Genomic DNA, 487,587 nt, shown 5'->3' on the forward strand with positions numbered 1-487,587 from the left:
TATCTCCATTTTACAGATGATATCAGAGTCTCAAAAACAGTTTAATATTTGCTCCAGTTCTCACCTAAGTGTAGTATTTACAAATTGCCAAGTTTTCTCTTACACAGGATTGTTTGGTTAGTTGTTTGCTTTGGATTTGTGATGTATAATAAATACTGAGAAAAGCACTTCACATTTCTCTGTCCCTTCCAACAACCCTAAGAGATTGTAGGGAAGCCATCCTTACACCCCACCCATGATATCAATAAGCATATCACAGTTTCAGTAGCTAAATGCCCTGCACCACATCTTACAGTAAATTCATGGTGGGAAGCTTAGAGCTCAGCCTGTGCAGATTCTAGTTGGTACCTCAAGGCCTACTTGAGCTTAAAACGAAACCAAACAATGCAACACACACACAAAGCCTCAGCCCATCTCAGAGCATGACGCATGCTGCACAGTGACTTTCTTCACGGTAGAATAAAAGCCCCACTGGCTGATTGCCAAGGCCTCTGTGATTTATTCCTGTTATTTCTGAACAGAGACCCTCACGTGCCATCTGGCTCGTTTGTCTGCAAAGACCAAAGTTTGTTATAAGCTCCATTCTGTGCTCTGCCTTTAGTCTGCACCTTTTTCACCTATAGGTCTAGCCATAAGCCTCAGACTTGGCTCTAACCCACCACTTATGTATCAGAGGATGAACCTGTGGCCTCTTCAAGAAGTGTTCCCCGCTCAAAAGGAGACGCTTTGACAAAATAACGTATTTTTCTGATTATAAAAGCTAACTCAGGGCTTCCCTGGTGGCGCAGTGGTTGAGAGTCCGCCTGCCGATGCAGGGGACACGGGTTCGTGCCCGGGTCCGGGAAGATCCCACATGCCGCGGAGCAGCTGGGCCCATGAATCATGGCCGCTGAGCCTGCGCGTCCAGAGCCTGTGCTCCGCAACGGGAGAGGCCACAACAGTGAGAGGCCCGCGTACCGCAAAAAAAAAAAAAAAAAGAGCGTGTATACACCTGATCTATTTACGTTGCTATATTAGTTTCCTAGGGCTGCTGAACAAATGACCACAAACTGGGTGGCCTAAAACTATAAAAATGTATGATCACAGTCTAAATCTGAAATCAAGATGCCAGCGAGATCATGGTCTCGCTGAAGCCTCCAGGGGAGAGCGTTCCCATTGCTTCCTAGCTTCTGGTGGTTGTTGGAAATCCTTGGCCTTTCTTGGCTCGTGGCTGCATCACCCCAATTTCTGTTTCCATCTTCACCTGGCCATTTTCTCACTCTGTGTGTTCATCTCTCTGTCTTCAAATCTTCTCCATATAAGGACACCAGATAGATTTGGGGCCCATTCTCCTCCAATATGAGTTCATCTTAACTAATTTCATCTGCAAAGACCCTATTTCCAAATAAGATCACATTCTCAAGTCCAGGACATGAATTTTGGTGGGACTTAATTCAATCCAGTTCAGTTGCTAGACGGCTTTATTTGAAATAATGGTTGGTTAAATGACTCTTAGCCATACCCATCGAGTAGCCCTCAGATGCCTGTGAGTATACAAAGATATCTGAGAGACGAAACCACAGTTAGACACTCGAAATTGTGTCAAGGAGCAAAATCAAAAGGGAAAAAAATCAGATAGGCATAAGGACCTGTCTGTCAAACCAGCCTTTTGAATATTAGCATTATAGATGATTCCTCATTTACTTTTTAATATTGTTAGTGTTTATGTTTGCTTATCAAGCTATCTTGTTTGCAAGAAGTGTTTTGCTTCTTGACACTTGTGAATTATATGTGTCCCCTTCCTGAGTAGCCATCCCTCTCTCTCACACTTTATTGTCTATCGATTTGGCCTGTCTATACCTCCTGTGTGCCCCATGTGGTGGTTTCCTGCCTTCCAACCTTTGTCCAGGCTGTCCGCATGCCTCTCTTGGGCTTGCTTATCTTTTTTTTTTTTTTTTTTTTTTTTTTTGCAGTATGCGGGCCTCTCATTGTTGTGGCCTCTCCCGTTGCAGAGCACAGGCTCCGGACGCACAGGCTCAGGGGCCATGGCTCAAGGGCCAAGCCGCTCCGCGGTATGTGGGATCCTCCCAGACCGGGGCACGAACCCACATCCCCTGCATCGGCAGGCGGACTCTCAACCACTGCGCCACCAGGGAAGCCCTTGCTTATCTTTTTTACTCTCATCTTTATTGGCACCTCCTAAAGAATGACTCCCTGGACATTGTTCTTACTTTTATTCTGAGCTAGACATCATCTCTCCATCTGCTGTGTTCAGTGCAAAACACTCTCTTTATACTTACCAAACAGCTTGATAATTACCTGTATCTGCTTTGTCCTGATGCACTGTGAGTTTGTGGAAGGCTGGGAAGGTATGGCCAGCACATAATAGGTTCAGAAAATTCTATATAAGCAAATGAATAAGGAAATTATTGACACAGTGGCAAACCAAGGCACAGTGGTAGGTACCTACTAGAGAGTGAACAAGGAATCAATTCTGACGTGAGAGAACTTGCATGGATGGTGGATAATTGCTTACAAATCACCATGTTTTGAGACAGACAGTCTCAAGTGTCAGAAGAGAGGCAAAATGGAATACATTAGGAAACTGCAGATTGAGTGATTATTCCAGCTGTAGTACAATCTCTGGAGATTTCATGATAGGCATGGGATTCAAGGTGGGCATTGAGGAATAGCTCTTTTTTGTGGAGATGGTCTGGTGGGGCAGGTGGGACCACTAGGGAAAAGTGAAGGGTGGGGAGAACTTTAAGGCAGAAGGGAAATAAAGCATGATTGAAGGCATGAAGATGTATACTTCTAGGACCCATTGAAAACCAGTAAATAATTCAGCTTTGATGCAGGGTTGCAAACATGATTAGGTAGTTGTGATGAAAACAACTGAAAATTAGATGGGAATTAGATCACAGAGGCCTTGGGGGCAGTGCAGAAAGGAGACATTATAGGGGCATAACAGAAGAAAGATGTGTTCAAAGCTCTGTCTGCCTTTGTGTGGTGAGCTTTTACTGTCCAGTGAAGACAGGCTCTGAAGAAGCATGAGAGGGGCTCAACGTAGAGCGTAAAGATAGCACACTGCTGAGGAACAGGCCCTTATTGGATAAGGGGCAGAAGGAAAAAATGCTGTAAATGAAAGGCAGAAGTGTGATTTGAAGGGTGAAGGTGACCAGATCTAGGAAATCTGATAGAAGTAAAGGGAAACTAGACTTGTAAGATGGAGGTACTTGTTGGCCTTCCAAAAAGAAAGGTGGAGGAAGAAAAGAACTAAAAAGTGGGTCCCAGTATGACTCTGTGAGATTGCTCTCATGCCCCAGCCAGGATGAACTGCATACTCACCTGTGTTCCAACAGCATTTATTTTCGTTTTTTAACTAAGTGCTACCCAAATTGTAGTCTGCGGGGTAAAGGCTGTTTTGCAAACTGATAGTTGCCCATTTGCAAGGATAAAATACAGAAGTTGAGCATAAGCATTTAGTAACTATGGTGGCAATTTGATATTGTCACAACATCCGTAAGTACTATTTTATATTTTACAGATGTACCTGTGTACCACAGATTGGGGAAACAAAAAACGAATTGATCCTCCACCATAGACAATTTGAGAAGCTCTGTTCTATAAAACCAGTCAGTTTCACTGAAATAAAGCATAGTTTATCTGTCTATTCCTCCAGTAGCTTGCCGGTTCAGTGGAGCAAATGGAGGGACGTAACTGCATCGTTCGAGAACCCCAACTTCAAGCATGGGTCAGAGCGCAACACAAGTGATCAATAAATAATTAGAATAGGATTGATCTTGATAACTAGTTGGTCATTTTTCACCATTGAGAGAGCAAGCAGGTTCAGGTTGACTGCTTGGGGTAGAAGTCATAGAACTGGAACTTAGCAGACAGGAATAGACACAAGCAGGGATAAATTCAAATACATAATCATAAGTAAGCAGGACACAGTTCCCATAAGATGCCACAAAAGAGAGAAGAGCCATGAAAGGGAGCTAGAAAAGGTAGACCATTTGTGCGCTTCACACTTTGGGGAAGAAACCCTTAGAAAAGAGTGCGCTGAAGATGGGGACAAAGAGGCTGAAACTGACACTGTCTTCAGAATCGCAGGGCACAGTGAGATCTGGCTGATGAACACACTTTCCTTCTGAGACTATAGCTTCTCTCTGGATCAAGTTAAACACCTATTAGTGCAGAATTGGAAAAGTGCTTCCAGTTTTCAAAGTCCTGAGCATGATCCATCCCAAAATAAGCAGCCTGGTGTCCTTGACCCAACAAAACTCTGCTTTCAGTGATGACTTTCCCAAAGAAAAACAGGTGATCACTGATCTCACTGCAACATGCGCCATGCTGTCGACAGATTAAAGCCGTTCTAAGGGTCTGCTACAGGTCTGTGTAAACCTTCGTTGTTACACTTAATCTACCTACAGAATTTCAATTAGTTTCCATCTGTGAAATATCAAATTGAATCCTTCTGAATGCCCTGAGCTCTTTCTAAGCACCAGGCTGTGTTGCCAAAGTGACAGTTCGCATGGAATCTAGGCCATATTTCAGAGAATCTGGTCTGACCAGAGAGTCTGGTCAAACTTGATAGGATGTTAGTGACAGTCTAGCCAAGCTTCCATTTTGTAGAAGGGTAATTAAGTCACAAAGTAGTAAAATAACTAGTTCAAGTGCACATAATGCGCTATTTCAGATCAACTAGAATGGAGTTTTCCTATCTGCAAAACCCCTCACACTTTCCACTGCACCTCAGTGCTTCTCTGTCAACTGTCCAGTCATCGCATTATGAATTTACCGTTGGTTACAACAACAAAAACAACAAAACTCCCAGACCTTGAAACCAGTTGATTGTTCTTGGAAAATAAAAAATTCTAATGTGTGATTTTTGTCACTCTGCAGGAACTACAGAGGGCCTCCCTGTGTCTCCAGATATTGTAGCATTCCATGGTGGTTAAGAATGGAACTACTGACAAATAAGAGTTAACATTGGCAGAATAAGGTCCATAAAAATAAAGCAACCTTTACAATGAAGAAATACCTGTAAATTATTTAGAAATTTTAAGGACATTTTGAATGCTCCGCTCTGCAAATACAAATTTTAGGTTTTTAATTATTTCACCAAAATTCCGTGTGACCACCAAAAGTTTATTAGGAGGCAGAGACTGGATTTTGACTACCTGAATTTGCAAATCTCTTCTTCACAGTGAGGTGTTCATAGTACCTACCTTCTAGGGTTCTTATAAAAATGATTCAAGGTGATAAGTGTAAGATGGCTGGCATGATGTTGTAGACATGGTATGTACTCTACAAATGTTAACCACTGATATTAATAATTAACGGACGGTCCTGCAAGGAGGTTTCAGTATATGAGAGGGGAGATTGGACTTGATGATGAGTAATATCTTTTCTGTTTCTGAGCTTCTTATGACTTTGGTGGTCCTTCCTAGATTTAGGCCACTGGCAAGTTGACTAAGCCTGTGTCTCCATCTCCAGCAAAACACTACTTTTAAATACTTTCTTCCAAATCTAATTAATCAATGGACCGCAGTCTGATTGCACTTCTTGCCTTGGTTTTAAGGTGCTCAGTCATTATTGAAAAGGAACGAAACTAACCCAGAGGGAGCATCTACCGTATGCCATGATCATTACTCATGTTACATGATCTATCCAGCATCGTATGACAGGGGTAGTGTCATTGCATTTTGTAGATGAGGAATAAACCCTCAGACGTATTGACTCATCAAAAGTCCAAATCAGAGTGACCATACAATTTATTGTATAAACCAGGACACTTTCAAGAGTAAAAAAGGGACATTATTAATAATTATTCTGGGTCAATGGTTAAAAATCATGACTGTCCCAGGTCAAGTGGGGCACATGGCCATTCTCCCTGTGGATAAAATGAAGTTATAGAGCCAGAACTCAAACACCAGACAACCTCTAAATCCTGTGTTTCACTACAATTATGTTGAAAAGATCTTCCCTGTTATGATTTTATTATACTGAGCTGGCAGCCAGAGCCCAAATACAAGTGAAAACTGAGATACTAATATGAGAACCTAGTAACCTGAGGTGGATATAGGGGTCAGGGCATCAATAGCCCCTGGAGCTGGTACAGAGTCAAGAAAGCTGTTATACGCTGAACGTTGTTGCTTATGTCCCCAAAATGCATATATTGAAGCCCTAGCACCCACTGTAATGGTATTTGGAGGTGGCATTTTGGGGAGGTAATTGGGTTTAAATTAGACTGTGAAGGTAGGACCCTCGCAGTGGGATTAACGTCTTTGTAGAAGGAGGAGGAGACATGGACCTCTCCCTCTCTCTTCCTGCAAGCACCCAAAGCAGGCCACGTGAGCCACAGCAAGAAGGTGGCTATCTACAGGAAGCAGGCTCTCACCAGACACCCAATCTTTCTGCACCTTGATCGTGGACTTCCCAACCTCCAGAACTGTCAGAAATAAATTTCTGTTGATTAATCCACCCAGTCTGTGATAGTTCGTTATAGCAGCACAAACTAAGACAGGAACAATTATGAAGGCGTGATCTTGAAGCACTAGGCAGATCTTTAGAACTGAGGACAAGGCAACTGATAGGCAAGTCAAAGAGGGAAAGAAAGAGAGAGAGCAGATGTAGATAACTGGCACCTAAAGGTAAACCAGAGAATAAATTTGACTGGGGGCTGTCTCTCCTTCCAGCAGATAAGCTAGCCAGACAGTCAAATTGAAGAATGTTATACAAAGAAAGACACACACTCATACCTGATTTTGGTCAACTAAGTAATTTTGGGAAATGTTATCAACAATAGGTTGTATTTACAAATTGAAGAATAAGAAAGGGATCATTAATGTCTATTACATTTGCTTGGTCATTTATACTTGACCAACAGTTAATGTTTGTTGAAGCCATAGGACATGCCACTCACTGCTCTGCATGTTTTGTATGTATCTGCAGATTTCAGCTATGCTGTGAGGCAGGTACTGCTTTGTTTTCCATTTTACAGACAAGGAAAGTGAGGTATAGAGATGATGATTAACTCGCCTGAGACTTTTCTTATACAGAGTGGGCAGGTTAGTTTCCCATAGCTGGTGGATCAAATGACCATACACAGAGTGACTAAAAGCACCACAAATTTATTCTCTTATACATAGTTCTGGTGGTCAGACATCTAAGATGGGGTGGCAGAGCTGTTCCTTATGGAGGCTCTAGGGAGAATCTGTTTCCTCGTCCCTTCTAGATTCTAGAGGCCACCTATGTTCCTTGGCCCACGGCTTTATTCTCCAACTTCAAAGCCAGTAGCATAGCATCTTTTAATCTCTCTGTGTGTGTGTGTGTGTGTGTGTGTGTGTGTGTGTGTGTGTGTGTGTGTGTGTGTGTGTGTGTGTGTGTGTGTGTGTGTGTGTGTGTGTGTGTCTGGGCTTCTTCCATCATCATGTCACCTCCTGCCTCCATTGCTTCCATTTGGGCCCACTGAATAATCCAGGATAATTATCCCATCTCATGATACCTAATTTAGTCATACCTGTACATTTCCTTTTACTTTCCATTTCCATTTTCCTTTTACACGTCCTTTACTATGTAAAGTGACAAACAGTATTCAGCCTTCCACTGCAGGGTTCAAGCCCAAGTCTGGCTGCAAAACATGCTGCTATAAACTACTGCACCATAGTGCCTGAAAACATCTCAACAAATATTTATCTTCATTGTGTGCTGTATGCCAAGCCCTTGTCTCACGTTGGGCATGTGATACTGAAGACACAACTATGATCCTGACCTCGTGTGCAATACTGGTATTAAAATATACACAATCCCAAAGCAATGAACAGTGCACTATGGAAAAGAATAGAGGAGACAGGCAAGAGAAAAAATTACAAATTAGAGGTCAAGGAAGACTTCTCTAAGGAAGTAGCATTTAAGCAAAAATCCAAAAGATGAAAAAATTTACATAGTGTGTTCGTATAATATTTGAAATAGCTTTCAAAGGGGATTGATGCTGGTTATGTTAAGAGACTAAATCATGGGTAATTCCATCCTACTTTCTGTTTCTTTCTCTTAGTTTTCCAAACATTTTTTTTTTTTTTTTTTGCGGTACGCGGGCCTCTCACTGTTGTGGCCTCTCCCGTTGCAGAGCACAGGCTCCAGACGTGCAGGCTCAGCAGCCATGGCTCACGGGCCTAGTTGCTCCGCGGCATGCGGCATCCTCCCAGACGGGGGCACGAACCCGCGTGCCCTGCATCGGCAGGCGGATTCCCAACCACTGCGCCACCAGGGAAGCCCTAGTTTTCCAAACATTTTTAAATGATGAAATATTACCTTTTTTAGAAAAATGAAAGAAACATTTTATGAAAGGGGTGGGGTGTGTGTTGCCCTTTAAGATTGAATCTGTAGAAAATTTTCTCAGTCAGCTGTGAAAATCAATGCCAGACCTGTTTCCAAAGTTTGTCCGTAGAAGACAGTGTCTCTCATTCAAATGCATTAAAGTTTTCTTTACGACCAGTGCTTCCTTAGTTTGCAAATTTCTCTTTATACTCAGCATCATGCTGCTGTGAGAGAAAGTGGAAAGTCAACCCTCTAAAATACAACAAAAGTTGGAAAATATTTGGATGTTTTAAACATTTAGCTTTTTCAGATTATACTATTTTTAATTTCACACTTGCTTATGTTTTGTGTATGGGAAGGACACTGCCTTACTGGAATTCCGTTCTAGTCAATTCTATTGCTCTGGGAAACCCGTCCAGTCTATATTTAGGACAATTGACTTAGTAGAGAAAGGAAACAGGCTCTTTCATCAATGTTTGATCTGATTGATGCCTCCAGATGCTGGTCAGCTTTCCACTGAACGTTACCATGGACAACAGTTTTAAGAACTTTATATGAATAAAAGAGAACAGGATAAAAAAATACTGTATGAACATTTGTCTGTGTGGCTATGCCCATTTTATTCATGTGGCTGTCTAGATTTAGATCTTAACATGTTGCTGATTTATTTCTCTGAGCCCTTATGCATTCTCCCCTGGAATACTGAAATGCATACCTAATTGGTCTCCCTCTCCATTCCTCCTTATCCCATCCCAGTCTTTCAACCCACTTGCTGCCAAAGTAATCTGCCAAATGATGCTCTCACCACATCCCTCCCTGCTCCAGAAGTCAGTGTAATGCTAGACCTATTTACCATGTGACAAGTACTAAGCAAGGGCTGGGGAGTTACCCTTTACAATCTAGTAGAAAAAAGAAACATTTGAACAATGAGCTCTAATACAGGGCTGGATGACATCAGTGTCAACTGGAGTGTAAGAATCAGGCTTCCAGAGCACAGAGGAATGAACAATGAATTATCTAAAAACCCAAGCTCTAGCTAAATAGAGTACTTCTGAAGGGCCTTTGTTTCTGGTTTCAATCCTTCTACATTTAGCCCGTTCTTTGCATTCATGAACTTTCATCTCTACATTTTTTATAAGCTACTAAAGAATATTCTCCGTGAGGACTTTTGTAAAAGGCAGGTTTATAAAATTCATATCATACAAGTTAAAATAGTAATGGGAATATATTAATTCATGTACCTGAAAAGTTTAGAAATAATTCTAAACTTTGAGAAACTATCTCAAAGTGAAGCTTCAGGTGAGGCTTAATCCAGCAATTAAAATATCACACCTGAGTCCTGGTTTCCTTCTTTTCTATGCCTTCCAGGCTGAGGACCCCTGGTTATTCTAGGCTCATTGTCAAGTAGCAGCAGAAGGGCTTAGTTCAGGACCCCAAATCCTCCTACCAACTGCAAAAAGGAAAACAATTCCTTAGGAGTCTAACACAGTTCCTAAACCTTATTTTCATTGACCTGAATTGAGCCACGACCCCATTTATGAATCAGTTATTGTCACTGGAACATTATATCGATTGTCTTAACCTAATTTGGGCCCATCCCTAGAGTTGATAGTGGTGTTAGCTATTAGCTGATAGTGAAAATGGGGGAAGAGTGCTTACCTAAAAGGAGAACTTGGTACTGTTTTACCAAAAGAAGGGTGAATAAACTGGATGGTAAAATAAATAAGAAAGGAATGAATGAATTGAAAACCAGATAAATAATTAATAACGTTCTTTAGCCTCATCATTCTTGGACAGTATTTCCATAATATCTTCTTAGGCTGTTGAAGGAATCTCCAACTCAAACATCGTTTAAATTCAGAAAGGCTACATTATATATTGTGTTTTCCCAACAAAACCTAGCATAGCATTTTGCATAAAACTAGCATTCAATAACTTTTTCATTATTCCTTATTCCAAAAATTTCCACTCCACCTTTCTACTAATTTTTTTTCTTGAAAGTGACCGATGTTCTAATTTTAAAACCAAAGTGTCTTCCATGTCTTTTCATGGCTTTATTTCTTTTTAGCTCATTTATTTTCAGCACTGAATAACATTTAATTGTGTGAATGTACCACAGTATGTTTATACATTCACCTACTGAAGGACATCTTAGTTTCTTTCAAGTTTTGGCAGTTATGAATAAAGTTGCTACAAACATCTGTGTGCAGGTTTTTGTGTGCACATAAATTTTCAGTTCCTTTGGATAAATACCAAGGAACATGATTGCTGGATCATATGGAAGCAGTATGTTTAATTCTGTAAGAAGCTGCCAGACTGTCTTCCAAAGTGGCTGTACCATTTTGCATTTCCACCAGCAATGAATGAAAATTCCCTGTTGCTCCACATTCTTACCAGCATTTGATGGTGTCAATCCAACTACATTTTTTGAAACCAATTTATCGTATCAGTGAAAACAATATCTCTAGAACTCCTAAAAACATTGTCAAGATTTGCAGTAGCCATCTCTGGAATTTGGACTCCTGATTTGTGTGCTTCGAACACTAACCTCTCCAGGGTGTAAATTAGAGTTAACTATATCACATATATATATATGAGATATTTTATTGAGATATTTTTAAATCAACTGTATGAAATATAGCAGAGGGCTTCCCTGGTGGCGCAGTGGTTGAGACATATGTTCGTGCCCTGGTCCAGGAAGATCCCACATGCCGCGGAGCGGCTGGGCCCGTGAACCATGGCCGCTGAGCCTGTGCGTCCGGAGCCTGTTCTCCGCAACGGGAGAGGCCACAACAGTGAGAGGCCCGTGTACCAAAAAAAAAAAAAAGATATATATATATATATATATATATATATATATATATATATATATATATAGCGGAAACCCTCAACTTAGGTCCTTCTCAAGGTTTGCAGTCAGATAAAACACTGACTGAACCCATAGATTTTTATCCCAAGTTCCATAGAGACTAGTCCATGGGCCTCAGGGTATCTGTGAATTCTTCCTAATTGTGTGAGAAATTGCAGTGTGTGTGCCTTTTTCTAAGCAGACAGTTTATAGGTCTCCTCATCTTCCTAGAAGTGTCAATGCCCTATTAGAAATAAAGAACGAGTTCTTCATCATGGATATAAAAACTGAGACCCCACTTTCTTCATCATTCATTCATTCACTCATTCGTTCATAGGAGCAGCATGCATTGAGTGCCTTCTATATGCCAAGCATTACTCGGAAACCTAGGAATACAGTAGTGAATCAGTTGAACAAATTCCCCACAATCATGGAGTGAAGAATACAGGTAATAAAAATAAAGATAACTGTACATGGCATACATAATTTCAGGCACTGAAAATTCTGCCATCAATTAATCAATGTATACAAAGTGTTAGTAACCAGAAGCTGCTTTAGATACACTGAGTAAACATTAACCGATCTCATATTACACAGTTCTGGATCATTCCCAAATCTGCATTATTTATTAATCCTGTCTTTTCCTCTGATGCGCTAGGCTCAGGCACACAAATTTCAAAGAGCCTGCTGGACACTGTCAGGTGTATGTCACACTGGCTCCTATCAATCAGTTTCCCAAAACCTGGTTGATACTTTCCTCTCCTCACACGCTTCCATGATTTTTGACTCAGCTCCAGCCCCAACCCATTTTTATTCCTTTTTACCCTATTTTTATTTATGTTACCACCAAATCCTACTCACCCACTTAAGCTCAATTCCTCAAAACTTACTTTTTACTCTTTCTTTACCCCTCGCAGCTCATATCCAATCACTTTCCAAGTCTAGCTCAATGATCTCTCACTTCGAAATGTGAATTTTAAATGTGCATTTTAAAAGCTGGCTTGTTACTGGTCCGCTACAAAAGCTTTATGTTTCATGATCACTTCTTAAATCAAGGTCAGACTCCTTCTGACCTTGATATGTGTGCACTTTGTGCTCCCAACTTGCCTTTTCACACATACCTCCAACCACTTGGAACACTAAGCCTTCAGCAAGGGCACCGTGAAGACTTCTTTGAAGTCATTCTTGGTAACTGCACTTTTGTGCCCTTGGAAATAATCTGACTGATAAGTGATAGCAGCCTTCATAATTATTACTGAGCACTTATTGTGGGTCTGACACCTGGCTAAACACTTTCCAATTATGAATGGTAGGTCACGTAACACAAAGAGTGTGGGCTTTGAATGTCAGCTCTGCAACCTATTTAACTGTGAGACTTGGGCAAGTTACTTAAATTCTGTACCTTAGTTTTCTGGGATATTGAATGAGACACAATAACATCCACTTCATAAGTTGTAGTGACGAGTCGATAAGATAATGTAACTTCTCGCCCTGCCTGATGTATAGTAATCACTCAGTGAAATGTTGATTGTTAGTATTATCATTAAAATTCATAACTGGTATTCAGAATAGTTATTATTATCTGTATTTCTGTATGAGACTCACTAGAAGGCTAGATGCTGTATATTCTTCTGTTAGATAGTCTCATTCTCAGCGTGTCAGAAATATTTGCAGATTCCTTGCAACCTTCTCCACGAAGCCTAACATTGATTTTCCTCCTTTAATATCATTATTCTTTGTTTATACTTGATCTAGGATATTCTTCACATAATAGGGATATTTATATATGTACTTCTTCCTGAATTGGATAGTTTTGGAGACAATATAGATAGAAAAAAAGCAAGGCATGGAGTAAAAGGACCTGGTTTTGAACTCTGACTCTGCTGCTTCTTAGCTGTGTGACATTGAGAAAGTTACTCAACCTCTCTGGTCCTCAGTTTTCTAATCTCTAAAATGGCAACAATAATACTTTCCTTCTGGGCTGTTTATGAAAATTAAATAATCTGGCATAAGAAGAGCACCTAGTACTGTGCCTGGCATGTAGGCAGGGTCCAGTTCAGAATAAATTCTCCTTTTACAGTCACTTCAGGAGGACACATTTATTCAGCCTCTTATTCTTCACAGAAGTTAGCACACTGTCATACATATATTCGGTGCTTAGAAAATATTGAATCAAATTAAATTATTGTTACATCCAGTGACAGCAAATGATCATATAAACAGCAAGGACACATTGCAATATAAAGATATTAGCTGCATTTGTAGTTGCTATAATATTTTCTGTGATTTAATAACTGCGTATCAGAATGATCCCTGAGGTTACCTCTTACAATATCTCTTACAAATGGCTAGTCTGGAGAACTGATCTTTGTGAATTCTTCACCACCGTGAAGTGATTTCTCGCTAGTCTGTATTCATCACACTTTGGAGATAGCCTGGTCATAGACTTTAACACTTGAGTTACAATTTTTAGTTCACATTTCTGCATTTCCTACTAAACTGAATCCCTCAAGGAGAGACTCCCCTCTTCTTCATCTTCCATTCCTAATCCCTGACACAGTGCCTTACCTGCAGAAATATGCCAGGCAGTAGCCTTGGTCCTCAAAATACTGAAGAGATGGAAGATCATTATGACATATAATTATGACCCTGGTGTGTGTGGAGTTCCAGGTGAGCGCAGAGGAGGAGCCCCCGACAGATGTAAGGAGCCCAGGAAGGAATTGATGCGTGTCCAGAGTCTCAAAAGATAAAGGAGAGGAAAGTGTTACTAAGTAAAGATCACTCATTTGGTTGCATCAATGAATGTGTCTTTTAGTTAAATCTCAAAAGAAATGTAGATTATAGCATTGACTATTGAGTTCAACCATATAAAGGCTCACATTTTTCATTACAACAAAGCTGCACCACTTGCTAATTGAAGTATGTACATTGATTGAGAAAAAATATACCAAGGGAAGGAAGATGCTTTACGAGCCATGCGTTATGAATCAGATTCTTTTAAACTACTCTAAGATGCTCTGTTGTTTCAAGCTCATCCTTGAAGTGATCAAATAGGTCTCCCTGAAGACCTCCAAAAACATGTCACAGTGAAGATAATACATTCTGTTATCACTTAGTTAATTTGTGAACGAGTAATTAGATCAATTGGCTGTCAATATGTACCTATAGCGCTATTGCAATTCTACAGATAAGGGCTGCCAGCACACACTGCACGGGTATCAGTGCATATCTTTCTCACTGGTATTTGGGTGCTGGTGCTCTTGGGACTCATAATACAAGGTCACAAGATAAATACTAAGAATCTTTTCAAAAAGTCCATCCAGGGCATTTGCTAAAAATTAGCCCTGGAGCACTGGGAAGACTGTAAATGAATCCCCTCCTGCTTGTCTGCCCCCAGAGCTCAGTCTCAGTGTGTGAAAAGGACTGATAATAACTGAGAAAACAGCATGAAAAAAAGCAACAAGTGTGGACTGTGGAAAACAGGGGCTGGGGTAAGTTTTTAAGTTTTTTTTTTTTTTTTTTTTTAGTTTTTAATTTTTAAGGTAGATTTCATATCAAAATGTTTACAGTGTATTCAAATTTTAAATTGATAAAAGATAAATTTGTATACAATGATAAGGATTTATGCCTTAGCTTCAAGATATGTGGATAAAAGATATGTGCTGTATCTCTTTTTCATATATAGTTGGGAAGGCTATATTCATACAAGTAATCAAACTTGTAGAAATTATCTATATTCGTCATTTAACAAAAATTACCAAAAATCTTTGTATAAACAGTACAAACAGTATAAACAGCACAACAAAAGATGCATGAACCAGGGACAGAGTTAGAGGAGAAGAGGCAGGGATGCAGGTGGAACTTTTTGCAGGAGATGATATCTGAGCTGTGATTCATGATTTTTAATGGGCACACAATATGTATTGTTAAAAGTCTAAGGAGAGATTAAGTTAGTTGTTGAAACTATCTATTCTCATCAAGTAAACACCTCTACCAGCCAGGCACAGTGCTAAATGTTTTACATATTTTCTCCTCCTGGCTGTAAGGTGAGTACACATCAGTATTCCCATTTTACAGATGGAAAAACTGCAATACAAGAAGAGGCTAAGTCAACTGCACCCAATCATAGGTTGCAGGGTCAGGGTTCAAATCCAGATCTCTGTAAATGCAACATCTGGGTTGTAAGGCACCCTGTACAGGGACATTAGACCATCCATCCCTAAGGAGAAAGAAGATGTAACCTGGATAAGGCAAAGATTTCTTGGAAGAGTGGAGCCAGAACTGACTCCTGGGAGATGGATGGAGGGAAGAATGGCAGAGCATGATGGGAGGGCATTTTTTGTGGAGAGGAGACATGGCTTGCTCTTGTTTGATTATTTAGAATCATGATGGTTTGATCTGGCTGGTTCTTCTGGACTTGCATTGTACTGGATGTAATTTCAGCACTCCAGCACAGGGATTGAAAAGTGCCACGAATCTATCCCGTGCATTCTAGGATAATATATGATGATACCCTTCATGGCTGAAGCAGCTGAGAAACGATTTTGACTTGGTTCTGACCGTGACAAGAACTAAAGTCAGTATAAATTTAGTTCAATATAGTTGTATTATTCTCTTCTTTGCTGCTGTTTCTCAATCTTTTTTCATTATTATCCTCCTAATTAGCCTTTTTAGAATTTATTTTCTAATCACCACTGATGATATTTTAATACCCCGGATATGTTGTGTATTTGTTTATTTACTATATGCATATCTTTGCTTTATACATAAAAAGAATAAGACTTTTCACCATGAACCAATTTTCTCTCCCTTGGGACTATATACAGCCCCAGTGACAATGAAGGCCTTAAGCTATGCTGTGTTCCCTGTTTTGCTTTCTGTTGTAATAGGACAAGGGCGACTGTGGAAACAGATACTTTAGAATCAAGCTAGCCTCCAAGACAAGTTACCTAACCTGACTGCATGCAAATTTATTCTGTTAAAAAAATGGTGATAATAATACATACCTTGGGAATTCTTATTAACAGATTAGATAACCCAGAAGCAAAGACATAATAGGAACTTAGAAAATATGACTTTTTTCTGTTTCTGTGGTGTAGTTCCTTTTTAACTCAGCCTTTATACTTTGTTTTTCATCTTCTCATTTGCTCCCTTGTCTGAGAAGATAGAAGCAAGGAGGCAGAGTAACCACAGAAAAGATTGAATACATGGAAAAAGTAGGAAGACGTCACACTGGGAAAACTTGTGGAACAGGTGTACTGTCAGGGTTGTCTAAAGAGGGAGCATCTTCTGTCCTTTGTCTACATTGATAGGCAGGAACCATCTAAACCTTTATCATGGGGGTAGATTCCTCCCAGAAGTGGACTCTCACTTTTATCAGTCCTGTAGCAGAAGAGATTTTCAGTGTCCTATGGTGAAGAGGACAGTATTTGGAGACAATCTAGGATTGAGCTAACTCTGGTATTTATGCTCTGACCTAGACAAGTATTTAACCTGTTTGAGCTTATGTTTCCTCAATCTGTAAACTGGATTTAAAACAAACACCTAAACTGGATTTAAAACAAACACCTAAGTTAGAGGCTTATTTTGTGAATTAAATCAAATAATGTCTGTATAAATGTCTAGCACATTTATAGTGCTAGACAATGTAAGTTAGTATCCAATGTAAGTTACTATAGTTTCTCTCTAATCAGCTTTTTTCTCTGAAATGTCATAGGGTACAATTATTCCATATACACAAGGGATTAAAACATGCATACTTTGTATAACAGTGAATATGAGGATATAATAACTTATATTTCTGGAGTATTTCATAGATGTAAAATATTTTCACATTCCTATTCTGCGAGACCACTTGGTGAAATAAGTAGGAATGACATTATTATCCCTACTTTAAAAGTCAGAAAACTCAGATATCATGTGACCAACACAAGATCACAGAGCAATAGATTGTGTAGCTGGAATTCAAATCCAGTTTCTCTGATTCTAAACCTAGAGCTAAACTCCACTACTGCTTAATATTGCTTACAAATCCTCACTTTTCAAGCATAACAGCTAGTGAATGTTTTAAGGTTCTTAAAAGTATATAAGTGGCTTCATTTTGTTTCAATTTTATTAATTTTCCATTGATAAAGGTTAAATTTTTGTACATTATTTTGGTGATTCCTGTTCCTAACTTTCATTGAGATCTCCTTAGGTCTTTAAATAAAGCTGGAAATTTAGTTGAATTCTCCATTAAAGAAAGGATTTGAGAAAACAGTATTTTTTTTCATGGACTTAAGGTGGAAGGATTGAAAATTGTAGCCTTTTTGGCAGGTACTTGGAAGGAATACTAAAACTTTTTATAATAATACACAGTTTTGCACAGAAGATGCGACATGGGGCAATAATGATAGAACTGATTTATTTTGTTTTTAAAACCTAAGTTATTAGATAAAGTCTACCCTTAGCGATTTTTCTGCAAATGTCTCTTAAAAAATAATTTTGCTTTAAAGGACAATGCTAATTGGAATGTAACTGGTAATTATTTTATATGGAGTGTCTTCCTTTCTATGCCTGGATTTCTGCAATAGTAGACTTTTAGCTTTCAATGGCACTCAGAGCTTATTTTTAAGCTGCATATTAATTCTCTAAGCTGTTTTGATGGTAGAAAACCTCACGAAGGGAGGATGCAGATCAGAATACTAAATTACAAAAGTACAACCCCTCCTTCCATATTGGATTTGGCAGTTTAATAAGAATAGCAGCTAAGTACAAAACTGCCCAGAAATATTTAGAGCAGTAAAAGAAATGAGGAAACAATTCTTCATGAACCCACAATCTTTAGCAGGCAGTTAGTCTACTTAAGATAACTCTCCTATTATTCACAAGTCTTTGGGGGCACCACAATATAGGTTCCTTTATTAATAGCTCCCCTGTCATCCATTATTTAGGCATGACTCCATATTAAATCACCAATTTGTCAGTTTCCTAAAGCAACACACCTCAGAGTTTTAAATAACCACTTGACAGGAAGTTGTCAGAGGAAGAGCTTATTTTAACTAGTTAAGCATTTGAGCATGAGCAATGCTCCATTCAGAGATAAAAATATAAAATAAATGAAACATTAATTATTAAAGTTTGTTTAATTAGAATAATCTTGTACTTAAAAAATTTGATTTACAAATGATGGAATTGCATTTATTTGGTGGAGGATTCAATTCAATTAGTTATCATGAACTTGAATGTGATTTAGAGAAATTTTGTCAAGCATCTGCTATGTTCTCAACACTGTACAAGACACTAACAGGGATATAAAGGAAATACACGGATTTCTTCCCTTTCAAAAGTTTACAGTCCTGTTGGAGAGCCACAGTTTTATATATATATACATATATATATGTATATATATATAAGTATAAATATATATATAGTTATATATATAACTTCATATTATATGTAATATTTTATATTATATAAAATATTTTTATATTATATATATTTATATATTTTATATATTTATATTATATATTATATATATAGCTATATATATATATATAACTCTCTCTCTCTCTCTAGATATATATATATATATATACACACACATATATATATCCACATATATATACATCCTAGAGAATAATTTAAAAAGTCTCATTAAATGATAAAATAGATGCTAAGGATTTGCATTACTAAAGGATAATTAAAAAGAGCGAGTTCAACATGCAAGGTAATTGGAGAAGGCTTTAAGAAGAGATCTCACTAGAAAGAAGATAAGCAGAAGAGAAGATGAAGACTGTCATGGGCCAGAAAAAAACAAGAATCAAAGCACAAGACCAGAGACTCAGCAAGGCATGAATATGGGATGGAAAATCTGGGAAGGTAAGAGTCTAGGGTAATGTGCTTTGATGTAAAAGTAAGAGAACCAGATAATGAAGAGATTATTTTGTAACTATCTTGGAAAGACCCTATAGGTAATGTGGAAATCACTGTATGTACTCAAAACTGCATCTTTCCCACATGATGTGTCTTAGAGAGACTAGTCTGGTGGCATTGTGTCTATGGTTAAGAGTCATGATTGGGATTGACATATATATACTAATATGTGTAAAATAGATAACTAATAAGAACCTGCTGTATAAAAAATAAGTAAAATAAAATTCAAAAATTCAAAAAAAAAAGAATCATGGGAAGAAGGAAGGGCAATTGAGAACCTGCAATAAATCAGGAAAAGTCTAGGCATCCTGAATGGAGGACAAAATAAGAATAAATAAAGAAGGATGCATTTCATAAATTGCTAGTGTTTTTAATTGATCCATTTTAATTGATAGAAAGTAAATACAATTTAAAAAATGGGAATAATTAACTGATTGAAATAGGCTCTTCCCCTAAAGACTTCCTGTTGTATAGCTATTTAGGAGTTACATTACTTTAGGAAGACGTCACACTGATGATTTAATATGGAATGAGGCTGAAATAATGAATGACATCAGAGATATTAACAAAGGGACATATATTTTTTGATGCCACCGTTGCCTAGGAAGTTAATCTAGTCTAGAAATTTGCCACAAAGTAAATTGCTGTCTTTGCTTGATGATTTTGTTATTTACTTGCCATAGGTATGTATATGTGTATGCATTTTAAATAAAATATTTATTTATTTATGCCTGCGTTGGGTCTTCGTTGCTGCACGCGGGCCTTCTCTTGTGGCAAGCAGGGGCTACTCTTCGTTGTGGTGTGTGGGCTTCTCATTGCGGTGGCTTCTCTCGTTTCGGAGCACGGGCTCTAGGCACGGGGGCTTCAGTAGTTGTGGCTCGCGGCTTCTAGAGCGCAGGCTCAGTAGTTGTGGCTCACGGGCCCAGTTGCTCCGTGGCATGTGGGATACCCCCAGACCAGAGATTGAACCCGTGTCCCCTGCATTGGCAGGCGAATTCTTAACCACCGTGCCACCAGGGAAGTCCCTGCATTAATTTTTTTTAGTACCCAAGTAATGAATATTTACTTGGAAAAAGTTAACAAAGTTTCAAAAGAGAAAAGAAATGAGAAATTCTGCAATCCCACCATCCATGAATAAATAGTGTTAATGTTTTGGGGTATTTTGTTCTTGTAGATCCTCTAGGTATGTGTTTACTTGTTGTAAGAAGCATTTATAAGAGTAATCTTTCTTCAACCATTTCTCCCTCCCCTGGCTTATTTTTTTTTTTTTTTTTTTTGCGGTACGCGGGCCTCTCACTGTTGTGGCCTCTCCCGTTGCGCAGCACAGGCTCCGGACGCGCAGGCTCAGTGGCTGTGGCTCACGGGCCCAGCCGCTCCGCGGCATGTGGGATCTTCCCGGACCGGGGCACAAACCCGTGTCCCCTGCATCGGCAGGCGGACTCTCAACCACTGCGCCACCAGGGAAGCCCCCCTGGCTTATTTTTAACTCTTGTTTTCTCTTTTTGTCTCTTATTTTAAAATACACTTATTCTAATACGTCATAATTTCTAAAAGTAAAATCATAACATTTCTCTTAGTCCCGCAGTATGGAAACACAGAGAATCCCCTACTTTCTGTAAAACTTCAACGTACCCTTATACACACAGCCAGACAACCTGACTAACCAAGAATATGTCTAATTTCCAGAGTCTGGGAAAGCAAATGTTGTCAAAGAAACAGTCACTCAGGTTGCAATGGGCTGCCAAAAACCGTGAACGTTTGACATTTTTAGGAGATAAATGGGAAGAAGGGGCAACAACAAAATGCACCAGGTCAAAAGAGACAATGAGTACAGTTATTAAATTGCAGAGCTGAATGGCACTGGAAGGGGCACTGAAATGGTGAAGGGCACAGCTTTTCCACTTGGACAGCCCCGAATGTGACTTAACCTCTCTAAGGATCAGCTTTCCCTTCTGTAAAATGTCAATAAAAACATGCACTTCGTAGGTTTGTTTTGAAGAGTAAATCAGATAATATACGTTAAGCGCCGGCCGCAACGTCATCCTTCAGTTGTGTCAGAACAGTGATGCAATGTTGATGCACTATGACCCTTAACGCAATCAAGCAGCTGAGCTTCTGAGGACATAAGAGACTTGCTCAAGATCACGTAGTACGTCAGTGGCAAAAATGAGACTTGAATCGAGGCCCGGTTCTCAGTCTAGTACTCTTCCCACTTTAGCAAGAAGCCATTCCATTCCATTCCCAATAGATGGAGTTTGCAAGAAACATTCAGAAAACCTCCTTATGCCGTTCCCCCAAATCAATGAACTGTGGACCTCTAAATCCTCTCCATGATGTACTTACAACTATTTACAGCAAAAACCAGCCACCTCTCAACAGAGTCTGTTTGACCCTTAGGAAGGGTCACAGCCACTTAGTATGACTAATTTGGGCTCGAACCTTTTCACTATCTCAGTATTCAGAAATAATTTATTATCCTGACATTATGTAAAAGAAGTAAGTGCAAAACAAATATTCAAGCTGCCATTTTAAAATATGTCAGTGGAGCGGATCAGAGTCCCCATTCTTTATTTTATATCACAATGAACCTGTTTGGTACCTGTTACTGAGTGAAGCTTATCTAGATGAGACAGGATGCAAAGATTATCTTTAACACAATGGAAAAGGGCAAATGAATGTTAATATTTAATTAAACACACAGGAACGGCAAAGTGTAGGTCAACAGTGGAAGGACTGGTGTGTTGGTGCTTTAAGGAGGCTGGGTGAGCACAGAGGTGCAAAATCTGTATATAGACTGTTGAATTAGCTCTCTTCGTGTCACTGAAGTTGTATTACAGTTGTTTGTCTTCAGAAGAGAGCACACCGAGGAAGAGGCCATTCGGTGCAGTGGTACCTATAAGGGCTCTGACGTCAGATCTAGCTGGATTTTAGAAGAAGCTCATGGACTGGTTACCAGCAAAGTTTGGGAACCAGACTGCCTGGCTTCAAACATCAGCTATGTACTGTTTACTAACTGTGTGCCTTCAGGCAAGTCACTGAGTCTCTGTCTCTTTCCTTCATAAAGGGGAACGATACTAGTATCTACTCATACAGTAGTTAGGAAGATTAAACAAAGGAGTTACTATTTGTGAAACACATGGTAAGTGTTATATAAGTATTTGTTAAATATAGTCCTGAGTCCCAGTGGTACCACTTACTTGCTACACACCTAACAGAAGTTACTTAAGTTACTTTTAAGTAAGAAGTTACTTTTAAGCCTCGGGTTCCTTATCTGGGAAATGGGTCTAAACACGGGGCCTGGCTTACTTACTTGTGAAAGTTAAATGGGACCGTGCATGCAAAGAATTAATATCTTGGTATTTACTTCACCAACTAGACCAGAAGCTCCCTGAAGCAAATGCTCTATCATGTTCTTTGGATCCATCTTGGGACTTTCTGTATTAATGTTTGTAAAAAGAGCCAAAAGATATAAAGACACCTATAAAATACTCTATATGCATGTAGCACAGAGCCATTCATGTCCAAACTTAGAACATGCCCTCGGAAAAGAATCACATGGACACCCACTAAGACATACGAGATATACATGGAACTAGACTCAGAAAATTGTGAAACAATGAAGTTCGATCGAGTAGTCACCCAACACAGTGATATTCTCTCTTGCATTCTTGACCAGCTTCTTATTGAAACTTCCAACAATCCATAAGTAAGTCTTTCTTGGATTAAATATATTCCTTTTTCTCTTACATTCAAGTGGAACTTTTAAGAATAGATCTGACATTAAATAGAACACTCTTAAAATAGATAACACTACTAAAAACTCCCAGTTGTAGTTGTTCTTGAGCCTGTGTCCATTACTGAATGGTAAGTCCTCTGAGACAAAGGATAAAGGGTCACCAATTTACTCCTCTGTGTAGCTCCCAATTCCATATGGAGTATCCCTATGCCCCTAGTAGATGCTCAGTAAATATTTATTGAGCAAACGAATTAAATGCTTAGGGGTCCCATATTATGTTTCCCTTCCTGAGGATGTGGCTTGTTTTAAGTAAAACATCTCCTACTTTCAGTCTTTCCTCTGTTTACATATAACTTATTACATTTAAAATCTAAAGAGATCAGTTTTCATTTCCTGACTCAGGGTTGAATTTAGACTGTTTTTAAATATTTGACATTTTAATTTAATGGATTACTAGACCTCTAAAGAAAGTCAGACTTGTCTAGTCATTTTACATACTGGGAATCCAAAACCAATCAGTAGCAGAGCCTGGTTTTAAGGCCGGGTTACCTGACTTAATCCCACGTTATTTCCACAGCACAATTCTGCAAGCACTTTACAATTTACAAAGCTCCTTTTTGGTTTTCTTTTTTTTTTTTGGCTGTGCCACAGGGCCTGTGGGATCTTAGTTCCCTGACCAGGGGTTGAATCTGGGTCATGGCAGTGAGAGCTCCAAGTACTGACCACTGGACTGCCAGGGAATTCCCAACAATGCTCCTTTAACCTACAAAAAGATATAGCTTTTTGATCCTTAAATCTATATTGTAAGAAGAATAAGCATTATGCTGTCATGTTTCAGAGAGAGAAACAAAGTCTCAAAGAGGCCCAAGGACATCCTGCATTAGGGGAATAGTAAAGCTGAGCGAGAACCCGGGTCTTCTGGTTCAGTTCAGTTCTTTTTTCCTTGCAATGGACCAAACTAGGAAAATGTACATAAAAATGGAGATCTCTTGCAAAAAATGGGAAGAATGGAAGAAAGGTAAGGTAAAGGTATATCCCAAGTGAATGGTGATAGTCAAAAGGATTTCCTGCCAACTCCCTTCATCAAATACCAACTGGACAGTTCTGAGAATTAGAATAACTGAGCTCTGCAAAGGAAACTAACCCAAGGACGAGCACGAAGCAAGTTACCCCCTCACTTAATTCATGAGAAAAATAATATTTCCCTCGACCTAGGGGGCATTTGGGGTGAAAAACAGGAAAAAGAGAACCAGCCCCTGCAGGGAATTGAACTTGGAATAATTTTTCTTACCAAAAAGAGAAAATTGAGATCTATCTAACTAGAAAATTCAAATCAGTATACCACTCCTCATCTCCTGCTATCTTCATCTCACTGGTATTATTAAAATACATAAAAATTCTTTAAGATCAGAAGAAATATATGAGGTTGACTCATGGATATCATATCTGACCTAAGGTTCTTAGAAGGATGCATGATTACTTACCATGCTTCCCTGCGGAAGTAGTGCCTTCTCCCCACAGAGTGAGAGTCAGCAGGGGTGAGAACAGGGCAGTTGTCCGCCTCTTGGAGGCAGGAGCTCTAGGGCTAGCACACAGGCCCAGCAAGCTGGAGAGGTGTGTCTACCCAGGCAGAAAGAAATCGCAACACTCTTAATGTGGCATTGCAATTTGGCTGTTGTCAGTTGGAGTCAAAGTAGAGTAAGCTGAAGTTGTCTTGTAGATGGTGAATAATTAGCAACTCCAAGGAGAAAAAGAAAAAAGATGATTATAGCTCTTTTCTTGGATTCCTGGGATGATCCCATTTATTGCAATGCACCTCTTTCCTGCCAATCATCCAGTTAAAAAACATTTTCTGAAGACTCATGGGTACTATTATTTTGAAGGGTTTATTATGGGTCTCTTCCAGCCATGCCCTCCCCACGGGGCTAAGGAGACCTGATCACTTGTAGCCCACTCTCTGCCTTTTATTCCGCATTCTGAGTACCCAAGTGGCCCGAGTCAACTTTCAGGGCCTGCATGAGCCACTTTCCAGAGTCCAATTTCTGAATGGTGGACTGCACAAAAGGATGTGTAATTCTAGCCTGGAAGAATAGCCAAGTGTTATTTGTGAAGGGTATGGAGTGAGCTTGGACATACAGCCTGGAATGTCCATCCTTAGGCATGCAAGGCTCCATATTGTGCAGAACTGAACTAGGAGTGAGAATAGAGAACAGGCCATCCGCCAAGAGCTTCCATGTCCATTCTTGTCATGATCCGCAAATGTGAGGTGTGGGCCCAGGAGCTTTTTAAAATTTTGCCCCTTTGTTTTCTATTTAGTGAAGTAGCAAATAGGGCGCCTACCTGGCCCACTATAGGATTTATAAGTAAATGCCTAGGAATCTACTAAAGTCCTGGGAGCATGAAGGAATATGATAGAAGAAGCAATGTAAACACGTGGAAAGAGCAGGGTTTGAACGGGACAGATCTGAGCACTGGGCCCTGACCTGACACTTCTTAGACCTGAGAACTTGTACAAATTACTGAACTTCTCTAAATCATGTCTCTAAAATGAAGCTTAAATTTTAACCTACCTTATAGAATTGTAGTGGAGGGTAAAAATGTGAGTAGCATGCCCTAAGATACTTCACACACACAGTACGCATTTTATAAAGGTAGTTATTTTATAGGTATGAAGGGTAATGAGGAAGTAGATCTTACAACATAGAAAAAACCTAGGATGAAGTGGGAACTATTGACCTCAGAAAGGTCAAGATTAATTGGAAGGTGATGTCTGCTGAATGTCAGAGTAGATATTTCTGTTTTGAGAAAACTAATTTGCCTAATTTCTTAATGCAAGTAAAAAACATTTTCCTCTTTTTAAAGAGACTGTGATAAATGGGCAGTAGATGCTCACAATTCATAGTAGTGGACAACTGTGTAACTAATGAAAACTTGTGAGCACTTAGGAGTCCTGTAGAATTCAGAAGTCTGAATTCTTCCCTGACATTTAATCATGTTTCCAGTCCTTATTTTCGTATCATTCTCATTCATTATCCTTCACTTGTCCTTTTAACTTGAATGTTTTCAAAGCATGTCAACCTCTGTACTGCAATAATTAAAAGATTTGAGTTAGCTTTACACTACATTAGTGCCTCAGTGTAAAAGCATTTGGGCAATAACAGATATTGCTAAAACAGAGGTCTGCACAAAGCTCACAGTGGAGACTGTTACATCGACATCTGCAATCTCAAGTAAATCCTCAAAATACATTTTATAGTAAAATGATGTTACATATAAGTTTATAGGGAGAAGAGTATGGGGAAAAGCCCATATTTGGAATGAGAAAGATCTGACCTATTGTATATCAGCCCCTCTCTCACTGGTGACCTTGGACAAGTCACTTAACCACTCTTTGACTCAGTTTCCTCCTTTGTAAAGTGGGCACAATATGCTACCTATCTCATAGATGCGTTATGAAGATTAATTTTTAAAAAATGTTTATAAAGTGCTAAACATCATGTCTGGCACAGTGAGAAAGCCCTCGATACGGTCACCCTGAATAAATAAACATTCATACAGCCCCAAATATTCTGAAATTCTACTTGCCTATATCTTTCTTTTTTTTTTTTTTTAATTGAAGTAGAGTTGATTTAAAATATCCTGTTAGGTGCTTCCCTGGTGGCGCAGTGGTTGAGAGTCCGCCTGCCGATGCAGGGGGCACGGGTTCGTGCCCCAGTCCGGGAAGATCCCACATGCCGCGGAGCGGCTGGGCCCATGAGCCATGGCCACTGAGCCTGCGCGTCCGGAGCCTGTGCTCTGCAACGGGAGAGGCCACAACAGTGAGAGGTCCACGTACCAAAAAAAAAAAAAAAAAAAAAAATCCTGTTAGTTTCAGGTGTACAAAATGGTGATTCAGTTTATATATATATATTTTTTTTTTCAAATTCTTTTCCCTTATAGGTTATTACAAAACATTGAGTATAATTCCCCGTGCTATACAGTTGGTCCTTGTTGGCAACCTATTTTATGTATCGTAGTGTGTATATGTTAATCCCATCCTCCTAATTTATCCCTCCTTGCCCCTTCCCCTTTGGTAACCGTAAGTTTATTTTCTTTGTCTGTGGGTCTATTTCTGTTTTGTAAATAAATTCACTTGTATCTTTTTTTTCAGATTCCACATATAAGTGATATCATATGATATTTGTCTTTCTTTGTTTAACTTACCTCACTCAGTGTGATAATCTCTAGGTCTCCCCATGTTGCTGCAAATGGCATTATTTTATGGCTGAGTAATATTCCATTGTATACGTGTATCACATCTTCTTTATCCATTCATCTGTCAATGGGCATTTAAGTTGCTTCCATGTCTTGGCTATTGTAAATAGTGCTGCAATGAACATTGGAATGCATGTATATTTTTGAATTAGAGTTTTCTCTGGATATATGCCCAAGAATGGGATTGCAGGATCATATGGTAACTCTATTTTTATTGTTTTAAGGAACCTCCATACTATTCTCCATAGTGGCTGCACCAATTTACATTCCCACCAACATTGTAGAAGGGCTCCTTTTCCTCCAGACCCTCTCCAGAATTTATTATTTGTAGACTTTTTGTTGATGGCCATTCTGACTAGAGTGAGCTGATACATCATTGTAGTTTTGATTTGCATTTCTCTAATAATTAGCAATGTTGAACATTTTTTCTGATTAAGCTGTGTCTCTGTGTTCTTATCGGTTGTGAACAGAAGGGAGCATTGATGATAGCAGTGGTTCTTCAGGTTAAAACTCTCAGTGGTGAATTCCTTCTGACAATGTTAAGCACATGAAGGAGGACTTTGGGGGAGAGTTGAGGAAACATGCCAAGCTGGCATTATTTTAAGAAGTAAGAACAACATGATTGGAAAATTTTACTCTTGGAATGCCAAATGTCTGCTTTATGCAGTAATTTGGTCTTAATATCCTTACCTGGATTTTCTGAAAAAAAAAAAGTACTATATATAGGAGAGAAAGGTCTCTGTAGAGTTCCACATATTTTTAATACTTCTTTAAAATTATTAAATACTTTTAAAGTACTTTCAGTACTTCTTTTAAAGTATTAAATACTTCTTTTGCAAGAGTATCTTGACTTTTTAAATGAAATTGTTGAAGTTGTGATTCCTTACTCTAATATTTGAGGCATATTTGTGGTGAGGTTTTCTTTACTTACTAGTGAGACCCAAGTATATTTGTGCTCCTGGGATGATGGTTCTGATTGAATCCAAAGTTATTCTTAGAACTAGAAATAATAAGTAACTTTAATAAAAATGTTCATAAAAATATAGATTGCTTATACAGGTTTTTGTTTCTAACTGGCAGATACTCACAGTTCAATATATATTTGTGGAATAGCTATTAAGCATTTACTATGCACCAGGCATTTGGATTGGTGGTCTACTGGACCTTTCTATGACTTTTGTTCTATGACTACACTCTAATATATAAGTTCAATAAATGCAGATAGGTTACATGTCAATAGAAATTAAACTAGTGTCATAACTAGATTCGATGCCATTTACTAACCTTGAGACTTTGGTCTGGTTGTAAATTCTCTAAATTGCAATATAGAAAAATATCTGTAAGTGTGGAGAGATTTTTCAATCTCAAAGTGTTGTAAGATTGATAAAAACAAAACACAAACAAGAACAACAGAAGATTCCATTAATTATGTAAGATTAATATGAATTAATCTTACATAATGAATCTTACATAATGTTACATAATGTTAATTATGTAACATTAATTATGTAAGATTCCATTAATATGAAGTTCAAAAACAAGCAAAACTAATCTTTGGTGATATGTCAGAATAGTGGTTACCCTTGGTATGGGGAGACACTGTAGGAAGAAGTATGATGTAGTCACATGACGGGTTGAAAATGTTCATTATCTTGAAATGGGTGGAAGTCACAAGTGTGTGTGTGTATGTGCATATAAAAATACATCAATATATACATGTAAGATTTGTGTCCTTTATCTATTTTCTACCTCAATGTTAAATTGAATAGAGATAAGACTATACCTGTTTTCTCTGAATAATGAGCATTGTGTGAAATTTGGGCCTGTATCTTTGCTTTGTATTAAGTATTTGCATAGAGATAGGGATCAGTGTAAAATGAAAATACAATCCCCTTGTTCAAATATTATTAAGAATTTCATGATGGCAAGAGCAGAACATTAAACCAAGTGTAGGAGTCTTCTAAGCCCGGACCCTAATGCATGCCCATGAGGTCAGTCCTGCACAGAGATAACACAGAAAGTATCTTCAAAATTGAGAAAGACTTTCTAAGGTCAGGCATCTGCATGGTGTAAAATGAATGTTGGAAAATCCTGGTTTTTCTAGGAAAGCATAGCTTTGAGTTAAAAGGGTTATGTCCTATTGGGCTGGATAACTAAGGCATAGTTCTACTCTATTGAAAAGGCAACAGGATAAATACTTATTATGGAAAATAAAGTAAAACTGAGATTACATGGAATGCTTTAATTAAGAGGGAAAAAAATTTACATGAGGGTTATGAATAGAAAACATGTGTTCTATTAAAATGAAATATTCGGGACTTCCCTGATGGTCCAGTGGTTAAGACTCTGTGCTTCCAGTGCAAGGGGTTCAGGTTCAATCCCTGGTCCGGAGACTAAGATCCCACATGTTACATAGTACAGCCAAAAAAATAAAAGAAAACACAGTCAGAAGGCACAAGATATGGAGTCTCAGAATATTAATACAAGAACATAGAGAAACCTTCAAAAGAGTGAGAATGAATGAAATATAATCTTATAAAATAAAATAAAATGAAATATTCAATGCTCTCCATGCCAGGGAAGAAACATTGAAATGGTACAGTGAGAATAAGCTAGAATAGCATGCGTATTGTGATAACTATTGTTTCCTTGATTGAGAATTTTTAATACTCTATTGTATTTCTATTACTTTAATCATTAAATATATTGAAATTCTTTGGGAAATCCATGCCTCCAAGGTGAAGTATTTGACATAAGACAGCAAGATTAAGAGATCATGGAAACAAAGTATAGGAAACATAAAGGGAAGCTGGGAGGCTTGGGAATGCTCAGGTAGCTGGTCTCTGACTTTGTTTCCTTACAAGAGTGATGCTTACTCCCCACTAAAGTGAGAACCAACCGGCAGGTGTGATGATGCAGTTCCTGCCTTTCAGAAACAGCATCTCCAGAGTCCAGAGGGTTCAGCATGCTGGAGGATGAGAGTCTACCTGAGTAGGAAAAAGTCACATTATTCTTGTTTTTTTTTTTGCGGTACGCGGGCCTCTCACTGTTGTGGCCTCTCCCGTTGCGGAGCACAGGCTTCGGACGCGCAGGCTCAGCGGCCATGGCTCTCGGGCCCAGCTGCTCCGCGGCATGTGGGATCTTCCCGGACTGGGGCACGAACCCGTGTCCCCTGCATCGGCAGGCGGACTCTCAACCACTGCGCCACCAGGGAAGCGCCACATTATTCTTAATGAGGCATTGCAACCTGGCTGTTCTCCGTTGGAATCCAAGTGAGGGAAGTTGTCTTATAGATGGCAAATAACTGTTAACTTTGAGAAATAAATCATAATAAAACTAAACTAATCGAATATAAACTAAACTAAACTGTTTTTAGTTGCTTTGGATTCTTGAATGGCAGTTAATATTCCCATTTATATCAATGCCTCTTTTTCCTGCACAGTTGATCAATAAGAACTTTTTGAAGATCCAGTAGCATAAAGCAAGCACACTATTAAAATTAAAGTGTGATGACTCTGAGCTGCTTGGATACACAAGTGAATGTGGACCTTAAGACTTTTAGTAAAACTTTTCTCGTTCCTTCATGGATGGCTATGCTGACAATAAGTCTTTCATTCAGCAAACATTTGTAACATGAACTTTCCAAGGGGTAAGAAAGCTGCTGACATAAATGAAGCTTTATTTGTATGAACATTTGAATTTATCCCCACCTGCATTGTACTGGCAATCACCTCCCTCAGTTATCTCTGGGTGTCCTAAGATGTGTGTCATAAGTACTCACCTGCACTTCTGCCCTGGCCTCCTGCTGGATGCCCGCAGCTCCTGAGGCCACTTTGAAGTCTGTGCCTTATCGATGACCTTGGGGACTGAGACACTGTGACACTGAAGATTCCCTGGACAAGTGCCAAAAGGGAGAGTCATATGATACTAAGGAGAATGCAGAAGAGATGTGATCCAGGCAAGGGAGGAAGAAAAGTTTCCCCTAAGAAGTGACATTTGCACTGAGATCTAAAGGATATGTGGGAATTAACACATATCAGAACAGGAGGAGCAAAACCCTTTGGTGGGAGGGAGCTTGCTGTGGACAGGGGGAATATGTTAAAGAAAAAATGGGTGCTATAACGATAATGACAAAAAACAAAACAAAACCCCCTGAAATATCAGTGCCTTAACATAATACCTGTTTATTTTTTACTTACATAGTCCAAAATTGCAGCAGGGGGCACTGCATCACACAGTCATTCAGGAACCATGGCTGACTGAGGTTCCACCATCTTCAGTGCTTTACCTTCAATGTCCATTTGTGCATTGACAGTCCAGCTGCAGAAGGGAAGAGAAAGAGCATGGAGGATAGTGTGGGGAGTTCCTGGGAGCCAGGTCTGGAAAGGGAATATAACCTTTCCACTCATATCTCAAGAATGTTGCCACAAAGGATGGTCAAACCCATGGAGGAACTGCAATTTTAAGAAAATAATTCAAAGTTCAGAAACTTTTCATCGATTATAACTGAGGCTATTAGAATCGAGATTGTTTATCACTTGTGGCTGAGTTGAAATATATGTTCATCCCTTTACTCATTTATTCACTCTTTTATCCATTCATTCTTTGAACACTTCTCAGGTACCTATACTGTGCCATGCCGGTAGTCAATAAAGTGTATTTTCATGCAGAAATTAATAGGGTGAACAAGGTTCCAAAAAGAAACATCAAAAGGAAACACGGGGGCTTCCCTGGTGGCACAGTGGTTAAGAATCTGCCTGACAATGCAGGCGACAAGGGTTTGAGCCCTGGTCTGGGAAGGTCCCACATGCCGCGGAGCAACTAAGCCCATGCGCCACAACTACTGAGCCTGCGCTCTAGAGCCAGCGAGCCACAATTGTTGAGCCCACGTGCTGCAACTACTGAAGCCCACGCGCCTAGAGCCTGTGCTCTGCAACAAGAGAAGGCACTGTAATGAGAAGCCCGCACACCACAACAAAGAGTAGCCCCTGCTCACAGCAACTAGAGAAAGCCCACACGCAACAACAAAGACCCAATGCAGCCAAAAATAAATTAAATTTTAAAAAAAAGGAAACATGGGAAAACTTCTTTAATTTCACATTTTTGGTAATCATTTAAGTAGAAAACTGTAACTGCTCATTGGTGCTTACTTTTTTTTTTTTTTTTACATATTTACTGGAGTATAATTGCTTTACAATTGTGTGTTAGTTTCTGCTTTATAACAAAGTGAATCAGTTATACATATGTTCCCATATCTCTTCCCTCTTGCGTCTCCCTCCCTCCCACCCTCCCTATCCCACCCCTCAGGGAGTTGATCTCCCTGTGCTATGACTCTTCTTCCCACTAGCTATTTTACGTTCGGTAGTGTATATATGTCCATGCCACTCTCTCACTTTGTCACAGCTTACACTTTCCCCTCCCCATATCCTCAAGTCCATTCTTTAGTAGGTCTGTGTCTTTATTCCTGTCTTACCCCTAGACTCTTCACGACATTTTTTTTCTTAGATTCCATATATATGTGTTAGCGTACGGTATTTGTCTTTCTCTTTCTGACTTACTTCACTCTGTATGACAGACTCTAGGTCCATCCACCTCACTACAAATAACTCAATTTCCTCTCTTTTTATGGCTGAGTAATATTCCATTGTATATATGTGCCACATCTTCTTTATCCATTCATCAGATGGTGGACACTGAGGTTGTTTCCATCTCCTGGCTATTGTAAATAGAGCTGCAATGAACATTGTGGTACATGACTCTTTCTGAATTATGGTTTCCTCAGGGTATATGCCCAGTAGTGGGATTGCTGGCTCATATGGTAGTTCTATTTGTAATTTTTTAAGGAACCTCCATACTGTTCTCCATAGTGGCTGAACCAATTCACATTCCCACCAGCACTGCAAGAGTGTTCCCTTTTCTCCACACCCTCTCCAGCATTTATTGTTTCTAGGTTTTTTCATGATGGCCATTCTGACTGGTGTGAGATGATATCTCATTGTAGTTTTGATTTGCATTTCTCTAATGATTAATAATGTTGAGCATTCTTTCATGTGTTTTTTGGCACTCTGTATATCTTCTTTGGAGAAATGTCTATTTAGGTCTTCTGCCCATTTTTGGATTGGGTTGTTTGTTTTTTTTGTTATTGAGCTGCATGAGCTGCTTGTAAATTTTGGAAAATAATCCTTTGTCAGTTGCTTCCTTTGCAAATATGTTCTCCCATTCAGAGGGTAGTCTTTTGGTCTTGTTTATGGTTTCCTTTGCTGTGCAAAAGCTTTGAAGTTTCATTAGGTCCCATTTGATTATTTTTGTTTTTATTTCCAATTCTCTAGGAGGTGGGTCAAAAAGGATCTTGCTGTGATTTATGTCATAGAGTGTCCTGCCTATGTTTTCCTCTAAGAGTTTCATAGTTTCTGGCCTTACATTTAGGTCTTAAATCCATTCTGAGCTTATTTTTGTGCATGGTGTTAGGGAGTGATCTAATCTCATACTTTTACATGTACCTGTCCAGTTTTCCCAGCACCACTTATTGAAGAGACTGTCCTTTATCTACTGTATATTCCTGCCTCCTTTTTCAAAGATAAGGTGACCATATGTGCGTGGGTTTATCTCTGGGCTTTCTATCCTGTTCCATTGATCTATCTTTCTGTTTTTGTGCCAGTACCATACTGTCTTGATTACTGTAGCTTTGTAGTATAGTCTGAAGTCAGGGAGCCTGATTCCTCCAGCTCTGTTTTTCGTTCTCAAGATTGCTTTGGCTATTTGGGGTCTTTTGTGTTTCCATACAAAATGTGAAATTATTTGTTCTAGTTGTGTGAAAAATGCCATTGGTAGTTTGATAGGGATTGCATTGAATCTGTAAATTGCTTTGGGTAGTAGAGTCATTTTCACAATGTTGATTCTTCCAATCCAAGAACATGGTATATCTCTCCTTCTTTTTGTATCATCTTTAATTTCTTTCATCAGTGTCTTATAATTTTCTGCATACAGGTCTTTTGTCTCCTTAGGTAGGTTTATTCCTAGATATTTTATTCTTTTTGTTGCAATGGTAAATGGGAGTGTTTTCTTGATTTCACTTTCAGATTTTTCATCATTAGTGTATAGGAATGCCAGAGATTTCTGTGCATTAACTTTGTATCCTGCTACTTTACCAAATTCATTGATTAGCTCTAGTAGTTTTCTGGTAGCAACTTTAGGATTCTCTATGTATAGTATCATGTCATCTGCAAACAGTGACAGCTTTACTTCTTCTTTTCCAATTTGGATTCCTTTTATTTACTTTTCTTCTCTGATTGCTGTGGCTAAAACTTCCAAAACTATGTTGAATAAGATTGGTGAGATTGGGCCACCTTGTGTTGTTCCTGATCTTAGTGGAAATGCTTTCAGTTTTTCACCATTGAGGATGATGTTGGCTGTGGGTGTGTCACATATGGCCTTTATTATGTTGAGGAAAGTTCCCTCTATGCCTACTTTCTGCAGGGTTTTTATCATAAATGGGTGTTGAATTTTGTCAAAAGCTTTCTCTACATCTATTGAGATGACCATATGGTTTTTCTCCTTCAGTTTGTTAATATGATTTATCACATTGATAGATTTGAAGAATCCTTGCATTCCTGGAATAAACCCCACTTGATCATGGTGTATGATCCTCTTAATGTGCTGTTGGATTCTGTTTGCTAGTATTTTGTTGAGGATTTTTGCATCTATGTTCATCAGTGATATTGGCCTGTAGTTTTCTTTGTTTGTGACATCCTTGTCTAGTTTTAGTATCAGGGTGATGGAGGCCTCGTAGAATAAGTTTGGGAGTGTTCCTCCCTCTGCTATATTTTGGAAGAGTTTGAGAAGGATAGGTGTTAGCTTTTCTCTAAATGTTTGATAGAATTTGCCTATGAAGCCATCTGGTCCTGGGCTTTTGTTTGTTGGAAGATTTTTAATCACAGTTTCAATTTCAGTGCTTTTGACTGGTCTGTTCATAATTTCTATTTCTTCGTGATTCAGTCTTGGCAGGTTGTGCATTTCTAAGAATTTGTCCATTTCTTCCAGGTTGTCCATTTTATTGGCATAGAGTTGCTTGTAGTAATCTCTCATGATCTTTTGTATTTCTGCAGTGTCAGTTGTTACTTCTCCTTTTGTATTTCTAATTCTATTGATTTGAGTCTTCTCCCCTTTTTTCTTGATGAGTCTGGCTAATGGTTTATCAATTTTGTTTATCTTCTCAAAGAACCAGCTTTTAGTTTTATTTATCTTTGCTATCATTTCCTTCATTTCTTTTTCATTTATTTCTGATCTGATCTTTATTATTTGTTTCCTTCTGCTAATTTTTAATTCTTCTTTCTCTAATTGCTTCAGGTGCAAGGTTAGGTTGTTTATTCAGGATGTTTCCTGTTTCTTAAGGTAGCATTGTATTGCAATAAACTTCCCTCTTAGAACTGCTTTTGCTGCATCCCATAGGTTTTGGGTCATCATGTCTCCATTCTCATTTGTTTCTAGGTATTTTTTGATTTCCTCTTTGATTTCTTCAGTGATCACTTCGTTATTAAGTAGTGTATTGTTTAGCCTCCATTTGTTTGTATTTTTTACAGATCTTTTCCTGTAATTGATATCTAGTCTCATAGCGTTGTGGTCAGAAAAGATACTTGATACGATTTCAGTTTTCTTAATTTTCCCAAGGCCTGATTTGTGACCCAAGGTATGATCTATCCTGGAGAATGTTCCATGACCACTTGAGAAAAATGTGTATTCTGTTGCTTTTGAATGGAATGTACTACAAATATCAATTGAGTCCATCTTGTTTAATGTATCATTTAAAGCTTGTGTTTCCTTATTTATTTTCATTTTCGATGATCTGTCCATTGGTGAAAGTGGGGTGTTAAAGTCCCCTACTTAATGTGTTACTGTCGATTTCCCCTTTTATGGCTGTTAGTATCTGCCTTATTGAGGTGCTCCTATGTTGGGTGCATAAATATTTACAATTGTTATATCTGCTTCTTGGATGGATCCCTTGATCATTATGTAGTGTCCTTCTTTGTCTCTTGTAATAGTCTTTATTTTAAAGTCTGTTTTGTCTGATATGAGAATTGCTACTCCAGCTTTCTTTTGGTTTCCATTTGCATGGAATATCTTTTTTCATCCCCTCACTTTCAGTCTGTATGTGTCTCTAGGTCTGAAGTGGGTCTCTTGTAGACAGCATATATATGGATCTTGTTTTTGTATCCATTCAGCCTGTCTGTGTCTTTTGGTGGGAGCATTTAATCCATTTACTTTTAAGGTAATTATCGATATGTACGTTCCTATTCCCATTTTTTAAATTGTTTTGGGTTTGTTATTGTAGGTCTTTTCCTTCTCTTGTGTTTCTTGCCTAGAGAAGATCCTTTAGCATTTGTTGTAAAGCTGGTTTTGTGGTGCTGAACTCTCTCAGCTTTTGCTTGTCTGTAAAGGTTTTGATTTCTCCATCAAATGTGAATGAGGTCCTTGCTGGGTAGAGTAATCTTGGTTGTAGGTTTTTCTCCTTCATCACTTTAAATATGTCCTGCCAGTCCCTTCTGGCTTTCAGAGGTTCTGCTGAAAGCTCAGCTGTTAACCTTATGGGGATTCCCTTGTGTGTTATTTGTTGTTTTTCCCTTGCTGCTTTTAATATGTTTTCGTTGTATTTAATTTTTGACAGTTTGATTAATATGTGTCTTTTTGTGTTTCTCCTTGGATTTATCCTGTATGGGACTCTCTGTGCTTCCTGAACTTGATTAACTATTTCCTTTCCCATATTAGGGAAGTTTTCAACTATAATCTCTTGAAATATTTTCTCAGTCCCTTTCTTTTTCTCTTCTTCTTCTAGGACCCCTATAATTCGAATGTTGGTGAGTTTAATGTTGTCCCAGAGGTCTGTGAGACTGTCCTCAGTTCTTTTCATTCTTTTTTCTTTATTCTGCTCTGCAGTAGTTATTTCCACTATTTTATCTTCCAGGTCACTTATCCATTCTTCTGCCTCAGTTATTCTGCTATTGATCCCTTCTAGAGTATTTTTAATTTCATTTATTGTGTTGTTCATCATTGCTTGTTTCATCTTTAGTTCTTCTAGGTCCTTGTTAAATGTTTCTTGCATTTTCTCTATTCTATTTCCAAGATTTTGGTTCATCTTTACTATCATTATTCTGAATTCTTTTTCAGGTAAACTGCCTATTTCCTCTTCATTTGTTAGGTCTGGTGGGTTTTTATCTTGCTCCTTCATCTGCTGTGTGTTTTTCTGTCTTCTCATTTTGCTTATCTTACTCTGCTTGGGGTCTCCTTTTTGCAGGCTGCAGGTTCATAGTTTCCATTGTTTTTGGTGTCTGTCCCCAGTGGCTAAAGTTGGTTCAGTGGGTTGTGTAGGCTTCCTGGTGGAGGGGAAGTGTGTTCTGGTGGATGAGGCTGGTTCTTGTCCTTCTGTTGGGCAAGTCCATGTATGGTGGTGTGTTTTGGGGTGTCTGTGGACTTATTATGATTTTAGGCAGCCTCTCTGCTAATGGGTGGGGTTGTGTTCGTGTCTTGCTAGTTGTTTGGCATAGGGTGTCCAGCACTGTAGCTTGCTGGTCGTTGAGTGAGGCTGGGTGTTGGTGTTGAGATGGAAATCTCTGGGAGATTTTCGCCATTTGATATTATGTGGAGCTGGGAGGTCTCCTGTGGACCAGTTTCCTGAAGTGGGCTCTCCCACCTCAGAGGCACAGCACTGACTCCTGGCTGCAGCACCAAGAGCCTTTCATCCACACGGCTCAGAATAAAAGGGGGAAAAATTAGAAAGAAAGAAAGAAAGAGGATAAAAGAAAATAAAATAAAGTAAGATAAAATAAAATTATTAAAATAAAATATAATTATTAAGAAAAAAATTTTTTAAGTAAAAAAAAAAACCAAAAAAAAAATGGACGGATAGAACCCTAGGCCAAATGGTGAAAGCAAAGCTATACAGACAAAATCACACACAGAAGCATACACATACACACTCACAAAAAGAGGAAAAGGGGAAAAAATAATAAATCTTGCTCTCAAAGGCCACCTCCTCAATTTGGGATGATTCGTTGTCTATTCATGTATTCCACAGATGCAGGGTACATCAAGTTGATTGTGGAGATTTAATCCGCTGCACCTGAGGCTGCTGGGAGATATTTCCCTTTCTCTTCTTCGTTCGCACACCTCCCGGGGCTCAGCTTTGGATTTGGCCCAGTCTCTGCGTGTAGGTCGCCAGAGGGCGTCTGTTCTTCGCTCAGACAGGACGGGGTTAAAGGAGCCGCTGATTCGAGGGCTCTGGCTCACTCAGGCCTGGGGGAAGGGCGGGGCACGGAGGGCGGGGCGAGCCTACGGCAGCAGAGGCCGACGTGAGGCGCGCCGTGCGTTCTCCCGGGGAAGTTGTCCCTGGATCACGGAACCCTGGCAGTGGCGGGCTGCAGAGGCTCCCCAGAAGCGGGGTGTGGATAGTGACCTGTGCTCGCACAGAGGCTTCTTGGTGGCGGCAGCAGCCTTAGCGTCTCATGCCCGTCTCCGGTGTCCGGGCTGATAGCCGTGGCTCGCACCTGTCTCTGGAGCTCCTTTAAGCAGCGCTCTCAATCCCCTCTCCTCGCGCACCAGGAAACAAAGAGGTAAGAAAAAGTCTCTTGCCTCTTCGACAGCTCCAGACTTTTCCCCGGATTCCCTCCCGGCTAGCTGTGGTGCACTAATGCCTTCAGGCTGTGTTCGCGCCGCCATTCCTCTCCCTGCGCTCCGACCGAAGCCCGAGCCTCAGCTCACAGCCCCGCCCGCCCCGGCGGGTGAGCAAACAAGCCTCTCGGGCTGGTGAGTGCCGGTCGGCCCTGATCCTCTGTGCGGGAATCTCTCCGCTTTGCCCTCCGCACCCCTGTTGCTGTGCTCTCCTCCGTGGCTCCGAAGCTTTCCCCCTCCGCCATCCGCCGTCTCCGCCCGTGAAGGGGCTTCTAGTGTGTGGAAACGTTTCCTCCTTCACAGCTCCCTCCCACTGGTGCAGGTCCCGTCCCTATTCTTTTGTCTCTGTTTATCCTTTTTTATTTTGCCCTACCCAGGTACGTGGGGAGTTTCTGGCCTTTTGGGAGGTCTGAGGTCTTCTGCCAGCGTTCAGTAGGTGTTCTGTAGGAGTTGTTCCACGTGTAGATGTATTTCTGACGTATCTGTGGGTAGGAAGGTGATTTCCGCGTCTTACACTTCCGCCATCTTCCCCCTTAGCCGGTGCTTAAATTCTTATCAGTATAGAACAGGTAGAATTAGGGAGAGAGTTTTGTTTTTTAATTTTTTTTAATTTTTAATGGCTCTTTATTGGAGTATCAGTGCTTCACAATACCTTGTTAGTTTCTGTTGCACAACAAAGCGAATCAGCCGTATGCATCCACATGTCCCCATATCCTCTCTCTCTTGAGCTCCCTCCCGCCCTCCCTATCCCACCCCTCTAGGTCATCACAAACCACTAAGCCGATCTCCCTGTGCTATGCTGCTCCTTCCCACCAGCCAACTATTTTACATTCGGTAGTGTATGTATGTCGATGCTACTCTCACTTTGCCCCAGCTTCGCCCTCCCACCCCATGTCATCGAGTCCATTCTCTATGTCTACCTCTTTATTCCTCCCCTGCAGCTAGGTTCATCAGTACCTGTTGTTTTTTTTTTTAGATTCCATATATATGCGTTAGCATACTGTATTTGTTCTCTTTCTGACTTACTTCACTCTGTATGACAGACTCTAAGTCCATCCACCTCACTACAAATAACTCAATTTTGTTTCTTCTTATGGCTGAGTAATATTCCATTGTATATATGTGCCACATCTTCTTTACCCATTGATCTGTCGATGGACGTTTAGGTTGATTCCATATCCTGGCTATTGTACATAGTGCTGCAGTTTTCAAGTAGGGAGTTCATTATTTTTCTTGAAAGAAACAACTGATAAACTAAAATTTGTAAAATTGTCTTTAGTGCAATTCCGTTGTTCCATTCTGTCAAGTTTCTCTGTGCTACTAGATGTCCCAGGCATACTGTACATAAACCACCCGTTTTATGCCTTGAAAAGCTCAGGAGTTTGAGTTGCTTTACTAATGGCCAAGGAAGATGTTAAGAAATATGTAATAACTTTGCCATTCCCCTCTTGTAGTTTTAAAAGAAAATTTTAAATTGCAATATGTGGTCAATACTGAATGACTACGAGAGGGATTTGCAGATTCACAAATTACCCAAACAGAGGGAAATGTGAGATTTTTTTCCATATTCTTAACTGTTTGGAGTCAGTTGGCTGATAAAATAGTTTTCTGAGTATGAGCAGGACCCTATTTAAACACCATGCCAACCATCTAATAAATCCATTAGCTTAGTTTACATTCACATTTGAAGAATTTGTGAGTTTTACTTTCTTCTTGGCTCAGCTGTGACACATAAAGATAGCTTTAAAAAGAATGTGAGTAATTAAAGCAACAAGCAATTAACTAATTGATTCTTAAAATATAGCTTACCCGATACCAATAGCATAATTGCAGCCATTTTGTGGAGCAGCCTAGGCTGTGATCATTTATGGGTCTTTATTGTTACTCTTTTGTAACAAACAACTAGACAAAAAAAATTTGCAAAAGCAAATTTTCACTGGTACTTTGAACTTTTTTACCCCAAGTTGTTATATCTTACCTATGTCCCTTTTCATGTTCCACCTACCTGGACCTGCTTCTCTCTGCAATCCTCCCATGTCAACTAACAGATTATCCATTACTTGTTGTGAGAAATCTTCCCTTACCACCTTGCCTGCCTTTCAGGAGTCCATTTGGACACTTGTTTTGGGCTTCTGTACCTCCCGTTCTGCCACTTATCATAGCCAGGACTAGTTAAATAATTTGCATGCCTATTGAAAAATGAAAATGCAGAACCCATGTTAAAAAAGTATTAAGACTCTAAAAATGGCAACATTGGCGCATTAAATTAAGCCTGGAGGCCTAATGAGCATGGGGCCCTGTACAAATGCAAAGGTTGCTTGCCCATGAAGCTGGCCCAGATCACAGTCCTATCACGTGATTTCTGTGATATTTCCCTACAGAACTACAATTGTACAAATCAAGAACCATGTGTAACTTGTTCTCCGTATTGCCCCCAGCAACGAATGCTGACCGTGGTAGCATTAAGTGTCATGATCTATAAGGCATTATGTAACCTGGACTCTTCAGCTTCTGTGATTACATCACCTCCCTCTCTCTAGCCAACTATCCTGGAGCCACACTTGCCTTCCTGAATATTCACTGTTTACCTCTGTCTCAGGGCCTTTGCATGTGCTTTGCTCGTCCCCAACAGAACCATAGGTTTCTGCAAGTCTTGTAGGTCTTTATTTGAATGTTTCTTCCTTAGAGGGATCTTCTCTGGCCACTACTAGCTCAAGTAGCCTTAGTTTATATTCTAGCACTGACTAATATTTGAATTTATGTATGTTGGATTTCTACTTTCTGTCTCCTGTCTCTAAAATGTAAGGTATATCAGGGCAAGGACTTAGTCTCTCTTGATTTACACTATATCCCCAGAAGGAAAATAAGATATAATGCCTGATACCTACTAAGCGTACAAATGAATGAACAGTTCTAAAACTTTTTCTTGCCTAATCTTATTTATTTGACAAAAAATTAAGAATAAAAACTGTTTTTCTGTCCCCAAATGTAAGGGGTCCACAAACTACAACCCAACAGCCAAATCCAACCCACCTGGTTTGGGTAAATAAAAATTCACTGGAACATAACTGTGTCCATTCATTTCTGTCATATCAATGTCTATTTTTGTGAAACAGTGGCAGATCTGAATAGTTGCAACAGAGACCTTATGGCCTATGAAGCCTACTTACTCTCTGGCTTTTAGGGAAAATGTTTGCCGACCTCTGGCACAGAGCACATACCACTTGAGAATGTAGGAACAAATCATCTGTCAAACAAAATCAGTTCAGAGTCATCTGCATTAACAAAATAAACAAGCAAAACATAAACCAACTGTGAAAAGCCATTTAATTTTCTTCTTAAAGAATTCTCACAGGTATCTGCCTTTAAATGAACACCAGCTCAATCTGAGTCTGTTCAATGAATATGATGAATCAACTGGATGCTGTAGCTAATGGTTATTTAAGAATGGAAAGGGCAGGAGAGGGGAAAGAAAACAGTAAAGAAGAAAAGGCAAGACAGAAAAAAGATACAGCTGTGCAAAGAGCAAGAAAGATGGAGACTGAAAGGACATTAAAAGAAGACGAGAGAGGAAAGTTTGGTGGTTCCTCAAAAAGTTGAATATAGAATTACCATATGATCCAGTAATTCCTCTCCTAGGTATATACCCAAAAGAACTGACAGCAAGAACTCAGATACTTGTACACCAATGTTCATAGCAGCAGTCTTCACAATAGCCCCAAAGGGGGGAGAAAAACCAAATGTCTTTCAACAGATGAGTGGATAAACAAAATGTGGTATATACACACAAGGGAATAAAATTCTGATACATACTACATGGATGAACCTTGAGTTGTATTTTGGGATGATGAAAAATTTCTAGAAATAGGTCATGGTGATGGTTACACAACATTGTGAATGTACTTAATGCCATTGAATTATACACATAAAAATGGTTACAATGGTAAATTTTATGTCATATATATTTTACCACAATAAAAAATTCTTAAAAAAGAAGGACATTGTAAAGTAAGTACAGCTGATTTCAACACTTCACCAATTTTCACCTTTAAAACTGAAACTAACTGACCATTTCTCTAGGTGAGTGGAAGCATTTTAACTGTATTTCTGTATTTCTTTTGACCTTTTATAACTTAATACAACATCCATTTAAAAATTCTTTTAAAATGAATACGAATAGTTAAACCTTAGTTACAGTTTGTTTTTAAGAGATATCATGCAATAATGTGGTAAATTTTTTCAAGTGATCTACCATCTATCTCAGTTTTCCTGGGATTCAGAGATTTCTCAGGACTCTGCTCTTTTGGTGCTAAACCTGGGAGAGTCCTGGGCAAACTAAGACAGTGTTTGTCACTCTAGCTGGTATACAACACTGAGATAAGTGGTTTCTGTTTTGTTTTCTTTTTCTGTTAGAGAAATAATTCTTCATTAAAAACATGATAATTCACAATAGGATTATTTTTAAATACTGAATCACTTAATAGGTATTGTAAATTACTGCACACAATTACTTCAAATTAAGTAAATTACTTTCACATAGTAAAAAAAAAAAAAGGACAGAGATTGGCCACAGAGATCCCAGGCTCCTCTATGTCATGAAAGCCATGGACAATTCTAGAAAAAAGGTACGGAGCCTGAAACAACGGCTTATGGTCACATTTTTGTGAAAGGTAGGACTGGTGAGTGATGAAATTGTATATTTAGCTGCAAAGATTTCTAAGTGAAGTGCTGAAGAAGTGGTTTGGTTCCTCTTGACTGCTTATAATAAAATGCAAGATGAGAGAAATAAATTGAAGACAGAATTGTCAAGTAAAAGGGAACTAGAACTTAAAGATTTGGAAAACTCACAGCCTGTCCATGTTACAAAAAAATGAGAAAGCGTGTTCAGAAGACAAGACCCAAGGTGTGGAAGACTTACCATTTGATAAGGAGATTCATGTGGGTGTGAACTGAAGGGGAGGGAGATGGAACCTGATGAAGGAAAGCTGTGAGTGTGTGCTATCCTTCAAGGAAAGGGAAGAAGGACCCTTAAGGCAATCCAGAGATCATCAGGGTCATAGCCTAGGTTTCAAGAGGTCAGACAGGCTGCACCAGAAGTGCTTGGGGAAGGGCCACTCAGAGCCATGGGGCACCATCCCCAACAGGCAGAGAGCTGTGGCATGGCAGCATCCTTCCAAGTTGTGAGGATGGTATTGCCACCCCAGTGAGTCTAGAAGGTAGAGCATCGAGCCAGAGAGGATAACTTTCCAACCTTAAGATCTCTGGAGTTTTAGACTTTCTTGGGACCTGTCTTTCCTATTTCCTTTTTTCTTTCCTATTTCTCTCTTTTGAAATGGGATCTCTATCCTACCCCCATCATTGCATTTTGGGAGCATATAACTTGTTTGATTTCATGGACTCACAATTGGAGAGGAATTTTACCTGAGATTAATTGTACCTGGAGTCTCACCATATCTGATTTAGATGATACTTAGATAAAACTTTGGACTTTACACTTCGGGTTGATGCTGGAACAAGTTAAGATTTGGGGACTATTAGGATGGAATGAATATATCTTACATGGGATAAGGACATGGGTTTTGGGGGTACGGGTTTCAAACATTAGATCCACAACATTTCACCAGAATGCTATGGATTAAATGTTTGTATCTCCCCACAAATTCATATGTTGAAGCGCTAATGTGATGGTATTTGAGGTGGAACTTTTGGGAGGTAATTAGGTCAAGAGGGTGGAGGCCCCATTGTGGAATTAGTGTCCTTATAAGAGAGGAAGAGAACTAGCCCTTTCTCTCTCTTTGCAATATGAGAAAATGAGAAGACCACCATTGCAAACCAGAAAGAGGGCCTTCACCAAGAACCCAACAATACTGGCCCCTTGATTTTGGACTTCCAGTCTCTTGAACTGTGAGAAAGAAATTTTTGTTGTTCATGACACCCAGGGTATGTTATTTTGTTACAGCAGCCTGAACAGACTAAGACAAGAGTCAACCGGAGACTGAATAAGATGAGAGCTGTCACTAATAAAATGGGTGTAATTAGGCTCAGTATTAATTTTTTTTTGATACTATAATTTTAAGTTACATTAACAGAACATAAAGGTATGTAAGACTCTATACATTTAATTTATGCTCACAAGTTACTATCATTTTCCTCAACGGGGAAGAAAAACACAGTTTATCTTAGAATGTTTCTAAAATCAGGATATGATTTATAATTAATCTGTACCTTCAATAGAGTGTTTTTCTCAGAAGAGAAAAAAGTTGAGACTAAACCGGTGATGTGAACAAAATTGATGTCATCATAGAATTAAAGCAATATAACATTTTGATGAAACTATTTACCTGTAAGAAAATGCTGACATTACCCTACACACCCGAACTGTAATAAATTTTCCCTCTGAGTATAATTGGATGGCTGCTTGTAAGTCATAAGTCTAGAGGAAAGGATTCAAAATCAATTCATGTCCTTAAGAATAATATGAAACAATGTGAAATGGATGAATAGGAGGAAGAGTTATAATTAAGATCTCTATACAGAAGATAAAAATCATGTGTTGAGGTTATGTCATTCTAGCAAGAAAAATAATCGTAATAGTAACACAAATAAGATTTCTACCATTCATTGTATTTCTACTATGTGCCAGGCTGTGTATGCTCTGCTTTACAGATGTCCAAATAGTCAAGGAGGAGGGTATAAAGGAACTGACAAATCAGGAATAAAAACATTGCTTCCTTTTAAGTATTTTAAGCCATATTATTTGAGACTAACCCTGCCACCCTTAAATTGGTTTCATCCCTCTCTTAAGAGCCTAAACTGATCTCTGGAAAAATCTGTCTCATCCATGAGGGATTGTTCATCTTCCAAGAGTGATACAGCTGTGTTATATTACTGGGCACTGGCCGTGGTAAATGTGGATCCCTGGTCTTCATTTCCTAATTAACTAGCATTCTGTTGTCACACGTGTGACCACCATCTTTCAGCACTAGGGAACATCTCCCTGACATGCTCAGAATGGGATTATTTGGTACCAGTAAAACAAATTGGCCCATGGCAGCACCCAGTATGTGGTTTCCTTGTAGCTTAAAAAGCTTCAGAAGACCTATGTCCACCTTCTATCATTAAGCTGTATGTGGTTGATCATTTATGAATTCTTTCCGGGCTTTCTATATAGCAGCATAAGATCCCAGTCTCATATTCCTTTAAAATATCATGTGCACCTTATCAGACATTTTAACATTCAATAAACATGATTTTTTTCTTGCTCTGCTCTCAAATACACAAAACTCTCAGATGAGGTGACTAAGAATGCCAGATAAGTAATGTGTTATTTTTACCCCCATGTTTGTGCATGCTATCAGATTCTGTCTTTGTTCAGAATATCTCTGTGCTTACTGCAAACAATTTTCTTTTGAACCATTTTGCTTCTTACTGTAATAAATGACAGAGAAATTGAATGCATAGAGGGATTGATCGGAAAAATGGTACTAGCAGATTGAATTTCAGGGTAATGCTATTATTTTTGAAAGCCACAATTCTCTGATTTACTAGGGTTTGCCTTTCTTTCCCTATCCAGGGAAGGATTACTGCTGACAAATTGTAACTCCTTTTCAAAATATTTACTTTTTTCTTTCAAGGTTTCCCTATGAAAACTTTGAAACACACAAATAAATGCTGTGAGGAAAGAGTACCAGAGCAGCTGTGCCACCTAAATGTAATTACATATTTAATTTGCATGGGAATTGGTAGGTGGAAGACTATGTAAATAGATTCTCATCTCCATCGGCCATTAGGATTTCTTTCTTCTGGTCTTTTTTTTTTAAGGAGAGCAAATAAGGTACGAATGTCCCTAGGTTTACTTTTAAAGCCTGTGTAGTTTAGGATGTTGGTTGTAACTATTTGCTAACCTTTCTCTTTTGGTTACTGTTCATCTTTCCTTGAATCTCCAGCACCTGCTCCCATGCCTGGAACATAGGAATTCCTACCCACCCCCAAGTCCCCTAAAAAAGAAACAAGGAGAAATTGCACTTAGTTTAATATGGTAAGATGGAGGTTGCACAGGCCACATTCTGTTAGGCAGTGCCTTCCTATAGACCTGAGCTCATGTTTCCAGTATGGCTAAAGGGCTAAAGCAAGATTAGCTCCATGGTTTCCATAGTTAGTTAACGGACAGGGCATGCGGTCTGTGGTTGACAGGCCCCAAGATTGTTTAGTAGATAGTACTTAGTAAAAGAAACAACAGCAGTATAACTGATTAAAAGTACTAAGAAAAAGCCAAAAGCCCTTTCTCTGTTGTGTCCTCTTTCTGGGAGAACTGCAGTTTTAGAAGGAGCAATGTTAGTATCGAGAAGTGTGAAATGGTCAAAGCCGGTAACACTGACAAGGAAATTTTGAAATCTTTGACACTCTCTGCTCATATTTCTTAAGAATCGTGTTTCCTCACAAAGATCACATTCGATTTTTTTCTTCTTCTTCAATGTTTAACAGTAGGAATGGACTTGAACTACGAGGTTGTAGATACTCAGGCACATCAGTGGTTTGGTGATGAACATGTTTGAATTGTCATTGGTGTTGCTCAGGGCATAAAATGCAAAAAGAAATGCAAATTTTAGAAATAAAATGAAGGGGAAAGTGAAATCCCAGAATTTCATGTTTCGCTAGACCTCTGGCATTTGAATAAACCTTTTATAAACCTAAATAAGGACTAAAAAGCATAACTTCTGTAAACACAATCTTTCCCTCTCAAGTGGTAAAAAATAATTAACCAAAGAGAATAGGAGAGCTGAATTGATTTGCTTTCAGGAGCATTTTCATTTTACATGGCAACTATTCGTATGTTTTGCTTTCCTATATACCTTTCAGATGACAACCTCATGTTGAAGAAAGTGCTATCCTTAGTGAATTATCATTGGGCTTTTAAAACATAAGTAGGTTTTGTACACACTATGAAAAGCATTTTTATATTACTAATGGACATGAGCTGCTGCTAGCAATAATATATTTTGTTCTTCAAAATATTGATTGATAATAGGTGGAATCTTAAACAAATATTATATTTCATTGACATTACCTTTGGTGCTGTAAGCTCCTTTCTGTTGAAGTGTAAAAGGGACCAGGAAGCTGGATGTACATTTCAACAAGGCATATGGGGCTTCCCTGGTGGCGCAGTGGTTGAGAGTCCGCCTGCCGATGCAGGGAACGTGGGTTCGTGCCCCGGTCCGGGAAGATCCCACATGCCGCGGAGCGGCTGGGCCCGTAATAAGCCATGGCCGCTGAGCCTGCGCGTCCGGAGTCCGTTCTCCGCAATGGGAGAGGCCACAACAGTGAGAGGCCCGCGTACCTCAAAAAAAAAAAAAAAGGCATATGGATGGAATTGTGAAGTGGGATGGTGGGGAGGGAGTGATACCTTTGAAAGCCTGGTCCTCATCATAACATTAAATAATTCATTTTACGTGTATTCACTATCTAATAATCATGATACTGACAGCAATTATTTATGAAACACTTGACATGTATCAGGTACAATCCTATGTGTTTGATATATGTTTTCCTTTACTCTTTACAATAGTGCTACAACATAAATAGTTTTCTCCTCATTTTATTGAAAAGGAAATTGATTAGGGAACTTAACAATTTTGCCCAAATATGCAAAGTGTAGGGTTTTATCCAGATTCAAATCTAGGTCTTTCTAAGTCTAAAGCTGTCTCCTCAGCATGGCCCGTTCTGCCTCTCCAAACTTTTCTTGAGGGTCTGCTATGCGCTCAGTTTCTTTCCAGTTTCTAGGGATGAAGTGGTGAAGAGGTGTGACTCCTACTTTTAGAGATATTCCTCTTAGTGAGTTAGATCTTAAATAGATTAGTAATTAATCCATTACCACAGTGATTAATGCTGTGAAGGAAAAGTCCAGGCTGATAGTGTGGGCAGGGGGATGGCACTCAAAAGAGACAGAAGGAAGTCCTAACATACATATGAAGGGATGATCATTACAGATGTCAGGAACCTTTTTTTAACTTAATTTCAAAAATCATCAATTCAAAATATTCTTCCAATAATGTGTGTTTAATTTGCTGAAGACTGAATTGAATGTCTTAGCAGTTCTCTATAGATAATATAGTCATTTTTTTAGAAACCATAAGAAATGTTAAATATATTATTATTATTTTCACCTTCAACATATTTTCATGCCAATTGAGAAGAAAAAAGAAGCCATACTTTGATTCAGTGTCCTTTTGAGTCAAGTGCTTGTTTGGGACCTCTGGCTTGCTGCTGTGGATTTAGCAGTTTAAGTGAGTAAAAGCAGGATAAGTTAGTCAAGAGGTTTTTGCTTTGAAGATTTGCTTTTCCCCTGCTGATTTTTTTCTTCAGCAAAAAACTGTCCCCTTTTATAAACCTGCGTCTGTAAGGCAATTGCAGCAGGAATTCTTTGGAACAGTGTTGTCACCATGCAAAACTCATCACGAAGATAAGCAGCTGACAAAACTGTTAAATATGACAAGTCTTTCCTCCATCTAGAGAGGTAATATTTCCTGGCTGCTAACCAAGTGCCAGGTGCTACATGATTGGTAAAGGTTTTCTCATTTTACTGTGACACCAACCTGATGAACCAGAACTGGTGCCAATGACTATTGTTGATACTGTTAGACCCATTTGACAAATGAGAACACTGAGGCTCAGAAGAATTGAGTGAAATTCTCAAAGTCAAAGGCTAGTATGGTGCATAGTCAGGTCTCGCTTCTGGGGCTGTTGGCTGCAGAGCCTATCTCGTTCCACCCTAGCCGGGAGGTTATTCGGTGCGAGCTGTCATTCTGTCTCAGGCTAATTAGAGTAGGAGCAGTATGTTGTCAGGATTATCAAGCATAGAGTGAATGATCTGCAGGCAGAGCTATAAACTTGTTGAAGAAGGAAATGCTAGAGAAAGTAAGGAAGATCTACCTGCCCAAATGCCAGAGTCATCAGGGTGCTATAAAAGGCTGACCTGCAGGTAATGTGTTCCTGGAAAATGGTGCTCCTTTGTTCTTTTGAGTAATCAAAGTCCTGTTACATTTCTCACTTAGTTTCCTCTGTCTCTAGCAGGGGACAAGCACACATACTTAAAGAAAATAAAAATGCATTTCAATAAAGTAGGTAGACATCTTCTCAGTGAGGATGAATGCGCGGGTCTTACTCTTAGAGGTTATACCCTTTGCAACTTGCAGCAGTCTCTTGGATGTTCCTTTGTCCTTAATAAATAGCAGTGATCTTATTATATATTTATTACTTCTGCCATTAGAAGGTCCATTTGAATTCTACTGTCTGTAGTCACACACATTCCAAGGTTAGCTTCCTTGGAATTTCATATTTGCTTAGTTTGGAATGAGAAACTGAAATGTTTATATAAATAAACATATAAAATCACTGTTTGAAAAATAAATAAATATCATGCTATGGTTGAGGATTGTCAGAAATGGACCATGTAAATGATAACTTTGACATTTATTGGCTTCAGCTAAGCTGTCCCTTAGAGGTGTAACAAAAGAAATGAATTGCTTATTGCCATATTTCCCTGAAGAAAATGAAACAAGAAAATACCCATGTTGCCTTAAGCCAAACATATGGAGTCAAGAAAAATAAAATTAAAAGCCCATGCTACCATAAAATATGATGCTTGGTGGCTGTTTTTTCCAAAACCTAAGTTGGGCTATTTTAAAAAATGGGTTGAGAAAGGCAGGAAGGAAAATTGCATGTTTCATCTAAGTGCATAATGTGGTGCTGGTTTGAATATTATCTAAGTCCTGCTTTAATAAGTGAATTTTTAAACAAGATTAAGAATTTTGAACTAATTTCATTTCAAGATGCTTGATGAAGTGATATGTGTTCTTCAGGAGAATTTATTTCATCTGCCTTCTCTCTTCCTTACTTCTACCTTGGGCCTGCTACCCACTTCCCCAGAGTATATGGACATTAACAATCCGCCGATATACTGCAGTGGTTCTGTGACCACAGCGGGAGCCTTTGCCGGAAATGTTTGTAGATGTTGCTCCGTCCGTTTCAGTATAAGTTGAAAGGGGTATATACTTCCCTCATAAAATCAGTGACTCCTGGGGCTTCCCTGGTGGCGCAGTGGTTGCGAGTCCGCCTGCCGATGCAGGGGACGTGGGTTCGTACCCCGGTCCGGGGAGGATACCATATGCCGCCGAGCGGCTGGGCCCGTGAGCCATGGCCGCTGAGCCTGCGCGTCCGGAGCCTGTGCTCCGCAACGGGAGAGGCCGCGGCAATGAGAGGACCACGTACCGCAAAAAAAAAAAAATCACTGACTCTTTATCACAATGCTGTCATCTTTAGGATAATAAAAGTTTGGAGCAGAAAATTCTTAAAAGAGTAAGAGAATAGCAGAGAGAAAGGAAAGAGGGGATAAATATTTTTTCAGAGGTATTAAGGTTATACTTGATAAAGTGGACATGTGAGCAGGAAAGCAAATTAGAGGTAGATTGTTATTCATTTGGAAATAAGAATTAGGCTATTTTTGTTTGAAATCAAGAAGAGAAGGCATCTCTTAGTATTCTAGACAATAGAGAAAAATTGTGTTTTGAGCCTGCATTGAAAGATGTTCTGAGCTTTGAACAATTAGCAGTGTAGTTAAAGGATCAGAACTAAAGAAGACATGAAGAAAAGTAACAAAGACTTTGTGTTCAGCCGGTAGAAATTATTCTTTATGATGATGCTTCTCATTGCTGTCTGCTGGTGTTGCAGATGGCTAGTGTGGTCCCATTTGCCATTTGCGGAAATGAATGAAAAAAGAAACTCCTCTCATATAAAGAAAATGAACTGGAAGTATTTTGCTCTTCAGGATTAGTTGGGAAGGTCCATGAGGTTGTTCATGATAACGATCACCTACCTTTTACTCAAGATTTGACAAGCTTTCACATTTGCAGAAACTGATAAGTTGTGTATTTCTATCCCCTTTTCACTGATAAGTAAACTGAGGCAGGCAAAAGCATGAAGCTATGAATCAGGGAGGAGAAGCCAGGTAAATATCCAAGGGAAAATGTAAAGACTTTTCCTGGAGCCCAGAAATCTGTGTGACTTACTGAGAAAAATAAATGTTTCCTTAAAATGAAAGTCTGAGTCACAGGAAGATGAAGTTCTCTCTGAAATCTGAGTACAATTTGAATTTTAGAGAAAACCAAATATTGCCTTAAAAGTCCAAATCAAGAGTGATGTGTACTCTGAGTTACACAAGATTTATGTTTCTAGACATTATACGAAATGAAAACAATTTTTTGCAACTCTTGGCAATTTTGTGTATAATAAAATTGCATTTTCCTATTTGGATGTGCTTACCTAGTACCACCTGGTGGCAGCTAAAAATATTTCAGGAAAAGAGGAGACAACATTTTCAATTTCTCAAATTCCAACTTCAGTCTCAGGGAGATGTCAAGCCCTGGAAATATTATTGGTGGGGTCATGTGTGCTAGGTGGTTTTAGCTCAGTGGAGAGCTTAGTGCTGAAATCTCTTGTCATGTTGCCAATGCCAAGAATCACCCCTCTATTTATAAGGAGAGTATTTTCTGGTGAATTTTCCTCAGCTATAATTGATAAATGATTATTTCTTCATTTCCTTTCTCCCTGATTCCGGCATTGATACAAAAGACAGCTGACTAGCAGTAGGAAATGCCAAGTGAATGATCACTGCAAAGAACCAGCCAAAGTGGAATATACAAAGGTGTCAAACTTATCACCTTGGCCTCATTAGTATCAGGTTACAGCTAACTGTGCTAGCAACACTTTCCAGTTTCTCCCCCATCATTATGTAACAATGACTTTCTTTTCATTACTGATGTAAATTGGTTTTTTAGATCCAGTCCCCCGAAAATTTCTTATCTTCCTCGAGGCACTCTCCTATAAAACATTTATTCAACTAATATTGATTGAGTATCCACTATTGCCAAATGCTATGCTAATTCTAGGGATTTAACGTTGAACTAGAGAGAGCTAAATTTTGACTCTTATTGTTCTAATGGAAGGAGACTACTACTACTACTATACTCCTATTAATTTATTTAGTGCTGCTCTATGCCAGGCTCTGTTCCAAGTGGTTTATTTTGATTGATTCATTTAATTATCACAACAGCCCTATGAGGTAGGTACTATTTTTATCCCAACTTTATTAATGAAGGAATTGAAGTACAGGGAAATTAAGTAACTTGCCCATGGTCATCCAAACAATAAGTGGTAGGGATGACATTCAAAACCCAAGCCAACTCGAGAGTCTGTTCTTAACCACTGCTCTCTACCGCCTCTCAGTAAACAAGAAAACAAACAATAGACAAGCCTACTAATAAACAGATTTACAATAACTTTAAAAAAACAATTACTTTACAATTTACTATTATTATAAAATAATTTACAGTAGCAAAATGAGCCATAAGGAAAATCAAATATAACAGTAGGGATAGATTGGGTGTAGTGGTCTGGGAGGAGAGAAGGGAGGATGATAGAGGGGCTCCGGTAGACTGGATGGCCAGAGATATTTCTGAGGAGATGATGTTAGAGCTGAGATCTGAATAATAAGAGAGAATCCATTCTGCAAAGATCAAGGGGGAAGAGGCTCCCAGGCAGAAGGAACAGCAAGTTCAAAGGCAAGAAGACTGTTTGAGAAGGTTCAGGGAGGAGAAGGATGGCTCTTGCAGTCGGAGTGTAGAGAAAAAGATGTGGAGGGGATGAAGCTGAAGAGGTAGCAGGGTCCTGATCCTGCAAAGCCTTAAATATGAAGGCAAAAAGTAAGAAACTGTTATCTGTTACTGCAAAGACTCTGCCAGGCCCTCTGAAGAGACTCATTGTATTCGCAATGAGAAGCCACTGGCTGGCTTTGAGCAAGGAAACGATACAAACCCTTTTGTTATCCAGATTGTTTCTGCTGAAAATGTTTTCCCTATTCATAGCTTCTACAACATTTCTCAGGATATTTCACCACATACATAGGTGACCTGCCTCTAATATCCCAAATGTCTTCGACTTATTTTCTCATTGAAAGATCAACAGCTTTCTTTCTCTTGAGTATTCTTTTCCAGACATTCTTCTTTCTAATTGGTCTAAATGTCCACTTACAGCATCCAATATCAGTGAAGGTATAGCCATAATTTTATCTCCTCTGACTAAGAGCTACAGAAGAGGCATTCTAACAGTACTGAAAGCAAATGAAATCATGTTTTACTGCTAGAAAGTGGAGACTGTTTGGCATTTGGTAAAGCAAATGTTTGACCCAAGGGCACTATTGTACCAATGTTAGTCATGAATCTCTTCTATGTTTGTTTTAAGTTTCAAGGGTTTACTCTCTAATGAGTAATGTTCCCACAATGCTAAAGGCCCAAAGAATTATGGTGTCTATAGTAATGTATGTAATGAGTGCTGCAAGGGCAGAAGAAAAGCTGCCAGCTGTCAAAAAGGCACAGCACATGCTTCTTCAAATACATGGAGTCTGAACGTCCTCAGTATTCTGCCTGTACCTATGTCTTAGGCTTACGTATTAGAGCAAAAACTCCCTAAGCAGAGAAGCTTTACAGCTTTTTATTACCACAGCGTCAAGCATGAAGCCTTGCAATTTACAAGGTACATATGATTAGTTTGGATGGATGGGTGGGTGAATGGATGAATGGATAGATGGTTGGACAGGTGGATGAACAGATAAATGAGAATTCAAAGATCTTGAGAGGCAGAGTGCAGTCTAAGTAATGCTCTCTCCCACTGGGGCACTTTGGTGATAATCAAACCAGATGAGGTAACATGTGATCTGAAATATTATTGATAATCAGTTTTAATATCTAGGGAATGGCTGATTTATACCTCTCCTATTTCCAAGTGTGGAAAAAGACAAGGACATTTAATCAAATGATATTAATTGACAAAACTTGTCAGTCTCTCCTGATCCCCTTTTAGACTGGCTAACTCTTTAGGTCTCAGCTTAGATGTCTTTAGGTCACTTTTTTCAGAAATATATTCCTAACCCCCAAGGCATGTTGAGTGATTATCCCAGGTGCCTCCATTGTACAAGAATATACTATAATTGCTGTGTAAATGTTACATCACATTGTTTCAAGTTATAACCTCAGTGTTTGAAACCTAGTATATACTAAAATTAGCAAAGGGATTGCCTCTGAGTGGAAGAAGTCACTCTACCTGGAGTTCAAACTTAAAATAGATCCTTTTCTTCCAGTATAAGTCTTTAAATATATCCCTGTAAGCAGGAGATTAGGATGTTACTATCATCACTTTGTGGTCAGTGTTGTATTCACTACATAAAGATACTATAGATAGAGAGATATTTGCATTTTTAATTGATAGGGGATATTTATGAAGACATAGTCATTCTTTTATGTATTTGCCTGGAAGTATTCAGAGTGGGAAGGTGTGGGGGGCACTTGGAGGAGAGAAACCATTACAACTTGCCAACATTAGAAAAATTATATTTTAATATTTCTAAAGTAGAATTCTAAGCGTACAGTTGCAATATCAATCGTACGTTCTTATTTTTAAGCACTATAAATAAAAAAATGTTAGTGGAATTCTAGTCATAAACTCTGGAACTGGAAGTCTTATTCACATAATTAATCTGGACTTACCTTAAGAGCATTTTAGGTATTTGTTTATGGATTCTGGAAGGATGCAGGAGTCAGGATTATGAGAGTTTGGGCGATTGTGTTTTTAGGCACTTATTTAAAATGTTGCTATCAACATTTTTAATACTTCCTGCTTGAGTAATTAGATGCAGTGGAAAGAGTACTTGGTTTCTTAGCAGGCTGTTACAAGTCGTTGATGGAAGAAAAACTATTTATTGTCTGAATAGTATCCCAGCTGCCACTATCGTTATCACCTCAGTGACCTGCCCTGTACTTTGCACAGTGCGTGGCCCATAGTGGAGGCTCCATGAATTGGCATTGGGGTGAATACTAAATGAGCTGAAAAAAGTGGAGGTAGATGATGTAGACTGTACTTTAAGGAGATGGGTAGTTAAAAGAAAAAAATGAGATGTCATTTAGAAGAGGACATGGTACAATAAAAGCATTTATAAATGCCATTGTTTTCTCACCCATTATACAAGCAGCAGAAATTTGTTATAAGAAATTTAGAAAATTCAGAGAAACTCACAGAAAATTAAACCCCCCCTGGTCTCTCAAGCCAGAAATGACATTCTACTCTTTTCCCATTGCATGCACCCACATGCCCACATACCCACATACTAGTTTATATGATTCTTAAAACAAATTTGAGATATTTACTCATGACTAAGCAGTTTCCCATGTCATTTGTTATCTATCTAAAACATTCCATCATTCTCGTCCCCCTCCTCTATTTCTCCATCTCCTAATTTATTTAACCAACCTATATTCTTGGCCATTTGGGCATTTTCTAATATCTGCTACTATATTTCCACAATGGCTATCCTCAAGCAAAAATATTTAGACACATCTCTATTATTTCCTTAGGGTAGATTTAATGGAAGTATGATTTGTGGATTGAATATAGCTAAAACTACTTTCAGGGTTGAGGCAAATAAGGAGTGAGCAGAAAGTTAGAAGTTTCACTAAGAGAACAGAGAGTAAATAATGGAGCAAGGGCTGGTGGAAGATCAAATGAAATGGCTAAACCATGACCTGAGAAATGTGTCTTTAAAAGGATCCAGGATCTACTTCCTCTAAGATAGAAAGGAAGAAGGAAAGATGGTGGAAAATATAGATGTTGGGTGTTGGAAGAGGGAAAAGCAGAGGGAGTCCTGATAATCCCTCTTTTCAATGACACAGGAAATATGCTCATCTTATGAGAATGCGAAGTCGGGAATGCAGTTGAAGACTTGAGGAGACAAAACTTTAGAATAATCCACGTTTGGAAGGGGAAGTAAGCAAAGTAGTACAAATACTGACACTTTCTGAATACCAATCATGTGCCAGGAATGGGGCTTGGACTTTAATTGTACTGTTATTTAATTTCCTCACCAACCCCCCAAAATAGGACTACAGATGAAGAAATTAAGCTCATGGAACTTGAGTAACTATTATAGACACATGGTTACTACACCTGGAAATAAACCTAGATCTATGAATCCACTGCCCTCGTATGAACTCCTCATATAACAATAATGGAACTGATACCAGATGACACTAGGTGACAGCTGGAAGGTACCGTCGTCACATTTGAAAAACACTGCTCTGGACAAGAAGTGAAACTGTAACAATAAAATCTTCATTCTATCATATTTATGTTTTTCAACTAGAGAAAAAGGTGAAAACTTACAGTGACTTGCAAGCATATTTTCTAACTTATAATTGCATATATAATCAAAAGTAAGTCTTGAAACTACCTTATCCCCTTTGGAGCCCCCAGACTAACCACTTTCATTAAGAGGTAGGACCTTATTTCTAAGGCAGATAATTAAAATATGTTGTAATGAAGACAGAAATGATAGTGTCTTATGCTAAGTCAGTCCACAGGGATTTGTAGCTGAACTAGGTTGAGGCATTAATAGTGGAAAGATGTTTTTGATAAACCTGCCTGGCTCATGCTAATAGACAGGTCCTATTCAAGCTAAGGTTAGAAGTTGAATGCTGAATTTAATTTGGAAAAGTGTAATAGCTTATGAAATGTGGCAAAATTATTGGAAACTTTGTTTAAAGTTTGCATTTTGGATGTACTATAATGTTAGTGCAGGAAGTATTTTTAAAATATTCACTCATACATTTGATAGCCATGTTTTAACCCCTAATACGTACAAGTTGCATGCAAGGTGGAGGGTCAGAGAGAAGAGATACAAAGATGAGCATAAGCTTCCCTAACCTTGGGAATCTCATAATCACCTGTTACCCGTAATGTATGATCTGATAAGACATCATGCACATACTTTATGCTTAAAGCATTCTTATTGAACTAGAACTCCAGAGAACCCAACCAGCCATTCCACTTTTTAATTTAGAATTCTAAGAATGCTGAGTCATGGCAAATATCTTCCACTCGATTGCATTCTTATGAGGTCAAGGGCCACTTTATTTATTTATTTATTTTTTGCAGGTACACGGGCGTCTCACTGTTGTGGCCTCTCACGCTGCAGAGCACAGGCTCCGGACATGCAGGCTCAGTGGCCGTGGCTCACGGGCGCAGCTGCCCCGCGGCATGTGGGATCTTCCCAGACTAGGGCACGAACCTGTGTCCCCTGCATTGGCAGGCGGACTCTCAACCACTGCGCCACCAGAGAAGCCCCAGGGCCACTTTATTTTTACTCTACCCTCAAACACTTATACAATGTCTGCATACAGTAGGCGCTCAATCGTTTGAATAAATAAGTTAATTGCAATAGTCATCCTAGTCCAGGGCTCTGGAATTACCACCACCGAAGTGATTTTCTTTTATGGATTGGAAATTATCTCCAAAGTAGAGCCTGTAAAATGTAAATATGTATTATCTTCAGGGTATCTACCCACTGGATGCCTGTTTATCAGATTAATATATGAGAGAGCTGAAGTTTTGAAAGCAGCCCCCGAGAGAAGTGCTGGATTTGGTTTAATATCCTAGGAGGGGGTTTGAGGTTTGGGAAGAGCCTCAAAATATTAGAACTAAAAGAGACCTTAAAAATGTCAGAATGCAGTAATTTCACATTTTTCTAGCTGTAGCAGTACCTGTCTCCTCCTAATGAGGTCAGAACAGAAGCCCACTTTATTTTATTTTTTTGTTAAATGTAGATGATCTTGGAACTCCCACGTAGGCCCCTCATGGTCCCCCTTTCTCTTGTCCATGGATGCTTGTGAGAGATCTGTCAGATTCAACTATGAAGCCAGGAATGTAGTCCAACTTTCTCATTTTTCAGAAGAGCAGAATTCAAAGCCATCTGAGTTAGATTATGTATGCAGGATAATGCCCTTCTTAGGATAAGAATTCAGGCTACCATCTTGGGCTTAAATCCTCTCTCAGGTCCATATGAAAGGAGCACAAATGATCTGACACAAATCCTAACTTTGCCTTGACTAATTGGGTAACTTTGGGCCAGTGTAAAAGAAAAATTTCACCGGACAAATTAAACAGTCAAGGAAAGTTTTATTCAAGAGTATTGCAACAAGGGTCAAGATTACTGCAATAGAGGAGAGAGATTAAACTCAACTCCTCTGAGATAAAACATGGAAGCATTTTTAAATATTGGGAAAAACTAATGGAAAAGTCCTGGAGAATATTACGGGGAGTGATTGGTCGATGTTATTAGGCCATCTGTGTTTGGTAATTGTTGCTTATGGAAGTCGGGCTCCTATTCTCCCACAGAGATTGGAAATAGAAGCCCTACCTTTGTTGGTGATTACATTTCAAAGAAAATGTAATCAGGTCCTTGAGAAGGACATTTCTGGGTTGTAGAAAATTTACATCTCAAAGAGTCAGAGAAAAAAATCTACAATCTTAAGTTTCATAAAGTACATGCTCCACGAAAAGGGAGGTCAGGAGCCTGTAGTCAGGAAGAAACTTAAGTTTAAAGTTAGTATAGACTTAAGTCTAAAGTTTAGTATAGCTGAGGCAATGTTCATTGACCTTATCTGTAAAGAGGAGGTAACAAAATTATATCTTAAGAAAGTTTTTGAAAATTACATGGGTTAATATTACTAATGCATTTTATACATATAACTTAATGTCATACAAATATCAAATACCAGAGAGCCAATGAGAGCTTCTTAGAGGAGACCAGCTTTGGTTAAAGGAGTAAATGAAATAAAAGGTAAAACTGATCATTTCTCTTGCATAACAAGTCCCTAATAAATGTCAAGTACCTACCTTATTTCTAATCCCCTACAAATTTATCATTATTCTAATTTTGTAGAGAAACAAATTAAGTCTCAGAGACTTTAAGTCTTTTGTTCAAGGACACATACCAGCAGGGGTAGAGCTCTGATCCAACCACAGTACTGTCTAACCTCCAAGCCCTTGTTTTTTCTAAAAGAACAAACTTCTCGAAACTTCATCATGCCTAAGCCCAGAGAAGGCACACCTATATAGTCACCCTGTCTAGAAAACAGTGGGCAACCTTTCCATTCTTTTGTTCCCAATTTTGTTGACTGTGTGTGGGTGTTAAAATGAGAGGCAAAAATTGAGTGGGCCCATTGACTGGACAACAGAGCCATTCAGCTAAACGCCAGCTAAGAATTATAGGGTACAATTTGACATTTTCTGGGACAGGCCATGTGAGCACTTAAAGACATCAGGGCCCATTAAGTAGAAGGCAGGTGACCTTTTCTTTCCCTGCCTTCTATACTTGGCATTAGCAGGAAAGAAGTGGTGTGTGCAGACACAAGGACAGCTCTCTGTCATAAGCAAGAACCTTTTGCCTCCTTGTGCACAGTTGGGCAAGAAGTATTCTATGAGGAGCCGCATACAAAACAGAAGCTTTTCTTTTTGCTCAGGCTACAGCGTGTGACTTTCTCTTCTCTCCTGCTCGTCTTATCAGTTCAAAGAAAGTTTACTCAACAGTTCTGCTGGAGATGTGATTTAGGAGGTGAACTCACCCAGTTGAGGTCAGCAGCGCTCTGCAGACAGTACTGGACCTACTGCCACAGGCTTGGGTTTTAAGCTACTTTCAGTAAGAAGTTATAACTGTGGACACAATTTTTTTCTCTGAGTCTCGGTTTCCTCCTCCATGGAAAACTGTAACTAAATCATTCCTAAAATTGGTTTCTTGCTGTCTTGTAATTAGAATTCTAGAAAGCTGTCCAAATGATGTTACTTCCCAGGAATCTTTTGGCATCACCCCAGCCAGGAGAGAGCCTTCTTCCTCTGAGCTCCCATCCTGCTGACTGTTTGGACCTCTCAGAGGTACTGTCCTATTCTTTTTTGTGTGTGGGAGACGGCCTGGCTCAGCAGAGCAACACCCAGAGCCAGGCAGATCTATGCCTGTATGCTCAGTGTGCTGCTTGCTACACACGTGTGATGTGGAATACATGATCTAACCTCAGCCTCAGTCTTCTCCTTATCTGTAAAATGCAGGTGTAGTGGATATTTTCCAAGTGTTTTTTTTCCCTTGCCTAGCACTTTTAAAAATACCTTTCCTGTAATTGGAGAACCCCCATCTTATGAGTATTCCTCTCCAAATTTACACCACAAACTTACTTTGCAGCTTCCCTTGCAACCAGGATTCAGACGTCTGACCTAATCCTCTAGCCATCAGTCATGTACCATCGCAAGACTTTGACTTGAATGTGAGGAAACAGGTGCTGCTAAGAATGCCATTCTGTAAAGGGTGGTGGTGGTAGAGTCACTTAGGTTCCAAGAGAAGAGGTGGGTATTTAGATGCCCAGCATTAGCTGTACAAGCTGCCGTGCTGCTCCCAGCAGCAGTCCCGGAGGTGTGGTTGAGCATTGAATCTGACCAAGAATCACTTCAGAGTGATGTTTCCACTGTCTCAGAAATTCTTACAGCTAATAACTATGTTTTAATGGATTCTGTTTTTGCTCTAACTCACTACAGGGGGGTCTGTGTCTTCAACGGGAAACGCTGAGTTTTATATGTGGGTAGGCACAGCTATGGTGTAAAGTCAGTTTGAGGATTAAACAAGGTCAGTAATGTGCTGAACCTAATATGTGGAACAACATGGGGACTTTATAAATGGTGTTATGTTTTATTATCTTTGCGTATTCAATCTCCTCTAATAAATGGAGAGCTTCTTGAAGACCAGTATGTGTGCTATGCCAGGGCACCATGTTGAGTGCTTAGAGGGCTTCAGAGAAACATTCATAATTATCTTTCCCTTAAGGACATTACATCTCAGTAGGAGAAGCTGTAGAGCATTTGCTCCTGTGTTAGATTATCTACATTCCAGTCCCATCTTTTGTAGCTCTTAGATCTCCCACTAATTTTGCAATACAAGGCAATTCTACGCCTGTGTTATTTTTCTCTGTAAAGTAACATATTAGTTCCTTCCTTATATGGTTAATGTGAATATTAAATGAGTTAATGCAATTAAAACATTCACAGTAGAGCCTGGCACATAGTAAGTACTCACTAGATATTCGCACTTAGGAAAGTTAGATAGTTACTCTAAGTGAAGTTTTATTTATTAAGTGGTCAGAGTTTGTAGAGCAGAAGTTCCCAGTTGCCCAAAGAACTGAGACAAGCCCTTGCAGAAATGTCAGCTAGCTCCCAGTGTCTCAGAAATTTGTGAGAGCTAGGCGCTCTAAGCCCCTTGCACATGTATCATCATATTTATTCTTCCAAGGAATCTTGGAGCTGATGACTATTCCGACTCTACAAGTAAGCAGTTGCTTGGTGACCTGGCCAAGGGCCCCAAGTTAGAAAGATGAAGGATCAGGACTTGAGTCCAGGCTTTCTGACCCTAAATCCACGCTCTTAATCCCTACCCTGCAATTTTGTGAGGATCCTGGATTCTCCTGACCGACTGATTCTGAGTGAATTTTGATCTTCTCAACCCTTCTAAAAATGCATTTAGTATTTATGTAGTATATGGACACTTGTTCATGCCAATTCGTTTAGAAATTTTAATGGTTTGGAAACTGCCCATTAAGATGATTCATGTTTGGCTGTAGCTATCTGGGAGCAGCCCAGCTTTAGGACTTTAAGTGTCTCTAACAAAGAGAAGGAATCCTTTGGCAGCACAAGGCACTGTTTCATTTTACAAAATTTGCTTTCATTAGGTTTACATAGGTCACCATTTGTCTAGGAGCTTGTTAACAGTTGTTTTAGGAAAACGTTGACTATTTTCTCCTACATAGGACTTCTTTACTCCAGTGGTTTAGATAAAACTGACTTTGCAATGGATGCAGTTGGATTTGGCCATTTAGTACCTGAAAGCATAATTAGAAGTTTGCGAAAAGAATCAATAAAGAATATGGAAGCATTTATGTAGATTTATTTGTAATTCAAACCTGGACCAGTTGATACCTCAGTTGTTGAGGGCAGTTGAATTGAAAAATATTATTATCTCTCAGAATTACAAGTTAAAGCTAAGGAAAGCAAAATAGTTGGCATGTTAAATCAAAGCTTGTTTCTATATCATAGCCCATTTTTTCCACTTAAATATTAAACCTACTCTCAATTAAATACAGCAGTTGGAGATAAAGGAATTATCTGATGCAGGGAATTGAAGAATTAGAATGATGAATCAAATTTTCATATCTGTAAAATGGGAAATTTACCTTACATAAAATGTATTTCAGCTGATATATAAGCCATAGAAGTATTATCATAAATATTATAAATGTATTTTAAAATTAATTTTTGGTGTTTTATTTTCCACATGTCAAATAAAATCTCAGCAATTTTAAAACACACAGAGCTACAGTGTATACCATGTAATCACAATGAAGTTAAATTCAGGTTTCACTAGATGTCCAAACTACATTTATTACAGTATTGGTTTTTGCAGCCTCTTTATTCTCTGAAACCAATGGTCTTCCCTTACCCTGCTCCTTCTCTGCCTCAAATCCCAGGGATTACTTTTTAAAAATTAAAATAGAGAAAATTCATATTTGGGTAAAATGATTTTATGTTTATTCAGGGTCCCAAATATGACTTTTTCATGCTTATCTAAATTTTCCAGAGAGGTCTGGGGGCTTACACTAGTGGCTGACCACCCATGCAGAATTTCTTCAAAGACTTCTGTTAGAAACCCAAGCAAGCAACGTATGCATTTTATTCCATAGTATACTCATGGTTATGTTTATTACAAACAAAACAAAATGAAACGAAAACCTCTCCTTCATCCTGCCAAAAATCGCCTGGTATAATTGACGCTAAAGAAAGATCTACCACGTTTAACCTATGACTTTAAGTATCTCCACACAGAACTCCATGAATGGGGAATCAGGGCAGTTTACAAAAATAAATCTCACTGGTAAAGCTCTGATAAATATAATTTAATATTTCCTTGAAGGTATTTTACTCTCAAGATTCCTTATTTTTCTCTACAAACATTCTGTCTGTTTGAACTCTTAGTCAGTTATACTCTGAATAAATAGAAGTTTTATTTTTCTCTCTATAGAAATAGGATAACAAGGTAGGGATCTTCCTCTTTGGTATGTGGGGGGAATATTTGCAGGCATTATAGAATAGGCCTAACAGGGGTCTAATTGCTTAAGAGAATAAGGATTCTCCTAGAAAATAACTTAAGGTGAGAAAGCATAGAGATATACAAAAGACTTTAAATCCAAAAAATCAGGGCCAGAGGCTGAGAGAGTGTTTCAATACCACATGGGGCCAGTCATTCTGCTCTTTCAATTTAGGACTAAGTTCTTATATCGGAAGCCTGTGGAGAGAGGACTGCACTAATAAAGCAAATCTAAAACATAACACCACAAAAAATAAATAGAATCAAACAAAAACCTTCCAAGTCTGTGACCAAATTTAGCAGCATTGGGCTAGCATTTATGCGAAGAAATTTTTTTCCTAGTATCTATTTTGCCAATAAACCATCTGGTAGAGTTTGATAACACTCTTTGGAGTGCTTAAGTCACTGCCTCTGGAGTTTTAATTCCTGATTGCCATAGGCGTTCAAAGCTATAGATATAGGCTGACTTACACATTCATGCATCAACTTCATGTAAAGAAGAATTTTTACATAAATGTACTTGCTGTGCCCAACATTCCCAATGCTATTGGCAGAACAGAAGTTGTTTAGGTGTGTTTCGTGACTGTCGCCAGCTCTAATAACAGTCATGGTTGAAAGGGAGACAGCAAAGAGTAAGAAACTGTCAGGTGAGAGGATTGCATTTGTGAGTATACGTGAGATATACCAGAAAACTCCCCGAATACTTGCCAAGTCATGTTTAAAAGAGGTGGTATTGCCATCCTACAAGAGGCAATGAGGGCTGAGGCAGATGTGCTATTTGATCATTTTTGTCTTGATCCCACTTTCTTTTTCCCAGGTTACTGGGATCCTGAGATATAGCGTTTACAAATACAAACTTCCTAATTGTGTTGGAATTAGGGGAAGTAGATAATGGGGACTCAGTAAATACTGTTATCTTCCTAATCTAGCAGAAGTTGTTCAGTTCTTTTCTGAGAATGTTTGAAATTAAGCCTCCATTTACTTTACAATAATAGGCCTCCGGAGGTAGGAGAAAAATCGAGATGGTTTCTGTAAAGCTGTCTTTCCTTTATTTGCATATCCATTTCTGTAGCCTGCCCAGCCTAGGAGTAGAGACCCTGCCTACCTTTGCATAGTCTTTTCTAGGTATGGGCACCTCTCTCGGGTGCACCTGAGGCTGAGAATCTACCATAGCCATCCACTTTCAGGAGGTATTGGATAGAGTTCAACACTCTTCATGGAGGGCTACTAAGGTCAGAAACTCTTGATTCCCTGACACCACCTCTAAGGCTCTCTTTCTAGTCATTATATCCGTGTAGATAAATATTTCCCAGTCAGTACCATCCCATCACCAAACATGGCTGGGATAAAGGCAATGATTAAAGCAAATTGCTCGAGTATATAAAACTAGTCTTCCTCCCTTCCTTCCTTCTTTCTTCCTTCTTTCTTCCTTCTTTCTTCCCTCTTTCTTCCTTCCTTTCTTTCTTCCTCCCTCCCTCCCTCTTTCTTTCTTTCTTTCTTTCTTTCTTTCTTTCTTTCTCTTTTGTTTCTTTCTTTCTCCTTTCTCTTTTTCTTCTTTTTCTTGGAAAAAAATTATGTTCTTCTGATCTAGCAAATGGCCAAAGAATCCCTTTAGAAGAACACTCTTTATTTAAAAAAAAAAAAAAAAAAAACATTTACTTCCTGAAAGGCAAGGTGGTTTAAAGCAGCCCAGCTTTGTAATGATAATAGCTACAGCCTGACAGGACACTGATTTCCTGAGGACGTTGAGGGCGCCTCATCAAATACCAGCAGTCTTCCCCAGGACCATGAATCACTGCATAATTTCCATCTAAGTACTTTCCTGTTCACAAAAGAACATAAGTGAATGCAATTGTCAGTAAGAACTGGAAAGGGCAGTTCATCATCTTTGTCACCCTCAGCTTCATTGTTAGGAGGTGAGCAAGAGGACGTTCATTTTGCATTCTGCACTCTTGGGTATAATTTGAATTCTTCTTAGTCATAAGCATGTGATCAACTTATAATTTTGTAAATATTCATTAAATAAAAGTGATTACTGACGGCAGTGACTCACTAATCTTTGAGGGAAAATAACGCTTTGAATGTCAATGCTGAAGAAAATATCAGCAAACATGCATTTAACATATAATCTGTTTATGTTCACACTTTTTTTAAAAAAGTGAATTTTTAGCATTGGGAAGTAGAGGGACACTAGTTGTTGCTGCAGACCAAAGCGATCTTTAGCCCTCATACAAACGCTTGAGTGAACAAAGGGAAGCAGGGAATTTGATGAATCTGTAATATATTTTGAATAAGGAAAAAATCCTAAATGATAATTCTTTTTGTTTTATTTTTTACATTAAAGCATATTGACATGCAATAAACTGAACATTTTAAAAGTGTTTAATATGACAAGTTTTGATATGTGTAAATACCCATGAAATAATTTCAAGCAAAATAGTGAACCTATACACCTATCACCCTCAAAATATTTTTCGTATCTCTTTGTAATCTCTCACTCCTGGCCTCCCCACCACCTTCCGCAGCAACCACGGGTCTGTTTTCTATATAAACTGTATTAGTTCATTTCTTTTGTAATGTTAAATAAATGGGATTATGAAGTCTGTACTCTTTTATCTGGCTTCTTATATTCTGCATGATTATTTTGAGATTCCTTATTGTGTGTATCTGTAGCTCATTCCTTTTTAATGCTGAGTAGTATTCCATTGTATACATATACAACATTTTATCGATTTATTTCTTGTTAAATATTTGGGTTATTCCAATTTGGGGCTATTAGGAATAATGCTGATATGAATATTTGTGTACCAGCCTTTGTATGCCCATATGTTTTCTTTCTCTTGGGTAAATCTCTAGGAGTGGGTTGGATGGATCATGTGGTAGGTATATGTTCAACCTTTTAAAAAAAACAGCTAAACTGTTTTCCAAGTTTTTCTAGCAGCATATGAGAATTTTAGCTGTTCTACCTCCTCACCAGCACTTGGTATCATCAGAATTTTAATTTTAGTCAACTTGCTAGGAGTGTAAAGGTATCTCATTATCATGTGAATTTGCATTTTCCTATGACCGATGATACTGAGCATCTTACCTGTGCTCGTATGCCATCTGTATATCTCTTTGGTGAAGTACCTGCTCAAAGCTTTTGCCCATTCTTTTAAATGGGTTGTTTGTTTTTTTTATTAAGTTTTGAGAGTTCTTAACATTCTGCATACAAGTTCTTTTTATCCCCTATGTATACTTCATAAGTATTTTCTTCTGTTGGTGTCTTTCAAAGAGCACAAGTTTTAGATTTGATGAAGTCCAAATTAACGTTTTTTTTCTATAATAGATTATGCTCTGTTTTTATATCTAGGAAATCTTTACTGAATCTATGATCACTAAGGTTTTTTTCCTCTAGAAATTTTATAGTTTTAGATTTTACATTGAAATCTATGACCCATTTTGAGGTATTTTTCGTGTATCATGTGAGGTAAAGACTGAAGATACCGTTTTTCTTATGGATATCTAAGTGTGTTCGTGTCATTTGTCAAAGAGACTCTATTTTCTTAATTGATTGCCTGCACTGTTCTTAAGCAATTTTTCATTTATTTGGTGATCTATTGCTATTCCATTGATCTGTCTACTGTTACTCCCATGCCACACTGTATCTATAAATTTAGCTGTACAGTAAGTTTTGAAATTAAGTAGTGTTATTCCTCCAAATTTGTTCTTTTTAAATTTCCCTGGCTAGTATAGATTCTTTGAATTTCCATATGAATTTGGAATCAGCTTGTTCCTTTTTACCAAAAACAAACAAACAGGAAAAAAAAAAGCTCTCTGGGAATTTGATTTTGATTGTGTTGAATTTATAAGTCTTCTTGGGGAAAACTCACAACATTATTTAGCCTTCAATTTGTAATGCTATTATAAATAATATTTTATTTCAAGTTTTGTTGTTCAACATCAATATAAAGAAATGCAAGTGTTTTTTATATTGATGTTATAACAACACTAAGTTGCTATTATTTCTGTTGGCTTTTTATGCAGATTTGATTGGGATTCATAGATAGTTATGTCATCTTCAAGTAAAGACAGGTTCACTTCTTTATTTTCAACAACAATACCTTCCTTCCTTCTTTCCCTTCCTTCTTTCTTCCTTTCTTTTTTCTTTCTTTCTTGCTTGCTTTTTTCCTTTATTCCTTCCTTCCTTCTTTCTTTTTGTTTTCTGATTGCACTGGCTAGAAGCTTCACTATAATGTTGAATAGAAGAGGTAAGGGCAGATATCCTTCTCTTATTCCTCATATTAAAAGGAAAGCATTCAGTCTTTCACCATTGAGTTAACTGTAGGTTTTTCAAAGATACTTTTGATTGGGCTGAGGAAATTTCCTTTTGTTCCTGTTTGCTGAGAGTTTTCATTAGGAAGTAATGTTGGAGATTTATCAAATGGTCTTTCAGCATCTATTGAGAGGATCACTTTCATTGTAGTGTTTTTGCCTGGCTGTGGTATTAGGATAGTGCTGACCTCATGGAATGTATTGGGAAGTCTTCTGTATTCTGCAATTCTCTGGAAGAGCTTGCTTAGAATTTGTATGATTTCCTGCTTATATGTTTGGTAGAATCACCAGTGAAACTATCTGGGACTAGAATATTCTATGTTAGAAGGTCTGTAATTACAAATTCAATGACTTTAACAGATACAGAGGTATTCAGATGATCTATTATTTTATAAATTTCATATTCAGGTATAACTGACAAATAAAATTGTAAGATATTTAAAGTGTACATTGTGGTGATTTGATATACATATACGTTGTGAAAGGATTCTCCCTGTCTAGTCAATTAACACACACATTCATCACGTCACACATTTCACATATCTTTTATTTCTTTTTTGTGGGAACATTTAAGTTCTATTCTCTTAGCAAATTTCAATGATGCAATAAAGTGTCATCAACTGTAGTACCATGTGTTACTTTAGATCTTCAGGCTTTATTCATCTTTTAGTTGAAAGCCTGTACCATTTTACCTGTTGTGTCTTCAAGTTCACTTATCTTTTCCTTCTACAATGTCTGATACGCTATGAAGAATATATACTGTATTTTGCATCTCAGACACTGTAGTTTTTAATTCTAGGAGTTTTATCTGGGTTTTTTTTTTACACCTTTCATGTTTCTACTTAATGATTTGAAAATATGAAATACATTTATAACAACTATTTTAATCTTATTAACTGCTTTTGCTAACCCTTGTGGCAGCTCTGGTGTAGTTTTAATTGAATAATTTTTATTCTCATTATTGGTTGTATTTTTCTGGTTCCTTGTATAGAACTGGTACTCTTTGAGTAAACACCAAATATTGTAAATTTTATATTGTTGTGTGCTGGGATTCTTTTCCTTCTTGTAAATATTCTTATGCCTTGTTCTAGAATTTAGTTAAGTTGCTTAGGATCATGCTTTTTTTCCTTTTGGGTCTTTCTTTTAATATTTGTGAGCTAGGATGAGAACAGATTTTTGTCTATGGTAATTATTTCCTACTCTTGAGGCAAGACTTTTCTGAGTAGTCTACCCAGTGCTCTAATTGATGCTCCATTAATTAATTATGTGTTGTTGCAATCACATAATTTAGAGAACAGTTACTGTAAGTTACTATGTCTGGTCCTGTGTGAGGTCTGAGTATTGTCCCCTCTAATCTTTTGAAGTGGTTCTTTCCCCACAGTTGGTTCATTTCTCATACACATGATGATCAGAACTCTAATCAGTAATCAAGAGAAATGTTCTGCACATCTCTGAGTGTTCTCTCTGTACAGTTTCCTTTTCTCTAGTACCCTGTCCAGCAAACTCTGGCTGCCACTCTCATATCTGTCTCCTTAATTCAGCAAGTCCACCTGAGTTCCTACTCCCTGCACTATCATCTGGAAATTCTTTCAAGTAGCAAGCTCGGAAAATTGTAGGGCTCATCTCTTTCGTCCATCCCCAGTGTCTCAGAGATTGCTATCTATCATTGCCTTATGCCCAGGGTCTTCTAAAATGTTATGAAGTAAATTTTGCCTGTTTCTGTTTTAGATTGGAGTGTAAATCTTATCCTTATTATTCCATCTGGGTCAGAATTAAATAGCTAAATGGTGATTTCTTTTATTATGGACTACTAGAAAAAATGTGATGAAATGCAATATATTGAGTGCAGAGAGGCAGATATTTTAGTCGGTTTTTTAGTTATTGTGTTTTTAGTGCCTGAAATGATGTCTTGCATATAGTTGGCATTAAATAAATAGTTCTTGATTGAATTACATAACCATCTACTGTATATTGAGTAATTCATTAGGATTTCCATCCTTATTTCTAATATCTAGAATCATCCTAAAAAGCTGGTGACCTTATCTGTCTTTTGTAGAGGAAAAACTAAGGCTCAGAGAGGTTATATGTCTTGCTCAAAGTCATATAAGTCATGGTCTGGTCCAGGTAATTCTGACTACTCAGCTCTTATACTTTCCTCTAAGTCATACAAGACCATCAATGAGAAAAACTGAGAGGGCAATTAATTATAAATTAAACTTGAAGCAAAATACTAAATCCAAGATCATTCAGTTCCTCAAAGCAAATGTTACTTTTTAAATGAAATGTATATTACCATTAGGAATGCATATTACCATATTATCTGGGGCTTTGTGAACATGGACTACATGCCTTAAAATGCAGGGATTTAGAATTTCTCTCTAACTTATTAAAAAACAATAGCAACAACTGTTCATAAATTTATATAAAATGGTGGTGAAATTGAGTAATCGTTAAGAGTATGGAAACTGAAATGATATAACCCATGATCTAATCCCAGTTCTGCCACTTAATATCCTAGGCAAGTTACTTAATCTTCTCAAATCGTGTTTCCATGTGTATAAATGGTAATGTTAATAACACCCTCTGTATCAGTTAGAAAAGGCCACATTTGGTTCAAAAGTATCCACAGCTTAAGAAAATTAATGTATATTTCTCATTTATGTCACAGTTTGGATGTGTCAGGTGACTCGCCTGAGTAGCTCTTTTGCATGCAATCTCTCAGGGATGCAGTGTGTCTCCAACTCATTGCTTCATCATCCCCTAGAATCTCTTTGGAGTTTACCTCCAGAGACCCTATGTTCAGCTGACTGATAAAGAAAATTCAAAGGGTATCTTCTGCACTTTCTTGACCACTTTGACCAAGAAGTGATAAACAACACTCTTGCTCACATTAATTGGTAAAATCCAGTCACAAAGATTCACTAAAATTCTGTAGTTACAAGGAAGTACAGTTCCTAGCTAGCTTTTTCCCAGTAGCCATTCTATACCATTGAAGGTGAACTTGAATCTTTTGTGGGAAGTTGACCTTCTCTGCCATACATTTTTCATGGGACTGTTATCAGGACTAAAGGGAGAATATATGTAGAGCCCTTAGCAATTGGCATATACTATCCTCTTAAAAACTGGGGAGATATTATTATGAATCAGTCTATTGATCTGGATACAATAAAGAATATTTAGCTAGAAACTGAGTTTTCTTACCTATTTATTGAAAGAAATAAGGAAATTCAACTAAATGATATAAACTTATGTCAGATCACAGATGATTTTCTGGGTTTTGGAACAGTCTTTATTCTGTTGAAATAAGTACAATATAGGAAATAACATATAGGTGAACGAGGCAGCTAAAAATAACTATGGAAGTTATAAGAGCAGGGGTTTATTACCTGTAGGTATATTGGGCTTCTTGCTCCTCGCCTAATACTGACATACATTTATTTAACGAATACTGGTCTACGTATTCTGCTCCTACCTGTGTTACATATCTCAAAATCAACTTTTTCTTCCCATTGTCATTTCAAACTTTCAAACTTTAGGCTTCCAGGATTATCAGCATGGAGATACCGTATTCCAGTCCAGAATACATTGTTAACAAATGATTCTGAAACATGGCTTTCTGATGTCCTGCAATTGCTCTTTATTACCTGTTGAATCAAGTTCAACTGTTCAGCCTGACTTCCAGGCCTGCAATCAACAGTATCTGCCTGATATTACCAATGAAATAATATCTATCAAAATGTATTTCTGTAACCTCCACAGCAAATTCTTCACTTCAAGCTTCTCTGCTAAATGTGTCCTTGCAGTTTGCTCCCAACTACATGCTTTTGTGTATAGAATTTATCCTCAAAAGAATATCTTCCAAGGTTCTTAGGCAGAGGTAGGATGAACATTTTCTTCAAGGAAGATTTATTAGTTAGAATTTGTTTGGCTGCATATAACCGACAACTCAAAGTAATAGTAACTCAAACAGCTGGATATTAATTTGTCGCTCATGTAAAGGAAATTTTGAGGCAGGTAAGAAAGGGCTGGCATGACAGCTCCATCATCGAGAGGAGCCCTCTACTCTTTCTCTTCCACCAGCCTAGAGCAGGGCTCAGCAAATTACAACCCACAGGCAGATATAGCCCACAGACTGTTTTTGTATGGCCTATCAACTAAAAATGGTTGTTATATTTTTAAAGGATTATAAAACAAAAAGCAAACAAACAATGAAGAAAATATGCAGTGAAGACCAGACGTAACCCGTAAAGCCTAAAATATTTCTCTTGCCCATTTACAGAGTTTGGTAACCCCTGCCCTAGAGCATAGTTTTCATTCATAAGCTCACCTCATGGTCAAACATAGCTGTTGGAGTTCCAGCCATCATTCTCTCAGTCCAAGCAACAGAAAGGATAAAAGAGGAAATGGCAAGAAGGGCATGACTTCCAGGTGAAGCAGAGGGAAAGGAGCATTCCTGAAGTCTTACACATCACATTTTACTACACATGGGATTGAACTTTACCATGTGTCAGATCAGGCAGCATCAAATCTGGATACATGGATTCTTTCAGCTGAGAACAGTATCACTCCTAATAATATCAACATTCTGTTATTAAAATGACTGTCGTTGGATAGGCAAATATCCGTCTGTGTTGCAGGTCTGATAATAACTCATTTAAGCTCTCTAGGTTGCTGTTTCAACATTAATAAGACTTGTAGCAGCAATGCATCATACAGTGCTTGTGCCATTAATGTGAACTGTAACATAATGGGTTGATCACAATTCTGAAATGAGTTGAAAACACAACAGTTAGTGACTGTTCAACATATACTTTGAGATCCAACTTACTTTGAATTTCTTGGTGCTCATGTATAAATATGCATTTACTCTTGCTCAACAGTCCCACTGTACTCTGAGCTCCTTTAAGGGCAAGGCCATATCTTATCCATCTTCGTGTCTCTAGTGCCCTACAACTGTTATAGAGACAAAATTGAGATTTGGATTTTTGTTTTAAAGTAAATCCATTGAGTCACCTTACTTTAAAATCTATAGCATAAGGAGGAACGTGCCTCTTCACTAACAAATAATTAGTGAGCACATACTGTGAGCCAGGTAATGTACCAGGGGATATGGCAGGAAACAAAACAGACAAAAATCCCCACTATTATGGAACTTACATCCTACTACAATGGGAGAAAAATAAATGTGTTGGTAATAAAAATACATATTGTGTTATATGGCAAATGTTTTCACAAAACTAAAGCAGAATAAACAAAACAGGATAGGGAATACTGGGGGGGGCAGGGGCTTAACAATTTTTAATAGGTGTTCAGGGAAGGTCTTAAGGACAATATGTGATATGAGCAAAGAGGTGAAGGAGGAAGGGAGAAAGCCACATGGCTAGCTGGAGAAGTACTCAAGACAGCGAAGACTTCCCATGTAAGGCTCTGAACAGTCACATGATGGACATGTTCAAGAAACAGCAAGGAAACTACTAGCATGTTTAGAGAAAAAGAAGTAAGAAAGAATAAAGTGAAAAATTAGCCGTTGATGTGAACCTTGTAAGCTATTATTAGGACTTTGAATTCTGCTCTGAGTGTCAAGGGAAACCATGGGAAGGTTTTGCACAGAGGAGTGAGATAATCTGGCTGATGTTTCAGAAGAATCACTCTGATTGTTACGGTGAGAATATAGAGGAGGTGTGCCAGATTGAACCAGGGAGATCATTAATCTGAAGAGAGTCCCTAGTGTCCAGGGCAAGCTGGTGGAGACGCTAGTGGTGAGAAATGTCAGATTGTAGACACACAGCTTTCTATATTGTTTGAATTTTGAAGCGCGGAGTTATTTCTTTTTTAAAATGAGATAATAGAAGGGAAGGAACTAGCGATAATGAATGTAAATGTATTACTTTGGGTAATTTGCTGAACTGGGGAGTAAGGAAATGAAGCAATAAACTGGAGGAGGATATAGAGTCAAAAGGTCTTGAATTTTTATTTTATTTTCATATTTATTTAAAAAAAGGAACACTCATAGTATTATGTCGACTGATCCAGCCTACATAAGGGGAAAATTAAGGGTGTAGAAGAGAAAGGGGTGAATCCTTGGAGTGATGTCCGTGTGCAGGAAGAAATCCTGAGAGCCAGTGCATGAGGGGGTGTGGGTAGCCTTAGATAGGAGCCCTTACCATTCATAGGCAGGAAAGGAAAGGAAGAAAAGTGAAGGGAAGGCTGTCATATAAGCACAGAGGGACTGCTGTGGGCTGAATTGTGTTCCCCCCAAATTCCTAGGTCACACTAGCCCTAACTCCCAATGTGATACTGTTTGGAGGTGGGGCCTTCTGGAGGTAATTAGGTTTAGATGAGGTCATGAGGATGGTGCCTTCATGATAAAATTAGTGCCCTTATAAAAAGAGATAAGAGAGAACTTTATATCTCTCCATCATGTGAGGACAACTAGAAGGCAGCCATCTGCAAGCGGGAAAGACAGCCCTCACAAGAACCCGACCATGCTGACACCATGATCTCAGACTTCCCAGCCTCCAGAACTGTGAAAACAAATTTCAGTTGTTTAAGCCACCCAGACTATGTTATTTTGCTGTGACAGCCTGAGTAAACTAAGACAGAAAGCTAAGGGCCAGATGTGATTGTGGAAACCTGTAGAAGTCATTAGTTACAGTTCTAACTTTACTAAAATCTTCATAGTTCTTTCATACAAATTGAATTACTTAGAGTTTGATCAGTGATGTCAGTGCCATTAGGATTCATAGTTAAAATCAATCTCCTGTTACAAACTATAGGTAAGCCTTTAAGGAACAAAGGTTTCTATTGCAATTGTTCTTACAAAGACACCTTGACACACATTACTAGTCTTAAGTTTGTCTATAGTGCTTACAACTATTAAAAAGAAACTTTTCAATATTACAGGAAGGCTCTCTGTCCTTTCAGGAGGTACATTTTTAGATAGAAACATAAGTCTATGATGACAAGGTACAGAATGAGCGTAGAGATGTAACTTAAATGTTATGGTAACAGGGCTATAAATTTTGTATTCATTAGCTTATGTGTTGATTAACAAGAGTAATGGCTAGCTCAGGGCTCATCTTTTCAAAGCACTAATTCAACAGATTGCCTTTATTTCAAGCCCCTTCATTAACTGTTTATTAAGACTGATAGTCTCTAGATTCAGGTCTAATTTTCTACCAGGGCAGAATTACAAAATATGGGGCTTATAAATTTCTGATATGATTCAATTGAACTCTTGACAATTCTCTTCTTGAATGGGTAAACACACACACAATTTTAAGCTCAAAAGTTGTCTTCGCATAGTACCCAGTTTAATCACGTTGTTATTTTTGCTCTCTTTATAATTATTCCCTCCCCAGTGCACACACGCACACACACACAATCGTGCAACTATATTGCACACTCCTCCAAGACAAGTGGTGATGTCTTCTACCAAGTTCTCAGTACCTGGTCTGAGTCCCGAGGTTGGGACCAGGCTAACTGAGATCATAGTTCAGCGAGCCCTCCCAGAATATGAGTCAAGAGTGGCTTTGCAAGTGATCCAGCATAGATGCTTCCCTAACTGGACTCCCTTCTTGCAGTCCTGCCTCTCTCCAAACCCATTTCCACAGTGTATGCAGAGCACAAATAGACTCAAGCACTACCCCACCTAACACTCCCATCATTCTTACATCAATCCCAAACTTCCCTGAGCTCTGTATGTCCTAAGCATTGGCTGGAGCTCGGCGCTTCTTGAAACGCGGAGGATTGGCTCCAACTCTGCCATGTGAAAAGTCTCCTGCCTTCTTCAAGGTTTCTGCAGGTCCCAGAGTCACCTCTCACTCCTGCATTCTCTCTCCACCAAATACTACTTACTCTACATATTGATTCTAGCAGGCAGTTCTGTTAGTTCATCTCTTCCCTGATATCACAACAGATGTGGAACTTGAATTCTTTCTTTGATTTTCCTAACTACAGAACAAGACACTACAAACCCATATATGTCTTGTGTCTTTGTGGAAGACAATAGTGAATATTTGGGGAAGGGTGATAAAAGGTCATTTTCAGCACAGTAAAATAATCGAATTAAAATCCCCATTCTTATACCTTCTTGTCCTCCCTTCATATTTATATTCCTACTCTTTTTTTTCTCCTTGCTTCTTCTCAGTTTTCTCATGTCCTCAAACCGTAAAATCCGGTTCATTTCCAGCGCAGATCAATTAGCTCTCTGTTTTCTTGCTTTCATTGTTTGCTAACAGCTCTCCTCAGAGTCTTATCTCCCAGTCCAAAATTTGGGTATATTCATAAACAAAGCTTGTTTTCTTCCGAACAGGGATTCTGGGGCCAAATACTAATATAATGTATATTTTTTTCACCTCGCTATTCTAAAACTTCTTTCCTCATCTTACTTTATGTAAACAATGCCTTCTTTCAAAACTTCTCTCACATCTTTGTTCCTGCCAAACTCAACTTCTTGAAATTTCTGAAATGGTCCAGGGCCCTCCCATCTCTAGACCTTTGAAGATGTTGCTACCTCTCCTCGGAAACGCCTTCACTTGTGACCCTCCTCTGTTCACCTAGACCATTCCACCTCATCTTTCAGGTCTCAACTTAGAATTCATCTCTCAGTTTCCTGAAGAATGAGGCAGAGTTATGTGTTTCTGAAACAGTCACTTAGAGCACTTTCAAATACATGGTAATTCCAGTTACTAGATGGAATATTCTGAATACTTTTCTCTTCTTTGAAGACAGGGAGGTTTCAATACCTAATTCCCACTTCCTTGAACAAACTTTGCACGTAACAGTATTTCAATAAATAGTAAAATGCATAAATGCATGAAGAGAGACTGAAATTCAAAGTTTTGCTAAATTGTTTAGTCTGAAACTATAAAACCTTTTCTAATTCACTGCCAATGTCTTTGATCAAACTGGGTCTTTCTCTTTGTATAATCTTCTAAGCCATTTACTGAGTTTAGAATTTCAAGAACATTTCAAATATAGGGACCAAGACATATTTTAGTTTGCACACTTATGAAATTCATATTAAGCAAAGTGTTTTGGTTCAAATAAAACTACTGGAAAGGTATTTCTAACTAACAGTTCTTCTTTTAACGCAGCATACTCAAAGCCAATTTAATTCACATCTTCTTTTATTGTATCCAAATTTGACATGTTAGAAGCAGTGCAGTTTTCCATTCAGCGAAGTTTGAGTGTTCATCAAAACAGATCATTCGCATTGCTGCTTAGAGATAAATGAAATAATTTAGCAAATTGAATTGTGCTGTCTTTCTCAGTAGGGATAAACTGTCTGTTATTTCCTGTGATTTGTCACTTTACCTGGCCTTTTTAAATCTTATTTACTTCTGCTACTTTTTTTTTTTCCTGAGTTTTCTCTTTTAGGAACAACACTCTTTACTGAAAAAAGAAAAATCAATGAACAGTGTATCTTGACAGCAGAAGTTTAGCTGTTTATATTTAAATATGTTAAAAATTAGTAAAATAATTATCATTTGGTAAAAGCATTATATGGAGGAATGGTGTAAGCATGCCTTGATATTAAATAAAACACAATTGTCATCATCAAATGCAAACACATTATACATGTAGGAGAAAAGTGTGACATTAATTTAATCATCCAAATGTGGTTTTGGTAATGTCAGTATTCCATATTTCCATATTATTAACTCCACTACTCACCTTCTTGTCCAGGATCTCAAATTGTTGATACAAGCATATTCTATTTTTACTCTCTGAAGGTTATTTTGGGATAGATTTTTCTTGTATAATAAACAATGTTTAAGAGCACGTGGTTTCTTTGTCTAAGGGCAAACAATACAATACAACAAATATAAACACTGTCATGGATTTAAGATACTGAGCAAAATGCATTACATCAAAAGTTAAGGCATTTGGCAATAGTTTCCCAATTTTTATACTCTGAAGAGATTAATATTTAGTCTATGATTTGGAAGAAAAAGTTGCTAATAATTTGTATGGGCATAAATCTACTTAAATGCCAGAATTCATAGAAATATTACTTGATTTTCCTTTCCTCTTTTTTAATGGTTTAATCTATAACCTCAAAAAAATAGTCCTGCCATAAATCTATTTTGGAAACAAATTAGGAATAGGTACATCTTTTAAAAATCTTTGATAATAGAGGAAGTTAAATTTTATGTTAGAAGCTAAACAACTTTCAGGCTGTTCATAAGCAAAAAGCTTACAAGTGGTAGTAACATTCAGTAAAGATATCAGTCAGGGAGTAAATATATCCGTTAACAAATCATGAAGGGATGGAACACGGGCATTGGGTAATTTGAGAAGAGTTTAATAAAGGAACTACTTACAAAGGGTATAGGGAAGCCATAAGAAATAGTTTAGTCTCTCAGGCTTGTAACAACAGGACCAAGTGGATAATCCTGAGACCTGGAGAAATGAAGGAGGAGCAGCTGCTGGAAGTTGGTGAGGGTTGAGATGGGGGTTGTCTACAGAGGGCTGACAGATGGAACAGTGACCTTTAGTAAGAAGTACACCCACCTGCAGCCAGGACTCAGGGAAGGAGCCTACACACTCCATCTCCCTCTCCTCCTGCATATCAACTCAAGCCAGGGCACCCCAAGGGCTGAACCCATCCACAAGCTAGAGGGCATGGGAGCCTTTAGCACTTCTGTCTACCTCCTGAGCCAGAGAGCAGAGAGGGGCAAACGGAGACACACCTCCCAGTGAACACGAGAAACAGTGGAATGTGTTTTGCTGGAGTAATGAACAAAAAATATTTATTTACAACTCCCATTTTGCTTAATATTAAACCACTGCCTAGCTTGTTTTGCATATATTCAATAAATTCAATATATGTTTTTATTCTGCTATGTTTTAAAATCTTATATTAGTTTCTGGAAGGAAAAACATTCTTTCACTGACAATATTTTCTTTTTTTCTTAACTTCTCAGAGACTTGCCATGTGTAAATACATATACCTCTGATAATAAATTTGCTTGGAGTTCTATCTATGGGTGGTTATTCGGGGACTGTGAGACCGTGCCATAAAGTGACAGGAAGATTTATCCTCATCATTGTAGAAATACAGAGGACTCTCTAACCTGCCTTTCATTTGGGTTGGGCATATGTGGTGGGCATATAAGTATAATGCTGGTAACAGATAGTCCCTCTCTGGACGACACTACCTTGATTCTTCATTTCAGTGTCCTATTTTTAAGGAATTTTCTCTTTCATAGTATCTGAAAGAATTCTTTTAATAACGGATTTTACAAAGCCAATGTATAACTGAGAATGAATTCACACTTTGAAATGCATTGTATGTACTAAATTAAACAGTATAATTTAAGCATAATGATATTAGCAGTACATTGCAAATAACATGCAGACATATTTGCAGTGTGGTCCTGATGCTTATGCCCAATCTCTTCTAGTTAAGGGCCCAGTGAAATCTTCAGTTGGGTGTGGCTATTGGAAACATCTTTTCCGGGTCCTGTCTGACTTCTCTTATACTTGAGATTCATTGCTCATCTCCTCTGAGTACCAAGCCATTTTCTGTGCTGTGATGATCCTCATAAGGCTGATTGCTTTACTTGAATCAAGGCTAATGTAGTTATGAGAGAAAAGCAGTTGCTTCGATTTCAGATTTTAATCAGAGCCCTTTTCACCTGCATTTTTTATGGCTTCTGCATTTCTTACTGTGCCCAGGAAATGTTGGAGGACTCCATTGCCCTTTGAGAGCTTAGCCCTTAGGGTCACTTTTCAGGTAGTTGAGTTAGAGCCGTGGTTTTCAAACTATAATTCATAGGCCAGCTGCATCCATTTCACCTACAGAGCTTTTTTTTTTTTTAACATCTTTATTGGAGTATAATTGCTTTACAATGGTGTGTTAGTTTATGCTTCATAACAAAGTGAATCAGCTATACATATACATATATCCCCATATCCCCTCCATCTTGCATCTCCCTCCCAATCCCACCCCTCTAGGAGGCCACAAAACACCAAGCTGATCTCCCTGTGCTATGCAGCTGCTTCCCACTAGCTACCTATTTTACATTTGGTAGTGTATATATGTCCATGCCACTCTCTCACTTCATCCCAGCTTACCCTTCCCCCTCTCTGTGTCCTCAAGTCCATTCTCTATGTCTTTATGCCCCTAGGTTCATCAGAACCTTTTTTTTTTTTTTTTAGATTCCATATATATGTGTTAGCATATGGTATTTGTTTTTCTCTTTCTGACTTACTTCACTCTGCATGACAGACTCTAGGTCCATCCACCTCACTACAAATAACTCAATTTCATTTCTTTTTATGGCTGAGTATTCCATTGTATATATGTGCCATGTCTTCTTTAATCATTCATCTGTTGCTGGACACTTAGGTTGCTTCCATGTCCTGGCTATTGTAAATAGTGCTGCAATGAACATTGTGGTACAGGACTCTTTTTGAATTATGGTTTTCTCGGGGTATCCTGAGAAAACCACAGAGCTTGTTAAAAGAACAAATGCCCTGAAGTCTTATTCAGCATGTTGGGCCACAGTTCAGGAATCTGAGTGTTTAAAATCTCCTGGATTTGTAACCTTTCCCCACCTCCATGAACCTCTGAATAATTCTCTGGACCTCTCATTGCATAACTTATTTCCTTTACTAAGAGTGGGGAAAGATTTGACAGTGGACTGGAACGAAGTGTAAGTTTTAGGGACCCTCATTTGCATGGCCCCTGTGAATTCTCTGGTTACAGGAAGTTTAGAGTGGGGAGGGGGCCAGGTTACAATCAGAAATCATTACTATGTAAACATTACTGGTAAATTGCCATAAGAGATTGCAAAACAAAAGGACATGACACTTTAAGACTCTGTTAGTTCGTTATGATTTCTTTTCTCATTTTGAAGAAATATCTAAATTTATATTCATAACATGTTACTATTTTCTCCCTAAAGATGGCCCTCCAAATATTAGAAGTGTCAGGCACCCATCATTTGGGTCTGGCCCTGTTTGGGCTGCTATTAGTGTGAGAAAGAATGAGGAAGATTGGAAGCAGAAACAGAAAGTGGAGGTGGCTACTGAAGAGACGGTAGTTGCTGAATTCACAGCATTTGAAAACCAGTTGGATACAGGGAGAAAGGGAAATGAAAGGACAAAATGGATTTATGTTGTAAAGCTTGAGTGATTAGGAAAATGCTGGCATCGAGAATGGACTAAGGAGAAATGTCTATTTAGGGCTTCCACCCAGTTTTTAATTGTTTTTTTTTGTTTTTTTTTTTTGATATTGAGCTACATGAGCTGTTTGTATACTTTGGAGATTTATCACTTGTCAGTTGCTTCATTTGCAAATACTTTCTCCCATTCCGAGGGTTGTATTTTCATCTCATTTATGGCTTTCTTTGCTGTGAAAAAGCTTTTAAGTTTAATTAGGTCCCATTTGTTTATTTTTGTTTTTATTTTCATTACTCTAAGAGGTGGGTCAAAAGAGATCCTGCTGTGATTTATATCAAAGAGTGTTCTGCCTGTGTTTTCCTCTAAGAGTTTTATAAAAATCTACAAACAATAAATGCTGGAGAGGGTGTGGAGAAAAGGGAACCCTCTTGCACTGTTGGTGGGAATGTAAATTGATACAGCCACTATGGAGAACAGTATGGAGTTTCCTTAAAAAACTAAAAATAGAACTACCATATGACCCAGCAATCCCACTACTGGGCATACACCCTGAGAAAACCATAATCCAAAAAGACACATGCACCCCAGTGTTCACTGCAGCACTATTTACAATAGCCAGGACATGGAAACAACCTAAATGTCCAGTGACAGATGAATGGGTAAAGAACAAGTGGTACGTATATACAATGGAATATTACTCAACCATAAAAAGGCATGAAATTGGGTCATTTGTTGAGACGTGGATGGACCTAGAGTCTGTCATACAGAGTGAAGTAAGTCAGAAAGAGAAAAACAAATATCATATGTTAACACATATATGTGGAATCCAGAAAAATGGTACAGATGAACCTATTTGCAGGGCAGGAATAGAGACGCAGATATGGAGAATGGACGTGTAGACATGAGGGAGGGGAAGGGGAGGTGGGATGAATTGAGAGATTGGGATTGACATATATACACTACCATGTGTAAAACAGATAGCTAGTGGGAACCTGCTATATAGTGCAGGGGGCTCAGCTCAGTACTCTGTGGTGACCTAGATAGGTGGGATGGGGTAGGTAAGGAGGTCCGAGAGGGAGAGGATATATGTATACATAGAGCTGATTCACTTTGTTGTACAGCAGAAATTAACACAACATTGTAAAGCAAATATACCCCAATTTAAAAAGAATGAATGGAATAAGGAAATTGGGAAGGGTGTTGGATTACATAAAAGGAGATGAGTACCATTTGACATTGGAAAGCTATATGGCAGGATGGAAGAAGGGGTGGCCCGAAATTATATTGTGTTAAAATCTCAGCTTCAAGATTCCAAAACTTTGTGCCTTTCAATAAATGATGTGATACGTCTGAGTCTTCATTTCCTTATTTTAAATGGGAATGCCTTTTACCAGGATCAGGGATTTGGTGTGAAGACTAGATGAGAATTTAAGTATGGCATTTAGCTCTCTTCTTGACCTAAATTATGAGGTAAATAGATATTTGTCCCTTCCCTATAACTTTTGGATATCCCTGAATGGATCTCTGTTAAATGATACCTTTTAAAAGAGGGTAAAAACATGACTTTTATACAGATACAAAATGAACACATGTCAAAGATTTAAGTCATCAATGAATAAGGTAACCACTAGGATGTTACTACTGGATCAGAAGAGAATTTTAAGCACCACCCATATATAGGCAGATTTGGAATGCTGTAAGGAATTTACAAACAGAGACAATACTGACTATTCCATGGGGTAGAGGGAGATTGCATTTCTGATGAATAAAATTCATTTGCATGTCTCTGGACAAAAGTCATCTGTATTATGTTATCTATGACTTACAGAGCTGCTTAAGAAAAATGAAAGTCATAAATACACTAGAAAAAAAAAAAACCCAGAAGATAGACATGCATTGTGTTAGTTTTCTATTACTGTGTGACAAATTACCACAAACTTTGTGGCTTAAAACATAGCCATTTATAGCTCATAGTTTTATCAGGCAGAAGTCGAGCATGGCTCAACTAGCTTCTCTGCTTAGGATTTTACAAAGTATAGTCAAGGTGTCACCTAAGCTGGGCTCTTATCTGGAAGCTCTAGGGAGTAATTTCCTTCCAAGCTCACTCAAATCACTGGCAGAATTCAGTTGCATTTGATTGTAGGACTGAGATCCTGTTTCCCCGCTGACTGTTAGACAAGGGCCACTCTTTGCTCCTGGATCCCACCTGTATTTCTCCTCATCTTCAAACCAGCAATGGACCTTTGAGCTCCTCTCCGCTTTGAATCTTTCTGCTTCCTCTTCTGCCACGAACCTGAGAAAGATTCCTGCTTTTAAGGGCTTCTGTGATTAGATTAGGCCCATGTGGATAATCCCCATATTTTAACGTCAATGGATTTTGGACTTCAATTGCATCTGCTAAATCCCTCCATAGCAATTCCTAAATTAGTGTTTGATTGAATAACCAGGAAACCGGAATCTTGGGGGGATGATATTTAGCATTCTGCCCACCACCCAATAATCCTTTCAGTCCATTTCAGTGTCTTTCATCATTTTTTCTTATATACCAGTATAAAGAAATTGCTTTCTGTTGTTTAATTTTCAGGATCCATTCTTGTGTGTTTTAGGTAGATATGAACTAAACATAGTAAGAATATAGTAATTACAAATGCTTCCTTCTCACTTATAGTTTTAGTCTCCATGTATAGCACGAGTTTTCAATATCCAAACATTAGATGTCATCCATAATTTTCACAGTTTAATCCCTTAATCCTCAAATCATTCCATGGCATTGGGGTTATTGTCACTTTCTAAATAGCTGTGACATATTTTGCAGGTGTCTACACACATCTCATTTCTGTCAGTAGCTGCTGAGAAAGCCTGACAAAGGGATGAGATGCTGGTGAGACAGCAAGGCTAGGAGATGGACCAGAAGGAATCCAGCACGTCTGACCTCACATCTTTACTGCTTACCCTACAGCTCACACATCCAGGAGCCAGCAGTGCCCTAGGAACACTGGTGGGAAATAGCATTTCTGCAGCAGCAAGTTAGAGATGATTGGATAATCTCCCCTACCGAATCTCCAACATGGGGTGGCAAAGTATACGGAAGCTCATTTAGCCTCCAGCAGACTCTTTTCTCCTTATCAAAACATGTTCTAATATCCCTCAGCCCTTGGTTGCCTTCTTTTTTCTGTTTTGTTTTTTTCTTTTTCTGTCTTCTGTTATTCTCTTGTCCTGAAACACTCTACACAGACCTAAATACCAGCACGTTTTATCCCATTTATATTTTTTAATGCCCTAAAATAAAATTTTCTTGTCAAATCAATTCAGATTCATTTGAACCACTTACTTTCCATTGAAATACATTCATGGAATAAAGTGTGCCTGCCAATAAAAGACGGGGCATGCTTCTCCTATTTTTTTACTACCTGACTCTTTTGTGGTAAGTGTATATTCAACCATTTAACCAACACAGTAGGCAACACAAATACTATATAGAAACGGGGAGTTCATAGCCTACAATGAAGAGGCAAAAATCTTCTTTATTCTTATTTTTCTTCAAATCATAGCTGATAATTTTTCTCAACCCAAACAACCAGACCCCTTGAACCTCAGGCACTCAGAATCTAGTTTACATACATGCCACACTTGACCAAGAAGATCAGTAGCAATATGCAGTTATTAGGAGCAAGAAACAAGTGATTGTTCCAAATAATACACTCTGGTGGGGGCAGAGAGGGAGGTAGGCTCTGGAGGGCAGGAAAGGCTTCATGGAGAAAACTGGGACTCCGAGGGCCTTAAAAGTGATAGAGGGTAGAGAGGAATTTTCCAACCACGGCAACTAACTCGAGTTAATGCACTCTTGCAGAAAGGACTATGTTAATTTGGCTAGATCAGCGAACATTGCTGGGGGGAAAAAGCCAGAAAGAAGACTGAAAAAGTGGGTATGAGTCAGACCCTAGTGGCTGTATTGTTTCCTAGAACTGCCATAACAAAGTACCACAAACCGGGGGAGCTTAAACAAAAGAAATTTATTGTCTCACAGCCTGGAGGATGCAAGACCAAGATCAAGGTGTTGGCAGGGTTGGTTCCTTCTGAGGGCAGTATAGGAGAATCTATTCCTTGCCTCTTTTCTAGGTTCTGGTGGTTTGCTGGCAATCTTTGTTGTTCCTTGGCTTGTAAACACATCATCACCCTGATCTCTGTCTTCAGGTTCATATAGCATTCTCTCTGGGTGTGCATGTCTTTGTCCAAACATCTACTTTTCATAAAGACACCAGTCATATAGGATTAGAGACCCACTCTACTCCAGTAAACTTATCTTAACTACTTATACCTGCAATGACTCTGACACTCACTCTCCTGCCTTCTTCTTTCACATGTGACCCTTATGAATTCAATGAGCCCACACAGACAATCCAGGATAATCTCCCCAACTCAAGATTCTTAATCACATGTGCAAAGTCCCTTTTGCGGTGTTAGGTAACATATTCATAGGTCCTGGGGATTGGATGTCTTTAGGAGGCAGTTATTCTACTTACCAGAAGGATGTAAACCAATTATGAGAGAACAAGAGAGAAGTGATTTACCTCTGCCCAGGAAGGTATTGGAAAAGACTTCAGAATTTGAGCTTTTAGGATTAGTAAGTGATTCCTAGGGGGAATAAAAATGAGGACAGACTTTCTTGGCAGAAAGACCACAGCATGAGAAAGTATATGTATGTCTGGAGAAATACAGAAATATATTAATTTTGTCATTCAAAGCAAGATATAAGTACAATAAGAAAAAGTCAGATGGGAAAATCAGATGGAAAAGAGAGCATTTGAACTGGGTTTTGAGGAAATAATAATATTTAAACAATTTGAATGGGATCCAAAGGAAGCAGGGGTTAGAGGAAATTGGAAATACAAAGAAAATTCCAGAAGGTGTCAGAAACAGTACCAGCAAAGGCATAGAGATAGAGATGGCTAGGCATATTCATCTTGACTCCATCCTAGGGAACGCAAAGGATGTACTGGGAAATATGGTTATCAAAAATTTCTGTTAGACCCAAAGTTGATGCTTCAGGATTCAAAACCAAACCAAAACAGGTAAGGTAAAGGGGAAACACTCATTTAGGGAAAATACATTTTTCTTTAAGTGTTATTTCTAAACATGGTCATACCAACATTCAAAGTTTTCCATTATTATAGAAAATTTTCCTGTTACTAAGTTTCCCATTACTATGTCAATTATAATTATCCTTTATCAAGTTCTTATGTACCAACATAGCAGTTAGTGCTAAGTTAGGAAACGTTATACCCATTGAACAGCTGAAGAACAGAGGGAGAGCCCGACAAGATAAAACATTACTTTAAATAACACAGAGGTAGATCCAAGATATTTCTTTAAAAACAACTTTATGATAAGACTATATGAAGCTAAAATATTTTGCCAATTTGATAAAATGCAGAAACAAAAGAAGCCGCTTTTCCCCCCTCAAGATATGTATCTTCAAATTTGTAAAGTATCACACACAAAAGAAATGAAAGAAGGAAAAAAATGGAAGACGGGGGGAGAGAAAGAATCCCTTCTGACTCCCCTGATTAGAAAGCTTGAAGAATCAACTGTTGAGAGTTGAGAGATGCCTCTTTACAGGCATTAAGTGGTTAGGCTATTTGCCATCTCAGGAAATGCCACTCACTGCTGCTCTCTTTTGGCTGAAAGGGTTACTTTTTCTCCATGAAGATACAGTGATTTGCATTGTGATGGGCAGCTCTTCTAGTGTACCAGTGAGTAGTCAGGTACCCGAATTTTAAGGGGATTCTGAGGTCTTTCTGCCCTTGAAAATTCACCATGAGTGTTGATCCTTTACCATGCTCCACCTTGATCATTATTGCTAGAATATTTCACCAAGACAATGGGACAGAAAAAGGAGACATTAACCTGATGTATTTGTTAGCTTAATAGGATGATCAATGGAATGGAACACAGAGGTCAGTTTTGAGAAGGGGCTAGAAGTTCACAGGGTGTTGGCTAAGGAAGAGCATGGACATAGCTGAGGTTGTATAGATTAATAGTATGAAGTTAGGAGCAGTCTCGGAGAAGGTGCTTAAGGAGAAGGGATAGTGGCCACTGAAGACACGTTTTGCCAAATTACGAGTTTGGGGCTGAACCAATTGTTCTCCCTGAGTGATATCAGGACTCAGGGGTCTGACTGAATCCTGCTTTCTCTACCAAATCTACTGTAGATTCCATACTGCTGGAACCCTCCAGCAATAGTACTGAACTTCATGAATTGGTTTGGATTGGAAGATGACTCCCTAGCATGTCTCTTTGATATATGGTTCGCTGAACTGCATCCCAGGAGAATTGTAATTGACCTAGGTGTCCAAGATGGAGGAGAGGAGAGAAACCATATGGAACATTCTGGTTAGAGCCCATCTCTAACGGTTGGACAGTCTCCTCAAGATTCAGCACACTGAACTTCCAGCTGACAAGCCCCACAACTGCCCAATCCCTATTTACTGAACTAATAGCACATTTCAGTGTGGTGATGCTTGAAAAGAAGGATGCATGCTTGAGTCTGTGCACTTTGCTGCTTCCATTGTTCCTTCTAAAAAATATTCTTTGCTAATTTTCCCAAAAGATTACTAGCTTCCTCCAGTGGTTATTTGTTCTTCAGGCAAGTCATTAGGTGGGGAACAGAAGGTCAGAAAACAAAACACTTTGTACCATCGGCCATTAAACAGTTGTAAATAAAATTAAAACCCAGAGATATGTTGGGACCTTGGGGCAAGGCAAGCATGTGGAAACATTTTCAAGGCTCTGAAAATTTAAGACATTACTTTAAATTACACAGTTAGTGTCAGAGCCAAGGCTATACTGTAAAAACAACTTTCGCCAGTCACCTACAGAGTATATTTTAAACCTGTGGTAAAATAACTTTGTTTTGGAATATGTAGTAAATTCTGCTACTTAGGTTGAATTATAAATTTAATGGTAACAGTTAAGATTTACTGACCATTTACTTTGTGCCAAGGACTGCTAAGCACTTAATATGGGATATTTTAGTTATTATTTATAATAACAATATGAGGCAGATATTATTACTTTCCCCATTTGAAGAGAGAGAAAAGTGGAGCTCAGTGATATTCAGTAATTGACCCAAAGCTAATAAGTGACATAAGCCCGGGCAAAACCTGTTGTGTTAGGGCTTTTGAGCCGAAGTTTGTCCTCACCATGCAGTACTCTTAGTATGCAAATATTCTGAGTAGTCACAAGCAATTACTGGTATACTTGCAAAAGTAAGTTTTCAATTAAAAAATTGTGGGGACTTCCCTGGTGGCACAGTGGTTAAGAATCCGCCTGCCAATGCAAGGGACATGGGTTCGAGCCCTGGTCTGGGAAGATCCCACATGCTGCGGAGCAACTAAGCCCCTGCGCCACAACTACTGAGCCTGTGCTCTATAGCCCGCGAGCCACAACTACTGAAGCCCACGCACCTAGAGTCCATGCTCTGCAACAAAGAGAAGCCACCACAATGAGAAGCCTGTGCACCGCAATGAAGAGTAGCCCCCACTCACCGCAACTAGAGAAAGCTCACGCACAGCAACGAAGACCCAACGCAGACAAAAATAAATAAATAAAATGTATAATTATATATAACTAAATTTAACCTTCTTTTAGGATTCAGAAAACTGTTTAGGATTTTGCACTGTATTGAGGTAATAATCTTTGATAGCACTTAATTATCCTGCAAAAATGCAAATATGATGGCTAATAGAAAGTTTGGCACTAAAACATTGTGACTAATGCTTGCTGAAATATGTGATATAGACCATATGCTTTATTAATTAAAGATCTATAAAAATAAATATTAATTAGTGAAATTAGCTAGGCACGGGACAAATACTGCATGATTCAGCTTATATGAGGAATCTAAAATAGTCAAACTCATAGAAACAGAGAGTAGAATGGTGGTTGCCAGGGGCTTTGGGAAGAAGTGGAGAGTTGCTTTTCAATGAGTATGCAGTTTCTTTTACGTAAGATGAGTACGTTCTAGGACTCTGCTGTGCAATATTGTGCCTGTAGTCAACAATGCTGTATTGTGCACTTAAATGTTTGTCAAGAGTGTAAATCCCATGTTAAGTGTTCTTACTACAATAAGAAAACTGGTGATTGATTGCACATCTTTTCCATAGTGGTCCAATAGATCCTCGTTCAAATTAGTTTTTTTACATAAGAATATGTATCATCGCCAATGAAGTCATTTTAATGACAGTAGTTATCTAGCACCAGTCCATATCATCTTAAAAGCACTGTTCCTTCCCTCTTTGACCCTTAACCACATCTCTAATTTTAATTGAGGGGAATAATGCTTTTGACCAGCAGAGAGCAGCAATGATATACTTTGTAAGAGCAAGTCTGGCGAACCTGATCATCTTTTCTAAAATGTCCACTTTGTGAGATCCACAAAGATTCTGTCTTTAGTGATCCCAGTCTTTGAGTGGCTTACTGTTAAAAGATCCTGGGGATTCCCTAAACTCAGCGTAGGAGGTTGTTGCTGCTGGCCTAGATCTCCATCTCATGGTATAGTCCTGCTGGTACCAAGGGAGGCATCAGCTCCTGCTTACAGCTTTGCCTCCTGGTCCAGCTTTGCCTGCTGCCAGCAGGGACCAGACGCCTGGGTCAAGAAGTCTCACTGCATCATGTGGTTTCTGTCTTTATTGCCCATCTCTGTTCAAGGCCAGACATTGTGGTGTGTCATCGAGTTTGTATGGTACTCTATGTTGATCCATAATGTGGCCTTCCTGTGTAAAAGGCTGTTACGGATCTTCAAGGATAATGGACGGGATCACATTGATAAAGGAGGAGTAGACAGAAGACATAGCTTGGGGGTGTATATTTTCAGAAAACAAGAGTAGAGGAGATATCCATTGACAGAGGAATGGATAAAGATGTGGTACCTATATATAATGGAATATTACTCAGCCATAAAAAGGGATGAAATTGGGTCATTTGTAGAGACGTGGATGGACCTAGAGACTGTCATACAGAGTGAAGTAAGTCAGAAAGAGAGAAACAAATACTGTATATTAACACATACATGTGGAATCTAAAAAAATGGTATAGATGATCTTATTTGCAAAGCAGAAATAGAAACACAGACGTAGAGAACAAACGTATGGATATGAAGGGGGAAAGGGAGGGGTGGGATGAATTGCGAGATTGGGATTGACATATATACACCATTGATACTATACATGAAATAGGTAACTAATGAGAACCTACCATATAGCACAGGGAACTACTCAGTGCTCTGCGGTGACCTAAATGGGAAGGAAATCCAAAAAAGAGGGGATATATATATACATATAGCTGATTCGCTTTGCTGTACAGTAGAAACTAACACAACATTGTAAAGCAACTATACTCCAATAAAAATTAAAAAAAAAAAGAATAGAGGAGATAGAATAGGAACCTACAATAAAGGAAGAATCTGTGAGTAGAAGCCAAGAGAAGAGATCATTTCAAGAACAGGAGGTCCAATTTTTAAATCCCCTTGGTGATGGTGAAGGTGAACTTAGAAAAGTTGTTGACTTTGGAAACAAATGGTTTGGGGGGACCTCAACAACAAATGAGTCCTCTCATTTTGAGGACTCCAGCTAGATTACATGGGGTTGAAGGGAAGTGGTTTATGGAAGAATTGCACAGAAGCAAGTTGGTGTTAAAGCAACTTGGGAAAGAGGAGGGAAGTAGAAAAGTATGAATAATAGCACAGAGACTTTAAATTAAAAGTAAATGAATGGTCTCAATCTGCTCATTAAAGCAAAAAACCTTAGCTTTCTGGTATATGTGTGCTTGTTTCTTTGAAGGTTGGTGGCTTGAGAGTAGAAAATAGAAATTGTATGAAATACAATTTAATAAAAAGAATGATGAATAGTCCCAAGAGTTTGGCTGAGATCATATAAAAAGAGATTGTGTTAGAATCAGAAAAAATTGTAATAATATTGTCTTAATTTCTGAGACTTCCAGTATTCAGAAGAGAGTGGGTGGTAAGATTTGCTGAGTCAGTGGCATTGATTAGGATGGTGGAAGATCAAGGAGGCTGATGAATCCAGGGAAAGGATGGTTGAATTGCCTAACCTTGGAGTTTAGACAGAATACAAGACAAGAATAAGTGAGGCACCACAATGGACTAGGGAATATGAGTGTGAGAAAATGAGAGTCCCATTGGGCTCCATGAGATTATGGGATGCAGAAGCATTGAAGATACTGTCCTGATTTTCCAATTGCCTCACTAGTCTGCCTTGATCCTTTTAGTATTTGGCACACAGAAGATAGTACATATTGCTAAATCAGTTGATAATTATTGTTAAACCCGTCTTAGCATCATGTAATAATTGCCCGTGAGGCAATTAATGAATTCCCATCCCTAAATAAGAGATTATTTTGACATTTTCCAAAACTTCTTATTCTAACATCCTATCGATCGCATCTGCTGCATAGCCAGAAACCCATAAAGAGGCTTTTGCACTTTACCTACTCTGCCTGTGGAGTCCAGGGTCACATCTTCAGAGCTACTGAGGTCTAGAAAGCTAAACCTGGAAGATTCCTTGGGAGCAGTGAGCAGTGAGACCACATAATTTACTTTCCAAACCAAGACACCTTTGAAAGAGGACACTTTCAGTAATTAGCCAGATTGTAATTAAAAACTGAGAATGTCATCTAGTGCAACCCCTTGTTCTACAGATGAGAAATGAAGGCTCCAAGAGGGTAAGTGAGTTATCCTAATCTAGTGTCTCCATTCAACAAGTATGAGGATTTGGGTAAACGTTGGAAGCCTCAGATGATTTGCTGGGTGCTATGTTACAAAAGCAAGCGGCAAATCCATTTCTGCCAAATGTCCAAGCATCTAATAGCAAGTGGTACAAGAACAAGGTAGATGGATACAAGCTGTCCCTACACCCTTGGTGAAATTCTGGCTCTTGGCCTCTTATGCACCTGATAAACATATTGTGTGAAAAGTTCTGAAAGCGTGTGCAACAAAGTCCTCTTATTTTACATTTTAAATGATTTAATTTGAAATATTTTCAAACTCAGAGAAATCCTACCATGTCAGCATAAAGTCCTATCCTTCATTTTACCCAGTTTCCCCATTACCTCTCCCCCCCTCCTTCCTTCTCTCTCTCCCTCCTTCCCACTTTCTGAATCAGAAATCAACACTGATCAACACTGCCATGTAATCCACTGACTCTGAGAAACCGTATCTGGAAGACAGATTCTTCAACATGTGAACTAAGTGTTCCTGAGCTTTAGATTGAAGTTACTTCATATACAAGTATACGTCATGTCATTTATGCCAAAGTACTTTTTAACGTTTTTTTTTACTGAAGCGTAATCTATGTTCATAAAAGTACACGTGTCCTAAATTTACATCTTGATGGATTTTTACAAACTGGACACACTTGTGTAACCGTTGACTAGGTTGAGAACATAACCGGCATCTCAGAACCCACCCTCATGCTCCCTTCCAGTCATTATGACCTCCCACTATGGTAACCACTGTCCTGATTTCTAACAGCAGAGATGATTTTTTTTACTTTTGGTTCTCTATGTAAATGTGAAACATACAGTATGTACTGTTTTGTTGTTGGCTTCATCTGCTCGAAATTATCTTTACTGCATTCATGCACATTGTTGCTGCATGGTAGTCTATGTGTGAATTCTAGGTCATAATCATTTTATCTATCCTGTTATCTATTCTATTTAATTTTTCTACTATTGATGGTCATTTTGGTCATTGTGGCTATTTAAAAATGTGCTGCTGTGAACGTGTATATGCATTTCTGTTAGATATATAAATAGGGGTGACATTAGTGGGTCATAAAACATATTCATATGTTCAACTTTATATACTGTAGTATTTTAAAGCTACTTACAGTGGATATAACATCAGTTATACTACAAATCTACAAATAGACAAGTACCCAGAGCTATTAACCCCACTCTAATAATCTTTTCATCATTCACTCATTTATCTTTTAACATATTTATATATAGCTCCTATATGGACAGTTATAGGCACTGTAGATACAAAAAGCAAACCACTTCCATCCCATGTCTTCACTTTCAAGGAATTAACAGTAGGGTGGAATCTATTAAGGATTAGGGTGAGCCATAGAGAATTTTTTTTATTGAAGTACAGTTAATTTACAATGTGTTAATTTCTGCAGTACAGCAAAGTGATTCAGTTATACATACATATACATTCATTTTCATATCATTTTCTATTATGATTTATCACAGGTTATTGAATAGAGTTCCCTGTCCTATACAGTAGGACCTTGTTGTTTACCCATCCTATATATACTAGTTTGCATCTGCTAACCCTGAACTCTCACTCCATCCCTTCGCCACTCCCCATCCCCCTTGGCAACCACAAGTCCGTTCTCTATGTCTTTGAGTCTGTTTCTATTTCATAGACAAGTTCATTTGTGCATAGAGCAATTTTTTAATAAAAGGAGGAAGACCTACGTTACTCAATGGAGAAGCTTCTTGGAACTGATGCTTCTGAATTGCATTTTGAAGAATGGCCAGGAATTACACAGATGATAAAGGGAAAAAAAGGAATTTTAGTTGTGCAGTGGTTCAGAGGCAGTAAAACAGTACAGTAATTCACAAACCTAGTTACACATTAGAATCATCTAGAAAATTTTTAGAAATATGATGCTTGGTATCCATCTCAGACCAATTAATTAAGAATCTCTGCAGGTAAGGCCTGGATATCTGAAATTTTTACAATCTTGCCAAGTGATTCTAATGTAAGGTCATGATTGAGAACCACTGGCTTAGTGGATTTACAAAACTTCAAGTCGTTCAGTATGGTTTATGCATAGTATAGGAGGGAGGAAATAGTAATAAAAAATCTTAGAACTGAAGATCAATGAGCAGGCTATTATCCAAGGCTTCCTCCTTGGTCAAAAGTTTCGACAAGAAAAAAAAAGACAACATTGACACTTTATGTAATTCAGCTAATATAGCATGAAAAATAGGTAGAGGAGTGGTGTTTACAAAGTCTCCAAGTCAGGAATGTATAAAACCTAATTTACATTCAAACTGGTTTAGTTAGCATTTCTGCTTCAACACCAGTTACATTATCTCACGTTTTTTGACACATTTGTCCCAAGAACATCAACTTATACCAAACAAACACGTTTTAAAATAGCGAACTTTAGAGAATCTGACCCTAAATATTTTACATTTATAATGACCCTAGGTCTGTGACTCTCTATACTGTGAAGTGAGAAAAATTCCCCAGTGTTGAGAACCTCTGTAAATTCACTATTTCCAAGGTCACCAACAGCCTGTTCACTGCTTGGGAAGTGGGGATTTTGGATGCCAGCAGCTGCTGTGTGTGAGTGAGGGAAGCCAAAGTCACGATACGTGAGGTTTATACCTGAATTATACTCCCCGCACAAGAACCAGTGGAGTGTGGAGAAAAAACATGGTTTCTGTGGTTCGAGAGACCTGAGTTCCTGTTTCCTGAAATCCCAGTTTCATCAGTTCCCAAAGGGGTGAGCCTGGAGACAGTCGTTCAATCCTTCGGAACGATTTTCTTATTTGTAAAATGGAAGGGTAACCAATATTTTATTGAGTGTGAACTCTTTCCCAAGCATTGCATGTATGCTTTTAACAAGTACAACCTTATTTAATCCCCCCAATGAATGAATTACTATGAAGTAATTAGCATTAATAGCCCATTTTACATATCAGGAAAAGGAAGCTTAAAACTTAAGTGACCAACTCCAAAACCTGATCTTTTACTTACCGCATAGCATTCACTTCTTAACACAAAACATATCAAGAAATTGCATATTCTCTGTTTTTGTGGAGGCAGTAAGATGTGTAAAGAATGGCCTCCAGTCATAGTGCCCCTTACTGATCATATATAAGCAAGAGATGGGCTACATTGGTTTGAGTATGTTGCTAGTAAGAATCATTTCTCCCAGAAAAATGCCAATAATTATGCTTTCTGTCTTTAAACGAAGTATTTATTGAGCACCTACCATATGCCAGGTCCTTTTCTAGGCACTGTGTATGAGAAGGGGTTGGAAAATATCCATATTCAGTACACGTTTGTCTCTTAGAAGGCAGGACATTTCAGGAAATAGCATCTTCATTCTCAGTCCAGATAGCTTCCTTTATGACTTGGTAGAGGGGAAAAAACTGCTAGAAATGCTCTTTTTTTTTTCTTGGGTGGTATTTATTTTATTTTATTTTTTAATAAGTTTATTTAATTTATTTATTTTTGGCTGAGTTGGGTCTTTTTTGTGGTGCGCGGGCTTCTCATTGTGGTGGCTTCTCTTGTTGCAGAGCATGGGCTCTAGGCGCATGGGCTCAGTAATTGTGGCTTGTGGGCTCTAGAGTGCAGGCTGAGTAGTTGTGGCACCCAGGCTTAGTTGCTTCGCGGCATGTGGGATCTTCCTGGACCAGGGATTGAACCCGTGTGCCCTGCATTGGCAGGCGGATTCTCAACCACTGCACCACCAAGGAAGCCCCAGTATTTGTTTATTTAAAAACCTGTTAACAGAAATATAACTATGTCATGTTTTGAAGCGTTGCCTGCTTCCAGAGCAAGTACTAAGTTGAATTTTGCTTTGAAAGTTTTTTTAACCAGGGGGGAAAAGATCCTGAAAGTCATGGGCTTCTGTTATCTTCATTCCATGTGAGCATCTCTGTCTGGGCTCTTTTCCCTCGACTTCCCCTCTTCATCTCTATGAAAGACGTTTGCAGCTTCCTGAGTTTTTATGTTGTTGTAGCTTCTCCTTGAAGCTCTTTGTAATACAGATGTTTGAACAAGCTAGTATGATTTATTCTAATTCCCCAGCTTATTAAATCAAGCACTTGAAGGTCAGTGTTAAACAGAAACACAGTGTTAAACAGACCAGGAGTTCTTTTAATAAACATAGATGGTTATGCAAGGCAAATGTGATAGGAGCCAAAGGAACAGAGGCTTCTGTTTTAGGTTGTCTTTAATATACTCTTATAAATATAGATTGAGGTGGATAATGAATTTCTTTGCCCCAGAAGCCTGGAATGATTTGTATATACCTTTATAAACTTCTGATTATGCAGGACATCCCGTTTAACATAAAGTGACTGATAAAGGAGAGGCTACAAAAATGGAAGACTGATGGCCTCTAAGTGGGAAAAAAGCAAATGGAGAATGCCAGTGATTTAGTAATTGAAGAATATAATCTGCTAGCCAAGATTTCTCTACATTGACATGTTGGAGAGTTCCTGATATTCAGCGTCTTAATTTATTCATTTCATTTATTCAACAAACATATGTTGAGCACCTATTTTCTGCTGGGAGATATTCTAAGTTCTGGGGATATCGCAGGGAAGAGAACAGGCAAAGTCATGCCATCATAGGGTTTATATTCTACTGGGCCTCTGGTGGGGTGGAGGATGTTGGGGAGGCATTGGAGGGTCAGATAAGATGGCAGTGCAGATGATAAATAAGTAAACAAATTATGAATAAGGTAATTGTAGATAGAAGTCGATGAAAAAATAAACAATCATGAGGAACAAGGTCAAGTATGACTTTATGTTTGGCTTGAGACAAAGAACTGGAGGCAAGTGACTTATTTTGGAGTTGATCCCAAGAAGTACAGTGAGAAAGTAGGGAATTGAGACAGTAACATGAGGAGAGCCAGTTGAGACCAGAAAACAGCCTTCCTCTGGCAGTGGGTTGCAGAGAACCATTGCTCTGTCTGGGGACTGTCAGCCTGGGTCCTGAGGACAGGTTGACTAAACAGCTTTTGCAGATATCAGAGTGAGGAAAGACCTTTTGGATGGTATCCTCTGGAGTTGAGACCTGAATGGTGAGGAAGACTTGGGCTTGTGAAGATCTGAATGCAGAATATTCCAGGTAGAGGGAATAGCAGATGCAAAGGCCCAGAGGTAGAAACAAGCTTGCCTCTTGCAGGAACAGAAAGACCAGTGCCTTTGCGGTAAGGGTGAAGATTTTGGATTTGATATTTATACCTGACCTTGGTAGAAAGCCCGTGTGAAAGCCTAGATACCAGTCTTCTTTCCATACTGATGGTTTGCCTTGGCAAGAAATAAACCTACTTTAAAAAATTTCTCTTTTGATTTAAAGGTATCAGAGCACCATTATTATTTGCTTTGTGTCTATAAATAAACTATTTGTCTTCTCTGGACCATGATTTTCTCATGTGTAAAGTGGGACTATGGACCTGTTCCCTTCCAGAAACATGCTTATTCCTCTTCACTAAATTGTAAGCATCAGGAGAGCAGGAACTTTTTTTGCTAGCTTCTCTCCCTCTTACACAATGTTGGTGCTCAATACATATCCATTGACCCAAGGTTGCATTTTTGTTTCCCAAGGGCTATGAGCTTCAGAGTCAGATGTACAATAGCTCAAATCTGCCTTCTCCTTGTTTGAGCTGTGCTGCCTCGCACAAATTCTGTCATTTCTCAGAAACTCCATTTCCCTGTGTGTTCCATAGGGATTTTCTTTGTAGTGCTTCTCTTAACAAAAACCACCAGAATTACATGAGATACTGTATGTGAAACCGCCTAGCCCAACACCAAGTGCTTACCTGATTTATTACCATCCCATCTTTTGGCCCTATAAGGCCAGTAAGGGCTTACCCTGTAGCCATGATGGTCTCCAGGAAGTGCTCTGATTACAGTCCTGGGCTTCCAAGGAAGATCACCATTTGGATAACATAATAGATCACATTTATTTTAATCATTAGAGTCTTTGATGTTGTGTTTATACTTGGTAAAAGGTCATGGAAAACTGAAGCTAAACTTAGACTGGAAAGGTTACAGGCTTGTCTGCTCAAGACAATTGCAGGGAATTTATAAACTCGAGTCTGAATCATTAACTGAAGCCCCCTGTTCACTCCAAATGCTTTACATCTGAACCCTAATACCTGAAAAGGAATTGTCCAAATTAAGGAATCAGCCATACAGTAACCACTGCTATCCATCTGGGAAACCCCCCCTTTCCTCAACCCAAGAGAAAGTAAAATAACAAATAAACTTTTAAAAAAACGTTATGATTAGTGTGCTCCTTATGGAATCTCCCCTCAGAATAGCTGTGCTAAAGTATATAAGGAGTGATGTGACCCTCTTACTTCACTTTTAATAATGAGGTTAGAATGAAACAGACCATTATGTTGGGGAATGGGGGTTCGAAGTGTAATTGTTTTGTAACCTGATTGCAGAGACATTCAGAGTTCAAAAGCCTCGTTATTTCCTTTCAGCTCAAATCACTTGTAATGTTTGGTATTCCAGTGGTTTTCAAAGTGTGGTCTGAGGTCCAGCAAACTGGACCATAGGATCACCTAGGAACTTGTTGAAAATACAAATTCTCGAATCTCACTGCAGACCTATTGAATTAGAAACTCTGGGAGTGGGCCTAGAAATCTGTTTTAACAAGTCCTCCTGGAGGGTCTGATGCACACTGAAGTCTGAGAACCACTGCTTTATTCATTTATCAAAGAGTGGGGAAGGAGAGCTTCTTTAGAGCAAAGGACAGGGGCAGGGGCATCATTTGGGACTTGGGGTCCCACCATCTTCAGGTGGGGCAGACTTGCATGGGGACTCCTGTTTGCCTCCATCCTTTAGGTACCTTGGATAACTCTAAACTATCAATACTTCACTTCTGACTTCACTACCCCAAAGTCTCACCACTTCCTTTAAGACTTTGGCTTAAATGACTAATGTCAGTCATCAAGGTTTTCCAGGATAAGAGTGCTAAGGTATTGAGATCATGTGCATGAGATCATGCTGATAAGGGAAGGGACAAATAAATATGTATATAAAAGCTGCCCTTCCAGTCCATTCTGGGGCCAAACATCTGTTGACAATACTAAGCCAGCCTCACAGTCAAGGTGGCATCATTGAATGATCTTGGGCTTTACTTTGCCAAGAGTCTGTAGCTTTTTCATCACTGAATGTCATAAAAACTCCCTTCCTTTTTTTCTAGCTCAGTTAGTGCCAGGCCCAGAAAGATGGGGATAAGGGAAAATCAAAAGAAGAAGAAAAAAATCCATTCCATTAAAATATTAAATGACCAACTTAGAGAAGGCAGACAGCAAGGAATGTCATAGCTAGAAAAGATTCTGGCCATAATTTAATTTGAACCACTTGTTTTTAGATGGAGGAAGCAGAGGCTAAGAGGGGTGAAATAACGTCTGAAGATCACAGATTAGAGCTCCGTTTTTCCAAATGTGTACTTTTGCCACTACCAGTAGTTTTCGAAATGGAGACCCTGAATTTCACTCCAGGGGTCCCTGAGATCATCTTAGAGGTCCATAAAGTAAAAAATATTTTCATAATAATAATAAAACTGTATTTACCTTTTCTTTCTTATACTCTCAAATACAGAGGAGTTTCCCAAAGACTACATGCTATTAATACCACAAATTAAATGAAGAAGCAAACATGAAAATCGAGCTATTCTATTAAACCAGACAGAAAAGAGATTTGCAAAAATGAAAACCAGTGTCACTCTTCTCACTATTTCTTTGTTTTAGAAAATATAGTTCTTTTCCATAAAATATGTTATTTGGGGCATGTAATGAGTTTAGTTTTGTTTTTATAAATAAATAATGTTTTTAAACCATTAGTTTTCACTTTTAGTATAGTAAATACTGATAGATAAAACCTACATAAACAAAAGTTCTTTGTGGTCCTTAATTTTTAAGAGTGTAAAGAGGTCCTGAGAGCATAAAGATTGAGAACAGCTACACTCTACCATAACATTAAAAATAAATGGTTGAATCTCAATGCAGTTAGAAAAAGACAATTTTGAAATTATAAACTTCGTGAGGGAAGAGATATTTGTCTTTATCTGCTCAGAATTGTTTTCCAAGTTCTTAAATCAGTGTCTGGCATGTAGTAGGCATTCAATAAATATTAACTGAACAAATAAAAGAAAATATATTTTATACAAAAGTCAACAGTAAGTATTCAACATAGTTTTAAAGTAATTCAGAGACAAAATTCTTTCACAGGGACTGCTCCATCTCTAGAGTCTTGGAAGTAGAAACTAGAATCAGTGGCAGATAACCCCAACCTCAATAGACATCCTGATGTTCCAAAATCAGCATAAAGCAAGAAGTACCAGGATGATGTGCTATAGCCCCTTTTCACCTGTGTTCCCTTCTCAATTCCCCTTCTGCCTCCCCATCTTCTACATAATTCTGTTTTGAGTACCAGGTTTATCTTAAGATGCAGAGAGGTGACCTGGAAAATTATAACTTAGGGAATATGAAGTTCTGGCCCCATTTCCATTTTTATTGTGCTCAGAATCATCAGATGACCCTGAATAACTGGGGAAAAAATATAGATTTATAAAAATTACACACTGATATATTTTCCTTAGGCTACAAGTTTTGTTTGGTTTTGTTGAGAAATAATTCCAACAAGAGAAATGTTTAATAAATTAAACCTACCATTCCAGCCCTCTGTAAAGTGTCAGGATTAATGCTTCTTCTCCAAAATGGAACTCTTCCTGACAGAGAAAATGTTTCTGTTTCATCATCAGAGTCTGCTGTGTACAAGACAGAGTGACTCTTTTGGTTTTAGTATTTTGCATACATTGTCCTCTTGATTGATTGTGTCAAGTCCAAAGGTTGGCCATTATCTTAATCCATTCAGGCTGCTATAACAAAATACCATAGACTGGGTGATTTATAAAGAAAAAAATTATTTCTCACAGTTCCAGAGGCTGGAAATCCAAGATCATGGTGCCTGCAGATTTCGTGTCTGGTGAGTATCCACTTCCTGGTTCATAGATGGCCAGCTTCTCCCTGTGTCCTCCTATGGCAGAAGGGGCAAAGGAGAGCTCTGTGTTGTCTTTTCTTATAAGTGCACTCATTCCGTTCATGAGAGTTCTACACTCATGACCTAAGCACCTCCCAAAGGCCCCACCTCCAAACACCATTACACTGGACATTATGATTTTAATATATGAGTTTGGAGGGTGGGGCACAAATATTCAGACCATAGCAACCATCATCTCCGTTTCAATATCCAAAAGTCTGAGGCTCAAAGAGGCAAATTAACTCTGAATAAGACCTCAAATTAGGGTTACAATCCAGGCTTTTGGAGTCCTTTTGCAGGACCTTTTATTTTCATGACAGTATATTAGAAAGGTCTGACTAAATCATATTGCCACTTTCGTAATTAACCTAGAGAGGAGAAAGGCTATATGTTGGACAGTGTACTTTTTGTTTTACATGCCATACTTCACTTACTTCTTCCCTTACATTATGACATTTTAAATAATCAGGAATATTCAGTTCAGAGAAGTTAAGTAACTTGCCAAAGGTCACACAGCTGGAATTAGAGGTAGTATTTTAGTAAAACATGTTTTCTTTCTTTGCGGATTCCATTACAAAATAGTACCTTCAAAATGAGAAGTACCTTCAGAAGGAATATTACCTTTTCAGGTTTAAGATTCTTTTTTTATATAAGACGACAGTGCTTTAAGCTTGGGTGCATGATTACCCAGCATCAAACAACAAAATAAAGAAAAGCTAAGATGATTTCAAACATTTAAGCAATTGAAATTGCCCAGCAATCAAGAAAATTAATGTTTAATACACATTAAGAATCACTAGAATGCAATCTCTAAGTATAGGCACCACACAAATGCTTTTCCGCCTTTGACTTTCAATTCCATCTCCTGGGGAACAGGGCAAGATAGGAGTGGAACAGAGGGCAAATTGTGGGCAGGAGACATCTGGGGTTGAATATGGATTGTAATAGCTTCTGAGATTGTAATTTCTCTCACCTTCACTGACCAGTTTTGCTGAAGAATGAGGGTTATGAAAGCATTTGTACCATTCCAGAATAAGATGGCTTGTGTATTCATGAAAAGCTAGTTTGTTATTTTAAAATAAATAGTTTCCTTCTTTACAAAATTCTCCAGCAGGCTGAATGGGCTGAATTCTATGCCCCCAAAATTCATATGTTGAAGGCCTAACCCCCAATAACTCAGAATGTGACTGTATTTAAAGATCAAGTCTTAAGGAGGTAATTATGGTTAATGATGTCATTGGGGTAGTCCTTCATCCAATATGACTAGTGTCCTTATATGTGAGGAGATTAGGACACACACAGAGGGAAAACCATGTGAAGGACACAGGAGAAGACGGCCATCTACAAACCAGGGAGAGAAGCCTCAGAAGAAACCACCCAGCCTGGCACCTAGATCTCAGATTTCCAGCCACTAGTGCTTAATCCATCCAGAGAGTGGTACTTGTTATGGCAGCCATAGCACACTAACAAATAGGCCCAGCTTTTTTATGAGCACTTTGGCCTCTGTTATGGTCTGAATGTTTGTGTACCCTCAAAATGCATATGTTGAAAACCTAATGCCCAAGGTGATGATGTCAGGAGGTAGGGTCTTTGAGAGGTGATTAGGTGATGAGGGCAGAGCTCTCATGAATGGGATTAGTGCTCTTACAAAAGAAGCCATAGAGAGCTAGCTCACCTCTTCCACCAAGTGGGGACACAGGGAGAAGTCAGCAGTCTGCAACATGGAAGAGAGCCTGCACTGAAACCCGATAATCCTGGGACCCTGATCTCATATCTCCAGCCTCCAGAACTGTGAGAAATAAATGTCTCTTGTTTATGGGCCACCCAGTCTGTAGTATTTTGTTCTAGAGTCCAAACAGGCTAAGATAACCTCTTATAACTAGATATTGGCATCTGAGGCTCCCAAGCACAGATTTGCCAAAGTCTAGAAACAGGGCAGACTCCCACTGCCACGGCCACCTTGGTGCCTTCACTGAAAGAAAAGGTGGGGTCAGGATCCAGAAGGCTGGGACAGTCCCGGAGGTGACTGCTTCTTCATCCTCTCCCCGGAAGTTCACACCCCACTCAGCACCTTTCCGTTCTGCTCCCTTGGGTATCAGCCTTTTCTCCTCTGTGTTTTTAAACCACACGTTGGGTTGTCAGTGCTGACACATTGAATAACAACACTTAATTTACAAGCACACACTACTCTAGCACCTTTTACTAATGAGTTTACCCCAGCTTTAATTTCCTTTGACTCTCAGTTTCTAAATTCTAACTAAACCTGCTAATTACTTGTGCTAATTCTGCTGCATTCTTCTAGAAGAAAGAAAATAATCTTTATCCATTTTGGAGATAAAGAGGGGCAGTGAATTCAATAAAGGACCCAGTTTCTGATTAAGAAATGTAGGTTAGGTAGTAGGAAAAGACATTTTTTTAATTAAATATTCAGGCTTAATAAGAAATAGTTTCTCTTGGTGTTTGGTTATGCTTTTTTTAAACCACTCAGACACATATCTGATAATTGTGGAAATCCAAAAGAACTTCACCTTCACATCCAGGAAGTTATGAGTGAACTGATGTCAGTGGGTTGGTGTGAAATGACCGGGGGTGCATTACAGCATCTTCCCACCCACCGAGTTGGTTCAGCCAGGGAAGGAATGGGGTGTGGTCATAGTGCTGACATCTGTATTGTCTTTATCTTATCTTCCTTGGTTAATTTCAAGGAGGCATTTGTGCTAATGGCTCTGGGTTAGAGGGAGAGTAAAAGTGCGCAGTACCAAAACGTTTCTCCTCTTTCTTGCTCGAGACACCATCTCCTCCACGAATCAGGCGTGGAGATCCTACCTCTATCAGAGGAAATACGGAAAAAGGAAATATGTCCTTTCCTCCAAATTTCTGAGTAACCAACTCAAGTTAGCACCACTTAAGTAGTGAACTGGACCAAAATATAACTCTGTTTTCCCGTAACTGAACTTGACTTCTATCTTGAACAGTCATTCTGTCCAACGTTAAAAAGAAAAAAACCTCACAATTTCCAGGTAAATTCCATAGATAGTGTGATTTTTCTTATCTCAGATATAAAGGTCATTAAATTCATGAGTTCATCTCTCTTTTGAGATTGATGCTAAGGTCTGAGGTTCTTACTTAAACACCACTGTGACATTGGCAACAGGTCAGGTCTTTGCTTCTTCAAGTTGATCTTTCCGGATTGGATGCAGGTTCCAATCACCCTTTCTGTCATTGTGACTGCCACCTCCCTGAAGACGTCATAAGGGGGAGGCAAGGGGATTTCAAGGAAACACATATAAGAAGGCTCACCTGCCTGGCTCTTAGAGTGGGCTCAAAATTACAACACAGCCCCCTTCCCCTTGCTCTGTGGAAATAAATGAAGACTATTCAGTAAGAACAAATAGGGGTTATTTATTCAGAGCTTGCTGTATCAAAAGAGTCAACCACCACCACTTGTGTTTGGCAGTGACTCAAAGGCAGGCAGAGGAATGGGAAAGCTTTATAGGGAAAAAGGGGAGACTTCAGATGTGCTCTGGTTGGAGGTTGTTGGCATGGAAAAGCTGGAGGTGGGCTAACTAAAAGCAAGGTATCTTCTGTGACTGGTTCGAGAAGCATATTTAGCTTTTCTTCTGCTTGGTTCTGAGTTGCAAACAGGGACACAAGTTAGGGAAGCTGACGGTCATTGTCCAAGTCCTGCCTGTTCTAGGTAGATTGCTGCAGAGGTTGGTTTTCGGCTGCCTGCATTGGTTGCTACGTTATTTGTGGATCAGAGTTTCACTGTCATCCATGGTCTTGCCATTGTCTGTTTATATATTCGGCTTCTCAGCCCTATGAGGAACGGGTAGGACTAGTTGAAGAAGGCAGTGGTTCTCAAACTTTAGCACGATCAGATTGAATCACACACATTGAGAGACAGACAGACACACACACACACACACACACACATATTAACAAACAAGTTAAAACTTCACAACTCAACCTGCCCCATTTGTCTACATGCCCTCTCTCCAAGGTTATTAGCTCTTTGGAAATTTCTCTTAGTCATTCTCTACTATCAGTTTAGTGACTAACACATAGCAAATTGGTGCTTGATTGGTATTTATAGTTTTGTCTAGGTTCTTTTATCTATAGCTTCAGGTTGACTGTGACTAACAGAAAAGATTTGACCCCAGAGTAGGAAATAAAGCTCCTGTTGCCTGCTCTGCTAATTGCTTAAAGCTCTGTGGTTCCCACTCTGAGCCAAGGCAAAGCGAGCAGGGACGACACATTAAGGATAATAGGGTGAGGGAACTGGAGAGCATAAAACAAAGAAATGGACCAAGGAGCCCATTTGAACAGCTTAAGTTGGTTTGATGTGCTCTGTCGCCTCCCCATTGTGGACCCTGTCCACATGAAAAAGTGAGTTAGACTGAGCTGGTCATTTACAGAATCCGTTCACTGCCTCTCTCTGGGAAATAGCATTAACTCTTTGGCAAGTGGTCTAGTCAGGGTAAATCAATTTTGACAAAATTGGTTTCATGATTTTCTCTGAGTGGCCAATAAAATGTTACAATTATTTTTACTTAACTGGATCTGTCAGTCCATACTTATTTTAAAAAAATAGGCAATGAGGAGATAATGTGTTAGCTTGTCCATTAACTCAGTTATAACCTAATGGTTACATGCTTGGATGAATATTAGAATCACCTAGGGAGATGATAAAAAAAAATCCTCGTCAGATCAATAAATCAGAAACTCTGGGGGAGGGACCCAGGGTAATTAAAGCTCCTCAGGTGATCCCAGTGTCCAGCCAAATTTGAAAGTGCTGCTATAGAGTGAGACTTTCTGATTTAAATCCCAGCAACTCTGCCTATTAACTGAGCAAGTTGCATAATATCACTGAGCCTCCATTTCCTCATCTGTAAAATGGTGAAGGGAATAGAATCTACTTCAGAGGTTTTAGGGAGGATTAAGGGAGATAATACATGAAAATGCTAGTACAGTTCCTGACACATAGTATGTTGTATATTAACTTTACTATTATTTTAATCAATCATAATGATATTATTTCTATTGTCATTAAGCCCTATGGAAATACAGAACTAATAAAATATAAGGAAATATTTAATTATAATACTGAGCAGAATTATATTTTATGTAGCTATGAAGATAACATCATGTGCTATGAGAAAAAGAAAGAAAAATGTAAAAGTGAATCTATGGAAGGTATCGTTGAAGTAGGACCAATTTAGTTGGATCTCAAGTTTTTTCTTCTAATGATTTGACTAATTAGAAGAAAATTTTATTTGTTAATAATTGAGTTGAAAACTTTATTTTAAACAGATCAAAAAGAACTGATTAGTTTTGTTTTGTTCGTGAATTAATTTTTGTCCTTGGTGGGTTGGGCATAAATGGGGCAGGTGAGGATAGATTTAAACGTTGGGTCATATTACACTTTTGGAAAATTCCAGAAGAGAAAAGCAAAACTGGTTAAGTTCCTAATGTGCCTAGCTTCCTGGGTAAGTAGGGATGAAAGACCATATCGAAGAGCTCAAAGATTGCCATATCTAGTTTTTTTCCTGAGGGAAACCCTTCTACCCACAGTCCCTGCCAATGATATTTTCTGCACAGGTGGTCTGGTTCTGTCCATATATCTTCACGCCCAGATATCCATTTAGCCAAAGCAGGGCATGTTATCAGTCGGCAGCCAATCTATGGCTGGAAAATGATCTTTCAGTTGATTAACTGTGAAAGCTTTGACCCACCAGGAATAACATCAGTTATAACAGAACTAATCACTTGCTTATCTTGGGGATGGTAAACGCAAGATAGGATGAACTACTCAGGGCAAAAATTGTAAGATGAATGGAGCCGACCACAAAGTTGCAGACGATAGTAAAGAAAAGGGAAGTGTGATATCTTCAGTTATTAGTGGCAGAAGCCATAGAGCAAGAGATAGGAAGTTACAATCATTATAGAGGTGTAAGACCAATGATTTCTACCTGCCAAGGAAGAAATTAAATATCTCAATGCCTAAAGCTTCCCTTTTCAATCTTTTCAGTTCAGAACTAGGTCGCTAGCACTGCAAAGTCTAGAGATGTTCCGATGCAACCTGAAGCCTGACTGCCTGAGACTACCTTGCTTATTTCCATGTTTCCTCACAAGTCCTTCCTCCTCTCCACATGACAGGAGACAAGGAGAATGTGTCTCTGTTCCTTGGAGAACGAATGAGTGAATGAATGAGCCTCAGATAACCAGAATAAAGAAAATCTTTGCCAAAAGGAATCTTAAAAGTCTCTTGGATTTCAAGGGAGTGCATGCTTATGGTCAAGGGGCTAACCAAGATTTGTGGGACCTGAAGTTTAAACAGTTTGGAGGGCTCTCCTTAAGAAAAAGGGTTTAAATAATCTTACCTGCTATATATAAATGTAGAGAACTAGATGGGGCCTGAGTAAACAGGAAGACCTAAAGCTTTGGCTTCACTAGCTTCATGATGAGTCTGGAATGAAGTAGAGGGAACAAGAGTGAAAAGGAAAGTGAAGTATTCCAGCGTCATCTGTTTCATCAATTCACCTAGGCCTGACCCTGGCCGAAACTTTGGAAATTCTTTTTATTTTTTGTCAGTGGTTCTAAATGACTTTACGACTTTAGCAGTTGAATTGATCCTCCCTCAAAGACTTTTGGTCACATGTGTGTCCTTAAAAAGCTTCTATCTGTTAGAGTTATTATTAAACATCAAGCATTCATTTATCTTGCTGAGGTTCTAATACATCTTATTTCATTCCAATGAAATATAGCATTGATCGTAAAATAATTTTGTCCACTCACTAGAGGTAGCTCAGAAAAACTTTACCTAAGTTTGCTTTTCTTCTTGGTACCCATGTATTCGCAAAGACTAAAAATCCAATTTATTATTATTGATCTTTCAGCATAGTGCAGACATCTTTTGGATTAGATTTTTTTCATCTTTTCTTACTTTCGCTTTATATTTAAACTCCTGCTGAATCTGAATTGTCAGACATCTTAATAAGTATTGAAAAAATATGTGCTTAATCTCTTTCCTACTATTTTGAAGCGACTTAAGCCAATGTAAAATTTCTAGAAAATTCATGTGGTAATATTTTATTATGTTTAAAATTAGTTCTCATTTATTCACTTAAACAGTAAGGATTTATGCAGAGCTTTCTATGAGGTTAATATTCTGTTTTCAGGTAAAAAGACAAATTGTGAATCCATAGACCCTGATTTCAATGGATAAGAGTTTATTTTAGATAAAATATGAATGTAAGCTACATGAAACTATTACCTATGGGAGCTAAAGTATGGATGTTAACTCTGATTGAAACTATATTAAACTGTGTGTGGTTAGAGACATGACCTGGAAGGTAGCATGCAGATGGAGTGACAAGTGGGATTATGGGAAGAGAGGCAGGAAATGCATTTCAGAAGACCACTTTAGGGAAAACACGTGAAGGAAGGAGACAGAGGATCGCTGAGCCACAGCAGGAACTTTAAGGATAATGGCCTGGTAGTGTGGCGGACCCCTGTGGAAGACTGGTGAAAATAAGGATTAAATTAACAAAAAGCAGCCAGATCACTGTAAATCTTTTTTTTTTTTTTTTTTTTGCTGTACGCGGGCCTCTCACTGTTGTGGCCTCTCTCGTTGCGGAGCACAGGCTCCGGACGCGCAGGCTCAGCGGCCATGGCCCACGGGCCCAGCCGCTCCGCGGCATGTGGGATGTTCCCGGACCGGGGCACGAACCCGTGTCCCTGCATCGGCAGGCGGACTCCCAACCACTGCGCCACCAGAGAAGCCCAGATCACTGTAAATCTTAAGGTTTTTTGTTCCCCTGGTATAGGACATGAAGTCATTGATGATTTTTTAAAATTATTTCATGAAATTTTGATTTCAGTTGCATATATGAACTTAATTATTGTAGAATATATAAAAGAGGATGTAAAATGTATTTCTCTCTTATACATCTTTTCATTATTAAATATATCATATACTCATAAAAGTACACAACCATAAATGTGTGACTTTTTTTTATTCTAACATTCTGTTTTAGTTTAATTACAGAAGTTTCAAAAGCACATTTATTTCAGATTATTTTTAATATTTTTGGCTCAGAGATTAATATTACATTTTTATTCCCATTGATGATTCTTGATTGGAGGACTGACTTTGTTGTGTTGCCAAAGGATTAATAGCTCTGAATTTAAAGTCAAAGAGACATATGTTCAATTTATGTCTCCAGGACTTACTAGCTGAATAACTTTGGGCAAGTTCCTTAGCCTTCCTAACCTGAGTGTCTTCATCTGTAAATGGTGGTATTAATGGTCCTGTATTTCATAGAATTGTTACGAGTTTTTAATAAAATAACAATTAGTAAATATTTAGTATTGGTATCTGGGGACATAGTAAACACTCAGTATATGATAACTTTTGTCATGATTTCAAAGTTAGGATCTACTGCAGTTAGTATTTCAGTGCTCATACTTACCTAACTGGGAAGACAGTGAAGATTTTTGGTTTTGTTTTTAAAATATATTGAGTTTAAGACAAAAATGGAGCATGGAACTAGATATTATCAATAAAAGAATATATGCATTTTAGGTCCCATTATTTTATTTAGGTCCCTGGATAATCCAGAATATTGTACCAGTCTGTGGTACGATAGATGTGCGTGCTGTGAATACACATGAAGGGGAAATGAAGAATTTAACAATTGGCAGATTAATCTTGGTCCCAATTTGACTTTTGCTTTCAACTTAGAAAGCATAGATGGATTGTGCTTGTTTATTTAAAATGAGGCCTTTTGCTGATTGCATTGGCTCAGAGAATAGCAGAATCCATGCTGGGAAAGGCAAAGAAGGAATTTGTATGTTGAACACAGCACTTCTGCCCAGTTACTTTATCATATTTGAAGCTGGCAGGGTAGTTTTACAGATTATGAAAGGAGATCTGATAAGGTTGAAGAGGGAATAGGGAACAGGCTACAGATTGCTCTGGACCATGTCAAATTCTCTGGCTTCCCCATTTTATCCTGATCAATGTGACCAGCCAAAAGAAAGGCAGAAAAAAAATCTCAATTCTAGACTTAGATCAGAATTAACTAACTTTGTTTTTTTGATGGAGGAATGAACAACTTATGAAATATTAAACTTAAGTCAAATGTCCCCTGTTTTTTAGTATTGATTCAGATACCTGTGTATGTGTGGGGGGGGGTTCTTTTCTTTTTTCAATTAAAATATAGTTAATTTACAATGTGTTAGTTTCAAGTGTACAGCGGAGTGATTTATATATATATTATATATATTTACATATATATACTTTTAAAAATTCTTTTCCATTATAGGTTATTATAAGGCATTGATTATAGTTTCCTGTGCTATATGGTAGGTCCTTGCTGTTTACCTATTTTATATATATTAATGTGTATATTTGGTGTGTGTTTCTTTTTAATGACTTAGTGTGTGATTTTATTTCATTTTACACAAGTGTTAATCAAACACTCAGTAGTCAGGCACACACCAGCAGTGTAAGACAAATTCTCTAAAGAGGTTACAAGCAGAGTTTCTCAGATTTTTAGTGTATCTAAAACTTCAGAGTTTATTAAAATGCAGATTTTTAGGACAAACCTCAGATTTTAATTTAGTAGGACTGGGATAAAGCCTAAGAACCTACAAATTGTTGACCAACTCAGTAACTCTGATAAGAGACAAAATATTACTGTGGAGTTAAGTTTGCCCTTATTTCTTATTTGAACTGGATAAATGGATGATGGGTAAGATAAGAGGAACATTATTAGGATAACCAAAGTAGAGTCAAGAACAAACCAAGGTATTTTAGCCTAGCTTAAGAGGTTCTGATTAGAAAAGTCTACCAGGATCAAACTAAACAAACAAACAAAAAAACAAAAGCTGAGGATTAGAATCTTGCAATCATCTAAGGTTTCAGAATAGGGGAATAACCATATAAGAATGGTTTTTAAAGGAATGTTGATTTGATTGGATGAGTTGTAAAGCTGGAAAGTCAGTTGAGGTTTAGGATGTCGCCTTGTGTAGTAGTTTTTGTCCCTTTTTTACTTTAAAAAAAAAATCAACCACTAATTCGGATGTTACCTGTGCAAATATTGAGCATCGGTGAAAATTCTCATGGCTTACGCATGCTCGAATTCAACCCGAGGACAGTTCCATATGCTGACACATGGGCTGGAGCTGTGCAATTGTTTTCAGTACTTAAAAAAGACCTGCTGAGCAATCTCTCTCCCAACAGTAGAGCAAATTGTGATCTTAGATCTCTTAGTCTAGATTAGGCCCCAGAGAAGCTAACTGAAGTGTTTCTTCCAGCCTCTTCCACCGAGTACGTCTTTACCTTTCTTCACAGATAGATTCAATCTTTACTTTATATTTCATTCAGTCTTCAAAAGCAAAAGAGAAAAGGCAAACCATAAACAGGGAAAGAGGAATCATTTTCTCAATTGAAGTAGCAAGGAAATAACTTCCCCTGCTGTTTGCCTCAGCTGAATTACAGCCCCATGTCTGTGTGAAATCCAACTTGATGAAATTTTCTTTGTCACTGGGGTTGAAAGAATCTGTTTCTTGAGAGTCCTACTTAGAACTAGATTGTGCTGTTGCCACCTGCAAAGTTTCTCATCTCTGTGTGTGGTCAGCAAGTCTCACTTTCCGCCATCCTTCTGCAGCTCCTTTGTACATTATCAGATATTTATTTCCCTTGAATTTGGACTCAGTGGAAGAGGTATTGTCAAGCATGTCAAAAATCTTATTTTTATGTTTTAAGTACTGATAACATTTATAAAATAGCATAAAGTATAGAAGGGTTTACAATTAGGGAAGCATTAGAAAGCAAACACAGTCAGATCTTAAAAATGGTAACAGACTGGCTATTTTAATATCAGTGGGATGAGATTCTGTTTTTCTTCCATGGCTGTTAGACAAAAAGGAAAGAAGAGGATGAACATTTATACCAATTCCTAGGGGCCAGATGAGTAGGAAATAAGCTTCCCTTTTCTGTTTTCCTATTCAACTTGAGGCATATAGACTACAGGTTGTATTTAGCGGTCTGGTAGGCAGTCTCAGTGTTCTAGATGACTGAGAAGTAGATAGACCTGGTGAAGTTCAGATGGCTCTGATTCTAACCTCAGCGATCCAGGAACCACTCACCAGCAGACAGTCGGTATAAAGAATCCCAACATTGATTCCTTAATTGGAGATCTCTTGATTATAAACAGAACATTCTCCCCTTTCTTCTTTTTGTGGCAAGCAGTCCGTGTCCATCTTCTAAAGTGACACAAATGCTTCTCCTTACTTGGAGGATATTGGAAGTCTGGACCTCCCGTTCCTGGCTCACTGTTTATCTCCTTGAACTTTATCCACAAGCAAAGTGGATAAATTGTATCCAGTGGGTACACTTGTATCCACTGGAGCAGTGGACCATTGTACCCAGCCGTGCTTCTGCGTTAGAACTCTAACATGATGACTATTCAGTATTATCAGGATTAAAACCCCAAAGTCCAACACTGTAGAAAATTCAGAGGTAGTCAGGGCAAGGCAGATTTGAAAGGATATTGATCTTAGGATCCCTCTAACAGCTGCTTTTCTCCTAGTTCATTTTATCCTTTCAATTTCCATCCTAAAAGACTTCTCGTATCTTAAATTCTATTACAGGCTTAATTTCCTCATGAATCTCAGTCGATCACAACTTCAGTTGGATGGAGAGGTAGATGGACAGATTTGTGGTTGTTTGTTTTTACTTTGTTTTATATAAGAAACTTTATTTCTATTTTAACCTCTCATTCCATTAGTTATTAGAAATGTGATTCCATTGAGTTAGCATGCTCCCTCCTCCCTTTCCTTTTACATGGAGCTTATGTAGTACAAGGACCTGGTGGGGGCTTGTGGGCATGGGGTTGGGCTGTGGATCATGTCTGCACCTTCCTCACCTGCCTGCACTGTCCCAGGTCCTGCCTCATTCCTGCCTATAAGAGCTCTTCAGGTCTGTGCTTCTCTGAGTCATCCCATCCCAGTGCCCCACTGCAGGGTACACAGAAAGCATTCTACTTCTCCTGACTCCACTGTGGGCTGGAATAAACCCATTCTCAGAGCCCCTTTTGGGCATCAGGGAACTCCTTTGGTGCCACAGGATATGAGAAGCTGAGAGACTGATTCAGGCCAGTCCACGGGCAACCCCAGGCAGGATTTTTTTTTTTTCTGTTCCCACCTGTGCTAGATGAAGAGAACCCCAGGGGATTGCTGGTTCCCTGGGCTTTACTTGAAGGTAAAGGTCAATTTCCTCCTAAACCTCATTCCCTAAACCTGTCTGGGGCTTATACTGTCTCCCTTACTTCCCTACCTTTGAATTCAGTCCTGTGGAATCTTGGCCTTGGTTGAGGATGGGAGTAGAGTGCAAGGACACATTTCTCTAATCATGCTATATATTCTGTTCAATCTTTTGTCTATGTTGGAGCTCAGCTATTTGAAACTCGAAGCCAAGGATCAATTCTTTTGTTCTTTCTATCTCCTATGTTCTCTCTTCTCTGGCTGCTGCCAAAAGTCGGGAAACAAAACAGAATTGATTAATAAATCAACTTATTATCCCTCTGTGGTAGTTACTAAGATATCAGCAAATAAGAGCAGTTTGAAAATTCTGATGATTGGAGTCATTTTAATACAAAAATTCCATCAGACTCAAAGGGGCAAAAGAACTAACATTTCATTGTGATTACTTTGTCTTATGATGTGCATTGTGTAAAAAAATGAAAATATTAATGATTCCCCTTAACTTTCAAAACAAACTTGCAAGATATATAATTATTGTTCCCAATTTAGAGATGACATACTTGAGACTCAAAACAGGAAGTAGTTCGCTTCAGGTCACACAACTAAAATGTGTTAGATACAGAATTAAATTTCAGATATATCAATCTGGCCTCACAGTCTGAGCTCATTCCCTGGTGCCACAATGACTAAGATCTAACATCTAACTAATGTCTAAGTTAGATCCAATTAATGACTAAGATCTAACATCTAACTAATGTCTAAGTTAGATCCAATTAATCTAAGTTAGATCCATCTAACATCTAACATCTAACTAATGTCTAAGTTAGATCCAATTCAATTGGGGAAGTTACATTTGAAGCAGTTGCAAATAACTTTTTAAGATGGGGATGTATTTCATTTTGTGAACTAATGGTTTTTGGACATTATTATGTGTATAGCATTATGTCAGATAATGAGAAGGAAGAAAGTTATAAGATACCGTCCTTGTCATGAGAAATCTCATACAAGAGTGACAGAGATGACATGGAAAGGATACACGTAAGGAGTTGTGATAGGTGCTACTATAGAGGTACAAGTTTGTGAGCAAAGAGAAATTGATCCTAAGCTTTATGTGGACGGGATGGGTGAGGCACAGAAAAGTCTTTAGAGAGGAAGTTACTACTGAACTCTCTTGGACAATAGAGCCAACTAAGCAGAAAGAAGGAAGGGTGTGTGTGGAGCCTAAGAGCTGTGACGCCATGGAATCTATGTGTTGTCAGAAGTTTCTAGAATACATTTAATAATATTAGCTATATTAATAAATGTACTTAATTATATTCTGAGCATTTTGTAACATTTTTCTGTAGTTTTCACTTTATTTTGCATCAGTGTTGGTATCTACAATCTCACCAGCAAGATATGAGGCAGGAGTCACAAGAAAGCAAGCTTATGTGGTTCCCCAGAGTCTTTTGTGAATTATTTAGAAGAAGGCAAGAAAACCATTCCCCCTAAAGGGAGCTGCTACTTAGAGGTGAAAGAGATCTTGAAAAAATTTTAGTTCAGTGTTTCTCAAACTTCAGAAAAGTACCAACCTCCTTTTAAAGGACAAAGTTCTCTAGAATGGAAAATGTGAAATTATATTTAATAAAATGTTATTTAAATTTGTACAGAGCGAAAACAAAACTCTTTATGTTTACAGATCTTAACCCAAGAGCCTAAAACTCATTTATAAATGAAATAGTATAAGCAAAGTGACAAGACCAGAGAATAATGAAATAACTGGCATTAACGTGACAGAAGGTTATGGTACTCACTGCCAAGAACAGGTTCAAGTTTGACATGTTTATTGCCACAGGTCATATATTAACTCAATTATTCTGTTGTTTTTCTCCTCCCAAACTCTAGCCAAACTTTCATTGGTACAGTGAGCTGTGATGATGTCTAATCTTCCTTGTTGTGGATGCGTCATTTATATACATCTGGTTCTTTCCCTCCTTCCTAGCCCTCACCAAGTGAAGTAGCATTACAAAGGTGACCATAAAGATTGAAATCAGATGACCATATTCAAGTGGTCGTCCTGATGATGCAGATTATGGTTACATTCATTTTTTGGTACAATCATCAAAATGAAAGCCCCAAATCTAAAATTCTCATTTAAAATAGCAATAACCAATACATTCCTGGAGACCTAAATTCTAATCTGATTACTTTATTTTGGAGATGGAGCTAAAATGATAGGTTCCAAAGGATTAAATACTTTTATTTTTTATTGAGGTTACATTGGTGTATAACATTATACAAATTTCATGTGTACGACTTTATATTTCTACTTTTGTACACCATGCAGTGTGCTCCCCCCAGCCCCTTCCCCTCTGGTAACCACTACTCTCATCTCTATATCTCTGTCTGTGCTTTTCTTTGGTTTGATTTGTTCATTTATTTTGTTTTGCTTGTTTGTTTGCTTTTTATATTCCACAAATTAGTGAAATCACATAGTATTTATCTCTGTCCCTCTGACATTTAACTTACCATAATACCCTCAAGTTCCATCCATGTTGCTGCAAATGGCAAGATTTCATCTGTTTTTATGGGCAGGTATGTATCGAAAGAGTACGAACTCACTAATTCAAAAATATATATGTGGCACTTCCTTGGTGCTCAGTGGTTAAGAATCCACCTGCCAGCGCAGGGGACATGCATTCGAGCCCTGGTCCGGGAAGATCCCACATGCCACGTAGAAACTAAGCCCATGTGCCACAACTACTCAGCCTGCGCTCTAGACCCCGTGAGCCATAATTACTGAGCCCGCATGCCACAACTACTGAAGCCCGTGTGCCTAGAGCCTGTGCTCCACAACAAGAGAAGCCACTGCAATGAGTAGCCTGTGCACCGCAACGAAGAATAGCCCCCTCTCAACACAACTAGAGAAAGCCCACACAGCAACGAAGACCCAATGCAGCCATAAATAAATTAATTAATTAATTAAATAACTTCTTTAAAAAAAAAAGAAAGAAAGAAAATATACATGCACCTCTATGTTCAGCACAGCATTCTTTACTGTAGCCAAGATATGGAAACAACCTAAATGCCCATTAATGGATGAATGGATAAAGAAGATGTGATATATATGTGTGTGTGTGTGTGATTCAATATTTGACCCCAATGTTAATTATTAGAAAAATGCAAATCAAAACTACAGTGAGGTATCATCTCACACCAGTCAGAATAGCCATCATACAAATAATAAATAATAAATGCAGAGGGTGTGGAGAAAAGGGAGACCCTCCTACACTGTTGGTGGGAATGTAAATTGGTGCAGCCACTACAGAAAACAGTATGGAGGTTCCTTAAAAAACTAAAAATAAAGTTAGCATATGAGCCAGCAATCTCACTCCCGGGCATATATCATGAAAAGACAAAAACTCTAATTTGAAAAGATACATGCACTATTTACAATAGCCAAGACATGGAAGTAACCTATATATCCATCGAGAAATGAATAGGTAAAGAAGATGTGAGATGATATATATATTTATATATATATAAATGAATATTACTCAGCCATAAAAAGGAATGAAATAATACCATTTGTAGCAACATGAATGAACCTAGAGATTTATCATACTAAGTGAAGTCAGACAAATAGCATATGATATCACTTATATGTGGAATCTTTAAAAAAAAGCTATAAATGAACTTATTTACAAAATGGAAATAGACCCACAGACACAGAAAACAAACTTACGGTTAACAAAGGGGAAAGGGGGGGAGGGGTAAATTAAGAATTTGGGATTAACACGTACATACTACTACATATAAAATAGATAAACAACAAGGACCTACTGTATAGCACAGGGAACTATATTCAATATCTTTTAATAACTTATAATGGAAAAGTATCTGAAAAAGAATATACATATATATATATATTTAAAACTGAATCACTTTTGTTGTACATATGAAATGTTGTAAATCAAGTATACTTCAATTTTAAAAAGCCAGTAAAAAAGTCATTATGAAACTCAAAAAAAAAAGAAAAATTGACCCCAAACTACGTACTTATCAGTAGAGCTGGAACTACAGCTGGAAGACCTCATTATGTTCAAGAATGTTTGGTGTTTTCTATGTGATTAATTTGTGTATTTTAAATAACTATATATATATTAACACTATCATCTGTTTTCCTTATATATTTTCTTAAAATTTAAATTCTTGCTTACTTCAAAAAAGAGTAGTTTCAAGTAAGTAAGCAGTGAGTTTCTAAAAGCAGCTAAGATCAAAAGAAGGGAAGATTAGAGCAAAATAACACACAGAGGACAGTAGGAAAAAAAACACATTTCAAGCTGCTCCAAAAAACTTGGCTACATTGAAATTTTGTGGGAGATACATCTGAATAATGTCTTATCTGATTTAAGATCTCATTAGATGTGGAAAGCAATGGTATAATCTCCATAATTATCCTGCCTACCATCTACTAAGGATAAAGTCAGCAGCCAATTTACTTGGGTTTATATATATTATCTTATGCAGCTCTCACCAAAACCCTACTGGGGACATAAATAAATTTAAATTTTATGGATGAAGAAACTGAATCTCAGAGAAATTGTGTAATTTACTCAAAATCATAAAGCTAGTTAATGGAAAAGCTATTATTTAAGTCAAGCTTCACTTGACTCCAGATCATGGTTTTGTCCCCTCATAATCTATCTATCCCTGTTTGATAATATTTTAACAACCCTACAAATGAAATGAATATTCAAATGCTACACAGCAAGAATGAGTGAATTTACATTGAATAATAATAAACATTTGGGGGCTTCCCTGGTGGTGCAGTGGTTGAGAATCTGCCTGCTAATGCAGGGGGCACGGGTTCGAGCCCTGGTCTGGGAAGATCCCACATGCCACGCAGCAACTAGGCCCGTGAGCCACAACTACTGAGCCTGCGCGTTTGGAGCCTGTGCTCCGCAACAAGAGCGGCCGCGACAGTGAGAGGCCCGCGCACCGCGATGAAGAGTGGCCCCTGCTTGCCACAACTAGAGAAAGCCCTCGCACAGAAACGAAGACCCAACACAGCAAAAATAAAATAAATTAATTAATAAACTCCTACCCCCAACACCTTCTTAAAAAAAAAAAAAGAAAGAAAAAAGAAACATTTAATAAAGGAAAATAGTTATACTATTTTTCTTTTTTCCTACTAGTTCATCTGTGGATTGACTCATATTTTCAGATTGTGGGTGCCTTAAAAGGAATATATTGTAGAAAAGTAACCAAATGAGATTAGAAGGAGAAATTAACTGCAGGGTGAGTCTGTCTCAAAGAGACTTTCGCATGGTTGAAAGTAATTGGAGAGAACAGCAAATATTCTCTGAGCCAACAAAGGCACCTTTGTTTACAGCTACTATTGTTCTCAAAGAAAATGCATTATGTTTGACGATTTTGGTAGGCTTTTAATCAGATTTAAAATCAGAGCCAAAAATTGAACTACTTGGGAATATTGATTTGTTATTGATTTGTTATTGATTTTTAAGTCACAGACACCCATGAGTTAAACTACACTGAAAACTTCCAAATTTGTGTTTGCAGTCCAGAATCCTACACTGAGATGCATGCTGGACAGCTCCAGTTCCTCAGGGTGAGGTCCTCTTAAATTCATCGTGTCCAAGACCAGCCTCATTATTTCCCACTCCATACTCCAAACCTGCTTTTCCTCCAAATTCTCTCTCATAGCCCATGCCCCATTGCCCTTGAATGATAATATATCGTGGATGTTTAATGTTTCAATGTATAGATAGTACAGTAGTTCTTTTCTTCCTCTATATAACAGATATTTGTTGAATGTCTACTATGTGTCAATCAGCAGAGCTGATTCAAATTCCTGCCTCAGCAAATGTAGCATATAAAGCAATGAGATACAGGTAAAATTTTCTTTCTAATATCGTACAAATGCTACACACATTCATTTTAAAAACCAAACAAACACCAAAACCTTATATGGTATTACATTATGCCAACCTCCCTCCTAAAGAGATTTTCTAGTTGCTCTCCATGAGGGTATATAAAAGTGATGGGTCTGCATAAGGAGTCACAAGGCTCGTTCTTGTGATTTAGGTGCACTTGGGCTTCCTGAACCTGGCCTTTTTTTGTGCCTCTATGTTTCTACTTCCCTTAGCTTTCTATACATCTTCTTTTACCAAACATCTTTAAAGAGGAACTAACTTCAGTCACTTAAAGATAAACATAAACTTAAACCACAGTTTCTATGTTTAAGCCACCTCTCTCTGTGATCTGAACCATATGTAGATTACAGAATTTCAGTAACCATAGTAGTGTTAGTTTTATGTTTATACTGTATGTTTTAATAGCTTTACTGAAATGTAATTTGTATACCCTGAGATTCACACGTTTAAGTGTATAGTTCAGTGGATTTTAGTATATTTATGTAGTTGTCACTGCAAACTAATAATAGAACATTTTCATCACCTACAAAAGAAACCTCATGTGTATTTAGTTACTGCCTATTCCTCCACCTTCCCCAGCTCCAAGCAACCATGAATCTACTTTCTGTCTCTATATATTTGCTCTTTTTTTTGGACATTTCATATAAATGGAATCATATAAATGTGTGGTCTTTTGTGTTTGGCTTCTTTTCGATGTTTTTGAGGTCCATGTGTGTTATAGCATGTATCAGGATTTTGCTCTTTTTTATTGTTGAATAATGTTTCCTTGTGTAGGTATAAGACATTTTGTTTATTCACCTGTTGATGAATATTTGGGTTGTTTCAACTTTTGGGCCACTTAGAATAAAGCTGCTATGAACATTTGCCTACAAGTATTGGTGCGGGCATGTGTTTTCATTTCTTTTGAGAAGATACCTAGGAGTGAAGTTGTTGAGTCATATGGTCATATTTTAAGTCCATATTTAACTTTTTAATACATGCTATTTGTTTTTTTGGTAGAATTGTGTGTTGTTTTGTTTGAATTTTGAGGTATTTGGAGGTTTATGCCTGAATGGAATTTGACAAAAGCTTTGTAGAAAGCGTGTCACTTTGTGGCATTGTTTGTTCAGCTTTGAATTGGCTGTATGCTCTGGGGACTGGCCAGGTGTGCAGACAGAGCACCCTTTGAGTACCCTCATTCATTCCTTCTCATGAGATTTTCCAGTTGGGTTTCATAGCTATACAGTTATTGCACAATGTAAAAACTGTAAGAAGCTTTATGAAACAATTAAAAATTGTGTCTTCTTTTTAATAAAATTATTCTGAGACAAACATATCAAGAGAAAATCAAATACATATTTATAAATTTATATATTTAATGTATTTAATGTATAAAGTATAAAATACAAGGAAATCCATTTTCTATATTCAAAAGAACTATTTTCAAATTAACTCCTGAAGAACTAGCTTCAGTGCTTTGGATCATGATGCTTGTTGGTTTCTATAATGAAAATTATTATGTTTGGTGTCCAGATGAGGAGATACCTGATTAAGACAACACACAGCGAAAAAGAATATAAAAGTTTAAGAAGCCTAAAATGAGTATAGCCTATTAAGGAGCCTGTTACCTGCATAGTGAGCATTAGGGTCCATTTAGAAATAAAATGTGACTATTAATAAAATACGGAAACAGTAAACAGCTGCGACTGAAGATAAATTCAGGATTCAGCAACATATTGATTTTTAGAATCTGATTTTTTCTTCTATGCAAGTGACATAGGAACAAAAATGGCGTGGCACTAAGAAATGACAGTAAGTCATGAGATTGGCAGTAAATCAAGACAGGATGGTAGAACAAGAATATCCATTCATTACCAATAGTTTGGTTAATTACATTGTGCTGGCCCTTGTTGGGTAAATTTTGTTTGTCTATCATAAAAAGAATTCAACCTTCCCTTGAGCATTTTTGTATATGGTAAATGTAAATCTCCCCAGGGAGTCTGTGAGTTTTTTAATTTTGTTTTAGTGAAACACAAAGACAAGCCAAGTGACATATTCAGATTTGCAAGCATGGATATTGTAGTGTATAAATTATGTATTAGGGTTTGTCCAATTTCACTTTTGCTGGTTTCCTGGGAATTTTTGTTGTAGCATTATGCTGAATTTTCTTGGCTATTACCTGCAGCAGTGCATTACAACTAAACAGCTATGAATACATACAGGACTCTTCAAAAATAACACCTGTGACATCTACCTTTTCATAGATCCCCATAGAGAGAATCTTATTTATTAACGTGACTAACATATTAAAATGAAATAAAGTCACATACGTTTGTGGAACAAAAAAATAAAAAACTAACATTTCTCTTAGTGGTTACTAGCCATGAGAGAAAAATGGAGAAAACATTAATTCTCAAACTAGAATATTTTTTCTCACACACTAATGAAGCACAGGGTATACATTCAGAGTAGTCGTTTGTATTCCAGTTATTGCAAAGCAACTGGTCTAATTATTTTTTATTTCACTGACCTAATTTGACTGGATTTTACTTAATTGATATTTCTTTTTAAAGAGTCAATTTTATTTTTTTTAATTTTAGATTTTGTCCATAACCTAGACTGATTGATAAAGATAAGATATAGTCAAAAAGAAATGGAAAGAGGAAATTTCTGATCTCCAGAAAGAGGGCAGTATAAATATTTTCATTTGAGAGAAGCCATCTTTTAATCATATGTTAGTGTAATGAAACCTCTTTGGAATTCTCCTTGCCTGGGAAAACTCGAATCAGGCATTTCCCAAACTAGTCCACTCATTACATTCCCTGTGTACCTACTTTACTCTCTAAACTTTACTCTGTGAGTGATCACACACACACATACATTTGTGAACACACCTGACTTCCTAAGCTGCTAGTGTCTGATACCCATGTTAATTAACAACCCTAATATCCTCCCTGTTATGCATATTTGAAATATTAGATCCATTTTTAACCCTCTCCTTGCCCTCCCTAATGCCCTCATATCAAACTGGTTTCTGAATTTCAGCATTGTTTTTTTGTTGTTATTTTTATATTTCATGCAATTGCTAGTAACTTTCCATCCTGTTTCTTCTATCAAGAGACAGTATCATGTAGTGGATAAGGACACAGACTCTGGGTTTCTAATTCTACATCTGGCACTTCCTGTTGTGTAAACGTGGGCAAGTCTCTTATCCTCTGTGTCCCAGTTTTGTACAATGAGTGAACTGATGCTGGCTGTTGGCAGGAAGCTTCAGTTCTTCTCCACATGGACCTTTCCACGGGACTGCTTGAGTTTTCTCACAACATGGCAGATGGTTTCCTCCAGAGTAAGTGCTCAAAAAAGTACAAGGCAGAGGCCACAATATCTTTTATAACCTAGCCTCAGAAGTCAGACAGTGTCATTAATGTAATAACCTATTGGTTATATAGATCAGTATGGGACCCCCTCACACAAAGTTGTGAATACCAGAAGGTGAGGCTCATGGGAGCCGATGTGAAGCCCAGTTAGCTATTCTTATTAACATGCTTTTACTCCAAATCTGGCTTCCCTTTCCTCTTCTCTTGCAGTGTACTTCCAATTGAGATTTCCTTCATACCTCTCAAATCTCCAACAGTCTTATAGCCATTACCAAAACTTTTCCTTATCAATTTCAATGTACCTCTTATACAATTCAGATACTAACTTCTGTCATATTAGAAAATATCTTCTTTGATCGTACCCTTTTGTTTAGTTAACAATTTTCTTTGTATATGAGGCAGTTTTAATCTTTCTGTTGTCAAATCTGTTAGTACTTTCGTCGTGATTTCTCCTCTCATGCAAAAATGTATATTCCTCTAAAAAGCTCACAAATATTTATTTCTAGTTTGGACTAGAATATTACTTAAATAAAGTTTATTTTTAAATAAACTTCTGACTCGTTTGGAATTTGTTTTGCCATCTGCTATAAGGTATAGATCTAAATTAATTTATTTTAAAAGCTTTTTCTTTTCATTTTTGTCATATCTACTCTACCTTATTTTCATTTCATATGTTCCACTGGTTTGTGTTTTTTAATTTTGGTAAATATAACATTTGTTATTAAAAAAACTTTGTCCTATTCTTTTTTTTATTTTAATAGTTTTGAAACTATTCATATATATTGGATAAATACATGTATATATTAGATAAATATATGTATTTCTTCTCTGGTATAAGTTGGAGGTTTTTTAAATTACTGAGCTATAATTGACTTACAATACTATTTTAGTTTCAGGTGTGCCACATAGTGATTCAATATTTTTACACATTACGAAATGATCACCACAATCTAGTCACCATCCGTTGTCATACAAAGTTATTACAAGACTATTAACTATATTCCCTATGCTGTACATGACATCCTCCTGACTTATAATTGGAAGTTGGTACCTCTTAATCCCGTTCACGTATTTTGCCCATCTCCCCACCCCCCACCCCCGTGGCAACCACCAGCTTGTTGTCTGTGTGTATGAGTCTGTTTCTGTTTTGCTATATTTGTTCATTTGTTTAGTCTTTCAGATTCCACATATAAGTGAAATCATGCTGTATTTGTTTTTCTCTGTCCGACTTACTTTACTAAGCCATAATACCCTCCAGGTTTATGTTGTCACAAATGGCAAGATTTCATTCTTTTTTAATGGTTGAGAAATATTCCATTATATATTTAAATATGTTTATATAGATATCATATCTTCTTTTTTCATTCATCTGTCAATGGACACTTAGGTTGCTTTCATATCTTAACTATTGTAAATAATGATGCAGTGACCATTGGGGTGCATATATCTTTTCAAATTAATGTTTTTACTTTCTTTGGATAAATCCTCAGAGGTAGAATTCCTGGGTCATGTGGTAGTTTTAGTTTTTATTTTTTGAGGAACCTCTATACTGTTTTCTGTAGTGGAATAAACTGTACCAATTTACATTCCCACCAACAGTGCAGGAGAGTTCCCTTTTCTCCACACCCTCTCCAGCACGTCTTATTTCTTGTCTTTTTGATAATAGCCATTCTGATGTGAGTGAGGTGATATCTCACTGTGGTTTTGATTTGCATTTCCCTGATGGTTAGTGATGTGAGCATCTTTTAATGTGCCTGTTGACCATCTGTATGTCTTTTTTGGAAAAATGTCTATTCAGGTTCTCTGCCTATTTTTAATCAGGTTAGGGCTTTTTTGATATTGAGTTGTATAAGTTCTTTATACATTTTGGATATTAACCCTTTATCAGAGATATCTTTTGAAAATATCTTCTCCCATTCAGTAAGTGGACTTTTAAATTTTGTTGATTGTTTCTTTCACTATACAAAAGCTTTTTAGTTTGATATAATCCCATTAGTTTACTTTTGCTTTTGTTGTCCTTGCCTGAGGAGACAGATCCAGGGAAATATTACTAAGTCCAACATCAACGAATGTCCTGCCTATGTTTTCTTCTAGGAGTTTTATGCTTTCAGTTCTTACATTTAAGTATTTAATCCATTTTGAGTATATGTTTGTATACGGTGTAAGAAAATATTCTAATTTTCATTCCTTCACATGTAGTGTTCCAGTTTTCCCAACACCATTTATTGAAAAGACATAATGAGTTCTTTCCTGGTGCTTTCAGATGATTTCAGCCCATATGTCTGCAATAGTACTTGTCATATTATATTATATTTAGTCATTTGTACCACTGGTTCCAGACTAAGTTGCAAGCTGATGCTTACCTGAGAAGTTTCCAGGGACCTGGCTAGTCATTTCTTGAGCAACCTCGCTATTTAATTCTATCATGAAGCTATGCTCTCTGCCATTACTTACAATGCCCTTCATGGGGAACCTTGAGGCCTGATGCTGAGAGAAAGGAACCACATTGATTCCTCCCTCATTGGCTCTTTCTCCTTCTGCTAGAAATGTCTACATGTGGTTGAGAGTGGCAGTGGGAGGGGATGAGTCACAACAGAAATGTAAATAGATGGCTCTGATTCCAGATATTCACTCAGGTTCATTCTTTGCCATAATAAATATTTGCAAAACAGAGTGGATAGGAAAGAAAAAAAAATGTTGACTGTTCTGGGTTTGGAACATGCAATGAATTGTATATGTAATATGAAAATGGCATATTTTCTGGCTGATGAATAATTAAGCATATATGACTGTGCTTTTTAGACTGACCTCTGCTGAGAAATATAGAGACCTTAGTCCTTTAATTCTCCATCTTTGGGACAGCAGATAGTGCTCAGGATACTACTGGGATAGCAGGACCTACCTATTATTTTTGTGAGGATTACATAAGTTGATTTATGGGAAGTACCTTTAAGTTAATTCATAGGAAATATCTCTAAGGAGTGCCAGGTACATTTCAAATGCTCAATAACTGGTAGTTATTTATGATAATTAAATTATTCCACAGATACATGGGATTGAGTGAACTGGAATAGATAGGAAGCTAGCGAGTAGAGACACTGCATAGGTTTCAGGATTGGACAAACCAGAGTTTGAATACTGGCCCTGCTGTTTACACGAACTACAGCTAGGCCTAGAAAACTGAAAGTTGGTTGAGCAAAATGTCCCCAAGGATATTAAAGATGAATAGCATTTTCCTCTATATGCAATTATTTCTAACACAATTACATGTGTCAAAATCAAGTTTACTTTCACTGCCATTGATGCACAAGATGTAATTGGCACTGATTCTATTAAGATCAGTCTGGTTTTGCTCTATAATTTTTGTAAATTTAGCATAGTAATATTTTCTCATTAGTCATTCACCCAATATTTTCACAAACATAGTTGAGAAAAAAACGTGTTTGTAATGTTCTAATCTTGTAGCTCACATTTTATTTCAAATCTGATTACTTTTCAAAATAAAACATAACAAATGTTACTGAGGTCCATAAATGCATTTGTGAGAGTTTTAAAAAAATATTTTTTTTGGAAAAAATGAAATTATTACACTTAAACAATGATTAAAATAATTTGAAAATATCTGGGAGAAAAATAAAACAATAAAAAAACTTTTTTTTTAAATAGAAGGTCGTAAGTCACCTGACATAGTACAATGTGCATTGTCCTTAAACAAATCCTTTGGAAGGCAAGTCTATCCCTTACCTAACTTTGGGGGATATATATTGCTCCTTTTCAGCAGCACACAGTGCCTCAGATCTAACCACTGGGTTTCTTATTGTCCTTGTTTTGGCAAAATGTGTCTGTTCCATTGCCTTATTCATTCAATAGATAATCGTTTAGCACCTCGATTTTTGTCATGTTCTGGTATGTGATACCAAATGACATCTTGATAGCTATCCTTACGGTACTCAAATTTCAGTGAAAGAGACAAGCATTATACACGTAAAAACACAAGTAAATATAGATTAAATCTTGAGATGAGGGCCACGAAGGAAGACAACAGGGTGTATGTGTGAAAAAGAATAATGGCAGAGGTGGAGGTTGGGGGACTGTTGACTTACAATGGTAGGATCACAGAACATCTTTCTGGGGAAAGTATGTTTATACTGAAACCTGTACGTTGAGGAGCTAAAGAAGCAGTGAGGACAGTGAGTTGAAGAACAGTCTGGGTGAATGAAAGAGGTGGCATATTTTAGAAACTATCTGAAGAATACAAAGTAAGAGGAAATGCATGTGATGTGACACAGAAGAAATAGCGGGGATGAGGTCATGCAGGGGTTTGTGTAGTGTAATCGAGTCTGCATTTTGAAATGGTCACTCTGGACGAGTGGAGAATGAACTGGAGGTTGAAAAATGCAAGGGAAGATACCAGTTAGGAAACTACAGCTTCAGTATCTCAGGAATGAGGTGATGGTTCCATGGACCAAGGAGGAGGGAGTGGGGAGTATGGAGAAAAGTATGTGGATCTGATACATGTTTTGGTACTTCTTGCCTTGTGGTCTTATCCATTTTTTCACTTTTTAACATCTGAAAGCTGGATGTGTCTTTTAGTCAACGGCATTTCATGGTTTATTTTCCAGCATTATTTTTCTTTCTTACTTGTACTTAAAATAATGACAACAGTTACAATCGTTGAAATCTTATTTGATGGAATATGATAAAAATTGCTAAAATTTTGTGAGGGATAATGACCTTAATTTCCCTTCTTAATATAGTTTCGTTTTTAACTAAGATATCTATTACAGTTGGATGTGACAACATAGAAAGAAACATTCTATTTTCAAATGTGTATTCACTCATTTCACAAATATCTGTTGCATTCCCAGCACTGAGAGGGGGCCTGGGGATACAATGGTGAGTAAGAGGATAAAACAAGAACACAGGCCTCTTGGAGCTTCTAGTTTGGCTGGAAAGATAGACACTGAACAAATAATCAATGCTGCTGAGTTCTGTGAAGAAGTGTAGCTTCCAACAGCAGGGAGAAAAATACGTGCCTGATCATATCTGGGAAAAAAGGAAAAGTGTCTTGAGGAAATGACATCGAATCTGAGACCTGTTAAGATGAAGAGTTAATATGGGAGAAGGAGGAAGGAGAAATCATTCCAGGCCTGTTTCCTGACACATTTGAGTAACGGGAAGGTTAGTAGTGCTGGAACACAGAGGGAGAGAGAGTGATGAAAGATGAGGCTGGTAGATGTGTGTAGCCCAATATTAGTGGGTCTTATGGATAATAAGAAGGGATGGAAGAGCTTTATATAATAATCATGTTTTTCATTAAGATCTTGTGGTCACAGTGTGCAGAAAGTATTTGGAAGGTAGGGGATGGAGCGCCAGAATGGATTCATGTACCCTTGTAGTGAGACAATAGTGGTAATCCTGGGCATGGAAATAATTGGACAGCCACAAGACATTTTTAGGTGGTAGAGTCCACAGGATTTGGTGCCATGTGTGAGGGTCACCAACCATCCTGATTTGACAAGGATCATCACAATTTTTGTACTGAGAGTTTCACATCCCAGGAAACCCCTCAGTTGCAGGCAAATAAGGATGTTTGGTCATTCTAAGTGGAAGAATGAGAAATCATGTAAGACTCTTACTTCTCTGGCTTGAAGAATGAGGTAAATTATGATACCATTTCCTGTGTCAGATCCCTGATGGAGGCCAGTTTTCAAGTAGCAATAGCTTGTGGATTTGAGTTGCTAGTGAGACAGCTAGTACACATTTGATTGAAAATTTCTGGAACTTAGACGTAAGATCTGTGCAGTGATAGGCATTTAAGATTTTGGATTTAGGTAACCAGGAAAGCCATTGTATACAAAAAGTGAACTACTGAGATTATGTTGAGTGAGAAGAAGAATATGAGTCCTGAGGATTTTCAACTTTAAGTGTCTAATAAGGAAAAGCTTATTGAGGAAGAGTGTCTACAAAGAGAGGAAGAATAAAAGGAGGCCAAGACACTATGAGTGTTTCAAGGGAGAAGTGAATTGTGTTGAGTGTCGCTGACACATATATATGATGGTAACTGAAATTTGTTGTATTTTGAGAGATTTTTGTAAGAGTTCTGTTTGTATATTACTAGAAATAAAGCCTGCTTGTGCGGGCATTGCGTTGTGAACTCAGGGAGGAGTAAGGAAATGGAGGCAGCAAGTGAAGTGGAGACATTTAAGATTTTGGATTTAAGTAACCAGGAAAGCCATGGTTTTCAAAAAGTGAACTAGCTGTTTTGAAAATATAACAAATACAAAGAGGTTGTCACCTGAATGGGGTAAAGAGCATTTCCTTTCATGGTTTGAGAGAGACTTGAGCCGGCTGATTCAAGGAACGTGAAGGACTTAAAAAGAGAAAGCATAGGGTCTTAAGAAGAAAAAATAAAAGACAGAGGATCTAGAGAATGGTAGAGGAATTTCTCTTAGCTAAGAGAAGGACCACTTTCCTAATTGTAACAGGTGGAAAGGAGGAAAGGGAAGGTGCAGGGATGCATCTCAGAGTTGTGTTATATGTAAAAGTATGCTTCATAGGAAGCATTTCATTGAGCATTAATGTGTAAAATTATGCTTCATGAGAAAAAGTATAGCAAGCAGCCCAGTGAATGCTTATGTATCATATATTCATAATTGCATCTATTATAGCTTTACTATCTGAATAATTCTTTAAAATTTTTAAATTACATTTCTTATAAGCAAATGTATTGTAGATCTAATCATTGCCAGGCACTCATGGTGCAGAGATGGCACTGCTACTGCCATCGAGGACTTGCAGTGTAGTGATGGAGACAGGCATTTAAACAGATAACTGCAATACAACCTGACAAAAGGTGGGACTAGAATGTGATGGAAGTGGAGAGCAGGAAACAATGTCATATGAGAATCACATGGATTAGGACATGGGTTTAGCCATGTCCTTATTTTAGTCTAAATAAGACTAAAATAAGTTTGACTTTACAATGTAGAATCATTATGCATCTCAAGGGTGGGTGGGTGGGAAGAATAAGGCTGCTGTGCTCCACCAAGTCATGCAAGGATCTAGATTTTTATAACAAAGTTATAAAAATCTATATGATGGAACCTGGCTTCAATAACCATGCTTCAGTGCACCAGAAGGGAGCAGAGGTGATGGAGGGCATGATCTGGGTGTTGAGCACATAATTTATGCTCAAATCCCATAGGCCCAGCTACACCTGGAGAATCCCTATGAAGGGCAAACCAGTCATATATGGCACTGGTGGGGACATTGATGTATATCTTCAAGGATATGAGGAGTTTTCAAGGACGAACATATAGGACGTCCTTGAATAAAGGACGAACATATGTAAAGGACGAACATATGTAAAGGCAAAGGTAATATTTTAAAGTTTTAAGAATCTTTATGACACAAGTTTAAAGGAGACTCCTCCAGTGCCTCTCTCAGACCATCTCTAACATTAGCAACAATTTCACAGGAGCTCAGACTCACCTTGCAATCTCAGGGTTTTACTTCATTGCTCACTGCAATCTTTCTGAGTCAGCCTCCTGGCCTAGGGTGGTGTCACTGGAGCTCCCTTAGCCTGTCTACAAATGCAGCCTGAAAGTGGCAAGAAATCAACAAACTCAGTCATTGATGGAAGAATCGAAGCTTTATTTTTCTGGATACATCTGGGAGCATTCCATAGGCATCTCAGAAGTCTTAGTATATGTGAACTTCTGATTTCTCAGCAGCAACCTTGGCAAGTCACATTTATGTTGTTTTTTCTCCATCCTTGTATCACTCTCACTGCTTCCTCACTCCTGCTTCCTGAGATCACCTCTCCAATTAACTACTTGTATCCAATTCGTTATCTCAGGCTCTGCCTTTTGAGGAGCCCAAACCAATCAATCAAATAAAGCAGATGCCCAGATCAATCAGAATAGATGTCTTCCAGTTTGGGCTCACCAGTGCATCCCTACATTCAAAGCCTGTTTCCTGACACATTTGAGTAATGGAAAGGTTAGTAGTGCTGGAACACAGAGAGGGAGAGAGAGTAGTGAAAGATAAGACTGTGAGATAAGTGGGGCCAGATATTACTGGGCTTATGGACAATGAGAAGGGACGGGAGAGGTCTATACAGTAATCTTGCTATAGAGCCAAGAAATTGGTGATTTCAAAAAAGCCATGAGAAGTATGCATGGCTACAAAGCAGACTCCAAAGAAAAGGCAGAGGTAGCAGCAGAGGTAGATGGGGTTCAAATTAATATATAGTTTTAATATTGACATTATTATTATATAATATAGATAATTATCAGATATAGATGTAATATATTTAAGTGTGTGTATATGCATATATAATTATATATATAATTATGCATATTATTTACATATATATATAATGAAATCTATATTTAATCCTGTGGGTGATAGGAAACCACAAGTGGTGACTTTTTCTGTATGTGGTCTTTATGTATTTATACATTTTAATAGAGGAATTATATGTTTGAGTTGAGTTTCTAGAAATTTTGTGTTAAGAATTTCTATAGAAAGAGGGGTCTCCGAAGAAGCAGTTTTGGACATCCAAGTGGGAAACAAGGATCCAAACAGAATCAGGGATTGGAGCCACACCACTGGGGATGGAAAGAAGGGAATGTCTATTCTAGAGAAAACGGATGAATTGAAATGATGTTAAAAATATTTGACAGCTGGTCCTACCAGGTACCCACTAGTAAAAATGGACTTTGACTGTAAAGCCCCAGGATGGTGGACCTGGTGCATTCTGGGCAATTAGCTGCCTGGGTGTGGAGGACCCACACTGAAAACCACCCGATCTATTTCCAGATCTGATTTTACTTCTCATAACTTCCCAACATGGGAGAATATTCCCATGTAATGCCATTTAGATTTATATATGCCCTGCCATTCCCATTTCTCTCACGTTTTAAAGATGTCTGAAAAAATCTAGTTTAATATATTAAAACTATGTATGAGTTTATCTTTGATGACTAAGTCACGGTTGACACCGCACTCTGAGACTCTCCACATTCAGCATTGCATCTCTTACCTACCTCTTCTTTTCTTCAAGTTACAAAGGCTGGCTAGTTCTGACATGCCAATGCGTGTCAGAGCAGTCGTTAGCATGTCCAAGAGAATTCAGGCAAGAATTAACTCTCCTCTCAGAATAAATTAAAATAAATAAAAGAAAATTTTATTCCTTCTTGAAATTTCCTGTTCTGCTGGAGCCACTGCAGTCAGGTTGATTTGCTCAACAAAAATCTATTGATCACGGGCTATGTTCCAGCAATCAGAAGATTACCTTGTGGGACAAGAAGGTGGAAGAAGCCAGTCTGTGAAACCGTCAGGAGTTTTATAGGCTTATGCAGAGGTAAGATGCGCCTATATTTCCTAAAGTATATCTGTATTTGCTGTTACTTCACAGGCTAGAAGTCAGCATTGTGCTGTGTTTACACTGCAATTTCCCCTGCCACCGATTTCAGAATTTTAAAAGAGGAGAGTTATAGTAGTTTCTGCGGCTGTCACAACAAAGTACTACAAACTTTCTGGCTGACAACAACAGAAACGTATTTGTTCACAGACGTGGAAGCCAGAAGTCTGAAATCAAGGTGTCAGCGGGGCCACACTCCCTCCAGGGACTGCTATAGGACAATCCATTCTTTGCCCTTCCAGCTTCTGGTGGCTCCAGGTGCTTCTTGGCTTGTGGCTGCCTTACTCCAAGCTCTGTCTCTGTGGTTGCATTACCTCCCCTTCTTCTGGTATCTCGTCCCTCTGAATCAAGAAACTCAGAGGGAGACAGCTATCTCTCTTTTATAGGAAGATGTGGGATTACATTTAGGGACAATCTAGATACTTCACAATAAGCTCCTTGTCTTAAAATCTTCAACTTAATCACATACGCAAAGACCCATTTTCTGAATAAGGTAACAGTCACAGCTTCTGGGGTTAAGACCCGGGCATATCTTTTGGGAGAGTCATGATTCAATCAAAGGCTAGCTGTTCAGGGGGAGAAGGAAGGAGAGAGAGAGAATGAATCGGAATTCTGCATGGGGATAAAAATATTTGATTTTGTGAGGCTAAGAAGAGTCTTCACGGGTAGTCAGTTCTTACCTTTGCCTGAGTAAGAAACAGAGAGAGAAGTAAAGAGGAGAACAAAAGAATGACCAATGTGATGTAGAATAAAGACCACAGACTTTGAAACCAATGAGACCTGCATTCAAATCCCACCTAAATGACTTACTAGCTATGCTACTCTGGGAGTGCCTTTAAAGTGGCAGTGGAAATGTCTAAAACATCGTTACTTTAGCACTTACATGAAATTATCTATATCTATAATTTTTATATTTATTTATCTATCATGGCACAGAACCTGGCACACAGTTAGGAACTTCACAGTCATTTCTCTAAAAAGTATTCAGTGCACATTAGTTATAAGCACATTTTCCCCCAGAGGAGACCAGATTTACAGCCACTTTCTTCAGCTCTAATTGAAATGGTAATCTTGGCTTCACTTATTTCACATCATTTCTTCATTTCTGATAATGACTTTATGTAACAGTTTTCTTTCTATAAGACTTTATTACTTCTGCCTCAGATGCCCCAGATGCTGTAAATCTCAGTGGTATCCAAGAGAAGAGGAAGTAAGTCTACTCTTTAAGGCAGACGTCTGTGATGTTGATGTGATAAAGCAAGTTGTTGGGTTAGAATATTAGAGGCTTGAGTTCATCATAACTCATCATAATCCAAATGATCTGTTAGTGGGGTTGCTCCCTGAGTGATATATCATTTTAAAACATGGGGCAAAGCGTACATCAAAGCCTTTACAGAAAATCTCTGGGGTGTTTTTGCTTTTAGTAGCTTTCTTTGCTTAAGTGCCCCTAATAACACCCTCCAGTGGAAATGGAAGTGTTTGGCTAATGCATTATCAAAATGGGAGTTGTCAGCTCTTAGGGGCGTCTCATGTGTCTTGATGAGCTATCAACCCTTGTTTTCCTTTAAACACTTAAAAATCAGTATGAGAAAAAATCATTATAGTTATTTCTAAAACAGCAAAGAGAAATTGAAAAAAGTCACTTACACCAAAGGCTAAACAAATCTGAGAAAGTCAGTTTCTGCATTAGCAGATCAATTCAACCCACTAAAAAGAGTAGACTTACATAACAAGTCACGGGGTTGGATATAATGTGCAGCATAGGGAATATAGTCAATAATATTGTGACATGGAAGTATATGGTAACTAGACTCATAGTGGTGATCATTTTGTAATATATAAGAATATCAAATCACTATGTTGTATATCTGAAACTAATATAATATTGTAAGTCAATTGTATTTCAATAACAACAACAACATAAAAGAGTAGACTGCGTATCAATGACAGTATCAGTGATCTCCCTTCTGAAAGGAAAATTAATTTCTGAGTATGAAATTTGTGGCATCAGAAAGGAAGATGTATCTCTTCATTTGACGTAGTAGAGCTTTGAAAAGTTCGCAAACTGAAGACACAGTTCCTTCATTTATAAAGGATGCTCACTTCAAACATTGTCTTCAATATCTTAATGTATGAGCCATTATGGTTTTTGTTTTCTATAAAAAGTTCCCTAATTACCTTCTCAAAAGTCAGTGAGCTCTTCAGTGAATGTTCTTTCCTCAGTATAGCATGCATATGATGTAAGTAAAGACATTTTGTCTTCTATATGTCTATAATATTTTGTCAAGTATTATACTGGAATTTCAAAATAATGATACAAAAGCAGAACCATGTGAATTGGCATTCTTATTAGAGCTTCTAAATAAGAGTTTGTATTGTTTAGAAGATTTAATTTTCCTTCTACCCAAGAAATAACTTTTCCTTCCATAGTTTTAACAAAATTTAGAACTGTTTGGAGAGTAATTGTTTGGTATTACAAAAAATACCATCAAGGTTAATGGCAGTTGACCTCAGTTGGATTTCATTTCTTGTGCCATGACAGGATATAATAACCCTACAATAGTTAATAATGTTTTGAGATTAACTGTAGATATATACAAGAAAATGAATATAGCCACTAATGGGAATTTTAATTTTAGAACTTAAAATACTGATACCTGTGGCAATTACATTTGTACTTTTTTAAAATTCTGTTTCTGAAACACTATCAGCTTACTATTGCCGCCAGAAAACCCTCTGCAGTCAACTTTATAACATACTCCAGTGTTAATTGAGAGATCCTAGAAGTTCAGAAATGCTAACTCCAGGCAAGTCTTAGCACAGAACTAAATTCAGGCCCCACAGTGCATCATGCTTCCTTATCAAAGAGATAAGCTTCAGAGTGGACTATAGAAAACAGACTTTATGGGCAAATAATTTAAAAAAACATACTTGATCCAACATGTGATTTAAATTAAAGTTGAACATCTAGAGTGACTTCCTAAAAAGTCTGAGCCCCCCTCCTAAATAATTGCAGAGAATATTTTGTATTAATTTAGTGACACTCTTTTAAGCTTTGATTAATACTTTGTATGGGTGTTGCTTGGCTGAATGGCGGGTGGTTTAGTTTGTTTCTTGAAATTGGTACAAGTGGAAACTACCATTGGCAGCTCAAAATATGTTTATTGAACACCTATGATATGCGAAACACTGGCTCAGAAACTATGGGAATAACAAGATTAACATAAATAAAGTAAAATAAACAAAACACGTATTAATGACTTTTTATGGGATCTTATATGTTAGGATAGACAATTCAACAAAAAGTGATTTATCACTTTAATTACAAAAGCGATTAAATAAAATTTAGAAAGCCAAGTTCAATTAAAAAGTTGTAAATACAGGGCTTCCCTGGTGGCGCAGTGGTTGAGAGTCCGCCTGCCGATGCAGGGGACACGGGTTCGTGCCCTGGTCCAGGAAGATCCCACATGCCACGGAGCGACTAGGCCCATGAGCCATGGCTGCTGAGCCTGCGCATCCGGAGCCTGTGCTCCGTGATGGGAGAGGCCACAACAGTGAGAGGCCCGCGTACCGCAGAAACAAACAAACAAACAAAAGTTGTAAATACAAAGCCTTCTGTGGATTTAAGGAAGAGAGATCTGATTGTCCAGAAGAGGAAGAGAAGGGATAGGCATTTTTTATGGAAGAGGTGAGATTTGAACTGGTTATGAAATAATTTGTAGAGTTAGACATAATACTGCATAATAGCATACACTTTTATAGTGTTTACTATGTGCCTGCTGCCTACTGTTCTAAATGCTTTCACATGTATTAACTAATTTAATCTACTCGACAGCCCTACAAGGAAGGTATTATTATAATCCTCATTTTACAGACAAGGAAATAGTGGTTCAAAAGTTAACTAACTTGCCTGTGGTCACCGAATGAGCAAGTGGAAAAGCAGAGGAGCCAAGGTTCATCTCAGGCAGTCTGGGTGGGAGTCGATCCATCTATACACTGCCACTCAGAGAAGAGAGGGAGACTTGCAGGATGAGTTGCAGAGCACATTAGTTTTCTATTGCTGCTATAACAAATCACCACAAATTTAGTAGCTTAAAACAACACAAATTCATTATCTTACAGTTCTGCAGTTCAGAAATCTGAAATGGGTCTCATAGGCTAAAATTAAATGTTATCAGGGTGCATTCCTTTCCAAAGGCTCTATGGATAAATATGTTTTTGCTACTTTTCCAAGCTTCCAGAGTCTGTGCCCATCCCTTGACTTATGCCTCCCTTCCATGTTCAAAGCCAGTTGCATCGTTTTGTCTTCTGCTTCGGCTAGCACATCTTCTTCTCTGACTCGAACTCTCCTGCCTTCCTTTTTCACTTATAAGGACTCTTGTGATTACAGTGGAGCCACCCTGATAGTCCCGAATAATCTCCTTAATTTATAGTCAGCTGATTAAGCAACTGTAATTGCATCTGCAACCTTAATTACCCCTTGCCATTTAACAACATATTCACAGGGTCTGGGAATTAAGGTGTGGTAATCTTTAGAGGTTTATTATCCCACCTACCACGTAAAGCATGAACTTAAGGTTCATTGACAAGAAAGAGAAAGGTCTATCATGGGAAAGGCAATCCAGTTCGGCAAAATTTGAAAGGGGGCAGTTCACAAACTACTAATTCAATGAATTAATATCTCTAAATTTCTCTAAAACAATCTTTTCAGTCAGGATAATTATTTTTCCCTCCTAATTTGAAATATGTAAACTCTACAGATACCTATTAAGCATTTATTCTGTACTTTGGAGGAATATAAAAGCATATGACATGTTTATATTATAGATGGCTCAACGTTTAAAAATTTAAGTGAGTCAGTTGTGCGAGATGCCAAAGGGAGTCTCAGATGTGTTGGTAAAATCATGGAAAGTTCAGAAAGATGGCCTTGTTGTGTGGTCTCTGAAGAGTCTTCAATAAGGTACACTCTTCTTTCCGGCCTCAGCCCTAAGAAATCACAGAAATAAGGAGTAAAGATGAAAGGCAAACCATGATTAGGTTAGGGCACATGACTTACAAATATGGGTACGTGGAACTGCTAATATGAACCACAAATTAATCTGGACTGGGGCAGTTTGTTCTCCAAAGGGCAGGCTTCTACACAATCTACAGATCTAGAGTATGGAGAAAAAGAGGAGAGACCATGCTCTCCATAGGCAGGTTGCTTCCTAATGGAGGAGTAACTCTGCCCATGTAACTTTTCCCAGTTTCACCAAAGAAATCATTCATCTCCCCAAGGGCAGAGTGTATAAAGGGAGAGAGATAAGCCGGAAGTGTCATACTAGGGGAATTTTCTCTTCCTGGCAGGACATACGAGAAGTAGGAAGAAGCATTTCCCCGTAACACACCTCAAGTTGCTACTGGCCCAAAGTAAATTCATCATTTCACTATATAGTTTCCCAAACTAGACACTTGAGAATCATCTTCAACTCTTTTTCCTCAGTAATTGACTCATTCCAGTCAATCACAAAGTGTGACCTTTTCTCAAAAGAATTCCATCTGCCCTATCTCTCCTAACATGTGTCCTTATTTTACTGAAATAACTTTCACTAATGTCCTAATGTCATACTCTCCACTCTACCATATTCCCTCCTGATAAATGTATCTAGAATCTAAATATACCCAACCACCTTATTTCCAGAGTCCCCATGAATGACTTCTTTTAATCTCTGAGACTCATAATAAGAATCCTCTACTCTAAGTATACTTTCTGATATTTAGGTTTTGTGAGGTCCCCCCTTCTATGCTACTATGGCATCTTAGTCTAGTTCTAAAAGTTCACTAGTTTTATTACATTTTAATCAACAATATATGCCCTACTCTAAATTTGAGATTAACAATTATGATGATTATCATATTATTATATTATGATAAAAAAAGAATGGCCCCCATATAGAGAGTAACTTATTCTTTATAATCTTGTGTTTTTCTGAGTAGTGTTAAGCACATTTCTTATAAGAGACAATGAATTCTTAACAAGAATCCTGAGAAATAAATATTGCTTTGTCCATTTCACCCATGAGGAAACTGAAGGCATTATATTTACTTAGAGTCACATAACTACTAAGTAACAAATCTAGAGTTTAAGCTCCCAAAACTCTGATTACAAAACATGTGAATTTTGGCTTTGTGGTGCTTATCTAAATACTAGCAGAAAAATGAGTCAAGTAGTAAAAACAATGTTTTTTGAACTTTCGATTAACTGGCAAAGGGACCGTTGTGACATTAAGCTTTGTTATGTAACTGCCAGGGCCTCTGGTCTATAAATGAGAAGGCTAGACTAGATGATTTCCAAGATCCCAGTGGTAACTTCCTCAAAGATGTGCACTTTTTCTTAAAATGAGATAAGAGAACTTTACAGAATTTTCCAAGAATAAAAACTTCCTAATCAAAGCCTCTTGTCTTAGTCCCGTGGGGATCCAATCCATGTGTGAAACAGGTTAACACTCCATCACAAATTAACCCTTCTGACCCTCTTGATTTACTTTGAGGCAATGGATACCAAAAGGTTGATGCCAACACAACTTAAGTAAATGGTGGAATAAAACTCAAATACTTAAAAAAAAGCAAAAAAAAACAAACTATTCTACTTAGTAGACGGTGAAAACTCACTCTCAGATTCAAAATGTATGGGAACTGCTTTGGATGGTCCTTTAATTCACCACTACTGTTTACTCTATCAACAAGATATCTCAGTAGCTGTCAGAGTCCAGATATGTTGAATGGCTTTATCATTTGGGGTCATAATATGGGCATCTTTGGTCTTGTTCTCTGTACTTTTTTAATTTTGTAGAGCTAAAGAGTTGTAATAAGCCTAGAAAAATCCTTTAGTCAATTAACAATTATTCTTTGAGCACCTGTTATATGCCTGTGTTTTCTAAATGCTAAAGGTAGAACAGAAACACATGAGACTTGGCCCTTTGCTGAGAAGTTACAAGCTAGCATGGGTGAGAAGATACCCATGACACAGAAAACAAAACAAGTTACGAAACAATACAATAATACATAATTAAATGCCTAATTTTGTGGTACAGGTTATAAGAGCAATAAGATTTCAAAAAAGGGTGAGAGTAGAGTGGGCTGGAATTGTCAGAGAAAGTTCATGAGGGAGGTGAGGGTATCGGTAGGATCTTGAAGAATGGGTAGGAAGAAATGAAGGGGAATAATGGCATGGGAAGCACAGGGTATATTTAAGAGACTTGCCTCATAGGAATAGATGTCTCATGTTGGAATGAAATGGGATTAAAGTGGTCTCTTTTCCTTCTCCTTCTTCATGTTGTGTCTTTAAACTCCATTGGATAACAAATCTAATTTTAAATTTCCAGAAAAATCTCATAATTAATTTCCTTGTTTTATATAATTACATGCAATTCTTTATCACATCTTTGTGTATGTTACATCACAGTCTTACAAAATAAACTCAAAATTATTGAATCTATTATATTTGCTTTGCCTGCACTTGTAATTGCTGATATGTTCTTCCTTAAGCATATTTTTTTATTTCTTTCCATTCTGCTGAATAAGGAGAATATTTGCAAGTATTTGAGTAATAATGATGGAGGTGAAAATAACGTTTTACACTTATAAATAGCTTAAAAACTTATGAAATATTTGCACATATGTTATCTCATTTGATCCTTAACAATAATAACCTTGAGAAATAAGCAAAGCAGGTATTATCACCACTCTTTTACAGATTTGGAAGTTAAGTGCCTGGTTCTAAGAAAAACAGCAAGACGTTAGAAGAACCAGGACTCTTAAATCTTCTGCCAGAACTCAGGAACATGTCTCCAACTGGAATATTTTCATGCAATATTGCAATATGGACAGTAAAAACAAATTTAGCATATTCTCTAACTTCTACCTGGTTTCAGTATAACCTAGGCATTTATATGATTTTTGATAACTTAATGACCATTGTATTCATATGAAGAGAGATTAATCTTTAAAAATATGCATATTTGGTACAAAGATCAGTACCATGAACAAACTGACCAGATACAATTGGATAGAGCACTTCTTTGTCCTACTTTCTTATAAGTGCAGTGGGGTTAATACCAGCCTTTTGTAATGATCTAATAGAGCAAAGGATAGAAACACACATTGAAAAGAGGTAACTTTGCTCTATTACTTCTAACTTCTTCTTCCAGAAAGAAGGATTACATGTACATTCCTCTATTCCTCCTGCTAGGTACAGTTGAAAACTCTGGAATACACACGAACACACACATATAAAACAAATGTAAGACAATTCTAATAGATGTAGAGTAGAAAGCACACCAGCTAGTAGGACCACAGGACAGTGAGGAACCCAGCAACTTGGAACCACCAATAGGCGCAGACAAAAGAAGCCCAAAGCAAAGCCTGCTCTCGTTAGCCCAGGAACCAGGATGGGGCACCCAAGCAGAACAGAATTTCAGGCAATAGTTCTACTCCAGCCAAACACCACCAAAAACACTGTGACCCTGCTCCCAACCCTGTCGTCAAAGAACTAGTGGAGAGTCTAGACTTCTGCTCTCACCAGGCTGTAACAAGTCACCCCAGCACACCAGGGTGATGTTACAGGAGGCCCAGCAGGGGACCCCAGCCTGCACAGTTACTGTGGAGACAGCATGGGGAGCCTGGACATCCAGTACCATCTGGCCAAAAAATGCTGATGGAAGAAACTAAAGAAGATCTAAATAAATGGAGAGGCATGCACACTGGGAGGAGCTCAGCACGGCAAAAATGTCAGTTCTGCCCAAGTTGACATATAGGCTTAACACAATTTCTCTTAAGAATCCCAGCAAGGTATTTGTACACAAAGGCAAGATCATTCTAAAATTTATATAGGAAGCCAAAGAAACTACAGTGGTTAGGATCATTTTGCAAAAGGAAGGATAAAGTAGATGGAATCATTCTACCTGACTTCAAGATTTATTTTATAGCAATGGTAATCAAGACTCTGTGGTATTGGCAGAAGGATAGACACACAAATCAATGGAACAGAATAGAGAACCCAGAAATAGACCCATACAAGTATGCTCAGGTGATTTTTCACAGAAGTGCAAAAGCAATTTTTATAGAGGAAGAATCATCTTTTCAAAATATATTGGAGAAATCAGACAACAGTAAGCAAAAAAAAAAAAAAAAGAAAAGAAAAGAGGGAAGAAAGAACCTCAACCTAAACTTTATAAAATTAATTTAAAATAGACCATAGATTTAAATGTAAAACAAAAACTATAAAACTCTTAGGAGTCAGCATAGGAGAAAATCTTCAGAACCTATGAGTTCCTAGATGTGATCCATAAAAGAAAAAACAATCAGTAAATAAACTTCATCAAAATTAAACAAATTTGCTCTGTGAAAATCCCTAAGAGGAGCAAAAGGCAAGCAGAAGGCTGGAAGAAAATATTTGGCAACCACATATCTGATGAAGGACATTTCTAGAATGCATAAAGAAATCTCAGAATCCAACAGTAAAAACAAACAATGCAATTAGAAAATGGGCAAAAGACGTAAAGAGGTATTTCACCAAAAAGAATATATGGGTGGCAAATAAGCACAAGAAAAGATGATCAATATCACCAAGCATTAGGAAAATATAACTAAGATGACAATGAAATACCACTACACACCTATTAGAGCAGGTAAAGTAAAACATAGGGCCTATAGGAGTGAAAACTAGTACAGCCACCCTAAAAACTAGTTAGGCAGTTTCTTGAAAAACTGAACATATAATTACCATTCAACCCATCAATTGCACTCCTGAGCATTTATCCCAGAGGGAAAAAACACTTGTGTCCACACGAGTTTGTACATGATTGTTCATAACAGCTTTATTTTTAACAGCCCAAAACTGGAAGTGATCAAATGTTCCTCTTTAGGTGAGTGGCTAAACAAACCGTGTTATATCCATTCCATGGAATTCTGCTCAGCAATAAGAGGAACACGCTACCAATATACACCACAACTAGGAAGAATCTCAAGGGCATTATGTTGAATGAGCAAACAATCTCTGTTGAATGAGAAAACAATCTCAAAAGGTCGTACACAGTATGATTCCATTTATATAACATTCTCTGAAAGACAGATTACACAGATGGACAACTGGTTGGTGATTGTCTGGAGTTAGGGGTGGTGGAAAGGAAGGGGGTGGTGACTATAAAAGAGTAAGGGCAGGGAAAGCTTTGTGGTTATAAAATATTTCTGTATCCCACTTGTGGGGTTTACATGAATATCCACATGTGCTAAAATGAAACACAACTACACACATGTTACACCAATGTCAAATCCCTGTCTTGATATTAAGTGTTCTGTGAGATGTAACCATTGGGGGAAATGGGGGAGGGTACTCAGGATTTCTTTGCACCATCTTTGTAACTTCCTATGGATTTACAATTATTTCAAAATGAAAAGTTAAAAAGTTGCTCTATAACTACGTTCCTGTTTTCAGCATCTCTTTCCCATAAGCCTGATCCTGGCCAGCCAAGGTGCCCATATTGCTTCATTCGTCTTCTTCTGTACCTCTTCTCTGTAGCCCTTATGCTTCCTCCAGTGTGGTATATGCTTTGTAGAGACAGGTTGGGCATTCACAGGCCTCTGCTGGGGAGAAGAGAAAGGAAGCTGCAAGAGGATGTTGAGTATCTCAGATTTTAGATTAAGGCCCTGGTTCCAAATATCCAAAATGACATTTAATGAATAACAAAATTGAGATCTTCAGTATTTTCAACAGGTTCAAATATAATATGACAAAATAAAGCCAATCCGTATAAAATACTATAGTTGGCTCCCAAAAGGCAACAGCATGAGCCCCAAAATGTAGAGATGACACTACACAGCAGTACACAAAAAAAGACTCAGATAATTTTACATTATACTTCAAGGGTAATGTGAGCCAACAGTCAAACACGAAAAATTAGGCTGCATTACTATTGATTGTTAAGTTTATATAGCAGTTATCTATGCGTTTCACACAAAGTTATTTATTTTATTTAATCCTTATAATACACTTGAGGCAAGTAACATTTTTATCCCCATTTCTTTGTATATATAAATTCAGACACAGAAATATTAAGTTTACTTGTTCCAAGTCTCACCTCTAGTAAGTGCAGATCAGCAATTCAAACCCAGTTTCAGACTCTTCGATCTTAATCACTTGATTTATTCACAGCCATGAATCTACCATCCTGTAGTCATACATGCATCCCTTCAACAATACTTATGTGCCAAGAATTGCTCTGAATAAAATGATTAAGATTACTGCTCTCCTGGGTCTTACCTCATTAAAGAAATAGACAGTAAACAAACAAATGATAATATATTTATGGTGGCAAGTATTATAGTATTAAAATAGGGTGACATGATAGAAAGTAATGAGAGAAGCTACTTCGTATTCAGTGGCCAAGGAAGGCCTCATGAAGAGGGAACATACAAACTAAGACCTGAATGACAAGCAGGCAGCCATGCAAATATGTGGTGAAAGGGATTCCACACAAGAACAGGCAGTGAAAATGCCCTGAGATAGAATCAGCTTGGCCTGGTTGAGAAATGAGAAAAGGATAACTAAGGCCAGAGCACTGTGAGTGGTATGAGGGAGACAGAGGTAGGTGAGATTATGTAGCAACAGAGAGCAAGGAGTTAGGATTTCATTCTGTTATAATGGGAAGTCTCTGGAGTGTTTCAAGCAGATGATGACTTGATCTACTTTATGCTTTCAAAAGAGCCCTTTAGGGCTTCCCTGGTGGCGCAGTGGTTGAGAGTCCGCCTGCCGATGCAGGGGACACGGGTTCGTGCCCCGGTCCGGGAAGATCCCACATGCCGTGGAGCGGCTGGGCCTGTGAGCCATGGCCGCTGAGCATGCGCGTCCGGAGCCTGTGCTCCGCAGCGGGAGAGGCTGCAACAGTGAGAGGCCCGTGTACTGCAAAAAAAAAAAGAAGAAAAAAAAAAAAAAGAGAGCCCTTTGGCTACTAAGTGGAGAATAAATTGTAAGGATGTACGAGGGGAAGAGATGGCCAGTTAAAAGCCTGTTTAGGTTGTCCAGGTGAGAGATGATTGTGATGTGGACATGAGTGGTACCAGAGGAAATGGAGAGAAATTGGGTACAGAAGGAAGTAGCTGTCAGTTCTGCTCAGTTTTCTGCTGGTCAAACCACATTCAGAGTAATGTATTCAACTCTTGGCATCATTTACTGGAAGGATAGTGACAGGATAGAGCAGGGATGAGAGCCTATTAGAATAGCCAGAGAACTTTCTGTATGTATACTATCACATTTTAAATAGTTTAACAAATAATTTATATTTTAATATAAAATTTTAACATTTTAATAAATTTAACATTAATGTTTTTCTTTACATGAGCAACAAGCAAAACCTGCTTTTTCATAACGAAAACTATAGGAAACCAAACTTGATGAATTATGCTGATGAGACATATTATGAAAAAAGTTTGAGAAACTTCATACTAGGCCACATTCAGAGGAGATTCACCTAGATGATGAGTCGAAACCATGTTCTGTGAAGAAAAGTTGATGAAATTGAGTGTTTAAGCTCATAAAGAGAAAACTGGGACTAAATATCTTCCTTCCAGTGTATAAGGAAAACAGGATTCTTTCATTTAGCACCAAAAGGAAGACTAAAATTTAAAGAATGGAAGCTACAGATAAGTAAGTGTCTGCTCAGCACAAGGAAAAATCTTGGGACCATTAGAATTGTCCACAATAAGGTAGATTCTTGGATATTCCCCATCAGTAGAGTTTACCCTATAAGCAATCCACAAAAGCAAGAAACAAAGCCAAGGATGGCATTCTTCTAACCCTTTGATACTAAAAAAAAAAAGAAGAGGTTATTAATTATTAACTTTTAATGTATTTTTCCTAAACTATACTATTTTTCTTCCATATTCTTAAGAAGAATTTTACAAGTAAGCATCTTGGCAAGTGGGGACTTTATACATGCTAAAATCACAAATATTAAAATATACTACTATTATTATTATTCTAGGGTCATGCTGAAAAGATCTAATCTATATTTATGTTTTAATATGATTTAAAAACAGTAAATTATAAGATCTATTTTAACTCATTTGATATTTACATTTACTGTTTTTAAGAATAAAATTCTAGTTATATAGATTGTGACAAATAATACAAACATAATCTCTCATTACAGTGGTAACAGTAAACCACTTCATTATACTGTAGTTTTAACTCTCACAATATTGTGCAGTCAACAAGTTGGAAAGATAATATTAGCTGTGTTACTCACGCTTGTGGAACTTGGAAAGAATTGTTCTTTAGTGGCATATTAAGAAAATTGGTTAATAGTGAATTAAAGCAATTAAATAAGGTATTTTAGCATTTGGGACACTAGAAGCTCTGTTCTCTTGAGCTGTAAATCAAACCAATTTCTGCAGAAGATAGGTCTTGTCATGTGGATAAAATATTTGGAGGCAGTTCCAATAGATCTTGATACTGTTGTCTGCCAAAATCTAGGCTCTCAAATTGTTGTTTTCCCAAGCCCAGCCAAAGCCTGTCCGGTATTCATTTTCATGGCAGCCTCTTCAGCTAGATTTGGTGCTGTGATGACTTAGGGAAGCTTAATCTTTTTAAGATGTTTGTAAGTTACGCACACACCATTCTGCTCAGAGTGCCTCATAGACATGAAATAAGGAGTAACTGACATTAAAGGGAAGAAATGTGTGACTGTGTGCTCCAGAAACAAAACATGGCCTATAAAGGCCAGGAAGTGAGTGCCCAAAACAGAGTGGACGCTCGTAAATGTTTGCTGAGTGCATGAATTGAATGCATAATTGAGTTAATTAATGAGCAGGTGCTTAATGTATTTAAGATTAAACTATTGGCAGTATGGTTTTTAAATAAAAGCCATAACATTTTGAAGTGAGATGATGACCCACACTTCGGCATTAAATTATTTCTGAAGGCATTGGTGACCACTAGTGTTGACAAATCATTCTTTTATTTATGTCGAGTTTCCTGTTTTTCAATGTGCTTTCACATATGCCACCCGCTTTGTGTTTCACAACCTAGTTTGTGAGGGTCTAAGAGAAGTGTGACTTTTTCATCTTTATGTCCTCACACCCTAGCCCAATACCTAGCACCTGAGTAATACCCAATAAGTAGTGATCATAGAAACTTCAAATAACAGTTATTCAATCCTATTTGATGTTTCCTTCATCTTAGTTTGCCATGGATTGTATTAGTCATTCCTTCTAAACTCTTCAAGGATCCCATGTTATAGCTGAGACATCTGTAGCATAAGAAGGTAAACCATATACCTAAACCACAGTGCTAGGTAGGTAACAGAAAATCCAAGATGTACACCCTGGCCTACCAGTTTCCAACTTACATACTGTTAATTGCTGTGACCTAATATTGTAGTATTTTCTTTCTTTATTGTGGTGAGAGAGATATAAAAATGTCAAAGCACTATTTTTATTGGTCAGACATTATCAACGAGTCGGTTTGAATGCTTCAACAAAAAGTTTGGAAGCCACCTGCCAGTATGATATATTTAAGAGAACAGTTCTTTTTCCAAAGCAGAAACATACATCATTAACTAAAAGCCATATTTCTTGTCAGTGTATCTAATTTCGGCTTGGAAATGTTTGTATTAAAGTGTGTAAAGCTGTAATGCGATAGTAAATTCCTATGACAGGCTGTCAGTATGAAATTGTTGGATTAGCAAAAGGAGAAGAAAATTACTATTTTAGTGACAATCCTTGAAATGGACAGTAAAAAATTATACAGCTTAAGAATTAATTATGTCCAAGATTCCATTCAATTACAGTTTTCTAACTCTGAGATGTTAGTATAAATCTTTAAACTTGTAGAAATTTAAACACAAAGTAGCTTCCTTGACACTGACACTGGGATACAGGTGTTGACTTTGTATGAAGCTTAAAAATGTTTCATGTTACTATAGACTCGAGTCATTGGACTGAGAGCGTCATACCTGAATAATTCAAATCCATACTTCCTTTTCCCAAAACTATTATAGAAGTTCTTTCAAAATACTTGAAAAAGTTATTGTTTTCCCTCTTTTAGGTAGCCCTAGATCTTATTTCCCAGAATCAGGACTTCTTTCCTAAAATCCTGGGATTTAGGATAAGAGTGGATCTGAACAGTGTCACATCCTCTGAAATTTTTATCAATAATCAAGAGTTGAATTTTCTTTATAGTTCTCTTCTGATAATCATAACACATTACAACATTAAGACATGTCCTGGGATAAAGTAAAAAAAAAAAAGGAGCGAATATGCACTGGCTATCAGAATCTTAGATCTTACTGGCACAATGTTTTCTGAACTCCTTGGAGTTCCTTTTCTGAACTGATCCTTGGAATTTAGGCAATATCTTATTTCATGCTTTTCTCAAAAGGTTGTATTATGTTTTATTGTATTTCAATAGGGTATTTTTTCTCATTAAAGACATCTGCCCCCCTTCCCCTCCCCACATTACCATGAAAAACAAAGAGATTTTTATGCTATTTAGTCAAGGGCCCTCATCTTACCTTCTTTTATATCCAAAATGTACCCTCTCTCCATCCTAGCCCCACCACCAATAACCAGGCACTGAGATTTGAAGAAGCAAGTTATCCAACTTTTACTTACTGATGGCACTGGTTGCAATAGAGGGAATCTATAAACAACCATGTTTTCTAAAGCAATTGTTTGGGCTAAACAAAAAGAACAGAGAGAAAGCCACGCAAGTTTTTTCCAACATTGCGATCAGAGAACTGCGAGAAGGCTAAAGTGTTAAACTGTTGTAAAGTTAAGCGTAGCCTTTCATGTGTTCTTATATGCTACCACGTAATCAATGGAGTCAGTTTCTAGATCTAGACAGGTGTCTTTGCAAGTGTGAAGAGGTTAAAAATAGGAGAGAAAAAATAATAAGACAAGTAGTTTTTGTTTTTAATGTAAGAGCAATTAAATATTTACCTGCATACAGGAAGGTAAAGGAGTAGGTTATCCTTAATACACAGCAAAATGCCATAAAATTTTGCTATCTCTTTTACTGTCATTGTTTCTTACACATCCAGGAATTGTTCAGAGAAAAACAGGACAAAACAAGACAGTAAGGAAAACCTTTCTTCATTCTCTCTTCTCATTTCCCCAAACTCTCTAAAATAACGAGAAGCTGTATCTTGTGTGTTCCTCTCCCACAGATATCTACTTTATTTTGTGATTTAAGTTTACATAGCCTATCTGGCCTCTTTGGTCTTCTTGTCCTTCAGTGTGTAATTAAAGGTGATATTATTACCTTTAGGATTTATTTTCTTTTGACTGGTGGAATATAAGAAATTTCATTTAAGAAAATAAATCAGTTTCAGATCATTGTTTCATGTCTCCCTGAGAATTACAACATATTAAAATATGAGGTTGGCATCTCCTGCTCATTGGTATTTACCACACTTTCTATGGCACAATATAAAGGATATGGATGAAGATATTACTCAATAAGCATTGATTGAAAGAACAGGGGGTGCATCACTGAATAGTGTAAGACTGGCATGACTTGCTCCCCTGGTTCTAAATGTCAAGTAGCAGGATTTGTTTACTCATTCCAGAATTTAAAATGCTTAACCTTTATTGTGGAACAGATGATGCATTAGTTAGCTAAAGCAGCAGTAATGACATTCCACAGTTCCACAAACTGGGTGGCTTAAACAACAGAGATTTATTGTGTCACAGTTCTGGAAGCAGGTTGGTCTATCAGCAGGGTGGTTCTTCCTGAGAGCTGTGAGAGAGGATCTATTCCATGCCATTCTCCTAGCTTCTGGTAAACTCAGGCCCTCCTTATAGATGGTGTTCTTCCTGTGTCTTTATGCTTGTCTGTCTCTCTGTTCAAACGTCCTCTTTTTATAAGGATGCCGGTCATGTTGAATTAGGGGCCCACCCCTAATCCAGTATAACCTCATCTTAACTAATTAAATTCACAACATCCATATTTCCAAATAAAATCACTTCCTGAGACACTGGGAGCTGACTTGAGGGGACAAAATATAACCCATAACTAATGGAATATATTTTATTTACGTAACATATTCCCTAAGAAGGAATAAATTATAATGGAAGGAAATATTTCCTATCCATTGTGTGTGATTTGCCTGAAGACATAGAATGATTTTCGTTACCTTGTCATCTACATCAGTTAAGACAGGACATGTCACACAATAAGTGCCAAGTAAAAGTTGAATGAATGGATGGATGGATGGTGTATTACTCATCGCATTAGCTTTCTAGGGCTGCCGTAACACAATACCACAGATTGGGTGACGTAAAGAACAGAAGTTTATTTTCTCACAGTTTTGGAAGCTGGATGCCAACATCAAGGTGTCCACAGGTTTGTTTTTTTCCTGAGGCCCCTCTGGTTGGCTTACAGATGGCTGCCTTCTTACTGTGTTCTCACAGTCTTCCTTCTGTCTGTGTTGTCTGTGTCATATCTATCTCCTCTTCTTATAAAGACACCAGTCATACTGGATTAGGTCCCAGCTTGAAGATTCCATTTTAACTTAATCACCTTTATCAAGCCCTGTCTCCAAATACAGTCACATTTTGAGGTTAGAGTCTCAGAATGAATTTTGGGAGGATGGAATTCAGCCCGTAACACTTTTGAATAGGTTAAGCTCCTGTAACAAAAAAATCCTAAAATGTAATTGAATCAAAGGAAATAAAAGTTTATTTATCTCTCATGTAAAAATAATTCAAAACTAGGAAGAGGTACAGAGTGATTAATAGCCTCTGCTGTATAAGGTCATCTAAACATCTAGGTTCCATTTATCCTGTTGCTTCTCCATCCCTTAAGATACGATTCTCATTGGTATAGTTGAGACTGGCTCATCACCTTGCTTTCAATTTGCCAGGATTTAGCACTTTTGCATATATTATATTATTATAATTGTATTTTTAAAATACTGTCATAAAAAGAAAAATTACGAATGCATAGTATAAGTCAGCAAACTATTTGTCTTACTTTTCTTATCCCAATTGGAGAGTCCAGAATTACCTAACACATTGAGTAAATATGACGCTATTTCCTTTCATAATTCTTGACAAAACTCCACAATGCATGTTTAAGACTCTGAACATATTTTCTGATGGTTATTTGTTAACTATTGATGCACATGTGAAAAGCCAAATGCCAAATTATAAAAGGTTAATCTTCAAGAGAATGAAGATTGAACAGTTTCCACTCATCCAGCCACTTACAATATAAGGTCTAGCCACAAGTGCATCATTCTTTTAGAAGTGTAATTTGTCTTACTGGGAAAATGTAATAATGTTAAAATCTATTTAATCATTTGAAAATATGCATATCTTCTAAAAGACTTGTGATATTGGACCCAATTTGTCATTAACATATATTTCTCCACCTTTCCATAAGAAATTCAACCCCAAGTTTGCAATATAGTTAAGGGAAATACACAAGTAGAAAGAGATTTCTCACTCTTGTAAGGTCTAAACCAGTATTTCTGATTAATGATCATTCTTTCAAGCCATGCTTCAAGGACTCAGTCTCTTTCCACCTATTTTGTCGTCTTCCCAGGATTCAGAGTCCTTAGCTTATCCCTGCATCTGAGGGGAAAGAAAGTGGAAATTGTCCCCCTGCTTCTTAACCACTTTTGCAGTGGTAATGTAGTTCTTGACTGGATAGCTACTTCCTAGCATTGCTCTGCATTAGACAGGAGAGCATGAATATTTGGTAAAAAGGCTAATTGTCTCTGCAACAAACATTTCCTTTAAATGAACAATGCAATGACCTTATACATCTTATTGGGACTGTTTCTTAGCAGCTAGTGAAATTAACATGATTTCTGTAAAAATAAAACAGTAGATTGTGTCCCTAATTTTGAATAGAGAAACAATTCTGAGTTAAGCCATGCAATAGTATCTAGTGAAATATTTTCCTTAGTCAACCTATTATTCAGTTAATATATATTATGCATCTAATTGTTTTAAGGCTGTTATCATTCAGCTCAAATCTATGGGTAAATCAACTGTCAGAATATTTATCCAAACCTCTGGGCATGCATGTAGCCAATTTTATTATTTTATTATTGTAAAAATTTTAGCAGATACCTATAATACCTGAACAGAACACTAAAAAACTTCCAAGTTATAACTAAAAAATGGAACAGTATTTTTATAGTTTTCAGTGACATAATCTTACATCTTTACAACTTCAGATTGCCTCTGTAAGACAAAATTGGTTGGGACATAAAAAATGGACCTGGCATGTGTATAATAGGATATATTTATGTTTTATTGCAAGATAATGAGATGCAAATGTGAGGGTTTTTTTAAGGTCAAAGACCAGTTTTTAATGAACTCTATGTCCCAGTATCTAGCACAGTGCCCGGCATTATATAATTGTTTAGTTAGATCATATTGAATGACTAAAAGAATAAATAAATTCAGTAGGAAGAGGCTCATATAGATGGATAATTATCATTCATTTTATTAGGTAAACATATTTCAGTAGCTTTTACTTTTCGTTTTTTCCTCCAGTTCTCTAGAATCTATAATTAATGTCATAATTTATAATTTCCCTTCTCTATTTCATAAATGCACTCTCATTAAAATCACAAAGTTCAGATCAGTAATCCAGCCCTCATCCCTGGTGTTTTGCCCAAGACTTAGGACACCCACTGCCCTCCTTTTCTTGTATGGTCCCAGGCCTCTCTTCCCCAAGTCGTCCTGGAACAGAATATCAGCAGATTCCTACCGTGGTCCAAGAGGATCCTAGGTACTGAGGGTTTTCAGACAGCAGAACACTTAAGCCATGTAACTTTGTGAGTATAAAAAAGAAGGAATGAAAGCACTAGATTCCTGAAAGACGTTGAATGGCTGAAGCCAACCAAGGAGACTGGGTTCTTAAGAAGTTTGGTGTACAGGGATTAGAAGGCAGGGAGGAAGTATGATTACTTTAGATGAGGAAGTCTAATTATTGCAGAACCACAAAATCTCAACCAACCTCAGAGAGAGTGCTAGGGTGTCTGAGTTATCCTGTGGTTGTCAAAAGAGTTGCGACTTTTTTTTTTTGCGGTATGCGGGCCTCTCACTGTTGTGACCTCTCCCGCTGCGGAGCACAGGCTCCAGACGCGCAGGCTCAGCGGCCATGGCTCACGGGCCCAGCCGCTCTGCGGCATGTGGGATCTTCGCGGACCGGGGCACGAACCCGTGTCCCCTGCATCAGCAGGCGGACCCTCAACCACTGCGCCAGCAGGGAAGCCCAAGAGTTGTGACTTTCTACCGACCACAATTGGTCCTTGGACTAGGCAGCTCTGTGCAGCTGAGTCAAACCCCAAAGCTGCTGACAGCTTGAGGCTCGGTGCTGGGGCAAAACAGCTTTCCTTGAAGGAGGGTCTGGGCAATGGAACCCCCTGTCTATCACATAGATCAAAAATAGAATAAAAGAAATCAGTCCCTTGATTCATCTATCTTTAATTCAATCATATACATCCTTGAACTATTAATATATTCTGGGACAATAGTCAAAATACCAAACAACTGCTGCCTCCCAACGCCAGCCATTAGATCCAACACCAACCAGCAGAAATCCATTTGGGGACTTACCAGTGCAAGCTTCCTGAACACCAACATTCATGCAACACGATGTTCCTTTTGCAACCATGAGGGTAAAGTTCTCCTAATCCCTAGTGTTAGGAAAAGAGTTTGTTATGGAAAAAAAAAGTTTGGATAGCTGAGTTTATCAAAGGATGGATAAAATCTTTTATATATATTTAGTTATTAATATAATTGGGCATTATGATTGGACTTCATGAGGGCTTAGTAAATGCCAGGCATGGTGCTCAACCCTTCAATATCTTGTTTAATACTCAGAGTGCTATGAGGCAGGTACCATTATTATCCCATTTACAGGTGATGAAATGAGTTGAGAAGGAGTAAGTGATATGCTCATGGATAAAAGTAATATACTATAGAGCAGGGTTAGAAACCAGTATGTGTCTGCTCTGGAGCTTGACCCCAGTGACTCTGCTGTGCTACCCATTTAATTTCTGAACAATCACAGATTTATCTTCCTTTTGTCCATAACTTGTAAAAGACATGGGGTTGTGAACAATAAGGATAAATTTCCTTCTTGTCCAATTTGGTCTCTTCTTTCTCTGTTGTTCTAAGCCACCAATCTTTAGACTTATCACCTACTGTTCCAAGTTATGTTTCTTGATTGGCCACTGAAAGTTTGCATCCTTCCTCTTTACTACTTTGCTAACCCCTAATTAGTCAGAAGAAATCCAGATGATCTAGGTAGGTTTTTACTTTCTTAACTCAGGTCATTGCCCTAAGATAAATACCTACCTAGCCCTGACTGTCTTTATGCATACTTTTATTTCTTTTCTGTTCTTTAGATTATCTTTTCTAAAGATATATTCTGTGAATATAAAACATTATCATGATAGGTTTAAATAGCATGCAATGCCTGAAATTCTTTAAATTGTTCTTTCTTGTTTGGATGTCAGTGTGACACTTTTAAAATATGCTATTGAATGAGATACACCAACATGCTACAATAATGAGAACCTCAGTTTCCAGTGTGTTCATATATTTTAGCTGTTATCATTACAATTCTTATCCAGTGCTTTCCAAACAATGCATTGAAACACATTAGTAAGTCATGAGAATTTTTCTGTGAAATACACCCTAAGAGAGCTAATAAAACAGATAATTCTCACCTCTAAGATAACCACTATGCTGTGAGTTATTTTTGAACCATTTAAAAAAAATTAAAGTTAATTTCAACCTTGTAGAAAAAGTCTCTTTCAAATGGAGATGCTATTGTTCGACTCTCACTAAGATTATAAGAAACAATAGTTAATCCTTTTTTATGAAAAGTGGATTTCAGTCCATATTCACTCTTTCAGAAAATTTTTGAGGTAATCAAATAAGGTTTAAAAGTATTGTGTTGAGGTTTTTTTTTTTTTGAGAAATAATTGTTACAGCTACATTTTAGGCTAACAAAGGCTTCTTTCACAAATGACAAACTGTGAAAAGCATTGCAAGTGCTTTCTCAAATAAATGCAAATAAAAAATGATGGAAAATTCTACTTTGTAGCAGAACTATGTGCTTCTTTTGAATCACTAAGAATAGTCTATATGGATGATGGCAGTGTAGACAAATACACAAATCATTGCTGGTCCCTAAGTGGTTCCCTACACAGATACCCAGTGACAACAACATCCATAGGGTGAAATGCAGGAATATATTGTTAATAAGTTGTAACTAATTACATGTGAAAATAAGTAGCCAAACAATAAATATTTTGATATCCACCATGTATAAATTACTCTCTAGATACTGTTTGTCTTAGCCCAGGCTGTTATAGCAAAATATCATAGACCAGGTCATGCCCTCATCTCAACCTAATTACTTCCCAAAGCCCCCACCCCCTAATACCATGATATTGGGATTAGAGCTTCAACACAGGAACTTTGAGGAAACACAAGCATTCAGTCCATAGCAATATGTCAGTACAAAAAGTCTGAGAATTTCAGCTCTCTCTCAACAGTTTATAATAACCCTCCAAGGAATTAGAGGGGTGTTAGATGTGCACTTATGGTGAACTCTGAAGGGCAGAAAATGTATAATTCCCTGATTTCATCTTCAGTGCCAAGTACAATAATACAGAGTATGGAATAGGTGTTTGTAGGGTGAATAAATGAATAATGAAGAGAGATGAGACAGACATGAACATTCAAAAATAACAGCAACATCAAAAAATGTCTTATGGGCAAATATATGACATGCATGGGCAAATATATGACATGCATGGGCAAATATATGTCATGCATGTGGTAGAGACAGCATATTGATTTGTTCTAGAAGGAACAGTTCTCCTCATGGACGTAGATAACCTCGGCTTGGCAGAGTAAAGAGGTAGATGAGTGAAGAGAAGGAATTATTAACTGAGGAAGTTTTATGAGAATAAGCCACAAGACAGGGGATATCAAGGTGTTTGCTGGGAATACTAACTAGCCCAAATTTACTACAAATATGGTAGGAGAAAATAATGGAGGGGATTAAATTTTATACCAAATTTTGCAAACTTAGGCCTCTAGAGTCTGCATCAGCTAAGGTATGTTTTATCTTTGTTCTGTACACTTCTAAATGTTTCTAAGTAGCCGTCAATGCATACACCTTAGAAAATTTCACACACAAATTCAGATTCTCAGCTTTGCACAAAAATTATGTGATTTAACAACATTACCCACTTGTCCAATCAGTGAGATCAGTGGAAATGAAGAAGCAGCTGCCTAGACCTCCCTCCTCTTCTTTACCATTGACCCCACTAGATCTTTTCACTCAGTTGTTTATCTGTTTGGTTCCTTGCATTTTGAGAGGTCTGATGAGAATGTCATTGGAGATCAGCTCTCTCTCTCTCTTTCTCCTCTTCTGGCACATGCACACAGTTAAATCACCATGAGCCTTAACTCTTCCAGCCCTAGAAGTTTGCAAGTGTCCTTTCAACTCACAAGTGGGAGTGTCAAGGCAGCAATGATCACAGCTCTGAATTGCGACTCTGATTTAAGTCAGCAGAAGACCCTATTAAACCTGAGAGCGACAGAGCAGGTACAGGAAGCGTAACAATTTGGGGAAGTTAGACTTTTCGCTCCATGCTGAAATTCTGCCAAGGGATAGGGAGTTATAAAAAGAGGAATTCTATGGTCCCTCTTTTGGTGACCAACTAGCTTCAGGAAATCTTTTTGCATACTTTACAAATCTGAAATGCTGCTACTTCACAGCATTTAAAAATATATATTCTCAATGGTCTAGAAGCAATAGAATTTCTCAGATGCAGTGGGATAAGGGCTCCCTTTGAGCATTTTACAAAAGTCATGGACCCTAATCCCAGAAAAATTCATACACAATTTTGCATATAATTTCAGAAGGTTCAGGGGATTCTTGGAAAGACCCTTCACTGGCATTTCAGTTGCATGTACAAATTCTAGTTTAAGGCATTTTGTTCAAGGATATTATCAAAAGAGGGTTTAAAGGATAAGCTGAGGACATTTGGAATTCTCAGCAAAGGGCATGAGCAAGGCTCTCAATTCTATACACTTGGAAAATAGTGAGATTTATCTAAAGTATAAGGATTATGGATGGGAGGAGATATGATGACAGTTTGATACCCTAGGAGGGGAACAGAGAAAATAGAAAGGAGAAAATGGGGATAAGACATATGGAGGAAATAGAGTCTGACTGATGTTCCCTCTATTTTCAAATCCCAATGTATTGAAGTTGTAGCTCTATCATGGAATACCCAAGATGGTCTGGAATTCCAGCAATTCTACATTGCCAATCCAACATGCAGGGCCAGTCTTTCCTGCAGTATGAACTTATTTTCTGTTTGAAAATTGCCTCTCCTTTGTGACCTATGTCTTACTGCATGTTATAAAGCTGTGGTAGTGTACCTTTTTCAAACCTCTTCCCATTGATATTAAACTGGAAGATTTTTGGACCCAAATTAGGCTTAATCTTCCATGCATCTTCTGCAATATGCTGTACACTCTCAAGTTTTAGTAGAAACGCAATGCTTTCTATAATAAGTTAAAGATTGTAATTAAAGTTATGTTTTAGAGTCAAATGGATTTCAAATGTCAGTGGAGGAGTTGTATTTTTTATTGCTACAACGTTTGAGAATGGTCAAACATTTTCCATTATGTGTAATGTAAAAGAGAAGGAACTAAATAATATTTGGACAACATCTACACCTGTATTTTATGATTCAAAGCAATGAGATTTTTCTTTCTACAATCTGAATTTTTAGCTACATCATCGAATGACAAGTATGTGGTAGTAATATGTCATTAGGGAAAACTTAATTACCATTTTTAATTTTTAGAAAATCTGTCAATCATGAAAGCAAATGGACGTGAAAATTCAAATAACTGAAAGATACAACAGATAGCTCAACAGAAAAGAATGTTTCCTGTTTATTCTTGGACTTGTCATTTATCTCACTTATCTATTAAAATTTAGACATATTCTCTTTAACACAACGAAATGCCTTGCAAAGATCTAACCTAGAAAAGGACGTGCATGTGAAAAATAAGTGAAAGAAAAATGACAGTTTTTGCTTTCGGTGTTCAAAGAAGCACGGCCCAAGTGCGATGTCCCACAGAGAATCGAATGTGAATAAAACATGTGCTCTGCTCCTTGAGGAGCTTCCAGGCTGGCAGAGGAGCTAATGCCTAGAAATAATTGCAATTCAGAGGGGAAAATACGGATTTCATGATGCGTACTCTGTAGGGCAGCTTAGGAGGAGAGAAGAGTGGTTCTAGAAAGGAACCTCAGGAGCCATTTTTAAAATACATGGCATTTGAACAGGTCTTAGAGAAGGAATTGAGTTGGAATATGACTCTTTTCAATGAGGTGCTGAATCTGAACTAAATTACAGAAAACAGAAGAGGCCAGTAAATAAAAAACAGTGACATTCTTAATTGTCTGCATGCTTCTGATCTCCAGCTGCTCAAGTTACCAAGTAGCTTCGTCTAATTAGAATGTCTTGAGATAAATTTGATATTTTTGAACCTGTGTGATCAACCAAAGGAAAATATCTGTTAATGCTGTCATCACCCCTGATTCTTACTCAGTGTTTACTTGGCTGGGTTGACCTACCGTTTTTGCCATGATGTCATATTGCCATATTTTTGTGAAAGGATTGTAGAAGTATGCAACTACGTATGTTCCATTTAGTTTGTAAGCCAGATTTCTATTCTGAGAATATTCCAGGAAATATATCATTCTTGTTTGGAATGATCTTTTTTGTGTCGTCTCCTTCCTATGGGAACTTTGATTTAACTTTTCCAAATGTACTTAATATCTTAGTATCTAACATACTAGATAAATGTTTACCTTCTTTTTACCTTGCAACCAATAAGCCACAGAGTCATTGACGTGGGTCCGGGAGGATAAATTTTCTTCCTAATTTTTTCATATTAATTTCGATCAAACTGCAATTATGACCATATATTGCGATACTTTCTTATATTTAAATACGATTTAAAACAGTACCACCATAATTTGATCCTTTTGTACTGCCAGGATAACGATATTATAATTGCACTGTAGCTTCAAATGGCTTGAAAATTTAAAAAGTTAGGAACACGTCCAAAATATTACTTTCAGCTTTGTATGGCATTGCCATTTTTATTTTCATTTATTAATTTTATGCATAAATATTAGTATTTGCTGGTTACCTCCACTGAGTAACTGTGACTCAGGGATAAATCATACAGATTAAATCAAACCCTTAAGGGTTTACAGCTAATAGGAATAGAAATGCTTTTAAACATATGCATATATTAAAGCAGCTACCTTATCACCTCTGGTTGCTGGATAAGTGGGGATGTCAAGATGAGCTGTGAGGTGGATGGTATTCAGTTATAAAGTGTGCCCACAAGTAAACTTTAACTAATAAAAGCTAATGTGAATGACTGGCTTTTAAAATTGTTTCTAATACATGGGAATGCATTAAAAATTATCCTTCAGAGAGTATCACTCTCATTCGCTTGTATTTCAAATTATTTCCTTGGGTGGAAGATAGGGATGAGGAATAACTAGGGGCCCCTGAGAATGCTCCCTGGAATGTGTCGCACGGTGAGCACACTTGTCATGCAGATCACAGCAAATGAAGAATAAATATGTAGAAGTAATCAGGTGTCCTGCCTGAGTGCTATGAGAGATGCACACATACAGAGTATATCAAAGAAGACAGTCCTCAAAATCAGACCAGAGAGAAGGTAAAGATGTCTTGGTAGAGAATCATTTGTACATTAACATGAAAAAGTTAGCATCTTTTTAAAACGTTGAGCCCTAGGTCCTGAGAGAGAATGCATGCATTAGGGCTAAGACTGTGTGTATTGGGATTGAAAAGGCAAAATCAGTCACGGTGAAGGATTAGTCCAGTTACCTAATGCTGCATAACAAACCAACCCAAAAATTAGTGGCTTTAAGAGAACGATTTATCATTATTACATATTATTTTGTCGATCAAATATTTGGACGAGGATGATGTGTCTTTGTTTCACACTGCCTGTGACCTTAGGTGGGATTAACAGAAGGTGCTGAAATAGCTGGGGGTGGGGGTGTTTGGACATCTCTCTCTCTCTTCCTCCATGCATCCTCCATGCATCCTCCACAGATGACTAGCTTGTGCCTCCTTACAGCATGGCTGCCTCAGTATACCCAGACACCTTACATAGTGTTGTAGGGAAGAAAGTAAAACTGCCAGCTCTCTTACAGGCTCGGCCTGAAGCTGGCATAGTACTATTTCTGCCATAATGTATTGATCCAAGTTATCATAGGCCAGCCCAGATTCAAGGGGAGGGAGCGTAGACCCCACTTCTCAATGAAAGAAAATCAAGTAATTTATGGCCATCTTTAATCAATTGTAAGTATTCTTTAATTTAACAACTGCTTATTGAGTACCCACCGTATACCACCCACTGTTCTACTTGATCTTGTTACTGTGGCAAACAAAATAAAATCTATGACTTTATGAAGGAATTTTCTAGTAAAGAAAAGAAAGAGGAGAAAAGCAGATAAATGTAAGTTTGATAGTAAGGTAGTGTGGTAATGATAGTGTTCACAAAATACACATAAGCTCCTGTATATTTCCCAGTTTTGCTTGCAATTAGTTTAGGGCCATCTGACTAGTTTAGGTCCATGGACTGAGAGCAAAAGTGATGTGTGTCACTTTCAGGCCAAGTGATGTGCCTCTTTCATCCTTTCTCATCCTTTTGTCTTTAGAATTTGCATGTACTGGATCATGTGGCAACAAGATAGAGGAGGGACATTTAACCCATTCAATCTCTGATGGAAGCAAGAAAAAACTTTTGTTGTGTTAACCCACTGAGGTTTGGGGTTTGTATATTACCACAGAATAATGCAGCGTTACTTAACCTGACTGATGCATGTAATTGGTGCTATGAAGTAAAAGAATTAAGGTAAAGGAATACAGAATGACTGTGAATGTAAGAGTACAATTGTAGACAAAGTGATCAGGGCAAGAATTAAGACATCTTGTTATTAAAATGTACTAGAACTTCCAAACCCAGTCCCAGACTTTTCCTACACCACCACACTGCCTCCTATATATATTGGAGAGTTGCAGATGCCCTTGATATTTGGATACATATGATATTAGCATTTTTAAAAAACTGGTCTGTTGAGCTTTAAAGGAGAATAAGAAAAGATAATGTTGGAATTATCTAACAGAGGAAGATCGTGAAAGCCAGATTAGGTAGGCCAGGATATTTTTAGCAAATAACTTTGGAAACTACCCCACACTTTTGGATGTAGGGGTAGCTTTATAATAACGTTTGGCAATGACTTTGGCATGTAGAATTAGAAAGGATTGACAAAACAGCAGATAACACTATAAATTTTTCTTAAATACTATTTTCTTAGATAGATGCTTCTCCAGAGCTCACAGTGATGATGGATATGTTTGGAGCCAGAGAAAACCATCTTTTGCTTACTATTTCTGTGACATGAGACTCATCACTAAGTTCTCCAAGATTTAATATCCTCACATGTCAAAAAGGAATAATGACGCTGCCATAGATGGGTTATTGTAAGAAGTATCAATTATATGTGCACAAAACTTACCAGAATATTTGTCATATAGGGGATTCTCAATAAAACTGTAGCTATCATTTTATTATAACTAATGATGTAGACTGGTACTCATGAGACTATGCCAATCATTGTATGAAGAGCACTTTGGAGGAGCCCAAGAATCTCATGACATAGCCCTTATCCTCATGCTCAAAGCCTTGTTATAGAAGATAAGAGAAAAAACCATGATGAGATAAAGTAATGTACTGGCAAGAAAAGGCTTGGAAAAAGAGATGACACAATGCACTAAAGAAACTTTAATATAATGACAGAGATAATATGTATTTTGTCAGTGAGAAAATAATCTATTCTAAAACCATTGGAAATTTATGTTGTTAATTTTTTAAATATATTACTAATAAGAACCCACGTAGATACTTTCACAGGTAGAGAAAGTGACAGTCCTAAGATTGTGCCTTTTATGTTTTGTTCCTTAGGGCTCGTGCTCTTACAGTGGCAGGGTACAAGAGATCTCATTAGGCTTTAAGTAAAAATATATAAAATATATATTTTATCTTTAATAAATTAGCCAGTAACTCTCTCCCTCAAAGAGCTCTCATTTTTCAAACAGAATGTCCTGATGATTTAAAAGTCTAGAGCCTACCTTCTTCTATTCTGTTTACCACTCTGAGTTTGAAACTCAAAACAGAAATGTCAACACATAATGAACTAACACCTTTCCAGCGAGAACAAAAATTGAGTAAGAAGTCAAGATCCATATTTTATAATATGTTTCTGCAAAATAATAAGAACTTTAAGAGATCTCAGTGGTTCGACCCTTCTCTGTACTAGTGTCCAAGGCTTTGTTCTTTTGCTCTACGAGGTCCACTTTAGGTCTTTTCAATATGGCCAGTCATCTTCTATATGTGATTCTCCTCATTCCTCAACACAAATTGGACCACAGCGTTTTCTTCCTAGGAATCTTGGTAATTCCATGTCATGTTATTCTTTTCCTTTGCTTTGCACTCAAAATAGGTCAGTGTGAATGAAACCATTTCCAACTGCCTTTTGAATTCATTCAGTCAGCCCAGGTAATTCCAATAAATGCGTTGAAAATTTGCTGTCATTGTGACAACCCCATCAAACATCTTGTCAATCATATCAAATTAAAATTCCCCATTCTCCTATTTAAATGCCTACCACTTCACAGTCATTGAAAAAAATCCAGCAGTGTCATATAGCACAAAACAAAGGCAATAGTTGCCTGAGTTTATCAAATTACTCAGATAATCAATCACTCATTGCTAGAGAATTTCATTACGCATGTAATGATATGCCTGGCACATGGGAAGTGCCCAATAAACGGCAGATATTATTTCTATTTGAAAGGCAAATTGTATTTTTAACTCATTATTCATGTTTTTTCCCTCTTCAGTTTTCTCTGTTCATTTTTCCACGATTCTGTTTCCCTAATGGTTAAAATATGCATGTGAGAGCTATGATTTTACATCATCTATATTATTGAAGAATAGGTCTTAAATGTGCCCTTCATCTAAACTTACGTACAGTCTGTGCTCAGTGGATCCAAGAGGAGAGTAGCATAGAGAAACCAAAAGAGTTGTTAGCAATTTTGGACTGTGATTCTCCCTTTAATTGCATGAGGCTTCTTAGGCTTAGGATTCAGAGCTTTGGTCAATAAATAAAAGCTAGTGAAAAATGGAAGAAAGGAAATATTTTGCAACAAAGCAGATCGTGGAGATTAGAAGTCACCTGAAATTTTGCAGGGATTTGTTACACAAAGTGTGGTCCATAAATCAGGAGCGTCAGCAGCATCTGGGTGCTTGCTGGACATGCAGGATCTGAGGTCCCACCCAGACCTACTGAATCAGTCTGCATTTGATCAAGATCCCCAGGGGATTTGTGTGCCCATTAAAACTTGAGAAGCACTATACTAGGACACACAAACACTAACCATGAACTTCAAAAACCCTTTAGGAGAGAGAGGAAGTGCAATGTACTGAGGGAGATTCAAGGAGAAAGGCTTCACACAAAGTTAAGGAAACTAGAACTCAGCTAGCTGTGTGGCTTGCCAACAGTTAGATGGTTGTAAGAGTGGAAGCTGGATGTGACTATAGATCTGAGCCCACTTTGACCTTTTCCCTATACCACCTTGAAAAAGAATTTTATTGGTAATCTCTGAGAGCAGGATTTTCTTTCTCTTCTTTTGAAATTTAGATTATGAAACCAAAGTGGCTGACAAAACTTTTAAACATGTATCCTTCCGAGTATTAAAGGAATGCCTATTCAATAATAATAATCTAAAAGACACTAAAAGTCACTTTTAAAGACATTACACAGTGCCTTCCATTTTTTCTTTATACATACCTCCAGTGCTCAGTATTTATATGTTCCATATTTGCAAACCCATCAACTTGCTAAAATTTATTTGTAACCCCAGCATCCGTACTCATGGCACTTTCACGATCATTGTGGACATCCATAGAATGTGGAAAATTTGAGTCTGATGTACACATTTCCGGCCGAGATTGAACAAGGTGCTGCTCTGACTTCCGTTTTCAATTCTCACACTGTAAACAAGTATCCTTTTCACTATCTATTTAGCTCCACGTTTTTTACATTTTTGTGCTTTTTTGTTGGTGATTCCACTCTAAGATGGTCCCCACATGGAGCGCCGGAGTGCTGTCTAGTTTTCCTGTGCTTTATAAGGTTGTGAGGTACTTAATGGAGAAAATACGTGTGTTAGATAAGCTTTGTTCAGGTATGAGTTACAGTGTTGTTGGCTATGAACTCAATGCTAATGAATTAACAACATATACTAAAGAAGGTAACCTTAAATAGAGGTACACATAAAACAAGGTTATGTATTGATTGGTTGATGAAAATCCTGTAACCAGGGGCTCACAGGACCCTAACCCTGTATTTTTCCTAGAGCAGTGGTTCAATATTTGCTGATTCAGTGTTCACAACAATTTTATAGAACATAGCTACTACAAATAATGAGAATTGATTTTTTTGTACTTTTTCTTGTTAGGAATGCACAATGTCATATTACCTTTCAGTCATTTTTCTGTGCCATTTTTAACTGGACATCTACTATATATAGGTACTCTCTATACATTATTTTTTTCACGAACCATTAAGCCTATCAAGAGCATCTTCAGGCATTAATTTTCCCTAGGAAATCACAGTTGAATTTGATGATGTGGCATGTGTATGATAATTATGGAATACAGGCAATTAAAATTCAGGACAGAATAATGAATAATCTATTGAGTTGCCTGATCAATGATGCCTGGAGTCATCATAAAAGCCTCCCAAGTGGAGGTGGCATTTAAACCAGACACTGATGAGGAAGTACAATTGTCTTACTTAATGAGGAAGAGGTCACAAAATCTACACGTGGGAAACAAGGAAAAGGTACCAAGACCAAATCCAGCACGCTCTGGAGTTGTACAGAGGCCATGGAGAGGGATAATAAGAGTAGGGGGCTTCCCCGGTGGCGCAGTGGTTGAGAGTCCGCCTGCCGATGCAGGGGACACGGGTTCGTGCCCCGGTCCGGGAAGATCCCACATGCCACGGAGTGGCTGGGCCCGTGAGCCATGGCCGCTGAGCCTGCGCGTCCGGAGCCTGTGCTCTGCAACGGGAGAGGCCACAACAGTGAGAGGCCCGCGTACCGCAAAAAAAAAGAGAAAAGCAAAAATTATGTCTTCCCTTTGTTGGGAAATACATAAGTCCCATAATAAATAATGAGAATGTCTTAGATTTGTATAAACCTTCAAAGTCCCTTCCAGATGCATGATCTCATTTATCCTTACCACAAACCTGCGATGTGCGAACTGTGATGATTATCCCAATGTTTTAAAGGTGAATGTTAATCAGGTGAAAAAGCCGGTGGTCCCACATTTAATCCCTAGCTATGTAAGGATCACTCAACAGTGTTGAGGAATAGTGGGAGGAAGATACCCAGGGCAAGAGAAATCCACAGACTCATCGAAGTGACTTAGATAATAGAGAAAGGGGTGAACAAGAAGGCAGAGGAAAGGTGTCGCCAGAAGGGGGACCGGATATATCCTGGCGAGTGGATTTGGAGGTAAATATTGGCAGTTTAGGGGGTTAGAGTTCTTGCTATGGGGACATTTGAGGGCAAGTCTGAATTTCTTTCAACAGGGGAAGGGATGGAACACAGGTGCAACTTATTTAGGAGGTAATTATTGGTGAGAAAACTGAGGCAATAAGATCATTTATTGGAGAATTCAAATAAGAATGTTACAACAGTGATATGGAGAAAGCTTGTTGGGGAGATAAGAGTGAGCTACATGAGCAGGAAGCTGGCAACTGCCCCTTCCAGGAGATGCTATGGATTCTGTGAGAGACTCTGTTAGGATCATCCAGCTGTGGACGGGGCCAGTCATAAAGTTTTCAGCAGATGTTTGCGGAGGTCATATCTGCCAGGACTCTGGAGGAGAACCTCAACTCCAGAATTATGACATGTGATTGATCTAACCCAGCTATAATCTTAATCCACCCAGTGGAAACCAATGACATTTTGTTGGAAGTTTTGGTAAGTGTTCTGGACGGCATAGTACAGCAGTGAGATGTAGTGGATTTTGTGTCCACTGGATTTGAGTTTTGGCCATCTTTAGCAAATTTCCCTTTCTGTGCCTCAGTTTCCTCCTGTGCATATGAGAATGAAGGGACACAATGCATGCAAAACACTTGGCACAATACTTGATACATAAATGGTTATTTTGATTTTATTTATCTGAAAAAATCCCTACATTTTCTGGCACATATCAGGCTTCCAAAAAAATTGCTCTATTTTCTTCTTCTACTCTGTATTTAAAAAACAAGTACAAAGCAAAGCATACCTCTAAAAAACATTGTTTGTCTCTATGTCGTGATCCATTTGTATTATTTTAATTTAATGGAATTAGTTAAATAAGAATGTCTTTCCACTTTAGGTAAATCTGAGGATTACAGAGACTGCTGTGCTGTCACAGACCAAGATAACTTTCTTTCCTGACAATTTGGCTCTTTCTTGGTGCTTAGAAACACCTCCAGTAACTACTTATGAAATAATCTCCGCAATGTAAACAGAATACAGAAATATATTGAATGTTCCTCTAGGTAGCCTAGTAAAGCCTTTAAACATGGAACGCGAGCTGAATCAATTTGCCTAGATAGTAAATTCTCCATGGTTATAATACATTAGTGTCACTTAGAACTCTGATTTCTCCTCTTAAGGAAAAGTCTTCCCCTCTCCTTTCTAGGGTCATAATACATATCTCTGTCTTTTTTATTTTCCTCCAAAGAAAATTGTAGCATTGTGAGGTCACATTCTGACCCTCCTTTTAGAATCATAGGGAAACAAACAACACCTTTAAGACTGTTCCCATCTTACAGGTGTGGAAACTGAGACCTGAAACAGTCCGAAGGTATGCCCAGAGGAGGGAGGCAGAGAATGGAGATCGATGTTGACTGAGCATGTGGCCTGTTGCAGCACTGCGTTGGCTGTTTGCTCTTGGGTCATCTAATCTAATCCTTTCACCTGCCCCCCAAGAAGATTAGGTATCTTGTCTATTTTATAGGTAAGGGAACAGCAGGAAGTGGCAAGGCTAACATCAAACCCAATTCTCCTGATTCCTGCTTCCTCTACTTGATGCTGATTTCATCACAGAAGCTGTTGGCTGCCAAATCCACAATATGTTTCATTTAGATAAATAATATTTGCTTCCCAGATATGTATACATGCTGTCTGCTTATGGTCCCATGTTTTCTCTAAAGTTGTTTTCCTTCTAGTTGCTTTGCAGACCAAAATGTTTAGTTTCTTGTCATCATCATCATCTTTTCTGGCTTCTTGGACTTCCCTAGGATGAAATCAGATTTTTCTATCTGATTGCAACAAATTTGTGGTCAGTAGCAAACAGAATACAGAGAGTGAAACTGTATTTGTGTGTTTTCGCAAATGTGCAGTTTTTGAAATACGAACAGTTGCTTATTTGAGAAGGCCCTTCTTCTGGCTTGCTTGCTCCATAATCCAAATTCAGTTACTTTAATTTGAAATTGCTTTGCATGGTTAGTTTTTGGAAATGTGAAGTTAAATCTTTAAGTTTGAGACTGTCTGAGAAACCTCTGATAGAACACTTCATTGAGCAAGGAAAGTAGAAAGGGTGCATATAATGATTGCTGACTCTCGCTAATGGGCCAGTTTTTCATGAAATTTACAGGCCAGAAGAGAAGTCCAATAAAACTGCTTAATTTCACTAAGAGTCAGCAGTCTATCTAGAACATGTCAGATGTTCATATTCAATATCTGAAATCCTCACTATCTCACTATACAGTATCAATTCTCACTGTTTTGTATCTTCGGATATTCATATACATTGTCAGATATCCTTGCTACAAAACTTTAGGGTTGAAGCTAAAAGAGTATTAGGGGTTACAGGTTGAAGAAGACAAGCTGAGAAAATAAAGATAGGTAGAACATTGACTGGTCAGGCATTATATGGTAATTATTTATTTATTTATTTTTGCGGTACGCGGGCCTCTCACTGTTGTGGCCTCTCCCGTTGCGGAGCACAGCCTCCGGACGCGTAGGCTCAGCGGCCATGGCTCACGAGCCCAGCCGCTCCGTGGCATGTGGGATCTTCCTGGACTGGGGCACGAACCCGTGGCCCCTGCATCGGCAGGAGGACTCTCAACCACTGCGCCACCAGGGAAGTCCTATATGGTAATTTTTATGTTCTTCAAAACAGTTCCATTTCAAGAAAAAAAATGCATTTATCTTATCACATGAAGAAAGTTAATCAAAATAGTAAGATAGATGAAAAGGGAAATACATGCTATTTGAAAAAGAACTCCAGATGTTTTTGGATGAGGCATTTGAAAGCCTCTCTGGTCATTTCTGTCTACACACTTTGAGTCCTGTTTTTGTATTTTCAGGTGCCTGAGATCACATTCATTAATCCTTAGTAACTTCAGATTTTGGTTTGGTCAAGATTAAGCTGAAGTGCAGATTATATCTTTGTTTCTTTTAAACTTATTTTTCATATATATCCTGCCTAAAGCAGCACTACAATAAAGAAGAGTATGGTTGTACTGTGAAAACAGTGCTTTGATTTAAGGTCTGAGACAACTTTTAAAAGTTCAGTAGTAGGTAGAAATCAAGATGCACTTTTAAAATGTGACCATTTTCCCTTCTGTAAAAGGATCAGCTGCAACATTTTGACAGTGAACTTGCCTTCTAAACCCAACGAAGAAACTCAAATCTCCTGGGTCCTGAAGCCCCAAATCAGTATTCCTTTTTAATTATTTTTAATCCTTGTTGGAAAATAGCCAGTTGTGACCTTGTTCCCCTTAAAGTGTTCATGGGAAGTGGCCACTTGTGGAAAATGTGACAGAGTCAAGTCTGCTTCTTATTATGGGAACACCAAATGTTTAAAGACAGGAAGTCTGAAAGCATTTGGCTTCAATTTAAATGGAGAAAATAGGCCTTCCTTTGAGCTAGTCATTCTTGCACGCTTTTGGAGCACTTGTTGATAGGCTGCTTCCTATGCTCACTAGTCTATTCATTCATTAAATGGCCACTTACTGAGTATCTAAAATCATGCTAGACATTAGGCATGTAAAGATGAAGACAAAACGAAAGTACCACTCCCAGGAATTCACAATCTGTTAATGAGAGCAGACATGTAAATAAATAAGACCCATGAAATGTTACTCTCCATTGTATCACTCTATCTCCTTAAAATAGCAGTTAGAACAACCTGAAATTGTCTAGTTTATTTTGTCTCTCCTATTAGAATGTAGGTGCTCTGAAGGCAGGGATCTGGCATACAGAAGACACCCAAAAGAATGAGTTTAATAATTAGAATAGTATAGGGCTTCCCTGGTGGCGCAGTGGTTGAGAGTCCGCCTGCCTATGCAGGGGACACGGGTTCATGCCCCAATCCGGGAAGATCCCACATGGCGCGGAGCAGCTGCGGCTGTGAGCCATGGCCGCTGAGCCTGCACGTCCGGAGCCTGTGCTCCACAACGGGAGAGGCCACAACAGTGAGAGGCCCGCGTACCGCCAAAAAAAAAAAAAATTAATAGAATAGTATAGAACAGAATACTGGATTCTTACAGGGGATTCCAGGGCTCAGAAGTGATAAGTCTGTAGACGGCTACAAAATATTTTCTGCTGCTCTCTCGAAGCTTGTTTCTGCAGATATATCTACCCCATGTCTGCCACTTTAGGCTTCACTTTAAGGCATTTGGCAAAACTGCCTCAACTCACCCACGCAAACATGGCGATGGGAACTTGGAGAATTCCCTGTGGCCTCTCACGTTGCAGCCTTTCCCATTTTGGACCATTGAGGCCAAGGGTTCATCATAAAGGAGCTGCGGCACTGAGCTCAAACTGGAGATTTATGGCTTTGAATCTCAGCTCTTCTGCTTATTGGAGTGAGCAAGTTTTCAATCTCAGACTCCTCACCTGTAAACTGGAGAGGTAATCGCACTTTCCTCGCAAAGCTGTTTGTAAAATCCTCAGCCTTTAATGTGCATTAGTTGAATCTGCATTTGTTCAACCAATGTTTAGAGATTATCAAGCCATTTTCTGAGAGTCTCATGCCTTATAAGTCATGCCTCCAGCTGTGCGGTAGGACTCTGACTTCAGAACTTTTACCCCTCATATCGCCATTGCCTAATATTGGTGAGGGCGTTTGAAGCCCTTCAGCAGAAGGTGAAGTGGGCAGTGTTTATGTGTCTGACCTGGAAGCTCCAGGAAAGTGGGAGAACGAGGCCCGTCTCAAAGTCATGGCCCTGTGAGACGGTAGGCAGTACTTGTGTGAGTCATCCACAGCCCTGCCGCTGTGGCATCTCTGAATTCCCCAAGCACCAAAGGCGAAAAAGAAACAAAGCAAAAGATAATGGAATCTTTGGGGTAAATTTAATGACAATCTAAGAGGCATGTTTTATTGTGGAAGTTGTGGTAAGCATTTCTTTTGCTTGCTTTCAGGGCTACTTTATAAAACTAATTGTGGCAGATGCACAGTGGAAGTAATTAATGAGAAAGATCAAGCTGAATGGGAACTATAATTCTATCCATTTGAGGCCATTAATTTGAACTAATTTGATATAAAATATTCAAGCTGAAGGTTTTCTGGATGTTTATCATTTTCTGCCAAGCTTGTTAACTTCCTTAGTAGGCAGCCATGGGGCGACTTTATTGATCTAGTGTTTGCAAAGATTTGTTTCAAGCAAACACCATGTTACAGTGAATCTAGTAACTTCTAACTCAAGTACTTTATTTTAAAAAGTAAGCATGAAACAACTCACATAGCAGTTTTCAAGATTCATTTTGCTTCCAGTGCCAAGAGATATGCTTGATGCTTGAAACTGTTTTCAGCAAACATAGAATACAACAAACCTGTGCTTATCTTTTCCTTCTCAAATGTTATCTTCTTGGTAAGAAGTTAGCATTTTCATCAGACCCAGTGTGTGGAAGCCATCTATCTCCAAGTGCATTTATTCCCAAAGTAGTCTTTATGCATTCCATACACTTTGCCATGCTGAGGATAAAATGTAATAAATGAAGGAATAAGACTTAGGTTCAAGAGACACATACTCTAATACCTTATAGCTCTATGATATTGGGCAGGTTAATTAAAATCACTGATCCTCAATTTCCTCCCAGAATTGTGCAGATTACATATACAGTATAATATAAAAAGCATAGCATATGTAATATAATACATGCAAAAAGCATAGCATATGTAATAGAGCACAAGTAAAAGGTTCAGCAGAGTGTATCCCAAGCAGACCCTGAGACAAGGATTCAGGGGCTAGTGATTTATTCAGGAAGTGCTCCCAGGAGAAAGGAGGAAAGCAGTGGGGGAAGGAAGGTTGGAAAGGGGAAGAACTCCAGCAAGGATATGATTTCAGGCGAAGTCCCAGCCTCAGCATGATTTTGTAGAGAGGAACTCCGTCGTGCGAATTACGGCTCAGAGTTTGCTGTAACTTAAGGCAAAAAGCTGGGCCTCTTTCCTCCCGCAGTAATCATTGTAGCTGCAGGGTACAGTGAGGCCATAAACCTAAGGCACTTCCCACTCTCTGCCCCTGTGGACACAGGGACTCCAGCAACCCAAAGGCCATCCACCGGAGCTGAGTCACAGACGCAGGCCATTAGAGGAAGCAAAAGCTTACTGAAGCAGCCAGAGGCTCTAGAAGCCGGTAACAGGGACCCAAGGGGATCTAGGCAGAGCACGAGGCTGTCCACTACAATAGTACATAGTCTAGTCTCAGTAAATGTTATTTCCTTATTTTTTCCTAAACAGTCTCTACTTCTGCCATATGTATAGCCCCCTAGTTAATGAAGCCTTGAGGTCAGAGATTGTATATTTTTTGGCTTTCCAGTGACTACACATCACCACCAATAAGAATTTGCTCAGCCCACTAGAATAGGAACATGAGTCATAACTTGTGAAACTAAGATTGTTATTCATTTCTAGTTTGCTGTAAATCTCAGAGCCACATAGGGATGGTAGACAAAGATTGTTATTGCTTGTTGCTACAGACCACATGGCAATTTCAACCACTCTGCTTTTTATATTTGAATGATCAGTGAAATGTCATATTTTAACCTCAAAATTTTTTTTTTAATATCTTTATTGGAGTATAATTGCTTTATAATGGTGTGTTAGTTTCTGCTTTATAACAAATTGAATCAGCTATACATATACATACATCCCCATATCCCCTCCCTCTTGCGCCTCCCTCCCACCTTCCCTATCCCACCCCTCTTGGTGGCCACAGAGCACTGAGCTGATCTCCCTGTGCTCTGCGGCTGCTTCCCACTAGCTAGCTATTTTACATTTGGTAGTGTATATATGTCCATGCCACTTTCTCACTTCGTCCCAGCTTACCTTTCCCCCTCCCCATGTCCTCAAGTACATTCTCTATGTCTGCATCTTTATTCCTGTCCTGCCCCTAGGTTCTTCAGAACCATTTTCTTTTTTAGATTCCATATATATGTGTTAGCATACGGTATTTGTTTTTCTCTTTCTGACTTACTTAACTCTGTATGGCAGACTCTAGGTCCATCCACCTCACTACAAATAACTCAATTTCATTTCTTTTTATGGCTGAGTAATATTCCATTGTATATATGTGCCACATCTTCTTTATCCATTCATCTGTCAATGGACACTTAGGTTGCTTCCATGTCCTGGCTATTGTAAATAGAGCTGCAGTGAACATTGTGGTACATGACTCTTGTTGAATTATGGTTTTCTCAGGGTATATGCCCAGTAGTGGGATTGCTGGGTCGTATGGTAGTTCTATTTTTAGCTTTTTAAGGAACCTCCATACTGTTCTCCATAGTGGCTGTATCAATTTACATTCCCACCAACAGTGTAAGAGGGTTCCCTTTTCTCCACACCTTCTCCAGCGTTTATTGTTTGTAGATTTTTTGATAATGGCTATTCTGACTGGTGTGAGGTGATACCTCATTGTAGTTTTGATTTGCATTTCTCTAACGATTAGTGATGTTGAGCTTCCTTTCATGTGTTTGTTGGCAATCTGTATATCTTCTTTGGAGAGATGTCTATTTAGGTCTTCTGCCCATTTTTGGATTGGGTTGTTTTTGATACAAATGTTTTTGATACAATTATTTTTGATACATATTAAAATTAGCTTTGAGAGTTGCAGGCAAGGTAAATGATTCGATATTTAAGAAACTAGCAGTTCTGACAAATTCATCAGAGAGGCATCTGTTCTTCAATGTATTAAAGATGAGAACAGGAATCGACTAGCCACTGAGATGAGAAATGAAGCTCGATGCTCTCACACAGAACACTGCATCTGAGAAACTTTCAGCAACTGCCAGCCGGGACTCATGTCCATTAAAAGCAAAGGTAATTGAGAGCCAGGGCTAAGAGATGGGAATTGCTTTGGGCCATTATCAGGTTTCCTATTGATCATGTTGGACTGTAACATGCTGTTCATGGATCTCACGTAGGCTTACCCTTATAGGCTCTGCAAATTGAAAGTGAGAAAGAACTGTCCAATGATCCTTACCACAGGGGGCAGGGCAGCTGTGAGGTTCTCCAGCTGTAAACCAGGTCTGAAACTGCCATATTGCCTAACCCCAATAGCTGTAACTCAGGTGAAAGGAAATATTTCCCCAAGCTGTGTTGACTAGGCTGAGTTTTAGGAAGTGACATTTACTTTTAATTCATTCAGTAAGTCTTTTGTCTGGCATGTAATCTCCACTAACACTTAGGATAACAGATGGAACTTATGCCGTGCCTTGAAAATTAATGTGTCCCTCCGCTGGTGACTGACAGACGGAAGCCATCGCGGGGACTAAAGATTTCTAAGGCTGTCCCAGCCACCCAGAGCTCAACTTTGAGAAGCATCATGGGCTACCATGCTCAGGAAGACCAGAGTAAAGATAGGGGTACCCCTCGATCTTAGGCATTCGAGACTTTGGCTTAAGTTAAAAAGGCCATTCTAATTTTATTCACTCTGCATTTGAAAGTGGAAACAAAACAGAACAGCATAGAGAGCCCAGAGAGACCATTCTCAACACAGCTGTGTTATTAAAGAGGCAAACTGCCTCCATCCTGGACAGCTAAAGCCTCTGGCAGATTTGCGTTTAATACTGATGGGCAAACAGATACAAGTGATCCTCCTAATGAATCTTCAGGGTGATACATAATTAGGTTTGGTTCTGTTCTGTGCCAGACCTCTAGGGTTCAGGAAAGGGACTGTTTTATAAGTTTGAACTAAATCCTAGTGATGGTATATGAAAAACTTTTCCCCTTTCTAGCCTGCCAACTGGTTAGGTTTTACATGAAAAACATAGATTTCTTTTTTTTTTGCTATGGCCCCGCGCAAAAATTTAAAACGTGGATTACTTAGAAAACCAAATGGAATTATATTTTTGTTTAGCATGTAATTATGTGTTTAGGACACTTGCCATACAAAGCAAATTTCTTTTCCCCGTAAATTCACTAGCTTTTGCCAGAAAACATATGTAGTTTCCTTCAGAGCCTGCACAATAAGTAAATCAATACTTGTCACCAGTAGTGGTTTCTACATAAGCTGAATGCCTGCTTATTGCTTTGAAGTTTACCACTAGAAGCAGTTTTCCCAAATTACTATAAAAATCCACATGGATTTTTATATTTAAATCCACCCAATATTTAAATCAGAAGATATTTGTTTCAAATTGTTTCTTTTTATAGAAGGATTCAATATAGAATGTGTGTAATAATGACCTCAATCATGTATTCATTCAGGGAATTTTCATTGAGTACCTATCCTATCTGATACATACTTGATGGTAATATTTTTGGGGTTTTCCCTATTTTATGCTAATACCTTCCTACTTTTCACTGATTCTCTTTTGTTACCTAAGAGAGAAATAAATTTCTGTCATGTTAACAAAAAGAGTGAAGAGTTTCTCCTGACTCCTCTCTGATTCTATTTTTATTTAAGAGAATCTCAGCTTTAACGATGGAGAAAAATCTAAAAGTCATGTGAGGAAACAGCACAAATACTGTGCCCCTAAGGCCAAGATGCGGTAGGCTGTCGGATATTAACTAAAGGTTTCCTTTTTTCCCTAAAGGACTGAGTTCTCAATAAACACAGCTCTGCTTGACTTTTGAAGAGTTTACTTATTAATGATGGTCAAAACCCTAAACCTGATGGCTGTTCCCTGTGAATGGAAGACCTGTGGGGAATTTTCTACTCTTTCATGGGAAGTCGACTATAAAATTTACCGAGAATAAACAGGTTCCATGCTTACTGAGTGGAGATCAGGAGACACTTTGGAGAAAGATGGAAAGGGAAGAGTTCACATTTAGAATGTGTCAAAGCCTACTTGTAGGGAATTTAAAAATCTTAAGAGTTAGAAAAAATTGAAATCTCTTCTGGTTTAAAATTTATTTTCTTTATTTTTAAAAATTATTATTAGTATAACATTTTCTTTAAAGGAAGCACCCTTAATGCCCAAAATGTAAATTATGTAAAAGCAAAGCTTCTCCAATTCAAGGAGGGAATGGGAAGGAAGGCGGATATGCAGTCCAGACACATTTTCTGGCTCCATCCTCAGTTTTTCCTAACAGGTGAGAAGTTGGGGCTCTGGGAACCTATTTGCTCAAACCCTCACCTAATGCAAAGCCTCTAAGCAGCATCATTGGTGGGTTGTTATTCAACATCTGCTTGATTACATCTAATGACAGGGAACTCATTGCTTCACAAGGAAGCCTGTTTCATCTTTCCACCGCTCTAAGATACTTAGATAGGTTTCCTTAACTATCATTGATTACAAATCACTAGTCCAGGAAAGATTTTCAATAAAAATTGGATCAGAAATAATTTTAGACTATGTTTACTCATTGTCAGCTCAGAGAGCTGACTAAAAATTCAAGCATGAGGCATCAATTTCTTTCTTAGGGTCTTTTGGGCTCCCTAAAAAAGGCTCAGGGAATTTTCCGTGGAAAGCTTCTACAAAGAAATGTATCTCTTGAATAACATCAAGTATGCCACATTCAAACTCAAAAAAATGTTTGTTCTGAGTCATGAGTCCTTTCAAAAAGCTTGGTATTAGAGAGGTTATAATGAAAATGCCAGTAATAGACCCTTAGCAAGCAAACCTGCTCAGAAACTTTGTTCAAAAAGAAAATACATCCCAAATGCAATATTTATATGTTCTCCAGCTCTCCAGACGACAGTGCCATTGAGTATTGACTGTTCTTGGCCTTTAAGCCCAGCACAAACACAAACTCAAAACACTCCCTGTCAAACAGAAGCTGCTCAGATAGACTCAGACAAGAAAGACACAGAAGAACTTTCTTTTTCATGGTTTTTTTGAGGGGCTATAAGAGAAGGATCACCAAAGTTTCTAGGAGACCAAGAAGACAGAAAATAAAAGCGCTGTTTGGAATTTTCCTGCCATCTCTCATCTGCCGCGTCTTGACATGAGGGCCTCATGGAAGTGTTTCCTGTGTGCTACGTGGAGACCGTCCAGAGGCTTTGCTGCGTATTTTAGTAAATAGTTTCCTTGGAACCCATTCGTTTCTGTATTGTCTTTTGCTGCTTTCCAACTGCAATGGCAGGATTGAGTAATTGCAGCAGACACCTTAAGGACCGCGATGCCTGAAATATCTTCTGTCTGGTGCTTTATAGAAAAGGTTTGCCGATCTCTGCTTTAGAAGTGGTTATAAAGAGAATTCAACCTAAGAAAAACACTAGAGCAATAGGATTGGCCAGAGGGAGTAGACTACGCACCACTCAGGTTTGTATAACATTAACTCTTTAATGGATCCTAAAGATCATTTAGATCAAGGCTTTCCATTTTCCATCTGATGAAAATGAAACCAAGAGCAGGGAGCAGGTGAGGTGCAGAGTCAATGGGAGATTGTCCAGCAAAGAGGAGCCTTCTTTGCATGTGTCGTAGAAAGACACCACTTTGTATCCTATAGGTCAAAACCCACTCAGAAATTTGAACTTTAGAGAATGTAACTATATAACAACAGTTAGTCTGTGTTCACTTTACTGATCAGCCCTCACCCCATAAAAGCAAAGGATGGTAGTAAAACAATAAAAGCAATAGAAGAATAGAAATTGATTCTAAGCTTTGCCACCTGCTATGATTTATACATTATCTTAATCCCTTTAAACTTCAATTTATCCTCTGTAAAATGAGTATTATAATAATAGAACTACTGTTGCTGAGGATTCAGACGTAATAAAGGAAAGATGCGTGGCACAGAGCAAGGATTCGATAAATCTCAAAAAATTAACAAGTAAATGTCTTGGTTAAGGTTCCCCTCTCTGTGCCCCTGAAATTAGATACCAAGACAAGCATGTAGGTGCAAGGAGTTTGTTTTGGATGTGACCCCAGGAAGCCATCTGAAAGAATGAGAGGGGGGCACAAGGAAGAAGGGAAGGTTAGTAAAGCGTATATGGGCGTGTGAGGCTTAGTCTCGCGGAGAACCTCTCAGAGTCCTGCCCAGTGGGACAGTTGCTGTCTCTTGTTGGGTGTTGGGTGAGGGTTGCTCCCATGCCATTACATCCGTGGTAGGCATTTTGCTGGGCTCAGGAGCACCCTCAGGCAGCTGTAGTGTCTTAGGTGGCTTCCAGGATAGGTCAAGGGGATATGGCTAAGATATCGACTGTGTTTGCTATAGTAAACAAACAAAACAGATAATACTGGAGTCCCTTTTATCCTAGTTCAGTTACATAAATTCTAATCAACAGACATTTCAATCTAGTAGCAATTATTAAGTACACATTTTTTGAGCTTCTGAAGCAGTTGTCACATTTATTATTATTATATAAATTATATATAAATATATATAATATAATTTGTTATTATTAGTGCTATTATAAGTAAAAATGATAATGATAAAAGCAAACAATCTAAGTCCTGAGATCTTCCAGTTAGACAAAACATTCGTTAAGTCAGTCATCTCATGTGTGGTTTGACTAAGAGTGAGAAACAGACTGTTAAATGCTTTTGGTATTAGATGAAGTCTCCCACTGAATCATTTAAAAAGATAAAACTCCAAAGTTCAAGTCTTACTTCTATGGAGATAACTCAATAATGAGTGTTTGGGACATCGAAGTTGTGTGAGCTATTAACACTAAATTTTTTTATATGATAGGAGTTCAGGTAAAATAACAATGAGTAAATCTGACTGAAAAAAGTCATTGTTTACATCCAGTCAGAGGCCTCTATGCAATTAAAGGCTCCCACATCAGTGTAAAAGCATGAAGGCCAACGTGGGGACGTGTGGGCCATTCGTGTTTCCTAAGGATGCTCACCAACCAGTGTAATTAGGTACACTTCTGACAGTGACCTCCCTGATGGAGTCCCGGGGCCTCTAACAATGGAGACTCAAGGGGAAGGAACTAGATTCAATGGTTTCCCTCCAATGTGATTGTTCATGGTTAGTCTACCTCGGCCTTTACTGGGCAGGAAAGCATTTCAACCCACCCAATGGGCCACAGAAACTTCTCTCTCTGCTCTTCAGAACCCTAAGGGGATTTTCAAGTGCATCTTTAGCCAGTGTCTAATTTTAACTGGGTTATTTAAGAATCTATAACTTACTTCACTCTGTATGAGAATGGAGTAAGTCCATCCACTCTGTAGGTCCATCCACATCTCTACAAGTGACCCAGTTTCATTCCTTTTTATGGCTGAACATTTAAGTTGGATTCTCTTAGAAAATTTCAATTATACAATATAGTGTTATTAACTGTAATCATCATGTTATACATTAGATCCTCAGACCTTATTCATCTTATAGCTGAAAGTTTATACCCTCTTATCAACCTCTCCCTATTTCCTCCACCCCCAGTCCCTGGCAACTACTTTTCTACTCTCTGTTTCTAAGAGTTTGACTTTTTTTTTTAAGATCCCTTGTATAAGTGACACCAGGCAGTATTTGTCTTTCTCTTTCTAGCTTATTTCATTTAGCATAATGCCCTCAAGTCCATCCATGTTTTCCCAAGAGGCAGAATTTCTTCTTTTGTAATAGATGAATAAGATTCCATTGTGTATGTGTGTGTGTGTATATATACATTATATATATATATATATCTTCTTTATGCACTCATTCATTGATCAACACTTAGGTTGTTTCCCTATCTTGGCTATTGTGAATAGTGCTGCAATGAACATGGGGGTGCAAATATCTCTTTGATATCCTGTTTTTATTTCTTTTGGATAGATATCCAGAAGTAGGATTGCTTTTCCATACTGTTTTCCATAGAAGTTGCAATGTACATTCCTGCCAGTCTCTTTTATCATGGATCCTAAGGGTAGAAACAACCTTGTTTTAAGTGAAGGGAATATACTGTGTATGTGCCTTTGGTTTTCTATTTCCTTGGGCACTTTGCTTTATTAGAGAAAGTCATCAAGCTTTGATTACAATTTAGTTCTCAAATTATTGTTTACTCTGCAAAGTACTTTAGAGAGGTCTTGATTAGACCTGTCCTCAGGCTTCTAGACTCAGTATAATTTCAGGATGGCAATGTTCCCTATAACCATCATTGTCTCTAGTTCATGAAAAGAAAAAATAATGACAGGAATTTATAATGTTCTAGAGCTGGCAAAAGGAACTTAGTTCAGTGGTTAACTCATGCCACATAAGAGAGCCTTGGCATGGCTACTTTTACCATGTAGAGCTACTTGCCAGTCACTGTATAATGTAGAATACCTGGGTGCTTCCAGACTACACTGGTTGGAATTATCTTATATGGTAAAGAATTATTGTTCCCAACTTCGACATGGTATTTTTTAACTGCATCCTACAATTCTATGTCTGCACTTATTACATTGTTTTGCATTAGCTGGTTTACATAAGAGTTTTCCCTACTGAATTGTGAATGCCAGGGTTTTATTGATTTTCCTATCTCCAGCATTTATCAGTCATATAACATGTATGAGAAGGTACTAAATGTTTTACCAAATGAATTATACAAGGGAGAAAGGTAAGAAGGAAGGAAGGAAGGAAAGAGAGAGAGAGAGAGGAGGAGAGACACCTCCAGCTATCTCACTAGGTCCTCTCTGGGAATTACATGTACTTTCCACTCCTGTATTACAGTTTATCTAGAGTAGGAACATGTTCATTCAAGGAGGCTCTTATGGTTGCAGTGGAGTAAAGGGTCAGAGGGACAAGTGAAGGCCAGATTATGTAAGGCTTTGTGGACAATTTTAAGGACTTTGGCTGAGTAACTGAAATTGGAGGCTCTTGCATAGTTTTAAACAGATAAGTGACACGATCTGACTCCATGTTAAGTCTCACTCTGCCGCTTTGAAAGCAGAATGTATAGAGAATAGAGATAGAAACATGTAGACCTATTAGAAAGCTATTACAGGAACTTGGTCTGGAGAAGATAACGTCTCTGATCAGAGTGGCAGCAGTGGAGATGGTGAGAAGTGATAAAACTCTGATCTGAAGGTAGAGCCATCAGGGTTCCTAATGAAGGACTCCAGTGTTGTTGACTTGAATGACTGAAAGCATGATGTTTTCATTGACAAAAATGAGAAATCTATGGGTGGAGCTGATTAGGAGGGAGGTCAGGAACTCAGTTTAGCACATGTTGATTATGAGATATCTATCAGACATTCAAATCGGGATGTCCAGTAGGCAATTAGTTATGAATCTGGAGCTTAAGAGGTTAGGACTAGAAATATAAATTGTGAGTCGTCTACATATACAAGTTACTTAAAGCCCTGAGGTTGCATAAGATCAGAAAGGAGTAAGTATATGTAAAGGCCTGAGTTCTGATACACTCCAACAAAAATAGTGGTCCATTCCCTCTTAAGTTAAAGTTTTCTCCACTTTTGTTCTTCAGGGGAGAAGCTGAGTTTATTTAAAAAAAAAAAAAAAAAAACTTCCCATGCAATGGAGTGTTACTCAGCTTTGGAATGATTGGGTGCCAATTCAAGAAGATTAGAGCTCAAAATGATGAGGGATCCTGTCTGAAATTGCAACGTAACTGTCAAAACCAACTCTGAATAAATGTGACTGCATCAAACACTGCATTTGTAAAAGTCTACCCTACAGACCAACACGCTTACAACAAAAACAGGCCTTTGGCACACCATCCTCATTACTGGAAATTATCTTGATGCCTCTTACCACCCACAAGCCAGTGATTCCTCTTTACTTCCTCTTGTTACCATAACAAAGTGCCACTAACTCCTCCCACTGTCCAGGACAAGTGCCTCCCATTGGTTGAATCCAACTAGAAAGGAGAAAGCAAGGGATCCTGAGAGAAGCAGTATGTAGAAGTCAGGTCTCCTCCTTACATGTTCTTTTAACAACGTTTTCCTTTATAACGCTCTTTATAATTGTAATTTGTCTTTATTTTCAGGACTGTTAGAAATAGCAGGACTATATTTTTCTTTCTCTTAGACTCTACACCACGTGATGTCAAAGATTGTGCCGGTGTTGCTTATGATTATATCACCAAATCCTACTTTAGACCTGGCATATTGAAGGTACTCAATAAGTAGTTATTAAATATTTGAAAGAAAAAAATCAATCAGTCAATCAACTTTTTTTCAGTTTGCTCTGTCCCTCAGTTGTTCTCACTCCATGAACCATCCTGGTTTCCACTTGGCTTCTGGCAGCAGTCTTGTCTTTGTCTCTTTAAGTCTCTTGCTAAATTCTTGGACTTGAGAACAAAATTTGACTCCAACTGCTTTGACAATTGGCCCATCCTAGGACAAGATTTCTAACTCCTCTGGCCACTCAGTTCTCCTTTACCTCCTAAGCTCTAAGGGACCTAAACAGTCACCAGAGTTGGACCTGCCCCCTCTCTTCTCCCTGGCTACCTCTCCTGTATGGGGATCAGATAAACCCTATATGACAAATGGTGAACTATGACAATCGACAGCAGTTTAAATAATGGTGACTATATGACTTTAACATGCTAAATTCTCATGCTTTTCTTTCCTTAGGAAATTGTTCATAATCATAACTCAAAGTAAAAGCTCTTTTGGCTTTTCCAGTAGGTCTCCTCTCGGGTTCTGCTTGGTACCATCTCATGTTCTCATTCTATTTTAGGGTAGTGCAATGAGACCTGTATATTTAAACAAGTAATATTTTACTTTGCTATTTCTTCTTAACATTTTGAAAAAAAGATGAAAAAAAAAAGTCCCATGAAGGATTTGTCACTTTAAGAAAATAATACATTTACTGAACCCAGAAATGTATTTTCTAAGATGTGAGGTAATTTTTTTTTAATCAGGGTAAAGTCAATAACAATAGAATCCTTTTGAAAAAACTAGAAAGTTCACTCCTGAATTAAGTATCTTGACATTCACTAAATGCCAGCAGTAAGGTTGAAATTTTGAAGGGATCATTAAGGAAAACTTTCTACTCAGCCTAAGTATAGCCAATTAGTAGAGATAATAATAGATTTATTGTTTGGTATTTAGTGAAAACTTTAGAAAATGTATCAACACATAGGGATTTCTTTGGAAATATATGCAGATGAAATGCAAGCTTTAAAAATCCTACTGTAAACTCTATGATCTGGCAGGCTTAATCATATATTTTAGTTGTCAGAGAATCACTATACATACTACTCAATGTTTGCCAATTTTCCAAGAAGAAAACGGCTTAACAAAACATGGCACTGAATATAATTCAGTGTTTCACTCATGGTTCAGAAGAAAACTCAAAATTATGCCCAGTTCTCTTGTCAGCCACATCAACATCAGTCATCTTGAACCAGAGAATCTGTTAAAGACAGGACACTATTGATGAATGATACCAGTTGGTATTTAAAGACTCACTACACCAGCTAATAATGTTACCGGGAAAAGGCGTTAACTTACTTGATTTCAAACCATATTGAATTGAAAATATGTAGGTGTGATTTTATCAATAAAATAAGTTAATCAAAAATGGACAACAGAAACCATGATATAAAATTACAGTTACTTGCTAGATCATGAGGTAACTCTATGTTTAACTAAGGAATTGTCAGACTGCTTTCTAAGGAGGCTGCACAGTTTTACCTTCCACCATCAGTGTGTGAAGATTCCAATTTCCCCACATCCTCACTAAAGCTTTTTCTTATCTGTCTTTTTGATTATAGCCATACTAGTGGGTGTGAAAGAGTATCTTACTGTGATTTTGGTTTTCGTTGCCCTAGTGACTTAAAGATGTGGCACATTTTTTGTGTGTGCTTATTGGTCATTTGTATATCTTGGAATAAATGTCTGTTAAGACCCTTTCCTCATTTTTTAAATTGGATTATTATCATTTGATTATTGAGTTCTAGGAATTCTTTACCTACTCTAGATATTTCCCTTATCAGATATGTGATTTACAAAAATTTTCTCCCATTCTGTGGGTTATCTTTTCACTTTCTACTAGTGAATGTTTCATTTTGGTTATGATACTTCTTAACTCAAGCATTTCCATTTTGTTCTTTTTAAAAATAATTTCTATATCTTTACTGACACTCTCTGATGAGACGTTGTCATCACAGCTTCCTTTACTTCTATAATCATGATTTCCTTTAGGTCTTGTAACATTTTTATAACAGCTGACAGTTAATGGCTTCACTACTGTTCTGGTGTTTTCTTTCCTGAGGCATTAATTTTCTTATTTACATTTTTGGGATACATATGGAATAAGAAAATTATGGGATAAGACATATTAAATGATGGTCAGAGTCATTTAGACCCAGTAATTTGTGATTTTTTTTTTTGACAAAGAAAACTCTAGAGCTCATTTGTGATAGTTTTAGTAGGAATTAGAGGAATACCTTCTGAATTTTGTTTATTGTATTCTTGTATATGTGCTACTTCTGACATGCATCAAAAAAAGAAAAGAAAGAATCAAATTTTCTTCTTCAGATGATCTAATTCCAGGTTTAAATTCCTATGGATTCTCATTTTATGCTAGGGGATGCTAAAGACAGGGCAAAGGTACTGCTAGATATCTAGTCAAAAGAGTCAAAATTATCTTGAAAATCCTATAAGTATTAACCTCTTTACCTCCCCCTCCCCAATCTATATGGCTTTGTCGTTCTGCACGAACAGATTTTTTAAATAGCATCAAGTGAAGTGGTTGGATTTGCCTAGGGCCTACATAATATGAAAAATGGGTTTGAGTTTGTTTATTTTTAAGATGCTTGTACAGGTTGATTGTTTATAGGCTAGGTGCACATGTAATGTAATTTTATCAAGTATGAGATATGCTCCATTCTCCAATGGTCAAAGGTGTCATGAGGAAATGCGGAGTGACTGAGAAAACGGGAACACCAATTAAAGTTATTTTAAACATCTTAAATATATTTAAAGGCTTAACAGGTTTTCTCTGTAGTGACTCCCCATTCTTGACAGACTCAGATAATTCTGTCTTCAGGAAGACAAGGTGTTAACTCTTCCTTCCAGCTCCTCTTATGCTTTTTTTTTTTTAACGTTTTTATTGGAGTATAATTGCTTTACAATGGTGTGTTAGTTTCTCCTATAACGAAGTGAATCAGTTATACATATATCCCCATATCGCTTCGCTCTTGCGTCTCCCTCCCTCCCACCCTCCCTATCCCACCCTTCTAGCTGCTCACAAAGCACTGAGCTGATCTCCCAGTGCTATGCGACTGCTTCGACTAGCTATCTATTTTACATTTGGTAGTGTATATATATCCATATATACACTACCACTCTCTCACTTTGTCCCAGCTTACCCTTCCCCTCCCCATGTCCCCAAGTCCATTTTCTAGTAGGTCTACGTCTTTATTCCCATCTTGCCCCTAGGTTCTTCATGATCTTTCTTTTTTTTTTAGATTCCATACATATGTGTTAGCATATGGTATTTGTTTTTGTCTTTCTGGCTTACTTCACTCCGTATGACAGACTCTAGGTCCATCCCCCTCACTACAAATAACAATTTCATGCCTTTTTATGGCTGAGTAATATTCCATTGTATATATTTGCCACATCTTCTTTATCCTTTCATCTATCGATGGACACTTAGGTTGCTTCCATGTCCTGGCTATTGTAAATAAAGCTGCAATGAACATTGTGGTACATGACTCTTTTTGAATTATGGTTTTCTCGGGGTGTATGCCCAGTACTGGGATTGCTGGGTTGTATGGTAGTTCTATTTTTAGCTTTTTAAGGAACCTCCAAACTGTTCTCAATAGTGGCTGATCAGTTTACATTCCCACCAGCAGTGTATGAGGGTTCCCTTTTCTCCACACCCTCTCCACCATTTATTGTTTGTAGATTTTTTGATGATGGCCATTCTGACTGGTGTGAGGTGATACCTCATTGGAGTTTTCATCTGCATTTCTCTAATGATTAGTGATGTTGAACATCCTTTCATGTGTTTGTTGGCAATCTGTGTATCTTCTTTGGAGAAATGTCTATTTAGGTCTTCTGCCCATTTTTGGATTGGGTTGTTTGTTTTTTTGATATTGAGCTGCACAAGCTGCTTGTAAATTTTGGAGGTTAATCCTTTGTCAGTTGCTTCATTTGAAAATATTTTCTCCCATTCTGAGGGTTGTCTTTTGGTCTTGTTTATGGTTTCCTTTGGTGTGCAAAAGCTTTTAACTTTCATTACGTCCCATTTGTTTATTTTTCTTTTTATTTCCATTTCTCTGGTAGGTGGGTCACAAAGGATCTTGCTGTGATTTGTGTCATAGAGTGTTCTGCCTATGTTTTCCTCTAAGAGTTTTATAGTTCTGGCCTTACATTTAGGTCTTTAATCCATTTTGAGTTTATTTTTGTGTATGGTGTTAGGGAGTGTTCTAATTTCATTCCTTTACATGTAGCTGTCCACTTTTCCCAGCAACACTTATTAAAGAGGCTGTCTTTTCTCCATTGTATATTCTTGCATCCTTTATCAAAGATAAGGTGACCATATGTGTGTGGATTTATCTCTGGGCTTTCTATCCTGTTCCATTGATCTATATTTCTGTTTTTGTGCCAGTACCATACTGTCTTGATTACTATAGCTTTGTAGTATAGTCTGAAGTCTGGGAGCCTGATTCCTCCAGCTCTGTTTTTCTTTCTTAAGATTGCTTGGGCTATTCGGGGTCTTTTGTGTTTCCATACAAATTGTGAAATTTTTTGTTCTAGTTCTGTGAAAAATGCCGGTGGTAGTTTGATAGGAATTGCATTGAATCTGTAGATTACTTTGGGTAGCATAGTCATTTTCACAATGTTGATTCTTCCAATCCAAGAACATGGTATATCTCTCCATCTGTTTATATTATCCTCAGTTTCTTTCATCAGTGTTGTAAAATTTTTTGCATACAGGTCTTTTGTCTCCTTAGGTAGGTTTATTCCTAGATATTTTATTCTTTTTGTTGCAGTGGTAAATGGGAGTGTTTTCTTAATTTCACTTTCACATTTTTCATCATTAATGTATAGGAATGCAAGAGATTTCTGTGCATTAATTTTGTATCCTGCTACTTTACCAAATTCATTGGTTAGCTCTAGTAGTTTTCTGGTAGCATCTTTAGGATTCTCTATGTATAGTATCATGTCATCTGCAAACAGTGACAGCTTCTTTTCCATTGTGGATTCCTTTTATTTCTTTTTCTTCTCTGATTGCTGTGGCTAAAACTTACAAAACTATGTTGAATAAGAGTGGTGAGAGTGGGCCACCTTGTCTTGCTCCTGATCTTAGTGGAAATGCTTTCAGTTTTTCACCATTGAGGACGATGTTGGCTGTGGGTTTGTCATATATGGCCTTTATTATATTGAGGTAAGTTCCCTGTATGCCTACTTTCTGCAGGGTTTTTTAATCATAAATGGTGTTGAATTTTGTCAAAAGCTTTTTCTGCATCTATTGAGATGATCATATGGTTTCTCTCCTTCAATTTGTTAATATGCTGTATCACATTGATTGACTTGCATATATTGAAGAATCCTTGCATTCCTGGGATAAACCCCACTTGATCATGGTGTATGATCCTTTTAATGTGCTGTTGGATTCTGTTTGCTAGTATTTTGTTGATGATTTTTTCATCTATGTTCATCAGTGATACTGGCCTATAGTTTTCTTTCTTTGTGACATCTTTGTCTGATTTTGGTATCAGGGTGATGGTGGCCTCATAGAATGAGTTTGGGAGTGTTCCTCCCTCTGCTATATTTTGGAAGAGTTTGAGAAGGATAGGTGTTAGCTCTTCTCTAAATGTTTGATAGAATTCGCCTGTGAAGCCATCTGGTCCTTGGCTTTTGTTTGTTGGAAGATTTTTAATCACAGTTTCAATTTCAGTGCTTGTGATTGGTCTGTTCATATTTTCTATTTCTTCCTGGTTCAATCTCAGAAGGTTGTGCATTTGTAAGAAGTTGTCCATTTCTTCCAGGTTGTCCATTTTATTGGCATAGAGTTGCTTGTAGTAATCTCTCGTTATCCTTTGTATTTCTGCAGTGTCACTTGTTACCGCCCCTTTTTCATTTCTAATTCTATTGATTTGAGTCTTCTCCCTTTTTTTCTTGATGAGTCTGGCTAATGGTTTATCAATTTTGTTTATCTTCTCAAAGAACCAGCTTTTAGTTTTCTTGATCTTTCCTTCATTTCCTTCATTTCCTTTTCATTTATTTCTGATCTGATCTTTATGATTTCTTTCCTTCTGCTAACTCTGGGTTTTCTTTGTTCTTCTTTCTCTAATTTCTTTAGTTGTAAGGTTAGGTTGTTTATTTGAGATGTTTCTTTTTTCTTGAGGTAGGATTGTATTGCTATAAACTTCCCTCTTAGACCTGCTTTTGCTGCATCCCATAGGTTTTGGGTCGTCGTGTTTTTATTGTCATTTGTTTCTAGGTATTTTTTTATTTCTTCAGTGATTTCTTGGTTATTAAGTAGTGTATTGTTTAGCCTCCATGTGTTTGTATTTTTTACAGATTTTTTCCTGTAATTGATATCTTGTCTCACAGCGTTGTGGTCAGAAAAGATACTTGATACGATTTCAGTTTTCTTAAATTTACCAAGGCTTGACTTGTGACCCATGATATGATCTATCCTGGAGAATGTTCCATGAGCACTTGAGAAGAAAGTTATTCTGTTGCTTTTGAATGGAATGTACTACAAATATCAATCAAGTCCATCTCGTTTAATGTATCATTTAAAGCTTGTGTTTCCTTATTTATATTCATTTTGGATGATCTGTCCATTGGTGAAAGTGGGGTGTTAAAGTCCCCTACTATGGTTGTGTTACAGTTGATTTCCCATTTTATGGCTGTTAGCATTTGCCTTATGTATTGACATGCTGCTATGTTGGGTGCATAAATATTTAAAATTGTTGTATCTTCTTCTTGGATTGATCCCGTGATCATTATGTAGTGTCCTTCTTTGTCTCTTGTAATAGTCTTTGTTTTAAGGTCGATTTTGTCTGATATGAGAATTGCTTCTCCAGCTTTCTTTTGATTTCCATTTGCATGGAATATCTTTTTCCATCCCCTCACTTTCAGTCTGTATGTGTCCCTAGGTCTGAAGTGGGTCTCTTGTAGGCAGCATATATACAGGTCTTGTTTTTGTATCCATTCAGCCACTCTATTTCTTTTGGCTGGAGCATTTAATCTATTTACATTTAAGGTAATTATCAATATGTATGTTCCTATTACCATTTTCTTAATTGTTTTCGGTTTGTTATTGTTGGTCTTTTCCTTCTCTTGTGTTTTCTGCCTAGAGAAGTTCCTTTAGCATTTATTGTAAAGCTGGTTTGGTTTTGCTGAATTCTCTTAGCTTTTGCTTGTCTGTAAAGGTTTTAATTTCTCCATCAAATCTGAATGAGGTCCTTGCTGGCTAGAGTAATCTTGTTTGTAAGTTTTTCCCTTTCATCACTTTAAATATGTCCTGCCACTCCCTTCTGGCTTGCAGTTTCTGCTGAAAGATCAGCTGTTAACCTTATGGGGATTGCCTTGTATGTTATGTGTTGCTCTTCCCTTGCTGCTTTTAATATTTTTTCTTTGTATTTAATTTTTGATAGTTTGATTAATACGTTTCTTGGCATGTTTCTCCTTGGATTTATCCTGTATGGTACTCTCTGTGCTTCCTGGACTTGATTAACTATTTCCTTACCCATATTTGGGAAGTTTTCAACTATAATCTCCTCAAATATTTTCTCAGTCCCTTTCTTTTTCTCTTCTTCTTCTGGGACCCCTATAATTCGAATTTTTATGCATTTAACATTGTCCCAGAGGTCTCTGAGACTGTCCTCAATTCTTTTCATTCTTTTTTCTTTATTCTACTCTGCGGTAGTTGTTTCCACTATTTTATCTTCCAGGTCACTTATCCGTTTTTCTGCCTCAGTTATTCTGCTACTGATTCCTTCTAGAGAATTTTTAATTTCATTTATTGTGTTGTTCATGATTGTTTGTTTGCTCTTTAGTTCTTCTAGGTCCTTGTTAAACATTTCTTGTATTTTCTCCATTCTATTTCCAAGAATTTGGATCATCTTTACTATCATTATTCTGAATTCTTTTTCAGGTAGACTGCCTATTTCCTCTTCATTTGTTAGGTCTGGTGGGTTTTTAACCTTGCTCCTTCATCTGTTGTGTATTTCTTTGTCTTCTTATTTTGCTTAACTTACTGTCTTTGGGGTCTCCTTTTCGCAGGCTGCAGGTTCATAGTTCCCATTGCTTTTGGTGTCTGCCCCCAGTGGCTAACGTTGGTTCAGTGGGTTGTGTAGACTTCTTGGTGGAAGGGACTATTGCCTGTGTTCTGGTGGATGAGGCTGGATCTTTTCTTTCTGGTGGGCAGGTCCACGTCTGGTGGTGTGTTTTGGGGTGTGTGTCATTTTATTATGACTTTAGGTGCCTCTCTGCTAAGGCGTGGGGTTGTGTTCCTGTCTTTCTAGTTTTTTGACATAGGGTGTCAAGCACTGTAGCTTGCTGGTCGAGTGGAGCTGGGTCTTGGCGTTGAGATGGATGTCTCTGGTAGATCTTCACCATTTGATATTACATGGAGCTGGGAGGTCTCCGGTGGACCAGTGTCCTGAACTTGGCTCTCCTCAGAGGCACAGCCCTGATGCCTGGCTGGAGCACCAAGAGCCTATCATCCACACGGCTCAGAATAAAAGGGATAAAAAAGGAAAGAAAGAAAAAGATAAAATAAAATAAGATAAAATAAAAAGATATAAAAATTTAAAAAAATTATTAAAAAAAACTTATTAAGTAATTAAAAGAAAAGAAAGAGAGAACAACCAAACCAAAAAACAAATCCACCAATGATAACAAGCGCTGAAAACTATACTAAAAGAAACAAAAACAAAAACGGACAGAACCCTAAGACAAATGGTAAAAGCAAAGCTATACAGACGAAATCACACACAGAAGCATACACATACACACTCATAAAAAGAGAAAAAGGGAAAAAAATATATATATTGTTGTTCCCAAAATCCACTTCCTCAATTTGGGATGATTTGTTGTCTGTTCAGGTATTCCACAGATGCAGGGTATATCAAGTTGACTGTGGAGAGTTAATCCACTGCTCCTGAGGTTGCTGGGAGAGATTTCCTTTTCTCTTCTTTGTTCGCACAGCTCCTGGGATGCAGCTTCGGATTTGGCCCTGCCTCTCTGTGTAGGTCACCTGAGGGCATCTGTTCTTCGCTCAGACGGGATGGAGTTAAAGGAGTGGCTGCTTCGGGGGCTCTGGCTCACTCAGGCTGGGTGGAGGGAGGGGTACGGAGTGTGGCGTGAGCCTGTGGCAGCAGAGGCCAGCATGACGTTGCACCAGCCTGAGGCGCGCTGTGTGTTCTCCCGGGGAAGTTGTCCCTGGATCACGGGACACTGGCAGTGGCGGGCTGCGCCGGCTCCCGGAAGGGGAGGTGTGGAGAGTGACCTGTGCTCGCACACAGGCTCCTTGGTGGCCGCAGCAGCAGCCTTAGCATCTCATGCCCGTCTCTGGGGTCCGCGCTTTTAGCCGCGGCTCGCGCCCGTCTCTGGAGCTCCTTTAAGCAGCGCTCTTAATCCCCTCTCCTCGCGCACCAGGAAACAAAGAGGCAAGCAAAAGTCTCTTGTCTCTTCGACAGCTCCAGACTTTTCCCCGGACTCCCTCCCAGCTAGCCGCGGTGCACTAACCCCTGCAGGCTGTGTTCACGCCGCCAACCCCAGTCCTCTCCCGGCGCTCTGACCGAAGCCCGAGCCTCAGCTCCCAGCCCCGCCCGCCCCGGCGGGTGAGCAGACAAGCCTCTCGGGCTGGTGAGTGCTGGGCGGCACCGATCCTCTGTGCGGGAATCTCTCGCTTTGCCCTCTGCATCCCTGTTACTGCACTGTCCTCCATGGCTCCGAAGCTTCCCCCCCCTCCACCACCCGCAGTCTCTGCCCGCGAAGGAGCTTCCCAGTGTGTGGAATCCTTTCCTCCTTAACAGCTCCCTCCCACTGGTGCAGGTCCCATCCCTGTTCCTTTTTCTCTGTTTTTTCATTTTTTCTTTTGCCCTACCCAGGTATGTGGGGAGTTTCTTGCCTTTTGGGAGGTCTGAGGTCTTCTGCCAGCGTTCAGTAGGTGTTCTGTAGGAGTTGTTCCACGTGTAGATGTATTTCTGATGTATTTGTGGGGAGGAAGGTGATCTCCACACCTTACTCTTCTGCCATCTTGAAGCTCCTCCTTCCTCTTTTGCTTTGATACTCAGTCATACAAATCATTTTATTAAGTTTTTAATTGACTCTATTCACTCACTATTTTCATAACCATCTGAAGGGGTTAATCATGATAATAGTTTCAGGTTACCTTCTAGTCTTGATAATGAAAATAATACAATAAAACTTGGAAAAGTGCTCTATTTTCTTGGATACCAGATTACTGAAGTCATCTTTCTGAAGAAACAAGCTCATATATCTAAAGGATGATAGAATGGCAATACTGTGAAGCATCTAAATTAAAAAAAAATTCTCTGTGCGTTCTAGAGATCATGTCCTTTTTGGGTGGGTCGGTCATGAACAGTTTGGAAATCCGGAGTGCAGAAGGTGCCTACCTTCCTACAGACAGGAGAGTATCACCTCAAATATACTGTGGTTCAGACTGAGTGTATGTTGATAAAAAGCGTCAGCCCATCACTCTCTTTGTTACTTTTTTAATTGATATGTATTTGTGGCCTGAGCCAGTGACATTATATATGTTGTTATATTTTGAATAAAACTACATGGTAAATATTATCATTTCTTATTTTACAGACTGTGGCTCAGTAGAGTCAAGTGACTGGCTGAAAGTTATTGGCTAGTGTTACAGGCCAAATTATGTTTCCCCAAAATGTATATGTTGAAGTCTTAACTCTCGGTATTTCAGAATGTGACTGTATTTGGAGATAGGGCCTTTAAAGAGGTAATTAAATTAAAATGAGCCTTACTCCAATATGACTGGCATCTTTATAAGAAGAGGGACTTAGGACACAGACTCACATAAAGGGAAGATGATGTGAAGACATAAGGAGAAGATGGACATCTAAAAGCCAAGGAGAGAGGACTCAAACAAACCCAACCCTGCCAACACCTTGAGTCGCCTCCAGAACTGTGAGAAAATACATTTTTGTTGTTTTACCTACATGGTTTTCGATACCTTGTTGTGGCAGCCCCAGCAAACTAATACAGTTAATAATTCATAAATTCAACTCAATATTGTCAGAATTTGGAATTAACTATACCCCAAACTTTCATAAACAAATTCAGCTTGAAACACCACTGACATTTATGTTGCTCATGTTAATATCTCCTGTGTTAGTCCAGGTTTTCCAAGAAGTAGATCTCAAGAAAATTATAAATGTACAAGAATTTTTTATAAATTTATTTTATTTTTGGCTGTGTTGGGTTTTCGTTGCTGCCTGGGGGCTTTCCCTAGTTGTGGTGAGCGGGGACTACCCTTTGTTGCGTTGCACAGGCTTCTCGTTGCTGTGGCTTCTCTTGTTGCGGAGCACGGGCTCTAGGCACCCAGGCTTCAGTAGTTGTGGTACGTGGGCTCAGTAGTTGCGGCTTGTAAGCTCTAGAGCACAGGCTTAGTAGTAAATGTACAAGAATTTTATTAAGAGAAATGCCTGTAAGAGAAAATGGGGAGAGAAAGGCTGGGAGAGTCATCAAACTATGATGTAAGTCTGACCCCAAGTGAAGAAGACAGAGAAGGAAAGTTGGAGGAACCATCTAGACTGTGTAATCCTTTGAGGATTCCTGAAATAAAGTTAGCTGTGAGAGGAGTCCCTGTCTCCCAGAGATAAACCTGCCTTAGTATCTACAATAAGCTTTGTTACTGGATGTACTAGTCTGTGGAATGTGTGACTTTAGTGCAAATGTGCAAAAGTGGTAGCAACTATGACCCTTAGTCAACTACCTCCTTGTGTTGGATGTCTGTAAGATACATTCTCATAGACATTGTTAAAGGAAAAATAATATTCTAACTGTTATGGAAAAATTTATTCAAGGACATTTGTTAAAGCACAGTAAGGTAGACTTTATTCTACGGGGCCATGGTGATAGGTGTAGGGACCACTGAAATGGGATTTTACGGTGGGGTAGAAAGATTGAATTCAACTCTGAAAACAGAATGGAAAAGTGAGAATTTATAACCAAGGAGAAGGGTGGTGATCAGTGGATGGAACATTACAAAAAGGAAACATCAGAGGGAAGAGAAGATTTTGGCTAAACCAATCTAACAGGATTCTTGCTGAAGACAGGCCAGGGTGATCACCTAGGGGAAGGTGGAGAATGAGAAACCCAGTTAGATATAGAAGGTGAACATATATGGAGGACTGGGGATCCTGGCTAAACAATTAGCAGAATTCTTGCTAAAGCTGGACAATACAAAGAGGAATACAGAAGTTCAAAAATCAAGGCTTGGTTGAAAATTTCAAGGGAGCCTGAATAGAATTTGGTCAGGAGAACGTTCTCCGCCAACACCTCATCTCACATTTCCTAACCTTATGAAGTAGCTTTGATTTTATAAGGGCAGATCATATGCACCATCTCTGAAGCAACAGGTGTATTTTAGTCAACAGATACGTGTTGAATACTTAATGAAGGCTTGTCAACCGTAAAGGAGCTAAGAAACTTTCAGGGAGTGTAAAAACTTGTTGAGGAATCATGAGTTTTGCATGCAGGACCTTGGAGAATAATTCAAGAAAGCAGTCAATCATACAGTTCAGACTGATTTCCTATGATTCACATACCACATAGTTCAAGAAGATGACTTTAGGTGGCATATGGGTGACTTTTTATTTTATAGTTAATTATCTGTTTTAACATACTAGAAAAAATAAAACATAAAAGCTGTGATTTAATTGACAATATCGCTTAAGCTAAAGATGAACTTAATTAGACATTAGGACAACTAGTCCATGGGTAGAGCAAACACTATGAAGACTCATTAAAGTTTAGAAAACATTGACATGAAGAATGTACGATTCAGATATGAGTCATTAAATGATAGAATCAATGGACAAAAGAAAAAATGGCTCCTGTTGAATTTCAAATGAAAATTAGACCTCTGGAAGGCAACGTTTTAGTTACTATGTGAAATTAGCATTTAATTATTTTCTTAAGAACTTTAGACTAAGATTTAAGATTTCCTCCAATCTTGATATTTTATTTTTTAAAAATTAGCTGCTTTCTCCTGAGCTCATTCTCTCAGTATTTATTGAGAGCCTACTGCATGTCAGGTGCTGTGCTCAATCAAAAAAACTCAGGATGTAAAAGACTCAGTTCTTTCCATTATGAAGCTCTCTATCTTATGAGTCAGTCAAAACCAGACCATTACAATGCAGTACGTTTGGGGTAAAGGATATGTGTGGAGCATTACTGGTCACTGAAACTGAGCCCCTCATCCAGCTTGTGAGGGAGCAGGGAAGGAGTCCTGGAGAGTCAGTCAAGTGTCAGGTTAACATAGACAGGGAGTGTGGTGTGGATGAAGATTGTATCAATGACTATAGAGCTGCTGGAGACCAAGGGGTGAAGCAGGAAGTTGCATGTAATAAATTTTATTTTTATTCTGGTAAAATATATATAACATAAAATTTACCATTTTCACCATTTTAAGTGTAAAATTCAGTGACATTAAGTACATGTTATGCAACCATCACCACTGTCCAGCTCCAGAACATATTTATCATCTCAAACTGAAACTCTTTCCCTGTTAAACAATGATTTACAACAGCCTCTCCCCATAGTCCCTGGAACCACTATTCTACTTTCTATCTCTATGAATTTGCCGACTCTGGGTACCTCAGATAAGTGGAATCTTACAACATTCTTTCTTTTATGTCTGACATTTCACTTAGCATAATGTTCACTCATGTTGCAGTGTGTATCAGAATTTCATTTCTTTTTAAATCTGGATAACATTCCATTATATGTATATTATACCACATTTTGTTTACCCATTCATCTCCTGATGGACAGTTGGATTGTTTCCACATTTTGGCTATCATGTAAATAACACTGATGGGGAAATTGATCTACAAATATCTGCCCAGTACCTGCTTTGAACTCTTTTGGGTATATATCTAAAAGTAGGCTTGCTGGATCATATGGTAATTCTGTTTAACTTTTTGAGAAACCACCAAATTGTTTTCCACGGCAGCTACACCATTTTACATTCCTACTAGCAATGCACAAGTGTTCTAATTTTTCCACATCCTCACCTACACTTGCAATTTTCCGTTTTTTAAACTAATAACCATCTGAATGGGGATGAAGTAATATCTCATTGTTGTTTTGATTTGCATTTCCCTAGCAAAGGGCATGCAGTTTTGAATGTTATTCTTTGAGTGATGTGCAGACACTGATTGGTTGTAATCATTGCTTTCCTGTGATTCAGGGGTACAAGTATATTTGCATTTTAAAAGATCACCCTGGCTACAATATAGCTGTTAGTTTTATGGAGAGGCCTGGGGCAGGAAGGGCAGGAGCAAGGCCGATTCAGCAGTCCAGGAGAGAGGGACAGAAGACATGAGACCCAGTCAATAAACAGTGTGGGAGGGCTTCCCTGGTGGCGCAGTGGTTGGGAGTCCGCCTGCCGATGCAGGGGACACGGGTTCATGCCCCGATCCGGGAAGATCCCACATGCCGCAGAGCGGCTGGGCCTGTGAGCCATGGCCGCTGAGCCTGCGCGTCCAGGAGCCTCTGCTCCGCAGAGAGGCCACAGCAGTGAGAGGCCTGCGTACCGCAAAAAAAGTAAAAAGTAAAATAAAATAAATAAACAGTGTGGGAGCAATGTGAGCAGGACTTGAGGGATTAGACATGATGAACTTTGAGGGAAAATAAGGAGTCAAGACATTGCTCTGGACCATGATATTCTACCCTCAAATTTCTGTAGAATAAGTCACACCTTCAGATTAAAGGCGTCTGTTCCAAGCTAAGTATGTTGCCTAGAAGAGCTAGCTCATTAAGCTGTCATTGCCTGTTAACATCACACCATGTAGAAAACTGGTCATTGCCCCAACGCCAAGTAAGATCTTGAGGGATACAGGACAGATGTACTTTCAAACACTGCTTCATTTTCAATTTGGAAGGTAGACATAATTTAGTCTTACTTCCTGTGTGGTACCCAAACCCCTACTTTATAAGGCTAATCTAGTTTCCAGGCCCTTGTTCTGTGACATGGGATGCCATACATGGAAAGCACATATGTATTTGGAGAGTCTAGTGATTAGATTCTTCACCTTGACTTCACACCATTTTTTTTTCTCCCTGGAAGACCTTAGACCAAGTTATAGTCAATGACCATTTATTGAGTGCCTAGTCTATGCCAACCAAGCACAATGCTCAGTGCTTAGCTCACCAAGCACCACGAGGCTTGATCTCTGCCCTCTACAAGCTTATGTTCTGTTGAAATGTTGGAATTTTGTATAGAAATAATTTGTGACACCCTTGTTCAGTTGTGCCACAATTGCTTCACTTACACATTAGCTTAGAAAATTCTTATGACTTATGACTTATGTTTGATTCTTCTTCTCTCTTTCTTTCTTTCTGAAAGACTCCAAGCATCAAAACTATTTTGAGACCAGTTTGGGCTTCTTTCACTATGAAACAGTTAGGAGATAATTCATCCAGCTTGTTTCTATTATGCCACAGAAGCTAAGCGATGAAATTAGATTCTAAGTGGAACAAACAAAAAAAAATAAGTACATATAAAAAGACATCTGTTGAATCTGGGGATAGTGAGAAAGTAAGGGACTTTTTCAAAAGGCACTTTGGAAGTAGGATTTTAATGGGATTGGTTATGCTTCATTAAGGCCAAATTTGGGAGTGTCATCTATACAGCCAGTATCAAAGGGCCTTACTATTTGTTGACTTAAACACAAAGTGAGAAAGAGATTTTATTATAAATGTGTTTTTCTAGCTGGAAATTAAGAAATTGAAACACTCAGTAAGCACATATGTGCCCAGAGATCTGGTTATCTTGAACATTTTCTATAAACCTAAATTATAAATCATCATTTATAGTGCAGGAACAGGTACAACGTAAGTATGCAAAGCTGTTACGATAATTGATGCTATTTTTCCAAAGTTGGTTGTAAATAATACCATGCACAGGAAGATGGAGAAGTACTGAGGGAAATAATAGGTTTCTTCAAGAATCTGAGACCCTTTAAAGATCAGAACAATGACAACTTGAGAATAGCTAACCTTATGACTCAATGATCAGAAGACATTTCAGAAACAAGGATTGTATGAAATCTTGAGTCAGTTACACAGAGTGCAAACAGATCTACTGCAATGCAACCAGGAAGTGAATATGGTAGAAGCAGCACTTGTAAAGTTAATGAGGAGAAATCATGATGCTGGGTTAGTGTATACTTCACAAGAAGGCAAAGATGCCAATTATTTCCAGTTGTTTTTTTACATAACTGCATTTTATTCCCTCTCTCTTGATGCCCCTAATTATAATCAAAATTATCATTCATCTTTTGCCCAATTATTCTCCTATTATTCGTATGTTGCTGCTAAATATCTGGAGACACTTAGTAGAATAATGAGGTATATGCCCTGATTATGTGTCCTGAAAGGTAGATCTTGGGACAGCCTGCTCCAACACAAAGTAATTTCTGAAACTGTTTGGTTTCATCAACCCTTGATCTGGTAGCATCAAATTACCTAGTGTCAACTGAAATTGATTTTATTTCAAATGAAAGTCAAAGTGTACAAAGAAAATCTTGAAAAAAATAAAAGTAAAAAAATCATAGTTTACACTTTCAAACGTATCTTGTCCTACAAAATTTTCACCTAATCTATACACTTAATATACTACGTCATTTTTGCTAAAAATCAGTTGGAAAATATCCATAGTGTAATTGGTCTCCAAGCAAGTTTTGCAAACCTGATAGTGAAGGCATTCCTATTAGTCTATGGTATGTCCCAGTTTTGTCCCCAAAGCAGAATTCTGTAGTGTGTTCACTCAACTTGATTGCAGAACTAGTCTCCAAATACAATTTTTCTATTTCCAAAAATCAAATCCATGGTGTAAAGGGCAGGGATTTTCCTGACAGAGGACATTCAAAGAACACACCACAAGTTCGGCAGGCATTTTGCATGGGGAATTCAAAAAAGTGTTCGAGCCTCAGTCACACCATTAAACTAAGCATGTGACTCCCCAAGGTACTTCTAGGGAAGGTACCATATTTCATTTAAATGTATAAATTCTGCTTTAAAATTTTTTTCAGCTTTATTGAGGTGTAGTTGGTGTGCAAAAAAACCTGCACATAATTAATGTATACAATTTGATGAATGTGGACATTTGTGTACACTTATGATAACATCATTACTATCAAGGTAACAAATACATATATCACCTCCAAAAGTTTCCTTGTGCCCCTTTGTTGTTATCGTTTTAATTTAAAAATCAAATACATGACTTTATAGTCACATCTAGCATGACTTCTGTGAACGGGGCAGGAAAAAAAAAGTGTAGACATATGTCTATAAGAAGGAACTAGAGAAAATGCCTGTTGCTTTTTCATTGCTGTTGTCGGTGGTGTTGTCTATGTCTCCTATGGCTTCTAGTATCTTCAAGACCCTCCATACTTAATTAGTAACAGAGGCACATCTAAGAAACAATAGGTATGTGACCTTAATTACCCCTCACAGAGAACTTTGTAGTTGGTATATACCTGTTACTTCCTAGGGAGCCAGGGATGAGCCCTGAAATGATGTCTGTCTTAGAACATCAAATATCATTGCCACACTTGAAAGGCAACCTCAGTATATACTAATCATGGGAAGGAGTGAGTTGAGGTGCAGTGGTTTCTAAAACAGCCAAGAGTCAGAATCTCCTGTGGAGATGGTCCTATCCTCAGTCTGGCTGAACCCTTATAAAGGAGGGCGGGTCCTAGATGTTGGTGTTATTTGAAGATCCCCATGTGTGAGACTAACACATCCGATCCTCAGATCAGTGTTTGTAGCCACCTAAGCTTAGTGAAATGAGACCTAGATGAGAGGCCCTGTGACACTGTTTCCTACCTATAAGACCAGGCACAAGTTACTTAACCTCTCTGAACCTCAGAGTCCCCATTACTGAAATGGAAGTCTATATTGCTACCCCATGATACTGTTAGGGTTTAATAAACCACACATGAGATATATCTGGTGCACAGTAGGCTCTCAAAAGAATTCCTGTTTCCTCTTCTTTTAACATCGCTGCTCTCCCCAGTCAGTAGGTGTTACAGACTGAATGTTGACCAAATGTAAGACTAAAATTCATGTTGAAGCCCTAACCAAAATGTGATGCTATTTGGAGATGGGGCCTTTGGAGGTAATTAGGATTAGATTAGATCGTGAGGGTGAGTCTTTGGAATGAGTTTAGTGGCTTTATAAGAAGAAGAAGATTGTGTGTGTGTGTGTGTGTGTGTGTGTGTGTGTGTGTGTGTGTGTGTGTGTGGTGCATATACCAAGGAAAGGCCATGTGAGAACTTAGTGAGAAGTCAGCCATCTGCAAGCTAGGAAGAGAGCTTTCACCAGGAACCAAATCAACCAGCACCTTGATTTTGGACTTCCCAGCCAACTGTGAGAAATAAATCTCTGCTGTTTAATCCACCTAGTCTATGGTATTTTGTTATGGCAGCCCAAGCAGACTAAGGTGTAGGCAAACAAGACTTTTAAAATTGCATAGACACAGTCAGTACAGCTGAGTAGGAATGAGGTGTGGGCAGAACTTTTTTCCTGTAAGTAGACCTTTTTAGAGCATGTGTCTGGAGAAACTCAGAGCAGGCAGCCTGTCTCAGCCACAGAGAGGAAGCTGAGCCCATGTTTTCCAGCTGCCTTAGGCAGGACATGGACTAAGATGCCCTAGGAACTTGGAAATAGAGGGGAAAATAATGTCTTCTGAGAATAAAGATAAATTAAAATGCATTACAATAGATATATGGGGAAAAACAAGAGATGGTAATTAAATGCATTACAGAGCAGTTTAGGAACAACCAAAGGTTCCATCAAGGAAATTTGGATTAATCTCTATGAGACTGTCTGGAAGTGATTATATTATCTACCTGGAAACCTAACCAAACATGCATGCCCTGTTTAGATTTAAATTGTGTGACAAGGAAGGATATGATCAATCCTTAACACAGAAAAGGAAAGAAAGTCTCCAGGGCCAGAAGAAATTTGGAGAATTCAGTTTCATAATGTTTTTCATTCATGGTGGAGGCTCTTAATCCAGAGTTTATTGAAACTAGCCTTCGTGGTCATCCAAACTTACCCTGAAATTTCATTTGTTACAGAACTCAGGTTTGGCTGCTTGCCACTCAAAAGCCAATAATCTAGAGGCAAGTGTTGGTAGAAAGGAAAGTTGCTTTAATCAGAAAAGCCAGCAATCTGGGGAGAAGATGGACTCATGTCCCCAAAACCAACTCTGAATATTCTGCTCAGCCATGGAAGTTTTTAAATGGAAAAGGGGAAGTAATTGCACTTAATCACTGAGATAGGGGATTGGACTTGTAGCCATCTCCTGCTGTGTGCATGCTTGTCGACTCCTTGTGATCTTTCTTTAGGTGCTATCTTTTTTCACACAGTTTGTGAGTTTACTGAATATGAAGCTAGGGAAGAGATCTGGTCATCTGTTAATTATTTATTCTTCATTGCTACTGCTTTGACCTTGGAAAGAGCCAACAAGTTAGACAAGGTAAAAAGTTTTGAAAGGTGTGCTTGAGCTGGAGATGAGTAGAGCATGGGGGTGCCTGGTTTAAGGTTAGTTACAATACAGCTCTGTTAAAGTGACAAGACAAAAGGGGGCCTTCTGCAAGGAGGTCTTTCCTGACAAAAGCTGCTTACACATTCACTCACTATTCATTCACTTGTTGAACAGATATTTATTGAGTAGCAACCATGTGCCATTCACTGAGACAGGTGCAGGTGCACATGTCATGGATCCCACTCCTTATGTTCATGATGTGTGTAATAGGGTGTGTGAATTTGCCTTTTCTAAGGAGTTTCGCACCTTTCATCAGATTTTCAAATGATTAAGAACCAGAAATCAATGGGCAATTTAGCTCACTCTAGTTTATTATTATGATCCAGGAATCATCTGCCCCTCTATTGTTTGTGAATGTTTTTTCTAGTACACTAGTTCAATAGTTTGCAAAATGTATAAGGCAGACAGCAGAAATCCTGAGATTCCAATCTTTGGAGGAGAGTGAAAGGGATGTATAAGTTTGAGGGTGAGGATTCTTGGCATTATATTATTTAAATGTTTCTCCTAAAGAAGCACCCAGTAATCAGCTCCTTGAAGTTTTCTAAAAGGAAAATGCCCATAGCTATAAGATGAAGTTGCCTTTATTCTGACCCATAAGAATGACTAATTTCATAAATAAGAGGTTTGTTTTTAACAAAGACATTTTATAGCATAGCAGCTCTATGACAAGCAGAATAGACAACCAAATTTTAGCCATAAACACTGGTAAGACTTAATGGTATGGACTCCCAACATTGTTTATCACACTCTACAAATGAAAAACCAACTGGAAAACAAAGAGGATGGCGTGGGGATAGAGTGGTAGCAAACCTTAGGAAGTGAACACAATTCTAAGGTGTTTTTTTTAACAACAAAAACCAGGGATAATTGGATGTGATTTTTTAAGCTAGAGCAATCAAGTTTTTTCTCTATTCCCATCCTGCTTGCAGGCCTCAGTTCTGAGCAACATTGCTTGGTGGAAACATTTTGGCAGCTACCATATATTGCAGGCTTAAACAGGTTTTTAATCATCCCAGACAGGGGGGGCATTTTATTTGCAACTAGAAGCAGGGTATAAAATGGGAAGCTCATTAGGAACAAAAACAGATGAGCTCCAATTAAACTAACTGTTCTCTGGCAAACCCCTGGTGTCTTGGAGGGTAACTTTGCTTAACTAAGGTTTACAGAACAAACGAACGTGCTTGAGGTGTCATTATTGTAAAGCAAGTCAAGGCATGACTCACAATTACTTTCTCAGTCAGATTACTTCCCATTTCCTGTCGCTTGGGACTGTTCAAAATCAGAGCCTCCCTTTGGCACCATTGTTTTCTTCTGAGATAATTACTGAGGAGTGTTTGGGGCACCATTAAGTTCAGACCTCTCCATTACATTTCAGAGCCTGGTTGCATAATGATTACACTTCTTTCACTTGCTTAATTTTCAAAATGACTTTCTCTAAACCCTGGAACACTGTCCTCAGATCAGTCCTTGCCGGTTCCTTCTCCTTTTATGGATGACCTTTTCCTGTAGGGTTTCTGCAATGCATGAGACGCCCCATGTCTTCAGGAGAATTCAGTTTCTCCGCTGATCCTTTTGGAAAGAGTGAGTCTCAACACAAATTGCCCATTAGATTTACCTGGGGAGCTTAGAAAACCACCAAAGTCTAAACTCCACTCCCAGATTTTAATTGTTCAGGGATTGACATTTTTTTTAATTTATATTTACTATAAATTCCTCTAGTTATTCTAATCGGCAGCCAGGGCTGAGAACTACTGACTTAAACAGTACACTTTTCATCTCATTCATTAAGAGAGCTTGGAAAGCCAGACAGGCACTGCCAGGAAATTCACCTAGAGCGTTTTCAGTGTCATTATCCTTAAAAACGGAGAGAAAAATTTGTTGCAAGGCCTTGACAAGCTAAATCATTTCCAGGTGCTGCATTTCATTGAACTATATCCCCTGCCACTCCTCCTTTGGAACCCCAAGTTAGCTTAGCCATGACAATGTATGGAATACCCCATGTTCCTTCATACCCCCTGCCATTTCACATGTTGTTCTTTCCAGGCACAGTACATACCCACACACTTCCTGCCCCGTGTCCCAGGCAAAATCCTACTTCTCCTTCAAGACCCAGCTCAACCTGCACCTCCTTCCCCGGCACACTCACCCTACCCACAGCCACTTCCACTGTTCCATGCTTCTGTAGAATCTTGAACACATCTCCATCACAGTTCTTGGTATATAATACCAGCATTTATCATGTGACAGATCTGTTTTCCCCATTAGATCATGAGCCCTTGAAGGTAGACACTTGGGGCTTATAATAGGGAGTGTCTGATTTGAAAGATGGTCAAGAGTAAGCTTCTTCCTCTCTCAAGGCCTTTGCAGCTGCTCTTCCTTCACACAGTATATGTTGTTGCAAGGGTAGGAAGAAATTTAAATGTTACCTCCCAGAAGAAACGTGCAAGAAGAAACTCCCCACTCTGTCTCTATCACCTAGCCCTATTTTACTTGCTTTATGGCATTTATAGCATCTAAATTTCCTTTATCTACTTGTTTAGTGTCCATCTCCCTCCTCCAGAATGCAAGCTTCTTGAAAGCGGATACCCCTCTATTCTCCTGTTATATGCCAGGGCCTAGAATAGTGTCTCCATCAGCATAGTGGATGGTAAATAAATATTTGCTCTTGACCAGCTTTCAAATAAGATAAACCTGGGCTTAAATCCAGACTCTATTAATCCCAGTTTGTATCCATGGGCAAGATGTGTAATCTCTCTATGCCTCAGTCTCCTCCATTCTAAGGATCCTTATTGCTATCCTTTTGATATAACCACTTTTGTTTTTGTTTTTGTTTTTGTTTTTTTGCGGTACACGGGCCTCTCACTGTTGTGGTCTCTCCTGTTGCGGAGCACAGGCTCCGGACGTGCAGGCTCAGCGGCCATGGCTCACGGGCCCAGCCGCTCCGCTGCATGTGGGATCTTCCCAGACTGGAGCACGAACCCGTGTCCCCTGCATCAGCAGGCGGACTCTCAACCACTGCGCCACCAGGGAAGCCCAGATATAACCACTTTTAAGGGAAAAAATAAATGTATTCAATGAGCAGGTCAACCAAAAGTTGCATGCAAATTTCAGAAAACTAAAGTGTCAGGGGAAAATGTATGTTCCAGAATCACACTAATTCACAATAATTGTTCACAATATATTTGGATCATACTTCCCTGGAAAGGTGGATGCTGTGATAAAATAAGAAGGTATCTGAGGCACATAGCAAGGACTTGTTCTCTCTCTTGCACTGTCTCCAAAGTCATTCTGTATTCAAATGATGCAAGAATGCTGGACACCAGCTCCCTCAAATTCGATCACTCTATTTTCAAACAAAGTCGTGCCAAACCATATTCCTAGTGAAATTCACCAAACTTGTCCCACTGTTCAGCACAGCTTAGAAACCCATTTGGTCTGAGCTCTCATATTGAAAAAAATGTTATACACATATATAATACATATATATGTATTATACACACACAGACATATACTTATACACACACAGACATAGCCACACTATGTTTCAGGGAAGTTAATTTACTTTTTTTTTAGTTAATTTTGATTGGAGTATATTTGCTTTACAATGTTGTGTTAGTTTCTGCTGTGAAGCAAACTGAATCAGTTATACATATACGTATGTCCACTCTTTTAGATTTCCTTCCCATTTAGGTCACTGCAGAGCATCGAGTAGAGTTCCCTGTGTTATACAGTAGGTTCTCATTAGGTATCTATTTTTTACATAGTAGTGTATATATATGTCAATCCCAACCTCCCAATTCATACCACCCACCCTTCCCCTCTTGATATCCTATCCGTAAGTTTGTTCTCTACATCTGTGACTCTAATTCTGCTTTGCAAATAAGTTCATCTCTACCATTTTTCTAGATTCCACATATAAGTGATATTATATGATATTTGTTTTTTTCTTTCTGACTTACTCAACTCTGTATGACAATCTCTAGGTCCATCCACATCTCTGCAAATGGCACTATTTCATTCCTTTTTATGACTGAGTAATATTCCTTATATATATGCACCACATCTTCTTTATCCATTCCTCTGTTGATGGACATTTAGGTTGCTTCCATGTCCTGGTTATTGTAAATAGTGCTGCAGTGAAAAATAGGGTTCATGTGTCTTTTTGAATTATGGTTTTCTCCGGTTATATGCCTAGGAGTGGAATTGCTGGGTCGTATGGTAGTTCTATTTTTAGCTTTTTAAGGAACCTCCATACTGTTCTCCATAGTGGCTGTATCAATTTACATTCCCACCAGCAGTGCAAGAGGGTTCCCTTTTATCCACACCCTCTCCAGCATTTATTGTTTGTAGATTTTTTGACGATGGCCATTCTGACTGGTATGAGGTGATACTTCATTGTAGTTTTGATTTGCATTCTCTAGTGATTAGTGATGTTGAGCATCTTTTCATGTGTTTGTTGGCAGTCTGTATATCTTCTTTGGAGAGATGTCTATTTAGGTCCTCTGCCCATTTTTGGATTGGGTTGTTTGTTTTTTTGATATTGAGCTGCATGAGCTGCTTGTCTATTTTGGAGATTAATCCTTTGTCAGTTGCTTCATTTGCAAATATTTTCTCCCATTCTGAGGGTTGTCTTTTCGTCTTGTTTATGGTTTCCTTTGCTGTGCAAAAGCTTTGAAGTTTCATTAGGTCCCATTTGTTTATTTTTGTTTTTATTTTCATAGCTTAGTTAATTTAATAAATATTAAATATAAATTCTCCGAAGCATCTGTTAAGAGAGCTGAAACAATTAAAGCCTTTTACAATTAGGCCCTTTGGTATTTTTTCAGAAAACATTTCAATAAATGAGGGAAAGTGGGAAAGGCCCAATGATCATTGCTTAGTTTTATCTGTCATACCTGTATTGCCGGGGTATATTCTCCTGGTTATTAGAGAGATATGTAATGTGCTTGTCAAATCAGACTAGCTGTGCCTCTGGATGTGAGTGAGGCACTCCATGCCACCAGCTGAGTGTCGGAAAAAGTCTTTTTCTCTGCCTTTCCAGACATCTGATCTTCAGTTAACATTATAATCTTGGAATCCCTGTTGTTTTACAAGGAACCTCCAGCTGTAGTATGGAATTAACTCCCATGAAAGTAACATTTGATATGAAAAGTTAAGTTTTCTCTAAGCCATTTCCAAATAACATCTTGTTGATTACTCCACTTTCAGAGATGCCCCATCAACTGTCCCATCTCTCTCAACTTTAACTTCTTTTTCTTTGCTGGCTCTTCAATATGTTTATACGTTATGCCTAAGTCATTCCATTCCTACATTCTCCCTCTCCTTTAACATTTTTTAAAAACCCTTAAAACAGAAACACTCCTGTTTTTTTGTTTTGTTTTGTTTTTTTAAAAGAAGATGTTGGGGGTAGGAGTTTATTAATTAATTAATTTATTTTTGCTGTTTTAGGTCTTCGTTTCTGTGCGAGGGCTTTCTCTAGTTGTGGCAAGCGGGGGCCACTCTTCATCGCGGTGTGCGGGCCTCTGACTATCGCGGCCTCTCTTGTTGTGGAGCGCAGGCTCCAGACGCGCAGGATCAGTAGTTGTGGCTCACAGGCCTAGTTGCTCCGCGGCACGTGGGATCCTCCCAGACCAGGGCTCGAACCCGTGCCCCCTGCATTAGCAGGCAGATTCTCAACCACTGCGCCACCAGGGAAGCCCCACTCCTGTTTTTAATGCTGCATCTAACATCCCCGTTCAATTGAGTTTCTATCCATACTGCTCTTCTGGACCAATGACCTATATTGAAACAATGGAATTAGTTTTTACTTTAATGGGACTCTGCCTCTAATTATCACTCACTAAGTGTGAAACCATTTTTTTCCTTTTTGACCTAGGCTTTCCCTCTCCACTTCCAACTTTTCTATTCTCTCTCCGTAGCAATTGTTGAGGCTCCTCCTCTTCTGCAGTGTTCTCCAAGACTCTGACCTTAATCATGCTACCATCTTGCCTTAAGCAGAATTGTACATTACAATGGTTTTGGCCATATGTGTAGACTATCTCTTCAGGATATCTCTGATGATCCAAGGACACAATGACCTCAATGCTGGGTTTACTATTTCCATGTGGCCAAATGCATTCCTTCTTGTTCTCCCTCTCATCACTATCCATCAGTTACCCAAAGTACAAATCTGGGAGTCACCTTATACCTTCTCCTTTCTTATTTATTTATTTATTTATTTATTTATTTATTGCGGTAGGCGGGCCTCTCACTGTTGTGGCTTCCCCCGTTGCGGAGCACAGGCTCCGGACGCGCAGTCCCAGCGGCCATGGCTCACGGGCCCAGCCGCTCCGCGGCATGTGGGATCTTCCCGGACCGGGGCACGAACCCGCGTCCCCTGCATAGGCAGGTGGACTCCCAACCATTGCGCCACCAGGGAAGCCCCTCCTTTCTTATTTAATCAATCACTAAATCAAGGCCATTTTACCTCTCAAAAAGTTGTTTGAATCTTCCCTCTCTTCTTTATTTCTACTAGAATTGACCTTGCACAAGATTTACCTTCTTTTTCCTAGAATATTATAAGTATAATGTTTCACTGTTTTGAGTTGGATTCCCCTTCCTCCCTCCCTGCCCCCACTTAAGTAGATGTCTCATAGTCCACACTGCAGCCAGAGGCAGCTTAGATACAAATCTGACCGTGTCATTCTCCTGCATGAAATTTTTAGTAGCTCTTTATGAATTTCAAATGCCTTAGAATGACATATTCAGCCTTCAAGACCTGGCCATTCTGTATCTCTCCAGCCTCATTTCCAACTGCTTCCTAATTTGTACTTTTTAATTTTCAGTACTATGGAGTCTTCTAATAGTTCCAACAGTTTCTATTAGTTCCTCAGACACACCATTTGGTTCCAGAACCCCATACCTTTGCTTATGTTGTTGTCTCTGCCCAGAATTATCATTCTAACTTTATTAGCTTTAATAATCCTTCTTGTCATTTAAGACTGTTGCACCCCATCTTCCTTATAAACCTCCCTTGAACATGGATGCGTGGTATATGGCTGCTCCTAAAATAAGGAATATTCAGTTTGATTTAATAAAACAGTATCAGCAAAAGCACCAGTTCAGGTGGACTGTAAGATACATTCTGGTGACATCTCTGCCACTAACCAGCTATGTGACCTTGGACTAATCATTTAACTGCTTTGGTTCTAAATTTCCTTTTGCCTATAATGACCTTTTTAAGCTAGAAGCTTTCCAAAGTTCTCTCCAGCTTCTATTTTCTGCATCTTTTCATCAGGGACAAAGCATCTCAGAGTTGTCAATAAATCAGCAGCTTAGTACAACTACAGCCTTGTTTATTGATCACTCTTAGGTAAAGTGGCTTTTACATGAAGTCAATGTATGTGTTAAATATATTCAAAGTAATTGCTTTATAAATTTAAAGGAAACAAACTGTCTGGTCTACCTAGCCCTGTCTTGTGGACTGCAGTGATTTTTTGGTTTTCCTTCCACTAATGAAAGATACCAGTTCTGGGAAGATAGACACTGGCAGAGGGGAAGGAGCATGGATTTTTGAAGTCAGATTTGGATTTAAATTCTGACACTGTCATTTACTTTCTTTGTGACCTTAGGTAAGTTACATAACCTCTGTAGGTTTTCTTAGTACTAAAATTGAAAGAATTACTACTAGAGAACATAGGTCAAACAAAAGTCACTACTCACAAAGTGCATGGCACACAGGAGGCACAAAGATATTATTATTGCTTTATTATTATTATTGTTATCATCGTCATTATTACACTAGCTATAAGAGAGAAGATCAGGCAGGTAATGATAACCAAGTCTTTTATTAACGTGGGAGTCATTTATATCAGCATCAGGTAACCACAGGATGCTCTGATATTAGGAATATCACATCAAGGATGTTAGTTCAGTTCCTTTATTTTACAGACAAGGAACATGAAACTCAGAGTGGTTACAAGATTTATCCCAAAATAGTTCTCTATCAAGTGATGCTACAGGGACTTGAACCCCATTCTCTGGGTCATTCCCTTCCCTTTAGTTCATATTTCTCAAAATTTAGCTTCATCACAGTCACCCAGAGAGCTTGTAAAACACAGATTGCTGCACCCCCTCCCCAGAGATCCTCATTCAGTAGATCTGTTGTGGGCTGGAGAATTTGCATTTTCACAAGCTCCTAGGTATTGCTGATGCTGTACTTTGCGCAGCATTGTAATAGATAACTCTGTTCTGAATTGGCTGGGAGGAGTTCTTGGCTTTCTTAAACACCTCACTCTCAAGAAGTGTCAAAGAAAGATGAGGCCATTTGTCTTGATTACTTCCTACCAGGTTTTGTATGGATACAGCACTGCCAATGAAAGGAGTATGAGCTATTCTCCCATCCTTCCCTTTTCCTTCTACACTCTTGGACAAGGAGCCTTAGGTTTCAGAAAAACATACCTCCCAGATTTATTTTATAAAAATTACAGTTTGTTTTGGCTGACGTGTTTACAGTCATATTTGAAGCTTGCAAGTACACACTGAAATCTGCCGTGTCTGAAATGAACAACTGGCTTTGGGGTTCAGCATTTACTTCTGTGTGGGAGAAAACCTTGCAGCTTTTGTACTTCGGTGGTGGGAGAAAATGTAACACAACCAAATGTTACCTGGAAAGATGATACATAGAATGTGTTGAGGAATTGAACACTGCCACTGATTTATCTCCTCTGAGGAAAGGGAAACAGATTCATCCGCAAAGTTCATTTGTTAAATTGGCAGTTTAGCACTCTGGACTCATATTTCCATAGAAACAATCATGTTCTTTTGGCTACATTATGTATTACAAAGGGTTTTAATGAACTTACTGGAAGCCAAATTACCATTTGTAAAATAATTTCTAAGATAAAATGTCTCCTACTTTGCAGAGAGAAGGAAAGAGTGATTCAAAGCACAAACAAGCAGTGCTTCTTGGAGAAAGAAGTGTTACAGCAGATTAGGTTCAATCTCAGCACCAACAAATTCTGTGCAAAATAAAAGCTCTTTAAACCTCTCTCAGTTTCCTTATCTGCTGAGAGCAGATAATATACAGGTCACAGAGCCCTTGCGAAAATTAAACGGGATAATATATATGTGCAGCCTCTCTGCTTCCCTATCTTGAACAAAGTAGGCACTCAATAAATTACTGTTGTCATTTCTTAAGGAGCATGCAGCCTCTGTCTCTACCCCTTCACTTCCATCCCTTTTTTTCACACACAGAACTATACGCACGAAAGAGCTAGGAAACAGGAAGAAGGATGGCACTTCAAATCCTACCTTCCTCAATTAAGCAGAGCAATTCCGCTCAGCCAGTTCAAGTCTAAAACTTTATACCAGATCTACCTCAGCACTCAAAAACCATTAAGCGCTCTCCATTTCAGGACTCACCAGCCTCAAAAGGAAGATTAGTGACCTTTTTACCTCACTCAAACATTTTTTGAACTTTAGTTGCCTGTTATATTTTCAGTTTCTTTATAAACACTGCCTCAAATAATTTCATAGTGTTTTCTGCTAGAGGAAACATGGAATTTTTTCTCTATTTACTTGTATGTTACATTTAAGTATGAAATATTTAACGGTGATGTATTACATCTATTTGCGTTTATTAAGGGGAAAACTGTGTGTACTTATGAAGAATGTTTGTTGCTTTGAGTAAACACTTCGGCAGCATTCATCAACTCATTATCTAGCACCTATTACGCATCAAGTCTGTTCTCAGGGCTAGGGATTGTGAATGCTTATGAAGGCGGTCATGCAATACTGACCTGATATTGCCAAGGGAGTGAGTCATGTAGAAATCTGGGTAAAGATTGGTCCAGAGAGAGGAAACCACAAGTGCAAAGGCCCTGAGGCAGGAGCATGCCTTGGATGATGGAGGTACATTGAGGAGACCAGAGTGGCTGGAGTGAGTGAGTAAGTGGGAAGTAATGAGAGATGAGATCAGGAACTTATCGTAAAAGACTCAACACCCCCATTTTAAATGGGTTTTTACTTGTTAAAAAAAATGAGAGTTATTGGGAGATTTTGAGCAACAGTCATCATGTGGTTTGACATATGTTTTTAAAAGTTTACTCTGGCTGTTTTTCTTATAGAATAGACGTGGGAAGGCAAGGGCAGAAGCTGAGAGATGACTTAGAAGACAAAAGTCAGGAAGGAGAGGATGATGGCTTGGATCAGGAGTGTGGCAGTGAGTTGCTGAGAATTGGTCAGGTTCTGAATAGTCTTTAAGAAAGAACCAAATAAATTTGCTAATGCTTTGTATGCTAACTGGAGAGCCTCCTACTTGACATTACAAGAATAGATAGCATATACCTGCCTAGAGAATTCACCATTCTGAGCCAGATGGAAGTGGGGAGAGTCCACTCAGCAAAAGCAGTTGATTTTAAATGGCCGTGAACAAATGTTCACGTGCCACTTACCCTCACTTCTCTTTTGCTCCATTCCGTGATAATGACTAGAAGTTCCAGAAGTGGAGATGATTGCTCTGGGAAGATTAATTTTCCCATACTAGCAAATTCCAAGTCATACGTACATGACTTTTCTTCATCTTATCTGACTAGTTAGCATATTGTGCAGTCGCTAAACTTAATGCTCCTTGTTTCAAACCTACATGCATCAGTTTGTTAGGCCTTTATAATATAATTAATTTTGCAAATAATCTCATCGTTCAACTAGAGAGGGTAAATTTTTTGGTTTGTTTTGTTTTCTGGAAACTTGAACATCATTCAGGACTCTTTCTCTAGCTCTTATGGTTAATCGGTTCCCGGTATCCTGGAGATCTGTTACCTCGGCCACATTCCTAATTCATCTCTCACTTGGACTTCTGGAGTAGCTTCATAATTAGTCTCTTTGCCTGTAGTTCAGCCACACTTACTTCCCAATCAGTTCTCCATACAGCAACCATGATGATCTCTCTAAAGTACACATTTGATGCTGTCTTACCTCTGCTTACAATCTTTCATGGTCCCCAGTTCTCTCAAGATAAAAAAGCAAACTCCTTTAGCAGCTTAAAAAGCCTTTGTGATCTGGGTCCTGCTTACCTTAGCAGCCTCATATCTTGAAATACAATTTATTCCCATCCAGTGTGTCCATTCTGTGTTTCTTCTGCCCAAACTCATTCAGGGCACTAAGCTCTTACCCATGTCTAAGATGTTTCACCTACTGTTCCCTCTACCAGTAACATGTTTTCCCCATCTTTATCTGACCCTGCTCATCCTTAAAATCTCAGCTCAGATAATATCTTTTTTCCCACAAACCTGTCCAAATTCAAGTGTGGGTTGTGTCTATCTAGTGAGATCCCACGATGAACCACCATTGCTCTCATTATAATAGTTAATAACTGCCTGCTTACTTCTCTGCATTTGCCATTGAACCCTAGGCTCCAAAAGAGCAGGGGCTAGTTCACTTGTGCACATGGTATCCTCAGTACCTGCGTCAAAGTTGGGCACATACCGAATGGTCAATAATACTTTTAGAATTGTCTTGGGTTGAATGGAAAAAACTTAAGAATCAGTTGAAAATCCTTTCAAGCATTATCTCTCTTCTTTCACCCCTGCACTCCAGTCTTCTGTACGTGTACACACATCCCATCCACAAACACTCCTCCCCATACACACACATATTTGCATACCTGTACTTTGACCCGCCTCAAATAATTTGTGCTAGGACTACACTTTAACTTGGAGAATGAATGGATTTCTATACTTAACACAGGGGTCAATCCTCTCCTTGAAGCTCTCTTGTCTCTTGACTCCCATGAAAATATTACTTTCCAAAATCTCCTTGGATCTCTGTCACCATGTTTGTTCTGGTATACTTGGTATACTAGGCTGGTATACTTGGCTCCTCTTTTCCATACAGTGTTGATTCTTTGCTCTGGTCTCTGTCTCTGAACATCTCTCTTCCTTTAATATCTTATTCACTCTTGTCATTTCAACAGTTACCTTTATATGGATGAATCCCAGCTTTTTATCTCTAGCTCTGGCCTCTCTCCCAAGGTATAGCTTCACATTTTACGTTATCAACTCAGCAGCTCTCCTTGGATTCCCTGCTCATTACTCAAATATAGTTCTATCAAAACTTTAGTTATCTTTGCCTCCCTACATGTTCTCATTTCCATTTGCACCCGGGGATGACTTGGAGTGGCTGGCTGAACCCTCAAGAGTTTCCTTTCTCCTAAAGGGACCACCGACCACAAGAGTGAGTCCCCAGTGCTCTTCTGCACTAGGAGACCTGCCTTCTGGTTATGACTGATCAATCCAAGGGCTTTTGCCTGACCCAAGGTGGGCCAAGCAGGATTTCCTTTTTGAAGTTTGAAATTTGGAGATGGGTAGATGCCATGCTCAAGAGTGCCTGGAACACTTCTAGTTAAGTGTAGCCCTCTCAAGTAGAGGGCTAGAGACTACTGATGTGGGCCACCCAGAGCTGCCCTCTTTCTTCCCCTTCCTAAGCCTTGGCTGTTCAGTTTTGATTTCAAGTTCATGCATTATCCTTGCATCTTTTTAATATATTTCCACCAGCCTTTCATTTCACTAGTCAGTTCCAGGAAAATATTGACAGATACATTCCCCCAGGTTTCACAATTAGTTCAGATCACCTTTGATGCCCGCTATTCTCAGTCTCAGCTTCACACTGTCCTGCCAAGCTCATCTCTGCATCTTTTCTAGTGCCAGATCTCATCCCTGTCCCTTTCTGCCCACTGATGTGACCTCTGATTTAGACCCTTGCAATAGCCTACTCACTGATCTTCTTGTCTTCAGTTTCTTTTCTCTTTTCTCTCCTTGCTGTGATTGCTTTTTTTTTTTTTTACCAGAAGCAAAGAGGACCCTTCTCTGATCATGCCACTCTACTGCCCAGAAACACTTATTAGAGCCTCATCATTCAGCTCTCTTATAGATACTTATGATTCTTCATAGTCTGACAGCCCCCACAAGAGAATTCTCTCTTGAACCCACTGTACTATATAAAATGAAGTTAGTTGCTAATCTCTGATTATGACTGTTGCTGAGGCAATTCATGTGGTTTCAAATGCCTGCATGAGTGAAGAGCACTGTCTTATGCCATTCATTTATTCATTCAACAAATAGTTATGAAAAGCCTACAGTCATCAAGCACTCTTCTAGGTGCTGGAGACAATATGACAAAGAGGTCATACTGGGAGTATTTCCCAGTGGAAAGAGATAGGAAATGAATGAGCTAACAAACATGTTAAAAAAAAGTTCAGGGAAAGTGATGAGTGCTATGGAGATGGAGAGTGACTGGCAGTAACGAGAGGAGACACAGATTATTTCTGGTCAAGGAAACTCCCTCTGAGAAGACAGCATTTGAGCCTAGAATTGAGTGATGAGAAAGAGCAAGAAATAAGGAGACAGGGACTTCCCTGGTGGTCCAGTGGTTGAGACTCCATGCTTCCACTGCAGGGGGCACATGTTCGATCCCTGGTTGGGGAAATAAAATCCCATATGCTGTAATTGCCCGGCCAAAAAAAAAAAAGAAAGAACGAAGGAGGACTTCCCTGGTGGTACAGTGGTTAAGAATCTGCCTGCCAGTGCAGGGGACATGGGTTTGATCCCTGGCCGGGAAGATCTCACATGCCACAGAGCAACTAAGCCCATGCACCACAACTACTGAGCCCGCGCACCTAGAGCCCGTGCTCCACAACAAGAGAAGCCATCGCAATGAGAAGCCCGCGCACTGCAATGAAGAGTAGCCCCCACTCACCGCAACCAGAGAAAGCCCATGCACAGAAAAGAAGACCCAACGCAGTCAAAAATAAATAAATAGATTAATTAATTAATTAAAATAAAATAAAAAAAGAAAGAAGGGGACAGCCTTGGAGGAATGGGTAGTCTACACAGAGGGATCCCCAAACACAAGACCTTAGCCGGGAATAATCTTAGTTTGTTCAGAGGATTGAAAGACTATGTGAGAAGTGTGGTTGGGGACGTGGGAGAGATGGAATTGGTCTCAGCTGAAATCAAAGAGAGGCCAGAACGTTATCCTCAATGTAATGGACAGCCATCCCTCGGAAGGCCATAAGCAGGGAAGTTACATGAAAATATACTCTGTAATTTGGCTGCTGTGTAAAAATAGACTGTAGAGGTGTGAGAGTGAAAGCAGGGAAATCAGATGGGAATGTGTCACATAGTGGTTTGAGTCAAGGGCTATGTTAGCAGAATTAGTGAGAATTAGTCAGAGAAAAGATATTTTTACAGTGGAGCCAACAGGATTTGTTGATTGGATTATATTGAGGGGTTTTGCATATTTTAGCACATAATAGACAATAAATGATGTTGACTGACTCACTGAAAAAAATGACTGAACCACTATGAAAGTCAAACTCAGACTTTATGAAGCATTCCCTAATGGACCTCACCTTCCTACTTCCCTGTTCCTCTTCCTTCTCTAAACCCCCATGGCTCTTTAAACATACCTTCTCGTGAACACTAATAGTCTTCCTTGGATTTAGTGACTTATGTGCATTCCTTACCTCCCCTTCTGGACCATAAGGTTCTTCATTATATTTATCCCTCACTGTCCCTTGTATATTTTTCATGGCACATAATCAGTATTAACTGTTTTGAAGAATGAATGAAGAAACGCATGAATGACATGAAATAGAAATAAGGTGAAGGTCAGATTTCTCAGGTGAAGAAATGATCACTGAGCTAGGCATCTGAAATCTGAGGATCTTTCCAAATTGATGGAGCAGTTTTGCAGCTTGGTTAGCTGCCCCACTTGGAAGTCCAGGTGTGTGACTAAGAATGGCTCTGTTTTAAAGAACCAAGCCTAGAGAGTCAACATGAAGCTGGCTTGTATGAATGAGGATTCCTGTGGCTCACTTGGTCACATACCCGAAAAAGTGGTTAAGTGTCTTAACCATTCTGAACTGCAGTTTTCTCCATGTGTCTAATGGGTGTAATAATAGAAACACCTCGGAGATGGCTTGTGAAGAAATGCTAATAATTACTCTTATAAATAGAGCACTTGCTAAATCTTCTGCAATGGCCTGAATGCTTTAAATGTACTGTGTACTAACCCATTTATTGCTCCTGACAACACTGGGAGCTATGCACTTATTCCCATTTTATAAATCACCGAAATAAAGCCCTCACCGCAACACCCAACACAGAGAAACTATTCTGTAAATACTAGAGCAGAAAAAAAAAAAAAAAAACTGGATATGGAGTCAAAAACCTAGTTTTAAAACCCAGTTTTGCTGCTTGGTTTTGACCTTGGATAAGGCCAAGTAACATCAGTGCTCTCATTTTTACAATGGACAGATAAAAATAATAAATGAGACAAAGTCTGCAAAAGTGAAAATACACATAAAATTATAACAAAGTCTTGGATAAATGTAGATTTTTGGAAAGTGCTAGAATTGATGTTTTAGCTCAAGTGTGTAAGAACCAGCCCATTTAAAAGCAGTGTCCTTAGGAGAAAGCATCGTATGGCTCTTCAAAGGGGAAAGTCCCTCATTTACCACAGTACTGTTAAAGCAGTGAGAAGTCTTTCTGAAAGTCATGATCTGTGACTTACTCATGTTCAGAGGATTGACAACTTTAAGTAAAACTGAAAACCTCCATAGCTGCAGATCTTGGCTTATTTCTAGTCTTATCCGTCCTAGGATGCCTGGGAGAGTTAATTAGAGTGTTAACGTGTGAGTGCCTTTTCCCTGTTAAGAAGTGCCTCTTCTTTCACTATCTTCTGTGATCCTCCTAGAAATTCGGCAAAGGGGGAACATTATCCCAGTTCTGTCTACTCTGAGGTTCTATCTCCTGTACCTCCTAGGTTAGTTCCGGGCTCACAGGAAACACCTGCTCTGCATCTAATTGCTTCTGACCACTAAAATGAGAGTAGAATGTCCCTTGGTCTGATCATTAGCTTAAATCTTCTAAATTGTTTGCTGTTCCTTTTTAATATTTTAAAAGGTACTTTCTTCAGAGTCCTTTCTTAGTAAAAATTGGAAGTTCAAAGACAGAAATGCTAATTAAAGCTGCCCTTTGCTTCTCAAAGACAAGGTTCTTTTTATGTATATTAAATATACACACATATATCAATTGGCTTGCTCCTGATTAAATAGAGTTTATTTTTGTGAGTTTCATTTTAGCGTTAGCTTTTCTTTTCTTATTTAAAGGGGTGTTTTCTGTTAAAAGTAATTTATATGGTATAACTGTGTAATAGCCAGAATAATGCCCCCCGCCAAAGACATCCACATCCTAATCTCTGAAACCCATGGATATGCTAAGTTGCATGACAGGGTAATTAAAGTTGCAGATGGAATTAAGGTTGCTAATCAGTTGACCTTAACATAGAAAGGTTATCCTTGATTATCCAGACAAGCCTGATGGATTCACAAGGATAAATGAAAGAAAGAGGCAAATAGTATGGTTCAGAATGACACTACCTGAAAAAGACTCAACTTTGGCATTGTTGGCATTGAAGTCGGAGGTGGCCACCAGCCAAGGAATGTGTTCAGACTCTAGAACCTGGAGAAGCCTCTAGATTCTTTCCTAGAGCCTTCTAAAGGAACACAACCCTACTGACACCTTGATTTTAGCCCAGTGAGACCCATTTCAGACTTCTGACCTCCAGCACTATAAGGTAACATTTTGTGTTGTTTCAAGCCACCTGTTTTGTGTTAATTTGTTACAGCAGCAATAGGAAACTAATACAAACTGATTTTGGCATTACAGCAACATGAGTGTAATGATAGAAAACAAGTAATCTCTAGCAGTGATAAGCTACCCCACTGATTGACTACCAAAGTTCTGGGAAACATGTAATTCCCAGAAGAGAAGGGATTCCCTTTCTAACTCTCCAGGCCTCTGTTTTTGGAGCTGGGGTAGGAAGAAAAAAATTTTTTTACCTCTTTTTTTATTTTGAATAAGGCTTAGTCCTATTTGCTAAAGAGATTGACTCAGACTCTGCCCCCAGGTTCATTGGCTGCTAGCTTGAAGCAGATCTCTTGGCAGCGAGGCATCAGTTTGCCTGACTTGGGGTACTAGCAACGGCTGGCACTCATGAGCAATGTCTTACATAGGTAATATTAGGCCTAGCCTTCAAGGCCAGTTCACATGGCTTCTCTTTATTGTGGATTTTTCTGATCTTCTCACTAGGAGGAATGTCTCTATTCAATAGAGCATCGTCCCTTCTTGCTTGTATCTTGGTAATTGTGTAGACATCTTAAATTCCATTACAGTAAAAAGAGCACTAGATTGAGGGTCCAAAGACCCGGCTATGAATCCTGGCTGTCAGGCCCTGGCCAGTTGCTTCAGAGAACTTGCAGTTAGAGCATGAATGCCTACCGTGGCCAACACCCTGCATCCTAACCATTTTCTTTGTAGACGTTCACTAAGCCTTGTTTCTCACCCAGTAGGAAGGCACTAAGCTCAGTGCAGAGGGGACTTCTCTATTCATGGGGACTTGTTATAACCTGGCAAAGGAGGGAAATGATCCCAGTGATAATTATGTGTGTGTGTGCATGTACCTGGCAGAAGAGGGAAATGATCCCAGTGATAATTGTGTGTGTGTGTGTGTGTGTGCGCGCACGCATGTACTTGCCTGCATGTGCACATTAGAAAGAGAGAGAGAAAGGAAAGAAGGAAGGAAGGAAGAGTGGGAGGGAGAGAGAAAAAGAAAGAAGAAAGAGAGAAAAAGAGGGAGGAAGGAAGGAAGGAAGGAAAGGAAGAAAGGAAGAAAGAAAGAAGGAAGGAAGGAAAGGAAGGAAGGAAGAAAGAAGGAAGGAAGGAGGAAGGAAGGAAGGAAGGAAGGAAGGAAGGAGAATAAACAAACAAGAGGGGGTTGGAAGTGTTCTCAAAGAAGGATCTTGAGGACTCTGCAAATATCCTTTCCATGTAGTCCCTACAACCCTATAGGACAAAACCTGACCAAGGTAATCATTCAGTGTCTCTTGAGATTCAGAATGCATTAAAGTCTAAACCAGTTGGGCTGTCTTTCCCAAAGTGCAGCTGTGGGACAGGAAATGAGCCAATGCTGCTGAGAACACTGGAGTCCAACTATGGTAATCTTGTGCCTAAAAACTGAGAGAATCAAGCTGATGAAGGGTTCTTCCCCAAGTGAAGGGAAAGGCATCACAGGGCCAAGAAACAGGCACTGAATGCAGTGCCCAAGGCCCAGCTATGGCTAGTGCAATATCCATGGAGATGTCATTCATCTCACTTTTAAAACCGCCTGCTCTATTTCCAAGGTAATTTGAAGCTGTGGCTGAGAAAGTGGCGCTGAATGGATGTTCTGCATGTCTAGTTGCAGAGGCCCCAGAGACTAATGGACTAGGGAGGTAGGACTAATTCAGGTAGAAATAACCCCTTACCCATTCCTTTCCTTTAGCCTTATTGACTCCTATTTTAGATCCCATCTCCCTGGAAGTCTCTGAGAATCTAGCAAACAGAAAATAGGCCACATCCAGCTTTGTATTCTGAATCTCCCATGGTGGCTAGCATAGAGGATTGCTTGTCTTTTCTCGCTCTCATTTCTAACCACCCCCCTTTCCTTCTTCTCTTCTCTTCCCCTTCAACTTTTCTCCTTCCTCCTCCTTCCCTCCTAAGCCCTTTCCCTTATCTCATTTCTCTTTCTTGCGCTCTTTACCTTGCTGCCAGGAAAGAACTTGATGCCAAGCATTATACTTCAGTGTGAAGTTAAGGCCACACCACATCTTTCTGGATACTGTTTGCATTTTAAATCTTGCTTCTCTGGCTTCCTTGGTGGCGCAGTGGTTGAGAGTCCACCTGCCGATGCAGGGGACATGGGTTCATGCCCTGGTCCGGGAAGATCCCGCATGCCACGGAGCGGCTAGGCCCGTGAGCCATGGCCGCTGAGCCTGCACGTCCGTCCGGAGCCTGTGCTCCGCAAAGGGAGAGGCCACAACAGTGAAAGGCCTGCGTACCGAAAAAAAAAAAAAAAAAAAATCTTGCTTCTCTCTGTTTAATGGGGCCACAATAACAACAAAACAAAACAAAAATAGTGGTCTTTACATATACCTCCCCAAAGATGTAAAAACACTGGCTTTGGAGTGAGAATTCCTGAGGTTAAATCCCAACTCATTGACTTCTAGCATGTAATTATTAGGAAGGGAAAACTTTTTCTCTATCCTCTTATGTTAAGTAACTAGGGGCCTGCAAACTAGACTAACAAAGGAGAAACTAACAAAAGAAAAGGTATTCAATTTTTATTAATATTTATGGACATGGAAGTTCACAGAAAAGATGTGAAACACAAAGAAGCAGTTAGGGACTTCCCTGGTGGCGCAGAGGTTAAGAATCCACCTGCCAATGCAGGGGACACAGGTTCGAGCCCTGCTCCGGGAAGATCCCACATGCCGCGGAGCAACTAAGCCTGTGAGCCACAACTGCTGAATCCCGCGAACCACAACGAGAAGCCACCACAATAAGAAGCCCACACGCTGCAACCAAGAGTAGCCCCCACTTGCCGCAACTAGAGAAAGCCTGCATGCAGCAATGAAGATCCAACACGGCCAAAAATAAATAAATAAAATATTTTTTTTAAAAAAAGCAGCAGTTAGATTCTGAGGCTTATGTACCATTTTAACAAAAGAAAGGGAGTTTGGGTTTCAAGGGATGATAAACTGTGGGGAAGTATATAGGGGAAACTAATAGAAGGTAAGGCTTCTATGCAGTTAGTTTTGTTTATGCAGACTCATCATGGTGATGACTTTTTGTCTCCCGTGATAAGATTTGCTCTCTGACTCCTGAAAAAGGAGGGACGGGGGCAGCTTCACAAAGTGAAATGTATGCCCTGCTTTTAGGTAGACAAGAGGAGGGCAGAAAACACTTCTCACACCTGCTGTTTCTCAATCACTTCCAGCATAATCCTTATGCCAAGTGGCATTATTTTGAAGTGGCCTATTCTGATCCCCTTCATAATCTTGGGCAAGTTACAACTGATGAAAAATCAATAACCAGTCTGTAGCATAGAACAAGAAAGAGTTTTATTCAAGCTAAGCTGAAGACTATAGCCCAGGAGAAAGCCTCTCAGATAGCTCTGAAAAACTGTTCCACTGAAGCATGACTTTCAGCAGTGTTATACCTTGTGAGAACAAAGAACATACATCAAGTACAGCAGGGGGTACATTATTTCAAAAGTTCAACAGAGAAGTATAGTTACAGATTAGCACATACACAGCAGGTCAGCATGACCCTGGCATCTGGGAAGGGGACAAGATTAACAGTATTAACATTAGCATCACAAGAAGAGAGGCAATGATCTGTATCTTCAATGTAAGCATTCTTTACCCCAGGATAATGCGTTCTTTCCTTTAATGAGTAAAGCGAGTGTACAATGTATGTTTGTTAGGCCATAAATCAGGCCCTCTAAACTCACGTAGTTCACATAAACGTCAAGCTGCATCACGTAAAACCAAAATGGCTTTCCTGTATCTCAATATGTGAAAATTTGAAATTTTTCTCTAGCATTTCCCCCTTTTGATAGCAAATCTTTAGATAGAAAGCCTTAATTATCAAATTTTGTCCTTTGATGCCAGAGTGAGTGCTGTCTGCCATGGGTCCATCATGTCCCTTGGTGCTTAGCATCTTTTTTTTTTTTTTTTTTTTAATTCTTTGGGGGTTTTTTAGGCCTCTTTTATCTCTGGATTTGCATAGTCATCTATGTTGGGGAGTTATTTATATATGGTGAACAGGCACAAAGCTATATGCTGAAAGAGAAACATCTCATAGATTCTACCTTTTATCAACTACATCAAATTGTCTCACAGGCATTGTACCTGTGCTTTTAATAATAATTTTTAAAGAAATATTAATACATGTTACATTAATGATAATTGTTTATATAGAGTTATATATGTGATCAAGTTATGTGGTCATCATTAATTTTGTCTGAGGCTTGGTTACACATTGGGTAATGCAAGAAACAACAATCCTATAAAACAGACAGTATGTAAGTAACATAGTTAATAACATTAATAAGCTCATAAGTAGAAATTTAAGCCATGAAGTTCCAGAGCCAAACCCGTTTTTTAAAGGTCACCAAGACTGGGAAGTGGTTCACCTAAAGCAGAAATGTTATTTTTCATGTGGGTCATTAAATGTGTTATAACAGAGGATTCATCTGGTATAAAACAGTATAAAATATAGCATTCAGTTTGATTTATGGGGCAGGTGACTTCTTGGGGCACTGTAGAAATGTCAAATGCCAGGTGGTTTCATAATACTGCTTTTCTCATCATGGAGCTCTCAGAATTCAGTAGGACTATAGCCTGATTACTGTCATTCAAGGCCTGTTGGGTGAATTTTGTGAGGGCCTCGATATGGGTGATTATGTCTTCCAGTCCTACCGAAGGCACTGAAATAGCTGCCAGATGGTCATACCAATGGAATATCTATTTTTTGGGCCATTGGGCTTACATTAAGGTTAAATGTTGCTGGAGTTACATCTAAATTGGTAGGCATATTATCTTAAGACCAAGGGAATCCTAGAACGCATCTTCCTATCAATCCTGGCAGAAGCCAGGGCCATAGGTTGGTACCACAGACCCATTGAGTTCCATTAGGTAAAACCCAGTGTATTCCTAGTTGTATAACCCAATCTGCCTCATACCAATTACTAACTTTAAGGGAAATGCTACGTTGACATTTTTTATAAGGCACCCAGCTTAATTTTCTAGTATTACTAGGCTGACTGCCCTTAGTATGATTGAATTGTTCCCAACATAGGGGAGCTCTTAAAATTAAACAACCATAGCCTGGTGTTAGCCATATAAATCCATCCCATAGCTGAGGGAGGGTCCTGTATAATTGGGAAGTTAAATTATTTGACTGAATTTTAGCTCATTGTTTAGACTGAGCGTGGGTACCATTAAGAGAGAATTCATATTTATGGCCAGAGTCAGAGCAAGTATCATTGATTGACCAGGTGAGAGGGTCCCATCTAGTAATATCAGTAGTGGCCTAAACAGAACTATAACTTCTTTCTTCTGAAATAAATTTTCTAAGGGACATACACTCAGAGCTTGGAGAGGAGACATCCACCAAGGTAAGCCAGAAATGCTGAACATAAGTAATTAAACACAAACTCAACAATTGGGTTGATTCTTAAAATCTGCATAAGATTGTGCCCACAATAGGAAAAACATTTAAATCGTATGCAAAAGTACAAAAAATCAAGAAAGTATTATAAATAATCATATGGGTCCGGTCTGCCTCTGTTGTTGTCTTCTCATTCTGGTTTGTTGATATCTGTCTTGGTCTGTTGAATCCAGGTATCAAAAACAAGGGTCAGTGTCCCATCAGGTGGAGGAGCCTTTTTTAAATGAAAGATGTGAATCCATGAATTTATGTCTTTCAGTTAGGCTCAGCATGGATTAGTTAATTATACCTGATAAGATCCTTTCCATTGTGGCTGCAAATACTCTTTTATTAATCCATGATCCTTAAGGTAGCTGCCTCTGGAGAACTTGCTGAAAAAGGAGTTAGCTACCAATTTTTTTATATCTTTTAAGTGCCTTAATAAGACCCTGAAAATAATGTAATATATCTCCCTTGAACCACTAATGGGTGAAAGTTTCCAAAAACATTGTTTGCCCACAAAACCATTTTTTCAGGTGCCAAATGAGTTAAAGAATGGCAATTGTTCTGCAACAGACACTATAGGTTTTTTTTTAATCAGATCCAAACTATATTTGTGTGATGGGGTCAAGAATTTCCCCTTTTTGTTGCCACATCTGTTTCTCTTCTTCAATGGGGATCTCTTCTCTTCTTCTTGCGCCTGTAGAAGAAAATCTTTTACTGACTTAGCAGGGTTAACAGAGAACAGTGGACATTCTCGAGGCTGGACAGGTTGAGTAGTTAAAGCTGCCTGTTTGGCTGCAGCGTCAGCAGGCTTATTTTCATTAGCTTCCATAGTGTCAGAATGCTGGTGTTTTAATAATTGCTAACTGTTTTGTCAGGTGTATAGCAATTAATAACTCTGAAACCTGTTTTCCATTTTTTTATAGGTTGTCTTGAAGAGGTTAAACACCTCATTGTTTCCATAGCATCCCCAAATCATGTGCCACTCCAAAGGGATAGGGACTGCCAGTATAAATGTTTGCTATCTGGTCTTTAGCTAGGTGACAAGCTTGGGTTAAGATAATTAATTCAGCTTGTTGTGCTGGCTTTGTTTTTGGTAAATAAGAGCTTTCAATTATGTCCACATATCCAGCTCAGTAATGTCCCTGCTCATCCTTTAAGGAGGACCCATCTGTAAATCAAATTAGATCCTCATTATCAATAGGAATTTCTTGTAAGTCATTCCTAGGAGCAAGAAGATAATCTGTTAATAAAATGCAGTCCTGGTTGTTTTCTTACTGTGGTGCTGGAAGCAAACTGAGTAGAGGACATAAATAGTTAAAGGAGACCACGCTACTATCTTTTCAGTAGCCTTGTATTAAGAGAGCAATTGCTGAAATAGCCTTCATACATGGTGGAAGTCCTTTTGCTACCTAGTCTAACTTCGTTTTGGAGCATAAAAGCAAGTCATCTATAAGCAGTTTTGTAAAAGCATCAGAGTAAGACAATGACTACCTATAAATTACAAAAGACTTAAAAAGCATGGTTAAAGACCTGATTACATTGCAATTGTTGAGGAAATTCAGCTATTTCTGTGACATACATTTTAAGATAATAGCTAGAATTATGACTGACGACATACCAGGACATTTCAAATTTTAGAAACTTCATATAATTTCTAGAACATATATATTAATAACATTCACTCATACAATAAAACCTAAGAAGGTTTATCACTACTCATTTGACAATGATTCCCATGTAATTTAACCTAGCAAATAAGCCTAATTAGTTTAATATCTCCCTTTGAGCTGTTTTAGGGCTCTCTGAAGCATCCAAAAGTTAGCTAGAGGTCAAAAGAACTTCATTTAGAATTTGACTTGAGGAAGTTTGTCAAAGATATCAAAAGGTTTTAAACGCTTGGTGAAGTAGGATCATAAGTCACTGTGAAACACTACTTATTCACTTAATCAAGGTGACAATAAAATATTCTAAGACAAATACAGAAAGTTACAAGAGACTACTTAAGAGGTAAAGAAGCTTTACAGTCAGTTGTCAAAAACAACAGATCAATATTTCAAGAAAACTTTGTCCTCTTAGCAGAGAAAAACACAAATTCTAGTTTTCCACCATTTTACCTATAATATTAAAATTCATTCACTCAAATTCAACTTAATTACACACAAAACTCTTTTCTCAGGGTTCCTTTTCCACAAACCTTCCAACAGATTTTTATATTCATATGTTTGTCCCTTCTTTCGTTTTCCATTTAGAAATAACCAGCTTCTGGACAAAATCACTTTCTTTTTCCTTAACAAAATATCTCAATAACAACATATATCCTACTTTACATATACAGTCCTTTTTAAAAATTAATTTCTAGGAACATATGACACTTTATTGTATAATATTGCAATAAAGCACAAAATATATTTACTTATAGTCTCAAATATGTTTAGTATCATTGTAATAAGAGGTCAAAAATAGGTAAACATAAACTTCTTTAGCAATTAATGTTTCAGTATTTTATCTTATTTAAAAATGATCTAGAATTCACTGAATTTCCATCATTTAACTTAATTCAGTGAAACATTAAAGTTTCAAGTTACCAAAAATTGGGAGAAGCTTAGGTAGTCATATCATAACATAAGTATTCTTTTTTTTTTTTAACATCTTTATTGGCGTATAATTGCTTTACAATGGTGTGTTAGTTTCTGCTTTATAACAAAGTGAATCAGTTATACATATACATATGTTCCCATATCTCTTCCCTCTTGCATCTCCCTCCCTCCCACCCTCCCTATCCCACCCCTCCAGGCGGTCACAAAGCACCGAGCTGATCTCCCTGTGCTATGCGGCTGCTTCCCACTACCTATCTACCTTACATTTGGTAGAGTATATATGTCCATGCCTCTCTCTCGCTTTACAGCTCACCCTTCCCCCCGCCATATCCTCAAGTCCGTTCTCTAGTAGGTCTGTGTCTTTATTCCTGTCTTACCCCTAGGTTCTTCATGACATATTTTTTTCTTAAATTCCATATATATGTGTTAGCATACGGTATTTGTCTTTCACTTTCTGACTTACTTCACTCTGTATGACAGACTCTAGGTCTATCCACCTCATTACAAATAGCTCAATTTCGTTTCTTTTTATGGCTGAGTAATATTCCATTGTATATATGTGCCACATCTTCTTTATCCATTCATCCGATGATGGGCACTTAGGTTGTTTCCATCTCTGGGCTATTGTAAATAGAGCTGCAATGAATATTTTGGTACATGACTCTTTTTGAATTACATAAGTATTCTTAAAGAGTTCACCCAAAAAACTTTTTTTTTCCATTTATCTCTATTTCATTATTTATGAAAATATCATCATACCAAGTTAATTTTCTTGTTGACAAATTTTGTAACAGAGATAACATGAGCTTATTGACTTTCAGTAAACCTAAGTACAATAAAAGTATTATACTTAATATTGATGACTCTAAATATGTCTAAAGACATATCTGTATTAATTAAACTAGCAACTTAAATTTGTTTTTATTCATTAAAGATTAATCCTAGATCATGTGGTCCTTTAAATTTTGGGACTAGCTTATGTTACATTTAGAAATATTTGATTTGTAAGTGCTTACTTTCAAATCAATTAAATAGAGCTTTTTTACAAATTTATTTTGATAATACCATTCAGAGATAGAGATATCATATTTATAATGTACACGCAGGCATATATACATCCAGATAGACACAGACAGAAATCTCATAGTTTTCCTGCTTGAATTTTAAAAAATCTCTTTTCCTTTTTTTTTTTTTTTCTTAGTTTTGGGTTCTACTAACTGAGCCAAGGCCTTAGTCTCAAGTGATGCTGGCTATGTTTACATTTCAAGGACATGATAAGAGTTATAACTTCAAGCTTCCTCCTAGGAATACTTTTATTCTCTTAGGGTCAGAATTTTGAAAAGATGTTTTATCAAGTTAGTTTCTCTAACTGAGTATATTAAAAAAAAAAAAACAGTTTTGGAATGTCAAAAGCACCCCATCCTAGTGATTTGGGGGCAAGATGAGTATTGACTTTGTACCCATTGTATGTGAAGCCAGCTGGAGTTCCAGTCTGTGGCTGTGCATCCAGGAGCTGGTAGGCTTTAGAAACACAATCTCCAACCCTCTTTTTACTATAAAGTACAAATCTTTCCAATTTTTAAGCCACATGTTTTAAAAAGTTGAGCCAACACAGTTAACTCGAATGGTCCTTCTGCTTTCTCTGCCTAAGGACTTTCCTGTAGTACCCTTCCACTTAAGAAATGTATTGGTACCTCCATAAGATTCCAAGTCTTAACATTTTAACAGCTTGGGCAAAACTCAGGACTGTCACTTTTTAAAATCTATGAGGGCTGGATATCAGGAGAACTCACCAAAGCACTAGGAGAATGCTGGGAAGCCAGAGGGGCTCAAGGGGCCTGTGCTGATACTGAGTGCCTGTCCAAAGGAGAACACACAGAACCTCGGGTGAGCTTCTCTGATACCCTGTCGACTATGCCAAGCAATGCAGATGGAAAGTCAATAACCAATCTGTGACTAAGATTAAGAAAGAGTTTTATTCCAGCTAAGCTGAAGGCTATAGGCCACGAGACAGTCTCTCAGCTCTGAGAAATGCTCCATTGAAGCATGGTTTTTAGCATAGTCTTATACCTTGCTAGAAAAAAGAACATCAAGCCTGGCAGGGGGTTATTCTTTCAGAAGTGCATCAGAGAAGTATAGTTACAGATTAGCACATACATAGTGGGGCAGCATGATCCTGGTGTCTGGGAAGGAGACAATGAGTATGAATATCAGCATCACAGGAAGAAAGGCAATGAGATATCTTACAAGTGAGCAGCAATCTTTACCTCAGGATAATGAAATCTTTAATGAGTAAAGCAGATGTACAATGTATGTTTGATAGGTCATCAATCAGGCCCTCTGCACTCACATAGTTCACATAAATTTCAAGTTGGACCACACAAAGCCAAAATCACTTCCCCTATGTTGCAGTATAAGAAAATTTAAGTTTTTGCATTTCAGTGTCCTCAACTATCGAATGGAGTTAATATTACTTATCCTACCTGGATGTTGTAAGGATTCAGTGAGATAGTTTATGTAATGCACACTGTATACTGTTTGTCACATAGCAGGGGCTCAAAATTATTTGGATCCTAATTTTAAGATAATAAAGAAAGGATAATCATATTATTATCCTTGATCATCATTGCCCTAAAGCCAGCCCATTGTAGTGATAAGTGGCTGACACCTTTTATAGAAAGAGAACATGAAAAGGGTTTTGACATGAGTGACAAAGTTGTATGTCCTATTAAATTGGTGAACCCAGGAACCCACTCAGGTTAGGCCAGAAAGGCCAGGAAAAGGAAACTAAAGCAGGCAAAAAAAAAAAAAAAATCATAAATCACAGGGGAAGATTAGATTCTTATAAAAGTTTTCTTGTTGCATTTCCAAGTAGTCTGACAATTGTTTATATGAAGATTACATACTCCACATACTTTGATCATAAGGTACATGAGGGGCTTCCCTGATGGTGCAGTGGTTGAGAGTCCGCCTGCCGATGTAGAGGACATGGGTTCATGCCCCGGTCCAGGAAGATCCCACATGCCGCGGAGCGGCTGGGCCCGTGAGCCATGGCCGCTGAGCCTGCACGTCCGGAGCCTGTGCTCCGCAGCGGGAGAGGCCACAACAGTGAGAGGCCCGCGTACAGCAAAAAAAAAAAAAAAAAAAAAAGGTACATGAGAACTCTTTTCAAAATACATTAGTGCAGTATTGCTGGAATTCTTAAAGTGGAAGGTATTCTCCTACAAACAACTTACGGATTCAATGGGGCACTCAAACCAGGAGGCCGGTTGTTTAATGGGCAACCATATACATATTTTAAAGAAATGCATGCCAGGCGCATTTACTAACCTTTCAGAATAAGCCCTGCGACTAAGTAAAATAGCTTGAGTCCTGTCATGTTTGAGTGAAAGTTTGTCTGGAGAACATTTAGGGATCTTTGCAAGTAATTGAGAAACCCCAAGATAGAGATATGTGATATACTAAGGGTAGAAGTAAGGGTTTGGGGTAGATTAGACGGCATTAGAAAGTGAATAGCTTTCATCATTTTGGTGAGAAAATCTTAAAATTAGAAGAGACACTAAGGGTCATACAACAACCTTGTCCTCATTACTTGCCTCTTCCAGGACCATTTTTCTCTCCTGCTTAGGAGGCCTCAATCCAGCCACGCCACCATCGTGAATGCTGCCCTAGCGTGTGTGCATTTCTACTTCTGGGAAAGTCATTCCTCCTCTCCTCACTTATTTTTAAAGACCCAGATTAGTTTTTCTCTTCAGTGGGACCTTCTCAATGATGCCAACCACATTGATGTCTTGCTTCTCTTAACTCCTATTGACTGAGAGTAGAAGATTTTTCCTTTAGAACTTAATTTCTTTTTAACTTCTCAGTGTATCGTCCTGGTTTCTCCTGTCATTAATAGCTCAGGAATCATGACATTCAAGCCAATTTTGTCCATTTACCAAGTACTTTGACCTTGAATAAGTCATTTCTGCTCTCTGCACCTCATTTTTAAGCCCCTGTAAGATAAAAAGATTGGATGATTTGATCTCTAAATGATCTCTAAAAGTTGACACAAGTATAAATTAGTAAGATTAAATTTAAATTTGACTTCACTAGTTCCTGTATGTATTGTCATTCTACCTATATTTTGGAGAGGAAATAGGTAGGTAGGTAAATCTATCCAACTTTAATATGTTTTCTCAACTTGGTGAAATTTCAAACTGAAGCTACAAAAAGAAGAGGAAGTGATCAATTTCCAGTTTCAGACAAATTAGCTCACTTGAGATTACTTAAAGGATCACAATGGATTGCTGCAAGAAAATTGAAAGTCTACTCACTGATCCTCTCTTCCTCAGACCAGTTAATTGGCTTGGCCATGCCTCCTTGAGTACATTTTAAAGTTCATTTTCCCAAGAGTTCCTGGCGATTCTTCAGGGTCCCTTAGCAGAGCCCCAGTTAAAGAACCCTTCATCATGGTGTGGAGAGGCACCATGGTGCATAGAATCTGGCACCCAACATGCCTAAATTCAAATCTCAACTCTGCCAAGTAGTCTTTACAAGACCTCAGGCAAATCACTTCATCTTCCCCCCCCCACCCCCGCAGGCTCAGCGGCCGTGGCTCATGGGCCCAGCTGCTCCGCGGCATGTGGGATCTTCCTGGACTGGGACACGAACCCGGGTCCCCTGCATCGGTAGGCGGACTCCCAACCACTGCGCCACCAGAGAAGCCCCACTTCACCTTTTAAAAGCCTGAACTTTCTCCTTGAAACCCAAGTAATAATATAAATCTCAGGGAATTATGAAAGTATTAAATTAGTTAATATGCATAAAGATTTTAGAATAGTGCCTAACATTTATAGGTTCTCCATAAATGCTAGTGGCTATTAGTTTTAGAGTTAATCAGACATAAATCCTGAGTGCGCCCTTTATTGAATGTGACTTTGTGGAAATAATGTAATCTCAATAACCTTGGTTTTTATTTTTCTTTGAAATAGGAATAACAGTACCTAACTGTGGTTTGTGGTAAGATTAAATTAATTTATACATGTAAAGTATACGGTGCCTGGCTTAGAGTAAGTGAGCATGAAATGTTAGTTTATTCCTTTGGTATTCCTTTCCTATGGTGGGTATTCCTTACAATGTAAAGAAAGCGGTGAGCCTGGGAATGGGGAGAGAAAGCCAGAGCATATTTTAATATAATAACCTGACTTGGGGCTAACAAATTATTGCAACAAAATGATAGAGCCTAAGCTGGAGTTGTTGCTTTTTTTAAATAATATGCAGCCAACTATTCTTTCCCAAAATGCCCCTAGAGAGAGAGACACTCTTCTCCAGGTGTTTCCCATTTCCCTAGATTTCCAGATGAAGAATGAAACTCTTCAATGGTGGTGTTACCTTACAAAATCCTAGGGGGCTGCATGTGAAAGAGCCCATTGTATTCTTTGAGAGCTAGAAGATCGATAGCTGGAGCCAACAGAAAGTGTTCTGAAAACCGAGTACAAACGTAGCTAAGGTAGATAGGAAAGGGATTGGCCTCCAAGACTCTCAGCTGGTGGATCCTACGCTAGGAATGCCATTGTCCTAAAGGGAAATACTGCCTGGAATTAACAAAATCGTACCCATGGGGCTTTATGTGAATTTCAAGCAGGGCTGGGATTTCTTTCCTGGAAAATGGGATGTGGCAACTTTAAAATACTTTGCCTAACTCTATAATTCAAAAGATCAATTGACAAATATTTGCTGAAATCTGCTGAAATGCATAAAGGGAGAATAATAAATTTGGGTATCAAAGGGATATTTTAATTCTGGCTCTATTACTTTCTAGCTGTGTGACATTGACTAAATCACTTAACCTCTCTGTACCTTAAGTTTTTTTAACTATAATATGGTATCGGGTAGGATTTTAAAATACAGTTATAGTTTGACCTAATTAATTTCTATAACTTCTTTTGACTTCCTATAGCTATATGTTGGCAGGAATTTCAGAGAATGGTTACTTAAAACATTTATTTTCCCATCAACTGCTGAGAATTGTTTCCCCTTCACTGGCTTGGTGATGCAACTGAAAAACAACATGTTTAGATGGTTGGGCCGATTGATATAAAGATATCTCCCATAAGCGTATTATCCAAAATGAAAAGAGCCAACTTGATGACCTAAAGTTGTATGTACCAGTTATTTTCCTGGTACCCAGAGGAGAAAAATAGCCCTTTGGGCTGGAGTGTTCAAAAAGTCTTTATGGAGAAAAGACTACAACTAGACTTTAGGGGCAGGGAGGAGTAGCCGGACCAGAGAAGAGCAAAGTCATTTTATCCATCTAGACCCAGCAGAGCCTCTAAAGAGTTGGCACTTCTATCATAATCCCACAACTACCCTGTGCTGAGCAAGGGAATACCAGGGGCTGGGCTCAGCTCTCCACGGTCTGTTAACTCTCATGTCAACCATGACAAGGAAGCAGCTGCATTCCTATCTTGGATTTAGAAAACTGAGACTCAGAGATGGAGAGGTTTCCCCCAGTTCACATGACAGAATCAGTATTTAACCCAAGCCTGCCTACCCTGAAGCTTGTGTATGATACAATATTTCCCATAATGATGAAAGCTACCATCACTGACGGTTACTTCCAACGTGAAGTCTCCTTCCTGTTACCACCACCCACCTTTCCCCAGGTGGAGCTGACGTTCCCTTCTTGTGCTCCCACTGTACCATCAAAGATACCTACTCAAGTGCTAGAACATTTATGGGTCACATTCAATTTCATGCCTGCCTCCGCCATTAGCCTGTAAGTCCCCAAAGGATAGGTTTGGACGCTGTTTCCCATTTTATCATTCATGTATCATCTATAGCTCATAGTAGCAGCTTAATAAATGTTAAAGAATAACTGAATGAAAGAATGAACGCTCCTCGTCTACCAAGAGCTGTGCCCACAGCTTTGGCAAGTTAACCTCTTTATGTTTCCGTTTCCTCACCTATAAAATGAAGATGACCGTAATCTCTGTCACATAGAGCTATGGGGATGAGTTAATGAGCTAATATTGATGAGCACATAGTAAATGCTCAGTAAATGTTAACTATTATTATGACCACTCTAAGTTGCCAGAGTTCCCTTTAAATGGAGAACTTTTTTTTTTTTTTTTTTTTTGCGGTATGTGGGCCTCTCAGTGTTGTGGCCTCTCCCGTTGTGGAGCACAAGCTCCGGACGCACAGGCTCAACGGCCATGGCTCACGGGCCCAGCCGCTCTGCGGCATGTGGGATGTGGGATCTTCCCGGACCGGGGCACGAACCCGTGTCCCCTGCATCGGCAGGCGGACTCTCAACCACTGCGCCACCAGGGAAGCCCTAAATGGAGAACTTTAAATAAAGCATTGAAGGATCATAATCACAACTTCACAGAATAAGAACTGTTTTCAGAGTGGTTAAGTGTCTTGCAAAATAATCACAAAGCAAGAAAGTAGCAGAACCAGGAGATATCCCCTGGGGTCTAAGACATTACTCATAAGCCCTTATGTTTCATAGTGAGTTCCAGGGGCTAAAAATCCCTTCACATACAGAATCCCAGTTGATTCTTTTCACCACCACTCTTGGGCTGGGGTTCTATGTCAAAACCACACTAAGCCAGCGTGGTTCTGACATAGCCCAGAATCCAGTGACCATTCCCACAAAGCTGCCTAGGCTGCTTGGTGTGGTTTGGAATAGACTACCCCTTGGGATCTTTCAGGGCAGCAGGACTCATGCTTCCCTGATGGTAAGAAGCACCTAGCTTCTAGTTTAAGAACACAAACTCCAGAATCCTCTGAATCAGACTCTCCACAAAAGATTGTTTTTAACAAGCCGAGTAATTTTTATCATTAGGGAAGTCTGTGAAACTTTGCTTTGAGACAGGCTAAAGCAAGAATTTAAGGACGATCGTAGCACTCACCTTCCAGGGGGCAGTTACTGAGCAGCAGTGTTCTTGCAAGGCACTGCTCTGCCCACCCCTCTACCCATGTTTGTAAATATAATGACTAAATCAATCTCCCTAATAATGCCCTCAATCATGTGTCAACGGGGACCAGAACAGGCCCAGTGTAGTGGCAAGTGGGCTGCGGTTTGGATGCCCCCGCTTGAAAAAAGCCACTGAATCGTGGATGTTTTGCCCCTGCACTTTTCTCCTGAGAAAAGCTGCCCATGGGCTTCCGCAGGGGCTTTTTTAAGGGGCTGTAGGCCCCAGCCACCAAAATTGAATTTTTCCTAGCAGCCTGAGAGCGAGCGGGTTGAACTTGCTCCGCGAAGAGAGAGCAGTTGCTATGGCAAAAAGAGGACATTCGCAAGCTTACCAGGCTGCAAACTAGCGCGCAGACAGCTCTTCTCAGCACGGTGCTGCGTCGTCAGCGCGCAGAGCGCCGCTGTGCTCTCCAGGGCAAGTTTCCTGCGAGTGTCTCTTCTCGGCAGGGACACAGCAAACTCCCCGGTTCTCCAACAGATGTTTCCCTAGCAGCTCTGAAGTGCAAGTACTCGCTGGCTGCAGCGCAGAGTCCCAAGGCCGGCGCGCTGTGATTGAGGGACCCTACCAGGCAAATGCCAGCATCAGTATGAGAGCCTGGACTTCAGCCCAGGTCGGTCCTCACCCCGGGGGGCCGCTGCTTTGCCAGGTGCATCTTTGAGGAGCTGCTCACTTTCCCCCCTCGTGAGTCTTCGTTCCAAGCCAGATATTGCTCGGATTCTCTAATTAACTCCCTCCACTCCGAAGGGGTTCGGAGGCTGGGATGCTCTACCAGCTTGAAGGATGTTGACTCTCGAGTGGGAGTCGGAAGGACTGCAAACAGTGGGTATTGTTGTGATTATATGTGCATCTCTGAAGCTGCTTCATTTGCTGGGACTGATTGATTTTTCGGAAGGTAAAGTGGTCGCTCCCATCTGTGCCGTTGGTCAGGTCTGGTTCAGAAGTGGATACAGACGCTGCAGAAGTTGAGCAGGCTTAATACGCAAAGTAAAAGTTTTAAAATATGCATGCTTGACATGGAGCCGCCTAGCACTGGGCAGTTCATTTCTGTTTATCCAGATATTTGACATTGGAAAGGAAGGGGTATTGTGCCATTATCTTTCTATTTGAAACCTATTTGAGTTTAGGGTGATATTATGGGTTAAATATAGTTCCAAGGTGGGAAGTTAGGACTCTCTATTATGGGGTGATAATACAGGTTGCTGTTTTGGTTGTCAAGTTTCGTGTTGGCTACCACGCCGTAATGTCATTAGTAATTCCATCCTCTGGAGGAGTATCCAGATTTGTGAGGGAAATATGTGGCTGCCTCATTAGTTAGGAGGTATGGGGGTGGAGCTGGGTTATTGATTATGATATAAAATGGGTAAGCTTTTTTTTTCTTTCTTTCTGGGTAAGCTTTTGATTTAAAATTGAGTTAATGAATGCTTAGCAAAAATGTGCTGTGAACTCTTAATTTGCAAAAGTGTTCCATTTGCATTTTCCAGTGAAGCCACTTTGCTCATTTGTCTCTTGAGTGGGAACCCATATAAGCAAAGGACAGCATTGGTGCTACCAATAAATATTTTATCCATCTAATATAAGTTTTACTACCCAAATCAATTCTACTATACAACGATTGGGGAGTAAAAAAAGTTGATTAACTTCCATTTAATAGTTTTATATATATATAGTTTATATATAGTTTTATATATACAATCTTTCTACTGAAATAACATGCTTTGAATTATTTAAACCCTAATTATTTGATGTCAATTCTACATCCAAGCTCTTCTTTCTTCTCAAGTGAAAGAATGGAGTTCCTAAGGATATGATCTTTTACTGCCGAGTTATTTATGAATATTCACTTCTCACGTTGTGTGCAATGGGGGAAGATGAGGAACATATTTAAGCCTGCCCATGCTTCTAATCTTTCTGACCAAGTTAAGGAGCTAAGACCTGATAGCTAAGATGACATCATCCCAAACTATATCCATCCGGTACACAGGTTGTTTCTGTTAATACGTTAATAATTGTCAATGTATGTTATCTTCAGAAAGTCCTTTTTTCTACAAGTGGGTTCATTAGGTTCTACTATTTAGACCTTATAAGAACAGAAAAAGTTCCATGCAATTTTCGTATCTTCTTTTAAGTATTCTCAATCTGTGACAAATTCTGCTCAGGCACACATAAGAATAATATTGTAATGGGATTAAATAAAACCTCAGAAAATAATTTCTGCTTTTTCTCATATTACACAGTAATTTTATTTAACCGTGGGAGTAATTTTATTTAACCTTACATTTTTTACTGGAAGGAAAACAATACAGAAACAAACTTTTCCAAGTGCTACACAACAATCTTGCATTATTTTGAGATTTCTGCCTCAGTGCACTCACTAGTGGTGACTTAACAAAATACAGATAAGATCATTTCAATTTCTATGATTGGAAAAATTTGCTTCTGTTTCATTCCTTCTCCATATTAGTTTTTGTTCTCTGGATTCAGTTGAGCCATAGCCCACAATTTTAGTGCACTATACTCAAGATGGCTTGGTTTCAGAACTAGATGAAGCAGGCTCTAAGGAAAACCATCATGGAGGGATTCGAGGAAGTCAACTTTCACAGCCCTATAAGATAGCGCACAGTTCTTTTATTGCCAGTGTTGGTAATGTAGACATTTAAAGTCAAAAGTCCCAAGTTTGCAAAAGCCCCCTGCAAATAACTCAGCTTTTATTCTTTAAGTGCTGTTTTATGTCACTTAAAGATTTTCTGACAGAACCTTCAAATTTGAGTTCCAACAATACAAAAAGTAGAATTGTAAACCTAACTCCTGCAAATAGAATCACAGAATTTTGAGCTAGTCTGAAACATCTTTCTTGGGATAGGTATCCGCATTCATACCCAAATAATAATATCCATGTCCATATATGAATCTTTATTTCTAAACACACACATATATAGAGATGATGTACCTACACATTTAAGATATTGTGTAAAATGTCCAATAAGCTGGGCAAACTTTGGATTCAATATGCAAGGCTTGGTTGTGCTAAAATAACAAAGATGCAGGTTATCACCATACATGAGGTATATTTCCTTGACAAGTAGGAAAAAAATGGGAAAAAAACCTTTTTTGTTCTGAAGTATATGTTAAAAAGTACTGGTCTAGTCCAACTGTCTCAGTTTACATAGAAGACCACTGCAACCCAGAGATGTTGACTGATTTATCAGAAGGCAACACTAACTGGGAGCAGAGACAGAACCGAATCCAAGGACTGCTGAATCCTATACAGTGCTTTTCCTACTACAACACACTTTTCACTTATTTCTCTTTCCTAATACTGGGAAAGAGAATTAACGAAAACATTGGTGGGAAATTTCCTGAATTCCTGAATCTTGTACTGAACTGTCCACTAACACCCTATGAGATATCTGAGGGAAATGCATTCATAGGAAATAAGATTACACAATGGCTACACAATTTCCCAACCCAAGTATAGGACCCAAGCATGGCATGAAGTGAGCTAAACCAGACTACTGACTTTAGAGGCAGGATTAGAACAGAAGCAAGCCAAGTGGTTTCCTGAGCCCCTTTCCCTCGAAGACCTGCCCTGAATTTTGACCATCTGTGACATATTCAATGTCCATGAATGGCTAGCCCAAGTAGAATCCAACAATGAGACCCAATGAAATCGTAAGAATTCTAGCCTAGGCCTCCTGTCTCTGTTTTCTCAGATTGGGGCACTCTCCAAGCAGAAACAGAACTTTTTGATCACCAGTCAAGTGGAGATAGAAGAAAAAAACCTTTACAGAGCAAGCCACAAAATATTAGATTATCAAGTCCTTCATCCTTTCTACCTGCAAATGATAAAAAGGCCAAAAAGGGCTTTCCCAGTGTAGATTGCCAAACATTTAACTGCGATTGTACCACTTAGAAAAAATAGCCCAGAAAATGGCCAGAGAATTAGCCACTCTTTTTGGTGGAGAAGTAAAGATGAGGCCCAGAGCAGAACTATGAGCTTCTTTTAGGAAACATCAAACTTTAAACTGTCCTCAGGGGGCAATGATTCTTCACTGGTACCATTGTGGAGTATTTTCTCTAGTGTGACTCCGTGGATTGATTAACTTAGAAAGTAGTTCTGAGCCTATATGAATGAGAGCTTCTGTATTAGTGTCAAGATAAAGCAGTGTTACTTTATTATTATCTACAATGGCTAGTGAGAATTAGCCATGAATAGGAAAAGATAAAGAGAAACATTTCTGCTCCCACCTAAATTAGATTCTGATTTCAATAAAGCCCTACTTTAAAAAATAATTCTCTTTCAGTTAAAATTCAAGGTTTAGGGAGCAAAAGCAATTTGTAAAGAGGATTAAAATGACTAATGGGATTTTAATATAATGAGTTGAGGTTTTACATATATCCACTCATTAATAAAGGGAAGGAGGAGGAACACTCACAAGATTAATCTCATCATTTCACAGTGCTGCATGTAATATATAGCTTATTGGATTCTAAATGTGGGCAGGGCCTCTCTTAGGCATTGACTGAGTTGGTGGGAAGGGACAAGATGAACACTGAAGGAATGAACTCTCAGTAACCTTACATTCTAGAAAGGGAAACTAATTACCTAACAAGACAGGAGAAATAAGCTCTGGGCACAAACCCAAGAAATGGCCTGTAGAGGCACAAATGGAGTGGAACATTCTGGAAAGGGCTCAAGGGAAGATTTCATGGAGGAAAAAAACAGTTGTATAGGACTTAGAGTGTGAGAAGGAGTTCCCAGATGGGAGAATGGGGAAATAACATTCCAGGCTGAGCAAAGAGCTTGAATTGTGACCCTGAGCACTGACCGAGGGTAGCTTTCATGGAGAAGAGCAGCAGCTTGTAGCACGCGGGCATCAGAATGTTGAAATGAGATGTGTCTGAAGGGGTCCATTGGGGTGAATGCTGAGAGGACACATTCTCTCACTGGTGAAGAGCCATTTGGTCAAAGTCTTCAGCTTTGGGGAAATAATGAGCGATATGGCAGACCAGTGTTTCAGGTGCGTCAGCCTGGGAGTAGGTGAAGGTGAGTTCAGAGGTAAGAGAGTGGAAGCAGAGGTACCAGTTATGCTTCTGGAACAATTTAGGTGGAAGACAACATGGGCAAAATTCCACAGATTGCCCTCCTCAATAAGATATTTAATGTGAAAGGTCAATTTCCAGTTTTTCCAGAAACTCATGTTTAGTATAATACTCTTGACCTGCACCTGTTCTGAAATGGCATGATTGTTTTTTATTTCAGGGCAGTGTTGTTTGGCCTCAAATGTATTTCTTATGAGAAAAAAAAAAAAAAAATCTGGGGCACACAGAGGTTGTAGTTACCAATATAGTAGCTTCATTTACGGTGGGAATTTAAAAATTTTGAAAGATACATCTGACATCTTGCAAGGTCTTCACTTACTTTGAACATTTATTTTGGAAAATTTTACACACAAAACATATAGAGAATAGTATAATGAACTTTGATGTACCCATCATACAACTTCAATAATTACCAATACTTTGTTATTTGTGTTTCCGCAGTGGCTTACATTTATTGTTTCTCATCTGTCTACAATATGCCAGGCACTCTGCTAGGTCCAGTATACAAAGATGAATTAAAAATAGTTGCTACCCTCAAGGAACTCTCAGTTGTATAAGGGTATGTAGAGTATAAACAAAGAAAATGCAATACATTATGGTAGCTAAATCAGTACGAGTCCGAGATACAAAGAATGGAAGGTAATTAAGCCCAAGTGGAAGAGATAGAAGTGATCAGAGATGACTCCCCAGAGGACATGATTTCTAAGCTGGGTTTTTAATGGATAAAGAGAAGTTTATCAAATTCATATGCCAGAAAGTTGCTTGCACAAGTTCTACATGCAGGGTACTGGGTGAGGTAATACCAACATAGGAACATGGTATAAAATGTGGAATTCCTAGAACAAAAACAGAAAAAAAATGTAAAGGGAAATAAACATAGTTTTAGTCCCTCTCCTTGATTATATAATTAACCTTGCTGTCCAGCACAATGCTTGATATGTAGAACATACTAAAAAAATGATGGCCTGAGTGTAATTTACTCCCATACAGTAGTAGTGCTAGTGCACTCCTACTTGTGCTACATACTTGAGAGCCTCTAGTGCCTCCTTCAAGTTTCCAAAGTAACTTGGAAACTGTTGATTAGTTGATTACGATTTTTTTTACTTTCTTTTCTTCTCTGCTAGAAAGATTTAACATCAGTATTACCCTGCAAAGCAGAGATAAACCACACACCAAAAGCGTCTGAGGTAGCTGTTCGTTAGAACCTTATGGCCCTGGGAAATAATTTCAAATCAGACGTCCAGCAGAGAGCTGAAAAAGCCCAGCTTAGATGGACTTTGATTTGGCTGGGAAAGTAGCCCTTTCAATTCCATAACTGGGAAAAAACAACAACAACTTGGATTTCTAAGTGAAATTGAACAAATATCTACTAAGCACCTACTGTGTGAAGGGGAATAAAGGACATGGGGCATTTTACTGTTCTTAGGAAGTTTTCAAATTAAAGACCAAACAGCTCATGAATAACTAATCCAAGATGAAAAAGTGTCTGGTGGGGGGAGCAAGGCCTTTAGAAAACACAAAGAGAAGAGCATCTCATCCAGTTGGAAAATTTCAGGGAAGGCTACACAAAGATGGTGGTATTTGAAATCTGATGAGTTGAGGGATCAAAAGACTTTGATAAGTAAAGACTGGAAGCTAAAAATAGGAATTTAAACTGTAATTTAAAGGAAAAAAAGGCAGCTTCCTGAAGTCATTATTGTAATCAGGTTGGTTCTAAAAAGCCCATTAATCCACTTGAGATATAATTAATCCATGTAAATGTCTGCTCTGAACCTGGCAATGTGCTTGGTACTGATTGGTTTGGGGACTCTTATTGTTTTAGTTTTGCTTACTTTGGGAACCCATTTCCCACCCCAGCCTGGAGCAGAGAGGTAGAATCTTAGGAGGGATGAGGGTGGAGGAGTTGTACATTTCAATGACTTCCAGCCAAAAAGCACCAGGAACACACCTGTGGTCAAACAATTTGGCTTCGTTACTTTTCGCGGAAAAGGAGAACACACACCATGGAGAACTGTGGGGCATCTCGGTAACAGAGTGTTAGAAAGGACTTCTGGATTTGAGCTTGTGTTAGAGGATTATGATTTAGGAAGCAGGGCTTTGTTCAGTGAAGTCAGTAATCCAGGGTAATTGGCTTAATAAATCTTGCGTACAAGCTGTAATTGGCTACATTAGCTACATTAGCTAGAATGGTGGATACTTGGTTATTTTTGTGGTTTAAACGAAGTTCATGTTTGTCCTCTTCTCAGCCTTGATTACAGAGTGGTCTTGTTTTTTTCTTGATCCGTAGGTACAGAGTGGTCTTGTCTGATGTTAGTAGTCTGTGAAATTGTTTATATTCAACAAGAGAATGCCAAAGCCTACCTGATAAACCCGGGCAGCTCTCTCACGGTCTAAGGAGCTGCTTTCTCTCATACATGATAAGGGAGAGGGCAGAGTAAAGTGAGGGCAAGTGAAACTCTGAGTTTAAATCCTAATTCAGTAACTCTCAACCAATTACTTAACCTTCCTGAGTTCGAGTTCCTTCTGTAAAATGAGGCTAATAAGCCCAACCTTTCAGGATTGTTGTAGGGCATACAAACATATAAGTGACATATCTAGCTCAGTGCTTGGGATACAAATAGAAGCCAATAAATGCCTTTCTTGTAATTATGAAAAGATAACACATTCCTTGAGTTATACCAGCAGTTCTCAAACTTTACGTGTTATCAAAATCACCTAGATGGTGTGTTGGAATACAGATTGCTATTCCTCACCCTAAGAGTTTCAGATTCAGTAGATCTAGGTTAGCGTCTGAGAAGTTGCATTTCTAATGATTTCTCACTTTAGGCTGCTGCTGTTCCAGGGCACACACTTTGAGAACCACTGAGTTAGGCACTAAATCTGAAAGGCCAAACCCATGATGTTTGCAGTGATTTCTTCACTAAGTTCTTGGGCCCCTGCGAGCTTTATTCTAGAACAGTTGTCAGTCATCTTGTTATATGTTAAGTATTTTAAACTTTGTGGGTCACGAAGTCCGTTATAACTGCTGAACTTTGTTGTTGTAGCACGAAAGGTATAAAACTGAATGTGTGTGCCTGTCTTCCAATAACACTGGAATCTGAATTTCATACAATGTTCACATGTCACAGAATTTTAATTTTTAACCATTGTAAATGTAAAACAATACCGCTGAAAGATCAAAAACAGGTAGCAGGCTGGACTTGACCTTTCACTGTAATTTGCCAACCCCTACACTAGAGTTGGCAATAAAGGAACCCGTTGAGAAGGGGTCTCAGGTTGGTAAGATGTCGCCTTTTGGAAACTTATCTAGGTTTTTTTGAGTCCTTAGTCTCATTGAGTGGATGGGGGTCTAGTCCTTTTTGGGTTGATGGAATTATCTGCCAAATTAGCAAGTGTTTTGAATTAGGATGTATGTGTGCAGTGTTTTCCCTTCCCCTAATTTCACAATTTGTAGGCCAATTTAGAGGGTTGTTATGTAAATTAAGCCATCAACATGATTGTGTTACACAATGAGTCGATGCTGGGGCTAGGCAATTAGGGTCCCCCCTTCTTACTGATTTTTGTTTAGGTTTCATTGCCTCTTGGGCAAGGAAGACATTATGCTTTTTTCATTGAGCTTATAAACCCTCATCTTGTGGGTTTGTTAAAGACACATTTCAACTCTTCAAAGTAAACTGGTCGTCCGACTATTGTATTACATTGAGTCTTGTGCGTCGAGGACAAATACATTGAATCAACCAAGGTTTTAAAAAGTAAAATCACCTTAAGTCTGAATTCGCTTGAAAATGAAAAATCTATAAATAGTGGTTAATTTCATGTTTTTTGAAGTGAGACTGACTTGAAGTCAGTTCACAGCTCTGCTTTTGACTGTCCACATGGTCTTGGACAAAGTTTATAACCACCCTGAACGTCGGTTCTCTCAAAAATGGGGAGAATAATAGTAGCTACCTCATAGGATTATTGTGAGAAGTAAATTAAATGATATTTCTTAAAATTATGTTTAGCACAGTGACTGGAACACAGAGCTCACCAAATACTTTGTATTACTTACAGAGTTAGTATCATTGCTGTCTTTGTTCTTAACTTCCATCATACCTATTACTAAACATGATCGTTCATTCAACCATCCATGAAATGAAGGTTTTTAAAAGTGATCTGTGTACCAGGCACTGTACTGGGAACTTAACGGTGCTAGTAATTGGGAACTTAAAGGCATAGTTTTAGCTAAGAGGGGTTTACACACAGACAAATTGGTTTAGTAAATTTTCCTGGTCTCACATCTTTGCAAGGCGTAGGGGGACATAAGAAGAGACTGACCAGTACTATTTAGAAGGTGGGGAACATCAGAAAGGACTCATAGAGGTGACCTTTGAGCTGAATCTGAGTGACAGCATCACACATCCTTGGGAACTACAGACAGTTGATATAACCTAGTTTCACATTTTCAAGGACACTTTGTATTGATCCCAGTTTCTAAGTCTTCCCTCCCATTCTTCCCTTTTCTCCCACAATGCCTTCTCTTACCCAAATGCCACCCATATTTCCCCATTTCAGCCCAGATCAAAACCTACCCTCTCTCTAATACCACAGTTCCTCCTTAATCTGAATTCAGTCAGTCCTGATGTATGTCATACAAGGTATACTTGATAATAACAAACCTTCATGCACTGTTCCCCAAGTCATTTACTTTGTGTTCATTTATGTTCTCCTCAGCCAGAGAAGAGAACACTCTACCTCAGCACAGAGTGAATTTTCCCAGTATTTCCATAGGGTCCAGAGCAGTACAAAGTATATCATGGAAGCACAACAAATATGTATCAGTGGGTTTCTCACTGCATCTTTGATAGCTTGTCCCTTTAAATCAATACACGTGTCTCATCTTAACACCATCCCCATCCCACTTTCTTCCAACCTGACTTCATATTCTCAAAAGGGAAATCTTTCCGGACATGCGACTGAGCTGATACTCAAGATTCTTTTCTGTTACTCAAGAATACTCAAGATTCTGTTTCACTTATAAAATAAAATCTCCATGTCTTTGCATATAATACAAAGGTCACTATCAGACCAGTGCCTATCTGACTGATCTCATCTCTAGTCATTTCTCCTTTTTTTTCCCTCTTTCTTCCCAACTTTATGTTTCAGCACACTAAACTTAAGTTCCCTGAGCATTTTGTGTGGTCTCCAGCTACCATACTTTTGCATATACTGTTCTCTCTCCCAGAATGCCCTTCCCTCCTCATATTCCTGGAGACATCTTTTCAACCTTCAAATCATAGTTCATATTCTTCCTTCTCTGGGAAGCATTTCTTGACTTCCTGAAGCAGAAAACGATACTCTGGCCCTAAGGCCTCTGTGCCCCTTCCCCACCCTCACCTGGGCCCATTTTATGTTCCAAGGCTATCAAACTCATTATTTCCCAAGCACCCCATGCTATTTCATGTGTCATGCCTTTCCCTGTATTATGACTGTCCCTCCTTCTAGAAGAAAATTCTCATTGCCCCTCACCTGATTAACTCCTTCTTATCCTTTAAGCTCAGCTCGGGAACCATCTGTTCCAGAAAGCCTCCCTTGAACCACCTAACTGGATGAAGTACCCATATCTGTTATCCCAAAGCACTCTGCCTTAGCGCTTCAAATTACATTAAACTTGATGTCTATGCCTTTCTCTTCCACTAAACTTCAAGCACCACATAGGCAGAGCACTTGTCTCTGTACCCTCAAAGTCTATGGGATTGAGTAGATGGATGGAGTGATGATAGATAGGCAAGTTTATTCAGAGGTTCTGGTAATAAACCCAGAGTTCCCATTACAGTCTTGAATGAATATAATTTTTAAACATTTTGTTTAAGGCAGGCTTTCTCAACTTCAGCACTATGGACATTTTTGACTGGGTGATTTTTTGTTGAGCGTGCTGTCTTCTGCATGCTAGGGCTATCGGCAGCATCCCCGGCCTCTACCTACAAAATGCCAGCAGCACCTTTCCGCAGACTTTGATGACCAAAAGTGTCTCCAGGCACTGCTGAATCCCGAGAGGGGAAGAAGGGCAGGCAAAAGTACCTCTCACCGGGTTGAGAACCACTGGGTTGAGGTATGATCAGACATAATTTGTGTTTTTATATACACCTATAAAGTCTTTTTATATACATATATTTTTAAGTCACTAAACTGCATTTAAGTGTGAGAAGATTATAGCATTGGAAGTCAAACCTGAATGGTGAGAAAGGGAATGATTTTCCATTACAAAAGTAATAAACAATCATTGTAAGAAGTTTATAAATATACAGAAAGAAAGAAATATGAATAAAATGCCCATAATCCCACCATTCAAAGAATAACCATTGGTAATATTTTGTTCCTTTAAACTTAATAATACTGTATGTAAAAAAGTTTATGTAGTATAAATTCAACAGTAGAGCAGAAATCTTTTTATATTAGATTATAGGTCCTTCATAAATATTTTAATGCCTACATTATATTCTATAAATGTGTACAATATAATTCACTTACCCTGATTTTAGGACATGTAAGTTATTTGCATTTTGTCCAGTATTTGAAAACTTCTTTAATAGAATCTTTGTGTGTGAAGTTGCTTACATATTTAGAATTATGTTCTTAGGATAGAGTCTTAGAAGAAAAATTAATGGAAAAAGAGAACGGGCTGTTTCATGTATCCTAGCATATATTTAAGATCAAATTGCTTTTCAAAGTGGTGGCACAAATTTACTTGCCCGTCTGTAATGTAGGAGTGCCCAGGCTTTTGTGCTCACTGCACTGTCACCATCTGCTGTTGATCAGGGGACATTCTGAAGGTGGGCACTGAGGACCATGTTGGCAAACTCAATGTTAAGAAACTGTGTCTTAGGGCTGAATTGCTAATGCTTTTTAATCTAACATTAAGAATCATAATTATGTGCAGATATGAACTTCACGTTGTAGCTTGAAGATGCTCTTCTTGTTCTGCTTTCTTGTCAGTCAAGATGCACTTCCTTTATGAAATGATCTCCACTTCTTAACAATGATCATGCCCATCACAACCATCAAGAGTGGCATTTAGTAGGCATCAGATTATTTATTGAAAAAAAACATGGCTTTTTTTTTTTTCTAGATGAAGTAATACCTGGGCCTGTATGGATTTAGGAGGAAAATTGGAATACATAAAATTATTGCTATTATTAATAAATGTTTCCTGAGCCTTACTACTATATACATTTTACTGAGATACATTTAAATAGCAGGGAGGGAGAGTAATGTCTCTTTTTAGAGGTATGCTTGTGTTCATCTCAAGTAAGAATGTGTGATATCTTGTTTATGTGACAAAGTCTGGAACTAAGAATCACAGATCTTTTGAGTAGGAAGATATGAAAGCCCATGCAGTCAGACTCCCTCCTATTACATGTCATGATAAAGTAATGAGCTACACAGAGTTCCTTTGTGAATTAATGGTAGAACTTGGCTGTAGAGGCAGGGCAGCATTCACGTTAGGAGACACTGAGCCTTGAAAACAGACAGACACTGGTCAAATCCCACCCCTGAAACATGCTGGCTGTTGGTCCTATGTAAATCACCAAACTTCTTGAACTTCAGTTTCCTCATCCATAAAATAGAGGTCATCAAAATGTCAGCTTCATAGAGCTTCAAAACCATAGAGTGATTTTGAATCATAGAATAATTTTGAGACAAGGCACACACCCTATTGTAACTCAAATTTTCTAATTATTGCTTCAGTCTCCCCTCTTCTTACAAAACCAGTTTAGGTAGAAAGGCTCCTAAACATTGTGAACAGAGCTGTCAAAAACGTAATTTTCTTTATGCTGATTCTGAGTACTTTGTGTTGCAACTTATACTATGCTGGGTTCTGCCACGTATCAGATAGTTCACAGGTATTTTCAATAACCACTTTTATAGGTGAGGAAATTTGTTCAAAGGAGCTAAGAAACTTGTCTCATTTCTGAGAAACCAAACAGCAGAGTTGGAATCAACCACAGACTTCAGAAGCTAGAACTCATGTTTTTTCCACTCTAACCTTCTTCGTAAGTGCTAACTTTTTTGTTTTGTTTGTTTGCTTGTTTGTTTGTTTCTAAATCTCTACAAGTAAAGAAATACTCTAAGGTTCCTAGATTAGTAAGATCAAGGTAGTATACTGGGGGCAAGTGCTTTCCCAGACATCCATTTGAATAGAATTAAGTACATGAGTGACTCTATACCTCAGTAAACTCATGGTTATTAATGACTTGGTCACAGAAACTCTCTCATGAATAAACAGGAGAATACTGAAGACCCGGCAGCAATGAGATATATTGATGATGTGATTTCCAAATTTAAACAAATTACAGGGAAAAATGGATAATGATAAAATAATTAGAAGCCAGAAGCACCTGAACAAACACCCAAATCCTACGTCTGTCTTCACTATATTCAGCAATTCCTAAATATCACTGGTGCCTTGAAGAAGAAATTAGCAGAAGCTTTTAAACATCACCTGAGTGAAAAGCAGAATTAACTCCTTCCTGTTATTGCAAATGTTCAAGGAGACACAGAGGGAATTAGCCAAATGCCTTCTTTCATGACAATAGAGGTTGCATAGCTAAAATTCTTTTTAGAAAATATACCTCTGTTACAAATTTGCACATAAGCTGTAGGTCCCTAACAAGATTTTAGACTAAAAATATAATGCTCAAGATAGTAAGCTGGCTTCAGTATTCTTATATATCTCTTCTAGAATACAACAACAATAAAACTAACATATAGCTTAGCATTTTGTAGGTGTTTTCAAGGGAAATGCAAAATCAGCAAAGAAACCGTGTAGTTGCAAAATCTTTGTAAACTTCAGAGTTGACCTGCCTTGCTAATATATTTCAAATACACACATTTTACAACAGTAAGAACTATTCTTGCCAGTGGCTATCTAAGGTGAGTCTAGAAATATTTCCATGAAGCACATCTCCTCACCCTACCACATTCCAGAAGGACCTGAAATGTCTGTTCTTTAGGGAACAATTTAAATCCTAGAACAATTATTTAAGGAAAGTCTGTCAATTCCTTTAAATACATTTTCTCAGGCTGGGAAGGGAGGGAAATTTTTCAAGTGGACAAGGATTGCTTGAGATCTTACGCCGTGACGTCTACACCATGTCACCTCCTCTTAGAGAACGTCCAGTCATTTCATTATAAATGGTGTCATTCGTGGTGTTTCCTTGCAGTGCTGTGTTCTTCACTCTGGGATGTGGCTTATGTTTTACACAGTAAACACACAGGAAGTCTGCTTTAGTACATTATGGATTCTGAGGTACCAAGATTATTGGTCTGAGGCCAATCCCAGATATAGGCAGGGATATAGGATAGGAACTGACTAACTGGCCATCCTTTCCTTGCTTTGCTTCTTTGTGTACCTCCTCCTAAATATGGATGAGTGCTGACTACATTCATAACTATGCTGGGAAAGAGTAGAGGCAAATCCCAAGTAGAGAGGTAAAACTTACTTAATGACATTCTTCTTTCCTTCTCTTTGATTATATAGGATTACTTAAAGTTGAAACAAAGTAAACAAATGAGAGATTTCTCTCTCCCCTGGAATCCATACGCTGCTAGAGAATATTTATGTAAAGTGCCTCCTAATTAAAATAATCTTCCCCAAACACTTTCTAACATAATGATAAATGTCTTACTCTGTAGATGAGAATTAGGAGTCTCATAATTGGGCTTTACCCTGTCTTATCACCGATTGCTCCATGTTAGCTCCGTTTTTTCCTTCACATGCTAGAAAATTTGGTTAAAGACAGTCCAAAGACACTTTTTTACAGAGACCTTGAAAAGCCATATTTTTGCCATATTCTTACCAAAAACCATAACTGAGTAGTTGACATGCATCCTTGTTCACCTTGAAGAAACAGGACAATGCTTAGTGAGCTGCTTACCAAAGGGCAGGAAATCATCTTGCCCGACTACTCCAGCATTCACGGTATGTTTGCTCCTGTCTGATTCTGCCCACGTGTCTGTCTTCCCTGAAATTACCTACCTGCTCCCTTTCATCCAGGTGAGTCGAGGATATCATTAAGATCGGGCCCATTCTCCTTTCATTTCTTTAATCTCTGCTTTCCTTATGATTGTTACTGCACAAAATCTGCTCTGCTATTCTATTTTTTGCTTCCACTGTACTTCTTGCATCTCTTCTTTTAAGTAAAAGCTTCTTGAGCACAGGAAGCATGCACTAATGTGTATTATCCATAGCATATATAGCGCCTGTCCCACTGAATGTAGGATTTCCTCAGTACATCGTTGTTTAATATGAAGAAATACATATAGCAGAGTTACATGATTCCCTGAGAAAAATCAAATAACTGAGTAATAGGAATACTAATTTATAAAAAAATAATAATTCGTAATGATATTTTATTACTTATAAATCACTATGATAGGTACTCCCATTTTATTTTTGCCACAAATATATGAAGAGAAAAATGTTTATAACTTTCATTTACAGATGAAGAAACTGAAGGTTAGAGAAATTAAATGACTTCCCAGTATTGTTCTGTCAGCATATTCTAACTAAATGTTTAGGCTTTATTTTAAATCCAAATCAGATGGATAATAGATGAGTTGAATGACACTTGAGAGATTGGAGTAAACACCCTAGCTTAGATTGAGACTTAGTCATAAATCATGTTATTGCTACCTATAAATTTTTAAGTATTTTTCAACATTTCAACATGTGATTTGGATGGTATGAATTTTTACTTTTAGTTTCTTTTTGTTTACTACTGAATGAATAAAATGATAAAAGAAATACAACTTTTTAGACTTGTTTTAAATAAAATGGTACAAACATGGCTTGTTGGTTTCAGTGTTTGGGTCAATGACCAATACTGCTACTCCAGTGTTTACATGTATATCTGGCAATAGCCCTTATTCTGACTCTGAGGATTTTGAAAGGAGCCAGATAAACAGCACCCCCTTTTACTCCCACCTTATTCTGAAGGAGTAAGAACTAAGATAAAGGAGTGGGAGATGGAGGATGTGGTGTGTTAACGTGGTCTGTTAATGATAGAAACCAGGTCAGAGGCTGTAGCCCAGTGTGAGAGCCACATGGTCCTGCCGACTGGTCCAGAATGATGGACAGAGGTGATGCTGCCCTGGATGGTCCCCAGCACATAGCATGGGGAGGGTGGTGCTGCCTGGGGAGCCTTAGGCTTGGAAGAGCACAGGAGAATCCTGCTCCCTGTGGGCAGTTTGCTTCCAGAATGACAACAGAGAGAAATTAAGCAGAGCAGGGAAGTTATCCTTTCCAGATTTACCAATCAGTTAAGTCACTTCTCCCCAAGGAGGGAGGAAGTGAGGGTCAAGTGTTGCCAAGATGGTTTAGTGAAGACAGAAATGAAAAGGTGGGAAAGAGGGACTTTTGCCTAACACTGGCCTCTTGGTAATCTCCAAATAGCAAGTGTTAGTTTTAAGAAGTAAAACACACATGGATTGTTAATTTTAAAGCCACTTCTAATCAAAGTGCGTGAAAATGTTCATGGAGTGAGTGTACAGTGTGTTAATATTTCCTTAATAGAAGTGGATTTTTTGTTTCTTTGTTTTCATTGCATTTCAGGGACCACTGTTTTCTATCTGGGGACCCCTGGGACCTGAATATCCAGGGTACTTAATTCTCATGCAGATTCCGTGGTTCTATTTTTACATTCACATCTTGGGACTGGGCCTAGAACTTTGCATTTTTAACAAGCACCCAAGTGATTGCGAGGCAATTTAAATTTATGGAACACTAATGTAAATCTGAGTTATCAAAATCAATTTCCATTTTTTAAAAAAACTCTGTGTATGTTCATTTTCAGTAATAGTTTGAATTGTTGCCTCTGATGAGTTTTGGGACTCTTTCATTTTTCACAGGAGATAAATGTTATTTATTTCTCAAAACCACAAGTGTCTTCCAAAGTCTCAGAAGTTGTGCCTTTATGCACAAAGAGGATTTTGCATAATCTGTGGTAGAACATGGGGGCAGAGGCTTGATGGAATTGAATACCTTTTTAGTACACAAAGTTTTTTTTTTTTAATTTGAGCTATCACAGATTTTTTTAAACATTTATTTATTAAATGATACCAAACATAAAACCAATTTGTTATTTTGAATTTTGTGATTTGCCTTGGGAATTATCATTGAAAAGCTAATAAACATAAACTTAATTTTTACTGAACTTTTAAAGTTCTATTTTTTCTTGAGGCTTTTCTTTGCCTGAGAAATACATTGTTATTTATAAAGTGGAAAAGCAATGAAAAAATATTCCTCAGTAGTCAAAATTTATTAAGTAAGCAAATGTTTAAAATCATTCCTTTTCCATGAAATAAATTACACCAAAAAAAGAGCAGACTCTCTTTTCAAAAATATAAAAAGTCTCCCATATGTGTGCTTCATAAATGTTGTCTTAGTCCATTTGGCTGCTACAACCAATTACCATAGACTGGGTGGCTTAAACAACAAGCACTTATTTCTCACAGTTCTGGAGGCTGAAGTCTGAGGTTAGGGTGCCAGCATGGTCAGGTTCTGGTAAGAACCCTCCTCCAGGTTGCAGACTGCCGACTTCTGTCTCCTCACATGGTGGGGAAAAAGCCAGCTAGCTCTCTGCCCACTTCTTGTAAGTGCACCAATCCCATTCACGAGCGTTCCACCCTCATGACCTAATTATTCCCAAAGGCCCACAACCAAATACCATCACGTTGGGATTACAGTTTCGACATATAAATGTGGGGGACTCACTAACCTTCAGTCCATTGCACGCATGATCAGAAATTTCTGAAGTCTCCATGGGGCCTTTCCTGATCCTCCCATTTAAAACTGCATGCCTCCTACCCTTTCTTCCAAGATTATCTGATCGCCTTTTCTATTTCATTTGTCCCCATAGTGCATCATTACTTTCTAATAGACTTCATTTTGTTTATGGTCTATTTAGTTTTTTATACTCTTGGGTAGTTCACTACTGGATTCCTAGCCCCTAAAATAGTGCCAGGACTTTGTATTGCTCAATACTGGTTGAAGGAATGAGCACATTTTGGTCAGAGTTTCAGTGGATTGTAGCCCCTGCTAGATGGAGTTCTTCTCAGGATGAAGATATTGCTTTCCATGAACCCCCATTCCCTTCACATATACCTGGGGTACCACTCCCTGTGCATATGGCAAAACTTTTTCTGAGTGAAAAATTCACTGCCAGACAGGTGCACATAGGAGACAAAAGAGGAACTAGAAGCCAGTGGCTCCATGACCAGGTCACAGGAGAGCCAGCTAATGGAGTTTTCAGTGAATGAGAAGAGCAGATTCTTTATTGCTTCCCAGGCTGTACCTAGTTATGTCAAAATGTTTCGGAAGATAGTCATTTAATACAAACCCAGCCAACCATAGCCACTGTTCCTTACCTGAAGTCTGTTTTAGAACTCTGTAGGGTATAAATATGTTTACAGATACTCTTAATTCCTTATAAAATATTTTAGGAAAATATGTGGAAGTTTATTGAAGAAACTCTGATTTAGGATTAAGGGGGCCTTCAAGCTCAGTCCCGGAACACATACTTTCATCATATGTGCTCCTGTTTCATCATAAGTATTGAAGAACTGATAAAGAACCATGCAAAAGTTAACACTTTAGAAGTACTTATTTATTATGGAATTTCTTCATCTTTTTTATACATAATCACAGTGCATCTACTCTATGCTTGACATTAAGCAAGACATGGTGATATTAAAAAAGAAATAATGCAAATATTTAACAGAGCCTGGTACTATTCAAAGCATTTTGTATGTTACTATCTAATTTAATCCTTGCAATAACACAATAAAGCAGATATTCCATTTTCCTCATTTTACAGATGATATTGAGGATTATACCCATGGTTGCACAGCTGTAGAACCAGGGTTTGAGCATAGTCTATCTGGTTGGAGAGCCCATTTTTAATAACCATATAATGATGCCATTAATGGTATGGTTTCCTTCCTAAAGAGTTCAAGATGGGAAGAGATACATAAACAGAAACATCATAAAATGTGATGAAAGGGATGTGATAAAAACAAAAGACAAAGCAACAAACTCTGTTTACGGGAGCTGGGGAAAGCTTCAAAGAGAGATAGCATCATAGGCTTTGAGGGATGGCTAGAAGTTTTCCAAGTGAAGGAACAAGACAGACTGAAGATAGAAGGAAGAGGAATTTGAAGAATCAATGTCCTTTTTGAATTAGTTTATACTGGTTTTCAGCAGCTCCCATCCATACTCTTTCTTGCAGATACAGTTTGAGCATTGTGGAACCAATGCTCAAACTTAACTTGTGTTCATTTGTAAATAAACCTAAGAGTCACTGTCTGAAACCATAACAAGTTAAATGCTAAGTGTATCCTTATAGGATAGCCATTGTAATAATAGAAGACAGTGAATACACAGTGCTAAATATAATTACTTAAAAGTACAAAAGTTACTTTGGCTGCCGATTGTCAGAAGCCTAGAGTTGGACCATGTCATCCATTTGGCCTTGTGACTGTCCTCTTTTATGCTATTCTTGAAATAATGGTCTTAGTGCATGTGAGATATACCTTATTTTAAATCTTTCTTTCCTCTTCAGTGTTGTCAACTAAACTCTCTACAGCAGGTAGTAAATGGAACCTTTCCCCTCTGGTCAAAGTAATCATTTAGAGATTTCTCTAGACCTACTGATTTCAACATGTTCCATCGTGGTTGGATTTCAGTTTTGTTTGGTATCCCACAGCTGTGAAGGATTAATCGCCAGGACTGTGTCCGGCAATGTTAATCTTTTCATAGGCTGTGCTTGTCCATCACTTACCTCCTCTAATAAGGTGTCTGCAACTGCTGATATTCATGCTGGTGAAAATCAACACAGCTCTTCCAGGCGCTGTTTGATGTCAAAGACACAGAGCAGGACTGAGTACTCTTATTCTTCCTGTCAGCTGCACATACCAGCTAATTTAGCTTAGATTATTTTAGAGGTTTGCCTGTCTCCCAGATAGCTCTATTGAAGGGGTCCTATAATAAACACCTAAGAAAGATACTGCTGCTTACTTCTGCAAATAAATGGCATTTAAGGAATGACTGGTCCAAAGTCTTACTTTCTTTCTCAATTTAGTTGATAAATCCACTGAGATCCACTTAAAGGGAAACTACACTTCCTGTGTCCTCTATCAGTTTTTATTATAGAGTAAGACGAAAAAAGTCTGTACTTATTCCTGCCTCCAGAGGAATTTGTAACTTTCCTTGTTTACTCAATCGTGTGATGTTGTTAGAAAGGACAGTGGGTTTCTTTTGCCCTTTGAATTTAGTAGAAATCTTTCTTTTCCATGCATTTCTCCGTTCAGCACCCTATTTTCCACAGGAATGAGCACGGTGGTAAGTTTTGTAGATGTTACATTTGATTTGTGTTCTTCTGAGGAAGAAGTTCACTGGCCATTAGGAACCCCGCTACCACATCCTCTGGGCCATAAAAGTGGGTCTCTTCAGTCTGGTAAATGTCACATGGATCCTTCCTGTAACACTTCCATTAGGACGTTTTAAACGCATACTGAGAAAGGTTACTAAGGCAACCGGAGGCCCAGGTAGTAGCGGTTTGTGACAGGCTGATGAAATGTACAACTGTAATCTTTGACTGGCTCAAGGATTAGACTCCTAATTTCCTCAGAAGATAAAACTGAGCCACATTTTGCAAGTATTCTTTTATTTTTTAATTTTTAAATTTTTTTTAATTTTAATTTTTTTAACATCTTTATTGGAGTATAATTGCTTTACAATGGTGTATTAGTTTCTGCTTTGTAACAAAGTGAATCAGCTATACGTATACATATATCCCCATATCTCCCCCCTCTTGCATCTCCCTCCCACCCTCCCTATCCCACCCCTCCAGGTGGTCACAAAGCACCCAGCTGATCTCCCTGTGCTATGTGGCTGCTTCCCACTAGCTATCTATTTTACATTTGGTAGTGTATATATGTCCATGCCACTCTCTCCCTTTGTCCCAGCTTACCCTTCCCCCTCCCCATGTCCTCAAGTCCATTCTCTACGTCCGCATCTATATTCCTGTCTTGCCCCTAGGTTCTTCAGAAGCATTTTTTTTTGGTAGATTCCATAGATATGTGTTAGCATACGGTATTTGTTTTTCTCTTTCTGACTTACTTCGCTCTGTACGACAGACTCTAGGTCCATCCGCCTCACTACAAATAAGTCAATGTCGTTTCTCTTTATGGCTGAGAAGATGTGGCACATCTATGCAAGTATTCTTTTAAGAGAGTCATTGGGCAAACTCTTGCCTCCCTCCCTTCCTTCCTTCCCTGCAGGCTACACCTCTGAAAGGATCTGAGGCTAGAAATCAGAGACTACCGTGAGAATCTGAGAATAACCAGAAACATCTCCTATACCATGTGCAAATCAAACCATTCCTTTTAGATAATTCTATATTCTGTTTAGTGATTTAATTATAGTTATTAATATTATTGATAGACAGTGCAATTAGTGGATTTTCAATACCTATAATAGTACCCCAGAAGCTTCCACATGCATCTCATTATTTGCCTCCATGACCCTTTATGGCAGGAAAGGCACGGATCAGTTATTCCATATCTGAAGATCATGGGCGATGAAGGTCTTGGGGAAGAGTGTAAACCTGCTGCAGGTCATGTGGCTGATTAGTGAGGAGGTGACTGGTCCAGCAGCAAAACACGGGCTTTGAATCCAGACAGACCTGATTCAGTCTCTCTCTCTTTCTCCCTCTTCCCTTTCTTCCTTGCTTGCTTGCTTTCTCTTTCTTCCATTTAAAAATTGGGACACTGCTAACAAACGTAAACATACACCAGAATTATTGTGTGGCTAGGGTGAACTTTAATGTATATAAAATGTTTTTATATGATACATGCTATGCAAATGTTAGTAATTATTTCTGTTACTCTGACTTCTGTTAGGTACTCTTTTCACCATATTGTTCGTTCTACTCAGGTCAAGGAAAAACTGTCTTCTCAAGCACTTTATAAACTTATATGTAGTGGTCACTGTTTTTTTACAGGTGTTATGGTTTACTTCTTGCTTTTGCTGCTAGGAAGCTCAATGTCAGATTTAAAACCCACGTTGAATAATTGCATACTGACTAAAAGCATTATAATTCATTTCTTTATATTTTTGACTCATCTCTCACTTTTAATCTATTATTTTATTCTTCTACAGTGAATATACATTTTTGAACATCACCTCAAATGAGGTGGGAAAACATAACAAAACAATAAATACATAATAATAATGATGAAGTCAGAGCAAACTTTTAAAGGAAAGTACTCTGAATTTTTATCCATTTGACTCCTTATGGAGGTAAAAGTTTATTTGCTTTTAAGTATAACTTAAAGTAAATAATAACTAATGTTTATTGAATTCCTATGTGACACAAGGCACATCAAGGTTCACTGAGAATGTTAAAAGCAGATCCTTATCAAAAAGTTTGCAATCAAATTTAGACATGTATAAACATGTATAGACATGACGTGTTAGATGTCTGAAGTTGAACAATCATCAGAAATACACAAAGACACATGGCACAGAAACTGGTCGTATACTAAATGAGTTTTGCTGAGAAATAAAAATGTAAACCCTTAGTTTACACCCGTCATTCCATTCAAAGAATAAGCACCCAATTTTGCATTATATTCTTCCCTTTTTCTCTCTGGTAAAATTGGAATAATGAAAGGAGGATGTTACTGTATTTAGCATAAGAAGCTAGTGCCATCCCATAGATGTCTGAATTTAGGTAATTTCTCCTTAATGGTCCTAAGTTTCTATATTTGTAAAATGGAATTAGGAGCCCTAAAATTTCCTTAAGCTATAAGGCGCTTATCTCAGAAGTAGCTTCACGTCATCTCTCTCTCAAGTGATCAATTATATTTATTCAAAAAAAAAAAAAAAAGATTTCACCTTATGCAAGAAAATTGCAGAGTAGATGATAAGTAGATTTTTTAAATTTCTTACATAGAGACAGATAGAAAATCATTTTATCAAGTGTAAAGATTGCTAGAGATGGAAGTGGCCTGGAATTTCTCTCATTTTACAGACGAGGAACCTGAGCCTCAGAGGAATTGAGGGAATTTTACAAAGTCATCTCTTAGCTGCAGATCTGGTGGCTGACGTCTTTCAATACTTAGCATGATATCAGCATCTGTTTACGGAAATCTATTTTCCAGATAAGGGGGGAAGTAGGAACCTATTCTGCTTAGTTTGGGGGCAGACTTCATATTAAGAGCTATTTTAAGGGACAAAAGCTGTATAGATTAGGGTTCAATTACAGACAAAAGGAATATTTTATCAGAGTTAAGAGAAAAGGATTTTAGTACCAGGTATTATGTGGCTTACAAACTAGTTGGAAGGGCTTGAAGAACAAGCTCTAGGAAGGGCTTCTAGGAACAACTCTCAGCTCCCAGCTTCATCCCACGTCTGCCATGGTCAGCATAGCTGACCACTGCAACGTGGGACCCCATATTCAGAAGCTGTGATCTCAGAACCGTGCTGTCTCTGCCCCAGCCTCTCCCCTTTGTTCCACATTCAAGTGAAACCAAAATATAGATCTCTAGCTGCAAGGGAGTCTGGATTAGGTATGGCGAACTTTCCCGTTTCTATAACAAAGAGTGACATGCCAGAAGGAGCTTGAAGTAGATGTTAAATGAGACAATCCAGACCATCTTCTGAGAATCCAATAGAGTGATAAATAATAGGATTGGGGACCCAAACCATATCATGTGAGGAATAATATGACAGGGGTGACAAATAGATTTCATCTTGCTAGCCAGCCCTAGCTAATTGGCTGCCAGGAACACAGAATTGAGAAAGATTTGAGGGATACATCTTGGCCCAGCAGGATAAAGCCTGGTGGCTGATTAGTGATGTCTGCCAAAAGTATGGGTGTGAAGTGATCAGGATTCTCTGAATGCCACATACACCCGATAAATTAGTTGCTGCCTGACCAGCTTGGTTTACAGATTATTCCATAAAGCCTGTGGCACTCTTGCTGTTTTTGTTGCCACTGTTTAATTATATCTTGATTGACTTCTTTGCTTTATCATGGTCATCATGCTTTATTGAATAAAAGCAAGCTATAAATTATTTGAGGATTTAATCATCTCTACACCCTGCACAGTACTTGATGTACATTAAATTCATATCTATTGATTTGATTTTAAAATCTCAATCATTCCATCAAAAGACATTAATTCAATGTTCAGTTTGCACAAAATATATGTCATGGTCTTAGGCTTAGTGAAACCCATGTTTTTAAGGGATCTCCCTACTCCCCTGCCAAGCCTCCTTTAGAAAAAGAGCATGTTTTGTCCGCATGTACAGAATCCTAAGAAGTCAATTTGGAGCAACTTAGAAGGTATACTTGTTTATGGACTGTGGACTCAGTGTATTACTTGGAGCCCTTCAGAATTTTATGTTCTTTATATCTCTTTTTATCTTGAGCTCCTGTGTTCACTTGAGCTGATATTTGTTCATAAAGACAGCTTTGCTCTCAGAGTATGCAGACATATATCACGTAGAATGGATGTGCATAGACCTTTGAAATGGGAATGTTGATTTATGATTTCTGCACAATGTTTTCCTCAAATCCTGCACAGAAGGGCTGTCTGTTTCTTGAGAAAAACACAGGAAGTGTTCCATGTGTCTCCACGTGCTAACCTGTATGACCTACTCTAAGAAAAGCAAAGCCTGAATCACATTTCTAGGAGAAGAAGAATCTGGGCTGATCCATTTTTGGTGATTGATAACAACTCTCTTTTGATAACTCTTCATGAAGAAGACCAAATTGGGGGGGACATTGATAAAATTAGAGTAAGCATACATGGCTTTGGAATACAGGGATGGATCTCATTAACACCATTCATTCATTCGGTAAATTACATTGTAATTATTATATACTGTACTTATTACTTATTATGCACTTTGCTAGGTCCCTGTGATATGGAAGTTTCGAGTTGCAGCTGGTCATTAGGGGTCAAACAGATAGATGCTATGAAAAGGAGGAAATGCAATAAATTCTGCACAAGGCATTATGAGGCTCTCTGTGGAGAGACATTGAAGCCCTGGGAGTGGATGACAGAGGGGGAAGGTAACTCATACTTCGCTGGCTGAAAGAAAGACTGTTGAGTCAAACAGACAAAGATTCAAATCCACCCTTCACCATTTAACAGCTTTGTAACCTTGGCAAGTTACACAAGGTCAGGGTCCTCATCCCTTAAGACTGCTGTGGTATTAAATCAATAATTAATTTTTTGATCTAATATAAAATTATTATGACAGATTAGTAACTCAAAAGTGGTATGACGTCAGGTAAGGGCAAAAATTATGCTTTCTGTTGTAAATCAATTCTAAATGGGAAAATAATCTCTTAATATATCTGAACTTTATATGATTTCTTATAGCTCTTGAACATAGAGTTTTTGATTTACTGAAATGTACTTCTTGTCAAGATTTCTATTACTAGGTGGTAAAATTCTATATTTTTGAGGGTCGTGGCCAGGGAAGAATAAAGGTAGTAATAACTTTAGTACTTTATATTGTGATAATTGAATTCTTAAGTAATAATATCACTGTCACTGTATAAAGGAGTTTTGAGATGATAATGAAGGAGTAATTCTAAATTTGAATAATAAAATTAAATGCCCTTTGCTCCTTGAATACGTGAATCCATGAAAATGGTTAGCTATAATCTCTAACTTTGTTTTTTTGTGAATCACTGTCATTTTGAGAAAAAACATTTTGCAATAGATTATAGCTAAAACATACTTAATTTTATAATCTCAATCTCTTCTATTGTTAGGTTTATCATAGATAAATAATAAAAACGTAAATTATGTTTTCTTTCTTTTTTCTTATTAAGAAATGTGTTGGTAGTACAGCCAGACTTTTCATTAATAATTGATCAATTGTACCTATTTATAAAGTGCCCACACTGTGACAGGCACCCAGTCACCTACAGGAATGTAACAATAAGCGAAGTATATGTTTATTATTGTTGCTGTAGGAGAGTCGAGTTTGCTTCTTAACAAATTTACTATGTATTTTCATAAAGGAAGGAAGGAAAGAAACTTGGGTTCCCCTGAGTAAACACTTTTTGACTGCTCAGTTTCCCAATCCATTGTGCTATCTTCAACTACTTAAATAATCCCAGACTTTTCTCCTCCCGTTTTCTTCCTTCTTCCATCAGAAAACTAAATTCATTAACTCAATAAAACACAGTAATGCAGGCCCAACACTCAAATGAATAGAATGTATTGTTAATCTGGTTTCAATTACATTGAAACTTGATTACCTTTAGACAGTAGTAGATGATGCCTATTCAAAAAGGTGTATGAGTGTGTTTGTGGGGGGAGGGAGAGGAGAGGGTTAGTATTTACTCTTCAGTTTGGAAGGAAACTGCTTGATCAGAAGCTGCTAGTTATTTGAGGCTTAAAAAAAAGATCATATGCTTAATCATTTCTAAAAGATCAGAAGTTTTCTCCTCAGTATTAATTTAATATTAATTCTAATCACATTTGCAAGGATTTTGAAATAAGTCATCTAACACTTTACCCAATTGATTCAAATATTTAGAATTTCCCAGATCAATTGTGTATTAGTCAGCTCAGGCTACTATGACAAAATACCACACATTGGGTTGTTTAAACAACAGGCATTTATTTTCTCACAGTTCTGGAGGCCAGAGGTCCAACATCAAAGTTCCAGCATGATCAGGTTCTGCTGAGGGCTCTTTTCATGGTGCATAGATAGCTGCCTTCTCTCTGCATCCTTTATGTATGCAAGGATAGAGAGAGAGAGAGAGAGAGAGAGAGAGAGAGAGAGAGGGAAAGAAAGCTCTCTGGTGTCTCTTCTTAAAAGGACACTAATCTTATCAGATCAGGGCCCCATCCTTATGACCACATTGAAACTTAAGTACTTCCTTCTGAGACCCCCATCTCCAAATATACACTGGGTGTTACAGGGCTTCAACATGTGAGTTTTAGGAGACACAAATATTTCAATCCATAACAAATAGAGCCCCATATCACTTTAGAAATGTAGTCCATAAAGGAGTGTGAGTATTTTGAAATGAAGAACAGAAAAGAAGTAGAGCAAAAACAAAAGAGAATGCAGCAAAGTTATGCCCCTTGCATTTAATGTTACTTTTCTTCTTGAGCATTCTGGCATCAAATTCATCCGGGGAAGTCAGTTGGTTTTGTAAGAGTCCTGGAGCAAAAAGCTATGATTGCATTAATAACTGCAGTATTTGATTCAGGGGCTGTAATTTCATTGGCATCCACATCACATGCTTCTCCACTGCTTAGAAAAGCTAAATCTGTGAACGTACAAAGGGGAGAAAGTTTCTAATGGCAACACACTCGCTTGCACAGAGTATTGATTGCATCAACTTGGAGTTAAATTACCACCAAAAATATAGCTAGATCTCTCCTCAATGGATTGGGGATTTTGATTGCAGAATGGCTATGAGTGGAATGTCTTCCAATATCAGAAAACAACAATGTAGATTTAAAGGAACAAAGACTTATTCATTCTAGCCAGGAAATACGGAAAGAATAAAGTATCCACAGCAAAGGAACCAAATGAAACTTTGGGCAACTTTCTCACTTTCTACTCAACATCATAGCTTGAAATCAAGAGAAAAGGCAAAAGGTACGAAGGCAAGGAGCTGAGATATGAGATAATAGGGAGGCACATTAGCTAATGGCTATGTATCTTCCAGGTAAAGGAAACATTTCCCTAGAAATCTCCTTCCCTGATGGAAGAAGAATCAGTATTTCAATTGGTGGCGGATGAAATCTGCTTCACCCAATTAGTGAAGCACATGGGCAGAAAGCCCAAAGGAAAGACCCCATAGCCACAAAAAGTCTGTTAGAGTAATGTGTAGGGGACTTGGTACTATTTTTTTAACCAGTGTAAACATAATACTTTCCACTCGGGACTTTTGGGCGCTACAAAAGAAATTGTGACGGGATGTTTCAGGATTCATAAAGGATTGTTTCAAAGTGGCCCAAATTCATCCTCACTCTCTCTTCCAAGAAATCAGAATATTATACTCTCCTTTATTTGAGACAGCTATGAGGAATAATAGAAAAAAGGCCACATTTAGATGTGCTCAAAACACACTGCCACCTGCCACCTGCCACCTGTGTGACCTGTGGGGAGTTACTATCCCCCTCTGACCTTCAGTTCTTACCATACAGAGGCCTGGTAGGGAGTCAAAGAGATGATGCAGTTAAAGGGCCTTACACACAGCCTGGAGTATGTGTTCTATAAAGCCCAGAACTTCCTTCTGTCAGAAAAGAGATCTTAATAGACACACTGAAACTAAGGTATTGATACTTTATAGATTACCATTCTCAGGAATATTATCATTATTTAAAAAAAAAAAAAACTCAGGAGAAAACAAAGTGAGTCAACTCCAATAATGGTGCTGATGTTATTGAGAAGAAGACAAAAGGGTTTTCCTGTTTCCACTCAAATAATAGGCTCCCACTTCTCCTTGGAGGACCCCCAGCCCTATCTCCCAGAGAGCCACATCCTGAACTGTAAGTTTAGGCAAAGCTGCACCAGGCAGAAAAACTGTTTCCCAGGGACTGTAATTCTTTTCCTTGGTGGCTGCCATGCTGTGGAAGCATAGTGAAGATTCTCCCTCCAGCCAGGTGGGGTGGGTGACATCTTCCACTCCAGGATAGAAGAGCCCCCTCAGAGCTAGCGTGGAGAAGAGATGCAGAGATGAGAGCTGAGAACCAGGCCCTGCCAAGTCCAGCCTGTTATTTGAGCAGGAGAAACGCTGAGTTTAATTAATTGAAAAATAAAGGTCATTGTCAAAGCAAGCTAGAAATGAAGGACCTTGGTCAATACTTATTGAATTTTGCTTACCTGGGCTTTTCAGCCTTCCAATATTATATTGAATCAAACTCTCTTTTACTTATGACCTGCTTCTGAGATAAGTCCAGAAATAACCAGTAACATGGCAATATTGCAAATAAATAAGATCCAATTCTGGAGCAGGAAAGTGAACCATCAGTTGCTTTTGGAACTCTGGCATTGCCCCCAAATCAAAAACTATTTTTCTTCTTCTTCACTTTTATGTCTAGCCTTCTTTAATATGTTTACATAGCACTTACTACGTTGCCTCATTTGATCCTCAGAACAACCTTGGAAAAGAGAGGAGTTAAGGGTTTATCGTCCCATTTTTCCAAATGTGTAAACTGAGGCTCAGAGAGCTTGAAAAGGACCACTCTATTACTCTAGTAATCCAAGTTTACTGGGAGCATTTCCCACCAGGCTGGGCCTTTTAGGATCAAATCCAGATTCATGTGGGTAGAGACTAGATAGAGAATAAATTAGATTATGAGATGGTGCATGCAGTTGGCACAGTATCTGGCACACAGTGTGTCCAGTACAGACTAACCCTTATCAATGTCATTGGGTCAGTGTTATCTCTGTGATTATTTCTTCCCATCCTAAAATAAAGTTGAGACATCCTTGCCCCTTGAGACTTCTCTGTATTGAGGTTATTTTTATCAACAGCAATAGCTATTTCTTAACTTTCTATTGAGCAGGAGGCAGGATTCCGGGAGGATGAAATGATAAAGGATCAGCTCAAGTCCTGAAGGTGCTATACTTCAGCTGGGGGTGGGCGGACAGGGCAATGAGGACTTAAGGTCCAGGAATAGCACTCAGAGTAGTGTGAGTTAGAGATGCTCATGGAGACTTGATATCAGAGGAGAGGGGCTTTGATCTGATCCCTAAAGACTAAGGGCAGCTGCGGAAGCAGAGATGAGATGTTGGTACCCCAGAGAGAGGCCCAGACAAGAGGCTTGTGTGGTTTGCAGCATCACTCGTCATCCATGGGAGACCCACCTCTCAAGATTCTTATCCAGTACAGCTGGATGGAATCCTCGTATTACACGTAACAAGTTCTGTAGTACAACAAAACAGAGTTGCTCTTGGCAATGGGGGACCATTGATTAAGTATCTGGTACTAATTCACAGAGATGAATCAAACTAAATAAGAAAGCCAAACGCTCACCCTCACAGAGACACAGTAGCTGACATGTAGTAAGTGTTCAATAAACATCTGAAAGGAAGAAGGGATGGAAGGTAGAACTAAAGTGAAGAAAGACACTACTGTTCCCCTGCTTTGAGTCTATTAACCTGTGCTGCTATGTTGGGATTCTGAGATTGTAATTTCTACTCTTAGGTAAATCACCAGTTGGATGGGCAGTGATACCCTACTGCACTCAGACTGATGCCCACACCCCTGACCATGACCCAGAAGGTGCCTGTGAACTAACCTAGATCAGCCTGTCTGACCTCATCTCCTATCTGCTTTGCTCTCACCACTCTCTGTTCTTTGGAGCACCAGCATTGCCTGGGAAGCCCTTTCCCCTTGTCTGCGCACAGCTTCTTGTCCTTAAGGTTGAATTTTCATCTCAGACAAACCCCCTTGACCATCCATTCATAAGCAGAACTCCACCCCCCATCTCTGTGTTCCTCAAAGCACTTTTTTTTAACATGTAATACATTTTTTTTCTTTCTTTTTTTTTTTTTTGCATGCCTTCCGTTATGCAGGATCTTAGTTCCCCAACTAGGGATCAAACCTGGGCCACCTGCAGTGGAAGTGCAGAGCCTTAACCGCTGGACCGCCAGGGAAGTCCCCCTCAAAGCACTTTTTGTGACCCCAAGTTGTCCTGGTCATTTGTTTGCTTTTCCATGTACCTCCCTCTCCACCACCACCACTGGGCCATCTAAGGGTGGGATCCTTATGAGATGGTGCATGGACTTGATCCACTGGACTTGATCATGGCTGTGTCCAAAATACCTAGAACAGTGTCTGCCATATAAATATTGATCAATAAATACATGTTTCATGAATGGCTGGATACTGTCAACAGAACCCTCCTCCCCACCTTTGTCTTCTTCCTCTTCTCCCAATCTTTTTATTTTCCTGTCTCTTTCCCCTCTAAACCACACTTGATTTTAGTGGTTCTTGGGAATCAGAAAAATAAAAAAGCTGCCCACCTCTCCCCTGTAGTCTGTCCACCTGAGCTCATGCCCCGAGATCTAATACCATTGCTATAAAGCCCCGTGCTCTCAGGCTGCTTTGACTCTGGGGCAGTGGAAACACATTGGTGAGGCCCAGAGGGCCCATCCATTTTAAGAGCCCTTCTGAGATTTAAAGGAGAAAGGATTCTTTTTTTGGCAACCTGTCTGAGAATTAGGTTACATTGTCAATTAAGTAGGGCAAAATTTGTCATATGTGGCCCAGTTCTGCTCCTAGAACTCATGTGCACGTGACTGCGTGAACGCGCGTGCGCGCGCACACACACACACACACAGAGTCTTCGAGGATTCAAGTTAGTTTGATTTGATATAATGGCACACACATTTGTTTGCTTAAGTCTTTGGCATTAATCAGGTGCTTTCACAGATCATCACATTTTATACCAAGAAAGAGGCAGGCAGTTGTGAGTACCCTCATTTTACTGATATGGAAACAAAGGCCCGCAGAGGTTCATGATAGTGCCAAAAGTTATACTGCTGAATCAGAATCCTGGAATCCAAACTGGATTCTGCTGTGGGATATACTGGAAAGTCATTTAGTTGAAGTTCAGTTTCCCTCCCTAGAAAATGAGGGGGGTTGAATGACTTCCAAGGCAGGACTTTCAAACTTCATTGTTTCAATGGATCACCTTGGGACTCTTGTTGAACTGCAGTCCTGAATCAGCAGGTCTGGATAGGGCTTGCTACTCTGCATTTTTAACAAATATTAACTGCTCCCAAGTGATGCACAGGCTGCTGGTTCATGGACTCCACTCCAAAAAATGAGGCGTTAGAGAGAATCAGATTTTTGGTGGATGAAGGTCCTCTGAGATTTGCAGGCACATGGTGGTAGAATTGGAGGAGCACAATCTAATGAACTTCAATTCTGAGGATAAGGTTCTCCTCAGGTGCATCCCTATTTGAGCTGAGATCTTTGGAAAAGTCACTTAGCCTGATTGAGCTGGTTCATGGAGATCTAACTGTATCTGAAAGAGGCAATATATAATTTAAGTTTAGCAAGGAAGGGGGGTATTTGGCAAACAAAGGCTTTGAAAACAGAATTTTGAATTCCCCAGAAGTAGGAGGCATTTGTACATATGAATAAGTGACTGGATGTAGTCCCCATACTTTCCTGACTTATCTTTGTCTTGGTTTATCTTGGGAGGAAGGCAGAGGAAGGGTTACCTGGCAGTAGATGAGTAGCCTGAGGCTTAGACAGGCTCCTTCTCTCTGCCATCTATAGTCTTCCTAACACTCCCAAGAATATATCCTTATACATTTGATCCTAGACTGGGCTACTAATTAAAAACACCAAGAATTTGACCAACTGAGGCAATAGTGCCTTGTGGAGCTTGTACGGGATCTGCCTGCCTAGCCCTCATTACAGAGCTGATACTGTTTCTTACATGGTCACATTACCATCCCTCTTTAGTCCTACAGTGTCACATAGGGAAGGAAACACAGGCTGTTAAATCAGACACCTGGGGTTCAAATGAGAGCTTTGCAGCTTATTAATTGCATGACCACTAACAAGTTATTTTTCTTTAGTCCTACAGTGTCACATAGGGAAGGAAACACAGGCTGTTAAATCAGACACCTGGGGTTCAAATGAGAGCTTTGCAGCTTATTAATTGCATGACCACTAACAAGTTATTTTTCCTCTCTGAGCTCAGTTTTCTCCTCCATATAATGGGATTAATAATCCATCTTGGGACCATTAAGGGGACTAAATGTAAAGTGCCTGGAATAGTCCCTGACCCATAATGAGCATCCAGCAACATAATGAGCAGTGAACAGATCAGCTGCAGGAAGCTGCAAATCAGTTGTAGTAAATTGCAGAGCAGAGATTGGAACCTCAGCTCTTAACCACTAAAATATTGCCTCTGCCCCAAATGGTAGCTTAGGCTATAAATAGATGCTCAATATTCATAAGGAGAGACTAAAGCATTACAGGGTGTGCACTGGTTGGCATGCATGCAGCTGTTTTCTAAGAGCATTTGTAGCTAAGGCTCCACAATCCAGTGTCTAGGCAGCCTCTTGTCTTCTGACAAACTGAGACCAGTATAACACCACTGCATTTCTCACAGAATATATGCAGTTGGTTCTGTTTGAAAGGAAATGTTATCATAAATGTCAGCGTAAAATGATTGAAAAAAATTATAAGTTAAACCAAAATATAAATGCAAGGCTACATCTGTACTTTGGGATTTTATTATTCTCATAAATGCATTTCTTAAGCATATTGATTCTGATTCATGGTTGAAGTCAGTAACCTCAGGCAACATATATAAGCTCCTCAGAGAAAAGGAAATAGCAGATATTAGCTTTTATTATGGACCCATCATCACTTTGAACAAGTTACTTAACCCTCTCTAGTCTCAGTTTCCTTACTGAGCACTGTGGATAATAACAGCCCTACCTCATAGGGGTATGGTGGGGACCAAAAGAGATAGTATAAAGAAAACCTCTGGTACTGAGCATGCTCTCAATAAAGGGTAAGCGTTAGGGTTGCTTCTGCAACTGTGCTAGCTTTAGGAATCTTCAGAGATGCAGTATTGCATAGGCTGTGGGTTGGAGACCAAATTATTAAGTTTACTAGCTGAAGTTTACTAGCTGAGAGCCCCACGTGAGTTCCTTCAGTTTCATAAATCCCAGTTGCTTTATCTGGAGGATAGAGGTAACTCATCCTGTCTTATACGTTGTTTAGGATGGGGAAATGTGACGGCTTTTATCAGATAGTTTGCTCAGTGCCCAGAGCATAATTCTTAATTCTCTCTCCACTCACCCACCACAGCAGCAGTGGCCAAAGATTGTAATGATGGGAGGCAAGCCAGGGAGCCACAACCAAATATTCTCAACTGTGCATGCAAGACTCCTGCCTGAGGTAGCCACATGTTTGCTCCCTCTCTTCAGTGAGGTCTCTTCTTAAATATCTCTTCAGAGAAATGTTAACCACCCATTATTACTATAGTGGGTAGCCAGGGAAAAGCAATGTCCAAACCCTACTTTCTTTCTTCATAACACCTGTTACTATAGGACATCACATTATGTGATGATTTCCCTACTGTAAGTCTTCCCCCACTAGAAGACTTACTACTGTAAGTCTTCCCCCACTTCCATATGGGGCCAGGAACTTTAGCTGTTTTGTTCATTCTCTTTCTTCAATGTCTAGAGCAGTATTTGGCATATAATAGGCCCTCCACACATACATTTTATGGTTGTTTGCAAATCTGCCTGGGGTGAGATCTGCATAAATCAAAATAATTCGGGTTCTAAGTCACTGTAGAAATGGTCAAATGTTAGTGTTTCAAATGAAGGATGAAAGCTCACTATATTTTTTCTCATATTTTTATATACTGGAAAAATAAAATATTTCTACCTCATTCTCTGGATCATGTACTCTTTCCTGTTTTGTCAACAAGCCCTGTTTCAAAACTAGTAACAATGGCATTTTAAATACAAGAATATATAACATTCTTTAAAACAGTTAACCTTTCCATCTGACATTTCATTGGATGTCTAATTAGCAGTAACATTGTGTTGTTTGCCATCTTAAACGTAACAGGTCCATAAGCCTCAAAAAACTAACCTTGCTTAAATAATCAGTCTTCATAATGAGAGAATTTCTAGCTTTAATGTTCCTCTCCTTTTGTCCTTCTTTCTCCATCCCTTTGACCCTGGAATGTTCCGTTTGCAGCTTTCTGTCTGTGCTAAGCTTTCTGTTAAGAATATCTGTCTTTAATAACTTTTGCTTTGAGGTAGGGTTGGTTTTTTTGGGTTTTTTTTTTTTTTTTTGGCCAATTAAGAAAAGTTCATCCAATTTCTAATTTCATATAGTCAAGGACAAAGCTTTGGCAACCAGTCAAGCAAAGCAGAAATAAGTTCATTAGCCACGCAGGAAAATAAAAAATCATATCATACTCGCTTTTATTTTATTTTACTGACAACCTTACTTTTGAGAAGCCGTATTTTCACTATTCATGTTAATATGAATTAGCATGCAAATACTTAGAATATTCGAACATTTATTTAGTTCTTTTAGGCTTTTCTATCTAGTCCTTGCATACCACCTTTAGATAGTGAAAAGGAAAATCAAATTATTGTGCTGGGTATCTTAAAGGCATCAGCTCATGTAATCTCACAAAATTCCAGTAGAGTAGCATTGTTATTCCTCTCGTAAAAGGAGATGAAATGAGGACCAAGTGGTTGAGAAACTTGCTCAGTGTCACCAAGTCGTTAAATGCTTGATGTTAGGATCCAACGAGACCACCTCTAAGCCCGTGTTCTTTCCAGAATCTTGCCCTGCCGTCCTACAACCGGCAGGCAGTCCATGTCCGTGTTTACTTCTAAAGTTTAGTCTTTGGTGGAAGCAGAACAACATGAGCAAAGGTAGGTCAAAGAAGAATGAGAGAAAGAATGATAAGAACACTCCCCTCAATGAACAGAAATCTGAATATACTTCATAGGAAATGACTGCCTAAGAAATTTATTCCCTAAGCTTTATATCCTGAATGCTTAAAAAATAAGGATCTGAAGAAAGTACTCTTCCCATTTATTCATCAACCTCTGAACATGAGAATCACATCTTATCCTTGTTTTTCATGGGAAAAATAAAAGTTAAAAATAAAAATTTAGGACTCACCTCCTCAATTGTCCATTTAATTTTTTTTAATGTCTATTTTGTGCCTGGCACCTTGCAGGATGCTGGGAGCCTCCAAGATGAATGAGATACAAACGATTCCCTCAAAGGGCTTCCAGGCTGTCACAGTTATAAGAATTACAGAAGAGTTAAATGACAGCTATACTAATTGGTCATTATAGAAGTACTGAGAGATGGCATATAATTCAACCTAGGATGGACAAGGAGGCTTCCTAGGAGACGTGAAAACTGAGCTGTGTTTTAATGGACAAATGAAAAATAGCTGATTGAAAGTAGACATAGAGGAGCATTTCAGGTCGAGGAGATCATTGTAAAACCAGAGGCACATCATTCTGAAATAATTGATGAATACAGGGATCTACATCAAGGGCAAGTCATGCGATTGTAAGAAATAAGTTTAGAAGTGAAATGACGTAGTTATTTTTTTGCATCTTCATGGAGCATTGCTTGGGGTTTACATATGAAAAGACTAAAGCTAGAGGTAGGGAGGTGAGTTAGGGTGCTGTAGCACACGTTCAGATGTTGATAAAAGCTGGAGCCAGAGCAATGGTCATTGAATGGTGTGTAAAGAACAGATGGAAAGAGTAACCAACAGATTCTATAAATATTTCAGAGCTCAAATTAACAGCAGCTTGTGACTAGTTGAAAGTGAGGTTGAGGATGGTCAAAGATGACTCCAGATTTGCCTTATGGGTGACTGGGTGAGACAGTAGTGCATTCAATTCAGATAAGAAGAAAAGATGTGTATGCTGTTTAGTGGAGAAGATCAGAGGTTCAAATTTTGACATCTAGCATGGAGGGAGACAATGAGAGATCTAAGAGGGTCTGCCTTGCAGGCTGTTAGATGAACGAGTCTTAGCATGGAGTTGGCAAATGAGGGCACAGAGTTTGGAAGTGATCACTCTAAAAAATGTGTCGAGTGAGGTCAAAGATGATGTAAGGCATTACAGAAATATTTAAGGATGAGGAAGAGTAAGAAGGACTGGTGAGAGATTTAGGGTGAGATATCAGGAAACCGTAAAGATTCCAGAATTTTCAGTATCAAATGTAATAGAAAGTTCAGTAAGTGATCTTAAAATAATTCATTGAATTTGCAGATGAGGGGATAGTAGATGAGGTTGTTGAAAACAGTTTTGCTAAAGGGGTGAGGGATGGAATCATTTCTGGTTGGTCGAATAGTAAATGGGCAATGAGAAGTTGGAGAAATAAGCATAAAATAATATTTCAACAAATTTCCACATGAAGATTAGGAGAAGGAGGTGGAAATTCAGCTCTAAGGATCAGAGTCATCAGAGGCACGTGTGCCTTTTGTTTGTTTGGGGCTGGACTAAGCCGAGGCTCAGTAAAGAAAAGCAATAGAACGAATGATGTACAAAATTGGAGAATATGGAAGGGAAGTTTTGTTTCTTTGTTTTGTTTTGTTCTTATGTTGAGATGTGTGTCCCAGAAGTCTTAATGGAAAGGGCTTGGTGGAGAGGCAAGTTGGAGGAATTGATGAACCTGTGAAGGGTTCAGTCTGGGCAGGAATTTAGACATGGTTGTATGAGAAGAGAGTGGAAGGGGCTAGTTCTGTGTGCAGTGACCAAAGACAGTAGGAAGGAGAGCCATAGTCAGAAAGATCTACTCTTAAATATTATAACTCAAAGTCTAGTCATTCTGGTGCCTCAGTGATTGAGGACACTAGCCATCACAGAACAGCGGCAAAGCCTGATAAAACGTAAAAAGGATCAGTGGTGACCTTGGTTACATGGTGGTGACAAACACAGTGGTAGGAATACAGGCCACATTCAATTTGGCTTCATGAAATATGACTGATCTCTGAGCCCATCAGTTCAAAAATAAACACACAAGCTTTCTTGGGCTCCTCCTTATCTTGCTTCTCCTGATTCAATGTCTACCTTTAATTGAGCAGTGAACTTATACTGAAGTATTAAAAATTGAAAAGTCTTTGGTAATTTCCCCTTGCATATTGAAAATAAATTCTGAATGATCAGCTAAAGGCAAGAAAGTCAACCTGCATTCTGATTTTCCTATGATGGTTTCATAAATGCTTTTTTTCCCAATTTCAAATGTCAGATTCTTTCAAAAAACTCTTTGGGATCACCTTTTGCTAGTGCCCTAAGCATGTGCTTATGAGAAAATCCAAGTAAAGAAATTTACCAAGTAAAGAAATTTACCAAGTAAAGAAATTCCCTACAAGTCATGCAAGTGTCCCCCCACTCTAGGTGGGTGTTGGATGTTTCAGCACCAAGCCAGCCCTTACCCTCAAGCAGGCTTTTACCCCTCTTCTTTCAAAGCAGCAAAGCTGTGCAAGGGAGTAGAGCAGACCCCAAGAAGAGGACAACTTTTTCCTTCAGCCAACAGACTAATCCGCTGAACTGCCTGCCTGAGCCAGTGCTCACATCCCAGAGTATCCACAGGGACGGGGTAGCTATTATTCATGTTTGTGATCTGCACTCTGTTTTAATAACCGTGGTTTTATTACTAGCCATTTTTCAGATACCAGCCTTGGGCTAAATTTTAACTATTTTGCTTTACACTGGGTAGGAAGTGGTGAGGGATTAAAATATAAACGAGACACATGTTTTTCTCCAATTGCTTATGAACTAGTTCATGATAGAGACATATGCAAATAATAGGGGAGAATAAAGAGATGAGTGGATATAGGTGGGATATGGGCAATATTGTATGCAGTCTGAATACTGACCTTTTTTGGTGGAGAATGTGGGCATCAAAAGTACTGACTTTTTTTTATTGGGGTATAGTTGCTTTACAAGGTTGTGTTAGTTTCTGCTATACAGTGAAGTGAATCATCTATGTGTATACCTATATCCCCTCCCTCTTGGACCTCCTTCCCACCCTCCACCCATCCCACCCTTCTAGGTCATCACAGAGCACCGAGCTGAGCTCCCTGTTCTATATAGAAGGTTCCCACTAGCTATCTGTTTTACACATGGTAGTGTATATATGTCAATCCTAATCTCCCAATTCATCCCACCCTCTCCTTCCCACCCTGTGTCCACATGTCCAGTACTGACATTTTAAACCTCTACCCTGTAGATTGGAACATTGGGGTATTTTTCATACCTATTAGAGCACAGAGGATAGAGTAAGTATTTAATAAATATTTGTTGAAGAGTGAAAATTACTGTAGATTCATATATATATATTGGTATATACATATATTAATGTCTTTTTGAATGATAAAAACTTTAGGACAGGATTTTTTTAAAAAAAATAAATCTAGGTAATCTCAGAAGCTGGCATAGAAGAGATCCTGAAAGAATGTTTGTTAAATGACTGAGTGATTAGAACAATCTACTCTAAAGCTATTCCTATCCTGTGGTTGTATCAGGTAATCCTACCTAAGTCTAAGGGGTAGGTATCTGTCCGCATGGAAAGAGAACTCTTTGCTGCTATTACAGGCTAAGGACTGACTTAACTTGGGCAGCACCTTTCCCTTGAGCGCCTCCTTGTCTTCTGCCAGAAGATTGATTATAAGGCATGGTGAACTTTGTCATCATCATCATCATTGCTTGAAGACTTGCTAGGGTGCCAGTGTCTGTACTAAATATCTTTTTAATTAAGCTAACCCTTAGAATGACAATTCTATGAGGTGAAAATTATTAACCCTAGTTTATATGTAACAAAACTTCATCCTGTGTATGATCTAGGACCTGCAGGTGAGAAACTTAAGCTCTTGTGTTCCGGCTTTCTAGTTTATGATATGGGAATTATAACACCTACCTCATTGGGGTTCTTATGTAAATTAAAAATTTTACGTACAAAGTAGGCATGTACAAGAAAACACTGTCACATACATTGTTGCTGCTCACTAAGTGGTGGGGGTGATGATGGTGATAGCTATGGCTGACTAGCAGGTAGCTACTAGTTGAGTATGACTGGTTTACAGAATGTTTGAATAGATTGTGGTGGGGAAGAATGGGGAATATTGGTTGATACAGGATGAAAAAGGTCTTTAGAAACCCCAGAAAGAGTTTTTGAGTCATGGAAGCTTCTTTAGGAGTATCTGTGGAATATCTTGTACTTATAAGAGAGACCATAGTTTATCTCAAATATTGGAGAGCTGTTCAAAAAGGTTATGCAGAAGGGTGACCTAATAAGGTTGTTCTTGTTGAAATTCCCTCTAAGGCAGTGTAGGGAATGTGAATGGGGAACTTGGACAGAAAAATGGCCTAAATAAAGGCAGTAGAGTAGGGATAGAGATACCTTGGTAGATTTTTAGGAAGTAAGACTAATAGATCTAGAGATTGATAGGACATGGAGGTTTAGGCTGAGCAAGACCTAAGAGCCTAAGATGATTTCTAGTTTTCTAGGTGAGGACCAGGGTGAGTATTTGCAAGAGCTCAGAGCTGGCTTTAAGAGATAATTATGACTTCCACTTTGGATAGGTTGAGTTTGAGGTCCTATGAGCTACCCAGATATCTCAATGACTTCCTCATCTTCTCCATCTACCTCTGCAATCAACATTCCTTAGCCTCTATAGTGGGTGGAGTAGTATCTCCTAAAAATCCATGTTTATCTGGAACCTGTGAATGTGACCTTATTTGGAAATAGGGTCTTTGAAGATGTACTCAAGTTAGGATGAAATCATATTAGACTTCGATATATCCTAAATCCAACCACTGGTATTCTTATAAGGAGAGGGAGATTTGGAGACACAGAGACATACAAGAGACAGAACCACAGGGAAAAGCCATGTGAGTATAGAGGCAGAGATTGGAGTTATGCTACTGCAAACCAATGAATGCCTAGAGCCATTGGAAAGGGCAAGAAATGATTCTCTCCTAGAGCCTTAGAAGAGAGTACAGCCTTACGGACACCTTGGTTTTAGACTTCTGGCCTCCAGAACTGTGAGGAATTAATTTCTGTTGTTTTAAGCCACTAAGCTTGAAGTAATTTGTTACGGTAGCCTTAAGGAACTAATACAGCCCCCTTCCCAGCTTTAATTTTCTCTGTAGCACTTGGAACCACCGGATAATCTATTTATATTTTTAATGTATATAATGTACATTTTTCCTAACTAGAATTTAAGCACCATGATGGCAGAGGTTTTTATTTTTTATTTTTTTTATTTTTTTTGCGGTACGCGGCCTCTCACTGTTGCAGCCTCTCCCGTTGTGGAGTACAGGCTCCGGACGCGCAGGCTCAGCGGCCATGGCTCACGGGCCCAGCCGCTCTGCGGCACGTGGGATCTTCCCGGATCGGGGCACGAAACCGTGTCCCCTTCATCGGCAGGCAGACTCTCAACCACTGCGCCACCAGGGAAGCCCTCTTTATTTTTTTAATCCACTGTAATATCTGCAATACCTTGTATTGCAGTTGACCCTTGAACAATGGGAAGTTGGGGGCCCCAACCCTCCAAGCAGTAAAAAAATCCATGTATAATATATGGTTGGCGTTCTATATACCCAGTTCCCCTATATCCTCAGTTCATCTGTGTAGGTGGATGCAACCAGCCACAGATCATGTATTACTCCTGTACTTACCTATTGAAAAAAATCCATGATGCACCAGTTCGAACCTGTGTTGTTCAAGGGTCAACTGTATAAGTGTGGATTAAAGACAGAAGCAAACCAATGACAGAACTGCAAGGAATTTGAATATTCAAATTTAAGGGCAATAGAAATAAGAGGATGCCCAAGTGCATGTTGGGAAAGAATGGCCATGCATTTGTGAGAGGAAAACCAGGAGGATATGGTGTCAATAAATCGAAAGAGGGGAGAAATTTAAGGAAGGAGTAGTTCCTAGTAGCACATGATACAAAATGATCTAGTAAATTGAGAAGAGATATGGAAATCCTTGATGAACTTTAGGAGGGAAGTTCAGGTGTGGTGGCCTGAACTTCTGGTATTAGATGGGAGCAGGTTGAGGAATAAATTGTTTTATTTTGCTAAAATATAAGAGGCCTAAATATGCGTGTACATGAGGCAGGGAGGGGGTCAGGAACAAATGGATGGGGGAAAATTAGCAGAAGAGAAAACCAAGTTGATCTATCTTTTGGACTCTACTCCGTTTACATCATAACGTCTTAGATTTGCCTTCTAAATTTTTCATCATTTATATAGCAAGTGTCTTTCTTGTGTATATTTTCCATACTTACTTCAAACAAGTGCTTGTTTCTGATCCCTTAGATGACATTCAATTTTACCAAACCTTTCCCCCCCTAAATGCACATATGCAAATAGAAGGGTAGAAATGTATCCCATTGATTGGGGAGAACCCGTGATCAGTGTGACCAACCATTCGGTTTGTCTGGGGCTGAGGGGTTTCCTGAGACATGAGACTTTGAGTGCTAAAATCCTGAGAGACCACAGACAAACCAGGGTTGGTGGCCACCCTACTCACGAACATTGTTAAGTAATTTTAATTCAGAGCTGGCTAAATTTCTTCCTTTTTTTTCTTTTTAGCTAGACATGGTATCTAAAGATTTTGGGAAAGGAAGGACTGGAGAGTCAAAATCAGTATACTTCTAGCCTAAAGCAACAGTTGTTTGGGTTAACATTTTGAACATTTACTAATGTTGGGTCTGCCAGATCTTACCTTGAAATTGTTGTTAAAATATCAATATCGTGAATCGTGGATAACCTACTTGAATCTATGTAATAATCCAACTTCCGTGTCCTTCCTTTAGAAACACATTCGTAAAAGTATCCTCTTCAGTTAGTGTACTGTTGCATGCCCCTTCTGTGGATTTCCAAACATTTTTGTTAACTTAGAACATCATACTTATCAGGTTGTATTACAAATATCTATTTACTTGTATTCATCTCCCACTAGAACATGAGGTTTGATTAGAGAATTACGTGCTATGCTTACTAAGCACTTAATAAATACTGATAGAATTAGCTAGGTTCTACTCAGTATTCTTATACATAATAGTTCCAAAGGTGGCAAGGAATACTTAAGTTATAAGGATCACTCTAAATTTCAGTGATGTGAATACATGATTTTTGAAATCAAAGCCTATATTTTGCCATATTACTCGAAAGTATGATGACTTGGCAATTTTTTTCTAATTTGTTTATTTACATTAATGTATGCCATAACAAAATTTTAAAAATTAATTTATTTTAAAGTCTTTAAAAACTTAAAATTCAGTCTGCACTTAAGCACATTTTGACAAGTCAGTTGTGACAGAAAAGAATAAATATGATAAAATTGGAACTATCTTAGAAATTCTGCATTTTCTAAGCATAAGGTAATATAATCTATAGCTTTTACATAGTTTTAAAAGTGATATCAAAATGCCATATATTACAGTGTACCCTGAAAAATGCATTTTTTTGAACATATTTTATTACTTTTATTATTCTTCTCTGTGCTCAATTACACACACACACATACACAAAAGCACACAAAGTTAGTTTTTGTTCTAATATTTCTTTCTATTGTTCCTCTTAGAATTGAATAAGTTAGTCCCCTGGAAATAAATCATGTCTTCAATTTTTAAGAAGCCCTAGAAACAGTAGACATTTTAATATAACACCGCTTAAACAAATAATAGTTTAAAAATATATGCCATTGTATTGTTTTCTAGCTTTAAAATACCCTTTTAAAAATATAGATAAATGTGGCATTTTCCATGGCACTGAAACTGCTCAGCTGTATACAACTGAAATGGTATTAGGACATTATGACTAAATCCCACACATTTTAATTTGAACTGTAATAAATACTGAAAACAAACAGCTAGGATTCGGTCCCAAATCCTCCTCCAAAGGTCAAAATGCTAGCAAGAAGGAAATATTTTTATCTTCCACTTTTTTCTTTCTTTAGTAAAGCTATTCCATGAAGGCATTAATATTGCATCAAGGAAAAGGCTTTTTTTGTTTGTTTTTTTTTACTTTTAATCAACTGTTATCACATTTCAAAGAACTGCAATTGAAAACATTATGGTACTCAAAATATTGTTAAGATAGGGATAAATACCCTTGAATTCTAAATATTGTAGTCCCACCAGTTACAGACACTATTACAGCTGCAAAGAAAACAGCAATTTAAACATTTTATTCCAACACACTTCTTTCTCCTTTTCAGCTCACTAAAATAATCACTCACTTTCTTGGAAAAATGCCATCTAACCACAGTCCCAAAATAAAACCAGCAAGAATATCTTAAGAAAAATACAAAAAAGATTATATTTTGAAACTAATTGTTGATTTTATAATTTCTTGCTTTGTTTAGAGAGGTGTAAGGATTTATTTTTGGATGTACAATTATTTCCAGTGGCCAAAACCTAAATTATTTGAGCAGGAGAAACTAACTTGAAAGCACAAATCCCATACCATAGCAAGAAATCTAGCAGAAGCTTTTCTAAGTTCAGTAATTTCCAGGAAGGTCAGTATGTTGGAGTGATTCATGTAGAAACTCAGCTACAAAAAAAAAAAGTCCCACAACTCTGCCTTTATTTTACAAAATCTCAAAAGACTAAACTCTGAATTTACAGGATGAATGACTTAAGAAGTGAACTTTATAAATAAATTTCTCACTTTGCCAAAGAGTTCTGCAGAAGTTGACTTTAAATTGTAAGTTCCAGTACATGCAAAACACAGGAACACAATATATGAGTACTTTTCAGGAAGCAGCTAAAGATGTCTTGCAATTACAATGGGTTGAAAATCATCTCTGTTTCCTCTATTATGAGCAGTAAAGTAAAAAAGGAAGACAAGAAGATGTTATAATTAATCCAGCACCTTCCAAGCTTTTATCTCCTTCTGCCCAGAAGAGGGAAGGGGATACAGGACCCACTGTAATCTTGCCTTACTCTCTGTACCCCTCACCTCTCAAGCTTCCCTTTAGTCAATCATTGCTAAGACTCCAAAAGGCCAGGAATCTTTCTTAACCAAATGCCCTTAGTCATTGTGCAGAAAAGTTAACATACACGACTGAGACTGATATCCATAGAAAGGCCTGCCTGCAAGGTTGACCCTTGTCTGGCATCTGGGCACTTGGATTTTGGGAAGGTTCCCCGTATTCCCTAACTGGTGAAGAGTGGCTCACTCTTCATAAACTGTTTGCTCAAAAAATATGGTTTATAGTGATCATCTAATTTCCTTCTGAGAGTCTGAAACTGTGGTACGTCCTAGGTGGAGAATGTCTATGTGACCTGACCCCAGTAGAAACCTTGGGTACTGGGTGTTTAATAAACTTTCATAGTGGACAACAGTTCAACATGTTGTCACAACTCTTGCTGGGGAAATTGTGTGCCCCATAAGACTCCACAGGGAGAGGACTCTTGGGTGATTGCCTCTGTTTTCCTCTGAACTTTGCCTGGCATGCCTGTCCCCTTTTTGATTTTGTTTTGTATGCTTTCATTGTAATAAGCCATAGCCATGAGTGGGACTGTGTGCTGAGTCCTGTGTGTCCTCCAAGTGAATCGTCAAACCTGGGGGTGGTCTTTGGGACTTCCAACACAAGCACTTGTGATGTAAAATGTGACTATACAGGATATAATAAATTAGACTCTGTCCTGTGCATCTAGCATGGTACTAGCATGGTACTGTTCTTTTCTAGGAAGAACTGAAAAAAAATCATTTTTTTTTTGTTCCATGGTTCTGATGAGGAACACTGGCAGAGAAAGACTCAGCATGCTATAGATTCCCAAATTGTCCCTAGATCTTCTTTATAGATAAAACTTCAAGAATATGCACAGTTTTCCTCTAAAGAAAAATGACAAGAGAGAGAAAAGACTTGCTGAATGAATGCTCCCATTCAACAGAGTTCTGGGCAATGAACATTTTAAAATGTGGTGGGTGTGGATACCTATGGACTGAATCTGTATGATAATTCTGTACAATAATAAAATCTGGGAAGCAGACATTGCTAACCCACCTGAAATGTAAAGAAACAAACTTAAAGCATTTATCATACACTATTCTCTGTCTTTCACACTAGACTATGAGCTACTAGAAAATAACTTTTTTCCCACTCATATGTTTCCGAGGTCTAGAGCAGCCTTTGTTAGGTAGTTGAATGAATGAATGAATGAATGAATGCATTAATTAAGAAGTTAATTTTGCAGTTTCTACAAGATGATAAGTAGAGCTGGGACTCAAACCCATGCCTCTTTAATGTAAAACCAATACTTCCCTTACGCTGATACTTTTCCTTATTACTAAGCACTTTCACATGTATTTTTACTAATGAGGAAACTACAGCACAGAGGCTTGAAAACTGGCTCAAAGTCATTCATTCATTCAAAATTTATTTTGACCCACTATGTGCCAGGATTGTGCTAGGCCAAGGGATATAGATTGAAAAAAAAGGCAAAGAGAAAACAAAGTATTTTTTTGATACGGTGAAATAAACCTTAATTTTAAAATGTATGAAGGGGCAATGGAACTGGAGGATTCTCTAGCTAAATAGTCACCTAATTAATATTTAGAAAAAATTATAGGCATCCCAAAGTTTGACACAAAGTTTGTCTTAAGACCCTTGATACAACCATTCAGAGGAGTTCCACTCAACCTTACCAATCCAAGGTGCTTTGGTTGTGAAAAATATATATAGGTTTTCCACACTGAAGTAATGGCCTTCAAGTGTGGAAACATAACATGTTTCTAGTTTCAGCTTTTAATTCCACTCCTGGGTATATAGCCCCCAAAAAACAAAAACTAATTCAAAAAGATACATGTATCCCAATGTTCATAGCAGCAGCATTTATAATTGCCAAGATATGGAAGCAACGTAAGTGTCCATCAACAGATGAATGGATAAAGAAGATGTAGTATATATATGCAATAGAATATTGCTCAACTATAAAAAAACCGAAATTGTGCCACTTGGAGCAACATGGATGGACTTGGAGGGCATATGCTGAGTTAAATAAGTCAGAAAGATAAATACTGTATGATATCCACATATAAGTTATATGTGTAATCTAAAAAGTGCAACAAATTAGTGAATAAAACAAAATATAAGCAGACTCACAGATACAAAGAACAAACTAGTGGTTACCAGTGGGGAGAGGGAAAGCGGGGAGGAACAATATAGGGGTAGGAGAGAAAAAAAGGGTTGTTATAGGATTATAGGAAATCATGTGTGTAAAACTTTTGAAAACTGTAAAGCACTGTAGAATTTAAAGAATCTTTCATTCAATTAAAAAATAAAACATAACATGGACTATCACATGCTCTCAATCAAATCAAGGTAATCAGACGCAAAGTACAGAAGCTTCAAGACCGCTTACCTAGTGGTCAACCCTTAATACCAAAACAATTTAAGCCATTACACACTCAAAACTCCTTAGGAATGTATTAGTCATTTTACTATATCCCAGAGCTGGAATGACACAAACCTAATACAAGAAAAGAGTAAATCATGGGTAAGTGCCCACTATGTTCTAGTAGCTACACAATGAAGAATAAGATACAACATTTGATCTTGAGAAGGAACATGCAATTGAGTGCATGACAAGATGCCCCAAAACTACAAATATATTGAATATGTTAGAGTTTAACTAGAGTGAATTTTGTGAACCTTTGAAAGAAATTTTTTAAAATGCATTGTTTAAGGAACCTCCATACTGTTCTCCATAGTGGCTGTATCAATTTACATTCCCACCAACAGTGCAAGAGGGTTCCCTTTTCTCCACACCCTCTCCAGCATTTATTGTTTGTAGACTTTTTGATGATGGCCATTCTGACCTGTGTGAGGTGATACCTCATTGGAGTTTTCATTTGCATTTCTCTAATGATTAGTGATGTTGAGCATCCTTTCATGTGTTTGTTGGCAATCTGTATATCTTCTCTGGAGAAATGTCTATTTAGGTCTTCTGCCCGTTTTTGGATTAGGTTGTTAGTTTTTTTGATATTGAGCTGCATGAGTTGCTTGTATATTTTGGAGGTTAATCCTTTGTCAGTTGCTTCATTTGCAAATATTTTCTCCCATTCTGAGGGTTGTCTTTTGTCTTGTTTATGGTTTCATTTGCTGTGCAAAATCTTTTAAGTTTCATTAGGTCCCATTTGTTTATTTTTGTTTGTATTTCCATTTCTCTAGGAGGTGGATCAAAAAGGATCTTGCTGTGATTTATGTCATAGAGGGTTCTGCCTATGTTTTCCTCTAAGAGGTTTATAGTTCTGGCCTTACATTTAGGTCTTTAATCCATTTTGAGTTAATTTTTGTGTATGGTGTTAGGAAGTGTTCTAATTTCAGTCTTTTACATGTAGCTGTGCAGTTTTTCCAGCAGCACTTATTGAAGAGACTGTCTTTTCTCCATTGTATATTCTTCCCTCCTTTATCAAAGATAAGGTAACCATATGTTCATGAGTTTATCTCTGCAGCACTATTTACAATAGCCAGGACATGGAAGCAACTTAAGTGTCCATCGACAGATGAGTGGATAAAGAAGATGTGGCACGTATACACAATGGAATATTACTCAGCCTTAAAAAGAAACAAAATTGAGTTATATGTAATGAGGTGGATGGACCTAGAGTCTGTCTTACAGAGTGAAGTAAGTCAGAAAGAGAAAATCAAATACCGTATGCTAACACATATGTATGGAATTTTTTTTTTTTTTTTTTTTTTTTTTGCGGTACACGGGCCTCTCACTGTTGTGGCCTCTCCCGTTGCGGAGCACAGGCTCCAGACGCACAGGCTCAGCGGCCACGGCTCACAGGCCCAGCCGCTCCACGGCATGTGGGATCTTCCCAGACCGGGGCACGAACCTGTGTCCCCTGCATCAGCAGGCGGATTCGCAACCACTGCGCCACCAGGGAAGCCGTGTATGGAATTTTAAAACAATGGTGTGATGAACCTAGGGCAAGACAGGAATAAAGATACAGACACAGAGAATGGACTTGAGGACATGGGGAGGGGGAAGGGTAAGCTGGGATGAACTAAGAGAGTAGTACAGACATATATACACTACCAAATGTAAAATAGATAGCTAGTGGGAAGCAGCTGCATAGCACAGGGAGATCAGCTCGGGGCTTTGTGACCACCTAGAGGGGTGGGATAGGGAGAGTGGGAGGGAGATACAAGAGAGAGGAGATATGGGGATGTATGTATATGTATAGCTGATTCACTTTATTATATAGCAGAAACTAACACACTACTGTAAAGCAATTATACTCCAATAAAGTTGTTTAAAAAAAAGTGGAGGAAAACTCAGACTATTACTTACCTTTACACAGCTGCAATTATAAAATAAGATAGCAAAACAAATAAAAAGCATTGTTAAAGCTGAGTGAGTTAGGCCTAGAAGCTGCTTTTATCCATTCTCTTTTCTTCCTCACTTACAGAACACCAAGTTTAATTGGGGCAGCAATGAGCTGAGATGAAATACACAGTCATCCAGGCTTTCTTGCCATTTGAAATAGTCATATAATGCATTTGGAAACAATGAACTACAAGTGGAAGTCTACAGGTCTCGCGGGTAGAATTTCCGGACCAACTATTGTCTTCCCAATTAAAACAAAGAGGGAGAGGAGGGGGAACAAACTCAGCTGGCACTTGCCTTCTGCCCTTCAACCTTCCCCTTCTTTCTAATTGGAATGTAGATGGAATGTCTGGAGGTATCCATGGTAGCCATCTTTGAGCATGAGAATGTCCCCTCACTGAAGCCATTTTAGAGTCACCCTGACAAATTGTGAATTAAATATTTGTGAGTGTTTTTCTGATGCTTCTGTACAATGAAGAATCCAGACAACATGCTGTCAAGAAGATACAAATGATTCAGTGTCCACCTCAGATACCATTTCCAAAGCAGGGAGAAAATAACAAGAAAACAATAGGAGTGATGTGGAAATTCACAAGCCTACACAATAGTTGAGTTTCCTGAGTGAATTTCGAATTTGTTTCCAATATCACCAGGTAGCTGTTCTGCTCATGGTGTTAGTTTCATGCCAAGTGAGGAGGTATTTTTTGTACAAGTAAATGAGAAAATAAAAATACAACTTGTAAAACTGTAAGGGAATGAAAAATTTTAGCAAACACTCCAAATTTATACATGCAGATAATTGCTAACCTTTTATGAAATGACCTTTAAAAACTGTTCTCTGATCCTGATGATACTGATAGAATCTTTTGATAAATTATCCTTTTGAAAGGAGCCAGTTTACAATCTAAGGAGGAAAATCCATCTCCTTACTTTGCAGTCACACTTAAAAAAACAAAAATCTCACAAGTTCAACTATGGACCATAAAAAATTAAGCTTTCAGAGATAACTTAGGCCACATTTTGTACACCAGGAGAACAAATTTGTAAAATAAATTTTATGAACAATATTTTTAAAGAACATTTAACACATTTGAATGAATTCCACATCTTGGGCTGTAGGAATCTTGCAAGAAACACGTGCAGGTACTTTTCTTGGTTGATTTTTCCATATTTTTATACTTATAGAGTACTTTAGGGCTTTTAAGAGCTTTTCCATATAATTTTATTTAAATTTCATAACTAATCTCATTTTACAGGTAAAAAAATTGAAGTTCAAAGACATTAAGTAAATTTTCTAAGGTTCTAAAATTAATAAGAGTCACTGAACCAGGCCTGATATGTGGATCTTCTGCATCCAAGTCTACTGTTCGTTAAACAATCTTCCGTTTTTTGTTGGCTCATATTTCCTAAAATAATTTTGAGCAACTATTTACACTGTTGCACATTTTTCATTGAAATTAGAATTTCATCAGAAGTTTAACTACTGAGTTCTGAATGTTATAATTCCCAGCATAGTGTAAATATAGATATTTTAAAATAAATTGTTTCATCTATCTTTTTAAATGTATTAAGTTGCATCTAACTGCTATAGCAAATTGATGCCCATCATACATTCATTATTTTTCTTAAGAGGCAGAAATATCCATCTTTTATTCTTTCCAGATAAATTTATCTAAATATAATATACATGATTTTTATGGTTGAAAACCTTTTTTTCATCATGTTATCATATTTCTCTGTAAGAAATATGTGTATGAATTGTAATTTAGTTTTTTAAAAAATTGTGCTGTAGGAATTCAATTAAAAAAATTTTTTCAGTTTACATGAATGATAATCATTAATAGTATACTATTGATCAAAAGAATTTATTTCAAATTTTGAAAATAATTTAAACAAAAGAACAAAATTTCATTGGAATGTTGTCCCTTGGTTCGGATTTCCATGGAAGACTCACATTAACCACCAGAATAAGAATGGGCTCAACATCAATTATATTTCTCCTTTACATTCTTATGGATGTAAGTGCCGAAAATTTTGTTCACTTAAATGGTAATGACAGCTAAACTCACATAATGTTTGTTGGATGTTAGGCAAAGGTCCAAATGCTTGCTATTTTATTCAACTCATTTGATCCTCACCATGTGGCCCTGTGAAGTAAGTAGTATTCTTCTGGTTCTCTTCGTATAATGTTTAGATTTTGTAATTTAAAAATATTTACCATGTTTATCTTCCTGAGCTTCAATTTCTTTATATAAAATGGGATAATAACATTACCTACCCCACAGAGTTATTGTGAGGATTACATGAATTAATATATCCAAAGTACCTAGATCTAAGTACCTAGTTTTAGAGTTTAAAACTTAGGCATAGAAAAGTTGATAATAATGCCTGTAGTCACACAGGTAAGTAAGCAGCTGAGTCTGAATTCGACCAGAGTCTGGCTCTATAGGGACCCTCTGAAGAGCAGCAAGTAGATTGGAAAGGAGTGAGTTTTGTAAAATAGTGTTATAGTTCTTTGAACTCCTTCCAACTTAATTGCCAAAAATCATCTAGTAAATAAAAAATAATTTTTGATGATCTGTCAGCTGACAAGTTATGTCCCCTATCAATTTTGTTGAAAGTGAAGAAGTAGAAATTGACTTTGAAAATGATTTTTACTCTAGAATTAGCATCTAACTGGTGAACCATGTATGATATTATCCCTGTATTTGACACACAGGAGGACTTTAAACCCCAGGGCCATTCACAATAGTAAGCTTCTGGAATGGGCAAGAGATTAGCTTTTTTGTTTTCCAACGTGAAAATGGTTTATGAAAGGGAAAATATGCAAAGAAAATCTAGAAAATTGATTCTGTTAACACTACCTATGCTCCCTAGAACATATTTGCACCTATCTCCTTGCTCTACACACCAAATAGTTTTCTGTGTATGGAAATCAATGAGATAGAATATAACATAAAATGGTTGTCTGTACCTTATTTATTCCAAGTTGTGCCTCTCATTGGAAAAAAGGTAGCTAAATGACTAATAGTGCATTTCCAGAGGCCATCTGTCTTTTCACAGACAGAAGTACTCTTGGATTAAACATGACATCCTAGGTTGGTCTATGTTATACATAGATGATTAAACAATTTGAGAAGTCCTGAAGGGGAGTTAGCTGTTTTCCTAGTATATTCCTAACAGGATGTATTGATTTTAAAAAAAAAGAAGAAACTCTCATTCCTCTCTAGATTAAAAATAATCAAAATTATCATTAAGTAGTAGAGCAAAAGAGTCTCCTAAATATGGTACTAAAACCAGATTTTTTCTTAAAAAAAGTACAATTGTATAAAGACAGAATGCATAGGATAACGATTACCATTTGTTTCTAAAAGGAGTATCTACTTTAACCCCTTTACGCATCTATATCTGTCCCTTAAAATGACCACGTGGAATCAAGACATCTGATGAATGCATGACAATGTTTAAAAGACAGAGTTTTGCAAATAATCCATAATACAGACAATTAACATGGTTTACTGAGAATTCTAGTGGGTTAACTCATAAGGGTCTCTTCAATTCTAATAAATTGATTGCCTTGCTACTGCACTCTTGTAAACATAGACATGCATTTCAAATAAATCCTGAGAATGCAGAAGGAGTAATTTTTGATACTATAAGAGTATTTTCCAGATACACAGTACAACATTCCAGGAAAATTAATTATGTGTCAAAACAAAGTTAGAGCCAAAGATACTTCATTTGGATTAAATCGTCTGGTTTGGGTTTCACCATAAAATTCTAATTTAATAATTAGGCCATTAACAGACCATTATTCCAATAGTTGACAGTTAAGGAAATAGACTAATGTGTGTTTTTCAGTAATTCTTCTAATAGATACATGTTGAATATATAGTTTGTATATAAATATGTCAAAAGAAAGATAAACTTATTAGCAGAACTACTCACTGATGACTCAAGAGACATAGTAGTAATTGTCTTTGGAATTCTGGTGTCCATTTATTGATACCATAATTCTTGGCCCAAAAAGATATCAAAAGTCCCATGAACAAATGTGGTAGAGATAGCCATTCATTAATATTCAACTCTTAACATCAACCACACTGACATCAATAGTTGTTTCTAGCAATTCAGTAAAACTTATTATTTTTTTTAACATCTTTATTGGAGTATAATTGCTTTACAATGGTGTGTTAGTTTCTGCTTTACAACAAAATGAATCAGTTATATATATATACATATGTTCCCATATCTCTTCCCTCTTGCGTCTCCCTCCCTCCCACCCTCCCTATCCCACCCCTCCAGGCGGTCACAAAGCACCGAGCTGATCTCCCTGTGCTATGCGGCAGCTTCCCACTAGCTATCTACCTTACGTTTGGTAGTGTATATATGTCCATGCCTCTCTCTCGCTTTGTCACAGCTTACCCTCCCCCCCCATATCCTCAAGTCCATTCTCTAGTAGGTCTGTGTCTTTATTCCTGTCTTACCCCTAGGTTTTTCATGACATTTTTTCCCCTTAAATTCCATATATATACGTTAGCATACGGTATTTGTCTCTCTCCTTCTGACTTACTTCACTCTGTATGACAGACTCTAGGTCTATCCACCTCATTACAAATAGTTCAATTTCGTTTCTTTTTATGGCTGAGTAATATTCCATTGTATATATGTGCCACATCTTCTTTATCAATTCATCCAATGATGGACACTTAGGTTGTTTCCATCTCTGGGCTATTGTAAATAGAGCTGCAATGAACATTTTGATACATGACTCTTTTTGAATTATGGTTTTCTCAGGGTATATGCCCAGTAGTGGGATTGCTGGGTCATATGGTAGTTCTATTTGTTTTTTTTTAAGGAACCTCCATACTGTTCTCCACAGTGACTGTATCAATTTACATTCCCACCAACAGTGCAAGACGGATCCCTTTTCTCCACACCCTCTCCAGCATGTATTGTTTCTAGATTTTTTGATGATGGCCATTCTGACTGGTGTGAGATGATATCTCATTGTAGTTTTGATTTGCATTTCTCTAATGATTAGTGGTGTTGAGCATTCTTTCATGTGTTTGTTGGCAGTCTGTATATCTTCTTTGGAGAAATGTCTATTTACTTCTTCTGCCCATTTTTGGATTGGGTTGTTTGTTTTTTGTTATTAAGCTGCATGAGCTGCTTATAAATTTTGGAGATTAATCCTTTGTCAGTTGCTTCATTTGCAAATATTTTCTCCCATTCTGAGGGTTGTCTTTTGGTCTTGTTTATGGTTTCCTTTGCTGTGCAAAATCTTTTAAGTTTCATTAGGTCCCATTTGTTTATTTTTGTTTTTATTTCCATTACTCTAGGAGGTGGGACAAAAAAGGATCTTGCTGTGATTTATGTCATAGAGTGTCCTGCCTATGTTTTCCTCTAAGAGTTTGATAGTTTCTGGCCTTACATTTAGGTCTTTAATCCATTTTGAGCTTTTTTTTGTGTATGGTGTTAGGGAGTGATCTAATCTCATACTTTTACATGTAGCTGTCCAGTTTTCCCAGCACCACTTATTGAAGAGGCTGTCCTTTCTCCACTGTACATTCCTGCCTCCTTTATAAAAGATAAGGTGACCATATGTGCGTGGGTTTATCTCTGGGCTTTCTATCTTGTTCCATTGATCTATATTTCTGTTTTCGTGCCACTACAATACTGTCTTGATTACTGTAGCTTTGTAGTATAGTCTGAAGTCAGGGAGCCTGATTCCTCCAACTCCATTTTTCATTCTCGAGATTGCTTTGGCTATTCAGGGTCTTTTGCGTTTCCATACAAATTGTGAAATTTTTTGTTCTAGTTCTGTGAAAAATACCAGTGGTAGTTTGATAGGGATTGCATTGAATCTGTAGATTGCTTTGGGTAGTATATTCATTTTCACAATGTTGATTCTTCCAATCCAAGAACATGGTATATCTCTCCATCTATTTGTATCATCTTTAATTTCTTTCATCAGTGTCTTATAATTTTCTGCATACAGGTCTTTTGTCTCCTTAGGTAGGTGTATTCCTAGATATTTTATTCTTTTTGTTGCAATGGTAAATGGGAGTGTTTTCTTGATTTCACTTTCAGAGTTTTCATCATTAGTGTATAGGAATGCCAGAGATTTCTGTGCATTAATTTTGTATCCTGCTACTTTACCAAATTCATTGATTAGCTCTAGTAGTTTTCTGGTAGCATCTTTAGGATTCTCTACGTATAGTATCATGTCATCTGAAAACAGTGACAGTTTTACTTCTTCTTTTCTGATTTGGATTCCTTTTATTTCTTTTTCTTCTGTGATTGCTGTGGAAAACTTATTCATTATTGCTTTTATTTCCAAAGGATAACATGTTCCGCATAAGACCATACACACCAAAAAGAATATTGTGCAGTTGGCCACTGAACTTATTTTGTAATCACATTTTTTCATAATTTTAATTCTACAATTCCATTTTTTTAAATAAATAGCAGGTATCAAGCATCCAAATATGTTATAAATTTTATAATGCCAAATAGTTCTATTTCTACATGTAACTTTCTGTATTTCATTGGCTGTGTTTAATAAAAAATAACATGACATGGTAAACAAATGAGCCTTTCACTTATTATCAGGTGACCTTACAAATTAAATCCACTTCTCTGAGCCTTTGTTTCCTTATCTATGTAGCTACCTATTTCACAGAATTATTGTATGGCTCTAATAAAACACTGTGTTTGAAAATACTATACACAATTTAAAGCACTATAGATATCTAGACATTTTACTAGTGGTCATTGTAAATCCATGGTGTGTCTCTTTCGGTTCAAAAATTGCAAATGGTAGCCAAAGCAACCATGCTCTGCATGTTCTCAGCTGCACTCTCATCAGCCATGTCTTATAGCATGTCTTATCTTGGATTCCTCTCCCTCCAATCTTGTCAGTTTTGCCTCAGGAACATCTCTTGAATCTGGTATCTTTGTATTTTTCCAATGCTAATTAATACCTGTGTTCAGCTTTTCATCTACTCTTGCTTGAACTATAGAAACAACATTTTGTATAATATTTCTGTTTCTATGGGGTTTTTTTCCTATTCAAATCCATCCTCTACCCTGCTGCAAGTGTTATCTTTTCAAAAATACAAGTAGATCATTGTCATTCTCAGTAACTCCCAATTTTCTAAAATAACTAAGGCCTGCGTCCTCCATGTATTATGCAACTCCCATCAAAATCTGCTGGACCTAATTCCAGGCTAAACCCTGCCTCTCCCACTGTACATCCTTTGCTTCAGCCCCTTTGAATTTCACACTTTTCCACAAATATGATTCTTCATGATTTTAAGCCTATGCTGGGCTATCCTTTCCATATAAAATATTCTCAATGTGACAGGATTGTGTAAAGATAGAAATAAAAGTATTTAAAGTTGAGAAGTACTACACTGTAAAATTATTGTTAATGTTATTGTACAAATCTTAATAATATAAAAAACTCTTAGCCTAGGCATACAATGACAATCGATTTTTTTTTTAATCTCCATCTATAAGACTGTCAAGGAACAGTCTAGTATGCCATTTAGCACACCAGAATTAAAAGATCTGACAAAATGAATGGTTTTAAAACTGAATGACTTTGGTAAAATTCAAACAGCCTCTTCTCATATCTCTTGGACATTGCATATAATTGTGTATCACTTGATGTAAATTTTGATGCATGAAAATTCCATTCTGAATTAATTTGTTTAGTTAAGAATGGCATAATGATACTGTCATCTTCATTTTTTATAATTCTTTTATTCAAAATGCCTAAAGCCCTTTAATAAACATTTCTGTGATAGGAAGAAGTAGAGAATAGTTCCTCTTCAGACATTAAGGCAAGGTCCTTGAAAGTGAAGAGGATCTTTTACTACATGTATAGAGTGATGTGCAAGCCTGAAACTGGGTTTCTGAGGCCAGTTTCACTACAATTTGGTGATAGAGGAAGGGAGTCAGAGATAATAATAATCCTTTAAAAAAACATTTACTGAGCACCTTCCATGTACTAGGTGCTTCCTCATTTGACCTTCAAAACAATACTAAGACATATATATATTTATGAGCGTGACAAAAGAGCAGGGACTCTTCCCTGGACATTTAAGTCTGAGGCAGCAGATCAAAAAGTCATGCTTTCATTCACAACCATCCACTGAATGCCTTCCATGCTCCAATTCAGTGCCTGGTACCCGCAATGTAAGTGATGATTACACCAGAGACCCTGCTCAGCAAGAGCTCATGTCTATTGGGTTGACACTCAGGACCGCCTTGTAATACACTAAATAAGGCATGTCAAATTTAAAACACAATAGACCTGTTATTGTTATTTTCTTTACTATTATGATCTTTTTCTCTCACATCTGCCCTACTGTTAATCCTGATGACCTTACATTTCTTGATCGTTTTCTGTAATGAAGAACAAAGTGGTTGGAAAGGAGGACCTCCTATCATTGGGCCTTTACACGTGGATGCCTTGTGTGAACCCCTTTGCATGTTAGCACCTGGGCAGAAGAGAGTTTTAGCCCTGAAATACCTGTGCTCCACATCATATCTTACTTATACTTGGCCTACTTGCCATTGACCCTTTTTCTCACAGATTTGGTTTTTCCAGCTGTTTAGACTTCCCTTGTGGATTTTTGGACTGAGTCTAGACTTAATCCTAGAGTTTGATGTAGAGTGCATTCTTGGGTATACTTTATGCAAGATTCTTTGAATTCAGGGAGGTGATCTGTTGAACAAAATGAGCCCAAACTTCTTTACTGGACATTGTGAGTTTTCTTGTGCCTAACAGAAGGCAAAGAGGGGTAAGAGACTACCTCCCCCAATTTTAAACCATGAAATCCCAAGGAGGAAGATTTAAGTGAGTGGAAGGGAACATAGAAGAAAGACAAGGAGGCAGGGTGAGACTACTCTGGCTAGGCTGCAGGCTCCCAAGGATAGGGAACATGTCAGTCGTGTTTACCGCTGAATTTCCAACACCTAGCATAGCATCTGGAATCCAGTAGGAATTCACTAAATATGTGTCAAAAAATGAAGGCAGGGCAGGAAGAGCCATGGTGGGTTCAGGATTACAGAGTGCTTTTCCACCCCTCCAAAAAAATATTAGAAGAATAAAAGGATAGACTTGGTTCAACATCAATCCATGCCATGTACAGCTTGATCTACTGCTATATCTAGTACCTATGAATCCTTCTAATATCAGAGAAACCAATTATTACCAAGTATGTGTAGGGTTCTTTGTCTGTACTTACAGAAGAATGCAGACTTACAGTGCAAAAAAGAAGTAAGATGTAGAACTGTGTTCCAGTAGAGAGGTTGTGAAACCCTGGAGTATTTGACAGAGGAAGCCGCTGTCAGATTAGCACCCCCTCTGTATGATGGTTGAGCAGAGGAGCAGGCAACAGCAGAGATGAGCTTGTGCAACATCCCTTTAACTCTGTGACTTAGTGACTTGGAAAAATTCATCCAAAAATAAATAATTCACAAAGAAGAAAACTTGCACCAAACGTGTTTCAGTACTTTTGCCTTTAATAAAGACTGAGAACTTTCTTGGAAAGGAGGAAAACTGAAACTAAAAGGTCTTACCTGAAGAAAATTAGATCTATGTCATGTGAAAATCATCCCCAATCCAGAAGACAGGCTATGTTAGCTATATTAAGACAAAAGGGCTCTAACATGGTAGTCTTTTCCACATACCTACAATTTATTAAATTTTACTCAGATGAGTTGAGTGGCTAAAACAGATATCCATGGAAGAATCACACTTTATCTCTAATCGTTTTCTTGAGGGACTTATAATGCTTATAATCTGTGCAAGATTGTTTGAATTCTGGGATGTGATCTGTTGAACAGAGCACTCCCAAATTTCTTCACCAAACATTGCAAATTTTCTTGTGCCTCATAGAAGACAAAGATGGACTTCTACATTAATTCACTTTTTATAGAGCCATCAAATATTTCTAAGAACTTAGAACTACAGATACTGTGCTCGGTAGTCAGGGAAAAACAGACCACGGTTTCTGCCCTCCAGGAACAACTAGTCCAGGAAAGGAGATACTCAAATAAAAGAATATCAGCTCATTCTGTGACAAATCTCTGGTTCATGGAAAAGAATGATTATAAGCCTCATTCCTAGAGGCTGTAGAAAAAACAATGTTTAGAATTAATATTTTGAAATACTTTTGGTGATTTCAAATGAAAGCCAGAGTTCCTGCACGCTAACAAACTTCCCAACTAGGAATGTTCTTTGCATCACTCAAGTGGTTGGGAGATTGGTATCCAATGTTGGCTTATCATCTCTAGACTTTCCAGTACCTTCTCGTAAGTCTCAAATAATAATTTTTAAAAATACTACTGTTGGGCTTCCCTGGTGGCGCAGTGGTTGAGAATCCGCCTGCCGATGCAGGGGACACGGGTTCGAGCCCTGGTCTGGGAAGATCCCACATGCCGCGGAGCAACTAAGCCCGTGCGCCACAGCTACTGAGCCTGCGCGACTGGAGCCTGTGCTCTGCAACAAGAGAAGGCCGCGACAGTGAGCGGCCCGCGCACCGCGATGAAGAGTGGCCCCCGCTCGCCGCAACTAGAGAAAGCCCTCGCACAGAAACGAAGACCCAACACAGCCAAAAATAAATAAATAAATAAATTTATAAAAACAAAAAAAATACTACTGCTGGGCTTCCCTGGTGGCACAATGGTTGAGAGTCCGCCTGCCGATGCAGGGGACACGGGTTTGTGCCCCAGTCCGGGAAGATCCCACATGCCGCGGAGCGGCTGGGCCTGTGAGCCATGGCCGCTTAGCCTGTGCTCTGCAACGGGAGAGGCCACAACAGCGAGAGGCCTGCATACCACAAAAAAAAAAAAAAATACTACTGTCATCACCATCAACAGCAGCAACAATATTTGCATAACATCTCCTATATGCTAAGCATCGTGTTTGATATTTAAATACTGTCTCAAATTGTCACAACAAACCTACAAAATGGGCATTATTCCTAGTTGAAAAACCAGGACTCAGAGAGACTACATATCTTCTCTAAAGTGATATAGCTGAAATGTATCAGTGCCAGGATTCAAATTCTGACTTAGAACATATATGCTCTCCACTGGACCATTCTGTCTTTCCAGAATCTACAGTTTTCTCCCTTCCTAGACTAGTTAGACCCTCACTAACCCTCAACAGTGCTCTATGTTTGCTATGGCTGCATAACAAAGTATTACAGACTGGGTGGTCTAAACAGCAGGAATTAATTGTCACAGTTCTAGAGGCTAGAAGTCCAAGATCAAGGTGTCAACAGGCTTAGTTCATTCTGAGGACTGTGAGGGAAGGGGAAGGTTCTAGGCCTCTTTCCTTAAATTATTGATGGGTATCTTCTCCCTACCTGTTCATATCATCTTCCCTCTGTGTTTATCTCTGTGTCCAAATTTTTCCTTTTTAAAAGGACACCAGTCATATTGGATTAGGCCCACCCTAATAACCTCACTTTAACTTGATTACCTCTGTAAAAACCCTATCTTCAAATAAGGTCACTCTCTCAACTGGTGAGGCTTAGGACTTTAACACTTGAATTTAGGGGGACATGAGTATTAGGTACAGTTCAAGCCATAGCATGTGCATTTTGAAATCTAGCAACTAACATCTCTTTCTGGATCTCATCTATCTTGGCGCTGCTATTGAAGTGAGCATTCTAAACCACATATCTAATCATAGCTTGGCTCTCTTTAAAATCTTCAAGAAGTCCTCGTTGCTAGCAGTTAAGTTCTAAATTATAGGCATGACAAATAAAGGTTTTCACAATGAGGTCAGTAAGTAATTTTCCACCTTCATCTCCCATCACTCTGCTGTCAAAGAATATGCAAATACCTGCTGGAAGAATAGATTGTTCAATTTTCCAAATGCTTTCTTATTTTGTCATGTTACCGGAAAATTAATTTTATAATGTAATGTTACTCATTTTTTTAGAGATGAAACTACTAAGATACAGAGAGGTAATGAGTTGCCTGGGATTATTCTCCTTCCTTGAGATCATATGGTCAATTATAGCAAAGATTCACTAGGGCTTAGCATTTCTCTCTATTAAAAAACTTGGAAACATCTGTCAGTTTTTCTTTCTCACCAAACTGTGATTTCCTGCCAAACCTTCTCACCAGTGCTTGATACAGTGCCTAGAATACAAGAGATAGTCAATAAAAGTTTGTTGAATTGAAATAAATCAAATATTCTAAGAGCCAAATCACAAGATATTGTGTACTAACACAGATTCCAATGCTGTCGTTTAAATGTCTAGGTATAATCGGAAAGACAGATCTTTTTTGATTGATTGATTTGTTCATTCATTCATTGCCAGACACTGTTCCAAGTGTTAAAATTGAGTGATAAGTAAGACCCCACAAATTACCCTCTCCCAGAGCTCATATTCCAGTTGGAGAAGGGAGTTAAATAAGTAAGCCAAAGAAAAGCATAATTTTAGATAAAAACAAGTGCTATGAAGTAAACAAGCCAGGGCAATGTGATAAAGAATGGTTTGGAGGCATTCTTTGGGAGAAGTATGGCTCTAAAAAGGTGCCCAGGAAGGACTCCTTAGGAAACAGAGACATAAATAGAAAAAAGGAACCAGAGAAGTAAGAGCAAGTGCAATGCCCTGTGTCAGGAGGGTAGATAAAGCATCCAGTACTTAAAAAGAGTAGTAAAGATACCAGTATGTAAAAGAATGAGGTATTGCTACAAGAGAACTTTTCACAATAAAAAGAGCTTGTCATTATTATCTCAAGAGCAATGGGAAGCCACTGAAAGGTTAGATTGAATTTGGGGTAAGGGTGGAATATAATCAGATTTGTGTTACAAATGTAACCTACTCATCCCTGAGATGTCATCTCCGGCTGTCCTTAGATTCTTTCCCAACATCCCAATCTTGGTTCATTCCATTCTTATTCTTTCTCAGGAACTCATTTTCCTATCTTTCAAGACATTGTCTCATTTGTGGCTATATAAACATTAATGTGAATAAGTCACCCACTCCTACTAGACTGTAAGCTTCATGAGGTCAAGACCGGGTCTGGTCTTTGCTCAACATTGCATTCTAGGGCGAGGCAGAGTTTGGTACAGAAGGTGCTTGATGGACATTTCTTAAGACAATGAGGAGAAATTTAAATAATTACATGTATGCCCCCTCTAGAGAAAAGAGTTGAGGCACGAGTCCTTCAACAGTTATGTGATAAACATAAAATTGTTAATGCGAGAAGAACCAAAAAAAATTAAAAAGAGTGGGAAGGAAGAGAAGGGAAGGGAAAATAAGGTTGACTGGGGTTATGCAAAAACAGTTTAGCTTAGGACATTAGAGCAGCTAATCATATCAGATTATTTGAAAAATGTTCATCCGTTATGGTTTTGGCTTAACCATTGCTGCAGGACAGTTAAGATTCAAAACAAATCGCTTGAAAGCTGATCAGCCGTACTTTCCGTGAACAAGATTTGCTCCAGGGTTTGGGCGAGCAGGGAGAAATTTTAAACTAGATTTCAATTTATCTAACAAACTGCATCCAGAACATGCTGTGATCATAAGAAATATTCTTTCTGATTTTTTGAGTGGATGCTAAGGGCTACCAATTAAAATGAAGTTCTAGAATCCCTTGAACTCATTTTCCCTTCCCCACTGTTTCTGTCTTCTATTTTGTAATACTACTATTTTTCTACTGGGTTGCCCATGGAGACCACATATATATTTTCTGTTAGTGGGTAAATCTACAGAAAATTTCATGAGAGAAATAGGCAATATCACTACTGTTTTTAACAGGATAAACCAAGTGTACCATGACAACCACAAAAAGGTAAGCACTTCTAAAAAGCCACTCTGTGGTCAGGTAGACAGGAAATGTTAGTGCATGTCAGAGAAGAGAGCTCTTTGGGGCAGAAATAGTCAAAAGAGACTTGAGGGAGTGAAGAGGACATTTTGTAAGAGAGGTGATTCTGAACTGAGGTGGACAGAGCTGATTGTGGTAGGACCACGAAGCAAGCTGTTGGATGGTAGGACTGAGCAACACTGAAAACTGGACTCATTCATTCTTTCCCCTAAACTGTCTCCCTCAGAAATGAACTCAGGAATATATATTTTGGGGCATAACAATTTTTTTCCCCATTATCCAGCTATATGATCAAAGAATCCAAAATGGGAAATTTAAAAATTCAGTTTGAAAAGGATTTTCAATTCCAATGTGCCCATAAAAAATTTTTTCTCTGGCATTAAAGAAACGTTCAATTTTGTTCATTCCTTGCAATGTTAAACTGAGGTAAAACACTTTATCACACTTCTGTTTAAAGACAAGAGTAGAGTGAAGTTGGCAATGACAAGCCTGTGCTAAATATCGTATCTAAATTCATAAAATATTTACTTCTTTACTGACTAGTAGATTAAATACTATTCTGTTTCAAACCTGTTATATGTTTACTTATATACATATAAATGTATGTATCTATTTTCTTCCTTGTTCTACATTAGACAACATCAAATCCTTTACTGAACAAAACAGAAAACTGATTATGTCCCAGAGTGGCTTGAAGCTAATTTTAATGGAATGCTATTTTAGAAAAAAAACCTACTGACTATATAGGTATTTTCTTAATTTTGCAGAAAGAGAATCAATTTCTATTAGTTGATGTATATTAATATGCTGCCTGTATATAATAGCATGCATAAATAAAAATTTATCTTGCTCTTTTTGCCCAATCTGAAAATATGTACCACAAGGCAAATTATCTTCATGATTTTAACTTTCTTTCTGGAACTCATCCTTCCTAAAAATAAGTAATGAACCATTTTCTCATCTTGCTTTGCACTCCTGCTGAATAGATCTGAGGATGAACTTCAAAAAACATTGCTTACGGCTCAGTTGCAAGGGCTGGTGTAGAGGACAAGAAACTTATTTAAGTATAATACTTTCTTTCCTGGGGTATATAAGAGAAATATTCATATAGAGAATAAACAAAATTTTTGGCACTTAAAAAAATAGATATCATGCTGGAAGGTTATAAACTGAGGAGTAAAGTAGTCATTTGGAGAGAGAAGACTACTAGATAGGGGATACAGACTACTATAGAGCTTATTTCCTACCTAGACTTTTCTTCTCTAGGATGTGTGAACTGTCTCTCAGGGGCCCCAAAGGTCCAGGACTTCTCAGGGAATGATTATCTCTCAGAGATCTCTCTTAATTCCCAAAGACTCTACTAAAGAAGCAGATCTTTCTGTGGTCGCATAGGCAAATACATTTTTTAGAAGAAGCAGATTACAGTATGCTTGATATGTCATCCAACTAACTAGGCTGGTCGCCATCTTGACTATTTTTATACAGTTTGGCTAAAGATATCATTACCAGACTGCATTTGAGCTGTTGACTCTGAAGAGGCATGGTGTGAGTCCAAATAAACTCTGGGACCAGTTACTGGGAAACAACAAATCTCAAAGTGCCTACATTGATAGAGAGCTGGGAAAAGTGCTGAAGAGACATAGCTACTACTATTAATAACAATAATAACAATAGATATAACCGTTGCTTTAATAATAGTAGTAAATTTATTAAGTGCTTATTGAATGCCTGGTACTACTCCAAGTGTTTTGCAATATCAATTCAGATGATCCTCACGACAACTCTGTGAACTAGGTCTATTATTATCAGTATTTTACAGGTGAGGAAACTGAGGTACAGTGAGATTAAGTAACTTGCCCACATTCATACAGTTAGAGAGGAATTTTAAGAAAGGCACTATCTCTACTGTCCATCTGCTTAACCACTACACTTCATTGCCTATAATTGCAAACTGCCCGGGTGTAATTGGGGAAGGAGTGATGGAATTGGCCTTAGGGATTAGGAAGGTTTGCATAGAGAAGTTAGCAGCTGAGTTCCTTTTTAATTGAGATATAATTTCCATATCATAAATTTCACCATTTAAAAATGTACAATTCAGTGGGTTTTAGTATATAAACAATGTTGTGCAATCATTGCCACTAGCTAACTCCAGAACATTTTCATCACCCCAAAATGAAACCTGACACCCATTAATGTTCACGCCTCATTCTCCCTTCCCCTCAGCTCCTGTTAGCTAATAATCTACTTCCTGTCTTTATGGATTTTTCTGTTCTGGACATTTCATATAAATGGAATCATACAATATGTGGTATTTTGTGTCTGGCTTCTTTCACATGGTATGATGTTTTCAAGATCTATTCATGTTGTACCATGTATTATTCTTTTATTCTATCTTACAGCTGAATAATATTCCATTGAATGAATATACCACATTTTGTTTACCCATTTATCAGTTGATATTTAGGTTGTTTGCACTTTTTGGCAATCATGAATAGGGCTTCTTTGAACATTTGTGTGCAAGTTTTTTGTGTGAGCATGTTTTCAATTATTTGGGGTATATGCCTAGGATTGGAATGGCTGGCCTTTATGGTAACTATATATTTAAATTTTTGAGGAACTTTTAAATTGTTTTCCAAAGTGGCCACACCATTTTACATTCCCACCAGCAGGAATAAGTGTTCAAATATCTCCACATCTTCTCCAACAATCATTATTGTTCACCTTTTTGATTATAGTCATCCTAATAGCCATAAAATGATATCTCATTAAGGTTTTTATTTGCATTTCCCTAATAAGTAATGATTTAAGCATCTTCTTCATGTACCTATTGGCCATTTTTGTATCTTTTTTGGACAAATGTCTACTGAAATCCCTTTCCCATTTTAAAATTGGGTTATTTTAAAATTTCTGTTGTTGAGATGTAAGAGTTCTTTATACATTCTGGATACTAGATCCTTACCAGATACATGATTTGCAAAAAATATTCTTTCATTCTATGGGTTGTTTTTGCCACTTTCTTGATGGTATCCTTTGAAACGCAAAAAGGTTTTAGCTTTGATGGTGTTCAATTTATCTATTTTTTCTTTGGTTGCCTGTGCTTTAGGTGTTATACGTAAGAAACCTAATTCAAGGTCAGGAAGATTTACAACTATATTTTCTTATAAGAATTTCATCATTTTAGCTCTGACATGTAGATTTTTGACCCATTTTGAGTTAATTTTTGCATATGATATAAGTTATGGCCCCAAATGCATTCTTTTATATATGGAGAAAAAGAACCATTTGTTGTCCCAGGACCATTTGTTGAAAAGATTATTTCATTTCCCATTTAATTGTCTTGGCACCCTTGTAAAAAAAAAGTTGAACAGAGAGGGTGTGGAGAAAAGGGAACCCTCTTGCACTGTTAGTGGGAATGTAAATTGATACAGCCACTATGGAGAACAGTATGGAGGTTCCTTAAAAAACTAAAAATAGAACTACCATATGACCCTGCAATACCACTACTGGGCATATACCCTGAGAAAACCATAATTCAAAAAGAGTCATGTACCACAGTGTTCATTGCAGCACTATTTACAATAGCCAGGACATGGAAGCAACCTAAGTGTCCATTGACAGATGAATGATAAAGAAGATGTGGTACATATATGCAATGGAATATTACTCAGCCAAAAAAAGGAACAAAATTGAGTTACTGGTAGTGAGGTGGATGGACCTAGAGTCTGTCATACAGAGTGAAGTAAGTCAGAAAGAGAAAATCAAACACCATATGCTAACACATATATATGGAATCTAGTTCATAACTTGAACTAGAAAAACTTGAAAAAAATGGTTCTGATGAACATAGGAGCAGGACAGGAATAAAGATGCAGACATAGAGAATGGACTTGAGGGCACGGGGAGGGGGAAGGATAAGCTGGGACGAACTGAGAGAGTAGCATTGACATATATACACTACCAAATGTAAAATAGATAGCTAGTGGGAAGCAGCTGCATAGCACAGGAAGATCAGCTTGGTGCTTTGTGACCACTTAGAAGGGTAGGATAGGGAGGATGGGAGGGAGATGCAAGAGGGAGGGGATATGGGGATATATGTATACGTATAGCTGATTCACTTTGTTATATAGCAGAAACTAACATAACATTGTAAAGCAATTGTATTCCAATAAAGATTTGTAGGTTTATTTGTAGGTTTATTTCTGGACTCTTCTGTTTCATTTACCTATATGTCTGTCCTCAGGCCGGTACCAGACAGCCTTGATTTATATAACACTACAAAATTTTGAATCAAGAAATGTGAGTCTTCCAACTTTGTTCTTATTTTTCAAGATTTCTGTTAGGCATTCTGGATGCCTTATATTTCCATTTGAATTTTATAATTAACCTGTCAATACCTGACAAAAATAGTCAACTGGGATTTTGATAGGGATTGCACTGAAACTGTAAATCAATTTGGAGTTATTACTATCTTAAAAATATTGGTTTCCAATCCATGAACATAGGTATTATTTCAGTTATTTAGGTATTCTTTAATTTCTTTCAACATTTCATAATTTCCAGTATAAAAGTCTCTCACTTCTTTTGTTAAACTTATTTCTAAGCACTATGTTCTTTTTGATTCTATAAGTGGAACTATTCTCTTAATTTCATTTTCACTTGTTCACAGCTACTGTAGAGGAATAGAATTGAATTTTGTATGTTGATCTCATATACTGTGACCTTGCTGATCACACTTATTAACTCTAATTATTTTTTGGTTATTGATATCCATGGTATAATTCTTTATTCCAATATAATTATCTCTTCTGATTCCATCTCTCCAATAAAACTCCCTTCCTCTTCTATTTGAGAAGTGATCTGATGACACTGGACTGAAGACACAGTTCTCTTTCTTGAGATCCAGATCTCAAGATCTGAATTCCTTTAGATTTTTTTCTGTGTACAAGATCATGTCATCTGAAAATAGATAGGTAGTTGTACTTCTTTCATCCCAATATGGATTAATCTGTGTTTGGAAATATATATGGGACTTAACCTGGAGGATAGGCAGAGAAGTGCTTCTGATTACAGCCCCCAAGTGTAAACTAATCTGCCTTCTTGTAACCATAGTGCTAGATTGTGAAAGCCCTAGTTTGAGCAAGTGTGTGGCAGATGAGACTTAATAAGTAACCAAGGGGTGAAGTTGGGGAGGCCTTTATTATCAAGCAGATAATTATCAAGCAGAGGAGTATAAGGAGGCACTGATACATTGTGATCTGGGTTAGAATGTGATCAGATTATTGCTTCAGAAGATTCAGTCTGGTGTCTATGTGGACAATTCATTGAAAGCAAAAGCCCTCTATAATGATTTCCAGTTTTCTGGCTTCTGCAACTGGGAGGATAATAGAGTCATTCACAAACCTGTTTGATAGGCTTCTCAACTTTTTAAAAAAAATACTTGAAATTTTAAAATGTGAGAATTTATTTTCTAAATCAAGGAAGACTGTGAATCCAATATGTGAAGGCCATTTCTACACTGATTTATTTTTAATAGAGAAAAAGAAAAGTCTTAGGAGCAAAGCCTCAGTTAATCACTGCCAGCCTAGGTCATCGAGATGTCAGGAGGATAGGAGAACAATGTGATTCAACCCCACTGCACTCATCTTTCACAGTGAGTCATGGGATCAGAAAACACTGAAGTTATGAACTAGTACCAGAAATTTACCCACTCTCCTCTCCTTTGTACATAATCTTTTAAAGTGAATGAAACCCACCCCAAAGCAGTAGACATAGGAGAATAAAGTCAACCTATTTCTGCTCATACTTTATTAGGGTTCACTGTGTTCTATCAAACTTGTAAGCCAAAAACCCCTGCCTCTTGAATGATGAACCACGGAAACTGAACACCATGAGCAGAGTTAGGGCTGTAAGCAATTAAAATGTACATTACAGTAAAGTACATTACAGTAAACTTATTTTACTGACTTAGTAATAAGTAAGTATTGGACACTTATTTAATAATATTCATAACGATCATTGTGCTATACTGTAACCTTGGTCGTAAAATGAGGTCATTTTCATAAACAAGAATAATTTGTAATTTTCAGAGTCAAAAAAACCATTTCTTTGTTTAGTAAGAGGAAAGGGTAACCCTGTGAGAGATCAACAGAAAACTCCTGCTACAACAAATCTAAATTTCTGTTTCACTCTTTCTCCTAATCTGTCTGATGTGGCTTTCTCTTAGGTTAGAAATATAGTTTGCACTGTAGCTCATTTTATCTCTTTTTGAGTAAAACTCTTCATTGTGAGATTCCCAGAATATCAAAGGATTCAGACACCTATTATTTAATTCTCTAGGGAAAAAATCAAATTCTCAGCTAAAGTAAGAGACAAAGCTTCCCTTAGTAAGGAAGTCCAAAGACTGACCCTGGGAGCTGTGTCACACTCAGAAGGGTCTGGGCCAGGCAGAGGCTCAAGAAAGAGAGCAACTGTGTCTTCAGTCCAATGTCATCAGATCACTTCTCAAATAGAAGAGGAGGGAAGTTTTATTGGAGAGATGGAATCAGAAGAGGTCATTATATTGGAATAAAGAGTTATACCATGGATATCAATAACCTGGGATACTCCAGGTTTTAGTAAATCAGAGGTGTTGCTATTAGATCACTAAACTTCTAGAGGAAAGGATCAGGAAGAGGTTACAATATGGGAGTAGGAAAGAGAAGTAAAAACTTTCTCCTGAAATTTTCTTTAGGTTTGTCCTGCTTCATTTCTTCTTCTTTTTTTTTTTTTCATTTCTTCTTTGAGACCTAGATGATGGTCACAGTTCTTGTTAGACTTAGCCCCCTGTCTTTCTTTCTTAACCCTGGTGTGGTGTTGAAGGAGGTGAGGCAGAGGAAGAGGAAGGAGCTAGGCAGAGTGAGGTCGATCTGAAAGGTGATGATGCTGGAAAAGGGCTAGTTTTACCTGGCCATGTGCTTTTGACAAAAAGTGTATGTGATGATCAAAAGCCCCTCCCCTTAACATACTACACACCCACAACCACACGTACAGTCACACAATCACACACACATACACACACTCTCTTCTTTGAATGGGAAATAGTCTTTGGAGGGCGGGGGCTAAGTTTACTATTTTAAAGTGAAAGTGAGTCAGTGCAGGAAATCCAAGTACACTAAAAGGAAAGAAAAACATGATTATAACAAAATAATTTTTAAAAAAGAAACCCAAACAGGATCTGGATCCCAATGGGACTAGGTAGGAATGATGTATTGATTAGAGATACACTTTAGGATTTCAGTAGTTTAAAAACTGTCTAGTGGCTGCTTAAATCTATAGGAGTTTATTTTCTTCACTTTATGAGAAGACTGGAAGTACAGAGTTTTTGTTGGCATTAATTTCTTGCCTCAATGATGTCAGGGCTGGCATCTGTGAGAGTCGTTTAGCTTTTCATTCATGGCTGTAAAATAACTGCAACGGCTCAACGGTACCTACTCTCAGGCAAGTGGGAGGGAAGCGATGTGCTAGTCGTAACCGTCATCTTTTCCTAAGGCTCAAACTGCCACCCACCCATGGAAACAACAAAATAGACACTGGCAAACATATTATTGCCCAAATTGTACTTCCTCACCAATCCTGAATGGAAAGAAGACAAGGGAAATGGATAATTTTTTTTCAATCTTTACAGTGGAGGCAGGCAAGGGAAAAGAAGGCTGGAATAAGTAAGTGTAAATATGGCCAAATCCATGTACCCCAAATGACAGAATGACTGAGAGGAACATGGGAGAATGTTTCTGGCATTCATGGTCCCCAACCCACCTAGTGGGAGTGCCTATTGGGCTGGTTGTACATAAGAGACTTAGGGGAGAGTTGTGTGCATTATAAAATCTCACATTTCTGGGGTGGTGAGCCGAGGGTGATGTGCATAACCAGTTCAATCTTTGTGTGAATATCTAATAATGGGAAGTATTATACACTGAGTGACAAGGACTACAGATTTCCTGTAAGCAGTTTTCCTTAATACATAAATAGCACTCTATGAAAAGCAGTGAAGAAAGCAGAAAAATACAAAAGGAAAATAAAACAAACAAAAACTAAAAGTCCCACGATCCAAAGGTAACCACTAGGAATGTTCCAGTGGATGTTTTCCAGTCTATTCTATGACCAAACTATTCGTAGCCTACTTTTTCACTTAGCAACAGATCTAGAGCACATTCCTATCTTCCTGTTCTTCTGTAACAGAATATTTAATGACTTCATATCATTGTATGTCATCTTGAGTTACCATAATTCATGCTCCCAATTCCTGATTGTGAACATGAGGGTGTTTCCACTCATCAATTGTCATAATTTACTGTGGTTAAAGTTATTCCAATAATAACCATAACAAATATTTGTGAGCTATTTACTAAGTAGCAGGCACTGTACTAAGTACTTTATATTAATGGTATAATTTAAGCTCTCAAACAACTAAATGAGTCAAACACTGTTAATATCGCTACCTATGAGGTATTATCTCTGCCTATGAGGAAACTGAGCCTTAGCAGTTTAAGTAACTTGCGAAGCAGCACGGCTCTCCGTGCCCTGCACATGTGTGTTAAGAGTTTCTCAAATGGCAACTGTCAGTTCTGCAGGAGAAGAGGGGTGTGAGGGAAAACTTCACTGAGGAGATGTTCCTAGAACTTGGTCACAAATACAGAATTATCCCGATCTGTTCTCTGTTGGAAATGGTAGAGTATAGGTGGCTCAATATGAATCTTCATCCATCCACTTGAGGGGAATTCTCACCAGGTATACAATAAATAAATTATAGGGGGTGGTTTCGAACCATGTGAGGAAACAAACCTAAATCAATTTCAGCACAATTAATAGGCTGGGAAAACCATAATGACAATAAGTAGCATTCAAACTATTAGACTGTCAGAAAAAAATGACAAGAGGATGTCCAATAGATACAAAGAAACAGTTACATATAATTTGGTTAATTAAGTTAATACCCTGTAGTAGTTGCTCAGGAATATTACAAAAATATATGATATTCTTGATCAGGAATCTCCTTTATCAGAATAAGTTCTTATGAGTAAATATACACGAGGAACTAGCTTAAAAATGTTGATACTTTGATAACAGTCACTTATTCAAGGAAATTTGATTTATTTTTAATTCCTCATATTCTAACAACAGCACAAAGAGAAAAGCCAACGTGAATAGTCATCTCTCTTAATTATCAAACTACCAATCTCTTTTAAATTCTCAATGGATACTCTTTTAAATAACTAATGTATTTCATACTTGAAGTTGTCAATAGCAGAGTTTACTCAGCAAAACTATGTTATCATGGTCATCGTGGCTGTATATAATATCCAATGAAGTTTTCAGTTTTTAATGTGTTTCAGTATTTATTATTCGACTTGATTTTTCATAATCACTAATCACATGGGATAGGTATATTATCTGTCTACATTTTACATAGATTTAAGGAGATCTGTTCAGTAACTTAACTAAAGTTGCAAATCTAGTGGGTCAACAGAGTCGAACTTAGGGCTTCCAGATGTTTAGTCAAAATTCTTGACCTCTGTATGTTAATTGACCAAAAAGTATATTAAAATTATTTTAATTTACATAAAGACATAATAAATCACCTCAGCTCTAACCTATGTCAGCATTTACAACCCAGTCTTCATTACAATGAGTCTCAAGAGTAAACTTGTTCCTTTTGTGGTGCTGGGATTTTATTTTATTGGAATAAATGGGTTCTTACTAGGTCTGTGTGATTTCTCATGTAGCATCATTTCCTTTGTTACCACAGTCTACAAACACATACTCATTAAGTCAAATGAGTATTTCTGTGTTGCAGAAACTGTTCTAGGCACTGACAATTCAGCAATAAACAAATCAGATCAATATGTTTTCATGGAGCTTCTAAAGCTGGGCTCAACACCCCAATATCATAACTCTTTTTTTTTATTAATATCTATATTGGAGTATATTGCTTTACAATGTTGTGTTAGTTTCTGCTGTATAACAAAGTGAATCAGCTATACGTATACGTATATCCCCATATCCCCTCCCTCTTGCGTCTTCCTTCCACCCTCCCTATCTCACCCCTGTAGGTGGTCACAAAGCAGATTGCCCTGTGCTATGCGGCTGCTTCCCATTAGCTATCTGTTTTACATTTGGTAGTGTATATATGTCCATGGCACTCTCTCACTTCGTCCCAGCTTACCCTTCCCTCTCCCCGTGTCCTCAAGTCCGTTCTCTACGCCTGTGTCTTTATTCCTGTCCTGCCCCTAGGTTCTTCAGAACCATTTTTTAAATTTTAGATTCCATGTATATGTGTTAGCATATGGTATTTGTTTTTCTCATTCTAACTTACTTCACTCTGTATGACACACTCTAAGTCCATCCACCTCACTACAGATAACTCAATTTCGTTTCTCTTTATGGCTGAGTAATATTCCATTCTGTATATGTGCCACATCTTCTTTATCCATTCATCTGTCAATGGACACTTAGTTTGCTTCCATGTCCTGGATATTGTAAATAGTGCTGCAATGAACATTGTGGTACATGACTCTTTTGTAATAATGGTTTTCTCAGGGAATATGTGCAATAGTGGGAATGCTGGGTCGTATGGTAGTTCTATTTTCAGTTTTTTAGGAAACTCCATACTGCTGTCCATGGTGGCTATATCAATTTACATTCCTACCAACAGTGTAAGAGGGTTCCCTTTTCTCCACACCCTCTCCAGCATTTATTTTTTGTAGATTTTCTGATGATGCCCATTCTAACCAGTGTGAGGTGATACCTCATTGTAGTACTGATTTGCACTTCTCTAATGATCAGTGATGTTGAGCATCCTTTCATGTGTTTGTTGCCATTTTGTATATCTTCTTTGGAGAAATGTCCATATGGGTCTTCTCCCCATTTTTGGATTGGGTTGTTTGTTTTCTTGATACTGAGCTGCACAAGCTGCTTGTATATTTTGGAGATTAATCCATTGTCAGTTGCTTCATTTGCAAATATTTTCTCCCATTCTGAGGGTTGTCTTTTCATCATGTTTATGGTTTCCTTTACTGTGCAAAAGCTTTTAAGTTTCATTAGGTCCCATTTGTTTGTTTTTTTTTTAATTTCCATTTCCCTAGGAGGTGGGTCAAAAAAGATCTTACTGGGGGCTTCCCTGGTGGTACAGTGGTTGAGAGTCCACCTGCTGAAGCAGGGGACACGGGTTCGTGCCCTGGTCCAGGAAGATCCCACATGCCACGGAGCAGCTAGGCCCGTGAGCCATGGCTGTTGAGCCTGTGCGCCCAGAGCCTGTGCTCCGCAATGGGAGAGGCCACAACAGTGAGAGGCCTGTGTACCGCAAAAAAAAAAAAAAAAAAAAAAGGATCTTCCTGTGATTTGTGTCATAGAGTGTTCTGCCTATGTTTTCCTCTGAGAGTTTTATAGTGTCTGGCCTTACACTTAGGTCTTTAATCCATTTTGAATTTATTTTTGTGTATGGTGTTAAGGAGTGTTCTAATTTCATTCTATTACACGTAGCTGTCCAGTTTTCCCAGCACCACTTATTGAAGAGGATTTCTTTTCTCCATTCTATTTTCTTGCCTCCTTTATCAAAGATAAGGTGACTGTATGTGCATGGGTTTATCTCTGGACCATCTATCCTGTTCCATTGATCTATATTTCTGTTTTTGTGCCAGTACCATACTGTCTTGAGTACTGTATCTTTGTAGTATAGTCTGAAGTCAGGGAGCCTGATTCCTCCAACCTTGTTTTTTCTTCTCAAGATTGCTTTGGCTATTTGGGGTCTTTTGTGTTTCCATACAAATTGTGAAATTTGTTGTTCTAGTTCTGTGAAAAATGCCATTGCTAGTTTGATAGGGATTGCATTGAAGCTGTAGATTGCTTTGGGTAGTATAATCATTTTCACAATGTTGATTCTTCCAATCCAAGAACATGGTACATCTCTCCATCTGTTTGTATCATACTTAATTTCTTTCATCAGTGTCTTATAGTTTTCTACATACAGGTGTTTTGTCTCCGTAGGTAGGTTTATTCCTAGGTATTTTATTCTTTTTGTTGCAATGGTAAATGAGAGTGTTTCCTTAATTTCTCTTTCAGATTTTTCATCATTAGTGTATAGGAATGCCAGAGATTTCTGAGCATTAATTTTGTATCCTACTACTTTACCAAATTCATTGATTAGCTCTAGTAGTTTTCTGGTGACATCTTTAGGATTCTCTAGGTATACTATCATGTCATCTGCAAAGAGTGACAGTTTTACTTCTTCTTTTCCAATTTGGGTTCCTTTTATTTCTTTTTCTTCTCTGATTTTTGTGGCTAAAACATCCAAAACTATGTTGAAAAATAGTGGTGAGAGTGGGCAACCTTGTCTTCTTCCTGATCTTAGTGGAAATGGTTTCAGTTTTTCACCATTGAGAATGATGTTGGCTGTGAGTTTGTCATATATGGCCTTTATCATGTTGAGGTAAGTTCCCTCTGTGGCTACTTTCGGAGGATTTTTATCATAAATGGGTGTTGAATTTTGTCAAAAGCTTTTTCTGCATCTGTTGAGATTATCATATGTTTTTTCTCCTTCAGTTTGTTATTATGGTGTATCACATTGATTGATTTGCGTGTATAGAAGAATTCTTGCATTCCAGGGATAAACCCCACTTGATCACAGTGTATGATGCTTTTAATGTGCTGTTGGATCCTGTTTGCTAGTATTTCGTTGAGGATTTTTGCATCACTGTTAATCAGTGATATTGGCCTGTAGTTTTCTTTTTTTGTGACATCTTTGTCTGGTTTTGATATCAGGGTGATGGTGGCCTTATAGAATGAATTTGGGAGTGTTCCTCCCTCTGCTATATTTTGGAAGAGTTTGAGAAGGGTAAGTGTTAGCTCTTCTCTAAATATTTGATAGAATTTGCCTGTGAAGCCATCTGGTCCTGGGCTTTTGTTTGTTGGAAGATTTTTAATCACAGTTTCAATTTCAGTGCTTGTAATTGGTCTGTTCATATTTTCTCTTTCTTCCTGGTTCAGTCTTGGAAACTTGTGCTTTTCTAAGAATTTTTCCATTTCTTCTAGGTTGTCCATTTTATTGGCACATTGTTGCTTGTTGTAATCGCTCATGATCCTTTGTATTTCTGAAGTGTCAGTTGTTACTTCTCCTTTTTCATTTCTAATTCTATCTATTTGAGTCTTCTCCCTTTTTTCCTTGATGAGTCTGGCTGATGGTTTATCAATGTTGTTTATCTTCTCAAAGAACCAGCTTTTAGTTTTTTTGATCTTTCCTTCATTTCCTTCATTTCCTTTTCATTTATTTCTGATCTGATCTTTCTGATTTCTTTCCTTCTGCTAACTTTGGGTTTTTTTTTGTTCTTCTTTCTCTAATTGCTTTAGGTGTAAGGTTAGCTTGTTTATTTGACGTGTTTCTTCTTTCTTGAGTTAGGATTGTATTGCTATAAACTTCCCTCATAGAACTGCTTTTGCTGCATCCCATTGGTTTTGGCTTGTCATGTTTTCATTGTCACTTGTTTCTAGATTTTTTTTATTTCTTCTTTGATTTCTTCAGTGATCTCCTGGTTACTTGGTAGTGTATTGTTTAGCCTCCATGTGTTTTTTTTGGTTTTGTTTTGTTTTGTTTTGTTTTTGTGGTACGTGGGCCTCTCACTGTTGTGGCCTCTCCCATTGTGGAGCACAGGCTCCGGATGCACAGGCTCAGCAGCCATGGCTCACGGGCCTAGCAACTCCCTGGCATGTGGGATCTTCCCAGACTGGGACACGAACCCGCGTCCCCTGCATCGGCAGGCAGACTCTCAACCACTGCGCCACCAGGGAAGCCCTGTGTTTGTGTTTTTTACAGATTTTTTCCTGTAATTGATATCTAGTCTCATAGCATTGTGGTCAGAAAAGATACTTGATACGATTTCAATTTTCTTAAATTTACCAGGGCTTCATTTGTGACCCAATATATGATCTATCCTGGAGAAAGTTCCATGAACACTTGAGAAGAAGATGTGTACTGTTGTTTTTGGATGGAATGTCCTATAAATATCAGTTAAGTCCGTGTTGTTTAATGTGTCATTTAAAGTTTGTTTTTCTTTATTTAATTTCATTTTGGATGATCTGTCCATTGGCGAAAGTGGTTGTTAATGTCCCCTACTATGATTGTGTTACTGTTGATCTCCCCTTTTATGGCTGTTAGCATTTGCCTTATGTATTGAGGTGCTCCTGAGCACCTCAATTTACAATTTTTATATCTGCTTCTTGGATTGATCCTGTGATCGTTATGTAATGTTCTTCTTTGTCTCTTGTAATAGTCTTTATTTTAAAGTCTATTTTGTCTGATATGAGAATTGCTCCTCCAGCTTTCTTTTGATTTCTATTTGCATGGATTATCTTTTTTCATCCCCTCACTTTCACTCTGTATGTGTCCCTAGGTGTGAAGTGGGTCTCTTGTAGAGAGCATATATATGGGTCTTGTTTTTGTATCCATTCCTCCAGTCTATGTCTTTTGGTTGGAGCATTTAATCCATTTACATTAAGGTAGTTATCAATACACATGTTCCTATTACCATTTTCTTAATTGTTTTGGGTTTGTTATTGTAGGTCTTTTCCTTCTCTTGTGTTTCCTGCCTAGAGTACTTCCTTTAACATTTGTTGTAGATCTGGTTTGGCGGTGCTGAAATCTCATAGCTTTTTCTTGTCTATAAAGGTTTTAATTTCTCCATCGAAACTGAATAAGATCATTGCTGGGTAGAGTAATCTTGGTTGTAATTTTTTGCCTTTCATCACTTTAAATATGTCCTGCTACTCCCTTCTGGCTCGCAGAGTTTCTGCTGAAAGGTCAGGTGTTAACCTTATGGGGATTCCCTTGTACATTATTTGTTGCTTTTCCCTTGCTGCTTTTAATATTTTTTCTTTGTATTTAATTTTTGATAATTTGATTAATATTTGTCTTGTCATGTTTCTCCTTGATCTTATCCTGTATGGGACTCTCTGCGCTTGATGAACTATTTCCTTTCCCATATTAGCGAAGTTTTCAACTATAATCTCTTCAAACATTTTCTCAGTCCCTTTCTTTTCTCTTCTTCTTCTGAGACCCCTATAATTAGATTGTTGGTATGTTTAATGTTGTCCCAGAGGTCTCTGAGCCTGTCCTCAATTCTTTTCATTCTTTTATCTTTTTTCTGCTCTGAAGTAGCTATTTCCACTATTTTATCTTCCAGGTCACTTATCCATTCTTCTGCCTCATTTATTCTGCTATTGATTCCTTGTAGAGGATTTTTAATTTCATTTATTGTGTTGTTCATTATTGTTTGCTCTTTAGTTCTTCTAAGTTCTTGTATTTTCTCCATTCTCTTTCCAAGGTTTTGTATCATCTTTACTGTCATTACTCTGAATTCCTTTTCAGGTAGACTGCCTATTTCCTCCTCATTTGTTAGGTCTGGTGGTTTTTACCTTGCTCCTTCATCTGCTGCGTATTTCTCTGTCTTCTCATTTTGCTTACCTTACTGTTTTGGGGTCTCCTTTTTGCAGGCTGCAAAAAGTTCCCGTTGTTTTTGGTGTCTGCCCCCAGTGGGTAAGGTTGGTTCAGTGGGTTGTATAGGCTTCCTGGTGGAGGGGACTGGTGCCTGTGTTCTGGTGGATGAGTTTGGATCTTGTCTTTCTGGTGGGCCAGACCACGTCTGGTGGTGTGTTTTCGGTTGTCTGTGAACTTATTATGATTTCAGAGAGCCTCTCTACTAATGGGTGGGGTTGTGTTCCTGTCTTGCTAGTTGTTTGGCATGGGGTGTCCAGCAGTGGAGCTTGCTGGTCTTTCAGTGGAGCTGGGTCTTAGCGTTGAGATGGAGATCTCTGGGAGAGTTTTCGCCGTTTGATATTATGTGGAGCATGGAGGTCTCTGGTGGACCAATGTCCTGAACTCGGCTCTCCCACCTCAGAGGCTCAGGCCTGACACCCAGCCGGAGCACCAAGACCCTGTCAGCCACATGGCTACAGAGATTCACGCTTTCTGTTCTTACAACCTCCAACCTTTGAGCTCTGTGGGCAGAAGCATTTTTGATGGAGTTCACAGCTCTTGAGGGCACTTTCCCTGTACAAAGCCCCAGTTCTTAAAAGCCTGGCTGGCGTCTCCAAGGAGTCCTGCATTTTCCTTGACATTGGAAGGCAGCAGTTTCAGAAACAGGGCACATTTCAAAATGAAACAGAAAGTAACTTGGGGATCCAGACCAGACCCCCGACCGGCACTTGGCTTTGGCTCTCTGCAGCCTCTATGAGTCCTGGGGCTCAGCCCGGATGCCGCTTTTATGATCACTTTCTTGGCCTACTATTGTAAATTAAGAGTTAAAAGTAAATACAAAACTGGGCAACACAAAAGTAGCTTGAAGTTTTTTAAGGTGATGAAAATTGAGTTAAAGCTAGAAACTAGGCACAACTAAATAAAAATGAGAGCAATTTAAGTGGCTAAAAGTCTGGCCTTAACAAGAAGAATAAATATAAGGTGGAAAAAATAAATATCGATGGTAATAACCTATAAAAACTGGAGAAGTAATAAAATAATGATTCAAAACTTTTAAAATAGAATGAAATATGTTGAAAAATTATGAGAAACCAGACAAAAGAAATAGACCCATATAAAACAACAAAAGGTAAAATAAAATACAATATGAAATGATAAAATATAGGCAATCATCAGTAAAAAATAACCAAAAGGCAAACGCAAAAGAAAAGTCTCAACAAGGTTAAAGAGAGAAATGAATTTTAATAAGTAGATGAAAAATAGAGGCAGATATTTCAAATTTAGCTCAGAAAGAAGCCACACGTGAAAAATCATGTGGGTGAAGCTAGGCATCAACTAATTTATAATAATTGGAAGATGACCCTCAGCTCCTTCGAAATATGGCAATGTGTTTACAGATTGATGTGGTTTTACTTCATATTTTAAAGAAAAATAATTATTTTCCATTTGAAAATTTAAAAAATTTTATCTTTGGAGAGTTGGTAAAGTCCGTGGCCTATGATTTTTTATTTATATCTTTAAGTCTGCATTGAAGAAAAAATTGTTTCTTTCCTTCGGCTAATCAAACTCGGGGTCCTATAACAGGAGGAATAGAGGTGGATTGAATGATCCTGGCAGATGAGGAAGAACAGCTTTAATCCCAGTCATGGCACTCATCTCCTCTGTTAATATTTGTCCAGTGGAAATCAGTGAGGAGGTGGAAATGTCAAATTAAGTAATGGAGCAAAATAAAGATCAACAGAAAAATATAGGATTGTTCTTCAGTGGGAAAAGCAAGAAGAATGAAGATTTCCATTCATTTCATTTTGCATTGCTAAATTCATTGTATGCCTCTTACAAGTTTGCAGTGTTTTTGGATCCTTGCTTTCAACCTGCCTTTTATGGACTTGCTAGCTCTGTAAAGACCAATGATTCTGCATTCAGGAATAGTGTAGTGGTATTAGTCTCATATACTTTTACCCTAGTGGTTTATGATACCTAATTTTAAATTGTGCACCACACATATTGAAGCTAGAAAATTCTTCCCATATGAGAAACAATAGTACAACATTAATAACAAATCACTTCTTTATTTATTTTTTAAATTTTTATTGAAATATAGTTGATTTACAATGTTGTGTTAGTTTCAGATGTACAGCAAAGTGATTCACTTATACATATATATAAATATATATATATTCTTTTTTTACATTCTCTTCCATTACAGGTTATTACAAGATATTGAGTATATTTCCCTGTGCTATGCAGTAGGTCCTTGATGGTTATATATTTTAATAACTCACTGCTGAATAATCCCTGAGGGGAGAAGGCTAGAAAATGTGTCAAATATTCCTTCTGGGATAGTTTATTGAAACTCACAATGACCTTGTGCCACTGGGTGGAATTCCAAAGGTCAGAGTTAATATGAAGGGATGAGTCTCTGTGATAGAGTTCAAAGGGTTAACTTGATGAAGAACCAAGAGAACCACTTTAAAAGTTTTTTTTGGTAATATGGGCAGCTAGAGTGAATTTCTGTTGCGAATCGTGCTTAAAATAATGAGCATTGCTGTGTGCTCACCACGCGCCAGCTCTGAGTACTCATCTCCTTTGCCCTTCGCAACAACCTCATGAGGTTGGTATGCTTATTATCCTCATTTCCAGATGAGAAACTGAAGCTTCAAGAGTTAGGGAGTGTTCCCAAAGCCACACAGGAAATGGCAAAACAGGATTCACAGTCTATAATCTTAACCTGTACTGTACTGACGTCCTTGATGCCATCAGTATTTAAACCTGGTCATGTTTTGAGAAGATTCATAGATTGACAGCTTATTCTTAATGACAGTGCCCTTCCCTTACCTCTCATTTATATCGAGTTGAGATGAGATTTTCAAAGCAGGGGCATTCTAGATGACTAATGTGACATGATGTATACTGTGCTTTTCACAATTGAATGTGCATACAAATCACCTGAAGATCTTATTAAAATGCAAATTATGATTCAGTAGCTCAGGGGTGGTTCCAAAGAGTCTGCATTTCTAACAAGCTCCCAGATGAGGCTGATGGTTTGAGTACCATTTTAAGTAGCAACAACAGAAAGGAAAAGAGTAACCAGTGTGAGAGGCCTTGGAATAGAGTCTCAGCTAGACAGCAACTGAGCTGTACGTTTCCTAAGCTTCTTAATTTTCTCATTTGCAAAATGTGGACTGTAATATCAAACATGCATATCTCAGGACTGGTCTTATGTTTGTTTTACTTTTGTTTGTTTTAAGCTTTTTTTAAAAAAATTGAGGTATAGTTGATGTACAATATTATATATTTCAGGTGTGCAACATAGTGATTCACACTTTTTAAAGGTTATACTCCATTTACACTTGTTATAAAGTACTGTCTGTATTCCCTGTGCTGCAATACATCCTTGTAGTTTATTTTATGAGGACTGTTTTGATGATCATATTGGATAGCGCTTTGTAAAGTGCTCAAAAAAAAGGCATATGTTACTATCATCATGAACATGAAGTTCAGACTTGTTCAGTTCAATGTCCCCAGAAGCCTAAATGAGCCTCAGATCTATCCTGGTTATAAAAATATTTATCAGACCAATTGTCCTGCTTGGCTCTGTGTGCATATGATCCTAAGGTCAGGTTGAATTCAGTGGATTTACTCATCCAGAGAATAAGATAGGATCCATAATTTTCCTTACCCAGAAAGCCATTTGCACAAGCTTCCTATGAAATTTTAGCCTGAGAGCACAATATTGCTTTCTCTTTGTAAGGATATCTTATCTCAATTTCATAACTCTAATCTGTTCCTTTTTCTGATCTGAGTATATTTTAACAGCACCGTTATCTCAGACTATTAGAGTTTGTTGACAATGCTGGGTTCCCTACTACTACCACCTCCCCTTCCCCCCCCAGCTCCCAGTAACCAGCAGCCTAACATTGAAGGCCACCGAGTAAAGGCTGGCTCTGCGAGTTTTCAAGGCTCAATTTGCTGAATGCCCTTGTCTCCAACTGACAGATAGGTTTGCCAGGATCTGGCATTTCAGATTGTCCCAATGAAATGCTGATTGTTTTTGGAAACCTTGAAGAAGTCATGATTTATTCATTAACAAGGAGCCTTCCTTTCTCCTTTGGAATTCAACCAACATTGATTCATTCATTTAACAAATATGCATTGAACAGCCAATACTAGGCATCGTGCATGATGCTGGGAGACAGAGATGAATGAAACATAAATAGTGTACGTGCGGCCTTGGTATTCAGACAGACCAGGTTCTTAGACACATTCCATTAGTTTTTAGACTTCTGATCTTGGACAAGCTAAAATATTACTGAGTTCAGTTTGTTCCTTAATAAATGATTCTTATGAAGTTTATATGAGACAGTATTTATAATGTGCCTTTTATAATATTTAGTCATAGCAGATTTCTGAAATATGATGGTTTGGGGTTTCCTAAACAGCCCTCTATTTCATTTCATGGAGACCTGGAAGAGCTAGAGAATGTGATTGCTTCAATACAGTCTAAGGAGTTCTGAATGATAGAGGAAGGCACAGAATTAGCCTATGGAGTGAAGTGATTTTTTTTCTAAATCATTTCACTTTTATCTCTTAAAAGTTAACCCTCTCTCCAGTAAAACTCTAAGATCCCTGGAAAGAGAAGACAGCAAGGAGCATTTAATGAGACTTAAGCATCAACAGACGTTTGTGGATTTGAAAGGAGTGATGCTAGAATTTTCAGAATTAAAATTTCAGTCCACTGTATTTGGGGTGAGGCATGGTTAGTATGAATTATAGAGGGATTATGTTTTATCCCTCTATAATTTAAAATCCCTTATGTTTTATTTATTTATCCCTCTATAATCTAAAATCCCTTATGTTTTATTTATTCCTCAAGGAATTTAAGGTCTTAATTGGATGTTTCCATAAGGCTGAAGAGGATGGCCAGAGTTTCTGTTACAAACTTTAAGGGATATTGCCTTAAAGCAATATCCTACATAGCTCACCATTCATTCAATCTGCCAGCTTTGAAGTTATGAAATTCTTGACAAATGTAACACAAATTTGAGTATTGCATTACTTTCAAATTGGCACATAGTGTGAGACTTTATTACATATATGGTACTATTTTGAATTTACATTTAAAATGTGACCTCACTTTATGCAGCTCAGAGAATTCTCTTAGGCAATATTTTGATGTGGTCAAGTTAGTTACTTATGGAAGGTATCAGACAACATCTACCAAATTGGCGTGAAATTAATTTTCTTCAGCAGGACATAGCCCCTTAGCTGCTGTGATAAATTTTAACATCAGATTTTCCTGACTCAATTTCTAATAAATAAAAGTGTCTAGAGGCAGACAGAGCTGTCTGTCTTCAAGGACAGTATTTCACAATGTGTGTCAGCATAAAGCATTAGTTACTAAAAATCAAATTAGCAGGAAGAGCTACTCATATCTGTCTTAGGGACATTGATTTGTTGTCCTTGATTTTCCTGCAGTGTTGATAGAGAATTTAGGATCGAAGTTAGGGATCTTTCCAACTATACTGTTTAATTGAATATAACTTATTCTGGACCCGTATTGATATGTTTTGTGGGTATCACTTGTACCTCAACATGTACGATATTGTACCTAGCAAGTATCGATCATTTCAGTAGATTTACCTGAGCAATAAAGGATGGGCTCTGGGTGGCCGCTTCTTAAAAAAAAAAAAAAAAAAAAAGGAATCTGCATTTATGTTTTTTCCTAACCTCTGAGAATGTGCAAACATCTTTTTTGCATTAAGAGAGGCGAACTGGAGTTTAAATCCTTAGCTACTTTTGAGGGATATAGGAGAAGTGGCTTAAAATCTCTGAGATATTTAGGTTATTGAGTATAAAATAGGAATCATACCCAGCTTGCAAAGTTGTTGTAAGGGTGAGTGATGACATATGTAAGATGCCTAGTACCCTGCCTTGCATGTAGCAGGTGCAAAATAATTGGTAGTCGTATTGAGATAGCTGTCTTTTATAGAAAGATAAGTGAACATCAACCACTCGATACATTTTACATTTATTATTCAACATACATTTCATTGAGAAGCTACTATGTGCCAGACACTAAGGCTCTGGGTATAAAGCAATAAAAATACAGAAATGTCCTGCCCTCAAGGAATTTGCTATCCAGTGAAGACAGGCAGGTAATAACTGCAAAATAAAGAACATGGCATTGCCACACAGTTAGAAATCCACTCAGTTGTAGTGTGAAGTGGATTAATTTACCTAGAATGAATATGCTTAGTAGCAATTTGCAAAACTTAACAGTACTATTAAGAAGATATCACAAGTATAGCACCATGTCTTTTATATATATATATATATATACACACACACACACACACACACAGTTTTTTTTTTTTTTTTTTTTTTGCGGTACGCGGGCCTTTCACTGTTGTGGCCTCTCCCGTTGCGGAGCACAGGCTCCGGACGCGCAGGCTCAGCGGCCATGGCTCACGGGCCCAGCTGCTCCACGGCATGTGGGATCCTCCCAGACCGGGGCACGAACCCGTGTCCCCCACATCGGCAGGCGGACTCTCAACCACTGCGCCACCAGGGAGGCCCAATAAATTTTGAGGGACTCCATATATAAAGTCGAGAATGAATATGTGGCTATGGCGTAATTCGATTTTTTCTGGCCTTCTTAAAAATCTGTTAATTGATGCCTGTATTAGTTTCCTAGAGCATCTGTCATAAATTACTGCAAAGTAGATAGCTTAAAACAACAAGAATTTACTCTCTCACAGTTTGGGAGATCAGAATTCTGAAATTAAGGTGCCAGCATAAGTGGTTTCTTCTGGAGACTCTATTTCATGCCTGTTTCTTACTTTCTGGTGGTTGACAACAATCACTGGCCTTCCTTGGCTTATAGCTGCCTCCCTCCAGTATCTGCCTCCCTCCAGTCTCTGCCTCCATCTTTACATGGCCTTCTTCCCTGTGTGTGTGGGGTAGGGGTGGGGGGGAGGTGTCCTTTCTCTTATAAGGACACAAGTCATTCAATTTAGGGCCCACCCTAATTCAGTATGACCTCATTAACTAATTACATCTGAGAAACTCTCTTTCCAAATGAGGTCACGTTGTGAGGTTCAGTGTGAACATGAATTTCTGAGAGCCCATTCTCAACCCAGGACAATGTCCATGTAGAAGCAACTAGTTTGCAATATCAGAACTGTACAACTGCAGTTCTTTGGAAAATCTATCTGGTATGGGATCAGCCCAGAACAGAACAATGGTTCTCAAATTTGGCTTCACATTTGAGTTACCTGATTCAGTTAGTCTGGAGTGATTAGGCAGGGCTGATTTTTCAAAGCCACCCTCTTGATTCTTATGAGCAGTAAAGACCAGGTCATTGGTATTCACAAAATTGTAAACATTAGCTTCATTCCATATTTTTTTTGAATTTTATCCCAAGCACCTAGCACAGGGTCTGCCTTATAATATACTCAGTAAATACTATACATTAGATTAATGAACAAATAGTTTTATAGAATAAACACATTGTTGAAAGCTCAAGATTGAATACAGTGACCCAAAAGGATAGGAAAGTAGTGTTTCACATTGGAAGTTATAATGGATTATATGTTATTTCTTCTACATTCATGAGATTTTGCAGAAACAATTACCTCATTCATCTCCTAACTTCCTTGAGATTAGTAAGTGTCAAGTATTATTACCCCTATTTTTCAGATGAAGAAATTGGATCTCCTAGTGCAACCTTCTCTTCAACTGCCTTATTATTTTTTAATACCACCAGGAATTTGATGGATGTCCTGCAGAAAATGCAATTAGAGGCAGCATTTCTGGTGAAGGAACGCAGGTCACCAAGTTTTCAGTTCTATATTCAAGACAGGATGAGTTTTAAGAAGGCTAACTGAGGGGGCAGGGAAGGAAATAAAAATTGCTCTGCAAAGTGAAACAAATGTCCTGTAACTGAAGGTTACACAGTTAGACACACGCAGTAAGTGAAGTAGTCTAGTTATTTACTGGAGCCGTTACGAGTGCAGTAGGGAAGTCAGAATGTCAGACCCAGGAGGTAGACAGATGGACATGTGCTTACATCCTGGTCCTGCCACTTATAAGCTACATGCATCTCCCTATGCTTAATGGCCTCACCTGTGATTTGTCTATCATGATATTATCTGGCACATGGAGTTCTTGTAAAGATTAAATGATACAATCCTACATAATACTTGGCACATAGAAAGTTCTTGTTACTGTTGTTAGAGGCCTCAGTCGTAGGCTTTATTTATCTCCACCTTTCCTTAGGGCAAGATCATGTTCAAGTGAGGTCTAAAGGACTTTTCTGTTTTAATTGTTTAATTCTCCATATTTACGTTCCTCATTGGCTTGTAAGTTTTATGAGAGCAGAAACTAGGTTTGTTTTTGACACTGATTAGTAGGTGAACACTGAATATTTCTAGAATGAAACTTAGGTTAGATTACCTCACTAAAGACTTCGCTCAAAATCTTTCCCTTCTGCCTATTTCATGCTAAGTAAAAGCCAAAGTTCTTATAACACACTATGAGACTCTAGGATTTTATACTAAAAGGAGCTGAGTAGAGTGAAGAAAAGGAAGCAGTTTTTAATTTTTTTTGAAAAAATCCTCTCAAGCATGTTGTTAAAGGGCAGTAGTCCGGTAACTGGCCAATCATAAAATGAACAGGGTAGCCTAGGCTATACTAAAATTAATGTGACTGGGGTAGTGGAGGGGCAGAAAGATTCATTATATAATAAAGACTCTGTTTGACAAGAAAATAAACTTTATAATCTCAAATCTTATTATAACTCAATTTATAAATTGCATTTGTGGTTTCTTGTCATCAGAAGACTCAACTTCACTCAATTATAACTAACTTTCTAATTTAAAATACATGATTGACTAATCCCAAAGGAAAATTTGAAGTTATACAATGCTTAATCATTCAAACACTTAAAAATATATTTAAAAAAATTTTTTTAACATCTTTATTGGAGTATAATTGTTTTACAATGGTGTGTTAGCTTCTGCTGTATAACAAAGTGAATCAGCTATACATATACCTATATCCCCATATCCCCTCCCTCTTGCGTCTCCCTCCCACCCTCCCTATCCCACCCCTCTAGGTGGTCACCAAGCAACGAGCTGATCTCCCTGTGCTATGCGGCTGCTTGCCACTAGCTATCTATTTTAAATGGGTTATTTGTGTTAGCTTGAAGAGAAGAAATAGCACAGTTGGATTTAGGTTTAATTCATATTTATGATACAATTATTATTAAAGGGGCAACACTCAAGATAGAGATTTGGAGGATGCTTTAATTGCTGTTATATCAAAAAAAGGTACTGCTATCATTTTTGAAATATTCCTTCTTGAGTTGGGTGCTGAGCATTAAACACATTTCAGGAGGAGAACATTATCAAGCCAGGAGCTATGTATATGTAACCTCATTTCAACCTGCTAACACCCCAGGACATAGCAAAGCCTGACATTACTATCATTCCCGTGATACAGGTGAGATCAAAGAGGCTCATGAGTTTAAGTTACTTACCCAAAGTCTTACGAACAAAAAGTGGCAGAACTTATTCAAACCAGTTCTTTCTGACTCCAAAGCTGCAAGTCTTTCCGCTACAAATGTTGCCCAAATTACTTACATTTCTTACGTTACATTTTTTTATGTTGGTACATTTTTTATGTTGCTTTATCACACAAGATGAGACCTAGCCCCTTGAATTTTTAAGTGCACCACAGAGCGCTATGTTGTACAGCAGATCCCCAGACCTACTTCAACTTGGGTTAAGTGGAAGTTCATACCAGTTGAACATCATCTCCCCATCCCCTTCCCCCAGCCCCTAGCAACCAACAATCTACTCTCTGCTTCTGTGAGCTTGACTATTCTTGATGCCTCCTCTCAGTGGAATCATGTCCTTCTGCGACTGGCTTATTTCACTTTGCCTAATGCCCTCAAAGTTCATCCATGTTGTCACACATGGCAAGATTCCCTTCTTTTTTTTAAGCTGAACAATATTCTATCGTACGCAAATATTTATATTTTAGCTCCCTGTCTCATCTCTCCTACTAATTACAGCTATTTTTAAATACCAGTTTTTAAAACAAATTTGCACAATTTACATCAATGACAGTGGAATGACCTCAATGACTGCACATTGCTCTGTGGGAACGGACCTTACCAGTTGCTAATCCAGCATGACCAGATCATTTGTTATCTAAACCAGAACATTTCTGAACACAAAAAGGGGCTGCTAACGAATGGGATGTTAGGATAACGCATAAGCTGTCACTGTCCTGAGCAAACCAGGAGGTCTTGTCACCCTACTTATAGGGAACTCCAGATAACTTCCCAACTCCCACACGAAAGATCTCACCACATAAGCAGTTTTGGCAATCTATGCAGAGGAACACAGGACAATTGGGCTTCAGTGATGAATCTTAAAGGATCCCAAAGAAAGTGGATGCCTTTACCATGTTGTTATTTTCTGCTAACATCCTCTGGCTAGTATTGCCAATAGAGCAGGGCAGAAACGTGAACAAACACAAGCACTCAGTACTGGTTTGGAAAGCGTTAGAGCTTTTGACAATCTAGGTGTTTACTGAAATTCGCCTAGCAATAACTTACAATGATTATCCTATACTCAGCTGACTAAAACTCTCTCTAAATGTTTCATGATGCACACACTCAACACAGAGGTAAAGAAGATCAAATGGGACCCTGTCTTGTTTGAGAGAGAGACTGAGTCAGAGGCAGAGAGACAGACAGAGATAGAGCAGAGATACAGAAAGGAGAAATACAAAGAGACACCTAGAAGAACAAAGACAGACATGGAGCCAGAGAAACACAGAGACAGAGATGGAGACAGAGATAAGGAAGCAAGAAACACTGAAGAAAGTGAGAGATAAATCTAAAGGAGACAGAGGCAGGGAGAAACAGGAGGGAGACGAAGAGGTTGACAGAGCAGCACTCGTTTTATGAGAAACAGGTGTCTTCAAATGGCAGCTCTGAGTCAAATTTACTCTATTTACATTTAGATTCTATAGATTATTGCCAGCAAATTCAAGCACTTTCTGGCTCCCTCTTCTGGATTAACTGATAAAGAAGGTAACTTGTTTCTCAACCAGGCAAAACAAAGCAGGTGGGTTAGGAAGGTCAGTGTGATACCTCCAAATTCATAGTTACAAAATTAAATGTAGATATTTCCCCCTGATTTTCAGTCACTAACCCTGCTGCTACCCTTCATACATGATGTCTTTCACTGCAAAGTAAAGGAGCCGTTACAGTGGAGGATTCCTGGATTGAATGTCAATATTATGACACAGTATGAGTGTGTTTCGTGTTTGGTAATTGCAATCATTGTTGCTTTTGTTATGGTTATCCATTTACAATGCTTGGTGTCAGTTGATTTATCTCTTGTAAAAATAAAATACAGTCTGTGTGTGTGAAAAAAAAAAAGTGAATTGCGGGCTGACTGCAGCCGCCGATAACAATTGGTGCAGGTTGACAGCAATTTTCAGCAAGAATCATCACCAGAGTACAAACTGTCTGGGGCCCTGCTTCTTCAGGAATAAATTTGAAAAGGCAAAATGAACCCTGTGTGTGTGTATGTATGTGGTGTGTGTGTGTGTGTGTGTGTGTGTGTGTGTGTGTTTATGAGCCCCAAACCCATTTAAAAAATAGACTTGTGAGTGGTAAGTTCCCATTTGCGACCAGTGAAGCATGTGCTTCCTAGCCCAGCACCAAGTCACTGCTCATGAATCAGCTTGTCACCGATTCAAAGGAGATACAGGCAGGATTGCCGTGCCACTGCAGTGCCCGGTGATTTTGTCATAGTTATTGATTCATGGAAGACACCATGTCTGTGGAAACATTATTAGCCATTTTCCTCCACCAGACATCCACAGGCTTAGGATCCAAAAAGAAAAACATCGTCCATAATTCAAAAGCACAAGATGGAAGCTTGAACAGGGCTGTGAATTCTGAGGCAGGAGCCTTTATTCCTATGCAAAGCCACAGGAAATACTCGTTTTTGCTGTCAGCTATCCTAGAAAAAGGAGGAAGATACAAGCGTAATTCTCATTATGGTGAAATTACCATTTCTATTACCATGATAGTTACTTATTAAATTCATAATTCATGGCCCATCACTCATCCCTGAAGCCTGACTTTTACACGTAATGGCATTTCTTTGTGTAACAGGAAAAGCAGTCTGTGAAGAATGACCACTTGCATATACACCTTTGAGATGTGGAAGGGTCAGAAATACAGAGCAACCAGAGTGATGATGGGCTGATTGGTTCTCCGTAAAGTCAGGCTTTGTAAGATGAAACCTTTCCCATTGGTAAAAATGAATGCACTTTCATTCGGTTATATCATGATTTAAAGTGGCCTACTTACTTGCACACTTACTTTTTATTCTTTCGTTTGTATTCCTTTCTTTCATGATTTCTGAAGCACTAGGACGCTAGTAGACTGGAGTAACTTCTAGTTGCAGGGATAAGGGAGTTGACTTAATTTTGATTTGTAAGGCAATAAATTTGTTATAGATTATTGGATTCAGCAGTTTATATAGCCAATTTATTTACGGCATTCATCTGTCCATTATAGGTGTCAATAAATACTAATTGAATAAATTAATAAATGAGTAAGATTAATCACTCAATAAATATATATATATATTAGTGCCTAATATATGTAATACACTGTGGTAGTTGCTAATAATCAAAATAGGGTAAGAAACTTTCTCAGCTCATTAGGTATTTTTGCTAAAATATCACTCCAATGAAACCTCCCTGGCCACCACATTTAAAATTACAAGTCTTGGGCTTCCCTGGTGGCGCAGTGGTTGAGAGTCCACCTGCCGATGCGGGGGGACACGGGTTCGTGCCCTGGTCCAGGAAGATCCCACATGCCGCGGAGCGGCTGGGCCCATGAGCCATGGCTGCTGAGCCTGTGCGTCTGGAGCCTGTGCTCCGCAACGGGAGAGGCCGCGGCAGTGAGAGGCCCACGTACCGCAAAAAAAAAAAAAAAATTACAAGTCTTCCTCATCCCACCTCCCAACCTGTTCCCCAGTAGGCCTCAGCCCTGCTTTCAATCTGACAAACTTTATATTTTGCTATTTATTTTTGTTTATTACTTCTTCTTCCCTGACTCTAATGTAAGATCGATTAAAGCCAGAATTTTTGTCTGGTTTATTCACTGAAGTATTCCCATCACCTGGGATAGTACAAAGCACAGTGAAGGCATTCAATAAATGTTTTTTGAAAAAGTGAAATAAGGAACGAATAGAATTCGTCCCTCAGAGAATGCAGGTTTAATAAAAGAAACGAATAAATCAGTCATGTAATACAATAGGTGTTACCATCAGTGTAGATGGTTAGACCTCAGAGAACAGGGACGTTTTCTTATATGACCACTGTGTATACACAATTCTACAACAAACACTATTTACAATATACGCATTATAATAAGTGCTTTTTAAATAAAAGAATAAATAAATATTTATGTGATGCAATTAATCTATCAAAGAGTATTTGGTTTCTATGGGGGTAAATTGCCCTCCAGACTAAGGCATTTTGCTGCTGGAGCTACCTTCACCATCAATCTTCTTTCAGTGTTATTGGCTGGAGAATGCAGTCCATAACATCCTTAGTAGAGTGCCTTCACACACAGCTGTCCAGTTGGAGTGTGGGAAGGACATTGCTTCACATGCTGCGAGGATGTATACCCCTATGCAGATTCCAAATGCATCTGCCAATTACAGACATGCAGCCAATCTGCACATTTTGAGACCGTGTCATAAGACATAGAGTCTGATTTCATGCTTTCATTAGATATTGATTGAACGCTCTTTATATTTTAGGAACTGTGGAAAGTAATGGGGATACAGTAGTGAATAAAAAAGATTGGGTTTCTGGTTTCATGATATGGCTGAGTGTAAGTCTACTGTCTCATATATTCTCCTTGCTTCTCTGTTCTTCTGTGCCTGACTTCTTTGGGGTGAACCAAATATTTTTGATATTACATTTTAATTCCTCAGTTGGAATTTTGACTGCCCTTCCTTTTATTATTTTCATTTGTTTTCCTAGCATCTAGCAATTGTAATCTGTCTTCTTCTCTTATTCAGACTACTTACAGTTAATATTGTCCCACTTTGTGTAAAATGTACAACAGTAAAATTTCATTTACTTTCCCCCATACTTTATGCTATTATTGTCAGAAATGTAGTATCTACAAATGAAATAAACCCCACAATATTTTTTGGTTGTTTTAAACAAAGGAAATAAGAGGAAAATGAGATAATATTTTATATTTACTCATGTATTTTCAATTTCCAGTGCTCTTTATTTCTGCCTGTACATCTAACTTTTCATATCATGTAATTTCCTTTCAGCCTGAAGAAATTCCTTTATAATTGCTGGTAATAGAGGTCTAGTAGCTATGATTTCTCTCAGCTTTAGTTTATCTGAAAATATCTTTATTTCATCTTTATTCTCAAAAAACTATTTTCACTGAATATAGAATTCTGGGTTGAAAGTCTTTTTATTTCCCCCAGAACTTATTCCATTGTTTTCTGTCATCTGTTGTTTCTGATGGAAAACCATTCTTATATTATTTAACCTCTATAACACATCTTTTTAGTCTGTTTTTTTTTTGAGAGTTTTCTAATTGTTTTCAATAATTTGACTATGACATGTCTATGTGATTCATCTTGTATTTATCTTGATTGAGGTTCAAGTTTCTTGGATATGTACATTGATGTTTATAAACAAATTTGGAATGTTTTGGCCATTTATTTTTCTAATTTTTCTCTTCTATCTCATTTGGTTCTCTAATTACATTCATGTTAGACTATTTGATATTGTCTCACAAATCACTAAGGATCTGTTTATTTTTTAATCTCTTTTCCTCTCTGTTATTCAGGTTGGATGATTTGTCTCTTTCCATCTCCATTCAAGCTCTTAACTCTTTTCTCAGTCGTCCCCAATCTGCTGTTAAGCCCATCTCAAAAAGCTCTTCCATTTTAGATATCTTACTTTTCACATACAAAATTTCCATTTGGTTCCTTTTGTAATTTTATTTTCACTGCTAAAATGTTTACTTATTATGACTAATTTTTTCTTTAAAGTCCAACATCTGTGTCATCCTAGGGTCTGTTTCTATTGACTGCTTTTTAAAAAATCTTGAGTGCAGGTCACATTTTTGTACTCCTTCACATGTCTACTAATGCTTGGTAGCATGATGGACATTGTTATAGTACACTGTAAGGAGTTTAGATTGTGTTATCTTCTTTTAAAGTGTGTTGAGTATTCCTCTGGAAGGCTTTCCACAGTTGCTCGCACTTTTGGTGTTGCCAAGTTCAGTTCTGTTATATGTTAGGATAGGTCAATTTTGATTTTATACTTAGTTATAGGGTGTGGCTCTTACTCTGGGAAATGATACTTTCTCCGAAAGCATAGTCTTTCTGAGCTTTCCAGTGCATGCCAGAGGTGCTCAATGCACTGTGCAATTTCTTTCTTTCCTTCTTTCTCTCTTTTTTTTCTCTTCTTTTTTATTTTAATTTTTTTTGTGGGGAGCCTGGGCAAGAACTCCCACATCTTGCAGCACTGTACGATTTCTGATATCTCCATTCAGTTCTCAGTCCTAGAGCAGCTTCTGCTTGCTGAGTATTATGAAGTCTGTCCCTGAGCATGCATCAGCCAGCCCTTGGTCAGTGACTGTATTAGTCAGTGTTTTCCGGAGAAACAGAACCAAGAGGATGTATACAGATAAACAGAAAGACACTTATTTTGAAAGATTGGCTCATTCAATTACAAAGGCTGAGAAGTCCCACAGTCTACCATCTGCAAGCTAGAGGCCCAGGAAAGCTGATGGTATAATTCCAGTCCAAACTCAAAGGCCTGAGAACCAGGGGAGCCAATGTCTGAAGGCAGGAGAAAATAGACATCTGAACTCAGGCAGAGAACAAATCCGCCTTCCTCTACTTTTTTGTTCTGTTCAAGCCCTCAACCTATTGGATGATGCCCACCAGCACTGATGAATGTGATCTTTTTTATTCAGTCTACCAATTAAATTGCTAATCTGTTCTAGAAACATCCTCACAGACATACCCAGAGATAATGTTTTGCCAGCTATCTGGACAACCTTTAGCCCAGTTACGTTGACACATACAATTAACTATCACAATGGCCCACATTCATTTAATTTTCACACAGCTCCTCCCCTCTGACACACATAACAGTTCTCTCTTCTTCGGCACCTTGCCCTGCAAACTCCAGTCTCTGCCACCTCAGCACAGTGGGCATGCACTCCACCTCTCTGAACTCTTGAAAGAAAATGCACCCAGGCAGAGGGAGTTGGGCATTGTGGAGCTCACCTTTTGGGTTTTTCTCTCCAGTACGACTGTTCTACATTGCTTGTTGTTCAGTGCTTAAAAACAGTTGCCTTGTATACAGGCATACCTCATTTTATTGCACTTCACAGATATTGCTTTTTTTTTTTTTTTACAAATTGAAGGTTTGTGGCAACACTGGGTTGTCAGATGATGGTACTGGGAAACAAAAAATGTATGTGACTCATTTTATTGTGGCATCCACTTTATTGCAGTGGCCTGAAACAGAATCTGCAATGTCTCTGAGGTACGCATGTAACTTGCCAGTTATATGGTTGCTTATGGTGAGATAATACTTCCAATAATATTTATGTATTCTCTAAAGGCTGGAGGTAGAAATCTTCAATCTTACATTGCAGTAGGGAAGACATGTCAAATACATAATTGTATCATCAATTGTTTTAATTATATTTGTGATAAGGCTATAAAGGAGAAACACAGGAAACTATAGGAGCATAGAGTAAAGCTGTTCATAACCTAGTTTGGTCTGCCATGTAAAGTTTTCCTCAGAAAGTGATTATTGAACTGAAATCTCAAGTATGACAGAGCAGAAGTTAACTAGGCCACAATGAAGTAAAACAAAATTTCAGAGAGAGATAATAGCATGTGGAAAGGACCTGAGGGGTACACTGAAGGACTGAAAAAAATTAATATCTAACATTCACTGAGTGTATGTTAGGAACAGTCACTGTGCTAAATGCTTTATATATTACCTCATTAGATTCTAACAACATTATGAGGTAGATACTATTACTAATCCATTTTCTTGATGAGGAAACTGAGATTCAGAGAGATTAAATACTTATCCCAAATCATATAGCACTGGGATCTACCTAGGCTGTTTTATTACCATGCTGGAACACTCAGACACTATAAGGGGAAAAGAGCAGAATGGTCTGATAGCAGAGAAGGAAAGATGCGGAGGGAGAGGAAGGGAGAGCTAAAGCTCTCTTTAGCTTTTTAGCTAAAGCTCTCATTGAGAAGAAAACACAATAAAAACCACCGTATACAATTTACATTTAAATATATTCCTAAGAGAAGGAAATGTGAGGTCATTGGTGAAAAACCAGGTTGAAGTTAAGGGGAAGAGGCATGAGGAAATGGTCAACTGTTACAGTATTACAAAGATCATCAAGAAGCATATCCATGAATGTGGTTTGTATTGCAATCTGCTGAAAAAGAGACAAATATCCTGGCCTGGCCTTCATGGAGATTATATTTTATTGATTCTGATAAGAGATTATTATTGAAAAGGGCCTCCTATAAATTATAACCATGCAAAGGCAGCAAGATAATTTTTTTTTTCTTTATGTATGTGTTTCTCATTCCTACTCACTTCTCTCTTAGGGGAAGAGAAAATCACAAAAACCAAAAATGTCAAATCTCACCTATTCATTTTCAAAAGAAAAAAAGAAAAAATATATATATTCCTAAAAGGGATTTAAAAAATATGTTTTGACAACCAAGATCTTTAGTATAAAGTCTTCGTTTGTTTTATAAAGAAAAGACAGACACCCTGAGAAGTTTAATAATCTGCCCAAGGTCACTACTAAAATCTAAGACTTTTAACTACTGACTGAAAACAGCAACCTGTAAAATTTGTAGCCCCAAGTACAGTTCAGAAGATGCTCCAGGGAAGATCATCATTAATTACCAAATTGGAGATGGGGACACGGAATGTAACGTTAATACTTAAGTACCTGGGAAGCAGAAAGGCCTGAGGGTCCAGGAAGCTGTCACAGAGAGAGTGAGCTTGGCAGATTTCAGAATTTAAGGGAAAAGGAGGAAATCAAGCAACCAGCAAATATTTCTTGAGCGTCTGCCACATGCCAGTTTCAGGCATGTTTGTAGAGTTGGACTAGACAACAAGAAATCAAATCTGAAGCAAAGCAGCTGGGTAGGAGGTAACACTAGTCTCTCTCCTACTGCAGATGGCTGGTAGAACCTTCTCTCTCTAACTCCTTGTCAGGATAGGGTCTCAATCAGCAAGAGGGGACGATACTCAGAGCAATGGAGCGTGATACAGGGGCAATAGAGAAGATAGAGCAGAGGAGGGAGGTGGGTCCTTCTTCTCTCAGGAAGGCTGCAAGCACGACAGGGAAAGTTTATCAAGGCAAGTGTGTTTGAACAGAGTTTTGAAGGCTGCACGAGCAGGTAGAAGTTGATAAGTGGTGAAGGACCCACCAGACTGCGCATACAGTGGTACAGAGGTTTGAAAGAACATGAGTGGAAGAAGCAGAATGTCCCGCTTGAGAAACTAAAGCAAAATCATCATGCTCCAGACACATTTACAAAGGAGAGGACACTTAGATGGACGTGTCTCCTTAGAAATATACAAAGAAGCCAACTAGACTCTGTTTTATGTAAATCAGACTTATTTCACAAGTTTAAAAGCTCCCTTAGATACTAATCTAGGAAATGAAATCAGGTCTTCTTTTGGTATTGAAAGTGAATCTATTCACTCATTTGTCAGACATTTATTGATCTCTTCTTACGTGCCAGACTCTCAACCAGCACTTGGCATATCAAGTAAGCAAGATATTTCACACCATATGTGTCAAGGGGAGAGGAGGGACCTGTTGTGTGAGTTTCAACAAAGGCGAGAAGGGTGGCGTGGCCGGTGGCTGATGGTCTAAGACAGGGAGGGTGGTGGACAATGCTGTAAGAGTGAGACAGGGCCAGATCATGCAGGGATTGGGGTCTGTGCTAGAAAGCGTGGATTTTTTTCATGAAGGTTTTAGGGGGCTTTCAAGTATGTAAATGATCTGATGTGATTTTCGTAGCTACTAGTTTGCCGTCAGCCCAACACAAGAGATCTATCAGGTTTTTTAGCCAGTGGACACCAATGGTAGGATGAACAGCTCTGAAGGGAAATAGATCAGTAGCCTTGCAGTCAGGACTCTTTATAATTCCAAGATGGGAATTATAAAGTAGAAAAGCAACAAGAGATACATTTGCCATATTCATATTATAAAGATGGTCTAACCTTGATTTAAATTGGTCCTTTTGCTGTTGCTTTATACTTAGGGAAGCAATATATATAGCAACATGCAAATTCAGGCTTCTGGTCACTCAGAGTGGGCAAGTTGAGGCTGAGCTGAACAAGTGTGACTCCTGACACCAATAGTTTTTCAAGCGCTTGCTAGCTTGCCCACTGGGTCACTACTGATTTTTCTTGAGTCGTCTCCAGCTATCTGAAGTCACAGATACTGCTCCGTCTACTCCTGGGTTAACGTTCTGTGAATACACCTTGTTTCTTTTGGAATCACTCTGTTTGAATGAGCCCCATCCATTAATGTCCACATGTGAATATGTGAAGGATGTCCCATCTCTGGGCACGTCAGCTTATGCTAATGAAGCTGTGTAAGAAGGACATCTATTTTCTCACTTTCAGGGAAGGCAAAAGTACTAACAGATGATTGCGATGTGAATGATTTATACAGAGCACCCACTCCTCTGGAATCAAAGATGGGGAGCAGTGCATGCACAAAATTGTCACGTGGGCCCTTAATACTGGTTTCAATATTGAAATTTCAATCCAGTTAACTCTTTTAGTGATATTTGTTGTATTCCCAATTTAAGACCAAAAGAAGCCAGCAAATTTTATTTTTGCCACTCAGAAGATATATTTGCATGATTCTTTTTTCATGGGGTAATCGTGATCTAATGCAACATAAAGGAAACCTAAAAAGTGAGAAAAGCAAAGGGAAAACAAGGATTTATTTTTTTCCTTCTGGGATCCCAACCCTCTGCCTGAGCGGATGGCTGCTCCCAGATCCTGCCTGCCCGGCGTCTGCTGACACACCCTGCAGCATGCCTGAGTTTCTCTCTGCAGACAGCATTAACAGAACCCATCCCGTATCTTCTAGGTTTCCTCTACACTCAGAACAGCACCAAGCGCAGCATTAAAGAGCGGCTCATGAAGCTCTTGCCCTGCTCAGCTGCCAAAACGTCGTCTCCTGCTGTTCAAAGCAAGTTTGTTTGTTTGTTTTTCTCCCCCAAACTTCGCTTGTTTTGTTTGTTTAGGTCTGCATGCATTGCAGTTCTCTGCTTCTAAAAAGAATCCATATATTATATTCCGCAAAAGTAACTCTATTAATGTACCCGTGTTTACCTAAATACCCAGGGGAACCTCTGTGCAGTTGTGAGGCACTTCCCATTTGGCAGACTGACAGCACAGTGCTAGTGACAGGAGTCTGGGCTTCAAAACATTTGGAAATTTTTGGGTTTTTTGTTGTTTTGTTTTGTTTTGTTTTGTTTTTTTATTTTAGAGGGTAGGTATTATCATTTTAATTTTACAGATCAAAACTTTAATACCAGAGAGATTAAGCAAATAGCTCAAGATCACCTAATTTGTTCGATATGTAGCTAATATTTGATTCCTGGCAGCTGTGTTCTATTGTCTGCACACTTATCCACCATGTGATTTTTTTTTTTTTTAACATCTTTATTGGAGTATGATCTGAGGTATAGGGACGCGGCTCAGATAACTCTAGGGATTCCCATTGCCTAAATTGTTAGCAGAGCAGCTGTGCACTTTAAACTGCAATGCCTCGCAAATTTCCTGATTCACATACACATATTTGTTGTGTAATTTAGATACTGCCAAACATCAGAAATGTTACTAGGTTTGAAAAACTACTATAAAGTGGAAAACATTTACCAAATATGACTTTTCTTCTCTGCCCATTCTTTCCCTGTATCATCAGGGGTCTCTAGGAAAACAAAACCAATACATATATACATGCAGGTCTTTCTTAGCTTACGTCCTGATAAACCCATCGTAAGTTGAAAATATTTTAAGTCTGAAATGCATTTAATACACCTGACCTACTGAACATTGTAGCTTAGACTAGCTTACCTCAGATGTGCTCAGAACACCTCCATTAGCCTACGGTTGGGCAAAATCATCTAACACAAAGCTTATTTTATAATAAAGTGTTGAATATCTCTTGTAATTTATTAAGTACAGTACTGAAAGTGAAAAGCAGAATGGTTGTGTGGGTGCACAAGAGACGTAAGCATATCGGTTGTTTACCCTCGTGAGCAATGGCTAACTGGGAGCTATGGGTTGCTGCCGCTGCCCAGCATCATGAGAGAGGATCTACCAGGTTGCATATCACCAGCCCAGGGAAAAGACCAAAATTCGAAGTACAGCTTCTACTGAATGCGTTTCACTTTTGCACCATTTGTAAAGTTGAAAAATCGTAAGTCAAACCATCCAAAGTCCGGGACCATCTGTATACATATACATACACCTACACATGTGCATACACATACACAGGCAAACATATACATATATAAAGGGATTTATTTTAAGGAATTGGCTCACATGACTGTGGGAGCTGCCATGTCCAAAATTCATAGGCCTAACAGGCTGGAAACTCAGGCAAAATTTGATACTGCAGTCCTGAGTGAGAATTCTCTTTTCAAGAAAACCCACTTTTTGCTTAAAGCCTTTCAACTGATTGGATGAAGCCCACGCACATTATCCAGGGTAATCTCTTAAAGTCATCTGATTACAGATGGTAACCAGGTCTACACAATACCTTCAGAGCAACAGTTAGATTAGTATTTGATTAAAGAACTGGGTACTATAGCCTAGCCAAATTGATCCATCAGACTAATCATCACCTCTGCATCCTCTTTTTCTCCAATTTTGTGGCATTCTTAAGCAGTAGAATATAGAGGATATGTAAAGGGACACGCTCTATTTTGTAAAGATATCTTATGCGATTTATAGTGAACATTTACAAGCATTTTTTTTACATTTTACATTTTTTACATTTTTTTACATTACATTACATTTTTTTTACATTTACAGGCATTTACATTTACATTTATTTTTACATTCTTTCATGCACAATTTTTTTCTAGCATCAAACGTGTTAAAATCAGATAGAAAAGGTAGTGTTCTTTGCCAGTGAGGTAACAAACATTAACAAGCTAGGTGAGCTATTCCAGGTGTAGGGCTACAACCCATATCTTCACCTACTCTCTTTCTTTTCTGCTACATCATTTTGTAGGAACTGATGAACTCAATGAGTGATTAAAATATGTGAATGCTCTAAAATTCCACTAGTCTCGACAATACAGAAAGAGAAAATATGGAACGTACCTCAGAGAACCCAGTATGTCCTGTCAAAAGTCCCAGAGTAGCATAGTAATTTATTTCAGTGGCACTGACCAAAGTTAATATATCATAATAATATTTTATTAATTCACTTATTCATTTAATGTATATTTATTATATATAAGTTCCTGTTCCTGTTCTGGGAGATAGGGAAGTAAATACAACAGCCTTTAAAAAGCTTTGTCCTACTAGAACCTTCTGTGGGGAAAGAGGGCAGGACAAAATTATTTTTATCAGTAATAATCCTATGGACAAGAAAATACATAGTTAAGCTACATTGCTTTGATTTTTTTCCTTCATTGCACATACACGCACACTATCTCACAAACAAAACATAACAGGCCATCAGCCTGGAAGGCCACAATTCAGAAAGATGCCAGAACCTTAATTCTACACGGTATTGAAGCTGTAGACATTTTTATTGCTACTGTTCGTCAGTGAATGTTGCTTATTAGAACCATTGCTTTTCCCCTTTCAAGTTGAAATAAAAATTGCCAATTTATCAGATATTTACCAAAACCAGAGTCATCTGTACAAAGTAGACAAGTAACATGTAACTTTCAGATGGACCTCTCTGCTCACTTAGGGAAGAACAAAATCATTGTGCCTTGCTAGCACTCTTCCTGAATCAGTACTGTGGAAAGCCACACCTCTAAATAAGTGTTCACAGAGGATGGCAATGCAATTTTCAACTAAGTGTGAGGAAAAAGTCAGGACATTTCTTGAAAGGAAAATAAAATAACAGAAGATACTAAAAAATTAGGAGACTGACCTAAAAGCTAATATTTTTATAAAAATGGGATTTCACAAAACTGGCTGCTCTTGAACACACACTAGATGTGGCCTAAGATTTGTGGACCCCCCCAAAGGTCCACAGATACAAAACTCCCTCCGCCACTAGCCACCACTTTCCCTCTTATCCACCCATCGCAAGAAAACCCCAGCACGTCGAAGTAGATTTCTTGAAAAGGAGACCACATTAATTCCATTGCTATATTAGAAACGTTTTTTTTTTTTTAATTAGATCCCTAACCATGTTCCGGGCCCTAAGCAGTTGGGCACAGGACTGAAAAGCTGATGTGAAAACATGAAGCAGGAGGCAGGTGGTTGGAGACAGGACCCTAGGCCCCCAGGAGAAAAAGCATGGGGACCAAACATCTCCATGTGGCACCAGAGAGCCCTCCAGTGAGGTTTGGCTTGACTGGGTGAGTTCCAGGCTTGAATCACCTGCACAGGGGCTGCAGAAATATTCTGCACGAGATCCTATGCAGCTTCAAAGCTAGAGAGCTGAAATTTAGTTTAATAAGAGGCCAATACTCATTCTAAATTCCATTTTCTTTTTTCAGGAAGGCAGAAATGACAGGGTTTTTCATTCCTCTTGGCAGGAATGTGAGATTTATCAATATTATGCAAATAACAAAAGAAAAAAAAATCTTTTCTGTAGAGAAGAAGCAAACTTCTGCTGAGTTATAGAGCCCTTGGATTCCCTAAACCAGAGAACCCAAGAGTTTGAAGGGAGCCTTCTCTCACGTCTGGTTCCCCGAAAGACTTCCTCTCTCATTACTAGGGAGCAGGCCTGCTTCTTTAAGAAAATAACCATTTGGTGATTGCCAGCTTTACAGAGCAATCTTCCTCATGCTGAGGAAGCCCAAAGCAGCCTTCCTTTAACTTCCAACGATAGTGGTCCTTGTCCTGCCCTTGGGAGAATCGTCCGGTCTGCTGCTTTTTCCCAGGGACAGCGTTCTGCCTCCTTCTCCTCTGGAGTTGAGAGGGTGAATCATTTTTTATAAAAGTCACTCATGGCATTATTTCATTCTTTTTAATGGCTGAGTAATATTCCGTTGTATATATGTAACACATCTTCTTTATCCATTCATCTGTCGATGGACATTTAGGTTGCTTCCATATCTTAAATACAAAATAGAAACAGACTCACAAACTTAGAGAATGAACTTTTGGTTACCGGGGGGAAGGGTGGAGGGAGGGTTATATTGGGAGTTTGGCACTGACATGTACACATGGCTATATTTAAAATAGATAACCAACAGGCACCTACTGTATAGCCCAGGGAATTCTGCTCAATATTCTGTAATAACCTAAATGGGAAAAGAACCTGAAAAAGAATAGATACATGTATATGTATGACTGAATCACTTTGCTGTATGCCTGAAACTAACACAACAGTGTTAATCAACTATACTCCAATATAAAATAAAAAGTAAAAAAATATATATTTTTTAATAAATAAAGTCACTCATGTTCATGGCAGTAATTTGGAAAGTACAACACACAGCACATAACACACTCACACCACACAACACACAATCCTACTATGCTCCTGTACTTTGAAGTAACTACAAATAATAAGTAACATCTTTTTTCATCCATGTGTGCATTAATGATCCCATCCATACCAAATATTTATCCTTTTCTTACATTGCATACCTTCATAAGTATTAACCTTGTTATTAAAATGTAAATATTTTAATGGCAAACATAATATTCCATTGTACAGTTACAATATGTTGTATTTGACCGCATTCCCTGGCTTTTGAATATTTAGATTTTTTCCCTTTTTCTCTTTTTCCCCCATAATATAAATAGCATTGAGATAAATATCTCTGTGTATAATTATGTATGTCTTTTAGATTATTTTCTCCCAGATTTGAAATTATTGGATGAAATAATTAATTTAAGTGAATGCAGCTTCCCTATGTATATTAGAAGATTGTTTTTTGAGTTGGTATTTCAAATATTTAAACACATCACACATTATTACTTCTTGAGTGTTTTTAATATCCTCAATATTTGGAATCTGTATGTATTTTTTAGCCATTTATTAAATGCAGACTTGAAATATTAGCTCTGCTTCTTGTGCCTCAAATGAAAGCTTTAAAAGAAGTAGCATATGACAAAGATTTTCTGCATGAAAAACAATAGACATTATTACATTTTTCTGAAAATCAAATGTATTGCTCACTTTTAACAAAAGGTAAAAATAATAAACCCTGATCTTCTTATGTTAGAGCCCACATCTTGACTTTGATGCTTGAGGAGACTGTCAGACAAATACAAAAGTCCAACTGCCTTGGAAAGATATTGGGGAACAACAAACAAGGCTTTAGGAAGGAGGTGACAGGTGCACGCCATGGCCTGCCGTGGGGCAGCCTGGCTAGTTGTTGATCAGAAGTGATAGATGTGATCTAGTGAGAGTTCATTTAGAACTTAGAATGTCTTCTCCCTGACTCAAATAACTCCCAACCAAGAGTGAGAAATGAATAAGAGCTGAGGCTGGTGACACCTGGACCACGAGTTAAGGATTAGCTGTTTAAGATTTTTGCCCCTGTCCCCTGAGCTGGCCAGTTGCCCACTGCTCTTTAAACACCAAGCCAGGACGCAGACAAGACCATCCACCAGATGTGATGGTCTGATCACCATCATTTATTCATTGGCATCACTAGCCGCCCAGTTGCTGAAGTTAGATTCATCCATCGTTCCTCTGCTTTCTGCCTGCCCCCCACCATCTTACAGGTCACTAAACTCTGGTCAGTTTCTCCCTGAAATATCTTTTACATTAACTTCCCCTTTCTATCTCTTGTCCTAGGACTGTCAAGCAAATCCTTATTACCTCTTCCAAGAACTACTGAAAAAGGCAAATGGTGGCAGCCTGGGTTTAGTGTCATTCATACATTTGAATTCCTATTGTGCCTCCTACTAAACAAAATGCCTGCAATTATTTACTTAAATCCTCTGCACTCTAGCTCCCTTATTGACTCATTCATCCCACAATATTTTTGAGGGACTATATGTGGCAGGCACGGTTCTAGGCACTGGATTTATAGTGGGAAATAGGATGTATCAGTTCACTGCCTTCATGGAGCTTATATGGGAAGAGAGATGATAAACATGAAAACCAAGATAATCTCAGGAATTGATGAGTTATTATGAAGGCAGTAAACCTATGGTAATATAATGGAAACTGAATGCAGGTAGAGGAGATACTTTGCTTCATTGATGAGGTGACATTTGAGACCCTAAAACCAGAGGAGGCTGGTCATGAGAGGGTCTGGAGAGGTCCAAGGAAGAGGTAACAGCAACTGCAAAGGTTCTAAGGAGAAAAGTCGCATAGTTTATTCATGGTACAGAAAAAGACCATTGTGATCATCAGAAAAATGGGTTTCTGTGGGGATTAAAAAGTTGATTCATGCAAAGTACTTAGTAAATGAAATGTCATGAGTATGCATATATGACAAGTATTAACTCAGTTGATACTCCCAGCCACCTTCTGAGGCAGATGTACTATTTTCCCCATACAATGGCTGAGAAAACTGAGGCACAGAGAAGTGAAACAACTTTTCGTATTGACAGAACTGGGACTCCAACTCCAGAGCCTGCTGTCTTCATCACTTTATCAGACTGAGCTCTGATATTGATTGAGGAAGCCCCTTTAGGCATATAATTGTAGCTCTTTTTCGTTATATAAATCGCAAATCTTAAAATTGTTAAGAAACAGGGGAAAGCATTAGGTCTGGCCCTCTGCCTCCAGAAAGCTAGGCCTTACGTCCCCATTTCACAGCTGAGACAACGTGGTGTGAAAAGATGGTAATGATTTGTGCAGAATCACACAACTGAGAAGTTGGAATAAAACCCAAAAGCCCCTTAGTCCAGTGGTACAAATATACTTATTGAATAAGTGCATGAGACAGTCACATCAGTGGATGAAGCCTTAATGGAAAAATTCAAGGAGGGAGTGAAGGGCAGTTTCATGGGATTGGCACATGGGAGGGTCCATTGGACCAGATACTGTCTAAGGATATGTTCATCATACTTTAAACATTGTAAGTAACATAGCCTATTTTTATAATAATAATAGCCTATTAGTATGATAATATAGCTTATTTTATATGTGAGGAAACTGAGATCTAGATAAGGGAACCAATTTGCTTAAAATCACTGAGCTATTAAAAAAATCAGGAAGAGGGGCTTCCCTGGTGGTGCAGTGGTTGAGGGTCCGTCTGCCGATGCAGGGGACACGGGTTCGTGCCCCGGTCAGGGTTCGTGCCCCGGTCAGGGAAGATCCCACATGCCGCGGAGCGGCTGGGCCCGTGAGCTATGGCTGTTGAGCCTGCGCGTCCGGAGCCTGTGCTCCGCAACGGGAGAGGCCGCAGCAGTGAGAGGCCCGCGGACCGCAAAAAAAAAAAAAGAAAAGAAAAAGAAAAAAAAAATCAGGAAGAGAAGCTTGTCTCCTAGTCCAGTACTTTCCAACACTGAAATTCTATGGTTTGGTATCAGTCAGAGTCCAGGCAGAAAACACAAAGCCCACTTAAATGGGGCAATGGAGGGGAGTTTAATAAAGGGACTATTTGCAAAGATGTGGGCAGGGTTTCTGGACCCAGCGAGACTGCTGAAGCACCCAGTGCTAGCAAGAGTGAGCATTATCATTTTTAGACCAATGGTTACTGGAAGATGAAGAAAGCCATAGCTATCGCTCTAACTATCAGAGAGGCTTTGCAAGAGGACTCTGGCCTTTGGAAGAGGAATGCAGCTAATATCAATCCAATCCCCAGCAAAGAGGGAGCCCAGTGGGAAGCCAGAGGACAGGGAGTTCAGATAACGTTATTCATAGAGGCAGCCTCCCAGACCCACAGCAGAATGTAGAAGGATTGAAGGTGGCTCAACAGGCCACATGAAGATGTTTTCCAGATATTCCACATCTTGAAAGCTAGGGTTGGGGACCTACAAAATCAGTGGCAATTCTCAGAGTGAGTCACACTGCTCTTCTGGTAAGATTTGTTCCCAATTTCATGACATCTTGGAGGCTGACAACTGGCTTATAGGTGTATGTTGATATTGAGTAGATAATTGTAGAATTAATGAATCTAACTAGCTATTTCATGAATGGCTTGAAAAACTAAAAATAGAACTACCATATGATCCACCAATTCCACTCCTGGGTGTATATCCAAAGTAAATTAAAACTCTAATTCGAAAAGATATATGCACCCCAGTGTTCATAGCAGCACCATTTACAATAACCAAGGCATGGAAGCAACCTCAGTGCCCATCAACAGAGGAATGGATAAAGAAAATGTAATATATAATATATATGTAATGTTATATAGATACATATATGTATATAAAGGAATATTATTCAGCCATTAAAAAAAAGAATGAAATTTTGCCATCTGCAACACAAGGATGGACTTGGAGGATATCATGCTTAGTGAAATAAGTCTGACAGAGAAAGAAAAATACTGTATGTTTTCACTTATATGTGGAATCTAAACATTAAAACAAATGAACAAATACAACAAAACAGAAGCAGACACAGATGTAGAGAACAAACTAGTAGTTACCAATGGGGAGAGGGGTAGGGCACGATAGGGGAAGGGGATTAAAAGATACAAACTCTAGGTTTAAAATAAATAATATACAAAGATGCAATGTACAACACAGGGAATATAGCCAATATTTTATAATAACTTATATGGAATGTAATCTATAAAAATATCAAGTCACTCTATAGTACACCTGAAACTAAAATGATGTTGTAGCTCAACTGTACTTAAGTTAAAAAAAAAAAGACACCTCTAGCTACTGTACTCTACATGAGCACAGATACTTTTTCTTTGAAAAATAAATGATGTCAGTTCTGTAGTTGTATCTCCTCATTGGATAATTCCAACTCATTCACTTTATCTCTCTGTGCCTCAGTTACTTTTTTCTAAAGTAATCATTTCCCTGTTTATTCAAAGGACATTATGGTGATAAAAAGGTTACTAGGTAACAGTCAGGAACTAATGCAAAAGATAAAATATTGAACACTTGACTATATGTGTATTTATATGCACGTTTTCATTTAAATTTACTTCATAATAACTTCTACCCAATACAATCTCAGTGCCCACATTCAATCAAAAGAATTGATTCACTAAATTAAAACTTCATCCAGGGTTTTTTGTTGTTGGTTTGAGCAGACATAAGAGGGCAAATGTGACAAGGTTATTGTGAGGCCAGACTACTCATAACTGATAAGCCACCATCAGCTTTTGCCTTGTGTAATTGCAAAACATAATTTCCTAACTTGACTTCAGATCTTTGGTAACAAATACAGCATAACATTTCAGCGTGTTTTGTTTTTCCTGGTAGCGTATTGATCGTGGAAAGTTTTAGATGCCTTTTTTGGCAGAGAAACCATCAGCATTTGACTGTTGGAGAATCTGTTTTCAAAAAGTGACGAACTGGGCTTCCCTGGTGGCGCAGTGGTTGAGAGTCCGCCTGCCGATGCACACACGGGTTCGTGCCCCAATCCGGGTAGATCCCATATGCCGCGGAGCGGCTGGGCCCGTGAGCCATGGCCGCTGAGCCTGCGCGTCCGGAGCCCGTGCTCCGCAACGGGAGAGGCCCACGTATCGCAAAAAAAAAAAAAAAAAAGTGACGAAGTGACAACATCCTGCCAATTAAAAATACAACAGTAACCTCCAGGAAAAGAAGTTTAACCTTCTGAAAATTAATTAATCTCATGCTAACTCCTTGGTGACTTGGCTAAAAACTCTGACCTAGGCATGTAGTGAGGAAAATCTTTGGAGGAACAGAAGCATAAACTGTGAAGGTTTATAAACATAATTTGCAAGTAGAAAGCATGGTTCCTCAATTTCATCATATGTATGAGTTCCAAAAATGCTATTTTCAAATTCTCAGATGTTTTTATTTAGTTATCAAGCATCTAGCACTTACTCTGTGGTTGGTACAGTTCTAAGAGTTTTGCACAGTTTAACTCATTATATCCTCAAATTACTCCTTTAAGATGGACACTTCACTATTTCAGTTTTACAGACTAGGAAACTGAGGGATGAGAGGTTAATTAACTCACTTGAATCACATCATCAGTAAAGGGTGTGGTGGAAGAGAGAGGGGTTAACTCCAGAAATGGAGCTCCAGTGGTAAAGATCTGTACTTTACCAGATCTCTAGTTATGTTCATTGTTTTGGTCAGTTTTAGGGGGAAAAAAAAAGAAAACAAAAAACCAAGACAGTCTTTTTTTCCAATTATCTACTCTACATAGGACACCCTCATGCAGCCCATATTGTCCAAAAAGATGTGGTAACCTCCTGAATGAGTTGTTTCCCCTCTCTGGACCTCAGTCGCACCATGTACAAATGAGAAGCACAGGTTGTGTTTCAAGTCTCCTTCCATATCTTGCACTGCGGGAGCCAGTGAGATGACATTTCTTACTTCTACCTGTGACAAATGGTGGATGTCTCAAAGCTAGCACGAAATTTCCTCCTTTCGTGGTACTTCATTACCCGTGAGAAGCAGGAAGTGGGAAAAGTTAAAAACTCCATTTAACCCAGATTCAATATTAATTGGCACCATCATTTACTTATAGTAATTAGAATGTTTGTCCCTTCCTTTTGCGTGGTCTTTTACAAGTCTTAGAATTCTTCCCCTTGAGTGTCTCATTTCATCCTCACATTTCATTCACATTCTCCTGGGAGAATGAAAGATCCTAGGAGTTAAAGTCTCCATTTAACAAACTAAAAACTGGAGAGATTAAGTGGCTTGTCCAAAGTTACATAGGTATTTAGTGACAAATAGAAAGGTATGCATTCTTTTTTCTTTCATTTTTATTTTTATTATATTATTTATTTTTTTTGGCTGCATTGGGTCTTCGATGCTGTGCACGGGATTTCTCTAGTTGCGGTGAGCGGGGGCTACTCTTTGTTGCAGTGCGCGGGCTTCTCATTGCTGTGGCTTCTCTTGTTGCAGAGCACAGGCTCTAGGCGCATGGGCTTCAGTAGTTGTGACACGTGGGCCCAGTAGTTGTGACTCGTGGGCTCTAGAGCACAGGCTCAGTAGTTGTGGCGCAGGGGCTTAGTTGCTCTGCAGATGTGGGATCTTCCCAGACCAGGGATCGAACCCGTGTCCCCTGCATTGGCAGGCAGATTCTTAACCACTGTGCCACCAGGGAAGTCCCTGCATTCTTTTTTCTGGTCCATCATTTATCAACTGGGAGTCTTCATTAAATCATGAATGAGTCTTAGTACAGGAAAGCTGGAGGCGGGAGTCCCAGGGCAGCTGTTTCCTGTAGTCAGGTTTAGTAAATTTCATTTCGATGTGACAGACATTTATGGAGCACTAACTATTTGAAAAGTAATAGTGCCAGGAACAGGGGAACACTCTAAATCCCTTTCTGAAGGCTGACATTATACGGAAATAAACAAACATGTATAAAAATCATTCAGATGCAATGAATACAATTAAAATGCTGTGAGAGGCAATACTAGGGAGGTATTAGAGTCAAGAAGTTAAGAGTGATACCACTGGGACCAACTTATTTGGTTAAAATCTTGGTTCCATGACTGACGCGCTGTAGAAATCTTAAGTAAGTTGCTTACCCTTTCTGAGTTTCATATTCCCATCTTCAAGGTGGAGGTAATAATAGTAAATATTACACATTTGATCAAAAGATTAAATGAGCACGTGAAGTGTTTACAACAGTGACTGGCTAGTTAAGTGGTCAAAATAAATGCTGGATGTTAATACTGTTATTCTGCCACTCCCTGTGATGATCATGATGGCTACACACACAGAGATGGGACTGAATCTCCCCCAGGTGCATTTCACAAAGAGGTGGTATTTCATCAGGGCTCTTTGGAGAAGAACTATTTCACTGGAGGGAGAAAAAGCAAGAGGAAAATTCTAGTATTGAAAAGATCAAGGGTAAGATAGTCAGAGGAATGAGAAATAGGGAAGAGAGGCAGCCAGAAAAGGTGAGCTGGGACCAGAGTTTGAAGTTCCTTACAGCCAACCCAAGGCTGGACTTCACTCTGCAGTAAAGGGAGGAAATGTTGAGTCAGCCAAGTTTTTTATTTATTTTTTTTTAATTTCAGCTCGATTGAGTTATAATTGAACATCTAAAACTGCAAGATATTTAAAGTGTACATCGTAGTGATTTGATATTCACATATGTTGCGAGAGGGTTCCCTCCATTTAATTAATCAACACATCCATCACCTTACACATTTATCTTCTTTTCAGTGAGAATAAGTTTTACTTTCTCAGAAAATTTCAATTATACAATACAGTGTCATCAACCATAATCAACATGTTTTACATTAGATCCTCAGACCTTATTCAGCTTATAGCTGAAAGTCTGTACCTTTTTACCAACCTCTCCCTATTTTCCCCATCCCCAGACCCTGGCAACTACCGTTTTCCTGTTTCTATGAGTTTGACTTTTTCAAATATTCCATATGTTAGTGGTACCATGCAGTGTTTGTCTCTGCCTGGCTCATTTCACTCGGCATAATGCCCTCAAAGTCCATCCATATTGTCACAAATGGCAGGATTTCCTTTTCTCTCATGGCTGAAGAATATTTCATTGAGTATAGATACCACATCTTCTTTATCCATTCATCCATTGATGGACCCTTAAGCTGTTTCCATGTGTTGGCTATTGTGAATAGTGCTGCATTGAACATGGGAATGCTAGTATCCCTTTGAGATCCTGTTTTCATTTCCTTTGGATATACACCCGGAAGTGGGATTGCTAGATCATGATGGGGCATGATTCTTTGCCTGGAAAAGGTTGTAAGATGGCTAAAGCCAGCCAATAGTCAAAGGAGCTGGACACAAATCCAACTTTAGAAGGGTTGCTGGTGAACTTGAAATCAGAGAAAAGAGTAGCAAAGGATAAGCATCATTTGAAGACAAGACAGAGACAAGTTCTCAAAACTGTCACCAAGAGCTAGTTGGGTATTAGTTTCTGAATCAAGGAGCCAACCAAACCTTGGAGTGAGAAAATGACACAAAAATAAATCAGAAAACAGGTAAATTGTTGAGGGAAGAGAAAAAAGAAAACAGGAAGATCAGTTGGAAAACTGCTTAAAAATCGTATGCAAGAAGTAATATAAACAGCTAACTCTTACTGGGCACAGCATGATTCTAAGCCTGAACAAGTATTGTAAGTATGTCCTACAAACCTATGAGGAAAGCACAATTATAATCCCCACTTAGATGAGAGAACTAAACAAAGAAATTAAATCACTAACCCAAGATCTCACAATTACCAAGTGTCAAAGCAAGGATTTGACCTTGGACAGAGTGATGCCAGAGCTTAAGGTCTTCACCACTAGACCTACAGGAGAGGAAAAAGGCCTACATATAAAGTAACAGTGGTAGGAGGGAAAGGATGGATTTGAAACACATGGTGAAAGTGTAACTGCAAACACTGGGAAACAGTTGGTGGTATGAAGTGAAAAATAGCAAAAGGACAACACAGTTCTGCCAAAAGAATAATGGTGACAGTAAGCAAGATAAGAAACAGAGAAGATCATGAAAGTGGGTTAAGAAAAGATGATGATAGGTTTATTTTAGACACATTGGCTTAAAGTGTCTGAAGAACACAAGCCATGCTTGAATAAAGCTTTATTGTTGATTGATGTATTTTTGTCAAGTTACCTATATGATGAAATCTTTTGCTTCCCACTTGATTTTTCCACTATTTTCCTTACTGTTAATTTGGAACAGAAGAGGTAGAGTGGTGACTACTTATAAGAAGCTACATAAAAGTTTAGATAAACAAAAATCTTCTCTTTTTTAATGAATGATTTCATGATCGGTCCTTCATGCAATTTCTAATAGGAGTCATAAATACCTATTTTCCATTTGCATTGACCCAGAAGTAATATTTGGGCTAAACATGAGTCCAGGCAATGTTGGCTTCTGCTGGTTTCTTTAAGACACTAAAATGGGAGCCTAACACTTCAAGCGGACTCAATTTTACACTCCACCAGGTCTATAAAATATAGACCATGGCTATGTTATCTGCTTAGATTGCAAGGTTAAAGCTTAACTTTCTTAGTTTCAAATTGCCTTCTTGCCAGGGGATATAGAGCAGCAAGTGTGATGGGCAACGTTTGTTTTACAGAAACACTGACCTCTCTTTGCTTGCAAGCTTTCAGAAAAAAAAAAAAAAAAAAGCAGAAAAACAAGTTCTGGAGATGTACTGACAGGGGAAACCTTATTCACCTCTTTGCAAAACACTCTCATTTGAGACTTTGGGTAGAACAACAGTTCCAACTATTACCTTGTAGTGTTCTCTGAATATGCTTGGAGGTAGATATATTGTCCAGTGAGTGCTCCTGAAGGTAATATAAATCACATTTAATTCATCTCAATGACACTGTAAAATTAGTTAATGCTTTAGATGAGCAGATGTTAGAGGGGTCAATGGCAAAATCATCATCATCATAGCAGAAAGCGTGCATGTGGATTTTTATCACACACCATACACTTTGCAAAATCCATACATTATTGCACTTAATCTTCAGTGTTTTTGTTAGTGCTATTATTATCTGCATTTTACAGATGAGGAGACTGAGGATTTGAGATTTTAAGTGACTCACCCCAAATTCCATAGCTACGAAGCAGCAGAGCTGAGACTCAAGCCCATGTCTCTCAATATTCAAGCAGGTCAATGATGTACAACTCAATCAAAGCGGACAACAGACAGTATACATGCTGCATAGAAGTTTCAGGAGGCCTCTCCACCGTGAAACCCATTGAGATGAGCCTTAAAGAGAAAAGAGAGAGGTTGATGAGGAAGAAAAGCAGATCCATGTGGAGGACATAGTGTAAGCAGAAGGATTTAAGTTGACAATGCAGGCTTTGTTCAGAGAATAGAGAATTGTCCCAGATATTAGATCATAAGGTGTGTGGGAGGAAATGACAGACAATAAAGCTACGCTATTGCCTCGAATTTCATTCCCAAAAAATGGTCCTTATTCTCGTGTCAACAGCAAACAGAAGAGTATAAAAGGTTCCAAAGGGAGCTGTGATTTCAGTGGATCCCATGAACAATAATTGGTCAGCATTGAGTCTCTGCAAAAAGAAACAACTGAGTGCAATTTTTAGGGCAAGGGCTTTGACAACTGATGGAATTACCCTTTTTCAACTGCCTTGTACCTCGATTTAGCCATCTAAAATGGGCAAAATAATACTCACCCTGAAGGACTTTTAAATAACTAAATGATAATAATATTTTAAACACCATGTGCCAGGCTCTATTTTTACACACTTTTAACACATTATTTCATTTCAACCTCTTGACAGTTCTTTGTCGAGTCCTATTTTTATGCCCCTTCATGGATGAAGAAACTGAGGCATAGACTGACTAAGCACCGTGCCCAAGGTCATACAGTTAACAAGAGTCAGAAAAGGGATTCACACTCAAGAAGTGTAGTAACAGAACCTTCACTCCTGAAGGTTCTAGAACAAATCCTCACTAGGAAGTATGCAATAACTATTTGTAATCATAATTGTGGTCCTTTACTGATCAATACTGTATCAATATATTGATCAGTTGATAGATTGATACAATATATCAATATTGTATGTCAGTAAGTAATTGAAGCAATCTCTCAAAACAATTTTATGAGATTGAAACAAATTTTATCCTTAGTTAGAAATTTTTAAATGGAAGCTTGGAGAGGTCAAACTCATTTTCCAGTGTCAGAATTGAGAAACAGACCCAGCAAAAAACAAAGATCTAGAGCTACTGAATAATTTCCTAGAATGAGGAGTTCCAGGCACCATTCTGCTTTATCATGTGAAGGGTGACACCAGATGTTACTGTAATTAATACTAATACAAATACAAATAATAACAATAACACTGTGATTGAGCATTTACTATGTGCCAGGTACATGTATCTTCTTATTTAATCACTCTATGCTACAATACTGGGTACAATTTTATGCTCATTTCTCCGCATTGAACATATGGGAGCACTCAGGCATGGAATGTTTTACTAACTTATCCTAGTCACACAATAAATGTCCAGCTGACATTTGGACTACACAGTCTAACTTTCTCTGAACTAAGAAACTAGCTTAAACCTAGGAGAAACATAACAAAACCTAGATCACTGCTCAGTTTTCCTAGTACTCTGTTTTAAACATGGCCATGATGGATAAATGTTTTGTGGCAGAATATTACTTCCATCACTGATATTAGCTTGAAAACATTTCCCTAATATATCACCAAAAATTTATCTCTACACTTACGCAGATTGTTTTTAACTCCCAGGATAACGAATCCCATTTATATACCCTCTACCAAAGCAACATACAACACAGTAACAGCTTATGAATCGGGCATTATGTTTTGCATAAATAAAATTTCCAAATGTTTATTCCTTTACAGTAGATGTTATAAATGTATCATGTTTATGTAAGATGTAATTAATATAACATGTAAGATGTTATAAATGTAACATGTTTAATTAAGAATCTTTTAGAAACGTGTCACCTGCAGCCTACCTTCTGAAATGGCATAAAATGAAGACAGCTTTTTTCCTAACTATTAAAGATCAGAATTTGCTCCCTGATTCTTTTATTGTTATTATTATTTGTTGTAATATGCTCAAGCTCCTTTTCAACTTTATGTCCCTTCTGTTGTTCTCAGGTAATCAGCTGTCACTTCTAGACTTTACAGTTAGTAAACTTGGGTTTAAGTCCTGACTCTATAGCTGAGTTATAACATTCCTTCCAACAGTGATTTCCTCATCTATAAAAACAGGGTGACGTTACCTGTACACAGAGTAATCATGATGTTTAGCTATAGTAACGAAAGGGAAAATAACTTTGCTTACTACAAAGAGCCAGCCATCAGATGTCAGGTATTATTATGTGACTCAGGGACTGCTTCTAGTTGGTGGCCCTCCTTCAGCATCCCCACCTGCTCCTGAGGTGGGGTCAGAAGCTTATTAAAATATGAATGAAGTGAGGATGGGTCTGCTTATTGATTGTGACAGGACATTGCAACAGGCATTTGGCAAAGTGCTGCACTAGGAATCAAGGCCCAGTTCTGCCACTGATGTGCCCAATAGCTTTTGATTTACAACCACTAAATTTAAGACTCTGTATTTAAATGTGCATTTATAAAGTTAAGGGGCTGGATTAAAGGCCACTTTCAATTCTAACTCTATCTTCTGCTTAAAGCCCTTTTGCTACTAACTTTCTGATTCTTGGTTGGGCGTGTCATTTGTAGATAAGTAGGGCATCATCCTCCCTCATTTTCTATGGGAGATAGAACAGCAGAATAGTTAATTACATAAACCCTGGAACGAGTCTTTCCAGAGTTCATACACTGGCTTTTCTTCTTTGTGACCATGGGCAAGTTATTTAATCTCTCTATGCCAGTGTCTTCATCTATAGAACAGAATATAGCATGCAGAGTATGCTGATGGGGAGTTTATGAGTTAATGTATGTAAGTGTATTTGTTCTTGCATAGAACAAATGCTGTAAAAAGTGGTTTGCTATTATTATTAGATTTTTAGGACAAACAGGAGAAAGTCTATCAAGTTTCAAGAGAAACTCTTGTTAGGGCATTTTTAATTTCGTGAACTATTATGGGCTTTCTTCGTCTCTCTCCATGTTTCACTATGTTTAAAATTTTCTCTTTGATCAGAGTCTGTATCAGTTGTTGACTTTCCTGACTAAAATATCCATCTTTTTGGTCTGCCTTTAAGTGAAAGTTCAGTCACACTTCTTGTTCCTTCTCCCCCAACCTCAGCATTTCTGTTGTAGATTTTCTCTCTGTGTATAATGACTGGCAACATAATTTTTATTTCCCCCATTTACCAAAAAGCCAGTTAGACCCTACCACCTATGAAATAAGAGCTCCTATCATAAGGGGCTATTCATGAATGGTTGCAGTAATAATATGGTTCATGCTAATAGCAAGTATTCCAATAAGGCGATCATATTTTAAAACCTAAGCTTATGTGAAGAGTTACTTATGTTTATAAATAAGGTAGAGACAATCCATTCATAAGTGTTGTGAGAAATAGCTCCATCAATTTCCCTTTGAGCAGTTACATTTTATAAGTGATTGAATTCAATCATGAAATTGCAAAGCAGTTCAAATTCTCCTGGAATGGAAACTGCAATGTCATTGCCAACAAACACCTCTAACAGAAGACATTCAAAATAGCTGGCCATTTTCAAAGTACTTTTCATTTTCCATTTGATATATGAATAGTAAATAGGATAAAGTACGAATTATAAAGGGCTTTTGGGGCCCTAATGTACTTTCAGGTCCAGAGTTGAGGAAACACATGTCTGACTAACAACAACTTGTGGGTACTCATTGTTCACAGTGGTCTGGGAAGTGCTAAGACTCCCGCAGTGCTTCGGATAGGTGTATGGCTTTCTGTTCATGGGCTGTGCGTGATTAGCTTGGAGTTAATCACTCATATACTCTTCTTGTGCACCGGAAAATAGCTCTTGACAGGAAGAGTCAAGAGGGCTCCCAGGCCTTCACATTCCTGAGATTAAGCATTTAAAGTTGGCAAAATGTAAAAATTTTCCTCAGGTTCTGGCTCAGGTTTGAACTCTCCACCCAGAGATGCCAAATGATAAACAAAAAGACAAGTTGGTGTCAGATCCGAGCTCCCCTGCTATCAACTGTGTAGCTGTGTAAACTTGAGCAAATTCCTTAACTTTTGAAAATCAGTTTCCTCAGCTGATTATAATTCCAACCCCTTTGAGCATTGGGAAGGGTGGAACTAAGGAATGGAGTGCTCAAGGTATATGGCATCTTACCGATGCCTTTACAGGAGAAAGAAAGGAAAGAAAGAATTTACATAGGTGTCATGAACAATAGCTTTGGAAATTTCTCCCAGGCAGTATCTTTGTCTCAGTGTATCAGACTTGAATATTAAACAGGCAATAGCATCTCCTCCTTATTCCGGAAGTTCTTAGGAGTAGTTTCCAAAGCTATAGTCAAGAATCTTCCAGCATCTTTTAGTGGAAAGTCAAAACATGGAGCAAAATTAGTCAAAGCCTCTTCCAAATCCTGTCACTGGACTAAACTTCTAAATTTAATAATATGTGTCATTAGATGTAATCATCCTCTCTGTGATGTTATTGCCGTACATGTCAAGTCACTATGAAACCCATCTAATAAAGGGTAAACGTTGGGAGTAAAGACTCAGAGGGTATTTTTATAAATGAGATAAAGCAATATAAGTCAAGCCAGCTGAATTTTTTCTAGACAAATCAATCTCAGCTCAAATAGAATTTTAAAGTTATAGTTTTTATGATTTTTTACAATGAAAATAGATACGTTTTTGTTTTGTTTTTTGTTTGTTTGCGGTACGCGGGCCTCTCACCATTGTGGCCTCTCCCGTTGCAGAGCACAGGCTCCGGACGCACAGGCCCAGCGGCCATGGCTCACGGGCCCAGCCGCTCCGCGGCATGTGGGATCCTCCCAGACCGGGGCACGAACCCTTGTCCCCTGCATCGGCAGGCGGACTCTCAACCACTGCGCCACCAGGGAAGCCCATGAATATGTTTTTTAAAGAGGAGTTGTCCTGTACTGAGAAATGGACCTCTTGTAGATAGACCCACTATGATTGGGATTCTTCAAGTAGTGATTAATTGATTTCACATTTTTTTTAATTGAGCAATTTTAGTCTGCCAAATCAGATGCTGTTGGGCTGGGCTATCCAGTAGCCTGGCAGGTCCCAGGTAGAAGAATGTGGCAACAGTCTTACAATGTTCCCTGCTACGATAAGGCAAGGGCTCATCTCTGAACCAGCTTCTTGGAAGGAGTGACATTATTCTTCATAAACAGTTTTACTTTAACATTACAATCCTTGTTTACAAATGTGTGTCTTAGGAAGGCAAGCCTCACACTCATATTTGTAAAGCAAGATGTTCTGGGGGATATGGTTTGACCTCAGATAGAGTCAAATTTCCATAATTATGAATTGGGCTGCAATAGGCTTCCACTGTATTTTAAGAGAAGTTGTGAGACATGAGAAAAAGAGGTCTGTTATTAAAACTCATACTGTTGATCCCAGGGGATTTGAATTCCAATTTCTAGCCCAAATGTGTCATGGCCTGAGGGGACTGTTAGCTCAGACATAGGACATCCTTGGCCCTGAGAGACTGAAATCTAAGTAACAAAGAACAAAAAGAGACAGTCAGGAAAGCTCAAGGTTGTCTGGGTTTGGGAATTTGTCATCTCATTAAAAATAAATCTGTTAGAAGATACATGAATACTGCATACTAGTTGTAGGTAGTTTGTCTCAGGATGCAAAAGCAACATTGGAATTAGCAATCCTATTCCAATAGCAAGACGCCTACATAGTTGTACCTTGGCAGAAGCCTGGAGATGATTCAACAGACCAGAGTGCTACCTGGTTCTGACTTTAATCCACTATGGAGAACAGTATGGAGGTTCCCTTGTATATATGTACCACATTTTCTTTATCCATTCCTCTGTCGATAGACATTTAGGTTGCTTCCATGTCTTGGCTATTGTAAATAGTGCTGCAGTGAACATTGGGGTGCATGTATCTTTTCAGTTTTCTCTGGATATATGCCCAGTAGTGGGATTGCTGTGTCATATGGTAGTTCTATTTTTAGTTTATTAAGGAACCTCCATACTGTTCTCCATAGTGGCTATACCAATTTACATTCCCACCAACCGTTTAGGACAGTTGCCTTTTCTCCACACCCTCTCCAGCATTTATCGTTTGTGGACTTTTTATAATGGCCATTCTGACTGGTGTGAGGTGATACCACATTGTAGTTTAGGAATCTAATTTTTAAAAAATGATACAAATGGATTTATTTACAAAACAGAAACAGACTTACAGATGTCTAAAACAAACTTATGGTTACCAAAGGGGAAACGTGGTGGGGAGGGATAAATCAGAAGCTTAGGATGAACATACACACACTACTATATATAAGATAGATAACCAACAAGGACATACTGTATAGCACAAGGAACTCTACTCAGTATTCTGTGATAACCTATAAGAGAAAAGAATTTTAAAAAGAATGAATATATGTATATGTATAACTGAATCATTTTGCTGTACACCTGAAACTAACACAACGTTGTAAATCAACTGTACTCCAGTAAAATTAAAATTTTAAAAAATTAAAATAAAAAGTTGGACTTTAGGGTGCTAGAGACAGCTGTCTGCTTCATTACTAACTAGTCATCTGAACTTGAACAATTTACTTAGACTCTCTCTCCAAGCCTCAGTCTTCTCATCTATAAACTAGGGATGATAGGATGCTATAAAGATTAAATGATATGATTGGCTAGACTACCCAGTGCTCACTGGGCTCACTGTGAACAGCAAGACCTGTTTTTACTGGAGTTGTATGTCTTTTGAATATAGGTGCATATATTAGTCAGCTCGGGCTGCCATGACAAAATGCCACCGACTGGGTGGTTTAAACAACAGAAATTTGTTTCTCACAGTTCTGGAGGCTGGAAGTCTAAAATCAAGATGCCAGCTGGGTTGGTTTCTCCTGAGGCCTCCCTCCCTGGTTTGCAGGTGGCTGCCTTCTCGCTGTGTCCTCACACGGCCTTTCCTCTGTGCCTGTGTATCCCTGGCGTCTCTCTCTCTCTTCTTATAAAGACACCATTTGTATTACATTAGGGTTCCACCGTTATGACTTCATTGAACTTTAATTATCTTCTTAAAGGTCACATCTCCAAATCCAGTCATATTGGAGGTTACGCCTTCAACATACAAATTTTAGGGGGGCATAATTCAACCCATAACAAGGCCAAAAGTCAGACTGCAGTAGATTAAAAAGAGAACAGGAGGTAGGAAATGGACCCAGTGGATACAGTCAACTTTTCTGAGACATTTGACAGTGCAGGAGAGGAGAGAAAAATATTATTTTTATCATTGTTATTTCTGTCAATATTGAGAGAGAGTTTGGCAAAGTAGAAAAAACATAAGGTTCGGCATCAAAGACTTGGGTATAAATTCTACCTCTGTCTTTTCTCCTGTGTAACACCTGGTCACTCATTTCTTCACCAATGTGCGACTCAGATTCCCCATATGTAAAAAAATGGATAACTCTACCTCATTGCGGAGTTATTGTGAGGATTAGAATGATATCAGTAGAGCACCTAGCCCATCTCTTGGCATATAACGAACTTAATAAATGTTAAGCACTCTATTAAAAACCCCCCAGAGTGCATGCTTTTAAATGGTGGCTGAGTCACACTGTGAAGTTCCCAGTCCTATGAGGAATCATGCTGTGCTCTCCACAGAGCTTGCCTCCCAAATCAGCATCTTGATTGGGTTAGGTGATGTTGCTTTTATAACTTATCATATGCTGGTGATTGGGGATGATTTCAGGTGTGTTTTTAGAGCTTGTCAGCCTTCTAGAAATAGAAACAGCCCTTTGGCAGGTAGGAGTCATTAATAGGTAAGGTATCAGTCAGCTAGGAAAACAAAGAGTCTGCAGGCAGACTCTTCAAGTGTGGTGCTTTGAATACTGAACGTGATGCTCGTCCTACCACACATGCTTAACTCAATTACACTGACCCTTCAGCCCTGGTTCTTTTGTCTCAGTCTCATCATCTGCAAGCCTGAGCCAGCGGGAGGAAGAAACCTTGTTGATAGTGTGGTTTTGACTGCTCTGTTGTTACAAAGGCTGAGAAGTTAATGTGCTATTTTGTTTCTTTCCAGTGGAAAGGTCATTAGGTTTAGAGGAGGTTATACTATGATTGAAAGATTGCTCAGATAATCTGATTAAAATTTCCTCTACTTTTGCCCATGCTGTGTTTCTCAGAACAATGCATAGAGAATACTGTGATTCCAAAGAAAGCATTCAAGGTCCACCAACTGTCCACAAACCCCAGTCTGAGAAATAATTTTCTAGAGGGCAGCTAAGGTTCAAGGGGCTCCAAGGGGATTGAAACTTCAGCGGCAACATCATTTGTTAATTGATTCACTTATTCATCCATCCCCCAAATAATTTTTGAGGAACTCTGGGGTATTAGACTCTATGTTAGGTCCAGAGGATATACAGATCTGTTAAGACGTTGCTCCTGTCCTCATGGCACTCACAATGAAGAAGACAGACATGAACAGATCATAAATGTAATTAGTGTTTTACATGCTATATGAGAGGTAGGTAAGATGTGAGAACTCTGACCAGGGCCCCATCAGTTCTGCATGGTGGAATAATTGGAAAGCCTTCAGAAAGAAGGCAGTAATATTTAAATGGGATTGTAAAAGATATATGTATTTCAATTGGAGGAAAAAGGAAAGAGGAATATTTTTTGTTTTGTTTTGTTTTGTTTTTCTTTTTGTGGTACGCGGGCCTCTCACTGTTGTGGCCTCTCCCGTTGCGGAGCAACAGGCTCCGGACGTGCAGGCTCAGCGGCCATGGCTCACGGGCCCAGCCGCTCCACGGCATGTGGGATCCTCCCAGACCGGGGCAGGAACCCGTGTCCCCTGCATCGGCAGGTGGACTCTCAACCACTGCGCCACCAGGGAAGCCCAAGAGGAATATTTTAAGTTGAGGAAATTACACTGTAAATGATTCAAAAGATGCTTTCATCAAGACATTCTCAAGAAAGCAGAGTCTTTCCATCTGTTATTGTCTATTTATATTAGGTCTATTCCGTGGCTTGTATTTCTGCATTGACAACTGCAATAACTTCAACATAGTCCAATGCACTGGATCAACAGAAATTTTATGGAGGACCATCTTCCTACATCCTCTCAAGCTCAGGACCCAGAGTAGAATCAACCCATCCAATCCAGAGAACAAAAAAGAAAATTGAAAAAACCCCATTTTAGCTTTTAAAATTTTCCCCATAAAACCCAGCCTGAGGTCAGTTTGTTAATGCCTAGCTGCCTTTTCTCAGCTACTTTTAGGCCTGTGCAAATTCTTTAGGTACACACTGCGCTTAGTTCCTCATCAATTTTATCCTTATCAGTTCAGACTTTATTCTTGGCCTGCCCATCTTTTCATAGACTTTTATTTTTCTTATCCCCCCATCACTATTCTGCAGCTTTTTCATATCATTTTTCCAAAATAAACTATTATAATATGAAAAGTACAAAACAAATATTTGCTTTTATCTCCTCTCCCTCACTTTGACAAACACAACCTTTCCAAGTATTTATTTCATTGCCATTAGTGGTCTTTTGTAAACTGCTTGAGGGGAGTAATTAAGACACACCAAGATTAGGGTTCCACTGACTTTCTTTTCCCTCATAAGTGAGAGCTCTGGCCCCTCACTAACGTCAGAGTGTCAGGGCAGTAAGTAGGCACAGATGTTAATGAGAGGCAGCATCATTAATTATCAAAAATTATGGGACTTTTGTAGTCAAAAATGTCTAAATTTCCAACTAACACATGAGCCATGGAATCAGGAGTGCGTGGCCCTGAGACCAGTTGATGAGAAGATGTTCTGAGCCTCAGCTGTCTGAGTTGGGAATCTGTAGCTAAGAGTAAGGGATATAATGGAGAGAAGCCATGGCTTCAGTACTGGCCCTGGATATGAGGAGTTCCTTAGCTGAGGTGTGGACTGGACCATGGCAGGAAGAATCTCTTAGGTCTCCATTGGGCCCCACTGCAAAGCAGCTGAAGTTACTTAAGGATGCTATACTTTGAGACCTGGGCACCCAGATCCTAATATATCCCAATACCTCCCGACTTGCATTCTACAGGACCCTAGCGCACAGATGAATATGTTAGCAGAGGTTACTTGTGGGGAAAAAGAGTTCAGTGGACAAATGCCATTTGGGGTCAATGGGTTAAACAAAGTTAAACGGAATTCTTTGTTGCAAATCCTCTCAAAACCTTTATATTCCAGTGTTTTGCTCCCAAAGTACATTAAACTTAACAGAATTTACCAAATTTACATGGATACAAAAGTCTTTTTTTGTGTAGAGCATCTCTGAGAAATTATAGTGTAAATATAATTCACAAAGCAAAGTATAATATTTCAGCATTTATCCGTAGCTATGGATTCCCTTGGCTGCAAAGTAGGGTGTAGCCAGAAGTTCCCTGGGCTCCAGTCCATCCAGTGTGCACCTATGAAGACTGGGTTTATGCCAGTCAAACTGGAAGCTGAGTACTTTACTCATTTCAGCACCTGATATCTCTGCTTTATTTGTAGCCCCAGGCAAAATATTTGATTTTAATGGAATCTTCAGAGTGTATTTAGCAGAGTCCTATCTCACAGTTGCATGATACAAGGGTGGTACAGACTGCTATCAAACTAAAATTCCATTTTTATAACTAGTGCTTGATATATACACACATTTGAAGTGTTAAAATTTTCCATGATTTTTACACTTTTCAAACTGTACTGTAAAAATGTTCATAATGTGGTGTCTGATGACTAGAAAGTTTGAAAAAATATTACGTAGAATTAGCTGAATTCTTTATACTCTGGGAAATGTAAAGACTGTTATTAGCAGTGTGAGAATCCTTCCTCTGGAAAAATCAGACATGCAGTAAAGATTTCCTTCCATTTTCCTATGTTGCTGTGTATACACATTGGTGAGCAGTGACCGTTCTTAAGACTTTGGTTTTTCTCCACAGACAGCGTGGAAGATGAACTGGAGATGGCCACCGTCAGGCATCGGCCTGAGGCTCTCGAGCTTCTGGAAGCCCAGAGCAAATTTACCAAGAAGGAGCTTCAGATTCTATACAGAGGATTTAAGAATGTAAGAACTTTCTTTTTGACTTTACCTTCACACAGTTCTCAGAGGAGCACTGAGAAAAGACAGGGAAAAAGGGAAAATGTGCAGTTCTGTGAGAGCCCCATCCTATGTACACTTCTTATAGATCTTTCCTAGATATGAAAATTGTTGATATCCATTTGGGCTTTGGTTCACTTTGGTACACCGTTGCTTGTCCAATCAAACAAGGATGAGTACAGAAGAAAGGTTTACTTTATTCAGTTTCCAGTTGGGATTATTTTTTTCCTTTTCGGTTATATCGACATCATTTCAATAAGCTCTAATTGTCTATAGGACTAATTGACTATCGATTGGAGCCTATCAAGGAACTCCACTCCTAGCATTGCAGAAAAGTCATGATAAGTTTGATAATTTCTAAAAGAGCATGTTACCCATGACTCTGAACAACAGGTATCTGTAGGTAGTCCCTCCTTTCGGTTCTCTGTGATCCAGGAGCACCTATCATGCTCCTTCCTGAGTGAATCATCGTCAAGAAGAGTGACAGTCCTTGCACACCAGAGGGTGACAGTGAGAGACAAGGAGTGGGCTGGGCAATCTGTCAGGCATACACTCTTAGTGATGCCTTGGTATATGCTCAGGATTAAGTTAGATACTGCAGGGTATTCAAAAGCCAGCTTCTGTCCTCAAGGAGCTAATGGTCTAAATAGGTAGAGAACACTCGCCCTCGTGAATTTATTTGAAAGTAATTCATCCTTAAAAGTATTAAATGGTCGTATATTAAGTGGCATACACAGCCCAAGATGTGTTATGTTCTTACACATATGTAAACCATAGTTACATATGCTACAGGTGTCCCTTGAGAGCCTAGTGAATTGCTTCAATTCCTCCTCAAATCCAGCCCCTAACAGCCTCCATTCCATGGTCTGTAGGAATCTATAGAGTCCAAAGATTTCTGCTAATTCCATCCTCTTGAAATCTGTCCACCTCAATGCTATCTCTGTCCAACCTCATGAAGATGAAAAACTGCCTCTTCTGCGGTATCCACACAAAAATTTACTTACAGAATTTGTAATGCTAGTTGCCTTTTCAGAATATTTTTATAAGGTCCCAACATGCATATTACACACAAACTTCCACCACCTCTCTGACTCCATGGGGTCTCTCTCTACCCCATTTCTACTCTTCACTGCTCTCCCTGCCTGGGCTACCTAAATGTTTCCTTCCATTGCTCCTCTGAAGCCTGGTCCTCTTCTGACACCCAGGCATTTGTGGGGGTGGACTGGGTGGGGAGGAAGGCGATATAATGGAGATGGGTGCTTACCCCACACAGGTAGGACTCATATTACACATCAAGATGTGTAATCTATCAAGATGACACATACAAATAAACAGACCTAAAGAGAAAGGGACTTTGAAAATTAGGCTCAAGAATTCTTAGTCATGGGCCTCCCTGGTGGCACAGTGGTTGAGAGTCCGCCTGCCAATTCAGGGGACACGGGTTCGTGCCCCAGTCTGAGATCCTTGCTGGGTAGAATAATCTTGGTTGTAGGTTCTTCCCTTTCGTCAGTTTAAATATTTCATGCCACTTCCTTCTGGCTTGTAAAGTTTCTGCTAAGAAATCAGCTGTTAAACATATGGGAGTTCCCTTGTACGTTATTTGTTGTTTTTCCCTTGTTGCTTTTAATAATTTTTCTTTGTCTTTAATTTTTGTCAGTTTGATTACTATGTGTCTTGGTATGTTTCTCCTTGGGTTTATCCTGCCTGGGACTCTGCACTTCCTGGACATGGGTGACTATTTCCTTTCCCATGTTAGGGAAGTTTTAGACTATAATATCTTCAAATATTTTCTTGGGTCCTTTCTCTCTTTCTTCTCCTTCTGGGACACCTATAATTAGAATGTTGGGTCACTGCTCCTTTCCCTGGTCCTGATGTGCACACTACTTTGTGTGTGCCCTCCAAGAGTGGAGTCTCTGTTTCCCCCTGCCCCGTCCTGTCGAAGTCCTGCAATCAAATCCCACTAGCCTTCAAAGTCTGATTCTCTGGGAATTCCTCCTCCCATTGCCAGTCCCCCAGCTTGGGAAGCCTGACGTGGGGCTCAGAACCTTCACTCCAGTGGGTGGACTTTTGTGGTATAATTGTTCTCCAGTTTGTGAGTCACCCACCCAGTGGTTATGGGATTTGATTTTATTGTGATTGTGCCCCTCCTACCGTCTCATTGCAGTTTCTCCTTTGTCTTTGGATGTGGAGTATCTTTTTTGGTGAGTTCCAGTCGATAACTGTTCAGCAGTTAGTTGTGATTCTGTGTACTCTTGCAAGAGGGAGTGACAAACTCCCCATATTTTGATTAAAAGAATAAACCATTCATCAACATCTTAAACCAGTCACACTTATATGAAAGTGGTTGAACTCCCCTGCAAGTAAAGATTACCAGAGCTCCCCAATCTTTTTCCAGTGCTATATCTCTGACAGCATTTCTCCAACATATATTGTAAATATAAATGGGAAATTGGAGGAAAGGAAGATAGTGAGAGAGGATTTCTCTGCCCCTCACCCTGTCTTACCCACTGACTCATCCCCACATTTTTATTTCTCTTACCACATACTAAACTGAATCTTCAAAAGTAGGCAACTGATAGAAATGGATAATATAGTACAGTGTATCTCAATCTTTACTGTCCCTCAGTAAAACCTGACGGATTTGTTAAAACAGATTGCTGGGCCCCAGACTGAAACATTATGATTTAGTGTCTGAGATTGGGGTGGAGAATTTGCCTTTCTCATATGTTCCCAAGTGCTGCTGACGCTCCTTGTCTGGTGACCACACTAGTACAATGCAAACATCATAAACACTGGTGTCACTCAGACTCAGGTCCATATCTTATTTGTTTAGGGAGATTCCTCTGAATCAGTGGCTTGTGTGTCCTTGTCTCTACAAATTGGGATAATGATATCTACATTACATGGGTTTTGCCTTTGTTTTGCTGGGGTTTTTTTAGTAAATTCAGATAATAAACATTAAGTTCAACAAAAAGGAATTATTATAGTGTGGCCCCAAATAGTCAACGTCAGTTTTATGTTCCATCAGAGTGGGGCAGTCATGGTTGACCTACATACCTCCTCAGCAGTGTTTTAGGTTTTGAGCTACATAATTATGTATTTAAAAGGTTGCAGAAAGATGCAAGTTATTAGGTACACATCAGCAGTCTCATGTTGCAATCATTTAGGGAGCTTTAAAAACTACAGATAGCTGGGTATCATGCTTGGTGATTCTGATGTAATTGCTCCCAGAAGAAGCGTGAGCGTCAGGATTTATACCACTTTCCAGGTAATGAAAATGTGTAGCCAAGATTGAGAACCAACATTGAGAACGGTTCTCAATGTATAAGATCATAGCCATAAAGGCGCTTCTATCACAAACAGAATTGACCTACTTGTGATGAGCCCTCTAATGTCAAATATCAATGGTTGAACTGGCTACATTGGAGCCTTATGAAACCCTTGGTGGGTGGGGTGGGATGTGTGTGCAGATGATGACTCTGATGACTCTGATTTAGTTAAATATGGGGTGATGTTTAATAATCTTTTTTTAAAAAAACTTCTTTAAAAAAAATCCCATTTTAATAAACTGATAATAGAAGGTCACATTTGAAAAAGACTGACTTAGAAGGTCATACAAGTCATACAAGTATCTGTATACATGACGCATAAACTTGCTTTGCCGTTCTCTTTCAGAATCAAGCATAACTTCACTCAACACTAGGTGATAATGAATGGTCCGTTGGGCATTAAGTTTTCATAAGGCTATGTCTCTTTGACATTTCCTCTCATTAATAAATAATTTACAGTATATTCTTCCCAATTTTTAAGGCACAGGATGAAAGATAGTTGCAGCTAGGTAGACCTAATATGTTTTGGACCTCTGACTGCTTCCTGTCCCAAATCTTTCTCTGCTTCCTTATCTTTCACTATTTTGAATTGTAATAGGTCAAAATATCCTTTATATTCAAATACATCTTTAAAGTATCACTTTAATAATTGTTAATGTCATTCTTCCCTAAAATTTTTAAGTGTTAATATTCTTTTTACCTCAAAATGCAAGATGTTTGTATTAGTTTTCTATTGTGTGTAACAAATTACTACATATTTAGTGACTTAAAGAAATGCACATTCATTATCTCACAGTCTTGAAGGTTAGGAGTCCAGAAATGACTTACCTGGTTCCTCTGCTTGGGGTCTCATAAGGTTACCATCCAGGTGTTGGTAAGGCTGCATTTCTCTTTGGGTTTAGGAGTCGTCTTCTAAGCTCATGGGGTTGTTGGCAGAGTTCATTTCCTTGTGGTTGTATTTCTGAGGTCCCCACTCTTGTGTTAGCTGTCAACCTGGGGCCACTCACCTCCTAGAGGCCTCCTGTAGTCCTTTGCCAATGGTGCTCTCACAGACTCTTTCATGGCACGGAAGCTCACTTCTACAAAGCCAGCAAGAGAGATTCTCTCTACTCAGCTAAAGCAGAGCCATATAATGTTACATAATCGTGGAACTAACATCTCCTCCCATCACTCTTGTACATCCCAGCACTCAAGGCAGGGGATTAAAAAGCATGTGATTTATGGGGAGTCACATTTCCATGATATCCATCACAGTGGTCTTTGTGAGGCGGCAGCAACCCTTATGGAGTAGAGCTGCTACATTTGGTCTGAAGTCACATTTCAAGCACAGTTAATACCCCCCCTCAGTTTTTTGCCTGCAATCCAGACTTCTCCTGAGGGATTTTACCAAAAGTGACACCAACATTCCCCCCTGGTTTCTACAAGAGATTTGATGTTATGGCCAAAGGAACCAGTAAAAGAGGAAAGTTCTTTGATGGGGCTATTTCACCCCACTCGAAGGGTTTGAGAACGTCTGCACTTTAAAAATAGACGAAGGGAACTGACGATGAATTTACAGGGATCTACATTTTTGACAAAGGACATGTACGTAAAAAGCTTTTACATGTACGTAAAAAGGTGAGGGGGGGAGTTAGGCACATGCATGGGAAACAGTGGGATAGGTGGGTAGGATAGAGAAATAAGCTGCTCATTGTATGAGGCAATTTCTCTTTTGTCATGAGCCCTCAGAGTTATTCTTTTTTCTTTTTAACATCTTTACTGGAGTATAAATGCTTTACAATGGTGTGTTAGTTTATGCTTTATAATAAAGTGAATCAGCTATACATATACATATATCCCCATATACCCTCCCTCTTGCATCTCCCTCCCACCCTCCCTATCCCATCCTTCTAGGTGGACACAAAGCACCGAGCTGATCTCCCTGTGCTATGAAGCTACTTCCCACTAGCTATCTATTTTACATTTGGTAGTGTATATATGTCCATGCCACTTTCTCACTTCGTCCCAGCTTACCCTTCCCCCTCCCCATGTCCTCAAGTCCATTCTCTACGTCTGAGTCTTTATTCCTGTCCTGCCCCTAGTTTCTTCAGAACCATTTATTTTTTAGATTCCATATATATGGGTTAGCTTACAGTATTTGTTTTTCTCTTTCTGACTTACTTCACTCTGTATGACAGACTCTAGGTCCATCCACCTCAATAACTACAAATAACTCAATTTTGTTTCTTTTTATGGCTGAATAATATTCCACTGTATATATGTGCCACATCTTCTTTATCCATTCATCTGTCGATGGACACTTAGGCTGCTTCCATGTCCTGGCTATTGTAAATAGAACTGCAATGAATATTGTGGTACATGCCTCTTTTTGAATTATGGTTTTCTCAGGGTATATGCCCAGTAGTGGGATTGCTAGGTCATATGGTAGTTCTATTTTTAGCTTTTTAAGGAACCTCCATACTGTTCTCCATAGTGGCTGTATCAATTTACATTTCCACCAACAGTGCAAGAGGGTTCCCTTTTCTACACACCCTCTCCAGCATTTATTGTTTGTAGATTTTTTGATGATGGCCATTCTGACCATTGTGAGGTGATACCTCATTGTAGTTTTGATTTTCATTTCTCTAATGATTAGTGATGTTGAGCATCCTTTCATGTGTTTGCTGCCAATCAGTATATCTTCTTTGGGGAAATGTCTATTTAGATCTTCTGCCCATTTTTCGATTGGGTTGTTTGTTTTTTTGATATTGAGCTGCATGAGCTGCATGTAAATTTCGGAGATTAATCCTTTGTCAGTTGCTTCATTTGCAAATATTTTCTCCCATTCTGAGGGTTGTCTTTTGGTCTTGTTTATGGTTTCCTTTGCTATGTAGAAGCTTTTAAGTTTTATTAGGTCCCATTTTTGTTTTTATTTCCATTTCTCTAGGAGGTGGGTCAAAAAGGATCTTGCTGTGATTTATGTCATAGTGTGTTCTGCCTATGTTTTCCTCTAAGAGTTTTATAGTGTCTGGCCTTACATTTAGGTCTTTAATCCATTTTGAGTTTATTTTTGTGTATGGTGTTAAGAAGTGTTCAAATTTCATTCTTTTACATATAGCTGTCCAGTTTTTCCAGCACCACTTATTGAAGAGGCTGTCTTTTCTCCATTGTATATTCTTGCCTCCTTTATCAAAAATAAGATGACCATATGTGTGTGGGTTTATCTCTGGGCTTTCTATCCTGTTCCATTGATCTATATTTCTGTTTTTGTGCCAGTACTATACTGTCTTTATTACTGTAGCTTTGTAGTATAGTCTGAAATCAGGGAGCCTGATTCCTCTAGCTCCATTGTTCTTTCTCAAGATTGCTTTGGCTATTCGGGGTCTTTTGTGTTTCCATACAAATTGTGAAATCTTTTGCTCTAGTTCTGTGAAAAAGGCCAGTGGGGGCTTCCCTGGTGGTGCAGTGGTTGGGAGTCCACCTGCCAATGCAGGGGACACGGGTTCATGTCCCGGTCTGGGAGGATCCCACATGGCGCGGAGCGGCTGGACCTGTGAGCCATGGCCGCTGAGCCTGTGCGTCCGGAGCCTGTGCTCTGCAATGGGAGAGGTAACAACAGTGAGAGGCCCACGTACCGCAAAAAAAAAAAAAAAAGGCCAGTGGTGGTTTGATAGGGATTGCATTGAATCTGTAGATTGCTTTGGGTAGTAGAGTCATTTTCACGATGTTGGTTCTTCCAATCCAAGAACGTTGTATGTCTCTCCATCTGTTTGTATCATCTTTAATTTCTTTCATTAGTGTCTTATAGTTTTCTGCATACAGGTCTTTTGTCTCCTTACGTAGGTTTATTCCTAGGTATTTTATTCTTTTTGTTGCAATGGTAAATAGGAGTGTTTCCTTAATTCCTCTTTCAGATTATTCATCATTAGTGTATAGGAATGCAAGGGATTTCTGTGCATTAATATTGTATTCTGCTATTTTACCAAATTCATTGATTAGCTCTAGTAGTTTTCTGGTAGCATCTTTAGGATTCTCTATGTATACTATCCTGTCATCTGCAAACAATGACAGTTTTACTTCTTCTTTTCTGATTTGGATTCCTTTTATTTCTTTTTCTTCTCTGATTGCTGTGGCTAAAGCTTCCAAAACTATGTTGAATAATATTGGTAAGAATGGGCAACCTTGTCTTGTTCCTGATCTTAGTGGAAATGTTTTCAGTTTTTCACCGTTCAGAATGATGTTGGCTGTGGGTTTGTCATATATGGCCTTTATTATGTTGAGGTAAGTTCCTTCTACGCCTACTTTCTGAAGTTTTTATCATAAATGGGTGTTGAATTTTGTCAAAAGCTTTCTCTGCATCTATTGAGATTATCATATGTTTTCTCTCCTTCAATTTGTTAATATGGTTTATCAATTTAAGTGATTTACATATATTGAAGAATCCTTGCATTCCAGTGATAAACCCCACTTGACCATGGTGTATGATCCTTTTAACATGCTGTTGTAATCTATTTGCTGTATTTTGTTGAGAATTTTTGCATCTATGTTCATCAGTGATATTGGCCTGTCATTTTCTTTCTTTGTGACATCTTTGTCTGGTTTTGGTATCAAGGTGATGGTGGCCTCACAGAATCAGTTTGAGAGTGTTTCTCCCTCTGTTACATTTTGGAAGAGTTTGAGAAGGATAGGTGTTAGCTCTCCTCTAAATGTTTGATAGAATTCTCCTGTGAAGCCATCTGGTCCTGGACTTTGTTGGAAGATTTTTAATCAGAGTCTCAATTTCAGTGCTTGTGATTGGTCAGTTTATATTTTCCATTTCTTCCTAGTTCAGTCTCGTAAAGTTATGCTTTTCTAAAATTTTTCCATTTCTTTCTGGTTGTCCATTTTATTGGCATATAGTTACTTGTAGTAATCTCTCATGATCCTTTGGATTTCTGCAATGTCAGTTGTTATGTCTCCTTTTTCATTTCTAATTCTATTGATCTGAGTCTCTCCCTGTTTTTCTTGATGAGTATGGCTAGTGGTTTATCAATTTTGTTTATCTTCTCAAAGAACTAGCTTTCGGTTTTATTGATCTTTGCTATCATTTCCTTCATTTCTTTTTCATTTATTTCTGATCTGATCTTTATGATTTCTTTCCTTCTGCTAACTTTGAGGGGTTTTTTGGTTCTTCTTTCTCTAATTGCCTTAGTTATAAGGTTAGGTTATTTATTTGAAATTTTTCTTTTTTCTTGAGGTAGGATTCTATTGCTGTAAACTTCCCTCTTAGAACCACTTTTGCTGCATCCCATAGTTTTTGCATCATCCTGTTTTAATTGTCATTTGTTTCTAGGTATGTTTTTATTTCCTCTTTGATTTCTTCAGTGATCTCTTGGTTATTTAGTAGTGTATTGTTTAGCCTCCATGTGTTTGTATTTTTTACAGATTTTTTCCTGTAATTGATATCTAGTCTTATAGCACTGTGATTGGAAAAGATACTTGATATAATTTCAATTTTCTTAAATTTACCAAGGCTTGATTAGTGACCCAAGATATGATCTTTCCTGGAGAATGTTCCATGAGCACTTGAGAAGAAAATGTATTCTGTTCTTTGTGGATGGAATATCCTATAAATATCGATTAAGTTCATCTTGTTTATTGTAATATTTCAAGCTTGTGTTTCCTTATTTATTTTCATTTTGGATGATCTGTCCCTTGGTGAAAGTAGTGTGTTAAAGTCCCCTACTATGATTGTATTACTGTTGATTTCCCCTTTTATGGCTGTTAGCATTTGCCTTAAGTATTGAGGTGCTCCTATGTTGGGTGCCTAAATATTTACAATTGTTATATCTTCTTCTTCGATTGATCCCTTGATCATTATGTAGTGTTCTTCTTTGTCTCTTGTAATAGTCTTTCTTTTAAAGTCTATTTTGTCTGATATGAGAATTGCTTCTCCAGCTTTCTTTTGATTTCCATTTGCATGGAATATCTTTTTCCATCCCCTCAGTTTCAGTCTGTATGTGTCCCTAGGTTTGAAATGGATCTCTTGTAGACAGCATATATGCGGGTCTTGTTTTTGTATCCATTCAGCCAGTCTATGTCTTTTGGTTGGAGCATTTAATCCATTTATATTTAAGGTAGTTATCGATATGTGTGTTCCTCTTCCCATTTTCTTAATTGTTTTGGGTTTGTTATTGTAGGTCTTTTCCTTCTCTTGTGTTTCCTGCCTAGAGAAATTCCTTTAGGATTTGCTGCAAAGCTGGTTTTGTGGTGCTGAATTCTCTTACCTTTTGCTTGTCTGTAAAGGTTTTAATTTCTCCGTCGAATCTGAATGAGGTCCTTGCTGGGTCGAGTAATCTTGGTTGTAGGTTTTTCTCTTTCATCACTCTAAATATGTCCTGCCACTCCCTTCTGACTTGGAGAGTTTCTGCTGAAAGACCACCTGTTAACTTTATGGGGATTCCCTTGTATGTTATTTGTTGTTTTCCCTTGCTGCTTTTAATCTTTTTTCTTTGTGCTTGATTTTTGATAGTTTGATTAATATGTGCCTTTTCGTGTTTCTCCTTGGATTTATCCTATATGGGACACTCTGTGCTTCCTGGACTTGATTATTTCTTTTCCCATATTAGGGAAATTTTCAAGTATAATCTGTTCAAATATTTTCTCAGTCCCTTTTTTTTCTCTTCTTCTTCTGGGACCCCTATAATTCGAATGTTCGTGCATTTAATTTTGTCCCAGAGGACTCTGAGACTGTCCTCAATTCTTTTCATTCTTTTTTCTTTATTTTGCTCTGAAGTAGTTATTTCCACTATTTTATCTTCCAGTTCACTTATTCATTCTTCTGCCTCAGTTAGTCTGCCATTGATTCCTTCTAGAGAATTTTTAATTTTATTTATTGTGTAGTTCTTCATTATTTGTTTGCTCTTTAGTTCTTCTAGGTCCTTGTTAAACGTTTCTTGTATTTTCTCCATTCTATTTCCAAGATTTTGGATCATCTTTACTATCATTAGTCTGAATTCTTTTTCAGGAAGACTGCCTATTTCCTCTTCATTTGTTAGGTCTGGTGGGTTTTTACCTTGCTCCTTCATCTGCTGCGTATTTCTCTGTCTTCTCATTTTGCTTAACTTACTGTGTTTGGGGTCTCCTTTTTGCAGGCTGCAGGTTCGTAGTTTCCGTTGTTTTTGGTGTCTGCCCCCAGTGGGTAAGGTTGGTTCAGTCGGTTGTGTAGGCTTCCTGGTGGAGGGGACTGATGCCTGTGTTCTGGTGGATGAGGCTGGATCTTGTCTTTCTGGTGGGCAGGAATACATCTGGTGGTGTATTTTGGGGATATCTCTGAACTTATGATTTTAGGCAGCCCCTCTGCTAGTGGGTAGGGTTGTGTTCCTGTTTTGCTAGTTGTTTGGCATAGGATGTCCAGCACTGTAGCTTGCTGGTCATTGAGTAGAGATGGGTCTTAGCATTGAGATGGAGATCTCTGAGACAGCTTTTGTTGTTTGATATTATGTGGGGCCTGGATGTCTCTGGTGGATCAATATCCTGAACATGGGTCTCCCACCTCAGGCTCAGGCCTGACACCCAGCTGGAGCACCAAGACTCTGTCAGCCACCCAGCTCAGAAGAAAAGGGAGAAAAAAGAAAGAAAAGAAAAGAAGAGAAGAGAAAAGAAAAAGTTATTAAATTAAAAAAATATTCTTAAAAATGAAAAAGTAATTTAAAAAGACAGAAAGACAGAGCAACCAAACCAAAAAACAAATCCAGTTATGATAACAAGTGGTAAAAACTATAGTAAAAATAAAATAAAAATTGACAGAATCCTAGGACAAATGGTAAAAACAAAGCTATACAGACAAAATCATACAAAGAAGCATACACATACTCAGAAAAGGAGAAAAAGGAAAAACATATATATATATATATATATTTATAAAAAGAAAGGAAGAGAGCCACCAAATCAATAAACAAATCTGCCAATAATAATAAGCGCTAAATACTAAACTAAGGTAAACATAAAACCAGAAACAAATTAGATGCAGAAAGCACACCCGATGTCTTCAATTGATCCCTAAGTCCACCACCTCAATTTTGGGATGATTTGTTGTCTATTCAGGTATTCCAGAGGTACAGCGTACATCAAGTTGATTGTGGAGATTTAATCTGCTGCTCCTCAGGCTGCTGGTAGAGATTTCCCTTTCTCTTCTTTGTTCGCACAGCTCCTGGGGTTCAGCTTTGGATTTAACCCCGCCTCTGGTTTTAGGTCGCCTGAGGGCATCTGTTTCCCACCCAGACAGGACAGGGTTAAATAGGAGCTGATTATGGGGCTCTGGCTCACTCAGGAGGGGGGTGGGGAGGGTGGGAGGGAGGGGCACGGTATATGGGGTGAGCCTGTGGCAGCAAAGGCCAGCATGACATTGCAACAGCCTGAGGCGCGCCGTGTGTTCTCCCGGGGAAGTTGTTCCTGGATCACGGGACCCTGGCAGTGGCGGGCTGCACAGGCTCCCGGGAGCGGAGGTGTGGATAGTGACCCGTACTTGCACACAGGCTTCGTGATGGCTGCAGCAGCAGCCTTAGCGTCTCATGACTATCTCTGGTGTCCACGCTGATAGCCACAGCTCGCACCCATCTCTGGAGCTCATTTAGGCGGTGCTCTGAATCCCCTCTCCTCTCACACCCCAAAACAATGGTCTCTTGCCTCTCAGGCAGTTCCAGACTTTCTCCCGGACTCCCTCCTGGCTAGCTGTGGTGCACTAGCCCCCTGCAGGCTGTGTTCACACCACCAACCCCCGTCCTCTCCCTGGGATCCGACCGAAGCCCGAGCCTCAGCTTCCAGACCCGCCCGCCCCGGCGGGTGAGCAGACAAGCCTCTCGGGCTGGTGAGTGCTGGTCGGCACCAATCTTCTGTGCGGGAATCTCTCCGCTTTGCCCTCCGCACCCGTTGCTGTGCTGTCCTCCGCGGCTCCGAAGCTTTCCCCCTCTGCCACCCGCAGTCTCCACCCGCGAAGGGGCTTCCTAGTGTGTGGAAACCTTTCCTCCTCCACAGCCCCCTCCCACTGATGCAGGTCCCATTCCTATCCTTTTGTCTCTGTTTTTTCTTTTATCTTTTGCCCTACCCAGGTATGTGGGGAGTTTCTTGCCTTTTGGGAAGTCTGAGGTCTTCTGCCAGCGTTCAGTAGGTGTTCTGTAGGAGTTGTTCCACATGTAGATGCATTTTTGATGTATTTGTGGGGAGAAAGATGATCTCCACATCTTACTCCTCTGCCATCTTGAAGCTACCCCCTTAGAGTTATTCTTGAGGCTTTTGTAGACTGACTGTATGACCTTCAGTAAATCACTTCATCTCTGGCAGCTTCTGTTTCCCTGTCAGCAAATTAGGGATTAAGATCTTCCTTTCCACTCATGAAGGGAGGTGGGTAATAAATGGTTTTGTTCTGCTCTTGAAAGAGTCAGGTAAGTCTTCCTTAAGTGCAAAGTATTACTCATGTACTCTAGAATCTAGGTAGCAGAACAGAGTTAAAGTGTTCCTATGCCCTAGCAGAGTTTTCTATCAGACTTCCAAGAAGCAGGGCTTTCTGAGGAGAAGGTTGTCTACAGGTCTAAGCAGATAAACATGGCAGCCCTTCTGAATCCCAGGGGCTGGCATGGTGCACATGTTCTCCTGGGCTTGAAACTTTCAATTGCCATTTCTTACACTGAGCAAGTAGTTCAGCTTCTCAGGATATCAAATTATCATTTGAAGACTCAGGATTTTAATGCTGGTATAGATGAGAAAAGGATGAGAAATGTTTTGCATAATCCCTTTCATTTAGAGTGTGAAAAATAGACATTAGAGCCCTTCATTTTTTTCCTCTCATTCTTCTAAGTACAAAAGTAACTAAAATTCGTAAGGAAGATCATGATGTCATCTTGAAGTATATGGCCTTAAGCATGAGTTTATGTTACATATATTCTGTGGCAATTGGATGCTTCTTGGTTTATTTGTTTCTTTTTTATCTTAACCTAATTAAGTGCCATGCAAAACATTTGAAATCATACTAGGGGTGTAAACTGAGATATGTAAGTGTCCTATATACAGTCAACTCCCCACTCCACCTTGCTGGAGGTAACTACTCTTAATATTCTTCTTTATTCTCCTAGATACTTTTTTTTTTTTTTTTTTTTTTTTGCGGTATGCGGGCCTCTCACTGTTGTGGCCTCTCCCGTTGCGGGGCACAGGCTCCGGCCGCGCAGGCTCAGCGGCCATGGCTCACGGGGCCCAGCCGCTCCGTGGCATGTGGGATCTTCCCGGACCGGGGCACGAACCAATGTCCCCTGCATCGGCAGGCGGACTCTCAACCATTGCGCCACCACGGAAGCCCTACTGAATTTTTCTAGAGAATCATACAGATTTCTTAAGTTAGTTCAATTCATCCTCCTGAGGCAAATTTTTTCAGTCTGGGAGTAATGTGTCTACTGACCTCAAACTCACATATCCCTTGAGGGATCAGGATTTGTTAAAAATAATAATAATGTCTCTGTCTTCTGAATGCTTCAAGCCTTGCTACTTCCCTTAGCATTAGATCAGAAATGCATACATAGCAAGTTCAAAAGCTGCTTCCTCTAAGGATTTGTGAATACAATTTGTTGTACGTGGAACCAAGTCTTCACAGCACAGAACCCAACACAGGGTGGTGGTAAGATGCTGTGTGAATGAACTTTAACAGCATGACTCCTTCATATTCTTTTTGGAAGCACTGACTGGTTCACACAAATACATCACTGGGAGCCCAATAAATAATGTTTCAGATTCAGTACATGCTCCCTAAAGAGCCTTCTGTGCAACTGTAGATATTTTGTGGCTAAAACTAACAATAAATCCGGGGCAACATTCATCACTGCAAGCTCCTGGCAGTGAACCTACCCCATAAAGTCAGATCCTTTTCCATTTTTTACAATTCCACTTCAACATGTTCATTAATATAAGCCTAACTGACAATTATTCCAGTGACCCTGGCAGGTGTTCAAATCCTCATTAAAATAAAATAAGTTGCCAAAACTTTGTCTTTTCAATGCTACATTTGAGTTGAATGTGTTAGGCTATAAATCCTCTTAAATCTGTGTTGAATAATTTAACTTCAGGGAAATACAAAGAAATGTGTCAAAAGAAAATGTGATAGAATCAGTAATTTCCTTATCTATGCACATTCTAATGAATCATGCTTAATTTATGACATTCTAACTCCCATAGAATTTTAGGAGATTGAGTCAGAACTTTACATCTCAAGCTCCTCCTGGCTGTGAATACTTTCCACAGACATATATGGAACACCAATCCTTTACTGAATACTCACTATATGGCAAGTACTTTGATAATATTGGATGTATATTTATGAATAAAAGAGAATTGTCCTCAACTCATAGACACTAGAGTTTGGTGTAGAAAGTGTATAATTAATAAGAAAGGGTAAAATAATTAAGTGCAAACTGTGGTGTATTTAATGAAGGAAAAGGACAGAATTCTGTGAGTGAGATTCATGTGGACACAGGCGACCTAGAAGGTGTGATGGTTCATTTTTACTTGTTGACTGAGTTAGGCCTTGGTTCCTGGTTGTTTAGTCAAACATCCGTCTAGATGTTGCTGTGAAGCTATTTTTGTAGGTGTGATTAACCTTGTAGGTGTAAGTAAAGGAGATGACCCTCGATAATCTGGTTCGCATCACCCAATCGATTGAAGGCCTTAAGAACAAAATCTGAGGTTTCCCAGAGAAGAAGAAATTCTGCCTCAAGACTGTAACAGAGAGTTCCCAGCCTGCCCTACAGATTTCAGACTTGCCAGTCCCACAATCCCATGAACTAATTCCTTAAACTCCTCTCTCTCTCTCTCTCTCTCACATGTGAACACAATTCTGTTTCTCTGAATGGCTCTAACTCAGTGGTCCCCAACCTTTTTGGCACCAGGGACCGGTTTCATGGAAGACAATTTTTCCACAGACCAGGGGTGGGAGGGGGGGATGGTTCCGGCGGTAATGGGAGCGATGGGGAGTGATGGGGAGGGATGGGGATCGATGGGGAGGGATGGGGAGAGGCAGAGGAAGCTTAGCTCGCTCACCCACTGCTCACCTCCTGCTGTGCAGCCCGGTTCCTAACAGGCCGCTGACCAGTACTGGTCCGCAGCCCCGGGGTTGGGGACCCCTACTCTAACTGATACAGAAAGCCTTTCTTAAGTCCAGGTGTTTTATGTCATACCTAAAGAGAGAACCACTCATGAAACCAGCAAGGATATAGTGATCCCCAGTTGAAGAAACAGCAAGTATGAACATCCTAAGACAAGAAAGGGGAGATTAACATGACTGAGGTTGAAGGAGAGAGGGATTTATAAGATGAGGCCATCAGGGGGGCATTGAACAAGTCACACAGAGCCTTGTAGGTTAGATTGTTCAGAGTGTGGTAAGAAGCCATTGATAGTTTAAGTAGGGGAGTAACATGACCTGTGTTTTGGCAGATAAAGGGTTTGGTCAAGGAGGAAGGATGAAGAAGAGAAAAGCAGTAAGGAAGATATTGCAGGAGTCTAGCCAAAATATAATGGTGACTTGGACTAAAAATTGTGGTGTTTGAGACGTAAATGAGTGAAGGAGTTTGATCTGTATTTTGGAAATAAAAATGACAGAATTTGATGATGGATTGAAAGTGACCAGTAGAGAAAGAGAAACAGTACAGATGATTCCAAACTTTCTGACTTAAGCAAATGGACAGATATGGAAGCCATTTGCTAAGACACAGAAAACTGGGAGAAAAAAATGCTGAGTGGGAATGGGGTGTTAAGAATCAGGGATCAAAAGTTCAGATTTAGTCTCACAAAGTTTTATAAGTTACTGTGGTTGGATATATGATTACAGAGCTAAGAGGGGAATTTTGGGCTGAAGGTATAAATTTAAGAGTCACCAGCATACAGGGTCATGAGAATGGATGATTAGTAAAAATTATAGTGACTCTAACACGTATTGAGTACATATGGTGAAATAAGCTCTGTCCAATGTACTTTAGAGGTAATTAATTGCCTTCATTCTCTTAGCAGCCCTATAAAGTAAACTTTTTAAATAAATAAACTGAAGCACAGAATGGTTAAGTAACTTTCCCAGGGTCACACAGCTAGGAATGAACAAGTCTGGAATTTGAACCAACGTACTCTAGCTGCAGAGTCCATGCTTTTAACCATTGGGAATGACTGAAAAGAGAAAAGAGAGGAGGATTCAGCCTTGAGGTGTGGGGAACGCTGACATTTAGAAGATCAGTAAAGGAGATGAGGCAGAGACAGCAAAAAAATTACTGAAGGAGAACAGAGATATGGGAGTAAAGCCAGGAGAATGTGGGATCACATCAGCCTAGAGACCATACTCCTCCAAGAAGTAAGAAATGTGTTGAGTGATGCTAAGCGGGCAAGCAAGAAAGCAAGATAAGGATGGAGAAGTGTCTATATCAGTTAGCGCTCTTGGATGGTAAGCAACAGAATCCTAGCCTGCTTAACAGGAGGGGAAAAAAGAAGTCTTTGGAAGGATCTAGGGCAGCTCACAGAACTGAAGGAAGACACAAACACCCAAGCCCTGTAAGAGAGAAGCACTGGGGAAGCTCCAGGGAGTCAGGAGTAAACTAATGATGGTGGCCACAGTATTCACTGAACTACAACTACATCTCTTACAAGCACCCCTCATTCTCTTTGTTGGGCTCCTTTCAGTTTCCTAGGCACAAGTGCTTTCCAGAGAAATAATCAAATTCTGACCCCGGCAGGAGGAAATGTGGAGGCAGGGCCTGTGCTTGGCTGGGAGAGTTGGGAGCACAAAACTGTGCCTGCCAACTTTTCCTGCCTTTGTGCTGCCCTCTCCTCTTCCCCTAAAATCTTGTCTATAGGTTACATTTTTTTTTAACATCTTTGGAAAAATATAATTTGCAGTGAAGAACTTCTGGTTCTTTCCGCTCTTACAGCCTTTTCACATGTTAGTTTCTGGGACACACTTTGCCTATTATTTAGTAGGCATGGTTCTTCCTATGGCTTTCAATAGCATCTTAAATCTTGCCTCCCCTGATCACATGTCTACGTATCACATGTCTGTGTAGGTCAAATCACTACTCCCAGGTACACTCTATCACTGAACCCAGTTTGTTCCTTTCTCAGCATTTATCATCATCGGTAATAATAAATTAACTTGTTTGTTTTCTGAATCCCAATGAGATGGGATATTAATGAAGGCAGGGCCACTGATGTTTGGGTCACCCACTTATATTCAGTACCCAGTACTTTTCCTGGGACAGAATAGGTTTTTTTTTTTTTTTTTTTTTTTTGCGGTACGCGGGCCTCTCACTGTTGTGGCCTCTCCCGTTGCGGAGCACAGGCTCCGGACGCGCAGGCTCAGCGGCCATGGCTCACGGGCCCAGCCGCTCCGCGGCATGTGGGATCTTCCCGGACCGGGGCACGAACCCGTGTCCCCTGCATCGGCAGGTGGACTCACAACCACTGCGCCACCAGGGAAGCCCAGAATAGGTTTTTGATGGGTACTTGTTGCTTGAATAAATGAATATGTTCAAGACACCTCAGATAACTCCCTCCTTAACCATGAACAGGGCTGTGGGTACTCTGTAAAGGGCCCCTGGGGCTGAATCTCAGCCTCAGGGGATTCCTCTCGGCTAATTCTTCCCTTTAGAACCTGCTTACCGTGTTATGGTATCTCTGGTCTCCGTTCCTGGTTTCTGGGCTCTTTTCCAACCTTTTAGTTGAACTCTCTGTGGAGATCTAGATTCTGGATTCCCTCACAAGCTGTCTTCCAGGTATTCTTGGATCCCAGGACCTGTAGCCCTGCACAGGACACACCCTTCCCTTCACCAAACACCTAGTTTAGGGGTGCTTCTCTGGCTCTATGGGTCTGCAAAAAGGTTTGGAACAAGGAGGTACAAAGATTAAGGAAACAATGCTCTGTCTTCAAATGCTTTACAAGCTAATTACAAAATAAGCGTCGAGTCTAAAAATCTATCTGCAAATAAGAAATACTTTTAAAACACCATTTGTGAGCATTACCTCATTGTAATTGAGGTTAGCAACTTTGAGAAAAGAGTTAATATTTGAGCCAATCTGATCAAGTTAATCACCATAAAAATTAATTTGCATAAATGACCAATTTACATAGTACCAAACCATGTTAGAGAAATGGGTAGAAATATATCAGAGTTAATAGGTTATGGAAAACTTCAGGAATGGAAGGGCAAAGCTGGAGAACTAGCAGGGGGCAAATATGACCCATAAAGATTTTGAGAATCATCATTGAAATACCTTAAGGGGAAAAGAGAGAATCATGTCACCAAATAAGATATGTTGTTAATATGTTAATAAAGCTTGATGTATAGTGTGCACTAAACATTATCTTAAAAAATGCTTTAACATACATTAGGTTATATCATTTCAAAGCCATATCAAGGGAAATATTAACATTTTGTGAAAGAGGAAATAAGGAGTAGCACATTTGTAAGAATAACCCAGAATCAATTAGTGATTAACTTCTCAGAAGCAAACTACTCAGCCTTTTTTTTTGAACTGACTTTGCATAAATGCTCAATGACACTTTTTCTTATTATTATTATTTTTTTCTTTTTAGGACCTCTCAGCATAGTTCCTAGTTATAGCCCTTCAACTGTAGGACTAGTTAACTTTAGTTATCTAGTTATTTAGTCTAAACATGTAGGTTTCTAAACGTTATGCTCTGTCTTATTCCAAAAAGAGATCGTAAAAAGATTTGTTGAAATATCTAGAAAAAAGAAAGAACATAAAATATTCCAAGCAGTAATTTAGTTCCTTATCACCAAGAAAGTAAATAACATAACTTCTGCAGTTAAAATCCATGTTTGGATCATCTTACCAAAAATGTGTTCCAATACAGAGCTCTTTATGAAAAAAACAAAAACAAAAGCAAAAACACCTAACTAAACATTATTTGACATAAACAAATTCCAGGAAAGGATATGATTAGTCCCTTTGTGGTGTATTGTTACAGCTCGTGGTCTGTAATTATGTTAGGGCTGTGAGTACCCATATGTTATCCATGGTGACTGGAAGTGGGGTAGGCAATACTGTTTTTCATGGAACTAATTGTTGATTAAACACATTTTAATACACCATACGCAACTGAGCAATTTACTGCTTGTCAGTGCAGAATCAAGGCACCATGTAGTCTGTGCAGTGAAGCAAATGCTAATCATGCCTACTTGGTTTCTTCTGGAACTCCACATAAAACCTCATATTAGTTCCCTAATGGAAGGCAAGCCTATTACTGAACACACTTTGTATTATCATGAATAAGTGCTACTGATTTATTAGATAGATTGCATTTATTGAAAACAGAATGGAGCATGGAGTTAATTACTAGTTTTTCCTAATTCATTAGAATTTTATGTGACTAGAATATTCTTCAGCTGATAATAGTGCTCTCTGCTAGAGTCAGATGAAGGTGGTATTTGAAGTGAGGCCACCCCTGGCAGCACCCTGCACTGCCCTCCTCCATGCATCACTAGGACTGGAGATTTAGGGAGGACGTGTGCTTCGGTGCATAGGTGAGGAATTGAGAGCCACCTAATCTTGAATTCCAATCCCAGCTATGACACTTAGTAGTCTTTTTGCCCTGGGAAATCTCCCTGAACTTCATCTTCTTCATCCGTAAATAGGGGTAATATCTCCTCACAATATTGGTGAGGGCTCTAAAAGAAATCACGTGTAAGTGGAGATGTTTATGCATGGTCGGTCCTGATGCTGAGTTCCCGAGCCCTTCCACCGAATAGATCCAACACAAACAAAAATGTCCCATGGTGACACTCTTTGGGTTTTGTGGTGAAAGTAAATTATGCAGTCAGAGCTCTGTTAATACACCACTGAGAACAACTAATCCCACCTTCTCCAAATTTTGCAGAGACAAATACTGAAGACTTGACCTAGGTGACGATTGTTTGTCCTGAAATCAAATAATTAATGAAATAGCCAATGAAATAATAAATCTCTGCCTTCTTTGCCTTCAGACCTTGTCTTCCACCTCTCAAGTCAGGGTTCTCTTTACTCTACCAAACCGCCTGTGGAATTTTAATTCACCTTGTCCATATCACATACCAAATCATGAAATCTGCAACCAGCAACTCACACATATTTATTGAGCTTCTGCAGAAGATGGACTGCAATAAACTCTTGGAAAGTAGATAGTAAGCAAATAGACATGATTCTTGCCCTCAGGCAGTAAAGGGACCGTGTAACTTGTTATTTATTTTTCTACATTATTACCATAGAGCCTGGACCAACTATTGCATGTATGGGGGCGGACTGATCATAAAAGAGGTTTAGAAACTTCCCAAGGTCATACAGGTAATTAGTAGCTGAGATAGAATTGTAACAGACACGTTTGAGCTTCCATCTCAAAATCCCAGCCTCCTCTCCAATAAGAACACACAGAATGTCTCTTAAAAAATAGAGTGAAAATAAATTTTAAAAAACATCTTGGCCCTGAACAAAGGGAATTTTCAGCTCTTTTGTATGACAACTAGGTAGAACCAGAATTTATAATTCTAGCAAGACTGCCCTAGGGTGAACAGTTGATATGCAGGTCATGTCATGCAGTTTGCCATGCAGGTGCCATATGAAATTCCAAATTACATGTAAAGAAGTTTATAAGATAGAGAAGCAGCCTGATGTAAGTGTAAAGAGCATAGACCCCAGAGTCAGACTACCTGGGTTCACATCCTGATTCTGCTGTTTACTTACTCGTGAACTTGAAGATGTCATTAGCCTCTCTGTATCTCTCAATTCCTGTTCAGAGATAACTCTGACCTTTTTGTCTAAGCAATCAGAAGATGAATTGACGCTTTAAAAGACTGAAGGAGGACCGTATTTGGAGAGGAGCCCCATGTTGTTTAAGGATTTAGGGCGCCTGGTAGTCATCCAAGGAGAGTTATGGCGTAGGCAGTAGCATATGTATGTCTAGAGTTCAAGGGGAGAGGTCCAGGCTGGGAAATAAGCATCAGTGACCTCAATATTTAAATCATATTTATCTCCATGAGGCTAGATGAGATCACCAAGGGAACAAGCACAAAATAGGTCAGATTTATGTTTTAGAAATGCCACTCTGACAGAGCAGAGTAAGAAGAATGAGAATAGAGGCTGTTAGGCCAGCTTGAAACCTACTGCAGTAGTTCAAGCTTGAGATAAGCAACGATGATAAACATCATCAGTAACCATGGTAGTAACAGAAATGAATTGTAATGCAATGGAATCATAGTGAAAGATGAATACAATACCAGTTACAGTAAAAGTACAGCAAAAAGGCTGCAAGGGCCAGGCCCCTCCTCTTATTTCTGTGATCTAAAGGCAAGGAAGGCAGAGATTAATTTGTCTCTTGGAATTTGTGCCACTGCCCCAATGAGGGAAGACTAGACTTTCACCTTTAACACATAAAAGACAAACTTCACAATCTTTTAAAGATGAGCTCTCACATATTTTTAGGATATATACTCTAATCCCTTAGATTTTGCCTTCACTCCACCCCTGCCCTCACCAACACAACCACCTAGAGACAATTACAAAAGAGGCAGTCAGGGAAGTTTCTGATATTTACTTTCTTTAGGATACTGTCTCCTTCCCAGAAAGTCTGGACGTTAGAAAAGCCTGTCTTTCTCATTTCTCAGCATTCTCTTCTTCCAAGTGCCTAATTATAATTCTTTATTCCTTATGTCCACCATTCATACATCACAAATCTCTATGTGTGCAGAGGTGGGAATAGGGCTGGGCGTGTTTCTGTGTATGTGTTAAAATTCAGTGAACAATGTGCATAAGAAAATAAAGAACAAAATAGAAGAAACCGGAGCATATGTTGCTTAGAAAACAAAAGGAGTAAAAGGGGCCTGGTGATTCAGCTTTGGGAATACATTTACTGGAGTTTCAATTAAGATGCAGAGAAATGGGTAAACTGGACAATTTCAAGTCTTCTACCTGTTGATGAAGACAATCCTGATTTTATTTAATATTGGGCCAATGTACGTCACTTAATCCCCTACAATAATATGGATCTTCTCAAGGAATTACTTAAACTGGCGTCCTTTGACTTTCTATATATTTTAAAGTTTCAGATTTGTGACCTTTTCAAGGGATGTACAGGATGTTATTAGGCAGGAGGAAATTGCAGTTAACAATTCTCTCCATTCCACAAATTATTTAAGGTAAATCCAAAGAAAAATAAATATCCTCAGTGGGATCTGCTGTGTGTTACATATCACAACTGTATCAGAAGCCAGTGATGTTAGCGGGTTATTTTATTACTCTAATATGAAGTAGCACAGTCTCAGAAGCTAGGTTTGGGTGGGTTTTTTCCTTTTAATCATTTCACATGTCAAATCTAGTTCTATTAAGAGATGTTGGTGTGGGGGGTCTGTGTGTGAATTCCAAACAAAAAGGCACGCCTGCAGCATGAAATTGGTACCAGAGTTCATACAGCTTTACTCTCTATGCAGCAATGGCCTCATGGGAAGGATGATTCTATTTGTGAAAATACAAAGCTCTGAATAACGACTGATAGATCTTCACATTGTCCACCAGTCCTATGACTTCTTAGTCAACTCCTGTTAGCTTCAGTATTTGTTTCAGTTGGCTATTGCTGCATAACAAACTTCCCTAAAATTTAGTGGTTAAACAACAAGGACGCATAGAGAGAGTGCTCTAAATTCAGACTTTGGATTCTCATCATTCTTCAAACCAGACAGGGCTCCGGCAGAAAGTTCTTCGGTGTATGCAGTGTCTGGGAAGCTAGAATCTCTTAGAAAGCTTCTTCACTCGCAAATTGACTCCTCAGCAGGGAAGGTTGGAAAATTGTGGACTAGTTGAGAATCTCTCTCTCTCCCACGACCTCTGTGCTTGGCTAGTGTTATGTGCTGGATTGTATCCCCCCCAGAAAAATTCATATGTTGAAATTCCAACCCCCCAGTATCTCAGAATGTGACCATATTCAGAGATAAGGTCCTTATAAGAGAGGTGATTAAGTTAAATGAGGACATGAGGATGGAGCCCTAATCCAGTATGACTGGTGTCCTTATAAGAAGAGAAAGAGACATCAGGGGTGCACATGCACAGGAAAACAACCCCGTGAAGAGGCAGCAAGAGGGCAGCTACCTGCAAGTCAAGGAGAGAAGCTTCAGAGGAAACCACCCTGCCAACACCTTGAACCTGGACTTCTAGCTGCCAGAATTGTAAGAAAGTAAATTTCTGTTGCTTCAGTCACCCAGCTGGTATTTTATTATTGCAGACCTAACAAAGTAATACAGCTCGTTTGAGTTTTCTCACAATATGCTGATTTCAGAACTGTTGGACACAGTAGCTGGTTTCCAAGAGAGAAGAAAGAGAAATCTACCAGTGCTTGTAAACCTTGGCCAGGAATTGGTATAACATCATATCTGTTGTATCCCGCTGACCAAAGCAAGTCACAAGCTCTGCCCAACTTCAAAGGAATGGGAAATAAATTCTACCTCTTGACATGTGGAGTAGCATTTGCTCACAGGGAGAGGAGAAATTGATGGTGGCCATCAATGGAGATCATCTACCACAGGCTCTATCAAAACTTCCCACTTCTCTTCAGCCCCTCTATTAAACATCTCTCCTGTTCACTTTTAGATTTTGATTCCTACTTCAGTACACTGACACCGTCTAGTGTTAAAATTCACAGTTTTCTACCTCTCTACTAAAATCACACAGTAATATCCATTATTTCTTTTGCTCCTTTCCTCCAGGCTTTAATAGGAAAGAATTTTCTTTCTACTCAAAGTTAATTCATGTACCTGGGCCGTAAAGTGTTCTTCATTCCAAGACATTTTCCTGCAGTCATCACTTTCTCTTTTGAGTCTGAAACTGCCACCTATCAACTCCTTCCTCATAGGCAAACAGCTTTCCTGGTCCCAATGTATCTCCCACCATGGGGCAGAGTTTTCCAAAGTGTGCTCTACTGTGATATTACTCTTTTCCTCTCCTCATCAGAAGCTTTGGAAGCAGGATTTACTCTCCCTATCTTCACATCATTACCTAGGATTAGTTTCTCAACACTATACAATGTGGTTTCTATCCCTAATGTCTCCCTGAAACTGCCCTGAATAAATTTTTTTAAATAGCCTGCTATTTTAAAAATACAATGGAAGGGCTTCCCTGGTGGCGCAGTGGTTGGGAGTCCGCCTGCCGATGCAGGGGACGCGGGTTCGTGCCCCGGTCCGGGAGGATCCCACATGCCGCGGAGCGGCTGGGCCTGTGAGCCATGGCCGCTGAGCCTGCGCGTCCGGAGCCTGTGCTCCGCAACGGGAGAGGCCACAGCAGTGAGAGGGCCACGTACCGCAAAAAAAAAAAAAAAAAAAAAAAACAATGGAAGCTTTTCAATATTTACCATATTGGATGTGTCACATCATAGAATAGATATCTCCTCCTTGAAAATATTTTCTTGGTGTCTCTTGTGTTCTTTCTGTCTCTCTAATCCAGAATTCTTTCATCTTCAAGGGTTTCTTTTTCCTACGCACATCTATTAAACATTGCTTTGCCTTGGAATTTTGTTCTTGACCAATTGTTCTTTTTAATTTCCATTCTCCTAAGAGGAGCACATCCATGCTCATGGAACCATCTACCATCTATGCCAATAAATCTCAAATCAGTCTCACCAGCCCACGTCTCACTCAAGCTGTCCAGTTATCTAACGGTCACATAACTCTGGCATAGGCCCTCTGAATTCAATATGTACAAACAAAGCATGCCATTTTTCATACCCTGAAACTGCATTCTTCTCTTGCATTTTCTGTCTTTTAGGGTCCTTGATTTTCCACCCAATTACTCAGCCTAGAAATCTGGGATCATCCTTGATCCTTTCTTTCCCTTAGTGACCCATATCCAATCAGCCATCAAGTTCTGTCAGATTTTGTTTTCTCACATTTATCCCCTCCTCTTCAGTCCAGTCCTTCATGCCACAGCTCAAGCCTACATCATCTGTCTTATGAAATGGTCAGAAATGTTCTAATCAGCCTCCATGCCTCTATCTTCTACTCAGACTTTCGTCTCCATCCCAACACCAGATCTTTCAAGTAAAACGGAAAACCAACCAGGCAATTCATACTGAAATTCATTCTTTACTGACTCTATTTTCTGTCAGTGAGACCAAATTTCTCAAGTTCTTGAGCCATGGCATTCTGCCTGCTCCTGAAGTTTACCCTGAGGAATGAGACGAGATAGAAAGTCTGAGTCCAACATAGAGTTAGAAGGAAAATACTCTTTAGTTCATGTTGTTATATTTTGCTTTAAAACAAATTAAAATCCTCAGAGCACATGGAATTCAGAAGTCAGTAATTTCAAATATAGGATCTAACCAAATTAAGGGTAATGCTATATTTAACTGCGTATTAGTAATTCTTGAGAACTGGATTGTCTGTGGTTATATATCTTTTAAATGCACATTGAGTAGTAACAAGAAGAAAAACAGCAATTATGAAAGCCAGTAATACATGACAATTCTACCTATTCTGGAAAAATCTACCTCCAAAGTCATTACACCATGCAACTACAAGACCTCGAAAGGGCCACAAATATTAAACTATTGAAGTATCACATTTCACTTTCTGTACAAATGTGCAATTCTAAACCAGGCTGATTTTTGTGCCTTCTCAGTCTGAGTTTCATTTTAAGCAAATTAAATTCGCTTTAGGATGCAGTTATACAACAGGAAAAATAACAAATTTTGTCCATTGCGAAGATTAGGAAAAAGTATATATAGATTGTTTGCAGTTTCCAGATGTCTCTTGAATAACCCTTTCTTTGTGCTAGGCAATATTTCAAGCACTTTACATTAACTGTACAATAATGTTCAACAATAATGTGTCATTAAATACAAAGCATCGTATATTAATATACACAACAACACTATGAACTACATACCACTATTATCTCAATTTTACAGATGAGGAAACTCAAGCACAGAGATGATAGAGTTACCAAAGAACACACAGTCAGGGAGCAGCAGAGCTAGATTCAAGCTTAAGCAGTCAGCCCATAGTACATGCTCTTAACCACTCTCTGTTTTCTACGCTCTCAAATTTGTTATCCGCTTTCCGTTTCCACTCCCCCTACTCAATTTCAAGGGTTTGACTATTGCAATGTCTTAATTAACTTCCTTATTTCTAGTCTCACTATCAGCAATCCATCCACCATGCTTTTGTCAAAGTGATTTTTATAAATAACAAATCTACTGATGCTAATTCTGCTTAAATTCTTTAATCACTCTCTTTTCTTTTATGTAGATAAAATTTAAATTCCTTTGCATGACTTTTGAAGTCCTTCAGGATTTGACATTTTCCTGTATTTCCACCCTCATTCCCTGCCACTCTCTGCCTCATATTTTAAGTTCTAGTCCTAAGGAACTAGACACCCAACCTTTCCAGAGCATGTGATATGTTCTCTTGCCAAGTTGTAATTCGATTGTTTGAACTCAGGCACTCCATTTATTACTCTGACTCTCAGATGTCTGTGAAGCCTTCTCTGTCCTCCCCACCTCCCAGACCATCCTGTGTACCTCGCTTATGGCGTGGTTACATTGTGTAGATGGTTTATGTGCCCATTTCTTTAGGGCAATGCTGTGTCCCTTCATCTTTGAGTCTTCAGTCCTCAGTGAATTTAAAGGAATAAATAGATCAGTGTAGTGTGGTTTGAGTGTTGGCTCTGTCAGTTATTAATAGTGTAACTTTGTTTTCTCAACTGTAAAATGAGATAATAACAGCACCTACATATGTTATAAATTGTTTGTGAAGATTAAATGAGATAATATATACATAATGATTAGCCAGGTACCTGACACATGGTAAATATCCCAAAGTATTAGACAGTCTTCCTATGACTATTCTGGGTCATTTAACATCATCGTGTTCATGAAAGTATCATGCATATTTTTCTTTAATTCTGAATCTTAATTTGAAAGGGCAATGATCCCACTTCATACCTATTGTACATTGAATTTAATTTCCCGACCGGCCTCAAGCCTATTGGGTTAATGTTATAATTGACAGAAACACAAGTAGAGTTCTTCCTGGTGGATGCAGCAACAAGTTCCATCACTGTGGTGCTATAGATGTTCTGCTCAGACTCTGCACTTGGGACATTTGAAAATCAACCCTTAGTACTTGGAGAAGCTATGCTCTCACTAGACAGCTACTTATGTCAAGAGAATTTCAGCCTCCAAGAATTGTGCCTTCACGCTGCAGTGGTTAAGACTCCGTGCTCCCAATGCAGGGGGCCCGGGTTCGATCCCCGGTCAGGGACTAGATCTCACATGCATGCTGCAACTAAGAAGTTCACATGCCACAACTAAGGAGCCAGTGAGCTGCAACTAAGGAGCCCACCTGCCTCAACTAAGGCCCAGTGCAACCAAATAAATAAAATAAATATTTTAAAAAAAAAACTTGCTTATAATTAAAAAAAAAAGAATTGTGCCTCCATGGGATGGCACAGTTATGAGAGCTGAGTCAGTCCACTGACAAGCCACACCAAGGGCTAGAGTCAGCTGCTTCTGAAGAGGATTGCATTTCTCCTAGTAACTTGGAGCAGAAGTGTCATCATATGTGTGTCCTAAAATGGCCTGTGCTACCTTTGTTTCAGAGACTTTCATATCTGAGTACATGTACTGGGATTGATACTACCACAATTACGCCACCACCCTGGCCTTCTGGTACTGAATGCCTGTATCCCCTGAAATTCATATGCTGAAATCCTAGCCCCCAGTGTAATGAAATTAGGAGGTGGGGCCTTTGGGAGTTAATTAGGTCATAAGAGTGGAGCAATCAGGCATGAGACTAGTGCCCTTATAAAAAGAGACATGAGAAAGCTTGCCTCCTCTCTCTGCTTTCTAATATGTGAGGATACAACAAGACAGCCAATAAATCGGAAGCAGAGACACTGGATCTGCTGGTACCTTGATCTAGGATTCCCAGCTTCCAAAACTGTAAGAAATAAATTCTGTTGTTTAAGCCACCTGGCCTGTGGTATTTTGTTACAACAGCCTGAAATGATTAAGATATAGGCAATTTTTGTGAAGGACTCCCCTTTTAGTTTTTTGACATTTGAAATATCATTTGAACACCTCTGAACCTCAGATTCCCCATCTCTCAAACTGGGCAAGAAATGTCTCATGCAGCATTGTGAGCATTAGAAATTACACTCATAAAGTATCTTGTACAGTGGAAGCCACATAACTTCTGCCAAATCTGTGGTGCTCAACAGCGACAGGTAGCACTCCTTTTCAGTTAATCCTGTGAATATCAACTCAACGTGAATGCGTGTACATGGATGTAAAGAGTAACTTCTGTCTTGTTGTTTTTGCACAATTCCAGTGATTGATCTTATGACCATTTTAACTCATCTGTTCCTTTAATTCTCCCCATAGCCTGCCACCAACCCTCAAAGGAGCCACTGGATGGAAAACAATAACTTTTCAAAGCAACATCTGATTATATAGCAGATATAATACTTTGGTCTTAGATTTTAAAATGCACAGTAATTGCATCATTCAAGTTTATGTTTATTCCAGCATTTTGTGTATATTAGACCCTGGCCAGACAGGTCAAAACACATCCTAAAAGAACTTGTACTCAAGGGGGAGAGACAAATGGTAAAATGAGCTACCAAGATAAGCCACAATAAGACAATAGTAAAGGTAGAATGAAGTGGGAAGAATTAAGCTTGCCAGGTCAGGTGAGAAGAGTGAAAAGAGGATCTAGGAAAGTTTATATTTGAATCAAGACTTGAAAGACCACAGAGCATTTTCTAGACAGGGAAGGGGCATTGCAGCCATTGGAAGGAGAGATAACCAGACATGGCAGGATGGGAGCAGCATGGAGTTGGGTTTACATCAAGGGTGGGACTCTTGGTGAGGAGACATCGGTTAGCAGCTAAAGAGGGTATTATAGCCACAATATTATGGGGTTTATACTCATAATAAGGGCTAGGAATTTTTTCTAAAGGCAGAATTTGAAACCTCCTTAGAAACCTGGCTTGAGGTAAAAGCCTCTTTTTACAAAGGGAAGGCTTGGGCTAATTCCACAGGCTCAACGCGGCTCAGAATTTACTACCAATGCATGTAAACTACACAGTCTCTTATGAACGCTTCTCTCTCTTCTAGTGATTGGTTGAACCTCCGTGACATTATTTTCTCAGCAAAAGGATTTCCTGACATAATGGTGTCAGTTCATATTCAGAATGAATAAAATATTGACTTGTTTCCTTCTCCATTAAAACTATGTTGAATGCCTCTAAATTACTACTCTCTATCAAACTGACCTGAACATCAGAGCATGAACTTTTGTTTCTGTATAGAATTACTTAGACAATCCAATGAGTAAGTCCCCCAGGCCAACACAAATTCAGTTTCTCAAAGAAACAGAGAAAGGCTAACAGTATCTGAACTGACCCTTTCATAAGAAAATATGCAATTCATTCTAGAGTCCCTATTGGTAGGTCTGCGCCAACCTTTCAAAAATCCAGATGGTTTATGCAACGTCCACAGTCCTTTCAGTTTTGCCTAGAACTTTCAAATAGATAAAACTATTTTCAAAAGAAAAATCTGCCCTTCCTTGGGGACACAATTACTGAGTTATTTAGTCCTCAAGATAAGAGAACTGCTAAAGGGTCTTCAACTCTTCATCTAAGGACTAGTCTCCTTCAGAAACATTTCCTCAGATCAATACACTAGAAAATAATGATGCTGCTGGGTTATGCTTGGCAGCAAAGCATCCTGCCAAGGATGAAGATATTTGATTTATTGTTCCATGGTAACTAGAACCGTCTGGCCCTGGATCTGCTTCTTACAGAGCTTGCTTTGTTGAGAAGTGTCCCTGGTGCCCTCCACTTTTTGCCAGTCACAACTCTGAATAAGAGGCAGTTTCTCCTGAAATCACCTTCCCTCCTTCTAGGAAAGGAGCATGTGAAATTTCAATTGGACAGCATCTTGAGAAAGGCTCTGCCTTCTACTCAGTGATTTCTAAGGGCATTCCTGAGTGCATTCACTGAGAAGAACTATCTGTATTTGTCATAATAGTGTGATTTTAGAAGGTGAGCTGGAAACCTTGGAAAAGTTATTTCACCTCTCAAAGCGTCACACTTCTTAATACTAAAACATAGAAAATGATGCTTAACAAATGTTGTATTCTGAAAAGCATCTTAGTAAACCTTGCCATCCAAATGTGAGTTATTTTTTTATCATTAACGTTGATAATAATAAACATCTTCCACTGGACAATGTCGAATATTTTATACATTCAATGGTCAATCTTTTGATGGAAATAGTTTGAGGTTTTCAAGAAGTCAGTATCTCAACACAAGGAACTCTACTTCATTTCACTGGGCAGTAGAAACTAACACAACGTTGTAGAACAACTATACCCCCAATAAAAAAAAAAAAATGAAGTCGGTATCTCAAGAAGCGATTCAGATTAGTTTCTGGGGTTGGCTGCCAGCTGAGATAAGGTTCTGCAGACTTGAACCTAGGCTACGTTATATAAGCACCATGGTAGCAAATGGGACCTACAAGTATTCATTTTATAACTTGCTAGTGTTGTTACCTAGGTCACTGAGTTTACCTTTCTGGCTTCAGTTAGTGCTACTGTGAAACCTGAGAAATAATTTGGCACATTACAGCCCTGAAGACTGAGACAACCCCATCTCTCCCTGGTACAGTGGTTAACGTATAAAAGTGCTCTTGAAAGGCAGCTACCGTCATGCTCAGTAATGGTTGACATCATTAGTTTTTTAGTTAATTCTTTGAACATCAAGCCATCAGTGATATTCTCCCCCATATTCAGATGATTGGTTTTCTTATAGTTTTGAGAATTAATTAGCAGCTACTACATCTGAATGAAACGATCTGGTGTAGGAGGTATTCCAATAATAATCATGATGCTGATAATGTAATAGTAGAGATAATAATAATAATATGGCCGTTTATTTAAAATTTATTGTTTGGTCTGGACTTTGGGGATTTAAGAAAATTTGTTAGAGTCGGGAGAGAGAGAAAGAGAGGGAGAGCGAGAGAACATGAGAAGGAGAGATTGATTACTGGGTAAATAAAAGGTATTTCAAGGAACTCAAAAAGGAGAAAGTAAAAGTGAATTTCAGTAGAGATTGGGATCCAAAATTGAAAAACTATCAGGAATTAAGGTTCATATTTCTACAGCCATACTGTCTTTGCTTTTTCTTCATCTCTGAGCCCACAGCTGAGAGATAATCTCCCCAGATGTTCCTACGACTCCTCTTGGCTCAAACACCGAGACAGACAACTGGTGTCTCTAATTTCCCATCCAGATGTTCCAGGGAGCAAAGCTAACTGGCCAGTCTTCTTTTAGGTGCCCTCCCCAGCTGCCCCCGAGTGTCCTCCCCTGTTTCAGTCAGTGCCAGCCACCAGGAGAGAGTTAACAGTTACAAGCAGGGCTTCAGAGGCTCTTGTTTGTGAATTGGGCTGGGGGAGGCACAATCCCAGACCTGGATTCATTTGTCCCAGGTCAAATAACTAACATGAGGCAGAGCCTGCGATAAGCCCAAACCCACCCAAGATCATACCATTTCCTTGAGTTCTGTTGCTCTCCGATCAAAGTGGTCCAAAGCAGTGCTCACTGGTGACTCAGGGCTGGCCTCCATGTGGCACAACAGTGAGGGCCTTTGTGAAGCTGGGGCTCACTTGAGCACCCACATGCAACATCATGAAACGACAGCAAGGACGTGAAAGGGCCTTTGAGGGAAGCTAATTCTTTGCCCATCACATGAGGCGGCTTCAGACAAGTCCTTAAGATCAGTGTCTCTCGGACACGGATGTGTGTGTACAAAAATCATGCGGAGGTCTTATTATTATTTTTTTTATTTATTAATCTCTTTTAAAAAAATTTTATTGGAGAATAGTTGATTTACAATGTTGTGTTAGTTTCTGCTGTACAGCAAAGTGAATAAGTTATACATATACATATCTCCACTCTTTTATAGATTCTTTTCCCATGTAGGTCATTGCAGAGTATTGAGTAGAGTTCCCTGTGCTACACAGTAGGTTCTTATTAGTTATATGTTTTATATATAATAGTGTGTATATGTCAATTCCAATTTATCCCTCCCCCCTTTCTCCCCTGGTAACCATAAGTTTGTTTTCCACATCTGTGACTCTATTTCCATTTTGTAAAGAGGTTCATTTGTACCATTTTTTTTTTAGATTCCACATATAAGCAATATCATATGATACTTGTCTTTGACTTACTTCACTCATCATGACAGTCTCATTAAAGGACAGATTCCACTTCTGTTCTCCTGTGGTGGAGCCTGAAAGTCTGCATTTTTAGCAAATTCTCAGGTGATGCTAATGTTGTGGATCCCGTCCCGGGAACACACGAGGTGGAGGAGGTTTTAGAGAAAAGAATTAGAGAAATTTAAGCTACAAGAAATCTGCAGTTTCCTAGACTTAACCCCACAGCTGCACAGAGAGCTGGTTCCTTGGCAAGCTCGCTCATCTGTGTTTGCCTTTCCACCCAGCCCAGTGGGCAAGATGAGTGACCACACCTACGGCAGCTCGCTGGCCCAGCTAAATGAAGATCACATGTTGGCTAAAGAAAAATCGTTGGCAAATAATCAGTAGGTGCTACGGCAGCCAGCTTATATGGAGTTTGTCTTGTTAAAATATGCAGGCTGTTTTATGCCAGAAATGTTTTCCTTTTTCCTTAATTCAACTTTGGAGAAACTTACTAACATGCATGGTGAGTGGAATTTTTATACAGCTTGCTGATTAAAAAGTAAGTATAGTGCACTCAGAAGTCATTATCTGACATTATTTCTTATGTATGGGGGCTGTTGGTGCTCCCCTTCCTGCTTTGACAGGAGCTTAGAGTCTAGTCACCACCGCATATTTATTGGGTACTTAAGATATATTAGATACAATGTAAAATCAGTTACATGTGTTGTCTCATTTTGTCCTCACAAAAACCTGGGAGCTAAGGGCTATTTCTGTTTCCATTTTAGTGATGATGAAACTGAAGCCCAAATATGTTATATGAGGTGACCCAGCACTGTCTAAAGCTGATCTGACCCCTTCATGGAACATTTCCACGCCGCCCTTGCTTCCCTAGAGACACCCCATCCCTCTGCCTTTGGGCTGATGCAGTGTTCCAGGACCCACCTTGAACTCATCCTCAGTACAGACTTTCTCTTCTTTTGCCCCTTCATGGGGAAGTTGGAAATGCTGCAAAGCCATTCTAGCTACACCCAGTTTCCCTTCATTGTGGCTCTGCTATTTTTGCTACCTTCCTTTGGTTCATTTCATTAGCTGCGTTCTCAGTATCCGCTATGGTAGCTGCAGGTATTTTTCCACATATCCCAAACCCAAATCCCAGTTGTGCCTTCATTCCTCTTAGCAGATGATTCCTTTTTCACTTTAGTGAAAGGGGCCACACCCAAGACCAACTTAATCCAAATCATTAGGATTGGCCTAGACTGGGCACGTATATTTTTAACATACATCCAACACAATCCTAAATACATACTGAAGTCTGAAGCCATGGCCTTACATCATACTTAATAAGCAAAACTGGTTCAATTAAGTATGAATACCCCCATTTTTCTAAGTATTTGTAATATCCATTTAAATTTTTTTATGGGGTTGGGAAAGTCTCCAGAGTGGAAAATTGAACCAAGATCACTAGATCAATAAGCTTATTAAAAATTTTCCCTATTAACAATTTTATTCACCTGAAGGAGAATTCTGTCTCATTGCTTTAACTATCTTCGAACAAAATTCACTAGATCATTTGTTTGTCCATTTGGATCTTTTGGTTTGAGTGCCTAATTCTTGAAAAGAGCTTATAGCCTGTCGTTTACTCTTCTTCTTTAACTTAGGGGAAGGTTCCCTCCTCCCGAGCTGTTTGGTGGCATCAGTGGTGACACCAGCCACAGGTGGCCACTTGGTGTACTCCCCACTTGTGTTAAGTTCGTTTCCTTCACTCACTTCCTGTGCATCAACCATCTCTACTGATGCCCCAGTGCCAACATTGCTAATTTCCCACATCCCTGGAAGCACCAAACGCTATGGGGTTTCACAAGCACACAGCTGCACTTAATGAAAGCATGCCAAGGTTCTAGTCAAAATTTGATTTGAAAGTTTTATGAAATTTTACAAAAGGCAAATCCAGAATATTTGTGAAAACAATTTGTTATCTCAAAAACATAACATTTTGCTATTTCAGTGGCAAAGACAATCTATTGTGTTCATTCTTGCTGCTGGTTATCTCCCCATTCTCCCTTCCCTTGCCATTCATCTTGGTGACCATGTAGATGGGATAAAATATTGATGGATTATGACAACTGTAGCCATGTTGAAAATTTAAGTGTATTGTTACATTGTAAACAGCGTCAGGGTTAGTTGGGAAGATGGTCAGCGTTCCAGATCCAACTGTAGTCATTTTTCCCTTTCATACACATGTAGCTTTAGTCTCAGTTGGTCTCTCTCTCTCTCTCCCCCCAACCCTTCCATTTTTGTTCCCTCTCTCCTCTTCCACTGACTCAGATAAATAAGCCCACCAAAACACATTGCTTTTGATATTGTCTCTGACCTGAGGTCATAGAGAAAAGACGCAAAATGAAAATAGAAATCAGATTAGATCCATAAACGGATGCCAGAGGGGACGATAAAATAAAGGACAAAGAGACTGGTCCAAGAATCTCATTTTCTCCACAAAATGAATTTCAGCTCGAACAATGGTTTGCTTTTGCAGTCTTTGTTCTCCAGGGACGACAACAATGGGGAAAACTGTTTCAAGTGAGGAACCGTCCACGCTGGGAGCTAGAGAGCAGTAGATTGTCCCCGGTTGCCAAAGAGAGGTGAATATTCTTGAGAGTTGCAGTTGGTTGTACACATCAGAGTATTCACCTTGGTATGAGTGAGTCATGCCGAGTTCTCAAAGTTCACCTCCAGAGCAGCGCTGCTGAAAACATCAGATTTCTCCGACTTTGCTTCTGAGTACCTGCCCTAAACAGCACGCTTGTCAGCACGCCAGCAGGCAGGACCCTCTGGATATCTCATTTTGGAACGAGGGCTGGGTTCCAACCTGCCATGGAGGAGGAAGTGTAGAACAAACAGTGTGTACATGAGCATCTCATCCTGAGATGAGCTGCTGCTGCTTGCCACCTCCAAGGAGCAACCACAAATTCGTAAAGTTTCCTGTTGAAAATGTCAGTTGAAGGAAAATTTCATAGGAAATTGCAAGATAGTTAATTAGTTTATTACCCAAACTTTCCTGATAATAGGAAAGTGGATACTGCACCCTATGACTTCCAGGATTGATAATTGTATTATCATCGTGATAATAGAGCTGATGGCCAGGAAAGGTAGAAAATACGTAACCAGGTTGTTGAGAATTTATAAATTCATTTCAGGAGTGAAGAGAGAGACAGAGAGAAAGAGAGAGAGAGAGGAAGAGGAAGCCCAAGTCCAAATCTAGGCAGAGAGGTGCCAGAAAGCCAGTTCCCCCAGTTAACCTTGCACTTTATAGTCAGAGTGTGAAGAGATTTAAGTAGGTCAAACAACAATGAAAACATAGGCTCCACGTGTTCCCCCATCCCAACCCTAACTCCCTCTAACCTCACAATTCACCAACTGAATGGCAGGAAGTCACAGGTATGTTTATCAATTCTTGTTTTCTTCTCATTAACAAAAGTCATTGGCCAAAATCGCTCAGAGTGTTTCCCAAGTCCCAGTGATTTGCAGGGTATAGACCGTTACTGTCACTGGAGAGGTCAGACAACTAAAGAAGTACATGTGAGTTTGCCACCTCCGAAGGACTCTGATACTAAAGACATAAGTCGTTTTAGCTCAGAGGGTCCTGAGTATAGAAGGTGTGGGGTAAAAATTGCATCTTCACTCCATCACTGGGCTGAGTCCTGGAAATACAAATAACAGTAGCCTCTGATCCTAAAGGTCTCATCAACTTTGCTGGGGGTGAGAGAGGACTGGGCAGTAAACTGTTGATGGAGGATAAATCATTGACAGCTGATTTTAAAATCCAAGTTAAATAGAGTTTCCAGAAAAAAGTGTTGCCCACAGAGGTGGAGACAGGAGTGAGTGGCTCCAAACAGTGATCTGAAATCCTCTCATAACTAGTTCACCCTTATTAACTCTGGATGTGGACCTGTCTGATAGACCCAGAGTACAGCTGACCTTTAATCCAGCGTATACAACTGTATGTATAACAGCATATGTATATAACAGCATATATAACTACTACTTTAACAAAGAGCAAGTTGGGGTTTCACAGGACACTTTCTAAGAGGAGCACTTGGGCTGTGTGCGCTCTGATTTTATCACATTGACTGAACTGGCATAAAGTGTGATAAGCCAGGCCACTCAACAATTACTAATAAAATATAAATGTGTTTATAAATAAATGTGAGTAATTATATCCTTTAAAGTATACAATTTAATAAATACAATGATCAGTCTCGCGGGAAAGCTACGCATAGTTGCTTCTCACCAAATCGAGGCAGAGATTTCATCTTGCCTGTTGACGTGAATGTCATTGCTGCGTTGTGACTGCTCATGGATCCTTTGTCTTTTTCACGATACGTGAAGAGAGGAGCTGTCTCAGGCAGCAGATCTGTTGCTTTCATGGCATCATTGTTTTATTTATGTGTTTAATCCTACCCACAGAACTTTGCATTGCCATGCTCTCAGTTTTATGCGGTGTTCTTTCACAGTGAAGACATAAAGTAGGTATGAATTCAGTTGGCAGCATAGATAAGCTGACCTTCAGTTGCGTGGCAAAGTGTTTCCTCATGTAGCCAAACAGCTCCTCCAAGTGAAAGGATATCGAGGGAGATTTGCCCCAAGCGCCTCCAGTGTCTTCATACCCCAGAGGCTGCAATCTAGTCTAACATCTAGCCAGCTCAATAGAAAGCCACATACCTGACCCACACTCTAAGGTCCCTTGAAAACTGCCTTTACTGAATCACATTTGGTATGACCTCATCAGGCTATCTGTGGATTGTTGTACAAAACTTGCTGTTACATCTATTGTAGGCACGCCAGGGAGGACGTCGTTACCTCCCACAGTGTCCTCTTTACGACAGTCCTGGGAGTAATTTCTGTTTGGTTTTAGTACCAAGAATGGCTGTGCTTCTCCTGGGCAATGGTCTATTTGTGCTTTTATCTCACAAATATTGGACCATGAGTAACAGACCACATTCTCCAGTAGAAAAAAATGTGTTTTCCTCCTGGCTTTCTGAAAATGTGTTCCCAAGGGTCCTGAAGCTTTCCAAAAGATATTGTCCAGCTTGTGTTTTTACTTCATGATAATCTTTACTTAAAAAAAAAAAGAAAACTGATATAAGGATATTTGAGGACAGGGATCAGAAAAAGTTTTCTATAAAAAAGCTAAAATAGTAAATAATTCAGGTTTTGTGGGCCACATGCATCTCTGTCATATATATATATTTTTTCAGCTATTTAAAATTATAAAGACCATTTTTCTTTATTTTTTTATTAATTTTTATTGGAGTATAGTTGCTTTATAATCTTGTGTTAGTTTCAACTGTACAGTAAAGTGAATCAGCTATATGTATACATATATCCCCTCTTTTTTGGATTTCCTTCCCATTAGGTCACCACAGAGCACTGAGTAGAGTTTCCTGAGCTATACAGTAGGTTCTCATTAGGTATCTATTTTATATGTAGCATTAATGCTGTATATATGTCAATCCCAATCTCCCAATTCATCCCACCCTCCCTTTTGCCCTTGGTTTGTTCTCTACGTCTGTGTCTCTATTTCTTCTTTGCAAATAAGATCATCTATACCACTTTTCTAGATTCCACACATATGCATTAATATATTTGTCTTTCTCTTTCTGACTTACTTCACTCTGTATGACAGACTCTAGGTCCATCCACGTTGCTACAAATGACCCAATTTCATTCCTTTTTATGGCTGAGTAATATTCCATTTTATATATGTACCACATCTTCTTTATCCATTCCTCTGTTGATGGACATTTAGGTTGCTTCCATGTCTTAGCTATTGTAAATAGTGCTTCATTGAACATCGGGGTGTGTGTGTCTTCTTAAATTATAGTTTTCTCTGGGTATATGCCCAGTAGTGGGATTGCTGGGTCACATGGTAGTTCTATTTTTAGTTTTTTAAGGTATCTCCATACTGTTCTCCATAGTGGCTGTATCAATTTACATTCCCACCAACAATGCAAGAGGGTTCCCTTTTCTCTACACCCTTTCCAGCATTTATTGTTTGTAGATTTTTGATGATGGCTGTTCTGACTAGTGTGAGGTAATACCTCAGTGTAGTTTTGATTTGCATTTCTCTAATGATTAGTGATATTGAACATCTTTTCATGTGTTTGTTGGCCATCTGTATGTCTTCTTTGGAGAGATGTCTGTTTAGGTCTTCTGTCCATATTTTGATTGGGTTGTTTGTTTTTTTGACATTGAGCTGCATGAGCTGTTTGTATATTTTGGAGATTAATCCTTTGTCAGTTGCTTCATTTGCAAATATTTTCTCCCATTCTGAGGGTTGTCTTTTCGTCTTGTTTATGGTTTCCTTTGCTGTGCAAAAGCTTTGAAGTTTCATTAGGTCCCATTTGTTTATTTTTTTTTTTTATTTTCATAACTCTAGGAGATGGGTCAAAAACAGATCTTGCTGCAGTTATGTCAAAGAGTGTTCTTCGTATGTTTTCCTCTAAGAGTTTTATAGTGTCTGGCCCTTCATTTAGAAGACCATTCTTTTTTAAAAATTTTTATTGAAATACTTTTTCAATAAATAAAATAAATACTGAAATATTTATTTTATTTACAATGATGTGTTAGTTTTAGGTGTACAGCAAAGTGAGTCAGTTATACATATATATATGTATCTATTCTTTTTTAGATTTTTTTCCATGATAGGTTACTACAAGATACTGAGTATAGTTCCCTGTGCTATACAGTAGGTCCCTGCTGGTTATCTATTTCATATATAGTAGTATGTATATTTTAACTCCAAACTCCTAATTTATCCCTCTCTCCTTTCCCCTTTGGTAACTGTATATAAGCACGTATAAGCAGTACTAAGTGAAGTGAGTCAGACAGAGAGAGACAAATTCATGTTAAGACCATTCTTAACTCGTGGACCATACAAAAATAGCAACATACCAGATTTGGCCCACAGGCCATAGTTTCCTGACCCCTGTTGCAAGATCACTGGATAACCTCATTTCTGAAAACTGCCATGTGATTGCGAGATCTTCAAATTGTGTTTGCACTAAGGTTTTTGCTGGTGCCAAGTGGTGCTATTTGCACTGACATGGGGTAATGAGAAAATAAAGAAGGCTGGCATTAACTGTAGTTAACTGTAAATGGCATGTTTGGTGTAAGAAAAGCCAAATGTCAGAAAGGCAATCTACAAATAAAGATCTCGAGTTCTTCAAAAGATGGTGAGAGAACGAGCTGAGCACACAACCTACAGCCATGGCAGAACCATGCAAACTCACAAGGATGTGATTTGTCCCATATGGAATAGAATCCTGTTCCATAGTCACACTGTGAGGGGCAATTTTGTTTTAGCAAAACAGCAGCACTTATTAAATCAAAGTTGTGAGTTCAAAATCGACTGGCTTTTTAATGTGTTTATGTTTATCTTGTTAGTTTAATTTGGTCTCGTGGCTGTACAAGAACATTATAGACTCCACGAGATTCCTTTGTTCAAAACCCAGTTCTGCCACTTCCTACCTCTGTGTAACTTACTTGAGATTAACAAATTATATATATAAAGCTCTTAGAATGGATGATGCTACCATCACCATACACCTTGTTCATTTATACATATTTCAAAAAGGAATAATAAAAATAACATGAAGAAGGGAATCAAGAGAAAATTTTACATTTAAAAGGCTTTAGTATATTTCTGAAGGTTAAGAAAAACTGGAATAGTTATTAGGATAAGCATTTTTCTTCCTTCCCCAGTACTTATTCATTTCAAGCATTGCTTTTATTCTTTTTTGCACACTTTCTTACCCTTTAGCATTCCTTCTCCCTGCAACACACATCTATGTACCCTGTGACAAATGTGTTTTCATTTTTAAGCTGATTTTTAGGTTTAAAAAAAAAAAAAAAGCCTGGTCATGATAACAAATCAAGAGTGCAGGTGGTAAACCTCCTCCCCATCCTATAACCCAACTTTCCTATCCCCTCCCCAGAGGAAAACTCTATGAATATTTTCTTGTGTTTCCATCCAAAAACCTTGAGTTTTGCTCCATTTGCAAAAATACCATCTTTTTGCATTTCAAAATAACTTTACCTCTTTCAAGGACCCAAGTGGGCTAATTAAAAAATGTATATATATATATACAGTGAATTTTTGGTGTGACACGGAGGGACAGAGAACCCGAAGAAGAAACCCAAGCCTGATGTAAGATGGCTATGACAGAGGAAGGAGAGATCATTGCATTCTGAAAGGCTCCCAGGGGTTAAGAGAGTAAGGCCAGTCAGGAAATGTACATCTTTACTCACTGCCAGAGAGCAGGGTGAGCTTGCATTCTGAGAGGTGGGCAAAAGAAGAGGTGAGATAAGATATGCTAGAGGGGGACGCAAATCAGATTCCCAGTGGCTTTGAAGTCATGCCATTTTTTATTTTATCCAGAAGACACTGGACAGCCAGTATCAGATTTTAAGCAGGATAATGGTACAATTAGAACTGCAATTCTATGAGAAGGTAAACTCCAGAGGCTGAGAGATCAATGTGGAGCCTCTTCCAGTGTCTGAGTGAGGTATGAGAGGATGGGGCCATGGATCACAGCCCCACCTCCACGGTTCCTGACTCATTAAGTCTGGTGTGAAGCCCAAGAATTTGCATCTGTAACAAATTCCAAGACATGTGGATGCTACTTGTCTGGGGACCACACTTTGAAAAAGACTGGATTAGAAAAAATAGACTCACAAGAGAGATTATGGCCTTCCTTTCTCCACTTAAAATAGAGGGAAACAGAATCTAATATATTTATAAACGCAATTAGCTAATTACTGAAGTGCTACATAGTTCATATAAATAATTTTCAGAGGAAGAAACTGAGGTAAAGGGAAACTAGCTTAAGTGACTGACTGAAGTCATTGCCAGGTCTCCAGAAGAACGTGTTATTTAAAGAAAATTTGTCATCAAACCTTGAAAATTGTAATAGAGAAAAAATGGGACATTGGGAATGTCCAGGAATAGAGAAATAAATATGCAACTTTGAAAATGAATGAACTAGATCTATATGTGGATACATGTATGATCCAAAAATATTTAGAAAAAAATAGCAAGAGTCGGAATATATTCATTATGATAGAGCTTATGCAGAAATCACAAAAACAGAACTATATATTTTATTTGAGCTTTTTTTGCCAAGTTGTTTTCTTCCCCCTGATTATTTTATTATGGAATATGTCATTTTTTGGTCTCTATTTATTTTTACTTTTTTTCCTACTTTGAAAAAATTGAGATATAATTGACATATAACATTGCATTAGTTTTAGGTTTACAACATAATGATTTGATATATGTACATATTGTGAAATGATTACCACAATAAGATTAGTTAACATTCATCACCACACATAGTTACAATTTTTTTCTTATGACGAGAACATTTAAGATTCACTTCCTTAGCAACTTTCAAATATAAAATACAATCTTAGTACCTACAGTCACCAGGCTGTACATTACATCCCCTGTGACTTTATACTATAATTGAAGGTTTGTACCTTTTGACCACCACCACCCATGTTGCCCATCCTCCACTTCTCATAAAATATGTCAGATATTTTATAAAGTGTATACAACATGTGTATAGTTTAATGACTAGTAATACAACAAACACCCTTCTATCCACCACCCAGCTTAGAAAAGAGAGCATCAGCCTTCCTGACCCTTATCCAGTCACATTCCCCTACCTGACACCAGAAGTAAAAACTCTGCTAGACTTTGTGCTTATTATTTCCACATTTTCTTTATAGTTTCACAGCATATGTATATATACTATTCAATATATGTTTAGTTTTGTATATTTTAAACTTCATGTAAATTGAATCATACCTTTTATATTCTTATGTGATTTGCACTTTTGAGACCTCATGTTATATTTGTGATATTGATTGATATATATGTATTGTTGTGGATTGAGTTGCGTCCCTCAAAATTCAAAAGTTGAAGTCTTAACCCCAGGTGTCTCAGAATGTGACCTTATTTGGAAACAAGGTAATTGCAGATGTAATTATTTAAGATGAGGTTACATTAGAGTAGGGTGGGACCTAATTCAATATGACTGGTGTCCTTATAAAAAAGGGAAATTTGGACACAGAGACAGACAAACACATAGGAAGCACTCTGTGTGAAGAACAGACAATTATCTCCAGGCCAAAGAATGCCTAAGGCTGCCAGAAACTAGGAGAGAGGAAATAAATTTCTGTTACTTGAAGCCACCCAGTTGTGGCACTTTGTTACAGGAGCCCTAGGCAACTAATACATGTGGGAAACAATTCATTCATTTTTGCTGATATATAGTATTCTATTAAATGAATATACCACAATTGTTTCTTCATCTTTCTGTCATGTGCATGACAGAAAGTGTCCAATATTTTGCCCCTGTGTTGTATGCTGCTGTGAAAATTCTTGTACATCTCTCCTGGTGCATGTGAGTAAGGTTACATCTGAAGTATCTGCCCAGGAAAAAACATATGCTGACTTATAAGTTTTGCACATTTTACTCAATAATTTGGAGTGGTTTCCAAAGACATAGTGACAGCATACAATCCAGCAGCAAAATATAAATGATCCTGTTGGTCCACGTCCTAGCCAACACTGTTATTGTCTGCAAGACTTTATATTTTCTACAGGAATATATGAATAAAAAGGTATTAAATGTGGTCTGGAAGGATACATAGCAAACACAAAATGTTGGTTACCACTAAAGAAGGGAGGAAAGGACCATTACTGGAATTTGGGATAATTAGAAGTGAATAAAGACAGGAGAAAGGAAGAGATGGAGAAAGAGGGAGGGAGGGGGAGAGGGAGAGTTGAAGGGAAGGAAGAAGGACATGAAAGAAGAACAGAAGGAAGGAGAGAAGGAAGGGAGGAGGGTTGAGAAGGAAGGAGGGAGGAGAGAAAGAATGAAAAAGAGAGAGAGGGAAGCTGAGGTGAAGAAAGAGAAAGGGAGAAAGAAAGAGAAGAGATTCTATGTTTCTCTGAAGAGACAGGGTACAACCTGTTTAGCAATGCCTCAGTGCAGGAATCAAGTTGTCCCTCTCTCTTCCATTACCTACAGATGCCATGAATGTCTGGCCACCAAATATTTTCTCTTGTTCAGGAAGAAAGCTTTATGTTGAGCGGTGGTGTGTTAATTTGCTCTCTCTTGGTCTAATAAGCAAAACCCAGAGGAGGCCAAGAATTTCATTTCCCTGAAGGCATGAGATTTGCCTATTTGATGGGAGTGGACATTGGCAGAGCCGGGAAGAATCATCTGACAGCAAACCCCACTCAGGTTCCTGTTTGCTTCCCCACCTCTGTGAAAAAAAAAATTAATTAAAGTGGCCTGGGACACTGCATTTAGAACTTCTAGGTGTGATAGTCATTGGATATCTGAAAAACTAGGAGGAAATTTCAATAAGCCTGTGAGACAGCCAAAATAATTAGGCTGACATGCTGTCATCTACTGCCTTCATTTTTTAAAATATGGGCAATATCTACAGCTTTTCACAAGGCCTACCAAGCTTTCTAAATGAGCCACAAAACTACATATATATTGAATTCTTGGTTTCCCAACTTGCAGTGTCTATATTTTCTGTATATCATCATGTTTGGAGAGAGAAGGTGATATTACATTCCAGTATCCTAATAACATTGTCTTCAGGCTTTGGGTCATGAAATTGCCTTGTAAGTTAAAAACTCCTGAGAAAGCTCGAGAGCCTGGCACACGGTATGCACTTCATTAATGCATTCAGAAATTAATGAATGGATAAATAAATGAATGAATATAAAATAATGAACAAAAACTCTTTGGGTAGGATCCAAACCATGTTTATTAGTTTTCTATGGCTGCATAACAAATTATCACAAATTTAAGGGTTAAAAATGCCCATTCATTAACCGACAGTTGGGTGGGTTTGAAATCCAGCACGGGATGACTGCGTTCCCTACCAAGGGAATCACAGAACCAAAATCCAGGTGTCAGCCAGGCTGAGTGATTTTCTGGAGACTCTGTAGGAAAATTCACCTCCAAGCTCATCCTTGCTATTGGCATATTTCAGTTCCTTGGGGCTATATTTCAGAGTTTCCTATCTCCTTGCTAATGACAAGCTAGGACTGCTTTCAGCTCCTAGAAGACAGCATCCATTCCTTGCCATCTGATCCTGTCTATCCTTAAGCCAGCAATTGTGATTCAGATTTTCCTGCTTCCCCTTTCTGGTTTATTCCTCTTCAGTCAGCCAGAGAAAGCTCTGTTTTTAAAGGGCTCTGTAATCAGGTCAGACCCACCTGCCTGTTTTAACAGTTTACAGGTTAACTGTGCCATGTAGCATTACCCAATCACAAAATAAAGTCTATCAAATTCACGCAGGGTATGTACATAAGGGGCAGGAAATCTTGGGGGCCACCTTAGAATTCTTTCCTTCATACCATGGAAGACTGCTTCAGTGGACTGCAGGGTGCGCCACTGTACTTCTCTAAAGGCACAATTTTATATTCCAAGCATGCTTGACTATTATGTTGGAAGACCTCAGGGTTCAAAACCAATAAATCATTTTTGTTTTCCCTTTTGGGGTTTTTAAAATATGTTTTCTAACCTTGCATCTATATACTTCTGAAATAGCTTCTATAGCAGAGAGAAAAATTCTATTACTTCCCTCCATTAAATGAGTAGAATACAAATGTAGACAAAAACAGAAAATATCCCCTTAGAAAAATCTGGCAACACTTGAGCCCTTTTCAGTTGTAGCACTAAAATTGGATTTTTACATTCATTGTAAGGGTTGGCAAAGGGAAACACTTGAGCCAGCTAGGGTTAAGAGAAATGAAAAATAGAGAACTGCTGTTTATTTCAGAATTTTGCATTTGCACAAACTGCTGGGTTCTTTGAACATATATGTTATTAAAATAGCTATTTATTGAAATACTTGGTATTTAGGAAATCAACTTATGCAATACAGATGACTTCCATCTATTACTAATCAATGTACCTGTTTTATGCATATTACATATTCATTTGAAACCATTTTTCTTTGGGGCCCTCAACTTTGGGGGGTTTTCTTTCTTAATTATTTCCATCTTTCCTGCTCACTCTGCATCAAAAACTTTTCTCAAATTTGAGAAATTAGACATGCTGGCTTGAGTCACTGGATCAAGAACATTAAAGCTGCAACTCAGAGAAAGACTCTGCATTATTGAGAATAATAATAGGAAATCGGTAAATTAAAAAAAAAAATTACAGTGGAAACCAGGACATAGTTACTGATAGTAATGAAGCACATCTTCTTAAGAATTGCTACATGATTTGGTGCTAAGGGGTTTAAACATATTTTAACAGGTCTGTAACCTCTTGATTTCATAGTCACACTATGAGTAATTATTAATGTCCATTTCACAGAAGACATAAGAATTTTTCTCATTTTATGATTCTTTTATATTTAGTAATTTTTATTACTTAATTTTTGTCTCCTTTTTTGGCTTTTTAGTGTACTAGTCAGCGTTCCCCAGAAAAACAGAGCCAACTGGATGTGTGTACATATAGAGAGAAAGAAATGTATTTTCACGGAATTGGCTTATCCGATTGTAGAGGCTAGCAAGTCCAAAACCTGCAGGGTAGGCTGGGAGGCTGGAGAGCCAGGGAAGAGTTCAGAGGTGGTTTGCTAGCAGAATTCCCCTTCGCTCAAGGGCAGTCAGCCTTTTTCTTAAGGTCTTCAACTGATTGAATGACATCTTCTCATATTATGAAAGGCAATCTGCTTTACTCAAAGGTTAATGATTTAAATGTTTATCCCATTAAAAAATATCTTCAAAGAAACATCTAGAATAGTGTTTACCAAAAATCTGGGTTCTGAGGCCTAGCTAAGTTGACACATAAAATTAACTATCACATTAGTTATAAAGTTTAATTGTGCTATTAGTGGTTTGTGGTTTAGTGGTCACTTTAGTGTTTATAGCACATATCTTTAACTTATCACAGTCTATCAAGTGATATCATTTTTCTCCACATATAGTAAAAAAAAACTCTTGCCACAGTATACTTTCATTTCTCTGCCCCTGGCTTTTGTGCTGTTGTATTCATCCATTTCGTTTTACATAGAATATAACTAAAAAGCATTGTTACTAATTTTTCTTTAGATATATTTTTTTTTAATTTTAAAAACTTTTCATTTTAAACTTATTTTAAACTATATTTTGCAAAAGAGTACAGAGGTCCCATGTATCCCTGACCCAGCTTCCCTCAACAATTGGTTGCCTTTTAAAGATACTTAAAAAATGTTTTATTTATCCATGTAGTTACCACAGTCATTGCTCTCCATTCTTTATGTGGAACCAGGTTTCTATTGATACCAATTTTCTTCTGCTTGATTGACTTCCTTCAACAGTTCCTATAGTACAGGTATGCTGTTGCTGAAGTCTTTCTTCTCTTAATGTCTAACAATGTCTTTATTTTGCCTTTTGAATTGAAAGAGACTTTCACTGGATAAAGAATCCTAAGTTGACATTTTTTTTTTCTTCCAGGATTTTAAAGATTTTGCTCTATTGTCTTCTAACTGGCATTGTTTATGATGAGAAATCTCTGCCATCATTACAGTCATTCCTGTGTATATAACATGCCTTTTTTCCTCTGGCCCCCAAACGTAAGAATTTTTACAAACAGAAGAATTGAGAATGAGGTAGATTTAGTTTCCAACCCAGTAAGTTCTGGCCTCTCCTTTTCCTCCCTAAATTCTGTTTGCAAAATAAACCATCTTATTTGGGTGATCTCTCTCTTTCCTTCCTCCACCTTAGCCAGCTAAAAAGGAATCTGAATGGCACTTGTAATATTTTTCCTATAAACCCACTTGCCAAGTTCCATATGTTCCTTAGAGGCATTGTCTCTCCTCCATTGTTACTGCAGGTGACATTTTTCTTATTTCTCTATCAGCTAAAGCAGGTTGTTATTGCTTTTTCAGCTTCTATTAATAGTTTGTTCACCATTTTTCCACAGTCTGCTGTTTCTTCACTGCTTTTCCACCTTCCACCTGCTGCGTAGTCCAAAAGCAAATGTCACATATTTTATGTCTTGTTACAGCACCACCCCACCTCTAGGTGCCAATTTCTACATGTCAGCTTTTGCTGTGTAACAAACCACCCTAATGTTAGGAGCTAACCACAGCATGCATTTATTTAGCTCATGATTTTGTGAGTCACCTGAGCAATGCTGCTCTTGATGGCTCAGCTGACATCTGCATTGCTCATTCATGCATATATGTCAGCTGGAACCTGGAAGATCTAGGATGGTGTCTCATAAATGTCCAATGGTTGGCAGGCTTTCAGCCAAGAAAACTAGCCTGTACTTCTTCACTTGACAGTAGTAGCAGATGTCCTGAGAGTAGCAGAAGAGGGCAAAGCTCAATGCACTAGCACTTCTCAAGCATGTAATTACAGCAGCTTTGTGATTGGCCAAAGAAAGTCACATGACAGAGCCAGCATAGTTGTGAAAGGGACTCCTGAAGGTCGTGGGTTTAGGAAGTATTAGATTACAGTTTTTGCAATCTAATACTTATGGTTAGTGCTACTTTGAAGTCATAAATTTGTTTTTCTACATCATCTTTAAAAAGTTTATTTTGCCTTTACCTGTCTTTCTTTAATCTGTGGTGTTTATTCCCTTGTTTCTTTTATATTTGTTATCTAAGACAGATTTTAAATATATGAATTCTGGCTCTGTTAGAAATTTTTTAGATTATAGAAATGGTACAAACCTAACAAAATACTGGCAATATTTACGGACTATCGTGATTCTTGAGCTACTGTAGTAGTGTTTTAGCAAACGAGTTTTATTTTTTATTCATATAATGTTGGTTTATAACATTACATTTTTATGTGTACAACATTATATTTCTAGTTCTGCATACATTATTACAGTGTGCTCACCACCAAAAATTTAGCTTCTATCCATCACTGTACAGATAATCCCTTTACCTGTTTTACCCTCCGCCCTCCTCTCCTTCCCTTCTGGTAACCACTACTCTATTCTCTGCATCTGCATGTTTTTATTTGGTTTAGTTTGCTCATTTTTTTGTTTGATTGTTTGTTATATTCCACGTATAAGTGAAGACATATGGTACTTGTCTTTCTCCGTCTGACTTATTTCACATAGCATAATACCCTCAAGGTCCATCTATGTCATCACAAATGGCAGGATTTTTAATATGAGGAAGTAAACCTTGGTAAAGCTTTCTTGAAGAGATGGGAGCTAGGGAAAGGGAGGCTCCTTTCCTCTTTTTTTCGCCCTGGCAAACAGCTTTGCAATTGCAATAGACAGAATCTGCCTACCTAGTTTAGGCAAAAAATGATAATAACACATGTAGAAGTTGTGTTTGCTCATTTGTTTAACTTAGGAATTTAATATGAAAACAAATGGATTCTTTGAGAAGGACTAAATGCACACTATGGAAGGAGGCCTTAATGAATGGCTTCTTATTCATTAACTGAAGTCATTATAGAAATAAAATATTTTACCCAATGATCAGGGAATTCTTACATCAACTCCCTCTTCCTCCGCACTATGGAACTCTTAGTTTAAACTCTTAGAAATGCTTTATTTTGTGTGGCTGAGAAAATACATTTTTCTATTTTAGTTTGCTCTAAATTCACCAACTACTTATTGGATTGCGTCTAGTAGCTCTTTCTCCTCTTTTTGATAATCACACTGAGGTATCCCTGTGTTTTCATTAGAGCCTTATACAATTTTCTGAAGATTCATAGTCTTTGCTTATGCACTTATTCAAAGTTCTCTATGAGCATAGACTAAGTATAACTACATTACTTTGGGGTCTTTGCTTTCCTTCAGCATCCTCTATGAGATGCTGAATTCCAACATGATCTGCTGGGTTGGGATTGCCTTCTGTATCTATTTTTTCAGAGCTGACTTTCCACCAGAAGACATAGTCAAGTGCATTCTGTGCTCATCTTCCACCATGTACTACAATGATAGGATGGGTGAAATTCTGCTCCTTTTGGTGGAAAGACTAATTTGTTGGGATCCAAGGTATTCCTCATTGCATAGAAACAACAATCATGGCATTTTTGGATAATACTTTAAAATATTTTGTCTGATATGTTTCAGAGGTTTATTTTTAATGTAACACGTCCATTATCATGTGAATTATATCTCCATGCATTTATATGTACACCTCTTCCCTTGTGTCTCGTAGTTTGTGGCACCTTCATTAATTCATTCAAAATACTAATCTGTTACTTATTAGGAACTGTGCTACATGTAGGAATACAGAGTTAACACGATATACAAAAAAGTCCCTTTCCCTACAGCACTTACAATCTGATGAGCTATATATATACAAGTAAATGAGTTATCAAAATACCAAGTGAAAAGTGTTTAAGGGGAAAATAAAATACCATGGAAGGAAGTATATAGTAAAACCCTTATAGTTAAGGGGGAAAAACTATTACAGAATAGCCCATTTTAAGATATAATCATATTTTAAACTTTCTTAAGTAAGAAAGTATAATTGGACACTCAGACAATTATCTCAGAGTCACTTATAAAAGAAAAAAAAAAACAACCCAAGTGAGAATTTCCACTAAAAACAAATTATGCTGGAAAAAGAAGTAAATGATAAAAGAAAAAAAAAAACAACCCAAGTGAGAATTTCCACTAAAAACAAATTATGCTGGAAACAGAAGTAAATGATTTTTAAACAGTTTTGCCATTGTAAACTTAAAGGTGAACTAAGGCAACATTCATCAATCTACCGATGACATAAATGCTCAAAAATCAGTAAAATGTGCTTATTGATTTAACAGCATTAAAATTTGGATAGCAAATTAATCATTGCATAATAGTCTCACACTAAAAGTAAGTGCATTGAAAAATGCCTGTATATGTATATATATATATAGTCATCTACCTTCACTTCATTCTTGAATGCCCTTCCCTTATTTCAAAATCTGGTAAATTCCTAACAAATCTTCAGATGTTTGTTTCCCTACAAACTCTTCCCAGCCTTCCAGCTCCCAGTCCTCTCCTCCCTAGTAAAGTGACCACTCCTTCTATTATGAACCATTAACCCACACATCACACTGTTTTATAATGACTTATTTATGCATCTTTCCTCTCACTGGATTTCGAACCCATTATGAGCAGGGACCGTGCCTTACTCATTTTTATATCCCAGCATAAACACTCTACACATTGAATAACTTTGTGTGGAATAAATGATTGTGTAAGAAAAGAATCAAAGAAAGAAGGGAAGAAAGTAGGAAAAATAAAGGAGAGAAGGAAGGGAAAAGAAAAGGAAGGAGGAATTTTTCCTCAATAATTCAAAGTACTTCTAGAGTGAGAGTTCCAATCTTATAGAATAAGTCATCCTAAATTTGACCACTCAAGTCAATAATATAACTACAGACTTAATATTATTTCCCATCACCACATGTACAACTGAAGAAGAGAATTTTAAACCTGACAATCTTGTATTTCTTCGATTTTTGTCTTTTATAGACATGCGTGGTTTAGTGGAACAAATTTGGGCTGAGAGTGATACTATGAGCATTTTATTCCTGCTCTGTCAAAATATGACCTTGAACAGATCACTTGGCATCCCTTGCCTCAGGTTGCTCAGATTAAAAATGAGACACTTGAGCACAATGAGCCTTTCTAACTCAAGCAAACTAATGTTCTGGGAATAATGAACAGTTATTTAGTTATCGTATTGCACAGGAATTAAGGATTCTATTTTGGGGTGACTAAAATAAAAATAATGAAACCATTTAAGAGAGAGAGACCTTTGTACTGTTTTACGACACTAGTGTTTGAATGTGAGTTTTATCACCTACTAAATGTAAAGAGTGAAATGATAATTACTATGATAATGATGCCTTGGAGTGTCCCCTGATATGTACTACAGGGCAAGGAACAAGAGCTGGACCTGTCTTTCTCACAGTTGTGTTCCCCCAGTACCCAGCTCAGTGCCAGATAAATGGTAGGGACTCAAAAACAGTGTTAATGAGATAGATCCTTTGTGGTTTTCAAATAATAGCACTCAGGCTCTTTTAATTATCAGATAATGTAAGGAATTGAGGTATCTGAATTGCAATTATTACAGAATCTTATTGTCATAAAATCATCAATATTTACTCATATTGACATACTGTATTTCTTTCTGCCTAATTCATGGTAGACCTAGAGCTTCTAGTTCAGTGTTCTACCATACTTTACTTCTCAAAGAAGTTCATCATATAATGTAATTATTAGGCCACAACAAGATGTCAATTCAAATTGTTCACCTATTCATTTATATGTGCCTGGTTTACAGTAGGGGTTTAATAGAGATTTGTTGAATAGATTTGATTTTAATAAGAACAGCTGTGATATTGTTATTTCTTAAAATTTCAAATGTTCTTGTAGATTAATTTGTTTTGTTTCACTGTTTTGTTTTTGTTTTTGTTTGCATTGTCTCGGCATCCTGCTGGGTTTTGAAATAATTCTCTGAAGCTAACACTCTCTGTTAGTGAAAATAACATTCATAAAATAAACTAATATATCATTTCTTGTGCCTGGGGTTAGAGATTGAAACAATAACTAAGAAAAATATGAACTCTCCCTCACTCATTTGATTGTTATCTCCTGAAGCACCAAAACACACCAACAAGAGAAACAAGGGACTACATTTATCCCTTTGTAACCATCCTACAAAGAACAAAAAACAGGGAGAAAATACCATTGTGGTATAGATTAGGATATTTTGGAGTATGTGTAATAAAAACTAATTCTAGGTAATTTTTTAAGACCATATTTTTTAGAGCAGTTTAAGGTTCACAACAAAATTGAAAGGAAGTTACGGAGATTCGCCATATATCCCAACCCCACACATGCAGAGCCTCCTCCATTATCAGCATCACTCGCAAGAATGGTACATTTCTTCCCAAGGATAAACCTAAACTGACACGTGGTAATCACTCAAAGTCCATGGTTTATTTTAGGGTTCACTTTGGCATTACACACTGTATGGGTTTGGACTACTGTAGAATAACATATCCATCACTGTAATATCATATAGGGTATTTTCGCTGCCCTAAAAATTCTCTGTGCTCTGCCTATTAATCCACCCCCCACCTTCACCTCTAGCAATAGCTGATTGTTTTACTGTCTCCATAGTTTTTGCCTTTTTCAGAATGTCATATAGTTCAAGTCATACAATATATAACCTTCTCAGTTGGCTTCTTTCACTTAGTAATATGCATTTAAGATTCCTCCATGTCTTTTCATGGCTTGACAGATCATTTATTTTTAGCATTGAGTGATATTCCATTGTCTGGATGTACCACAGTTTATTTATCTATTCACCTACTGAAGAGTATCTTCGTTGTTTCCAAGTTTTGGCAATTATGGATAAGGCATCTGTGTGCAGATTTTTGTGTGGATGTAACAATTCAACTCCTTCAGGTATATACCAAGAAGCACGATTGCTGGATGGTATGGTAAGAGTATGTTTACTTTTGTCTTCCAAAATGACGGTACCATTTTGCATTCTCACTAGCAGTGAATGAGCATTGTTATTGCTCCACCAGCATTTGGTGTTGTCAGTGCTCCAGATTGTGTTCATATTAATAGGTATATAGTGATATCCCATTGCCATTTTAATTTGCATTTCCCTGGTGACACATAATGTAAGCCCTTTTTCATCTGTTTATTTGCCATCTGTATATCTTCTTTGATGAAGTGTCTGTGAGGTCTTTGGCCCACTTTTTAATCAGATTCTTTTTATTGTTGAGCTTTAAGGATTTTTTTTTTTGTATATTTTAGGTAACAGTTCTTTTACAGATGTAACTTTTGCAGTTTTGTCTCCCAGTCTTTGGATTGTCTTCTAATTTCTTTTGACATTGTCTTTTGCAGAAGTTTTTAATTTTAATGAGGTCCAGCTTACCAAATATTTATTGTATGGATGGTGTCTTTGGTGTTGTATCTAAAAAGACGTCACCATACCCAAGATCATCTATGGGTTTTCGCCTATGTTTTTCTGGGAGTTTTACACTTTCGTGTTTCACTTTTGGGACTATGATCCATTTTGAGTTAGTTTTTGTGAGAGTGTAAGGTCTGTGTCTAGATTCTTTTTTTTTTTTTTTTGCATGTGTATGTCCAGTTTTTACCGTACCATTTTTTAAAGTGACTATATCTGCTCCAGTGTATTGCCTTTGCTCCTGTCAAAGAGCAGTTGATTCTATTTATGTGGGCCTATTTTGGGGCTCACTATTCTGTTCCGTTGGTCTATTTGTCTGTTCTTTCACCAATACAGCCCTGTTTTGATTACTGTAGCTCCGTACTAAGTCTTGAAGTAGGGTGGCATCAGTCTTCTAACTTTGTTCTTTTCCTTCCTGTTGGCTATTCTGGGTCCTTTTCCTTCCCATATAAACTTTAGAATCAGTTTGTCAATATTCATAAAATAACTTTGCTGGGATTTTGATTGGGATTGCTTTCAATCTATGGATACAGGTGGCAAGAACTGACATCTTGACAATATTGAATTATCCTTTCCATGAACAAGGAATGTTTCTCTATTTAGTTATTTTTTGATTTCATTCATCAGAGTTTTATATTTTTCCTCATTTAGAACTTGTACATATTTTGCTAGATTTATACCTAAATATTTCATTTTGGGGGTGCCAATGTAAATGATATCATGTTTTTAATTTCAGTTTTCACTTTTTCATCGTTGGTATATAGAAAAGCAATTGACTTTCATATATTAATCTTGCATCCTGCAACCTTGGAACTAATCGCTTATTAGTTCCAAGAATTTTTTGGTTGATTCTTTCAGTTATTGTACATAGATGATCATGTCATCTGAGAACAAAGATAGTTTTATGCCTTCTTCTCCACTCTGTTTCCTTTTCTTGCCTTATTGAACAATTTCTCATCCTTATGACACATTCAAAGTATCTTAAATTAAAATTTTAGAAGTTTTATTGGCTCACATAACTGGGGTAGAGAAATAATTAGAGCATCAGGCACAACTGGATCAGGGCTCTAATAATATCATTAGGATTATCTTTTCTGTTCTCTCTTCATCAGTCCTGATAGCTCTAGCAAGGAAGGATCTGGCTTTAGTCACATGACATACCTGAACTAATCACTGTGACCTGGGAGATGGAGAATTGTTCTTAGATAAGCTTGCAACAATGAGTTAGCCCGGTGGCCAGGGGATATGGTAGGTACTGAGACTGAGAGCCCCACCAGTATCATGTGTTATGGGGGATTGACACTTCCTAAAGCAAGGAAGAGAGGAGAATAAAACAGAGCCACAGGAAGCTAAAGTCGGTGTATCTCATGCTGTCACTTTCAGAATCACTATATCATACTCATTTAAGACTTTGATCCCTGAATTTAAAATCTTCTTGATTCACTGGCCTGCAAGCAATATCCATGAAGCTGACCTCACAGGCACCCACCTGTCCTAACAGGCACCCACCTCCGGTGATTTTTGACTTTTTAAATGCCATTATTTTCTTCTCCACTCAACTTTTCACTTCGATGGGCATAACTTGAACCTTATCTTTACCTGACAATGTGCAACTCCTGAAGTCTTCAATTAGTTTCACCTTTTTGACCACAACTTTCCATCTGTTCAATTGTCTTGGGTCCTATCTCCTACTATATCCTGCTCATTGACTTTACAAACCAGAGCTTTACTACCACCAGCCCTTCCTTTGTCTCCCCAGTTTCATATTCCTCTGGGCTTGTATACCTTGGATCACTCAATACACCTCTTGAGCATCCCTACTCCCTTACTCTTGTTGTATGATCATACTTGTATCAATTTCCTAGGGCTGCTGTAACAAAATACCACAAAATGCGTAGCTAACAACAGACATTTTTCTCTCACAGTCTGAGGCCAGCAGTTTGAAATCAGTAACACTGAGCCAGAATCGTGGTGTTGGCAGGGCTATGCTCTCTCCAGAGGCTCTGGGAGAAGATTGAATGCTTGCCTCTTCCAGTTTCTGGTGGGTGCCAGCCTACCTCGGCTTGGGACTGCATCACCCGATTTTTAAGACCAGCATCTTCAAAGTTCTCTCAGCTTCATCTTCACATTGCCGTCGCCTCTACATGTGTGTCAAATCTGTCTGCCTCTCTTTTTACAAGGACACTTGTAATGGCATTTAGGGCCCACCTGGATAATCTCTCTATCTCAAGATCCTTAAATTAACCACACCTGCAAAATATAAGGTAATATTCACAGTTTCCAGGGATTAGGGTGTGAATGTCTTTGGGGGGGGCATTTTTTTGCCTATCACAATACCCACGTGGCAAAAATCCAACTCAGCCAAGTCTTCTCTCTTCACTCTTCTACTACTTGCCTAACCGTCACTATTTATTTACAATGTTCACACACAAGCTGGCAGTCTCATTACTTTTCCATGATCAGATATCTCTTCCTCTACGCTTCACTTCAGTTAGAACTATACATCCTGCAAAGCTCTCCTGCTTCCATCAGTAAATGCATATGCAGAAACATCTTTGCTCCCACAGAGAGTTATGAACAGAGGGATCTTGTCTTTCTTCATCAGTCGCCACCACATCCTCAGTTCCCAGATCAAGGTCTAAAGCGTAGTTGGCACTTGATTTAGGTTTATTTACTGATTTATTCTTTCCAGTGTAAAACAAAAGGTTGGTCAATTTCCCCTGTGTTCTTAATCCCATTCCCTCTGATATATTGCTCCCTCTTTACCTATATCTGTAATTCTCCCCATCCTCTCTCTCCTGGCTGCTTCCCTATATCCTCTAAACCTATTCAAGTCTCTTTCACCCTTAAAAAATGCAAAAGATTTTTGGAATATTTTCAGAAAATTGTATAGGGACCAAACAATTCAAGACTCCTCATCTCCCAACAAAAATAACAAAAACAGAGAAAATATGAGGCAAAGCTACCGTCATTAACTCCAAACATTAATCTCTTTCTGGGAAGCACTAAGATTAACAGCAGATGAACCAGAGAATGAAAATATCTGTGAAATACTGAGGAAAACATGCATTGCTTTTCCTTCAGTATGTGGCAAGAACATAAAGCCTGTAGCTTTATGCCTCACTAAAGAGAGTACAAATTATCACAAACTTATATAGCATGAATTTTGAAGAGGATCTCTTGCTGATGGGAATAATGCCTTCACCATACTTACAAATAAATGTCTTGAATATCTATGAGCTCTAAAAATGAAAAAGTGCAGATATAAATGAAGAGTAAAAGTAGTAGAGTTTCGTGATTTGATAGTTCTTTTCTATGCCTGGAATTTTTTTGAGAAGTCAAGATTTTTATGTGTTAAATAAATAAATATGCACTATGTAATATATTACAACAGATAAGCAGAGAAGAATACGAGTTAGAGTACTTCGGTTTTAGGGTAAACATATCCACACAGGTATTAGCTACATCTAATAGCTTGCCAGTCTTCTAACCCTCCAGTGCCTCAGATGCTAGTGCCTCAGAGAATATCATGGAGGTCTTATTAGCCCTTTCAACAGTATAGAGATCCAGCCTAATCCACTGCACCATGTACAGGTATGCACTGTAGAAATTAGCATCATCATTATTATTAATCATTAGCTAAAGCAAAGAAAGATGCAGAAGGAACGCCTACTTACAAATTATATAATCCTGAGTTATTTACATTGTAATCCACAGTAATGTGAATTTATTCTGTGTGTTTGGTTTTTTTCTGTATTGGGAGATGGGAGCAGGAGATATCATGTCTCAGCTATGCTGAAACTCTTGTTCAGCTGAAATAAATTTACACAAGGCAAAGAACCTAATAGCTGATCAGTGGAAAGATTGATCAAGGCAAGGGCAAGACCATGTCTCTTTTGCCCCTTCTGTCTGTTCAGCTTGCAGCAAAGAGCCTGGTACAGAGTAGATGCTAAATAATTATGTGTTGAAAAAATACTATATCAGAGTTAGAAATTCAGCCCTGGTAGGACAAAAAGAAAACGGCCATATTGATTGTGTATAAGATGATTGGGACTTTTGTTGGGCACTTTAGGTAAATTATGTTAATTCTCTCCAGAGCCTGTAAAGCACGTATATTATCCCCATCATATGACTGGTAAAGACCTAGATCCTTAACCCATCTAGCAGGCCTTGAACTAACTTTTTCTGAGACTATCACTTCTGGCGCATTTGTCATCACTTTAGTCCTTGAACAAATCCCAGGCTATGTACGGGCCCTTGGCTTCTACCCCGGCTCTTGCTAACTTCTACTCATCCTTCAGGTCTCTGTGTGAAAGTCATGTAAGTGGGACTTCCTCAGGTAGGTCTCCTGTACGTCCTTTGTAGCATTTATCACAACCCTAAATGATTATCTGTGCAGCTCTTTGTTTTATGTATACCTTCTCTGATAAGCCTCTAAGCTCCCCATGGGGGAGCTTCATCTGTCTTGTTGATTGTTTTATCCCCAGCACTTATTACAGTCTCTGACATATACTATATTTTCAAAAATATGTGATGAATAAATGAATGATGGGAAAACTCAGGATCACAGAAGTTAAGTAATTTATTCAAAGTCCCACAACTAGTAAGTGATATGAGTGGATTTTAAGCCAGGGACATCAAATTCCAAAAGCTATATCCTAGAGCAACTAAGAAAATGGAAGATTGGTTTGGGATTATAAAAAACCCTTTGAGATGAATAAGCAGATGGCATTTAATAAAGATAAATTTAATATCCTTGATAAAGGTGAAAAAAACAACAAAACCTAAAAAGATTCATAATGAATATCCCCACCATTATACAAATAATCCCTGTCATAGTTAATGCCAAGTATCACACTAAACACTATATATGGGTTATCCTTTTTTAAGCCTTACAATAACCCCAAGATAGGTATTATCATTATTTCTGTTTTACGGAGGATTTAAAACTTTCCCCAATAAATAACCGAACAAGCAGAGCCCCCATGTACTTAAAAGCAAATTTATAAGATTTTCATACTCAAACTTTAGAATTTTTGTGGCTGTCTTGTTTGTTTACTTGTTTCCTTAGGCCTACAACCTACAGATTTTTGGTGACTAAAATTAAGGGCCGCCCAACTGCCTAAAAAGAGATTGCAGTTTTAGGCTGACTTACTCCAACTATAATATCCAGAAAGGAGACAGTCTCTGGGTCCCTTTCCCTGAAATAGTTAATTTTGTTTCTACCTAATTTGGGAACAAGAGCTCTCCTGCCACCTTTCATAAAGAGAAAATATCTTTCTGGAGAGAAATCTACTCCAACTTGCCCCAAGCTTAGGGAAAGAACTGCCGAAGTGTATGAACTAGAAATGGAATTTCTAGCGATCGTGGGGGACACTGCTGCCCCCTTGTGCCTCAACACTGTAATGAAACACTCGGAGAATGAGGCCGCGCGTCCCGCCGGTCCCCCAAGCTCCAGAGGGCCATGTGATGTGCTCTACGACTGACAGTTAGCAGGCCGAGGTCTCTGGGGCCACTCCGCCGCCTTGGGAGCCTGGAAACAGTACAGGTCGAGACACACTGTCCTCTCAGGCAGCTTTTGTGACCCTGGCTAATTGCCCCCCCACTCTTTAAAAATTTTTTATTTTATATTGGAGTATCGTTGATTAACAATGTTGTGTTGGTTTCTGGTGTACAGCAAAGTGCTTCAGTTATACATACACATGTATGTATTCGTTTTCAAATTCTTTTTCCATTTAGGTTATTACAGAATATTGAGCAGAGTTCCCTGTGCTAGGACAAGGACAGTAGGCCCTTGTTGGTATCTATTTTAAAGATAGCAGTATGTATGCGTCAGTCCCAAACTCCCAATCTATCTTTCCCCCCAGGGGGTCACCCCTCCTCACTGGTGACCATGAATTTTTTCTCTAAGTCTGTGAGCCTGTTTCTGTTTCGTAAATAAGTTCATTTATATCATTTTTTTTAGAATCTGCATATAAGCAATATCATGATATCTGTCTTTCTCTGTCTGACTTACTTCACTTAGTATGATAATCTCCAGGTCCATCCATGTTGCTGAAAATGGCATTATTTCATTCTTTTTTATGGCTGAGTAGTATTCCATTATATATATGTACCACGTCTTCTTTATTCATTAATCCGTCAATGGACATTAACCTTGCTTCCATGTCTGGCTGTTGTTGTCCCCTTTAGAGAAGAACCTCTGAAGAATCACCAGAAGGCAGTGGGTAGAAACTTCTCTAGTATTTGCAACAAAGGCAAGTTAATTAAAGAGAATAAACATTCCTTTGACTTATAGCTAAGCTTCAGAGACTCAGGGTTGCTCCTGAAATTGTAACTTGATGAGAGGCAACTATGTGAGAAAGGGACAGAGCATTCCTTTCTCAGAACTGATAATAAGAAAGTAGAGGTAAATAAATCTGTAATAAAATGTGTTTAGAGCTGGATTGACCATGTCTTCCCCCTCCCTCACGAAAACCAATGACCAGAGGACTTGAACTGCTACCCTGCATCTCACCTGTGACATTTGAATTCGTTTATGAAAAGCAGTTTGATTTTTCATGCTGCTTTGCCCCCATGGGTTTTAATATGATATGTATTTGTGTGAATATTTGAATAATACCCTTCTCCCTGATGGACTGTAAACTCCAAATGGATGGGGAATGTGCTTGGTGGTTTAGGAATATTTGTTGAATCATTGATTAATGATTTTTTGGTGAATTAATAGGGATGAAAAATATTGGGATAATTAGTTCTCTATTCATTTATTTTTCTTTTCTATAGTTACACTTGCTTTTCAGAGATGGCAGGTTTGTAAGGTATAAAGGCTTTATAGTCAAACTCAGGTTCCGATCTCTCCTACTGCCTAATATCTGTCTGATCTTGGGGAAGTTTCTTAAACTCCTCTGAGCTCATTTGTTATATACCATGTGAGAAAATATCTACCTCCTCTACTTGTTATGAGGATTTAATGATTACATGTATCTCCTACACCATCAGGCTCAGTGTCCAGCAGACCACAGGTGAACATGAAACATTACTTCTGTTAATCCTCCAACCTCTATACTCCTTCACAGCTTCTTTGGATATACCTTAGAATGGGTTTTTCAAATATCTGGACCTAGGCTAATCAAATCAACCCCGTACATACACATATCACTGTAATCTCTAGCTTATTCTTCCGGGTCCGGTAGAACTTCCACTAAATTTGTCAGCAACCAATAAAGAGAACTCATTTTCATTTCCCCGTTCTGTAGAGAGATGTAATAAAATGACAAAAGGTTATTGCTTATGTTAAAGTGTCTTTGACTGCAAAGAACTGAAAACCAATAAATAAAAACAGCTTACAGAATGAGGAAAATGTATATTCTCACATAAGAAGTCAAGAGACAACAGACACAATGAAGTCATCAGAGAGCCAGAATCCAGCCAATTTGGTCGGTGGGGAAAATTAGACTGAAAGAGTATATGGTTATTGCAAAGCTTCAGAAAATAGATTCTCTTACAATTGTGTTTATGTCTGTACACGTACATGAATAGCATCTTAGTGTTTTATTCTTTCTGATTGAAAAATTACATGTTTTTTTTGTTTTTTTTGTTTTTTTGTGGTACACGGGCCTCTCACCGCCGTGGCCTCTCCCGCTGCGGAGCACAGGCTCTGGACGCGCAGGCTCAGCGGCCATGGCTCACGGGCCCAGCCGCTCCGCGGCATGTGGGATCTTCCCGGACCAGGGCACGAACCGGTGTCCCCTGCATCGGCAGGCAGACTCTCAACCACTGCGCTACTAGGGAAGCCCATGATTTTTTAAGTAGATTTTTTGTTGAGGTTTTTTTTTTTTTCCAATATCATTAGGCTGATGGCATGCCAATTTGAAAGTGATCTAATCAATTCATAAAATCTGCATAATGACCTTGGTGATATAGAGCAGAAATAAATAAGGACAGGGCACACCTCAGCGTATGGAATACTGTTCATAGCGTTCATTAAAAAAATATGCAGTTTTGCAGTCTCAGCTGGTCCTGTACACGGCTGAGCACAGCCTCGGCAGGATATATTCCTTCCAAATCTTGTTAAACTAGGACTGCAAGTAGTATAGTTGCTAGTTGTGGTGAAAATAGTACAGTATTTGTACAAGTCTGAAGAGTTTCTATTGTTTGATATACTGTAAATGTAACTATAGAAAAGACTGTTAAACAGAAACTGCTATGAAAACCAAAGTCAGCCCATACTGAAACAAAGCAGATGTGGTAGGCAGATAGCTAAGATGACCCACCCAAGACTCCTGTCTCCCGGTTATTCAGCTAAACATTAATCCAGGTATTGCTGTGGAGAAATTTTGCAGATGTAATTGAAGTCCCAAATCAGTTGAACTTAAAATGGAGAGACCCTTATTAGTCTGATCTAGTCACATGAGCCCTTTAAATGATAAGGGAAGTAGAATGAATCAGTGGGTAAGAGGGACTCGATACACCTTTGCTGATTTGAAGATGGAGGAACTTATGTGAAAAGAATGCTGACAGAGGCCACTGGCTAATAGCCTGCAAGGTAACAGGGACCTCAGTCCTACAACCAAAAGGAACTGAATTCTGCCAAAGATCTGAATGAGCTTGGAAGAGGTTTACAAAGTCCAGGTGAGAACCAGAGTCAGCCAACATTTTGTGTGTGAGCCCCTGAGTGGAGAACACAGCCAAGCCATGACAGACTCTTTCCGCTCAAAACTGTGAGGTAATAACCTTGTGTTGTTTTAAGTCACCAAGTTTGTGGTATTGTTGTACAGCAATTGAAAACTGTACACAGACCAGCTCTCTGGACACTTTTGTCTTTTATGTCCTCAGACGATTTTTTGAGTACCTGTAGAATTTACTCATGTTGGAAGCAACACAATGAGTCGACCAATTGAACCCTTTTTTTGTGTAAAGTTGGGAAAATCCCTTTTTGAATACTCTTTGAATCAAATAACTCTACATGCATTCCAATAAAGGCTCAGGACTTGGGCCAGATCCTGGGAAGCCTCTTCCTGCAAAATATGGGCAATTTCATTTTGCAGAATCAACATAAGTGACTTGAAAAGGGAATGTTAAAAGAAATCAACATTTGTCTAATTCTTAGAAGAGTACTAGGATCTTTATATACATAATGTCAATGAGTTACCATTTCTTCACTATAAAATGCTGTTACTTTTCACATTTTATAGACTGAGACTCAGAATCCTGGGACATTTCAATGACTTCTTTGTTAGTACAGCTGAAACCGGAGCCTATTTTTTGGTGTTTTGGGTTTTTTGTTTTGGCTGTAAATCTCACATAATATTTCCCTCTTCCACACAGTTAGAGAGTAGAGCTGGAGATGAGGAGAAAATGTGCCTTGTACCTTATATTTCTCCTTCATCCTGGGTGACAGTGGGGCCTCGTGGGGCTGAGGATGTGCCTACATCTCACGCTTTAGCAGCTGAGTCGAATCTTGATTATCACCCAGCACGCATCTCTTTTCCAATATTAAGTAGGAAAGTCTTTCTCCCCCTTTTTTTTCCAATCTGAAATTCATATTTAACCACTTTGGCCTCATTTTGGCCCCAAGGAGTATATTCGGGGAATACAGAAGGTTCTTAATGCAAATTTTGGAAGCAGCAAAATATCTAATGTATTGGTTGTATCCAGTTTTTTTTTTCTTTTTCATTATCTATTTTAATTTTCATTTGTTTTATTTCCCTGTGATGTCAGTATTCCTTAGAGGTTATTTTACAGATGAGGAAACAGACTAAGAGAGAATAAATGACTTGCTAAGAGTTCAAACACCTGGGAATATTGGAACAAAAATTTAAAGCTAGTTTTAGTTCTTAGTGATCAGGTTGTATGCTCTGAAAACTGAAGGGCTAATCTTATCATTCTGAAATGAGTTTTTAACAGCCCAAATGTTGAATACGGTAAGGTTTTTAAAATTTGTGTTGAACTAAGAAGTGTTTTCTCTTGACCCTGGTGGTCTCCCCTTAATTTCTGTGATTATATTTATGATAAGCAGTCATGAGGTTTGGGAAGTGGAACCAAGATTTTGACCTCAAAAGTCCAGGGACAGAGAGGTATTTAAGACAAAGTGGTGACCTTGAATAATATAGCACAAGGCATCAAAAATTCCCCCTCAGCACAACTGGATAGAAGAGAACAGAAGAATTACAGAGAAAAAAAATTGTTTTGGAGTGCAAGGAGTTCTAAAAACTTGCACACAAGTTTTAAAGGAAACTGCCAGATCAAGTTTATTTTCTAGTTTCTTAAAAGCTAAGAATTGTTTCTGTATTTATTCATTCAAGATAAACATTTTTAATACTCTGTTGTGAACACTGCTGGGCTCTATAAAAATCAGTCCCTGCCTTCAAGGTATTTACCAAGTCTAAAGGGAGAAGTGGAGTCCACAAACAGAATCTAGTGATGAGAGCAGTACAGTTCATGGCATTGCACCATGTAAATTTTGAAAATTCTCCTCCAACTGTAGAATACCAAGTCATCTTTAAATTGTCATGCTACTAGGAGAGTGACTTTCCAGAGCAGCCCCAGTTTCAAACGAGGGAAGTGGAGAATGGAAATTTAATTTTAAAGAATCTATGCTTTTCCAATTGGATTACATATTAAACAGGGTGGAATAATATGTGAAGACAGTCATGCTTCCCAATGATACGTCTCTGAGAATGAAAGTCTCCATCCATCATCTTTATTGTATCAGTGAATTCACTTCATCTACCTTTCGAAAGTCATCCTTGCTGGAGGTGATGGGGTGTTTTGTTTTCACAATTTAATCAACTAAGTAATGGGAAATATTTTTTTAAATCTCAAAGGATAAAAAGTTGTCTTGCCTATGAAATAATTATACTATAACTCAGCTTGATACGTTCACATCTTGAAAACTAAGAAAATAAAAGCCACTTTCTCAGATGTTAAATATATACAAACAATTATGATACATCTGTAGCATAAAACACAGTCAGACAAAAATACAACTTGTTTAAGCATCCTCCCATAAAGAGACCTCTTATCTGATCTGGGGGCACTCCAGACACCAGAATCTTAACTATAATAATTAGATGGAGTCCATGTGGTAATTTGAAAGTAGTTTTAAGTTATGACTTTGTAAAGTAGTAAGTAATTAATAAACAGTTGGATTCATACTCAAAATAAGAACTTAATAGCTTATGATTAAATTCACTTAAGTATAAACAAATATATACATATATTACATAAACAGTTGAGTTCTCAGATGAATTTCAAATATGTCTTTGAGCATGCCACTCTCCCCAACTCTCAATGTGTTCACAAACCCCGAAACTCTCTGAACTTGTCCTTTGGGGGTTTGGGAGGTTTCATGGCATAAACATGGTTGATTAAATCATTAGCCATTGGTGATTGAATTCAATCTCCAGACCCTTTCCCCTTCCTGGAGGTCAGGGGGTGGGACTGAAAGTTCCAATGCTCTAATCACCTGGTTGGCTCCTCTGGCAACCAGCCCCCATCCTTGAGTGGGGTCCAAAAGTCACCTCATCAACATAACAAGAGATAACTTTATCTCTCTCATGGTTTTAGGAGCTCTGTGCTAGAAATGGGGACTCAGACCAAACATATATTTCTTATTATAAATCACAATATTACAGTGTCACTTTTACTTCCCATTCATTGGGCAGTTTGACACATGGTTCCAGCAAACCATTAAGGACCCATGAAACACAATCTTCCCATGGGTTTGGAAGCAGGAAGAATTTGTTGATAAAAAACCCTAAAGACACACACCTGAAATCCTCTTCTTGTCTTGTCCAATTCATCAGGTTCCCTTTCGGTGTATCTCATGGGTTATTGCTGCATGTTCTTCTAAGTGTCCAAGATGCTTTCTGGTCTCTGCTTATGAACTCGTACCCAGCTCGCTTTAAGTGTGGTCTGTAACAATTGTACTGCTTAAGAAGGTAACTTCCTCTAAGATGGCCAACTTACCTGCCATCTATTTTTGCCAGAAGAATGGATGCTCTTCTTATTTGGGGAACGATGTGAGTCTCCCTCGTTTTCTTCTCTGGTCTGAGTGCCCAGTGTCCAGTCTTTGTGTTCCCTTTTTGTTCCACCCACAGTCTGCTGTGCTACTTATCAAAGATGTCAGTCTACTTCCTTTGTCAGAAAGAATAACTGAAAAAACAGTCTCTGGATGAAACATGGATGTCATTACATTTCTGTGGGTAGAAACCTTAGGTTTTCAACTTAAGCACCTCACAACCATTGTCATGTATGCCTTCCTTGGCAGCAGGAGTAGGTGTGAGAGTTGATGAAAAACATAGATGCTTAAAAGATGTGACATTTTAGATATCATAAAAGGGTTCCCAAGGAGTTATTTATTTCACAAGGACTTTTACTTTTTCTCCATGATATTTTTGTACCATAATTCCTTTTTTTTTTTGATTCCTGAAGAGGTATCTCTAAATGTTTAATAATTGTTCTGAACCTGAGGAGATGGTATACACCGAACAGAATCATTTATGGGAAGAGGAGATTTCAGCCAGTGGAGTAGTGGACAAATATTAGCAAGAAAATACATCTGTAACCATTTCTAGAGCATATCACTGTAACCATTTCTAGAGCATTCCACCAGAGTTCTGACAACTTTCGAGCAAATGCTGAAAGGCTTTCTTAAGAGGTAAAAGTATAGGAACTCACAATGCACCTCAGAAAATAATTTCTTTAGCAATTTCCTATGCATACGTGGATCTCCCTTCAAAGCACCATTCCCAACACTTTTCATGGACTACTTTATTTCTAATGTACTCATCTAAGCATTAGTAGGGAAAACTTTTCCTTAAATTAATGAATAAAAAGTCTCCTGGGTTTCTACTGACATTTATTTCCAGTATGGTAGCCTTTATTCTTCTCAGCTGTCATTTACAACTGCAGTATTCCCCTGCCTTTGAGGGTAAACTCTGATGATATTAGAGAGAGCAGATTCAATTTATAAAACTAGAGGAGGAGGCGTAACTCATATCTGTTTTATAGGCTCATTGGATTATATCAGACTGGTACTCTACTGGGATCAACTGCTTTGATGAATACCATTTAACCTTGGTATAGCCATGTTGAGGTTACAGCGACTCTCTGTATCATGGAGTTCTGCTTACCAAATTCTAGATTATTAACATTATACTAACAGCTCATATTTAATGAGCAAATACGGTGCACAAAGAAGAGGACTAAGATAATAACATAACGTGCATTATCTTACTGATTCTCATAACACACCTCTGGTGTCAATAGTTATCCCCGTGTTACAGAGGAGAACAATAGGACTTAGATGAAACAATTTGAAGCTATGCAGCTTTTAAGCAGAGGTTCAGCGCAGTCCTTCTACTTCACTCCAGAGCCCAGGAGCATAAGCATTTCACTAAATTATTCTAAATGCTTCCTGGCAGAATGATACCAGCTATTGTATGGACATGAGGGTGTTTGCAATGTCCACACATCAGCCTAGACATCAGGAAACACAGACACAAGGTAAGGCTCAGCAGCCCGCTGTGTGGTTTATGGCAATTCCTGTAACCTCAACCTCAGTCTCCTTGTTTTTAAAATGAAGCCATTGGACTGGATTACAGGTATACCCCGCTTTTCAAAAGTTCTCTTTATGAAAGACCTGTATTAGTACCTGTTTTCCCTAATCAAAAGAAGTCTGAAGAGGATTTTTCACTTTTATATAAAAAGGAGAAAAGTGAAAATAGCATTCAGCGTTCATTTTGCAGCTAACTGATATAGAGGCTGCACACCTCAAGCATAAAGGAACACCACCAATCTCCTTCCCTAAGAAGAACTACACTTTGCATCTCAGCATTGAGCCTCCATAATTGTTTTTTTAAAATAGATCTTTATTGGAATATAATTGCTTCACAATACTGTGTCATTTTCTGTTGCACAACAAAGCAAATCAGCCATATGCATACATATATCCCCATATCCCCTCCCTCTTGAGTCTCCCTCTCACTCCCTATCTCACCCCTCTAGGTCGTTACAAAGCACGGAGCAGATCTCCTTGTGCTATGCAGCTGCTTCCCACCAGCCAACTATTTTACGTTCAGTTGTGTGTATATGTCGATGCTTCCCTCACTTTTCGCCAGCTTCCCCCTCCCACCCCATGTCCTCAAGTCCATTCTCTATGTCTACCTCTTTATTCCTGCCCTGCAACTAGGTTCATCAGTATCTTTTTTTTTTTTTCGATTCCATATATATGTGTTAGCATACAGTATTTGTTTTTCTCTTTCTGACTTACTTGACTCTGTATGACAGACTCTAGGTCCATTTACCTCACTACAAATAACTTAATTCCATTTCTTTTTATGACTGAGTAATATCCCACTGTCTATCTGTGAGCATCTCTGCTTTATCTCAACTTATTTTCTGCACACATTAGCAAGGTGTGTCCTAGGTAATTGCTTCTGTGTTTTCTGCCATTTCAGCTTACAGAAGGTTTCATAGGAGCACTCTACTTTTGGAGAGCAGGGGGAACCTGTATCTCTAAAGTTGCTTAAACACTCAAGTTTCCTGACTCTGTGATCAATAGACTAGGCTCTGCCATTTTCTAATTATGAGAACGTGGGTAGTTTCTCCCTAACAGTTTGCTTATGTAAAATGGAGGTAATGCTAGCATCTGTCCATTCACATGAGAAAATCCATGTAAAGCATTTAACACAATGTATTAACTTATCATCAACATCATCATGATGCTAATTATTCTTATAAAAATCTCTTTTATTAATACTGATATTAGTAGCAGCAAAGTAATCATAGAACATTTACAACTGATCTTGACACATTCTCATAACCCTACCTAAGGGAGCTGAGAAGAACACATCTACAAGGCCCCAAAGGGCAAGCGTCTCTTCACCACTTGACAAAAGTATGGCAGTTACGTGCTGAGAAAATCTCATTCCACATTCATTGCATCCTGATCATATCATTCCAAAGGATTTAAGAAGCACTAAAGGAAACTCGCTGGTCATAACAGATACATTTTTTTTTAATTTAAAAAATTTTTTTCTTAATCAATATCCCCAGTTTGGGTTGAAAAGTCTTCCTTTTGCACATGGCTCTCTCCAACACAGCCATGATGGGTGGCTTTGGAGGCAAACAATGTTGTGCACCAGAAGGCCACTTTCTCAGTCCTGATGGAGAAAAAGATGATAATCCAGAAGGCTAACATTGCAATGAATGGAGTCAGGGAGGTTGATTCCACTAATCTTTAAATTCCATAAAAGCAAAAATAAAATTAAAAAAAAATTCACTTCTGTTTCTTTGTTGCCCAGAACAGTGCTCGATGCACAGAAGGCACTATATAACTGTTTGTTCAAAGAATAAACACATGTATGCCTCTGAAAACAATGTGATGCCAACAGGTTTCTTCATTTTAATCTCTGCAAGCTTCATTTTCCTCACCTCAGGGTTAGTGAAAATGTTAGAAGAGATGATGTATGTAAGAAGGCATTGAATGTACATTCATTAAACAGCTATGGTGATGTGGTCCAGCAGCCTGCCATCAAAGCATCCTTGTCTGCATGAAAAACTTGCACATCTGGAGGGATCTGGACAAATGCCTTGATGTCCTCTGATAATTTTCAGAATTATGGTTAGATTCATGAGGAAAGCAAATTACTGTTGCTTGTTCATGGGATTTGGTGAGTGTCAAATTACCACGTGACTCTGGTCAGCAACCCCTCTCAATGTGAAACTTTCTCATAAACAAGTGGTGGTAGCACATATGGGTACAGCCTTTCTGGAAATCAATGTGACTGTGCATTATGAAGAACCTAACATAGTTTAAGCCCTTTGGTCTTGTGAGTCTCCTTCTGGGATTGGTTATAAAGAAAGAACCACAGGTGCAATCACAGATACATGCACTAGAATGTTAATTACATTGTTATTCCTATGTAGTTCAAAAATATGCTGAAATCCCCTAAATATCCAACAATATGACAAGTGCAATGGACACATTATTATGCAGCCATTAATAATGATGACATGGAAAATGCTCAGGATATTTTGTTACAGTAAGAAAAAAGAAGATGCAATACTATATTCTTACATTATTCTAATTTTATTTGTACAGCATATTAATACATGCTTAGATAGAAGACTAAAATAGTTTTACAGTAGCATAATTAAGGATAATCTTTATTTATTTTTTTCTATAGACAACATATATTCATGAAATGATCACTTGCTAATAATCAGATGAAATGTCATTAGAAAATATAATATAGAAGCCATAAAATTTATAGAAGGTTATAGCAACTTCTCAAAGTATATACGAGTGAAGCTTTCCTCACTCTCTCTAAAGCTGGGAATTCTACTGCTTCTTGGGTTCTTCCTCTTAGAGTAAAGAAATCCTAATAACAAATTCATACTTAGATATCTAGGCCTTACTGCACTTGTTTATTTGAAAATGTCATCCTTTAAAAATGACTCCAGGGAAAATGAAAAGAATTTATATGGCTAAGTGATGTGATGATGGTTCTATTAAAGCATCAGCGGGAGAACTATTTCAGAGCACAGACATTTGGAGCATTTTCAAATAAGGCTCCGAGACAGACACTGCTAACAGTTCACCAAGTCTGTGTTCTTATCTTCTTCCTGGGCGCATGAGCCTTCTCTTGTGGTTTGGGGTGGACATATTAAGTGATTTCTCACCAAAAGTATAAGAGTGGAAAGGATATGTACCACCTTAAGACCTGGTCCATAAACACCTTTAATAGTCACTCTTCAATGTCTTTTTCTCCTTCAGATTAAATGATCACATAGACGCCACATGACGATGGCCAAGCTTTCATTAGCCTCTGTCCCTTAAGAACTCTGATCTGTTCCCCACCCTCCAAGACTGTTGGATAAGCAAGAAATATACTACATTCTTTTACATTTATATATATTTAAGTTATATATTTGGGAGCATGTTTGTTACAGCAGCAAGAGTTAACCTAACACAGCCACATCTTTTATGGTATACACTTAGCTGTACGCAGGGCCTCGTCAAATTCATTCTTAATGGAGAGGTGGAGATACCTCTTTTGTGCAGAAATGACTTCACAGAACTGGTGAGGGAAGAGTTAGAGAATAGATCATTCATACCATTTTGTAAATCACTAGAGACTTAAAAAATCGGATTAATTTTTTTTTTTACCTGAAGGTAGTAAAATGAATTGCTTTCCCGTAAGAACTCTTTAGAATAAATAAAAGATCACCATTCTATGGACTGTTACTTTTGTGTGTTCTTTTATGTTGCTTCTGACCTTTCTTGTTCTATTTGGATGTAGGTCCATGACGGCACAACATTTAACTTGTTTATTGCTGCTGCCTTGTTTCCCAGAAAAGTTCTTAGAATAATAAACATACAGTATGCATGGGTTAAAGATGTAAGTTAATGTAATAAATATAAGATGGATAAAGACAGATTCACTTGATGAGACTTACCACCCTAAAACTTGACCAGAAATTTTTGTCTTTTTAATTTTAAAAAAATATTTTTATTTATTTATTTTTAGGGCTGCGTTGGGCCTTAGTTGTGGCATCCAGGATCTTTCATTGCGTGCGCGGGCTCTTTGTTGTGGTGCACAGGTTCCAGAGCACATGGGCTCTGTAGTTGTAGCATGCAGGCTCTTTAGTTGAGGTGCGAGAGCTCAGTAGTTGTGGCGCATGGGCTTAGTTGCTCCACAGCATGTGGGATCTTAGTTCTCCAACCAGGGATCAAACCCACATCCCCTATATTGGAAGGCAGATTCTTTACCACTGGACCACCAGGGAAGTCCCTGACCAGGAGTTTTTAGTTGGCAGAGAATGGATTTCGTTTGACACAGACATGTGATTAAACATAAAACAGACATATGAGACCATCAATTTCTGAATTTCATTTCACATTATAAGATATATCTATCAAATACATCTAGAGATTAGAGACAGCTGACAAGTTTGCTGGCTGCAGGTGTCCGTTCATTTCCCATCTTTGTCTCTGGCTAGAATCATTTGAACTCCAAGGCAAGTTTCCAGCTTTGACCTTGCACAAATTCACCACCTGATGGCAGACAGCCATCTATTTGTTCTCGCCTTCCTATCCCCAGCAGATGGCTCAGAGGTAAATAGCCAATAAATCACAATTTCCATGCATGAGAGGGTCCAACTACAAAGTGCTTATTTGCTTTTAAAATTGGTTCTGTTGCTGCCAACTAGACAGAGTCATTTAGTCAAAACTTTTGAGTGATGAGCTATCTACATGCCATCTTCTTTCCTTTTGGAGTTGTAGCTGTTGATTGTTCATTTGCTTATGTATTAGTCAGGATTTGCCAGAGAAATAAAAACCAATAGATGTGTATATATACAGAAAGTAATTTGTTTTAAGCAATTGGCTCACATGATTGTGAAGACTTAAAATCTGATGGAGGAGAGAGACAGACTGGAGACTCAGGAACTCAGGAAGGAATTGCAGTTCAAGTCCAAGGGCAGTCTGCTGTAGAACCAAGAAGAACCAATGTTGCATATTAGCTCCCAAGGCAATGTGCTGGAGAATTCCCTTTTGCTCTGGAGAGATTAGCATTTTGCTCTATAGGTCTTCAACTGATTGGGTGAGGCCCACCCACATTATGGAGGGTAATCTCTTTTACTCAAAATCCACCAACTTAAATGTAAATCTCATTCAAAAACACCCTATGGAAAGATCCAGAATAATGTTTGACCAAATAATTGGGCATTGTGGCCCAGACAAGTTGACATGTAAAATTAACCATCATAATTTGCTTGCTTGCTTTTTTCCTAATTTGTTGTTGGCTGTCATTTTTTGCTCCAATCCTCTTAGGTCCTTGGGGTCATTATTTCCACAGGGCTTATTTCATTCAAAACCTTGTGATGATCTGGAAAGTTCCAAGCTCACATTCCAGCTCTCCCACTGGCTAGCTGAGTAACAAGGCACTTTACCACATAGCCTAGTTCTTCCTCAGTGAATAGAGATTCCTAAGTCATAGGTTTATTATAATGATCAAATGGGGAAAATCCACATTGACGAGCTCTATAAACACAAGTTCACATTGAAACTACTATTCGAAACTGTGTTTATATATCAAAGGTACTACCTTTCAAACCAACAAAGGAAAAAACAGAAAATTCCTCATGTGAAGCACATTATAGTTGTGAATAACTGGCTCATTAGAATAAAGAAAGATCAAATTAATACATCAAGTTTATTCATGAAGGGACAATGATTTTTAAGAGTTAAGAAAAGCTTTAAAGACCACAAATGATTTTTGAAGATCCCAGTAACAGTGTCAAATTTAAAGTATACAGAATATTCATGTCTAAAGGCAGGGAAATGGGGTCCTGTGAGAACTGAAGCAAGGGAGCTCAGGTAAGATGCACCTGTTCACAAGAAGCTACTCAGAAGAAATGGATAGAACTTATCACTTCCCTACTTTCAGTGTACGATTAACGTCCCACATGTGGTTTTATGTTGGATTATTTTGTGATTGTCAGTCTCCACTGCTCAAGGAGTGTCTCCAGTTCAGAATCCTGACCAGATTGTTCTTGCAACTCCAAAGAGTGAAAGCGTTTTTGCGCTTACCTCAGTCTCAAGTCCACTTACTTAGTCCTGATTTCGGCATCAAGGCAGATCTTTTCTAACATTTTAGATTGCAGCTCCTTTTACAGAAAATGCCCAATCTCAGAGGGGTACATTTACCCTCTGGTCCCACCAAGTCAGTAGTCCAACATTAGTGGAGTTCCCAAGGTCAATATCCTTTAGTCTTAAATAACTCCAACCATGGGACAAAGGTGGGAATTCATTATGTTCAGGCCTGTTTCTTTTCAAACCTTCCTCTCCAGAAATTCAACAGATCTTCAGGTCCTGCCTTACTCAGAGTTACTTATTACTAACAATGTTATCGTTCAGTCCTACAATCTGTTAACAGAAATTAGTAACTATTTCTGTTTGAGACTTGTTGGGCCACCTTATACCCAAAGGGAGCACAGCATTCTCTCATTGAACTAAAGATTATGGGGGTCCAGCACATCTCCAGAGGATACAGCACCAGGACTCAGCCAAGACCACATCAGAAGCATCTTGCAATGTCCTTGATATATGAAAAACGAAGTAATTTTTTCCTACCTCGTTGATAATATACATACATGTTCTTAAAAACAGCAGTGTGTTTTTTTAATGTGTCAGACCAGCTTTGATGCTGATACTAGGCAAAGATTTTTACAAGAGCAACTTTTTTTTCAGTCTGTGAGAACTGGAACAAAGAGAAGTTTATAGTGTGCTTTTTTTCTTTTTGTGATAATGGGTGGATGGGGAACTTTCTTGCTGCAGCTTTGCACCTAGGCAGTTCTATTTCAAATGGGCACAAAATCAGTTTTATGAACACTTTGCTCATATTGCCTCTCTACCACTTTCTCTAGGAATGCCCCAGCGGGGTTGTCAACGAAGACACCTTCAAAGAGATTTACTCGCAGTTCTTTCCACAGGGAGGTAAGTACAAATGTGGACCAGTGAATTCTACTCTCAGTTAGAATTATGCTTGCAATCTTGAGTTTGGTTTAATCTTTCATGGCATGACTCTACATTTTTCATCTTTATGTCAGAGAATTAATACACAGTATGCAGTGCATACGATTCTCAATACATCATAAAAGTGAGCTACTTACAGATTATCAAATACCCTAGCGTTCACTCTTTAGCTTAATGCAAGCAGTATTACTGTGTGCTTGATACCACATCTCTCAAAGGCGCGGTGCTTTCTAACTATGATGGGTGAGTCCTGGATATGCCACAAAGCCTTCACATGCATTATATGTCTCATTCTCCCAACTCTCAAAATTAGGACAAATGGAATTATCCTCAATTTTCGGATCTGAAATCCAGGGCTTAGAGAAGCTAAATGTTTTGCTCAGAGTCACACATCCACTAAGCGGCAGATCTAGGTTAGAACCCAGATTTTTCTGTAACCTCATCTAATATTCTTTCTGCTCTTCCTCTCTCTTTCAGGAACTCTCCACTATCAGCCCTACCCCTACATCTAAGAAAATTAATACCACCCTAGACATTATTTTAATTGGAAAGAGAACAAGGAACGCATAATGATAATACATACCTGTTAGAGACGAGTGAGAGATATATTTGCCACTGGACCTTATAGTCTCTCCTTCAATCACTCAGCAGGATGCCCAGCTCAAACTTGCCCTGCAGCCGGCTCTGTGTCCAGCTGTGTATTAGGTGCTGATGATGTAAGAGGGGTGAGATGTGGTACCTGCCCCAAAGAATGTTAGAGTCTAGAGTAGCAGATGAACAGTGTCAACATAAAAAAATAAATGTGAGGATAGGGGTTAAAAATATAGTATTATAAAAGCACAAGGTAGGCACAATTAGACAAGCTGAACAACAGGGAGGAAATAAAAAAAGTCTATCCAGATAAATTGAGCCTGAGCTGAAGTAGCCACCTTTCATCACGTATCTAATACGTGTCTGGCCTTGGCATGTGTTACCCATCACCTCCCAACAACCTGAGTTATGGTTCTCCCTTTCTAATGAATGTGGAAACTAAGGTGCAGAGAAATTCATCCATTTCTTTGCCATCATCTTTTCACTTAAATTCCACTTAAAAGATCCACCATCATCTGATGCCAAAATAACTGCTGTGGTCTCTGAACTAAGTCTCCCTGATTCCACCCCTCTTCTCCACTCCCCAGCCATGCTGTATTTTCAACATGAGCCAGAGTAATCCTGGTAAAATGTAAGCCAGGTCGTCTCACTGCTCTGCACAGAATCTTCCATCCACTCAGAGCATAGGGCAAGGTCACTGTCTCCTGTTCTATCTCTGCCTCATCCTTCACTGACCCTCCCCTTCACTCACCTCATTCCAGAGGTCCTGGCCTCTTGCCCTTCCTCCAGCACAGCAGTCCTGCTGCTGCCTCTGGGCCTTTGTTTTTTTATTTTATTTTTTTATTTTTTATTTTTGGCCGTGCAGCATGTGGGATCTTAGTTCCCCACCCAGAGATTGAACCCACACACCCTGCAGTGGAAGCTTGTAGTCTTACCACTGGACCACCAGGGAAGTCCTATCTCTGGGCCTTTGAATTCACTCATTATTCTCTCTGCCTGGAATTCTTTTCTCCCGAATATCCATCTCAATATCTCACCGCCTCTGCTTTTATTCAAATGCCACCTTCTCAGTGAGGCTTCCTCTGGCCACCCTGGCTTAAATGACAACCGTACATATCCCCCAGGCCTTTCCTTTATGTTTCTCTTTAGCTCTCAAGAGCATCTAATAATATATATTTCATTTGTTTGTGTTGTTGCTTACTGTCTCTTTTTCCACTAGAATGTCATCTCCAAGGGAATGGCAGTTTTTGTCAGCTTTGCTCACTGCTGTATCCACAGGTCGTGGAACAGTGAGTGACAAGTAGTTGCTCTAGATACTCACTGCAAAACAGGGTGAATGCATGGATGAACGAATGACATCCACCTCACCATGGGATAATATCTGTAAAAGGCACTTTGAATGTATACAACACTTAAATATTAATTATTTCATACAAAAATTAGATTCACTTTTGGCTTTAGATATTTAATGGGTTGAATTTGAAATTGAAATTGAAAATTTCAATTTTGGGCATGGATTATCAAACTAGAAAGTTTCACTTAAGATGGACTTTTCAAAGAATTAAATTAGAATTCGGAGAAAACACAGGGTGACCCACTATTACGTGAATTTGGATACATCATAGGTGACAACTTCCCCAACCCGATCTCATTAATAACAGCCCACAGACAGGTATTGGTCATAGGGTCTGATGCCAGGATTGTAATGGATCCTTTGTCTGAATTGATAAGGAATTTAGAATATCATTTGTTTAACACATATTTCTAAATTATTAAAAACCATGGAATTTTTTAAAAGAATGATGTTTACTATAAACTAAGTGTCTGACAATATATTGATAGGCATTAATATCAAAGCACTTAGCACAAATGGAGGGTGCAGTGGTTAAGAATCCGCCTGCCAATGCAGGGGACACGGGTTCAAGCCCTGGTCCGGGAAGATCCCACATGCCGCAGAGCAGCTAAGCCCGTACACCACAACTACTGAGCCTGCGCTCTAGAGCCCGTGCTCTGCAACAAGAGAAGACACCGCAATGAGAAGCCCACGCACCGCGAGGAAGAGTAGCCCCGGCTCGCCGCAACTAGAGAAAGCCCACACACAGCAACGAAAACCCAACAGAGCCAAAAATAAATAAGTGAATAAATAAAAATTAAAAAAAAAAAAACACTTAGCACAAATGGAAATCTTTTATTTTTTGATTATCTCAAATGAAAGTTATTACATGCTACAAATTGGATACAACTCCACATTAAAATTTTATCCTCATCTGAAAAATAACATTTCAACATTAGAGAACATCTACTTAAGCACAATCCTTTGCAAGGGATTCTTGTTACAAAGTCCAAAGGGATTTGTGGAAAGATCACTTTTACACTCTTAAAAATTCATTGATTATTCCTGTTAATTGAATGCATAAATCTAAAAGCAGCCAGCATTACTGAAGGAAATGAAATATTTTTAAAAATGATGACTTGCAATTTTAAAAATTAATATCGCGCATGCAAATTGTATCTTGCAGTGCCGCTAGAAAAGGGAAAATGTCCTAAGGAGGAATGTATTCTCCGATGGCAGGCAAATCCATGTTATGGCCATCCTCACATTTCTGTGTAGTCATTTATTTAGGTTGATGGCCTGAAAGCAACAGATGTCTCTCATTATGAGTCGTAATAATGATGGGTCCATAAATCACAATGTCTCACAGTTTCCTCCAGGGAGGTTCTTTGTCTTATTGCCAGAACCTTCTGCAATTTGTACTGTGTCAGGCTCTTTAGTTTTCTCTACTTCTTAGCAAGATGGTTTACCAAGCACGACTTGTTTGGAGTTCTGGATGTCAGCACAGCTGGACTGAACAGAATCTTCCTGTTTGTAAGGGATAAAGTATGTCTCCTATAAAACAAGCCGAGAGGAAATGGCTTGTTTGTGCTATTACCTGTATCATTACAGCAATGCTTTTCTTTTTTTTTTTTCTTCGGTACGCGGGCCTCTCACTGTTGTGGCCTCTACCATGGTGGAGCACAGGCTCCAGACGCGCAGGCTCAGCCGCCATGGCTCACGGGCCCAGCCACTCCGCGGCATGCGGGATCCTCCCAGACCGAGGCACAAACCCGTGTCCCCTGCATCGGCAGGCGGACTCTCAACCACTGCGCCACCAGGGAAGCCCAGCAATGCTTTTCAGTGCCACCTACAGGGGAAACCTTAGCTTAGAAACTCTTAGCTCACCAGGCATTTTTAAAGCTCATGAAAATTCCAATTTCCTGGGCTACTCCTTCTTCTGTTGTAGGAACTTTGCATTTGCTTTGACTATACAAGGCACCTGATAAACAGCTACTGAAGGAACGAATCAATGAGCTTCAGTCAGAAGAATCTAAGTCAACAAATATTTATCGAACAATCACTGCATTCAAGACACTTGAGGCACTTAGATGAGCTCTATGGACATAAAGGTTTAATTTTTTTTTCCAAATAACTCCACCCACTGAATATCCTTCTCATGCGCAGACAATATTTCTAGGAATTTTCAGGGTGATTTAGAGAGAACATACTTAACAGAGACTACCACTCATGTATGTGAACCTGCCTTACTGTAGTAACATTGCCATGAATTGTATATTCAAATGCATTAATCTAAGTCTGTACCTTTTGCCTGAATTCAGGTGGGAGTAGGGGATTTGTAGTGGAAGAAAGAAATCAACCAGACTGATTTCAACCACAGACCTGGAACATGATAATCAAGTGTATTTGTTTAAATATTCTGAAATGTATGTGTATCAATGGCCTTTTCAACCAAGGGATTAGTTGGTATCGTCACTGTGTCATAATTGGGTTAAAGACACTGGACTAGGTCAAGAGTCCTGAGTTTACAGATAGACTCTCTGCCCCCACGAAAATGTGTGACTCAAATAGCTTATTTCTCTGGGCCTCAGGTTGTTCCTTCACCAGATGTGGAACAGAAGAATCCTCATGTTTTCCTTCTGTTCTAACATCCTTTATTTCTAAGCGTTAGTATTGGAATGTCTTGATTTCATTACCAACTCTACCGTTAACTAACTAGGTGACCATAACTACGTCCCTAACATTACCTACACCCACTTCCCGCCTTTGTTAAATGTAGATAAATAGCTAAATGGTATCCAAGATCACTTCCTGTCTTAAGACTCCACAAATTTTGTCCCCTAACTGTAAAATTTCAACACTTAATTTTCAGCTTCACAAGTAAAATTACAGGAAACTGAGCAAAGTCATCATATGATACTCAGTAACTTTTTGTTATACGGAAGGAATTATGGTCAAAGAAGACTGTCAGCTCATATGGGAAGAGCAGAAACCATTGCCATTTCTTTTGAGCCCTGAACTGTACTGAAATCTAGAATCCAGGATGCCAGTTATTCATCCTTTTAGCAAATATTTACTGAGTATTTAAGAAGAGCACAGTCAGATGAAATCAGACCAAGATGGTTTTGTGGACAGTTTCCTTTCTCTCTACAGAATCCACCTCTGTGCCCAGTCAGACACTTCCAATGCCTTATCTCCTTCCTCTCACCCCATCAAAGCTAGTAGCATCATTCCCCTCTTTAAAATCTTTCACTGTCTCCGAATGTCTACTGAAGAAATCCAAACTCAGTCAGAAACTCAAAACCATTCATGATATAATTATACTGGTTTTCACTGAGCATGAAGTTCCATTAGGTTAGAACTTCAGTCACTTAGATACACAATTGAGAGTTCACAAAAAATAGAAATGTTTTCAGGTGAACTGTATTAATCTGTAAAAAAAAATTTGATCACATTTATTTAATAATGATAGCTAATAATTAGTGAACATTTAATATTTGCCTAGGACTGTTCTAAGAACTTTGGGTATAGTACCTCATTTAATCTCTTTATGATGACTCTCTGAAGTACATATTGTTATGATTTTGTAGCTGAGGAAACTGAGTCACAGAGAGGTTAAACAACACACCCAAGGTCACACGGTTAATAGTTGGTAGAGCTGAGATTCAAATTCGGGCAATCTGACTCCACTACTGTATTAGCAACCTCTCTCCGCCTGGTATATGTAGGTTAGAAAACTGGCTTCACTTCCAGGAAACTTGCCAAGGTACATTTAGAGGAAAAAGACGTCCTCTGAACCACATTAGGGAAAACCTTGAGAGTGTGTGTCCCCTGTGTCAAGCTTTAAACTAGAACAACCTCATCTGAGAAGGATGGTAATTATTGTATGCCTACATTATCTTGTGTTTTAAGTTTTTAAAAGTTGCCAACATCGTTTGTTCTGAGCCATTATTCACGGTGCGTTCTGCTTGCTAAGGTAAAGGCACTTACTCTTACTGTATAAATAAAGTAACAAGAGACCTGCTTAATGAAGCTCATTTTAAAATATGCAAAATCCCTTATTTTTTCTTCCCTGAAAATAAGTTTAGCATACCATCTGTCAGCTCATTTCTCCATAGGGCACTAAGTAGTTCAAGAAGTCTACGTAAAAGTACTGTTGAGAGCAAAACAACTTTGCAAATAGAAATAGACTGACAATTCTTGATGATTCTATATGGAACTTCCCAACAATCTCACTAAATTGATTGTAGTCAAAACCCTGGTTTCATACCCGAAAGGGCTTCTTCCTGTGACCAATAAACACAAGATAGACATCCACTCTACAAACAACAGTTTTACATACCGTTAAGGCCCAATTGTGGTGCCTGTTTGGCTCATTGTAAACAGTGTTATTAATTCATACGTTTAAAAATAAGTGGTTCCTCACATCATATTTCAAGATAAGAGGTGAAAGAAAGTACCACCACCATTTTGAGAAACTGAGTATACAATTTACCTTGTGAAATATATGGCCTGCAACAGAGTTAACCATTGGGGTGAGGCATTCAGGGAAGAAAATCCATACACAGGCCATGGATGCTTGAGAGCTAGGAGAGAAGTTTGCATGACCTCTGACCTCTCTCTTATTTGGGGAGAGCTATTCTCTACTCCTGCTTCTATGACTTACTTTCTTGACAGTCTTCAAAAAGCAGTTCATAAAGTAAAAGGCGAACAGAAGTTTTGCTAAATCCCAGTAAAATTAAAGGTTAAAAGTTATAAAATAGAAATAGATGAGGTTTTAAAAAGAAGATATAAGGCTAGAGCCAATGAGCTAAAAGGTTATAATTTTTTAATATAAAAGAGGTTACAATAAAAGGCTAAAACCCATGAGATGAAACATTTAAAAGAATCACGTAAATTTGATCAAGGGTCAAGCACAGAAGCACTTAAAAATGAAAACTGTGCACTAAGAAAAGAACACAATAAGAAAAATACATATACTTTAAAAATATAAAGCCAGAAATTTCAGAGATTAGGGAGACAAAGGAGAAAAATGGAAGGAAAGAAAAATTAGAGGGAAATAACCTACTTGAAGCAAACTCAGAGGAAGTGTTAGATTTCAGAGAACTTCAGTATCATTAGGTACCATCATGTGGCACTGGGACAAGAGAGCTGTCCAAAGCTGTCTACCATTGCCCAGAGCCTCTAATCCCATCCAGGACCCAGGCAAAGCAGGAGCTCCTCACTGCTTTCAACTGGGAACCTTTAGGACCACACAATCCACTTTCAACATGGCCTCAGAAACTTCCCAAATCACCCTGGTTTCCACTTCATCAGGCAGCCTTACTGGCTATGGGCTAGCTTAGCTTTTTGGTCAGAAAGACCTAAGTTATATTCCACTCTACTCCGTATGGACTGTGTGACTTTGGGCAAGTTTCTCAACTTCTCTGAGTCCTGATATCCTTATCTGGGTTGTAAAATGATGAACAAACTAATAATAACAACACCAATAATAGCAATTCATCTGTGCCTCATTATTAGTATTTTTATTATTTTATTTCTTCTAGAGATAGTCCCTGCCAAGCACTATGCGATTTCCAGATGCATCTTGTTAATCCTCACACCCATCTATGGTAACATTACTCATCCCAGGGTCAGTAACATCACCTAAGTCTCCCATGTGTTCAGAGCATTTCCAGCCAGAAACTTAGAGAGCTTCTGTCACCAATGGCCTCTGTAGGTAACTCACACCTATGAATCTCAAATTACAATCCTCTATGGAGAGAAGGTGGGCAGCTGAGAAGAAAGCACAAGTCAAAGGAGGTAGAGTAGATTTTCCTAGATAGAAAGAGGCTTGGGACATGCTATACAAATCCTTTGTAGGATAATGAAATGCTAACTTATTATTTTATTTTCAACATTTCAGACTCTACCACATACGCACATTTTCTGTTCAATGCATTTGATACGGACCACAATGGAGCTGTAAGTTTTGAGGTAAGTCTTAGATTTTTTTTTTTTAATATGCTTTGACTTTAGACACATTGAAAGGGATTTAGTGCTTCTAAGGTGAAAATTTGAGTTTGGTGGTGTAATTTTTTTTTTTTTTTTTTTTTTTGCTTTTTGAGCCTTTTATTCCTTTATTATTATTATTATTATTATTATTATTATTGTAATAAGAACACTCAACAAGAGTAGGCATCCTTGCCCTGCTCCTAATCCTAGAAGGAAAGGTTTCTATTTTTCTCCATTGAAAGATTTCTGTTTTTCTCCACTGAGTGTGATGTTAGCTATGGCCTTTTCATGTATGGCCTTTATTATGTAGAGATGCTTTCCTTCTTTTCCTAGTTGACAGTATATATCATGAAAGGGTATTGAATTTGTCAGTAGATGCTTTTTCTGCATCTATTGAGATGATCATATGATTTGTACCCTTAATTCTGTCAGTGTGGTGTATCACATTAATTGATTTTCATATGATGATTCAGCCTTCCATCCCAGGGATAAATTCTACTTGGTCATGGTGCATGATCTGTTTAATGTGCTGTTGGATTTGGTTTACTAGTGTTTTGTTGAGGATTTTTGCATCTGTGTTTATCAGGAATATTGGCCTGTAGTTTTCTTGTGATGTCTTTGTCTGGCTTTGGCACCAGGGTAATGCTGACCTCATTTGGAAGTATTCCTTCCACATCAATTCTTTGAAAGAGTTTGAAAAGCATTGGTGTTAGTTCTTGAAATGTTTGGAAGAATTCACCAGTGAAGACATCTGCTGCTGGGCTTTTCTTTGTTGGGAGGTTTTTGATTACTGAGTCAATCTCCTAGTTATAGGTCTGTTCAGACTTTCTATTTCTTCATGATTCAATCTTGGTAAGTTGTGTGTGTGTATCTAGGAATTTATCCACTTTTTCTTTAAGTTATCCAATCTGTGGGCACAGAATTTTTCATAGTAGTCTCTTATTATTCTCTTTATTTCTGTAACATCAGTTACAATATTTCCTCTTTCAGTTCTGATTGATTTATTTATTTGAGTCTTCTCTCTTTTTTTCTTAGTCCAGCTAAGGGTTTGTCAATGTTGTCTATCTTTTCAAAACACCGACTCTTGGTTTCATTGATTTTTTTTCTATTGTTTTTCTATTCTCTATTTTATTTATTTCTGCTCTAATTTTTGTTATTTCCTCTTTCTAATTTAAGCTTAGTTTGTGCTTTCTCTGTCTCTTTGAGGGATAAAGTTACATTGCTTATTTGAGACATCTCTCCTTTTTTTAATGTAGGCATCTATTGTTATAAACTTCTCTCTTAGTACTGCCTGATAATTTTTGAGGAGAGGAAAGAAAAAGCCTAAGAACAGTTACTTTCCCTCATTGTATTGTCAAGAAGCTGCTCTTATCTTTCAAAATAAGTGCGAATGACAGAACACATTGAGTTTGCTTTCTAGTACTTTCTATGTGTTTATACAAGAAAAGTGCATTTTCCCAACTGCATGACAGCAAACCCAGAAAGCAAACAATTTAATTAGTATTTACTGGCATCCACTGTGGGCCTGTTACTGTGGTAGGCCTTGGAAATACAAAGCTGATAAAAACTCTGCTCTCGAAGGTCCATAAGTGAGAGATAGAAGAAAGAAATTAAATATAACAAAATGCTACATTCACCACACTGACAATTTTATAAGGAAATTCCTTTTCAAATTATGTACTTCAAGTGATTTGTATTTAATTTTGTTCATAAAATACTACATGTAAGCATCAGTAAGATGAAATATGTCCCGAGTATTCACATAGATAAATACATTATTTATTTATAATAGAATAATAATAAATAAAATATATTTTATTTATATTTATTTATATATTTATTACATTTACTTATATATTATGTATTATTTTGTTTTATTATGTATATTTTATTTATATTACATGGGTAGAATGTGTAAATCATCTATTTGCTTATATTCTGAATGGCTGTGCTTTGTCTCTAGCGAGTAGAATTATTATCACTCTTTAATATATGTGTGATATTGTGATTTATAATAAGAAATATATATCCAAGAAAAGAAATATATATTTGGTCTTAGTCCCCAGTTTCTGACAAAGAACTCCTAAAACATTGGGTTTTAAGTGAGGAGAACAACAAAGATGTCTTTTGTTATGTTAATGAGGTGAATTTTGAACCTCAGCTAGAGGTGGGGGCTGGTTGCCAGGAGAACCAACCACTTGATTTTAGAGAGTTGGAACTTTCAGTCCCTCCGTCCTGTCCTCCTGAGAGGGGAGAGGAGCTAGAGACTGAGTTCAATCACCAATGGCCGATGATTTAATTAATCATGCCTCTGTAATGAAGCCTCCTTAAAAACCCAAAAGGACAGGATTCAGAGAGCTTCCCAGTTGGTGAACACCTGGAGATTTAGGGAGAGCTGGGGGCTCTGAGAGGGCATGGAAGCTCAAGCCCTTTCCCCATGCCTTGCCCTGTGCATCTCTTCCACTTGGATGTTCCTGAGATATATCCTCTTAAAAAAACAAGTAATCTAGTAAGTAAATGTTTCCCTGAGTTCTGTGAGCTGCTCTAGCAAAGTCATTGAACCCTAGAAAAGGTTTGTTGGAACCTCCAATATGTAACCCATTGGTCAGAAGCACAGGTGACAACCTATACTTGCAAGTAGCATCTGAAGCTGGGGGCTGGGAGGGGTCTACCTGGCTCTGTCTCCAGGTAGAAAGTATCAGCGTTAAGTTCAATTATAAGACACACATCTGGTGTTGGAGATAACTTGATGGTGTGAGGAAATCCCCACTCACACGCTGGAATTGGGGGCAGAATTGTCACTGTTTATAATGGGAACCAGATAACTTAGAGGGTATGCATATTTAGGATTGGGAAGGGTGCATCTTACACATGAGCAGAAATTTCAGTGAGTGCCAGGATAAAGGAAAGCAGATGATGGTGTGGAATCAACAAGGAAGGGCACTGGTGGGGCTGTATCAGGGAAGCCTGTCCATGGACTTGATGAACTAGGTCTGAAGGACAAGCCGGAGATGCTCAAGAGAATAAGGGCTCAGGATGGGAAGCAGTGGGAGTGAGGCAGAGGCCTGGGAATGAAGAGAAAGCATTTGTAAACCACCTAGAAGGTGGAATACAAAAGAGGAGGGTGACAGGAAAGCTGTGTAAGGTGGCGGAGGACAGATCCTCACACATCTGAGGCAGGATGCTAAGGAGGCTGAATTATCTTGCAGGAGGTGAGGCGCCCTTGGAGAATTTTCAGCGGGGAAGTTAAGGTATCAGGGCTGTGTTCCTAGACACAAGTCCATTTAGCAGCTATTTATCCAAGAGTCCAGACAGGAGCTGATATCAGCCCGAACTACAGTTAAGGCATTGGAGAGGAGGAGACAAGTTCAAGAGATATTAAAATTAAATTGGTAGACTTACATTTCAACACTTTGTGGAGTCAGGATGACAAAAGGGAGGTGCAGCCTGCTGAGAGGTCATTCAGTTTGGCCCTGGGGCAGAGTGACCAGGGCAGCAAAGTGCTTCCTCACACATCCTAGATGCTCATAGAGATTGAGCGCTACTAAAATGAAGATTCTGGGCCAGGAAACTCAATGTGTCATCTCACAACTTAACCGAGAAATATCACCGGGAAAATAGGAGGAGAAGCTGGCAGTGGTCAAGGCGAGGGCAGTGGGCTCGACTCCGATGTGGCAAAAGCAGTTAGTGGGGAAGACGTGAGATTGTCATAGGTACCAGTCCCCTGTAATGTTTCTTCCGATTTGGCAGCCTATGAACAACATCGTATTAGTGTCTGCTGCACTTTACCAACAAGATTAATTCCAGCACCGGCCTTAGTTTAGCCATAACATAAAAGTCAAACATTCCAGTTCACCTAATACAATCTTTCATAGCTAGTTTGAGTAAGACAAAGACTGCTAGTGATTTCATTACTTGAACTTACTTAATGTATCAGAAACGTTCCATCAATTACTTGCAGCACATTGTATCCAATTTCACATGTAAATTTAGTCTGGTGTTAATGATATGGAACCATGCATAATGTCGCTATTGTAATATGTAATATTCGTCACAGTAATTGTGATGAATGCTGGTTAAAATTTGGGAAATTAGTTATAATGGCTATATACTATAAGCATGTTGGTAAAAAAATTGTTTTCTTTAAAGACAAACCAATGGTTAAATTAATAAATGTTAAATCAAAATTAAAACTAAGTTATTGTAGTTATGTTTCTAAATTGATTACCTACCTGAAAAGTCTCTAGAAAACAGAGATGATTGGGCAATGAACATATTTGGGGTAACAATAGCATCTTGAGAGGCACAGCAGAGACCATCCTGATTCTGAGATAAAGGGAAATGGAAGTTTCCTACTTAATTTGCTTAATTCCAAAGGGTAGAGTGAGTAAGACAGGAGGGGCCCTGGATCCAGATATTACTGGATCTAAAACCCCTTCACCGCCAAGTGGCTGTGAGACCCTGGGCTGAGTAGTTCAACCCTCTGGGCTTAGTGTTCATCTCTGCGAATCCTCAGCAAGCAAAGCTACTTCATAGGGTAAAGGAAGGATGACAAAGTGATGTCAGTTAGGGGCTTGGCTGAGTACCCAGCACCAAATATGTCCTCAGTATTTATTAGATGTTAACCACAGTGGTTTCTACAAGGGAGATATTTCTTTCTTTTTTTTTTTTAACATCTTTATTGGGGTATAATTGCTTTACAATGGTGTGTTAGTTTCTGCTTTATAACAAAGTGAATCAGTTATACATATACATATGTTCCCATATCTCTTCCCTCTTGCGTCTCCCTCCCTCCCACCCTCCCTCTCCCACCCCTCCAGGCGGTCACAAAGCACTGAGCCAATATCCCTGTGCCATGCGGCTGCTTCCCACTAGCTATCTACCTTACGTTTGTTAGTGTATATATGTCCATGCCTCTCTCTTACCCTGTCACAGCTCACCCTTCCCCCTCCCCATATCCTCAAGTCCGTTCTCCAGTAGGTCTGGGTCTTTATTCCTGTCTTACCCCTAGGTTCTTCATGACATTTTTTTTTCTTAAATTCCATATATATGTGTTAGCATACGGTATTTGTCTTTTTCTTTCTGACTTACTTCACTCTGTATGACAGACTCTAGGTCTATCCACCTCATTACAAATAGCTCAATTTCGTTTCTTTTTATAGCTGAGTAATATTCCATTGTATATATGTGCCACGTCTTCTTTATCCATTCATCTTATGATGGGCACTTAGGTTGTTTCCATCTCTGGGCTATTGTAAATAGAGCTGCAATGAACATTTTGGTACATGACTCTTTTTGAATTTTGGTTTTCTCAGGGTATATGCCCAGTACTGGGATTGCTGGGTCATATGGTAGTTCTATTTGTAGTTTTTTAAGGAACCTCCATACTGTTCTCCATAGTGGCTGCACCAATTCACATTCCCACCAGCAGTGCAAGAGTGTTCCCTTTTCTCCACACCCTCTCCAGCATTTATTGTTTCTAGATTTTTTGATGATGGCCATTCTGACTGGTGTGAGATGATATCTCATTGTAGTTTTGATTTGCATTTTTCTAATGATTAATGATGTTGAGCATTCTTTCATGTGTTTGTTGGCAGTCGGTATATCTTCTTTGGAGAAATGTCTATTTACTTCTTCTGCCCATTTTTGGATTGGGTTGTTTGTTTTTTTTGTTATTGAGCTGCATGAGCTGCTTGTAAATTTTGGAGATTAATCCTTTGTCAGTTGCTTCATTTGCAAATATTTTCTCCCATTCTGAGGGTTGTCTTTTGGTCTTGTTTATGGTTTCCTTTGCTGTGCAAAAGCTTTGAAGTTTCATTAGGTCCCATTTGATTATTTTTGTTTTTATTTCCATTTCTCTAGGAGGTGGGTCAGAAAGGATCTTGCTGTGATTTATGTCATAGAGTGTTCTGCCTGTTTTCCTCTAAGAGTTTTATAGTTCTGGCCTTACATTTAGGTCTTTAATCCATTTTGAGCTTATTTTTGTGTATGGTGTTAGGGAGTGTTCTAATTTCATTCTTTTACATGTACCTGTCCAGTTTTCCCAGCACCACTTATTGAAGAGGCTGTCCTTTTTCCACTGTACATTCCTGCCACCTTTATCAAAGATAAGGTGTCCATATGTGCGTGGGTTTATCTCTGGGCTTTCTATCCTGTTCCATTGATCTATATTTCTGTTTTTGTGCCACTACAATACTGTCTTGATTACTGTAGCTTTGTAGTACAGTCTGAAGTCAGGGAGCCTGATTCCTCCAACTCCATTTTTCGTTCTCAAGATTGCTTTGGCTATTCGGGGTCTTTTGTGTTTCCATACAAATTGTGAAATTTTTTCTTCTAGTTCTGTGAAAAATGCCAGTGGTAGTTTGATAGGGATTGCATTGAATCTATAGATTGCTTTGGGTAGTAGAGTCATTTTCTCAATGTTGATTCTTCCAATCCAAGAACATTGTATATCTCTCCATCTATTTGTATCATCTTTAATTTCTTTCATCAGTGTCTTATAATTTTCTGCATACAGGTCTTTTGTCTCCTTAGGTAGGTTTATTCCTAGATATTTTATTCTTTTTGTTGCAATGGTAAATGGGAGTGTTTTCTTGATTTTACTTTCAGATTTTTCATCCTTAGTGTATAGGAATTCAAGAGATTTCTGTGCATTAATTTTGTATCCTACTACTTTATCAAATTCATTGATTAGCTCTAGTAGTTTTCTGGTAGCATCTTTAGGATTCTCTATGTATAGTATCATATCATCTGCAAACAGTGACAGCTTTACTTCTTCTTTTCCGATTTGGATTCCTTTTATTTCCTTTTCTTCTCTGATTGCTGTGGCTAAAACTTCCAAAACTATGTTGAATAAGAGTGGTGAGAGTGGGCAACCTTTTCTTATTCCTGATCTTAGTGGAAATGCTTTCAGTTTTTCACCATTGAGGATGATGTTGGCTGTGGGCTTGTCATATATGGCCTTTATTATGTTGAGGAAAGTTCCCTCTATGCCTACTTTCTGCAGGGTTTTTATCATAAATTGGTGTTGAATTTTGTCAAAAGCTTTCTCTGCATCTATTGAGATGATCATATGGTTTTTCTCCTTCAGTTTGTTAATATGATTTATCACATTGATAGATTTGAAGAATCCTTGCATTCCTGGAATAAACCCCACTTGATCATGGTGTATGATCCTTTTAATGTGCTGTTGGATTCTGTTTGCTAGTATTTTGTTGAGGATTTTTGCATCTATGTTCATCAGTGATATTGGCCTGTAGTTTTCTTTCTTTGTGACATCCTTGTCTCGTTTTGGTATCAAGGTGATGGTGGCCTTGTAGAAGGAATTTGGGAGTGTTCCTCCCTCTGCTATATTTTGGAAGAGTTTGAGAAGGATAGGTGTTAGCTCTTCTCTAAATGTTTGATAGAATTCGCCTGTGAAGCCATCTGGTCCTGGGCTTTTGTTTGTTGGAAGATTTTTAATCACAGTTTCAATTTCAGTGCTTGTGATTGGTCTGTTCATATTTTCTACTTCTTCCTGATTCAGTCTTGGCAGGTTATGCATTTCTAAGAATTTGCCCATTTCTTCCAGATTGTCCATTTTATTGGCATAGAGTTGCTTGTAATAATCTCTCATGATCTTTTTTATTTCTGCAGTGTCAGTTGTTACTTCTCCTTTTTCATTTCTAATTCTATTGATTTGAGTCTTCTCCCTTTTTTTCTTGATGAGTCTGGCTAGTGGTTTATCTATTTTGTTTATCTTCTCAAAGAACCAGCTTTTAGTTTTATTGATCTTTGCTATTGTTTCCTTCATTTCTTTTTCATTTATTTCTGATCTGATTTTTATGCTTTCTTTCCTTCTGCTAGCTTTGGGATTTTTTTGTTCTTCTTTCTCTAATTTTGTTCTTCTTTCTCTAATTTTTTTGTTCTTCTTTCTCTAATTTCTCTTTCTCTCAAGGTTAGGTTGTTTATTCGAGATGTTTCCTGCTTCTTAAGGTGGGCTTGTATTGCTATAAACTTCCCCCTACAAGGGAGATTTTTCTAATGAAGCCAGTTAAGAATGACATTGGTCATCTTATTACATAGTGATCTTATAACACTGAAAACATTCAAGCACAGGCCAGATGATTGCTGTGATGCTGTGAAAGATTGCTCTGCATCTGATTATAAAACAAGCACTTAATGTGTGTCAATCACTGTACTAAGTGTGTAAAAATAACATTAACAATAGTAATAGCTACACACAATAATACCAGCTGACCCTTGTTTAGCACTCATTATGAGTCAGGCATTGGGCTGAATGAATTACATATAGTAACTTGTCATTTTAGCAAATGAGGAAAGAGATTCACAGAGAAGTTAAGCAACCTGCCCAAGGTCACACAGCTAGAAAGTAGGAGAGCCAGGATTCAAACCCAAGCACTCTGGCCCAGAATGCATCTCTAAGCAACTGTGCTATCCTGCCGGTGAGGAATATGTAGGTCCCCAGTCCCTCATCTGAAATCCTTGGAGTCAGCTGAGTTTCATTCAGAGTCTTGCAGATTTTACAAACGTAATGCTGTGCCTATACTCTATATTATTTAGTGTCTCCTGCAGGGTCTGCAGTATGCTATAATCAAGGGTGTAACATTTGTTCAGTAAAACTATGATAAACAATAAATATGGCAGAGAGCACTACTGATCCAATGTCCATGTGCTCTGCTCTATGATCACATGATTAGGCCGTATTCCCAGCCTCTCCTGCAGCTAGGTGGCACCAGGACTGAGTTTTGACCACTGGGAGATTAGTGGAAGTGACCACATCTCCTTCCTCTGTCTTCCCATCTATGGAGACTGTGAGGTTACATATTTCAGTTTGCCTTCCAGCAAAGTAGGAGGAGGCTGGATCTCTGCATGACTACATGGAACGGAACCCCATTCCCCACTCGTATTTCACTGTGTGTGAGTGGTAAATAAGCTTATACTGTGTCAAGCTACTACGATTTGGAAGTATTAAAATAGCTTTTAATGTCTTCTGGTTAATGTGATCGATGGATAGATAATGGATAGTAGATGATAAAGGATAGAGATGATAGATATAGATAGATAGATGATAGACAGATAGATAGATATTAGAATACTTTCATGCCATTTCAGTTCAAGTTTTGGCATCAAATGAGTTTTGGCACCAAAATTCACCACCTCCCCTGTCTTCCCGGTAAAGGTTTTTCTTTTTCAGTTTACAAAAGCATTTTTGGATGGGGGTGGTAAGTTGCAGATAAAAAAGAACCTGTATTACTTGCCACGTATTAGAGATGAGGAATTACAAACTTAGGTTAAGTGACTTGTCCAAAGTCATATAGTTAGTAAATGGCAGAACCAGGATTGAACCCCAGCTCTACCTAAGTGTCTAAAACCTATTGGTTTTAACCAGGGGTCATCGAACTTTTCTGTAAAGGACCAAACTGTAAATATTTTTGGCTTTGCAGGCCATATAGTCTTCATTCTACCAACTCAGTTCTGCTGTTGTAGATAAAAGCAACCACAGACAAATCCGAAATAAGTGACCATGGCTGTGTTTCAATAAAGCTTTATTAACAAAAACACATGGTGGGCCGTATTTGAGCCCTGGACCATAGTTTTCCAACCCCCACTCTTAACACTCACAATAGATTGCCTCCTGCAGAGGGAGATACTGAGGCACTATGTTTGCTGGAAGACATCTGAGATGGTCTTCTATGATTTGATTACTATTATCACCAATGTTTACAATTACCACTCAGTAATTCATCCCACGCAGTGATTACTGAATGACCCAATTGCTGACTGCAAAAGCAACCCTGAACTTTTACCACCAATAGTTACCTTTTCTAGAATATTACCATCAGAGCAGTGCACTCCTCTGAGTACACCCCTAATGGCAAGTTTACCTGAACTGTTGAGTCTGAAAATGTATTTTTCCTTTGGAACAATTCTGGAATAGCTATCCCTGCTTACTACAGGTAACTGATGATTGACAGCAGGACTGCCGCAGTCCAGAGCTTTAAGAAAACACCATTCACTGACAATTCAATTATGACAGAATGAAATGTGAGTGGTACCCTGGGAGGCATTATAAACCCCCCAAAATAATCCCTTTGTCATTCACAGTGATGAGAAAAAATGGTTTTTTTCTCCCCAAATATTAATTATGGTTACAGGAAAACTTTCCTTCTAGGATGAGTCATTTCTGTCAAGTAAAATAGCTATTTTCTTTTCAGATGTCAGGCATCAAGGGGAATTATTTAGGCAATGTTACCAATAGGTATAGAATTCCATTTTGTTAGATTAAATCATTAAGTTTTATTATATCTCTCAACACACACACACACACTTACGCATCCTGTCCACATAATTCTCCTCTTCTTTTCTTGTGCCCATTCCAGGAGCTTTACTCTTTGGCGAAGTAAAGGGAAAGGTAGCTGAGATGTCCTTTCATTTCGTTCCTTCATTTAACAAATATTTTTTGGACTTCCCTGGCGGGCCAGTGGTTAAGACAACGTGCTTCCACTGCGGGGGTGCGGTTTCGATCCCTGGTCTGGGAACTAAGATCCCATATGCAGCACAGGGTGGCAAAAAATAAATTAAAAAAAATATATATATATATATATATTCAAGGTGCTGGGGATACAACAGTGAACAAAAGACACAAATTTTTGTCCTTATGGAGCTGACATTCCCCCATTTTCATGACTAATTTCTGTAGAATCCAACAATTCTTGCCATAAAGGTTCTTTAACCTGGGCCTCACCCATGCATTTCTGTTGATTCCCAAGGACTGTGGCCATGCTGCATGTGTCCTAGTTTTTGCTTGTCACCCTGTCCTTCTGGCCTGCTCCGTCCTTATAGTCTTGCTGTGGGGTATCCAGCTCCTCCAGCCATGGCTGCCCTTGTCCACATTCCTGTGGCCCCCAAGGGCAAGTTCTTTGAATCCCTCTTATCATACACTGAAATGTTTAATGAAAGTTGGGGTAGAAGATTATTACAAGAGGGACAAGAGAAAAAGCATCCAATAAATATCTCTATCTGCTTCAAAAGTCTGAAGGTCAGGTCCCTCTTTTTATAAATCATCTTTTAAATAAACTTTTTATTTTAGACCAGTTTTACATTTACAGAAAAACTGCAAAGATAGTACAGAGAGTTCCCATACACCTCACACCCAGTTTCCTGTTATTCACATCACGCATTAATATGGTAAACTTGTTACAATTCATGAACTAATGTTGATACACTATTATTAACTAAAGTCCATGCTTTATTCCGATTTTCTTAGTTTTTACCGAAAGCCTTTCTTCTGTTCCAGAATTCTATTAGGATCTTACATTACCTTCACTCACCATGTCCCCTTAAGCTCCTTTTGGCTGTGACAGTTTCTCAAATTGTCCTTGTTTTGATAACCTTAACAGTTTTGAGTTTTGGTCAGGTGTTTTGCAGAATGTCCCTCAGTTGGGATTTGTTTGATGTTTTTTCTCATGATTGGAATAGGGATATGTGTTTTGAGGAGGAAGACCACAGAGGTAAGGTGCTTTTATTATTACATAACAAGAGTCCATAGTATCAACATGATTTATGACCGTTTGATGTAAAACTTGATCACCTGGTTGAAGTAGTGCTGGTAATTTCTTTACTGTAAAGTTATGCTTTTATCCCTCTTTCCAAACCATACTCTTTGGAAGGAAGTTATACACAGATCACACTTACAGATTGGGAGTTATGCTCCGACTCCTTAAGGGTAGAGTGTACACATAGTTGATTTGGAATTCTTCTCTTCCAAAGAAGAGAAGGATTTGTCTCTTCTCCTCCATTTATGAACGTATTCCACCAGTGATTCATATCGGTGTGGACAAATGGACATATATTTTATACTTGAGTTATAGTTCAATATTTTATCTTTTTGCTTAAATTGTTCCAGCTGGGCCACTGGAAGCTCTTGCAGTTGGCTTCAACATGGCCCCATCATTGTGGTGGTTTATTTTTTTGTTTTGTTTTGTTTCTTTCTTTGCTCATTCCTTACTTTTGGACACTACAAGATGCTCCAGCCTCATCTTCTATTTTTTCTGACCCGGCCCTAGAATTTTTCAGTCTCCTCTTTTAACACTCCAATCTCCAAGGAGGTGCCAGAAATCTCTTCTCATCTGAAAAAGCACATGCTTGTGAGTCAGAAGGCTCGATCCAAACTCTGCCACTTCTAGCTGGGATACCTGGGGCAGGTTCCTCAATCTCTCTGTGCTTGAATCTCCTCAATGTAAAATGGAAATAATAAGGATAGACATCGCACAAGCTCGTTGTCAGATTAAATGATGACTCCAAAGAGTTTAGAAATGGTCTGGCACAATTAATATGCTCAGTAATGTTAGCGATCCTGTATAACAACTGGTCAGTCTCTCTCAGAGAACTGGTATCAATTTCTCTCTGTCTCTGTCTCTGTCTCTCTCTTGCTCACTCTATTTTCTTTTGTTTCCTGGGCATCTAACTGTTGGGATTCTTCTCCAGCTGATCTTATCTTCTTATTCTGTTCCTAGTCACACATGTATTCACATACTGACTCACTTTCCCTTTTTAAAAGCTAAGGCCATTTTCTAATTCATTTATCCATGTCATTTCATGGCAAGAATTATGAATTCCTGGTACCTCCAAACGTTCTGCAAATGTTATTAGTAAAATTGCAATCACTGTGAGTCACTGTTTCATATCACCGTACAATTATGTCCTATAGTATCAGAAAAAAGAGATGTAGCATTTGTTTATATCATACTTTTCTGTGTAACCACAGCCCATTGCTTCAGTTCTAGACAAAATGAGAGCCTGGGCTTTGAGTCAGAGTTCTGGGTTCAGTTTCCAGCTCTAATTCTCATTGGCTGCATCCCTTGCCTCAGTCACGTATTTTCTCTGAGCCTCCATCTTTAATATAAGGATGACAATACCTATTCGCTATGGTTATGTGAGGCTGACATAAAGTAATGCATAGAAATTGCCTAATACCAAGCCCCACACACTTATCGATAAACTGTCCTCATTACTACTAATAAATTTCAGTGTTCCCAGAGCCCTTTAACCCAGGAATTCCACATCTTTCCTTAGGAAATAAGTCAGAATGATGGGAAATAGTTGGAGAAAAGTATTTACTATAGCGTCATGTACAATAAAGAAAAATTTAAATTAATACACATATATACCAATAAGAAAGAATGGTTAAATAAATTAGAATATATTCATAAGACAAAGCAGTGTTTCACACTCGAGATTGCAGTGATTACCAGGTGGTAAAATTGATTTAGACATTAATGACAAGAGTACTAAAAAATTAATAGAAGAGAAATGGAAATAGACTAATAACTTTAGTTTCTGGTGTATGATTTTGTGTGTGTGTGTGTGTGTGTATGTGTGTGTGCTTGCTTAAGTACTAGGCTGCCATTTAAATTGTAATTCTTATTGTGGTTTGGGGTCCAAAGTGTCCAAAATTCATTGTGCTAGTATTATTAGAATAGACCATATGAAACTATCATATGAAATTCTTGGCAAACATGATAAAAAATATGGGCAATTTCATACAGTTAAACCTACTTTGTAGTTATTTAAATGATGTCACAGTGAATTGTCAGTGATATTGGAAAATGCTTGTAATTTAAGTGAAATAAATATAATTTTATATATAATATATGGCTTGTACTATAAGTATATGCCAAAGTATGCATTAAAAAAGAGTGGGAATATTCAGTGTGAACAGGTGATAGGATTATGTGTGATTGCAACTTTCTTCTATAGTTTTCTGTATTTTTTACCTACATCAAGCATGATATTTACATATACATTTATTATATATTTGTGATTTTTGTTTAAAACTTATTTAATTTTTAATGGCCTTCAGGGAGATCAAACCACTTTCCTCTAGCTTAATGTGGCTGGTTTCATCTTTTAAGATATTAAATTACTTAACTAGAATTGTATATCAATCAAGGTAAGTATTTTATCTCTTTCACCTGATAAAATTAGGCTACAAATCTTGGGAAATATACACTTTTCCTTTTTAGACATGTTGATATCTTTTATTAGTTCCAAACAAAAATGCAAACTTTAGGTAGTACCTGAAATTGTATCCTTCAACCACTATGGAAGTTTAACTCCAGTCAAGGGAGGTCATATCAGAGAAAATAAACAACTTTAAAAATTTTCCTAAAAATGTAAAAGCAAGCATAAAGTAAGAAATATACTAAACACATGTATGACTTTCCAGGCCTTACCTGGGTCCAGTCATGTATACCATCTAGATGGTCTCAATAACACATACTCTCTCAAGGCTGGGTCTTTGATGCAGCTCCTAGTGTGGGAATGGTGGGCAGAATGTATGTAACCAGCACTAAGGCACCAATTAAAGGTTTGGTCGATAAACAGAGCTAACTATAGAACAAGACTAGGTTATTATAGGGTCATTTCTCTATGCCTTTTTTCTTCTATTGCCTTTATCATAAGATATTAGAAACCAGAATTCAGTACCAATCCCCATCTATCAGTTTTGTCCATTAGGGAACAGATGTAACCTTTCACAGACAAAAGTAAGGTGATTGTGAAAAGTACTCTTGAGAGTTGTTTGTTTTTTTTTTAGCCTTGTAACTCCTGCTTGACAGATTTCAATTACCATTCAGAAAAGCATGGAGCAAGAACAGTACAAGATACCTTGAGTCTTTCATTTTCCTTTTGCACAAATAGTTATTTCCTGTTCTGAAATAGCTGTTTATTGATATCATCCTGCAAGATGGTATATTAAAAGAGAGAGGGGTGTTCAAGGTTCATAGCTATCTTTCAATGTATGCAGTTTCAGGATACATAGTATTTAAGAGAAAGATGGGAATTAGATGTCAGCTTGTGAATCAGGGTACTTTTTTCACAAATAATAGAAAATCATACACTAACAAAAACAATATAACTGTATTGGCGAATAAGAAGTCCAGGGGCTTCCCTGGTGGCGCAGTGGTTAAGAATCCGCCTGCCAATGCAGGGGACACGGGTTCGATCCCTGGTCCGGGAAGATCCCACATGCCACGGAGCAACTAAGCCCGCAAGCCTGCACTTGAGCCTGCACTCTAGAGCCTGCGAGCCACAACTGCTGAGCCCATGTGCTACAACTACTGAAGCCCGTGTGCCTAGAGCCCATGCTCCACAACAAGAGAAGCCACCGCAATAAGAAGCCCGTGCACCGCAATGACGATTAGCCCCCACTCACCGCAACTAGAGAAAGCCCACACGCAGCAACAAAGACACAACGCAGCCAAAAAGAAATAAATAAAATAAATAAATTTAAAAAAAAAAGAAAAAAAAGAATAAGAAGTCCAGAGATAGGTCTGGCTGCAACCTAAGAGTGGGCTCCCTCGTGGTTACAAGAAGATGCCAGCAGCTCCTGAGCTCCAGGCTTGATTTTTCCCCAGGCAGGAAAGAAAAAGCATCTCTGTCATACCCCTTCCTAGCAGAAGTCCTGAAAATCACTCATGTAGACTGGGTTCAGTTGCAGGCCAACCACAGATCCAATTGCCTTGACCAAAGGAATAAAAGGTGCTTCCTGATTTTGCCCAGGGCATGGCTCCATCACTAGAGCCACAGATGGAGTGCGCTTCCACAGAATTGGATGGCGCACCGAATGGAAATAGGGGCCAACTAGGGAGGCAAACAACAAAAGTCCACACATGACTTTAAATCTCCCATTGTTGCTCTGGCCTATTCTGCTTGGTGATGGGGCCAATGCCAGTGATGGTTCTTGCAGGCCAGTGGTTCTCGAAGTGTGATCCCTGGACCAGCAGTATCAGCATCTCCTTGGAATTTATTAGAAATGTAAATTCTTGAGCCACACCCCAGACCTAATGAATCAGGAACTCTGGGGTGGGACCCAGCAAGCTGTTTCAGCAAGCCCTCCAGGTGATTCTGCAGCAATCTACATCTTGAAAACCAATGCTCTAAGCATATCTTCATGGATGTTGTGTCCAGCCTCTCTTTTCAGCTAAAGGCATAGAACTATTACTTTGTGATTTGAAGTGACAGGTAAGGATTATATTGATAACCATCCACCTCATCTGGCTTTTCAAAATTGTCCAGCAATCCTTCTCTGGTAAGCCTACCTTCCCATGCTCTGCAGTGACTATTTTATACCTTCCAAAAAAGCCAAAGCTTATATAGTTTGCAAGTTGTATACTACACAACTCCAAGGAGGGTCATTACCTCTTAATTACAGTATATTATATACTACAGGTTTAAATATATTACAACAATTTTCCAGCAGATGGCAGAAAAATATTTTGAGGGAGCTGCAGCTTCCCGTAATTTGCACAAGTCACCTTATTGTCCAGGAGCAGAGCTGCCTCCTTGTCTCTCCTCAAACCTTCAGTTCTTATCCTTTCCACCATGTCCTTCACTCCCAAGCAGACAACACCCATTAAAGGTCTCAGATGAGGACTCGTTCATCTTCCCACCTCTTCTCAGCTGTGGGCATCTGCATGGTGTTCTCCTTCCTTCTGTATTAGCTGAGGAAATGTGCCTCCGCTCTTCCCAGGGCAGACCATCTCCATCTCTCCCACCATCGCAGGAGTAGTCCACTTCTCTCTCTCTCTCTGTCTTTTTCTCTCTCTCACACACACACATCTTTAGTATTTTCCTCTTTTTAGATTCGTCCCTTCAGTGTTCAAAGTGCTCATCTTCAAAACTCTCTTCTGTGATCCTGTCCTCCTCTTCAGATATAGCCCTGTCCCTCTGTCTTCACATGCAGCCATGGTTGGTGAATTTTCTAACAGTCTCTATCACTCTTTGCTCCCTCCCCTCCACTGAAGCTTCTCCCTTTAGTCACTGGTGACCTCCATGTTGCTGACTCAGTAAGCTCTTTTCATTCCCCAGAAGATTGGTATCAAGATGAACCATCCTTTCCTAGTGAAATGCTTTCTTCTCTTGACCTCTCTTACCTCCTGAGAAACTTATTTTCAAGATTTGTTGCCTGCGTCTCTTCTTTTTTCTGCCTACTAAGGAATTCTTGTGGCCTCCTTTATAACAGCAACGGAAGGATTAAAATACCTAGAAATAAATATAACTAAGAAATGTGAAAGAACAACTTGGAAAAAACAAAAGGCCTTAAAATGTATTAGAGTTTGGTGTGCTGAATAAAGACCCACCAAAAATGTCCACATCTTAATGTCCGGACGTAGGATGTGTTATCTTTCATGGTAAAGGAGGTTTTCTGCAGGTGTGATTAAGGATCTTGAGATGGGGAGATCACCTTGGATTATCTGGATGGGCCCAATGTAATCCCAAGGGTCCCTGTAAGAGGGAGGCAGGAAGATCAGGGTAGCAAAGAGGAGATACTACAACAGGAGGTTGGAGTACTGTGTTTTGAAAATGGAGGAAAGGGCCACAAGCCAATCAATGCAAGTGGCCTCTAAAAGCTGAAAAAAGCAAGAGAACAAATTCTATCCCTAGATCCACTGGGGAGACTGCAGCTCTGCCTCCAACTTGATTTCAGCCCAGTAAAACCCATTTCAGACTTCTGATTTACAGATCTGGAGCATAATAAACAAGTATTATTTTAATCCTCCAAATCTGTGGTAGTTTGTTATAGCAGCAAGAGGAAACTAACATACTCAATGACAAACACAACCTGGACAAGGGAAAGGTTTCTTATTGTCTTGAATAGGAAGACTCATCAACATGTAGTTGTCAGTTCTGCCCAAGTTGATCTGTAAATTTACCTCCAGCTCAATAAACATCCCAATAGGGGTCAGGTGGAATTCTTAAATAAGGAAAAATGGAAAGAAAATAGCTGAAAAAGAAGGGTTAAGAGGAAATAGCCCTTACAGCTATTAAAATTACTAAAATGTTTTAATAATTAAAACAATGTAGTAGAGGTGCTTAGATAAACAGATATACTATGAAATAAAACATAAGTTCCAGAAATATAAATACATAAAAGAATTAAGGATATGATAAATCTTGCATCTCAAATCAGTGGGTAACAAATAATATTGTGAAACCAGACAGCTATCTAAAAACATTGGGTAAATTCCAAATGGAATAGAGATTTAAATGTAACAACGTAAACCTTAAAAGTACTAGAACAAAAACATGGGAGTATCCTTTTATAACTTCAGAATGGGAGAGGTCTTTTCAATATGACAGAAACCAAAAAATATAAAGTAAAAGGCTGACAAAATCTAGAATATAAAGCTAAAAAGATGCCTACTTTATAAAAATCAATGTAATAAAAATTGAAAGAAATGATAAACTGGGAAACAATACTTGAAGATATATCCCAGACAAGGGCTAATTTCACTAATACGTGAAGAGTTTCTATAAATCAAGACATTTGGAAAAAATGCTCAAATTTATTCATAATAAATAACAAATTTTAAGTAATCTGAGAAAGAAATATTAACCTTTAAGATTGAAAAAGATAAAAAATTTGATGGCATATAGTACTGACAAGCTATACTATTCTCATATACAGATTTTGAGAGGGAAATTTGGGGGGAAATTTGAAAATAACTATAAAATTTACCAATGTTCAAATCCTTTGACCCAGCAATTCCACTTCTAGGGACTCATCCTACAGATATACTTGTTCAAAATGTAAGTTATGTATGTATAAGGTCACTCTTTGTGGCTTTGTTTTTAATAAGATTGGAAATCTTTAAATATTCATCAATGGGAGATTGGTTAAGTAAACTATGATATATTCATACATATGCAACAGTGAAAAAGACAAGAGTTATTTCCAAGATTTATTGCTAAGTTAAAAATAAAATAAAGTACAGAACAGCCTGTTAGACTATCATTTGTGTAAATAAATATGCCTTACACTTGTATATGCACAAAAATTCTTTGGAAGTGAATACAAGAAGCTACTAACGCCAGTTGTCTAGGGGAAAGAAATAGGGTGACTAGGGTCCAAGAATGGGAGGCATACTTTTTATCAGTAATCTTATATATTTTAAAATTTTGAACTACATGAATGTCACCCATTAAAAAAAAAAGCATTTAAAGAAATTAAGACAGGAAAACAATTACAAAATGTTGCAATGTAAAAATGCAGGGAGAATACAAATTCACCCAGAGGCCACTTCTGCATTTCCCTTTGTTACAGGGAAGAACAAAATCTGACTACATGTTGGATCTGTTTCTTTTACTTTAGCTTTTGCTTCCCCGTTGCTTTTGTTCACTAAAAGGATACTGTCTATACATACTGGCCTGCCTCGGGGAACACTGCCCCTCTGCCTGAATGGTAAACCAAAGTGCCTTTGTTCAGGGAAGCATCCTGACCCTGTCCACCTGTGAATGGCTGCAAGAAAAGAAGAAATTAACACATCCCCTCCCTGAGGCTGGCCATTCCAGGAGATATTTGCAAGACCTTTTTACTTTTACTTTTTACTTTTTACTTTACTTCCTTTTTACTTTACTTCCTCACCTCCTCCCTCTCTCTGTTCTATAAAAGAAACTGGCATCCAGACCCTGATAAGATGGTCTTTCTGAGACACTAGTCTGCCATCTTCTCGGTCTGCTGGCTTTCCGAATAAAGTCATATTCCTTGCCTCAACACCTCGTCTCAAGATTTACTGGCCTGTCCTGCGGGGAGCAGAGAAAGCCTGGACTTGGTAACACCTTCTGCTCTTTCATTCCTACCTAACTACAGATTGTCAGTTCTATGGGAGATCAGAATTCACCATACTGTAATGTTAACCCTGCCTACAGAACAACAAATATATATGAATTTGATCAAGTTAATCTGGTTTGCCTGCCGTTCAGTCATATCAGCCGAACAGTGATACTGACTGAGGTTTCCATTTACTTGGACAAACACATAGCCGATGCCCTTGCCAGACACTGTTATAAACAGCTTAACTCCTTTAATCCTCATAAAAAATTTAAGAAGTAGATACTAACATATCCCTTCTACAGATATGAAAATAGAGGCAAAAGGATGGTAAGTTGTCTGAGGACAGAGCTATCAGATGAAACAGCTGGAATTTGAATTCAGGCAGCCTGGCTTTCAGCTCCATTCTCTTAACTTCTGCCCCCATGCATATTATAACTTGATTTCTAAATAAAGCCTTCAATTGGCCTGTATCTTAAGGACAGCCCATATTTCTTGTTAGCAGATCTTGTTCATGGGAACTGTGTTATGTATGTGCTTGTATTTTTAAAGTTACAATGTTATTAGATTTTCAGTAAAAGAATTGTGTGCACTTGTAGTGGAAAGTAATACCACTTATACACATGCGTCTTGTTGTTTGGGTGTCTGTTCTGACACAATTTCCAGTTCCAAGGTTGATTTAAGTCACAGTTTCCAATTAGAAAGTAAGAATATTAAACCTAAGGAGTGGTTTATGCCCACAAAAAATCTCTGGAAAAAAAGATAATCAGGAACACATGGACCATTTTGCTATAAATAAATGGTTCAAAATCCAGAGGGTTGTAACCCTTGCTTCCATCATTTGACAGAGAATTATATTAGAGTTTGTGTTTTACTTTTCTTTTTTAGAAATGTCATATCAAATTATATTTTTATTTTTATTTTTTAGGATTTCATCAAGGGTCTTTCCATTTTGCTCCGGGGGACAGTACAAGAAAAACTCAACTGGGCATTTAATTTGTATGACATAAATAAAGATGGCTACATCACTAAAGAAGTAAGAAATGCCTCACCAACACAGCTAGCTTTCAGACCATTTTCATTTTTTCACTTCAAAATGTTAAACAATCGCAATTATTATTTTAGAACCACTTTTTCAGGAAGTCTAAAATATTTTCTGTAGTGCTGGGGAAATATTCTGATGAAAAATTTGGAATGCTAGAAACAGTTTATGGTTAATCTTCAAAGTAAATATAAAACATAGAAGGAGGGCTTCCCTGGTGGCACAGTGGTTGAGAGTCCACCTGCCGATGCAGGGGACAAGAGTTCGTGCCCCGGTCTGGGAAGATCCCACATGCCGCGGAGCGGCTAGGCCCGTGAGCCATGGCCGCTGAGCCTGCGCGTCCAGAGCCTGTGCTCCGCAATAGGAGAGGCCACAACAGTGAGAGGCCCGCGTACCACAGAAAAAAAAAAAAAAAAAATAGAAGGATTACATCCTGATTTCCTAACAGCATTTTAATGAATACTGTACATGGAATAAAGATAGTAGTTGGAATCAAATAGGAAGAAAATATATCCACACGTTAGAATATTTGGCCTGTAACCTTTTTTCTATCATATAATGTGGTCCATATGGAAACAGATGTAATTTTAAAATCGTGTGGATTATGTAGTGACCTGTACTGTGTGGGAAATGACCTGATGCGATAGTGGAGCCCCAAATAAACTCCCACGTGGGCTATCTAAAAAGGAAGCCTCACAGACCAAATTCAGATGCTCATATCAAGTGGTTTAATAAATTAATTTAAAACACAGCAAGAAGCAAGGGGGGGCGGGATGGGGTAAGATAACAAATTTAGGATGGAGTGGAGGTAGGGTTGAAAGACCACATTACCTGAAGCCTGGATGTGGTTCAATGTCCATATGTCCTCTTTCTCTCACTAGCTTTCCCCCGAGTTGAGTTTTGAGCATTGGGCTCTTCAAATAGAAGGTATCTTGGGCCAATGACATCAACTTGCTCTATTGAAGACACAGGGACAAGTTCACCTGACCACAGTTACAATGTGACAATTAACCTGATCAATGGCCATGGGTTTTATTTGTTGAGCAGAAGACACATGGGGCCAGATGGGTCTCACAAATGGGTGGCTGAATTAAGACCTCATGAGTATTAAGTATTCAGGTATATCGAGCATATCTCCTGGATACTTAGTGTCTCTTGTATATTTAGTACACAATAAACATTTAGTACTCAGGTGCCTCCAGGATATTAGGTATCTCTTGGTCCTTTGATCCCTTTCTATCCCTTTCTATGTTTAACATAAACATGCTGTTCTTACCGTTTACACCCAACACATCACATGAATTCTATGTCAAACAAACTTCTATGCGCAAAACATCTTAAAGGCCTTCACGTAAAATTTACAAACTACAAACTGCTTTATCATTTAAAATGGAATTGAATACTCTCAGAAGTAAATATATATTACGTCCATATTATCGACTTAATCCATACTCTTCTGTGGAAACTTCGATATGAAGGAAACAAGTGTAAACAATAAATCTGAATGTCTAGGTTAACTAGATATTATTTTCACTAAGATTGAAAATTACAAATCAAAAACTAGATTTTAATTTAACAAATTAAAATTTCGAAGTGTTTCCATGGTCATATTTTGACTAATTTACATGTGTGACTTTAGTTAAAGCCACAGTAGGAAAAACACAATGAAAACCCTAATGAGCTTTGAGACTTGTCAGTTTTAGTATAATTCTCATGATGTGGAGTTTATTTTATTCTCAATAAACAGAAATTGATAATCAACATATAAAATATATAATAACTCAATAAAGCAAAGATAGCCAATGTGAAATCTAGAGAAGTCCAAACATTAAACCAGAGTGTTTCTTTCCTGATCATGTTAGATACGTGGGAATTTCATTCATTTTGAAACCAAGATCCGACTTGATTCTTACATTCTGATTCTGCTGCTTTTAAGGCATAAGGCCATTGGCTTTTCCTCTGGGACAACCAAGACATTTAATGAAGAATCAAAGAAAAATAAAAAATTTGAAATTGAGTAGGGATAATCTGTCAAAGCTTCTCGGAGTGGTTTATTTTCACATTGCATGAGGCTTCACGTGACTGCCTTTTCCTTTTCAGGAAATGCTTGATATAATGAAAGCGATATACGATATGATGGGTAAATGCACGTATCCTGTCCTCAAAGAAGATGCTCCCAGACAACACGTTGAAACATTTTTCCAGGTAGGAATGCAATAGAAGTCAGAGAGGAAGTGAAATTAAGAGCAAATTTCCTGATGTTTGCAAAGCATCATGATGATTCAAAAGAATGTAAAGGAAAATAATTTTTACTGAAAGAGACAAAACTATAGAATATTTACCATCATACTAATTTAGTAATTTTGGTTTTGAATTTATAATATTGATAACTCCACTTATTGAACACTCACCATGTCCTGGATAGAACACCAAGCAATTGCCATGTCTCATATGTTTTGGGGTGTTTGTTTTCATTTCTCACAAGCCCCTATGAGGTTATTTATAAATCCTCATTAGCCCCATCTCACAGATGAGAAAACCAAGGCTCTGAAAGTTTCAGCAAGTTGCCTGAAGTCTGTCATAGCTGGAGGGCAGGATTTCACTAGAACAGAGTGACTCTAGATCTATACCACATTCTATTGAAAAGGCAACAGCCTAAAATCAGTCAGCCACGATTCTTATCACTAAGAAGCTACTAGTTTGTGCTCTGAAGCAGTTCCTCCCCATAAAATAAGCAGCTGGGCTTTCTTTTCATCAGCTTCAGCTTGTTCAGTTCAGGGTGAGAGTATCAAGGGGTAAGTCTGAGCAAATTTTTTCGTTCTTTTCTTCCTGAACAGAAAATGGACAAAAATAAAGATGGAGTCGTTACCATAGATGAATTCATTGAAAGTTGCCAAAAAGTAAGTAACGATAGTAAAGGAACTATCCCTTTTGCTTCCTTAACAGCTGAACTTGGTCCTGCCAGCCAGCCACCATGAACTGAGCAAAGTATAAAGATCATATGCCTAAGATCACCACTTCTACATAGCTGAGATGAGTAAGCCTACCACTGTGAAAACAATCACCAATTTGCACATTCAGTTCATCAGCATTCATTGTCTATCCCAAGGCAGGCTATGAGGGAAGCCCTGGAGAGATGAAGGTTGCACATGTGTTTTTGCTCTTCAGATCCTTTAGAATATTCATCACTGAGGATAAAACATATGTGAGACTTGAATTGTTCTTTCCCCAGAACTAGCATATAACATGTAACTTGTCTACCATATCCTCCATAGATTTAGAATTCCAGTACAGCCAAGAGTGTATCACTGGCCAAACTTATATCCGATTTCTAAGAGAAACATCATTGCTTCAATGTATGTGGACAACAGATATCTTTGGCTGAACCAGTAATGGTCTTCAGTCACAAAATTAAACAGCAGAAGATTCTCCCTGAGGAAAAGTCCATGTGGTTCTCCACCATCTGGTGGCAGACCAGTATTAGCATACCTAGAGTTATTTGACTTGACGTGGGTAGAATCACGATTAAGAATTTTTAAAATAATTATGGAGACAGGACTTCCCTGGTGGCGCAGTGGTTGAGAGTCCGCCTGCCGATGCAGGGGACACGGGTTCGTGCCCCGGTCCGGGAAGATCCCAGTGCTGCGGAGCGGCTGGGCCCGTGAGCCATGGCCGCTGAGCCTGCGCGTCCGGAGCCTGTGCTCCGCAACGGGAGAGGCCACAACAGTGAGAGGCCCGTGTGCCGCAAAAAAAAAAAGAAAAAAAAAATTATGGAGACAAAGAAGTTTGCTGGTGCTTTAGTTTTTCTCATTATTTTCAAGTTGATATACTTTCCCTTTCCTGATGCCTGCCTTTTTCTCAACTCGCATTTCAATGTGACGGTCTTTGAACGAACTTAGTGATATCAGCCTACTTAATGGTGGTATTGTTACTTGGCATCTAGTAGTGGAAGTCATCATTAGTTCTGCTACCATTTTCCACTGCTATAAACAGTCACAATCGCCAAGTGCCCCTATCCTGCCCTAAGTCTGTCCCCCTAAGTTTCTAAGGAACATGCTAAACTGCAGACACTGGGCAATGGTTTCTCACAAACAATCCTTTCTCTGGCATTGAGAGACCATTCATTTTGAAAGGTTCCCAAAGTCCACACAGATTTAGCCCTAACAGACTCAGAAAGAGAGGTGTAGTTACTGCAAACCTGTCTCCTAAACCCCAACCTCCAACCTTTATGAAGTTGGCTCTTAGCTCACACACAAACCCTGTATCCTTCCATGTGTACAAGTCTCTGTGATTTGGCGGGCGGTTACCTAAAATGCCACAGTTTGCATTGCTCGCTTTGATTATGCTCTGCGCCTCTCCAGTTTCCATGCTGGCATTCTATTAATAATATGAGAATTAGCCCCTCTTTAACACCGAGTCAGAGTTAAATAAAGTGTTTAAAGCCTAGGAGACTTCAACAAAACGGGCTCTCCATACTTATCTGTGTGGAAAATGGGTAGAAGAGTATTTACATTTGCAGACCCCTAGTATCTGAACATTTGGCATAGGCGTTGGTGGAGGGTGGCAGTACTTAGAGGCAAGACAGTGCACTTTCCTTTGCCGATATGGTGAACTTAATTCCACGTTTCCTCCCTTACAGGATGAAAACATCATGCGCTCCATGCAGCTCTTTGAAAATGTGATCTAACTTGTCGAATGCGTCCTCAATCAGACCAATGTGAACGATTCTATCACACAAAGCTGGAGCTACCACTTTTAGCATAGATTGCTCAGCTTTACACTGAGGCATATTATGCAAACAAGCTTTGTTTTAATATAAAGCAAGCCCCAAAAGATTTGTTTTCCATTTATAAATTTGCATCCTTCTCATAATGCCACTGAGTTCATGGGATGTTCTAAGTCAGTTCATACCCTGTGAATATTCAAAAGTAACAGGATCTGGCATATAGTTTTATTGATTCTTTAGCCACGGGATTATTGAGGCTTTCACAGTATTGGTGATTTTAAAATATCTGTGTTTTTTGCTATTCATTTGTATGTATTCAGCCCCAGGATTTTAAATGGTTTTCTGACATACTGGCATCTGCACTTAATTTCCAGCTATTAGTTTTCATGTTTGTATGCTGTAATTCCATTTATACTTTAAGTAAACAAAACAAGGTTACTACAATTGGAAAAAAACAAACAAACACATAGTCCCAGTTTCTCTGGATTTGCTTCCTTCTGTTAAAGACATTCATTTACCTGGCATTTTTTTTATAACATGAAACAAGTCAGTTTATCACCAGATGTCAGCATATGCCTAATAAAGCTTATTTAATAAGCATTTCTTAATTTTTCATAATACATATTACAGCCAAGGCCTACATGATGTATGTAATTTTGGATTTGTTCAGTCCTACAGGTTGACTGTTATGTCACTAAGTGGAAGTCCAAGAAGGTGTGAAACAAAGCGAGGATGTCCACAGGCTTAGCAAAGGGTCAGGACATCTGTCATCCAGTACGTGGCAATGCTTAGCAACAAGTAATCCTTAACTGCATTCAAGGCCTATTCCATCCTCTTTCCTGACTCCCTCATGGCACCTTTACATTAGATGCCATTTAGGGACAAACAAACCTTTGCTACCCTAATGCCTACCAAGAACAAACAGCAAGCAGAATTCACTTTGAAAGCACCAGTGATTCCATTATATCGAGAACTATAATATCAAAATTTAATAGAAAAGGAATATAAGTGCTAAGCAACTCATCTGGATTGTATTATGATTTAGCTCATCATAAAACTCCAATAATTCAGATTATTTTTAATGATCTTAAGCCAAAATTGTAAAGTTGCCACAATATTACTAAAGATACACACACCTTCCCTGTTTGTTTTGCAAGAAATATCACAAAGACCAAGAGGCTAGAGTAGGAGGAAATTTGCAACTGTCTTTGCAACAATAAATCAGGTATCTATTCTGGTGTAGAGATAGGATGTTGAAAGCTGCCCTGCTATCACCAGTGTAGAAATTAAGAGTAGTACAATACATGTACACTGAACTTGGCCATCACGTGTTTGTGTAAATTCAATGTGCACATTTTGTATTTCAAAAAGAAAAAATAAAAGCAAATAAAATGTTTATAACTCTACTGTCTATGTTACAGGTCTTTATTGCAATAAATTTTATAATTACTAGATTAAAAACGTTACATTTTTCTTATGGCATTTTTCTAAAAGGTAGAGATCTCGGTCTTTGGGTGGAGCTAAGTGCAAGGGTAGAGGAGTCAGGGCAAGGCCAGTGGGCAGGCAGGCCTGTGAGCAGATGCGACCTGAGGATGTGACTAGACACTTGAGGACAGAGTGTGCCAGCCAGGGGACCAGGAATGATAGGAGCTCTGAGGGAGGAGGAGCATTATTGCTGTTAACACTCTTCAGAAACTCCTCGTATTTTAAGTTACATCCGTGAGATTGGATCTGAAATGAGAATTACAAAGAGATCACTCTTGGTACCTGAGGATGGAGCAAAGAAAGGGTGTTCTCCGAGGCTTCTGGGACAGAATATTGCTGCCCCTAATCTCCAGCCCTTCAGAAGTCTGTTAGCCTTGGATTTGGTGTGGCCAGCCGGGTCCCTAACGGCGCTCTTCCTGCCCAGATGTTTCTCTCCCTCTACTCCTTTCCCTGTAGAATGATCCAGAATCAGCTTCTGTAACATCAACATTCAGAGCTACACTTGTAACTTACGTTTTAAAAGCTTTTTCAACTGAATTAATTGTTAAACATAAGCAAGCACAACAAAATCACTGAATACACGTAAGACTTTTAAGATTTTAATTTCTGAGTATCTTCATGTACTGAATATCAGTATTTTCAGACTATGAATTACAAAAATAACATTTACTTAAATTAATACCTAAAGTTTAGGTAGTTTTAATGATCTGTAATAAACAACCATACTTATAAGAGAACTTACACATTAAAAATTTTTTTCTTAAAACTAGAATACTCAAAATTATTTCCAAGCATTCTACATTATAAAATACATATTTACAAACAATAATTAACAGTGAATTCACAAATGTTTGTCCATTATTTGAAATTTTCATAGACTTGATAAATATAAAACCCGGAAATGGCAAAATGTCTAGAAGTAAGTGCACAGCTACACACGAACTGTATAAATGTTATATATAAAAGGCACTAGAAAATATATACAAACACATCCATTGTCAACCAAATAACTTGCTCACACAAACCATAAAAAATATGAAAAAATAAACCCCACGAGATTGTACTATTATAGAACTTATTTTTTAATAGTTTTCCATCAACCACTGTTTTTTTTTTAATGAATAACTTGTACTATGATTCAGTGGAATTGTGTATACTCATCTAAAGCCAGGAATAATGAAGGGTGGTTGTGATTTACAAAAGGATAAAGTGAAGTGAATCTGAAAAGGTTCCGTGCATACACGTGGTCAGCGTTTAACACCTGTCACCAGGGCTAGTTTCTTCAGCAGTATATGGAGCAATAGGTTGGAATTTTAGATTTGATGATGATAAGGCTTCCCTGTCAACAGAAAAAAATTTAGCCTCATTAGTATCATGCAGGGTTCCCCTAAGAGGTACTACATTTGCAGGAGCATGCCTAAAAAAGTATTCAAAACTCCAAACACACAAAATGGGATAGGAGCAGAATGATGGAAACAGAACTTTTTTTCTGAGTTAAATAAAATATACGTTGTCTCTTTTTGTGGTTTAAAAATATTTAACTAGAAAAATAGTTAGGAACCAGACTACCAGTACTTGAATCCAGCTTCTGCCAGTCACTTCACTGTCAAATCTGGGGCTAATTACTTCTCTGCATCTCAGTTTCTAGCTCTTTACGGGGCGATAACAACAAAAATCCACCTCTGAGGGATGTAGCGAAGATTAAATGAGTTTAATGTCTAAAATATACTCAATAGAGTACCTCTCATGTAATAAGTTCTTACTTGCTCGATAAAGATCAGGATGTATATATGTATGTATTTTTTTCAAGACTAATGTGTATATCGTTTAAAAAGAAAATTAGGGCTTCCCTGGTGGTGCAGTGGTTGAGAGTCTGCCTGCTGATGCAGGGGACACGGGTTCATGCCCCAGTCCGGGAAGATCCCACATGCCGCGGAGCAGCTGGGCCCGTGAGCCATGGCCGCTGAGCCTGTGCGTCCAGAGCCTGTGCTCCACAACGGGAGAGGCCAAAACAGTGAGAGGCCCGCGTACCGCCAAAAAAAAAAAAAAACAAAAAGAAAATTAAATCAGGCTGAGAATGAACCAATTTCAGTTTAAGGCAGATAGCAAACTGATTAGTTCTAAAAAATGACACTGGCTGTCTGTAACTGATATTTTAGTTTCTCTAGAAGTTGAGTCTTTTCATCATTGTGATACACGTGAGCCTTAAGAAATGAGAAACTATAATATCGAGAAGAATCTCTCATAAAGACTCATCTCCAATATTTAAAGAAAGAGAAAGATGTAAACATTTAAGTTTTTAGAAAGGAAAGAACATCATTAATTTCATGATGGATTATAAAGCACCTAAAGCAAGCACAATAATAATTAAGCCAAGGGGAAGTCTTTGATATGTGATTGAAACTTCCTGTTGCAATTACATTAATTATTACTAAAATATTATGTAGGACATTAGAAGGGGGAACAAGAAGAGCAAAAGTATGAGGGAATAAACAACACTTAATAGTCCTTATAACTTCAAAATCTTTTTAAATTCTGTATTAGCATGATTAAAAACTAATGAGATTGAGTGGCAATAAGAGAACTTCCTTGCTAGCTATCACTGGGACCCTTGGATCGGTCACCTACATCCTCAGTATTCCCCCTCCAAATCCTAGTGTGCTATTTCTAACCTGTATTTACTCAAAAACTATCCCCTCCCCCACCCCCACCCCCCCAAGAAATCTAACCTGCTGGGCCCACCCCTTTCTAATCGCCCATGTCCCATACCAGCACAGGATGTGTGAAAACCATCTGGGGAGAGTTTCAGATTGAAAAGCCTTGCCATGTTATTTAGCATGTGTTTATCTGCATTTCACAGAGAGGAAAGGGCGAATTATTTCGCATTCCAATTCTCAGAACAACACATTTGTAAGCAAGAAGAATCTCCTTTCTGCTGGGAAGGGACACTGGATTGACTGCGGGATGATTCTGTGCATCTCAACAAGGTGTCAGAAGGCTAACCCTCCGCCTAGACCCACACACAACAAAGAAATTCATCATCTAGTAGCCCAGGGACTGACTTCCTCCTCATAAACTTTATTCTAGGCATTCATCATGAAAAGAATATAATCAGTTTTAAAAGTCACTGAAATTGGTCAAATTAAGTAATTTAGGCAATGCTTAAACTCAAACATCTGCCGTTTTAAGATTGTATCGATCACGCAAATTTTCTTTATAATCAAATACCTAGAGTGTAACTAAGTTCTACAATGTTAAGATAATCACATGCAACTCTATCATTAAGATCTGATTAAATGTAATCTCCAAAACATGGTGGAATTACTGCATTATGGAAATATTTCCAAGACTAGATTATTTGAACACTTCTTTCAAGTGATGAAAATTCAATTAACCCAGTTATTTCACAACACACAGACAGTAATGCAGTCCCCCACGGCTCTGCACCTTCTTGCAAGTTAGACTAGTCAGCTGAATCATTCCTCTGTGTGCATGTGAGCATGTTCGAGCGAGCACACATGCCTTCCAGAGAGAACAACGCAGCCACCTGGGAACCTCATTTCAATCTTCGATTATGGGCAGATTGTAAATTTTTCAGACAGAGAAGATGGCAAATGAAAGGAAAAATAACACTTTTTCTTCAATGAGTTAAGTTAATCCTTTTGTTTTCTGAATTTCCCAAGGGTCAAAGCAAAAACATACAAAATACAACCAAAATAAAAAAAAACGTACAGCTGTACTACACAGAGTGTGGTACAGTAAGCACGGTGCAGTGCACAGGCCCTATGTTAACCTGGGTCTGAATCCTCGTGCTTATAAACTGTGTGACCTACTGTATAGCACAGGGAACTATACTCAATATTTTATAATAACCTATAAGGGAAAAGCACCTGAAAAAGAATATGTACACACACACACACATATATGTATAACTGAATCACTGTGCTGTACACCTGAAACTAACACAACATTGTAAATCAACTATACTTCAATTAAGAAAGACAAAACAAAACTGTGTGACCTCGGCAAGACAGAAACTCTGAGCTCTAAAATGAGAATAATAATATCAACTCCACGTGGTTACTTGAGCCTGAAGTGAGATAATATATGTTATTCAGTCAATTTCATAGTACAATTGAAATGTTTAAAAAGTATGATTTATGGGGAATAATGTTCACTTACACTTCCACCATGCTGCTCCAGCTTCTGTAATGCAGTGGTGATTGGTTCTTTGAATTTCTTGTCCCTTAGTCTCCTGGAAAGCTTTTCAAGTAAGATTAAGGGAATGAAATGATTTGAAAAAGTAACACTATTCACTATAAACATAAGTAAAACTTCACTAATAGGCTAACTAGAAATAATACCATTGAGTCTTTACTGTATAGTAAGTACATAAACCCCACTTAATTTGTTTTAGATTTCAAGGCTTCTTTTAGGAAACATCTCATTAAATTTACATATAATAGACACCACTGTATTTGTTTAAAAAAATGGATTTCTATTATCTGAAACAATACCAACCCTACAAAATCTACTACAGTACTAGCATACTGTAAGTTTTCCAGAGTAAGTTTTCTAAGAAATTGTATACATTCCCATTCTGTAATTTGCAAGAGCATCTGCAGGACTACGATGGAAAGCTAAGCTTCTAAAACACACGGTTTCCTACAGTTAAAAAAGGAAGAGACAACAGAACAGAGCATTTACATGAATAACTCGGTTAACAGTGGCAGGCAAAAGAATCAGACTAAAAACCACAAGACCACCTATTACCCCCAGCTATGTCCTGAAGGGGCCTCCTTGGACAGGTGGAGCTCTGGCTAAGAAGGAAGAGAGCACAGGTGAGCGAGAACAAGAGCAAAGAGGGAAACAGCACAATTCAGGCCCTCAGGCACAACTCATAACTGTGTTCTCCCACCAAGTGTCTGCAACACTCACCCAAAGACCTAAACATTTCAGCTACAGCAGGACTTGCTCACGGCTCCACCTTCTGGGGATAAAAACGGAGCCCAGGCAAGAATTCCTCATTGATCAAACACATAAAGCCCCTGTCCTAGAGTAGGTTTCTGGTTTTTCCTCTTCCCAGATCTGTGAGTAACCCCGGCATACTTCCCACCACTGAGCACTGAGGAATGGGTCCTTTCAGCAGGTCATCAAAGGTTAGGGAGGGTCAGAAGAGACACCCAGAAAGATTAAAAATGTGAGAAAAGCAACTCTAAAAGAGAGGACAGGCTGGGCTTATCAACATCCTGGGGATGAAGATAAAAGGCACCTCTTATAGATCTTAAGTTTGCTTTCTTCGAGACCATGTTCTCAGGCATGGGAGTGCAGGACAAACAATGAACCACCACCATCAGAACCACCACAGATGCCCATTTACAAAGTACAGATTCTTGGTCCCACCCCATAAATTGCTCTATCAGAATCGCAGGACAAAGGCCCAGGTTCTGCACTTTTAGCAAGATTCCCAGGTGATTTCTTTCTTTCTTCCTTCAAGTTTGAGGATCACTGTCCTAGGGTCAGTGGACAGTCAGAGTTGAAGCTCAGAAAGGATATGACTTATTTCACATATGAAGAAAATCAGTTGTATATAGGTTCAGTAACTGGTTTTGAAATTCTTTTTCTAGAAGACGAGTCCTTTCTTAAAATAAACACCTAATGTAGAAGTTTATGAGACATGAAAGTGGAGCCTTTCTGGCTGAAGGGGGTGGTGGATGAGGGGAGGGGAGGGGAGGGAGCATCTAGCGCCTCAGTGGTCCTCATGGTATGTAGCTAACAGACCAGGGACAAACCTCCACATGTTCTGTTTCCAAGGATCTCTCCTCTGTGGAATCCCACTGGGGTGTGAAGCCCAGTGTGGTAGCTAGGTCTCCCCAAAGTGTTGCCGCCCCATGAAGGGAAGAGGTCCTTTCAGTCAGTCCTTGTCTTAGGAAAAGCAGAGCTGTGGGGAGGAATGTGACTGACCAAAGATTAATGCTACCGTCCCTTAAAAAAAAAAGAAAATAGTTTAACTGTTGATCTGGTCTTCTCCCTCCGCCAACACTGGGCAGGAATGGGAGGCTGTTTAGGAAGCTCAACTTCCAGTTGGGGGAAGGATCCTTTTATCTCCATGTCACTTCCTCTTCACCTCATCCTAATTCTCTCAGAGGACGTCCTTGCTACTTATTTTTCCCCCAAACAAAAACCAACCTCCACAAGGACAGGGGGCATATCTGGTTTTGTTCAGCATTATATTCCCTGTGCCTCACATGATACCTGACACAAAATGGGAGGGCAGAGAACAGCAGATTTATGTTGAACTGCTGAATGTCTGAACGAAGCAATCAATCTACAATGAGTCATTCTACATATTACTGTGAAATTCCTGTAGTTAGTCAGCCACAACCCAACCTGCTGACCTGAGGGTGATAAGCAAGGATCTGCCAGGATTCTCCTCCTTCCGTCCTGAGACTCCCCATATGTTAACATTTGAGAGTCTGGTCTCACTCTGTCTTCTCCCCACCAGACCCATGGTGAGACTTTATCTCCTACCATTTCTAACCACAGCACCCCTACTTGCACCACCACCCCTTCTTTCCATAGGCTTAGCCAGGTGGTTCCTGGGGTGTATTAGTCTATCTGCAGAATAAGAAGTTAAAAATACACTTCTAGGATCTCTCAGGTGGATGGGTCCAAGAAAAAAGTGGAACTATGATCAACATAGATGTCTCTGCTCTGAACTACAGAAGGATGCATGCAGAGAAATTCTAGCTACAGCTTATCCCAGCCAGGACTTTAATCTTTCTTTCAGTGTGTGCAGTAAAGGATTAACTCTGCATAAAGAAAGGCTTGGTCCTTGCCCCTGGCTCCTGGATGGAAACCTTGAAACTCTTGGAAGGTCCTTCCAGATAAGAATGTCTTTGTTTACCTGGGGCCTTGGGCCACACCAGATAGTCAATGCTAACAAAAGTGATTTAAGTGGGGGCCTCAGGCCACAAGGTATCAGCTCAACTTCTAGAGGCTGGAGACCAAGGTCAACCAGGCAGGCAGGCGGTGATGCCATGTGACAAACTTCTAATGAGAACCCTGGACACCCAGGCTCAGGTGAGCTTCCCTTGCTGGCAATACTCCATGCATCATGCCAGACGTCACTGCTGGAAAATGCAAGCACTGGCCACACAGCTCCACTGGGAGAGGACAACTGAAGCTCCAAACCTGGTCTCTCTCAGCCCTGCTCCATGCACCTCCTCCCTTGGCCGACTTCAATCTGTATCCTTTCACTGCAATAAACTGCAACACTGAATAACAGCTTCTCTGAGTTCCATGAGTCCTTTCAGCAAATTGTTCAACCTAAGGGTGGTCTTGGGGACCACTTGAACTGCAGAGTACGCCAATATAAGTTTGTGATATGGTTAAACTACTCCTAACAGGAAAATGTCTCATCCTGAATGCTAGAGACTCACTAAAAAACTTACAATGTGAAACAAAGAAAAAGAAAAAAGATGAAAAACATCACTTTGACAATATCCAATTCCACAAGAATACGTATAAGCTCTGCTTATAATTCATAGCCAGTCCACACAGGCATGAAGTCCTCACACTTAATGAATTTTTGTCCATTCAGCTTCTGCTTACTTTGATTACAACTCTAAATTTGCTCATGTGGCTGCTTTCCATGTCCACTAGTAAAAATATTTTATGAACAACTAGGTCTGACGTCTATATTTTTTGGTTAGGATGATAAGGTTTTCTTAATGTTTTGAATCATTTTAATGATTAATTTGAAGCCATTACATCAGGAAGAGATACATATACACAATCCCTATCTAATCTTTTCAGTACTTACACTTGTAAGCAGATGTTTCAGATGGTCATTTAGAGAAGGGCCAACAACGACACTTAACTGTACCAGAGCATTCAATCCTCTTTCAAACACTTCATCATCCAAGTGGACCTGGGGAGGGTTGGGTGGTTAGGGGTGCACAGGCAGGGACAGAAAGAGGGGAGAAGGCAGGATGGGTAAGGAGAAAGGGCAAGCAGGTAGAGAAAAAGAGATTGAACATTCAGTCCTAGAAGATAATCAACCAAACCCAGAATTTAAAACATAACCTTCAGTACAGGACATCTAGAAGCAAAAACCAAATCTGGCTTGACTGAAACATTAATTAAAATATGTTGTAGCCTACAGAAAGACTGATTTGAGGTTCATTATTTTCTCTAATTACTCAAAATGTCCCTTTTTACCTTTAGTACATCCTCCCAAGGTGTCTTCCAGGAAGTAATCATCTGGCCCTGAATAACAGTGGCCTAATTCTGCACACACATCAAAATCACAGGTAAAGAACAAATTTGCATATAATTTGAAAGAAAAAAAGACATGAAATATTCTAAATGTACCACAGAAAGTCTAAAGGAATAAAGGACATACCAGAGCTGCCTTCAGCACAGGAATCAGTCTAGGAAGCAAAGGCACAGCTTTTTCAAGAGCACCTGTGACCAAAAGTAATTCTCTAAAACCCTCCTTTGACACAAAGGTGTATGGATGTTTAGTCTCCCTCAGACCCTGCCAAAACAAAGACAAAAACATGATTTACTACCCATTTAGTGATGCTAATACCAAAAAAATTAATCCTTACTTGTGTAAGTAAAAATCAAGTTTTATTATTATTGTTTTCCTATTTGTGAAATATAATTTCAGTAATTACAATTTCAATTAAACTAAGAAATCGTGGAACACAGGACATACATGAGGCAGGAGGGATCTCTAACCAAGAAAAGAAGGAAAGTAAAAGAAAAAGAATAAGAAAAAAATAAAAGGAACAGGAAAAATCAAAGGAGAAGCAAGGAAAAGTAAAAGAAATAAAGAAAAAGAAAACAGAAAAAAGAAAGGCGGACAGGAGGGAGAGGAAAGAAATAAAGAGAAGGAAAAAAAACCTCACTAGGATACTAAAAACATGTTGTATATACTCCCAAACACTGCCTGAAATCAGAGCAAATTAGTCTAAAATGTATGTTAATAAACTCCACTTTATGAATGCAAAATTACTGGACCCCTTATCTTAAAGGTGATTTTGCAACTTGTTTAATGACTTTCTAAAATATTATATTTCCTTCATATTTAAATACTAAGACAAATCTTATACTATGTCTAAAATGCATTGTGAGATATCAAATGCCATTTTTAACATCAGAATGTCAAACAAAAATATGAAAAAAAAACACTGTAAATCATTTCTTACTATGCCTTTCACCCCAAATGCATTAGGAACAATTAGACAGTAGTCTTTTGATGTAACCGATCACTTTGAGTCAGGATAAAATAGGTAACTTTTTTGAAAAGATAAAACAAAGAAAGAAATCTAGAGGGGTGGGATAGGGAGGGTGGGAGGGATACGCAAGAGAGAGGAGATATGGGGATATATGTTTATGTATAACTGATTCGTTTTGTTATACAGCAGAAACTAACACACCATTGTAAAGCAATTATACTCCAATAAAGATGTTAAAAAAAAAAAGAAAGCAAGCAATGGCAACATTCCCTCAGTTTGACTAATTATTATTTGGAATAACTATAACCAGCTGCAGGGTCATGCCTAAAAATACTAATTTTCAAACAATTTGTCCTTGAGACCAAACTATCTGCTTCCAAACGGTGATGAAACACTTCTTCTCCTAGATGCTGTCATGCTTTTGAAAACTATGATGCCAAGCACACCAGCACCATTTTGGAACACAGGTTCTATGGTCTTAGGAGCACCCCTATCCTTTTCATTTTAGAGATGAGGAATCTCAGGTCAAGAGGTGAAATGGATTTAAATAGTGGTGGTTCTGTCACTATTTCCTCATTATTAAATGAGTGGAGTTTACCCAGTACACAAATAAAAGCATTGGTGTTTGGAAAACGGGTATTTAAAAGACTGACTTTATGAGGTCTAAACTAAACTCAGAGTCCCTTTGGGGACTCCCCAAGTTAAAGCACTCCCCGTTCCTTGTGATTAGCTGGAGTATGTTTGTAAAGGTATCACTATAGTTTTGATTCATCTAAAATATTGTTTGCTACCATATATAAAAAGTTTAAAAAAGAACTAATGAAATATTAGAACATCTTTAGTTTTCAATACCAAGTTTAAGAGACTAATTAAAATTTAATTTCAAAATCGGCTACCCATAAAAATATACTGCTTATTACACCAAAATACCTTCGGCAAGCTGAGGTACAAATTAAGAAAAGCTGAGACCTAAGAAAATCCAGCAGTCTTCAGTAGTAACTGTTATGTCCATTTAAAAGAGTAAGTATACTTGGAAAACTACAGGAGGAACTAGAAATTCTAAGGATTCACTATAATTAAGAAATCTCAATCAGCACAATTATCTACTTTTCTGTTTTGGTGCCACCTGGCCCTCCCCACTAGTTTTATAGGAAAAGTAAATGTTTCTTTAAATGAAGAAAAAAAGCTTGAGTTTTTTCTGTGTCGTATTTTATTTAGATTACTTATTACTGTATGACTTATCCTAGAGGCACTGCCTATTCAGATTAATACCATCGAAGCTCTTGCTGTCATTCTTAACATCAACAACAACAAAAATGATCCTTAACTCTTAAAGAACACAAGTATCTCAAAGGTTAAGTACAACTGGTTAATTCACTTCTCAACTTCTGACTCTAACTCTATACATTTATAAATAATAAAATTCACAGGAGATATCACTGACTCTCTTCAAGCTAATACTATGCCAACTGTTTTCCTGACACAAATGTTAAATAATATAAAGGAACCTATCAGCAGTTTTTCTAAAATCCTCTACAAAAACCATCTCCATGATATTCTACTTAAAATGTACCAGTAGGCAAAAGCCCAGAGAATTCTCCCAAAGAACATTAGGTAGGTAATATCAGTTCCCTAAGAAACATATCATATTAAAGGTGCCTGCTTCTATAAAGAAAGACCAATCAGTAATTGTTATCTGATGCAATATAAGTTCAAATCAGTGATATTCTCCTGATTTGACTAATTCAATTTGATTCCAAGAACTTTTTTTTAAAATTAAATATGAATATTTTATCCACTTATCTATAAGTACCTGTGCAGATTTCATATTTCATGTTTAATTTCATGTTTATAAAGCTGTTTAAACAGTTTAATAAACATATACCAATCATAATTAGTTCCTAAGGGAACGTGGTGCTTTAATACTGTTGTTTGGCTTTTATTTCAAAAGTATTTACTGATGAGTTACAAAATAACATTTAACACAAATTAAAAAATTTGCTTTCCATAAACATTTAGGAAAGATAGAGTATTTACCTCAGCTAAAGTAATAAGAAGAGGATCAAATGGAAGCTTTTCAGGAGGACACTCCCACTGTAACCTGTGTTTTACTGAACCATGGACCAATCTAAAATATAAAAGGCAGTGCATGTAACAAGGACAACACATATTAAGCAGTGATTATCTAACATATACATATTCTTTCTAGAACATAATCATATTAGAATTATTTTGTAACATGTAGGAATACTATGACCTTAAATGATGTTACAAAGGCATCTTATAAAGCAATAATTATATATTTATAATCCTACAAATTCCTACTCTTTTAGCAAAATTGTTTGGTGGCAAAACTAAACTCCACATTTGTTTAGCCTACAATTTTGGAGTTCCAGCATGTTGCTATTTGTGTCTTAATGCAAATGTTACAGTTGATATGTTTCAGTTATAATTATAACCAAATAATATAGACAAAACTATAGCAAACCTACCACAAAACATGCAAACAAAATGTGATAGTTAGAAACAATGATTTTTTAATAAGTAACATTATTTTTCAGATGTAAATCATTTAACCCTAACATGAATAATCTAAAGGCAGGCCAGGTTTTATCCCTGTTAAAGAGAAGAAAACTGAGGCCAGGAAGGTGCAATGGCCCATGCAGGGTAACAAAGAGGCAGCCCCTTGAATTAAAGTCACTGCTGCTGCTGCTTTTTTTCTTTTTAACAGCCTTTATTGAGACATAACCAACACGTAATAAAATGGACATTGTTATACAGTATAGAATTTGGTAAGTTTTGATGTATGAATACACCCATGGAACCATCATCACACTCATGACCGTGAACTTATTCAACACACTCAACTGTTACTTCACGCTCCTTTTGTAATGTTCTCAACTTGACACCTTCTTTTCATAATAGCAAGAAGACTCGGCAAGACTGTTTTTACATTTTTAGCAATAATAAATTCTCAGAGTGGGGAGGGGGTATAAGACCCTTAAAATAGAGTTTCAATTCAGAATGCAAATACAAAATAATAACAACAATAAATTAAAGAATGCTTCCTGAGCTTATTTTTCACTCCTAGCCCTCCAAATCTGAAAATACCACTAAAAACTACATTTCTTTAACTTTAGAACAACAAAAAGAATGTTTTGATTATTCTTTCCACAATGAAAACAAAATTTTCTATCATCTATAACAGGCTAAAACTGGTTATACTTAGAAGAAATTAATGTTTCTCAGTAGTGAAATCTTAAAATGATATCACTCCATTAGTAACCTGCATCGTCTGCTTTAAAATAGTTTTGATCTCTATCCAAGAGGGCTACAAGAACTGCATCAAAAGTAAACAAAAACAGCTATATTACTCATTAATAAGTATAATTTCAATAAATAAAATTGTAAATCTTTGATTTTTGAAGTATAATTAAAAAAATAATGAAACAATTTCATTAAATTGTCAACTTCCAGTTCACGAACAAAAAAGGATTATTTATTTGAAATTCGCCCAAGCCTATGAATACTTAAATTGTTTTAGAAACTGGTTCATTCAATTTCTTAAATTATTTGGTGGTTTACTGTACATCTATCAGTAATTCTATTTTGGAATTAAAATGATTTTCTTCAACAATGTCCCAGGATCTATACCACTCCAACAGCCAAAGTATGAATAAGTCACCATTATTTCAACCTCCCTAGTAAATAAATCTTTCAAAACTTTAAACTGAAAACTGTATTGATTTTACTCAATTATTTTGAATAATATAGTCAATTATAACTTGTACTGATTTTACCTGCAAGGAACACCTCCCTTAGAGTAAATAGCTGCAAATGCAGAAGGGGCTCGTGACTGTTCACCAAACTGAAATAAAAAATGACAAGAATACAATAAATATTACTATCACCTTCACTTTGTGATACCTAATCAACTTCAATCCTGTTGCGGTCAGAGGCAGATGGACACCCTGACTTCCAAGCCACCATGCTCATATCAAGTACAACATCATTCTACTCAGAAAAATGGCTAAGAAAAATGATCAATCCTCTCAATACTGAAACCACAACCACAAACGCATTTTGTATATTTCCTTTTACCCTTAACTTGTTTCAGAAGGTTTGAAGGTAGCTGAAACCATATATAAAATAAATATACTATAGATAAATATTTTTAAATATAAATACTATAAACAAATACAATAAAGATAATAACATCTTTCCACCCCTTCTGCACTGTGACCTTTCAAAGTGAGGACTAAATGGAGAAAAGGTGTACAGGGAAAGTATAATGTGTTTTCAACCTCCCACACATCTCCTACTTCTCCTCCACTCAAATATGCACGGTCTTGGATGGTCAGAGAACCTGTAATTTCTCCAATCCGGTTTTGTGCTTCAATACAAATCAAAGTCTTGGGATGAACAGGAGTGACAGAGTTGAAGACAGAGCAAGACTCTCACAAACACATGCCCAGGTGTGTCTGCTTAGATATATAACTTCACAACTTTCAGTTTTTCTATATAATTATTTTATGACTAAATTAATTCTATATGCACTCTCAAAGATAATTTAAAAGATGATCAATCACAACAGTTAAACAATCGCAGCATACATAATCTCAATGTAAGTGATCAGAGGCTTAAGAATTTAGGCACAGAAAGTAAATATTTTGCCACATGGTACTTTGAACATAATCAAATGAAACATAGCCGTCTAAATTACAAAATATAAACTTACTAATCTATTTTAAAGATACAACTAGCTAAAAAAAACTTTTTAGAGTCACATTCAGTAATTTTAAAATGTACATAAAAGTCTAAGTTTAGAACGAACCCTTTTTGCTCTGGAAAAACACATACGTTTTAAGTAAAAATACATAAATGACATTTCATTAAAATATAATATTATAATAAAAGATTAATTTACAAAGCTCAACCTATGTTCTGTGTGACAATTCACAGCAATACTAACGTTTCATTTATCTAATTATAATTCCTGCTAAGAAAAATGTAAGTCTTAAAAACTGTGTATACATCAGTGAGTTCTCAAAAAGTGAATATACCTGTGTACCAACACTCAGGTGGAAAACCTGAATGTTACCGGTGCCTCTTTCCAACCCCTTCCCACCTTTTCTCCCAAAGGTAACCACTATCCCGACTTCCAACTGATTTGCTTTGGATCAGGAGTGTTTACATATCTTAAGACATGCTCTTTTCTAATATAACCTATTCTCAAGTCAAATCATTAAATTATTTCCCAAAGCTTTTCTTAATTTTTAATAAAATTTAGACTAGGGCCACTAAATATTACTAAAGTTTTTCTTTAAAGAAAGGGAAAATTGAAGTGTCACCATAAACTCCCTCAACGAAATATGAGAAAAGGAAACAAGAGCACAGAGATATCAGGGCATTTTTCACGTGTTTGATTTCCTTGACACTGCAAATTACAGAAAGAAGTGAAGGAACATAGAAGCTTAAACTATTTTCCATTTTCCTTTTATAAAGTCAGAAAATCTCCCTCTTCCCTTGGATAGTTCATTGTATCCTTACTTAAGTATCTGCCATATTTTACCTGCCATCAAAGTCCATGTCTCAGCCACTCTCATAATCCCCTTTAAAGGCTGAAACCATTATCACCTTACCCTATGTAAGGCTGGGCCAGACACCATCTGGTGTTGGAGCACAAATGTGTTCACTTTTTGGATAAACTGATCTAGAAACTTACAATTACCCACGTTTATGTACATGACTCTTATGTTTGCTAAATGTGATTAAATTGCTGTGAGAAGGCAAAAGAAAACTAGGGCTGTAGTTAAGAGTTCTAGTGGAGCTCATTTATAGATGATAGACAAATGGTCAGAGACTTTATGCAACTACAGAAGCATGTAATTCATCCTATGGCAATTGAATACAAGTTTACTCATTGATATTAGGAAGTACAATAACCATAGTAAAGTAAAAAAAAAGAAAGCTGATAATGCAATTTATTTTATACTCTACAATACTCATCCATGAATGTGATAGGATATACCAAAGCTGGTTTTTACTTTACACCGTCTCACTTCCACACTCACATCATTATCTCCATTCTTCATCATGATTACCATATGCCTTCCTTCACCACTAGCTTAAAACTAACAAACAAAAGAACTTGGGATAGCATTCAGAATGGCTCAATAAAATGTCTACTACTTTGGAAATCTACTGAGTCAGGAATCTCTTTGGTACCTACAGGGTTAATTGTTTTAGGGTTAAGTTTATCACTTGGTCGAGGATGTCTTGCAGATTCTGGAGAACTGGTTGACCAGGAGGATTTCCTTTGTTGAACTGTAGTCCTATGTTTTATTTGTGCACTTGATGATGTCCTTTGATCACAGTTATCTGGAAGAAACAATGTCAACAAGGAAGAGGTGAAAGCTCATCCTGCATCCATCAGTGTAACAGAATGTGTCATTAACAAAATTTACCTCTTCATTTAAAAGCAACATTCTGTACCTGTCATTCTGTTTCTTAACTGTACGTCTCTATGGCACTCGGATTTCTGCATTGCTTCTCTTTTGCTCCTGCAGTCAAATGAAACTTGATTTCAACTTTTTGGGGAGAAGGATTCATTAACAATATAAAGACCAAACAGAACAGAGTAGGAAATACAGTAAAAGAGCCACAAAATAGATATGGTATGGAACAAAATACCTGAAAGACCAATAAGAACATATGAAATTATATCAACTTCAATATCGATAACAGTAAACTAAAAACTATCTGTAAGAAAGTAAGATGTATAAAAATATGCATTTTTCCATTCAAACAGTCAAAATATACGTTTAGAAACTCAATTGTAATCCTCTGGCTATATTCAGAAAATGCAGACCAGATTTCTGGAAAAAGTGGTTGGCATGTCCCATATTGTCTTCACCTTCTCTGGCCTCCATATTTCCAAAGTTCCAAAAGTTAACATCTGCATAACAAGTCCTACTTTTCCAGTGACAAAATGAACTCTCCTACTAAATGTACCATAAGTTCCCTAAATTGAACGTAACCAAAACTGAAGTTATCACACTGAAGTTATGAACCTCTTGGTAATTCAAGGTACAACCAGTTTTCTGGTCCCTCAGGCTGAAAAATTTAGGATCTCTGTTGTCTCCTTTTCTTCCGTTTCCTACACTCAACCCTACAGATGTGATCAGTGTGGTGTGACAAGGTAGGAGCTTTGGGCTCAGATCTGGGTCTGCATCTCATCTCTACCAATTATATGTTTAAGAATTTAAGCAGATTATTTAAACTCTCTGAGCCTTGACTTCTTGACCTATGAAAATGGGGGAAATAATACAAACCTATCAAGGCTGCTACTGAAGGTTAAATAAGGTAATATATAAAGTTGCTTATCCAGTGAATAGTAGTTCACTTCTCCCTCTTTCACAATTCCCTCTTTTCTGCTAATGGGAGAGCTCTCATTCATAGCCCTTGATTCCCTGCCTAATCAAATTATTTCAAGGAATCTTCCACCACAACACTCAGACTCATACACTCAACTGCCTGCTGGTATTTCTAGGTCTAGCTCCAATCCCAAGTGCCATGCAGCCTTTCCTGATCTTCTGTTTCTCGAATGTCCACATCCATAGCACTCTGATTTATGCACTGCTTCCTTCTTCTTATTTCTGATTACTCCATTCCCCCATTTATATGACACTGCAATTATTCTTCCATTAGAGCACTTCCCACTTTAAGTCTTTAATTATTTTTCTAAAAGATCTGTAAGATCTTCTCTTAAGGCAACACAGGTGAAGTCTTCTTCCACTTCCAAATGACAGCTTTTCAAATATTTGAAGACATGGGTCATAACTCCTTAGTTTTCTCTTCTTCAGGATGAATGCTGATGCCTTCTTAAATGAGTACTAACATGAGATTATTTTACTTCACTTGACAAATTAGAAATCTTCACAAGGACAAAGCTCCATGTAATAACATTCAGCCCCCAAATATTTCAAATACGATGTGACCAAAGTACCTTGTAAAGATAAACTAAATGTTAAGATTATTTCTGTACACAGAATAATTTTAAATTTCAACGTTCTTGATTTAATACACTGATCTAATTTTCTCATCCTACTACCAGCAGATGAGTTACTTCCCAATATTACACTTCACATTCATCCCCAAGGCATTTTCTAGAAATATGGTAATTAGCTCATTAAATTTGTCAGATAATATTCTAAGATAAGCTAAGGCAGGCTTTAATTACGTCAACCTAATACTGCACTTCAGTGATTATTCAACAAGTATTTACTGTTGCACCTGGTCTCTGTTTTGAGAACTCCTGATGGGGAACAATATGATCTAAGTTTCTGTTTAATAAAAAAAAAAAATCTGTGTCAAGGAAACTTGAGTTTCCTCAAGTCTATAACTGGGGATAATTACAGTAACTAGCTACTCTAAAAGTAGATGAAGACTTTAGAAAAGTGGTTGGCACATAGTAAGTACTATATGAGTTTAGCTATTGTCATTTTCTTTATAATAGTACAAAATGTTTTTAGTATTACTAATAATAGTGGGGGTCAATGTAACTAAATTATGTCTTCTCCTTTTTGAAAAAATTGGTTTAATACTTGTGCTATCAATTTGAAGACCTGATTTAAATTCAGGTTTTTTTTTTTCTGGTTGTAAATTGTAATAGCTGTCATATCTGAAAAAGATGCATCACAAAGATACCTACTTACAAACAGAAAAATAGCATTGTTCACCACGTCAAATCATGATGCACATTTTTCAATATTACCTTCCAATTCTGCAAAAGTTGTTAAAATGACTCAATTTCTGTCTATCTCCTTTTATGTCACATAGCTGTTTCTGTAAGGCACTAACACGAAAGTGCTACGTTATATTTTGAATACGTTCAAAAAGCCACTGAAACTCTTCACTTGAAAAACATGTTAGAAAGTTGAGCTTCCAAAGGTTTTAAGTATACAGGACAGTTTTTATGTGTAATACAATTATGTAATTTTCAGCAATAATATCAAAACATACACACACACAATGATGCAAACATTTCTCTGTCCACTTCCAAAACACCCTGTTAGTTTCTTTCCAAAACAATTAGTTTTTCAGTTACTGTTAAAAGTTTTTCAGTTACTGTTAAAAGTATCACCCATTTGTACTTTACAGACAAATGAAGTGTACTCAATTTTTAAAAATAATATCCACCTCGCAGCATACCACTGACAGCAAACCCAGAGCATAAGTTGTTTGTAAAGGGAAAAAAGCTTAATTCATCTTACACTAAATTTTGAGTGCTTTTTGGTTAAATAACATGCGGGGGGTGATGTAAAGGGTTAATGGTGGGAGGAAGTGAAAAAGTAAGAACTATTTTGTGTTCTAAATATTGCAACAGACACCCCTCAATCTTTTACAAAACAATATATAAATCCTAAATAGACACTAAAATCCATAAATCCACTTAACCCCATCACCTAAACTATGTCACAGTATCAGAGAGCAAACAAACCAAGGAGGGCCCCCACTGTGGACCCCTCATTTTTACCTTAGGTTTCCTTAGATGCTGCAGGTCATCTACAAGGGATTATTGGCATCTGGGTCAATGCCAGGAAAGCGTACTCTTTTTTCATTGTTTTGGACAGTTCATATAACCTATTCCTTTTCCCGCATGCATTTTCTTCTCGCACTTGGCTTTGAGACCACTGCACTAAACTATCTGGCAAATTCTCAGAGGCAGAGGCCACTTTTTTTTCCCCTACTCTCTAATCTGGTGTTTGGGAAGTTCCAAAAGTGTAATAGGAGCCCCACAAAAGAAGATGAGCTCCATCTCTAAAACTCCTTCAAATTCCAAAGAACAGCGACACAGTCCAATATTCACCTATCCCAATCCTTTTCACCATAAAGTACTGTAAATCCAAAGAGCCAGTATTAAGTGTCTTAATACCTTTCCATTTTCCTAGCCTCTCCGCCTCCAACACCACACATTTCCAAATACCTAAGACCAGTTCAGAGCCGGGATGCTGCCAAAGTTAGAAAATGAGAAGGACATGGAGAGAAAAAAATGGAGAGAAAGCTGGGGGGGTTTTTTGTTTTTTTAAGAAGGTAGGGGAGAGTGGGAGAAAGGCGGCCAGTTTCAAATAAGGCCGACAAGACAACTCTCGGTCAAAGCCCGACCAGGAAGGGCGAGCTCTTGGCGCTCAACATCTCCAGGCTCCTTAGCAACGTGGTCGGCGGCCATAGCAACAGGCCAGAGAGGAAGTCTCCTGCTCCGAGAGAATGCGGGCGGCACCACGGATTCCCGCACCTGCGCCGGTCACGGCTCCAAAGACCCGTTCCTACCGCGCCTCTCTCCCGCCGCGGTCTGTACACCAGCCGCCACCCCACGTGGGGCTTTTGCCCAGCGCCCGCTGGGCCAACAGCTACAGGTCCCGCCACCGGCCGCTGGGGACCCGGAAATGAGGTTTCGCAGCATTCCCGGATCTCGCGGCGCCGTGAAGTGACATCAGACGCACGCCGCGTCCGCTAAGCCAATAGCAGGGAGATCGCAGAGGCTCGCCAGGCGGGAAAGGGTTGCCTTGGCAACGAGGCGCTGGGTGTTGAAAAGGAAGCTCGCGAGCTAGGAGCTCTGTCTCCGGGGACAAAGGGGCTCCTGGTGGAGGGTATTTTAGGAACAATAGAGCCAAGGAGCAGAGGAGAGCACAGGTTCCTTGTACCTGCGCCGCACCCTCTCCGCAGTCCGTGTATTTAACTCGTACGTTTTTCTCGCACTCTTAACTCGATGTTCTCCAAGTATCTTGCCCTAAACCCTCTGAGAGCTGAGGACCACCGTGAACTCCCGCCCCAGACTCTTCTGCGGAGAGAGCCATCTGCCTGCCCATCTGTGGAATTTCCTTCCTGTCATATCTTACTATATGCTGTTGCAGTCAACTACATAATATATCCATATTTTTTTAAAAGTGTGTTTTTGTACTCCAGATTATTTTAATAAAACGGATACTGCAGGAAAATGCGTGTACCCTGGCAATTGCAACCAAAAGCAGTTTGGGTTGTCATAGTAAAAAACCCAAGCCCTTTCAGACCTGCCCACTGTGTTCCTTTCTAGTGTCCTTTTCTGTTGTCAAGCCATAGTCTTAACTTTTTGCTCAGGTAATAGCTAACTAGACACTTGGCATCGTCTGAACACTGCAGGCAGTGTAATCCTTCCCTGCCCTTGTACCGCCATTCTTTGTACCTGAATTGCTGCCTCAGAAGCATCTTCACTAGGCTGTGAGTTTCTTCAGGACAAGGACTGTACCTTTTTCCATTTTGTTTCTCCAGCTTCTAGCACAGAGTGGGGACTCAGGAAATACTCTTTAAATAAATGCAATGAACGAATGAATTCCATGTGTATCTAATTTCTCTAATGTTCTGTGAACCTTGCATACAAGTCTATCTTAACTTCTAAATTTCATTATATTGTATTTACCTATCTTCTCCACTACACTGAAATTGTTTCCATTACTTTTCTATCTCTAATATCTAGCCCAATGCATGTTTAAGTAATTTTTTAAGAAAAAAAAATCCTATTTCTTAGCTATTATCACCTTATAATCTCTCTTCTCCAGTTTCTCCAAGACTTATTGTATCACCTTCTCCCCTTCTTCACTCCTAGCCTCTACAATGGCAGACTTGGCAGCACCTAGCTAATGACCTTTTAGCCCCTCTGCCTGGAAAGTAAGAATAATCCGTGTTCAATACTGCAGAGAAGTGAAGAGCACATGTTCTGAAGTTAGGCTGTGTAGGTTGGAAACCCAGCTCCTTTGCTTCTCAGCTGTGAGGTCTTCTGCAAGTCATTTAACCCCTCTTAGCCTTAATTTCCTCATCATAACAGGGTTCTTGTAAGACTTTCTACTTCATTTTAGAAAAATTAAAAAACAACAACAACAGAAAAAACAGGTCCACTGGCTTTGTGACTTGGTCTGGATATTATGCAGTAAATGGTGGATACTTTCTTGGACATAGTAATTTGAGAAGGCTGTGAGACATCCAGGTGTAGTTGCCCAGAAGGCAGAT

At 38.4% G+C, this 487,587-nt stretch overlaps 2 protein-coding genes across 18 annotated transcripts; one reads left to right on the forward strand and one right to left on the reverse strand.

The window, feature by feature from the left end:
- The first annotated feature begins 233,750 nt into the window (after positions 1–233,750).
- Positions 233,751–464,770, forward strand: KCNIP4 (potassium voltage-gated channel interacting protein 4). Of its 2 annotated transcripts, none has more exons than XM_060148436.1 (8): positions 233,751–233,862; positions 357,289–357,413; positions 431,400–431,469; positions 439,338–439,408; positions 459,970–460,077; positions 462,184–462,288; positions 462,921–462,983; positions 464,723–464,770. In XM_060148436.1, exons 1-8 carry the CDS (start codon positions 233,751–233,753, stop codon positions 464,768–464,770), a joined length of 702 nt encoding a protein of 233 aa, XP_060004419.1. The 2 variants fall into 2 exon arrangements, with proteins under 2 accessions (XP_060004419.1, XP_060004420.1); XM_060148437.1 differs by lacking the exon at positions 233,751–233,862 and adding an exon at positions 382,015–382,035 and having other exon boundaries at positions 357,291–357,413.
- On the reverse strand, positions 434,536–485,996 carry PACRGL (parkin coregulated like). Of its 16 annotated transcripts, none has more exons than XR_009540374.1 (12): positions 485,840–485,970; positions 482,038–482,105; positions 481,775–481,923; positions 479,343–479,410; positions 477,580–477,670; positions 474,702–474,836; positions 474,120–474,227; positions 470,477–470,557; positions 467,536–467,633; positions 466,577–466,744; positions 460,915–461,039; positions 434,536–434,959 (listed from the first exon to the last, which is right to left on the reverse strand). XR_009540374.1 is itself a non-coding variant. In XM_060148429.1 (10 exons), the coding sequence occupies exons 3-10, from the start codon at positions 482,087–482,089 to the stop codon at positions 466,259–466,261; spliced, it is 966 nt and encodes a 321-aa protein (XP_060004412.1). In that variant the 5' UTR covers positions 482,090–482,105; positions 484,319–484,389; positions 485,840–485,864; the 3' UTR covers positions 466,219–466,258. The 16 variants fall into 16 exon arrangements, 8 of the variants coding, with proteins under 8 accessions (XP_060004418.1, XP_060004412.1, XP_060004411.1 ...); XR_009540375.1 differs by having other exon boundaries at positions 434,536–434,986; XR_009540376.1 differs by lacking the exon at positions 434,536–434,959 and adding an exon at positions 450,269–450,369.
- Positions 485,997–487,587: the final 1,591 nt, after the last annotated feature.

The sequence above is a fragment of the Lagenorhynchus albirostris genome, chromosome 4 (assembly GCF_949774975.1).
Source record: "Lagenorhynchus albirostris chromosome 4, mLagAlb1.1, whole genome shotgun sequence".
In the NCBI taxonomy this organism is placed as follows: domain Eukaryota; kingdom Metazoa; phylum Chordata; class Mammalia; order Artiodactyla; family Delphinidae; genus Lagenorhynchus; species Lagenorhynchus albirostris.

What these genes read in the sequence shown, in the direction of transcription:
- KCNIP4 (XM_060148436.1), top strand. Translation starts at nt 233,751, where the DNA reads ATGTTGACTCTCGAGTGGGAGTCGGAAGGACTGCAAACAGTGGGTATT. An exon ending in TATACAGAGGATTTAAGAAT is followed by an intron (nt 357,414 to 431,399) that starts GTAAGAACTTTC and finishes CACTTTCTCTAG; the next exon opens with GAATGCCCCAGCGGGGTTGT. An exon ending in ATGGAGCTGTAAGTTTTGAG is followed by an intron (nt 439,409 to 459,969) that starts GTAAGTCTTAGA and finishes TTTATTTTTTAG; the next exon opens with GATTTCATCAAGGGTCTTTC.
- PACRGL (XM_060148435.1), bottom strand. Translation starts at nt 482,089, where the DNA reads ATGCAGAAATCCGAGTGCCATAGAGACGTACAGTTAAGAAACAGAATG. An exon ending in TGAAACATCTGCTTACAAGT is followed by an intron (nt 470,558 to 474,119) that starts GTAAGTACTGAA and finishes TTACTTGAAAAG; the next exon opens with CTTTCCAGGAGACTAAGGGA. An exon ending in TGGAGCAGCATGGTGGAAGT is followed by an intron (nt 466,770 to 470,476) that starts GTAAGTGAACAT and finishes TTGATGTTACAG; the next exon opens with AAGCTGATTCTGGATCATTC.